Source organism: Sparus aurata, chromosome 23 (assembly GCF_900880675.1).
Source record: "Sparus aurata chromosome 23, fSpaAur1.1, whole genome shotgun sequence".
Taxonomy (NCBI): Eukaryota; Metazoa; Chordata; class Actinopteri; order Spariformes; family Sparidae; genus Sparus; species Sparus aurata.
In genome coordinates this window covers 7,347,014-7,834,896 of record NC_044209.1, presented here as the reverse complement: position 1 = coordinate 7,834,896, position 487,883 = coordinate 7,347,014, and the positions used below count along the sequence as shown (strand labels likewise).

At 42.9% G+C, this 487,883-nt stretch overlaps 24 protein-coding genes and 1 non-coding gene across 56 annotated transcripts; 14 read left to right on the top strand and 11 right to left on the bottom strand.

Annotated features, from left to right (window-relative positions):
• The first annotated feature begins 5,628 nt into the window (after positions 1-5,628).
• Positions 5,629-8,052, top strand: LOC115575042 (serotonin N-acetyltransferase-like). The gene is made up of 4 exons (XM_030406813.1): positions 5,629-5,744; positions 6,226-6,475; positions 6,813-6,967; positions 7,078-8,052. The coding sequence occupies exons 1-4, from the start codon at positions 5,649-5,651 to the stop codon at positions 7,438-7,440; spliced, it is 864 nt and encodes a 287-aa protein (XP_030262673.1). The 5' UTR covers positions 5,629-5,648; the 3' UTR covers positions 7,441-8,052.
• A 5,229-nt stretch (positions 8,053-13,281) lies between these two features.
• evplb (envoplakin b) lies at positions 13,282-30,171 on the bottom strand. The gene is made up of 22 exons (XM_030408345.1): positions 29,321-30,171; positions 25,502-25,601; positions 24,877-25,031; positions 24,563-24,686; positions 24,344-24,475; positions 24,220-24,261; positions 23,946-24,107; positions 23,552-23,659; positions 23,372-23,467; positions 23,157-23,267; positions 21,160-21,306; positions 20,918-21,072; positions 20,735-20,832; positions 20,430-20,602; positions 20,124-20,302; positions 19,069-19,207; positions 18,709-18,902; positions 18,461-18,611; positions 18,237-18,320; positions 17,991-18,125; positions 17,237-17,329; positions 13,282-17,098 (listed from the first exon to the last, which is right to left on the bottom strand). The coding sequence occupies exons 1-22, from the start codon at positions 29,353-29,355 to the stop codon at positions 13,538-13,540; spliced, it is 6,174 nt and encodes a 2,057-aa protein (XP_030264205.1). The 5' UTR covers positions 29,356-30,171; the 3' UTR covers positions 13,282-13,537.
• A 1,154-nt stretch (positions 30,172-31,325) lies between these two features.
• LOC115575925 (envoplakin-like) lies at positions 31,326-41,229 on the bottom strand. Its single transcript, XM_030408346.1, has 13 exons — positions 41,107-41,229; positions 38,851-38,950; positions 38,269-38,423; positions 37,946-38,082; positions 37,666-37,838; positions 37,344-37,522; positions 36,674-36,812; positions 36,327-36,520; positions 36,034-36,184; positions 35,810-35,893; positions 35,364-35,504; positions 35,155-35,247; positions 31,326-35,031 (listed from the first exon to the last, which is right to left on the bottom strand). The coding sequence occupies exons 1-13, from the start codon at positions 41,139-41,141 to the stop codon at positions 31,615-31,617; spliced, it is 4,998 nt and encodes a 1,665-aa protein (XP_030264206.1). The 5' UTR covers positions 41,142-41,229; the 3' UTR covers positions 31,326-31,614.
• Positions 41,230-52,033: 10,804 nt separating this feature from the next.
• LOC115575418 (probable ATP-dependent RNA helicase DDX5) lies at positions 52,034-57,648 on the bottom strand. Of its 4 annotated transcripts, none has more exons than XM_030407473.1 (13): positions 57,474-57,648; positions 56,578-56,749; positions 56,366-56,462; positions 56,154-56,287; positions 55,964-56,029; positions 55,597-55,738; positions 55,347-55,507; positions 55,062-55,234; positions 54,844-54,954; positions 54,681-54,742; positions 54,534-54,593; positions 52,973-53,207; positions 52,034-52,772 (listed from the first exon to the last, which is right to left on the bottom strand). In XM_030407473.1, exons 1-13 carry the CDS (start codon positions 57,530-57,532, stop codon positions 52,739-52,741), a joined length of 1,506 nt encoding a protein of 501 aa, XP_030263333.1. In that variant the 5' UTR covers positions 57,533-57,648; the 3' UTR covers positions 52,034-52,738. The 4 variants fall into 4 exon arrangements, with proteins under 4 accessions (XP_030263333.1, XP_030263331.1, XP_030263332.1 ...); XM_030407471.1 differs by having other exon boundaries at positions 52,986-53,207; positions 57,474-57,647; XM_030407472.1 differs by lacking the exon at positions 57,474-57,648 and adding an exon at positions 56,857-57,051.
• Positions 57,649-58,951: 1,303 nt separating this feature from the next.
• Positions 58,952-113,981, bottom strand: smurf2 (SMAD specific E3 ubiquitin protein ligase 2). Of its 3 annotated transcripts, XM_030407841.1 has the most exons (20): positions 113,697-113,981; positions 113,420-113,520; positions 92,259-92,297; positions 90,515-90,623; positions 85,797-85,936; positions 83,301-83,366; positions 82,396-82,480; positions 82,072-82,155; positions 77,897-78,111; positions 75,139-75,223; positions 73,457-73,615; positions 73,283-73,330; positions 68,718-68,919; positions 67,193-67,296; positions 66,843-66,957; positions 65,540-65,718; positions 64,901-65,159; positions 64,612-64,813; positions 61,793-61,868; positions 58,952-61,519 (listed from the first exon to the last, which is right to left on the bottom strand). In XM_030407841.1, the coding sequence occupies exons 2-20, from the start codon at positions 113,469-113,471 to the stop codon at positions 61,420-61,422; spliced, it is 2,319 nt and encodes a 772-aa protein (XP_030263701.1). In that variant the 5' UTR covers positions 113,472-113,520; positions 113,697-113,981; the 3' UTR covers positions 58,952-61,419. The 3 variants fall into 3 exon arrangements, with proteins under 3 accessions (XP_030263701.1, XP_030263700.1, XP_030263702.1); XM_030407840.1 differs by having other exon boundaries at positions 113,420-113,981; XM_030407842.1 differs by having other exon boundaries at positions 85,803-85,936; positions 113,420-113,980.
• Positions 113,982-115,278: 1,297 nt separating this feature from the next.
• kpna2 (karyopherin alpha 2 (RAG cohort 1, importin alpha 1)) lies at positions 115,279-118,669 on the bottom strand. The gene is made up of 11 exons (XM_030407843.1): positions 118,542-118,669; positions 118,199-118,313; positions 117,956-118,096; positions 117,609-117,697; positions 117,254-117,522; positions 117,050-117,144; positions 116,595-116,858; positions 116,157-116,390; positions 115,864-116,046; positions 115,613-115,762; positions 115,279-115,521 (listed from the first exon to the last, which is right to left on the bottom strand). Exons 2-11 carry the CDS (start codon positions 118,253-118,255, stop codon positions 115,432-115,434), a joined length of 1,572 nt encoding a protein of 523 aa, XP_030263703.1. The 5' UTR covers positions 118,256-118,313; positions 118,542-118,669; the 3' UTR covers positions 115,279-115,431.
• A 595-nt stretch (positions 118,670-119,264) lies between these two features.
• bptf (bromodomain PHD finger transcription factor) lies at positions 119,265-145,013 on the bottom strand. Of its 11 annotated transcripts, none has more exons than XM_030407833.1 (32): positions 144,252-145,013; positions 142,175-142,997; positions 139,991-140,211; positions 138,479-138,664; positions 138,056-138,238; positions 136,167-136,379; positions 135,963-136,048; positions 135,395-135,747; positions 135,072-135,203; positions 134,706-134,835; positions 133,982-134,117; positions 133,597-133,887; positions 131,950-133,486; positions 131,522-131,646; positions 131,140-131,268; positions 130,868-131,018; positions 130,649-130,772; positions 130,299-130,551; positions 129,549-129,716; positions 128,935-129,071; positions 128,739-128,844; positions 128,393-128,637; positions 127,203-128,145; positions 125,194-126,647; positions 125,028-125,110; positions 124,698-124,923; positions 124,081-124,583; positions 123,789-123,965; positions 123,473-123,665; positions 122,033-122,117; positions 121,633-121,819; positions 119,265-121,022 (listed from the first exon to the last, which is right to left on the bottom strand). In XM_030407833.1, exons 1-32 carry the CDS (start codon positions 144,763-144,765, stop codon positions 121,007-121,009), a joined length of 10,110 nt encoding a protein of 3,369 aa, XP_030263693.1. In that variant the 5' UTR covers positions 144,766-145,013; the 3' UTR covers positions 119,265-121,006. The 11 variants fall into 11 exon arrangements, with proteins under 11 accessions (XP_030263693.1, XP_030263688.1, XP_030263690.1 ...); XM_030407828.1 differs by having other exon boundaries at positions 119,265-120,115; XM_030407830.1 differs by having other exon boundaries at positions 119,265-120,115; positions 133,597-133,884.
• An 855-nt stretch (positions 145,014-145,868) lies between these two features.
• Positions 145,869-145,950, top strand: trnas-aga (transfer RNA serine (anticodon AGA)). Its single transcript has one exon. It is a non-coding gene; the product is annotated as a tRNA-Ser (tRNA).
• Positions 145,951-151,685: 5,735 nt separating this feature from the next.
• On the bottom strand, positions 151,686-186,796 carry grb2b (growth factor receptor-bound protein 2b). Of its 6 annotated transcripts, none has more exons than XM_030408638.1 (7): positions 186,558-186,796; positions 183,991-184,250; positions 160,031-160,128; positions 156,670-156,792; positions 155,844-156,012; positions 154,273-154,398; positions 151,686-153,959 (listed from the first exon to the last, which is right to left on the bottom strand). In XM_030408638.1, exons 2-7 carry the CDS (start codon positions 184,066-184,068, stop codon positions 153,765-153,767), a joined length of 789 nt encoding a protein of 262 aa, XP_030264498.1. In that variant the 5' UTR covers positions 184,069-184,250; positions 186,558-186,796; the 3' UTR covers positions 151,686-153,764. The 6 variants fall into 6 exon arrangements, with proteins under 6 accessions (XP_030264498.1, XP_030264499.1, XP_030264496.1 ...); XM_030408639.1 differs by lacking the exon at positions 186,558-186,796 and adding an exon at positions 184,628-185,441; XM_030408636.1 differs by lacking the exon at positions 186,558-186,796 and adding an exon at positions 185,823-186,015 and having other exon boundaries at positions 151,692-153,959.
• On the top strand, positions 186,025-190,571 carry mchr1b (melanin-concentrating hormone receptor 1b). Of its 4 annotated transcripts, XM_030408632.1 has the most exons (4): positions 186,025-186,938; positions 187,724-187,779; positions 187,929-187,966; positions 188,183-190,571. In XM_030408632.1, exons 1-4 carry the CDS (start codon positions 186,936-186,938, stop codon positions 189,211-189,213), a joined length of 1,128 nt encoding a protein of 375 aa, XP_030264492.1. In that variant the 5' UTR covers positions 186,025-186,935; the 3' UTR covers positions 189,214-190,571. The 4 variants fall into 4 exon arrangements, with proteins under 4 accessions (XP_030264492.1, XP_030264495.1, XP_030264494.1 ...); XM_030408635.1 differs by lacking the exon at positions 187,929-187,966 and having other exon boundaries at positions 187,769-187,779; XM_030408634.1 differs by lacking the exon at positions 187,929-187,966.
• Positions 190,572-200,314: 9,743 nt separating this feature from the next.
• Positions 200,315-285,276, bottom strand: usp43b (ubiquitin specific peptidase 43b). 3 transcript variants are annotated; one of them, XM_030408051.1, is made up of 16 exons: positions 270,476-271,476; positions 262,781-262,927; positions 243,443-243,546; positions 236,351-236,443; positions 231,236-231,371; positions 229,760-229,904; positions 223,507-223,669; positions 220,367-220,478; positions 211,643-211,746; positions 209,718-209,795; positions 209,490-209,619; positions 207,453-207,795; positions 207,150-207,308; positions 206,418-206,591; positions 202,825-203,967; positions 200,315-201,998 (listed from the first exon to the last, which is right to left on the bottom strand). In XM_030408051.1, the coding sequence occupies exons 1-16, from the start codon at positions 271,100-271,102 to the stop codon at positions 201,988-201,990; spliced, it is 3,669 nt and encodes a 1,222-aa protein (XP_030263911.1). In that variant the 5' UTR covers positions 271,103-271,476; the 3' UTR covers positions 200,315-201,987. The 3 variants fall into 3 exon arrangements, with proteins under 3 accessions (XP_030263911.1, XP_030263912.1, XP_030263910.1); XM_030408052.1 differs by lacking the exons at positions 200,315-201,998; positions 270,476-271,476 and adding exons at positions 281,816-281,893; positions 285,226-285,276 and having other exon boundaries at positions 202,031-203,967; XM_030408050.1 differs by lacking the exon at positions 200,315-201,998 and having other exon boundaries at positions 202,032-203,967.
• Positions 285,277-308,722: 23,446 nt separating this feature from the next.
• On the bottom strand, positions 308,723-354,603 carry ntn1b (netrin 1b). 2 transcript variants are annotated; one of them, XM_030408694.1, is made up of 7 exons: positions 354,272-354,603; positions 353,050-354,082; positions 328,570-328,758; positions 323,475-323,624; positions 321,284-321,337; positions 318,628-318,702; positions 308,723-311,274 (listed from the first exon to the last, which is right to left on the bottom strand). In XM_030408694.1, exons 2-7 carry the CDS (start codon positions 354,062-354,064, stop codon positions 310,955-310,957), a joined length of 1,803 nt encoding a protein of 600 aa, XP_030264554.1. In that variant the 5' UTR covers positions 354,065-354,082; positions 354,272-354,603; the 3' UTR covers positions 308,723-310,954. The 2 variants fall into 2 exon arrangements, with proteins under 2 accessions (XP_030264554.1, XP_030264555.1); XM_030408695.1 differs by having other exon boundaries at positions 354,303-354,603.
• Positions 354,604-363,896: 9,293 nt separating this feature from the next.
• Positions 363,897-371,654, top strand: LOC115576345 (phosphoinositide 3-kinase regulatory subunit 5-like). The gene is made up of 17 exons (XM_030408905.1): positions 363,897-364,552; positions 365,084-365,184; positions 365,283-365,351; positions 366,172-366,310; positions 366,410-366,479; positions 366,573-366,750; positions 366,845-367,016; positions 367,192-367,260; positions 367,867-368,714; positions 369,271-369,396; positions 369,648-369,779; positions 369,884-369,977; positions 370,105-370,181; positions 370,289-370,382; positions 370,469-370,551; positions 370,645-370,763; positions 370,858-371,654. Exons 1-17 carry the CDS (start codon positions 364,420-364,422, stop codon positions 371,003-371,005), a joined length of 2,652 nt encoding a protein of 883 aa, XP_030264765.1. The 5' UTR covers positions 363,897-364,419; the 3' UTR covers positions 371,006-371,654.
• A 280-nt stretch (positions 371,655-371,934) lies between these two features.
• Positions 371,935-378,830, top strand: pik3r6b (phosphoinositide-3-kinase, regulatory subunit 6b). Its single transcript, XM_030406995.1, has 17 exons — positions 371,935-371,950; positions 372,061-372,168; positions 373,122-373,234; positions 373,564-373,699; positions 373,796-373,865; positions 374,293-374,455; positions 374,829-374,976; positions 375,502-375,544; positions 375,672-375,797; positions 375,890-375,983; positions 376,578-376,676; positions 376,914-377,019; positions 377,330-377,403; positions 377,508-377,604; positions 377,692-377,744; positions 377,879-377,979; positions 378,066-378,830. Exons 1-17 carry the CDS (start codon positions 371,935-371,937, stop codon positions 378,289-378,291), a joined length of 1,773 nt encoding a protein of 590 aa, XP_030262855.1. The 3' UTR covers positions 378,292-378,830.
• On the top strand, positions 378,157-385,314 carry mfsd6l (major facilitator superfamily domain containing 6-like). 2 transcript variants are annotated; one of them, XM_030408907.1, is made up of 3 exons: positions 378,157-378,242; positions 380,180-380,244; positions 382,035-385,314. In XM_030408907.1, exon 3 carries the CDS (start codon positions 382,089-382,091, stop codon positions 383,892-383,894), a length of 1,806 nt encoding a protein of 601 aa, XP_030264767.1. In that variant the 5' UTR covers positions 378,157-378,242; positions 380,180-380,244; positions 382,035-382,088; the 3' UTR covers positions 383,895-385,314. The 2 variants fall into 2 exon arrangements, with proteins under 2 accessions (XP_030264767.1, XP_030264766.1); XM_030408906.1 differs by lacking the exons at positions 378,157-378,242; positions 380,180-380,244 and adding an exon at positions 379,963-380,121.
• A 2,072-nt stretch (positions 385,315-387,386) lies between these two features.
• LOC115574981 (uncharacterized protein C16orf45 homolog) lies at positions 387,387-397,131 on the top strand. Its single transcript, XM_030406699.1, has 6 exons — positions 387,387-387,643; positions 390,604-390,724; positions 393,614-393,687; positions 394,763-394,877; positions 395,510-395,580; positions 396,180-397,131. Exons 1-6 carry the CDS (start codon positions 387,565-387,567, stop codon positions 396,296-396,298), a joined length of 579 nt encoding a protein of 192 aa, XP_030262559.1. The 5' UTR covers positions 387,387-387,564; the 3' UTR covers positions 396,299-397,131.
• Positions 397,132-403,578: 6,447 nt separating this feature from the next.
• tom1 (target of myb1 membrane trafficking protein) lies at positions 403,579-411,877 on the top strand. Of its 4 annotated transcripts, none has more exons than XM_030408054.1 (16): positions 403,579-403,767; positions 405,496-405,580; positions 405,713-405,791; positions 405,896-406,045; positions 406,175-406,309; positions 406,411-406,545; positions 406,703-406,819; positions 407,012-407,142; positions 407,226-407,268; positions 407,388-407,526; positions 407,625-407,688; positions 408,395-408,464; positions 408,860-408,925; positions 409,388-409,459; positions 410,048-410,087; positions 411,000-411,877. In XM_030408054.1, exons 1-16 carry the CDS (start codon positions 403,716-403,718, stop codon positions 411,092-411,094), a joined length of 1,473 nt encoding a protein of 490 aa, XP_030263914.1. In that variant the 5' UTR covers positions 403,579-403,715; the 3' UTR covers positions 411,095-411,877. The 4 variants fall into 4 exon arrangements, with proteins under 4 accessions (XP_030263914.1, XP_030263917.1, XP_030263913.1 ...); XM_030408053.1 differs by having other exon boundaries at positions 403,580-403,767; positions 407,009-407,142; XM_030408057.1 differs by lacking the exon at positions 406,411-406,545 and having other exon boundaries at positions 407,009-407,142.
• A 1,053-nt stretch (positions 411,878-412,930) lies between these two features.
• On the top strand, positions 412,931-419,101 carry gcat (glycine C-acetyltransferase). The gene is made up of 9 exons (XM_030408058.1): positions 412,931-413,221; positions 413,886-414,016; positions 414,122-414,223; positions 414,312-414,458; positions 415,509-415,663; positions 416,049-416,131; positions 416,356-416,527; positions 417,746-417,867; positions 418,331-419,101. The coding sequence occupies exons 1-9, from the start codon at positions 413,008-413,010 to the stop codon at positions 418,480-418,482; spliced, it is 1,278 nt and encodes a 425-aa protein (XP_030263918.1). The 5' UTR covers positions 412,931-413,007; the 3' UTR covers positions 418,483-419,101.
• An 887-nt stretch (positions 419,102-419,988) lies between these two features.
• mcm5 (minichromosome maintenance complex component 5) lies at positions 419,989-426,075 on the top strand. Its single transcript, XM_030408784.1, has 16 exons — positions 419,989-420,313; positions 421,357-421,483; positions 421,581-421,709; positions 421,796-421,968; positions 422,058-422,213; positions 422,344-422,513; positions 422,609-422,780; positions 422,873-422,984; positions 423,078-423,221; positions 423,309-423,374; positions 423,468-423,644; positions 423,736-423,848; positions 423,934-424,062; positions 424,154-424,296; positions 424,871-424,998; positions 425,688-426,075. The coding sequence occupies exons 1-16, from the start codon at positions 420,141-420,143 to the stop codon at positions 425,787-425,789; spliced, it is 2,214 nt and encodes a 737-aa protein (XP_030264644.1). The 5' UTR covers positions 419,989-420,140; the 3' UTR covers positions 425,790-426,075.
• A 55-nt stretch (positions 426,076-426,130) lies between these two features.
• On the bottom strand, positions 426,131-428,035 carry hmox1a (heme oxygenase 1a). Its single transcript, XM_030408785.1, has 6 exons — positions 427,942-428,035; positions 427,809-427,862; positions 427,587-427,698; positions 427,274-427,489; positions 426,904-427,176; positions 426,131-426,463 (listed from the first exon to the last, which is right to left on the bottom strand). Exons 2-6 carry the CDS (start codon positions 427,856-427,858, stop codon positions 426,305-426,307), a joined length of 810 nt encoding a protein of 269 aa, XP_030264645.1. The 5' UTR covers positions 427,859-427,862; positions 427,942-428,035; the 3' UTR covers positions 426,131-426,304.
• A 2,113-nt stretch (positions 428,036-430,148) lies between these two features.
• Positions 430,149-438,584, top strand: foxred2 (FAD-dependent oxidoreductase domain containing 2). The gene is made up of 10 exons (XM_030408025.1): positions 430,149-430,296; positions 431,606-431,832; positions 431,935-432,240; positions 432,324-432,575; positions 433,350-433,661; positions 433,789-433,955; positions 434,147-434,312; positions 435,072-435,298; positions 435,390-435,560; positions 437,748-438,584. The coding sequence occupies exons 2-10, from the start codon at positions 431,609-431,611 to the stop codon at positions 437,978-437,980; spliced, it is 2,058 nt and encodes a 685-aa protein (XP_030263885.1). The 5' UTR covers positions 430,149-430,296; positions 431,606-431,608; the 3' UTR covers positions 437,981-438,584.
• Positions 438,585-438,714: 130 nt separating this feature from the next.
• Positions 438,715-444,443, top strand: ankrd54 (ankyrin repeat domain 54). The gene is made up of 8 exons (XM_030408026.1): positions 438,715-439,450; positions 439,955-440,002; positions 440,103-440,201; positions 440,542-440,613; positions 440,868-440,915; positions 442,019-442,143; positions 442,253-442,360; positions 442,549-444,443. Exons 1-8 carry the CDS (start codon positions 439,060-439,062, stop codon positions 442,621-442,623), a joined length of 966 nt encoding a protein of 321 aa, XP_030263886.1. The 5' UTR covers positions 438,715-439,059; the 3' UTR covers positions 442,624-444,443.
• A 159-nt stretch (positions 444,444-444,602) lies between these two features.
• hmgxb4a (HMG box domain containing 4a) lies at positions 444,603-450,095 on the top strand. Of its 2 annotated transcripts, none has more exons than XM_030408875.1 (13): positions 444,603-444,712; positions 445,439-445,543; positions 445,651-445,787; positions 445,933-446,008; positions 446,108-446,695; positions 446,789-446,992; positions 447,131-447,309; positions 447,460-447,541; positions 447,635-447,699; positions 447,805-447,901; positions 448,024-448,187; positions 448,328-448,450; positions 448,650-450,095. In XM_030408875.1, the coding sequence occupies exons 2-13, from the start codon at positions 445,507-445,509 to the stop codon at positions 448,692-448,694; spliced, it is 1,797 nt and encodes a 598-aa protein (XP_030264735.1). In that variant the 5' UTR covers positions 444,603-444,712; positions 445,439-445,506; the 3' UTR covers positions 448,695-450,095. The 2 variants fall into 2 exon arrangements, with proteins under 2 accessions (XP_030264735.1, XP_030264736.1); XM_030408876.1 differs by having other exon boundaries at positions 444,652-444,936.
• Positions 450,096-450,466: 371 nt separating this feature from the next.
• Positions 450,467-455,088, top strand: LOC115576388 (GTPase IMAP family member 7). The gene is made up of 3 exons (XM_030408974.1): positions 450,467-450,619; positions 451,060-451,220; positions 453,019-455,088. Exons 1-3 carry the CDS (start codon positions 450,595-450,597, stop codon positions 453,859-453,861), a joined length of 1,029 nt encoding a protein of 342 aa, XP_030264834.1. The 5' UTR covers positions 450,467-450,594; the 3' UTR covers positions 453,862-455,088.
• A 25,497-nt stretch (positions 455,089-480,585) lies between these two features.
• Positions 480,586-482,029, bottom strand: foxd7 (forkhead box D7). The gene has a single exon (XM_030406822.1). It carries the CDS (start codon positions 481,703-481,705, stop codon positions 480,758-480,760), a length of 948 nt encoding a protein of 315 aa, XP_030262682.1. The 5' UTR covers positions 481,706-482,029; the 3' UTR covers positions 480,586-480,757.
• Positions 482,030-487,883: the final 5,854 nt, after the last annotated feature.

Sequence of the window (487,883 nt, the reverse complement as noted above, 5' to 3'; positions counted from 1 at the left end):
TTAGCGGTTTAAAATGCTTCCAAATGCAAAAGTAATAGCATTGTAGTACTTGAAAGGAGCAGATCAAGATGAGAGAAAAAGAGCCTCTGACTATATTTTTTCATCAGTCTACAGTATACAGTCTGTCCATCATATGACTCAGTTTAGTTATATAAGAAGTAACTGTAACTAGATAGTATTTTTCCAATCCTATGCGAGGATTGTTTGCTTGCATACAGATATAGAAACTGTAAGCTGCCTTGTTGCCTCAGTGCCACAAGGCAGCTGACAGTCATGGTCAGCTAGTCCACAAAGATGCCGTTTAGATTTTATGAGTTGTTAGTCGTCGGTTCATGATGTCATCCATTTTCAGCTTTGGCAAGAAGATGATGCCAATCAGCATGACAGCAATCACACACACTTTCTTTTCAAACATTGGGCATTTTGACTAAAGAAACTGGGGACTGAAGGCTTCATGAGGTGTCTCAGGGATGAGTCTACACGCCACCAGGACCTCCAAAGCATCAGAAAAAGGTTTGGGAAAGAAATGTGTCTTTATATCCCAGGTTGCTCGTTCCACTCGTCTGCGTGTCCTGATGTCAAGCCGATGACCTGCAGAGCGATTGGATTTGATTTGATGAATTATGCATGTCACCTTGCTTGGAGTGTTGACCATTAATGTTAGGGGAATGGTGGGAATTGAGGTTAGTCAGGGTTAGGCTGTACACAAGGATTGAGGTCAATATAAAGTCCAGACAAGGATAGCTGTGTAAACGTGTGTGTGTGTGTGTGTGTGTGTGTGTGTGTGTGTGAGAGAGAGAGAGATTCAGTTAAAGGCAAACTAAAATAGACAATAAGTCCAATAAATTAAATACTAGTGGTGTAAAGTAACCAAGTATGTTTTTAGAAGTACTGCTGCTGTAACAAAATAATTTCCCAGTCTGGGATCATTAAAGTAATTCTATCTATCTGCAATCCATTTTATGCTACTTTGTACATCACCTCAGACGCAAGTATTGTAGTGATCAGGCTGTTCTCAGAGGAAAACAAGGTATCCAGAAAACAGTTTATAGCTATAAGATGACAGGGTCCGCCAAATATAAACAAAGTAAAGTACGGTATGAAAATGTGTCGTCTTTAAGGTCAAACAGTCAATTCAGTAACGAAGGCAATTAAAGTGAGTTTGTTGATTTAGTTTGTTATGGCATTAAAGAGGTCTTAATTTCCAGGTTCATACTTTTATATGGGGGTCCTAGTAGCATAGGTTTAAATTTAAATTTTAAATTTTAAATTTTCAAAGAAAACATTGTTTTTCTCATATGGTGCATCGCTTCACTATCCCTTTACACACTGTGTCTTGAACATGGCATTTTAGTTACCGAGTGAGACATCTTGACTCTGTTCATGCGCATCACTTAACACGACAAGAAAGGGAGTGTGATACAAAATAACACCGATACAGCTGCTAATGTCAGGCGTGTTCGTTTATTTGAGAGAAGACAAACTAAGACGTACTTTTTACCATTTATTTAGAATTGTATTATTAAGTAAAGCTTAATATCAAGGACTTCCTCTGTTTGAAAAATCGCAGGCAGCAGAGCTGTTAACTGCAAACAATCTCCCAGAAAAAGATGCACAATTTCAGTCTGCAATGCAAACAATTAGATAAGGTGAATAACTTTCATTGGTCAAACAGGTCAAAAGAGGCGGGGAGGAACCGTGGTTTAGACTTAGCCCTCCCATCGTGGGTGCACGAGCTGGTCCCAGCTCCTTGGCAACACGACACCTTCACTTCCTGAAGACAACACCCTGTTGAGAAAAAAACGTCCCTCTTCTATCCAATCCCTCCTTTCACCCCAACTAGGTGTGAATACTAAAATAGTAGTGTGAAATCAAACAGTGTAAGTGATGTATCAGCATGCAAAAACAACAAGATAAGTATAATTGTTTTGTCATTACTTTGTTCTTTTTAAAATGTATTGATTTATACATATATATATTTTCATTTCATCTTGACATTTAATAATCGAAACTACACCAAAATCATAACATCTAATGATCAAAATCATATCTACCAAAAATAAAAGTAGTAAAATAAAACTAGTTTAAAAAACTCAATTCCCCTTATTTAAGATCGGGATTTTAAATGGGTACAACTTGTGGAGGTAATCCTCCTTAGGCAAGTATAGTGAACACTAGATTAGCAGTTACTTAATCATCTTCATGAAACACTTACACATGACCAGTAGTAGCAGTAGGTCTTTACACGCGACTGTTTAAGGCCCAATTTAATGAACATGTAACCTGTCGTGGAAGGGGGAAAACAGGGGAGGGAGGAAACACATACAACATTTAGCAGCAATCATAAGGTCAACATGTCATCCATGATAACATGAATGACCTTTCCAGAGGCAGTCAGGGTAATGTTAATCAGAGTTAATCAGTTGTGTGTACTTATTTCAAATTCAACACAATAACAGTTGTTGCAGTCGGACGTAAAAAGTACATCCATGTAATCTAAGAGGGTACCATCAAAAGAGGGAGAACTATTATCAGAGTTACCACTATAAGGCAAGCAATAGTTTTCCGGAGACCACAGAAGTCTCCCCACAAGGGCGGCAGCAGGCAAAGTTTTAGCAGTCAAATTAGAAATCTATTCTTTGGTGCCTGCAGCCTGAGTTTTCAAATCAATTCTAATCTCGCTTAAAGCACGAGACGGTGGTGAGGCTGGTACACAATGTGTCAGGTGGTGCCAATTAGCTCCTGTTTTGCCTTTTACACGGACTGCATGTGAGGTGCGTTCAATTACCCCACATGGTCCTGTCCACCTAGGTTCAGACCACTTTCTCTTGTGGACCTTTACCTGTACCCAGTCTCCCACACTTACAGCAGGAGTCTTCAGTTGAGTTGTCTCTGGCTCTCCCTCCGCACTCTGCACCTGTTTGCACAAAGCTCGAGTCATGTTAGTCAGAGCAGTTGTATAGTTGTCGCGGTCAATTTGCCACAGATCCAGAGCGGGGAGGTGTCCCCCCTCTCTCGGTGGGCCTGGCATAGGACGGCCTGTCAGCAACTCATGAGGACACAAGTGTGTTTTGCTGTGAGGAGAATTTCATCTTCACTAAGGTTTTCCTGCTCATGTTCACTACCCATTCATATTGAATTGTGTGCATAAAGTTGAGAAATCTTGTACCTTTTTTTCAGTACATATTTGAGCTACTCTTTGAAGTGAAGCCCTACATTTATTCATTCGTAGTCCTTGCACTTCTTACACTCAGTTACATACTTCTTTCAGATTGTGGCATCTGATTGGCATGGGGGACACGCCCTCCTCCTCCTCCTCCTCCTCCTCCTCCTCCTCCGTTCATCATCCCTCCTCTGCAGGGAGATGTTTGCGCCTGATGACCTCCCTGCCACTGTTGATTCTGTTGATTGTTTGGACAGTCTCTTACAAAGTGGTTGGTTCCTCTACAGGCATAGCATTGTCTGTTGTACCGGAATCTTCCTCTTCCTGTCATTTGACCTCCTCTTCCTCCATAACCCCAACTGTTTCCATTTGTTGGTTGCGTCCTCATGTCGTAGTAAAAACCTGGTTGCCCATTGGGGGGTCCTGTGGAGCCAGCCGGTGGTTGAGCTGCCAGTGCTGCCCGGACTGCCTCTGTGATAGCCGTCTGCATATCGTCAGGGCCCGATGTAGAGGAGCTGACCAACTTCTGCTTATTTTTTGCTTTTTGTTGAGCTTTTTTTTTTCAGAGATTTGCTGCTTCAGCAGTGCTGCTCTCAGTCGCTCCATTTCTTCTTTTTCTGTTGTCTTCTTTTTGTTGTAAGATCACCGCCAGTGGATTATGTGCTCCCTCCATTCTGCATCGGGTTTAGCAGTCAGGCCAACTACACCTTCCAACTTCTCTTGGAAAAAGATGCACAATTTCAGTCTGCAACGCAAACAATTAGATAAGGTGAATAACTTTCATTGGTCAAACAGATCAAAAGAGGCGGGGAGGAACCGTTGAGAAAAAAACGTCCCTCTCCCGTCTGCCTGTTCATGCTCATCTTCACATGTGCTTCGGCTCTTGTTTAAGTTTCTCAGCGTACTCCCTAAAGCACACCTCAGTGACTCTGAGTGAAACAAGTGTCATCTCTTGGCCTTCGTCTCCTCAGTGAATGTGGCTGTGTTCTCTCTCATACCCTGGCTTGTCTCTGTATGTATTAGCCCTTCATAAAAAGGACTAACACTTTCGACCTATCTCATTTGTCAACAGGAGATATACAACTCTTTTAATAATGCAGATGATTGGTGAAACACAATTTAAGAATACAGTTCATTGGTCCATAGCAATTAAATGACAGTGTCTTAGACTTCACACTGGTGCCTGGCAGTGATAGTCACTAGGGGTGTGCCAAAATATCGATTCTACGATATATTGCGATATTTCGTCTTGAGGTACGTTATCGATACACTGGTGCCAAATATCGATATTTAAAAATGTAAAAAAATAAAATTAAAATAAAAATAACTATTTTTTTTTTTTTTTTTTTTTTTTTTACTTTTTTTTTTTGGCCCACCACCCCTCTTCGGAGGACAGCTTTATCTTTATTCAAACATAGGTATACAACCAAATAAAATTAAAAAAATGGTTTAAGTAGCTCTGAAACCCACACATATAGATATTTAATGATAGTTGTAGTCAGTATGTGTGTTAAGAAGAGACACTGTGCAATATACTCTTTGTTTACTTGACTATCATTCATGTGAAATTGATTGACAATGTTTTGTAATTCCTGTGAAATGATTCAGTGCAGTCAATAAATTCTGAATTTCTTCAGTGACACAGATATTGTGATGTATCGTGGATGAAATTTTTTTCAATATATCGATTATCGCAGAATCACTGTATCGTGTTATTATCGTTATCGTGGGCAAAATATCGTGATAGTATCGTATCGCGAGGTACCTGGTGATACCCAGCCCTAATAGTCACAGTGCCTTGGACTCAAAAACAGATGCATGAATCAGACAGGGGTTTATGTGCACAGTAATTTATGGTCAAGTGGATCATCAGTGCAGTCCTAACAGTAACCATGGCTATGTTTTATAATATTCACATATATGTGTTTTCTGGGAGAGAGATTAACTGCCTGTGGCGTGGACTTTGGGCCTTTTCACTTTGCAGATCTTTTCCACGCACAAAAATGCTACATAACACAATACTGGAAAGGAGAAACCTCAAAGTGCATAATATGTCCTCTTTCAAAAAAAAAGATCTGTCAATGAAGATCTTTATCTCCTGATTAAAGTTCCCCTCTAAACGAGTGAGTGATTCCCATTTTTTTGGTCTTGTAACAACTTAAATACATTTTGGGCACATTTCAGATGTGAGTAATTTTCACCAAAGAGACAATTTTTTTACACTCTGTGGGATGTATCAGTGTTAAAAATCTAGTAATGTAACATTACAATCTTCCATCCTTGATGCACACAAACAATCACTCTCAATCACTGTAATCTCCGGTGCTGGATCACAAACGGTCCGACTGTTTGTTGGTGAAAACAAACAGCGAGGTGAGAGCGTTCACTCTGTCAGAGAGGAGATAAGGGGCCTCTAATGCGCAGAGTTGTGGAAACAACTCCTGTAATCCTTCATCATGTGACTCATAGTAATAATCACTTGATAATGAAGAGAGACGTCTGTGGTGGTGAGACAGAGGCAGAGGAGCAGAGCCGGTCAGACAACAGAGCCTCCCTCACACAAACACCTCAGCATCCACAGGTAAGTGTCACTGCAGCTTTGTGAGTGTGTTGGACAAGTGACACCAGAGTGTGTGTTCAGTGTTCAGCCTGTGTTTTTTAAGATTGTTTTATCCACGTTATTGGCAATGAATCAACATTATTCTATAAACTGTGCCACTGATTTGTTGTTATGCCTTGGACTTTAGATTATTATGAACATTTATTGGCACTTCTCTCAGTCAAACTCAACTTTTAGAAACTGCTGCTGTCACAAGCCTGCTATCAATGGGCAGGAGGTGGTGCTTCACAGCAAATCATTTATTATTATCAACAGTCAATTCGTTTTAGAGACAAAAACCAATGGATGCAGTTAATTGTACGGTTGATCTTAATGGACACGCACTGTTGTGACCTTCAGTCTTTCACTGACATCATATATTCAAATGCAAATGAGCTGGTGAATCACAGCCGGCAGAGCTGTCCTATAAAACGGGGCACAAACCATCCGCTTGTCCTCGCAGGGCCCAGAGGTGATCCTGCCGAGCGGGAGAGGAGACAGGAGACAAGACCCGACGATTTTTTGGGGGGGAGACAGAGAGAGAGTTTCAAACCATATGATGTCAGTAGTTGGCGCGCAGCCTTTCATCAAACCAATGCAGCCAGCACCTTCTGTTTCGCCTGGTATCCAGAGGAGACACACACTGCCCGCCAGCGAGGTCCGGCCGCTCAACACGCAGGATGCCATAAGCGTCTTTGAGATCGAGCGTGAAGGTAAGTGACCTGTCTTATCACACAGTCGTATGTTGACAAACCCGCTCTCAAGTGATGCAAAGTGAAAAGACGCATTACGCAGATAGAGGGCTGTGCGTAAAACCATTTCTGGCATCGACGGATCTAATTATCTTTTTAGCAATAATGCAGCCTCTAGTTAGATTTCCGTTTTATTCACATTTTAGAGAGGCAATGTTAAATCTATACGTCTATATTAAACACCCAGCTCAACGTGTGCTGAGCAGTTTGCGCCGCCTTTGGTGTGCGTAAAAGCAGTGCCAAACTACTTTTGCGCACGCCCATCTCACACTTTCCCCCCTCTCTGTGTCTCTCTCAGCTTTTATCTCAGTGTCAGGTGAGTGTCCCCTCCACCTGGATGAGGTGCGTCACTTCCTCACGCTGTGTCCAGAGCTGTCCATGGGCTGGTTCGAGGAGGGCCGGCTGGTGGCTTTTATCATCGGCTCTCTGTGGGACCAGGACAGACTCACCACAGTAAGACACCATGTACCATTCCATCTCATTACTAACTTCCGCAAAAGAAAAAAAAAAAATAATAATCAGCGTGTGATCAGTAATTCTGATCTCCAACTCCTCTGCCCCAGGACGCGCTGACTCTCCACAAGCCCCGCGGCTCCACCGTCCACATCCACGTCCTCGCCGTCCACCGCACCTTCAGGCAGCAGGGCAAAGGTCCCATCCTGATGTGGCGCTACCTGCAGTACCTCCGCTGCCTGCCCAATGTGCGCCGAGCGGTGCTGATGTGCGAGGACTTCCTCATTCCCTTCTACCGCAAGTCCGGCTTCAAGGTGCTGGGCCGCTGCGCCATCACCGTGGCCAGCATGACCTTCACGGAGATGTGGTACCCCATCAGCGGCCACGCGTACATGAGGCGCAACAGTGAGGCGATCCGTTTCCCTCAGCATCCCCTGACCCTGCCGCTGACAAAGACTGACGAGCATGTATGACTGTCTGTGCCGTGAGCTGCGCACAGGCTGTGTTTGATTTCAAATCAGTGTCGTATCCTGTAGGACATGTTGGGGTTTTGCTCTGTTTTGTTGGATTTTTGTTTCCTCCGATCTGCTCCTGAAACTCTGTGTGAAATCCTCTTCAAACAAGAATGTACTATACTGTAATGTGATGTATGATACTTTGCGTAATCAAGTTTATTTTCATAGACTCTATCCTGTGTCTACCAAGTAAATTAGTGTGTTTAAAGTGTTCCAACAACTCTGTAGTCAGAGTTACTTTGGTGGCGTGTTGTTGTTGTGTTAGACACTTGGATGTGTTGCTTCCTGCTCAGCACCGTCATGGACTTCCCACAACTATGGACTGACGTCAGCCTGCAGGCTTTAGCCGCTCAACCGCAGCTCCTCCAGCTCTATTAGTGGGCTTTAGCTGTTGTAAACGTCGGAGGATTTAGAAAAGGGATTCACTCATCATTAAGTCTGCACATCCAGTGACCTGACTTAGATTTTGGTGAGATAGGACTTTGTATTGTATTGTGTTTGTGTCGTGGTTGTGTCTGTTGCAGTATCAATTTCAATAAAATGTTTTCTACTGTTTTCTAAGATGAAAAATGTATGTTTTTTGATTTGATTTGTCCTCCCCAAGATGTTTTAACTTTCCCCTTGAATACCTCATTTTGTTCGCCACGAGAGTGTGTTTGCTCTGTCCGTCTCCACACTGGTACCTGCAACCGGACCTCCTCTGGCCAGCCAGTGGGAACCTTCACGCTCTTGAATGGAGCTTTAATCCATGACTTGACTCATGTTTAATCCACTAAGGTGCCAAGGGCAAACTGGGCACCTAGTGGTCACTTCAAAAATGACCCAGATGTCCAGTTGGCATCAGCACAGCTTGAGCAGGACAAAGATGTTTAAAGTCTGATGCAAATTTAATCTCATCGTCATCCGCTCCTACCCTGTGCCCAAAGCCAAACGGAAGAAGCCTTTGACACAATGCCTTATGGGTGTTAGTGGGAGTCTCCACTGAAACTCAGACTGACGCTGACAGTGAAAAATTGCCACATCTTCACCGCATTTTACACATTGTACACCCCTGACAACAGATGTGGTATCCTGGCATATGAACAAGTGCAGTTAAACAAAATTAGAATCAAACTTAACAAATAGATATGATGTAGGAAATAGCTGAATTATTATCAAAAGTTTAAAAAACCACGAGTTTGAGGTGTCAACTGATGTTTTCTCTCAGGGCTTGAAACTCCGTCAGGTTGTGTGTTGTTTCGTGAACCTCGCTGGTCAAGTGGACTTTTGGAGGTTTTCTTTGGCGATGAAGAATGAAGGGACATTTTCCTCGACAGACAGGAGTCTGCAGACTGAAGATGGCTTGCAGCATGTTTGGTCTCAAGCTGATGCGGCCAGCTGGCATCTTTGCACAGTTGGCTGTCTGAGATTCACTGGAGTTTATTTCTTCTGTCGCACACACTAATTAAGTTCCACATTTCCCAATTGGTTTCTGCCAAAGTTGCTTGTTTCTCGCTTAACCTGAATGACGAGTGTGTGAGCTTCACTCTCTCCCTCCTTGGTGTGTGTGTGTGTGCGTGTGTTTTTTTGTTCTTCTTTTTTGTGCTCATGCTAGTGGACCAGTTCTGTGACAGTTAGGGGGTTTGTGTAGTATTGTGCGGAGTTGGTCAGTGCCTGGATGAGGATGCGTTGTGTTTATTATCGTGATCATACTTTGCTCTGATGTTTATTTGCTTTCTCTACAGTATAACAATATACACTATACAATACTGACGTATACAGAAAGATATCATTTAAAAGATAATATAGTTATATTCAAAATACATATTAATATATGTAAGGAGTCCATATATATAATTGACAATACATTACAATATAATGCTTCAATAATATTTTTGATATATTTTGATAATAGATAGATAGATAGATAGATAGATAGATAGATAGATAGATAGATAGATAGATAGATAGATAATCCTCAAGGGGAAATTAGGTCATCATAGCAGAAGGTACATTCAAGTACTAATACAATCAAAAAACAAGGGAAAACATAGAAACAACAACTAGTAGTACTACACAAGTACTATATAATATAATATTATTTTTCTATGTAATATTTTGTAATTTCTCGCCACTGTGCTCATGTGGGAAATGATGGGTTGGAAGTATGGTTAGCACCTGCTCAATCTGCAGCGTCATGAGATGACTTTTGATGTGAATTGGTGCTGTACAAATAAGGATTGATTGATTGATTGATTGATTGATTGATTGATTGATTGATACATCAATACTCAATTGATACGTGACACTTATTTTAAACATATCTTGCCATAGCAGCGGCGTTGTAGTAACAAGGTAAAAAATCTCAAAACAGGGTCCAGTTAACACAAACAATGAAAAATCTATAATACGATGTATGATATGGGGACTCACTGTATTTCGGAGCACACTAATAAGACATTATATGCTGTCAATTGTGTCAAATTTGGCAAAAAATAGAAATCATACATTCTTTACTGTAGACAGAAAACAAAGACAGTTTAACAAATATCATATCAAATTAGACAACAAATAGAAATAAGAGGAAAATATACAACTAAATCATGCTGCTAGAAACGGCATATAATCCCTTATTAGACCTCCAATATACTTCAGTTAGCACGACTGTACTGAATTACATTCAGATTAGGGACCAAATAGGAGATAATAATATAAGATGACGCACTTATTTTGCAAGATCATGCAACTATAAATCAAACGCAACATCATGTCAGACTGAAAAATGTTTGAATCAGATACTATTTTACCCTCACTTCCAAAGAATACTGTAGAGACCACACTAAATGCTGCAAACACCTACTATGGCTTATATAGGCAACACAGGCTGTAATGTGACAAATATAGTGCCATATAAATAATGTTGGGACAAAACACAGAGCTCAGAGGACAATGCATTAATGTGGGCTTTTATTTTAACATTGTTTCACTTTATTACTGGTGCCAACTACATTGAAACAGTACCGTAAAATAAAGTCAAACCTCTTTGTACTCTATTGTTGCCTTGATGTTCTCCAGAGTCCCAACATCGTCACATGCTTCCTTGACGTTGTTCTTGTAATGTGTCGCCAAGTAATCTCCAAGAAAGTTAAATGATGTATTAACCAGGAAGCATGTAAATTTTGTTCTAGCAGCAAACTCTTTTTTCTAGTTTTTGTCTCATTTGATATGAAACTTGGCTCGTTATGTCTTATCAGTTCACTTACAACATTGCTTTAACTTTTTTTATTATCTAATGAATAACATATTAATTCTATTTTTTGATTAATTTGATATAACATTTACCTTGTTACGTCTTATAAGTTAACTGTGAATGAACATGAACATATTTCAGAGCTTTGCCTAATAGACAAGAGGTACGACTCATTACGTGTCATTAGTGAATGCAAAAATATACTTCTGTTGCATCAGTGTTTATGTATGTGTGGATTGATAAACTGATTTCCAATAGCAGCACTACAGTGCCTGTCTGAAAAACATCACAGCTCCTGATATTGTGAATGAAGAAGAAAAATACAGCACAGCGCTCACTGAATAAAAGTGCCCTTAATACCAGTTGAAATCATATTGGCATGATTGCAGGGCAGGCGCACAGGGAGGCTTCATTATCATCATTTATAGAGTGGATAAGAGACAAATGTGCAAACGTTCATTGTCAAGGCTTAAACCATCAGCACTGCAGTCTAGTATTACTACAATAATAATCCAGCCAAACAAAAAGGAGCCGCCAATTACCATGTCCATCACTCAGACGATGGTCCAGTGCAAATGTGTTATTTGTGTTTCCACGTACTGTATGAGGTGTGACGTATTTTATTTCACAGGCTTTAGACAGAGGCAGTTGTCACATATTCACAGTCGACAGAAAATAAAGGCTGTACACTCTGCTGCTAAAATGTAGATATTTGTTTAAAAGAATAAGGAAGAAAAACATAAAAAACAGGGGAAAAAAAGGCAATACACACTGCATGCCGATTTTGTCATTACAGCATTGTGTATTCTAACTACTTTAAGTGAGGTGACGCTGCCATCAGGGAACATCCTTCACCCCCCCCTCAGACACATAGTGGGGCCACTTCAGCCTCCAGACAGGCTCATGTGCAGTAATCCCACAAAGTCCTTTCAGTCACCGGGTAATCTGGCAGGGAGACATACCAGCAGAGAGGCCGCATATTCCCACACAGCACCATTTACTGTAACCTCCACTGTGGGGTCAGATGGGGTCTTTTCCCCAACAAATATCACCTTGTAATCCTTGTCAGGAAAAAGGACGATTTAGACCTTTGTTTACAGTTTTGGTAGGACATTGCTTCGCTGGCACGTATACCTGCCATTAAAACAGTGCACTCTGGAACTACATAAAGTCCCCTGGGTCCCCTAATGCTTTAGTTTAGTTTTAGTCTACCTGTTTCCAATGCCTGCATTAGTCCTGGCAGTCTTTTATTAGACCTCATCCATGTAGGCTGATGAGTTTGACCTTGTTAACCTTAACACACTACATGCCTGTACGTGAGTCATGTTTAATCTGTATCCTTAATCCATAATTTCCAAGCATCTGACTTGTCAGGGTTTACGAGCGTGTATATTAAGTACAGCTATGTTGCCATGAGATTAAGTATTAGATACAGGAGATGAGTCAACTGCCTGTGGAGCACATTTTTTTCTGGAAATGGAAAGACATGTGTCATAATTATGATATCAGCAGACCAAATCACAAACACAAACATTCACTTCCAAGTCGAAAACTGGTGATGGTTGATTTACATAGTTGAGATATGAAATCAAACGTAGCTTTTAAAGCTACAGGTCAATATGGATATCAGACTGGTCAGACGTTTCTCAGTTTTTGCTAGCATCTTTGATATCTAAACAACAGGGACAACTCGGACTAGTTTAACTGCTAGTTTTAGGTCAACTCAAGCTGTCATTTTCTTTAGCCTGTGGCCCAACAGGTAAATTAGCTGTTCAAACTAAGATCAATGAAAGTGTGATGAATTAGTTGACTTTACTTAGAAATAACATCATGTAAAAGACTGTTAAATTGAGTGTAAGGTAGTGTGTGATGCATGGGTTGTCTTCCCAGAAGTTATTGTAAGCAACTATTTTGATTCAGTCTACACTGATAGTAAGACAAGCCTCTAAAGTCAGCAGCTAGCAGCTGTGTGCACCTGTATTCAGCCAGTGTTGCTTCGAACTAAATGCTAACACCAGCATGCTAACAATACTGAAATTACACAACCTTACAAGCAGAATTTCTAACAGGTACAATGTTTAGCATCTTCAACAAATTAGTGTGTGAGTATGGTTACTAGTTAGTTGTTAGTTATGACTATGTGCAGCTAAGGCTGATGGGAAGGTAATCAGATGTATTCAAGTTTGGACCTGTATGTACAGTATGGGTACCAAATATCCAGCCAGGTGAAAAAATGTCATACCTATTTCACTTTAACAACAAATGTCAACCTTATGTTGGCACTAGAGTGAACAACAAAGTCATTGAGAATCTTCCTCTGAGCACCATACACGTCTGTACCAAATGTCTTTGAAATCTGTCAGTTGTTAATATTTGGATGAAAAGGTGGATCAACCATTAAGTGACAGACAGACTAACACTGCCAATGATTTGAGCCTGAGCTTTTAGCATAACTAAAAACCAGAGGTCAAACCTTCTGTAGTTCATGAATTAACTTGACTTGATTTACTTACATAATGTTCCTATGATCAACCCTTTTAGTGTTTTAAATAACAGGACAGAAAAATATGTGAGTTTGCGGCATTTATTTACTTTTAAAGCAGTGAATAAAACATTTTATCAACAAATATTACCCTCATTTCCACAGCAGAACCCTAAATTATAATGAAAAAAAATAGACCCAAATGTACAGTTGAACCAAAAAGTAGTTTTTCCCAAGTATGTGTATGAACATGTCAATCTTTGTTTTACTAGACAGCATTATTGTACACCCTCTAGCACCAGTGGCTGCAAAATATATAACGTGGTACATCTTCAACTTAACATCTAGTATCTGCCATAGGGGGAATTGAACCGATAGTTTGAGTATGACGGGGCATTTGATGTATCAGTGGAGGCTGCAGGAAGCAGCAGGAGCCCTGTGCTGATGTCTCTCTTACAACGATCCATCGCCTGCTTGTATGATATCTTCTCTTTAGTGATGGGGTCCACCAGCTCTTTTGTGTGGGAAGTCTCATCTAGCAGCTGATCAGCAGTTCTACTGTCAATCAGATTGTCAGCGAGAGCTTCTTGGACAGTGATGCGGCCTGCTTTAGCGGGGTTCACCAACCCACCAGTCAGACACTGCGCCTCCATGTACCTCCTGGCATTTTCTCTGGGCATATACCCTTTCTGTGCTGCCAGTCCCACTGGAAGGCGCTCTTTGGTCACTGGATCCTCGACTCCAGTAAAGGCCTTCTGGGCATTCAGGAGCTTGTACAAGTGACCTTGGTCAATTAAACCTTGTGCGGCTGCATGGTGGACGGACAGTTTGTCCTTTTTGTTGAGATCAACGATTCCACCGGAGGCTGCTTGTGCCTCCAGCAGCATCAGAGCCATGTCGTTATCAATGAGTTTGCGGGTCAGGGCACTTCTCACAGACATGCGGCTTTCAGTGGTGGTGTCAAAAATACCAGAGATGGGGAAATACTCGTCACCAGCTGAAGCAGTGAGGTTGTTCAAACTCTGACTACGGTTAGCGTTGAGGCCACTGAGGTTGGTCAAACTGCCACTAAGGTTAGTGTCGAGGTTGGTGTAGGAGGACCTAAGGGAGGATTTCATCGAGCTCAAAGGAGAGAAAGGAGACATTGGAGACATGGGAGACATTGGGGCGGGTCTGGTGGGTGATCTTGGGATTGTTACTGGTGGAACGTAGGGTGGTTTGGTTTCCCCTACAACAAGGAGGGCCAACTCAGAAATGTGCATATTCCCTTCCTTGTAGTTCATCAGGTCAAGCTGGGTCAAGCGACCGTCTCTCAGAGCATCTTTGATAGAGTACTGCTTTCCACTTTGGCGATCCTGTAGAATTGTTGTATCCCCATCTGGACCAGTTGAAGTGATTTCTTCCCAGTCGCACTCCAACTTTGACAGCTTAATGTAGTGCTCACGTTCAATTAGGCCAAGCACGTAGGCATCATAAGGAGACAAGTTTTTACCAGTTTCTGGATCCAGGATGGTGATCTTTGTGGAAAGACTTGACTCTCTGGTGTGAGTTTCAGAATGGTCTTCTTTTTCAATGCTGTCCTGTAGCTCAATGATGAGTGAATCTTTCTGGTGGATTTTGTCTTTTTCGTCGAGGATTTTTTTCTCCAGACGTTGCATTTCAGAGGATGTTTTAAGACTCCTCTGTCGCGCCAACTGGTTTCTCTCACTCATCAGCTTGGACTGTTGCTGGAAGGTTATATTGATGTTCTGTCTTTGAGACTCCAGCATTTTGAGCTGTCTGTGGAGATCCTCCTTCTCTCTCTGCAGAGCATCTCTGTTGGACATGAGAGTATTCTCCTCCTGGGAAGTGACAGTCTTCGATGTCTGCAGATGGGTTATTTTGATGTTGATGTTTTGAAGTGTATCCTCCTGGTCACGCCTGAGGTTTCTCTCCTGTGTTACTAGCTCTCTTAGATGTTCACGTTCAGCTTCCAGTGCCGGGTCATTCTCTACACGAACAACTTCTCTGTAAACAACCTTCTCGACAGACTTCTCCTTTTGCAGAACTTCCAATTTGACCCTCAGGTTGCGAATTTCTCTCTCAAAATGACGGATTTTAGTGGACTCAGTCTCCATGCCCTCACGTAAACCATCAATTAGTTTTTCAAGCTGAGGCTCCCTCTCCACTTTAAGGACCTCCTGGATGACAATCTTTTCCTCAACGGGCGCAGGAGCACTTTCAAGTTCATAAATGCGAGATTTGATCTGTCTGAGTTCCGACTCTACTTGGATCTTCTTCTGACGATCATCCATCTGAGCCAGGGTACTCTCTTTTTCTTCAACCAAGGCTCTGAGCTGTCTGACCTCCAATTCAAGCTTTCTACGGACTTTCATTTCCTCATCCAGGTTCCTGTTCAACTTCTCATGCTCCAGAATCTGCTTGGGGTCCTTCTGAAGCACCACCACTTCCTGTGTTACAATCTTCTCCTCTGGCTTCTGCCTTTCAAGAAGAATGTACTGGTTCTGGAGGTCAAAGACACACTCCTCCACACTGCGACGTTGCTGAATCTCTTCTCTTACATTCCTCCGAAGTCTGTCAGCCTCCTTCTCAAGGAGAGGATCATTCTCGTATTTGATGAGCTCTTTATTGACTAGCTTAGTCTCCACCTTGGATTTTTCAGCCTTCAACTCGTCTCTCTCTTTAACAAGTCTGGTAAGCAGCTCCAGTGTAGTGTCATAGTTGACTTGCAGACGGGAAGCTTGGTTGTTTAGTCTCTGTAATTCCCTGATGACTTCTGGGCTTTTCTCTTGTTTGATCACCTCCTGGGTCACCTCCTTGTACTCCACTTTGGGTTTCTGAGCACGCAGGGTAGTCAGAGTGGCTATCACTGCGTTGATTTCTTTCTCCGTGTCTGTGCGGTTACGGCTCGTTTCCTGCAGCTCTTTCTTCAGACGCACCAGCTCGACTTCTGTCTCAGGATCAACTCTGTAGAGCTCGTTGATGATCTCTTTGACCTCAACTTTAGGCCTGAGCTTATCCACTTCACCATAGCGCAGCTGAAGGGTTGTCAGGTCCTTCATCAAGATGGCAATCTCATCTTTCTCCTCCTCCAACGCTGTTCGCAGTTTCTTTGACTCTTCAAGCATTTCAGGATCTTGTTCTACTTTCTTCACCACCTTGGAGATGATCTTGGGTTGGATAGTGGGAATTACCCTCTCCAGTGTGTTAATCTGGCTCCTTGTGGCAAATATTGTGTCGTTTAGAGACTTGCAATGGGACTCCTCCGCTGCAATATCACTCTGGAACATGAAAACACTTTTCAGCATCTCTGGATCCTTTTCAAACTTCACCACCTCTTTCTGAACAACTTTCTCCCTGATTTTGGGCTTCTGCTGAGCGAGAACAGTGAGCTCAGTTTTCACTTGAACAGCCTCGGTATCTCTTGTTTGGAGCTCCAGTCGTATCCTCTGCATCTCGTCTCTAATCCTGGCTGCTTCTTTGTCAAGCTGCGGATCTCTCTCATACTCAGTCAGAACCTTGGTCACCAGTTTAGGCTCAATTTTAGTCATCTGCAATTCGAGTTTGACAATCTTCTCGTTTAAAGTTTCTATCTCTGAATGGAATCTTGACCTTTTGAAGCTTTCATCCTGGATCCGTTTTTTCAGGGACTGTAGTTCCATCTCCAGCTTGGGGTCACGGTAGTATTGCACCACCTCCTTCTCCTCCAGCCTCTCCACTCCTCTCCTGTTTTTCAGAGACAAATACCGCTTGCGATATGTTTCCAGTTCTTTCTCCGCACGCAAGCGCCTCTCAGTCTCCTCACTTAATTCATTTTTCAGACCAACACTCTCCTCAAGGTCCTTCTTCTGGCTCTGTAGCTGCAGCTGCTGACTGACAACTGCCTGACTGACTTTGTCTTCATTCTGGGAATGAATAAAAGGATGTCAGAGAGAAATGTTCACTTCAGACCAACTGACAACAATAATTTTAGGGAAGAATGATTTCACTGTTACTGTCAGTGAAAACTGTTAATGATTTGATTTGGATTCCGTATATCATACCCTGGCCTTGATGTTCTTTGCTATTTCCAGCTGGCTCAGTAGTTGGTCATTTTCTGCAGACACCTCAGCGAAAAGGTTCATAAGGTTTTTCTCCTGTAGAAGAGACAGTAGGCAAAGTTAAAATTGTAGCAGAAAAGTAGAGAAGCATCATGATTTCTTAGTGGACCTGTATCCACAGCATTTTGGGGGGGCAGAAAAGCATTGGTGGTGTAGTCAGAAGCACAGGGAGGAGGTGCTTGTGCGCTGAGAGAAAAAACACTGCACACTGGTTTTTCATTGACAGTTACAAACGCCATGGTAACACATAGGGTGATAAAGGCACAACACTCACCATCAACATTCAGTGTACAGACAACCAGCTCCCACAAATTGACTTTTCTGTCTCAGTTCTAAGAGTTTCTACCTGACAAAGCTCAGGATAGAAAGACACAGCAAGAACAAGCTTCTCCTCGATTTTCTGGATTACCGGGGTGATGGGTGGCGAGTCCCAACTAAACGATTATCATTATTGGCTGCCTAATTGGCTGGTGACGCCACCAGTGCCTCTCTGAAAAGTTGAGAGATTTTCAAGTCGAAGCACTCTAAGCTGCCGCACACAAAAAGGCGTAGTGCTCTGAAAAAAAAGGTGGTTTTCTCTAGGCAGCTGCATGCTGCTGCATACGCTCCCTTCTCATAGAAACGATTGAAAAAAGACACTGGTGCACAGAAAAAAAACGCATTTGGACATGGGCCCTTAGGCTGTCTATAACTGCACCTTTCTCTGAACAGCCTGAGCCATAGTTGAAGTTTGACGTCTCTTAAGGATTGGTTCATCATCATCATCCTCCTCCTCGTCATCATCGTCATCATTCAGAGTGCCACTGTAAGCTTTTGACTTAACGTCATACTCCTGAAATGAAACATATTTAAACATTGAAGAATTTAGTACTTGGAAGTACATAGCTATTTACCCTTGAAATTGCAAATGGTAACAAAGAGTAATCATAATCTCTGAACTCACATTTAAGACTCTCTGGAGATCACAGGAGAGATCCCTGACGCGGTTTAACTCCCTTGATTTACTCCTGATGTCCTCCACCACTCTCTAAACAAGACAAGCAATCCAAAAACAACAGCTGATGAGACAAAGCAGTGTTATGCCATTGTTGAAACACAGGTGAGTTTGTTGTATATAGAGGTTGAGATATATAGATATATAGTTTGCAAACAACTACTTCCACTTACCTTTTGAGAATTCTGCTTGGCTTTTATCTGCTCCACATCATCAGTAGGTTTAATGGCATTATTTGGCAAGTTGACCAAGAAGAAATCCAGTGACTGAAGACCATTCTGGAAATCTTGATTTCTACTGGTTGCATCCTTAATAAGAACAGACCTAAAGCAAAAACATTTTTTATTAAAAGTTCAAAAAATAGAAACATACAGCCTTACACAATTACAACAATGCTTGAATCAATTTCATTTTTACTCACCTTTCCTGGAGCTGATTATTGACAGTCACATAACGGTTGTTCAGCTTCTTCACCTCATCCTCCTGGCGCTGGATGTCAGGACAGTATTCATTGAAACTTTGCTGCAGGGGGCTGCATGCTTGCTCTGTCAGGTCCAAGTCTCTGCCTAGTTTATTAAACTCATCTGTCTTTGATGCAACGTCCTTACGCATAACCTGGTTGGCATTAGGAGAAAGAACAGAGATAAAGTTTAAAAAACGCAAAAAACCCACCATACATGTAGGTTTGTATTTCTTATTGGCATCCCCTCATAATTATGTAAGCCTATCCTGAAACTGCTAAAAATGTGACTGTTTTGGTTGCATTTATAAAACACGTCACCTGCAGCTGCTGGTTGCGATTCTGAAGGGCCTTCTGCTCATCAAGAATGACTCCATCTTTGGCTAGCTGCTCCTCAAACCCAGAGACGATGCTGTCCACATTCTTCATCTGCTTCTCCAGGTACATGGAGGCTGTAGCTCTGTGGTCAGAGGGGAGACATGAGATGAAATAACACAAAAAAGAACTCAGAATATATTTTTTCTTAATAAAAATGTGTACTCTAAATGATTGTTAGGCTAAACAGCAGATGCTAAACTACTGTAACGGTTGCAAAGGAAAGTTATAAATCAATATTTACCCAGATTTTGCTAACATTACCTACTATTAAATTGAGTAAGCGTAAGTTTTACGGATCATACAAAGACAGCTTTTAATTTTTAACAGGAAGAATCTGTAATTAGCTCAAATAAGGAGGTTAGGTTTTTTGCCCGTGTTTGTTTGTTGATTGGTTGGTTTGTCAGCAGGATTACACAAAACCTACCCAACAGATTACCACCAAACTTGGATAGAGTCACAAACATACCCCGTTAACTTGTTGTGCAGAACCAGATAAAGGAACGAATCTCACTTCATTTAACAGTGCCTTGTTAATTTCTCTGGGAATAATGAATGGATCTAGATTTTTTTTAAAAATCAGTTGGGCCTCGGCAGAGGTATGGGCTCCTTCCTGTTTCTTCTTTTAAAACTACAGTTTTACCGTAAATTAGGACTGTTCCTGATGACTTTTTTCCCCTGGCATCTAAACATCAGTTTACACTGAGAGTGGTCAACTAGTTTTAATTTATAAGGTCCAAAAAATAGTAAATAAACTCTCCTATAAAATGTTGTGTATATTACATGTTAGCCGCTAAAGCTAACCACTGTTGTTAACAGTAAACCATGCCAGGTTTTATTATAGTGCAACATTTGACAACAAAAACGTGACATTTCATGGCAAATTATGTCAATATGTAATGTAAATATGTACATCAACAAAAATATGTGTTTAACTGTATTCACTGTATTTGGCTAGGGTGACATGGTTCACTGTGCTACAAGGTAAAACTTCATCTTACTTTTTGTTATAAAGATCAATGAGGGTGTTGATGTCATCGATCTTGTTGTTGATAGCGCTGAGTTTGGGGGGCAGGCTGGAAGCGGTGGGTCCGGGGGGTTTCTTGGCCAGAATAGGCCCCATCTCTCTCTGCACCGCAGCCTTCTCAGACTCCAGTTTTCTGACAGTCTGAGCAGATTTCTGGAGAGAAAGTTGGTCAAGACAACAAGACGGACACATGAGGACAAAATGAGTAAAACATTCTGAAAATGATTAAATCTAAGCTCATAAGATCACATTATGAAAACATTATGTTGCTCGTGTTAACCTCATGTTCTTGCAGCCTGTTGGCCAGGTCCTTTGTGGGGCTGCGGTTGTCCAGCGGGGCTCTGAGTCGACTCTTGATTTGTACTTCGCACTGTTCAAGGGCTCTGCTGATCCTGTCTAATTCACGTGCCAACTCTGCAGCTCTGGGATCCTCTGGAGCACTTTGCACAGCGACTGAGGAAGAGCAAAGACAATTATTCTACGATAACAAGTTAGATAAGCTCAAATATTACATCGTAGTGTCTTTTGGCATCTTATAGCCTGGGAAAACAAAATCTGTTGTGTTTAAGTGTATTTTTTTCTCACCTGTCTTCTGAGGGCGAACCACCTCCACTGTGGGGGTTTTCAGGGAGGTCATGAGTGCAGATCTACGTCTCTTCAGGCCACTCAGGGCTCTGTCCAGACTGGACACACACAGACACACAGTGTTTCACCAATCACATAAAAAAACAATGGAAGTAAAACATTTGGCCAATCATGATTTTGTACCTGTCTACTTTCTCCAGGGCCTCAGCATCAGGCGGTGGGACCATGAAACATGCCCCAGGGAGGGTTCTGATTTTCCCTCGGCTGTCCTGAAGCTCCCAGTCATTAATTTTCGAGTTGGACTTGAGGTTTAGTGCCTCACCGCGCCTCACTATGTCCTGTAAAAGATGGAAATCGAAATTCAGATACCACAAACAGAATATTTTGACTTTTCAGCCTGCAAACGACCACTCATCACATCCTACCTCTTCATCTGCCCAGTCACACAGGGACACTGCAGTGGTGGGTTTGGTGGGCTGGACACGGCGTGACTTCAGGGGCACGACGCTGCTGCTGAGCTCCTTGAGGGCCGCCAGTCGCTGCTCGTTCCTCTTCACTGCTGGTTCATCTCCCTGAAGGTAATGGTGGGGTAGAGAAGAAGCAAACCAGTATATAATAATCTGAATACATCTCTAATGTACAATTGTTGATGTAAGGTTCAAGGTCTGTCCCAAAGCCCGGATTACGTTCAATTATAAAGGTGCAATATGTAAGAATTTCAGTTGACAACATTCAAAAATTCCCTTAAATGATCAGCAGAATGTAAAGACACTATGACATTTATGTATTGTGTTGCAGAAATATCTACTGAAGTTAGCATGCTAACCAGCTAGCCTCAGCCCATCCCTGTCCAAAGCTCCTGTTCTAGCGATGTAAACACCAACACTACCCTGCACCTGTATGCACTGCTAACTGAGCTAACTAGCTAACAGCAGCTGCAGTTATTCATTTACTCTGATGATAATCAAGAGTAACCAATTCTTACATATAGCAGCTTCAATACAATCAAACGTTTACATGTCAGAGTGATCCTTCCCATTGTTCACATGAAACACCTCTGCTGTGTAGCAATTATATCATTTTAAATGTTTATTACATCCGCTGTGAAATACAAAAAGTTTAAAAAAACATTACATAAACTGTTAAAGCTATTTTTTTAAAGGATTCTGCATGCTCTCTTTTAGAAAAACTGAAAAATATTAATCATCTGTTCTTGAGATGATTATGAGCATGAACCTGATGATTGATGTGACACATAGTTTTAACAATTGGAGGCCTTCTATTGGCTGATTAAAGGCTTGAGAGAGGGCAGTGTGGGAGGATATAATTGTAGTTTGCAGTTTCTAACACCTAGAAATGATTCAGATACTGCAGTCTGCACCACAGAATCACACTTTGCTGAATTTGCTTTATTTATGAAAAAAGGCCCTATTTTATATTAATCTTTTTTATTCAATTATTTTTTTAAATTTTTTTTCTCAGGAGTTTTATACATGAAGGCTCTGCTATGGGATAGACACAAAACAAACTGTCAAAGTAACTAAGTAAACCTGCTTCTTGGAACACAAGCCTGCAAACTGTGCAAAGACTAAACAAACACTGTAAGTCAACACAGGTGAGGAGGCGAGCTGAACACTGTGAGTAAAACCGGTACAACTGAACAGGAAACTTCTCACATTGAAAACTCAAAAAAGTGACAGATAATCCTCCACTTTCACTCCTACTCCTTCTTTTATTTGTGTAAAAAAATAAATAAAATTCCTTTAAAATTACAGCTTCAAAATCATGTTGATGGTACATCGACTTGTAACAGGGTGAATGCTGTCTCTGTCTCAGCCACTCCGCCCCCCATCACTTGTTTCTGCATGATGTAACTTCAGTGACAGGGTTACATACGTGTTTACTTCAACATGCAAGTTTTCAACACACAACATAGTTGTGATGTAATTGTGTTCTGTTTGTAGTTGGCACCTACATTACATCTTACAGACCTGGGATTTGTATTTACCACAGTGGTGTTGCACTGAGAAACTGGGGGGCAACAAATTGCACAAAATTCCAACGTCTACATAATGTTGCTTTAGAATAGACTCCTCCAGAGTGCTTTAAAAATGACTGAATGACATAATTCAATGTGAAATCATATGTGTATATTGCAGAATAGGGTTGGGTTTTTTCTCACTTTCTTTAACACTGCAAGATTGTGGAAACATTTTTGCAAATTTCTTATTAAATAATGCATGGATTTTGCTGAAAAAAACCCAGGTGTATTTAGGTGGCTGGTGTCAGTGTACCAAATTAATGTATGACAGAAGAATTTTGTGGGGAGCTCACGTTGAAATGTTGGAGTTCACTTGGTTTGCCTTATGCTAATGATGATCCAGCTAATACTCCAGCAACAGTAACAAAACACCAGTCGTACCTCCAGCGCCAGCAAGACCTCAGAGTTGCTCTTGCCGGCAAGAGACTTCGGATCCAGAGTGGAATTGAGTCTCTCCAGGGACTCGGACAACGTCTCTGCATCCACCTGGAACTGCAAAAGCAAAAAGTCTCTTCTTAACAATGAGCTGCAGTGAGCTGGTGGATTAAGTAGAGGAACCATGAGCACAGTGGGCCGGAGTGTCAGAGGCTCTTTACCTTCCTGTAGTCCTCAATGTTGTCCAGGTGTATTTCCTGTGCTAGACATAAGTTGAGGAAGGCTTGCCACTCGGTCTGCACAGCATCTCTGTGTGTCTGACAAAAACAATTCAATTTGTTTATAATCTGTTCAGTATGAGTGATTTCAAGTCGTGACACTGTGTCAGACAGAGAAGATACCTGTATTGCTGGGCTGCCTGGGTGTTTCTTTTCAACAAGGCGATCTCCTTCCTCCTGCAGCTGGTTGACCTCACTCTCGTGTGCTAGTAGTCCATTATTTTTGAATTTCTGTGTCAAAACAGAAACAGAGGAATGTAGGAGACATGACAATGTTTCAAGCATTCAAATCAGATTCTCCCCGCAGCTTAGCCATTACTGTGAACCATACTGGCTACACCAGTTGGGTTTCGAAGCGTGCCCCGAGAGAATTGTGCTTGAAGGCAAGCTGACAAACAAAATTAGGTGTTCTTCTTTTCCTCAGCTTCTCTCTCTGATCGCAACATCAAAAATCAGTAAGGAGGCCTCCCTTTTACCAACATCACCGCCAGGACACGTGCAGTGGCAGTCTCCTCACCTCATACTCCATCTGGACGCTTTTGGGGTCAGCCATGCGGTCGCTCCAGTCTCTGTTGAGGATCCTCTCCTGCTGGCCTGACAGGTAGACCAGCTCCTTGTTGCAGCTCTGCATGTACTCGTACAGAGAGGCCAGGTGGTTGCGTCTCTGCTTGGAGCTCTCCTGCAGAACACACAACATGCATGCCAGATGAGCACATTACATAAATAAATCACTCCGAACTCGACTGAAAGCCTTAGAGTACAAAGAATAAACAAAAAAAACACCAACTCACGAGAAGTTTAGCATATTTCGCTCTGAGGGCGTCGTACTTCTCCTAATAACAAAGAAGAAGAAGATAAATGAACCATGAACCAACGCGTGTCGTCCTGCATGTGTTGATGTACCGGTGCGGGTACCTTCGATGTGGTGGTGCTGGGCTGCAGCTGGGTGTCGTAGGCCTCGATCGCCTGGTGCAGAATGTTGTGTGCTGCAATCTGCTTCTCTACATCCGTCAGGTTGGGGCCAAATGTCTCTGAATTTAACTGTTTCTGTAAATTACAGCATTACAGCCCCGTTACAATTCACAATCGCAAAGATGTGTAGCTACTACAGATTATATTAAAGCTCGAACTGACTTGTTTTTCATCCAGCAGTGGACCCCAGCTGATCTTCTGTGTCGGCTCCAAACCCCTCTTCGGGTTATACAGTTCCCTGTGGGTGGCGCAGTCCCTCGCCCAGCGATCGTGCAGATTTTTCACACTGATAAAGGAGACAGAGAAGTATTTCAGTCACCGGAAAGTAGATGGGTGGAGAGCAGTGGAAGAAAATGTAGAAACTATGCTTTTGTTGGCCAGCATACCTGAATGGCATGTAACATATCGAGTTTTAGGTGTGTCTGCTGGCATTACGCCTGGGTTTGTGTGTCTTTGACACAGCAGAATAAACTCACTCTCTCTCTATCTCCAGAGCCTGCGGGTGCTGCAGCTTCTTGGACTTGTCCACGTCCATGAAGAGGTCCTTCAGCAGCAGCTCAGCCTCCGCCAGGTTTTCTGCGTTCACCTTCTGGTGGATCAGGGTCAGTTTCTTCGCATCGCGCTCTTTGTCCTGCACAGGAGCCGAAGGAGCTTAGCAGTGTGTTTGTGAGGTTCAAACTTTTGAAGAAAAGTTTGATGTTTTGTTCCTCAAATTGTATCAAATAACTGGAAATCATATCACAATTGTTCCAGGGATCTGAGTGCTACACATGCCAAAAAAGTATTTTGCATTAGTTCTGCTACTTTTCCTTCGAATATATTTTTTAATTTACTAGTACTGTATATTCATTCAAAATAAAGAACACAAGAAACATTTAACAAAGGGAGTTGCACTGTGTCGTACCCTTTTACTCTCACTGAGACCACATATTGTATTGCCATCGCAACAGCAGCGTCTCAGTCAAACAAACGTGTCAACTCAGCTTTTATTACATACTTATAGGTCAAAAGTGATCAGGTAACGGCTTTCTAGTATCAAAATGAGTATTTTTGTGCTCTCTTGTTCAGGTCTCATAGTCTGCAGTTCTAGAGAATTCCTACCTCGTCCAGCAGCTCCTCTGATTGCAGGATGTTCTTCTCTACTTTGTCTGCGTTCTTCTGCATGCGAGAAACCAGCACGGCCAGGTCATTGGCCTGACTCCTGGGTAAAAACACAGAAACGGCACAAAATGACATGATTCTCTGCAGAAGCTCCAGATGTTTCTTGATATCCTTTGAAGAAACAGACATTCTCTTGTTACTGTGATTAAAGGAAGTAATGAGATCTTTTACTTCAAGGAACAGCAGTAGTAGAATGTAGAAATGCTGGCTAGGTGAAAGTCGAGGGGACAGTGTGTAGGGTTCTATCCGCATCTGTAGCAACATACTTGCAGACTGCAACCAATAACTCTCACTTTAACCTCTACTGCGGCTGCTCCAAACACTAAAGGCCCTCTCTAGAGCAAATGTTTGATTTGTCTGTTCTGGGCTACTGCAGAAACATGGCAGACTTCTTGCAAGGGGACCCGCCCCCTCTGTAGATATAAAAGACTCATTCTAAGGTAACAAAAACATAAAGATTCTTAGTTTCATAGGGAATCTGACCAAAAGTTATTTTACTGATTAATCAGGAACTAAAAAAGACAACAAGTAGTGAAAATCCGGAGGGACTGTGCGTCATATTTCACGGTAAAACAACTTATTTGATAACCCTCGATGACTTCTGTTGTGCTACCGTTAGCATTCAACCACCTTCTAGCTTGAATGAGGATACAAAAAATGTAATTGCACAGCTCTTCTAGACTTTCTAAATGTCATAAGCCCAAAGGCAGCAAATTCTGAAACGACTTATGTCACCGGGGCTGCGACGCTCAAAAAAATGGCAGTCAATACACCCTCCCCTAATCCTACACACTGGACCTATAAGTAGAAGCACAAAAGTATTTACGGTTAAATGCACTCAAAAGCAGAATTACTCCTGTATGACTGCTCTATTACTGTATTATTCTTACTAATGCTGATTGAGGTCATATTCTGTTGTAGGTAGTTCAGTCTATAAATGCATCATATTTAAGACGTTGATTAGATGTTTTGTGTGCAATCTTGATATTCAGCGTAACTAATAAGACAATGAGCTGTCAGGTAAAGACAGTGAAAAAGCGCAATATTTCCCATTAAATTGTATTGGAGTAGAAGTATAAACTGGAAGCACTCAAATAAAGTGACTGAAATATTTACCAGCCAGTACAGTACTTGAGTATATGTGATTAATTACATCCCACAGCATGGTTGGAAATGTATATTTGCATTAAAAGAGCTGCTTTTGCACGTCAGCTTTCAGCCAGACCACTTTACTTCTGCTCTTCGCGTGATTAGTTGCCACCAAAGGGAACGTCAAAGAACAAAAAAAGTTTCCTTCGCTGACATATCACTTATCAACACATCCTGCAGACCTGTTTGTGCTCTCTGGGGGTTTGTTCTGTCATTCCTCCTCCACTCTGATATGAAAGCCAACTATGTATTCTGGCACACCCTAAGCAGGACCCAGGGGACACTTGTAGAGGGGTGGGGGTGGATCAGGAATGTCGTCTGTCAGTCTGTGACACTGCTGAGACGAACGTGTCTGTCACACCCTTCCATTCAGCTCTTATCAACTGGACGGTGTCACTAATCTCTAGTGGGGCGGTGACAGTTGTAGTCAGACATTATGGCTCGTAGTAGGCGGAGGACTGGAGGACAATGACTTGGTGGAATGCGACTAAGTACGTTCACTATTGATTTACACATGAGGTATTTGTACTTTACTTGAGTATAGTCTTGTCATGCCACTTCATACTTCCACTGTGCTTAAATTGAGGGGAAAATGTTGAACTCTTTACTCCTCTACATCTAGTTGACAGTTGGGCATCAATGATGGTTTATTGTATCTTAAAGGCCCGTTATTTCACATGTTATACATATAAAACAAATGAAAATCTTGATGCATCAGACCTGAAATTCTCAAACTTTTTTACATCAAGGACCCCAAAAGTGAGACAAATTCAACCGTGGACCCCCGTTTGATATGGTTTTGTTCCAGGGTCCTCCATCTGGTAAGAGTAATGTAAGTTACTGTTGTTAGTTTTGGATGGAATTATAGTGACTGTAAATTATTCTCTCAGACCCCCAACGGTGTATACAAGTAGAGCTGAAGTCAGTCAGGAAATAATAAACTAAATACACAGACTGACCAGACAATTTCATTTGTTTACATTTACATCTGGGGACCTTCTTTTCCTCTGTGAAAGGCTTTTGTGTTTGATAATGGAAAAAATAAATAGTTCTCAGTTTTTATCTCTACCTGATTAAATTGTAAATACTAAAAATTTGGAGTTTGGATTTCTTTGCCAAAACGACATAGTGCCCTTTTAATAATATTCCATTCCATTCAATTTCTATTCTATTCAGTTCCATTAATTTATTTTATTAATTTTCAAATGTAATGTTTTTCAGATCAAAACAAAACAAAAACAAGAATTGTGAATAATTCACTTTTGGTAACTGTGACAGGTGTTTATGAATACTTTCTGAATGTTTACAAACCAAAGAATCGATTAATCACCCCCAATTAACAATAATCATTATTTAGAGTAACTGAATATAAAATTGTTTAAATATTTGCTCCTATTCAGCTGAAACAATAACCTCTGGCCTTCAGATTAATGCATGAGGTAGTAAATAATTGTATAGTGATTTTTGGTTCATTTTTCACATTTCAAGCATTTTTTCAATGCTTTTACTTCTAACAGTATTTTATAGTGCTCCTTCAATCAAACAGGCTCTTATCTCTGCTGCAAAGGTCCAACATGCAGCTGAGTCCATTCATGACTGAGGAGTGTGACTGTTTCATGCTCTGTCCTCATGCAAAGCTATTTCTTGCCAGAATCCTGAATTATCACCCTGTGCATCCGACACAGTGTGAATGCATGCCGGAAGCACATTATGCACTCTCCAACTGACTCACTCACTTCCTTTGAAGCTCAAGTGTCACTGTTAAGATGAAGACAAACAGACCTTGCAGCAGAAACACCCTGCCCTGACACTCCCTCAGCCCCACCTATCTCCTGGACAGGAATGTTCAGCAGTATGTGTCCCCCTCGGGTGACATATCGCACCGACAGGAGATAAACACTTAATCTCTTTGAGAGGTTGCACAATGCCAAACCTCTCTGGGAGTCCACACATTTATTGCCATGTGTAACTTCATAAAACAAGATTGATTGAGGCAAGAGGCGGCTCACTCGTGTACTCAAACAACCACAGGCCACACACTCTATCACACGCCGTCTCGGTTGAATTAGAGCAGTTAAAGGCACGGTGTGTTTCCCCATATGAGTCAGTACGCTGGCCTGTTGAGTGGCACCTGTATTAAGTGAGTCAGTTAACTGTGATGCTACACCCTTTGGGTAAAGATAAAAACAACAACAAGTGCTATGATGAGCGATGGAGTCAGGCGAGGTGACAAAAAGACACTCAACAAGCTGTACAGGACGAGAGGAGGGAGGATTCATTCATTTTCAAAAGGCCTTCACGTATCTTTAGCTGTTATAATAATGAATCCAAGGGGTTAACGCACAGTGGGTATATTTTGCCAGTCAGATCACTGCTGCTTTAATTTGACACCTGTCTCCTGTGGAACGTTAGTGTGAAAGCCATCTCATGTGCAAACACGACCGGGATCATGGTACAAACATAGCCCCCATGCAGCATGACACAGATTTACAGGAGAAACAACCGGCACAAGGAGATAAGACAAGTAACAACAGTAACATAAAACTGTAAGTAACCTGACACACACACACACACACACACACTCACACACAGGAAGGGGAAATAACTCACTTGCTGATCTTCACAGAAGCGTATTCCTTCGACATCTTGGGGGGGCTCCGAGTGTGTTTCTTCCAACTCCTCACTCTCTCCTCTCCTCTTCCCTCTCACTCCTTCTCGTCTGTCTTGCCTAGGCCTCAGCTCCACCTTAAGGAGCGTCCACCTGTCTCAGCTCCTCCCAGCCCAACAGGTGTGTCGGCAGTAAAAGCAGCGGAGGAGCAGACCGGGCGGACCTGTTCCTCGATGCCGCCGCTTCACAGTCCTGCTCGCTTTCATTATATAGTTAAGGAGCTAATAAGTGAATGTGTGTCTTTCTCTCTCTCTCTTTCTGTGTGTGTGTGTGTGTGTTTTAAAGCATAATAGGGAAACAGGCTGTTGGTGCCAAGCTTTAAAATCTTTAAACTTCCTAGCTAAACGATTGAAAAAATGAACCTGACACGCCCATGTTTGATTTCGATGTTCATGTGTGTTATCAGTGTGTGTAATAACAGTTGGCTACCAGACAAGGCAAGGGAGCGTGTGGAGTTTAAAACGAGATCCAGAATTTGTTCTTATTATGTCAGTTATGATAAGCTAGTAGGACGCAGTAGCTGGCTAGCTAGTAGCCCGTGCTTACAAACAATAGTTGTTCAGGCTGCCACACTGGAAAGATGACATACTTAAACAGCGTTAATCATAACGTGACACTGAAAGAAAAGCATGAAGTACACCTATGTTGCTGTCAGAATATGTTGTAGACACAGTTGGTGACTCACTGTCTTGTTCAGCGAGTTATTTGTTGAAGTGGAAAGATGTTTCATGACTGTACACCTCCCGTAATTACAGACCTGGTCTCCATGACGGCGAGGTAGCAACAACATTTACTTCCGGGTAGGAAACTGGCGGTGAATTTGTAATACAGGGATTTTGTATTGACAAACTTGTTTTCTCTGTTTCAGCCATGACCGTGCAGCTTCTAAAGCTAACGTTACAGCAAAACACTTTGTTTGGACTGTCTGAAGTTTCTGCATCTTCATCTACTGTAGAGTGCTTTGCAAGCATATTTGATATCTTCGACACGAAATCTCGGGATAACTGCTAGTTTGGGGGTAAACTCCAGCCTGCATTTTAGTCTGTGGCCCATCAGGTAAACTAGAAAAGGCAAGTGAATGAATGAAAATATAACAGTGTGCGTGTGCGCGTGAGTGTGTGTGTGTGTTTGCGTGTGAGTGTGAGTGAACATGCATATTTGGCTGGCTTTGTGTATTTGTGTGTACGTGTGTCACCAGGTGTCTTTAACTGGCTCACTGATAAATCTGTCTCTCTCTGTTGGCCCTGTAGTTCTGTGTTGCCAAGGTGATGGTAACCAGGGTAGTCGTGGTACGGACTGTGAGAGTTGATTTAACAGTGATTTTAGCTCATTTAGGCTCACCTCACATTGTCATGCTTCTCCTTCCAAAACAATTACTGCTATCAATTAAATTAATGATATGGTAGAAACAATGAAAGTCTTTGTGTGTGGTGGTCTAAAATAAGTCTTGTGGAGCAGTTCAGAGAAGTGGATGTGTGTGCTTGCCTCCAGAAATTTTGCTCTCAGTTTAATGGGACTTAATGCAGCAGCTGATCAGCGTTCTCAAATTTGGATCTGATGAAAGTTAATATATGTATACCAATTGCGTACGATAAAGCACCTAGTTTTACCATGACCTTACCTGAATGACTGAGATCCTTCATCAACATATATGTATACCAAATTTCCATCCAGTAAATACTTCCTTTGGGCACATTAAATCTCTGTATCAAATGTTGTCAAAATCCATTTGTCAGTTGTTGACATATTCCAGTCGGGGCAAAAGTGGTGGATTGACCATTGAGTGAGAGACCGCCATTGCCATTAATTGAGCCTGAGCTGTTAGTATGACTAAAAACCAGAGGTCAGAACAAAGCCCATCATATGATCAAGTGAAAACACCAAACCTTGTGTAGTTTTCCTCTGATTCATCTCTTAATATGTTAAATAACTGCAGGAAAATGAATGTAAGGCTTGTGGAGTTTATTTAAATTTACAGTTGTGAAAAAAGCAGTTTAACAGCAAATATTACCCAAATATTACTCATTTTCATAGCTGACCCCAAATTGAAAAAAAAGTTAAAAAATCAGGTAAAAACCAGACCCACACTTTCACCAGAAAAGTGTTTTTCCTGTGTAACTGTTAATTGTATGAACACATCCATGTTTACCTTTATATGCCCCAGATAGTTTTATCTTACACCCTCTAGCACCAGTGGCTGCAACATATATAACGTGGTACATCTTCAACTTAACATCTAGTATCTGCCATTGGAGGAACTGAACTGATAGTTTGAGTATGACGGGGCATTTGATGTATCAGTGGAGGCTACAGGAAGCAGCAGGAGCCCTGTGCTGATGTCTCTCTTACAACGATCCATCGCCTGCTTGTATGATATCTTCTCTTTAGTGATGGGGTCCACCAGCTCTTTTGTGTGAGAAGTCTCATCTAGCAGCTGATCAGCAGTTCTACTGTCAATCAGATTGTAGGCGAGAGCTTCTTGGACAGTGATGCGGCCTGCTCCAGCGGGGTTCACCAACCCACCAGTCAGACACTGCGCCTCCATGTACCTCCTGGCATTTTCTCCAGGCATATACCCTTTCTGTACTGCCAGTCCCACTGCGAGTCGCTCTTTGGTCACTGGATCCTCAACTCCAGTGAAGGCCTTCTGGGCATTCAGGAGCTTGTACAAGTGACCTTGGTCAATTAAACCTTGTTCGACTGCCTTGTGGACGGACATTTTGTCCTTTTTGTTGAGATCAACGATTCCACCGGAGGCTGCTTGTGCCTCCAGCAGCATCAGAGCCATGTCGTTATCAATGAGTTTGCGGGTCAGGGCACTTCTCACAGACATGCGGCTTTCAGTGGTGGTGTCAAAAATACCAGAGATGGGGAAATGCTCGTCGCCAGTTGAAGCATTGAGGCCGTTAAAACTGCCACTATCGTGAGTGTTGAGGCTGATGTGGGAGGACCTCCGGGAGAATTGGATGGTGCTCAAAGTAGAGATTGATGTTTGTTTGGTTTCCCCTACAACAAGGAGGGCCAACTCAGAAATGTGCAGATTCCCTTCCTTGTAGTTCATCAGGTCAAGTTGGGTCAAGCGACCATCTCTCATAGCATCTTTGATAGAGTACTGCTTTCCACTTTTGCGATTGTGCAGAATTACTGTATCCCCATCTGGACCAGTTGAAGTGATTTCTTCCCAGTCGCACTCCAATTTTGACAGCCTAATGTAGTGCTCACGAGTAATTAGGCCAAGCACGTAGGCATCATAAGGAGGCATGTCTTTACCGGTTTCTGGATCGATGATGGTGATCTTGGTGGAAAGACTTGTCGCTCTCGTTTGAGTTTGAGAATATTCTTCTTGTTTGATGCTGTTCTGCAGCTCAATGATGAGTGACTCTTTCTGGTGGATTTTGTCTTTTATGCTGAGGACTTCTTTCTCCAGACGTTGCATTTCAGAGGATGTTTCAAGACTCCTCTGCAGTGCAATCTCCTTTCTCTCACTCACCTGCCTGGACTCTTGCTGGAAGGTTATAGTGATGTTGTGTCTTTGAGACTCCAGCATTTTGAGCTGTCTGAGGAGATCCTCCTTCTCTCTCTGCAGGGCATCTCTTCTGGTAGTCTCCTCAGTGGTTACAGACTTCGATGTCTGCAGATGGGTTATTTTGATGGTGATGTTCTGAACTTTATTCTCCTGGTCACACCTAAGATTTCTCTCCTGTGTTACTAGCTGTCTTAGGTGTGCCAGTTCAGCTTCCACTGCTTGGTCTTTCTCTACGTGAACAACTTCTCTGTAAATGACCCTCTCAACAGACTTCTCCTTTTGCAGAACTTCCACCTTGACCACCAGGTTGCGAATTTCTCTCTCAACACGACTGATATTAGTGGCCTCAGTCTCCAAGTGAATGCGTAAACCCGCAATAACTTTTTCAAGCTCAGGGTCCCTCTCCACTTTGAAGACCTCCTTGATGACAACCTTTTCCTCAATACGCGTATTTTCAAATTCATAAATGCGAGATTTGATCTGCCTGAGCTCCGAATCTAGTTGGATCCTAATCTGATGAACATCTGCCTGAGATAGGCTAGTCTGTTTTTCTTGAATCAGGGTTCTGAGCTGTCTGACATCCATTTCAAGCTGTTTACGGGCTGTTATTTCCTCATTCAGAATCCTGCTCAACCTCTCATGCTCCAGGATCTGCTTGTGGTCTTTCTGAATACGCACCACTTCATGCACAACAATCCTCTCCTCCTGCTTCTGCTGTTCAAGAAAAACGTATCGGTTACGGAGTTCAACGAGAGACTCTTCCACACTGCAGCGTAGCAGACTCTCTTCTCTCACAGACTTCCGAAGTCTGTCAACCTCTTTCTCAAGAAGAGGATCGTTCTCATATCTGATGAGCTCTTTGACAACAATCTTGGTCTCCACCTTGGATTTTTCAACCTTCACCGTGTCTCTCTCTTGATAGAGTGTGGTCAGCAGCTCTAGGGTAGAGTTATAGTGGCGTTGCAGACGGGAAACTTCGCTGGTCAGTGTTTGTAATTCCCTGGTTACTTCTGGGCTGTTCTGAAATTTGACCACCTCCTGGATCACCTCCCTGTATTCCACTATGGGTTTCTGAGCACGCAGGGTAGTCCGAGTCGTTATCACTGTGTTCATTTCCTTTTCCAAAATTGTGTGTTTACGGCTCCATTCTTGCAGCTCTTTCCGCACACGCACAAGCTCGGCCTCTATCTCAGGAGTGACTCTGTAGATCTCATTGATGATCTCCCTAACCTCGACTTTAATGCTTACCTTCTCGATTTCACTATAGCGGAGCCGAAGGGTTCTCATGTCCTCCATCAAGATAGCATATTCACGTCTCTCCTCCTCCAAGGCTATTCGTAGTTTCTTTGACTCTTCCAGTGTTTCTGGATCTTGCTGCACTTGTGTCACCACTCGGGTGACTTCCCTTGGTTGGATAGTGGAAATGACCCTCTCCAGTGTGTTTATCTGGCTCCTTGTGCTAGAAATGCTCGCGTGAAGAGACTTGCAATGGGATTCCACCGTTGCAATATCACTCTTGAACATGAGAACAGCATTCAGCATCTCTGGATCTTTTTCAAACCTCACCACCTCTTTTCTGACAACCCTCTCCCTGATTGTGGTTTTCTGCTGAGCAAGAACAGTGATCTCAGTTTTCATATGATATATCTTGGTATCTTTTGTTTGGAGCTCCAGACATATCCTCTGCATCTCCTCTCTAATCCTGGCAGCTTCTTTGTCAAGTTGAAAATCTCTCTCATAGACCGTCTCAATCTTGACCATTAGTTTAGGTTCTATTTTGGTCAGTCGGGCTTTGGTTATTTTCTCTTTGTAAACTTCTATCTCTGAATGGAATCTTGACCTTTTGAAAGTTTCATCCTGGATCAGTTTTGTCAAGGACTGCAGTTCCAGCTCCAGCTTGGGGTCACGGTAGTATTGCACCACCTCCCTCTCCTCCACCCTCTCCACTCCTCTTCTGCTCCTCAGAGCTACAAGCCTCTTACGGTGTGTTTCCAGCTCATGTTCAACACGTAAGCGCCTGGAAGTCTCCTCACTCAATTCAGTTTTCAGACTAACACTCTCCTCAATGTCCCTCCTCTGGATCTGTTGCTGCTGAGTGATGAACACCCGAGTGACTTTTTCTTCACTCTGGGAATGAATCAAAGCATACAAGAGAGAAATAGTGACTTCAGACCAACTGACAACAATAACTTTACTGTTACTATCAGTGAAAATGATTAATGATCTGATTTGGATTCCATAATATAATACCCTGGCCATGATGCCCCTCGCCGTTTCCAGTTGGATGAGACGCTGGTTGTTTACTGCAGACACCTCAGAGTAAAAGTTCAGAAGATTTTTCTCCTGTAGCAGAAGCAGAAGGCAAAATGAGTTTGGAAATCAAAGACAACAGAGACAAAAATGTAGAGGAAAAGTAGAGAAGTTTTTTGTTATCTTTAGGCTGTTGTCTATAACTGCACCTTTCTCTGAATAGCCTGAGCCACAGTTTGACGTCTCCATCGGATTACTTCATCATTCCTGTCCTCATCGTCATCATCGTCATATTCATCATATTCATCATTCAGAGTGCCATGGTAAGTTTTTGACCTAACCTCGTACTCCTGAAAGGAAACATATTTAAACATTGAAGGATTAAGTACATGAAATATCACAGCCAACAATTGTATTTAAAGGGTAACTTCATCAACTGTGCAAAGTGCATGTGTGAAAAAAGTAGTATAGTATAGTAGTATGCTAGGACTTATTTACATTATCCTCACGAGACACAAAAGGCTTCATACAACTTTTTTCACATATGCAGTAGTACTCCCAAAGACCTGTAAACTCACTTTAATGTGAAAAATTGGTGCAGTCACACTTCAAGTTGCAAATGGTAACGAAGAGTAATCATAATCTCTGAACTCACATATAAGACGCTCTGGAGATCACGGGAAAGAGCCCTGACACGGTTTAACTCCCTTGATTTACTCTCGATGTCCTCCACCACTCTCTAAACAAGACAAGCAATCCAAAAACAACAGCTGATGAGATAAAGCAGTGTTATGCCTTTGTTGAAACACACTTGAGTTACTTTCAATTATGTAGAAGGTGGAGACAGGTTGATGTTTGTGAAGAAATACTTTTACTCACCATTTGAGAGATCTGCTTGGCTCTGATCCGCTCCACATCATCACTAAGTCTGATGGCATTATTTGGCAAGTTGACCAAGAAGAAATCCAGGGAATGAAGAGCAGTCTGGAAGTCTTGATTTTTACTGATCGCTTCCTTTATGAGAGCAAGCCTAAAGCAGAATATGAAAAAACCCACTTCACTAATGAAATTTAAATAAAAAACATATTTGTCATGACATCAGAGAAGTAAAAAAAAAAAACGTACAGCCTTACACAATTACAACAATGCTTGAATCCATTTTTTTGACTCACCTTTCCTTGAGCTCCTTCTTGACAGTCGTGTATTGGTTGTTCAGCTTCTTCACCTCATCCCCCTGGCGCTGGATGTCAGGACAGTATTCTTTGGAACTGTACTGCAGGTGGCTGCATGCTTGCTCTGTCAGGTCCAAGTCTCGGCCTAATTTCGTCAACTCGTCCCAGTTTGAGGCGATGTCCTTCTGCATAAGCTGATTGGCATTAGGAGAAAGAACTGAGATAAAGACAAAAAAAACCCAAACTTTTGGCTTGTACCTCTTTGGGGCACCCCCTTATAATTATGTGAGCCTATCCTGAAATTGTTAAATATTTGACTGTTTTGGTTGCATTATAAAACATGACACCTGCAGCTGCCTGTTGCGTTTCTCAAGGGCCTTCTGCTCATCAATAATGACGCCATCTTGGGCTAGCTGCTCCTCAAACCCAGAGACGATGCTGTCCATGTACCGAATCTGCTTTTCCAGGTTCATGGAGGCTGTAGCTCTGGTTAAAAGGAGAAGAAACACACATGGTGATAACAATAAGGAACTTTGACTATTGTTTTACCAAATAAAAATGTGTACCTAACAGATGTGCCCCTTGTCTAATTAAAAATTAGATGAAAGAGCAACTTTGTAAGTTTTGGGGCAATATCGGACATTGCTAAATGCTAAATGATTGTTATGCAAAACAGTAGATGCTGAGCTATAGCTGTAACAGAAAGATATGAAGCGATATTTACCTGAATTAACTAACACGAGCTGTCATAAAACAGGTTTTCTTTTTTGATAAAAAATGTAATATATATAGTATATAATAATATTCTTTATAAACATCGAGGAAGACGTGATATGTCAGTGATAACTATGTCAATATGTCATTTAATTATGTACATTAATGAAATAATAATACGTTTATATGGTGCCGAATAGTGAGGGAGCATTTAATCTACTGGACAACCAATCGCACAGATCCCTACTTTGAATGCTTTTGTTTTAAATCTACACTGTACTACAAGGTAAAACTTCATCTTACTTTTTGTTATAAAGATCAGTGAGGGTGTTGATGTCATCAATCTTGTTGTTGATGGCGCTGAGTTTGGGGGGCAGGCTGGAAGCGGTGGGTTCCAGCGGTTTCTTGGCCAGAATAGGCCCCATCTCTTTCTGCACCGCAGTCCTCTCAGACTCCAGTTTTCTGACAGTCTGATCAGATTTCTGGAGAGAAAGTCAGTCAAGTCAGTCAGTGATCGCATCAGGATGGAAATGTGTGGACATGTTGAGGAAAACATAAAACTAAATAAAGCCATGATACTATAACCTAGATAATATTGCTAATGACTAATTTTGCCCATGTTCACCTCAAGCTCTTGCAGCCTGTTTGCCAGGTCCTTTGTGGGGCTGCGGTTCTCCAGCGGGGCTCTGAGTCTTCCCCGGATTTGTTCTTCGCACTGTTCAAGGTCTCTGTAGATCCTGTCTAACTCACTGGCCAAGTCTGCAGCTCTGGAACCCCCTGGAGAACTGTGTACAGTGACTGAGGAAGGGCAAAGACAATGATTCTGTATTACATCAAAGTCTATTTTGTGGTCTTGTATCCGGTGAAACAATGTAAGTGTTCTGTTCAAGTGTTTCTCTTCTCACCTGCCCTCTGTGGGTGATCCACCTCCACAACAGTTCTTACATCAACTGTCCGTGTCAGCTCCAAACCTAGCGTCTGGTTATACAGGTCCCGGAAGATGGCGCAGTCCTTCACCAAACGATCATGCAGCATTTTCATACTGAAAAAGGGAGGCGCGGAAGAACTTCAGTTGCTGGAGAGTAGGCAGGTGGAGAGCATTAAAAGGGAATGTGTAAACGACGCTCTTGCTGGCTAGCATACCATGGTGGCATGTAACTTATCGAGTTTTAGGCGCGTCTGTTGGCACCGTCGTGTGTTATTTTGTGACACTCCAGAATAAACTCACCCTTTCTCTATCTCCAGAGCCTGCGGGTGCTGCATCTTCTTTGACTTTTCCAAGTCCACGAAGAGTTCCCTCAGCAGCCGCTCAGCCTCCGTCAGGTTGTTTGTATTTGCTCTCTTGTGGATCCGGGTCATACTCTGCCTATCACGTTCTTTGTCCTATACAGGGGCCAAAGGAGCATAGCATAGTGTGTGAGTTTGTGAGATTGTGAGATTCAAAAAGTTTGAAGAAAAGATTTAGGGTTTCTTGATTGATAACTTAGTTCTTGTTATTGACTTGGTTTACTATCTGAAATATTTTAGAAATCATATTGTGATGGTTCAAGGTCTCTGAGTGCTGAACATGCCAAATAATGACTTTGCATTATTATTAAGATGTTTTAATGCCACTTTATTTACATGGCAGGACAGACTCCCTGTAATGTTCAATAAGAAATTGAGAAAACATTGAAGATTTGGCAAAGAACATGTGCTCCAAAACTTACTGCACATTTGCCAACTTTAATACAGTCAAGTTTTGATTTTCATGATCTGAGTCTGTTTCAAGTCTTGTGTCTCCAGCTCTAGTGCTGTTTGGATTCCTTACCACAGTCAGAAGCTCCTCCGATTGCAGCATAGTCTTCTCTATTCGGTCAAAATTTCTCTTCATGCGAGAAATCAGCTCAGCCAGGTCACTGGACTGAAACCTGGGTTAAATAAACAGAAAGAGATCCGTCAAAATCTTTCAATACAATCACAAGCTCCAAATGTTTCAGATATACTTGTTACTGTGATTGTTATTGCCATTTTACTTAAATACCTATATGCAATACATTTAGGGTTGGGAGTGCATCAATGCATTTAAGAGGACCAGGTTTGTAAAGTAATGGAGGAAGTACTGAAATGTTTGACTTCAGTGAACACAGTAGTACCAGACTGTAGAAATACTACAAGTTCTGCATTCATCATATTATTAAAGTGCAAAGAGTAAAGCACAAACAGCTAAATGCACAGAAACGTAAAATTACTTCCGAAAAACTTTCAGACCAATGAAGCGAGTGGAAAGTGAAATATTTCCCCCTGAAACCTAAATGAAAACCAAAAGTACAGCACTTCCCACTTCTGGGTGTGAAATGTACATTCATATTAAAACTTTTGCAGTAAATTAATTTAATGAAAATGATCATAGATAAGAATTCTATATAAAATATCTCAAGATTTGCTCCATTATATATCACTCCATATATCACTAGACAGTGAAAATCCTGCCTTTAATTGGATGCATGAGTAATGACATTCTTCAAATATGAAATGATTTGAGGTTCCCTCCCCTCCACGCCCTCTGCTCCTTCATTTCAACAGCCTCTTATCTCTGCTGCAAAGGTCCAACATGTTCCCGAGTCCATTCATCACTGATTGCTACGTTACAAACACACAGCGCTGAAGCAGAGCTGTTTCTTGCCATCATCTGTTATTGACCCTTGTTTGCAGGCAGCTCATTCTACACTATGACCCACTCACTCTTCTATTAAAACTTAAAAGAACACTGTAGTGCTTTTTGAAAAATTTCATTCAGTGTTTTATACAGGTTCTTCATGTTAAGGGTGAAGGTTAAAAGGCTCAAGGTCCGCACCAACGGGAGCTCCTCTCTCCCACAGAAAACACTGCTCATAAACACCTCCTCAGTGGCCCCGCCTTTATTTCTGTGACTTCCTGGCATAACACTCAGTCACCATGGGACATTTGCATAATTTCTGCATATTGGCTATCTCAGCACATAATGATTAGTTTGGTACGGCTGCTCGATTGTTGTTAGGTGTGTGAGTGAGCTGACCAATCAGAGCAGAGGAGGCAGAGGGGGGAATACAGTGCTGCTGCACTGGACAGTATGACAAAACTGTTGCGATCTTTTTTTTTTAGCATTAATGCATTTGAACCTTTTCTGGCAGTGACCCAAAATAAAATTGTAAACCTGAAAATGAGGCTTTAAGGTGTCGCTATCCCGATGAACACAAACAGAACCTTGCAGCAGAAAGATCCTGCCATGACCTGTCCCTCGGTACTTCCTGTCTACTGTAAAGGAGCGCTAATGGTTAACAGAGTGTGTCCCCCTCGGGTGACGTTGTGCACCAACAGGAGGCAAGCACCCTGCAAAGAGTGGTGTAGAGGTCTACAGATTTATCACCCTGTGGAACGTCATAAAAAAATGACCACAAGTTCCAACTAATGACGATAATGCACCTTTTGGCTAAAGACACTAATGATTGCAAATGCTGTGGTCGAGTAAAGGAGTCAGGCAAGGTGACAAAAAGACACTCAACATGTAAAGTTGCACAGGACTGTACTGCATGTTTAGGGAGGTTTTCATTCATTTTCCTCATGCTCCTCTAGTTTTGGCAAAAGTGATAAGATATTAGCATTCAGCACACGGTGAATATATTTTAACAGTCAGATAATTTGCTGCTTTTACATGGCAACAGTCTTTCGTGGAACATTTTTTCAAAATAGAATAGCCTTCTCCTGTGCAAACACAAGTGCCTGCATGCAACCGGTGCAAGGCGACAATACAGAGGAGCCGGGACAAGTGACAGTAACATCAACCTGCAAGTGATGTGTCATCCTAATAGCTAAGAAGCTTGAGCGTGCTCCTTGTGTACAGAGGCTGCATCCTCGCTGCAGCTTTTGCAGGATTTCAGTCTGACCTGTGGCCCTTTGCTGCATGTCTCGCTCATTCTCCTGTCATAAACATTTTTTACACATAACCCTAACCCTAACCCCAAAACAATCAATCAAAAAGAAAAAACAAAACTGTAACCTGACACACGCACACCCACACACAACCGAGGATGTTGACAGAACTCACTTGTTGATCTTCACAGAATTGCGCACCCTCGACATCTTGCCGACCGTCCGGGACTGTTTCGGTAATCTGAATCCGAGTACGTTTTCTTCCAACTCCTCAGCACCTCCTCTCCTCTCACTCCCTCTCGTCTCTCGCGGTGCCCCCCTTGATCTCCTAATAAGCAGCATCCACCTGCCTCAGCTCCTCCCAGGCGAGCATCATGGCCCTCCTTGCTCCCTCAATTTTTGTTTTTTTTAAATGCACGCTCCATTAGCACATGATGACAGCTTAAAACAGTGTCATGATGCTCCCCGTGGCACACCTTAAAAATCTTTCGTTTTTCTGGCTACACACCTGCTTATAGAGATGGTCCCTGAACCTGGTACAGCTGCAGCTCTGTTATCAGCTTCATGCAACACAAAAGTCAAAACATAATAAACTTTATTAAGCACTCAGTTTCCACCCGTGTGGAAACTAAATGGCTGATTTATCATCACCTTATCTTGTGTATTTAGACATGACAAGCCATTATCTCATTTGGATGATATTATCATTAGTTTTATCATCCATAAATATGTCCATCATTTGTCTTTATCATGTGTGTTTTATAAGCTTGTAAGCATCCGCATATGAAGACGAGCTAGCTGTTCAGGCTGCCACACTGGAAGGATGACATACTTTGATCACAATAACGCTGGTGATCAAAGGTTTACCTGAACACAATTAGTTTTGGCCCAGGCGGCCAAGCCCTGACACATTTAATTAAGTGGCGTAATCTTTAAACTACTCTGCAACCTGATGGATTGGTTCACCTGACCAGACCAGGCATACTCATTTCCTACTATCAGTGGTTATCACACACACACACACCCTGTGAAACGACTGCCTTGGCAAATGATGAGTCAAGGTCTTCAAACTTCACCTGCTGTCAAAGGAAAAGATAACAGGCATTGTGAAAAACTGTAGCGCGTGTTAAATATGTCATTTATGCTGGCACAAAACCCAAGTATGCACGATGCACAATAAAGTGGGTGGTGGGAGCTGGAGGCATGCGGAGCCCAACAATGTCACTTTTCATGCTTCGGTGGTAGGAACCCGGCTCAGTACGCCGCTCCGTCTCATGCTTGCAGTAGGTGTGTCCGACACACACCCAGAGCAAGTAGGCCTCACACCAACGCCCACATACCTGCAGGGAGAGAGAGAGAGAGAGAGAGAGAGAACTGACAGAGGAGGAACAAAATGGTAAAAGGATCACCGAGAGGAATGACAGGCGTGAAAGTGGAGATGTAGTAACAGCAGTACTCTCACCTGGCCTTGACCTTTAACCCTCGCAGTACTTATAGCTGCTATCATTTAGATTTTAACAGTCACAGTGTATCAGATGTGAAAAAACCATGTGAAAGGGGGTCACTCCTCAAGATGAGAGATATCACCAATCATCACTTGTTTTGAAAGGAGCTTAACGGCCAAAACATCACTGTTTTTGTTGACTCACAGTTCTCATCATAGCTTCAGTTTTGGCCACATCAGGCAGCGATCCTCAAAGAATACACTAACAACCAGTGATGAAACGTACCTGAGTACATTTGCTTAAGTACGTTTATTTAAGTACAATTTTGAGGTACTTGCACTTTACTTCATTATTTCCATTTTTCACCTTTTACTCCACTACGTTTACCAACTTTAGCTACTGGTTATTTTGCAGATTACATGCCAAAGTTACACCTTTTTTTTTTTTATTCATTAATTTTACAAACCCCAATTCCAATGAAGTTGGGACGTTGTGTAAAATGTAAATAAAAACAGAATATAATGATTTGCAAATCCTTTTTAACTTATATTTAATTCAATACACTACAATGACAAGATATTTTAATGTTCGAACTGATAAACTTTATTATTTTTCTGCAAATATTCACTCATTTTGAATTTGTGCCTGCAACACGTTCCAAAAGAGCTGGTACTGCGGCATGTTTACCACTGTGTTACATCACCTTTCCTTTTAACAACACTCAATAAGCGTTTAGGAACTGAGGACACTCATTTTTGAAGCTTTGTAGGTGGAATTCTTTCCCATTCTTGCTTGATATACGACTTCAGTTGCTCAACAGTACGGGGCCTCTGCTGTCGTATTTAGCGCTTCATAATGCGCCACACATTTTCAGTGGAAGACAGGTCTGGACTGCAGACAGGCCAGTCTAGTACAAAGAAGCCACGCTGTTGTAACACGTGCAGAATGTGGCTTGGCATTGTCTTGCTGAAATAAGCAGGGACGTCCCTGAAGAAGATGCTGCTTGGATGGCAGCATATGTTGCTCCAAAACCTGTATGTACCTTTCAGCATTTATGGTGCTGTCACAGATGTGCAAGTTACCCATGCCATGAGCAGTAACACACCCCCATACCATCACAGATGCTGGCTTTTGAACTTTGCGGTGATAACAGTCAGGATGGTCCTTTTCCTCTTTGGCCCGGAGGACACTACGTCCATGATTTCCAAAAACTATTTGAAATGTGGACTCGTCAGACCACAGCACACTTTTCCACTTTGCGTCAGTCCACCTCAGATGAGCTCGGGCCCAGAGAAGCCGGCGACATTTCTGGATGTTGTTTATATAGGGCTTTCGCTTTGCATGGTAGAGTTATAACTTGCACTTGTAGATGTAGTGACAAACTGTGTTAACTGACAGTGGTTCTCTGAAGTGTTCCTGAGCCCATGTGGCAATATCCTTGACAGAATGATGTCGGTTTTTAATGCAGTGCCGCCTGAGGGATCGAAGGTCACAGGCATTCAATGTTGGTTTTCGGCCTTTCCGCTTGTGAGCAGAGATTTCTCCAGATTCTCTGAATCTTTTTTTTTTTTTAAAGATTTTTTCGGCATAGACACCTTTATTAAGCAGTAGACAGATTGGAAATATGGGAGAGAGAGGGGGATGTGACATGCAGCAAAGGACCTCTGGCCGGAATCGAACCGGGGTCGGCTGCGTATACGGCATGTGCTCTAACCACTCAACCACCTGCGTGCCATTCTCTGAATCTTTTGATGATATTATGGACTGTAGATGATGAAATCCCTAGATTTCTTGCAACTGTACGTTGAGAAATGTTGTTCTTAAACTAAGACTATTTGCTCGCACAGTTGTTCACAAAGTGGTGAACCCGATCACCCCATCCTTACTTGTGAACAGCTGCGCCTTTCGGGGAGGCTCCTTTTATACCCAATCATGGCACTCACCTGTTTCCAATTAACCTGTTCACCTGTGGAATGTTCCAAACAGGTGTTTTTTAAGTGTTCCTCAACTTCCCTAGTCTTTTGTTGCCGCTGCCCCAGCTATTTTGGAACATGTTGCAGGCATCAAATTTAAAATGAGTGAATATTTGCAAAAAAAACAAAGAAGTGTATCAGTTTGAACATTAAATATATAGTCTTTGTAGTTGATTCAATTGAATTTAAGTTGAAAAGGATTTGCAAATAATTGTATTCTGTTTTTATTTACGTTTTACACAAAAACAAAACACTGATTTTGATATTGACTGATAAGAGTGTTGACTATTGGATCTGATAATTGGTCGACACATACAGGCAGAATTTACTTTCACGTGGTCTGATGCTTTCAGTACTTTCAGTGTCAGATACGTTAGAATTTTTACTTTTAACAATTCACATGGGTGACTTTCACTTTTATCAAAGTAATATTTTTACGCAATATTTTTACTTTTAAAAACCCAAAGTACACCATCCACTCAGCAGCAAACTGCTAACAGACAGCGGGTGAAAATTGTGGAGCATTTAGCGGCTAATGAGCCAGATATTTATCTCAGGGGTAGGTGGAGACCAAACACAGAGCTAAAAGTACAGACACAAATTGAACTGAGATGCAACAGGAGGCCAAACACACACGACTCCAGGTGCACTGGTGGCCCAACCTGGTGTCCCCACGTTTGACAAAAAAACGCTGCGAATGTGCCCTAATGGCTGCGCCTGTGGTAGATAAAACATAATGAAGTGCTCTCTAGGATCAGAAAAAATGTGGTAAGGTACCCTTTAATGATGCATCAATTTCTGTGCTCCAGTCCCGCACCGCATACGCCTAGTGCCCTTTTTAATTCTCCCCCGCCCCCCCCCGCCTCTTAAACATCCTGAGTCCACCACTGTCCAGGTAAATGATTATTTCACAAGATATGTAAATAAAAAAGGTGATCATTTATGTTCAAAAGGAATCTGTCCTTGCAGGTTTAAAAATTAACTGACATTAATGAGTCATAATGTTCATGGTTAGCAGTTTTACCTGATGTAATGTGCAGGGATCAGAAATAGAAAGTATCTGCCAGTCTCTTGTGTCTCTCCCTTATTGATAAGGTACAGAAGAACATATTTCTCTCCAGCAGTTCAAACCAAAGTGACTACAGTTGATTTAACACAAATATGATACTTTATAAGCTTCACAAAAAGACTATTAATTGCATAATATGGTTCAGTTGTTCATGTTATTATGTACCTGTACCTATTAATCAAGCACAGCCCACCTGTTTAAATTCCACATTGTGCAATCCAGCTGAGATAAGCATGGTTTGTCCACCTGTGATCTAATGTACACACAGTGAATTATGAATAACCTGTCACTTTGTTTCACAGTGGAAAGAATTTTCACTTTGAAAATAGAATGTTTTTAATACACTGAATAGTGCTGTCACCAGCGGGGAGTGGCTGTCACATATCAGATTGCAAACAAAAGCAATTAACTCATGAGGAAGGACGCTCGGTAGTATCTACACAACCAGAGTTCCACACATATCTCCAGGCCATGCTTCTGAAATATGTGGAAAACAATTTAAATCTGCCGCGCCCACAGCTCTAATCTCTGATCAGTAGGTGTGCTGCTCGACTGTGGCCAAGTTTCAGTCTTTGATTATACACATGACAGGTGGAGCAGCAGTTCAGGCCCAGATCCTCTTAAGCTTTTATAACAAAGAGATAAAAAGCAACAAATGCGCTTGTTATCAAATACACGATTACCATCGGGGTGTGAAGTGACTGTTACACATGTTGCTGTCGTCTTCCAGCTCAGTCAAATGTGTGTTGTTCAAGTGTTTTGATGCCTGTCCTCATAGGAGTCCTTGTAGCACCCAATACCCAGACAGAAGAATTGTTGTGGCCCAGACCTTGCACAAACCAGACACATGGATTCCACATACTGCGTGGAATGATGGCTCTTGGGCGGTCCTCTCCTGTGTGCCAGATCTGAGCCACAAGCAGGCCTTACTATGACCACATGTCAAGCAAGAACTGGCCCAAGCTGTTTATTCTGTTTGCTCTTGGCTCACATGATATGGCCTGCTTGTAGTTTAGATCTGGCAGACAGGAGGACTGCCCGACTGTCATCATTCCACGCGGTTTGCGAGCCGGATGAGAAGGCATCTGGTAAATTGTGCTGATGTCATTTCAAAGATAGAGTAAATCCTTTCAGGTGGGTCATTTTTTTTAAACTGATGATGTAATAATTGTGACGGATAATGTGACAATTTAAATGTGAAGTGTAGCGGCAAATTACAACAGACAAGTAATGGTAGGTTGTTTTCAGGCAAGGACGCATTAAACTAAAATCCCCGTCAATGTGAAACCAACCTGCTTAATCCCATGCTGATTGGTCTCTTCATGCATGTACTGCCCATTAGACAAGAGTGGACCTAAGATTAGACACCGGCAGAAGATGGCAAAAGTTGCAGAAGATGGATAATGTTACAGAAGTGACTAGGAGGCCAAAGAGTCCAATAAATGCTTATTCGTATCAAAGTTCACAGGGATTTTTACTGAACAAGGTGTCTCCTTTGCCTCTTGGTCAAAACACATCAGAATGACGTCATATGTCAAATGACCACTTTGACATAGAGGATGATGTAATTTTGACGCTGACACCCTTCATGACCAGGTGGAATAAGCATTTTGTTCCAGGTGTCATGTAGACCCTCATCAAATAAAGTGTTGGGAGTGATGGAGAAGTTAATAAACGGTTACCTGGGGGTTTCCAGCGCTGTTCAGGAGCTTATCCGACCTGGTCTCCCTGAGAGGTAGTCCATCACCCGCTCAATAGGACCAGGATGTTGACTGCCTATGTGCACATGGCTGCATGGTGCTCAAAGCATGCACTTCAAGCTCAAAGACATTCTGGACCGAAAGTGGGCACAGTATTACATCATCCGTCAAACGTATTACATGAAAAAAATTACCCACCTGACAATGTTGCATTTTCCTAATAATGTAATTAGGTATTACACAATCAATAAAGATGTTTTACCAATTTCAGTCAGGATATTTTATTACATGATTGGTCACAACATTGGGTTTTATTTACTTTTCAATCAAGTAAGGTGCAAGTATTATGACATTTTCAGGAAATTATAGAAATGATGGGTGCAACAGTCCTTTAATGTTGAGTGCCTGCAAATACTTACAGTACAGCATACATTAAAAATAGCAAAGCAATCTGAATATTTGAATGCAGAATACTACTGCTTGAAAATATAACCTGTATCAGCGGTTTAACATACTGGTGTGTGTGGTGTCCTGTAGTTTGTACCCGACCTGTGGGGTCAGGACCACCCCCGCCAAATGGGTTCCAATACAAATATCTGTGCCCACGAGATGATTTAATAGGACAGGGAGCAAATAAATATTTATGCATATTGTTTTGTAAGACTTTTTCCATTTTCTATTAAAAGAACATGTAAATTCCTACACACTTAGAGCGCAAGAGCATTCTTGCGTAATAGCTGCAAGTACTAAGGAGGATTTTTTTCACTTCTGGGTAAACATACTATTCAAGGGTGCAACAAGCGATTCTGGAGAAAGATAGTTGTCATTGTTGTTTCACATTCTGAGGTTAAGTACAGACGCCTTAGTTTGGCAAGTCACCAACCCAAAGCGACTTGGGGTGAGACTCAATCAATCACATGCCCGGCGATCTTTCTCCACATGGTGTCCAGAAATGTCCGGACGCAGGCGTTGGGGGCAGGGCATCTGCAATCCGGTCAGTCATAAGTGATGATTAAGAGGGCTTATTTTTGGGTGAGCCTGTACATTTTTTTATTTTTTTTTTTAAAGAAAATCCTGCATAATATACCTTTAACCTGGAAAATGTCACTGAGAAAGACTGAAAATGTTCACCATCAACATTTCCATGGCTCCCACCATGTTATCTGTTAGTACTCACTACTTTAGTCTACTTGTGCTAGAGTGTATTACAGTTTGGGGCCATTGCAAGAATGTCATGTGGCGGCCATTTTACTTGCAGCTATAACTGCACGAGTTTTGCATCATGTCTCCTGAACCAATTATAACCGCAGGCTGACACATGGCTCAGCTCGAGTACCTGTAAAGGTGAACCAGTTTCGCTAAAAATATCATATTTTGCACACATATATATTAGTCTTTCAAAGCCACAAATACATTCATTACCTCATTGCTTTGCACCCTGCAACCTGCTGTATTTAAAAAGTAAAAACAGTGTTAACAATATAAATAGGGTCTAGCAATGTCAAGATCTTTATGACATGAGGAGGGGTGCTCAAACAATATGTGGCCAGAATCAAAGAAAAATAAAAGTTGTTTGTAGTTGCAAAGTTTCACAATATGAATTAACGAATTCATTAAATAATACAATTTATTGTCACTGTATTTTCAGGGTTAATCAATCAGCTCTACACAACATGCATGCAGGCCTGATATAAAAGGTCTGCCCAATGTTCTTAAATACTCTGATAACACGACAGCGTGGCTGGTTATAGTTTCACCCAGGGAGACTCTGTGTGTGTGTGTGTGTGTGTGTGTGTGTGTCATTTTGAGCACGTTGCCAGGTGATATATCGGTCACAACTGAAAGATGCACTCAGGTGTGTAGCTGAGATCAAAATGAATGACAAGTTTGAAAATGGGTGTGGTGTGACCCATTATTACAGAGTACTCATGTAATTATGTAGCAAAGACTACTGAGAACTCATGGGTCCACACATTAATGGACATCATGGCTGGTGTGCTCCCAGTGCAAGATGGTCTCTAGTTTCCTTCTCAGTTTTATAGAACAGAATTCACCATTAACTGCTGACCATCATAACAATTTATGATATAGTTTGTGGTATTATTGTAACGCTTGACAATCAAAACATATGGGTAGACATCACCTTCTCTGTGTTATCGTGTTTGGCTCAGGAAATATATGATGCAAAATAAATGTTTCGATTTTGGCGGAGAATAAAATGGCCACCAAGCGGCATTGTTGCGATGGCTCCATCCCTAACAATGTTCAGCGCCCCAAACTGTTCAACTGGACCAAGTGCCATCCTTTATGAAAAAGTCACACATCGTCTGGACTACTGCTCTTCTACCAGCAGGTGGAGACATTACACATTGAAATAATGGCAAATGGCACGCAGAAAAAAGATTAAAGACATAGTCACAAAATCATTAATGTGGCCGGGATGCCAGCCAGTCATCATATGCATAATATGACGTCGGTCCACCCTTTGCAGCTATAACAGCTTCAACTCTTCCATGAAGGCTTTCCACAAGGTTTAGGAGTGTGTTTATTCAGATTCAGATTCAGATTACTTTATTAATCCCCGGGGGGAAATAGTTTTTGTTCCAACACTCCGTGCAAAGTAGAAATAGAAAGACATTATGAATGGAAACAAGCGATAAAGATGAAGATGTAAATAGAAATACAATATTAAAGTAGAGATTACAATAAAATAAAATAAAATAAAATATCAAAGTAGCCAATAAAATACAAATAAATAATAAAATAGTAAAGTATACAATCTGAAATATATACACAATATACAATGAAATGGTTGTAGCGTTATAAATGAAATGAGAGTAGTTATATTGTTTGTTTTGTTTTTTAAATAGCCAAATGAGTCCGATAATCAGAGGGAGGAGTTGTACAGTTTAATGGCCACAGGTAAGAATGACTTCCTGTGGCGCTCAGTGGTGCATTTAGGAGCAATTAGTCTCTGGCTGAAGGTGCTCCTCTGTTCGACCAGAGCGTTGTGGAGAGGGTGAGAGCCGTACTGCAGCATCCTCCTGTCTGACACTGCTGTTAAAGTGTCCAGCTCCACCCCCACAATGTCACTGGCCTTTCTGATCAGCTTGTTGAGTCTGTTGGCATCGGCTACTCTCAGTCTGCTGCCCCAGCGCACCACAGCAAACAAAAAAGCCCTGGCCACCACAGACTCATAAAACATCCTCAGCATAGTCCGGCAGATGTTAAAGGAGCGGAGCCTCCTCAGACAATAGAGGCGGCTCTCTTAGGGGATTTTTGACCATTCTTCCGGAAGCACATTGGTGAGGTCACACACTGATGTTGGAGGGGAAGGCCTGGCTCTCAGTCTCCTCTCTAATTCATTTCAAAGGTGTTCTATCTGGTTGAGGTCAGGACTCTGTGCACGTCAGTCAAGTTCATCCACACCAAACTCTCTCCTCCATGTCTTTATGGACCTGCTTTGTGCACTGGTGCACAGTCATGTTGGAACAGGAAGGGGCCATCCCCAAACTGTTCCCACAGAGTTGGGAGCATGGAACTGTCCAACATCTCTTGGTATGCTGAAGCATTCAGAGTTCCTTTCACTGGAACTAAGGGGCCAAGCCCAGCTCCTGAAAAACAACCCCACACCATAATCCCCCCTCCACCAACCTTACACTTGGCACAATGCAGTCAGACATGAACCGTTCTCCTGGCAACCGCCAAACCCAGACTCATCAATCAGATTGCCAGATGGAGAAGCGTGATTCGTCACTCCAGAGAACGCATCTCCACTGATCTAGAGTCCATTGGCAGCGTGCTTTACACCACTGCATCCAACACTTTGCATTGCACTTACTGATGTATGGCTTGGATGCAGCTGCTCGGCCATGGAAGCCCATTCCATGAAGCTCTCTGTTTTTGAGCTAATCTGAAGGCCACATGAAGTTTGGAGGTCTGTAGCGATTGACTTTGCAGAAAGTTGGCGTCCTCCTCGCCTCAGCATCCGCTGACCCCAGTTCGTCATTTTACGTGGCCTTCCACTTCGTGGCTGAGTTGATGTCGTTCCCAATCGCTTCCACTTTGTTATAATACCACTGACAGTTGACTGTGGAATATTTAGGAGTGAGGAAATTTCACGACTGGACTTGTTGCACAGGTAGCATCCTATCACAGCACCACGCTGGAATTCACTGAGCGACCCATTCTTTCACAAATGTTTGTAGACAGTCTGCATGCCTAGGTGCTTGCTTTTATACACCTGTGGCCATGGAAGTGATTGGAACACCTGATTTCAATTATTTGGATGGGTGAGCGAATACTTTTGGCAATAGTGTATTTTGCCAACATCAAGACACTACAACAGGCATGTCCAAAATATTCCACAAAGGGACAGTGTGGCTGCAGGTTTTTGTTCCAACCAGTCAAGAGCACACAGTTTGACCAATCAACTTTCTTTAGACTGAGATCGGTTGATTAAATGAGTCAGGTCTGGTGTGTTGCTGCTTGGTTGAAAAGAAAACCTGCAGTCACACCGGCCCTTTGTGGAATAGTTTGGACATGCCTGCACTACAACCAACACCGCTCCACTGTTAATTTTAGTACTGTTAGTGATAGACCACTCAATTTGTTTGATACTCTAGCATTTCACCCCAATTTAAATTTCTCGTCAGTATTTTTGCACAAATAAAGAAAAATTACTTTTATTGCATATCCATACACAGATGTCCCAATATCCCAAACTAATTCATGCAGAGTAGTTTCCACATAGGGAGATCAGTTGGTTCATGAGGTTATACAAGAGTAAGCATAACTGCATCAGTTCACTGGTGAATGATGACACCTGCTGGATAAGAAAGGCATTACAAGTGTTCAATCATTTCCTCACAAAAGAATACTTTGAGAATGCTTTAAAGAAAAGAACACAACACCGTTTTCTTTTTAATGTTTTATTTGAAAGATCATGCAGTGCACTTCCAAGGTCGGAGCTTAACATCACTTTCAATGATACACATGAAAAACCAATACATTTGTAATTACCTAGTACAAAACATAAGCATTACTGAGGAATGTAACAAATAAAATAAAATGGGGGGAAACAAGTGCGCAACACTATTGCTGCACTGCAGATCTTAAAAGGCTTAATAGAGGTTGAAGTTGTTTTTAACCCTGTTGTGTAAATACAAAAAAAATCTGGATTAAGTATAGAACTTAAACGACAAAAAGCAATAAATTACTTCTTTCAAGTGTAAAGTGTGTTTACTGAGAGAACTGAGGAGGCATGGGGTAGGGCACCAGCGGTGGGGGGTGCTGCTGCGGAGCCTGTGCCTGGGGGAAGGGGAATGGGGGATGACCTGCGCCAGTCTGTGCTCCAACCTTTGCGGGAGCAAACTGTGGGGCCTGGAAATTGCTCTGACCACTGAACGCTCCTGCTTGGTTGTTGAAGTTGGACTGTCCATTACCATTGTAGCTGCCTCCGCTGAAGCCATTGGCGCCGCCATTATTTCCCCCATAGCCTCCTCCATTCTGTGAATTTGTGCCAAAAGCTTTGTTTGGTCCATTATCATAACCTCTACCATTATCCCTGTCCCTAAAACCACCAAAATCACGCCTTCCAGAGGAGTATCTATCCCGACGGTCATAGTCTCCACCTCTGCCTCCCCTTGAACGACCTGGAAAAGAAGAACAAACTTAAGGCGTGGCAAAAGTCATTTAAAAAAAAAAATATATATAAAAAAAGGTTAGGCAAAAACTAGATGACTTCGAGATACCACTATGCTCTTTATGATAAACCAATCGACTTCTCAGAATAGAAAAGGAGAGCAGCAGAAAAAAAGTGGCTGCAGTTCACAGCACAGTTTCTGTATCTCACCAATTAGATTTACCTCCTCTGTCTTCCGCCATCTGGAGGAGCTTTGGGTTGATGGCCTGGTTGGCCTCGCGGAGCACAGAGATGAGGTCACTGGCCTGCCTCATGTTGTTGGGAGTGAAGAAGGTGTAGGCTGTGCCTGTCTTTTGGCTACGAGCCGTTCTGCCAATGCGGTGGATATAGTCCTCAGAGTTGTTGGGGTAGTCAAAGTTGATGACAAATTTCACGTCTTCAACATCTGTAAGATTGTGTTGCAGTGTGGCATAAAGGAAGAGGAGGACAGCACACAAAGACGTGCACCAGCGCCACCACAACAACCAGATCAAAAACAAAAGTTAGTACTGTCGTGAGGCGGGGATGGCTAGTAAAATCCATAAGGCTGCAAAAGACTACCATTAGACAAAAAACGGACGAGCATTTACCCCACAGGGAGACTACGGTGGGAAAAGAGAACCGATGCACACTCCATTGGCTTCCAATCCAGATGGATAAAATAAAAGCCCTCCCCTCCTGAACCACTGCCAAACCACCCTCAAAAAGAATGGATCAGAAGTCTTACCATTTTTGGAGTATGCATTCACTAGTCCATTCCCATTGCAGCATTCTCCCCACATACTGTGTCAAGTGACCCACAGGTGTCCCCCTCACAGTAGGGCTGCTATGCAAACTACTGCCTCCTAGTGTGCTTCAACTAGCACTTAACCAAGGTCCCCTTGTCACGCTCGCTATAAAGTTCACACTGCAGTGTCTCTTGCCGAGAAACTGTAGATCTGAATCTATTTGCAGGATGCCTACAAACAGAACATCCCCACTCTCGGCATGGCAAGATATATCCAGAACCAGTGTTCACTTGATCATAATGTCTCTCGTTGGCAGGTCTCGACATGACTTTGAAACGCAGGCGAGGGAGGAGTGTGAGCTTGGATTTTGTCCAAGTGTGTCCAACTTAGCATGTCCCACTGTCACCAAAAGCGCCAGTAGCCATGTCTTTACAGAGGTGAAGGTAAGATCGATCTGACAGACTGCTCTTCCGACAGAAGTTTAGGAAACTGCAACATTAACGCCACCCATGCTTTACAACGAGTCTACACAACAAAAAGCACCCCCCAAATGACTCAAATGGCTTGCAATGCAGTGCCAAACCATACATGCAAGACAATAGGAGACAGTGTAGCTGGGCTTTGAGCTGGGACAGTTACAGAGCCTGGGTGTGTGAAGCAGTCCAAACCATTGCCAGAGAACAGACGAGCATATGGGGAGGAACTGTGGCGAGCCCTCAACTCGCCCCCCTTTTTAGGCAGGCCAGCGCGTTAGCTGCACTTGGGCCTGGTCACCTCTGTATATCTGCTCGACTGGGAGACCCGTGCCTCGCCAGTCAGGACACCTCCAAGAATCCTCCTTCCCCCTCTGGAGACCTGGGCTTGTCATGCCAAGGCCCTGCCACACAGACTGCTCCTTCAGGCCAGGGGAGAAACTCAGAAAGAAGCAGAAGAGTTAAAGAAAGCAAATACTTTCTTTTTTGAATCACAAAAGGAGTACAAAATGCATCAGGGAGGATACTGACCTAGACCTCTAGAGGCAACATCTGTAGCAATCAGAATTGGAGCCTTTCCATATTTGAACTCTGAAAAATTAAAGAAATTAATCAGACCTTGAAGTTGCACCGCTCCAATTAACCATAAATGGAAATGTTCTGGTGCTGCAAGCTTACCATTGAGAACCCAGTCTCTTTCCTGTTGGCTTTTATCTCCATGGATTCCCATAGCTGGCCACCTAACAGGATTAAGGGGTTCAATATTAAATCCATACAATGATTATAAGCTCAATACAAAAAGCAGCCATGTTGTGATCAGCATTTTAACTCTGACACTTACCCATCCCTTCTCATCCTCCTGGTGAGGTCATCACATCGCCTCTTCGTTTCCACAAAGATGATGGTCTTGTTCTCTTTCTCACTCATGATTTCCTCAAGGAGACGAATGAGTCTAAAAACAAAACAGTACATTTAATATTTTGTAAATATATCACGGTCAGTAGTAGCCATTATGAAAACATCAGTTTCAACACTTGTCATTACAGCCACACTACTCACTTGTTTTCCTTCTCTCCATCGTTGCAGACATCGACTATCTGCAGGATGTTGTGGTTAGCACTGAGCTGCAGCGCACCAACGTTGATCTGGACATACTCCTTCAGGAAGTCCTCTGCCAGCTGGCGAACCTCTTTGGGCCATGTAGCACTCCACATCAGAGTCTGGCGGTCCGGCTGTCAAAACAGTAATGATTAGCAACCTATTACCTTAATGTATACATGCATCTAGAGATTACTGTCCTAGAGGACAAGTTTTAATACCATTCATGTAAATTAAAACACATACTCTGATTTGGTCCACAATTTTCCGAATCTGCGGCTCGAAGCCCATGTCCAGCATTCTGTCGGCTTCGTCCAGCACAAGATAAGTGCACCTTCGGAGGTTTGTCTTTCCTGCCTCAAGGAAGTCGATGAGCCTTCCCGGAGTGGCGATGCAGATCTCAACACCTTTAATAGGACAGCCATTGTTAGAACAAAATTCTGAATTGGCTCCGACTGTTTGAGTTTGTTTTTTAAAGAAAAAAGAGCTACCGTACCCCTTTCCAAGTCACGGATCTGGGGTCCTTTGGGTGCTCCTCCATAGATACAGGTGGACTTGAGGCGAGAAGCTCTGCCATATTCTGCAGCTACCTGTTGTACCTGCTGTGCCAGCTCACGGGTAGGGGCGAGCACCAAGCACTGTCAATGAAATACACCAGCCATTTATTACAAGTCAGTCAACAAGCATCTTCACACTTCGTCTGGTCAGATGAAGCCAGAAATCTTAGCGCTCAGAATTTGCAAAAACTGCAGATCATACAACTTATCTTAACTCCATATAAAATACCCTTCATGAAAAAGAATGTCAAAACAATGACATAAAAACATTTAAATCCATTTGATACTGTGTGAATGATGACTTACAATTGGTCCATCGCCACGCTCCAGGAAAGGCTGATGGTTGATGTGCACGATTGCTGGCAACAAGTACTGAGGAATAAAAAAAAAATATATATTGATTATTTTTCATATATTTGCCAATCTGACCTGATATATCAATGTGCTATTCTTTTGATGTGGCACCATTTCAGTGAGATAAGAATATTCAACTTACGGAGAGCGTTTTGCCAGACCCAGTCTGGGCAATGCCGACCATATCCTGGCCACTAAGAGCCAAAGGCCAGCCCTGGGCCTGAATGGGTGTTGGTTCGGTCCAGTTCATTTTGTTGATCACATCCATCACATACGCTGCAGAAACGTGGTAACCATTAACTGACTGCAAATTTTCTGTGTGACATTGTAACACTTTGTGCCTTTAATACTTACATGGGAAGCTGGCCTCGTGGAACTTTGCAATAGGATTTGGGCATTCTCTTCCCTTCACTGTGATGGTTTTGGCCCTTCTGTAAGCTTCAACTTCTTGCTGCAAGATTGAGGAGAGTTCAGTGGTCATAAATGATTACATAACTGCAACACGTGCAGGCGGGAGCACATTTCTGGTGTTGCATAACACATCGAGGGCAATGCTGCCTACATACCATAGACCTCCGGGTAACGTCGGGGTGCTGTTGATAGAAGTTTTTCTCAAACTTTGGGAGCTCATCGAGATTCCACTGTTTCTTCCGCAGGCGTTCACCGGGATTGCCGAACTTTCCTCCTCCACCACCTCCTCCACGGTTACCACCAAAGCGAGGAGGACCACCGCCATAGCTGCAAATAAATTAAACGTTACGTTGAGGTGTACAAAGTCAGATCGGATTCGGTCGCTTCATCTACAGCGACTGGGAACAGTAGTTTCAGACGAACAAAAGGCACACCTTAACTGCGTCATTCTGTGGAAATATACAGCTGCCATATACTTTCCAGCCAGTAGAGGAACAATGGAAGAACAGCCGGCATTTTGTATCCGCATTCATGCTGCCACATGGCGAAAAGCCGACTAGCCAGCTGTACTAGCAACACTATTTCGGAGCAATACACGTTACTACCTTACGTCGTGGTCACAAAGTGAACATCGTGTACAAAAACTGTCGTCAGAAAACTGTTTTTACATAACGTTAAGTAGTCTCGCGATATCCACCATTAGCTTCGTGAATACGAGCTTCCTGTGGCCGAGCTAGCTAACGGTATCCTGAAGCTAACGGCAAGCCGCTGTGCCGGGGCACGAGGCCAAACTAGGCCTTGAGCCAAAGACAACGGGCTCCGATCCCCGGCCTGGGCCTTGTGTCGATATATAAAGCCGGCAAACGGCCCGATTTTTGATTTGGTAGATTCACTCTTCGGAACAAAACGTAAATGACGGTAATTTCCATTTAAACTGTAGTAATATTTAGTTAATTTTCGACATTTTTCTTGGTTATATGACTAGTCAGCCATTTTTTCGAATCACACGAGGGAAAAACTAATCCAAAATGAGAATAAAAAGAGTACTTACCCTCTATCTCTGTCACGGTCCCTATCCCTGCCACGATCTCTGTCGGAATATCCTGGCATATTGTAAACAATTAGTATAAATAAAAAAGATAAATATACTTCTTTTTGGCTTGACCGCCGTCTAAAAAAACCCGACCGGCAGTGGTGCTGAAATGCCGGTAAAGTAAAAATGAGGCCCGGTTTATATGGCAAGAGGAAGTCCCTCTTCCGATGTATTCATCCGCCATACGGTTTTCGGCTTCAGCCTCTACCGACAGACAACATAGAGCCACTGTGTAACAGCGAAACTGTGGTTCAAATTCTCTATCGCTCTAAGACACTACATGTGATTCGCTCAGTGCTCGAGTGAATATACTTTATAAGCTAAAACAGACCAGAAGGAAGAACATTAGTAAGGTTTTGTACAAAGAAATCACAAGCAAACATTGTGTAATATGTGTGAACATGTAGAGCATAAATGACACCTTTGAAACTGTGTTCAGTATCTTCCGATTGTTTTAAATGCTACCCTGAAAAGCCCACAACTGTTTTCCGCTGCCTTATTTCCATACTTTTAATGATTATAACAGAGTTGGCGGATGGATATGTACGAGACAGAAACTGGTAATCCGGCACCGACTGTACTTCCGATGCTTTACGGTAAGTGACGTCATCCGGACCAACCCAAACACTTTTTTTTGTTCTTTGTTTTTTTGAGCTGGTCCCAACATGACTCACTGATACATTTTCACTTGATTTATGTTGAAATAAGTGGGCAAGCAAATGTTTAGACATTTAAACAGATTGTGTGGTTCAAAACTAGGATTTTAGCATTTAAAGTGTGGCAGAAAGAAGTGTTTTCTACATGTCATGTTGGTCATGTTGGCAACCCATGAAAATAACTGATATTTCAGTGGGATGAGCTTTACTGACTCTCATTGGAAGTATTATTTTGAATGTTTTCTTTTATGTTTATGGAAGCGCACCTTTTATATATGAGGTACTACACCATAGAAACATAAAATAGCTTTTCTATTAATACTCACTAGTCATACTAATTAAAGTGGCTGAAAAAAGTACGACAAAATACATGAATGTGTTGTTTTTTTTGTTTTTTTTTAGCTGTGACAAACTCTTAACGCTTTTTTTTTTTTAAAAAAACATCTCTGATCATGGTCATTTTACCCCCCTTTCCCTGTCCCCTCTGAGCCATCTGCCAGACGATTAATCCACATTGGTATAGTGTGTGAACAGTGGGTGGTCGGGGACATGTTCCATTCAGATGTAAAGTGTTTACATCAAGTACTTGACATTTATTCTCAGGCAGTATCATGCTAAAAAGCCCCTTATAAATTGATTTACTAGCAGTTATTGCTGTGCCAAAGAGCCTGTTTAAGCACAACTAAGCAGTTTAATAATTTAGATTAAAAAGGTCTTTCATTTTTGGTCTTTTTCACGACATTTAAACAACCACTCAAATAGAAAAAGGACAAGACATTGTTTCGTACAAGGCCTTACATTGTTAGACAAAGGCAAGTTTAATTAGAACTAATTACACACAAAAATAAAATACTCTTACAAAATGATAGTGTTAACATACATCAAATTGCATCAGTCAGCTATGAGAGATATAGTCCTGCTAGTGGATCATGCTATTGGAAAAAAACAAACAAAAAGGTGGCATCTCTCAACTTTGTTTCATAGAAAGTTCAGTTCTTCAATGAGAGGCAGCTACGGGGCAAAGCTGAGTGATGTAGTGTAGGAACAGACAGTAGGGTGATCAGCTTGTGCACTGGACTTAAAAGGCGAATGAATATCTGTTACAGAGGTCACCCTCGCGTACACATGGCAGCCTCGTTCTGTTCGTGTGCAACTCCTCTTTTCATTTCAAGAAAAAAAATCTTTTTCTACTTAAGTTAAAGATAAATTACAGGTTGTTTGATCCACATATATGAACAATATCGTATTACTGTACAAAGCACCATCTGAGGACACTTTTCACTTTGCATACACATTAGTCCACATAAAAGAATGAAAATGAACAATTCATTTGTGTTGGTTTTTTTTTGTTTTTGTTTTTTTTAGTGTATGCAAATGTTAAGAACAGTCCACGGTCATAGAGATTGCTAGACAGGCAGCATCTTTTGAAAACATTCAAGAATTTCATTTTTAAATCGTAGAAAACAATCCCCCCCCTTCCTTACAATAAAAAGAAATCACTGATGTGACTGTGTTGCAGGCTTTAAGTTCATCTCATTCACTTCCCTTTCAAAACAAAAGCACATATGGACACATGCAACGATTACTATATTTTAAAGGTCTGCTGTGGGCAAAACAATTTATATGACATGACTTTTTAAAAACCTCTTATCATTCAGGAAATCAAGACAAGTTAGCATCCCATCAGTCGTCAAATCAAAAGGACATCACATATGACATCTCCTGAGAGTGTGGCTAGGTAGAGCTCGTGATTTTTTGGACATGTTTTGTGGCCACAAACAGGTATGAGGACAAGTGTATTCTGCACATAAAGCAGTAGTATGTCAATGAGTAAGGTTTCCAATAAAAGACACACGTTAATGGTATTTAGCACCAAATGGCTAGAAGGTAGTAGAGGTTTTTTTTTTCATTTTGTCCAACAACAACAACAATGTGGAGACAGCACAAAACAGAAGTGATTTTTTTGACTCCATTGAATAGAAAACCATTACAAATGAATGGTAGGTTTCATGCTCATGACATTAATATAGCCCAGCTACAAATGACAAACTGTTAAAAAAAAAATGCAGCTCCAGGATGAGATCAGTAGAATTTAAAGGGTCTGCTCAATATTTGCAGAGATTCATTCATTCAAAAATGATTATGGCACTCAGAGGACATTTGTGTGTTGAGGATTTTTTGCTTTTAAAGACATATCTCTCCTTGTACAGTATGAGAGAGGTTACGTCATGAAATAAACCACAGCATTCTTAAGTGAAATCCAGTCCAAGTCAATTCTGTTTTTCACAAATTGTCATCGATAATTTAAACAGTAACACTTAACATTTAAAGATTTTATTTTTTCTTGAACAACGGAAAGGGGTTTCTGAAATATAACAGCAATAAATTATATATATTAGATATAATTTTATTGTTTCTTTTTCAATTTTCCCTGTTATATAAAAATAACACATTTCAAGCTATTCATTCATTCATTCATTCATTCATTCATTCATTCATTTTCAAACAAAAACTAGCTGTCGAACGTGTGAACTAGGTTTTCTGGGAATGCAGCTCTTGTTGTTGGGCAGCGACTCAGTAGCAGAGGTCCCTGCTGCTGTCTTTGGAGAGGGTTGTAAACAGTCGGGCTAATTAAGTCTCTAGTCTTGCCTTTCTCACCCGCACACATCCCCGTTTTTTCCAGCCTTGGCATTGCTGATAGCCCCAGTGTGATAACTCCGAGGAACCACACAGCCCGATTCACCACACTCTGCATCCAAATTTAGTGTTTCCAAGTGGTTGTGGTAACCATTACTAACCCTGTCCTGTTAATGTCTTGTTTTCAGAGTGGACTGACCTTGTGTTCTGCTTGGTAAGATGGAGCGTTGCTACATGGAATACAGTCTGTGTTTTTTTAAATGCTAAAATGAACTTAGAAAAAAAGGGAAGAGCCAGCAATACTTGCAGGCTCCACAAGTTAGTAAATAGTCTTGAGTTATTAGCAGCTTAAAGATCCTTTTCAATTATAAAAAAAGACATAAAGGAGGGCTGGAGGCTCTATAAAAAAACAGTCAAATGACATGTTCTGGTCTTCTCTGCCCATCCTCCCTTAGCTTGGCCACATGTCCTGGGAAAGTATGGGCGTCCCTAGGTGAAGCAACCATGGATGACCCCCGTCTGAGTGGACTGATTTGTAGGGGGGGGAAGGCTCATCACGGCCAAACCATGTTGCTTCTGGTTGTTGCTGAGCTCCGCCGGGCATCAGTGACTCACTCCACAGCAAAGCCGCACGTCTCCTCGATGGCAGTGAGCAGCTTGTCGTACAGTTTGTCATAGTGCTCGTAGGGAGGAATGTCGATCCGATTAAAACTGGAAAACAGAAAGGGAGAACGGTTTTTAAATCATATTCAGAACATGTGAATCTCTACACTGCTGAATAACTCCACACCACAGTCAACAACAAGCTTTTTTGTAATACTAATTGTTTAACTACCTTGACTGTAAAGTCAAAGTGGAGAGAATTAAGTGAAAAAAAAAAAGCAAGCACTTCGTCATGGTTCAACACCACTCTTTCACTCATCTCAAATTCAGGCAGCGTGTCAAACAATCTGAAACATGCGAGAGTGCTGACAGTTTCCTCACCAGGTGTGGGCTTTGGGCAGGTTGTTGGTACTGGCATCAATCTGGTGGATGGTGAAGAGCCGTGGGCCGGCAGCACCTGTATAAACACAATTAGTTCAGTAAAAATGGACATTAACACACCTGCTTTGCACTGGGATGAATTGTCTGGATTCTCTCTTTGAATTTCCCAGAAGGTTATTTGAGTTTGATTTTTTTCTCCCCAGGTTCACATATTCAGACTTAGAATTGTCTGATATTCAAATAACAAGTTGCTCAGATTCAGTTGATTCAGTGTCAAAAAACTGGAACTACAGGCTCTCAGTTGTATGTATGCCTTCACGCAAGATTTCAGAGGCAGTTTGTATCCACGTCTGCCCCGATTCATGTCATATATGAAGTGAAGACTTTGGAGGAATTCAATTAAAAAAGGTATTAAATGTAGCACTTGGAGAAATGGAAGTTACTACTATATGTGTGATTCCAGTGAATAATCTCCAGTGATAAACATGCCATCTACACTTGGAGACTATTTTTACAGAGGAGGGTTTTACATGAAGCTTTACAGTGGACTCACTAGCCATTTTTAGACAGAGCACCAAGCCGCTAATTTGCCCGTCCTTTTGGCCGCTCGGTCCGGTTTTAGACAGAGGCCGGCAAATTGGGGGTCTGTTTTGGTCCGCCGATTTGCCGGCCCCTGCGTGAGGTGGGCAGAGGTGTCGATGACCTGCACTGTTGTGCGACCCACAGCCGGGGAGCAGTCAGTCCATCATTTCATCCGCGGACATTAAGATGAGCAGCTAGACAGCCGCTGAGATCCAGGAGATGCTAGCGTCTCCTCGGCCTCTGTAGCCGTTTGGTTGTGTTAGCTTGTTGTTGTGTCGGCAGGCTAAGAACGGTCGCTACTTTCAAATTAAAAGCCCCCCGCTAAGAACCCAGTTCTAAACTCCAGTGGGGTGCAATGTAAAGCTGTTATTTTGAAGACAAATGTGTTGTCACTATTCACAGCCCAATTTCGAGCTTCATGTCGAGTCACATGTTTACGCCTACTTCAGAGGCTTTTGGAAAAGGAGGAATATTACGCCTCCATTTTAGAAAGACAGGCCGGCACATTGCTGCCCTAACCTTGGAGCAAATGTGCCGCCTTTTCTATCTAAAAAGGGCTAGTGAAAGCTTTCATCACATGGTGCAGCGACAATAACCTGAAGCTCAATTTGGGTTTATGGTGGACTACTGCTGTATGTTTGTAAGTGTTCAAGTTTATTGATAGAAACAAAACAGAGCCAAGCTTCCTATGTGCTCATATGTGCTTGGTCAATAAAGCAGATTGAACCTTCAACCCTGCATCAAAGAAGATCAATACAGTCAGCACAGTTTCAAGGTGAACACCCAAGATGAGTGTCACCAATTTAGTGGCCGAATGTGAAATGTGGTCACAACAATCTCCCCTTCTCCTGAGCTGTGTTGTTGAACAATGGCCGGAAAAGTGTTTTTGCACAACAATGTGACGTCACAGTCAAGTTGAATTTTGACCTTTTTGAAATAAATGTCATCACCTCATCAAGTTAGCTCATTAGACATTTGTGGGAAATTTTGGATGATGAGCACATCCCCTTAAGTCATCCCGGAGCCATCACGGAATGGCAACCAGAAAAACATAACGTCTCCGATCACAGCTATTGGCGATGTATATCAATCAAGCCTAGGGAATCTACCAGATCTCTTTATTATGTCATCAGAACTGCACAGAAATGAAGGAGTTCAGCCGAGTGACTGAAAACCATATATTTTGAAATGACAAAACTTGAAACTACGTTCTGGAATTTAAAGAATGCAATCTCAGACAGCTGGTTTTAGTAGTCAAATATTTAAGTGCGATAACTTTAAAGGAATCTAAACTGAAATTGAAAAAAAGGCTATCAATTGCTCAGAAAACAATGAACAACATGGCCTCTCTTTTCTTCCACCGCGTCTAGACTCTTCCTTATTGACCGAGTTGTGTTATTTGTTTATCTGAAGAGGTCTTATTAATTCATGTTTCTACATTCCTTCTACTCCATATTGCAGCAAATAATGTGTCCAGCCAAACAATAAAGAAATAAAAATAAACATTGACTGCACCATAATGACTGATTCAAGTCTAGTAAAGGATGTCAGTTTGAATGTGTGATGTTTTCTGTTTGTATCATGAACTTGATTATTTCATTATTACATTTATTTTGTCCCTTGACTGAAGCCAAGTGGTCCAAGCATTTAGAATCAAAGCAATGCCGCAGCCACTGTAAGTTCAAGTGTGTGTGTGTGTGTGTGTGTGTTGTTATTGGATGTTCTGGCCTCTGCTGATGTTTTGACCAAGAAAGGATGGCCGTGTTATATAAGGTGTGTAAGGGAGCTGTCTGCCTGTGGATCACGGTGTTCTCCTCATGCCTGGGTGCTCTGTCTCTGGGCAGCTGTGTCTGCCAGGACGGACCCACTGAACCACTGCACTACGCTCAGACTCACGGTTCAACTCAGGTCGGAGAAACCCAGAGACACAGACACACACTGAGAGAGGCCAAGAAACCCTAACACACACTAGATTGTGTTGACAGAGCCTGTGAATGCCCAGCACTCTGTGTGGACAACAAAGGAGCAGTGCAGGCCACTCTACCACACCTTTTTTTGCATTATGGATTGACATCACATTAGGATTCAGTATTTTCTGTATCACTCTGGTCTAAGCCTCCTAACAAAGAAAGCTCTGCCAGGAGCGCTTTCGTACATAGCATAACAATTCTAATGTAAAAGGATATTAACATGACAACACGTTAAGTATGCACAGCGTTCACGCTGGGTGTTATCACCTTGGAGCGCCTTGAAGCCTTGCAGGGGAACTCTGGAGGAGCCGGTGACAAACTGCAGCAGCCGGGCTCTGCGCTCCTCGTCGAACGACTCCACGGCTTTCCAGAACCACTTCACAATGTTGCTGTCTGGGGTGCAGTGTTTGAGCCGCGTGTTGGACTTCCAGTCGTTGATGTCGATTTTGCCTAGGCCGCATACAATCAGCTGCGGGTGGAGGAAAGAAGAACTTCCAGCATTTTGAACTTAATGTACAAGCAACCTGAAATATAGTGTGCGCAAACAACAACTTACCTCAAGCTCCTTCTCATCAAATGCCTTCAGCAGGTGCTGGGGGATGACCTCGTTGAAGCCCTTCTGCAGAGCCAAGAACTGGGCCTCGATGCCTCGCAGGAAGCGCCAGTTGACGTAGAGCCTAACGTACTCTTTCTTGGTGTCCTGGGTGACGGGGATGCTCTTACCATTGGGCTTGAGCTCGTGCTGGATGATTTCTCCGTAGGCGTTGTGTTCTACACAGAAGGTGTGGTCCAGGACACCTGTGATGTCGTTGTCCCTGAGAAGTGATACATATAAAAATTACTGAATTACTTAGAAGCAATTTTCGTTCCAGTAAAAAATGGGTGAACTTTTTTGTTGAATGTGTGCTGATGAGTGAAACCAGCAGATGTCATGTTAAACTGAAGTGACAGCATGCGCTTATGGTCTACTGATGTAAGAAATATCCAAAAACCCTGGGGGGCGCCGTCATCCAAGTTCTCTCCTACTTTGTTTTACTTCTATATTCAAAGCACACACTGAATGTCAACGGGAAAGCATAACGTTGTGTGTAATGTGTTTCAATTCTTGATCCAAGCATCTTTTTTCACTTTCCGTTCACACAGAAAACTCGATACTCTATACTTGACCACTATAAAAATGTTGCCTTGTACGTACAGGATCCACACAAGGCTGTTGTGCAGGTCGGGGTCGACAGACTCCATGTCGTCCAGGGTGATGGGTTTACCCAGCAGCTGTTTATAGAAGGGCAGAGTGAAGCCTCCGTCTATGTAGTGACCATGGAACACCGCCATCCCCATGATACGCCCGACGAAGTGAAAGTATGACAAGTGCTCCTAAGGGAAGACAAAACATCTTGAGTTTCCAAATGACAAGACAGAAGAGAATTACCGGCAGAACTGAGTGTTTAAGTATGTTTGGGTCTCGCAACATCATCTCCAGCAACTGAGCAAAACAACACTATCCACACAACACATGTCTATCCATGAGATCATGTCTGTTTTTGTTTGGGTTAACATTGCTCTCATGTCAACAGAGTGCTGAAGTTGTGCAAGACGAGATGAAATGATCTCAGCTATCAGTGTCTGAACTGATGTGGTTGAGACTTAGTGTAGTGTATACCAAAATCAATCTGATACTTCTTAAGACCATTTTAGTACCATATAGAAAGAAAGCCTTTTTCATGATTATATTGCTCAAAGAATGATAGAAATCCAGAGGAAAGAATTATTTATGAAGTAAATGGATTTATTGACAGTAATGTCACATTTCTCTACTACTTCCAAGCTGCATGTAACAATAATTTCTAGTTCCCCGGATCCAAATGCGCATCAGGAAATGGATGGGTGGATTAACCTCGACAATATGGTTAGAAAAAAAATTATTAATGCAATTATTTTTGACAAATATTACGATTGCAATGTGATTCACAATTTGTGTGAACATTTATTTTCACTGACAAAAAAAATCATGACGATGTTCTGAAGATCTGATGAAGTTTGTGCCCCCCCCCCCCAAAAAATCTGACTTCTTACAAATCTGGAGAAAAAGATGCCATGGATCTGTGCAGCACAAAAGTACTTAACAATAGTGCAGTTTAGTCACACATTTGGTTAAGTTACCTTTTATAACAAACTTGTAGCTGCTGACATTTGGATATTGCATCTGGCCATAATGCAATTTGGATGTTTAGATTAATTGTGTAGCCTTAGATGAACCTTTTGAAAAATAATTCATGATTTTAAATTTGTGCCGAAATTGACACTTAAGACAATGAGCTTTATAGCTACTATAGCTAACAGTAGTGAGTGTTTCTGCTGCAGGGCTGATCTCATCTTTATTAAAAAAAAAGTTAAAGAAATAAAGTTTCAAGAGGGAACACACTGGGAATTCAATGCTTTTTAAAAGATTCATCAGTCATAATGTGTAAGTTTTAATTTTTGGTGGGATGTGTTCTCACAGGGTTGACAGCAGAGTCCGGGTTTATCTGCAGTGTGTAAATGTCATCACGGGAGTACTGGAACAGGCCGTAGTACGGGTTCAGCATCTCATGGGACAGCAGGTAGAGCCACTCCCTGCACAGAGGCACAGAGGACAGGTAGAAGATGGAGGAGAGAAAACAGACAAAGGAAACATCTGAGCCCAGAACAACTTCAAATGATGGAAGAAATTACTACACCAAATCAGACAGAACAGTGGTGAGTGAGTTGTGTGCTTTGGCTCCTCCACTAGGAGGCAGACGGCTGTATAAGAAGTGACAGTGTTCCAAGAACCAAAGTCTGTGTGTTTCATGTACCACGCTCTTCTTACCTGGCGACTCCTCCGTAATCCAGCCCCTCCTCTCCTCTGAACTTCACCATTAGCCTTTTCCACAGGTCCTTCGGCCTCATCTTCATTACCTGTCGATATGATTCCTGCAACACGAAAGCAAACAAACACACATGCCCCGTCAAAGACAGTAACAACATCGGTTATAAAAGCCTTTTCTCTAACATTTGCCCTGGTATCGACTGGTTCTATATGGTTCTCAGCAGAGAGAAGAGACAGTTACAGGAAGAAGTGTATTTGTTCATCATATGGTGACGTGGGGGAAACAGTCAAAAAATAAAATGTGACCACTTTTTGCACTTTTGCAGCCCCTTGCCTCAACCAAAGTTGAGATTATTCTAAACTGGACTGTGAGAAAAAGAAAGCATTTCTCTGAACACATTTGCTCTCCAGTAGCAGTGAGACAGATGCAGTGAGGCGTTACAGCAGTAATTTCCAATTGGTTCTCTGTTGTGAGGCCAAGATCTCTCCGCCTCAATCAGTGTTCATCCCACGTGCAGACAGCTCACAGTGTCAGGGGGAGGGTTCATTTAAAGTGGATTAGGGGCAGTTATAATAAACACAGGCATAAGACTATAATAACACAGCCAGGTTCTACCGTGCCCTCCAGATACAGCGCGCAGCAGCGAGGTGCTGTGGGAGAAGCGGGGATGTCTTATCGACACCGAAAAAGCACACATAAAGACAGGCCTGACAAGCCCACCAGCTAACACTTGGCTGTTCAGTCATAATGTAATGCTTCAGCTGGTCTGGAGACGCTACGCAGTTATGTCTCAACCTCAAGACGTCCTCTGCACCCTCCTCACCCGGCCCTCTCCCCCCCTCTCCCTCCCTCCCTCCCGCCCTCCAACTCTCTCTCTCTCACATTGAGATCAGCCAACAAAAATGTCTTCGTTCAGATTAACAGACGTGGCTGTTCCAGCACATTCCAGTGCATATTTTATGAGGGTCACGCAGTCTGTTGCAGGTGTTGTTGCTCTGATGAAGGCCCCGCACCTCCTAGATGCACAAAAAGAAAACTCCCCAGCTGTGAAAATGCGCTCATCTTGAACAAGAGGTCTGCTTTAGATTTTGAACACACTGGCTTCACACATCATAGATAACCGGGTGTGTGAGAGAAATCATTCTCACAGCCAGACTGCTACGGGCAATGACCTTTATAGGAGTAGACAAGAAGAAGGGAGGAAAAAACCTTTGGAGAATGTTTAACGTGACTTTTGTGCATCTATAAATAACTAGACTTAATAATTACAAGCTGTCTGCACGTACAAACAGACGGAGATACTGTGAGGTTTTGCTTTGTGCAGTGAAGCAGATTACATCAGTTCCATGTTTTTCATTGTCATGCATTTTAATTTGTTTCACGCATGCTCTGGCTCTGACAACTGAATTTCCCTCGGGGTTAAATTATGTACCCATTTTGCAGTATCTTTAATAAGAGCCACCCGTTGGGAGCTCCAGACGATATGATGACATGACTGAGCTTGTTTTTTCTTTCCATCCTCACCTCAAAGATCTCCTCGCGGGACACCTCGATGCGGCAGTGGCCAGCCTGAGGCTGCTGCTGGGACAGTTCCTGGCGGAGGATCTTGAGCTTCTGAACAAGGTCTCTCTTGTACTTGGGCACCGTGAGGCACTCGGCCTCCTCTGGGAGCTGACCGGGGGACACCAGAGCCTGCTGGGCCTGATCCTTCAGCTGGTTCTGACGACTTGAGGGCAGACAGCAGGGAGAGGAAGCGAGGCGAGGGAAGGAGGTGAGAGTGGAGAGGGAGCAACGGCCAAGAGAAAGAGACAGAGGGACAAGATGAAAGAGAAAAATTGTAAGTCCTAGATGTTCCAAAACACAAACAAGCTTACTAGTGGGGAAAAAAGTAAGCAAGCACTTCCACAAAAACAACAAGGGGGATGCCAAGAAACTCAAAATACAGCTTTCTGAGAGTGAGAGTTCTTTCTGTGTCCTTTGCTGACTGCAGAGTACGAGGAGTAAACACACTGAGGTCATCTGGGAAGCACATCAAATCAAACAGCTGCCTCAGCCCCGCACAGACACACAGACAGAGGTGGAGGAGGGATTAGTGGAGGTAACACATCTTCTTCACTCACTCACTCACTGCCCCCATCTCTCTCTTATACAAACACAAACCTCCACCTGGCTGTAGCCTGGTGGTCTCACATGGAGAGGTTGCTGAACTAAAATAAGGCTTTCTGCGGGGGAGCAGCAGAATTTGACTGAGAGCTCTGCAAATAGATCCTCTGTTGCTTTGACTCATGTATACTTTGTGTAATCAGGGGCCATTTTTGCCACCTTGAAGAGGCTTACTGTTACAGTTGAACATTTAAAAGTTTACAGAGACAGACAGACTGAGAATTGTGCAGGCACTGTGATGGACAGGAAACTCACGACAAGACCTGGCCTTAAAGGCTCAAATTCTGGAGCTGAAGCTATACTTATAAACAGAATTTTCCATCTGTATCTTGTAATACAAAATTATTCTTTGTTATTGATTTTGTTACTGCGCATAACTTATGCAACATTAGCTAAATGCTATCATGATAGAGAAAAAAAACTCACCTAAACTGCTAAAAAGGCAACGAGCTCAGCCATTTTTAGTTTTTTCACTGGAGTTTTTTGGCCAATCGGGGGCAGCAGAAACACGTTGTGAGCACAACATTGACATTCTTTATCTTCACCTTTAACTTGATATTAATATTTGATATTAATAGTCGCTTCCTATATACACATCCAGCAGATACAGGGCAACAGTATCTGACATTTAAAGTTGTGTTTCCAACCAAAGGGTGAGTTTAACAAGTCCAATATTCACTCTCCTTAAGCTCGTTTTTTCGTCTGTTGAACCTCATGAGGAAAATATCTGGCTCTTTAGCTGCCAAGTGCTCCGATATATTCACCTGCTAGTTGCTTACTTTGTTCTTATAAAAGCTAATGAAATGATGATGTAAAAGGGCTCAACCTCTACCTGATAAGCACCAAACACAGAGACAGATGGTAGGCACTTAGAAAAAGAAGTTGGTAGAATTCAGTACACTGTTAATATGACACTAGTAAAACAGGGCGACATTTAATCTATATGAAATATGGACAGTAAGTAATTAAAAACAGTGAAAGAACACATTTTGTTTGTCCAGGGCAGAGTTCCTGTATGTGCATGTTTTTGATCCTAATGTAGTATAACAAGCCTGAAAGCCGAATTAAAAACATTATCTTGCTTTTACTGTTAATGTCGTTGCTGCTGCTCTCAGGTTTTGTAGCACAATCTATCTATTCACTCTATTGGAGACTCCAAAATGACTTAGATTAAAAGAATTCCAAAAAGGCAGCATTTGATGGGACATTTCAAACACTGGGACAAAACCAGCAGTTAACCGCAGTATCAATAGCGCGGCTGTGAACATCATCTGCGGTTAATGATGATAGAGGTCTTGAGAATACAACTTTTGAACTGGGCGCTGTGTTTAGGAAGACAGCCTCAGAGGGTGGCACAGTGGGGAGGCACACAACACACACACACACACACACACATAGAATCAAAAGAGCCTTTATGGAGCCGGCACTAAAGGATTATTTGCACAATGGCCTTTTGCACTTCAGTGGGGGGTGGCAGGCATGCTCGGCCCTGAGCAGGGTCATAAACACCAGAATCTAGAGGCGAGCGCAGAGGGTGGTGGAAGCATACACAAGTCAGTCTGTGGGTGTGCAGTATGGATGTCTAGGCCGTGACACCAAGGTTACAATAAACATTTTCACACAAGTACTTCCGAGTTTTCATTTGAGCTGACAAACACAGGAGGAGCTTTCAGTGTCAGTCAGTTCAGTTCATGACTCAGTAGAGTGGTCAGAAGGTAATTATCTCAAAACTTCTACTCTCATGTATCTGCCCCTTGGCTGGTATCTCCTCAGTGCTACACAATGACAACTCCTCTCTGACTGAGTAGCTCAGTTTGGTTTCTGGTGTCTACCCCATTGAATCCAGTTTGGCTTTTCAATCACTTCCTGCTATCCCAGAAAGCCACAGGGCCCCATAGGACACTGGAGACCTCCTCATGAATCCCTTTATTTCCTGCAGACTAGACTCAAGAGGGAGGGGCGGGCACTCTCCCAACAGCACCCAAACTCTGCAGACGATGGGGGGAGAATGGGTGGGAGAAAAGGGAGGAGAAAGAAGTCATGGAGCATCTCCTCCAGCTCTTTCACCCATTAATCAAACATTCCCGCTCCGTCTTTGTTGCTCTCTCATGTGGCTGCCCCAGAGTTCTCTCTTCTCTCTCCAACTCCTCACTGATGAGCACAACTCTGCTGCATGTTACCTGTCGCCGTAACAAAAAGCAATGTTTTGGCCACGCAAAAAAAAAATCACGAGCGTCTGGGAAATGACGCAGATATTTCTCATGCAACTGTGCAGAGGGCAGCCCTGCAGCCAGGACCAGACGAGGATTGAGTTACCTACTGAATGGTGACCCCGGCCAGTTGGGACGGCTCAAATTCGGTAAGAGATTGCAACATCACGAGGGAAATATAACCAAAACTGTGGTCTGGATGCTCAGGCTGTGTCTTCAGCAAATAAAAAAGGCAATAAACTATAACTTTGATGGACATATGTGTGTATATCGAACATTTTTGCGGGATGACGGCACATGAGGTGAAAATTTCTAAAATCCCTGACTTGATAAAAGGCAGATGTCTTGATTGAAATCCATGACGACTGATGTCTTTTCCAGAGTTTTGTCACAAATGAGAAAGTCACTGCAAAGTCTATCTGCAGTAACAGCAGCTTCAGTACGGACATAAACTGTAGTGAAAAGGCAGCAGATTACAGGGTTAATGGAACTAAAATGGACTGAGGTTGGCGCAGGTTAAACCTCAGCCATGCAGTCATTTAATAAGAAGTTATTTCACAAATCTCAGGCCAAGGTCCATGTGCCCTTCAAAAACCTGGAACAGCCAAAATGAAAGACTTTATATTTTTCTACTTCTCACTTCACAATAAAAGCACAACAAACATGCACAAATGTGATTAATAACAACTGCAAAACACATACAGCTATAGACACTTTTTTCTGCATATAAATGACTTCTGTGATGTTAGATAAAACTTATGCCCACATTCTGGCTTTGATGGGAACTACTCATGCTACCAGAAGACATACACAATAGAAATTCTATGCATGATATTTTCACACATCTGGGCATGGTCATGCTCATGACAAAATTCCTACATTAAAAACAAATGTGGCGTGCCAGTCTACATTTTTATTTGAGGACCAGCAAAGCGAATACAAAATCCCAAACACGTTCTTTGATCCATCAGAACAGGAAAAAACGAAACCTGATCTCTCCGTCAATGCATTCCATCTCTCTCTGCACAGAGAAGGAATGAGATCAGGCGGAGGAGGCCCACCAAGGCACCCGTATGCTTCTCCACCTTTGCAGAGCAAGGACCTATGGGTAATTCTACAGCTATCACTGCGCAGTATTGTATGTGTTTGAACAGCTGCACAGGGGAAGAGATTCTGAACACAGGCATCCATGCACGCAGGCATGTACCAAGCACGGAAGCATGAAGCAACCCACATGAACGCACGCACGCACACACACACACACACTTCATTCATCGACTTGGGCATCAAATTTATGCTCCGTTTCCTGGACGTAGGACGCTCCTCAGCCACAGACACAGCAGCCTTGGTTTCCACTCAGCTATCTGATGTCTGGCCAAAGCCAGCTTTGTGACGGATTGTGTGCTAAAACGCCTTTATGATCAAAACCTCTGCGGGCCTGAGGAATTTAAATTTTTGTGTGGAAAGAAAGACTGTGGGGGAGTGCACCATGGATGTATTTCTGTGTGCGCACAAACGTCTGCTCAGCAGAAGGGCCACTCTCACTGCTGAACCTCTACAGGTGGTGAACACACATTGGCACAGGATCCCAGAGTAAAACATTGACTGAGGGGGAGGCATAGTGAGCAAGTCTGCAAATGTCTGGGGGAGTGAGTGCTTGTGTGTGTTCTTGTCTGTGTGTAAGTGAGGACTACTGGCACGAGGCCCAAACCTTACCTGACATTCTGACTTTCTATGCCTCCTCGAGAACCATTGGGGCTTGGACTACAGATGGAAAAAAAAAAAAAAAAGACAGAAAATAAATCTCACTGCTTTTATACCGCTTTTTATGTGGCATTTAATTTATTTCACTAATACATTTTTCTGTGTTAAGGGCACTATAGAACTCACTTGAGGACTAGATGCAGGTTGGCGGAGAGGCGCGGGTCTGTGAACTGTGTGGTTCGGTTGTTGTGGTCGACAAAGTAAACCCTTCCGGTGGCGGTGTTCCGTATCTCCCATCCAGGAGGTAAAGGACCCAGTTCCTCACAGTTCACATTACTCAGATCTCTGAAATGTAACAGACATGCAAACAACATGCAGTACAGCATTATTACAGAGGAAAAATAAAGGCAACGTAGGGTGGGACGAGGGGAAAGAGACACAAAGTACACATATCAAATTGGAGGTATAAAACATACCAGAGCACTGACTAACTGGACTCAGGCGGACATCGAGATTCTGAGATGTCTGAGAAATTGCCTTTATTCTATTTCTCTTCTTCCTCCCATCTAAATTATTTACTGCTGCCCTGCAACCCCTTTCAGCTGGATTCCATGGAGACAAAAAGGTTCAGGAATTACAGCAGTCTCGCTATGCTGGCGCTGACTTGTCTGTTTTGCGGGATTAAAGCCAAAAGGGACGAGAGCTTCACGAGCGATGAGAGCTTGGCAGCTGAGCCATCTGCTAATGTTGGAGCTGTCTGAGGAGCACCCAGTGAGGTGTGGCGTGACCAATGGCCTCCTATCAGGAGCGATAAAAATATCATCTATCACTCACATGCTGAGAGAACGCAAGTGAGCAGAGGCCAGGTATTATAACATCGGTCATGTTTTACTGATGGTGTCTCGAGTGCACTGGAGCCCGACTCTGCACATGCACATGTAGATCTGTGTGCATTGTTCTTGGAATATAGTAATCAATGGGACACACGTGCCTGACAGCATTGCCCAAGAGCCTCTGGTACGGCCGGTTGAGGCCTGTGTGCTGTTGTCCATGTGTCCTTGAGCGAGGCAGGCCGTGCCAGGAGACCAGATCGCTCAGAGAGCCCCGTGACGCGGGTCTTCTCACAGCATGTCGGACTCATAATTAGCTGCAGGTTTACAGTAAACTACAAGAGGATAGGGACTGAGAGACCGCCATATTGTCAGTTATGTCAGTGACTGCCGTTTCAGGAGGACCGTAAAGTATGACAAAGAACGATAGCTGGTTTAAAGGGACAGTTCATCCCGAAATCAAATATACACGCGTTTCCACTTAGCTGTAATGCCATTTCTTCATCTACATTGTTTCTGTGTCAGTTGCTGAATTTTTTAGATATCTGTCATTAAGATGTCTGCCTCCTCTTGAAGATAATCAAACTAGATGGCACCCCAGGCAAGCTAAAATTACAGCTAAGCAAAGGAAGACACAGTGTTATGTTTAGGAACACAACCCTCTCGTCCATGAGTAGATGCACAATTCTTTTCGTCTGGTGATATGACTGGCAGGTCTAATTTGGGTTATCATGATTTCTGGAAGGAGACATTGCTGTTGAGTATTTCAAATGTGTTCTTTTGGCACCTCAAGCATCACAAGCCATCTAGTTCCATCTGAAGAGAAGGCAGACATCTCTTCAGTGGATGTCTCCAAAACTCACACACAACATACACAATCTATATGGATCAATAGCACTACAGGTGAGAGGAAAGACATGTATTTTGGATTTGGGCATGATTTATTCCCTGAGGCAAGTAGGTGTTAAATGTTTAAATGTGGAGAGAAAAAGAGAGCTGTTGTGTTGCCTGAGGTCGCAGAACCTTTGGGGGACGTACCTTGGTACTCTGGGGTCATGCCATGTGCTGACACCTGTCTGAGTGTGGAGAAAGTACACTTGGCCTTGCTGCGTGGTCCTCTGCTCTGTAGGAAGACACAAAAACAAGATAAATTGATGCATGGTTTGGAAAATGATGTGAATCAAATAAAAATATGAAGAAGTAGAAGATTTTGCTTCAACCTTGGTATCCAGTGCATGTCAAAGGTTTAAATATATGGAAAGTGAAATCGAGTTTAATACATGTGTCACATGCAGACAGACTGTGCGTATAATCTGTCTGCATAAGAGAGAGATCACACAGATGGAGATAAAAGGACTGGCTGAGTCAGTGGAGATCCCAAAAGGCAGCAGGGAAGAGGAGGAGGAGGAGGAGGGGGAGGTGAGAGACAGGGTGAAGAACATTGGAGAGGAAAGGAGAGGAGAGATGGGCTTGTCTGACTTTTGAGTTGGTGAGCTCATTCATCACCGCCCGACAGAGAAATTTCCATGTAGTGGCCTGCCAGAGAGCTCTTCTCTGGCATCCCTTTAGACCCACCGCCCTGCTTAACATGCACGCACACGCAACCCTCCAAACCCCAACGAGTGTACAAAGTACATTTGACACACAGGGTGACATCTGTGGGCTAGTGCCCAAACGCATGAGGAGAATCAGAGGTGCCGACAGGTAATATAGGTGCTGAGGGGTTCTATTTCAAACTCCTCAAAAATGGGAAAAACATAAATAAAAAAATATTATGATGGTGTGATGTAATATGTCGGCCTCACCAGGTACAGCGATGCTCAAAAAAAAAATGAAAGAGAAAAGCAGAAAAAAAGAGTTCCATGTACAAGACTTCAGTATTGCAATATTGATTCTCCAATGATTGAACTGTCTCAAAAAACTTGCTATGATCAATATTTACACAAAAATACAATAATATATATATATATATTTTTTTTTATAAAAGAAACAAACAGTTATCAAGCAGTTCAATTAAGAGATCTGAATGTTATGCCCCTGTTTGTTGACCAAATCAATTGTTGGAAGAGCTGGGTAAATAAGCAATGCACTTCAACAAATACAAGGCGAATATAACATTTGTGTGAATGAAACTCAAACTACCATGTGTGCACCTTTGGTCGTGCTACTGACAAGGTGGAAAGGGAAGAGGAATAATATCAGGGATTATTAGCTACTTAGAAAGGAAGGGAGTGAGGCATGTGTGGTGTGCAAATGGAGCCGCTACGTCACAACAGGGAAAAGCCTAAGAAGGCAGAGATAAAGACAGGCATGAGGGGTGAGTAGCCTTCTAATCTAAAGGACGGAGAGCAGAGTCGTCATATGCCTCAGCAGCTCTAGATCCAAATCCTACAGAAGATTTCAGTGTCATGATAAACAAAACTCTCTTTGGCTGTAGGCTCGCAGCTTGTGTGTGTGTGTTTGCTTTTAAATGAATGCGTCTGAATGTGTGCAGAAAGTAGAACAGAGGAGGGAGTGAACGGCTGCCGCCAGCCTTTAACAGCTAGATCAATTCAATTAGATTGTCTAAAATGGAGCCAGTATTTCAGGCTCCTTGTGCGGTGGAGCTGCAGCGTCATCACAGCAGCGCTGGACTGAATGAGGCTACAGATTAGCCGGGTTACTGAGCCCAGTGTTGAGCAGAGAGGAGGGCAGGGGCGAAGCAATTAACAAGACAGCGTTACAATCATGACACGATTCATAGTCGAAGTAGAGGTGGCTTTCAGAGAGGATAAAGAAACCCAGCATACTCCAGTATAATCAGGATATTAAATATTCATCCATCTCAAGATAGAAAAGCTGCACATACAATATTGATAGTGTAGTGTAGTTTAGTTTCCAACCCTTTTTTTTTTTATGCACCTCTACAGGCCTATCAGATGAACTCAAGTACCTCTTCGTCAAAAGCAGTCATTCTCCAAATGTGTTCATTTGAACTGAATATAAACTGGATGGTATTTAACACTATTAAGTACAATAACTGTCAGTGTTTCATTTGCTTAGGTCAACAAAGTGTTAATCGATTTGGCTAACCATTAGTCCTTTTGATATATGTCAACAACCAACCACGCAGAACAGCAACATCATCGCTAGGCACAATGACATCAATAACATCCACAAAATTATATATCAGGTAAAACCACCAGCCATGTTACTTTTGGCTAACTATTTCTACCACTTATCGATTACATTCGGCAAACTATTTGAGAAGATCGATTTAGCTTTCTATTTCAAACTACTATCTGTTACTTTTGACTCCATTCTAACCACTTATCTACTTCTAGCAAAGCTTTTTTAAATATCCACTTAGTAGAACTAAAGTAACATTAGCCAAATAAAATGTGTGCTACTTATGCATTACTTTAGAACAAGTGTTCTTGACAGACTTGTCTGTTCACTTGTTAACTACTTTTCATGCAGTTGCAACTCATGGTGTTCCAGTTGTATAAATGTGTAGGGACACATTATCATTTTAGTTTTAAACAAATAACTATTTCTGCTTTGAGCTAATCCATAACATTTACCCCCCCGGTAATTGCATAAGTAATGCTGTTTGTGAATTACTGTTATAGTTTTTCTCTCAGTGTATTTTATTCCAGTTAGTGTTGTGCTTTAAGATCTGCTCATATTTAGCAATTTAAGGCATGATATAGCACAATATATCGACTACACAATCCTCGTTTGGTTATATTTTTTGAGCACAAAGACCAGATGATAAAATATAAGGTCTACTTTGTGGTGCTGGTCTCCAACTTACCATATCCCTCAGGTAAGTCAGGTGGCGTGTGCAGGTGGGTTCTGCTCATGTAGTTGCGGTGCCTCTGGGAGCGGACCCGTCTCTCCTGGGCCCGCTGGTCCCCGCCACTGGTTGGCAAGGCTGTGGTGGGCGTGGCCCCATTCGTGCTGATGGGTGTGTTTTCATCCACAATGCAGCTGAGAGGCCGGCCAGGGCTGGAGTACTCTGATGCAGGCCTTGGAGGGACAGGAGGGAAGGATGGGTGATGGGTTATGCAAACAACAGGAGAAGAACAAGAACAGGGTATACAGCAATTCTTAAGTCGAATTTAATACCTTTTAACACCTTTTTTAATACCGTCATAATATTTTTTAATACCAACACGACTTCGAGCTGCAACTGTAGTGGCAACCTTTTGAACTTCAGTGTTGGGGGTAACTAATTATAAAGTAACAGATTACTGTCATTTTGTTACTTAACTTTCTGAGTGAATAAGTGTAGTAATGCTTACTATTCAAATCAAGCACCCATAGACATATATATACATAGACGCCTCAGTGAGTGCTGGACCGTACATCGACATCGCTGCCATATTGGAGGAGGCAGCTCAGCCCCGTGAACTAATACCAGTCAATGGAGTGAACTTTATAAAGCCACCTTCTACAAAGTGCCGTAAGTTAATGCCTCTCATTTACACATTCACACACGTACGGATATATTCAGGAAACAGATACGAACCAAAAGCAACGTCTGTAACGTTCTCTGATGATTATAAACATTAACTACTCCTTATATGTTCAGTGTACAGGTCCGCACCAAACCACAGGATGTATTTTTATAATGTTTTTACGTGTGTTTATAGCTGCTAATGTATGTAACGCTGTTAATGTGATGATACATGACAGTTAAATATTTAATCTGGGTTATAATAACCAGATCCTGACATGTAAATGTGACATCTTTCTACCATACTGTCAACTTGTTTCATTAAATTTAAGTTTAAATATGGACAACTGACTTAATATTTGAATCAGAATCAGAAATATTTCATTGATGCCCGACGAGAAAGTCAAGAATATGCAGAAAAATACTACTACTACTACTACTACTACTACTACTACTACTACTGAAAACTATATATGGTGCATATTTATAATAGTAGCCTACTGCAACTTTACTTTTTTTTACTACCATTAAATGTTATTGTATACATTATCATATGTTATAATGTTCTGTCTTGGAGTATATCTCTATACTGCTGAAAAAAAGAAAGCAGGCTTACTGCTGCTGCATTTTCTTATCTTGATTTGCAGACTTAATTTTTTGTCGCCATGATTGTTATTATTAGTACTTACATCCTCAAAAATCACTGTATTTATAAAAACGACACTGGTGATTTTTATTCACACAGATGTCACATTTACATGTCAGGGTCTGGTTATTATGGAAGGATTCAATATTTAACTGTCATGTATCATCACAGTAACAGCGTTACATACATCAGCAGCTGTAAATACTCATAAAAGCATTACAAAATCCATCCTGTGGTTTGGTGCCGACCTGTATATAAGGAGTAGTTAATGTTTATAATCATCAGAGAACGTTATAGACGTTGTTTTTGGTTCCTCACTGTTCCCTGAATTTATCCGTACGTATGTGAATGTGTAAATGAGACACATTAACTTATAGCACTTTGTAGAAGGAGCTTCATAAAGCTCACTCCATTTACTTGTATTAGATCACGGGGCGGATCTGCCTCCTCCAATATGGCGGCGACGTCGACGTATCGCAGCAGCGGGCCAACCCGCTCAATGAGGCATCTATGTATATCTATGCAAGTACCTATTATTACTGGATACTTTGTTATCTTTTTACCTCAATAAAAACACTGACCTATACACAATTATTTGTTATTAAATCCTAACCCAAGACAAAAAAATGTTTAACAGTTTTTTGGGTTTTTTTGGCCTTTATATGGCTTTATTGATAGTACAGGCTCAAGAAGGGGCAATTTTTGAAGAATAACCCTTAAATGGTGACTACTGGTGAGATTTTTGGGAAAAAATTTTCATGTTCAGAATTTCAAAATTTAGAATCTAAGACATGAGACAAAATAGTGTAGAAGTTGACATTGCTGCTTGAAAATATGTTAACCTCTTTGAGCATTAGAGAACTTTTTTTACCATTATTTTGTTTATGATTATATATTTTTCATGGAGACAGAATCTGTTTCAGAAGTCATTGAACCACATGACATGGAAGCTATAAAAAAGAAAATACAATAACAATAGGTGTGTCTCATTCGTTCAGTTTGCTAATACAATTTGCTGCTGGATTGGAGTCACTGGGTCACATAACATGGAAGATATTGAAAAAACTGCAATTATTTTGTATTAATATATTTATGCTAAGTAATTTAATGATGGTCCCTAAATCAGTTTCCAGCGGTTCAGCGCGAGGCTCTGGGAGGTGAGCTAACCGTCCTCCTGCTGCTAACACTGGGCAAACCTCAGTAAAGTCGCGGCTGGACCCGAGTGAATATCCATCGAATATCCAACCTGAAACTAACTTCCCAGAGGTTCGATGAGTCGCCTGTTGCAGCCTTTGAATAGGATGACGAGGATTTCAGTCACTCAACTTAAATGGTGACTTTTAGAAATGATACAAATAGCAGTAATGACAATAATAATCGATTTCAAGATAACTTAGGGTGTAGTGCTTTCACTGTGTGAAACTTAAATTCGCCATTCGCCCGCGATATTACACCTACAAAAATCATGCGGCCGCACTGAAAATCCAGTAGCAGAATGCATATAGGGAAAACACTGACACATCAGAGAACCTTCCGCAACGATTGCAGGCTCTTTGGTGGAGCTCTGCTTTGAATGAAGTTCCATCGTGACAAATGAATGGACTACTTGCAGAGTGACATGAAGACATGAATCAGAGGCACAAAAAACGTTGACAGTGGTGGCCGGTCATGATGTTTACCAATACCTGACCCGTGCCTTGCGCACTCCCATCCAGGTGATATTCATTGTCTTTTTACAGACGTGGCAATAAGCCTCTGGGCTGTTACCAGAAAATTACATTTCCCCATGAATTCGTCAATAGTAGCAAACTTTTGGCAGCAAGCCAGCCTTGTGCTATCCAGCAAAGACTGAGGCGCTAATAGTTTTACGCGTCGTCACACTGTCTGACATCACATCATCAATACCTCTCAGGTCCTACTCGCACATATAATTTATATAAATAAATTCACGCGTTTTTTAGGAGATAGGCCTGCACTTACCATAAATGAAAAAAAACTCATAGTTGGATAGTGGTTAGAAAATGTAATACCTCGTCAGATGACGTTTATTACTTTTTAATACTTTTTAATGGCCTTAATTTTTGCTTATTTAATTTACTACCTTTTAATACCTTTTACAACCCCGCGGACACCCTGAAGAAAAACGATTGGCAGAAAGAGAGAGAGTAGAAGAAAGATTAAGAGGATGGACGAAGAGGAAGTCATCTCTACGAACACAAATAGCAGCAAATCAATAGGCAGCATTTAGGAAGTTTTCAGGTGCTAAGTAGGAAATCTGTACAAGGCAACTCACACATAGAGCATCAAACACAGAAGCACAGAGACTGCCTGAGGTCAAGCTTAGTAAGAACTGAGCGATAAAGACAATAAAAAGAGGGTACATCAGATGCAGACGGGGCGGGGAAGAGGTGCCTCTCCATTCCAGGGCTCTTACAGAGTTGTGGACATTGCTCGGCTTCAACTGTTTTGTTCTTGAGGTTAAGACCATACTAGAATTCAAATACACATTTTGAAAAATGTTGTATAAAAAAAATGGCTGCAGAGAGAAGCCACAGAAAGGAAGGCGACCTGCACATCCTGCAGAAAGGAGATCTACCTGTATTTGATGGGGGAGTGCATGAAAAGTGCCTGAATATTACTTTTAAAACGCTGAACAAACACTGTTATTCTCCTCTGTCAGCTCTATGACTTCCACATCATTAAACATCACTGTCTGGAGCAATCTGTCTGTCTAACCCTTTTTTTTTTTTTGAGGACCCCACTCTAGTTTTGGACAGCCTCCCCTCGTTTGGGAGCACTGAGGTCAGAGATGAGGTCTTCCATCGGCCTGCTGCCATTTGATTTAAGAGGGTCTCAGTTTCTGTGGGCTGCAGAGTGTACTCACCTGGTAGGCCTCTCCCACTGTGTGGTGCGTGTGATGTGGTTCAAGTACTGGATCCGTCCAGACGCTGTCCTCCTCTCCTCCCAGCTGGCAACACAAACATACACACACACACACACACACACAGCAGTGAGCAGACATGGTTAAGCAGCCGCAGAACCAGCGAGTAGTGTTCTGTCTCGCTGCTCTGTCTCACCGCATGCAAATATCATATTCCACATATCTTTACCCCCGCACTTGAAGGCAGCATTTACTGTTTTGGATTTGCAACAACCTCTCAAAAATCTCCCTCGGAGATGATAAGAGATTTCCCCCAAACTCACTCACCCATCTGGAAGATCATTGTCAAACAGCCGACTGCAGTCCACCACAGGGCCTCCTGTGCCTATCCGGTCCCTCGACTGCAGACTCACTGCAGCAACACATGGCACACAGATGCAAACGCTACGATTACTAGACAGCAGATTACAGTGCAGGCGGATATTTTATCGGAGCACAAAATGGAGCTATATATCTTTATGAGTAACAGGGATAGGGTTGAGTTTTATCAGTGGTATCCTGAAGGGTCTGGTTAAGGCAGTTTATTTTTTCATTCTGCAGGGAGAGCTCAGGTTTATGAAATCTAATCCTACATTTTACATGAGGGCTGTGATATATATGTTACAGCAATGGGCAACACTTGGCGGACTAGAGCTGAACATATATACATTTATCTACTTTTATAATGGCATTAAAGATTATCCTCAGTAGTGTTTTGGACCTGCATGCACTTTCCATCCAGACAAAAGAACAAAACAGAACATTGAGGGCTATTACAAGCTCCAGGATTACTACTAGAACTTTAGCATCTAAGCAATTAATAAGTTAACGAGAACTTTAATTTACTTTCCAATTAAAATGGAATGGTTTTCCAAATCTTTTTAGGCTACCAAATAAGGCTGCAACAAACAATTGTTAAATTATTGATTAATCTGATGCATATCTTTAGTAATTAAATAATGTGTGGGGCACTGGAGAATGTATGTAAAGTCACATACTTTGGACTGCTGGGATGAAAAGAAAGTGGGAAAAATGCTCTTTGCCATATTCCAAAGCACAAAGTTCAGATTCACTATCATAAATGACACACTAATTCTGACATTTAAGAAGCTGGAACGAGCAAATGTTTGACATTTTACTCGTGACTGAAACAATTAATTGATTATTAGAAATAGCTGGCCATCTGTACTCACCCACTATCTGGCCTCTGACTGTGTCACTGTCATTGGGACTCAGCTTGTTCAGGTCCAGTCTCTGGTCTGTAGAGAGATGTCAGAAAGAAGAAGTGAAGACAGTGAAGAAAGCAAAGGAAGGGAGGGAGAGAGAGAAAGAGAGAAGGAACATCATGAGACAAACAGGAAATGAGAGGAAAGATGAAAGAAAGCGCAGAGGATTCATCAGTGTCAGACAGATGCATGTAAACTAGCATGTGTCTGGATGCATTTTTTTCCCTTCCAAGTCCCTTTGCTCTGTATCATTTACATCACTCAGAGTCGAATCCTCTCTCCCTCATTATCCGTCTCTCATTCTTGTGTCTGTAGACCACAGCTTGGCTGTGCCCTGGAACAGATGGTCTGGTCTGTGGAACAGCCACGGGCTGTAAAAATCTCACTGAGCATCGGTACAGAGCAGGCTTCAGTTCAAATGCAGAGGTCAAACATTTGACAAATTTCAGTACAAAGCCTGCACTATTCCACTCAGTCTTAGCATGGACATGAACTTCTGCCAAAGTCTGGAAACTCTTTGTCTGAACTTCTTAAAGTCTGCGGAATTTGAGAGCAAGGGAGAAAGAGGGAGATCAGGCGGAAAGAAAAAAAAATGTCCAAGTTGCCTGCAGACATGAGAAATGCCACTATCTGCTCTCTGTTGTCTGGGTGTCATGCAGATCAGCTCAGGATGTCTGTCTAGACTAAACAGGGACCAAAACAGGCAATGGTCAAACCGTTACAAGGCTGGCCGGAGGTCAGCAGCCACAGAGAAAACAGAGAACACACAAACAGACAGTAAAATGTATGCTGAGGAGTGCACTCAAAAGTACATACATTTTAAATGTGTATGCAGTCATATACACAAAGACAAGAAACACAAGACACTCTGCAATTATACATAAATGTGACAGTCGACCAAAAACACTCTGCAATTATACACAAATATTTTAGTCAACCCAGTGCCCTCTGCAAGGCCTGCTGAGGGGACAAAACTGCAACTGCTGGTAAATTCCTCACGAAAAAACAAAGAATGACAAATACTCGCAGGGGGAGAGAGACCACAACTGAGAGAACACAACAAATCTACGCTTACACTTAAATAGCAGTACAATTATGCATGTCTGCGTGAAATGACCGGTTGTCTAGATCGGCAGACGGAGATTGAGGGAGGTTAGTCACAATGGCATTTTGTGTGTGTGTGCGCGTGTGTCTGTGTGTGTGTTTGTGTGTGTGGACATGCTGCAAGTCTAAGGAGGAGACTGGAGGGGAGACTAAGGGGTGAGGAGGAGGCCAGGAGAGAAAGGAAATGCAGAGGCAAACCACTCACAGCTGTGGCACAAGGCTCAGGTTTCCTGTGTCGCTCCAGGAAAACAACAGTGTCAGGGGCTTCTAGGAAAAGCGGTGGGATTCTTTCCCGCTTCTGCCTGCAAGGTTGCAGGCCAAGTGAGCAGGTACCAGCTCACCACGCAGAAGAAAAAAAAAAAAAAAATCACATCCAGACTGCTTCGTTGGTGCTACAACTGTCTGGCATGGCTTTTACTAGGAGCCACTTAGTAAAGCCTCCATCTCATTTATCCAGTTAGCTTCTGACATGAGACGCTCTTTTTTTTTTTTTTTACAGTAATTGCAGGGTGATGTTGATTGGCTCTTCCTGTTCTGGCAGGGGGGCAGAGTGCTGACCCCTCTCACACACAGGTCTGGCCTCTGTCAGACCTAGTGAGGGAGACAGGACACTAACAGGAGCTACTCTATGTCCTGTCACTTAGCCCCGACAGCAGCGTAGTGTGATTAACTTCTCCTGCTTCTTATCACTTTCTTCTTTGGAACAAGACTGGCTCCATGCGCAGGGCCTCATTTTACCAAGCAGATGTCTGACGTCACATAAGTGCCAATTAATAATTTAAAAGTTATTCTCCAACACAGGAGAGAGGAAGGAACTGAGTAAACTGTTACCACCAGGATAGGCTGATCAGCATAACAGGACTAAACTAGCAGGACTAAACTAGCATTTCATTTTGTAATGGCAGGCTTGTTTCTGCTTCCTTCTCTTCCCGGGCATCCTCTAACATTAGCTATGGGGTTATCAAAGATGTTGTTTTAATTTCTGATTCAAGTGTCGCACCCTTAGACACGGCAGGATAACATTATCCCAGCTTTTGAGTTTCCAGGCCGGAGCATGGCGTCAGAGGAAAATGGCCGTCACGTTAATATGGTCTATAGCACTAGTTTTAATGCTATCTGAGCAAAAGAATTAACAACAGCCAATATCAGTCAAAAAAAAAGTTAAATAAAAGGTTCTTGCTGGATTCTTTTGCTTAACATTATAATTAAAAGTTGTTCAAAATTAACAAATGTACTCAATGTCTATCAATATCCTCCCTCCACTTACGACTAGACTGAGCCAAAAGGTCCCACACAGGTTTCAAATTTCAATTCATAAGATATGACATTAATAGGATGGTATATTGGATTAATACTGACACTTACAGCCTGTGTCTTTAAGGCGGTTGATAGCGTTGGACAGAAGGCGGACACAGCCCAGGAACCCAGCCCCTTGCTTCTTGTGAATCTTCTTGTGATTCCACACGCTGATGGTGATGGAATCTGACTTCCCGATGTATCTGAGGGGAAAGAGAGAAGGAGGAGACGTCATTAATATTCAGACATAGGCAGACTTGCTCGGAGATGCCATGAGAATCACTGTGTGACTGCTGCTTTTTAGACCTCACAGGAGAAGCACTGTAACGTTAACATGTAACGGCTAATGTGTTGACAAGGGTCTCACTTAGGTCGTCCCCAGCAATGCAGGGGAGACGCACATCCACCACAGATGCCGCAAAGTCTCCCTGTCAAGGACACATTACGAGACAGTGGGGACACGGAAGAGGAAGGTGGGTTGGCTGAGAGGGATTTTCCAGCCTGTGCGAATGGGATGTGCGAATCTGACCCCGAGTGTCTGAGTGTGAGACGGAGCACCACAAACAGACGGCGACCACGTGAATCATTTATAATATTCACAGCGGTACATCACCACATATCAGGGGAGGATGGGTGAGACAGACAACTGTGGGAGAAGAGATACAATAGAGAGATGACGTGTTGCGATAAGCAGTGACAAAACTGTGATAATGGTTGTTCGATTCTGGCTTAACATGGGAAAAAAAGTGATTTTTCTATTAAATGGTTTTTAAATGAGGCCGTCGTATATATGTATATATACATTTTTTGTGAGTTGATAAAAACTGTAACTGGATTTAAACAGTCATCAGTCACACTGTCAAATGTTGTGGGTTGTAATATCAGTTATGTTTGCCTGCAATTAAACTACTTTGACGCAGTTTAAGGAGAAGCTCATAAACTGTGATATAAAAGCACAAAAAGAGCCATGCTAGCAGCTAGGTAATGCCATACAACGATGAGCTGAAGGCTAAAGTTCAGCATGCTAACATGCTTACGATCACACTACTAAGATGCCGATGTTAAAAGGTCCACCGTAGAAGATTTAGTGGCACACACTCCCTTACGGTGGCCGCTAAAAACTCAAAAGGCCATCTCTATCGTGTTTGTTTATCCATTTTTGGGTACAGTAGAAACATGTTGATGCGACATGGCGGACTCAGTGGCAGAGATCCCAAACACATTAGACACTAATGAAAACATAACTCTGAATATTATATTAACAGGGGAATGTCATCAGTTCTGCAGGAATTAGGTCATAAATCAAAGTAATGGACATTTAAAATATTGGCCCGACGGTGGTGCTAGATGAAAAATTGGAACATGAACATGCGTGCCAAATTTAATTACAAGCCATCCAGTAGTTGTTGGGACCATTATCTCAAAACCACAAATGTCAACTTCATGGTGTCATCAGAGGAAAACTCAGGGATCACCCAAGTTACATGGCCTCATCCACTGCGGACTATAAATGTCCGTATAAAATGTCATGATACTTTATTCAAGAGTTGTTGAGATATTGAAGTCTGGACCAAAGACAAAATCCTGTTTAAAAGATTAAAGGAAAAAATTTTTGCATGCTTCACAAGTGAAGCACGTGGACAGGTAATTATGTTATGTACAAACAGCCAAAGATGTGTAGACGGATGAAACAGACGGATTATCTCATGACTGCCTTTATCCATCTCCTCCCATGCATTTGTGTAGCTCGTGGCTCTCCCTCCCCGCGTTCCTCAGAGCAGGCTGAGGGGGTGTGATACAATCTAACCATGTGAACCTGTTGTGGCACATCTGCTCGGGTGGGCTCCCTCCTTCAGTCTAAAACTAATCATCTGTACGATTCGCAGAACTGCATCCCACTGTAATTATCATGCTGCTTACCAAAAGGGATATGAAACAATGGGGCTGTGAGTAAGACGTCTGGACATTTTGAGTCAATGCCAAATGCCTGTCTGGGGTGCGATGTGAGAGAGCTGGCTATGTCAGACAGACGTGACGGGAGAGAAGTATTACAACCAAACCCCAGTCATCTGGATCACCCTCCATGTAATAAAATTCATTAGTCTGGCTACGATTTTTAATACCAGTCATGGGCAATAACACACACACACACACACACACACACACACACACACACACACACACACACACACACACACACACACACACACACACACACACACACACACACACACACACACACACAAGACAATGGGGAAACTTGCAATAAAAGGATTTAAAGAGTCAGATGTGCTTTCTAAATACATGCTTTTATTTGGCGGACTATATTTGAACAGGAGGCATCTTTGGCATTGTTTTTAGCTTTTTCATGTAGGTTACTGCCAAGAACATGTGGTCAACAGGAATGAAACAGCAGTACGAAAGCCACAATCTGAGATACAAACAGAAACAAAAGGGGAAGTTCAGTATGCTAAGACTCACAACTTCGGACTGGATCCTGCTGATGCTTTCAAACTTCACAAACAGATCCCTTAATATATGAACTTGCACTAAGGAACAGCTAAATCTGTTCTTTGCTGTTGTTCAATCTGAACACTGTAGTACACAGTTTCATAACTAGGGGTACTTATATCCCAGGAGGTACTTCTGCAGTAGCTGGCAGGTACAATAAAAGATTGTAGAGTAGATGAACTAATTCATTTAAAAAGAAAACACTACATAGACTTACATACATATGTTAATCATGTAGAGATTCTGGTCTCGACCACTTAGCTAAAAGTAAAGCCCGATCCCAACACCTCTTGCCCCCGTCCCATCCATTTTGTGCCTTCAGGCCTAGCGTAGAGGGTGCTGATTCTTGTCGGGATAGAGCAGTAGGATAAAGGGTTACGGCTACATGGCCCTCTCACACTTGAGAGTGAACTCTCCGTCATTTCAGTGTATTATGCTCCTTTTCTCTATAACAAGCAGAAACAATCGCTACTAGTTTGCAGATTTGTGAATGACAGTCCCACATTTCCTATGTTGATGCACAGTCTTCGCAGTATACACTTCAACATGCAATTTCTCAGATAAACATATAATATCAGGAGAATGTTGTCGTCGTCTTTTGCATTGTGGCGCCCATTTTTTCAGCCCCATTTAAACTGCACAGTAACACTAACGATAAAATAAAGCCATTAATGTTGGTGTTGTTTTACTGGGTGCTTCAATAGAGATTCATCCCAGGAGAAAAAAAATAAATTAATTAAAAAAAAAAAAAAATGGATGGATGAGTGGGCGTAGATAATTTGAGTCTAGACTGGGCACTTAACATTGCAGATGTATTATTTAATGATGCCATATTTGAAGAACTCCTAATTAACCAAATGTGACTGAGTGCGCACTGGAGTGAGACTCTCAAAAATGCTTGAAAGTACTTCACGACACTCACACTGTGAACACGAAGGTCCTCTTAAAAGAATCATTCCATTACCGATAACCACTGTGACCAGAGGAGAGGGCTGTTATACTAATGCTTTCTTCATTTCAACGCGGTGCAGGCAGAGTTGGTGTGAGCGGCGGGCAGCCAGATAGACTGTCTGCTATCCTTGGCATGCCGGCCACATCCTGCAACAATGCTGAGGGGGTCACAGTTCACAGGCCAGTTTCGCTGGCTGTGGCTGACCAATGAAACCAAGGGCCCGGAGACACACATACACATACACACACACACACACACACACACACACTTGCACAAGATTTCTACACCCTCACATGAGCACATACAACAAATGGAAAAAAAGAGTCGCTGCCAACAGCTTTAATGCACTCAGCTGTATTCTGAACACCAGGTGTTTTTCAGGCCCTATTTTAATAAGTGTGAGCCAGCCAGACGGCTTTCTAGGCTGCTCTCAGTCAATTAAAGTGCTCTCTTCCAACACACCACCTGAGAGTCTGTCAGTCTCCTGCTGGCCGTGAAGAGAAACACTGACAGACGGTGAAGGGGACACACTGATGTTGAACTTCTCGTAATGTTCACATAAACTCCAGACAGCTATGTCTGCAGGCTCGTGGGACAAATTAGCAAAGAGAAGCTCCTCAATCGATCCGTCTTCTAAAAAGGTGAGCGCGTGACTTTTTCCTCCGCTTGTCAAACGTGAAATGAGCAGCAAATTTAACAGCCATGTAGAAAGACGGGTCCTGTATCCCCAGCAACCAAACAAACGGAGACATGTGCTTCCTCTCGCTGTTGGCTACGCATGAAGGTTGGATAAACACAGCGGCCAATACTGGAAACTTTCACTCTCACATTTTCACTCACGCGCTCAGTCTCTGTTTTTTTCCAGGTTGCTTTCACGGAACAAACCATCTTTGGGAAAGGCAATCAGGGTACAACAGGACATGCACGTGTTTGAGTCAATGGAAGAAAATACTATTGTAGACAGCCCTCCTTTTTTTTTTTCTTTAGATACTGCTCCGAGGGACATTTTTAGACTCGGAGTTATGTCATTACGGAGCGTCTAGATAAGTGAGAGAGCAGACGCAGGAGCTGTTTACATCTGTTACTGTTTAGCTCTTGTTAATGGCACAGCCCGACAGCACCAGTGTGCTCACTTATTGAGGTTAAATAAAGAAAGACAACAACCCGAGCAGGGCCTCAAACTGCTGTTTGTAATCCTTAAGTATAAAGGAAGGTGGGAGGTATTCAAATAAACAAAGGAGGAATCCAATTGTTTTTTTCTGAGAGAACAGATGTCAGAGAGGGCTGTGTGAGAAACGTAAAATTGTCTGGGACTCACAGGTCATAGTGTTGATTCCACTTGGGGTCAAGTGTGTTCCTCACAGTGTCTGTCGAGTGGCATTGCCCTGAACCGTCCACGACAACCTTGGCAAAGGGATCTGGGAGGCCTGCAAGAGAGAAGAAAACACATTGAGACACTACACAACATTACACAGCGGTGTTAGCCTGCTACATGGCAGACTGTGCTAAATACAACTGACAGATGCTGTAGTGTTTTTATCAGTGTTCCATGCAACGGGACCAGTTCAGAAAACTCACAGATTACCAATTTCTTACCTCCACAGATTTGTTTGTACTTCTAAAATGATGGCCGTTGGCAAATAAAGTACAGTGTTGGATAACCAATAGATTAAAATGAATTTGAATATTACGCTTGTGTAGAGTGACAATAACAAAAAAGGGAAAATGAATCTATGAGCAGATTCATTTATTAGAGGGTATCTAAAGGTATGTGACACTTAAATCGAAGCTTTTTAGGCACAGACACACCAACTGTCATCAGAGAATCAGCAACGATGAACGTCAACTGATGCGCAAATCATTTCGCCTGCGTCAATATTTGCAAATATTTGCACTTGAACACACGAAAACACTCCAAAGATCAAAGCCAACTAGCTTGTAATTTCTGCGATTGCGTGAGATGAAATAACTCGCTATACCACAAGGTAGCAGTAGTCTGTATTTGTCTTTCAAGAAGGAAAACCAGAAGATTTGGGACTGCGGATACACAAGCTATTTTGACAGTACAGCGTTTTTTGTAGAGATGTTCGCTCAGTCGGCCAAAAAACAGCTGACAAGGGCCGACCAATTCAAACTTGAGACTACTTAATAACTTTTAAGGCTTAAGACATCTTAAGACTTTTAAAAAAGCAGCCGCAGACACCCTACAGTAGTCAAAAAACAGTTTCTGTTTTATGTCATTATAAGCAACATCATTATATTTCACACTTATCAATTGATTAATTTTTAATAAATAAATGTTATTTATGGCAGGTCTATGACTCATAGGTGGGACCTGTGTGGGACATTTTCCTCACTGAAATCATGTAGATGTGGTTGAAGCAAACACAATAATTGAGACAAATGCATATGGACAAGCACATGACGAATGCAGTACACTTAGAAGAACCCCCCCATCTACACACACGTGCGCGCGGTCATTTTTATCTATAGTTTCAGTGCTGCTCTCCACCGGCTCCCCAGCTGAATGTTTGCTCAGCTCCTGGGCGTTGGAATGGCAGGAATGGACACCACAGAAACCACCTGAGTGAGCAGAAGACCTTTAACATGCTCACTCACCATGACAGCCTGACCCAAACACACCCAAACACTCGAAACACCAAACACACCTACACGTGAGTCTTCAGTGGAGGAGACGAGCTGGGTATCTAATTCAAAAGTGGTTGTGGATAAGCTGCCCGAAATGGAAACAGATCGACTGTACTTCTGTGACACGTTACAAGGATCATATATCCAGTATGTCGGGAATTTAGTTAGTCTGTGTTTTTAAAGCTTAAAGTTATGTAGACAACATACCTCCAAGGAAACATGTAGAAAACCATTCACATCTGTTGGAACAGCTGAATAAATATATCCTAGTTGCTAAGGCTGGCACTTTCCCAAAGTGACCGACATTTTACAGTGCATGCATCATATACCCACAAAACCAAAACTGAAACCAAACAGGGTGTGAAAAACAAATATAAGTTTATTGTGAACAGCTGCGACTGGCAGATACTTACGGAAGAAGTCTTTCTTCACCAGGTTTTTGGCGCAGAGGACTGTAAAAAAAAGACAAAAGACAAGAAGAATAAAGCATTAATTCAACATAAACAGTAACGAGAGTTATAGCCATGAGCTGAACAGATTACACAAACCATCTCTTAACTACGATCAGGCATTTTTAGAGGCGCACAAGCCCACGGTGTTCATCAACACCACATCAACACCGCCAAAGGAGCTAGTTCTAAGTTACAACAATTAATACTCCCTGTATCATTAGAAGAAATAGGCTTGAATGTATAATGAGTCTCTGTATACTTCATTACAAACTACAGCCCCCGAGCTAGATGAGGAGTTGTTTTGTCCCGAGCCATCAGAGAGGTTGTTCCTGCTGATTTACTCATAGAGCCACGGAGACGGTTGCTAAGGTGATGAGGTCGAGCCGGATGGATGAGAAAGCTCAGTCACCACCTGGTCGTCTGGAGTTACAGTTTCAGCCTGTGACTCAGGCGCATGGAAATACAGTTTTTGGTCTGGCTTATTTCTGTGATAAAGGTTTTCTGAGGAAACGCACTGATTCACACTGGATGTGGCTGATTCAGTGGTTTGAACAGAGATGAGAATATAATTGAATATGACTTTATAGTTGAAGCATAGTTTTATATTCTAAAAAAAATTCAGTTTCTAAATATTTATAAGATTTTTAGACTTTATAGAAGGCTGTTTCAAAGGGGGAAGTTTCTCTGTGCTCCTCTTAAATTGTTCATCTTGTGTCTGAGTTTAACTGCTGACATGAGCAATATTTGCAATTTTCCTTGAGAAGGAAGACAAGGGTGTCGTTTTACAAATGTTTAAGTAGTTAATTTAACTTTAAAGTGGAAAAAACACACATTTGTTTATCTATACATCTTAAAACATGCATGGACTGAATCTAGTTTTGTTCACAAATTAACAGACTGGTCCAAAGATGACAGCTGCAGTGTGACAGGCATCATGCTGCCATAGGGAGCCATTTCACACCTTTCATCAGTGGCATTTGCAAGGCATTTCATGAGTTAATCAAGAGTCAGAAAATGACTGACTGAAAATGAAACTATTTTGATCATAAATCAATCATCAAAATATTTTTTTCAAGCAAAAAAGGCAAACGTGTTTCTGGTTTTCAGGTTCAGCTTGTGATGCTTTGCCGATTTTCTTCGCCTTGGGAACCGAGCAAACTGAATGTTTGCTAGGACCAAAAGAGCAAGGTATCATTTGTGAGAGGCTCAAAAGAAAAAAACGGAAAGAAAATAATTAATCCATGCTGAAAACAGTTGTTACCTATTCCCCACATGTGCAGGAGAAAGTGCTCAGCCTTTAACACAAAGAGACAAAAGCACACCTATAGTGGCAGACTGCAGCTTAAGCTTTTCAGTCTGCAGCAATTCATCTGCCCCCTCCATCCCATGCCATGCCACACATACTCAGACACACACACACACAAATACGTCAAATGATATCAGGCTGAATCACTTTAGGTCCGGGCTGAAACAATTTTGCCCACCAGGAAACAGAGGGAGGAGGCCACAAAATTAAACACACAAATCACCTGCTTCACCAGCGTCAGACACATCAACATCTATACGTGCCATTTTCAGATGCACAAGGGACAAACACACACACACACACACACACTTGAGTTTAATGACAAAAACTCTATTTCAAACAAGAAAGATTAAGGAGCAAAAAAAAACGACAAGTGGTTGCATACCCTCCTGGGTGGGGAGGGGAGGCAGGTAGGCGGGGGGAGAACATGCTCGATAGATGCGGAAGAATTTCTTTCAGCAAACATGCCTGGGAATGTGTTACGTTCCAGCGAAACCCACCTCATTTCTAAAACATCTGGTATGCATCACTTTCGGTCGCGCTCTTCCTGAATATACAGACGAAAATGAGCGCGCACCCACACACACACACACACACGCGGCCCGGGAGACAACTCGCACTCCGCTCCAGCTCCAGTCATCTAATTAATTATTAACAGGCCCAGAGGAGTAAGTGGGTTTGTGTGTGCGCATGTGCACGCTTTGAGGAGAGGTGATCGGGGCTGAGAGGAGGCAACAGGTGACACTTTGGCTTGTGTATACATAAAATGTCGCAGACAACGTGTATTTAATGTGCGAAAGAGCCCGACAGTGATTTGATGTTGTATCCATAGGGGAAAAAACATCAAGCACTGGTGCTCCCAAGTCTAGAAGTCACAATGCAATAAATGTGCACGAGGTGGAGAGAAAGAATAGTGAACCACTGGGAAATATGACGCTAAAGCAAGTTAAGGCAGTGCATTCAAAATCCAACAGGAACAAAGAAATGACAGCAAAGACAAAAGGATACCAACTACATGGTAAAGCAGGACATTAAAAAAGGGCCCTCACAGTGGCCAGCTCGGCCTAACACCAAACCCAGCCGAGACAAACCTGCGGACCCTACTGTAAGTACATGACTGTTCCTCAGCCAGCCACACAGCAGGAAGTCAACACTACAATTATACCTATATAGGTTCTTTATGAAAACATACAAGGGGCCGGATTACAGCTGAAAACAGAAAACCGCTGGAATGGTCCATGCAGAGAGACAATGGCGGCGGGGAAGCCAATTAGGAGTCTGAGCCGAGAAGGAGCGCGTGAGGACAGCAACCAGGACGCAGAGGAATCCAACCATCAGAACGCAATCCTAGCACATTCATGACAAAAACTGTTATTTTTGATTTTAAAGATGTGTGTTACCAGGTTACTTTGAGAGCAAGTATGATTATATGTCACTTGTCACGAACAGAGAAATCAAAAGTCTGGTTGGTACGGCTCTACACAACTGTCTCTGCAGGCTTACCACTCTGAGGGGCAGACATGTACATGCAACTGTTTATCAAGTACGCAGCAGCACAAAGAACTGTCGAAAAGATCAGTTTGCTTGAGGAAGACACAACGTCCTTTAACTCTGCAAGGACACAAGACAAGTTTTTACAGCAGGTTGTCGCACCAGTTATGTGCAAGTTTAGCAGGAGCTTATTTTGGACATGGTAGAGGAGTTTCAGCAAGATTGCACAATACAAAATGAGTTTCAAGATTAGGCGTCTCACTTCGCCAGGACATGCACAACTCAGTCCTTATTAACTGTGGCAGAACAGTTAGAAAGATCCAGAGACGATAAGAGTACATGCTCCATTAAAAGTAGCTCGTAAGACGTGTTGTCCAACCACATCACAAATCCTAAGTGTTATTACTTGGAAAGATACTAAAATGGTCGGACACAGCCTCTTCTAATGCGATGTAGGAAAGATGTAGAGGAGTGGGTGTATGTGTATGTGTGTGTGTGTGTGTGTGTGTGTGTGTTCCAGATCCATGTGACCAATCAACAAGCACTTCTGAAAGAGTATGCTGGCTCCTGACTTAAAATTAAAGATTAGTTAATTGATTTTTGAATTAATTAGTTGACAAATATTTTCAAAACTGATCAATCATTTTTCAAGCAAAAACATCCAACACTCACTGGTTCCATCTTTTAAAATGTAAGGATCAGCTGCTTTTCTGTTGTTCCTGACTGTAAGTGAGGGGTCCTTGAGTTTTGGACTGTTGGGAAAATCGTGATGAGCATTTTGCCTGCAAGTTGCAGGCTTACCCAGAGGAACATTTTCTCTATATTTCAATCAGTGGAAATTTGTTGTGACAAACTACATCGGTTTAGATCCATGATGACGTTGGACATGACGTTTTTGACGTTTTCTCAATTTATGGCTTAATGTGGTAAAAGGACAGAAACTTTGCAACATGGTAGCTAGTTTACACATGAAGCTTCACCTTACATTCTATATTTCTAAGCTTAATTTTTAAGATCTTATCTAATTTACTTGAATCAGATACTTCGTCATTGTAATCTGTACATTCTTTGTCTGTCCGTTTTGTAACATTTGACATTTCTGTCCTGGGAGACGGATTCCTCGGTGGCTCTTCCTGAGGCTTGGTCTATTTTTTACCTTACAGGAATCGAAGCTCTGAGGACAGACACTGAATAGACTGTAAATGCAATGTTATTTATGGTTTGGGGATATATAAATAACATTGACATAATTAAAACACACTTTAGTGGTTTGTCTCCATTTAGTAGAGGCTTTCTCTTCAGTTTTCTCTCCAGTCCATAGATATTTAGTCACTCTAATATTTCTAAGACAAATAAAATAGTGTGTCATATCTGTAAGCACCTGTCTACTCAAACTACTCCCAATTTTCCACTTATAGGAGGATATGTGGACCTACCCAGTCCTCACATTCCAGATGGTGAAAAATGGAGCACAAACTGAGTCCTTCGGTCGGACTAAGGGTTGAGTAGAGATCAGCGAAGTCTCTCCATCTTTCTGTCACTGATACTGCTGTCTCGGAGGACTCAAATCACTCTCAGATCTGAGACATGAAAGGTGGGGGCTGGGTTTTTCGGGACCCTTGGTTGGAGCTGCCGTGTCACCCTCGGTGGAAAGACTGGCCTCATTTATGTTTGATGGAGCATCTCTGGGGTTTCTGCTTCCCTCTCTCTGACAAGCTTCCTCGCCCTTTGTGTGCATAAATCTGAATTTCTAACACACTTGCAGCATGTAAAAAGTCTCTCTAATAACGTTGTTTTTCATTTTAACTGATGCTCTGAATTTACAAAGCCGCTTTGGAGAAGAAATCAAATAAATAAACAGAGAGAGGAGCAGCGAGGGGGGATCTGAATGTAGGGCAAGCAGGCAGGAGAGTGTAAGGAGGGAAACAATGAAAGAAGGAGCTTAACGTTTTGATCCGATGATGAAAAAATTTAACTCAGTGGCACCAAAATACTTTGTGAGCTCAGGAATGGGTTTAGCAGGGCCTACAGATTTCTGTGTAGAGCCTTAGTAATGTTGAAACCCCTTGCTGAGATATTTCATCAGCAGCTAAATGACCCAACATAAAAAGGCCATTACATTTTCTTTCCCGAATCAAAGGCTTTATTTAAAGACATCAATAGAAATGATGGTGACTCTTCACCTGCCAGCACACAGAAATGTCCCCCCAAAAATGTGTGCCATTATGGGAAACGCAGTCCTTATGACAGAAGCCTTCTCCAAGAAAAGGAAGTGGGCGAGCTTGCACCTACAGGGCAGCATCGTAAATCTGTTGTTTTATTGGTCACCCTGGGCGGGCTTTCTCATGCTCACAGAACGACAAATATAATAATGTGCTTTCTCGCTCTCCCCTTCTACATGAAAATAGAGGACAGACGCATACGTCAGCACACACACAGTCAACACCGAAATGTGAAGGACACACACACACACACACACACACACACACACACACACACACACACACACACACACACACACACACACACACACACACACACACACACACACACACACACACACACACACACACACACACACACACACACACACACGGTTCCAAGATTAAAGAAATGATGGGAAAATTAGAAACATTAAAAAGCTCATATCAGACGCCAGCTTGGCTCACATCATTTCTGTTCTATTGCTGCACTTTACAGAACGCTGATTTAAGGGAGGGACCATTTTTAGCTCAAGCAAATAATGTTGTCGGCAATAACGCGGGCTGAGGGGATTGTCGGGACAAAAATTCAGCTTGAATAAAGGGCTGCAGATCTAAGAAATGTCTCAGAGACTAAACTTCACAGGATGCACTTCGTCATTATTCCTTAAACGTATGGTGTTGATGGAAGGGGTGTTATCTGTAACATTAACCACTTTTAGAAAAAACAATTTTACCACAATTGCATCCTTCACATTATGGGAGCTTGTTTCACAGTACAAAAAAATGTGATGATTTGCAGCTACATCAACTAAATCTGATGGACTTTTGATCGTCATGTCCCCCCCCCCAAACATATTTTGGTTTGGCCTGTCAAACTAAAGTGTCATGACAACCTAGTCCTGACATTTACTCATCATCTTAACAATGACATCCTTCTCTAGCTAAAATAATTTTCAATACTGACTCAACTGCTCATTTCCTTGTTTAGGAAACAACAAGCGGCTCTAATTCAGTTAAATTTTGATTTGCTTATTGTATGTTTTCATTTTAATGACATATCATTTGTACTTTGCACCAAAATCTAGAGAAACACCAAACATGAAAAAGAGGTAAAAAAAAAAACAAAAAAACATTTTAGATACACAGCCAAGGATATTGTTTGTTACATCAGTCGTTTATCTGTAAAATATACTGTAGTAAATGAGGAGCCAACTGCATCGTCAAACTTGTTAATGGTCTCCAACTTTTTCCTTCTCTGTCACAAAAATCACACCGACACACTCCGGAAAAGCATCGCATAACCCCCTTTGCATCTCGGACCACCTAAAATCCTTTGTCGTCATAGCGACGGCAAGTATGGAGGCAGAGCCGAGAGAAGGGTTTCTCTGTGTCGCCTGTGTTTCTCATTCCGGTCGCACTGCCTCACACAGCCAGGGACTGCAGCAAGAGAAGGCTATTAGACATTTTGGAAGACAATAAACAAAGAAAGCAACATCAGAGGTCTTTTCCACTTACAGCCATCATTTAGACCAGCACTGACTTTTGAAAGGGATGACAAGACGGCACACAGAACATCCATATCGGAATTTATGACTGTGAAAGATTAAGTTAATATTTCCATCATTGTCTCAACCACACTACACTTTTGAGCAGAAGCAGGGATCACATACTGTTCCCTCCATCTGATAAATGACCAAAACCTTTTAGGCTGAAGTCCTACTCGTCTTTTACTGAGTACTGTTAGTTTAAACAGACCACAGGAGAAGGGTACAGAATCTTGAGGCTCATCCACCAAAGAGGTTTAGTTAACACTTGAAAAACTTGTTTAAAAAAAAAAAATGCAGCATCATTTAACGACCACCTACAGCCTCACACACTACCAGTGGAAAAAACTAATTACTTTAACAAAATTGTCAGTGACTCAGGCTCGGGTGTTGTGTGTATGTTCTCGGCTCGCTGCAGCTTATTAGTCACATAATGGCTTTCCACATTACGGCCCAAACAGGGCTGCTTCCCCTGAGGACAGCAGGGAAAGCTAAACAAACACCACGTACGGCTGATTATCAGCTCAGAATTTTTTTTTTAGCCCCTTCCTTTGCCAGCCTGTCTCTTAATAAAAATCAATTCCTCTGAGTGGCAACAGCAGCTCATTGCAGGCAGAGACTGAGACCTTGGGGTGAAGTTGAAGTTCCACCTGTGGGGCGAGGATGGGCCCGGTTTCTCACAGGCTGGCGCACAAAGAGCCCTACTGTGCAGGCGAATCAATGAAGTCCGCCAGACGCAAGCCAAACACCTGGGGAGGGAGAGGGTCACGTGATGTCCAGGGGGGAGGGAGGGTAAGGGGTTGTCGCCATGGCAGCAATCGCTGGTCCAGACAAGATGGAACTGTGTAGCGGAGCAACATACATGAACACTTCCACAGCGTTGTTCACACATGACGAAGCATGGGAAAAGAAAAAAAGAGCACCATGGGGAAAAGAGGTTCACACTGCAGCCTGTTGTCTGTTACTCTGCGGTCGACCGTTACACTGGAGCCTATGAGTTAGAGGACGTGGGGGTGTGGGAACAGAGACAACCGCCTGGTAATATTCCACCACTACCATCCCTGTCCCAAGTCAAAACTGTCTGGAAACACACAGCCTGACAAGAGGGAGAGGGGGAGGAATTTCAAAACATCAGCCGATCTTCTCCTTGCGTGGAATAGTAACTGTGTGTGAACCTAAACACAGGCCCACTGGCTCAGGCTGACCCCATTGTGAACCTCCCTTCCTGTCCACCTGGTTCCTCCAGTCCAGTGCACTGACCCGACTAGCCAGACAGTCTGAAACATCTTCAGGGAACAGCACCTCCTCCTCCTCCTCCTCCTCCCTTGTCTTCCAGCCCCCAACCTTTCCTCTGCCTGTCTGCCTGTTTGTCTGTCTGTCTGTCTGCCCTTTTTTGACTCCAGACTCAGGTCCGTGCACTCTCATGCGCAGCATTGTTCTTCTATAAACAAAAAGGCTTCCTTTCCCCCTCTCCACGCCTCCCTAACCCTAAAGGGGGGGGGGCAAAATGGAGATGAAGAAAGCCACAACTCGGCTTTGTACGACTGACAAGTGGTGATGGCCATGCTGGTGAACCTGTTCTTCATTCGTCTCCTTCTAATCTCTGAGCCATCTCTTAATCAATCTCCTGTGACAGTATGTGGGCTGGTGTTTGGTTTTGCACACACTGCCTCATCACTAGGACTGCTGTAGCTGGAGGGGGGTGGGGGTGTGGGGAGGGTGGGAGGCTGAGACTAGCTGGGTGCTGGAGCTTCCATGCATGGCAACCTCACAGACACGCAGGCATTCAGTCAGACACAGGAAGGAAATTAGGCGCAGTTCATAGGGAATCAGTCCAAGTTCATTTTGTACCAAAGCACCTCAGCGACCGAACAACAGTGCTCTTCGAACAAAAAGTTCCAGGAGCAATGGAACCAGACAAATTTAATCCTTGTTTGTTCATGTTTTAATTTCCATCACATCTAAGGAACCATGAGGTCTTGAAAAGGTATTCAAACAGGAGGAGGACTCAACACAACCTTGTCATGTTGTTAATTATATTATTTGTGGTACAACTTTGACGATTTTGTGAATTTAATGAGATGACAATAAGTTCAAAGTAGCTGGATTCGGGAGATAGTGACTTTTTAAACATAAATCTAAATCCCTCATAAAAACAATCAATTACACCATAGCTCCAATCGCTTTACCATCTACTTCCATATTTGTACGCATGAGAGATGTAATGTAAGTAAGTGGAAGTGCAGCAGATACCAGACTATCAACCTCTAAAAAAGGCCAAGCTTTATGAAGAGGTCCACTGCGTTTGCCACAGAGGCAACCACACCACCCATCCACCGAGTACACATTCAGCGCTGCCCTATTCATGACAAAAGTGGGTTACTTTTTAAAGACCTGGCTACACCACTTAACTTTAGCCCTTAACTGCAGTCAGGCAGAATAGAGTGAGGAAGCAGGGTAGGATTTCAGTCCAAGTCTTCACGGGGTGCAGGCTTACTGTGGAAATGTGGTTAGGGAGAAGTGAGTTGTCGACACTAGGAAATATCCCAGCTTTGGCAGGTTTTTATATCTTACCAAATCCACTTATGTAATATGCAAATCTGATAAGACTCCTTCTGGTCACATAGTTCAGATATTAGAGTCATTGGTGGCACGTGATCATGGAACTACTAAGTGCCAGGAAAATCTTCTAATGCCTCTAAACAGACCTGCAATTTCCAAGATTTAGAAAATTAGAAAGGAAAAAGAGAAACAAAATCTCCCCATGCATCATTTAATACTGAGAGGAAAACAGAAAGGAAACATTTAAAAAAAAAAAAAGAGGGGAAAAAGACCTAACGTTTCAAAAAAGTGTACAGGCATTCAAAGACATGCTCCATCTCTGTCTCACACGTGCCCCGAGTGAGGGGAAAGAACAACCTTGTCAACAATCGAGGAGTGGAAAGAAAAGCAGCAGTGAAAAACATCCAAACTCACAGCCCTCGAGATGTACATTAAATAACGCAACGCAAACACAGACAATGTAGATTCACAGGACTCCTGTTACACACCGGAGGACATCTGGGGACATCTGTTGCACCAAATCACTGTGACCACAAGCATAAAACAACGGTGGAATTAAGAGAAAGACAGGAGACATAATACATCCCCAATAGCGTCCCTTCACAGAAGGATAAAAGGCCATGACTAAGGGAAGCCATATATCATTATACATCACACTCAGCACCTGCTGGAGGAGTGATGAGAGATGTAATGAAAAACAGCGAGACACAGCGGAAGCAAAGGTCTGTTCAGCAAGCTGGTACTATACATAAATATCAACGCTACTGTTAGAGAACCAAAGCCAAATTATTATTAGACACCCTTAATATCTGGGCAGCCAGCCAAAGATGAATAACTGGCCAGATGTCAAGTTCTGTTATTGATTCGGTTTTCGGTGGCATGATGCTAATAACCCAGGCAGCTGTGATGGAGGACTGTAACTACACTGTAGATATCTGGTAAAAAAGAAAAAAAATTGTGCTATGGGTGTGTGACAATGGTGTTTTTGTGTCCACAGCTGTTTTTTCTGTTCGTACAATGTTTACAATCTGTTCAATTTTCTATTCATTGTTGATAACGTTGTGACTTTTTTGCTGTCTTTTTGTAGTTCTTGCTTTGCCTGGATCCCAGAAGACTAGCTACCACTTTGTGGAAGCCAACGGGGACCCGCTTAAAGAAAGATGAATACCAAATACTGAATGGACAGATGGCTGGTCAAAACTGAGAATATTCAGATGCAAACAACTGGATGGTTAATCGGCAACTAACTTGAAAATTAATTGTTTCGAGTCATTTCTTTTAGGAAGAAATACAGATATTCTCTTGTGCTAGCTTCTTTGACTTGAATATGCTGGTCAAACAAAAGACAGACGTTTGATGACATCACCCTGGGCTCTTGGATACTGTGATGGACACATTTCCTTGATAATCAAAACAATGAAGTTTATGGATGAAAGTTAGGGCTGCCATTAACAATTATTTTCATGATTGATTAATCTGCCTATTACTTTCTCCATTCACGATTTATCGTTTGTTCTAAAAAACAGTCAAAACATTTTGAGAGATCTTCCAATTGATGTTTTTGTTCAACCAACAGTCCAAACCCTTGCATTTAAGGAGCTGGAAGCTGCAAATGTTTGACATTATTCCTTGAAAATACAATTTATTAATTGATTATTGAAATAGCTGCCACTAAAAATAAGTACTTGTAGCCTGAAACAGATCCAACCATCAAGGATGAAAAAACACAACATTATGAAAGTGACTGGTCTCTCCGCCATAGTAAACAACCTGTGGCACACGTTATTGAACCACTTGCTTTTGAACCAAACCAGTCCTTAAACAAAGACAGACGCTGCATAAACAAAGATGCACAACTGCGACAAATCCACCACCTTAGGCAAATGAAGAGCTCATCTTCCTTTGCGAAAACCTGTTACATGAGGAAGCTCACCACACACATCCACACGTGAGAGGAAAGAGGCTGGCAGCATTCTTAGTGTGAGAACATTTCATCCGTCTCACGTCACCTTTTCCCTCCGTGATACAGGCCACTGTAATTGCATAATAGAGGAGTCCACCCCGACTATTTTCGGCTCCAAATAGTGGGAAACCATGCCACAATGGCAATTTTTAGTGGCATTCCTGTTACCCCTGCAGAGTACATCACTCTGGCTTTCCACTCTGTGCGATACAACGTGCCTAACGGAGAGTCATCCAGGCGAGTAAACTCTTCCACTGCACCTTCACCGCTGCCGCTAAGTGAGAAGTCAAAACAGTGTGCGAATCAGAGCACGGCGCAGCTTGGGCTTCTGCAAGCTTGCACTACTTTTGGCTGGGACCCCGAGTTGAATTCAGTGGCTGCACGGCTCTCCTAGCTTCTTGGCTCCTCTGCCCCCTCTGATGTAATGGAGGAGTGTAGCGTAGAGGCCTGGACCGAGCTGCAGCGTAGAGGGTGGATAGCACCAACCTGTTTAACAGAAGTTGAGGACCACCACACGGCTGTGTTAAATGCCAGAAATGCTGCTTAACTTCTCCACTTTTGTACGCCGCTCCCACCCAACACCTCAAATCCTGGGGAGTTTCAGTTTCTAAGAATGATTTCCCAACTTCATCTGGGAGCGGTGTTACATCATTACCACCCAGCCATATTTTTCCTTTTCTACGCTGCAGCCTGCCAATGAATGAGTTGGACCAAGAGGACCCTCCGCAACTTTAAAGAATCCTGACAGTAATCATGTCGTAATCGTACATGAAAGCACTGCACAGTAGGAATGCACCCATATATCGGCTGTTTTTCGCCATGTTGACTGCTACTGGCCTATCAGCAAATAAGTGGACAATGTTTATCTGTTGTGTCACTTCAATTTGGAGCTGGCACATTCTTGAGCTATTACCTTGTGACAACTTGCCATCAGTTTGTGAGGGTATGTAAGCACTGAAATTCTTCCTGTTGAGTAGTTAGTTGAATGGTAGGCTAAAAGGGCATTTGAAGCAATTAGTTTTAAAAAAAAGATGATATCGAAGGTTGTTTCATATATTTATATGATCAAACTTATGCTCTTAGTGTAAAAAAAAAGTATTGCAAAAAAACAACAACAACACAATGACGGTTTACGCTGCCCTGATACAAAATTTGGAAGTAAATACCAACATAAACAAAATAAACAACACCAACAAAAAACGTTGGCATCAGCCATCAGTCATATTGTCACATCCCTACTTGACTGCTGTCTACTACAATGTCTTGAGAATAGGGCTGCAACTAAGGTTGAACAATTATTGGAATTATCAAAATCACAATGAGGCCAAGTGAAATATCCCAATTGTAGAAGCTACTATTTTTGGGTAAGGTAAGACATTTTGGATTTAACTAAGCAACGTTATGTGCCTAAAAAATGAGGTCAGCTGTCTACCTGAATATAATGAATGACCAGGTTTTTCCATCAATACATTTTTAATTCCCTGATGGCATGGGCATATTCCAAGATGACAATGTCACGATTCACTGGGCTCAAATTGTGAACGAATAGTTCAGGGAGCATGAGACATCGTTTTCACACATCGTTCGGCGACCACGGAGTCCAGACCTTGACTCCATTGAAAATCCTTGGAGAGTGCCTGAGAAGACTTTACGCAGAGGGCTGAACTACATTTGTTATACTTGTAGCTGTCCACGTATTTATTTGATGAAGCAAAATTATCCGCCATTTCTCCCCTTCCTCCAGAATGACGTGTTCATTCTCAGAAATAGTAGACATAAACTACCCCTGATGTCTGACTGAGATGTAATGGTGGTCTCTGTATAAAAGAAACCATGTCCAAATGCTGCTGAGTGCAGGTGCATACCATAAACAGTTTTTTACTATGTGCCGTCATGTTTAAATTAGATGACTGTCTTGTAGACACGCGTCATGTCTGAACCACATTTAGCTACACTTTGATGAAATCACCTCTCAGCGCTCGGGTTGTTCAACAAAGCCATTTTCTTTAGACTTCTGCTGAGGTGATGTTTTGAAAAACGCAGGCGCAATCGGACAAAAGAGCAGAATCGAAAATGGCAATGTTATCGATAGGATCTCATCAGTCTGCCTATGTACTACCATTTAAAAAAAGAAGCCTTTACAGAAGTAAAAATACGGGGCTTAAACAGAAGCTTTCAGACCGAGTAAAGAAAATGTGTTGTGTGGAGGATGCTTCATGTGATCATCACAAGCCGGAGCTGAGATTCTTAATTTATCTGAAACCCAAACAATAATTTCATTCAGTCGTGGGAAACCAAGCAACATCCGGGTTGGCAATTTTTTTTTTTTATCACAGGAGCCCTCTTTCTGCCTTAGGCTCTGGACAGTAAATTAGAACATCAGTCGCTTTTCCTTTAATAGCAAGGTTCGTAGGAGTAAATATTGGGCAACATCTCTAAACATTCCCAACATGACTGACTCGAGTTTCTGTAACATCAGAGATGACTCATCAGCCTTTCGGTGCTCTCCGTCTTGGATTTGAAGATTAGGCTCTCTGAAACTCTTATCTAGAAGACAGTCACACACGAGAGTCAATCTCAAGATTAATCAAGAATAGTCAAAGGATAAGGACTACCTATTGGCCTCTGTACATATTTAGGATTCTTCTAGAGCACGAGCTTCAGAAAACAGTGTTGAAAAATCATATTTGCTTCCCTGTGCATGTACAGTTTGACTGTTTTTTTTTTTTTTACTACACAGGAATCCTGCGGTGTATTTGTTCAACTTTGGCAGAGGTGCCATTTGAAATGTGATCCGGTGTGAATATAAACATCTCTCTTCTGGACCCGTCTACTCAGAGGACTGGTGGGGCTCAAACGCCAGGGCACACACGGACAGACGCCTCCAGTCAGCTGTTGGCGTCTTGCAGCTTTTGCTCCAAATCACCCCCCCCCCCCCTTCACCACCACCATCCTCCTGCCGGTATCACTGGAGACTTTAGAGAAGCCCCCCATCTGCTTGAGGTTAGTCAGAGTTAAATCGTATCAACCCGTGTCCATCCAGGTTTAAAGCAGAGTCGGCAGGTCAAAGAATTACTCTCAGGTTACCCTCCTCCATCAGACAGCCGGGCAGGAGCGCTCTGACCACCCAGCCGCCACCTCTGCTTCGGGGAAAATTCAAACGGCCGCTGCATGTGTGGATATTTATCAGGGCTAATGAGACTTTGCGCAAACTTGCCGAGTGATCTCACCTGGGCGCACTGCTCAGAGACGATAATAATCACAGACATCCCTCCAAACAAATGAGGGAGGAAACAAGTCTAATGCCACGGCGTCACTGAAGGATCAAAGTGGAATGTGACGTGAGAGGCCTTTCACAAACAAGACCTTAACCTTCCAGTGTAACCAGTATAATAATAACAGAAACAGCTCTGTTGTACCAGCAGCCATTCTGATAGAGGAACGGGTGTGATGGAGGACCTCAAAGCCAGAGATGTAGTGAGACAGTTCATGAATGCATTCGTCACCAATGCAGTATGAATTTTCACAATAAACACATAGCAATAGGCTGCTCCATTCCCTGTTGCATTCTTTTCAGGAGCTAAAAATGCCTTGAGGTTGAAGAGCCGCCTACAACGCGAGACCTTTCTCCACTTCTGATATGAGACCGAGTCTGGAATCGGAAAGCTTGACACGATGGACAGTCAGTTTTTAAAAACTCTCGAAATTAATGCACCGCAACCAAAACATATTTTTTTTCTTGAACACATTCTTCTTCTTTGTCAAAACCTGGCATCTTTGTTACCCAAAATTCAACCCGCCGGTCTGTCTGAGATTCAGACGTGTTATGCTAGTAGTGACTAATGTAGTTGTGAGCCACTAGCCTCAAGAGGGTCCGGTTAGCTAATTTTTTCAACCCCAAATATTTTGGATTTCCTAAGTTTAAGCCTGTATAAAAACATGGACATTGTCTCTGTGAGGTTTTCCAAATAGACATTGGAAAGCTCATTGTGGTGGCTCCGGTTGTCGCCATCTCTCCAGTGCCTGACTCTGCTTAAGTCCCCACTCATCCAAAAATAGGGAGAGTTGCAGTGTGGAGGAGCCGAGACTGGTCGAGTCAAAGCAACCACATTTAAATCCGTTTTTATTTGCGTCTCATATCGCCATCGACAACATCACCCATAAATGTTTTCTTAATTTTATGTGATCCTCAACTGACTTACCATCAAATCAATGTGATACGCTTATGGTCCTCCCAAGCCACTCTTTCCACAGCATCAGTGACAGACAATGCCATAAGGCTCGGCAGATCAATAAAACAAGCCATCCTGATAAATTTCTGCAGAACGTGTCTTCTTCTTTAGTATAGACTATCTGCAGAAAACTAAGGGCACCTAAAGTCAGACAGGGTTCTACACAGTCATTGGAAATGCATGCAGCCGCCTCTGATAAAAAATACCCCCAAGTGAAGTTTCTAACTTCAAAGGGATCACTAGTTTAAGAAATAGGCAAGAAATAGAGGGGCGAGGGCGGTGGGAGGGACAGCGTGGAGAACAGCCGGGCAGGAATGATAGCAGAAGAGCCTGCGGACAAGAAGCAGCAGAGTTCTCACTGAAGCTCCCAACCCTCACACTCACAGCTAATCCAGTTCTGACCCATTAACCATCACAGCCAGGTTAATAGAGCAGGCCTTTGAAGACGGTCTTTCCCAAACCACCCAGGAGGATTAGCACTTCTTCAAGGCCACCGAGACACCCTCACTCTTCTGTCTGACAGAAATACAGGAGGCAAGCGACCAGCGCAATCTTGCAGTGTGTTGCGGTGTACAGATCCTGAACTGGGATCTCAAATCATATGACTCACCCTGGCTGAATACACCATACTAATTAAAATTCTTTATGCACTGTAATTAACCATGGCTTCCAGCTAACTGACTGCATAAACCATAAAAATGGAAATAAAAGAGAACTCGTTCAGGTGCACTTTCAGAGCGGGAATAATATTCTTCCTCTAACAGGAGGGTGAAAAGGCACAGAATGATATACCATGCGAGTATTATAAAAGTCAGAGGATGAGTTGTGGCTCATGTGTCAGATACTGCTCAGGCTTGAGAATAGCGTTGCAGATGTTCTGGTGTGTAATCGTCAGTTCCCGAATGGCTTCGCTCACAGGGGATAAATGCAGTATGTGCTAAGGCACATCATATGAACTTTGACTGACGGATACTCTCCACCGAGCACCACGTGACTAGAGAGGTCATAACACAAATGTATAAAACCATATTAAGCGTGAATCACAAAACAAAATCAGAAGCAACTGTAAGTGTAATAGTTTCCAACAGATTTTTAAAATGTGCACCCATGGCATTAATTTTAGCTAACTAATTCAGCCATTTATCCCACAATTTATCAGTTTCTTTTAGCTTACCGTTTAGACTTATCTGTTTTCTAACCAGTTTTCAGGCACCCTCAAATGTGGATATACTTTCATTTCACATCAAACTGTATTTAAGTCTTTCTGCTTAGCCCCTCTCAACTGTGGGAATACCCCCTAGGGTACAAGTAGCCCTGGTTGGGAACCACTGCCGCAAGACAGTGGAGTACAAACAGAGACAATGGTGGTTCATTTTTTTCTGTCCGTTCAAGGTCCAAATGAAACAGGGTGTGTGGATACAGGAAAATATTATCTGTTGTTAATGTTAAAAAGCAGCTATCCTGAAATGTTGATGCTCTGCTCAGCATGAAGAGCCAAACTCTCCAAACCACACATGCCGCCCACAAATCAAAGTCACGGCACGCTGTTATAATACAGTGACAGAACGGAGCTGTAAGCCACCCAGCGCTATAACCAACACACAAAACGGCTAACGACCTGCTGAGTAACAGCAGTTCTTCACTTTATTATTACAGGGGAACCTCAAAAGGGGGTTTCTGGACTGTTCTGCTCCCCACCTTTCAGGGGTGACGTTTGGACAAGTGTTCGGGCCCGGGGAGCACTTCCTCTCCGAAAAGCTGCCCACTCTCTCCCCCTGATACATCTGGTCTCCTCCAGGCAGTTGCTGGCAGCAGTTGAGGGCAGAGCAACCGCAGAAGGCTTTGTCCTCATTGAAGAGCAGCTGAACCAACAGGAAAGCCAACCCCAGCCAGTCAATTAATTGATGGAACAATTTAAAATTATGGGATGCTCGCAGCAGGGGGAAGGTAAATGTTTACAAATGATGTGCAATAATTGCCTGTTAAGTTCCCTTTTTGATTCCCCCCACTTTACTGTTTCATTTCTGGTCTGTTGCTGCCATTACCTTTGTTTTCTTATATGTCTCATTAAAGCCAAATGGAAATGTTTGCTCAACATGCATGACCACGATGGGCCAGTAGAGTCAACAGTTCACCACATGTAGCTAATCACTATGTATTTACAATGTATCCTGTCTGAACACAGCTAAAAGAATCCAAATCACTTCCATACAGCCACTCTGCTCTGACTGACCACATGAATGCACAGAGCGCCAGCTCAAACCACATTAAAACAGTCTTGATCATCAGGTCCTCCACAGTCCCATCTGTGCCCAGCTGTGGGGGTTTCACCTTCAATTATCTGACATCCAAAGACCCCCATCTGCAGACTACAGTCAAACTGGGCCGCTCTGGAAAAGTGGGGACTTGCATTTAAAAGGAGGGACCTAAGCCTTTCACTCACAGCCACACAGTGGGCCAGTGTGAGACCCCAGGGCCTTTGTTGCATCTTCAAAATAAGTCTGCTTTATTCTCAAGCAGCATCTGTGTCCATTCAGTTGTCAGTCATGTTACACAGGAAAGGATCGTGGAAAAATTTTAACTACTTATTCAAAAGTAAGCAGCCTTTCTGTTTGGAGAATCGGCTGCAGAGCCATCAAATCCCGTTCATCTACAACAGCAGCTAATTAAATGAAAAGAAAGACACACAACTACCTGCAGAGAGTGCATCGTATAGAAAGGGGATCAGCAAGTGCGGAGGAAGCTCAGTTAGTAAGGGTGGGAGTGAAATATGCTTTGGACTCGGTCTGAGGGGGAAGGAGCTTACAGTCGGAAAGAACAGGAGTGACTCAGAGAGGAAGAGGTGGGAATGCGAATGGAGAATTCTAGGGAATCCCACTGAGATAGCTCTCTTCGCTCGTCTGCGCTGCGCCAAAGAATTCAGATGAGCAAACCATATGCTTAACAAGTCACATCTAAACTCCTGGTGAAGACGAAAACGGCAATAAACGTCAAGAATCGGAATCGGGCCAGGAAATCAAACAAACGTCGGTTAATTTATCGTTCTGTTGCACGTCTTTCTGGGCAGAAGATACATGCAGAGGAAAAGATGGAATGACTCTTGCCATCTCTAATGAGTCTGATTTTGCGTCTATGTGTCAGACAGCTTGAGATTCACAGTTCGTGACCGATTGGGGGGATGCATTCTCTTTTCTGCAAAGTCTCAATCATACCGGAGGGAACTCTGTCTCTTGGCATTCAGCAGTAGAGTGTCGTCAGATGTATGTTTGCATGGAAAGTGGTGCAAATTACACCATGAGCTATGCCTGCATGACAGAATCTAAGACTGATCAGACAAAGCAATGAGCCGTGCCTTAATGATGTAATTTATGACTCGGTGGATGGCGCGCGCTACGCCGTTAGCGGTGTTTGTGTGTCACATAACTTAGGAGTGATCAGCTGTAGAGTATAATGGAAACCTATCCCGTGTAGTCGAGGGGCAATTCTCACCCCAAGTGTTAGTTTTAGCAGCTTGCTTGCCATATTTTTCCAGTTTAATAGCTGGCAAACATCTGCAACATCTGGTTCAAATGGACAAGGGGGGTTGTCAGCGAGGGGAGACGCCTGCAGCACAAACAGCTACAGGCCTGTTTAAATGTGGCAACTCATCATTCATGACCTGCCTGAGAACAAATTCGTCGGCAGTTATGCGTCTAAAAATCAGCCAGACTACAGATGACAACATGCAGCTACAATGTCGCAATGAAGCTCGCTGAGCCCATTACTCCCTATGCAGCAATCTAATCAGCCTAGTATACACAGCTGTGCAGTGCTAAACAAAGACACACGTAATGACAGTGTGTAGTGTAGTCCCTCTGCCTTGGCTTTACCGCCCGACGGCTGCCTTCCTATAGAGCTTCCCCCTCCCGCTCTGAGCTCGGCTTTGCACTTAAAGGGAAGACAGTGAGCTCAGCTATGGGACAGGGCTGACCATGTGGATGACATGGCACAATATTACATAATTCGGAAAGAAATTTGCCCTGAGGAGTGATTGCTTGTGGCACTGAAAAGACTCCGCTGACAGACATACAGACGGACTCGTGCAGTGGACACATCTTATTTGGTGATGTTATCGGTCTTTAGGATGCATGATTTTTTTAGTCTGGAGGGGTGCACAGACTCACTCAGCATCATGGCCTGTGAGATTTCGGCTCTCGCTTTTTTTTTTTTTTTTTTCATAGCGGACTCACATTCTTAGCATTCCTCCAGGAGACCACTGCGGCCCATGTCAACCTGCAGAGACAAACTAACGGACTCTAGATCTCAACATGAAAGTTGTGTATAAAGATTCCTCATGGCGACATGTCCCAGAGGGTCACTGCCGAACAATAAAGCACTGACCAAACAGGCCGGAGATTTCATGCATTGTCAGAAACTCCGATGCTGTGCTACTGAATGGAGAACAGAAGACCACAACATCTCCATGCCTTGTCAAACACACAAAATACTTAATTGCAAAAAGCTCAACATGTTTTGTTTTGCAGAAGTATTTCCACATGACATTAACTCAAAAATCACATTATTTAGCAAGAACCTAGCTGTTTAGGAAGAAAATGAACCCAAAGGTGCATGATTTCAAACTTATTCCATGCATACACCTGTAAAGCATGTATACGGCGGGTACGATAGGTACCACATTTCTGTATAAAGCTCCTCTCCTGTATGTAGTGAACCCTGAATGACTTCTGACAACTATACAAACAGTTGCTCAAAGCATGATGTCCTTGGCCATCTTGCACCTCCAGCCCACTACGCCGAGATCCCTCCCTGTTGTCTCCACTCATTCCTATCAGAGACAGCACCAGCTTAAATATTTAATTTGGCCCATTCCTGATAGAAAAGCACCGCCGTGGAATTTGATTCAGGTCAGACAGATGCTGGAAGAGCATCAAAAAAAAAAGGGGGGGGGGGGGGGGAGCTGTCGGCCACTTCTCCTAGTCAGAACAGCGTGCTCTCACGTAAACCTTTCTTTGCTGTTTGTGTTGAAAAGGCACAAACTAAACAGCTGAGGGAGGGAGGGAGGGAGGGAGATAGCCAAACAACAAAGTGCTCTGTCTCCAAAGCTGCAAGCATGGATCATGCTGTAGAAGTGTGAAAGGCTCATTGGTTCAGGCTGGTGCAGGGACACAACTTAATGGTGACCCGTTTTAGCAACAATAACTCTCAAAGGAGGCAGCTGTCAGTCAGTGGCCAGAAAAGGGACACTGCTCAGTGGCAGTTGCAGACTCCTGTGACCTGTGGAGCTGCCTGACATCTCAGACATAGAGGCTTGATTATAGCTAGCTGGCAGCAGGCTGTCCGGCTAGGCTAACGCCAGCTAGCCAACTTTATGTGAGCCTGTCTGTCAGCAGAGCACTAGGACACATTTTTAAATACCAAACAGACATGCGAGATAACGTCCTAAATTTCGGTTTCATTAACTCAATGGCAGAGCAACGCAATTCCTAGCAACGATAGCCCGGGACCCGTGTTATAGCTGGAGGTGGTTACTGGCGACAATCACAAGGTTCAGACTATTTCCAAGAACAATAATATCCATATTCAGCGTGATCTACAAGCCTACCGGGTCAGTTTAAAAAAAAATATTTGCTAACTGTGAAAACAAGTCAAATTTAAAATGCGTTGTGGCCGTTAGCAAATCTTGGGAATCAGGGGTGAAAGAACCGGCGCTAAGCCAACTCCATGGCCCATGGGAATTGTTCCCATCCAGCAAATACACCGAGCCTTCCTAGCTAGTGTGTGGGGGAATATACTTGGGGATTTAAAAGCATTGCTAGCTACCTGTTAGTCGCAGCTTCACGGGGCCATTCCGCCGAACTCCTTGGTTAGACATCTCCTCTCGGTCCCAGCCTTCACTGCGCGCAGTCAAAATGTGTGGTTAACTGTAAAAAAATAACAAGGTTTATGAACCTCTCCGCCAGTTTTAGACAATAATGGAGTCAAGGCATTGTGGCCCGGATGTGAACTGAACTGCCATAGCGGTCGCTCACAGATGCGAAAAATTAAAAAAAAGAAAAAAGAAAATCGAGAGTGTGGCGCCGCTGCAAAGTGCATTTACTAGAAATGACTTGTCCCCGGCGAGACGTGAAAAAACGAGCTGCTGGAGCGGAGTGGCGGCGCTGTAACACGGTGCTTATCTTCACATCTTCTGCCTCGGACCGAGTCCTCCTCTCTCTCTGCGCTCGGCGAGAGTTGAACTGTTGAGCCCTCCGGTGCGGATCCCACTTCAGCAGGCTGCTGGTAGGAGCTGACCAGTGACGACAGCACACTTTGGGGGGAGTGAAACACTTCTCCAACATGTGGCACCTCACTGTAATCCACACACAGGACCCAGTGTGTCCTCGAGGTGGTGATGAGCTGTCCCTGCATTTGCTTTGGCGGCATAAATAAACATGTGTTTATTACAATAGTGTGACATTTAACAGGGGCGTAGCCGCAACCTGTAGAGCCCCGGGCCCCCGTCCGCCACCACAATTATGCCATTTACATTAGCTGTCAAATAAATGCGCTGATGATTAAATATTCCAAGAATAAGTAATAATCAGAACAGACCATTTTTCAGAGCAATTTGCCATCATAATAAGCAATGTGATTTGATGTCCCTGCAACTGAAGCAGCTAAATGGTATTCGGCCCTCATTCTTTCCACTGACATGTTAAAATGTCTTCTGAAAAGGTAATATTTTCACATTAAAATGTCCAAAAATGACATTGTCTAGTTGTGTACTTACATTATCCCACATGTTTCCAACAATGTTGAAACCCAGAGAAATGAATGATTTTATTCATAGTAACTGTGCTTGTTACCTGGTCACCTGTTGCTATAAGTTCTGGGTAATTGCCATGTCAAACATTAAACAGTGAGGAGAGCAGAGGCGAGTACACATGAAACTTAAAAACATTTCCTCGTCTGTGAGCCCGATGTCTGCCTGAGTCAACTCTGATAGATTTTCATCAGCAATAGTGGTTTAACAAGAAAAACAACTCCTGTGATCCCACGCTACTTCATAACCTCATCAAACCACATCTGTTGTCATTGCATCAACTGAGAGAGCCCTAGTTGGCAGAAATTTCATACTGTGTGTTTAAAAAGTACTTTTCAGATATCAAAATTGCAGCAATAGTATTGTCCTTCTCAACAACAGACAGGTAAACAGAAGGATTACACAGTTCCAGAATCTAGCAGGAATACACATCTGAAAATGTAATCTGCAGATGTAGTGCCTTGCTGGTTTCTTTGGCATTGCAGTTAATTTAAGCCAGGTTATGGGAATATTGTGAAATTTTGGAAAACAGGCATATTTGCTTTCTTACAAAGAGTAAAATTGATACCACTTTAATGACTCTATACTACATATGAAGCTACAACCAGCAGAACCTTTGCTGGAATGTACATTCATCAATGCAGAAAAGTTGCTTTATTTTCTAACCCTGGTTGGTTCAGATATTACTATAAAATATGAGAAATCTTAAGTAAATCAAACAAAAAAAAGTATGTGTAACATCACAGAATCTGCTCACACCATACTTGCTGTTAAAAATACAAATGTTGGAACTAATCCAAGCTAAGTTAGCATTAATTATATGCTACTGTATACTGTGAGTATACATAGATTTATGCTGAAAAGAATGACACAAAGCATGAATTAACAACTTTATTTACAATGTTTTTCTTTATGTTAAAACAGTATGTACAATACATACAAAGAACAGAACTCACAATCACATGAACAAAGGACAAACAGCAGTTATGAGGGTACAGTATAGTTGAGAGAAAAGGCATTGGAAAGTTCTCTAGAAATTGAAAGAGCTCTGGTGGTCGCTGACTTGGAATGCAAAACCGTCATCGGTTGCTTCTGGGGCTACACACTGCACCTCCTCGTCCTTTAAAAAAGCAAAGAAAACGAACAGTGAGACCTTGCATGCACATAAAAAGTCAACTCCAACTCAGTTAAAACATCTTAAAGACACTTACTTCTTCAGAGAAGTATTTCTCAATCAGGTTAAGTGCCGCTTTGTAGACCAGCTCGTTCTCATGAGCCTGCAGAGCCTCGATCTTGTCCAGTCCACCGCATTCTTCGACCATCAGACTCAGCTTGTCTGCCTCTCCGATTTTATCCCCAGCCTGATGAGAAAACACATCACCATTTCAAAGCCATCTTGCCACCTCTAACCGATACACCACTGGAGTGAAAACACACGTTTCCATTTCTCCAAAGCACTCACCATGAAGATGTTGGTAATGGCGTCCAAGATGACGAGGACGGTTTTGCTGTCCTTCGAGGAGAGCAGATTCAGAAGAGGCTCAAGCACATTGGCTTGAACAAGGTAAACCACCTGCTGAATAGTGCCCCCGCTGGTGAAGTTTGTTACAGCCCAGACAGCCTCCTTCTGAGTTTTGTAGTCACCCTGCAGAGAGATGACCAAGAAAAAAGTTAAATATGCCAAATGCACAGCTCCCATTTTTGATTTCTGATTGTCATGTACTTGTAAAACTGAAATAAAACAAAAACACACACCCGCACAAGCATATCGACCATGTAATGAACCAGGCCTGCGTTGATAACCTCCTGGATTTGATTGTCCTTCCCTGCAGTGATGTTGGACAGAGTCCAGGCTGCCTCCTTCTGGATGTTGGCTTTTTTGTGGCGCAGCAGCAGGGGGAACATGTTCAAGGCCCCGGCATTCAGCACTGCCTGAGTCTGCTCATCTGTACCAGTCACAATGTTGCCAATGGCACGCAGCGCAGGGGTCTGAATACAGGGCGAGAGGGGTCATTATAACCTGAGAGAACCTAGGGTGCTACCTCAGAGTGATGGTGCAATGTACCAGGCGGCATGAACTAACCATCATCCTCCTCATGTACATGTTAGACTACTTAAAAAAAAAACAAAAAAAAACAAAACACATTTCCAAAAAAAAAAAAAAAAGACAAACAAGTAAAACTTTATACGTACAACGATAGGCAGCTCATCATAGCCCAGCAGCTTCACCAGGCGATTGATTACACCAGTCTGGACGACCACCTCGATGCGGTCATTGGCGCCGTCTGTCAAGTATGAAATAGCCCAACAGGTGTCAGCCAACACCTCAGGGTCTTCATAGTGCAACAGACGAATCAGAGTGGGTAAGATCTGTTGGATGGTAGCCATGGGAGGAGAGGGGTTCTTGTTGCGGCAGAGGTTTGACAGTGTCCAGGTAACATTTCTGAGGTAACTGGTCTGCAAAGAAATAAAAGCAGAGGAGAAGAGCAGGCTTTAGTTTCATGTGGAGCAGCATTTTGTGTTAGGGCACCCCCTGGTGGACAATAGGAAGAATTAATTTGATCATGTCAGAAAAATTCGCTTTCACACATGGCATTATTAAAATGAAAAAAAAAAAAAACACAAAATTTCAAATAAAATATACTTACATTAAATACAGACATATCAGGGACTGCCAGCAGACTGAGCAGAGGGGCCACAGCGCCATGCTTGATGACCCTGTCTCTAAGAGCTGATCCATCACCTAAAATTGCAAAACGGCAATAAATAAATTAATAAAAACTAAAACATAAGATTCCTTTCTAATCAAATAGTCATACAGATGTTTAAGAGCGTTTTATTTTATCAGTTACCAGCAATGTTTCCAAGGGCCCAGACTGCCTGCTCGCTGATGTGCTGGTGGGTGGATGTGACCAGGGCGATGAAGGCAGGAATGGCCCCACCCTCCACAACAGCAGCCGTCTGATCAGCCGTCCCAGAGGCAATGTTGGTCAGAGCCCAGGAGGCCTCAAACTGGATCGGAGGACAGTCCGTCAGCCCCAGGAAGGCTACAAACTTAGGGATCAGGCCGGCACTGATCATCTGGTCAATGGGTGGGTGCTTGTCACGAGACAGCAGCTTCCTGTGACCAGTACAGTAAAAGTTAGTCTCCGTGGCAGTAACTGGTCATTTTGATTGTGCAGTAAACCTTAAATGTATCCTAGTTACCGTGCAGCCTGTGTAGCCTGGAGCTGGGACTCTGCATTACCGCTGTTCACTCCTGTGAGGATCTCTTCAACTGTCCACTGTCGGGCCGCCTGCCAATTGTCACACAGAAGTTGGGGAAAATAACATCAATTCAGTAACATGCACAGTCTCCAAGATCACCACAGAGCTGAATCCTTATGACAAGTCTCAACAACACACTAATAAAAAGTAGATTACTGATGTATATTCCTACATGTGTTCACCCTCTGGATATAAAAGAGCAGTGCATGTAATTCATGCAACACCACATGGATGGAACACAAGAGTAAACATTTCCTCCATTTAAATACTGGATTTAAAAGGCTTACCAAGCAGTTTTGGCTTCTTTCCTGGAGAGGAGAAGTGGCCTCATCGGGAAATGCAGACACATTTCTCCTTTTGAAAATCTGATCATCTTTCTTCGCCTTGCGGAGCTCGACGTTCACCTCCACCCTCCTCCGTCGGAGTTCCTGTATCAGTTAAAAACGAAAAAGAGGTCACACATTTGTAACTGCAACTCATGTTTACGATACAGATGTGACACTAAACGCAACATTGACGGGTACACCTACATTGGCGTCTTTGCCTTTGTTCTTGAACTTGTTCAGACGTGCGACGCTCTCAGACATGTTTTCCAAGTGTCGGGGAAGCTCGGAAGCAGTTAAAAATCAGGTTGTGGTTTTATTCCTGATCAGAAAATGATATTTAAAAAAAATCAGTCGGCAATACTTTGAACTGCCTCGTTATAGTAAGACGAATGACACATTTGAAGGCCGCCGGTTAGACGTTAAAATGTCAGTTAGCTCAAGTTATTAGTACAGTCAGCACCAAGCATAAAATATGAAAAGCATCATTTTCGAAAATAAAATGACATTACCTTTAATAAAAGTACATAAATAGTTAACACGGTCTTACCTCGCTGTCGTTCAGAGTTTGTGGTGTACAGAGAGTGCCGCACAGACCTTTAAATTCCTGCAACAAAGCCTCCTGATTGGGCTGTTCGAGCAAAAGCATCCAGCCGCCTCCGTTCATTGGCCTGTTTAAAAAAATCACCGCGTACACGGGAAATGTCGTCACTGCACAGTAACATCGCGAGATCTCGGCGCGGGAACATGTTGCATCTGACTTTGGGTCAGTTTTCCGCCGTCTTTGTGTTTTTTTAGTGGACGTTTGGAGTATGAACTGTTCCCAGATCGATTCATTTCAACTCTGGTATCACGTAACCACAACAGGGAAATAATTAACAAAGATCGTGTATCTTATGATTATGAACTGTTTTGACTGCTGAACCTGCAAAACAGTATTTAGGTTTCTATTTCATTGCTTTAGGTAATAAAAGTATCTTTTGAATAGTTTTATTTGCATTTGTGTAAAACCCCTTTATCAATTAGGTACTCTTTTTCAATTTGAATAAAATATTTTTTGTCATGCATTCCTAAGGACCCTTTAAATTACATTTTATGCCAACGAATTGGAAAACACTATCAGGAACATTAAATGTTCTTTATCTCTTATTTTAACTAATTTCATCTCTTTTATACTGCCCGGCTTTTACTAAAATGTTTTTAAAGTTTGATAAAGACGTAAACAACTCTCCTACACAACACTGTCGGCCAAAAGACACATCAGAGAGAAGAATAATTCTTTTCCATTTTATTAAGTTCCATATACATCAATATTTCTTCAGATGTAATACAAAAAAAGAAAAAGAAATCCAGTCAAAATCTGACAAATTTTTACAAACAGGGCAGGAACCTTCAAATACACGGTTTCATCCTTCTCAGTCAGTCACTACTGCAGAGCAATTAATTTACAATAGCTTATTACCGTACTTTCAGTAGGTTATAGAAGTTTAACCAAGCAGACTACTGATGTCCAGATATTTAGTACAACTCTCTTTCATGCCACTTCAGACTAAACAATGAGTGGAAATGGGAGAAAAAAAGTTGTTCCACCGCGACATCTGTATTTAGACACAAAACTCTTGATGCGTTATGCTCAGTAAAACTCAGCCATTGTATGTCAGTATTCAGTTTCCTATTTCTCGTTGGACATGATGACCTCAAGGGTGGCCTGAGGGGTTTTTTTAACAAGAAAAAAATTAAAAGACTGAGATAAAAAAAAAAAAAAAAAGAACATGGAAATGTGAGCGCTCCTTAAGAGTCTTTTCTCAGAGGTAAACTTTCTTCTGAAATGCCTCAGTTGTTCACGCTCCTCAGCACAGTCCCAAAGATGAAGACCAGGTCCATTAAAGGTCCCTTAGAGCTCAAATGGGCAGAAGGCAGCTCAGCCTGAACAGTCCTGTGAAAGCAGCAGTGCTGGTCGCAAAGACAGTCAGAGGAGCAGATCCCAAACACATGATGAGGCAGAGGAGTCTGTCACAGAGTTACAGTTCAGAAAAGCCATATTCTTGGCAAGTGCATTTTGTCTGAGCAATGTGCGATGCTTTCTAAGAGGCTGAAGAACACTGTAGCTTGTTGTTATGAGACCTACAGGATGTGGAGAGAGGGGAAAGTTGAGAGCCCTTCGCATTTTGTTTCTCGTTGTGACATCTCAACAGACACAGACACAGAGGATGCAAAGGGGTCGGCAGAGGATCCTGCAGCCATGTTGCTGTAATTGACTGGGAATGCCTTCGTTCCTGAAGCAATCTTCCACAACTACAAACTGAGGTTACTTTGTGAAAGTGAGGAGCAGGGGAGAGGTCAAACTCCTCACTCTTTGTAGTACGTTATAGTTTCATAAAATAATACCATCTAAAATGATTTGTTTCAGAATTATTTAAAACATTCAGATACAGAGTCAGATATATCTTACAACCACTGTACATGATTAAAAGTATGTACATTCAATACGACCACCTCAAACAACCAGTTAAATCAAACTCAAAGGGACGTAACGTACAAAACTTCTCATAAATATTTCTCTATAATAAAATAGGCAGCTTTACATTTATTTTTATTTTTACATCTGGTAAGGTTAATACATCCAACTCAGATGTATAGCAGAAAGTAAATCAAAGGGCAGGAACTAAAATGCATTTAAAAACATCCTAGCTACTGTGATTGACTATGAGAGAAGGCCAGATTCAGAGAAGTAATGAGAAGAAAGCATGTCCCTCAATTACATGATGAACACAAGTCAACATGGCTGCCGTTTCGTGATTAAGCTGAATATTGTAACGGTTATGGAAAATGTTGAACTGGTGGCATTTACATGAAAGCACATTTGGTGTTTGTGTGTGTGTGTGTGTGTGTGTGTGTGTGTGTGTCTGTGTGTTCTTTTTTTCTTTTGTCATGGTTATTTTTTCTGGAAACATAAAAGTTTCCAGGTCATTATTATTAGAGACCCCAGCATCCAGTCCATCCAGACTGGCCCACTTAAGAATCTGACAATCTGTAAGAAAGAAGAGAATGGGATGGCATAAATCAAAGGCATGCAGCAAAGGTGAACAGACACAAATGCAAGATGAGACACCGTACAGATGTAACGCGGCACACAGTTCTGGTAAGACATCGGACATACAATAAGGCCAAAAAGTCTGAGACCTGTAGTTAAATTACTTCTATTTTGCCTTTATTACAAAAGATAACAACAATATGAATGAAAAGTTGAATGTTTGATAATAATTTTCAGAGATTCAACTTTTCACTCAAATTGTTAAGATGATATTATCAGTGCGTTGACTACTGGTTCTGACTTTCATGACCCTACTGTATTGTCAGTTTGTCAGCTCTTGTTGGTTTTAGTACGGCCAAGCAACCCTTTCAACAGTTAAAGCCAACTCTAGTCTACAAGTTAAGCACACTCTACTGCAAAATAACACTGACTACCACATGCTGGCGGTAAAAACAAAAGTAAAAAGTGAAACAGGCAGAAATGCATAAACTAAACACTCAGATGCAAATGAGTCAGAGCTTCGAAGCACACAACCACAGGTATGGAAAAGGAAAAAGAGACTTGTGGAACCTTGAGAGTCTGCAGTGGTAGGGGCGCCCAACCTTACCTGCTCCCTTTGAAACCTTTAAGCTTCTGTACAAAGAAGGCTTCAAGCACCTCTGCACATTGAAAGAAGGGCGTGTCGTTGGGGTTGTAATAGCGGCAGTTGTCGAAGATTTTGGTCACGTCGGCCACAAACTCTGTGAGCTTGTGGTAATGTCGCTTCTGCAAACGGGTTTCCATTGTGGAGAAGTCTACAAGGGGCAGAAAAATTAACATTTCCCACATTAAAAGAAATCATAAAATCAACAGAATGTGACGTACTTTTATTCTTTTTATCTGGATCATTTAACCAGTTTAGGGAAATATAAGCGATAATCTCAGAGTGAAAGGAAGACACAATGGACCTTTTTTCAGGGTTGAAGACAATTAAAAGTCATGCGCAATTAACCATCATTTGGTCTTACCCATTGGCTCCTTGATTACACGATAATAATCAGGTGCATCGTGGGGATCCACTGGTTCAAGGAAAGGCCATGCCATTTTGTGAGACTGTTGAAAAAACAAGAAAATATTTAGAATTCCTTTTTAAAAATGGGCAATAATGATAATAGCAAAACCAGCAAAGACTATAAATTATTTGCCGAAATTGATAGCTATTACACTAGATGCTGAATAAGCTTTTGAGAAGGGTTTATGTTTAATCTAAACATGGTTCTAAAACAGTATCAAATAGTGGGGCGCGCCGCTGAGGTGTCGGGGGGGGGGGGGGGGGGGGGGACGTGAAGGTCTATTTACACTGGATACACGTCTGCTACGTTACATCTCCGCCACGGCAGTGGAGCTGATAGGTTTCACTTTAGTCTTTATGTCAAGCTCTTCTACTAATCCTTCGGTCGGGAACACTTCGTGTTGTTGTTTTTATGACACATACCTATAACTGCAGTCGCGAGTGATCATGTGATTATCGCGGGAACTCCTGGGCCTAGCCATCTCAGCTGTCTACCGGAAAGACCTGTTTGTGTTTTATGCCTAAAAACTCTGGCAGTGGACAGCATGAAACCATTTTGATAATCAGGTGATTGTATGCAGAATGCTGCAACTCATACAGTGGTTTATACAGATAAATGAATAAATATTATCAGGCTCTCAATAGTATTTCAATTCAGGGGAGGCGTGAAAACATTTCTGTCCTCTAGGGGGGGCATGACAAAAAATAATTAAGAACCACTGCTCTAAAATCACAAACCAGTAGTCACAATTCAAACACTGGTTTATTATCTGAACCTTTCAACTTGGCCATTCATATTACGATTGAATTGTGAATATGCCTTCAAACTGAATCTTTATGATGATGATTGTTGTATACAGTAAACTGCATTGAGAGGGAAGTGATTCCCTTCAACACTATCATCACTGAGACTTGATGATGATGCTGCCTGCCCTCTAAAACCAAAAGGATAGACCTTTAACTGTGTTACACACATCGATACAGGGTCGGGTCGGGCTGTTAAAATGAACATTGTACCTTGAATGTCTGTTTCAATTCATCCATATCCACTAATTTTCCACTACAATGGTTTTACGAGATTAGCTATGTAATGACATGTTTTACATGGCGGGAAGAGAGGGGTGTTTACTACAAAAGAGCGTAATGTGGGCAGTTTGGAACGGTGACAAACATATTAGAAGTTGTGTGAGGGTGCCCCTGAAAAACCTCCCTGTCTGGGAGAATTTGTTTCGCATACAGGGAGGTGAGTCCTGCCATTAAAATGGCTAAATCCCCGCAAAAGAAGAGGTAAAAGCTGCTAGCTTGTTTAAGATTGTACTGGAAGTGACCAAATAAGAGTAATTCTGTTGACATTATGATACAAGTAGAGACAGTCTGACATAGATAGGTCAAATACCTGTAACGAGCGTAATATTCTTTTCAAGCCCTCATAGTCTTTGTCAGTGAGCGGCGTGAGGACTGTCATGGCATCTTCTGTCGACTGACACTGCGGGCACACGTATACATCGATGTGGTTGGCCTCACTCTGCAAGATGCCCACACAACGCCCGTGGTACCAGTTCTGACAGCGGTCACAGCCAATGTAAAACCTGCAGGAGAGAATTAGAGACATCGTGGTGAACACAACAGTGAAGGTTTCATACGTCAAAGAAAATGAGGACATAATATGTCTAATGTTTATACTAAGTTATAAATTGTATAAAGAGCCATACTGTGATTCGTCATAAGGTGTCCTGCAGATGCAGTATAACTCCTCATTGCTTCCTCCCTCCTGACCACGTTTGCAGTCATTACATACGAAGTCCTCCAACTTCTTGGCCTCTTTCTCTGTGATACCGACACACGCGCCATGGAACCAGTTGGAGCACAGGTCGCACCCGATGTAAAATCTGAGAGAAATACATCATTTAAATGTTGTCTTGTCATAACGATGATTAGATTCAGTGTTCGCCACACGTGTTTTACAGTAGCATGTTGAAATGTAATCACAGTATTTGAGCTTACTTCGACTCGTCGTAGGGTGTTTTGCAGATACAGTACAATTTGCTGTCCTTCTTGTGATCCTTTGAGGTAGAGCAGAGTTTCTTCTTCTTCTTGTGTTTCAATAAGTTGGAATCTCTGTCTTTGTCTCTGTCTTTGTCCTTTTCCCTGTCCCGATGTCTGTCCCGCTCTCGGTCTTTCTCCTTCTCTCGATCCCCATCTCTATCTCTATCTCGGTCTCTATATCTGTCTCTGTCCTTATCCCTGTCCCGTTTCTTGTCCTTGTCGTGATGCCTGTCCCGATCCCTGTTTCTGTCTCTGTCTCTCTCCTCTTCCCTCTTCCTTTTATGGGATGATGAAGGCGAGGGTCCTGTGTGTGCACTGTGAGAGGAATGTGTAGATTGAGAGGGATGGGAGGAGTGAGAAGCAGCAGCAGCCTTGACTGTTGCTGCAGCAGCCTGGGTGATGGCAGCTCTGGCTTTCTCCTTTTCCTTCTGTAGCCTGGCTATATCACGCCTCAGCTCCTCCTAAAAAAAGACATGATATAGACTTAATATAATGAATCTAATGCGGGATAAAAAATGGTTCCTGGATATTATGACTATAATGACTATCGTGGTGATGGCATACTGGGTGCTTACCTGTACTTGCAGCTGCAGCTCCTTGTCCAACAGGGCCCTCTTCTTCAGGATCTCGGCCTTCAGCTGTTCTTTGTGCTTGTACAGCAGTGCAGTCAGCTTGGTGGCGTTCTGTTTGGAGCGTTTCTGCTCCACCACCTCCTCCTTCTTTCTCTTCTTCGCTGCCTGCTTTTCGTCTTTCTCGATCTTGTCAAGGATGAACTTCATCACCTGGTTGCACACGATCATTCTTAAAAACACAAAGACAACAGAAATTCATATTAGGAAAGATGGACAACACGACTGGAGGGACATATCGTAACGCTCCACAATTCTGATAATCAAGTCCCAGACCTCTGGTTCTCCTCTCGCTCAGCAGCAGCCAGGCTCTTCCTCTGTTTCAGCTGTTCCGCTGTAGCATTCTGCTTCACCACAACCTGACAACAAAGAAAAGCAACATTAATATTTATGGTATGTATTTTCAAAAAGGAATGAGTCAGTGTACATTTTTGAGTCACACCTGTTTTTGAATGCCATCCCCAGGGCTAACAGCCTGCAGGTTCTGTTCTTTCTGTTCCCTTTTAGCCTCATTATGTTTCTTCTTCTTTGGTTTTGGTTGCTGCTGCTGCTGCTGCTGTGGCTGCTGCTGCTGTTGTTGTTGTTGTTGTTGTTGCTGCTGCTGCTGTTGTTGTTGTTGTTGCTGCTGCTGTTGCTGCTGCTGCTGCTGCATCCTCTGGAGCTGCTCCTGCACGCTCGCTGGCGCCTGTATGGTCACCATGTTCTGGATCTGGTGGGCCTGGATTTGCCCCCCAGTCTGCTGGATCTGGATAGGGAGCTGCAGTTTGATCTGCTGGGGAACTGCCCCACCCTGCTGCTGCGCCTGTGCCTGGATCTGAGCCTGGATCTGGGCGGCAACATGAGGTGGCAGAGCTGAGAGGAGCTGGACTGGCTGCTGGAGGCCTGGAACTGTGATAAGCTGATGCCTGATCGGAGACTGGACCTGAAGCTGAGGCTGTGCTTGAACTTGAGTTTGGTTCTGAGGCTGGAACTGCACTTGGAGCTTCGCTTGGACTTGGGGTTGGGCTTGGACCTGAAGCTGCTGCTGAACCTGCGGAGATGACTGCACTTGATACTGGGGCTGGGTTTGGACCTGGGGTTGCTGTGTGGCCTGAGATTGAGGCTGAACCTGGCTCTGTTGCTGGAAGTGGACCTGAACCTGGGGATGGAGTTGGGTTTGGATCTGGGGCTGGAGTTGAGCTTTGGCCTGAGACTGAACCTGGGGTTGAGGTTGTTGCTGAGCCTGGGGCTGGGGCTGAGCTTGTGTTTGAAATGGAGCTTGTACCTGGGGGTGATACTGAGGTTGGACCCTTGACTGGAGCTGGGCCTGAGCTGTGGTCTGGACCTGGGGTAAGGTTTGGTTTTGGGACTGAAACTGCACCTGAGGTTGAGTTTGAGCGAGGGGCTGTAATTGGGCTTGGGGTGATTGCTGAGTTTGTGGCTGGAACTGAACTCGGACCTGGGGGTGGTTTTGGCCTTGTGCTTGGCCCTGAATGTGTGGCATCTGCTGGACTTGGCCATAGGGCTGGACCTGAATCTGAGCACAGATCTGGGTTTGACGCTGGGTTTGGGGTTGCAGTTGAGGCTGTGTCGTTCTCACAGCTGTAACAACAGAAGAGACTGGAGATCCCTTCATATGAACCTGCACTGCTGAGACTGGAATTTGAGACACTTGCTGCATTGATACAACTGTGGGGTGCTGGACTTGTAGTTGAGCTTGAGGAGGAAGAGATGCTTGGGGCAAAGGGGTAATGGGTGAATGTGTGGAGACTGATGCAGGGGCAGAGGGCGGTGCAGTAGCCAGGGCAGACGACTGAACAGGAGCCGCAGCCAGCTGAGCGGGCTGAACTGGAGTTTGAGCTTGAGATGAAGCAGGATTCCAGACCTGAGGCTGAGCTGCCCTCTGCTCCGTCAGAGCTACATCAGGAGGGAGAAGTAAAGAGAAACCATGTATTAAAAGAAGTCCACCAATGTATACAGTCAATTCTACAAGAGGTGGTGCCAACCAAGCAATTTCATGCAAGTGATCAAATCAGCACAAACAATATACCGCATCACTGCTACTCACTGAAAGTAACACCCCCCTATTTTATCCAACAAAGTCTGGTGAAAATATGAAAATGTATATTGGTATAGTGGGATGTAAATGCTTTTATTCATGAAAATAAATCACAAATCAGAGGAGGCCTATATGGACAATGACCTCATGTTTGGATATTTGTGGAAGCTGATTAAGTAATAGGGTGAGCTTTGCCGTCATTACTGACATGACAGTGACAAGATCAGGTAAAGAGGTGTTTGCACCATAACACCTGCTTTTATAATATTGCTAAAGGGAGACCTTTTATGCTCATTAATTGTTTTCATTTGTATTCAGTGTATTATTCAGGTTCTTGTGCATGTAAAAGATCTTTAAAAGATAAAAAGCTGAAAGTCTGCACCAAAAGAAGCTTGACGTGAGTGTTTGCTTACCTGGCACTGACGGTGTTGTAAAGGTGGCCGTGACTGGTGTGACGACAGCGTTGGCCACAGCAGCGTGAAAGGGAATAGGGGCTGCGGGTTGGATTTGGGTCAGAGCTTTGCCTGTGGATGGGCCAGCGATTTGGGTAGACACAACAGCTATGACGGGAGCAGAGACGGGAGCAAGAGCAGGGGTCGGAACTTGGACAGGTGAGGGAAGAGATGCAGAAACTGGCATCTGGGCAGAGTTAGAGGGGCCTGAGATGGGGGCTAAAGCAGGGGCAGGAGCGGCAACAGGCATTTGGAGAGGAGCGGAGGTTAAGGCTGGGACAGGGCTGAAGGCATGTGTCTGGAGCTGGGACTGAGGTGCGACTTGTCCTGGAACAGGTAGTGACACTGCAGTCTGGGTTTGGGTAGGGAACGAGCCTGCGGTAAGGGTGGAGACTGCATTTTGTGCTGGGGCAAGCACAGGTCTTGCCACTTGGGGTTGTGTGTGGACAGAGGCTGGTGTGGAGGATAAAACCTGGGCAGGCATAGAAGTAGACATCTGACACTGTGCAGGGGCTGATAATGGTGAAGCAACTGAAACTTGGGTTTGTAGAGACACTGAGGCTGGGGTGGGGGCCAAACGTGGCATTTGTGTCGGGGATGGAACAGGGGCAGTCATTTGGGTTTGGGCTAGAGCTGGAGTTGTCTGAACCTGGGCTGGACCTTGGATCTGAGGGGTCTGAGCTACAGCAGGCTTTGTAGTTGTAGTGGGAGATGAAGATGAAACTGATGAGGACGGGGGCACGGGAGTGAAGAGGAAGCGCTGGACTTGGCCATTGGGCATGGCTGCCTGCATTAGCTGCTGGCCAGGACCAGGGATGACTGTGACACCCTGTGGGATGATTTGCAACTGTCCCTGGGTCTGGCCCTGACCCTGGATCACCACTGTCAGACCTGGGTTTCCACCCTGCAGAGTTGAAGAATAAACAAATCTCGTCTTCCACTGTAATTGATACAAATCTAACCTTTCTTCAAACAACATTGTTCAAAACAAAGAGGCCATTTTCAACACTTTGCAAATAAAAATTGAATATTTCATAGACCCCAACAGGAGGTTATAAAACAAAGGTAAAAAGAATCCTGTCTAGTTGGTCAAAATGTGTATTTGGTGTATCAGCAGGAAGGAAAAGACAATAGAATAAACATGCCCTCACCTGAGCACCCTGTGTTAACTGCATTAGCTGTGCCATAGTGAGTTTAACTTGACCCTGCTGTGGTCTGTTGGCCTGGGAAGAAACTAGGGGTGGCTGTCCAGGTGCTGTGGCAGCTGCGTGAGGTGACGGCGCAGCAGTGCCCGCCGCTCTCTGAGCTGCATTCGCCTGCACAGGTGTACAGCCGGGCACAGCTGTGGCTCCAGCCTGGCCACGGCCTGTTGGGATCATAGCCTGCTGAGGTTGGCCTAGAAGAGGTAATGGTTTTATTTGTAAATTAATAAGACATAAGCCACCAAGGCATTGACAATCATTAGCACACTGATAAATAATCAGATGGATAGAGCACCTTGTTGAGCAGGACCTCTCGCCACTGCTGTGCCCATGGAGGTAGATGGGGAAGGTGACTGGCTCTTGATCGCGCCAGGCTGGATTTGGCCTCCTGCTGCGATGGCCTGTTACGCCAAGCACAAAGAAAGATCATCAGTCACCATGCTTAACAATTTAAAATGTTTCTAATGTGGACAGAGCGAAAGACAGCGCACCTGTTGCTGGGTCGTTGAGGCAGAGGTGGTGGCTCTGAGGTTGATGTTGCCAGTTGTAGGATGTAGTGTGCTGTATGTCCTAAGGTTCGCAGGGGGCCCAGAGGGGAATATGCCAACGACTTTCTGCTGTACTACACCTGTCGATAATACACATTACGTAAGGAATGAAGCAAACATGCACTGGGTACATGCAGTAATATGTGTCAAGAATGTAACGAAGCAGGGAAGCATGCACTGTGTGTGTGTGTGTGTGTGTGTGTGTGTGTAGAGAAGATCTTCAGATGTCTTGTTGGTTTCAAAAAAATATCAAAAATATTTTTAGACGCTACAGTTCAATTGATAAAAGTAGTTTATACACAACTTGGATGAAGTGCAGACAAAAAAAAACTTCACAAAAAACACAATCTGCTGACAAACTTTTGGCCATGGAAGCTCTTCCATCAAACGTAAAAAAATAAATAAAAAAAAACCCAGAACAACACTGGTGAAGACATTCATGCTCATCACCAATACTGATCACAGGCAGATTTTTTCATCCCACATGACACTCTTCCATCCATTTTGGCAAGTGTAAACCAAAACCAGCGGAAATGGATCGCACTCGTGCTCCCTACCTCCTTGCGTGGTGGGCATGTTGAGCGTGACAATCTTGCTGTTTGCGGGCAACGGGAGTTTGGCGGCGAGGACTTGGCCAGCCACAGTCACTGGGCTGCCAGCGATCTGGAAGGTTTGCTCTGAGGTGGCGATGCTGCTAGCCACGGTGGCCACCGAGCCAGTGGAGGCTGCAAGACACACCATGCCATGCTGCGGTCACGCATAGCCATAATGGCCACCATGACAGCCAGTTTACGGCTGCGGTGTCCACTGGAAGGTTGAGTCAACCAACAGGCTGATATTCAGAAAATTTGGGATCATTACTTTGCCGTGTGTTTATATTATGATGATAAACAGGCTGTCATGTAGCCTTTTGGGATAGAAATGACTACAAAAAAGTGAAAATTGAATTTCACGCAATTGTAAGTGGACACCACGAGCCAAAAAGTAGTTTTGGCAAGTCAATCACATTTACTAAGTAGGAACGTGACACAAAAAAAGATATTCATGCCAGCGATCGACTTCTTACTAACTGATGGCGGCCAAATGACAACAATAAAAACCAAAAAATTTAAAAATGAAAAGGGAAAAACCAAAACAGAAGTCTGAAAAAAAATGTGAAAAAAGCTTTGTCTGCCCTGCTCTAATGATATGATGGATGAGAGGTAAAATAAAAAAATCCAGACATTAAATGTAGGTATGCATGGTCAGATGGGCTGGTGATTATTCAAATACTCTTTAAATCTTCAAATAGACTTCAGCTAGCTTACCTGAGCTGTTGTTAGTCTGACCCTGTTTGACCCAGGAGGCAAAGGACTGATGGAAGTTTTTGTCTTGCTGGAATGACACTGGAGAGCCCAGTTTGGAGGCTAGGACCATCTTGGTTCCAGGTGTGACCTGACCTGTCCTCTGACCCGTGGATGACAGGGTGCTGGGAGTGCTGGGGGTGCTGGCTGAGGTGGTGGTGGTTGCTGATGACGGAGTGGTGGCAGGTGTACCTGGCCTCTGCTGCTCCAGACGTTTCTGAAACAAAAACATGAACATATCAGGGCTATAGAGCGTTGGTCAACCTCCCAGTGGGGGTGCTGCCCAACTGCATTTGAGTGTACAGTGCTCCTACCTGCTGAGCAGCAAGTCTGGCCTGTTTCAGCTGATTCTCCAAATGGGCTTTGACATCCTCTGCTGTCTTGAGAGTGCTGCCAGTCTTTGAGGGGTCAAGACCCTGTGCCTTCTCCCTCTCTATCCTGTAATATCGAGGAGAAAAGGAACAATCAGGTCAATCAGTGCTCTATTAAAACAATGCAGTATTGCCAGAAGAGGCTCCCCTTGCGTTTCTCACCTTTCTGCAAAGGCCCTGATCTCCCACAGCTCCAGGTCTTCTTCAGGCACCCACGTCTCCACAGCAATAGGCCCAGTCAACTTGGCTGGCTCCTGCTTCTTGGGCCTCAGGGCGCTTGATCGCAGGCCTTTCCTCTGTGGTGTGGGGGTTTCTACTCATCGGAGACATGAAAAAATTTAGTCATTATCTGTATAAAGCATTACCAAATAGCTCGAATGCACGGTCATGGTCAACTGCAAAATCAAGCATCGTCCGTGAGCAAACGCTTTTACCTTTCGGAGTGTCTCTGTTCCCAAGGGGACAGATGATCTTCCTGATGCAGTACTCAGAGCGGATGCCGTAAGGTCCCACGTCTCTCCGTTTGATAATCTCTGTTGTAATGATGTCTGTCTCTGTGGTTTCTATAATGAAAATTAGATGTCTTAGCACAATTATTCAAAGCGCAAACTCTTCATGCTCAACTCTGCATTTTAAGGTGGAGACACTAATGTTTTGCTGGGAGAAACACAAGAAGAGATAACAGACGAAGCTGAACGTTTGAACTAAAACAGAAACTAATGTCAGACGGCTTCCTCACAGACACAGAAAACAATGGGCCCAAAGGAAGTGAAACATCAGTACAGGTGAAGATGAAGTGTGCAGCATTTTTCTCACCTTTGCGAGTCGTCCCTACAGAGGCAGAGGGTTTAACAGCCATGTCGTCCCACCTCAAGCAGGCCCACAGCAGCCTCAGCATCAGACTGACCCCTGCCAGAGACCTCACAGTCTGGAGTCGGTACCTGAACGGGACGCAGTCATAAAACCATGAGCTCTGAGCACTAATCAGTTTTAGAAACACATTTTAATTTACTGCATTTGTATTTTTGCATCCTGGTAACATGATATTGCGCTCATGGATTTAAAGAAATGTCTTTTAATTTCTGAAGCCAACATTCATTTGTGTCCGAGCTAAAGTTTGATTATAAATCAAAATACTGTTTTAAATAAGTAATCATTGCAATTGTAAATCTAAAGTGCCAGTTCTAAATGTATCTTTTAAGGCTCCCAAACAATCAGTAACATGATCTAAATGTGTTACCAACCTCCACGTTATCCCAAAAGTGGGCCGAGGTGACGGATAAGGCCAAATATCCGGGGCAGGCTTGGCGTTGTAGTTGAAAATGGGCACCTCCCTGATGCTCGCCCTCCTCGCCAGCCTCTTCAGGTCGTCGTTTGGCAGGATGAAGATGCTCTTCTTGCTGCTCTTGGTGACAAACTTGCGGTAGGACGGCAGGGCTGTCCCCGAGCGTGCCTTCTTGGATTTGGAGAACCTGAGGAGGCTGACTCGGTCTCTGGTGGAGTACTCTTTACTAATCATGGAGCTGGTTGTTGTTGAACCAGAAGTTCCCATCTTGGTGTCAGTGACTGGAACTTTGGTCTTCTGTGGGACAGCTGCCTTGGAGGTGGGCTGGGTGGTGGTGGTTACAGAGGAGATTGTACTACCTGCTGCTTCAGATGTCACATCAGACTGAGGAGTGTTTTGTGACTCTGCGGTGGTCTTCAAACCTTCACTACTGTTATTCTCAGCACTATTACTATTCAGGCAAGAAAGGCTTGAGGATGGAGGCTTCACGGGAACTGTTCCCTCTTTCTCATTCACATTCAGAGTGTCTCCTTTCTCTGCCACGTGGTTCTCTAATTTTGGCACTTTCAGGGGAGGTGGATGACACATGTCGGACACATCATTTTGTGAGAGGTTTCCATTCATCAGAGACTTGACAGGCTCTTTCTGAGGGTCTTTAACATCACCTTCGACTCCACTGGCTGCGCCTGAGTTGATGCTCGAGTCTGTGGCGGTGGGAACGCCTGCCTTCCCGTTCATCTGCACCGGACTGGTCTTGCTTCGGTCAACCTCCATGCTGTCTGTGTCGCTCTGTCTGCTGCCTTGTTCCATCTCCTCATACCCACGTTTCTTAGCACTCTCTCCCACTACAGCCACCTCTGGTTTTTCTTTGCTTTCTATTGTGTCTGATATACAGTTGTTTTTACTGTTGAGCTCAGTGTTCGCTAAAGGTCCTCCATTCACTTCTTTGTGAGACAAGGCCTCTGCACCGTTCCCCTGTCCAGCATTTACCTCCATCTGTTTGCTGTGGTTGGGCGCTGTGATGTCTGATTTGACATCCAAGTTGTCTGCCTTTACCTCCATCTTCTCCTGCTCAAAGTTCAGCTTCTTAACCACATGGTCTTTCACTTGAAGACTTTCGTCCTTCTCTTGTTTTACACACAGCGTCGGAGCAGACTGCTGTTTGCCCAGTGTGGATCCTTCAGTCTTGACAGTAGAAGCAGGCTTCGCGGGAGCCATTTTGGACAGCAGGGCCGCCTGTCTCATCCGCTCTAGCCTCTGCTTTTCCTCCAAGGTGAACTGTTTTACGCGACGCTCCAGAAGCCCATCCAGTTTGGAGGGTTTGACCTTCTTCTTATAGGCTGTCCGCAGTTGGAAGCCCTCGCTGACGTTCACAACATCATAGTAGGGCTTTGGTGCTGCGGTCTCTTCCGTCTTGGGTTGTTCATCTTTCAGAATTGGTTCTTCAGTCACAGGCTGCACAGTAGGGGAGGAAGGGCCTTTTTCTTCAGCCTTATCTAGAACAGAGAGTAAGAGAATGGTGAATGGTGACGATTTATAACCATACACAACCTTCATCAAGGAAAATCTAAAATTAATGACAGATCATTTAATTTCAAACATTTACCTTTCTCGTCACTTGAAGCAGCAGTTTCAGAGCAGAGGTCAACCTCCATTTTTTTATCTTCTCCCTCCTCTTCTTCATTCGTTCCCCTCTCCTCCTCTGTGGGTTTTTCTTCCTCTTTGGGGGTCTGAGGTTTGTGGTCCTCCTCTGATGAAGTGCTCTGTGCTGACACAGCTACGGATGCTTGTTTACTGTCGTCATCTGCAGTGTTTTGTGTAGACTGCTTCTCAGTTTCCATCAACTTTTTCTCTTTATTTGTGCAAGCTGCTGCATTTTCCTTGCTCAGTTTAGCTGCTATGAAGACAGTGGGAAGAAAATGAGAACACGAGCCAAACATGCCAGCAGCAGGAGAATACATCGAGGAAAATTATGCCAGTTTAACCCTTACCCTCCAGTTCTTTGCGGTAGTTTACATTTGTGTTCCCTGGTAGCTTTGGAACAAACCGCGGCACTCGAGTCTTACTGACCCAGCTCCAGCCGCCATATCCCGTCACTCTGTACTCCTCGCCCTTCTGCTTCCACACCTTGATAGAGAAATACGCAAGTGAGCCACAAAATAATGACGTTTTCAGATGAACTGCTATCACTTCAGAGAACATTTGTAAAACTGACAAACAAAAACAGAATCTCACACAAGGTGCAGGCTGTACGGCAATATGAACACTTTATCAATATACCACTGCTTCGAACTTTATGTGCACTGGATGAGTGACTCCCTAGTAGGGGTGCTTGTACTGAAGTATGATTAGTTTATGATTTGAACTCGGAGGGATACACAATTCAATAGAAGTAAAGACCAAATTAACATCTGAAACTGTTAACTAAAACAAATTTACAATAGAGTAATGAATAAACAGAAAAAGATTTAGTCAAATGTCAACCCTACCTGAACACTGACAGTTCAATTAAATAAAGTGCTGTAACAATATTAACTTTATACTGTTAATAGTACAATTTTGTGTTGAAAGGTTCAAATAAATTCAAATGCACTAATTCAGAACGTTAGTTCGGTGCTAATAAATGGCGGTGTGGACTTAAAACCTGCTTTAGATCAGTATGTATGAAGTAAAACCTCCTCCATGAATGACAGACAAGAGACGTTGCTGTTTTACCTGGTGCTTGATGGGGATGGTGTACTTCACCCAAGTGGCCTGCTGCAGTGTCTCCTCATCCTCCAGTTTTTTCTCTCTCTTTTTCACCTTCTCCTTCTCCTCCCGCTCCATGGACGTCATGCGATGTAGCCTGAAGGAGGAATGCACAGTGTATAACCAAGATGTAAGGCGCGAGGGCGGTATTGAAATAGAAAAGTTATAATTGAGTCTGCTGCTTGTTTGGTGAAAAAGTTCACACCAAGCAGGCTGAAGAAATCACTGCTGTAGTAGCTTCACTCCTTGGGAGTGCACTACATGTTAGTGTGCGGTTAGTGTGAGTAATGAACACTTGTTTGACTGCCAGACTGCATCTAGTTTGTCCTTTACCTTGTGTGTCCAAGAGAATCTTTCCATACAGGCAGCATGACCACTGGTTTGATGGCACACTCTAGTATGGCCAAGGCCAAAGCAAACTCCCTGGCCTTGCTGCACATCTGCACTGCTTTGTTCCAGTTGGTCCTAGGAAAACAAAGACAAACTCTGTTAAACAACAGCGAAAACGGCACAATGCTCAAACAGCCCATGCTAATAAAAAAAAAAGATAAAATTTTTCAAGACCTAAAAAAAATTTTGTTTTGTACCCCTAAAAAGAATTGTTGGAATATTATTTGCTTTCAACTTCACATCAACCTGTGAGACCTGAGTCATACCTGTGCGATGCCCAGTTAGGATGCATGAATGGTCCAGGGACGTTGGTCTCCAGTTGGATGATGGTGAGACGCAACGTGGAGACAGTCAGGCTCCGCGAACCGTAGATGGAGCCGTTCCACTTGAACTCTGCTGCCGTGGTCAGGCTGAACTTGTGGGAGAGGTGACGTCTCTTGTCGTGGTCCTCGCGGTGCTGGTGCTTGTTCAGTGCCAGGACGTTGGTGCTGTACTGGTTGTGGTAGACCCTGTATTTACCCTCCTGGCCCAGTTTGAACAGGTTGTTCAAATTCACTATTAGGTCCCGCTTTAAAAAGCTGAGACGTGTAGCGTCACCGTCAGACCGTACAGGAGAAGACTGAAACATGAGACAGAACATTACATTCAAAATTATTATTATCATTATACTATTGTATAATGTATAAGACTATAGTGGTATAGACTCAATTTAGTCAGAAATTTAGTCAAATGTTAGTACCCACTTCTCTTATTATCAAACATTTCTGTCAAAAATAATTAAAAATAACTGCAGAGCTAAACAACATTTTTGTTGTAAAAACACATACGCCTTACCTCTTTGCTGCCTCTGGGCGTTTGTTTATTTGAATCCTGTCCTGCTACTCTCCCACCATCGCCCTTGACCCTTTCGTTGTACTCATCTGTCATTCAGAAAGCGACAAACTCAGGTTAGTCAAACTGAGACACCAAGACAGAATTTAAAACAACTGAACTCATAACAACATCTGTGACGGTATCCACTTTCACTTTTATGTTTACCTGTCCCATCCTGGCTGGTGAAAGAGGACTGAGAGGAACGATCTGCCAGGTCAGGCTGTTCTGGTTTCCTGAGGCTCCCGCATCCAGAGACCTGGCTGCTGCCACTTCTTGCCTCTGGCTGAGAAGATGGCCGCTGTGGACTGTCTTGGGTAACCGCCTGTGACTCGTCAGGGTGCTTGCCTTCCCTGCTAGAGTCTGCTTTTGCATCCTCATCTGTAAAAAGTATTTAAAAATTAGGAAAAGACGGGCACAGGCGTAAAGCTTAACAGGCATGCAAGGAGTGAGACTGAATGACATTAATTACAACCATGCTTTGGGCAAAGACAGCAGCTGTGTCAACACACATAATTACAATGTTAATAAAAACTCCCCCTTTACAATTAGGAAACTTTTAATATAGCTCGACCAGACCTTGTTCAACGATCTTGAGAATAAAAATTTGCATATGACCAAAAAAGTACAAAAAATACATTGAGGTGCTTCATTAGTCCAGCCAGGCCTACAAAAACAAACCCATCTTGGAAACGCAAGGTTACACAAATCCAGAACAAGCTGTTCACTTGTGGCAAAGCCAAATAAAGACACCAGCCATGCCTTTGAGTTGTTCGAGGAGAGGGTCCTGCATATATATGTGGCCCTTTGTTGACGAGGTAGCAGGTGTGCCTTCCAGGCAGAGAGTCTTTTGTCTAAGCAACAGGAGCCCACCCAAATGCCCGTAAATTGGAATGAGAATAAGGAGCTGCCTGTGACAGACGTGGCGTGCTAGCTGCTGCCAGGGACGCTGTCTAGCACAGTGCCAAAAGCGTGCTTTTCAAGACGATTAGAGCGGCAGACAACATATAACACAAGACGAGAAATGAATGCAGCGCAAATAAATGGAACACTTATCTGCCACAGCAGGCGCTGATTGCAAAAGCTTTAGTTTTCGTGCTTAGAGGAGGTGAAGAGAAGACAAATGACAGAAAATGGCCCACAACAGCTTCAGTTCTCTCAGGAACAATTAAATTAGGAGAAAATATCTTCTCACTATCCAATTAGACGTTTACTGAAGATAATAGAGAGATGCTGTCAAAAGGGATTCAAAAAGGATCAGGAATTGCGGTCATTCCAATGTTGCATGAATCGTGAGAGCTGTAATGTTTTGTCCGAGCCACTCAAAGAAAGCTTATCTGTTATTTATGTCCAGGTAGAGGCACACAGACACACAAAGGCCACATTAAAAGTGTGTGCCATTCATGAGGGCTGAAATTCAGCTGAGGAAACACAATTGTGCACTGGGGAATTTTTAATATAACATGGTCAGAGACACACAGTGCACTGTTTGAAGAAGCCATGTTAGGCAGAAGGGAAAAGCACAACAAGCGCTCCATTAACGGGCAGCCAGCTGACACAACAAACAGAAACTGTCGGAACAAAGCAAACCAGACCAGTAATACAGTATTTGTGAATAAGATTGCAACATATGAAGCTAAAACCTCAGGGGAACGACCACAATGGCCTGTCAGTAGACTTTTAGAAAGATCATTAAAGCCTTGCAGACATGGCAGAGGTATCAGAAAAACAGAAAAGCACTAGAGCACCTACAATCACCTCAATGTTATATCAGGGACAGCATATACTCAGCAAATAATGCCTGCACTTACAAAATTATCCAAAACTGGTTAAAGATCTACAAATGTACAGAAACAGAAAACGAATTAGTGTCGCCATCCTTGCACAAAAAGAGGCAAACAGGGAGGGTGAAAAGGGCAGGGTATGGTTAGCTGCAACCAGCAGAGACAAGCAGACACATGAAGATGGATGGGCAGCTCAGCAGCTGGGAAGGATGAGCTGAATGGCTGTCCAATAACTGGACACTGGAGTGAACATGAATCTTGTTCTTCGAGTACCTGTCCTTTCCAGCTTTGCCAGCGGAGGGGACTCCCCGCTCTCCGAGCTCTGAGAGTGAGCAGGCTGCGTTTCCGTGCTAGGTTCAAGGGACTCTGTTTTAGGTGCCGCTGTGTCCCGGGGGGCTGAGACGGGGTTTGGATCGGACGAGGAGCTCTCTTCTGTGGCAGGGGGAACCACGGCTGCTGTGATGACATACATACACAGGGTGGAACAGCACCAGCCGAGTCATAATACTGTTTATCAGCAACTCAAGTAGTGCTAAAGGTCCTGGTGGTGCTGCAGACACATCCCTGACACATAAGGACAGCACTTTGCATATGTGAGAAAAAACTACACCTGCTGGTACCAGGACTACAAGGTCTGCTGCTTAGAGATGCACGTAAGAGAGAATTAGATGTGAGAATACTGAATACAAAGCTCACTTTTACCCTGTGAATTGGTAACCTCCTTGGGCTCAGAGTCTTTGTGCTCTCCGTTATCGAGTGGCGAGGTGATCTCGTCCTCTGCAATCTTCACTAAGCCCGTTTCCGCTTCCTGCCTGACCTCCCCTGCTTGTGTCTTTGCTTCCTTTGACTCCCGCCTGATCTTCAGACGCTCTGTGACCACATCTACAAACAAAATGGAACATCCTTTTTAAAAAGGTTTTATGAAAAGGCAGCATCTACAATTCCATGCAAGGACTTGGCATTAGATGGTAGCATTTACATGTAAAGTTCTGTCTTGAGCACCTGCTTTTTGCAAGTTCGGATGATATTGCAAAATAGTGAATTAACACGTTCTTTGTCCACAAGGGAGAGAACAACATGAGTTTGTTTATGTGAGGTCATACTAATGACTTATAAGGGTAAAAACTCTCTTATGTTTTGACATGAAGATCAATTTCTCCAATTAAAAAATTGGCTGCAACCAATAATTGTTGTCATTGTTCTTTAATCCGCCTCTTATTTTCTTGATTATCATTAATTCTTTTGTTTATAAAATGTCAAAACAATAGTGAAAGTTATGATTTCCCATAGCTCATTGTGATGTCTCTAAATTCCTTGTCTTATACGACAATCAGTCAAAACCCCATAGATGTTAAGTTCTGGAGCAGAACACCGTTCCTTTATAGAACGCTTCCTCTGACTGGTTAATCTGAGCAGTTATATGTAAATAAACAAAGATAATAACATATGAGTGCGAACTTCTACGCCAGCATACATATGATCGGTAAACTCAAAACCAACCTAACCCTAACTTGCAAAAAGGCTGCTCCCATCCACAGATCCAAGAAAGCCCATTTTCATTTCCCAGATGATCATAATCTCCAGAGAAGCCTGTTTCGTAACTGCAGTTTTTACTGGGACACAAACAGTTTAAAGGAACACAGGCACTGTGCTGCAGCAGCAGTGGGCCTTCAACGGATGAATTATACCGGCAACACCCATAAATCACATACGATGCTACAACAAAAACATTGTTTCTTCCATTGTGGACTGCAGAATTCCTATCCATTCCAGAGGTCCATCCCCAATAAAACATAGCACCCCACTGTCTTTGTGAGAACCAAAAATCAGGCAGTTTAGTGACAAACACAGGAAAACTGTTACATATGTCAGCCTGACAAACAGGTACGGAAACCGCTGGCACAGCAATCAAGAGTCTTCTAACCACTCCATCTCCTTGGAGGAAGGTGAAAGGGGAAAACAGCTGCTTGTTGACTGAGAGAGCGTGAAGCAGGAAGAACGGGCAGCACCTAACATTTCTGAGTCAACTGCCTTAACAGCACAGCTGCCTGAGGCGCGGAACTAAGTTATCTGAAGCTTAGATAGACTGTCAAATTTAATCCTGCTGGATGCATATAGATACATGTGTTTATGAACACGTTTAAAAGATAATTGTGAGGTTCAAATATAGCTCTGTATTAGAAAAAGAAGATAACATCAGATCTGTACCGTTGACAGCAGTGAGGTAGGCTTTATTGTTTCCTCGGGCTTTGTTGGTAAGGTCCTCTGTGATGTCCATGTGCGCCTGCACCTCCTCCTTCATCTCCTCCAGGGTGGCATGGAGGTCCATCTCCCAGTACTCCTTATCCAGGCACATCATGAGCTCCACCAGCTGCGCCTTGGTGCTATAGTACCAGATCTTTTTCTTCTCATGCTCGCCGTCCTCCTCGCTGGGCAGGTGAGAACAGAAAGGGTTCTTAAATTGACCTCATTTAACTGGGACAATACATACATATTTACTGTATCAAACAAAGACATTTTGACACAAAGTTCTGAGTAATTCATTTACAATACCAGGTAAAATTACATCACTGGTGTTGGGTAAACACCTCCTGGATTTTCACGAATTTCAACTGCTGTTAAAGAAACATTATCCTCTATTCTCTTGGGATCTTTGGGTTGGATTACATAAACGCTAAACACAGACTGAACCCTGTACAGGCTCGCTGAAATAAATCAATTTACATTCTACAATTCAAATGCAATAAAAAGCTGATTCATAGACAATTACACAGCCATTTGAGAGGAAAGATAATGAGGTTTGAGATAATACTGAGTGTCAAGGGCAGGTTAAACTGTGACTCTGGCAGAATGCTCATCTACTCATTAATATTCTGTTGGTGCACAAAAATTCAGCTCAAGCACGGAGTACCTTTTTTCGCTCAAATCAAACACTTACAAAGATACACATGCAGTCCGACAGTAAGATGAATTCAGCCTCTTTTTTTTTTTTTTTTTTTAACAAAGCTCCAACAGAAAAATAGCTTTGAGGTGAGGATGGGGAGGCAGGAAAAGCATCACTGCCGGTGAAGAGAAGGGGCTTTCATGTCTGTTCTATAATCTCAAGTCAAGCAAATGTAATGTAATTCGTGGAAGCATGTTGCGTTCTATGTGCCAAGTGATTTTCCTAGTAACTTTCGGTTTCACTCTCCAGATGGTTTACATTTTAGTTTGGAACAGCACACATGCACAGTGTAGAGACAGGTCGGGTAATGTGAGACCACCTTTTAGGCGTCTGTAGTCTACGGGCTGCAATTTCATTTCTAGGCATTTTTTTAATCTATACTTGAGGCCTATGTTGTTACTATCTAGGGTAAATATGCATTTGGTTTCACAACAGCAAAACCCTTTAGGATTAAGGTCTTTCATAAGGTTGTTATTGAATATTTACAGGAGTCATGGGTTACTACTATTTATAGTTGCTACTTTGTCACCGCTTCTTCTGTTTGTTGGCATATTTCACATTAATGCCTCAGCTCAGGATCTCAGATCTCTTTACACATCTACATACAGGTAGATGTTACAGACTACATGATGAGCTGAGCAAATCACTTTAATAATAATAAAATTCTGAGTTATGATGTCAATATGTATCAAGATACGACGAAAGTACACAACATCTCCTGTTAAAGGAATTAACATATTTCTATGCCTACTTTGCCCTACCAACTGGCTGACACAGACCTAGAATGTTTTTCAAAATGTACATATTCACTAGGCGAAACGAAAAAAAAAAAAAACCTACTCCGTCAACAGTTCGCTTTGCTGGTGCATAACTCTGCTTCATATGGGCAGGAATTATCATTTTGGGCCGATGTCAATATCTCATCTCAAAGTGTTTATCCTCTGGTACTGAACTGATGACGTGCCAATCTGATCATGCATCCCTCGAAATAGAGCAATGACTATTACAATAAGACTCCACATAAAGCTGATATCTGAGGACATCGAGTTGTTGCCCAGAACAACCTACTTGATCAACTTGTGAAAGGGTTGCAACTTGACATTGTGTTTTACTGAGTTACCAGCTGAACACTTTTCCCCCTGTATTTTCCTCCCCTTTGTTTTGAATGGCTTTTCTCGTAACATTTGTATTGAGTTGATATACAGATGCAATATGTTGTCCTGGAGCAACTGCACCTCTTAGCTGCTATAATGGTTAAGTCATACCTTTGAATTAGAATCGGAATCTCAGCATAATTGAACCATTAAACCAAATCAATATCAAGTATTTTCGACTTTGCTATTATTTGTGGTGCTAACTTTATGAATGTTCACGGTAACTGGTTTTAGGAAATAAAGCCAGTGCCAAAAAGGGAAAGGTAATTCTAGTGAGGGAGAGTCCTAACTTACACGATAATCCTTCTGTTTAGGAACCAGTACTTCCTCTGGTGGCGGTCGTATCCGATGGGCTCTTGGCGGATGTAGGGCCTGTTCTTCTGCACCTCTGTCACACAGTCTGTGACACCAGGTACCTTGTGCGCCACACAAATCTCACACTGCCACTCGTCCTCTGGAACCTCCTCTAGCGGAGGTTTCACACACTCCAGGTGGTAGACCGCTGAGCATGTCTCACAGCACAGCAGGTCACCCAGGCGGTGGCACACACGGCAGTGGTCGTCATACTGCATACTGCCGTCTGACATCAGCTCCTCACGGGCCATGTTGGTGGTGAGAAACTGGTCCACCAGAAACTGCAGCACCTTGATCTTACTTCCAAGCGGACCGTAGGGATAGTCATCTATCTCCTGATAAGGCAGGACATGATGGTACTCCCGGTCGCTCTCACAGTATGCCCGCAACACCTCAGGCCATGTCATGCCATCGATAAAGTATAAAGTGGAGTTGGTGCTGTCCTTGAGGTCAGCAGGGCCAAACGTAGTGTTGGAGGAGTCCTCCTCACGCAAGATGGCCTTCAAGAGGGAAATATGAGTCTCAGCTATTAAAGTGCACTGCTCCTGGCCTACCAGTGCCGCACAGAAGTCCTCAAATCGGAAGGGGGAGAGGCGCAGCACTGTGCTGAAGTTCCGTAGCACCTCGTAGATGGAGGTGGCATTAAGCAGCTCCTCGTTGGTCACCAGGAGGTCCTCAGAGGTGTCAGGAAGCACAAGAGGAGGAATCTCCTTCTCCTCCAGAATGGGAGTGCGAGGTCGTGGAGCCCGTACTTTTTTCTTCCCTGTAAGACACAAAAATTATATAAATAAGCCATAATTACATCACTTTGATCCATAGGATGAAACAAATAAAAAAAAAAAACGTTTTAAAAATATTTTTTATGGTTGTATTTGGACAGGGAGTCAAACTGTCACATTATCTGTGTTAAGGTATGTACTCAAATCATTGTGACATCTGATCTTATCTATGTCAACCAATTCTTCTGTGGGCCTATATAGAAATAACCATCTACAACTTTGAGATGGATATACAGTAAGTCAAATCTTCATGTAGTTGTGAATCACATTATTTTCAAACCCACAGGTGCAGTTCATATTCCATAACCATTCAAAGAGCCACAATATTAATAATATGTTATACTACATTCCAAAATATGAAAATAATAAATTGTGAAGCGTGGCTTTAAAATTAGTGGCAAAGTTTGAAGTGTGCTACTTTGGCTGAGCCGGCTCAACACATGGCCAGTGTGATTAGCTAAATGGGTCTGCCTCATCCTGCTGCACGTAGGAAAACATTAGCTGTCATGTCGGCTAATAGCTTAAAAGTTAGTCAGGCCACTCAGTATAACATATTTTGCTTGGTGTGACCGCGAAAGACATGTAAAGTCCTTTTGTGAACCGTCCTGGAGTTATGAATTGTAGAGTTAAATAAGCTGAAAGCTGATAAAGTGCTAAAAAAGAAATTACAGGCATGCTAGCCAAGCTAAGTTGGTTAGCTAGCTCAAAGCTTTCTTTTTATCACTTATAATTAGATAATATAATTTCTTATTCAACTTAAGAGCAGTTTGTGTTGAGGGTGGCTATAAATACGTAAAGTTACCGTTATTTAATTAACACGGGACTGTAGGATGACAGCTGACAGCGGGAGCTAAATTTCATTGCTAACGTTAGCACGCTAGCAGCTAAGTTATTGCACATAAATGCTACTGAATAATAGAACGAGTTTGAGGCATTCGCGGTCACTCTTAAAATGTGTGTGGAGAACTTGAAGGGGTGCTCGAAGATGTACTGACAGCCAGTAATGGCAACAAGGTAAGCTGGTGATACAGCTACTGATTCAATCCACCTGCAGTAGCATTAATGACTGCGGCCTGTGTTCATACACTGTGCATTCTCCATTTTGAACAATAACCTTACTGCTTCCTGCACTGATCAAAAATAATCAGCAACATCAGCTGCATTTCGGGGTGTATTTTCCAACACCTGCAGTGTGTGATAAGACAGGGTACCACCGCCTGATCACGGTGTTTATTTACCCGGAGTGCTGGCGTGTGTGCTCTGACTCCGAAAGCTACTCTCTGTACAGTAGCTGGCATCATCCTCCTCCTCCTCCTCCTCGTCCAGCACATCTTCTTCAAGGCAGTCAGAGTCCGCTTTGAGGGCCTCATCCTCCTCGGACTGAGGTTCCTCCTCAACAAACTCGTCCTCCTCCGACCTCAGACTGACAGCATCGTCGTCCTCGTCGCTCTCGTGGTCGTCGTACACCACTGTTTTGGACGCAGGCGTCCGCCTTCCTCCACGACCCCCTCTGCCTCCTCTGCCACCACCGCCACCTCTACCTCGTCCCCTTCCCCGTGTTGACGCGACGGATCCTCTTTTCTTCTTTTTAGCTGACTTGGGGCTCTCCCTTGTGGGGCTCTCGACGTCCTCATCCCCGCTGTCCCTCAGCCTGGGCTTCAGATTCCTCCTCGGTCGCAAGCCCCTGGTCGTAGCTGGGGACGGCTCGTCAGCTTGTAGCGGTTTGGGCGGCCTGCCCCTCTTCCCTCTCATGATAAGCGAAGGCTATTATTTTAGTATCCCAATTTTTGCGTTTATTTAGCCAAAACGGGCGCGAGCGAAAATGGCACCCCTGCAAAGCTGGGCCGGAGAAGATTCAGACGGTGCAGTAACCCCGAGAAGCCCCGGTCTCTTTTCGGGTGAGAAAGCTCAAAATGTTAGCCCGGCGTCCCGTTTAGGTTCGCCTAGAGCCGCCATTTTTCTTCTTCTCTGCCTCTCTGGCTGAACAAACAGCAGGCTCTCACCAGAGGAGTCACGTGGTGACACTGCTTCCAGCTCAGCGGCAACAATGACCGAAATGACTGTTACTACCAATTACTTTCATATCTCAGGCCCCACTTCGACAGTTTTTTTGTCTTTTAGTGCGGTTTCACTTTTAATCAGCATTCAGTGGAACATCTGGCTGCTGCATTGCCGGAAGTCACTGTAGCTTATTTGGAATTATAAGATGGGAGATAACACCAATGCAGTTAATGCAAAGCAAGCGGGATAAAACATTGAGGGTATCTTTGAATTCACACTGGCCAGCTAGTTACTCACATACAGCAGCCTTGCATAATTTGAGGTTAGCTAAGGTTATAGTCAACATGAATGGACAGTGTAAATGTTTATATCACGGCTGTATTAACGCAACAAGTCAGTCAACCCCATTATTCTGCCAAGTAAAAAAATAAATAAATTGGCAACATCATATTTGATCAGTCCCTCGTATGCTTTGCATGTCAGAGACGCGAAGTTGGTCCAGCCGTCAGATACAATGAAGTAACAACGTAATTATATACCTGACAAATGCAAACACGTGCGTTAATATTTATTAAGACAAAATAACACGTTTTTAATTACCTTTATAATGAATCAGCAACAATATAACTGATATAGAAGTAATGACAGAAGGTTATAGTGCTCCTGAGCAAATAGTACTTTAGCTTATGTAAACTGAGGTTAGTTTAGTTCTGTTTAATTCCTCAACATTTCAGCCACTACACTTGTTCTGACTACATAGGTGCCACTCCCAGGACGATATTTATAATGATTTTGTATAGTTTTCTTCTATTTGATATAGATCTAGGGAGACTATACGACCATTACTATTGTCAGTTGTCGTGGCCGAGTGGTTAAGGCGATGGACTAGAAATCCATTGGGGTCTCCCCGCGCAGGTTCGAATCCTGCCGACAACGCAACTCTTTTTTTCTTTTTGTGCATCAACTTACGCTCAAATATACATCCTTACAAGTCCTAACATATTGGAAACAGGTCCTAACACAGATCCAGGTTCGAATCCTGCCGACAACGTCACATCTTTTTCTTCTGCATCATCATCATATGCTCAGTTATCATTCCGAGGGGATTTATTTCATCGATCACAACACAGCGACTTGTCCGTATATATTGCAGACAGTAGGAATGAATGAAAGGGAAAATAATTTGATTTCTTGCACTTTATTCACGCTATGCACCCACATGCTGTATAACAAACTGTGTCATACTATGATATTCTGTGCACTTAACTGTATCCTTATACAGTACATGTCTTCTGGCTCCATACCACTTCAATGCTAGCCAACCACGCCAGCTGTACAGTAATAACTACTCTTATACTCTCTCTTGCACTTGCGTCCAACCGATGTGCCCTATATGGTATTATACACTGTGTAATGTTACATACTTAATGCTCCAAGCCACTGTATCTATAAGTTTACTCCACTTTTTATACACTTTCACTCATCTTGTGTGTAGTTCAAAATGTCTCGTAGCTTCCTGGTTTCATAAGTAATGAAACAGCGCCCCCAATGCCTGGCTCCGCAGCAATATTTAGGGTGTTTATATTTTTTATAGGTTAAAGGGGATTGAGGAAGAAAAGGTTCCCAAAACACTGTTTGAAGCTAGAGAGGTGGCAGGGTCCGCCAATTAGAAACAGCATGAAATCGCGCTGTCTTTTAGGGTCAGTTTGTTTTTAATTTAGTCGTGAAAACAGAGAGAGTTTGTTTATTTAGTTTGTTTAGGCATTTCTTTTGTGATTAAAATGTATCTCCCAAAACGACATAGTGCACCTTTAATATGAAGACTCCGAATACGAATACAAAACACATTTTGGAACATTATGGGAGACGAAGCTTTCTTTAAAGGCAACCGTTGTGCTGTATTTAAAATGCCAAGCCTCTATGTATTATGTAGTGCAAGTGAAATACGTTCAATGAACAGAAAATATCTGCGCTGACAACAACCAAATTCATAGCGACATTTAAAAAATATATATTTTACGGGCGCATTGTCATGACTTGGCATATATAATTAATATATTTAATGTATATAAGTATTTAATGTATAGTAAAATGATCTTTATTGTCTGTATCTTAACGTCTAAGTGCCAGTGCCACCTTATTATTGCGAAGTAGGCTGTATATGAATTAAAGAAAAGTCTGATTAAAATGCAGTAATTTCATTCTGCTTCTACTCCCCATACAAAGCAAACATGTGCAAACAGAAAGAGCTACTAGATCTTGATTTTTTTCCAGGTAGTGTGGAGATCAGCCACTAGGTGGCAGTAATATACCATAAACAACTGAATAGAAAGAGTGCACCAGTCCTAGTGCAAGTCAGCTTGAATAAACTTGACTGATCGATTTAAAAATAAAGAAATGCAGATGGAGGAGCTGTCTGTCACATCCAATTTCCAATATTTGAAGAGTTTCAACATTCATCTGCAGCTGTGTTTAAATGCGACAGAGTGAAATGATTTAACAGCATCAGCTCTCCTCCAACATGTCACCACTCTGCGCTGTGTACTTGTCGATACTTAAAAAGACTGTTTGGCCATGTTTACCAGGTTTGGCAGCAGCAGTGACAAGCTGGCAGGGGTACAAAGAATTCAATGTTTGCACTACCTAAATACCACAAAGAGTAGTTAAATGTTTAACAATGGTTAATTCTGCTGGCCCGGGAACGTTTAGGCCTTGAATGCAACATTTCAATTTGCAGATCAGTCAGATTGGCACCCAATGTGAACCTGAAAGCACCCACAGACTGCCACAAAGGTCAAAAATGGGCAGGAGTGTGTAAGAACGAGCTTGAGGTCATCTCATCTTCCTGTGTTTGCTAGTGGGGAGAGGAGTGGAAAGTCTCAACCTTTGCATGCCAGATAAATGCAAACAGTTCAAACGAGTGATCTGATAACTCTATCACATATCAGACACCTACACAGGGACGCAGATTGTTTCCATGGGGCCATAATTACATTTATTACATGAGGTAGTGAGGGTTAAACTTCACCTCAGTGGCAGACTGCTGCCCACTCAGCTGACATCATTAACAACAGTAAACCCGACACTGTAGAGCTAAAGCTGAGGAAGGCAATGCATTAAAGGGATACATGAATATTAATTAATAAAGGAGGGTTCTAATATGAAATTGTGTCAATAAACAACTGCTTTTTGTATCCCAACAGCCACTCAGTGAGACACAAAATGTGTGTCTTGTTATGGCCATATTGCATCCTTCACAGGTAGTTGTTTTTCATCTCTTTGCAGCTGTGTTGGTTCTCTTTGTGGTCGTTTTGCTTCTCTTTTTGTTATAGGTTTTGTATCTTCCGTCAATGTTCAACATCTCCTTGTAGCTGTTTTTTACATCTCTTTGTAGTTGTGTTGGGTCTCTTTGTGGTTGTTTTGCATCTCTTTGACACTGTTTTGAGTCTGTATTTGGCCGTGTTGTACCTCCTTATTTGGCTTTTGTGTCTTTGTAGTCATTTCACATCTCCTTATAGTTGTTTTTCATTTATTTGTGGTCATGTCGTCTTTTCGTAATCATTTTGCATCTCTTTGGAATTGTTTACATCTTTGGAGTTACGTTGGGTCCCTTTGTAGTCACCTCGCATCTCGTCACAGTTGTTTTTCATCTTTTGTGGTTGCTTTGTGTCTCTTTGAAGTCATTTTGCATGTCTTTGCAGCTGTTTTTCATATCTAAGTGGCATTTTGCTTCTCTCTGTAGTAGTGTTGTATCTTTAGTGAATGTTTTGCATGTCCTTGTTGCTGTTTTGCATCTCTTTGAGTTTGTTTTGAGTCTGTATTTGGTCATGTTGTACCTCTTTATTGGGGTTTTGTGTCTCTTTGTAGTCATTTTACATCTCTTTTTAGTTGTTTACATCTCTTTGTGGTCCTTTTTGCTTCTCTTTGCAGTAGTTGGCATCTTCTGTGAACATTTTGTATTTCTGTGGTCGTTTCACAATTCTTTATGGTCATTTTCACTCTCTTGGTAGTCGTTTGACTGACTTTCCAGCTTTCCAACAAACACTTCTACTGAGGCTTTGGTCCACGGGCTCTAGGGCCACTGCCTGGGAAGCGAGTTTAGTAATCCATAGACCCCTGACCTAAAGTATTACCTCACCCGGATTTTTTTTTGTCACTGCCTATACCCTACTATAAATGCATGTCACCAAACTTTCTTACACCTTCCAAATTGAGACATCTTATTTTATCACCCTCAAATAGTACGTACTGATGACGGGCCACGTGTGGGTCTATGCGTGTGTCTAGACTGAACTGAAAATAATCACTTGAATAATGATGCTGATGGACTGGCAGAGACAGGTCGTGCTGATAATAATCTTCTCATCCCTGCACGAAATGTCCTCCTCACTTGCAAATCCTCAAATCATCTTAAAATGTCCATACACAGTGGAGAGCGGTGGGCTTTCAATGCTGGCATCACTGTTGTCGACTACTATAGCCGCACCATATGGCAAACAGCCAGGTCAAGCTTGAGAGACAAAACCCCTGCGGCAGAGTCAGTCATTAGGTCTTACACTGCAACCCCCAACAATAATCAGACATTAGTCTAGTAGTAGTAGTAGTGTACATCAGGAATCTCTGCTCTCAGTTTTATCTGAATGACTGCCAGCACCACCAATGTTCAGTGGAGTCCACAGTGCAAACATGTCACTGGGTCACGTTACTGGTAAATGTCATGTAGATGAATAGAAGCACTGGAGCAGCCCAATATGTTTCATAACTAGAATACATTCCAGATGAGAGGGCTAGAAAGAGGACAGCAACACTGATGTAACAGTGTCCGCTTTAAGGCAGTCGGTGGCAGACACGAAGGCCGAGAGGAGCCAGATTGAAGAGAGGAGCCAAAGTGGTACTCGGAGTGCTAAAAGTCAAAATGTGGAGCAGACAGTGCACCAGACCGCAGCTAATGTGACGTTACAGACCTCACCAGGCTGCAGCAAAGTGCTGCGTGCAGAGCACCCCGGGCTTCCCTTCAAGAAATGTAATCATCAGCTTCCCCTTCACTGCTTCTCAGATCAACTGACACATGCTCATCATCGGCACCCTGAGAGAAAGACAGACACTTTGGGTGTGTTTCATAATGAAATGTGGCCTGATGTACTGAGTTAGTGTTTCACTAAACCCACTCACTGACTCACTGCTCTGCTGTCTGGAGGAAATCCCTTTTTCGTGTCTAGGATGCTAATTCTGTACACTGCGCGTGTTCATTTTGTACATTATCCACATAGATGATTGAACACAGCATTAGGATAACATCATGAAACTGTATCTGCTTCGGAATGGAATTACAAGAAGCCTCCCACCCTCTCAGTCTTGATCATTACAGTTGGATGTTACGCACAGCTAAAAGCATGTATTTATCTGAAAACATGTCGTGCGGATGAAAAAGCAGTGTTCTCTTTGTGATCCTTCGGTTTTGCTTCGAGGTTTGACCGAATGAAAGCAGCTCTCTCATCCTGGTGTTCTAAAGAGCCCACACACACAGAGACGACCATCCGTGGATTTAAAACAGTCAGCTCTTTCAACTGTGTTAACAAGCAACGACAGTTGAAGGCAAAAATCAAAGCTTGCCGGATAGTCACTGCGACGTATTACTCACCACAAGCAAGTTCCAAGCTGACTATCATACTGTACCGACATGTACAGAAACCACCGGCTGCCTAAAAGGTCAACAGTAGTACTTCAAGCTAGACTATGAAACTATTGAGAGAAGAAATAACTTTTCTTTTCCGTGACAGGACTCCTGTCTATTCGTGCCACTTCTATGTTTTTGTATGCCGCAGACAAACACCATGAGAACCATTTAAACAATGACCAGGGTTCAGAAAGCTTTTAAAAAGTTAACTGTAAAGTAACTGTCAACGTGCCTGACTGAAACTATCTAGACTCTGGAGGTGTTGATCACCAGAATTCAGAGATAGCTCGAAAAATACAGAGAACAGCATCATCTCCGCTCACTCTTTTGGACCATTTGTAGAGCAACGGTTGGGTCGAGGGGCCTCTCAGTGGTTCCTGTAAGTTAGCTGCAAATGCTAGCAGCCCAGTATCGTAAATCAATCAATAAAGCATGTATTAACTACAAGCTGCCGACATCACACTTCTGCCTCTTTGTATTCATGCGTCAAAATAGCAGTCTTACGAGACAGGAAGTGCAGATGCTAGCTGGTTGCTCTGCTAACTTCCGCATTTGACATAACGTCAACACTGGTTTCTTCACACTCTGTTTTTTTTACTGAAATTCTGAACTAACATAGTGCCTCTTTAATGCCAGCTCATTTTTAGCTCCTGAAGACGCAAGAATAGGAAGACAGGATTGTTTAATTTAAGATACAACAACTCTTTGGTAAACACGAGTGGCTGTGTAGATGATAAATCTCATTATGTGGGAAAATCAAGCATTTTTAAAGCAGCACATTCAAACTGAAGCATATTCCCCACCATTATAGTGAAACAGATATAATTAGACATTTTCCAAACGTTCTGAACTGTACAACCCCCCGAATGACTGAACAGCTCCCTCTTGTGGAGGACATACACCCTGATAAACATGAATAAGTGAGTTAGTGAGTCAGTTGCCCATCAGGTCAATGAGCTCCGTCTCTTCACAAATAAACACCACATAAAAAAAATTATTCTCATTTTTTAATAATTGCATTTTATTAATTGAAAAAAAAACAACAAACAAACAAAAAAATGCAAATAAAAAAAAAAGAGCAAAAACAAAAACGGTATCATTAGGTAAGACAAGGCGAGAGACACTTAAATAAGAAGAGTTCCATGTTGGTGAGGATAAAGGTGAAGGCGGGTTGATGTAGGAGGGGAGAAGGGGGGCATTGTTGGATGGGACAGGTTGGATTATGTACACTGTTTCTCACTGCAGGACTGGCAGGCCCCGTAAAGGGAGGGGGGCTCAAAGTAGCAGGTCGGAGACACTGAAACACCAGAGAGAAAGGCACTATCCAGAGAGAACGAGAAAACACAAACACGGTAAACGAGCACGCACATACACACGCTGGACCAGAAATCAAAATGTTCGTCAAAAAAAAAAAAAAAAAGAAAAAAAAAAGTGCTTTGACCACACGCCACATTGGACAAAAGAAGAAGAAAAAAAACAAAAAAAACAACTTTTACATCATTTACACTGATCTCTCAACTTTTAGCATAAAAGACAATCTCTCAGTTTTCTGAACTGTTAATCTGTGCCAGCTGCAGATCTGCACTGGTGATTACACAATGTGATTATCCGAACTCAGCCTCTCTGCTACGTGCAGGTATAACAAGGAGGAGAGCGTCTGCCGGTGCATGCATGTAATGACTGTTTGTGAATATGCATGTTAACTACCTGTACATATCCTCCATACATCACTCTCTTTATAAATGAATATTGACAACATTTCAGCATGTCTTTTTTTTTTTTTTAAATCCCTTGCATGGTTGTGTAGTTCAGTTCTCCGACCTTGCTTCCCTCATGTTAATGTCAATGGACTCAGTCAGCTACATTCACTGCCCAAGTAAAATGGCTGCAATAAATACATTGGCTTTGAAAAGGTGGCTGACCTTTATACAGGGCTCCGTAATACAACAGCTCTCGCAGCATTCATGGCTTGACTTGCTGGTCAATATTTAGCTTCCTGGACACGATTAGTTTCTTCTTAGAGAACTAACTTGACTTGCCTTGCATTATAGACAAGAGAAACCTTTTCAAATGGAACTGATGACCCCTTTAAATATCATGCTGTGTTATCTGAGATCCCTCAGATAGATTCAGAAAAAAAAAAAAAAAAAAAAAAAAACTTGACTGACAATTCAGCACATTCTAGAGCTACTAGGTCTTATCCAGACTAACAAAAGATTGAACATAATTTACAAATGGAAAAAAATACAATTTGTGATGAGAGGTAAAACAGACAAAACACATACAAATATATAATATATATTCTTAAAAAATGGATTCTCTCTATAGTTGATTTATTTATACAGCCAATGGCTGATGTACAATGCTCACGTGCCAATGATCTCAGACATGGAAACTTGCTGTACTGTAGATTGCATCTTTTTTTTCTTCTCTCCTCTTTTTTGTACATTTTTTTTTAAAACAATTTCTTCTTTTTTATATTTTTAATGATTTTTTTTTCTTTAAAACAGAGCTAGGATTTATTGGTAGGCTTCTCATTTAGGTGATTAAAACAACAAGCGGCAAAAAAAAAAAAAAAAAAAAGGAAAAAGAAAAAGAAAAAAACAACACAAAAGAAAGGCAGAATGTTAAGAAGTTAAGGAGAAGACAGAAGCAGCTGTGGGAGCGGTAGAATCATTTGGTTATCTTCACGGTTGGTGCACTACTCTTTAGTTTTTCTGCATTTAGATTTCCCTCAAAGACAGTTCAATCCTCACCGAGGCGTTCACTGGGGAGGTGAACATTCTCAGCACAAGTAAAAGTTGATTTTGCTCAGCTGCCACCCACACAGCGACGCCTACGACAGCACTACTATCTCTCTCTCTCTCTCTTTCGGTTGTTTGCGTTCTTCCTGTCTGCTCCTGTTATCGTGGGATGGCGTAGAGGGGTGGAGAGGGTTGGTTTGGGGGAGTTGGATGGGGGCTGATGAGATCAAGAACGATAATGATGATGATGGTGGTGGTGGTGGTGGTGGTGATGGTTGCTGTTCTTGTTGTTGTTGTTGTTGCTGTTGTTGTATACATGGTCTGACTGTTTACATGTTCCGATTGACAGGCGTGACGTAGTTGCGGGGGAACATGCCCGTTTGGCCGTGACAGCCTCCTTTCCACCAGTTTGGGTCAGAGTTGTCCAGGACTTGGATGAAGTCGCCGCGTCGGAAACCCAGCTCTCCTTCCTCCTGGGGGTCGAAGTCAAAGAGTGCCTGCACATATGTGGGATGCTGTCCCATCAGGAGACGGAAAAGACACGGAGAGACATATTAGATAGGTTTGTGACATGATGAGCTACACAATTAACAGGGATTCAGAATACAACTGTCCACTCCTAAACGTCCACACTGTGAGTTAATGGTGACCCTAAATGGTAGTAACCCTATGAAATAGTCCGGTATTCACTTATTTAAGTGGCTAACTTTCATAAGCAAAAATAATATAAATCAAGTAACGTCTCTCTCTCTCTCTGTCTTTGTCTCTCTCTCTCCAACTGTCAGAGGTATGACTTCACTGTATATCACTTACTCTCTTTCCCTCCAACTGTCTTACCTGGGCATTATTTTCAACTCTTTTGTTTCCTGTGTGGTTTTGGTCACACTTGCTCTCTCTTCTTTCTCCTGCAGCTGTCCCTGAGACCTCCAGGCTACCAGCTTCACTGGAGCCAACTCCCTCCTCCTACCAGTGTCCGGATTCACGCAAATATCACACACATTTTTAGAAGAAATCTGCATGGTTCTGTCCAAGAACCGACTATAATATTTTATAGGTTACACAAATTATCCTAGCTCCATGCCCCTTAGCTTAGCATTAGTGTTGCTGTCTTTTTTTTTCTTTCTGAGACAATAACTCAAACCGATTAATTGTTTACAAAAATGGTTGGTGGCTAATTTAATAGCTGACAACATATTGATAAATCATTGCATCTGTTTTGTGTAATGTTATAGGTTTCTTGCTATACTGCTGGATTATTAAAAGGTTAATCACAAAACGGCTCACTTTCACTGGCAATGAGAAACTGTGAATTGAGTTTGAATGGAAACCAAACGCACAGCGAGCTGTTCACAGTTCTTTCTCAGCGTTCCTCTGAAATACTGAATTTAGATGACCACTGGCTACTGAGCTCAAGTGCACCACACCCAGGAAATTTGTTGTAGGCTGAGCAGCTGTGAACAACTTTCTGACGTGTGCCCTGATGCTGACGAAGGCACATGAAGCAATAACATGTATGATTAATAAAACAGGTGATAAGGCCAATGACACAATTTTGGAAAATAAATGGTTGGTTGGTGGGTTGTACCACTTACCAGTTAAGTGAAATGTTGTCATTTTCTTTTATTGAGCAGAAAATTCAGATATTTATCAAATTATATTTGGCAACCAGTGTAGCTCATCAGCAGTGCCAGAAAAGGACTGGACTGTCAAAATACACTGGAGGGGGGGCTTTAAGTATACAGTAAAACACTTCTCATGTGCTGCGCAGCATTTCTGAATAAATCCTCTCCAGGGTGAACCAACCAATTAAATGTGCTGCAAATAACCCACAACACACAACACCGCACGCAGCTCGTGAACTTGAATTCAGCTTAAACCAAAGAGCGCAATCATCATGTACTTTTTGGGGGAACTTGAACCGGCAGACGGTGTTATGTAAATGATGTTGCAGCAAATTTTAGAAAGCAGAACAGGATGTTATGTTAGTGAGGTCTAAGTGATGCGATGGCACATTGAATTATAGTCTTTTCTCTCCAGTTTCCTAAAAGTATTTGGAGTTTCTATAGCAAAGCATCTGCACGTTTTCATTCTAGTGCAGTTTGTTCACATTTGGTTATGCTGATAACCAACATGCTGTTAGTGGCGCTACAGTGTTAAACACTGCCCTGCAAGTGATCTAGAGTAGGTAGGGACAAATATCTATATGAGCGTCGACAGTGCTACGAAGTTTGAAACGTGTTCGATTATATCCTCAGATAAAACTCTTGTTCACCTATATGTACGTTCATACACCATATCATTCTGTAAAAGAAACACATTGCCATTTTTAAGTGTTTTCGTGCTGCGCGTGTCACTGTTGTAGTTTCAGGAAAAAAAAAACCTGGATCCCAGCGTATGTCCCCTCTTACCTGGGTGACCTGCTCTATGTCTCTCAGAAAGATCTGCTGATTGCGAGAGACCGAGGTGGAGCGGTGGTAGTCTACCAGCTCATTGAGGGAGTTAAACTTCACCACCCATAGGAAATACTTTCCAGCCCCGTCACGAAGAACCTTGAAGTGTTGGACGTCATTTCCATACCTGCACAAGGTCACAGGGAGGAAAGCTATGAGAAGATTTAAATAAATGGAGTGGAACACTAGGGCATTAAGATCCCTTATCAGATGATTAGGTGTGTCTGATAAGCGTAAGGTAAATACGTATTAGTTAAATGAAGTCTCAGACTGATAATGATAGACTGATAAGTGTTAGTTAAATGAATCAGTCATGCCAGTAAAGGATTGGCATTCAAAACAAGCTGACTACGTGAAAATCAGGACAGTCCAGACAGTAATTAAGATCCACATCACGGCGTCAACTTTACATGCAAGCTGCTGTGAACCGATCTTAACTGTTTCTTTTGGGAAGGTCAGAATGGAGAGAGGCAGATAAGAGGAAGTGAGCTCTGTATGTGTCAGCTAAAACCCTGAGTACTCATAGGGCTGAGTTCCAAAGCACAATACAAATGATCACAGCTGGCAAATGCTAGTCACCAGAGGGCAGCACTGAGACTTCACAGGAATGAGGAAGAGGTTGTGCTCATGACTCACACATACCAAGTATGGAAACTTGTAAACCTGATCAGTTGTGGGGAAATGAAGACTGATGTAAGGATAACGTGAAACTGTATTTATAGGAAACAGTGTGTGAATCTGTTTTTTTCTCGCCCCGCTGGCACATTGGTGCAGTGCTGCTTACTTCACAGAGAGAGAGAAGTCTCCTGGTGCGCTCTCGCTCTCTCTGATGAGGAAGGCCCCGTCGTGCCTCTGTTTGTTGAGCATCTCCTCTGCTTTGGCCCGAGGAATCTTCCCGAAGAACCACCTGGAGAAAGGAGAGAACCGATCCAAGTGAGCACAGGGCAAGACGTCCTTCTGCATAGTAGGGCCGCAATTAACAATCATTCTCAATGTTGATCAATCTGCCAATTGTTTTATAGATACATCGATTAGTTGTTTAATATATAACATATCAGAAACTGTTTCCTGAGCCCAAGATGATGTACTGTTTTATACACACCTCAAAGTTATTCTGTTTAATATATTACAGGAAGAAAACACAGAAAATATTCACATTTAAGTAGCTCAAACAGTTGATAACTGAATTAGCGCAAACAGATAAATCAGTTGTAACAGCTCTACTGCATAGACTCGATCCAAAGAGTGAAAACACTCTTACATTTTTTACAATTTAGAGTTTCAGTTGAACTCAGTCTGCAGGCATGCAAACTTCACAAAACATCACACCTCCTGCTGGCTGACAGGTCAGACCTGAAGACAAGGTGGTGTGGAGACCATGCTAACCACAGACACACCGCACTGCCGACAGGCAATGAAAAAAAAACAAAAAAAAAGAATCGCTTTAATTGTCTCTGGGCCAAAAAGAGGCAGTGCGGCATGTACACACCAGGATGAAAAAAAAAAGTTACTCAAGCACTGGTCTTTCCTGTGAAGCTGCACTGTACGTCCATTTACAAGGAAGTAGATTAGTCACTGTCTAATAATAGTGGTACAGCAAACACAAAAAATAAATATAAATCATCTGTTGTATGTCCTGATGTGCACTCATAAGCATCTGTGTTGAACTGAGAGGCTGGAAAAAAAACAGGTTGAAGATGAGATTTAACGTTGGACATTTTTTATCATTTTTGAGTGCCATTAAATGTGTTTTTTTGCTGTATGTATGCCACTAATATATGTTTGTGAGAAAGCCCTGACAGAGGGAATCAGTGCCAGGGATAAAGATGGATGGAGAGAGGGAGAGACAAAGCTCTCTACTTGTGTAAATAATTAAAAAGTACAGTCAGCCAAAAGATGACATCTTGGCTCCTTTACACGTAGGTGAAAATCAATAATGAAATGGCCAACTCTTGATCTGCTTTGTATCCGTGCCTGGAAGCAAAGCAAGCCAGCACACCGAGTCCCTTTCCCTGTTTGATAAAAGTGATAACAGAGCAATTAATGGAGCCGAGGAAATGACGAGAAGGAGAACGACCGGCAGTACTATCAGCAGCATACACACCTACACCTCTAGTGCTGTGAGGGGGAACGCTTAAAAGCACTCAGTGCTGCCTCAACCACTCTTATTCTTAATAGACTGTCACACAAATCTGAGCATTAGCCACAAAAACACATTTACTGTGGGCCAGGGGAAAAAATCTGTGTACAAACAGAAAGCACTCTGACTTAGAGCAGAGCTGCATTATATTGTGCTGTATAGTACAGCTGTGTGTGTGTGTGTGTGTGTGTGTGTGTCCGTCTGTCTGCTGGGCTGTGTGGGTGCCTGGTGCTTTCAGATGGCACTTCATTGTCACCACAACGGGAGACAAAGGCAAACTCCAGCCACTTCATCACCACTGTTGGTTGTCCATTACTGTACCGGGTAGTTTTCTACAAAACATTTACAGTAAATCTACACAGAAATGCTTTATTAAAAATCAAATTCCCCTGGGTTGCATATAGAATCTGAGTCTAGTGCACCAAGACAGGTCTGACTTGAATTATCCCTAATAGTGGTCTTGTTGATGGAATTTTTCAACGGAAAGCATGACATGACGTCCAAGGATGTGGCAACACTGCAACTGAGCCAATTACAGTAAGCAACGTGAGACAGTAGACAAGCTCCGACAATCACCGGAGTGATACGGGTTGAATCTGGGATTTAGCCACAGGGGATATTTGGCCTGCTGGATATTTCACAATAAAAGATGTAACAAATGATCTGCACTTCGAGGCAGGTACTAGATGTGTTGACCTTCCATTAACAGTTATGATATCTGTCAACATCCTCACTAGAACGCAAACAAAACAATATACAAATCTTATAAGCACATGTCATCACAGTGACTGCAGTGGCTTGCCCGATAACGATAAGTGTATTTTACTGCTGCCCTGGTTGCCGTTATTTGCATATTACATAAACCTTTACCCTGCTGTGGAGCAAAGTAGCTGAAATGCCAGGTCCCGCACACACACAGCCTGTTAAATGGCACAATCTTTCCTGCTCTCTCTGATGTGTTCAGGGTGAGTGGCAGGCGGTAACATTAATCCAAAGCTCCGATGAGAGGGCAGTGAAATTTACCTCACAAGTGCAACAGGCAGTAATAACTGCTCACAAGTCTGAGGACAATGTTTGCTGACATGTGCTAATGAGTAAATACATAAACATTATTTTAAGGCACATGGTCAGCTAAACAAATCTATGGATTGAATAAGAAATGTCAATATCAATGAAATGTTTTACATAAGACATGCTTAGAAAAGGACAACAATGCTGATTGACATGAAGCACAGAGTGTAACGTTTGTGTCTTGCCATGTTTGGAAAGTAAACACTGGCTGAATAAAGACAACTGATAATAATCTGTTCAGAGAGGCAGTTTATTTTTAGCTACTTTTCTGTTTTGTTTCAGAGTTTCAGCTTACCAAGGCTAACAAGTCATGTATTAATTTTTTCTATCCGTGGCTAAATCTGCATACTATCTTACAGAAGACATTGGACCTTAAAGTACATTTTGAAAATGTTGTATAAAAGGCCTTAAGATCCTTCATCATAATGATTATGATAGGTTCAGTGTTACAGAAGTATGAGGCACAGCTAAATATGGATTCCCTATAACCATAAAAAAGACCGTAAACACTTGACTATTGTTGTTACCAATACAATGACACACCCCCCTTGTAAAAAAGAAAAAAAAGAAAAAGGTACATCTGACAGCAATGCAGCAATGATGCAATAAGGTCAATATTCAATTAAGCATAAGAGGCCTCGAGCACATTATTAAAAGAGAGAGCTAGTCTGGCACTGAACGCAGGTCCAGAGGTAATGTCCTCTCTAAGGACCCTGCCAGGCTCTCTCTGAAGTGGTTCAACACACACAAACCTACACACACACACACACACAACCAATCTTGTAAGAGTAAATAGGACAATTGTAGTTCAAGTCTGGCAGTTAAAGTGCCCAAATAAATTTGTAAGCGTGCATATTTTATGTATAGATACATCACACTTTCACAGATACATAAAGACTGACGTTAGAGAACCAGGTATGCAGGTAGTACTTACGGATGGGCTTTGACCTCTATGTAATTCTTTGGGATGAAACCATCTTTTCCGTTTAGCTCGGCCTTGTACCAGTTCTGATCACACTCGTCATTTAATACCTAAAAAAAAAGAGAGACAGTGGAGTTGTTCAGGTTAGTGTCACGTACAAGTGTCAACAGTGGAAAGATACCAACCTACTAAATTTAGCTTCAGGCCATTACATTTAATTTCCTGTGACTGCAGAAGGTGTGGGGAGACCTGCCTGGTCAATATTAGGAGAACAACACTTAAAGCGGAGGAGAGCAGCAAGCACATTCAATATATTATTTATACGCCTCAAAAGATAGCATCTGATGTTCAAGATGTCACCTGCATGTTAAGCTACAGAGACTCATTTAACAGCACACCTCAGTGACACAGACAGCTGTGAGGGCAATCCTGTCTGACAAAGTAGGGCTATAGTGGAGGTGTGTTGGGCTGGCTGTGTGTCAGTGTGTGTCCAACTCAATTCATATGTTACACTCCATGTGTCAGTGTGCTTACAAGAGATGCGTCTTGCTGAAAGCAGTTGACCTTCAGGCTTCAGCAGCTGATTTATCACATGAAAAGGGTGCCCATGAGTGTTTTATAAATTCAAATGGTAGTGTTATTCCTTTAGCAGCAAAGGAAAAAGAAAACATTCCTCTCAAGTGAACGCCACGTCACTTAATATATGTGGATTATCCGCAGCCATTTTAAAGTGCTAGACTATTCATCTATATTAAAACTTTTACTGTTTTTATTGTCAGTTTCTGAAAGAAGAGGGGAAAAAAAAAACATTAACATAGGAAGGGACAATAACATTAACGAGAAAACATGTGGACAACATTCTTCCTTACAGTATTTCATCATGGATTGCGTGAAATCCTAATTGCGTTTCCGTAACGCATTAACCAATTTCAGAGGAAAACTAAGCAACAGCACTGAGTCATGCAGCCTTTCTTTGAATGATGTTGCAAAAACAGCAGTTAAAGCACATCTGAGATTCTCAGACCATCTCAAGGTCTACCACAGACCAGCAGGGTACAAAGCTTGAGAATCAACAGAAAAAGGATGTGATACATGTGTCACAGGACCAAGCCGTCACTTGTTAGATTCTTTGAGGAGCTTCAAGTAAAGCTGGGCGCGCATTAATGTCATCCCTCTCATCCAGTCAGGCAGAATCCTGTACCGATGAATGACTACATGAGTCAAGTTTGTTAAAAGCCATTTCTTTCACCCTCTTTGATCACAACTCATCTGCATAATTCATAGGGGAAAAAGGCATTTTCAGCAGGCAGGCACGCAATCTTTAAAGTAGCTTCTCTGAAGGGAAGACACTTCAGAGAAAAATGACTGTCGACAATCCTTGACAGATATATTGGACTCCAGCAGTTTTCCTTCTATTTTGTCAGTCAGATTTTTGTTTGTTTGCCTCCCTTTTCCTTTCCACTTTAACTCATAATTTCTCACTAACCCAGCCCAAGACAGCTGTCCAATTGGCCCCTGTGTAGTGTGAGTGGCCCGGTCTATTTGCTCCAGTGAGCCTGCAGAATGCCAGCTGTCACTGGCCCTCCCCAGCTGCTAACCCTGCAAAAGATGGAGCATTACTGGATCAGGGAGTGGCCTTGGACCAAAAAACGTAAGTGGGTTGAAATGAGGAGTGGGGGGTCGGAGGGTGTGTCTATGTGCAAGTGTAGCACAGTGGACTTGCAGATATTAGGGTACATCTGTGAAACAAAGAGATGGGTAGAGCCAGACAGGGTGAGTGTGTTTATGCTACTCAACGCTGCTCAATGGCGCTGTCTGTGTGAGCCGAGACTCAAACAAAGGGCCTCAGCCTCTGGGCTGGATGTTGACACACCAAACCAACCTTTAAGAACTAGTGCCTGGTTCAAAAGGCAGACCAACACTATGTGGTCGTGCGTCCAGCTGGCTGACAACATGCAGTTCTCTGCTCATATTTGCACTGCCACTGTAAGCTCGTCTTGCTTATGAAGTCTTAGGCACAACTGCGCTATGGCTCAAAGCTAACATGGTATGAATGATAATGCATGTTGATATTCAGCTGGTCTGGGCTGTTAAAACATCATGAAGTCAAGGCATGATGTAAAGGAGGAACTATGCATTAACTCATTCTCTTTTGTAGAGGATGGTCCAGTGAACTCTATACTAAAGATATCAGGCATAAAGCACTGATGCACCTTTTTCCCTTAGCACTGGACCAGCTCTTATCATGGCTAATACTTGGATACTTCTGTGTCTTTCACTTAGTAAGGAATCTTTCTAACCAAGAAGATGAATAGACTACAGCCTGAGCTGTGTATGGTAGCATACTAGAGTTCACTTATCCGATTCAGCATTAAACACAAATTACAGCTAAAGCTGATCAGTCAGTGTGTTTCCCTGTTAATTTGTTATGAACAAAGTTTTGGATGAAAATGAAATATTGGCCAGATGAAAGCACACAGAAGAAAACACTAAAACGCTCCGCTGCATAAAACACGCTAAATTAGACAAACTCCAATCTGTAAATGAAGACTTGTGCCAATATGCCAAACACAAACGTAGCAAAAACTATGTGATTTTTGGCCACAGCCGACCATCATTGTGGTTGCCAGGGCCTTAGCACATCTCACCAATACTGTGAACTCCAAATAATGCCAATTTACTCTCTGCTAATTCACATGTACACACTGTCCATATGCGGGAATGCAGAAACAAAACTTCTTCACACATTTCCAAAAAAACACAACAGTATTACTTCCATCACTCGGAGTGAAATAACTTTAAAATAACCATAAAGATGACCAATGCTGTAGGAGTACAAAATGCTTTTCAAAAGTAATGTAGGTGGAAGAGTTGCTGTCAGAAAGACAATGCCTCATCCTCATGACCCAAGGCTAAAGCCCACTTGCTGGCAAGCGTCCACTCAGAAGAAGCACCCTTGAAACCATAGCAGTTCCAGCAGTGCAGCCTGTTCAGTTGATCCTGCGCTATGATCTCCCCTCAGGGAACGCAAACAAGAAAACAAACAAACAAACAAACAAATAACTATCTTAAGTGTATTAGATGATGTAAGTAGATGGACAAAAAGTCTGTACACTGTTGTGAAGTAGACTAAATGCAATAATGATAATGAGAACTGTATGGAACATTTTTCACTTAATTTTCAGCAGGATGAAAGCACCGTTTTCAACCAATCATGGTCAAATAAAGTTCATTTAAAAAGGCCTCAGAATCTAAGCAACATCCCTCAAACAGAGAATCCCTTTATCTTTTAGTGTTTACTATTACATTTTACCACAATGTGATAGTGTTTACTATTACATTTTACCACAAACATTTTACCACAACTCTCCCTTTCATTGCTGAAAGGGAGAGTTCTACTGGCAGACAGGTGGCACAACATGCGAACTTGAGTAACCTTAAATAATTACCAGTCTACAACCAAAGCTAATTATAGAGCACAGCAGGTGCTGCATTATACTGTACCCTGACGCTCACTTGAATTGCTAAGATGCTATAGTGAACTTTCCCGGAAATTTTATAATAAGCCAGTGTTTGTACAAGCGTAATCCTGATCTGAATTTCATTTTGAATGTCAATCATAATTACTCAATATCTGCAAATATCTGAAAGATTTTTTTGGTGCACTTGAAAATAAGTTTTTGCTTCATTCTGTATGCTGTAATATTACAGTGCAGAGTTAAACTCAGCTGACATCCAACTGAAACAAATTGGGGTCACATCGTGTTCGGTGCAGTCTGCGATGCAGTATGTTCACATACACTGTTGTGGGCTGACCGCATCTCAGTGATGCTGACAGCAGGGCAAACAGCAGCATGCTTGTTTAATGGAGCTCCTAAGGCTCCATTAAACAAACAAGAAAGATACTTGTCCAGGCAAAATAAACCCCAAGTGTGCACATAAAATCCGAGGCTTGATTCCAGCTCAATACGGCAAAATGGTGAGATAACGCCAAATGCACCATCTTGCTATTTTAAGCCTTGTTGAAAAAGCTTTACGTGAGGATAAATGCTGTTAGATTTGCCACTTAAGTAAAACACAAAGCAATTCTGTCACCAAACCTACAGCCGGCTTTCACAAGGGAAACTGGATGTCAATTTCAGTAGTGAAAGCTGGCTGTAGGTTTGGCTCCAGAGGTGGGGGAACACCTGAACATTGGTGGGGGCCTTTCAAACAGAAAGAAAGAAAAAATAACTCTTGCCTTACCTGAAGTTTTAACAAAGGAATTAAATACTGTGTTAAAGTGTATAGTAGTGTATAAATGCACAAACCTTACAAGACTTCATGTTTTGTTTAGCAAAAAGAGAGACCTTAATGATAGCACTAATAAATAGGGGTGTACAGCTCCATTGACCTGGATAGAGTCATTGATTTATCATCAATGCAAATTGAAAACATCAATCCATATCATCACCTTATCATATTGAGCTGAATCTTATATTGCTGTTAAATGTTCGTGTTGTTAAGCCATGTTTTATGTGTGTTAGTGGATTCAATTTAAAGTCAACTTTTTTTCCCTTAACCAGTCACAGTTATATACAATTATTTACATGTCGACTCTGGCCGAAAGGAAAAAGAAAAGGGGTGGCTGTATCTACTGTATGTGTCAAATGGCAATGACATTTTCTCATATTTATGGCAGGCCCCTGAACTGAATCAAAATAGAAATTGTATTGCCGCAGAACGTGCTATCTACAAATATCGTTTTAGTCCTCCAAGGACGCGATATAATGTTGCATTATAATGAAATCTGTGATTACAAACGTCTTGAAATAAACTGCTGAGATAATGTTTCTGGAAGCTACAAAGGAACTGATCGACAATAAAAAATAAACAGCTGCAGTTACAGCAAAACTCTCTGCAGTTCCTACAAATATGTCAGCTCCTGGTAGGGTTAAACAATTTCTCAGGAGCTGTCCGCTGAGCGCTACTTAGCTTAGTTCACGATTTTCCAACCTCAGACCCAGTTAAACTGGGGTGCTATGGTAAGAACAACCCTCATTCTGGTCAACCAGAGCCAACAGAACTGTCTCATCTTAAAACATTTTCATTACTGTGGTGGAATCACCTTGTGTGATGTGTTTTTCTTTTAGTGTCTAATGCTTGTACCATTGTGGTGAACATCTGAGCACCAAACTAGCCAATGAAAGGGGTTTAGTAAGTGTCAGGTCAATGACATAGTCGCATATGCAATGCTTCTATTGAAAATATTAACATTATGCATCTGGATTTCAGGTTTCCATTTTAAAAAAAAAGGAATTGTGCAACATTTATTCACACCTGGATGTATGCAATTTTCATATGTACCCAAGACCAATGCTAGCAAGCTCTAGTTTGGTTTAGAAAGAGACTGGAAACAGATGGAAAAAGCTAGCTTATCTCTGTCCACTCGCAACAGAATCCACCATCTAGCACAAAAACCAGAGTGTAAAATGGGAGGAAGTTACTGTGCCGAGCTAGCTGTTTCCAGTCTTTGCACAAGGCTAAGCTAACTGACTGCTAGCTGTGGCTAAGCTGCTAAAAAAACATAACTATGAGTCTGAATATCAAAATAGTGACATAATACAGAGAGAAACTGTACACCCAAACAATATATCAATTCAAGCCACGCTGGCACAGATATGCCTTTGGAGTGACATTTGAACTCCAGTGCTTTTGGGTCTATCTAGTGGCTTCCGAAACTGAAAGAATGGCAGCCCATGAGGAAAAGCAGAAATAAAATATTTGCTTGGCTGGCAGTTTTCTTTTTTTAAACCATGCAAAGAAGAGACAACCACAGCATTGTGTCTGACTGAGCTCAGCCTCTGTGTTCCAAGTCGGGCCAGCATTGTGCTACTGCACTTCTGTGGATGATATGCATTCCCTCCCTCTCTCTGAAGATTTTTTTTTTTGTCTTTTTAATCTGATTGAGCCACAATAGTCGTAGGAGTTTCTATTCGAGAGGCTAAGGTCCAGGCCAGGGATTATCTCCTCCACAGCTGCCACTGTAGTCTCCCTCCTCCCCCTGTCTCTGCCTCTCACACACACTAAAATATTATAGCACTTCCACCCACAACGCCATGTGTGACACTAAACACGGGTAGCTGTCATTCACAAGGAACTCATGTCCACAACTACCAATTTAGTATCTCTCTGTAAAACCATGAAATCATACAACATTGTGTGCAAATCCATCTGATAAACAGACTTTATGCTTGAGTTTCAAAGACATCATTTTCCAAAGCTATGCTTTCGTTACACTGAAGGTTTATTTAGGATAGAGAAACTATTGCAACATAATAGGATCTCTCTCATTCTATTCTGCCATCTATTGAAAATGGCTTGATTTGGATGCAGTGTTTAGTGGTGACCATGAGGAGATTAAAATCTTCACTTTCCCTTTCCTGCCTACCTAAAACTGAATGTCACAAAGCCAATCCTTTGTATGACACCAAGTATGTGGATAAAAGAGAAAGCAATACTCAAGAAATCATTATTGCATAAGATATGCACTGGACCGACTTACAAAGCATTGCCTAACACGCAATGGAGGTAGAGAGCGAGCTAGTAGGCAGACTAATAGTGGGGACAGAGAAGACAAGATGCTAAATAAACCAAGTCTGCACAGTCCACATGGGATTGCAATAAATCAGGAGCAGGGATTACCCTAGAGTGTGAGTTAATCTGAGCGTGCGTCAGGTCAGCCAAACAGAAAGATAGACAAGCTAAAGCTTCATCAGAACCTCAGAGGCCAAAGCCTGTTGGGTGTGCTACCAAGTTTAATGAAACTGTTTGCACACCAGACGGCAACCGTGACAGCATCAAACACCGTTTTTGTTATCTTGCTTGACCACAGATTATCATCATCATTATTATCATCATCAGGTACAACCGAGGACCTGGTAATATGCAAAGTCAAAATCAGTCACTACTAAGAAGAGCTAAGGGATGAGAACGGAAAGGAATTAAACTAGAGCTGCTCAATCATGGAAAAGGACCCAAAAGTTGCACCAGCCAAATGTTGGTAAAATAAACAAGTGGCTGGTAGATTTGCTTCACTCACCACCAAAATACCCCAAAACAATGGTCATCTATTGCATGTCTACTGACATTTGAACATTTACTAGCCACCTGGCCACCAGATACAACGTTTATTGTGCACACTCACCACAATTATATTCAGTCAAAATTGAAACCATGATTATTTTACACGACTGCTCACTGAATTTGAAAACACCCTGCATTTACTGAAATTAAACCATTTGTGAAAGAAGCAGCGGTAAAACGATGAATAAATTATTTAGAGTTACCCCCGCGAAAAGACTTGTTTTGCTATCATAATTTGAGCCAAATGGTCCGATAACATTTGGGAAGTCTAGAAGAGCCGCCTGATGACTTTATCCACATTCAAGTTAGTGATCTTTTTTTGGCTTCAAAGGAGCTTTCATAGGAATGAACAGAGCTCTGCCTCCAACTCTGTCCAGTAATAAAACGTTCTAAAATGTTCTAAATGTTCACCCAGGTCTTACGTTTAGATCAAAGCCGAGCCAAGGTGATAAAAACCTCTGTCTACTGCAGAGTCAATTGACTCAGGTGTAAATGCAGAGTGTACACAGAAGCCCAATCCAAGCGGGTTTAAGTGGGATTTTTGACCAGTGGAAAAGAAGTATTGAAGCGTCTGGAGCGTCTGGCGCGGCGCGAATGAAGCGTCTGGCGCGGCGCGAATAAAGTTGAAAATATCCAACTTTTCAAGCGGCATCGCGCCGCGACATCCAATCAGCGACGAGTTCAAGCCGACGACGTCACTTCCATCACGTACGGTTGTTTACGGTTGCTCAGGGCAACGGTGGAGGAGAAGCTAGTTGTAGCTCACCTCAGACAGATGGACAGGCGCTCCACAGCTGAGATGCAGCGCCTGTAGTTGGTGTCCAGGCGGGAGATCCTGGCACCGACCTGAGCTAACAGGTCCTCGAACTGGGCTCCAGTCAGCCTGAGCTACCGCTGGAACCGGTCGTCATCCAGACGGAGCTCCTGGAGGAGACAGTGAAATTCCCCCAGCTCTGTGTGTCTTCGGAGGACTTCATGAACCCAGACACGACGGCGGGTGGTTTTCCGGCGTTTCTGGGACTTGTACAGCAGGTACAGTACAGCAACGGTGGTGATATCAGCCAATAACCCTAACCCTGTTTATAAGATCTGAGATGTGAGAATAACTGAAAGGCCACTTGGGAACAATAACAGCGTGGATCGCAGTGCTTCAAAAACAAAGCGGCTGATTTCACCAGCTTCTTACACCGACAGCTCACTTAATCACAGTGAGTAGATGTATAAGAATGAGTTTGGGCTTGAAAGGAGGGACGAATGTGTACCCCTTTAAAAGAAAGGGGTGCACTGGATTTACAATGCTAGACAAAGCAGGAACATCACAGTTAGATGGAGCACAGCGCAGTGATCTTTTAAATATGGATTATCTTGTTTTCATAATCGACAGAAGCCAAATTCAAAACTGAGAAATATAATTGTAACTGAACATCAGGTGTAGCACACACTGCTGTATCCATAATTATTCCAGAGTCAGAGGGGTCAGATATCGAAGTGGTTCATTTAACTCATTTACAGGCTGACGCCCACCATAACACAGGGCAAAAAATTAGCTGATGGAGAAAGATAATATATAAATACATAAAATTGGCTCAAATGGTACCAGTCTTCCAAATTTTACACCAACAAAGGAGTTGCTATTGTCAGTCCTACACAGTCATTTCTGACAGACAATATTGAGCCATCAGGTGGGCCTGGCTCCCACACACCCTCCAAAAAAGACGTGAGAATAGAGGGCCTGTAATGGTACACTTGCTAAGTGATGTCTGTGTGTGTGTGTGTGTGTGTGTGTCAGTGCCAACTGTGTGGATGTCCTGCAGGAATGGAATCTGAGGCCTGGTATTTTGACATACTGGCAGCAGAAGTGACCCCCGTGGTGGCACCAGATCTTACTCAGGGGACAGACTGAATCAACCGCTTCACAGTACAGTATCTAGGACAGCGTGCAGGGACTGTGGGATCAAGCCTTTAAAAAAGGTAATGTAGTGGTTTAAATACCGTGAATGGGTTATCAGAGATAAGTAACAGAGATAATGGGGAGAAAAACACATTTTAAATCACAGCAGATATGGGGGTCTGTTGGGGTGGGGCTTATTGCGTGAAGACCAGAACAAAACAGCTCTAGAAAAGAAAAAAAAAAAAAAAGCTGTCAAAATGAGTCTGACCTCCTTTGCTCCCAGCAGGGAGGCTGGATACTTGGATCAGGGAGGCAGTGAGTGCCACCCAGATACAGAAAAACACAGAGAAAGAGATTACATTGGATTCAACTAAATGAAGGCTTGTAACACTCTTGTAATTAAAACAATGCTTGAGGCCATTACCACATGGAGAGCCCCGCACCCCCTTATAGAGCAGAGACTGGAGCTTTAAACACGCACTACACCTCTGACCAAGGGGAAACACTGAGTATTGGACACTAGGGCTGGGCAATTATGCTAAAAATAATAATCACGATTATTTTGATTGATATTGAAATCACGATTAATACACACGATTATTCACTGATTTCAAAAAAAGGTAGCCTATTTATTCAGCCACCAAAACTCAATTTTAAATATAACTTTTAGAAAAACAACCAGATAGATTAGTAAAAAAGTAAATGATAATAATTTGTATGTTTGCGTGATGGCAACACGTACCGCTTGTCCAAAGTGTTGACCATTGTCTTGAAGCCTGGGTTTCTAATTGTGCTGATAGGGCACATGTCCTTAGCTAGCATGAACGTCACAGCCTCCTTTATCTCTCGCTGTCGCCGGGAGCCGGTGGGATATGGAGCGGCATTGTAAAGAGTGTCGTCAATGGAGGACTGTGTTGCGCTGGCGGTGGCTGTGGCTGAAGTTGGCACTCTTGCACTTTTTTGGGTCTTTTGCTCCTTCAATACTTTGTCATAGACCACTTTATGGTTAAATTCATTTGTCGTGTTGCCGTGGGGTGCAGACACGACGGTGTGACAAACTTTGCAAACAATCTCCTTCTGCTCCACGTCCGACGATTTTAAGCCAAAATGTCTCTAAATGACCAATGTTGTCCTACCTTTCTTTTCAACTAAAGGCTCAGGCTGCTTTTCTGCCATGTTGTCAATCGCTCGTTCCACAAATCGATCCACACACTCACTGCTGCAGCTGCAGGCGACACAGGTGCGTTCACTGTGTTTTTACAGCGCAGTAATTTGGATACACGACTCACGGCGGCACGTTAATCGTTTTTCTTCGATTACAGTGTTTTCATGATCGTGAGAAGCCAAAATCGAAATCGCGATCAAAATTTGATTAATCGCCCAGCCCTATTGGACACCCAGAAGACAGTTTTGGAGTCCAACAACTCCCATGCAGAAGTGGTTCTCAAACTTGAGAACACCCACACTGTCGTAGGCATAAACAAACCTTAAGGATGAACCATATATTTCTGAAATATTTCAGGAAAATATATTTATGGAAAGTATTGCAAGACTGGGTGAGAAACGCTGGTATGTGCTTACCTCAGCACGGACTGAACTGAACTTCCACGATACAAGTCAGTGATTAGGGGATACAACAATTATCTATCTTAAAGGAGGAACGCCTTTAAACTGTTGTCTGCTGTCTTTGTTTTAAATTCCGACAAAATACAAAAGTAACTTTTTTAAGCCAAAGCTATGGTGCCTTTAATTAGCAAACGCCTCAATGCCCTTACAAAGTGAACACATTACACACAACACTTGGATGAAAACGGGAGAATGACAAAATTATGTCATCTGCAAGATCGAGATAATCAATCAATTGCCTGAAATTTGCGAGCTAAAGAAATGTGTGTATTTGATTAAGCTAGGTTAACTTCATTTACAGGAGTAAATAGGACTGGATATCAAACCTCAGTAATGTCATCCATCTTTAAGCACAGGTAATTGACAGATCAGTTTAGAAAGCAGAAATTCACTGTGGTGAGGTCAATTATATTCAATTGGACTCATGTAACACATCAATTCTGATAAAAGACATACCTCTTTATTGGATTTAAGTGCTTTATATTTGCCCATTAAGTGCTTTATATTTCATATAAAAATTGAAATTTTTTGATAACGCCAGTTCCAGTGACAGTGCCACTGAGGTGGGTTTTTTTGGCAAGTTCCTGAGCCAAAAACTGTTGTCACAATCTTTAGGTTTCATCCCAATATAAAATTTTAACCCAATACACAATTCCCCGTCACATTGTGATTTTTTTTCACATAAAAAGGCCCAACACCTTAAAAATGAGTGCACAAACTGTGTACACTGTGCAAACTACTCATGTTGCCCAGCCAGCCATTGCCAACTTTGTCTCAAGAAATCCGGGGAAACCCAAAATAGGCAACAGGCAATCTAACAGTTAAACTGTAGCCGATTAAAAAAAGACCATCTCATAACGATTAGTCATAACGCCTGAAAAGATGAGCCCACCAGCGAAAACCAGATGGGTAGTAAATTAATTAACAGCACAAGTGTGATAATTGATGTGGAAGGATCATTTTGGCTTTGCCCCACTCCCGACTCCTTTCTCCTCTTAACATCAATTGGACTCAGGCAGCTGGAGAAAGCATCGTCTCTTACATCATGATGTTGTTTATCACAGCTAGGCGTCTCAGTGCAGTTTATTTTGCCAGTGCCCTCTAATGACTCTAGCTTAAAAAGAAAAAAAGTGACCAAATCTGTTGTGCAGTAAACAGATGTGACAGCTTAGGCAACTGTGTGCATTTACAAACAACTGTTACACTTCTGTCACATTAAGAACGAGAGATTAACTGCTGTCGTTACAGAAATTAACAGTCCACACACCAGCGGAACCCAATCCGAAGCCAGCGTTAATGATCCGCCACCGTCCAGTCATGTCATGAGATATGTTACCATGGCCGTATCAGGCATGTATTTATACTGTATTTAACACTGGCTCATCAGTATCTGCTCAAACTTTTAAATTATTTATAATTTTCCCTCATAGCCGGTACAGAGTGGGACCTAAAGTGGAGCAGAGAAGAAAAAAAATCAAGAGGATGATAACTTTTGGTTTAAATACAGCTGTCAGTGACTTTATGACACATCATGAGGGAGTGGTGTGGAGATGAGAAGGACTGAGATCTAATTACAGCTCTCTGACTCAACGCTCAGGAGGTAGAGCAGTGAGAAAAAAGGGAGAGAGGGCAAGAGAAGAAGAGCGAAAAAACAAGGGCCAAAACCGTGACAGAAGCCAGATCAAGAAGGATGACTAGGAAAAGCATGAGAATGCGACAGAAGCTGTGAAGGAGCAAAAGAAGAAGACAGAGGAGCACTTTGAAGAATCACACTCCTTGTGATCAGCTTAGGAAAACTCCTCAGGGGCAAATGGCATAAAATAAGGCCATCTCTTATTCAGAGCAGCCAAAACAGCTATGTTTTATTCTGTGGAGTGCACTGTCCTCCATCTGCGGTAGCCGGCTAGCGCGATGCCTTTTTGTGGTACCCCATCAATCCAATGAGAAAAAAGTTGTCATTTCATTCCCATGCTGTTCTCATGGTTACAACATCTAACCTGGATCTGTAGAGCCACTGACATGTTCTTTCTTCCTCCTGCGGAAATTACATGCAGAATGTAGAAAATGTACTGAAAATTGTCTGTCACGTGAACTTGCATTTTAAAAGGCTTAATCTGAGTGTTTATGGTAGTTTGTGTGTGTGGAAGCCACAGTGAAGACGTCGGCTTAGTCTAAAAAGTGATATCAATATAGATGTTTATGTCCGGGGTAGTGATCAAACAGACCAGAGCCGCCCTAATTCTCGCATTAGATGGTTGCTTATAATCAGCCACACAGCTTGTCTGTACTGGATTAGCGTGTCTATCCTGCCGACCTCCTTAAGGCATATATAGTATATACAGTAGTCATCTTTTAATGATTATAGCAGAGTTTGGAGGAAGGGCCTTATCACTAAGGAACACTGTTAAAACTGCTCTTATCGTGGTCATCTGTACCTGGCATGGCTCGTAAATTTTTTAAATGGTAGAAGAGTAAAGAAACAGACTATTGCCCACTTTGGCTGCCAGGCCAGGAACTGTGAAATGAATCAGAACTGTATGCATCACCTGCACAGTCAATTAGTCAACAGGAAATATCCATCAACCAGTGTATCAAAACTCCACCCCAGTGGAGCCTGCTGTGCAGAAGCAGTGAAAGGCTTCAGTACAGCAGGCTTTAACCATGCTGTGCAAAAATCATACACATTTCCACTCAGTATCAAACTCACATTCTCTACCTTCTACAGCTTGTCATTGGTTATGACACAATATGGCTGGGCAATATATTGATATTTTATACACGAGTCTATATATAGTCTGAAATGTAGGCACTACCTAGTGCCCTCAAAAACCTTAACAATGGAACTCAGTCGTGTCTCACCGACATGTACTCTACCATGTGTTGTTAATCCAGTGTCTTCTTTTGCCAATAACCTCCAAACATTCAGTTTGCAGTCACAGAGGAGTAAGAAACCATAAAATATTGACATTTAAGAAGCCAGATTCATAGAATTTACCATTTTCTTTTTTTTGCTTAAAAAGTTACTCAAAATGATCGATTGTCAAGATAGTGAAATGCCAGAAATGTCAATTCAGTGGTCATGTAAATGTACTATCTACAGCACACAGGACATAGTGAATGAGTGAACGAGTTATTTCGGACGCAGCCATCTGTTGACTGTGTATACTGTGTCAAATCCACAATCGAAATTGCTCTGCAAAGTGTCTAAGCACCACCTGTACTGCTGCTGCTCTTTGCATAAGGTCTACAAACTGTACCTGAGTCCAATTTACTGCTCCAACAAACTGTCAGCAAAGGAAGGCTGCAGAAATAGAGAGAGTCAAAGTGTAAAAGAGAGCGGGTTTCAGCATCCGTGTCAGCAGCAGGCATGACTGCTAACATATTAACCCTTGCTAAGATGCGCAGTTATTGTGCCAGAGTGGGTAGTTGCTGGGGCAAGTAAGTGTCAGCCTGCTAGGAAGCTTCCAACAACTAAAAAGGGAAAAAGGCAGGAAAAGGTTCATGCAAACACACTCTCCTCCATTACTGAGCTAAAGCAATATTTGCAGTTTCCACATCTCCTTCCATTGGCCCCGGGAACTGCAGCATGCTGGTGGTGGCGTCACTAGCAGAGAGAGGTTGTTGTTCCTGCTGTTTTAAAAGTAGACCGCATGTTTTCCCCTTAGCGCTCATCTTTTTGCCTACTTTCTGTCTGACTAGTGAAAATCCATTTACAAGGACAGGCAGTGAAAACAACAACCTGCACCAGTGTTGTTGCATGGGTATTGCATTGGACGACAGAAATGCTGAACTACACTTTATCAGGCTAATTACTTTTTGTTTTGTGTTAAAGGCTGCCTTGAATTCCTTCATTCACATGGGCCGCATGTCCTACGGCTATACTTTATAGCAAAGCCTTTAGAAAAGTTTTCCTTACAGCAACAAGGTCACTATTTAAAATTAGACAAAGGGAAGAGGGAGAGAAAAAAAAGAGACAGAAATGTACTTATCTAAGCTTTCTCTCTAGAGATTCTGAAGTTAATTAGAAAATAGTCAGCTCTTATGCAAATGTGAACTGAACACACAGACTCTGGGACTCCAGTGAGATCCTACAAGGCCTCTAGCAGTGTAAGTATGGTTAGTCTTAGCTGTAATAACACGCACAATGAGCAACAAATCAGCGATTTATTGACCCCTCAGCTCCTCATAGACAACTGCACTGATGCTTCACACCGACGGCCAAGAAATCTGCAGAAAACTGACGCCGACTAGAACGTCAGGTGTTTCGAAAGGAAAAATCAAACGGGTTTGGGATTGGGATCTGGGACTGGAGCTCAGACTCTAGCCCTTTTTAGATAGAAAAGGCGGCACATTTGCTCCAAGGTAAAGGGCGGCAATGTGCCGGCCTGTCTTTCTAAAACGGAGGCATAATATTCCTCCTTTCCAAAAGCCTCTGAGGTAGGCGTAAACATGTGACGTGACGTGAAGCTCGAAGTTAGGCTGTGAACAATGACAACGAATTTGTCTTAAAAATAAGAGCTTTACATTGCACCCCATTGGAGTTTAGAACTGCAGGGGTGGGGGCTTTTAATTTGAAAGTAGCAACCGGTCTTAGCTTGCCGACACAACAACAAGCTAACACAACCAAACAGCTACAGAGACCGAGGAGACGCTAGCATCTCCTGGATCTCAGCGGCTGTCCAGTTGCTCATCTTAATGTCCGCGGATGAAATGATGGACTGACTGCTGTGATCAGCTGTTTCTTGGTTTTAAAACTCCCCGGCTGTGGGTCGCAAATCAGCGCAGGTCATCGACACCTCCGCCCATCTCACCCAGAGGCCGGCACATTGCCGCCTCGTTTTTAGATAGCAGGCGAGGCAGAAATAAGTGTACCCTCCGAGGCGGAAAATCGGCGGACCAAAACAGACCCCCAATTTGCCGGCCTCCGTCTAAAACCGCGGACCGAGCCGCCAAAAGGACGGGCAAATTGGCGGCTTGGTGCCCTGTCTAAAAACGGCTTCTGATGACGTCTTTCCAGTCAGTCAGGCAGCGCAAGGCAGGGCTCATACAGCTCAGCTTCTCTTCACCGGTCAAGTGGACAGAGAGGGGAAATCAATACACGAAGCACTAATAGGCAATGAGGGAGCCATTAATCAGGGGAGGGGTGGGGGGCCTGAACAGAATGTGTTGAAATAACTGGCTAAAAGCTCCATCCTCCTCAATATCACATCCCCTGAGGAGGGACGAGAAGGTTGTCACAGGAGGAACTTAATAATGGTTCCTAAAGCCAAATAGGTTTTACTGTGCAACCACTGAACTCCCTGTCAAGTAGGATGGAGCTTGTCATTCTCTGTAAATTCAGTGCTGTAGTGCAGTGCACACTGTAGAGCTGCTGGAGTTTGCTGTGGAGACACAGGAAGTTGCTGGGGGTTGGAAGACATATCAAACAGGATGTGAAAACAGCTAAACTGTGGCGTTAACGTAAGCACGCACACGCACACACACACACACACACACACACACACACACACACACACACACACACACACACACACACACACACACACACTAGACAACTTTACCACAGATTTTTAACCCAATTTGACTCTGGGCTCAAAAAGGTTTCGGGCAGCAGGATTAGTGGGCAGTGGTGGTTTACAATCCGGTCTTTCTCTTGGAAAATATCTGATATTCATATTTAGTTTCAATAAAAGTTGGCTCAGTGTGAAATAGTATCATGTCAATACGCTTCAGTGGAGAATAGCTTAATAGGGACACGTATCCAACTGAAATTGTCCTGATGATTCAAAAAACTGAAGTTTTGGTTTAGTCCAATATCTTCTCCCTTCTACAGTGCTGCTGTTCTGATATTTCCAAGGCCTTGCAAACCTCTTCATGAAGTCTCAGTGTTTGAGGTTTGTACAAATCTTAGTGAGTGAACATGTAATTCTGAGTGTAAAAGGAGTTTATGATTACAATAGTTTGACATTTGCCTCCTATAATGAATACCGACTGCTTTGCTGTTCCATAAAGCCCGCGGCTCCATTGGTAATCTATTGGACAGCGCTTTGTCAATTCCTGTGTTGACTCTGAATTGCAGTTTTATGACATACTGTTTCATTAGTGGCTGCAATAAAATACTGATAGAGTAGCATGGCTTGAACAGAGTTTAAATAACAATGTTTGGAAACTGCAGACAACAGTTTGCAGAAGTAGCGAGGAGGAAAGGCGGATCTTGGATTATGCTACACAGGCCGAGTTCAAAGATCTGTTGATGGAAGCTAATTCTGTCAGCTAGCAGGGCTGTTAATCTTTATTTATTTAAGGAGGAAATGAGAACAAGTGTACAGTGCTCAGGGCAATGGCCAGACTCGACTGTGGCCTCCACTTGCCTGCTGCCTTGCCTCTAGATCTGCTTTCAGACACAGAAAACGGGCAGAAGGAGAGCAGGGCGAAAACAGCTGATTTAGTTATAAAACTGTTGAAACAAGGATTGAACTCTTGGATTACTGGATTTATATTAAAATGCTCATGTGACATGTGCATTAATGTATTTGAGCAAAGAGACAGCTGTGAATGCGATTACTGATGATTTACCAGTAATTGATTCCGTCATATAATAACTGGCTTTGAGTCAGTTCTCATGTATGTGAAACACTTTCTAAAAATTGATTTCTAACTTCAATAAATTACTTTTTCTCAAGTAAATTTCCCTGGTAAAGTAATACTGGCGAGGAGGAAGTGCTAATGTTAAAAAGTGTGTATGTGTTGATCTAGCAGTTCAGTGTCAACTTGTAAGGGTACACCAAGTAATTCAAACCAAGCCCACAACTTTAAAAAAAACCAAAGCGAAATGAACAATGAACTGAAAATCTTTTCCTTACAAGCACTTTCAATAACTAAACCACTTAATTACTGACTTTCCAAGCCCTTACTATAACATCTCAATTGTTATAACTGTAAAAAACAGCTCACAGAATTCCTGTATACCCACAGCAATTGATGTATATTGCCACTTTGTTTACTTTACCATATGCTGATAGAGTAATTGTGTAGATGAAACACCAAATTAGAGCTAAATTATGCATTTCACATCAGTATATTTTAATCAAAATATATTCCTAACTTTGAAAAATAACACAGAAATTTCCCAGACTCTGTACCAAACATGCAACCAGAAGCAGCAACTTCCCCTTTTTGTCTATGCATGATAGGAGACCACATTATGAAACTGAGCTCGTCTGCATAATGCAAATTTGTCATGGGCCCACACACATTATATTTTACATCCAAGCCCACACGCCCATGCTTTTTATACATTTCTGTTTCCCGAGTCGCAGGCTCAAGTAACAAATCAGGCCTCATGTTCAGATTAGGACAGGAGTTAAAACAGTTAGACTGTTTTTAAAGATAAAACAGGAAGGTGGTTGCAACAGCTGTGTGCCATTTACTGATAAGGAGCAAGAGCAATATGTAGCATAAAAGCTCAGAACTTATAACAAGATTAGATTTATAGTATGACGAATTAAATGGCTATGACATTAAAAGACACTGCAATACTGAAATGAGACTCAACAGCCGTTTTTCATATGAAAAAAAAAGACTCTGTGAGGGGTTGAAGGCTGTTATACTGCGACGCTGCCACTCATGAACTGGCAAATGAGAAAACTAAATGTTGGCTTTAGACTCAAGGCTGCTAAATAAGAGGGGGGCCTTGACTGGACAGGCTGACAGATTTGGACGACATATCTTGGTAGAGATGGACACAGGCTTTGTTTCATCTGATAAATGTGCTTTTCTGTGATGCAGTAACATACTCAGTAACATTTTAAATGGCATTAGGAGCAGTTGAACAAAGTGAATGCTTACTAGTCTGCCACAAATAATCGATTAGTTGATCAAAAGATCAAAACTATTTTGATAAGCAATTAGTCATTCTTGTCATTTTTTCAAGCAAATATTTACTGGTTCCGTCTTTTTTTTAAATAGAATTTGCGGTTTTATTGCCATTTATGATGGCAAATGAGGAGTCTTTGGGTTTTGGACTGTTGGTTGAACCAAAAAAATCAAGTTAAAGACATCACTTCAGGCTCCCAGAAATTGATGAGCAGTTCTCACAATTGTTTGACATTTTTTCAAGATGAAACAATTTAATGATTAATTCTGAAAATAACAGGCAGAGTAGTTGTAGCCCTTAGGCTAACTTAGGTGTATTGAAGAAGAATTTGCATCACTAGCTGCGATTACATGGTGTTTGAAAAGACCAAAGCCGGAATAAACAAACCAATTACCAAATCAAGAACCAGTGGAGAAGTTTGAAGGCAGCCTACTAATGTTACAAGGCTCAAAGTCAAAAATGGCAAAAGTGGTTCCGACCCAGACTGACTTATGGATGATCTAATGGGAGAGTGTAGATTGACATGACTTGCTAGGGTGTGGATGTGGGGTTTGAGGGTTACTCGTCTTCACAGATGGTGCTGATAATTATTTAAAAAAAAAAACAGAAATATTCTCAATATAGTTGGAAAGAAATCCTTTTTGTTTTTGGCAGATTCGATGCTTCACAGTGGGTGGAACCACTTTACACATGTAAAAAAGTTATATTCTAATTACATACTTGGGGCATGTAAACACGCATTTTTATCAGATTCCTTTTTGTAAGTGTCCATGTAAACAGCCAAGTTGGAATCTCTAATCAGAAGGATTTTAATCAGATTTAAGAAGAATTGTCCATGTGAACTAAGCTAACGTTAACCATGTAAGCACAGCTAAAGACCGTGACTGAAATGCTGTTAATGTTGTTTCTTATTATATTTAATCTAATTTTCATGGTTAATATTGAACAAACATTTGTCACCACCCACCTTTGTGGGAATTTTGACAAGTGCTAAAGCATAAGCGTCATTTCAGGATGATTAAATAGCTGGACCCAACAGGATTTCATGTCCCTAAAACACCTCTTCATCCCCTCAGTGGCAGACCATCCGATAATGCTTATGTAAAAGGCCTTTTCTAAAAGCAATTGAAACAAGGAGAAATACTGCTGTGTGGTTGTGTGGCATGAAGCCAGAGCCTGAGCCGCCTAATATTCAGGCTTCATCATGGTGAGTTTTAGTGAGTCACTCAAACTGAAACTGACCACACTGCTAGTGCTGATCGTACCTGCTACAAAACCTGCTAGATGTCTTAAGTACCAAACCCCACCGGCTTCCTTTAATCTATGTGTACTAGGTGCAGCAATAAAAAAGAATTACAATCACTGCAATGCTGACGACAAAACCCAACTGGAGTAGATGAACAAAGTGACAATCAGATCTTCCTGTATGCGAAGGCTAGAGTAAGAAGCAACACAGCCACCATCTCCCACTGATACAGAAAATGGTGAGAAGTTAAGGATGCTACATACAAGTGAAGCCTTAACACGGGCTCACTCTCTCATGAGAGGGAGCCTTTGTCCTAAGAGCAGAGCTGTTTAGTATTAGTATCAGCAGACAGATAGCACTGGTGATGGGAGAAAAGGAGCCACTATAACCACACTCCACCTCAGGAAAGCTTTCTTTTAGATGTACTACTTACAGTGCTTGTGTATACAGTAACAGTTCTAAATAAACAGGACCGGCTCTCTGTTCGCTTGTTTATGTTTTGCTAATCTGTTCCTTGAGTATGTTCCTTGAGTATGTTCCTTTATTCCCGGTAATGTTGATTGAGAGAGGGATTTAGTCTAGTATTATTGATGTTTAAACAACTGTTATGTAACAAAATATCTAACTGGTCTAAAAAGCAGAGTGCAAAGAGCAAAGTGAGATAGTGGGTGAGAAACGCGGATGTAGGTTTGTTTAGCAGTTACTGCTTTGAAATAACCAACCAATGCCAATAAGTAATCATCAGAAAAAAAACACGTAGACACAGCTGACGCCAAACTAACCAACCCCAAACTAACCAACAGCATACTTTTAGAGGTCTGATTCATCGCACACACTGATCTTGAGGACTTTTTGAGACCGGGCCATTCTTATCTTTACTATAATTAACCTCAAAACAAAAACAAAAATTAGTCTTTTATTAGTATTAGTTGCTGCACAGTTAAAAGTTTTGTGCCACAACATGTATGAAAAACTTGGTGCTATACTGGTGGGACATGAGATCTAGTTAGATCTACTGGATCATTTTTAGTTGCAGCCTTATAGTGCTAAATAAGGTGGTAGCTTGAGTCCGACCCAGTACCAGGATGTTCCAGTGAATGACAGGAGCTTGTTCCATCCTGTTTCAAAAAAGTTACCTGAGGGGGAAACATTCAGACTTGAGACTAATGTATCAGTACTATTAGGAGGCACAAAGGAGGAATAGAGGATAAAAGAAATGCAAGGGGGGGGATGGTATCTGACAAACACGCCGATTCATTTGGTCTCAAAAAAAGTGAACTGGTCCTTTGGGCTAAGCGGCCGACAAATGATTCAGATGAAATGTGGATGGTGCTGGCGGCATCGTTCTTGCAGGCTTTCCTTCCCCATTTTCCAAATTCATTCTCTGACCCGAAATAACATATAAAGCATTTCTCTGTGGCTTTTAAGGCTGTGCACTTCCAGTATTTCACCCGCTCGCTGTCAAATATGTAAGGCCAGAACATATGAGATTTGTCTTTTAATTTGAAAACCAAATTGTATGCTGCACGAATGGGCATCAAAGTCAGTCTGCAAATATTGGATAAAGGTCAAATATTTGACAAAACAGCATTTTGATGAAGCACTGTAGAGCTGTAGAGATGTTCTAACCTACAAATTGTTGTTCTCCAGATGTAAGAAAACATGTTTGATTGTTACTGACCGCAAAAAAAGTCATGTCATCATGAGTTCAGCGTTTTTTTTCAGTTAAAATGAAAACTGTGAAGAAGTAATGATCATTCCCACTAATCGTAAATCATACCGCAATCACAATTTGGTCAAAATAATCGAAAAAACATTTTTTTTCAACCAGAGTCCTAGTGTTGTATTCAGTTTTGAATGTGGTTATATTGTGATAGGGCGTAAGTCTTTTCTCTTCCTTGTTTCACTGGCTGGATTACAGTAAAGTGATGTCACTTTCTGATATGGCTCTATCTGTTCTTACATGTCATTCATTTGTGAGGTTATTAACTATCATTGTGCCAATGTAGAGATTGAAACATAGGTTATGACTGAATCTGAACAATGGTGTTTTCCTGATTCATTTTTGTTCCAATATAAAATGACTGAATGCAACACCTGCCTCGTGCTTTTTATCTCGCAACAGAGAAGCACAGGCTCTGAGGAACAGTGCCTCTGTAAAGGACTTAGAAAACGCATTAAAAGGAGCGTGCGAGGAAGGAAACAAATCAAGAATTGAGAGTGACAATGTGCTTCACCTAAGGGGAACTGAGAAACACAATTTAGAACAAAATTGAACGAAAAGTAGGCGAACATTAGACTAGATTCTAAAACACATGTCACAGAAAAATATGCAGTTTCGTCTAAATTGTGTACCAATATGCAAATCTCAGATGATGTGGAATTAAAGGAATTAAAAAACATTCTGTGGTATTTCTCATTTACATATTGACTGGAACTCTGCCATCTGGTAAAAAGGTCCAGATTTTATAAAAGGAAGGTTAGCTTGTAAAATTAGAAGAGAGGTACAGTCCTTTCATTTCTCATATGCAAATTTTATAAGAACTCATATTTAACTCAGTGTTTCCTAAGCTGACTGTCTCTCCCTCTCTCTTGGCCCCCTGGTGAGATAAGAAATCTTTTCAAAACTCCCCCCTTGAATCTCTTATTCAGGGGGGAGAAACAGCACTCATCCCCTGATAGAACGGTCAACTCATCCATGACAGATTACTTTTATCTTTCATACAGTATATTATATGATAGTATAATATTAAGGCACTTTGATGCAAGATGCCATAAAGCATTCCGGCACGCTACTGAATCCTCAGCACAGGAGCAGTGTCATCTCACATGGAGTGGAAAGCAGAAGCCCTTCAGGGTTAAGATTCAGTGGGAGGAATATGACGGTAAAGCTATTTAGAGGATGTTTATTTACTGCTCACTGTTGATCGCTTAATACCGGTTACAATTCTTGTTCCCGTCTGCATTAGGCAAAAACACTCCTGTGCAGCTGTAATGAAGACAACATTCCTCTTCTAAAAAGTGGATGATATATTTTGGAAGAAAGAGCTGATATGAACATAAACTAAAAAAATGATGCATTTGTTAATGTTGCATCACAACAATTTTCCATCTACCTGCATGTCTGGCAAAGCAGATGTTGCCCGTAAAAGCAAGTTGATGTTATGATGAAAACAGGATGACAGGTTACAGTGAAAATACACATAGCTGTGTGGTCCTTTAGAAATGTGTCATTTACAAAAGGGGCTATTCACTCAGTTATCAGCCAATAGCTTAAGAGCAGCATTTCTGAGAACCATCTGCACTGTAGGCAGTCCGTTTTTAGTAAAATAATGACTGACCTTAAAGCCACAGGGTAGAAAGAGGAATTCTTGAAGTCATGCATTATCTTTTAAAATCTGACTTTATAGCCTCGCATATTTTCTTAGAAAATAAAGACGGTTTATCTCATTTCTCTGTAGTGTCGCCTCAGCATCCTGCCCTTCGTGACCTCTGAACAGAGGGATTATGATGATTGCATTTAAATCCAAAGAGAATCATTGTGTAGGAAAATTGCAGTATGTACTTTTGACGCAACAACCCGGCTATCTCATCAAGGTCGGAGAGTGACAAACTCTTTTCAGGCGACCAGAAAGCATACGGCTTTGAATAAGCTGCTCATGCCCGGGGATCTGGGCAAGCCTGGGGTTTCAGAGAGCACTTTAGGTGGTTCACAATGGAACAAAACCCTGCATCTTTTGCCTCTATAATCATTGGACCTCCTTTAGAATACCACCGTGCAATGGGCCACACAGCATCTTGGCCTAAAATGTTGTTGCTCTGTTGCCACATGTCATTAACATACATACCATCACATGGTAGTGTTTTGGATTTCAGTCTACAGCCCGAGCCTGCTGATCTTTATCCTCTTTTTAAACGTGCGTTTGAGTTTGACAGATACGCCCAACAAGTGCATGACAAGAAAATCAGGTATTAATGATCTCAGCATAAGATAGAGATAAGGTACTGTTGCTTTGCTGGTTGATGATTATAAACCTCCACATCTACTTTGTGTGTTAAAACAATGTAGGCAACTCTTGGCATAGTGTTGTTCGCGCTTTTTATTTATACACAAGACGGATATGATTAACCATGCAGGAAACAAACCGTGTACTGGTGAGTAATGCAGACAAGCCTTAACACCGAACGATCAAATAGTTGTCGCTTACCTTGAGGATGTCTCCACGCTTGAAACTAAGCTCATCATCAGCAGTAGCTTTGAAATCGTATTTGGCAATGGCCTCCATGGTTGCTGTTGCTGCGTGCAGGAAAAAAACTGCTGGGCTGTGGTCGTCTATAAGGGACTGAATAAAAAATAAAAACACGTATCCAGGCTTCCGTGGCCAGATGCTTCTCTCCGAGTCTCTCCTCCCGTCTGTGACCCGTTCCTTTAGTGCTTTGACCTCACATAAAGGTTACAGTAAGGTGCCTGTGAAGAAGAGACAAAACGGTACTGAATCACACTAAAAATTCAAAGTGGAGCAACAACTACTCAGCTATGTAAAGATGTGTTTTTTTTGTTTGAGACATGTTTGTTCTTAAATACGAAGATTCATATTTTAGATGGATAAATCAAATAATATGGCGAGAATTAAAAAAAACAAAAAAAAAACACCCCAAATTCAGGTTTGGTCAAAGAATATCTGAAAAATGTGCAAATGAGTCTTTCGGTCTTTCAGTTCTAGTTTTCCTGTAGTCATGAGAAAATGATTTTGTGCTCTGGACATCACATGCTTTGTTCTCTCAAGATCCAACAATATCCAAAATACAATACACAAGCTCGAATGATCATCTCCAATGGCAAACCTGAGTGAAATCTGGTGAAGGCCTACATGTTCCTTCATGAGAAGACAGGACGCAGAGTTTACGACAATCGATGGCAAATTGCTAAAGACTTTGCTGACAGCCAACCACCTGGCCTGGGCCACAGATAAGTCGGTAGCCTACTTAAACCGAGCCGTCACTGATATACTGGCTAAACCTGCAGTTGCTGAGTTAAATGGATGAAGCTACGTTATCTCATTAAGTTGTTTGCTAACATGCCCCCGTGCAGCAATGATGGGTTCACACTAATAACGAACAGCTCTGCATCCAATGAGGCCATTAAAATCTGACAGCCGGCCAGATGACTACATTAGAGTAATGAATTCACGAAGAATAATCTGCAAATGCCAAACGCCAGGGTTTTGACGGAAACCATCTCGTCATGGATAATGTTTAACGTTACCGTTACCCCAAAACAGCGACAACATTAGCTTGTCTGGAAGTATTTTGACAGCAACGAAACAATAAGTCCTTAAAAGGGGACTGCGGCCATTGTTTACAGTTATACAACAGTCAACAAGTCAACCCCATGGCCCCAGTATCTGAAGACAAGCGATCAACACAGCGCATCAGTGACAGAAGTTACGTTAGCAGAGACAAAGTAATGACAAGGGAAGCCGAGGTCTAACGGCGACAGACTGCGACCATCCTCTTTAGTTTACAACCATCTCGAGATGTTTCAAATGTCAGACCAAAGTCAGATTTTAACATGTTGAAATGTGCCATTTTAAACATCGGACCGTGTTTTCGATCGTTTTCACGCGAGTTCGAGTGAAACGAATCCGTTCCAACAGACAGCCTGCGCCCAGCGTTCTAGAAACGCTCGAGCTAGCATACCGGCTAACGGTCGAATAACAATAACTGCGATGCCGTGTGAATATCAAACTTAACCCCGTTAATTTACCACAGCGGGGAAATCCACGATGACATTACTCAACACAACTGTCCACTTCAAAATAAACACGGGGTGTTTATCAACGCCCGAGGCCTGTGAGCTAGCTTCGCGTTGGCAAATGTGAAAGGGAAGAAAACACCTTTTTTTTTCATAGCGCAAGCTGTTGTTGCTAGCTCTGAGGCACAGTTAGCCCAGCTAACGTTACTGAACTTGCCTAGCCTGCGTCGCGAGAGGAAAGAGCACACAACTTTTACGTGAGGGGAAAGAACAAAGAAAACTCACCACTCGAGATATTCCGTTTCGACGCTGCCACCGTAACAAACAAACACCCTATCGTGCGACAATCCGCTCCCCGTTTCCTCTTGAGAGGCAACAAACGATGTACGTCTGATGTCGCTTACACCCCGTCCGAGGAGCCTAAACGTAGCTACTAGCATAAGGTTTACGACGTTTATTTCCGCTTCCTTCCACAGCGCTGGGAGGGTCTGCCCGCCGCTGCGACTGGAGCTCCTCCCTGTCAGTCTGTTGCACTTGTCTGCCAAACCCACCACAGAACTGTTACTGGCTTCCAACTAGCTTTCGTTATCCCCCCTAATTATCAAAGGTTACCTCGTGCTGGTGTGATTCAAATTAGAGGGTCACACGTTGCGCCTGCACAGATCCATACAATTCATGAAATTTGACATAATCGTGACATAAAAGTGAGGTAGAATATATGATTAAATAGGCCTAGATAGGGGCAGAGGCATCTCAATGCTTCAAGATTTATGAGTGTAAATATAACATCGAACTGTTGCTAAACGAGTGGCTGACATCAGCAGTCGGGCGGTAAAAGTAGACATGCCAGTGAAAACTGCGCTCAGTGTTCTGACCTGCTGTAACTTCTCGATAAAGTGACTTATTATGTTGAGTATAATAAGCTACTTTATAAGCCACGAGCGATCAGCAGTTCTTCAGCTGGTTCCTCTCATTAAAAATTGACCGTGTAATTCAAATATGCACATAGCGCACACTCACCACTCTGAAGATGTGCCAGGCGAGCTGCTCAAAAAAAAGAAATAGAGTAGCCTTCATCCTCTCACAAAGTGTCAGCGGTGAGTTAGCGTGCTAGCTGCCACCTTTATCCCACTGCACAATCCGTTATTTGGCCGATAGTTGGCCGTCTTTCACTTGTTGTTGATTTTTGGAACATCTGCTTTGAATTGTAAGCCTTGGAGGCCCGGTGTGCGACAACGACAGACGCGTTTACCAAATACCTTGACGGTGCTGACACCTAGCGGGCAGATCAGGAACTGTTCGGAATGCAGGACTCGAGATTCAGAATGTTTCACCGTCGCTCAGGTTGTTGAAGTTCAGGCGTGTGACAATCTTTTGCTTTGAGACACCGCTACAGAAATGGTACATGGCAAGTAGATAAAATGTATATCATAAAAATAATAATAATTATAATGATATAATAATAATAATAATATTGATACAATAATATGAGAGTATGCAGTAAAACTATGGACAGCAGGGATAAGGCGCACGTGTATCTGTACTTGTATGTCCTCGAGACGACAAATATAGTTAATGAATGGGCAACAAGGGACAATATGTTTAAAATAAAGCAAAAATATGTCTAGAATAAGGAAAACGGCGTAAAAACACCAATAAAAAATTATATTAAAAAGGTAAGTAACGTGTAAGTACCAGACCGCTTTAAATGTGTTAGAGATGTGATGGACAGTGAACAGTTTGGGACTATCACAGAAGGGCATAATACAGTAAGTTCACATACAGCCTTTGTTTGACATAGTAGGTAGGCTTACAGAGGAGACGACATTAAGAGAATAACCTGCCATGTCTCACACTCTCAGTCCGTACTCAACCTCGAGCAGTATGTGTGTGTGTGTGTGTGTGTGTGTGTGTTGAGTGCGGTGTCGCCGGTTTTCAGAGCTGTGACGTCGCTCATGTTGTCTTCATGCAACCGTCGGCTGCCTGTCGCGCGCACCGAGGAAGAAGTTTGAATAACCTCAACAAGCTTGCGTCGTTCCTCCTCTGCTGTTTTCTTTCTTTCTTTCTTTCCTGGTTATATGTATATATGTGCTTTCCTTTTCTTGGTCCTTTACTCACGGCACCCCATGTCGTAGGTCTTTATTTCTTTCCGAAACTGTAAGTTGACTATTTTGAGCACTTTTCAGGATGGACTCTGCCTACATGACGAATTCGTCTTCTGCACCCTTCAGGCCAGAAGAAGGTAAATTGTTTGTTTTCTTCTCCTTTTACCACGAACTCCTTTAAATGGGCCAAGCCCACTCTGTAAGTGCTGTCAGTGCTGTGTCGCCAATTTATTTTTTACGCATTCTTAATAGATCTTTGTGACCTTTTTTCCCTCTGCCGATCCAGTGGTTTTGGTGTTGGAGTTATATATGGTGCAGCTATGAGTATGTTTATTTGTTTTTAACATACTGCATTCATGCATTCAATTTTTTAATTAAGTTTTTTGGGGATGTGTCTATTTTACATTGATAAAAATCCAAATCTAATCGAATTAAAAGCACCTTTAAAGAAAGTACATTGAAGCAAAGGATGTATTTTGAGAATAGACTCACAGACCAAGCGAGTAACAAAGACTGCTCTGTTTGTAACCCTTTCGCCAGAACATGAGCAGTACAACAATGTGCTCATGCCCAGCATCTTTGGTGTCATCTGCTTCTTGGGGATCGTGGGTAACTGCATCGTGATCTACACCATTGTGAAGGAAACCAAGCTCTGCTCCCAGCAGACAGTCCCAGACATATTCATCTTCAGCTTGTCCATCGCAGACCTCCTCTTCCTCCTCGGCATGCCCTTTCTCATCCACCAGCTTGTGGGCAACGGCTCCTGGTGCTTCGGTGGCACCATGTGCACCGTCATCACGGCGCTGGACTCCAACAGCCAGATTGTCAGCACGTACATCCTGACTGTGATGACTCTGGATCGCTACCTGGCCACTGTCCATCCCATCCGCTTCAAACATGTTCGAACCCCCTTCGTGGCCGGGGCGGCGGTAGCTCTGGTGTGGGTCTTTTCTCTGGTCTCCATCACTCCGGTGTGGATGTACACAGGACTCATGCCTCTCAAGGATGGCTCAGTCGGCTGTGCTCTCCTGCTGCCCAACCCAGCCACAGATACATACTGGTTCACCCTCTACCAGTTCTTCCTGGCCTTTGCTCTGCCTTGGGTGGTCATCTGCGGGGTCTTCTTTAAGATTCTCCAAAACATGTCAGCTACGGTTGCCCCGCTCCCCCAGCCCAGCCTGAGGGTGCGGACGAGAAAGGTGACCCGCATGGCGGTGGCCATATGCCTGGCGTTCTTCACGTGCTGGGCCCCCTACTACATCTTGCAGCTGGCCCACCTTGGAGTGCAGCGGCCCACCTTTGCCTTCCTGTACGCCTACAACATTGCTATCAGCATGGGCTACGCCAACAGCTGCATTAACCCGTTTATCTACATCGTATTAAGTGACACGTTTAAGAGGAAGTTCATCGTAGCCATCCGACCGTCCCACAGGACGTTCAGGGTCGCCCCTGCTCTGGCTGATGGCAGCATGTGTCTGAGGATGGCACCAGACAGCCTCCATCCATCTCACCTGCACTCATCAAGGGAACTGCTTCAAAACATGCTGCCTGTTACTGTTGCTGTACACTGAGATTGGCTGTCCAGAAACGTTGCCAGCAAGTCTCCAGCTGCAACTAATGACAAACACTTCTGTGTCCATAAAAGCATCATTAAAGAGGGATTTCCGTTCCAGTTGTGACTGTACTGAACTTTAAAGTGCATTTATGTGCTGAGTGGTGATGTAATCTGTGACATTTTTTTGGCATTTTCAATGTTAATGATAGATACTCAACATTTTACTTAAAAGAGAAAAAATGAACAGTACATCGAATTTGCCAAAGCCATGTTTGTTTAGACTCAGCCTGAGACAGAAAAGCAACGTGCAATAATAGAAAAACAAACGACACAGGCTAATTAACAGTTGGATGTTTTGATTGACTTAAAGGCACAATATGTAAGAATTGGCCATCCGTCAAATTCATACTCCAAACAAGTAGGGGGCAGCATTTCACCAGAGTAACTGCTAACTGCTGCTAACTGTAGCTCCTGTTCGCTAGTTAGCTCAGTTAGCCATGGAGCCAGAGGTCCAAACTGGGAGCACTGAGTGGTATTTTAAAAGGGAACGGGTCGGGGCTGGCTGCTAATCTGCAGCACAACGCATAGACATCTTTAATATATCTTCAAAACTCTTCTTTCTTTACAATTTGTTCTTTTATGATGTTGTATTTATAATGTTTTCAACTGTAATTATTACATATTGCACCTTTAAAGCCCCCCTGATATTTACTGGGGGTGAGCAGGTTGATTAAATACTGTGTCTGTGACGTCTTTTGGATGCATCCCCGAGTCACTCTCAAAGCAGCCAGTGATATCGTGGTTATATAAAAATTGTGCAAAACATGATACATTGATTGCATCAAACGTAACAAAATTGAAGCCACATTATGTAGAAATTGGCTTTTGTGTGATCCCCCCCCCCCCCGCCCTGAATGCAACACCACTGTGATGTAAACATGTATATAATGCTGTGATCCTGCCCTCTCACTGAAGCTACACAGTGCAGAACAAGTGACACCATTCACCGTATTACAAGACACCGTACCATCAACACGATTTTGAAGCTGTCATTTTAAGGTGAAAGTCACATGATGTTGCATTAAAGGCGATTAATTGATAATATCATTGTAGCCAAATAAAATGGCATGGTTCTGCACCTCAAGATGATCATTTTTATGATCTTAAATATGATTTTGAATATTATTTTGATAGAATCTAACTGTGCTAGCTGTTTATATGTTGCAAGCTGTGATTAGTAGACAGAGTTTACAGTGCAAGTCCTTATGTTTGTCTAGCATACATTTTTCACCAAGATGGCCGTGGCACAAACAGTCCTCCTCTGAACAGAGAAACTCAATATCTGTGTGACTCATAAATGTCTAACTTTTTAAATGCTGTAATGATATCTTTATTGTTCCAGAACTGTCTTTAAACAGGTTGTTTATGCATGCATATTTAACAGCTGTGTGGGTATTTAAGTGGGCATCTTTACTAGGGGTGTGCCAAAATATCGATACTATGATATATCGCGATATTTCGTCTTGAGGTACGTTATCGATACACTGGTGCCAAATATCGATATTAAAAAATGTAATAAAAAATAAAAAATAAAAAAAATATTATTATTTATTTATTTATTTTTTTTGGCCCACCATCACCACCACCCCTCTTCGGAGGACAGCTTTATCTTTATTCAAACATAGCTATACAACCAAATAAAATTAAAAAAATGGTTTAAGTAGCTCTGAAACCCACACATATAGATATTTAATGATAGTTGTAGTCAGTGTGTGTGTTAAGAAGAGACACTGTGCAATATACTCTTTGTTTACTTGGCTGTCTTTCATGTGAAATTGATTGACAGTGTTTTGTCATTCCTGTGAAATGGATTCAGTGCAGTCAATAAATTCTGAATTTCTTCAGTGACACAGATATCGTGATGTATCGTGGATGAAATTTCTTGCAACGTATCAATTATCGCAGAATCGCTGTATCGTGATATTATCGTTATCGTGGGCAAAATATCGTGATAGTATCGTATCGCAAGGTACCTGGTGATACCCAGCCCTAATCTTTACTGTGATGTGACTGTTGTACCTTGCTGCGTGTTTTAACTGTTAGAACGTGCTCACGGATGCAGAGATGACTGTCCTTACAGTGCTCCAAACCATTTTGACATTCAGAGGCGTATGAAAGAAACGTGCTTTTATAACATATTTTCAACTGTTATATATGTGAGGAGAAGTGTTGATGAAGAGTGGAATACAACTGAAATATCTTCATTGAGTAGCATGAAAGGCCACATACAAAGCTTGAAAGGAAAGAAAAGTATGCCGTGGCAGTTCAGACTTGGGCTGGAGGCAATATTGTCTCTTTCTTTTCCTCCAGCTTGTCACAGTGGGGCGACTGAACGACTGCATGTCGAAATGTCAGGTGGCAGGATCTGAAGTATGACCCGCTGAATACTGGAATAAAGCCAGGATTACACGGCACTAAGAAGATATGATTTCTCCGTCCTTGTGTCTTTGTCCTTGGGTTTTCTGTTTGTCACAGTCTAGAACTAACATCAACATTTTTTTTTTTTTTTTTTAGTTTCCCAGTTGAAATGTTGTGTGCATTCAGTCCGAGTGTACAGAACAGCTCTCGGAATAAATGTACGCTTCAGTGAGTCAGAGCACAAAATCCAGTTGAGAAATGTACGTAATGCATCGCAATGTACGATGTAATTACTCGTTAACTGTACCAGCACAGAACATACGTAGATACGCGAGGTTCAGAAACCCAATGTATCTACGTTGTGTGACTTCTGATGAAGAAATGCCTCCAGAAAATGAAAGGATTTGCTTCAGAGAGCAGCTGAACCACTGGTATTTTTCTCCTAAAATGATTGACAGGGCCGATAATATTGAGGCCAGAACGGGTCAGGTTCTGCTGATGAGACTGCAATTACAGGAGCCTTTACAAACAAACTCGAGGGCCAAACAATGTGCCGATGAAACAATCCGTCTTTAACCCACCAGTCTTTAGTTGAGCCTTTGATGAGTCGGCTGTTTCGCTTTTTTCGCGTTCCTGCTGTTCCGTTAAACCTCTTCCTTGTGATTTACTGTGGAATAAAAGTTCTGCCATTGATATGGCCGCCTGCTGTCTCTCGCTTTTGGGCCCACCTTCGTTGCTCTCAGCATGACACTTATTCATGAATTCGTGTTCCCTCGGTACCTGCATTTATTTAACAGTGCAGCTATAAAAACAGAGGCTTCTGTTTAAATGTTTCCCCCAGGCAACACGTGTCCGAGGAAACCGATGCAGAACATGTGATGAACATTGATGCTGTCATGAAGTGTTATGGAATTCAACACATACATACATTTTATAGCAGGTTTATATAACAGCGCTTTGATAGCTTTATAATACCCTGTGGTGAAGCTTCAACTCCCCTAGAAATGAGATTTTGAGTCTTTCATGGCACACAATGTGTTTATAGATGGGGGGTTTAGACAGAATCCGAGATAAAAACTCCACTGCACAAAGGGATTTTTTTTTTAGTTTTTTTTTTTTAGCAGGGAGTTCACATTAATTTTCACTTTTTAGTCTCTGCCCTTAATTCTCTCACTCTCTGCCAAACTGTAACGGCTGATGTTACTGTGAACCACAGGGAGCTGCAAAAGTCACAACACATCCCCAAGCTGGGCTTTTACATTAACAGCACCTAGCAGCAAGAGAAAGTCATTATAGAGATGCAGAACAACCACAAAGAGACACAAAATGTTCACAAAGAGAAGTAAGATAATCACAAAGGGACACAAAATACAGATACAAAAGTACCATAAAGATACACAAACGAAAGAGACAAAAGTACCACAAAGAGACACAAACGAAAGAGACAAAAGAACCACAAAGAGACACAAACGAAAGAGACAAAAGAACCACAAAGAGACACAAACGAAAGAGACAAAAGTACCACAAAGAGACACAAACATAAGACAAAAGTACCACACAGAGACACAAACGAAAGACAAAAGTACCACAAAGAGACACAAACATAAGACAAAAGTACCCCACAGAGACACAAAGGAAAGAGACAAAAGTACCATAGAGACACAAAGGAAAGAGACAAAAGTACCACAGAGACACAAAGGAAAGAGACAAATGTACAACAGAGACACAAACGAAAGAGACAAAAGAACCACAAAGAGGCACAACCATAAGACAAAAGTACCACACAGAGACACAAAGGAAAGAGACAAAAGTACCACACAGAGACACAATGGAAAGAGACAAAAGTACCACAAAGAGACACAAACGAAAGAGACAAAAGTACCACAGAGACACAATGGAAAGAGACAAAAGTACCACAAAGAGACACAAACGAAAGAGACAAAAGTACCACACAGAGACACAATGGAAAGAGACAAAAGTACCACAAAGAGACACAAACGAAAGAGACAAAAGTACCACAGAGACACAAAGGAAAGAGACAAAAGTACCACAAAGAGACACAAACGAAAGAGACAGTACCACAAAGACGCGGCCGCATGTCTCTGAATTCAGTGAATAGTGAGAGAGTATTTTACCCGCTGCTATAAGTGATCAGCTGTGGGATTTCAGTGAATACACAGCTGAACAACAAATTACGAGTTTGTTCTGCAGAGGCGAGGCTGCACTGACAAGAACAGTGACGTCTGGTAAGGGCTTGAACATTCTCTTGCGTAAGGCACATTCCAGCTGTCTAAACGTCTGTGAACAATCAGATTGTTTTGTTTGTTGTCATTGGTTGTCTTTGGTTGTCAATGCAGGAAATCAATTGGGCATAAAGGCTTCTTGTGGAGAACCGGCTCGGTACTAATTAGAGTCAGTGAGCGTCCATGATGTACACCACACCCGTAAGATATTCAAACCGTTTGTCTTCCCTTGATTAACTAACCCTTTCCACTCACTAGATTCCAACGATAAAGTTCTCCGGATATGAGCCTTTCGCTTCATCATTATGTTTTTAATTTTCATTAGTTCAAGCAACCTTTTTTTTTTTTTTACTTTCAGGTGCCAGCGTCAATGTGCCAGCAGTTTCATTTTCAAATTTAGCTCAGGCAAAACTCATTCTTCCCAATTCAGACGACTGATAAAGACACATAATAATGGCTGCACAATAATGCCCATCCATCCGAATTAAATAACGGAGAAAAAAGCAGACGCAGGGGTCATTTCTCATGTTATTTCCTATGAAACTGCCACACCTGAAATTGACTTTTCATAACAAACAATAAACATTAAAAATCATGCCATTTGATGTGAGGGTTCCAATGCCCACAGAGGTGCCTTCATGTTACCTTTCATTCATCACTTAGTGGCTCTAATATAAAACACAAGCAGGTGTCCGCCCTCGCTCCGATCGTTAACAATATCACCCTTTGGCGACGGCGGCAAAGCGGCAGCAATGGCCTCAGAACAACAACACGTCAGCAGCCATCGCGCCGATCTCTGCGTGAGCAAAGACAGCAATTACCTTCGCTGTAATGAGTTTGGTCCTCTGTCAGGGACAGCTCTGCTGCGTCATGCTGACTGTCTTCACAGCAAAGGATCAACGTCCTTGTTAGTTAGCCTAACAGAAAGATGTGAGCATAAACAATCTGCATTGATCAAACAACTTTAAAGGAATAGTTCAACATGCGAGGGGAATATGCTCGTTCACTTTTTTGTCCATTATTTTTTATCCTCGTGTTTGGTGGTTTTAACAGAATTTCCAATGTGACATCTTTGAAGCGATGTGGCGCCGAACATCTAACCACCCCATCCAACCTGAGGCTCTGATGTGTTCACGCTGGAGTCTGATTAAACGAGACGAGGAAGCCAGAAGCAGGGCGGGCCTATCTAAATGAGAATCACACGTGGATGAGTCGACAGAATCGCCATGAGTGTGCAGAGATAAGTCAAAATTGAAATTCCGATTCTGTACGTGTCGGCAGCAAGGGGCCGTAGCTCTACAACTTATCCCTCATTTCACAGCGACACCATGGATCCACACGTGGAGCAGATTAGTCAGTTTTGAGGCAGAGAGAATTCTATCAAATTTGTCGATTACAGAGAAAAAAAGCAGCATGGCGTCGACATCTGCCCGCCCCCTCTGGGGTCACATTTCATTAGTAGCCTGTGGCATTTTTAATTGAATTGTCCAGTGTCCAATCAGCCCATGTTCAAATAAAAAGCATTCTCTTTCATGTAGATCAATGTTGTGTGTGTGTGTGTGTGTGTGTGTGTGTGTCTGTGTGTGTTTCAGGTGATAAAGAAAGTGGACATTTCTGCATCTCTGCAAGTGACAGTGAGAGCTCTTTCCTGTGACATCAAATAAAGCATCAGAGGGTCAGTGTGGCGATTATGTTGCTCCAGCACCCCTCCTCCGTGTTAGCATCCATTTTTCTGAAAGGTGCTTCTGGAAATGTGACGGCGAGGGCAGTTTTTATTCTACATGTGATCAGCAGCGCTTTTCCTCTGTGCAGCTTTTAAGTCTGGTCCTCCCTGCCGAAGCATATGGACTGTTGACAATGTTAAAGGGCACAATCTGTGTTTACTTTTACGACTTTAACATCCACATTGGACATTGTGTTGTGTCTAGATGTGTGTGTGTGTGCGTGTAGCAGACATAATCATGTAAACACAGTAACCGGCAAACGGGTTTATGGCGCAGTCCTTTTACATGCACAGCAGGTCTTCGCTAAAGTCGATCTAATTAGATTTGCAGCACCTAGCTGCAGAAATGTGCATATTAACAGGAAGTCCTTTTCATTTTTACAAACAGGCCAGCGAGTAAATTAGAAGTGCACACAGACCCTCTGATTGGAGGCTTAATGAGTGACGTCATGGTTGACAGATAGTCAGAGACAGATAGTGTTATTAAAGAACAGAGCGAGCTTCTTATAGGCTTAATCGTACATCGGACCAATGGGCAAATATACATTCTGTGACGAGCTGCTAACAGGCTGATTAAATGAAGCATTTCTTCGACATTAAGTGTTTCCACATCATAATGGTGATGCTGTCTGAGTTGAGATAGCTGTGAAAACAACAAAAATACAGGTACTATATGAACCTTCTCAATTTGTTCTTTACCATGTCAGCTGGTGGGCACTAAGAATAAACATTGCTGAAGCTCCCACTAATTTTGAGAAGTGCACGGTCTCGTTGAGAATATAACAATGAATAATGCATCTTTATGGAAATTTTCAAAATAACGCCTCCGTAGAGCTTGCTGATTTATCTTGATGGTGTTGCCGTTCAGCCTGACCTCTGGAACTCATGTGTTTGCCAGCAGGGTGGGCTTCTGTAAAATGCTGGAAGTAAATAAGGGATATAAATATACAGTATGTAAATGACCAGTTATATGTGAGGCCATCTAATCACATTCCTATGTGTAAGGATATTGTTATTAAAATGGCAAGGCACATTTTTACAGATTATTTAGGGCCATGTTTGCATGTGTATCTTTATAACAATCATTATGAATACATGGTAAATAATATAACCTTCAGTGACATGCTTTATGAACCAATAATTAAAGCGGTCATATTGTGCACATTTTCAGGTTCATACTTTTGTTTGGGGGTCCTTGTAGATTAAAAAACACATTATTTCTATTTTTATTATTTCTCATAGGCTGCATTGCTGCAGCACCACCTTTCATACTGTGTCTCGAAGGCCCATTTTTAGCTAAAGAGTGAGACATCTTGCCTCTGTTCTATCTTTGGTGAGAGTTGCACATGTGCCTTACTTAAAAGGCAGGATTTGGCAATCAGAGGTACAGTAGGGCGGGTCATGCCGAGCAAGGTAGTGTGATCTAAAATAACGCTGCTACAGCAGTAGCAACTGTGTGACGGCTGACTGACTGGAGTGTATATATTTCATAGTAAATATAAATACATATTTATATAACGTCTGTTACATAGTGAGGCATATAAGTCATGGAAGTAAAAGCTTGACTCCAAACCAGGCATTTCAGGCAGTGCAAGCAGTGAGAGAGTAACTCCCTTTGACATAGACTTCAGGCTTTTTGACTTTGCAGATCTTTTACATGCACAAAAAGGCTGTATAGCACAAAAAAGGAAAGGAGAACCCCCCAAAACATAGTATGACCTCATTAAGCAATTATAAAGGTTTGTAATCGCTTGCTGCTTTTAATTGGCCATCTAGTTAATGTTTATAGATAACTACACAGGATTTATTAACCATTTACAATGTGCAATTGCTTAATACATGTATGTCATTGTTTGTTTAAGGTGCCATATATAAGAATTGACTTGAGTATTAGTATTGACGATATGTCAAAGAGGCTCCGAGCTGGTCCAAAGCCGGGAATGCCCCCCATGGCCCCCTTGCTACATGGCTAAGCGCTTACTCTGGTGATATGCTGCTCGCTACTCATAACCTAGGCAACTGCAGTGAGGACACTGTACATGGGACACCTGTTCTACCAACTGAGCTAACCTTTTTGTTTAGAGTAAGCTATGAATTCAACAGTTCCTACATACTGCACATTTAACAGTAAAATAGCTATTACAGTTTTTATTGATTGCTTTGATGCAACAGTCAACTCAAACTCCAAATTTTCAAAACAGTTAACACACAGGCCGAAACAGTGGCACTCATGGTCGAAATTACTCATTTTGTTTGCAAAAGGCTCTAACCGTGCCAAAACATTTAAAATATGCAACAAAAGCTAATTTTGCTTTCAAACAACTCAACTTGCAAACAAGTGTATGAGCTCTTCCAATCAACCATTACACAGTGGACAACAAAATACAAAATACAGCACTCAGTGCGAATTGATGCACCATTGCTTGTCATTGTGGCCTATTACTCTACGTAGCTTTCCTGCCATTTGTTGTCAAATTTGCCTTATTGCAAAGAATTGAATCCAGAATCAGAAATGCTTTGATGCATTTTTTTGATTCCATTGATTCTTTTTTTCGAACTGTGGCTGAAAACTGAAATACTGTAAATATAACACAAAATACATGGAAACCAAAATAGAATCTATTAGAGTATAAGAAAATAAGAAAGCTGGTAGTCTCATAGTTCACAAAACATTTCTGCAGCTTCACAGCAAGCATTTTCCTGAACAACTGACCTGTTTTAAAACATAGAAAAGAAGTTAAAGATATAAAATATTACAGTAAAGTTTAACAATCTATTACTGCAGAGTATAAGAAATAGCCACTATTGATACTCAGTCTCTTCTGTCTTGACGATGGGGCCACATGGCCTCATCCACATCACATTCATTATCCTCTCTTGCAATGAACCAAGGGAAAAATCTTCTTGCATGCCATCCAACCTTGACATTCCTCTGCACCTATTTCTCACTCTCATCTGCCTTAGACCTCTTCAATCCATGTTGGCAAAGAACAACACAGCCGCTGCACTTTTTAAGGCCTGCAGACTGATTGCTCATTGAAGATTTGTGTTTAGGCGTGTCAAACAGGTGCTTTAGTGATTTCATACTGATGTAGGTAGTTTCTAATAGTTAGGAACAGATGGTTTCTGTTTGGTTACCATAGCTAAAACAATAGAGTTTGGACTGCTTGAATGACATCTGTGTTAACTGTTCTGCAAAAGGGTGGGGAAAATGTGTCAATCCAATGAGAAAGGGTTAACACATTTGCAAGAGGTGTCTTGTGCTCTGCTGAGACAGTGATGATGAAAACCAAGTGGATCCCAGTTTGTTTAAGCAGGTCAGAGCAATCAATAAAAACTGTAACACTGTACCAACAACGAGAAGATTCTGTGCTTGAGCCTGTCTGTGTGAGTTTTGCATGTTTCTCCCACAGTCCAAAGACATGCATGGTGGGTTAAACGTCAACTCTGAAGTGCCCAGGTTTGAACGGAAGTGTGAATGGTTGTCTCTATGTTAGTCCTGTTGTGTGAATGGTTGTCTCTACGATAGTGCTGTTGTGTGAATGGTTGTCTCTAAGTTAGTCCTGTTGTGTGAATGGTTGTCTCTATGTTAGTCCTGTTGTGTGAATGGTTGTCTCTATGTTAGTCCTGTTGTGTGAATGGTTGTCTCTATGTTAGTCCTGTTGTGTGAATGGTTGTCTCTATGTTAGTCCTGTTGTGTGAATGGTTGTCTCTATGTTAGTCCTGTTGTGTGAATGGTTGTCTCTATGTTAGTCCTGTTGTGTGAATGGTTGTCTCTATGTTAGTCCTGTTGTGTGAATGGTTGTCTCTATGTTAGTCCTGTTGTGTGAATGGTTGTCTCTATGTTAGTCCTGTTGTGTGAATGGTTGTCTCTATGTTAGTCCTGTTGTGTGAATGGTTGTCTCTATGTTAGTCCTGTTGTGTGAATGGTTGTCTCTATGTTAGTCCTGTTGTAAGCTGGCAGCCTGTCGCCTGGTTTCAGCTGGGAATGTCTCCAAGTGAAGGTGAGGCGGTTATAGATAATGGATGGATATGCTTTTTAGCGACTCTTATTGTCTCCTAAGGTCATGTTAGCCTCGAGTTTCCACCGTATTACCTGAATCAAAGTAGCATTTGATATTTTCTAAACAGATCTTTTGTGACCTGTTGATCAAAAGTCTCCTGAATTATGCTTGTATTTTTTTCAGTTTCTTTCTTATTAGGATGTCTTAGATGATTAGGACGTCACTAGTCATTTTGCTGCGTATAACCCTCAGTTTCCTCTGTGGGTACTTTCCTAAAGAAGTCCTGAAGTTTGTCACTAATAAAATGAAGATAAAAGGCAGCTGTGATTCCAGCGGGTAGATTCACCTCCTTCTGTGGTACTATCAGTAACTTTTTTGTTTCCAGCATCTTTCTGGTCTTCATCCCAAAACGTTTTTTTTTTTAAATCCAGTTAATTGCATCGAATCGGCTCTCATTCATTAACCCTATTCATTATACATACCTGGCTACTCATCAACTGGAGGTAACACTTTAAAAAGCCATGACATCTCTCTCTCTTTCTTTTTTCCAGAGAAACAAGGCTTCATCAGAGCTCTGGAGTGCTGCTACCTCAGCTGACAGGTTGCTTGACTAACAAAGAAGCACACCTGCCTTGCATCCTTAAATAAACACTAAAGCAGAGCCAGAATTGAGAACGATGAGACCCACGGGCTAAAAACTTTGCTAATACATCACGCAGCTACACCGAATCCATTTGTGAGAAAAGCTGTGTTTAATTTGCAATCCATACAACTTGCAGTACATTAAGCAGACATTATAGACAGTCCAGTAACGGGACCTTCGTGTGTTGTGACCAATTCAACCCAACTTACATTATGCATCAATTTGACTTCACCTGAAACATACAGTTTTAATCTGGTACTTAAATTACATAATTACACATCAGGTACAAAATGTAGACTTTTAAAAAAGTTAATAATAAAATATAATCTAGCCATATTTCCCAAATAATGTCTCCGAAACATCCTTCATGTACTTTCATTTCATTTGGTAGAGAGTGTTGTTAAACAGTAACGTTAAATGACACAACATGAGACGTGAACACAGTTACAATGACGGCGAACAATCCAGACGCTCACGTTCACATTCCCCAGTAAACCCAAGTGACACATTTACAATGCATGAGGAAACCAAAGAGCATTGTGCTGATACTCAAACTGTGAATTAAATATACATTAGACAGGCAGCAGGAGAACGAACTGCCTCACCATCTGTGGTGATTATATTTTATTACAGTTTATGTGAATGTAGCAGACTACTGTTAGGACTCATCACATCCCTGTGGCTGCAGAGAATTAATAATTAAGTGTCTGTGTGTGTGCAAAAAGTGTGAACCCTCTATTCAATCCCAGATAAGAAAACAGCTTCAAACTGAGCTTTAGCTTCACATTTTATCTGCAAGAATTCAAACCCAGCTGAAAGTGAAAGTGACATAAATTGACATTCTTGCTCAGCAGAGGTGGAAAAACAAAAGTCCTCTTTTAATGCTCTGCAACCTTCAGGGAAGGACAATAGTTTTATTTGCTTTTAGTCACGACAGTGACTCCTGTTGTTTTCTGATGTAGGCAGAGCTCTTCGTCATCCCTCCAAAGAGCAAACCTCAAGAAAAAACATCAGAAAATAGCAATTTCGAAGGGAACGCGCTTAAACAACTTCATGTTTTCGACTTTTGAAAATCCACAAGCTTCTCAATCGATACCTGAAACACAGACATAGAAACCCTGCTCGTTGCTGATATAGTTCAATGTAATTGTTCCTACATCAGCAATGTAATGTGGCATATACGTTCTTTCATGTAGCAAAATATTGATTATTTTCTTTTAAAAAATGAAAGTTCATCGATAATATAACATACACATGAGAGTAAAGGACAAAGCAAAAAATGTTGTTGTAGCAGCCAATTTACAGTGCAGGTGTTAGTACGTTTTGCAGTGTCAAACAATTGTACATGTTTTAGCCCCTTATCTGCCATTTTTATTAGCTGAATGGCTTCCAGCGCATAACCAGCATGAGCAGATGTTGGTTTTCTGAAAGCATAAAGGGCTTAAAACATGAAACATTCCCAAAATCACCCTCCAGTTTTCAAATATCGATCATAAATTCAGAAATAAATCCAACAGCAGACTGCTTTTTAAAACAAAACAAGGACAAAAAACACATTACAGCAGTATTTCTCCTTAGTAAATTCAACTCTGCATAGATTTAGTTTAAGACACACACAGGTAAGAACTTAGAACAGTACTATGAAGGGGAGCAAGAAGATGGACTTCGTTTCCAGCGATGCTTCTGTGGGGAGCCTCTCTGGGTGCCATGTGGAGAAATCAGCAGAGAGGTCCTCGTGTTCAATAGTCATTCTGGGCTGTCACAGAGGCACTTATAATGAAAAAAAACCACAATAAAGTAATCAGTCACAATGTAAATAGTCACCAAAAAATAATCAGGAGGATTAACATTAATTATCACAATCGAACAGACTCAGCCTTTTTCTTATTCTGTAAGACTGAACTCGTGCCAATAACTACATACACTATGAAAGCAGCAAGCAAGCCTCCAAATCAAATCCTGCTTACATTGTAATTATTTCTTTGTTTACCAGAGTACAACGTTTTTAACACACAGCTGATGTGCTGTAATTGCATCTTCCTCGCTGTGCTCTAGTTGTGCTCAACACTTGCCAAACCTCAACAGTTCTCTATCTAGCCTAGTAGGGATGCACTGATCTATCAGCCAAACACTTGTAGTCAGCACAGTGGGAGATTGGAGAATCACAGCTTTTTGCAATGGTTCACTTGTCCACATCACTTTTTTAAAAGCAAACTTAGAAATTTGTTAGAAATATTGTGAAAAATATCTGACAAGAAGAAATATTAAAGGACACCTATTAAGCTTTTTCATTTTTTTCCCCCATTCCTCTGGAGTTTTGTAGAGGTTCGTGTGCATGTAAAAGTGGTCTTGAAAGTCCGCATCAACAGAAGCTCCTCTCTCCCACAGAAAAACCCTGCTTCTGAAACGCCTTTCTCTGTGTCCCTGACAGCGAATGGAGATTAAGTGAGAAAACAAACAAACTAAACAACAACAAATTCAGTCGGACCACACAGACAGAAACATCCCTATAAGGAACCTGTGTTACCTACACTATGACTGTCACAATATGCACTGTGAGCTCAAAAACAGGAGTCGGGAACAGGTGTGTGCCTACCCAGGGAGGTGGTACTGTATCGAGTCCGCTGCAGAGTGGCGTAGCTGGGCTTGTCCACCAGCAGGATGCGCTGGGCCGGAGGGACCACCACTTCTCCATTCCTCTGCAGGGAGGCACACCTGCGGAAGGTCAGATCCAGCTTGGTCTGAATGTTACTGGAACTGTGAGCACGCTTAATGTCCACAGGGTCGTGACTCCCTGCCTGGCCGTTGACTAGCTGTACTTTGCAGTTATGGTTGTCGCAGCTCGGGATGGCGCTGGTCTTCCTCTCTTCGAGCGCCGTTGTGGTCAGCGTTCCATTGGAAAGTGACAGTTTGGCTAAATTAGTGCTTGCAAGCCTTCCCATTTGTCCGTGGCCGTTCATACGCCTGTCTTGGCCCTTGATTGGTGACCCAGGAATGTCTTTCTTCATGAAACCAGGTTTGAAAAAAGACAAGAGGCTTTCGTGGCTGCGGCCCTCCTGTCCCCCCTGCCCTCTCCTGTCCTCAGGATGAAGGACCATCTGTAACAAGTCTTTTTGTGCCCGAGAGCTCACGCCTGTCTGGAACTTGGTCCTTCTCAATGTGGAATCTCTACTCGGAGGTGCACTATGGCTGATATGACCGGCAAGAATGCCCCCTCTCTGAAGCTGAAACTGGAAGTCCAGGGTCCTGCCCTGGTCCTGCCTTGTTCTTTTTGATGACCTCTGCCTCAGAGACCCATAATCCCTGGCTGCAGCCCTGCTGCTATTACAGACTCCATGGCTGATGCCTCTCTCCACACATGTTCTGCTCTGCCCCTCTGGTATTTTGGGGGAGTAACAAGTGTCCGAGCTGAGTCTGTCTGTACAACTAAGACTGCTGCCACTAGGTGAGCTGCAGTCATGTCCTACTTCAAAGGCTCTTCCCTTGGCACTCCTTTGTGGTGGGGTGGCCACCAGTGTTATAATAGGGTCTTTGGTACATCGGGGCCGGCGCCCAGACTCCAGGTACTCCACCAGCTCTCCAGGCTGGGTCTGAGCTGGGGGTTTGATGCGGTCCTTGGAGCCAAAAGACCACCGCAGTGGCAGGACCTTGCTGAGGGTCTCCTTGGGCTTAGTCGGCGATCTCATGCTTACACTCCTTCCTTGGGTCCCACGGACAAACGGCTTGGCTTCAAACCCATCTGAGGGAAAAGACACAGTACATTACAACTATCCACCTATACCACTATACCCACACAGGTTTGCTTACAATATATTACAGTATGTTTTACAAATGATTTATCAGGGACAGCTTGTGAAATACTGCTATACTAAAAACATAAAATGCACAAGCATCAAAATTAGTTGATGAAATGAAATGTTCAAGCTAAAATATTTTACAACTTAAAGGTATTTTAATTTCAATTCACTTTGGTACAAAAACATAAAGAGCAGACCTATTCTGCTGGTGACCTGCATGCATATAACATATGAAAAAATATGTAAATATAAAGGGTCTATGTAAGTCTTACACAAATGCTGATAGACGTGATGTATTATACATAACAGGTTTTTATTACATATATTTGTATTTGTTTAAACTTTGTCATCACCCAAAGTTACATTTTTTTTTTAAAGAAGATAATGAAAATATCTGTCCCATTTACATTTCCTGTTATTACAATCTGATCTAGAGAATGGTCCTGTTGCTTATTAAAGGGAAACAACATGTTTAAGTTACAGAATTATCCTTACATTTTCATGGAATTTTAGTTTTTTTGCTCTATTCATGTTTGTTTTTTCAGCAATAGGGATTCCTTATAGTTTTTTTAATAATTTTGATCGTGAGTGGCGGAGTCCGCGATTCCTGAACTGGGTTCAAATTGTTTTCACACGCTGGGCGGATTCAGAGGAAATGATGCAACATGTAATCTACCCCTCGACCTCGGCAGCAGAATAAGGACTATTAAAATGAACATCCTCCCAAGATTGTTATACCTATTCACAGCACTTCCAGTGGAAGTGCCTCTGAAACAGTTTAGGGAATGGGATAGACATCTGTCTAGGTTCATCTGGAATAAGGCCCAGGGTTAGATATTCAACATTACAGCTGCCCGGGGAGAGGGGGGGCATGGCTCTGCCTTGTCTTAAAGATTACTTTTTGTCAGCTCAGCTGAGGCCCCTGTGGTGTTGGTGTAATCCAGTTTATGAAGCTAAATGGAAAGCGATTGAGTTGTCTTTAATGGACATACCTATACAGTCGGCACTGGGATGACTCAGCAGAATAAGTGCAGTATTTCAGCTCCAAAATCAGTGTGTTTCTTTTTTCAATGAAACTGTGGTTACAAGTGGTTAAGAGATTTAATCTCCATAGGGAGATGAAGCTGATGTGCTGGCCTGCGTACGACCCACACTTCCTCCCAGCAGCTCTGGACCACAGATACAGAAGGATGGCTAGGCAGGGCATATCTTCTTTGTGTCGGATAGTGACAAATGGACACTTTAATGACTTTGAGGACATATGTCGGACTCATGAACTGGACAGAGGAGATTTTTTTTGGTGCCTACAGATCCGTAATTTTTTTGTAATGGAAGTTAAGAGTCATGACTCTCCGGAGCCCTCTAAAATAATTGAGGTATTTATTGACGCTTACAATTCAAAGAACATCAAAGGCATCGTGGGTAGACTATACAAGGCTTTCACTTCAATGAATAAATCTTCAACAGATTATATAAAGGAACGCTGGGAAAAGGAACTAAACATGGTAATAACTGAGGATATGTGGAGTAAAGTATGGGAAACCCAGTCTACTTCTACAAGTTCATTCTTCTGGAGAGACTTCTACTGGAAAGCTTTGACCCGTTTCTTTATTACCCCCTATCAAAAATCAAAATCAAGTGGGTCACAACACTTCTGCTGGAGGGAGTGTGGATCAGACTCGGCGGACCATGCGCATATATTCTGGTTATGCCCACATGTTCAGCCTTTTTGGAAGGGAGTGCGAAACTTGATATCAGACGTTCTAGACCTGGACATTGACTTCTCTTTCAACGTACTGTACCTTGGACATGCCCCTCAAGGTCTCAGTAAAAGTGACACATATCTCCTGAAGATATTTATGGTCGCAAGTAAAAAAACAATAACTAAATGCTGGCTTCAAAAGAACCCTTCCACCATCTCCTCCTTTATCAGTGTGGTCAACACTATCCGTCTGATGGAGAAAATGACTTTCACCCTTCGACTTCAAAAAGAGAAGGGGGATGCACTTTGGAATAAATGGGACTGTTATTACCAAATAAATATTGAGTAGCTATATCTATATCCTCTTGACACTTCTTAAATCTGGTGCTATATACCTGTGACTGTTTTTTTTTTTTTTTTTTTTCCTACTGATCGTATTACGTGCTGTCATGTCCCAGACCTCCCCTGTTTCTGTTTTCTTGTTGAAAAAATTTAAAAAAATAAAAGTGTTAAAAAAAAAACATGCCTCACTGTCTATGGATCACTCTCCAACAGCCTTGTCAAAGCTGTATTAAGTTCATGCTGACACTAACCCTACATATTCTACCTCTGCTAGTTGACATTACATTTTGTATTTTCATATTTTTGTCAGGACTGTTAGATCATACCATTGCTTCCCCAGGTACCTACTTGTTTCTACTGCTTTAGGGGGTTCATCTCTAAACACTGGCAGGTCAGGAGACTCTGGGGCATGTAAGGGCCCCATGGGTCCAGGGACAGGTCCTCCTGACACCACGCTGCCCCTCTTACTACCCCCTGCCAGCCGGACCAGCCAGTGGTCAGAGGTGGAGGAGCTTGTGGAACCTGCAAAAAAGAAAAAAAACATTAAAAACATTGCACATTAGTTAAAAAAAGAAAAAAGCCGCACGAGTTCATAGAGATGTACATCCGCTAATCTCACAAAAGTCACGGTCAGGGAGAAAAAACAATTTAGCATTCATTTTGCAAACGTGAACACGGGGTATCGTCAGTATTTCCATCCATCAGTGAACACCCTCATTATACTGACACCATGAAGATGAATGCTGCTGCGACGCCAGGAAATGGAGACCTTTTCTGGGAGCAGGTCAGCTTTTCCCTACAACCATTGTGAACCTTCTTTAAAGTGCTACAAACAGATAACACTGAAAATTCACACTGATGTTCCTGATGCAGGGCATCAAATGATCCTGGCAGACTGAAACTACAGAGGGAACATGTGTGTATTTCTGCAGGCCATACAGTAAATAATGATGATGAAAGTGTCACGATACTCTCACAGTCCCTTCATTATTTCTATGGTTTGTCAAAACAATGTAAAGCAGCTTCCATCTGACTGTTCTCAATATAACAAGCTAACCCAGAGAATTTGAACGGACTAACCAGTGACTGAGGAGCTGGCAGACCAAGGCGGGATGGTGTTTCTCCTCTGGTAGAAGAGGATGTAAGCTCCACGTGTGCACACCTCCGCCTCCGGAACTGGCTCAGCACTGCTGTCATCATAACTGTACCACTGGCCATCCACAGAGTTCCTACAGAAGGCTGCAACAACACAACAATTGACAGAAATAAACTACACGTGCCATGTCTATACTAATTTATCTTACACATTTTTGTTGAATAAATAAGGTTAATGTTACTATTGTTACTGCAGGTCTTCCTACTGAAGGTTGGAGTTACTCAGACCTGTGTAATGTCCGCCGTGCATTCCTCCATGATGGTTGCACACGGCATACAGATCGTACAGGAAGTCGGGGGGAGCCAGGTCAGGTCGCCGGGACTGTTTCCAGCCGGGCTGCAAAGGGGGCGGGTGGGTGCCGTGGTTGCGGTTGACCATGTGAGGCGCCATGTCCAGGCTCGCCAGGGGGAAATGCACAAAGGTGGTGAGTTTGTTCCTCCGCTCTCCCACCTGCCTGAAGCGCTTCAGGTGGAGGATGAGGATGTCCGGGAGCGTCCACAGGCTCATCTTCACCATGCCCTGCTGCAGCTGCTTACAGTGGGGGCACTTCCATGCGTCATCAGGGGCGAGCTGATGCAGGAGAGGGAGGTAAAAATAAAGATAAAAATAATGCCAAAGTTCAGTGAATAGAATCGTCTTTGCCTGCTCATCAACCTGACAGAGCCACAAAAAACTCTGCTGCTCCAACTTGATCCGGCAAATCTGACTCTGAATCTCTTTTGTGTTTCTGTCTCTTATTCTACAAAATCATATTCCTTGAAATTATGTTTGACAGAACTTTGGAAATTCACAGTCCAAATTGGCTTATTTGAAACAGGAAGAACATTTTTAAGCTGTTGCCATGGCTACAGCTTTTGTTCACTTTTTCAGTCTCCCTGTGACTACCATCTTGAATAATGGGCAGATATGATTCGCTATATTCAACAAGGTCACTTATTTAGTATTTACAGAGATTACAAGATGTTTTCTCTCGAATACCCTTTTTCTTCTGTCATCTGCTGATCGCAAAAACAACGTGACTCAGTGTGCTCAGTGAGTGCACATATTGGTGTTTCATCATATCAATGTGTTGAGGAATACAGCTGACAGTGCAATGGAAAGCTAACAATAAGTAATTGTTTTTCAGCCGTACATTTGTGCCACTGAAGGCTCCAAGTTTGCTCATTCAGTCTAAAATATAGTTAGCCGACCCATTCGGAGCAACACTGGCAACCTCCGCTGAGTCCAGATCGACTGCAGTATCTTTGTGCCTGTAGCTCCACTGGCTGGTGACACAAGGTAACAACAGCAGCAATATCACAGCCAGTCACTGTCAACAGCAGTCAGTATGGACTTCACTTTCAAGAACGTTTGATGACTTCAACACAAATTGCATTCAGTGCCCGCATCTCTCATATTTCACAAATTGTTTCATACTGACCATCACCACAACTGTGTGAAATGTTACATGCTCTTGGTGATCAGGTTATTTTACTGAATACATTTTTGCTCTCAATACTGCAATAACAATGATAAATGGCTAATTATGATTAGCAACGTAGTTCTTCATGAATTTTGCCTGATTTCATAAGCATTTACTTTAAGATCTATGTTGATTGGATCCAGGTTGGACTGAAAAAGTCAATCAGTTCACATTCTGAATATCTGGGCAACAATTCAGACAGACTGATACTCAGGTTTGGGGGCTAACAGAAACATGTTTCATAATTATGATACAGAAAAGGTAGCTTTTTACTGGTGAATTTAGAGGAAAAAATAGTCATCAGATGACAGAAACATACAGTAAAACATTACAAAAAAATGATATACTAGTCTGTAAACAGGCACATGTGCACACATGATAACAGTCTCACACAACGCTACTCTGGTCTGGAGTGAAACAGAATACATATTTGTTATTAAGATTATATAAAAGTCATCGTATTGACATTAATTTCCTCTGGTCTTTATTTGTTTATGTTTGGTGTTGTAAGTAATCCAAAAGTCAGGGAAAGTAATGAAGCTACATTACTTTAATATTGTGAAACTCGGATTACGTGACTGACAAAGTAGTAACTGTATCGGAATCTTTTTCCCAACCCTGCATATATAACCCAACCCAATACTACAAATCATCCTTAAATAATTCTTCATTCCACTTTAATGACTTGTTAATATAATTTACCCTTTGCCTAATAAAAGTAATGGCCCCAGGAGGCTCAGTATCAGCACTCTGGATGGAGTCACTGGTTGCTACACGTATCAAATGATAACAGGCTGACTACCTGTTCCTCTTTGGTGTAGAGCTGGAAGCACTCATCCAAGGTGCAGCTGTACTGTTGGACGTGCTGCTGCTGCTGATTCCTCACACTCTCTGCATCCTTCACCACCTCCTCATGAATGTTACCAAACAGACTGTGGTTATATGAAACACACAGAGTAGAAGTGATCAGTTAATAGAGAAAAACAGTGGAGTAAATGTGTGGTGTTCTGTGATAGAGACACAAACTGACAGGTCTTTGATTCTGATCTCCCACTCGATGATGAGCTTCACATGTGGAGGTCCTCCTGAGCCGCACAGCTTCAGAGCTCTAAAACACATGAAAGGTCAAAGGTCATCCAGTGTAGAGGAAGGAACATCTGTACTAATTCCATTAACTGGATTTACATCATTAACTTTGACATTCACAGTAAATGTACCGTACCAAGAACCTTATTAGAATCACTTGAGGGTTCACTTGTATTGAGGCTTTTTAACCACTAGGTGTCAGGATTACTACAGCACCAGCAGCATTAGATGCTATGCGCTTGTTGTTTGTTTGTAATATTGTGTGAAAGACTGGCTGAGGGGTTTTATTGGGGAGTCCGTTGTGGATGTTTCAGGTAAACATCTGTTTTTTAAGCTACAGTACAAGATCAATGTATCCTCCAAAGCTCACAGCTGAGCTCCAACACATCAACAGTAAAATGACTTGATGGCAAGAAATTTAGACTTGATAATGTATTATATAAAGAGTTAATGGCTCAATAAAGTTCTTCTTAATGTCCCTGAAATGAAAGAGTTTAAAACCCCAGGTGCCATCCTCAAGGTGCTACCAATCCAATAGTGGCAGAGTTATTTCAATTTGGCTTAAAGTGGTGGAATCAATCAAATCCATTGGTTAGCACATGCTAGAGATTAGATGCCCTCCTAGAGTAAGACACTCTGTGATGTACATGACATCACACACACATGACACAGACTTATCACACTGGCTGACAGCAGTGAACTGTAGACTGAAACACTTGCACTGGTACATTCTTGTACCGTTTGATGTGGGTTGACTTGGAAACACAGCATATTTCTGAATCATTAGAGTTCAAACACTATCATTACATTAGTTTCTAGGATACAGTGTGCTGCACATTTGCGTTTGAAAGGATTTCAGTGGCATTTTGCCCCATCAGCACCATTCAGCGAATGAATGAACTGTTCTTAGCAACTCCACAAATGGAAGTCCTTTCAAGACTTTGCCAAGCGGCCCCTTTGAAACATCAATTCGACTTCTGTAAGTAAAAGCCATCAGACCTGCATTCGTGAAAATGGATAAAATGTCTGCACATTTCCGTGAATGCTTTCAAATCAGGGCTAACCTTTATAGTTGGGATTATGACGTCAAAAGAGGAGGAATTAAACATCAGCTTCAGAACATCTGGATAGACTCTGTTAATCATCACAAACTTCTTGACTTTAACATCCATACTAGTGTGTTTCAGGTGTTTTCATGTCAAAACTTCCTCAATAACTGTTTCTGCCTGTAGCCTTTCTTAAGTAACACTTTATTAGATTAAAACCGATTTAAATTGCACTGAAATGTATCACATTAGATTAAATCTGAATGAGCCTGTGAGGACATTGGGTCATCTCAGTGTTGAAAAGTTCTGACCATAATAACAGTAATTCTTCAACAAAATAACACATTCAGACTGATCTAATAACCCTCTGGTCTAATATTAGATGTCAATGTAATGTCCAGACAGGCAGCCAGCTCTGACAGTCACTGAGGTCACTGAGTGCTGATATTGTTTCCACCTGCAGAAACAGATATTACACGGAGGATATGGGAGGATGTGTACCTACTCTAGAAATGTGTCCAAAAATATTCCTGTCAGACACACTAGCATCAGAGCATTGAAGAGTTTTTGTTGCATGAGTGGTCAGACACTTTTATTTGGCCGAACAGGCTTTCAGGATTCCGCTGGAGTGCAATCAACACCCCCCAAACTGTGCAGAGCAAAACCCAGCAGAAGTGAAGAAATGCCTTTTATATGTATGATGAGCTCTGGTGATGGAGGGCAAATATCAATTAACACATTACGCAGGACTTTGAATGTGCTCATGTGTGTGACATCAACTCTCCACCAGAATGAACTATTAATGTATTTTCAAAACCCTCACCTGTCGACAGCAGGGTGGTAGAGTGGCCGCCCGTCCTGAGGTGACAGGTAGCTGTAAAACGCTGATCCTCCCACCACACGGACGTTGAACAGCACTCTGGTGTTCTGAAAGAAGTGCACAAGACATGACATCAGGGTTTTTTTATGCTATGAAGAAGAACACTAGAACAATAAAAAAACAACACTAGAAACTTCAGGACTTTATATCTCAAACATATTCTTTCCTCAAATAACATATGCTCAAAATATTGTGGACCCTCTTCAGGCTAATGATTATTTTCACTGTCAATCAATCAATCAATCAATCAATACATTACTTCATTGATTTATAAGGTGTCATTACTAGTGAAAAATGTTGATCAGCATTTCCAAAAGCCCAAGAAAACCTAAAATGTAAAATGTTGTTTTGTCGACCCAAAGATATTCAGTTTACTGCTATGAAGAAGAATAAAGAAAATATTCACATTTAAGAAGATGGAATTTTTTTATTTTGGTAAATAATTACTCAGACTGTTTAAATAATTTTCAGAATAGTTGGTGATGTTGGGATTCAGTTTTATTGTTTCCTGTTTTATTTTGTAAGGTTCATCCTCAAGTGTCGTGTTGGGTTACTTCCTGTCTTTGTCTTGTTTTCCCTCTCGTGTCATTTTCCTAATTAGCCTCCAGTGAATTCAGACCATGCATTTTTCCTGTCAATTATCAGTTTGTTTCTCCTGTTTCATCTGCAGTCCTGCCAGTGTCCGTCACACTTTTTTGGTTTGCACTGGGTTTAGTTTTTGAATGTTTAATATTTCATTGGTTCTTGGTGTTTTCCTTATGCCTGTTTCCCGATAAATTGATAACTGTTAGAGCTTGTTTCACTGACTGTCTGCCTGGAGTCTACATTTAGGTCCTTTTTTTTTTTTGCTACAATTGTAACAATTAATAGAAGACAACTAATGAATCAATTTACTGTTACAGCTCTAAACCACATCTTGCTTTGATTTTGTTGATTTGAGTTGTACTACTAACTAAACAACTCTGGTGTGGCACGTTGGAATTACTACTGGTTTGGTTGCTGCAACTTCACTGCCGAAAAACAAACTATTTAAAGTTGTACTAAAGTCCTCTTCCATGTAGTGTCATGTCCTCTAAACTATTTTTCATCTATTAACTTTTGAAGCACATCTGTGGACTTTAGTGAAATGTTTACATGCTGACTTGCTATAAAAACATGGAAAACATGCTAAATACTTAGCCTATTTTAAATCAGCATGCAAGCATTGTCACTGTAGCATATTTGTTATATTATGCTGACATTAGCATTAAGCTAAAAAAAAAAAGCACCACTTCGTTTAAGCCCAGCCTCACAGAGCTGCTTGCATGGCAGTAGACTCTCAAGTCTCATTAAAGTCTAAAATGAGCACTGCCACCACACTGATTCACAACCGCGATCAGAAACGTTGATGCTTGCAGCTTTGTGGTGTTATTCACTCATCATGCTTTTGCTTAACTATGATGAGATGGTTTCATTATGGCAAAATGAGAACACATAGCTCAGGATTTTTTTTTTTAAGCAGCAGCAGCAGAAACATTTCTCAAGACCTTTACTGTGATCAGTCAAAACGACTGCACAGTTAAGAGACTTCCAACCATAAAAATGTGGCCTGAATTGGTTTTATGAATCCAATATGCTTTTTCAAAAGAAGACTGACTGCCATAGTTAAGATTCATCTGGTCCGTGTAAGCTCTGATGCATCCCTGCGGATCAGAACAGCAAAAGGAAGTTTACTACACAGCTAATGAAGGTTTTTTACAGACACCGGGCCTTAAGCACAGGAACTTTTTAAGACTCGGCTCAGATTGTTCTCTCTCCATAACTGTACAACAACCTCCAATCTTCCCATCATATAACCAGGAAGATCTGACAGAACTTCAGGCTTCATCTAAATATAAAGCAAATGATACTGAGTGTTTTTTTTTCTAGCAGCAAAGAGTTATTTCAAACATTTACTATACCTCCACTGTAAAATCTGACAAAGTCACTTTATAACTTCAAAAGATGGAATAAATAGATAAAAAAAAGTAAGGAAACCAATTACCTAAGCATTAACAAGTAGAATATTACATTTTGGTTTCACAAGCTGAAAAGTTTTATCAGGTTAAAATGATTAGTCCACTTGGTAATTTTAATCTAAACTAAAATCACTTTGTCAGGTTTTACAGTGCACTAGCATCAACCGAGGACAGTCTCTCTCACTTTTATTGTCCTCCCCTTTGGTCAGCCTACCTTTTCCTCTGTCTCTACGCAGACTAAACAGTTTATCACCAAAAGCCTCTGGATCTTTTTGTTGGCAGATGAACCATTAACACTTGATGATACAAATCATTCTTTATAGCCAACATTAATTTTAAAATGTTTTTCTTACGTTGACGTTTTTACCTTAGCCATTTGTTGCTGGCACATGCTGGATGGAGTAATAAATCTCTACTCAGATGTAGTCTGCCTTGGACTGCTGTTCAAAACGAGGTAAAAATTGCTGAATTAAGAGTGAGTTTACACAAAAACTGGTATATTTTCATACTCTCGAGGTTATATTTACCTAGTTTGCTGTGAAAAGGCTAAAGCAACAAAAAAGCAGAGGAGAACAAAGTGAGCCGCCAAGAAATGTAGGCCGAGACCTGCACCTGACATTTTGAGCTCACAGCCGTGTAGCCTGAACCAACATGTGACACCTTAACATGAAGCGCAGTCTCAAAGTATGAGGCGAAAAAATAATATTAATGAAACTGTAGTAATTGGGCAACTCTCTCATATCATTCTCAACTGGACTGAAAAGTCGTGAAGAAAAAAGACAACATGTGAGGTACTAATATCCTCTTCTCCTCCTGTGAAGCATTTTTATATTAGTCTGAGATATACTCAGATTGGAGGTGCTTTAGGAGTGAAGGAGCGCTTTGCAAAAAATGAAATTCATCTCGACTTGTTCCACCGAAGTCTAGAGTGTAGCTGCTGGCTGAGCTCAAACACTAACACCCACTCTGAGTCCTGCGAGGAAAGCTCGATCCAGCAGAATCTTACTGATGACAAAGAGCGCACCAAAGCACACAGCAATATTGATATGCCGAACACATGAACCCACTGGAATGCTTAACCCTTAGGCAAGGTTGCACAACACTTGTGAATTACTGCCTCACATATGCAACATACAGTACTATTTCAAGTATCAGCGTCACGGGCTCTGATGTCCGAGTAACATTTGGCTCTCAGGCCGTCATTATGTGTGCATATGAAGAGCAGTGTAACGAACACTGTCTCATCTTCTCTTCAGTGTTTCAGCATCATGTGTTTATGGACTCCGCAGGCATCAAATTCCCCCGTGGTGCTTTTCCAGAGAACTCGTCTACTTTTCTGGGTTTTTTCGATCTGCTGTGTAAAAAAGCGTAATGCTAGATGACAAGTGCGGAGTAAAAATACATTTTCTTTTCATTACAGACTTGCTTGGGCTTAGTGTGAGTTCCAGAGAAAAGCCTGTGTGTACATGTGAAGACCACCCAGAGAGTCCTACCAGCACAAACTTCTCAGGAATTGGGTTTTTCCTCCATTGTTTCAAAATCCAGTGGAAAATTTCTTTAAAATATGATACTATATATTACATCACTATAATTTCCCACACCATGCACTGCTGTTGTAAGACACTGACTGCTTCAACAAAAAGATGTATATGTTTGAGAATTGAATATTTCAGATTGAATAAACACCTCCCCCCACCCATAGCTTTGCACGACGACAGGCCTGTCAAGCTTTGGATCTCTCTACGCGTCATAGCGGTGTGCTCTGATAAGAATCATACGAGAGTTTGGGTGTTGCTGTCCTTTTTCTTAACCTTCTCCAAAACCAAAGGTGCAACAGAAAAAGTCTAAAGAACTAATTAAATGGACTGCGAAGATGAAAGTAGCGGGCACCAAAAGAAGGAGTCATCCCCTCATTTACATATTGATGTCACCATCAAAACAAATTTACATTACACCTAGTGGTTGTGTCCGTTGACGTGAGGGATCACTTTAAGCTATACATTAGGTAGATAGAGAAATCTTTAGCTGAATAACACAAACTAACTGAAGGGACACAATAAAGGATGTACATAAAAAGTTACAAAGGAAGGGAAAATTTCCCCAATGTGTAGTCCTGTGCTTTAACTTTACTTATACAGTGTTGGCTAACATTAGCAGCTCTTTATTGGATTTTGAGAAGTTTAAACTCCAGCGACCCAGGTCACACTTACTCTCACCAAAGAAACTTAGAAAGTCCTCATCCTTAAAGCCTTTAGTCTTGTTACTTGAAAAAGAAAACACATGCATAAAATCCTGAATAATGAAGCATAAATAAAACCTCTGTCATGCTTGCATGGTTTTGCGTTTTTCCCTCATAACACTCGCTTAACATTGTAGAACAAGAACAATGCGTTAACTTCCATTTCCTCTCCATGGACAATCAACTGTAATGGTGCTCACCTTTTACCTGGTGTATGTAGTTTTAGAGTCAGTTTTTAGTGTGATGTCATGTTTGCAGCCATATTTAATACCCTTTTCTTTCTTTTTTCTTCTGATTTTTCAACACTGGAAACATTCAGGTCATCTGGTGACAAGTATTTACAACAAAATCAAGAGGCTAATATTAGCTTAACTAGCTGGCTAACTAACCACGGCTGATAAAATCTGATGTTTGTCTTTTCTGACAACTATGCTGACAGTTGCCAGTTAGAAATGAGAGGCTTTTTGACTTAGATGACTGATGACTACTAATGATTTCAATGGCTAAATCTGCCACCATTGGCCAGGTTCAGGCAAAATTCCCTTTCGTGCTGTGTATATGTATGAATGTTTGTGTGTACGCATACGTTTATTTTCCAACCAGTAGAGGCAGATGGAGAGGATCATGTGAGAGTAACTATGACTCATATATGAGCAGAAAAATGAACAAATGAGCATCGGAGATCTGGCCAGGCTCTGAGCAATGTCACCCCTGTCAGCATGACTGCCGAGAAGAGAAGGAGAAAACCTGTGAAAAGTCATCTCAGCATCCTGTCAGAGGAGCGTATGAGCGTGTGGGCCCTTCAGACGGCGGAGACTCTACCGTTTAAAGTTTCCCGATGAGAAAATCCTCAGCCGGGCTTTCGACCAAGGTTAATCACTTTTTGTGTTCAGTGACTGTAGCGTGAAGGTGAGGAATGTTTGTGGCATTGTTTGTGCCTGACAAGGCAAAAGACCTTCAATTACAATCCACAAAGAAGACAGTGTCTCGCTTGTTGTCTGAGCGTTGTGTCTGTGTGGTGGGATCTAAATTCACCAAAATGCTCCAACTAAATTTCATATCAAATCCAAACAGTTTACCTTAAATAAAAACAAAATCCTCTTCATTTACACCAGTGGTCTAGCAGGAGAAGGTGTGAATGTGCGAGAGTGCTTGTCTGACTGTTAATATGAGTACTGTCGATGAGAGGCCAGCTATCACTGTACTGCAGCATCATATATTGCAAGGTGAGCTCCAGTGAGCATTCAGGTCGGCTACTGCTAAAATGAAGATGTCAAGCGATGTCAGAAGCAAGAAAAATGGCTGTCGGAGAGGCCGTGCTTTTTTTCTTTTTTTATATCGTGTCTTTGCCGATGCTAAAGTAAGACAGAGGCGGAACAAAATCCACTTGTGAGCGTACTTCACTGATGCTGGAAAACTACAGATTCTGTCGAGATGAAAGATTCAGAGCAAACATCTGCGCTGAGCATCGCTCCTTTCTTGGCAGAGGCAGGCTCCAACAAACTGATTATACTGTACAAGCCTGGTTTTAATTAAATGGCTGACAGCATGGGGCACAAAGGAGGCCACAGAGCTCCAGCAGAGTTACTGAAAATGGTGCACCTGACTCCTCTCTTCCTCTTTCTCCTGGCACTTCTCAAAGAACACTGAGTAATAACATGCAGCACCGGGGAACAGTTTTCTTGCACAACCACTGCTCTATATGGCTCTTTAATGCAGTTGTGCGTCAGCTGTCTCCACAAAGAAAGAGACACCGATTGGTAATCTGTTTAGCTATGTAATTAACAAAATGCTACGGCACACAATCACATGCTTAAACACATACAGTAGAAGCGTGTGAGCAAGCACAAACACCAGGAAAGTTGGCACTTTAGCTTAAGTGAAGTAAATAATTGATTTGACAGTAACAGACATTAGGGGTACATCTATGCAAGCTATGCTGCGTCTATCATTATGTGTCATGTTTTGCAGGTAAACAAGCCAGCCATGCTTGTTCTTTAGCCGCGCATGAGGACTGACAGGCAAACAACTCAGTAGCATTTACCACTGTATAACAATGCATAACAATTGGCGGGTTAGCCAGCAAACTTTGAGCTTAAAAAAAAGACTGTTCAGCATCACAACTAACAAGTGCATTTTCATTTGCAGAACTGTAATAATGCCTGTGATAACCTCCCAGTATTGTATTATTATTAAATTTTGCTGGTGGGCATTTGATTTGCTGATTTTACCTAAAATTATAGCGGTCAGCCAATTTCTAACGGCTGACAGAATAACGACAGGTTGGAGCAGAAAAAAAGCAGAACGCTGATAAATTGTGAGCTGAGCTGACTGCCTGGGCTCTGTCTGTGCCTTTGATTCTGAGGGCTGCCCTTGCTAACTTGAATCTAGGTACTCTGTTGGTGTTCTGGCAGAAGAATACAGACTATGTTGGACATTTAATCATCAAGATAACAACAGGATGTGATCTGTCAGTAAGGGAGAACAGTGGACATAACTTTTATCTGCTCTCTGTGGATTTTCACGCTGGTCCATGTGAACTTGTCACAACCTACTTCAGCAAAGCTAAGAGTGTTAAGTTGCTTATGCCCATTTTAAACTTTTAGTACACTGTTAAGCATCATCCCTCTGTCAGAATAAAGGTTGGTCTATGAAATGTTCAAAACCAGCTTTACACTAGCAAAAACAGAGACGGCATGCTTTTGGCAGAGCAGCAGTTATATTCAGTCTAATGCCTTAAAAATGCCATATCATCTTTAACCTCCTAATCTTCGAACAAACCCATCTTCATTAAAGTTAAAAAGTAGTTGCCAACCTCTTCCATAAAATTATAATTAGGTGACATCCAAGCTCCATCTTCAGAAACGTTGCTTTAAAAAGGCTTCACATGCTGCTAATTAGCGTTCAACTTAATATGAACTGCTTTTTTCTAACTGTAGTCTTCTTCACCTATTTAAAGTCCTTTTTCATTGCCAGTTTCCATCCTGTGTTCATTCAGGAAAGAACTCATTAACATCCTCAGCCTTGAATCTGTTAAACAAGGCTTTACGGTTGACACGTCGGATGTGAGGAGAGGACGACCACATGTGTCTCTTAAACTTTAAGTATCACTCTGTGTATCAGTGAGCGAGTGTCCCAAACCTGTCAGCCTGACTCTGGCCAGTAGGTGCAGCGAGAGGACACCACTTCCTGTCTGCCTCTAGCTGGTGCTTTAAGCTCTCCCACCTGTACCACACAGTGTCCTTGTGTGGGCACGCTTTCCTCTGTCCCGAGCCAACAAACCTGTCTCAGAACAGGTGCACCAGCCGGCACAGCAGGAGGGAACCGCGTCCCCTCTCCGCCTCCAGCCGGTGCTCAAAACAAGCCCGCCCACGCAACACAGCTATCAAACACAAGTTTTACAAGCATCACGGAGCCATTTCGATTGACTTATTACACAGGGCTGTACTGCAGCGTTAGTCCAAGCGTTTTCTGGTATTGGTTGCAGTAAATAAAAAAGAGTAAATAATGTAAGAGATAATAAATTATTTCTCCCTGTCACTGACAGTAGCTGAATTTACAGTCAAAATCCGGTGTTGTGTGTTGATGCAGTGGAATACAGACACAAATTTGAATTGTTTCTCATAAATCTGATGTGAATCAATCTGATCTTCAACTTTCCAACATCATTCTCTTTCACCTTCTCTCCTCTGTTGTCTGTGTATTCAGTCCACATAGAGTCCTCATGGAAAATAAGTGAAGAGAGGGACGTTACTCAAAAAACATTCCGTTCTGCTCATGTCATCTGCGGCACACAGAGACTCCCTCCATTTTTACCTTTCACAGGAAACGTCCCGGATATACTAGTATACACTGCATAAATGCTTTTCAGAGAGAGTAAGACCTGATGCAGTTTTTCAGTTTTATAGAAAATGTAATATGTAAATCTATCTTATAGTCAGTACAATTAAAATACGTAACTTCTCATGTATAGAAAATGTTACAAATATGTTTGTGTATGCCATCAGTTATAGCACAAAAAAGAAAGGAAATTGGAATTGGCCAAAATTGGAAACATGTCAGACTTAAAAAAAAAACAAAAAAAACCAAATCATAACTGTCTAAGAAAATTGCAATCGGTGCATTTCTAGTTTGCAGATTCTTGCGTTGTGTGCCTGTCCTCCTCCAGGTTTCATCATGGACAGGAGGAATATAGTTCAGGTCCCTTGGCCCATTCCACCCACACATATTTTATGATCTACATGTTATCAGAAATGTTTTCCCTGTTAAAAAGGGTTTTTGGGGTTTACCTTGGCCGAACTGACAGTGTGCGTCCTCTCCTCCAAAGATTGTAAATCCTGCCGAGGTAAACTATAAATTGTGATTTTTTGAGTCTGTGTGTGACTCAATGTGTGGGGGCAAGGGAAGAAAAATAACTTCTTGTGCCTGTACCTGTGCCTGAGCTCCATTGATCATTAGGTAATAAAGCTTGCTGAGGATGCTCTGCTGCAGCTGGTCCCAGGAAATAGACCGGTCCTCCCTCATTAGGAATGGAGGTCCAAACCTTGAACAGGAATAGAAAATGTTGAAAAGTGAATGCTCACAAGCCCCCCTTGAACAGCTCATGCGTCTCCGTATCCTATTGTAATGTAAATAATCATTTATTAACATTATCAGCATGAATTCTCATTACAATCATCTACGGAAGGACAGAGCGATAATAAGGAGTGAATATAGCTGATGAGGACAGGGACAAGCATCCCTCTGAACAGACAGAACACGACACATTAATCATAATACACATTTAATTGAAGGCAGCCCTCTATTGTATGCTTGAGATTTATTATTGAAAAGCCATGTGAGCATGTGTGTGCATAAAGGGTCAAAGAAAATGGATGAAAGGACGATGTGGTGCAACAAAACCGTAGATACTTCCTTGGAACTGTTTCATGTGATTTTAGATCCTTAAAGACATTAAAACAAAACAGTAGAACTCAAACTCATCCTCAGTGACACAATTTTCCCATTACATCATATTTAAATACCACAAGACTCTCAAAATAAATTAGGTTGGATTACTGTCCAGGATGGTAACCATTAACATTCTGTGGTGGCTGCAGCGACCACGACATGGGAAGAGACAATACACACAACAAAATGAGAAGGGAAAATGGCTCGAGTCTGTTGGAAACTGCTGTGGAGCAAGACGAAAACAATTCCATTCTTTTACTGTATGGTTCCATTTGTGACAAATGGGACTTTGTGTACAAAATTAAATTAGTGTTGAGGCCTAATTCCACTGGTGAATGTTTAACCTCCCAAGTTAAAAATGAATACAGAATGCATTGAACCAAAATGACATCAAGATGTAATATGAAGTAAAGTGTAATTAAATAAAATGGTTAACTTTCAACATTTGGTCATCACACATAACATGCCAAATCTTATCTATTGCTATCTATGGGCTTCACAGTCTTAAACCATGGCAGCCCAGAGTTCTCACACATGACTGATTTTCAGAAATGCACCTGTGATGTGATTCTTCAGGCAGCCCGAGCGAGAAACAAGTATGTGACTCCAATGTCATCTACTTGGCACAGATAAGTCCTCTAGCTGTCATCTGATGAGAGCGAGAGAGGCGGGTGGTTTGATCAACGACGGTGAGGCGTTTGAAGGAGAAACTGAGACATGGATGGGATTGGACTTTCCCACAGCCGTGCTGGCGAGCTCACCTATATTGATCTCTCTGGACTCTGTCAGGGAGACGAATGTCTGATCTCTTTACGTGCCAGATGTCGGATTCCTCAGTCGATTGATTTTGAAACTCATCCCACAGTGAGATGTGAGTTCTTCCATTAACAGGGAGCTAACATGACCTTGACGTACTCCAGAAGAGCAAGGCAACATATAATGTGAACTATGTTCCAGCATGTTAATCTGCTGAGACGCTGTTAGCAACAAAGCAACAAAAACCTCAATGACTGACAATCACGCTAAGAATTGACATTTTCCATTGCTCTGACCCCTCTTAAAGTAACTGTTGCTACACCTGAGAAGCTTTCTATTCTCCCAGAGCAAATGTGGCCAGGGGGGGTTTTTGATTTCACATGACGATAAACAAAAGCAGAGTTCTAATTTTTAGCAGGCAATCGTTGAATTGTCAGCTGATATGACGCCGTCGCTTGCAGACTGTATCAGATGTAGCAAGCTTATGTAAGCTGATGCTTATGGTAAAACTGTCAGTTGGTTGAAATCCCTGTCTCGATCTGATTAATGTAAAATCATTCAGGACCCTGTTAAAGGGACATAAACACAGTCCACACAAGGACATGAATGTAAGTGACAACACCTGGCCCACATGTGTGTCCCCAGTAAACACACTCAAGGAGTGCTCTAATGCACAGGTGGAGGAAACAAAAGACAGTCCTCGAAGGGATACTGTGCTAATCAGAGTGTTTCCATGACCACAGTAATACACACATGGTTGAAGTACCGTACAGACGAAGCCCTCTGTCCATGTCCTTTGTTGATTTTGTCCGTATATCTTTTCTGAAAACTTACACAAACAGGAGAAACTGAGCAGTACCACCTGACATCGGGAGGGGCAGTGTAGCCAGTAGTTCTCGTAAGATAACCATTGAACATGATGAAGTCTTTTGAACAATGGCAGACATCTTAAAGTACTGCAAATTATATTGGGTGTACATTTTTTTTGTCATTGGTAATATTAGTGAGGAGAATTCTCCATCCAAAAGTAGTGAAGTATTTTAATGGCCCTACAGACCACAGCCGTCTATGCTCCCTCTGCTTTTGCCTCTTTATAAAGGAAATATTTAAAGGAATATTTCCTCCACTGATGCCATATTTGATGTCAGAAACTCTTGACTCTGAGCTGCCTTCTAGCGATTGTAGTTCACATGTGTAGTTTATGGTAAAATTGTTAGAGATGAAAGAAGACAGCAGCTTGAAATTTTGACACACTCCAGAAGGCAATAATGCGTAGAACTGATACTGCTTACCTTAAAATGTCTGCATCACATAGAGGAAAAGCATTATTTATATAATGCAGATAGAGCGACATATAGTTATTAAGTGGTAGTTTGATGGAGTTCTTTGAGTGTTATGTTTTCAAAACCAAATCAAGAGCAAGATAGGGCTGCTAACTTTAGCTTAAACACCGATATAGTGGCATCTTTGCTACCACAGGGTGGATTTTCCAGTCCTGACAAGGTATTTTGCAAATACATCCTCCAGTAAGCTAATGACATGCCTCTTGGCTTAGTAATGAAAGCTAGGTTACTATAGCTAATAATCTGGATGGCGGGGCATGCAAACGTTTAAAGCTTATGCTCAAGCTAAGTAACACAGTTTAATCTTTACTTACAAAGTAATGAATGAATGAATCCTTTATTCCTTTCTGAAGTCGTTTGTTTCAGTATACAAGGTAAACAGACACCACACTCGACACTCTTGGGATATTGAATCTTATTGGAGCCCCATGGACACCACTTCAGCACATAGAGAATCAGTTGCTATGATATCATTTGCTAATAATTCTTCTTCGAAATGGTCAGTTGATGTCGTTACTGTACCTAACGACATGCTGGCCGGCCCCTGCGGCGTTGCACACCAGCAGCAGGATCTTCACAGGGACGCCCTGGTTGAGGAACTCTGACGACAACGTCCCTGATGAAGGTAACCTCTGACCCTCAGGACCGGTGGAGTATGGCGATGATGGGAGGCTGTGATGGTAACCTGCCAGAAGAGGGAGAAAACAGACAGAGAGTCAGAGTGGGGGCGCAAGAGCAAAGTGAAGAGAGACGCTGACATGAGTCATAGGAGGAGAGAGGAGGGTGAGGTGATAGAAGTTTTTTTTAGTTTCTTGAAAATCCTGCTGATGCTGAAAGTGTACCAATTTCACGTTCTTCTGGTGAGCCGCTTACTTTCAAAGACAGGCCGACACTTCCAAAGATTTCACACTATTAACCGACAGCATGATGTACAAGATATCTGACATTCTCTCCTTGAAAGGAAGATGAACTTATTTCATGTATGGAAAACTTGATCATTAAGCTTAGCACTTCTCTCACAAGGTGTGAGGAGGAGAACTGAAATATATAAAGTGGCGAGACAGCAGCTTTCTATTTGGGAGCCGTGATTCAGAGGGGAGAACAGATGGACCAATGGCTGCCTGCACCCTCAGCAGGGGGTATTATCTGATGCAGCTTCTGCTTCACATCCTGTCCTGGTGGGGTGCCAAGCAGCACCACTTCTCTCCCGTTCCCCTCGCCCATCTCTCAGTGGAGTGTGACTGACTGCGCGAAAAGCCGAGATTATATGATTCCCTCGCGAAAATGTGATGTCAGCTGACAAACCTCTGGGGTCAGCCCCTCAGAAGTTTGCGGTGATGAATCACATGGTAAATTAGACTTGCAGACGCTGCTATTGATTGACCACGGTGGCTTTGCCTTCCCAAACGTTTCATTAAACACTGCTGTTTACACCTGACGCATGATTCATCACTGACAAAGCAAATGCCACTGCTGAGCGTCCTGTTACTGAGATCCTTGCAAAAGTAACAAGCCTCTGCGCTGGCACATCCCTCCTCCAGAAATAATCGGGGTATGAGGACGTTAAGCTGTGCACTGTATGAAGGGCGAGACCCATTCAAAACCAATCAAAGTCTACATTTAAGCCACCAGAGCTTTAACATTGAAACCTCTGATTGCAGTGTCTTGACCCTGAGAATGAGAGTAAAGATAAGTATGCACAGCTTTTCATTTATTAATGTCGCTCTAATCAAGCATGTGATAAAACTTGCTGCAATTTACATGAGCGCTGACCTTTGACAGCCGGGGGAATGATTAATGGGGGAAAAAAATCTCCCTTTAAATGCCTAGTGAAACATGTTCATGAAACAGCAGTATAATACAAAGGTCACCTCCCGGCCTGTCCCGCTAAGATTTATACAGGGATGCTTGGGAGGAGACCCACCTCTCATCGCTCATTACATCATTTTTTATGGCTCAGTGTCAAAAGCTCTTCTGTTTTAGACACTTTTTCAAGGCTCCCGTCACCTCCCTCCTTATTTATGTATTTGTTTTACCTTGTTTACAAGATGAATAATGGCGCAAGTATGAAACACAGTTGGATAAGTCCCATAGCTACACTGATAAAAGGAACCATACAAAATGGGTAACACACCAAACAAAGACCACACCAAAAGTTAACTTTGTTCAGCCGACATAACTGTCGATCTTAATCTCTTATCATCCAAAAAGACTTTTACTAATTCTAAGAAACCGCAGGAGCCTGTGAACTCATCATTCCTCTGCACTCTCAGGCTTCTTTCATTGTCAAACAGACAAAGGGGATGAGCCAGACTAAACATAGACTATGTGAAAGCCTATAATTAAACACCTCTGCACCTACGGGGATCTTCTCTCCCCACAGCTTAAGGACAACCCCCACAATCCCATTAGCTGTCTGCACAGTCATACTCAAGGTCTCTGAACAAAAAAAGGCGGTCGGGCAAATGCATGTTGTCTGACTGAAGGTTCTTCTGATTTTCTAATGCAGACTTGTTTATGACATATGACATAATATATAATTTGCTGAGAAAACTTAAAAAAATATATGGACTGAAAACATAATGCAAAGAAGTGATGAGTGAGATGATGTGACTTGTCCATGCTTTTATGAATGCTAGCTCCAAAACAAGCTATCCCTAGTTCATTATTAGGTTTCCAATGTGTGACTGTGTAAACTAATATCATTCATGTTTAATCTTGTGTCCTCAATTAATAAATTGTCATTATTACATTGTTTTCCTGTTCGAGCAGAGCAGTGCAGCCCCTGTGGGTCAGATGGATTTATCTTACTTCTAACTATGTTTCATGCACAAATTGGCAACATGTGGTCGGCCAATGATGATAAATCGTACTGATAATACTGCCAGATATCTGATTTAATCTAAATTGCCTGATAAACAAGACTATCAGTCATTAGCCCAGAGGGACTGTGAGCCCGTCACAGTGGTGCTTAATGCTAAGGTCAGAATGCCCTAATGCTGATGTATAGCAGATATCATTTTGACTTATTTAGTATAAAGCATGCTAACATTAGCTAATTAGCACTAAACACAAAGTACAACTGAAGCCAATGGGAACATTTTTTGCTTTTGCAGGTATTTGATCATAATCTAAGGTACTGGAAAAATGTTAATTGTCACATAATAATGTGCTAGAAGAAAAGTTAAGGATTGACAAAAGTAAGTTGTAAGTTGTTTCCAATCGTTGAGATGTTTCACTGCACGTAAAACTCAGAGTATCTTGCCCAAGGACACTTAAACATGCAGAGCAGGGGAATCGAACCAGCGACCTTCCAATAACAAGACACTGGCTCTACCCCTGTGCCACAGCCACCCTAAAGTGTCATCCCTAGAGTGATAGTGCTAGCGTCGCTCTTTAGCTGAGATTTTAAGGGTCAGTTCACCCAAAATTCAATCATTATTTACTCACCCCTATGCTGTTGGAAAGTCAGTTGAAGTTTTGCAGTCCACAAACGCCCTACACAGAAACAGCTACTTAACAGAAGAAGAAGATGGGGACTTGTTTTAAAATGTTAAAAAAGAGAAAATATATGCTTCCATACAGCTTGTCTGGCATAATCCAACTCTCCAGATGTCTTGACATCCAAAATTGATTTGAAAAAAACAACATTTACACAAAGCAGAAATCTGCTGCTAGCTGCTAAGCTAAAAGCATTAGCATGCACCCTGTCTGAAGCTGGTGCATGAACTCATCCACACGTTGAGGTGAAAATAACATCTTTTCAAACCAATTTGGGATGAATGGGCTTCTGGATACTTCGATTATGCCAGAGAAACTGTATGGAGCCATTTTGTGTTTTTTTCCCAGTTGTTTTTCAATGTTTTAAAAAAGCCCCCCTCTACTTCAGTTGTTTAGGTGAATGCTGCAATGCTGTTTTGCTGCAAAGCTCCAGAATTGTTTAGTGGACTGTGAAACTTCCCCTGACTTTCAATGGGCATGGGGCTGAGTAGATAACTAGTGATGACACATTTTTGGGTGAACCTATCCTTTAAGTGGTATCTGGGACACACAAATGCAGGCAGTAGCTGTATTGTTGGGTTGGGTGTTGGGTGAATACAGCAGACAGGAAGCTGTACAGCTGTACAGAAGCAGCCACCACTGACGCCTTTTCAGGTGGAATCTGAGAGAAATGGGCCACAGATGAAGCGCCTCGTGGCAGGAATGTGCAGAGTTGACCTCATGGTGGTCTCTGTTGGTTATCACATGTAAAATTAGATAATAAACAGTCCATAAAAAAATAAGCAAAATTCAAACTACAGCATGAGGGATGATGAAAACTGGGCGATGAATAAAGAGGAGGGAGAACCTGTTCCCTGTTTGTAACGGAGATAAAAGAATGTGAAATGGATACTTGACTCTGAAAGCCAATTATCCGCTTCCAAATATTATTTGGCAGGTGAGCCCATGTTCAAGTCCCGTCCTTGGCACAACTGCTTCCCACAGTGATATTGTGCTTATTCATTTCTGCACCGTCAAATACCAAGCAGTAAGGACTTCTCTCCCACATAAAACTTGTGAACAACACTTTGTTTTGATTTTATACATGATTCATTATCATTAAACCTCGATTACTTGATTACTAGACAGTAGGGACATGCAAATGCTGTACTTTCAACACAAACAACATTTTTGTCTCAACTGTCCTCAATTCACGAAGGAGATTTGATGGGATGTGAGTGAAATGTTAAAAATGTCTCTGCAGTTTGATGGGAGGGAAGTGAAGGGTAGTCCGTTTATCACCTAAAGTCAGTGCTGGAATGTAACTAAGTACATTTACTCAAATACTGTATTTGTGCTTGACTTGAGTATTTCTGTTTTGTGCTACTTTGTACATTCACACATGTATTATATTTTTCACTCCACTACATTTATTCAATAACTCTAGTTACTGTGAAGACTGCACGCTGCATCAGAGCCCAGTCGTCATTTCTGTTTGCAACCCAACTGTCTAAGACAGAAGGGGAGAGAAGTGATGACTTCAGTGTGTAGAAGGGAGGTGTTACTGATGCAGTGGGGAGAATATGATGTAAGAGATTAATTTTAAGTACAGCAGGGAGGTTAGGACACAGTGTGAGAAGGTCACCTCATCATTGGTTTGCCTTTGGCGTGATCCAAGAGTATTTCATCTTTTCATTCACAGCAGACAGTGAACAGCTCTTCGCTGACGGGCTCACGCTGGCGAACAGTGTGTGAGTAACCTTGAAATTTGCTGAATGCCACTCAAACTCAATCAATCAACTGCGTTAGAAATAACAGGGAAACTGGTGAAACATAAAAGGAAAAGGGCTCCCCTCAGATGTGTTCACTCTGCATTCGTCAGGCAATCAGGAAGGTGCTTTCTCCAGACGCCACGCTTAACATGTGGAGTCTTATATTGCCAGGTTTAGTTTTAATGAGACCTCTGGTGAAAGTTTGTTATTCTATCTCATATCTAACCCACACGACTCAGATTTTTTACTTTCATTCAAGCATTAATGGATAATTGATTAAGGGTCTCTCTGGGATCAGACCGTTTAGATTTAGTAATTGCAGAGGGGGCATAAAGATCACATTTTAATGGCGCCAGACAGCCTGAAAGCATTACAGATCACTGTGTAATAAAGATGCAATTTATACATTAATATGATATTTAAGGGTACTGTTTACTTTGATGTTATTTTGAACTTATAGTTTTGATTAACCACAAACGCTGAGGCAGAAAATACATAAGGACAGTGGTTGAAATAAATATAAATAAATTAAGTGACTCAATATTTCATTCACATACATCAATAATTAAGAGAGCCTGGCTGGATATTTATCAATTGGGAACATGTAAAATACTGTTTTAGTATCAAAAGAAGCTAATGCTGCCTTTTTGGTCTTCCATCACTTTGGATTCTGAGTTCCCTCAAATTTAACTGAAAAGGTTACACGTGGAGAATATATAATACAGATGGAGTTGAGGTATCTAATAGATATAAATAATATCAAAGTTTTGCATATATTTGACCTCATCAAGTCCATATTACCCCAAAAAGTTGGTTCCATCAACACATTTCCAAAAGATGTTGGTGTTCCTTTAAAGATGAAAATATCGTCAATGCATTCTTACGGGGCAAACGTATCAGTGTGAGCGGCAGGACGATCTGCAAAGCACAGAAAAGTGTTGAGTTTCCATATCAACGCCTGAAGGCTGAGCCAGTGAGAACCCAGGGGGTTTAGACTGTGCCAGCATGCAGACCAGCCAGACTGTCAGGGGGGCCTCCTTTTAGGCAGCACTGCTCTGTGCTGCCATTAAGCAACATAAATTGAATCGCTAAAAGTCACATTTTTCAAGGTACAACAGCAGTGGTGAAACAGTGCTGGGACTACACTTGCAGCCCTGTGAGAGAGGACAACAGAGCAGAACACTAGATCACTTTCTGAAAAACAGATGAAATGAAGACATAAATCTGATAGCACAAGAAGAATCTGTCGAGGGAGGGATGTAATTCACAGAGCTTTATGTGAAGTTATATACTTCTTAATGTGCTCTCCAAGGGCCCCCAGACAAGTGCATTCCCTTAAGGTTTAATTAAGCAAATACATTAATAAAATTGGTTTGTTCCCTTACAGATCTGTGTGTATATCCACATTAAAGTCATTATTATCATTACATTATTATGTAGTACCACAAAGCAGTAACACTCAAAGACAACTCAAAGTCTGTTGAGTTGGATCTAAAAATAGTGTGTTATACTTTGAAACCTACCTGAGATCCGTGCAGAGCCTCCTCTGATGTAGAGGGGCGGAGCCTGGAAGGCATAGATGACATCATTCTCAGCTATGCTGGTCAGATCATCCTCATCAAAGAAGGAGCGCTGGAAGCCCGTGGAATAAACCTCAGTGAGGATCACCTGGAAATGAACAAATACAAACACACATTAGTTTATATACAACAGTGCCATTATTAATCTTAGAATGCTGTGAGAATGAACTTTGAACCCACTGGATTAAACTGTAAACTTTGACCCATTATTCCCTCTAATCTCAGATTCAGTTTACATGTGTAGTATGTAAGAATGCATATGACATTACTGCCATTAATCGCTTCGTATTGCCAACTTGTGAATGGATTGTGATGTAACTTAACAAGTGAGGCCGTCCCCAGTTTCTCTGTTACCTATGATGGCCAATGGACTGATTCATATGTAAAGGACTTGAGAAGCTTTTCCGAGACAACCTAAAGGATGTGATGATTATTGGCACTTCCAAGTGCCTTGCTTCTGGACTCTGTCCCATGGCGATCATGTGCTCTTTGCATGTTGGAGGACACAGCAGTGTCCAGCAGAACACACTGTCAAAGTCAAAGCTAACTGTGAAGTATATAAAGTTACATTTTGGTTTTATCTGTATCCTAACATTAGCTTGCTTGCTAACATAGATGAACTGCTAGCTAGCTAACATAGCAAAATGCTGTTTTGATAACATCAGCTAACTCAGCCACACTCCCAAGGCTAATACTACTGCTTGCCATATATAAACGACTCTATCAGTTCCTACTATGAAACAATCCAGATCCTCGCATTGTAGCCAAGTTACCGCTACTGGCAAACCTTATAAACTTACTTGTAATATACTATCCAACTGAATTTTTTTAGCCAGCTAGCACACCAAATTACTTCATAAGCTAGTGATAATGATAAAGCTTTAGTTATCATTCTTGGTGTGGATGGTCTAGAAATTATGTAATTACAAAGGTGTATAACTAACGAATACTTTTGAATAGCAAAGAGTGATTCAAGGTAGAGATGGCCTACTACCTAACTATAACCTAAGATACGCTACAGTTATAAAGATTTAACCTAGTTACTTTGTTACTGTAGCCGAAAAAGTACTAATTCACAAACAGCAAGCTAGTTAGTAGCATGGAGCCAAAATATAGGAGAATTACAGTAATAGTATCAATTAAATCATCAAATATGTCATGTCGCTGTTTGACAGGATGATGCTCATCTCATCTATGGAGTGCTTCACTTAACGGCCACTGCTGTCATCAATAACAAAGATTTCCTAAAATGTTCCAAATAGCAATTCTAATGTATTTTAGCCAATTGGACAGAAAAGTACATTTAAGCTAAAGGCGGGCTAGGAAAGTTCCCCAGTAAGACCCACACATTACAATAATCATACTTATGACCAGCATAATTGAGCTGTGCTGTTCTGTTCCACACATGCTTTAAGTTACCTGGTCTGGGGAAAGTTTTCCTTCATCAGCCACCATCCTCCTCAGGCAGGCCACAGAGCCAAACAGAGGCACAGTCATCCCGACCCGCAGGTACCTCTGTCCTTTGGTGCTGAACACCAGAATCACACACAGCGGCCTGTCACAGATGAAGACACACAATCAGGGATGGTGGGAAATAGAGCAGGTTCTATTTTGCTTTCTGTGCCATTTCCAACTGCGGCCTACTCTACGGCCAGGAAGGGACAAAAGAAGACTTTCATGAATAAATCAATACATTTTAACATTAATAATAGATCATTAGGACTTAGTTTTATGTGTGCCAAATAATGGAATCTCTATTGCATTTTTAAAAACGAGGAGCTCTTGGCTCTGACCTCTCCAGAGGCAGCGCTGACATGAGCAGGGTGCTGGGACATAATGGCTTCTTTGAGTAACAGCACACTGAGGAGATGGGGAGAAACCCTATCAGGTACCTGAGGGAGTGTACGGCCTTGAGCTGGTGGCATAGAAAGTTATGGCCAAAAGATATTATCCTGTATGGAGGAATAGATTTTTTTTTTTGGCACCTCAATATAATAAAAATAATAGAGTGATAAAGTTTATCGACCCCCTCGTAGGGATACTTAAGAGTTACAGCAGCAAAAAGAAGCACAAGACCGTAAACATGAAAGTAACCTCAAAAAAAAAGGAACCTCAAACTTCTCTCCAGGAATAATAAAGAAAATGAAGAAACAAAACAGCAAAATTAAGAATCAAATTTGCCCTTGTGCACTTGCAGTACAACATTTCCTCTGACAGATTAAAATAAAGGTTAATTCACAATGAATAAAGAAACCTCTAACCCATAACATCTGCGATTAAAAAAAAAAGTTGACCAAAGTCATTCGGCAGAGTACACAGGTTTATTCACAGATGAATACAGAGGACATCCAGCAGCAGGACAGGTGACTGCTCACAGCCTGTAGCACAAACTCAGAATGACCTCCACTCTGTATTCAAGGATGTTGTTGTTTTTTGAATGATTAAATCTAATGAGGACCTTCTGACCAGCTGGTCATGGGTGAGATTCACCAAGTGTAACTGTTCTGGAAGCTAAAGTTAAAGGGCATCTAGCGGTACATCACATATAAGCTTGATTTCTCTCTCTGGTGGTTGTTTAATGTTATTCACGCCCAGCCGGTGTTTATTTGTCCCAAACAGCCAGATCACCTTACTTTGAGTTAGCTGTGAGCAAGTGAGCAATGACACACACTGAGATTTGTGTGTCAGTGTTTTTTTTAAAATTCAGGTCAACTCACAATGAAGTCAGCACTCGCCTCTCCTTTCTGTAACGTTTTGTTCATGAAGTAAAGCAACATTACCCCTCCAGCTCGCCCCAGCAGTCACATAAACACCTCCGCCGACAGCTGCTGTAGTCAGGTTGATAAATGGGAGTGAAGACAAATCCACTTTTTAATTCCAAAAGTTTAAAAGCAATGTCTGAGCTCTCATCCTGTCAGTAGATAGCTCTGGATGACAGCAGATTCCACTGTGGGTGCTTATTCCCCCAGGAGGTCTGGCTTTGCACCCGACTCTCTCCTACAGAGATAGCCCGCTCTGAGCAGCAGCTATGCTACTCTGCCTGGATACACATTGTGTCTCCTGTTTTGTTTTGACACAGAGACACCCAGAAACACAAGGTACATATTCTACATTTAACATTTGCTCTATTTCATTGTGGTTATCGGCAAGATTGAAACAAAAGAAAAACACAGACAGACCCCTCAGCAATGGAGTGGCTTCACCACATATGGTACAGCTGAATGCTGAAAGGTGGTGATAGTCTGGTTACATACAACACTGCATACAGATTACCTTATTTTGATGGACAGTCAGTATATTTTGCAAAAATCCACCACATATAACATCAAGTTTAAGGTAATAATTATATAAATAGCCCCCTCAAGTTGTATAACTATTATTCAGCTTCATTTTGCCAAATTTTTCCTCATGGTCGAATATCAAATGTTCAGAGGCCCGTTACAGGTCCACAGCCCTGGGATTGGGAACCTCTGGTTTAAGGGACCAAATGGGTTTATATTCGTAAAGCATAGCATAAATTTTCGCCCTGAGCCATTAAATGATTTATAAACCAGCAGTTGGTCTTTGAAGTTTGTAACTAACTGGAAGCCAGTTTAAAGATTTAACACAAGCTATCTACATATTTCCACTGGTTCTAGATAAGCACAATTAGTATTAAAACTGTATGTGTGAAAAAAATAAAAATTAATAAACTGTTCCATGGACTTGGGTGGGGAACAGGAAACTTCAAAAGACCGGAGTAAAGAGAGTAAAGTAATTGGCAACACTAATCAAGCCAAGGCTCAAGGAGGGATCCCATGTTTATGCTAACTGCATTTTTCATACCTGTGTGGTATGACCCCCCCCCCCCCCCCCATCTAATGAAACAACAAGTAACAACTGGGTAGGAATATTCTTAGAGCAAGCTTTATGGTGTAAAGGAACAAAATCCTCCAACATGCAAAGAGCACATGATCGCCATGGGACAGAGTCCAGTGTTTGGACTGCTGGGCACAGAAACTGTTGGTCTGGTTACAAACAGTATGTGTTTATGGCTTATAGACATGACTTGGCTGGGAGTGAGCTGAACTCTGCACACAGAGAAATGCATTGAAAAATACTTTAAAAAGACAACCCATCTGTTTTCTCCTCTGTTTATCCCCTCATAAGCGTTTCCTCTCACCCGATCTGCTGCGCAGTTAAAAGAAAGGATGGTAACGGAATAAACTCAATTTGGCACACTGCCAGAACGAAGCTTTTAAAAACAATTTCCTAAATTAGAGGGGATGTTGGCTGAACTTGTATGAACTATTTAAAAGACTAAAAGCTAAAAGGAAGGAAATAACTAGCAAGAAGAAACCCTGGCAAACCTTAAAATAGTGAACACATACCTCTGTGTGTCAATCACACAAGAGTTGAGGTTAACAAACAAGCTCTTCACTGAGTACAAGCTACATTTAGAACAAAAAGCTCTGCCAAATGCTTAAATTAAGATTAAGGTTAAACATTGTATGTACTTTTCAGTCAAGAATGAGATGACCTACTCATGATCACTCTCATATCTGCTTATTTAATATGTAGCTGCAGCCCGGAGCAGGTTAACTTCACATGAAAGACATGGAAAAAAGAAACAAGGGGAAACAGCTAATTTGGCCCTCTCCAACGGTTACAAAGTGTAAAATCAACAAATTGCCATTATTTTTATGATGGATTGTGGGCCAGACTATTTGTTGGCTGGCAGCTATAACTTCGTGGACGAACATAGCTGATAATGAGTGAGCGTTAGAAGCGTTTTAGAATTTCGTTCAGGCAAAGTCACCTCCTGTTTCCAGTCTTTATGCTAAGATAAGCTAACCAGCTGCTGGCTGTAGAGATATTTTAAACAAACAGATATGAGAGTATTTAGAGTGTATTTTTTAGACTGTCAAATAATTCCTTTAACATGAGCGTAACATCTTTAGGGCGTAGCCCGTTAATCCACCGGTTTCAACAATATACATTGGTTTATGGTTTAATGTTAAAATCATGTTTTGGTTAGAGTCAGTCACATGTATTTATAGTCTGAGAGGTCACACTCAGGTTGAGAAATGCCTGAGAAATCAACTTCACTCCACAAAAGGAACAGAAACCTCAAAACAGATGCTAATTTTAGGCAATGATCTTTAATTACATAAGTAGTTGTGTGTGGTATAGGTGGAGGAGGTTTGCAAGGACATTGTATCTGAGCAGGAGGTCCACCATTTCAACTACCAGCCTGCCTCCTAAACAGGAGAGGACACAAGTTGTGGGAGGCAAAACACAGGGTTTAGTTTCCACAACATGAGCAGGACCACAGTAAAGACCAGAAACATGCATTGTGAGCATGTTGTGAGTAGTTAAAAGTAAAAGCTAAGGTTTAATCTTCCAAACAAGAGTTTGCATCTGGATTTGTGTGTGTGTGTGTTTAAGAGAGCCATTTACCACATAATTAAAGTAAGAAAGGTCCTGTCTAAAAACACACAGAGTGAATGGGGTGTTCCTCCTTGAAAACGTCAGGATTTCCTGAACAGGCAATGTTGACCTGAAATGGAGACTGAGTGGTTGTTGTGATGTAAAGTTGAATAAGACATTGTTTCTCGATGCCGAGAGGGTTTTCCACCAGCTTTTCCTTTTTAATACCAGCCCTCCATTAACACAATTACTTGTGTTCCTACTGTATGTAGTGCATGAACAAAGCTGGGTGTTGTCCAGCCTGCTTTCTTATTTTATCAATGCCCCAAGTTTAAAGAAGCAGTTTGGTATTTTTCCCAGCGTGCAGAGGGTTAGATGATACTGATCTATACTGCTCTCCTTTTTGTACAGTAGATATGAAGCTACATCCAGCAGCTTGTTAGCTAATCTTAGCATTAAGACTGTTAACATTGTAGCTGTTGGGTAGCTTTAAAACTAACCTAAAAAGTCACTTAAAAATCTCTCAACAATGCACCCACATTGTTAGTTAATCAGTCCTCATAACCTTTAGTCTCACTTTTTATCTACCTACTGGAGCTGACAAGGTGTTAGTGTGTGTGTGTGGATGGGGGGGTTAGTTCTTTTTATTTATTGAGTGATGTTTGATGTTTTCACGTGTTGTATTTGTATTTGTGTTTCCTGCCAGTGGGACTGCAGATGTAAACTAGCCCAAGGCTAACTGTGGTGCAATGCATTGAATGGTCACATTTATGTTTTAATTGCACATTATCCCCTTATAAATAAAATTGAAATGAAATTGAATTGAGGAATATGACTCTATTCAAAGGTAAAAAAAAAAAAAAGCCTGCCTACCAGCACCTCTAAAAGTCTCTGCTTAACATGTCAAGCAGTTCCTTGAAGTTTAAGAGCATGACCTCATTATCTAATGAACACTGAAACTACACATATTATTGTTTGTTAAAGTGACTTTGCAGACCCAGCACAGGTACATCTGTCTAAAATAGATTCAACAATTTCTTGCATCTGTATGTAATTGTCCACCTGATGAAGAACACTGATTTCAGATGATCAACATTAGTCTGTATTGAGAACAACAGGGCTCACCTGGTTTGACGTAGAGGAATGGGGAGCGAGATGCAGAGGAAAGGGTCAAAAGTGTTGCTTTGCTTCAGACAGTGGGGGCATGTCAGCGAAGACCTGAGGAAAAGAAAGCACATAGTTGCGTTAGTCTTTAAAAAACCTACTGACTGCTGCTGACTCGACACAGACTTCCAAATTAATCTCCAAGTCCTCCTGATTAAGTCTGGCAGGAATGGAGATGGCTTAATCTTGTTACACAAGTGAACAACACAGTCAAAATGAACACAGTGTTCCACACAGGACCCCCTTGATCTGATTGTGAGAACGGAAAAGATGAGTGATGTAACTGGTGAGAATGAGAGAGACAAAAGGTTGGTGTGGGTAGGGGGTGGGGTTGGGTTAAGTAGTAGAAAAAGCCCCCTGGGACGGTTAGAGCTATGAACAGGAACCAGCAGAAGCTGTTTCCATCTTGTTGCATCACTCTCACCACTGCTACTAATGCTCGTGTGATGATGATGATGCCATTACGGGATCCCGAGCAGAGAGGAGTGAGGGAGCTTTCCAAAGCGACGGCCTCTCGTCCTCTGCTCTAAATGCACAGGTGACAGATGACTGAAAAAGCAAATGTCCATTTTCTTTTCCATTGAGTCCCCTTTATTCATGAGTGCACTTCATTCAATGAATCCCACTTAATATCACTTATTCCAGTTAGCTCATTGTCTGAACAACGAGTCAGAGAGCCCACTGAAGTTAGTGGACTGAATGCTGGAAGTGATTTTGTCTGCAACTCAATTAAATCTTTTGTCCAGTGTTTAGAGGTAATCTGCACTGGATTTCCTGGATAAGACCTTCTGTAAATGCACAATAATTAAGTGAATCTTGAATAGATGCTTTCTATCAACCTCTCTGAGCATCAGTGGGCCTAGACTAAAGTTATGTTGTATATGTATGTTTTGCTCTTCTTTCAATGATATATACTCTACAGTTGTGATATAATCTCTTTAGGACCATCCATTGTTGCTTCAAAGCAAACAGTTGCCTCCCGTAGGTCGTCACATCTAAACCATGACCATAGCTGCCAGTGGTCCTTCATAGGATGCTGATGTGTACAGTCACAAGCATATAACTTGAAACTGAGTAACTGATAAATAGCTAAAGGGACAGAGCAACTGTTGAAGTACAGCAGTTTGCTTAAACCTATGGATAAATGGTTGACATGTCTACCTTCTGCTCGACTAGTACAAATGCAAACTTGACCAAACCAACTTTAACACCGACAGTTAAACTGCCTGAAAAAATATTGTAACAATGTCCAATTTTGCATATTTAATAATGTTAAAAATGTTGGGAACTACAGATCTAAAACATGCCAGTAGTTCCCTGATCCTGTCCGTCCTCCTGCTGGGGGCCATATTTGTAGCCCGGAGTTTGCAGAAGCAACTGTGTGTGAGGAAGCTCGTAAATTTAATTTTAAAACTAGTTGGAAAAAAGCATTTAGTTCAAAAAGGGAAATAAAAGAAAAGTTGTGGCAGGAAATAAAAGCAGTATATGATTAAGACGCCCCCGTTTGCGACAGTGCAACTACTTGGTTTCAACTTCAAAAGATAGCATGATTCACCACTGCTGCAGTAATAGTACAGGAAGCACCCTGCAGCAACATCAATTGATAATAGACTTGTGTGAATCATAACCCAGCAATAATGTACATATAAAGGTATACTGAGTGCTCCGGGACACTTAAATCTCACATAAAGAAAAACACACAGAGAGATAATATTAAGATTAAATCAAGAAAATTAATGGATTCATTTCAAATTCCAAATTCCCGCTTGGTGTCATAAACCAGGCCTAAAAATCCTCCTCTTCTTCCATGTTCTTCCTAATTCTTATCTCTTTTTCATCGGTTCTGTAACGAACACTTAAACTCCCTGAGCTTATGTGTGTCGAACTTTAACGACCTTCACACACCAACCTACCCTGGGAAATTAAGCCATAGATGAACTGTTCAAATGTGTTTTCCTTATAGGAGGGCACCTGACAGACTTGATGGGGGAGGAAAAGGGGGGGGGGGAGTGAATAAAGCTCTATTCAAGCAAACCCAGCTGACACTGGCTCTTAGTGGATCTCTCCCTCTTGGCAGAGCAGAATGGCTGCCCTACGGATGTCTTATTCTCGCCAGGAAACAGTGAGGGCAAATGCACCTCATGCATACAAATCACACTCAGGCTCCACTAAAACATAGATGTGCCCTGCACTGCTCTAAAACACTTAAAAAGAGATAAGGTGCAGAGGACGAGGTGATATTCTGGTGATGCTCTAATGGAGGAAGCGTGCACTGGCTGAGAGGTATGTATCCTGCTGTCTGGGACGCAGCCATGCTGAAGAGACTCTGAGCTTGATGCTCTGCACGACAAACTGCGAGAGGTTTGAATTTCCCAGAGTAACACATCATCTTCCCAGGTATCTCTAATTGATTTTCTTTCCTAAGAGAGGCAATTAAAAAAAAACAAAAGGTCCCAATAGGTTAAAACCAAACAGATTGGCAGCGGATTCCTCTCTCTAAGCTTGGCAAAAATCCTCTGTTGGGGGATGAATAGTAGTTAATTCACCGCACTAAGGAAAAGGCATAAACCTCAATGTGCGTCATAATTCACTAATTGAAATTATATTATACACATAATAAAAAGAGCCATTACTGGGCCTGTAAACTCCAAAGTACCAGTTAGCCAATCCTGCACATCATGACAAACTAATCAGGAGAAATTATTAAAACAACGGTCACGCTGTCCGCCTGCTTCAGAAACGAGACGTTGGGGTCTCTCACAGTAAGATGAGCTGCACTGAAAAGTCCCCGTGTTTGTAATCTGAAACACCAGCCCGCCATCACCCTAATGAAAAATGCTTGACAGACAGACATTTTCATTGCAGACGTGACTCACCCACATATAGACAAAGATCAGTGCCTTTGATCAGGTGAGCAAATCCTAAATTAGATCAAAGGGGGAAGAGGAGAGCAGTGCGATGGATTTACAAATCAGTGATGACAGACTGAATTCAGATTTTCTGAAACAGAGGTATGAGCTGTGTTTTATACTTTATACTGAAAGCGACAATCACAAAATGAAGCCTGAATGCACACTGACCTTCTAGCTCAGCTCTGATTTTGATCAGCTCCAGCATGTGATGACGGGAAACAGAAATTCAGATCAAATAACTCTTGGCTTTGCCTGCCTGGATTTAACTTGTCTCAACATGTATAATGGCCGTGATGATTGCATAGAGACAAACCGAGCCATTACAAGGATAATTCTCCGGTCTGTCAACCCCGGATATTGTATCACAACGGACGCTGCACTGGTAAGTGGAGGAGCCTCAGGACTCAGAGGGAAAGAGAGGGACAGGAGTCGAGAAAGATTTGCTCAAAGTCAAAACGCCAGCAGTGATGATACATAAAAAAAGCATTCATCTCCATTTAAACCTCGCAGCCTTGTGACGCACGGCTTTGTGCAATCGTCAAAATAAACTCAGACACAACACTTACTGTGTATGTTAGAGTTCCTTTGTAAAGTTTGTGCTCAGCCAACCCAGTTATGTATATATATATATATACTTGCGCTGCACCATCTCACCCACTTTCCCTGGCTAACACACTACTTGAGTGGGTGAGAGGAACAAATTTCGCCTGCTAGGCTGTGAAATCTGCTGCTTCCTGTCTAGACACACCCAGAGTGTCACAGCTGAAGCATTTGACAGTGAGGGTAGCAATTAAGAGATGCGCTCTGACAGATGTATTACTGGCAGTCACACAGAGCTGCCAATTTTGCGAGGAATTGGCAGATGGAGGGTGGCACCGACAAACAAGATATCAGAAGTTCATTCTGGAAGGAGTACTTTAAAAAGCTGCATTAATTAAAACATCAGATTTGGGTGCTGAATGTCAGACTCGATAATTGGTCAGTATCGTCAGTAATTCGTGGATGGATGGAGCCCAAATGGTGTTTGCATCAGCATCAGGAGCTGGATACTGAAGATACAGCTAACTGGTTGGAATGAAGGAAGAACTTATTAATGGATAAAGATGGTAGTCCATGAAGTGTATCTGACGGGATGATGTAAACCAATAATCCACCATATATCTTTTTTAACTGACTTGATAAAAGAGTAAAGTGTAAAGAGTAAAAGCTCTGAGTAATTGACTTCATGTTTTCTGAGACCAGAATAAAACTTGGATGAGTTGGCCCGATAAACTCGGCATCTGAATGACGCTCTTCACCCAGCCTGCCACAGCTGACAGATGCATATATTATGTAAAAAAAAAATGAACTGCCTCTTTATCTCCTCGGTGACTGATTGATGGGAGACATGAGGAGATCCAGCTGCATCAGAAATGGTGACAATACAGTTAGTGGTGAAAAGACTGCCTACAGAGCAACACTAACTAGTTTCATAAAAGAAAAAGAAATCTCAGCGTGATCCAAATGACATCAGGCACATTCACAGTGAATCACACCGGTGAGAATACTCGACCACTGGCACGTCCAACAACCCAATCTGCTGTATCTCAACCAGCACAACTAACTAAATAAGTACATGCACTAAAAGGGTTTCTTTGTCCCAGAGAGACACAGAGGTTACAGTACCAGGGCACTTTTTCATCAGACCTTTACAGTACTACTCTTCCTGCCTGCTTGGTAATTACTACAGGGGGCCGTGTAGATTTACTGTGCTCCGAGCCAGTCGTCTGTGTCTCTGAGGACCTCTGTGTAGAAGAAATAATGATGTCCCCATTACATCAGCTGGATCTAGAAGTTACACTGTAATCCGATCAATGAAGCCTAAATACCATATAAGAATCGATGGGCTTGTGATCTCTACACAGATGTTATACAAATATATTTAAATCACTTAACCAGAGACACCAGAGTGTGGCTATTTGCTTGGACAAATCCCAGGATTGTTTTCCAAGACAGATGTGGCTACTTATGACTGTTTGTGACCTTTCTCTTGTAGCCACAAACACTGGGGTGGAAGGTATAATGTATAGAGATTGAGGAGTCACGTGCCGATTTGGGTTGATTTGGGCGGGGTCTGAGCCAGTCGGCCATGACGGTAGGAGACGCTATCGGTTGTCAGGGGCAACGCCTTCAGAACTTCACAGAGGCGCGACTAAACATTCCAGAGCTCTTTAATTTTTTGCGCATTTATTATTCCGGCGGGACAGAGACGGATCTACAAATATGAGAAAGAAAAGGAAGAAAGTAAAGCAATGCAAAAAGATAAGGCGAAAGAAAAGGGACCTCACAGGAACAAGCTCACACAAAGAGCAAAACAGCGGTATTTGGAGAAGCTCTCAGACATCCAAAATATCGACCCATACGAGCTCCCTGCAGCGGAATGGCACAGAGACCTGGCCCATTTACCTCCATGCACATACATGGACATTGTCAATTACCTTGTTTTTGGTGTAAGTTACTACACAATGCAGGAGTTTAAAAGCCACAAGTCTTTGGAAAGTTACGAGACTTTATGCTGTGGCTGGGTGCAGGACTTGGCCATCTACAAGCCTCCAGGTGGTGAAAACAGCGTTAAGCGGTAAGTTTCTTCACATGCGTTTTAGTGTGTTGTAATTACATTGCATTTAGCAGACACTTCTTGACCAAAATGACAAAGTAATTAACTGCGACTGTTTCGTAAACACTAGATTGTAACAAGATGTTCAATGTTAACAAACATTTCCAACATGTTTTGACGTAGGCTAAAGCTGTGTATGTTTAGGTATTTAGTTGTAATTTGATTTTAGCCCAATGACACATACTGTACCAGGTTTTTGTGTTGGGTGTTGGGGGCTGCAAAATGGACAAACCAGTTCTGGGTTGGCTAGGGTAGTTAAATGTGTGATTGCAAGATGCAAATGTCCTGGTTAGATTAAAGCCATTAACAGTGTGAATGCAAGGTGTATGAGATTCAGACGAGGCTGCAGGCAGTTTTGTAGACCTATGTTTTCCATATGTACCGTGTGAGGTACTGGAGCAGTTTTTAACGCAGCAGTGACTTCCAGGCATGGTAAAACAGTGCGGAATTGTAAGAACCTCCTCTACTACCGAGTTAAGAACACACGTAAACAATCGTTTTTTGCCGCCGGAATCCTGCCATCGTGGCGGAGAGGGGGAAGATCCCGCGAGATACCGTGATATCGAGGGGAGGGGCTCTGTACCATGACGACAACTTCTCACTCTCAATAGCGTAGTAGGCGGAAGACAGCTCAAGTAAAACAATGTCATTTAAAAAGGTCAACAATCTCCTGGTGTTAATATTGTAAGATAGCAGCAATCTTTGAACTAGAAGTATTTTGGTGTCTGTAAGTTTAATTTAAGTTGGCACATATTCGGTCTAAAAACCTGACAGGCGTATAGCGAACTCTGTTTATTATACAGAGGCAGGAAAATCCTACAGTTATATCACTGACAGAGAATAGCAAATACTATAGATGAGTTGTGTCATGATTCTCTAAAGCCACAATTCACTTTTCTTTCCTCCACTGACAGCTATGCCAATCATAGACTGAATGCTGGATGAACAGATCTTCAGGGTCGCTGTAGTGTTCATTTCCTCAAAACCTTTAATGCTAGATCAACATCTAACATTAGCCATCACACTGATATAGTTGCACCCAGGTTGAGTTCCTTAAAATAAAGAAATACAACACAGTGGATGCGCTGGTTGGTTGTGCTTGGCTTAACATATGTAATATGATGTAAAATGTTATATCTTAACATGGTGGCTATGAACCTTGTAAAGAATCAATGTATTATCGGCAGCTGTAAAAAAACTATATGATTTTAAATATGCTGGTTTTCTGAAGTTGTTTCTTCTCCACTTGTTCTTAATGTGCTATTCCTCTTATAATGTGATTATGCAAAGTGTCATTGAGTATCATGAAAAGCGCTATATGAATAAAATGTACAATTATTAATATAATGATAATATCATAATTATTATTACTTTACAGACTCTCTGGTCACCAAGACACAACAGCAATGCATCTGAAGTGTTGCTATATTTGTGGATTTCATTTCTGGTAGGTGTGAGTGTGGTATGTCGAGAAGTGAGACTCACTTGTACTGTGCCTGGAACAGTTCCTGGACAAAGCTGTGCTGGACTCCGGGCTGCTGGGACTGGGACGGGTCAGGAGACAGCACCTCCTCAGCTCCACCGGGACCCTGCAGCACAAAGGAAGCCACCCATAAGCACAAAGCTGTCACACTGCCACATTGTTCAGAGGTCCATCGAAGGTTGTCCAGGATATCATCATTGTGAACAGAAACTCATCCCGTATGTGGTGATGCTGCAAAACAGGTTTTGAAAATCTTGCATACGCTCCTGCAGAACGAAGCTTTAGCACATTTTTGCTCTTCCTCTGCAAAAAAGCGATGTTTAAAAGTGGTGGAGGCACTGACCTGAACATAACCCCCTGGGAAGCCCCTGTCTTTATTCTTTCATCTACTCACCTAGAACAGAGAGGAAGCTGGCCTTGGATGAAGATAAAAGAGGAGGAGATAAAAAAAGGTAAAAAACTAACTGAGACTGATCACTGAAAGACTTACAAGGTCATAAAATAACTGTGTGGGATGGCACACACAGAGAGAGAGGGTCTTTTTGTGCATTTATAACACAGAAACTAACTGAATGACCTTTTGCATCAGTTTTACAGCACACAAGTTATATAATCTACAACCCTGAGTCCAAAAAGTCGTGTGAAATGTAAATTAATACCTAAAGCAATGATTTGCAAGCAATCGGTTTTTACACAGTTTTTTCTTCCAGTCTTTTGTTGGCCTTGTCCCAACATTTCTGAAATGTGTTACTGGCATTAAATTCAGAAAATTGGCCTTAACTTCTCGCCAGTTAGGGCCAATTAGGGCCCCGACACAACTCTGTGTGTCTGTGGCCTTGGTTGTTGCAGTGTGTCCTGCATTGTTGTCACTAGCTGGCCCAGCTCAATGGCATTTTGGCTGATTGGGCTCGTAGAATTGGCGCTGGAGCCCATTGTTGAGAGACAAACAGAAAGAGAAGGCTGTAGTATTCATGATTTCACAAAGTAAATGCAGTTTGTGCCTCCTGCAAGTGCCATTTGCAACATTTTGTCAGACATACTCTTGATTAGAAGTGATTTTATTAGCGCGAGTGTTGACATTTTAGAAAACACTGCTTTATCATAACAACAATTTTTATATCCACAATCCCGAGTCTTCCAGTTTCCCTTTTTGAACGACAAATACGGACTGACATCACCTTGTGGTATGGAGAGTTATTTCCTCTCACACAGGTGCAGAACGTACAAGCTAATCGGCTGGAGTCTTTGCGCAGTGATCCGTTGCCGCTTTTTAAGCGAGACACAGGCAAGGGATAAAATGCGCATAGGATATACATTAGTTTGTAAACTTTAGAGGTGCTACAAGGCAGATATTCTTAAATCTCAACAAGAGGTGTTTTCCAAAATATCAAATTTACTAATTTTTGCAATCTTTGTGCAGAGGGTTAAAATCTAAACAAGCTAAAAGTTATACAATGATAAACAGGCTGGAATACTTGACAAGTCTGTGCAGAATCATCTCTGTTTCACACCTTCTGGCCAAGGAAAATGTCCTGAAAATAATTCTTTCAGATACCAAGTGGCTCTGCTTAAAAGGCCACAAGCACCTTTTTAGCATTTCTCTGCTCACATGCTCTCGATCCCACAATAGTCTGTAAAAGTCAGGTACTTGAGAATGCATTAAGTCATCATATCATTTCAGCCGTGCTTTTACTCTGGACTGAAATGCACTCTCAGAGCCTTCTCAGTTGACACACGCTCTCTCTCTCTGTTTACTATTCCACTGATTTCTAGCTCCTGCTCCCATACTGGCTGCCACTGTTCCCAGGCTGGCAGCTCGACCATGACCTCCGCTCACAAACGGAGCTGAAAGGAGGTTTAAAATTTCTAAAGGGGAGAGGGAAATGGAGGGCGTGTGTGTGCATCTGAGAAATCAGTGTGAGACCGAGGCAGACAGAGAGACAGCGGAGTCCTTTACAGTTCACCACCATTTCAGATCCAGAGTCTATTCTTCGAAGAGCATTTGGGCTTCGTGAAGACTGAGCGCGAGACTGAAACCTGACCTTCCGGCTGCACTGTGCTTCAACAGGCTCTTACAATGACAAATATCTTCCCCCTCTCTCACCCTCTCCTCTTGAGCGTGAATGTCAGAGCAGAACATCAAGACCTTCAAAAAGGGGGGTTTAACCCAGCTGATCCTCTTATTACTAGCTAAAAAATGCAACGTATAATGTTCAAAATAAGGAGAGAGAGGTTAAAAGTGCAACCTCTCATACTTTTTTCTTTTCTAATCAAAGGCTCTGACATAAGGCCCTGTATTTCACTCCTTTTTTTCCTCCACATACTTGGTAATGGATTCCATTGCTATCTTAATGCAGCGATAACAAAGCAACATTGAGGCCACAGAGTGCAGACACAGTCGCTCTTATCACTTCTCAGAAATCCATGCCCAGCTCTGCCCTGTCGAAAGACTGCAAGGCATTTGAGGTGTGTTAACAGTAGCCGTTGAAGATGTGGACATGTAAGCGCAGTGAGGAAGTGGAAACGGGTTGCATGCCCACTGACATGTGGTTCTGATAAGGTCTCAGTTATCCAAATGATCTCGGCCGGATAGCAAATCCAGTGGAGCAAGCCGCTGCAGCCGCTGGTCGTGGTAATTGTTTTACAGGTTGTTAAGCGACCTGGACAGAGCAGGGGTCCCTCTCAAGAGGTGCCATGCGCCGGTCTGAAATTGAGATGCTATCTTTGAAATTGGTTGTCAGAAAAACATGCCAACTTCAAAATGATAAAAATGCATCTGAACAGGCAGGCAACAGAGGGGGAAAAATCTGAGAAGCTATTTTTAGAGACAGGTCTGACCAGCAGACGGCTGGGGGGGGAAAATGGGAAAAGCATAGGGTGTGAAATTTAATTTTCTACATTTCACACACTAGTGTTATTTTCTATATGTACTGTAAAATACCAATTTTTCTGTGCAACTATCTTAAACATCTTTTTTGCTTTGGACTGGTGTGTTATCTGCAGCCTACGATTCATACAGACACGTTTCTACCACAGCCACAATGTTCCTCCTGTAGTGATGCTGCTGACCTCCACACCTTTGACTTCACTCCATAATTATCAAGTAACAGTTGAGTAACTGCACTTCTCTATACTAGGTCATTTTCTTGTACAGTATGAAATTATCAGCCTGTGAATTAAAAGGTTACCTTTATAAATAAAACATATCCATTGGCACATTAACTTGGCCTGTCTCTCCCGTTATTACCACATACTTTGAACCGGTGTGTGATAAGTGGGGGCATTTCCGGGAAAAAAATATTTTCGGAGTTAGGAGTTAATTAGCCTGTGTTGCTACCTCCTGCAGCAGACATTGTGGCTGCTGATTTGGTTTGTCTTGGACGAGTGTAAGTGCAGATTGGTTTGTTGTTTTTGGCATAGCTATTTTAGAGCCATTTGTCAACTATTGAGAAGTGAAAGTATTGGGTGCTTCTGTTCTGTACTTGTTTGTTGGAGAGGGTAGCATTTGATGCCCTTTTAGCCAACCTAGATTACAAATGATTCACCACCAAACCAAAAATGTGGAGTCTGAGAGGGGGAGACAATGAGAGGAAGGCTGGCTTATTGAGGCCTAGTAAATAAGCCAGCATGACAAAGTTCAATTAGACTGAATTTAGCACAAAGCAAAAAGAGATGGGGACCATTAGACCTTTTTCATTGCAGGCATGATGAAGTAGTACTAGGGTTTGGTATTGTGCATAATTGCTCACTGGAGAGGCTTCCTGGGACACTTAAGCCACATTTCCACCAAACAGTCCAATTCAACTCAGTTCAGTACACATTAGAACGGTGATTTTTGTGTTTCCATTATCAAAAGTTGGGACTGGTTACAATAGAACCACTCTTCGCCATCCTGTTTTTTCATTTCACTTCTGTTGCTGTACCTAGCACACTGATTAGATACGAACAGGTGGCGCTAAAACAAAGCAGACCACTGATTGGTCAGTTGGAACAACCAATTCATCCTCTGTGCTCTGATCAAGGATTTCCCAAACTCCCATCTTCCTAAAAGATGATGAATGTGAGTGGAACAGAGGGAAAAAAGGGCGGTAATGTCGATGCAGGTGAAAGCATGTCAGTAAATAAATGCAGCAGCTTCTCAGGAGTTAACACCAGTCTGCTCTGCTGTTTCCCAAGTGCTGGAACAGTGAAATGTGTTTCCCCTCAAAGCTGGTCGGTACACGCCCTGTATGCAGACCAGATTTTTTTACGGGTTACATACTGGCTCAAAGGGTATTATGCTGAGTGATTTGGTAGAAACAAGGCTTTAATACAACAGAACGGTCATTAAAGATAATCGTTCCACCTACGCTTTGCCCATCACAATACGTCAAAATGTGAGTGGTGAAAAATGGAGGAAACAAATGTGCGTTGCCTCGTTTTTTAAATAAATGAATGAGAAGAGGAATCCAGTTTTACTGCACAATAACATCTGCTCGCACATTAAGCTAACGACCCTAAATGACTGCAGATATCCGAAGAGATGATGAAGATGAAGATTTCACACACAAAAAAAGAGGAACCTGGAACGTCTAAATTTATGGAGCAGTGGCCAATTGTAAGTCAGGGCTGAACTTAATGGCTGAGCAGAGAAAATATCCAGAAATGTAATGAATCTGCACTATTCTGTGGTCAACCATAACAACTCCCATCTGAAAAGGTAACATGGAGAAATATAAACACAAAAGTGTGCATCTGCTAATATCTAAGATATGTAAAGCTAGAGAATTGTCTACCTCTGCTTAATCCAAAAGCCTCAATGCCAGGAGAGGCGCGTGTGCCAGTGCCCGAGGAGCAAGGAGAAAATTAAAACCCAAATCCCTCACCCTGGCACCTTAGCGTGCTGAAATTGATTTCTGGGATTAAGATAAATGACAAAGATACAGCATGCAACTGGGTGGTGGGCTGGATTCTGGCTGCTGGCTCAGCACTGTCAGCAGGAGGCCAGAGTTCACAGACTGATTTTCAAGCTGACTTACAGAGGGGGAGAGACGGGCCAGAGTGACGGAGAGAGCTTGACTTGATAAGCACATTGTTGTGCAGCTGGCTGCTCAAGATCCGACAGCTGCCTCGAAAGTGTCATTTCCTTTAGACAATGGAGAATACCAGCTGGCAGGGGTGTATTATAATGAGAAGACCATTTTGAACTATACTTACAATCTGGGGTTTTTAGATAGATGTTTATACCGCCACACAAAGATAACATTAGGATTTTTTTTTCCTGGTACCATGAAAATTAATATGAACATAAGTATAATTTTGATCAAAAAGGAGCGTTAAAAACCTGCCATGCTGTTATCAGTTAAGAAATCACCTGTTGGGGCTTTATAATTTTCTCTGTGGACTTCCCCACAGTGAGATCAATGTTATTAAAAGGAGATTTGGCAGCCTTGGAAACGGCTCTGCATCCACTCATTATCCATTTGAGCAGTGAGGGTGCGAACACAGATGAGCAGCTAAGGACCAAGTTTCTATTTAAACCAAGGTGTTGACTCCTGGTCATCCATGCATCGGCATGAAAGCCTGAAAATCGTACAGATTAACGTTGCTCTCTGTCCCCGCGGGGAGGCTTTGAATAATTCACCCCAAAAATGTTGCTGGGAGTGATTCATCTCTGCGAGTAAAGGAACTCAGACACTCTCACTTCACTGTGCTGAGAATACAGGAAATGTGCCCCCCCCCCCCCCCCAATCCTTGCAGACCACCTGTCTCACCCTGATGGTTTTTCAGAGATGGTGGGGGGGCGATAGATTGTAAGAAGGGGGCTGGGGGGAACAAGTGTACCCAGTAATGGCTGCGATGTGAATAATTTAAACAAGCTGTGGAAACACACAGGGATGGACATGCGCTTCTGCTGGAGAAAGCACTATAGTGGAGTGATTGAGAACAAGGCCCAACAGCACCAAAATCCCCATGGTGATCGTAACAGAGAAAAAGGGACGCAGGAGGAGAGACAGAGATGTAGGGCAGGCGTAAAAAACACTGTGTATGTGTGTGTATCGATATATAGACAGATGGAGATGGAGCCAGTGAAAGCAGAGTGTTATTGAGTGACCGAATGACTCAGAGAGTCAAAGTAGTATACACAGCTGATATACAGAGCGTTGATAAATAATGGACAGTCTCCTTCAATGCAGCCTTCTGTCGCGTGCGCTCCTCTCTATTAATAGTCCAAATGATACTGACGATGGAAGCTTTTCACTCTGACCCTTCAGCCCATTATTCCCCATGGCCGATCATACTGGATGGGGATGCATTTGCATGGACGTCCAAAGTGCCCAAAACACAGTGCATGGACTCAAGTTGACCTCAGGGTTGTAGCTGAATGACTGCTGCTTGTACTGTAGCTATAAAGTATGTTGGGTTCAGTCTGACAGCACAGATGGAGGGCAGACTGGCCCTGAAGTAGGTCAGCACACCTGTGCATTTGTGGATCTGAGCTGATTATCTCGTTACAATGAAATGTGCTGCTGGGAAACCTTGGGTCCTTACTGTCATATGGTTGCCATTTGACACACACCGTTCACCCGAACACTGTTCCCCCTCAGGACTGCAATGGTCTCCCAGCAGGACAATGTGCCCTGCCACACTGCAAAAACTACACAGAATTGAAATGTGGAACATGACAGAGTTCAAGGTGCCAACCTGGCCTCCAAATGCCCAAGATCCCATTATGATTGCGCGTCTGCGGGATGTGCCAGAACACGTCAGATCCATGGAGGCTTGACCTTGCAACACGCAGGATTTGCCACCAATGCCCTGGTGCCAGACACCACAGGACCCTTCCTGAGGTCCTGTGTCCATGCCTTGATGGGTAAGAGACAAGTGCAATCCACATTGGAGCCTCCCTGAATTGAGCGATATCAAAGTGGCATCCACATGAACACCAGGAGGCAATGTTTCCAAGAAAAAAATGGCACTGCAACAAGATGATCAATATTATTCACTTCACGTCAGTGGTTAAAATTTGTAGCTGATCGGTGCATATAATGTATGTAATTAGAGCATCTACAATGCATCTACATTGCTGTTAGATCTTCAATTTGCCTTATAACACTGAATATGTATTACTTTAGCAGTGTATTACCATCCATAATCACCATGGTGATTCCTTGTGAGCAAGCATCGCTCAAACTGCCTTCGAGCAAAAATACCAAATTCCCCACAGGCACCATGGATCCTGCTCTGTTCTCTGACCTCCTTTTGCCAAGGTACAAACAACATAATATAATTTCTCCCAAAGTGATCAATAGAGCGTTACAAAGTCAACTTTTCTATACGGAGCGAGAGTGAGTTGACAAGTAGCTGAAGCTGCTTTGGAATCACCTCAAGATCTTCCTTGACATGTTTCCAAGCTGCCAAAGATGCCTCTTTGAAACACAAAATATATGAAATGGCCCTTTTTGGTTTAAATCACATCATTTCTGAGCAGATTTTAGCCATGCTTGACATATAGATTTTTGGATGGTGAGGTCTGTCAGTCCACCACATCTGTCCATCAGCAACTATCAGGTGAATAGCCACAGTTTTCAGAGGAAGAAGCTTACTAACTTTATAGCAGCACCACTGAGTTTGACATTTTTGTTTTTTTTAGTACAGGTCTTCACAACTATACAATGACATAAAAAATGGTGTTAATATCCATATGTTAATGTATACTCACTGACAAAAATGTCCACAATCTTTGGTTTTGAGTAAAATATCTCGACAAATATTGGTTGGGTTGCTTACTTTGCTGACCCCTTAACATTTCATCTGGCTCGATCATCAGGTCAAAATCTCAGTGTATCCAATCCTTTACTAAATGACCAAATATCTTCAAAACTACCGGCGTAATCACGAACCTCAGCTATACTTTATGATAAGTCTAATGTTAGCATGCTATTGGTAGCATTTGGCTTAAGCGTCACAGATGTGGTACCATGTCTGACCCTTGTCTTACAGTTTCTTCACCAACACATATACTTATGGGAAGCAATTTGGAGTTCAGTGTATTGCTCAAAGAAACTTAAATGTGTGGTGAGGAGGAGTCACACCACCAGTATTATGGAGGACAATCGTTCTACCACCTGAGGTACAGCCAAAGTTTTGAAACAATACTTACTAATTCACTGTAGTAATTTCTTCTTATACGAGTACTTGGCATGCTATTCCGCCTGTATAACTGTGAACCCAAAACAATTCCTACCCAAAAGATGAACTACCTTTACAAAGAGACGAAGTTGATCAATTCTGTCCGAACCACTCACGTGATGGAAGTGTTCAGTGTGGTTTTAAAAAAACTGGACTTAAGTATCCGCTAAACATTAAACTGAAACTCTTTCCAAAATGCAACCTAGGCTTTTTTTTGTTAATGTACATGAGTTAAACCTGCTTGTAAAAGCATGATTACGACGAAAGGCACTTTTAAGATTTACCGTAGTTATGTTTTCGGGCAAGCTTATTTTCAATGGAGTGCGGGGGCACTCTGATGCTAGCATCAAAATCACTATTTTTGAAGGCTAAGAAGGCTTGACACAACATGAAACTTTGCTCGTAGTGTCACCAGGGTCTCTACACATGAACACAAGCATTGAGAACATTAGTTTAGTAAAAAGAACATGTTTGGACAACTCACATTAGCAGATGTTTTCTCCGCTCGCTGCCGTCCTGCCAGTGAGAAGTGTCGATCTCCGAATGTGACGCATCATGGAGGACAGTTAGGGTGGACCGCTCCTAAAGCTTAGTTCCATATAAATGCATGGATAATTCATTGTTTTGTCGTTAGCGAAAAACAATATTGACCTTGAAGTTGAAAAAGGAGCCTCGTATAAGAAACAATACTAGAATAAAAAGCCGGAAAAGTCACGTGAGATATCGCGTGGATAGTTGTTGCTGGAAGACAGTAGTGGTCCACCTTAACTCTCCTCAAAGTTACGTTGCATTCTGAGATCAATACTTCTCGGCTGCCACGACGACTGTGAGCGGAACAAGCTACTGCTAAGGTGAGTTGTTAGAAAAATTTAGTTTTTAGTAAACTCTGTGTAACAATGTTCTCAATGCTCGCGTTCATGTGTAGAGACCCTGGTGACACTACGAGCAAAGTTTCATGCTGTGTCGAGCCTTTTTAATGTTTTAAAAATAGTGATTTTGATGCTAGCGTAACAGTGCCCGTAGCACTCCCATTGAAAATGAGTTTGCCCGAAAACGAAACTACGGTAAATCTTAAAAGTGCCTCTTTTGTCGTAATTACGCCTTTACACGAAGGTTTGTCTCATATACATTCACAAAAAAAGCCTAGGTTGCATTTTGGCGAGAGTTTTGCTTTAAAGTGGACTAAGACTTTTTTGACAGTTCTCTACTGTGGTATCCTGTTTATTATAGTATGCCAGTCAAAGGCTGCTCACTGAATCCCACCCTCTGAAGGTGAAAGAAATGCGAGGAGAAAGCCATTGTGTATGCTGGTTCTGCTAGCCTGAGAGAAGGAAACTAATGACAAGAGAGCACAGGCCTCAAAATGAATTTCATCATCGCCAGATGGAAATGAAAGGGCTTTCAACAGGAGAAATGAAATGAGACAGAGAGAAAAAAAACTGTGATGGATCAGAAAGACACGGTGACAGGAACAAAGACCTGAGGAAGCTAAAATGAGAAGCTGGTCAGGAGAGAGGCTCTATTCTTGTGGCTTAAAAAGTCTTGATGCACTGTCAACACACCTTCTGACTAACAATCACACACACTGAGAAAAAATAATGACAAAAAGTTGCAAATATTTCTTTGTTTAGGGTGCGATAGGAATGAGTCACATTTTATAAACAGACACGATGCGATTGTTATGAGTGATGACTGAATAAGACATGATCTGAACAAAAAGCCCTCTGCTAAGCACTCAAACGATCTGACCTAAGACTGAGTCACAAATAAAGGACACTGACTGAGGTTGCAAAAAGCGCTAACTTCAGACATTCAGACAATTTTTACTTTTTAGCTTCTTATTTTTCTGAACACTGTTTCCTCTCAGAAGATAGTCACTTCACAAGAAATGACCCCGACTTCATAACCTGCCACTCTCTTCTCTGTCTGAGTTAACATGCCCAAATATGGACTATAGACTCCGAACGACTCACAGATATGAATGTGAGTTTTACTTACTGTCTGCTTTCTGACATTTCACCTGTATTAGACTGGCACCTTCATCCTGATTTCGTTTGTGATTCGTTTTTCTCACAGGACATTGGCGATAAGAAGATCTTATAAAACATGATGCATTGCTACAGATTAGACAACAGCATGTAAAGCATCCCCAATAAGCTTCTATATCTTACAGCAGTAAAATTCAACATAATGCAGCTGCAAAATTCGTCAGTAAAACACTGACAGGGAAGGTTAATATGCAGAATAAGTGTTTTCACTTTTCATACAGTACTTTTAGTACATTTTCTGATCATACTTAAATACTTCTGTAACGTGTGCAAGGTTAATATGAAGCTACAGCCAGCAGCAGTTCATTTAGCTCAACACAGACACTTTCAAGAAGGAAACTGCCACCGTAAAATCTCACTCATCAACGCATTCAATTAAGTTTGTTGTATCTGAACAAAGAACAAAGTTTCAAAGAGTCACACTGGGGTGTTATGGAATGTTATGTGGCAAAATGTTCCCAACCAGACACAGTAACTTCCTGAGGTTCTGCCATTACCTCGATTTACAAGGTAACCAGTTGAGAAAGAAGGGGCTTTATGTTAAGCTAAGTTGACCAACTGCTAGATGTATCTTCAGAGCTAACTGCACACTTAGTGATGACGCTTCAGATACTTGTAGGACAATAACTGTGAGATTTAAGAAGAAAATCAAACGTTTTTGGGACATGAGCAGCGATCGTGCCATGATAGCAGCAATCAACATTACACTCCTGTTTCAGTGGAGAAGCGGTATTACATCAGTAACATATAACAAATATTTGAGCCCAATAGATCTAATGGAACCCATCACTGTTCACTGATGCATGTTTACCGTCTCTCGACTGCAGCCCTCGTTTCAAAGAGAAAGAGGATGCCACACGAGCGCAGACTCTTTGAACAGCGTTCTCTTAAAATCTAAGATAAACTTGGGAGGAATTCACTCGAAATGTTACTGGTGAGTATGACTTTGCGGGACGTCTCTTAAGAAGATTTATCACGCCTTTAAGAGAGCAGCAGGAGAGGCCGAGGGGGAAATGAATTCAAATGACGATGGGTCGGCCTCCTGAGCCGATGAGGTTTATTATTACCCTCCTGCCTCTGCGGCTGCTGCTGGTGGCTGTGTTGACACAGACGAGGATGAAATGACTACACACATCAATCAGCAGAGACTCACAGGAGCCTCTGGTACCTGCCAGTCAGGTGGAGTTTTAATGGCCATCTCAAACAGCAGGATTAAAGGTATAGAAATGTAGGAATACAAGCTTTGCGAAAGGAAATTGACTGAAGCTCTTTCTCTAAACTGACGTTTGTTAGTGAGGCCAGATTGATAATAATGGCTTTTTTAAAAAATCCATTCATCCTCACAGGCAGATTCAATTTAACTCAAGATAACACATTAAAACTGGACTTGGCGTGACAGGCACGCCTCCCTGCTTAAATTACTTCTATCAACAACTGTTTAAATCATTCCAGTCAGCCCGGTTTCAGCCAAATGAATTGACACACTCTCTGGAAAGCCTCCACTCAGCAATTCTGAATCATTTCAATTGTTGGGGTCAGTGCTGTCTGCCAATCAGACCCAACCGGGTTGGGAATGATTGTGTGCAAGGGAATTTATTTATATTAAATAAAGAATCACACCGATGATTACACTTAATTTCTCTGGGAAACAAGATGAAGAGTTCCATTCCTCTCAGGCAGAGCACATTTGAAGACAAGTCTATGAGGGTTCAACAATGACCCTTAAAGATTTCTATACTGCTAAATTTTTACTTATAACTGGAGAATGTTTCACTTTTTAAGTGATCAGACCCATGTAGCCTCTCTGACAGGTCAAAATCGGATAAAAGGAAATGGTAAATGTGTTGCCTTGTATTTTCAAGCTGTCCTCGACTTAATGAGAAAATGTTTTCTGAGCTGGAGTGCTCTTTAGAGAAATGTCCTTTAACTGTTCTTCAAACCAGTGGTGATGCATTGTGTTGTCTGGAGCAGTCAGACAGTTGCAGCTTAACTGTGTCTGTGCCACAGTGAGCAACCCCAGCCAACAAAACCAGCCCTTTTCCCCCCAGGAAGTAAGCAAATCCAGCCTCCATGATTGACAGAGGCATATTGACTATATTAAGATGAACACATTAAGTTCACTTTAGACTCATTTCAGCACACAGACAACTCTCATGTCAGAATCTGTTGGGGGTTTAAGGCTCTTGGCTAATCAACACCAATCTGGGTCGGAGGTGACAGAGGACCTCAAATACAGAGTGGTCATATTCGGACCCTTCCCTCCAAGCTGCTTTTCCAGCTGGGTGGCTCTGAGCCACAGGAAGCCATTTCAGCTTGGCAGGGCAGACAGAATCAAAGGGAGAGCGGAGAGGACACACACACACACACACACACACACACACACACACACACACACACACACACACACACAGCAGACAACACACATGAATCGCAGCAGAACCATTCGCATCCAGCGCCTGACAAGAGAGGGGAACAGCACTGACCACACACAGGCAAAAGCACTGCTCGTCTGTGGGTGTAGAGGAACATTTATGGGCATGTACAGCGAGAATAAGTGAAAAGAAGTATGAAACCTTGGTAGGATGTCTGGGTCACTGTCTGGATGCAATGTCTAATTTCAGCACACAACCGCCCACAGAGTACAAATCAAATCTGCAGGCAGAGGGAGGATAGGAGTGAGTGATAAAACAAAGAGGAGCCACATTTTGATTGTTGTGCTGTTATGTGTAGGAGGAGGAGGACCATGCAGCACAGACATACTGACTCAGAGAACTACTGTAAAGACGCTCTTCACTTACATGACGACAGAGAATCTTTTCCATGTAATCTACCATTTAACTTTCCACTAGTGATTAATGGATTGAAGTTTTTTTTTCCTTCGAATTGATTAAATAATTAAAAGTACATCAACTGACAACATAGAAGACAAGAGAAGTGTGTTGTTACATATAATATACCCTGCTTTAATTGTAGGAACTGACTGTGTCACTTCCCTGACTGAGGAACAACTTGGTACATGTTGTAACCAAGTGTAAACCCACCGTGACGTCGCCCGATGGTTTGATGACTACCACTTTGAAGCCAGAGTTTGGCATTCCAGCCGTCGCCATCTTGGTTTGTTTTGTAGCCAGAATTGACTTTAATTGGACAAGAGGGTGGAGCTGGGGAGGATACTGATTGGATCTAAATGAGAACCCGAGGACACACCGTGGTAGTGACTCAACAATCACAAGTGAGCCACGCCGTAAAACATATCCTGCCTTATTGTCCATTTTACTCTAAATTGGACCATAATTCACAAAACAACCATCACCATCTGAACTTTAGACCATTAACCCATCAGGAAATTGTCAGGTGACAAGTATGTTGATTTTCTCATAAGCTTACATGATATCAAGCTTCACTTTTCAAACACAAATGCTCTGATCACTATCCATGCCTTATATGGCCATGGCCCCTTCAACATAAAGGGAAACTGTGGAAATCCCATCAAGTTGTTAACAAGCTAAGATTTGCAGTCACAGCAGGCCATGAGCTACAAGTCAGACAGAGAGAGCACTTTATGATGCTAATGTTGGGGACAAGCAGCTTTACGACAACATCAAAACAAAAGTCAAAAACTTTTTAAGTGACAATCTTGGGGCGAAAATCCAATTAAAAGGTGACATGTTTGTAGAGTCCCTGGGTTTGTAATGATGGCACAGTTTTTTTTTTGCATTGCAAGTTAGATACGGTGAACCAACAGGACTCATCCTGGTCATGAAGGTACATTTCTCCTCTTTCAAAAAGTCTGAGATCAGTCTTCACTGGATAAAAGCGACTTGAAACTACAGCCTTTGATGTTAATAAAAAAAAATGCAAGTTGAAACTCATCTAATTTATGTCCTACAATAAAGCCTGAAAGTTGTGCAGCAACACATTAATATTGAACTTTTCCTGGGCATTTGATTGTGACAGAAGGGAGTGGGCACAACAGAATTTTAGTTGAAGATATTATTTCTTAATTAAAATTGAAATGATGTTTATTCAAGTAATTGCTCAAATACCTAATTTTCTTTGGGGAGACTTTGTTGAGTATATGCACTCGTGGGAGTGACTGCATATATACAGTAAAGCCTGTGTAAAAACTTTCACATTCATCTTTCCTGTGGTTCCTCTAATGATGATGAATTAAGTGCGACTCAGTCTTTTGGTAACTTCCTCCCAAGACCCCGGCCTTGTTACAAAAACAATGCCTTTGCTTGACCAGACACATTTGTAAACGCGAAACACCCCCGATCTCCCGCTTCCACAGCAAGTTTTGTCATGTAGAATCAAAGAAGTAATTTCTCTCTCTGTTTCCCCATCTCTCTGGCTGTCACTACTGCTTACTGTTCCCCCATCCATTGCCACACTATTACCGAGTGCTTGGGCTCACCTCTCCGTCTCTGCACTGGGGCTGCACAACAAGTGTCCCTTTCTTCCTGTGTCTTACAAAGAGCAACATTCATAGAGCCGGGCGAGAGAGCGAGAGAGTGAGAGAGAAAGAAAAAGAGAGAGAGAGAGAGGGAGAGAGAAAGAGAAAGAAGGGGGTAGAGAGAGAGAGAGAGAGAGCTTCACACTTGCACTGTTTCCTTAGTGATAAATGATCAACAAACCAACAGAGAATGTGTGTTGCATGAGTCAAAGCCATGGGGAGTCAATGTTAAATGTAAAAATGTGTGTAGTGTATGTCTACTTGTGTGTGAGCAGGATCGTGAACTGTCACCCTCCATTACAAATACAGAGTACTTCAGCTCCAGCGACTCTGACACTCAGTGGTTGCGACGACGTAGGCTGCCCACGGAGACCGTGGATGGAGAGAGGTAGTGAAGGGGGTGGGAGTCCCTTTTCCCAACTTTTAGTTCGGTATCTGCTTCTCCTGCGCTAAGTGGTAACCGACAACACATGCTATAAAACAATTAGCACAGGCCCACTGACAGCCTCCTGAATTAGCAGCAGGAGAGGACGGAGCTTGCCGGCTCCTTGGCTGTGAGTAGGGACGTGCGTGGACTGGTAAACGGGGGCTGACGCCTCCCATCAGCCTGGCTGTGACCCTGGATGACTCTGCCAGCCTGCCAGCACCATCACAGCTACAGCAGAGGAGATTATCAACGAGGTGGACCAACAAACAAACAAGTAAACAAACCATCATGAACCAAAAAAATGATCCTCCAAAGTTTTGGAGGAGTGTGGTTCTACCCTTCTCCTGCTCTCGGTGAGGCCCTCCCTGCCCCTCACAAAGCTCCTTTGTGGGTGGAGCAGAGATAACAGACTCCAGGCATACCACAGCTTTACTGTACTTTCTTACCGAGCTACAGTATGAAAGAGCAGAGAAAAAGGCAGGGAGTAGACTAATAACTGGACTAATAACGGAGAGATGTAATAACTGGAGTTATATCCCTCCTGTTCCTGATAATGGGCAGAGGCCTATCTGACTGCATGTTTCCTCACTGATAAAACCGAAATCCATGACAACCTTGGTGTTTGCAAAGAGCCCACACTGGCTCATGGCACAAGGCCTGGACAAACATAAGAGACAACTGTCACAAGAGATTTTCTTCTTTGGACAGTGGCCATAGTGCCACTCTCCTCTTCACTCTCTCTCTCACTCACTGAGGGATATTTATTCATATGCAGAATATTCTATTATAGCACTGTATTCTTCTTAAGAGATTTCTAATTAAAAAAGCTCTAGGTTGCCACAGTCCCACAGAATGGCACAGAGATAAACAAGGGAATGGCCTAATCAGAGACTGTGCATGGAGGCTAATACTGCAGTTTGATTTTTCACACAAAGCTGTAGCTACAGAGCTACAGGTTATTCAAGGCATCTGTTGACTGCACGTATAATGCAATAATGACACACTGTGCAAAGCATGACATCATAAATCATAAAATACATTGATGAAAAACTTTCTTTTGGTTGACAGATCTACTGCACATCAGAGGATACAGTTTGATTATGCCAAAAGGAGAACATCATCTGCAAAAGGCAGAGATGTGTTCACCAAACCAGAAACTCTACCAACTTTGTTAATTTGCTCTAAAAAAAAAGTAAAGCTGACCAAATTTTTGGACAAAATAAAAATTTGATCTAATGATGTTGCGAAATGTAAAATAAAATTTCACTGGCATGAATCCAATAGTTGTAAGTCATTCGGATTCATTCTTGGTTGGTACAAATTGGTAACCATCTGTGATTTTGCCAGAACACATCTGTGTGGCAAGAATAAACAGTTTGATGGGAGCGCTGTCCTTTATTTTTTCTTTTGTTTACTCACTACAAGAGGGATTCAGCACCCCATTATTCCATTATTGTATACTTGATACATCCATGGTTTTACTACTGTTATTGATATGTGGACTTCTTTGAAAGGCCTTGCATGTTGATTTTATTGTTCCAGTGCACAAGCGGATTTTGGAGTTGTAATTGTAATTGTAATTTAAGAATTGTAAATCCTCAGCAGTGGACCAAACGTGGTATTTAGATTCGGTAATTAGTGTCGCCACCAAGACCCTACTGCTCGCATTGCATCAAGTCACTATGGATTGAGGACTCACAGTCACAGCCTGTATCTCCTTGGCAGTTACACCCTACACAACTGTTTTCAGAGTTATCCAACACTCATCCTCCAAAGTTTCACCAGCCTGACCTTGACCCAGCTTCCACTGGTACTTAAACACATTTTATTGCTTGAATTTTAGAATTGCTGCTACCCAACTTTAGCTTCACTGGTACTGCCTGATGTCATTGCCACTTTTGTAGTAGCCCAAAGTGGCTGCTGGTCTATATATCTGTTAATATCAAACCTGTTTACTACTGTATGTTGGCTTTCAATCAATCAGGAAAGGATTTTGTTCAAAAATAAAATTCACGGCCTATAGTTCTCTTAATGTTGATTGAAAGTGCACCCCTGCTTCTTCAATCAAATGAATCCCGTAACCACCATATAAGCGGGATCCAAGATTAAGTCAACTCAATTTTTTAAGGTTTATGTCCTCCACACCTCACTGGCTCCTTGGGTGTTAACAAGGGGCGGCGACATTTTCGGCGGGGTGCTGCTGACTCATCGTGACAGACCTTATCAGCAGCTCTCCAGTCCTAACCTCCTGTCATGTCCTTTGCAGAGACAGGTGCACTCAAAGACACAGTCCAGACTCCCCTTTACTCCCAATCCTCACCCCGTCGCTTACTCTCATCCTGAACTAAAGGGCAGCTCACGAGGAGATGAAAGCTCAGTTCATGGGATATCAGAGTATTGTGTATGCACAATAGAAATATGAGAAACTTGGGGGAGTTGTCAAGAAAGATTTGTGGTGATACAGAGAGTGGGACACTGACAGAGGATGAAGGTGAACTGTGGTCCACATTCTGTCTGTTAGACATACACACAGATTTCACTCTATTAATTTGTCTCACTGTCTTTCTTAATCACTTGCATGCTAATAGAAGGACTGACAATAAGCTATAGTTAAAAAGACAAGCAAACTTTCAGACTTGCCAGAACTTTCTATATGACCTTGGCTCTATATACTTTATATTTATATTTCATAGAAAAAGGGATGTTATATTTCTAATTTTTCACTGTACAGCCTTTGGAGTAAAGGCTTCCTGATCTCGATATCTCCCGATCCCACAATTATGAAAAAACAGAATAAATCATTGCAGATAGTGCCTCAGGAAACAAAGGGCAATGAGTTTGAGTGGATTTATTTGCAATGACTCACCAACAGCAAGTGTAGCACTTCTCATAAATTATGCCAGTGGTTATCACCCCGATAAAGGTACAAAAAAGAGGGATGCCTATTTCAAAAGTAAAAACATGTTTTTAATAATACATGAAATTTCTGCCTTAATGGCTCAAAGCAGAGCAGTTCAAAGTTCCACTCAAGGAGTATCAGGATGCAGCACTCCTGCAGGCCTACCTCTAGGAGACAACGTGCTGAGAGGAAATCAAACACTAAATCGCCACACTTGTACTCCCCTTGTTCACAGGCAATGTATTAGACACAGAGAAGGCTGCACAGCTTAGATTGCCACACTGGTTTTGGTGGCATTAAAACTGCACAGCAAAACAAATAAAAAAAAACTTCTGGACATCCTTATCGGTGAGTTTAGGCCTGCTGGCCTGATAAGAAATAACACCAAGGAAGACATTTGTAATATGAACCACTGAAGGAAAAACATCTGACATTTGCTAACGTATGCTGTGCATGTTACAACAGCTATCATTAGCTACACTGCTACGTGCATTGCACATTGTCTTGGTTCATACACGAACATTTGGCCTTGTGAATAAGTTATGACAGGGGTCTTCAACATTTTTCAGGCCCAGGAGTACATAGCTGATAGAAAGATGGAACAGGGACCTCCTCCACATATATTGTATAAAATTCCATTGCATATAAAACTGAGCTTACACTAATGTGCAGGTTAGCCTGTAATGCTATGTATAAACAGGTCGACAGCAGTTGTAGCATGGCTGATGTTAGGCTGGTTAACCCACTGAGATTTGTCCAGGGGTTTCTGAGGTGAGGGTATGTCAAAGTCTGATCAATACATTATAAAACCATATATTTTGGCTTAAAATGTCCATTTAGCTGGAATAATAATGAGACAACTGTCCACTGTTTTTCAGTAATATGTAGTTAGCTGACTAGTTATTAGTAGGTGCTGCCCATTGATTAATCGTACGATTCGGTCAGCTTGCTTGAAAAAAAAGAAATATACTGCAAGTCCGTAAACTACATCAGTGTCTTTGGACTCCCTGTTGAAGACCCAGGTGTTGTGATATTCATATGAATGTGACAACAGCAGGAAAAAGTGATGAAATGCACTAGTGTGAGACACTAAACCTGTTAAAAAATAATATGCTTTCATGTCTTTCGAAGATCCATTGGATGTCATGTAATCACATGAACTAATAATGGTTTCCCACAGGCACTCTTTAATATATAATGCATTTAATCATAATGAGTCATATATTAGTTATGCACCAGTTAGGCATGCAGTTTGAACCTCTGTTATAAACGCTGCTATAAGGGGGACATAAGGGGGAAGCAAAATGATCATGCCGACTGCTGCTTCATGATTCTTACCTTCCCAGGAGCTTTGGTCTTGTTGTTGTTATTGTGGGAGGCCAGATTGACGTCTTCATGAACATGGTCCAGCAGCCACAGCAGGAACTCCAGGGCATCATGTTGGGAATTACCACGAAACTGTGATCCATACTTGGACACTATGGTCTGGAGTGGGAAAAAGCAGATGCAATACAGTTTCATTTTACATTACAAGGTCACAACAGTAATCTGGTTTATTCTGGGATATTAAAATCAGTATGTATCAAACTGTGTACATTACATGCACATACATTTTGGGCATTAATGGTATTCTCCAGTAAATAAATAAAAATTGCCTAAAACAGTGACTTTTTAAGTATTTGAATTAGGTTCTTACTTCTATTACATAAGTTCAAAGTAAAAAAGATTTCTATCAGAACCTGAAATGCATTACGGTTATGTATAATACTTGAAAAATCAACACTTGAGTTTGTCTTAGCAGAAGTTCCCCTTCAATTTATAAGTAATAGTTGAACAATACATAATTCAACACTAAATAATAAATTTGCATTAATGTTATTTAATTAGACAAGGTTATTTAATTGTTCACACTGACTCAACATGATCAGAAAAGTTTTCGTTAAATTGGGCACTTTACATTGAACTTATGTAATACAAATAAATAGAAAATGTGCATGTATTTGTAATAATTTAAATCCAACAACAATAATAATAGTTCCAACAATATTTTTGCAACCGTGATGTTGATACCACAATATCACAAGGGGCGGCAATAGCTCAGTCTGTGGGGACTTGGCTTGGGGGCTTGAAAGTTGCCGGTTCAAGTCCCACCCGGATCAAAAATTATGTGGACTGGCAGTTGGAGAGTGCTGGTTCACATCCTGGGCATTGCCGAGGTGCCCTTGAGCAAGGCACCGACCCCTAACACTGCTCATTGGGCGCTGTGGCATGTGTGGCTGCCCCTTCGCTCATCTCCTCTACGCTGTGTGTGTGTTTGTGTGTGTGCACCTGTGTGTAATGTGAGTGGAAAAAGAATTTCCCAATTTGGGATTAAAATAGTATATAAAAAAATAAATAATAATATGGCCTAAAAATATTGTGATATTACTTTAAGGTCATGTCGCCCAGTACTATCGTCAAGCCCTAATCAAACAACAGTAATAATAATTGCGTGAAAGCGTATGCCATGATTATTTACTATTTTCTGAGACGGTCATCCTCCAATGGAAATCTGATACTGATACATACATAAATATTACTGCCCAATCCAGATCCAATTCATAATTAGCCTTCAACGAAAAACAAAACAGAGGTGGTTTAATCAACTTTGTTAATCTGACATCTTGTTAGAATTACAGCTGCAGTGGCTTCCTGGAGAAGACAAATTACCTTGCTGAGATACCATTTCAAAAGTATTCTCTCACTAAAACATGTGAATCGTGAGCACTGCTTGTTTACTGGCTTTGACAGCTGTGCTGTGTTCGTTGTTGGGCACCTCTACCCCTGCCTTCTCCACAGAACGCTGATCAGAGGAATCCTAGATTTGCAAATTTACAGTGACGCCCTTCACGCTTCCCTCCTCTCCACCTGGCCCATGCTTTGACTGCTGCAGAGACATTTCAGATTTTGGATTTGTAAAAAATGCCTTTATCTGAGACAGTTCCCCTGTCTATAAGCATCGGCTTTCCACCTTCACAAGAAACCACATTTTTGACATTTTGACGTAAAAAAAGAGGTGTGAATAACATTCTCTTTAAAAGTAGGTTGAAGACTGCTTAAGCTCACACATAGTACAATGTGACTTCAGATGTGAATGGCACCAAACTCAATTAGGCAGGAATTAGCTACATGAACCACAGCTGGCGGCCTGGAGAAGCAAAGGCAGTGATGAGAGATTATAGCAGAGGGAACAGCCGACTGTAATCATTGCTTCATAATCCACTAATATGTGATATGCCTCTCATCACTATTACACTGATGATGAGGTTAGAGGCTTCTCACTGAAGAGCTGCTAGTTCTATTCTCAAGAAATGAGCGGAAATAGTGAATTAAAACACATTCTTCTCCTTTAACATTCAGCATTTAAGTATCCTGGAACAAGGTTGAGCTGAATATTTCTCAAGTGCAGCAGCTCAGTGCCACACAACTGAAACACGCCAGAAAATGAAGTAAACTTAAGTTAGCTCTTCTTTCAAAACATGAAAAAAGAGAGACGTTCAGTATGACTCGAGTTTTAACTCACTGGAGTAAAGTCAGGGCTGAATCTTCAAAGTAGATACATAGACGTGATCACTGACATGTACAAAAAGTGAACATAAAAATTCATAAACAGAAAAAAACTGCTGGTGGAGTTTTGCCAGAGCAATAAAGTTCTCCAATCCTCTCTACTGATCCTGTCTTGAAATTAAAGCTTTGCCCTCATACACCCCCATGAGTTGGTCACAAAATACAAAAAGGTTAATAAATATAGAGCTACCATTTTACCCAATACAACTGAAGAGCTGTTTGTCTTTTTTGAATAATGTTGTATTACATGAAATGTGTGTGATAGGCGTTGAGACAGTGTAAAACTTTTATTTTTTAGATTCTGGCCAGTCTTAGGTTGCTCTGAATTCAAGAATAACATATTCACAACCTAAACATATGTATTCTCCAGATTTTCCCAGTAAAGTTTATATGGTGTTCCACTACATCCACCCACACTGCAGATTCAATACAACTGGACTATCATTCTTCATATTACAGCAAATGTTTTTAAATCACACTGATTGCAGAATATTTATTGTAGTGGGCTACAGCAGATCTTTTGTAAATTAATGCTCTTGAAATATTCAAGGTTGCCTTGCAGAAACGGTCTGACATCAACAATGAGAACTATGGACACAGACTAGCCAAGAGCTGTTGTGCAGCAAAGTAATAACAGTAATTACCATCAGCCTTTAGAAGGTGGCAATTGTCTCAGTGATATAATTGAGGTTGAGGAAAATGCTGTGTTTTTTATTGCTCCTTCTGGCATAATGGCCACTGGCCAGTTTGTAATGAGTGTAATCATCTAACAAGAGAAAATAAAGAAACACTATCCTCTACACCATTTAGGTTATGTTGAATAGTCCCACCATTTAACCATTACTTTACAGAAAACCATTTCAACTCTTTATCTATTAGGATACTTTTAGTTAGACACAAATTTAAACTTTGGGTTTCTTTTTCATCCATGTGCCCCGTCATCCACTTTTTCTTTAAGCTAACATAAATTATTTCATAGACTATAAAATGGCCTATCATATTTACCAGTATCCATTACTTTTTAGCTATCAGTTAACTATTTCAACAGTTTATCCTGTTATTGCTAACTACTGTTTACGCACTACTATCAACTACCTATTAGCTATTAATTTAAAGCACTTATCTTACCCTTTTGGCTAATCATTTAAGTCTTAGCCTACTTAAAATCTTTTCAACCATCTAACCCACTTATTTGAACTTTTCATCCGTTACTGTTAGCTATCGATTGTAACCCTTTATCCATTTCTGTTCGCTAACCATTTATACAGTTTATCGAATAGGACAATTTAAGCGATAACTGTTCAAACATTTCAATTTCAATGCACTTTTCTTTGAGCTAACAGTAATATCAAATGTAAATAAGCTTTTTCAATAGTGTCTCTGTCACAGTTATTTCCACAATTTATTAATTATGGTTAGCTATCTGTTAGCTAGCTATTTTAACTATTATTTGTTACTTCTATCTAAACCATTTTACCTACTGTAACTAACACTCTTAGCTAACCTTTTAATTGCTGAAATGATTCAGCAATTCTTTTAGCTGATCATTTGAGCCGTACATCCACTACTGCTAGCTATCTGTTAGCTATCTATTTTAACCATTTCTTCATTACTTAACTTAACATAACATTTTCTTTCACTTTTAGTTTATAGTTTTTAGACCTCTGTTAGCTTGCTAACTAGTTTTCACACACTCTCAAGGATAAGACCCCTTGAAGCTAGCGCAATGAAAGCAAAGGTTTGTCCTAGTTCATTTTCCATGTGAAACAAGTGAGTCGCTTGCCAAGGCATTTTGGGATTACCCTACTGGGCAATATATACAATATATATCATTATCCTGATATGAGACTTAAATTGTCTTAGATTTTGGATATCACTGCATCATGATATGGCATAAGTGTTGTCTTTTCCTGGTTTTAAACACTGGTCTCATACTTGCCTTTCCCCACTTATATCTACTTTACTGATGAGTATTTATCAAACATTTTATTTTGTTAATATTTTGTGAAAGTAACCATAATCATCCCTGCAAAGCTGTCATCGTTTCAGTATCAAGGTATTTGGTCAAGAGTATAGTGATATTTGATTTTGCTGCCCAGTCTGTGTTTTATTAAGTGCTTTTGAGGACATTACAAAACACTGAGACATGTGTTTTGCATTTCAGCATGAAAATATAGCGATATCATTTTAAGCCAATACTATCCAGCCCTAGATTCCACTGCTGGGTACATGTAGCACTGGTTGGGAAACACTGCTCTACTACATCTTCCATGAGCCGTCTAACTTCCTGCAACCAGCAATGTAGATAATCATTAAAGATCAACATGGAGACGGCAAATACTGACACATACCTGTGAGCAAGACCCACTGCCGTCACATTAGCTTCCAAAATGGGCCCATCAATACACTGTAGGGAGGATGACATTCCTGTTCAGTCACCGAGCCTGCTCACCCCAACTCCCTTCTTTCTCAGGCCTCTCATGTTATGGAAACCGATAAATTGGTTGTTGAGTAACTGTTTGAGTTTCAGGCTTTGTCCCTGTGCAGGCCTCTCTGTGCAAATACACCATCCTGCCAGGGGGGATGCAGGAAACTCACGAGAACTGTCCAGATCAAAAGCACACATCTGCTCCCAGGTTGGAGAAGTTCAACCTCTTCAACTGCAACGTCTGAGGCACATCTGTGAGAGTGCAAGCTCAGGACACACCGTCTGTGTAAGATATCCCAAAGCAGCACAGCGATACCCGATCTTATATAAGTGAACATTTATAAAAGCTGCCTCCCTCTTTCCACCTCTTGTGTCCTACAAGCCAGGTGGTACAGGAATGTGGCAGAGTGCCAGGCCTTCGGCGGGACATTGTTGTTGTGTTTTTTCTCCTGACTCGGACTCTGCAGCCAACTGACCTGTGAGGAGGCCACTGCTGATTCATTAACTTTGAAGAACTTTTGATTGAGGATGATTCTACATTTAAATATGAGGTGTACACCAACAGAATTACTCATATGAAATGAAAAGCGCATCACAGTTTACATCATGTTAGAGGCTAAAAGTGAAAAAAGAAGTCCCTTTAAGCACTTGCCCCTTTATCATTTCTTATCAAAATTCCTGTGATGGGAATGTCGGTACTTCAGTTAGTCCTTCTAATCTGGCTGCTTTAGCTGAACCTTCCCATCTCCCCTCTGACAGAACAGTTTCCGAAGTCTGCAACGACTCATAATCGATTTACAAACGCAACAGATTAATTAAGCATTTCAATAAAAAAAACATTTCTTTTTGTGATGGTTTATTAATGGTTTGTGTTGTCTGGAGTTCCTGCAACTGGGAGCTAATTTTGCCTCTCAGACACAAGCCTCAGAGCTATCTGATTATTTTATAATGCCTCCCTCCAGGCAGCTGTGGTATTACTCAACAGGCAATTTCAGAAGGCCTAAGCTGCATGAACTCTGGACCTCCTACGGTCGCAAACCACAGCCAAGAGCCACATCAGTGTGTATGCGTGTGCTTCAACACAGGAAGCATCTCATCACATACAAGAGGCAGTGTTTAGCATTTTCGCTTTTTATCTCAGCAAGATGTTTCCATGCTGTTCCCTCTGATTGTTGTCCTGAAAGTATCTGATATCTGACTACCACAAAGGGGATGAAAGAGTTGAACTGGGGGAATAATTGGCAGTCAGGATTTGGGCTGACAGGAGGAAGAGAGTTTTTCAGAGAGCCAACAAATGGGAGAGCAAAAAGAGAGAGAAAGAATCAATGTGAATATTGATCCGGACAGCAATAAACTGACATCACTTAGTTGGCTCTCAGATAAACTTTTGGCTTCCTCGTCACAATATGTTCAAGTGTGAGCAGAGATGTGCCTCGACAGTGGGGTGAGATATTCCAGTCGTCATTCTTACGTACCCCTTTCTTACAGAGTAATTAGCATTTCCAAGAATAGATCCATTGTGCGGTTTCTTTGTTCGCCGCTCCATATTATCCACCTCTTGCCTTGAACTATGGCTCAGAGAAATCCAGAGCAAAGAGCTGCCAGCAGATAAACTATCTTCAGCACGGGCAGAGGAGGAAAGCCTGAGGGTCTCCTGATAGGGTTCTGACACAGTCCCTGATCCTTGGGGAACACAAGATTCTTAAGTTTAAAGTATTATGGTTCAGTATCTCCTTCCTGTGCTAAAACACAGAGGAACAAGTCTGCATAAATAAATGCTGCAATGTAAAGTTGAGCAGTCACCTGTCCCTTACTTCACTCACCATGCTGTGAGAGGAAAGAAGGCACTATTTAATTAGTGAAGCAACTAAGTGACGATTAACGTGGAGTCATTACGCACCCACTGGATTTGTTTATAAAAATGATTTGGTAACACACAAATGTCATGGCAGTAGGTGGTGATTACCAAGTGACGTATTCAAAAATGTCTTTCAATTAGCTCCTAATTATCAAAATAACTATCACGTGATTTAATAATGATAGTCTGCTATTTTCTAACAAGCAGTTAAGTATATTTCCATATAACGTCTGACTGGTTTCTGCTGCTCATGCCATTTTTATTTTTCTATGAGTTTCTGTCCACAGCAGGCCACCAAACTGAAGCGAGTTGATGCACCGTAATTTCTAACTTACATCTGGCTACCATCTGCTAAGCATTACAGTCTAACCTAACTTAACAAACTAGTTTCTGCCCAACTTCTGCAGGTCAGTGATTGTAAGTACATTTTCTTTCTTTTTTTTCACATTTGGAAAATATGGCATGATCAACAGAAGTCGAGCTTAAAATGTGTTCAAGAAATTACCAGCTATTTATTAAACACTTCTTAAAAAATTAGCAGACCATTACATTAAATAATATTGGGATAATCTTCAATATATCATGAGGTGAATTATTGAGGAAATCTGGGAGTAATTGCAACAAAATTGTAATGTACTGCTTGGTAATTATCACCTACTTACCATGAAATTTCCAGGGCCTGTAAAATTAAGTGGTGCCAAGGATTTTTATCGATGAAGTTCAGAGCGTTGTCATGTAATTGGGGTCTTGGTGGAGGAAACTGCACTGAGCCAGGCACCTGCTGACCCAGCGCCCTCAGACTGCAGTGATACAGAGCAGCAGCATCATTATCACCTGGCAGGAAAACACTGAAGTCACAGGGCAGAGCGCTCTCTATAAAGTTGGCAGTCAGAGCAAGTGACGTGAAACTTGTGACAGCTCTGTTTAGTCTGAACACTCAGACATCTCTGTACTTGATGCTGATGTTTACGGAATACTGTGAGCATAACATGTGATTATGTTTGACTAGACGGTAAGATCCCTCTGCACTAAGGCACTATTAATGTTAAAGTCTGTGTTTAGTTAATGATAACCACTGAGACTGTCCCTTATACTTTTCCTCCCTGAACCTCTCATCCACCTGTGGACAGATGTGTAATACCTTGAAGTCCACAGACAGCTGTGGGGTGTACTCCAGCGTCCACAGAGCCCTGACAAGTGACGCCAAATGCTCGGTGACTTCTCCCTTGGCAAGCCTCGTCTCCTCACTCCTCACCACCCCGTTGACTCTGGGTTGACTCAGGTCCAGCTTGTAGCGCTCCAGTCCCAGGTATTCCGCCAGCAGGTCCGTGTTGCTCAGACACTGGACCACGGCGTTCATGAAACAGGTGTTCCCGTGGTTTTTCAGCCCCAGGACGCCTGGGATTTTCTCCCCGTAGTGGTACAGGAGTTTTTCTCTGCCCGCGCACAGAGAGGAGGACGTGCTGGAAGTGTTTTTCACCACCCGCTCCCAGGCCACCTGTACGTCCTCTCGGATGATCCCCGAGCCGGCGCTCAGGGTGCAAGGTGCGCCATTCCGAAACCCCCCGTCGTCGTCCTCCGCGTCATGCGCGTCAGCGTCTCCAAAGTGGGTGAAAGTGCCAAAAGTTTTGATGATTCTGTTCATAAAGCTCCCCACTGACTTCAAAGATTTCTTTCGGAAGAGCTTGCCAGATTTGGGCTTCTTCTCTTTGCGCTTCTCCTCCTTCGATGTCGGCATTTCCTCCTTGACTCTGCTCTGTTTCTCCATGACAGTGCCTCTACTCCCTCCACCGTCTATTCTCACACTGATAACTGTGTAAATTCCGACGCCGGTGTGTCACTCCTCTGCCAGTGTCCCCTGTCCAGATAGCAGAGGGAAGAGCGCGCAGAGGTGACACCATCTCCGAGCCACGAGGCACAACGGCTCGCTGTTATTCCCCCCGGCGCTGACGGTAAACCTTCCTCGTCCATCCCAGCACTTGCTAAAGGCGTTCATTATTACTCCGACCCCGCTGTCACGGGCGGCATCTCGTCATGCCCCGCGCAACACGAGCCGCTCCGCCGTCCGTCCGTCCGTCCAGATGCAGCACTGAGCGCTCTCTCTCTCCCATCGCGCCCAACTTCGCCTGGAAAAGGCTGCTGATTGTGCGACTGCCCCCTCCCTCCCTGCCTCCCTCCCACTTCCCCACACACGGAGAAGATAAGAGAGCAGTGTACAGATTGGATTCATGTGGTCAGCGTTCACAACCAATCTGACACGCAAATGTTTTCATTTGACTTTCCATCAGTGGAAGAAAAGGCAGCCAGGCCAATTGACTTTAGAAAAAAAGTCAAAAAAGTAAAAGTAATTACTCCAACAGTAGAGTCCTGCATTACTCAGGTAGGCTACAGAAGAAGTCAAATCAGCAAAGATAAAGTATCAAAAGTAAAAGTATTCATTCTGCAGTAAAGTGGCTGCGGTGACTCATACATTTATATGAATTGTTTTAGAGCTCTAAACACATGCATCAAAGCATATGTTACAGTTTTACTGCTCGAGCTGAGGTGGGGTCAGTTTGAACTACTTTACAGTTTGGTAATCTAGACTAGTAGTGGCTGAAAATGTACAGGTCGAGGCCCCTCCATGGGGTCACATGATAAGTCTGAGGGCTAAACAGGGCTCTTGGCATAGGCCATACAGGCGGTTGATTCACTGGTGGGTGGTCCTAATCTCGCCGGGGGCACCAAAATGGCTAGAGCCGGCCCTGGGGATGAGAGATGGTCAATAGGGCAGGAGCAACACAAACAAAAGTTCTGCGACACAAATTCAAGTTTTGGGACTTTTCTGAAATATTGGATTATTTTCCTCTTAAGGCCTCAAACATCTGTTTAAATGAAACCATGTGAGGGGTTGAGAAGTAAATTGTCTCTGACATCTGAAACATGCACAAGGAGCCACTATTACACACTGTTTGTAAAAGGTCATGAGCCATTATAAGTAGGAACCACTGGTTTAATCCAAATTGAATTTTATAGTTAGCTATTTGTAACAAATAAGTAATGGCAATAGTAGCTGTAACTGTTGAAGTTCACCGTAGTAAAAAATAAAATATGCCCCTCTGAAATGATGAATGAAACCTCAAAACTGTTCCAAGGGTTCAAGTTATGTGGGAGCCAGTGGGAGCTGAGAGGGGTCTGAGCTCCTGTGAATGCAGTACAATCAAACATCTGTGGGTCTCACCAGCAACCTTCTCAATATAATGAGAATTACTTTAATGGCACAAATAGTCAAAAAGACATATGCTTTCCAAAAGAACTGTACTTTGCTACCGAACCTGATGCAGCTGAATGTGGGACCACCAAACGCTTGGGACAGTTCAGACATGGCAGGGGCTAACTGTTAGACTGTTATTCATTCACTAATCTATCTCCACCCCTAACATTAGTCATTTCGATGGCCTTAAAAAGTTCTTGAACCCTGCATCACTTGAACCCTGCTGTACTACTACAGTACTAATATACTAAGTTCACTCCACCGCTGCTTTACACACATCAGTAGGACGACTGAAAGTTTTTCTATGATATGTTTTTGATCAGTTTGAGTGTTATAGCCCTCTACTGAAAGGTGTGATGGTGAGATTAGTCAATGCCATTTCACATTAGAGCACTGCATCTCTGGTAGCCTTATCAGATGCTATTAGACACTAAATAAATATGAAGTGTTTCTCATTTTGAAACTGCACTTGAATCCTTCGTCAATGCTCTACACACTTATTCTCCTGTTACCTTCAGCAACACTCGTGCAATCTGTCCTGCTGTCTACAATTTTTTGACAAAATTGGTGATTTCTTTTTGTAAAGATGACATTATATCAAGCTGAAATCAATCAATTTTCAGCAAGGGTGAAATCAGCTGCTTGGGACTTGTGTAGTGTTAAGGTGATGCCTTATCACATCTCAGTCACAATTCTTCTCTTATGAGCAGTACCAGTGAATAATAGTGTGCCTACTTCTTCTGTAGAGATGTGCGAGTAAACTAGGTCAGCTGTCTAATGCAGAGGACGCTATTTAACACTAACTGTTTAAAAGTGGATATTGTTATCATCAATTTTTAATTTAGTTCAGTTGTCAATGTTTAGGATGGCTTGGCCAAATTCACACTTGTACTACAGCGGCAGATGCCACACATTTCAAACATTAATTACTTTAAGGCAGCAGCAGACTCACTTTCTAACTCATTTTCACATAACCCCATGGCAATGTACGTTTCTGTAAACCACGGATATGTTGCAGCTTTACATTTCTTTAGGTTCAGCCTACAATTTTTATATTGTGGCAATGATGTGCTTATGATCTGGTTAGGTTAGGTAAAGATCATCTTGTGACTTAAAATACCTGTTTTGGTCAAAACTACTGGAGATGTGCCAACTTCCTGTGAAAAATGTGAATTTTTTGTTGCCACAAACATGGCTGAAAATTTTCACAAAGTCTCTTTAATAATATCCATTGGTTTCACACTTGCTGAAACACAGTCTCGAACCATTTTCACTGGTTTTGCAGCCATCTTGAATAGCTCCACCACTGTCTCCTCTACCTCCTAATATGGAAGTCAGGTCATAAACATGTGATGTGAATGTTAAAAAACATGTATTGTAGAAATGTAAATATGGTAAGTATGACAAATGTGAACGGTGGTGCGCAGAAACACTAACCGCCGACATTTTATTCTGGCGACTGGGCTGTTTCACACTCTCTCGTCACAACCTGTGGTGTTAATGTTTTACTGCTGACTCAATATGTGAATATTGATTTTTTAATCACATCATAACTGCAGATTTCCAAAGGAGTTGAGCTTCTTCGCAATCTTTAAGCACACCCTCTGGCAATTGTGCCCCCTGGGGTATAAGTATCTCTGGCTGGAAATCAATGGTTTACTGGACTAATTTCTTCCAGATCAGAATACAAAAGGCAAGAAAAGAGCAAAATGTGTGTGAATGTGTGTGTGTGTGTGACCCCGGCAGCCTACAGAGGAAATTCATTAGCTAAGCCTTGAAAGGCATTAATCACAGGTTACAGTGTCCTAGATTATTACTATCATTCCTAGGCCATGAAGTATATGAGAGCAGCATCGCTTATCTCCTTTGCTCACTACAAAGATATGTTTAATCACACAGGACTTTCTTACGAACACTAAAACACAGCAGATTTATTGCAGCAGTGAGCGAAGGCATTAGGAATGACTCTCCTCCTTGCTGCTAATGCAACCTGAAGAGTGAGTCTGCGCCAAGTCTTTGCTCAGAAGGAGAGCCTCCCACTCTGCCTTCAGAGTGCAGATGATGATGGTGTGGAGTACCTGCTGCACCTTGTTGTTGGGAAGCAATAATTCCACCAGCAGGCTCAATTTCAACAGAGAGGAAATTCAAGAATACTTTAAGCTGAGTGCTAGAAGCATCCATGAGTGCACACAGCAGACGGGCCTGTGATCAGAATACTACAACTTGAATTTGAAGGCCTGTATGCAAACAAGCAAAGCCTCGCTAAAGGCCTCCTCTCTCTTCATCATCTGCCTCCAACAGGAGGAGGCATACAATAATGATCCTCCATCCAAGCCTAAATCCACAGTCTTGATGACTTCTTCTCAGCCACGAGAAACCCAAATCATATAAATCTGCCATTGGTATTCACTCTCACTGACAGAAGAAGGGAGATGTGATGAAACTACCAAAAAGCCATGGACTCATTCTGCTCCGAGGGACTTGATGAAACATATACATTTTTTAACTTCTACAATAATGACCCAGAGGCACCTCTGAGCTGCTGCCATCTATCATGTACAGTAGAGCGGTGTCTGTTTGAGAGTTTGTGACTAAGCAGCAATACACACCTCTGGGTTTGGCAGTTGGCTTCTTCCTGTTTTGGCCTCCTCCTTTAGTTGCTATTTGATGTTATTTTTAGAGCAATTTTGCATTTTCCCAAGGTCAGTTGATATTTCTCTTGCGATTTGTCTGAAGGCTAACGCTCACATTCAATTCCATATCACGTGCATGTGCTTCCCTCACTATGAACAGGGAGCTGCACCGTCATAAAGACATACAGTAGACATTTGTTTCCTCTATGTAGCCTATGTTTTAATGTCTTTGATGTGAGGGAACAGCTCATACAGAGCACAATAACCCTTTGAACATTAATGCAGTACCAACTCAAAGTTATGATAATACAAACAAAGGAGACAGCAAGGTGAATTTCCTATTGTAGTGCTGCAGGACAGATAATTAGATCAGTGTTGCTCGCCTAATAGTTAGTCACGTTATGCCTATAAATGGAGAGGTAATTTGCCTGTGACGCTCTTCTCTGCAAAGAAGGAAATGTCAACCCCAAAGATGAACGAGGCAACAGAGACCATCTGGTTGCCTGAGTCATATATGCCTCCTGCTCTGGCAACAAACACTCACTCAGCTAAAAGAACAATGCACTGTGACTCTCTCACTGCCTTGCTATGGCTGCCTGGCTATAGTATAAAAGTATAAACCAAAACCAAGATCTCATCAAGTTTTTTACATCTAAAACGTACAGTGACAACAGCACAATGTTAGATTCAGGTTGTACTCATCCGAAAAACAACCATGTAGGCGGTGACCTTTAGTGGCAAAAATAATTATTACAGCAGCAAAGGAGGAAGTCAGGCAAAGCAGCATAAGAGCAACATGTCCGCATAGGGAGGAGGTAGGGGAACAGATGGTTGGGTTACAGTCAATGGTGAGTTAATTTAACTTACTGACGTAGTTATGTCACATACGTTATGTAACTGAAGTCAAGCACAGAATGTAGGGATGTTTGTATCTGATGTTACATAAGCAACATAGTTATTTTAAGCCAAAACACGATGATTTACTAAACCTACCCAGGTAGTTTTCCTGCCTTAACATGACCAAATAGCGAGTTCACAGCAAAGGTCCGGCGTGCCTGTCACTGCAATGCGGCAGCGGTCATGTTGTTTCGGGAACAGTGGTTTTTTTTTTGAGTCACTGGCAATCAACCTATTCAGTCGTTTAGATATGATGATGTGTTGAAAAGTTTAGATGTTTCTTCTGATTTAAATTCTGAGTAGGCATAAACCCACCATGACATCACTCACTGGTTTGTGTACTACCACAAAATTTGGCCTCTACTGCCGTTGCTGTCTCAGGTTTTTCAAACCTGAAGTGACCATATTGGGCGCTGATTTGATCTGACTGAGACCAAGCACACCCTGCTTTGTCGATTTTACTCTAAACTAGTGGCTTAGACCATAAACTCATTAGGGAAGCATTTTACTGAGGTAAGAAATCGAGTTAGAATTAGGATCATTTTCTCATCAGCTTCCCAGTGGAGTCACCCACTACTGGCTATTAGAAAGAATGCAGGTTTAAGGCACTTCAGCATTAGCTCCACTTAGCCCTGTCAACTATTTATACTGTCTATGGCTTTGACTAGGATGCGGTACTGCTCACATTTGGACCAATCTCAATACCAGTACTTTGCAAATTGAGTACAGGTACCCAACAGTACATTTTCACCATACGTCACTCTGTCTGTTATAACAAAAATATAACTTGCTTGTAAAAAACAATCAATTGTTCTGAGCACTTCTCTGCTTGAGCCACTAATAATGATTTGCTGTTGAAGCAGACATTGCTGATCAGTGTTATCCAGGTGCACCTGACTTCTGACAAAATGCCTACAAAGACAGTGACGAAACAGCACGCCCCAGGAGGAAATCAATACTGCTTCATGTATTTTTACAGCGTTGACTAAATACGATGTTCTACCAACGTCCTGCACGGTTTAACGAGACGGCGGCCTTCATCAGGACTAAATTGATTAAACCATTCCTGTGATGTGAATTAGTTTCAGCAGGAGAGAAACAGACGGGGTTGAGTGGGCGAGTTCTGGCTTCCACCGGGTTCCAGATTATGCAGGCCCCATCTGAGCTGGCAATAACACATTCCTTGTCAATGCCTTTAATCTTAAAGCATTTGGCAAAGGCCTTATGCTTTCTCATGGATTCCAGGAGCTTGTGAGTCCTCGGCAGGATCTCCCACACGCTAACAAACACACACGCGCACACCTGGATGGAGAATAGACAGCCATCGGCTTAACGGCACACATGAGGCAACTGACACAGCATTCCCTCCAGAGACAGATGGAGCCCAGGCTACAGGGCTATTTCTATTCATGCCCTATTTCATCCACGACCAGTCCTACTTTCACTGTATCTGAACTGTTACCAGTCACAGGAGGAAACTAAACACACACGCAGCAAGGAACCAAACCAGCTCACATTTAAAACTGCAGCAGAGACACGTTTTGGTTCCATCTCATGGCCTGTGGTCTAATCATGAATATATATTTTTTTATTAAAATCCCCCGGTGGCATTATCTCTCCTCCCCGTCCTCATTATTCTCCTGCTATCTCAGGTGGTGGCAGCAGCTGTCAGTCCCAGGCTGTGGTTTGTGCTATCAGGAAGCTTCCTCTGTCCCATTCCAGCAGTAAACACATACATTTTCCATAATTCTTGTTAAAAAAATAATACAAATAAAATCCGGCACAAGCATATTTGCATATGCAAAGATGTAGATTGTTTAAAGAGGCTGCAATCATGAGCAGGACACAATATGAGTCAGTATTTGAAGAAGTGAAGGATTAAGTGTAAAAAAGCTGTCACACTCAGAGGGTCATGAGAGCTGCAGCTTGATGATTCTTGACAAAGTCTGCATGTAAAGTGTCACTCCAAAACATCACAAAATTAACACCAATATTTTACTGTATTGCTTTTATAATGTGCTTTTCTAGTTTAAAGAGTCCAAATAGTTAATCTATCATAATAAGAGGACATACAGTAGTAGCTCATTACATTAATTGCAACTTCAAATGACTTGTGTTATGGCTCCCTCTACTGTTGAGTTTTGATTTTGACATGTAACTCTATTCTTAAGACAGGAACTGAATGGGACAATCAATAAATTAATTATTCAATAGATGATGGTGACACTGATCTTCGCACCGACAACATGCCACCACTGACAGTGCCAGGAGTCCCAGAGTATCTGCTACACATTACAAGCCACTCTGTTCGCATTTGCTCTTTGAGAAAAAAACCAATTTCTTACTAAAAGAATGTGCAGGTGAAGATTTCTGCTGAATCAGTATGTCTTCCCACCACCACCTGGTACTTTCACCGTGTACCTGCTCCTGCAGCTGAGAGGTCGAAAATGCAACCTTGAAATACAAAACAGAAAGCGATGATTTTCAAATCTTTTTTGACCTGTATTTAATTGGATATAGTACAAAGACAATACACACTACCAGCCAAAAGTTTGGACACACCTTCTTATTTAATGGTTTTTCTTTATTTTCATGACTATTTACATTGTAGATTCTCACTAAAGGCATCAAAACTATGAATGAACACATATGGAGTTACGTAGTAAACAAAAAAGTGTAAAACAACTCTAAATATGTTTCATATTTTAGATTCCTCAAAGTATCCATCCTTTGCTTTGTTGACAGCGCTGCAAACCCTTGGCCTTCTCTCAATGAGCTTCATGATGCAGTCACCTGAAATTGTTTTCACTTCACAGGTGTGCCTTGTCAGGGTTCATTAGTGGGATTTCTTACCTTCTTAATGGGGTTGGGACCATCAGTTGTGTTGTGCAGAAGTCAGGTTAGTACACAGCTAACAGCCCTATTTGACAACTGTTAGAATTCATATCATGGCAAGAACCAATTAGCTAAGTAAAGAGAAACGACAGTCCATCATTACTTTAAGAACTGAAGGTCAGTCAGTCCGGAAAATTGCAAAAACTTTGAATGTGTCCCCGAGTGCAGTCGCAAAAACCATCAAGCGCTACGACGAAACTGTCTCATGTGAGGACCGCGCCAGGAGAGGAAGACCAAGAGTCACCTCTGCTGCTGAGGATAAGTTCATCTGAGTCACCAGCCGCAAGTTAACAGCACCTCAGATTCGAGCCCAGATGAATGCCACACAGAGTTCTAGTAGCAGACACATCTCTACATCAACTGTTCAGAGGAGACTGAGTAAATCAGGCCTTTATGGTCAAATAGCTGCTAAAAAAACACTACTAAGGAAAAGCAACAAACAGATTTGTTTGGGCCAAGAAACATAAGGAATGGACCTTAGACCAGTGGAAATCTGTGCTTTGGTCTGATGAGTCTAAATTTGAGATCTCTGGTTCCACTCAGTGTGTCTTTGTGCGACGCAGAAAAGGTGAACGGATGGTCTCTACGTGTATGGTTCCCACCCTGAAGCATGGAGGAGGAGGTGTAATGGTGTGGGGCTGCTTTGCTGGTGACACTGTTGGGGATTTATTCAAAATTGAAGGCACACTAAACCAACATGGCTACCACAGCATCCTGCCATCACATCCGCTTTGCATTTAGTTGGATCATCATGTATTTTTCAACAGGATAATGACCCCAAACACACCTCCAGGCTGTGTAAGGGCTATTACCAAGAAGGAGAGTGATTGAGTGCTGCGCCAGATGACCTGGCCTCCACAGTCACCTGATCTAAACCCAATCGAGATTTGGAATGAGATGGACCGCAGAGTGAGGGCAAAAGGGCCAACAAGTGCTCAGCATCTCTGGGAACTCCTTCAAGACTGTTGGAAAACCATTTCAGGTGACTACCTCATGAATCTCATCGAGAAAATGCCAAGAGTGTGCAAAGCAGTAATCAAAGCAAAGGGTGGCTATTTTGAAAAAAATATAAAACATGTTTTGAGTTATTTCACTCTTTTTTGTTTACCACATAATTCCATATGTGTTCATTCATAGTTTTGATGCCTTCAGTGAGAATCTACAATGTAAATAGTCACGTAAATAAAGAAAAACCTTTAATTGAGAAGGTGTGTCCAAACTTTTGACTGGTAGTGTATGTATTGTTCAAACTGATAAACGTTTTGTTTTTTGTGAGTATAGACTCTATCTGAATTTCATGCCTGAATCACGTTCGAAAAAAGTTGGCATGTTAACCACAGTGTTGAAATTCTTTCCCATTCTTGCTTGATATGCGACTTCAGTTGCTCAACAGTCTAGGTTCTCATATTTTGCTCGCAGGACGCATTTTCAATAGGAGACAGATCTGAACTGAAGTGTAGTACCCACACTCTTTTACTATGAAGCCATGTAGTGTGCAGAATGTGACTTGGCAAAAACATCTTCTGGATGGCACATGCTCCAAAACCTGTATGCACCTGTCAGCATTAATGTTGCCTTCACAGATGTGCAGGTAACCCATGCCATGGGAACCAACACACCCCGACACCATCAAAGAGACAGTGACTTTTAAATGATGTCAGAAAACAACAACTTTTATCACTGGATTTCTGGCTTTTTACTATATACAATTTAATCAACTGTATGTTGAAAAGGATTTGAAGATGATTGCTTTCTGCTTTTATTTAGGTTTTACACAGCGTCCCAACTTTAAGCACAGGTACAGTATTTCTCTCTTGCAGTGTGTTGGTGGTGTTTACTGACCTCCAGTAAGTAGCTACTTTGCAAACAGAAATTGTGTCTGTATTTATATTCAAGTCTACCTCTTAAAAGAATTAAACACATTACATTACAGTACAATAGTTATATGTAGACTGCTTTTTGTTTGGTCCATTACCTCACAGTTGAATCTCGTGCCTCAACACAGCCACAATATAAGCAGACGTCTTTTGAAATGCTGGTACAACCTAAAGTTTATTTACCTCTCAATTATCCAGTATAGTTTAATAGCAGTCATCAGCTTCATTTAAAACAATAGCGCTTTTGGCAACACCTTTGGAGATCCCTCCAGGAATTGCTCTTTAGGAATGTTTCTGTTTATTGTCACAGGAATTCTGCCATCTTTGACTGTGACATGACAAATCTTTAGTGTCAAAAGAGGGGTTTGTCACTTTCCATAGCAGTAAAACAGCAGCTTTTGCCCTCAATCTTTCAGTGTTCACTCTTTGAACTGTGTCAAAGGCACACTCCATTCACTGATTTATGTTGGTTTTATGGCAAAAATCCTCGAAGGGCATCCAAGAACCTAAATTGAGTTTTCCAAATTGGCAGTGATCCTTTGAACATACAGTTAAATCAGCACTGACATGGCTTCAGAACAAGACTGTAGGAGCCACTGAGCGGCACGACCAAAGCCTGGTTTAGACTTCCATGAAAGATTTATTGGCTGATGATGATAGCTGCTATGATGCTCCTTATCCAGCTTGGCTGAACAGGGGCTAATGTGCAAGGAGGAAAGAGGGGAAATCCAAGAATGCAGCCAGGACGATGCAAATGTCTTCTGAGAAAAGTTCAATTTTCCATTAGTCTAATAATATTCTAAATTATGTACAAACATTATGCTTCAATTCACTGATTACATTTGTACCTAGACTGTATTTTACTGAAACCCTTTATAAAAAAATTGCCATTTATCAGTGCCTCAGAGTTTTTTCCAAGACCTAACCTGACACTTCATCCAAAGAAAAATGAACCTCTTGAAATGCGAAAAACACAACTGCTGGCCTGGACAGCGGGGCAACATCTGCTTTTGTCATAAAAGTACACAGAAAATATAAAGGAACATTAACTATTGTATTCTGAAACTTAAAACTAGAGTGATTACAGCTGTTTTATTCACTTTGATTTAACAAGAAAGCCATTAAGCTCAACTGACCGTCTGCAGTGTATTTTAAACCTGAGTGATGTTAAGTCGGAAAGCAAGCAAGATTCCTGAGCTGGCGATAACATTCACTAGTGTCCTAACCACCAGAATTTATATGAAATTATATTTCACTCCCTACATGATCCCTCTGTCTAGCTCATCAGATACAGTCTTAGAGGCTGCAGGGATGATGCAGTGTGAACCAGTGAGACAGTATCATGTCACATCAGCCTCTGAGGCAAGTTTTCAACGCTGTCAAAGCAGCTGGGTAGAAACACCCAGATTAAAACAGCAGAACAGGTAGACTAATCTGACCGACACACCGGCTTCTTCAAAGATTTATGTTAACGCCATACTAATGAGGGCAGGGACTATGGAGTTCCAGGAGTCTGTTCCAAAGTGCTTTCTTTTACAATAACAAGTGTCTTCCTTTTGAAACGCATGGGGTCACAAGCGACTGTGAAATGATTAATAGGAAAAGTGAGGAAAAAAACAGTTATGCTGCACAAAATTACATTTGTCTGACATGATTTCATGGGATAACAGGATCATTTTCCATTATCTGAACTCTTAAGTAGTCAAATTATACAGGAGTAAATGTCCCTTTGGCTTACTTGGTCATCATAACCCATCGATATTATGTAACTTTGCTTTGTCTGAAAGTGCAATATGTAAGAATTGGCCACCTGATGAATTTATTGTAGCATAACAACAGAGTAATTGCTCACCACTGCTACCTGAAGCTGCCATCAGCTAGTTAGCTCAGTTAGCCATGCCGCTAAGGAACCTATTAACTGGTGGCAACTTTTTATGGTAGTGAATGGAGGAAGACAAATACATTTATGATGCCATTGGAATGGTAACATGTAGTACACATATGAGGTTTGTCAATTTAAAAGATTATTTTCCAAGTAAATAAAGTCACAGTTTGTCATAATAAGAGTAAAACAGCATCTAATTTTGTATTAAACCACTCAGAGAACTACAACACTGTCCCATCAACATACATCACCAACAACAACATGGCTGGGAACTCAGCAGGAGAGGTACTAAAACTGATGGAAATCACAATAAATCTGTCCATACTGGCAACTGCAGCTATGTGACCATAGTTGCCAACTCTCCCGATTCACGCAGGAGACTCCCGATTTTTAACCCTATCTCCCTCGACGCTCCCGGTCAGTAATTTCTCCTGTTAATCTCCCGATTTTACAGTAAAGGAAACAAGTAAGATTGTGTCCCTATATTTGTTGCAGTATCTGGCAACCCTGGCCTGCCAAAATCATTTGATTTTGATGATGACGTGATTTTTGTCTGTTTAATATCACGAGCGAATGGGGAATTTAAGTTGCACACAGTGAAAGCACCACACCCCAAGTTATCTTGAAATCGATTATTATTGTCATTACTGCTATTTGTATAATTTCTACAAGTCACCGTTGAAGTTGAGTGACTGAAATCCTCGTCATCCTATTCAAAGGCTGCAACAGGCGACTCGTCGAACCTCTGGGAAGTTAGTTTCAGTTTGAATATTCTGTGGATATCGGGTCCAGCTGAGACTTTACTGAGGTTCTCCCAGTGTCAGCAGCAGGAGGACGGTCAGCTCACCTCTCAGAGCCGCTGAATCACTGGAGACTGATTTAGGGACCGTCATTAAATTACTTAGCATAAATATATCAATACAAAATAACTGCTGTTTTTTAGAATATCTTTCATGTCATTTGACCCAGTGACTCCAAACCAGCTGCAGATTGTATCAGTAAACTGGACGAGTAAGACACCTATTGTTATTGTATTTTAGTGCTTCCTCTATTTAATATGAATATTAATATGCAGAAATTATGATTATTTTTCTCAATAGCTTCCATGGCATGTGGCTCACTGACTTCTGAAATGCTCAGGATGTTAACATATTTTCAAGCAGCAATGTCAGCTTCTACACTATTTTGTCTCATGTCTTAGATTCTGATTCTGAAATTCTGAAAATGATTTTCTTTTCAAAAATCTCACGAGTAGGTGAGATTTAAAGGGTCATTTTTCAAAAAAATTTCCGGGGGAGCATGCCCCCTGACTCCCCTAGTGTTGCTAGGTTATCAACTCAGAGCACAGCTGCTATAAAAAAAATTAGGGGAAACACTGTTCTAAGAATTTTGGACATGTGTGGTTTTAAATACAAGGCAAGAAATTATGACAAATAAATCGCACACCTGGTGAAGGAACCTTGTTACTTGGGCCGATACACCAATGAAAAAAATCTCCCTATTTTTCACAACCCAATGTTGGCAAGTATGTGTGACTGGTGTCAGTTCTGTGAGCTGCTAATATAGGGTTAGGAACAGCCCCACAATATTTAAGTAACGGGTTTGGTGTCCGATCAACAAGACGCCGTCACTCTGGAGGCAGTGTTTATAATTACATATTTTGTCAAGGACTTTTGATCAATGAATAACCAACTCTAATAGAATAAACTTTGTTAAAGCGAGTTGTGGGAAAACTTAAACAGAATCAATTCTGAAGTCTGCTAAAAAAAAAAGTTGCTTTTAATCAGATATCTACGCAGTATTTTCATCTTAAAATGTTTTTTAAACAGTAATACATTACTCAAGGAAGATAATAGATAACAAAAAAAACGTTCTTGTCTTAGCTCGACCAATTTGTAGGATTATGCAGTTAGGCATAAATAAAAAAAATTGGTGTGTTTTGAAATATTATAAAATGGTCTAACCTGTCAACCCCACTGGCCTGATGGTTCCTACGTCATGTCTTTAAGTGAATATTGATCACCACCTGTTTTTAATTGGCCTCATTTGATACGTGAGAATAAACAAAGCAAGCAATGTGGGTGAAACCGATCAGAAAGCGTGGCAGTTACCTCGCCTAGGTGAAGCTTACTTGAAATTCATTGATTTAAACTTTTTTTTATTTCACGGAATACATTTTAACATGTCAGAGAAGGAAAAGTTCGGGAGTTAATACAAAAGAAAAGGCAAATCAATTCCGTTTCGCTGCTTCAGTGCAAGGAACATGCTAGCTGCAGTTTGTGCCACTTATCTATTAGCATCATGCTTATATATGCTAATAGACATGACGCAATGACGTTTGAACTGCTAATTTTCAAACGTCAAACGTTTTTATTAGTTTCAGCTTGTCCTACTGTGACACGACTAAAATATTTAATATTCTATCATTTATCATACACATGTAATACTCACAGTTCAGTGAAAGAGTGGCTCTACAGTACGTTGTTTAGACAGTGTCAGTCTGTGTGTTCAGATACATTGGCGACCTGTCCAAGTTGTACACGACCCGTCTCTCGCCCAGTGCATGCTGGGATACACTGTTGAATCCACGCAGCCCCAGGCGACTTGGTTCAAGGTAAGCACTCATTAATATGGGTGATAATTTCAAAAGAGGCAACTGTTCTGAATAATGTATGTAGAATCTGTCCCACAGTGTAAAACATAGAATTATAACATGTAGGCATTCAATGGAAACTAATCGGAAAGTCCAAAATGTGTAGATTTCATGTACAGTAAGCACGTGCTTGTCGGCAAGACTGAATTAAACTCTAAATCTGTGCAAGTACAGATACTTTTCTGAACAGTTGAGTTCACAAACTAAATAAATAAATACATGTTACAAAAGATGTATAGTTTAGCTCATATTTTTCATTGCAGCATAGTTTGGGATTTTCCTCCACTTTAAACAGGCCTTTTGAGACTACATATAAAACGGACAAGAAGAGACTGAGTTGACATGAAGCAGAAATTATGCGAGGAGGAAAGTCCCACAGCGTCACTAATGCGAAGTGAATCACAGTTTTATGAAACATTAGCGTCAACGCTGCTGGTTCTTCAGTAATTTCTGATCCATTAGCAGCTCCCCTTCCATCACTGACCACATCAGCTGGAAGGAAAGACACGTTTGGATACCAAATCATTCACTTTTGTGAGGTCAAGACTAATGAAACATGGAAGCAACATAGTGCAACTCAGATGACAATGTTTTTAAATCTGAAACATTTGGGTATTTAATATGTCATGTAGTTTATATAAATTCAAACTGATGGCACAAAAAGAGGATTTCCATCAGAAGATGGCAGTATAATGGACATTTTATATGATATGATAAAAGTCAGCTGAGATACATTTCAGCAGCAGACAGGCCCTCTTTTTTGGCCTTTTTGTTTTGCATAATGTGTCGTGAATCAGTGCCCCTTGACACCTCAACAAAAGTGAGGTTCATGCTAGAGCAGGCGCTGTTCGGAGCCGCTCGGCTCAAAGGTCTTTATTGGGGTCACATTCAGCTCTGCAGACCACCCAGCTGTGTGGGTGGAAACAAATTCATGACTATAAACCCTGCGCTTTGCTGCTATGACGGATGAGGAACAAATAGTCATAATTCTCTCTTAGACATAAATGACCTGTGGCACCTTCACTGAAAGGGTCTTCAGTTACACCCTGCAGCTGGGTGGCACCATCGCAGGCTGAATTATGCCAAACATGAAAGGCAAAAAACTGTGATTCAAAAATGCCTTTAAAGCTCCCTGCATGTAACATTAATCTTTGAGTAGGAAGCATGACCAAAAAAACACAGTCTCCCTTTATGCACATCCGTTCAAAAGTAGACTTATTGTTCCCACACATGGATCCATACCACCTGTCCCCTGCAGAGGGCAGTATTTAGATGAGAATGACAGCAGAATATTACTGCCCATGGAAACGTCTCCTGGAAATGTTCCTGTGAATACCACAGAGGTGGCCCACAATCACCACATCGTGGGCTTTGGCACAGCTCATTCCTCTAATTATGAATGACATCAGGCAAATTGTTGTAATTTGTGCTGCAAGCGTCAGCGTCAGTCCAACACAGTGGTTTGTCTTGATTTGCAGCATGTTTTATTCACCACCAAGTCTCATCCATCTTTATTGTAATGTTTGAGTGAATATACAACATTGAAATTGCAAGAACCCTCTTAGCTTGATGTTGATGGGGAAGCTGAGTTTCATTAAAACCTTAAAGTTCCCCTGCTGTTAAAAATGGGTTTTTCTTTTTGTTCCAATAGTTGAATGTTGGAGCTTCACAGTGTAGAATGATGTGTGTGCAGAGTTTGACACTAGACAGCTGTTTTCACATTCATTGCTCAATTTCTCCGTGCTAGTTTAAAATCTGATTCGAAGAGGCAGACCTGTGAGCATGATTTGTGACTTCACGAATAGTTTAAATGTCAATCCTGGCTCAATATTCAGCATACACAAGTTTTAAAACTTGAAGCCTCCAGCGCACATGCATTGGGAATAGACTTATAGATATACAGTGAAGAAGGAGACATCTTGTGTCCGGCAGTTAGACTTAAAGGAGCATTATGTAGCTTGGGAGAAGAAATTCAAACTCGGAATTTTTTATGTTTACAATGTTAGTGAGGTAATAATACAAATCCTGAAATATTTATCCTTTCCATAACTGAATAAACGAGCTGGTCTCAGAGGAAAATAAGGTCCCCAGAACACTGTTTGCAGCTAGAAAGGTGGCAGGGTCCGCCACATATAAACAAATTAAACATTCTGAAATTGCGTAGTCTTTTTAAGGTTTGTCTGTTTATTCAGTCACAAAAACAAAAAGAGTTTTGTTTTTTTTAGTTTGTTTGGGCATGAAAACATCAGTTGATGAGGATCTTTGTTTTCCTCAAAACTTCATAGTGCCACTTTAATGAAATAAAAAACATTTGTATCTTCATATATTCTAGAATTTTTAAGTGAGTGAGATGGATTTAGGGTCATTTTACGAATTTTAATGCAGTAATTATCATCTCATTTGAGATTTTCTTTCGTTAGCCTCAACACATGTATGGAGGACATCTACATGTAAAAAAAAAGTAAAATAAACAACATTTACAATAATTACATAGAAAATTCTCACAAGAAACTTTTAATCTGCACCCACTGCATCCATCTTTTTTCTACTTTTTTCTAAGTCTGTGCGAGAGCGGTGAGAAAGGCGCAGTGTGGGGTCTCTCCAAGCAGCAATAACATCATTCACGCTTGAATTATCTAAGCTTTCCTCTCTCTAATACTTGAGCTCAAAACCAATTTGGGAAAGAAAGCATTAATTGAACATTAGTCTGTGCGGAAAAAACAGGCGACACGCCATCATGCCGGTGATAAAGGCCACTCACTTTCCTCTGTGGCTCCACTGATCTGTGGCCGCCCGGCAGCACTTCAGTGTGGCCGCGGCCTTTAGATGTGCCTGATTGGCTCAGCCGGTCTTAGCACAAGGCTAATTGGATAAGCTTCTAATCTTCAGAGCATCGCAACGCTGCTGGAGCCGAGAAAAAGGATTACATAGGTACAGCTGGATGGAACTATTTGTTGAATTAAGTTTTTCTTACCGGAAAATATATTGATCTGTTGTTTTTCTTCTGAACACTTCAGATCTCAAGAAAAAGATCGTACAAGAAGCAATTGGCCTGTGGAGGTTTTTTATTTGTAGCGCTGCCAATTTCAACTCATCAAACGATGTGATGCAGACATGACTTCTCAGAATCTGTGATCTCAGTCTGTATTCTTTGGAGTTTTCCCCTCTTAGATTAAGGTATTTGATGTTATTGTGGCAGGACATGAAGCAGATACAGTGTGTGTTGAAAACTCTGGTATGCGCATGTATCACCTCTGTTTACGAAGAGTTTCGCATGATTTAGTAGCAGCCCACAGCTATGTTTTTGCAGAACCACAAAATGAGATTTTCCTCATTTCACATCACTGGCTTAGGCCAAGCTCTTCGATGAACACTCAGCAGCCATCGCTGACAAAACACAGAGATGTTTATGCAGTAAAATCCATACACGTGATCCATAACTGTGATTGTGTCTACAGCGTTCTCAGGGATGGTTTACATGCTTCACACTCCTCCTCTCTAAATATTCGATTTGTCCAAATTACTGATGTGTTTTTACAGTAAGTGTAATATATGGTTTAAAACGTGTACAGATTACATACAAAAGACGGTTAGTATTCTGGCCAGGAATGCCAGCTTGTACCAGGATATCCTTTTGGTTGAGGTATCCTTGTGAATGCGTGTGCTTGTGCAGCGAGGAAGTCCACCTGAAGCGAGTCCAAGTATATTTCACCAAGTCTAAAGCTGGTTGAGACTGAGTTACAGCGCAGGGAGAGTGAGTCCTGTTGAAGTCTGAGACCGAAACAGGCAATAAATAGTCTCCATGTCCTTTCCAAAAACAATGAGAGTAGGTGGCCTTAGTGATAGCTGGTCTGGTATGTGCACTTCCAAATGTTAGACTGGCAATATGTTAAACCTCAGGGTGAGACTATGGTGCAGACCAAACAGAACTTCAAGAAGAGGCTTCAGGAGCTCTGCGCTCCACCCTTCAACCCCCATTATGGGTCAGTGTATAACACTGTGAGAAACAATGCATGGATGTTTGGTGCTCTAAACTGATATAATCAATACAGGTTGATTGATTGATCCTAGTACTGAAGGCCCGAATACCAAGAGAGGAAAAAATACAAATTTAGGAAGATCATCCTTTCAAACCAGTTGTTCAGTCATAAACACAGGAGGATAGCCATTCAGACATTCATGGTCCCAAGAGGATAAATCCTAAAGACTTTGGCAACCTTCTTAATCTGCGTCCACTGTGAGTCTCGCATTTGTGTTTTTGAGAGTAATGTCTGGACAATCACTGGATGGATTGCCATGAAATTTGGAATAGACATTCATGTTCCCCTGAGGATGAACTGTATTCACTCAGGTGATCCCCTGACAATTCATCTGTAGAGTCATCATCATGTCAAATTTTTGAAATTTCAACAATCCTTCAGCTAAGGAACTAAGGTGGTTGACATGGTAAACATTATACCTGCTGAACATCAGCGTGTTAGCATTGTTAGCATAGCATTTTTAAGCTCAAACTCAAGTGCTAGTATGTGTGTGTATATAGAAACGACTGTGTGCCTGTGTCTGCTTGTGTGTCAGGATATGTACCAGCAAGCGGCAGACATAAAAATGTATATGCGCCACCATTTGTTCCGTTTGTGTGTTTACGCTGCGTGTGCGCGCGGAGGCCTTCGAGGTATTTCAGGAACATAAACTTGTCATTATGAACACCATTAAAGACGATTGTTTAGGGCGCACCAGCGACTAGGTGCAGCCAGGCATTGCAGAAGAATGCAAGATGTAGGTCCAAGTTAATCAGCTCCTCCGCTGCTTTTCTTGGCGCTGCCCGGGCCCGCCATAATGCCGCAGCCCCGGAGGACAGCATAATTACAAGCTGCTATCTCGCTAAATAGGGCTCTCGCTCCTATGCAGAACAGTGATGACATGATTAGTGTTTTCCTGCTCATCTAGGCCTTGTGAATGGGGATGATGACAGCCGTATGTGGTCGGGGCGGGGAAACGGCGCTAGATCGCTCCTCAGCGCCTTTAAACATAACAACACCTACCACAGCGGCAGCTTCTTGTGTGAGCCGCGGATATAAGTGTTAGCGGGAGAACAGCAATCTGTCTGCATCCCCTCGTTATTTAGCAATTTGTGGTATTTGGTATCAGAGGGATACATGATTTTTGGGGGCAAACGAAGACAAATTACGTTGTTGTGTTGAGTGATGAGAGGTGTGTGGAGGAGGGTTTCCTCACACCACACTATAATACTGACATTACTGCTTAATACACTAACAGGTAAAGTGAAGCGGCTTTAAATGTCATGCTCTCCACCTGTGGAATAGGCTTCCTGAATACCTGAGGCCTGCTAGAACTGTCAGCCCATTTAAGACATGGCTGTTTACTGTAGCTTTGCCAATAATTTATTTGCTTGCTTTTGTTAACGTCATTCAAAGGCAATTTCTTTCATCTTAATCTATTTATTTGCTAGCTTTTGCTTTGTTTTATTGTCTTTTTATAGGTGGACCAAACCGTAAAGGCCGGTTGAAAACAAATAGTTTGTATTTTTTTTTGTCACTTTACCCTGGTTGAACTGAAAATCTTACCGAACCGTGACTTTTGTGTACTGCTACACTCCAAACCGATAGGATGGTGTTTGCCTACTTTACTTTGTTAAGCAAGAACAGCAGGCTGCTCCAAGAATAAAGAGTAAGAATAGGAATAAGAGAAAAACTACAGAAGCCACATGTCAGATCAAGGAGTACCATCATCGAATCATCAAACGTACTTTAATCTTACTTATTCATACATATTCTATTATACCATTTGACTGGCAACTGGATAAAACAACTCGTTATCACCAGCAAACAAGATTTGCTAAACTCAAGATGATGCAATAATAAACTCTTGAGATAGTGGATCCCATATAAAACACAGCATAAAGCTCTAAATTAGATGATGACCAGATGACTACAAATTCTATCATCATAAATTCTATCAATGGAGCCAAATATGTTGCCATTGGCTCATACAACACAATCTTTTTAAAAGTCAAGCTCTTTTAATCTCCCTTTGCTTTATATTCTATATCTCCCGTCCGCTTTAAAAAGAAAGAGCTTTTATGGAAAATGGTTCGAGGCTTTCCATTAAAAGAAGACCCCTGTGCTACAGAACCCCTGTCCGTGACACCTGTAGAAATATTAAAGGGAACTTTGCACTCCATTAAACTTGAGGCCCAGCAAGGGAGTGGCGGGTTCTGTCATCAGAGTAAATCCTCGACGTAGGCGTGGAAGGCCTGACCTGGGATCTGCCACGGCGTGAGTTACTGGCACTCTCCTCGGTCCTGCAGGTGCTGGTTTGTGTAGCGGGGACCCGTCGGGAGCTGGCGGAGGTCTTCTGAGGGGGGGTTCTTGTGTGGGGAGTGAGTGATGTTCGATCTAAACAGTGTGTACAAAGAAGTCAGAGGGAAATGGTTTTGGCCTGAGCGGCGAGGAAAGAGGCTGTTAACAGTGTGCTCCAATAATATTTCCATTAACGACTTCTCATTAAACCCCCTCTGTTTTCAGCTGCTCGGAGAGGCTATAAGCTCCCTGCGTTACGCCGGCTCCGTTTCAGCGCTTTATTAAAATATAAGGGCTGGGGGTCTTTTGGAATATATAACCCCTCTCTCACACATAACTCATACAATTTTTCTAACTCACGCTTCTCAGTTGAGTGGATGAAATGTCTTTAAAGTGGTTTTACAGTATCAGTCCGGTGCAGAGGTATTCCATCCCAGGCGAGATTTGCGCTTGTTATTTTTAAACTCCAGAGGTTACATCGATCCATAAATCACCTGGCCCTCGGTGTCTAAACGTTCCGGCTCAGGCTGCCTGTCCGACGGTGGATTTATGATCCGCGGGTGTAGTGGCGAGCGCCAGAGCGGTCTCCTCCGGGCTCACTGGGCCCTCTCCTGTGCACTCGTGTACATATTTAGAAAAAGTGTGGGGTGGCTGAGTGCTGTTCTGTTGCAGGTCAGACCACCTGAGCTATCTGTTATGATGCCGCCGAGCCTCTCTGGCTGCTTAATGAGATACAACACTAAAAGCGGAGCGCACATCCCTGCGCGGAATCCTTTATAGGTGGGAAGAATCAACACTAAAAGACTTGGGATCAGGACAACTCGAGGCACACAGATAAAATGCAGGGCCCAAACCTGAGGGAGGGCTGGGTGCTGGTGGAAGCTGTTCTGTGGAGTCGTTTTTTTTTTCAGTTTCACATTCATCTTGTGAAACTATGTGCTTTCAACAAAGCTTGGCAAAGAGGTAAATAGCAATAAAAGGGGATTGGAGTGTACATGTTTCCCTTGCCAAGTGTTGGAAAAAGGATATTCCCTACATTGAGCGTCTGGCAACTGAGCTTTGGCTGGTGATGTCATCTCCAGGTCCACAGTTTCTGTTTGTTTCACCTCCATTATATGTGAAGGTTCAACAGACCTGAATCTCTTGTGGTTTCTACCCTGAGACACATTTTCCCTTGTTTGGTGTCCAGTTCAGGCCTTACAAGGCTTTAAAGTTGTTCTAGAAAAAGGGGAAAGAAGGGCATATAAAAACCTCATGCTTCTCTGTTGCATGTTTCTGTGATTCCATCAGCAGCAATGCCGACTCTTAAATGTCGTTCATGCCTCAGGTGATTTGGATCTGACATGTTAATTCCCCAGAACAGATATAATGACATGGCTTTCTCTCCACTAACACACATGGCAACCGATTAGACTATATTCACACGGCGGCCATTTTCCTCTGACATCACGCTGAGGTTGAGATGCTCAAATGTCTGTGTTCCTGGTCCTGGTTGTGTAAATGTAGGGTATCTGACAAACTATTAACATTTCACCACCTCCTGATTGATCTGAAACTGAAAAGACAACAGATAATGAAAATTCAGATGGCCATCAGGCCGTATATGAAAGTACCAATGTGTTAGCCTCCATTTGACAACAGCTACTGCTTAAAGGGATATTCCGGTGTAAATTTAATCCATGGTCTAAATCACTGTGAAACTGTGTTAGACTCCCTCTCAAGAGATCAAGTTTGCAGACCGCTAGCTAACGTAGTTTTAGCATCCTCAGAAACGACCGCACGACAACAGTACATTGCGGTAAATAGGTCCAAATTTAAAAAAACAAGGAAGGCTTCTCGGGTGGTGAGATTTGTTTATCTTTTCCGACAAATCCGGCAATGATATCAAATGTTTGATGCCTCGAAATATGTGCTGGAACCCTGTTTCTAATGTTGCTGAAGTTTGGTGCTGTTCTGAGCATTATTTGTGGCTTTTTGATGGCGGTTTTATATTTGGACCCATTTACTGCAATGTAATGTTGTCGTGCGGTCGTTTCTGAGGATGCTAAAACTACGTTAGCTAGCGGTCTGCAAACTTTATCTCTCGAGAGGGAGTCTAACACAGTTTCACCGTGTGTTAGACCATGGATTAAACTTACACCGGAATATCCCTTTAAGTGGCAAACAAACATTTGATACACATCTTGGACACATTTAATCAACCTGAAACTCACTGGATAAGGAAACAAACTGTAGTAGCTTTGTCGATCCCTTAAATTTCCATCTAGCGCCACCATCAGATCAATATTTTCAATTTGTTTATGACTAAATACCTGGAATCTAATGAAATTCATGTCACTCTCAGCAGTACTTCGTGTTCAGTGCTTTTTTGTGCTAAATTGAATATGTACATGCTAGCATGCTCAGATGGAAACTTGCAAAACATTGGGTACATTTACATGCGGAAGTTAGCATTTAGTCAAAATGTACGAGTAGCCTAAATCCTCACACAGCTGCAAATAGTCAGTAGACCTTCAGCCTTCTTAAAAGATCATGGGTCTGTATGTGAAGGAAAGATCCCGTTTGATTTTTGTTGCCGATTTCTACTAAAATCTGTGCGTGCTATTGTATGTCATTTAATAATCTGCCAGGCTCGCAGTACGTTGTACTGAGAAACACTTTCTTCATGACAGTTTGACAAAGAAAACAAACTATATCAATGACATTTCATGTATTCAAATGGATTTGTATGAAGTGGTGTGCTAAAGGCTGCAGTGATGCACAAGTAGGACTCAAAAATCATACCACAATGAAAAGAAAACAGTGGAGGCTGACATCGTGATCTGGTTCTTCAATCAGTGCACTGTAATGTGTAAAGATTTCAACAGCCAGCTCTGCCATTGTGACATCTAATCCCTATGGCAGGAGTACAGCACATTTACAACGAGTCCTACCCACGGGTGTCAGGAAGAATTTGTCCTTTTGCCGCGCCTGTGTAATGTCTGTGTAAGAGGATGTATGTTTCCTGTCAGTGAAGAGTAGTCGTCTTACTTCCTGTGTGGATTTTAAAACTTTTCTACACAAACATTTTCATTGGCCCCAGGGCTGATTTTTCGCCACAAAAAGCTCGGACATGCCAGCCGCCGTGTTTCCTCAGCTGGTGGATAACCTCCACTCCTCACGCATCTCTCCCTCTGCCATCCATTTCCTCCTGTCTGACTCCGACTGGCCCATCTTTCAGCACGTCAGCGGGCAGTCAACATGACTTAACGTAGCACTCAGTGTTCGTCCTGAGCCAAAGTCAAACTAAATCAAGTATGATGGCCAGAAGAGAAAACTATATTCCCAACTAATCAGCTTCTTTAGCTACTTGAGAAAGCTAACTGTTTGCTAAAGCCCTCCTCCAAAAAAGTGATTATCAAATTGCACAGTTGGCAACCACGACTGGACACAACAGGCATGGCAAGCTTTGAATTCGAGCTGAGAGAGATCCCCTGAATTTACAGAGTTTAGTCCATGGTGGGTTTTTCTGGCCGTTACTGCCAAAAGAAAATATTAAGAGTTAAAAGAAAGGATTTACAGTATGTTTTCTAGTCCTAAGCTGCAAACGTTAGCATGCCCCAGCTAATTTGCTTAGTGAATCCACTGGAACCTTATTCCAAAGCAAAGGAGGAAAACAATAATTATTATATTATAGGGTTACAGGTTCCATTTAAAAAAAAGGCCTGTTCTGGACTAACACCTCTATGGGGTAGTATTTCCTCATCTGGAAATCGGTATTGGCTACATAGCCAAGCACAGAATGACTGAATAAAGTCAGCCAAGTCACCAATATCAGACAGGACGATGCCCTGCTGCTGAGACACTCCCAGTGGGATATTAAGTCATGTGGAGGACGGAACAAAACAGCGCTGTACGTGCCCGTACGAACATGCCCGGTGGAGTCAAGAGATTGTGCCTCTGTGTAATATAGTAGCACAGCAGCTTTCTGTGTTTCCTGCAGTCCGGTGTACATGAACACACTTTTTCATTACACAATTCCTTTCTCCGGCATCAAAGCCCACCTCGACGCCCACCTCGCTGACCTCACCCCGTGTTTGCCTCTCTCTGCTACGGCCAAGAACCCAGCTACGTGGCAGGTTGGAGATGAGGAAGCCAAGGGTGAGAGCAGCGGTCTGAGTGTGAGACTTTGAAGTCCGTACACGCTCTGGAAACAGGGCGAGGAATCACCTGCCATAAAGAGGAGTGCGTAAGCGCCGAGCTATTTGTTCTGGTGCCTGGGTGGTTACGGGTCCCCGGGGAGGGCTGGCCCGGGCCCCTGTGAGATCACATCAGTGCGGATTGGGCGGGAGTCCACCCGGAGGTGGAACTAATGGGCCCATGTGTTCGCAGACACTTCTAAGAGCCAGATGCTGGGAAGAGAGACGTCCATCGCGTTTTTCACAACACCTCCCCTGGAGAGAGGAGAGGGGAGAGCAGTCAGGCTTCACACGCACGCGGGACATTGAAATCAGTGTATACAGACACACATACCATGTTCATTTGGTTTTGTACAGTCAGGAGGGCTCTCTGTTACACACACCTTTAGTTTGTTGAGTCTACACGGAGACTGTTTCCACTCTCCCTCTCGGTGATGCAGCACGCAAGGTGAAGTAGTCTAATAAAAGGGATTCGGGGCTCACATCTATCTATTCCATATGATATGCCTGCCCCAGTAAAAGTCACGTACAGACCCCGGTGCCTGCGGTTCGCCGTGTTATTGATGCAGTCTTGACCTCTGCGATCTGACGTCTTATTCAAAGTGGTTAATGATTACCATCTTTCAATGTGTTTCAGCTGTTGCACCGGTAATCCCCCCCTGCTCCGTCGGAGGGATTGTTCCTGTGGATGTCAAGGTCTGGACGTTGTTTTGACCTCGTCTCTTCCTTCAGGGTGACACAGAATGGTCAGCCGTTAGCTCATCTGTTAGAGCTAATGTAACATCAACAACTAATCTGACGCAATGCTATTGATATAAAGCGTCAGTTGGAATCAGGCTCGCTGGAAGTATCTTGAACGAAATGAGCAACACTCAACAACTCGACAAGAATCAATGCCGTCAGACACAACGAAGGGCACACGATATCGCGCCATTCCTCCGCAGGCTCAGTGTGGCAAACCTCCATGAGGAATTGAAAGGGAATGTGTCCGTCTCGTGTCTCACTGCTGTCCCATCCAGTCCAAACCGGAAGAGTGGAAGATAATGCGACGCCACCCTCTTCCTTGCTTGTGTATAACATCCTGTCGCTCTGTCGGGATCAAAGCGGAGACAGCTCGCACACATCCTCAGCGCAGCCCGCTGAGTGACTGTCTGGGGGCCGCCGGAGCGTCGAGGAGGGTTGGCGAGAGCAAACGTTTGGCAAAAAAAAAAAGTTTGGGAGGAAAAATAAGCAATAGCGAAGGAACAGGTCAGCAAGGCCTCTGTGCTGATTGCTTAATAACAAAGACAGAGGTGAGAATGAGTCAGAGATGAGAGCCAGATAGGAAATAAAATGTGACTCAGTCCTGATCCATTGTTTTCAGTACGGACTTTTCAATAAGGGGGTTTAGACTGGGGCGCAGCTTTAAAGAAGGAGGCAGGGTAAAGGTCAGGGGTGTATGATTAAGGCATGAATGGAATTTAACATTTACAATCATGTGTTAATTCGTGTATAATTACCTGAAACTAAGTCTTTTCATTACAATAGAGGTACAGAGGGAGGGATTCCTCTCCCGCAGAGTCCAACATGTTGCACCGCAATGTACTTTTTACTGCATTTTCATTGGACGCTTTAGGCTCTCCTTCACACTTTGGAGGATAAGGCAAGGGATATTCAGCTTGTTGCAATCTGCAATCTCACCACTACGTTCCAAAAAATCCTACACACTGGTCCATTAAACTCTCACTTAAAGCACTGGTTCCTGGCAATAATAACTACTGATTTGTGTCATTAAGCGCCTCGAGTGTTTGCTTGGACCAGAAAAGCGCTGAATAAATGCGCTCGATTCTTCTTCGTGTTGTTTTTTTTTTCTAGCGGCTCCATGAGGAATTTGTGAAATACACGTTGGGAATGATTCCCGGGTAGAGAAATCAAAACAGAGAATTTGCCTGAGTCGATTTAAATGCGTCTGCATTACTCACTGTGCTTTGCAGTGTTCCCAGCTATTTCTATTTAGTAAATTAATTCATTAATTGCTGGTAATTCGCAGGATACATGTGTCTAGACGCTGCCTATTAAGGTGTTGAAAGACTCCCCTCACCTCCCCCTGTGAGATGTTCGTGTATTGAGATGCACTGACACACTCTGGTAATGGGTCCGTGTCATTAGGAGTATTCGGTTTATCAACGTCTCCCATGAGGAGAGCGCCAAGCTGTTAAATTGGTCCGAACGTGGAGTGCTTGTTTTCCCAAGCAAAACAAATTTGGGACCTGTTGATTTACAGGCATGGCAGGTTATCCTGTGTGACAGGCCTTGCATCAGACGTGACCGCCCATCGCTGTTGAATTTCACAGTCCTAGTATCTTTTTTGGGGGGGGTGGGGGGTTTAAGAAGACGTGGTTTCCCAGCGCAAGGTTTACCGCGTTCTGTTCTGTCCTCTCTTTCGTCATGGAAAAAGGAGCTGTTGTCCAGATGGGAGCAGACGGCACACATCACTCAGGAATCTTTAACACGATTGGATGAGCAGAGACTGTGAGTCAAGAGCACTGAGCTGTTTTCCTTTCCTGGCCGCAGAGGACGAGTGTAATGCCAAGGGCTGGCCGGTCTGAGCCTCCGGTCAGCCGCTCACAGCGGGGATCACGCTGCTTACCCTCAGATCGGCCCGCAGGAATTTCTTTAAACTTGTGTTGAAAGTTCCCTTGTTGTGCGTTTTAATGTCGTGCACGGCACAGCAAGTGTACCTGCTCCCACATTAACTTTTTTATTGGAGGTCAGGAGGAGCCTGGCCAATGAAACAGTCCACCTGATGGATGTTTAGAGCTTCAACTGAGAGAATAACTGAACAGACGGTCAGAGAATCGCCACATTACTTTCATTTAAAGTAGCTTAGTGGTAGGTATCATCATAGCACGCTAGCAGCTTGGTTTTATGAACGGCACAAGTTTGGGCTGGACCTTTTCTTGAACGTCCAGCACCATCGTCCCTTCAAAATTTTAATTAAGCTAATAGATGCAAAACACGCGCCACTGTGAGGCAGTCCACAATACCTAATGAGAGCCAAACAGAGCCGGGTCTGAAATCATTAACTGTCATAAACACTGAAAAGATTTGAGCTCGTTAGCAGAACAATATTGTAATCACGAAAACTCAGACATTGATTTGAAGTCTGTTGATCATACTTTGAAAATATCCATTGAAATATTCAAGGAACAGTCCTGCTAATAAGAATACAGCATGAAACCCAAGGTCACCATCCTGAAGGTGGATATGTGTGTGTGTGTTTGTTTGTGTGTGTGTGTGTGTGATGGCTGTATGCGCAGGTACGTGTAAACAGATTTGCTCCCGGCTGGCGGTCTGACCCGGGTCCTCCTCCTGTGACCCCGTGGATGATTGCTGTGACTGAGACGTGTTTGATCCCTGCGCTGATGCTGGGCTTCTGATGGCCGCCCCACTTTGATGCCGCGGCGAGATTGAATCCGACCACCCCCTGCGACACACACACACACACACCGTCGGCCAAATCGCACCATCAGACCTTGTATCTAAACAGGAGGTGCGATTTCCTCCTTCTCCCTTTGATCCGGAGCATTGATATTTTTCTGAAGGTCTGCTCCCACCCTTTAATGCCTTGTGAGGAGGGATCTGCTACGGAGCTACAGCCCTCAAACCTCAGACATATTATATTTTATCGTGTAACTATTTTTTAAAATTCCTGATGACATAAATTTGTCTCCCCCTGAGAACAATTGATGCAGTCCTTTCTTTTACTCAGAGGAGGTACAGAGAAGTCGTGGCCTTGCAGTGAAATGGCAGCGCTCTCCTGTCGCTCTGCGCTGGTTTTAATGCAGCAGTTCTGTTTCCTGAGCGTTTGATGTCTTCCTGTATTAATCCGAGCACGGAGGCTGATTTACTAGCGACGCAGGACCACTTCACTTTTACTCTGCTTTTATGTCAACTTCTGTCGGATGGAACAACACACTGACTAATGGTGAAAGCAGACCCGGACCTCTGAAACAGAGGTGAAACTCAACAGTGTCCAGTCATATAGTCAAAGTACATGCAGACGTTTTCATTGGATATGATTTATTGTTGCAGCAAAGGTTTTGCAAACATTTTTGGGGAAATACGCTTTGTGTTTTTCTGGCGGAGGAGTAGAAGAGAATGAGCCCAGTGTCGTAGCCTTTGGGCTTAGCTTAGCACGAAGGGGGATGGGAATCTAGCCAAGGTAACAAAATCTGAGCACCAGCTATTTTTAAAGTCGCTAATTAAAAAGTTGAAGCCTACTGTAAAGGAAAGGCATATTTGCAGGCTAGCACAGAAGTAAGCATCGCCCAGTTTCCCTCAACATGAACTTTTCAATTGCATTTTGGGTTATTGCAAAAATAGTAGCCTTAAATGAAAGTAAATAATGAAGTAAAAAAGCTATAAACTAACTACATTGTGGTCGTATGACTTTAGGATCACCACTTCTAAGCTTCCTACTAGGACACTATAAATAAATTGATAACCAATCAAGTTTGAATAGTTTATGGCTAAAGTGAGTAGATGAGTCTCTGTGTTCTGCACAGGGTGAATGATGTTTTATATCGCTGATAACCTCTGAAGTGCTCACAGGTTGGGTATTTACTGATGTATTATATGTTTCAGAGAAATCGCTTCAACTATAATTCCAAACCGCTTCAAGTAACTGTGCCTGGCTATGAAATAGTATGTCATATAACCCATCTTTTTATACATATTCACCCTGAGGTGCTAGTAGGCCAGTTTTGAACAGACTCAGGCTAGCAGTTTCCCCCTGCTCCAAGGCTTTGTGCTAAAGCTAAGCTAACTAAGCTGACTGCATCCTTATATTGTATTGAAGGCAGTGCAGTATTGATCTTCTCATCTAAGTTATCTAAGAGTGTTTTTCCCAAGATTTTCTAGCTTTCTAATCGCCTAAAAATGCCTTTTGTTTGGAGGATTTTCTTCGTAAGTGGTTGTTCACGTTCTGGAAATTTACAAAAGTAGAAATATTGATAATAAGAGTTGTAAATTATATATGAAGAATTAATTGATTGATTGTTGAATGTGCTGCATTTCTTTGAATACGAATAAAAACCATTACTGAGGACAAAAAATCAAAAGGACACATCTAGCTCTGCAAATGCACCTGAAATAGGTTACACAGCAGGTTGAACAGGGAGAAAGAGTGTTAAAGCGTAACATTGATGTCGCAGCCTCTCTGGAAACGACAGCGAGACGCCGAGTTACAGGCCGTCAACATGAGCCGTTTTCTCTAACACCGAATCTCAGCGCAGGTCAGCGCTGTGTTTTCCTACAGTTCTGTCTCACACTCGACCCAGAACTGTCTGGTAGCTTCTCAGAGCTCCGCGGACGGGCAGGAGCAAAGAGGGAAAGATGGCGATAGAAAAAGTGATTGTGAAATGTGGGAGCGAGGAGTGTTTGGCACGACTCGCCTTGTTTGCTCAGTAAACCCCCGAGGCCTGTGTTTTTTCGCCGAGGGAAATGCCCGCATTGTTGGGCCCGGAGACCGTGGTTACGGGCCAGCCCGGGGCCCAGCCAGGCAGGTTGAGACAAACAACAAGATGAAGGTCAGCTAATATAGCAGTTAATTCCACTTCCTGGTCCCCATGACACCCAGGCAGGGTTTATTTGAAGATCCCAGACCCTGAAGTCACTCTGCACTTTGTTTAGTCCATGAGTATTTTTTCTGCGAGCCAACACTTTCAGATATTAATGTATTCGGATGAGAAGGAAGGGAGGGTCCGGGAGGGGAAGGAAAAGGGGGATACAGCCGAGTACAGAGGAGGAAAGTTCCAGATTTTCATGCGTCGCTTGTGTTTCTATTCCATATTTTCTCAAATTTTCTCTGTCATAAACATTACGTCTAAATAGAACAATATTCTTTTACATTATTGAACATAAAGAATACACTTTCACATACAAATACATCAGCTTTCATCCATATTAGCCCAGCATAGACTGGACTTTTGGATTGAACGTTGATATATGTATATCAATATTCTGAAAATCTGACAACCAACTTGTCAATCAAACTGTGTTTCCTGTCACTGCCTCACAATAAAGTTCACCGAGCCACTGATTTGCATCAGCAGTGTTTTAATGCAGCTCTGATGTGGCTTTAGGAGACAGAACCGTGAGGCAGATATTACATGCTGCATTGTTCCCTGTGAATGCTATATTGGCAATTTTCAGTGACTGTAAAAAGAGATAATCACTTATTTTGAATACACTTAATAGCTATTACAGAAATAATGCCGACCACGAATAGCATCCAAAGTTGTTTTGATTTGAAGGAAATCTGAAGTGTTGTAACTTTAAAGTCACAGTAATCAGCCCATAAAATGTCAAATTGCTTTTAATATCTTTGAAACTTTTTTTGGTGTCCTTTTGTCCCTGTCGTAGCCTGGAGGGTGAAAACAGGCTGCTACTGTGAGGCGACTGAAGGGCTCTCCTCACGGCGCAGACTCCAATGAGGTCCATCCACTCGGCATCCCCCCGGGCCCAGCAGTGTGCGTGAATGGACATTAAAAAGAGCTGGTTTATGAGCTGATTGTCTAACTGATCATTTAACTTGGACCTGGAGAATGCAGCGTTGGGGGGGGGGAGTGAAGGCCGGACGGGTGAAAAAATATAGTACACACCATCCAAAAGCCAAGTGGCTTAATCCTGTATGGAAATGGTAATGAGAAAAAAAGAGGACTGACTCTGTCTGTGTGCAATCTCACTATCCAGGATGGGATCGAGGCCTCTCTAGTGGGGCTTCTCCAGGATGCATAAGAAGAGCCTTTGTGCTCCAATCTAGTAAGCCAGAAATACAGCTTTTGAACCATGTGCAATGCAAGAAAGAGGGGAAATGGAGAGGCAGTTTGGGAGAGAGTGAATGAGTGAGTGGAGGGGAGGGTGTTGGGGAGGGCTCTGAAGGTGTTGGTGTCAAAAGCAGAGTGTGTAATACATTTGGAGTCTGTGTGTGTGCGTGTGTGCACATATATGTTTTTTGGCAGTGGGTTTTGTTACCGTCCGTGTGTGTGTGTGTGTGTGTGTGTGTGTGTACGCGGTGGTCACACAGTGGCCTGATATCAAGTACCTCTTCAGGCCCTCCTTCCATCTTCCGAAGGTGCTTCACGCTTTGTTTCAGGGAGCCCCATTCCCTCATTCTGCTGAAGCCCGACTGTGAATGAAGGCTGGGAAGCACAAGAGCGGCCATCAAGGGATGGAAGGAAGGCAGCGCAAAAAAAAAAAAAGGAGAGCGGAAAATGCAGCACACCACCTGGTAGTGTGTATAGATTGCAGTCAAATGGGTGACAGGTGAAAAGGGTTTAGAAGTGAAGGAGGGTAAATGCGTCGATGCCTGTCATGGTTTCCCCAAAGACACAAGTCAAGCCAAATTCCCAAGGTTTATTTAGACAGCATTGATTTTGGTTTATTTGACATGAACTGGCAATCACCACGCACATTTGCATGAACTGAAATCTGCTCCGCATGCATAAATCATGTGTTTGTTTTCCCATCTTCGAGAGGAGCAAAGCAAACAGTGCTTGGAAATACATTTAGTCAGCTGAGGGAACACGGTGTTATATTGTTCCCTGTTTAGTTGGGTGCTTAGGAGCAAACAAAACAGCATCTGTTGCAAAGCTCTGGTTTTTACGGAGGGTTAAGAAGAAGGAGCAGGAGGCCAAGTGGGTTTTCGGAAAAAAAACAACTAAGGACCCTGATTGTATATAGTTTTCCCACTCAGGGTCTTGGTAGCACAGATCTCATCCATGAAATCAAACCTCAAATTGAACAGGATTTGATGGAAACGATTGAACCAAAATGACATGCTGTGGCACTCGTGTGTGAATAGAGATTAGAAATGGTGGCGCTAAAGGTCCGTGGCTGCCGGGTAACACAAATCAGTCCCTGTGATCCCCTCTGGTGTTATTCCTTCTCCCCAAACAGCTAATCCACTTAAGTATCACAGGCCTCGCCGCTCTCATTTGGGTCGACCTCAATAATTAGTTCTCACCCTCCCTGTGCAATAAAACCCCAATCGTAGCCATTAAAACATTGTCCATTTGCACTGTTAAAGTTAATGGACGTCTTGTCACTACACTGCAATCACCTGCTAATTAGATTGTTATTGAACGATTTCAATGCATCGTTTTTCACTTTTCCCTTTTCTGTACTCAAAGGCTCTGTGAGGCCTGTTGATGAGGGTGTGTGAATGGGGTTAAGCTGTCTGGGATGCTTCCGGTCCCACCATGGTGGTTATCTGTCTCAATAGATGTTAGGAGCTTTAGATGTGTTCGTAGATTTCTATATTTATAGTATTACTCAAGACTTAGGCTGTAACACCTTGTCCAAAGAGCGAGTGATTGTCCGACAACCAATATAAACAAACCACAAACCCATCTGCAGTGTATTTGGGAGCAGGCTGAAGTCACTCAAGTGAAATACTTTTTCAACAGAAAACACATTTTATATTGTCACATCTAGATGTTTCTTTATTGGAGATGACAGAAGATCTCGTCAATGTTGTGGTTTGCAAAAATGGTGTGCACCCATATTTGGACACAGAGGCAGGCAGGAAGGAGCTACAAGAAGAGAGCTTTAATGATGGGCTGATACTCAAAATCCAGTATCCAAGATGCAAACAACAAAAGGTGGGCAAAGGAAACTCCAAAAGAAAAGTCCAAATACAAAATGAAGACAAACCAGAAGCCGTGGAGAACAAAGCAGAAACACACGTGAACACAGAAAATTGTTGGGAAAAGGACAAAGACAGGAAGTGGAAAGTCACAACAAGACACATGAGGATAAATCTGCAAAATAAAACGGAAAATGACTACCAAAAAAACCAAACCGTGACAGTCAACAGCAAGAAGGTTGTTATTAGCAATGTTTTCTTACCAGTAACTTCCGGCTCAACTTCATTAATCAACCGTTTCTTGCTGTTGCAAAATGCTTTGATTTGAGTTAAAAACATTCAAAACTTAACTGGAATTCTCAAGAGAATGTGAATTAATTATAGTTTTGACATTATGAATTCTGCGTATTGTGTTGTGGAAATGTCAACTGAAGTTAGCATGCTAACCAGCTAGCCCTGTCCTGTCCTGGTCAAGAGGTCCTGTATTAGCAGTGTAAACATTAGCACTCCCCTGGTCCTGAGCTCCCAGTCCAAGCCACTAGCTGCACTGCTAACTGAGCTAACTAGCTAATGGCCTTTACAGTAAGCAGTTACTATGTCTAAAGCAGAGTAGCAGCCATATATTTGTTTTGAGTATTTGAATCGAATTTGACAGGTAGACATTTCTTAGATATCGCACCTTTAAGTTTTTAAAATAGTCCAGTTGAAAATGTTCTCCTCCTGGGTCTGAGGATATCGGAGGAAATGGAAAGTGTCCCCGCAGAGTTATAAAACGCAACAAAAAGCATGGAAGTCACAGAATCCCCTGATGTGATGTTGTTTCAACATTGCAGACAGCCGCAGCGGTCTCATAACACTTACCGCTTACCTGTCAGGGAAAAGCAAGGGGGTAAGGAACAATAAGGAAAAGGCAATAAATTCAACCCCTTCCGAATGTTTTATGTGCCCGGTCTGACAAAGAAATCAGGGTCTTTTCCATCCCGTCCTCATCAGCAGACATATAGAATACATGGCATGGGAGTTTAAGCCATTTCACTCAACCACTGGCTGTTTCCATTTCCTGGCAGCTGTCGGCACAGCGTACAATCAAAGGGCAGAGGGCCACCCTGCCACCGAAGCCAGGACAACCTCAGCGTGTCGCATCATCAGCGCACGCCCTGCCTGACTCTGTTTTCCAGAGGAGTACTCTCACTGTTAACATGCAGACAATGGAATCAGTGCGACCGGGGGATTCATCCGTACGGAAAGTTCCAAGTCGGCGCTGCTGATGGAAACCCAACCTCTGCGTTCAGTCCACTTCTGCGTGTTGCGAATGCCAGAAACTTCGGTCATATCGCGTCTGTGTGTTTGTTGTTCCAGCTTCATCTTTGCGCACAGTGAGAGGGAAGTTCACACACACCCAGATCTCTTTTCAACTCTCCCATCCCGCCCAAATCATGAGAGAAATCGCAGTCCCGTTGGGAGCTTGCGCAACAGTCGTTCGGCCTTAATAGGCCGGAGTGAAATTGTTCATTTCTTGCAGGCTCTGAATGACATTGTGATGTCATTGTGAGTGAAGCCAAGGAACCTGAACAGGCACGTTAACATGCTTCATACCACAAAGCCTATAAGAAACTCAAGCACGCACTCATGCACTGGCCTCTTCATCCCGGGCTCTCCCGCCTCCACCTACCAATACTTAAGAACGGTTTTATGGGTAGTAATCCTGGTGGCCTTATATTAATGGAGAACACAGCTTAAGCTTTCAGCAGTGACTGTATAATTGGTTGGCCCCTTTGGAGTATTTTGCACCGGGCATTGGGGGAGCAGTATATCAATACCCTGTCTTCAAGCCAAGACAGATGGACTCTCATTTGGAGCGGGTTCAGAATTGTGTGTTTTCGTGTAAAGCTCCCATAGGAATAAGTTAAGGGTTTCCACTGATGCCAAAACCTCCCAGCTACAACAATAACATCTGCGGTTTGGATTAGACACGTTGGTGATATCACCCTTTTTAGTAATATGCCTGCATTATAGCAATCCTGACAGCCAGTCTCTTATTGTCTGTGAAGTCCATAGATGCGCAGGATCCAACACAAATGATGATGTGCGCTGCAGGACATGCTTGAAGTTCTCTGGCTGAGGCTAACGTTTTAATGCGAGCACTTCTAATGCCTAACTATGTGCTCCACATATTTCTTTGAGGGTGAAAAAGGTCCCAGATCCTTTACTTAAGTAACTATCTACATTACAAAGGGATAATAATCTGTTAAAGTGAAAGTAACCCTCATTTTATGATGTGTTACTTTAATATTGCACTGTGTGTAAAAACCTACGGTTAATTCCTGCACCTTGCATCCCAGCAAATAAAATGTTGGAAAGCTTTACATCACAGGTCGCAATGTATAGTGTAAATACTTTTGTATATGTAGATTATATGTAGTACACAGGAGGTAGTAGAGGCAATAAATTGCATATTGGAGAACAAGGTTTTTTTTTTCATTAACCAGTAAATCTAGCAAAAATAAATGAATAGATTAAGTATGCCACAAATTGTTGTTTAGGCTCTTGTACTTTTTGTGCTCTTTAGATATTTTGGATCCCTTAGGATTTGTTTATTAATGACTATTGTTAATATTAGCATAGCAGGCAGAGTGACACTTTGAGCATGAAGTCAGTAAATTAAGTCAACTGAGGATTCAGCGCTACAGAAGCCCTGAGAGACCAATGAAAGATAATAAGGAAATCCAAAAGATAACCCTGGATTATCCATGTTTTTCACCTCTTCTGGTCACGTTCAGGTCAGGTCCACAGTGGCCCTTTGCTGTGAGGACACAGTGAGGACAGGGCCACTGCATGGGACGCCTGCTCTACCAGCTGAGCTAATGGGCGCCCTAGATTTTATTTTCTCACGTGCCTCTCAGGGATTACGTACAGCTACATTTTGCATCTTAACACATTATATAATAGGTGTTTACCTCTGGCCTGTGGTCAACGATAGAATATCTAGTTTTTGCCCTGACTGGAAAAAGGTTTTGGGCAACCCTAAATAACGAACAACTGCACAGTACAGACTGGGAGCCAGCAGGCTAAGACTATGTCCTTTTACAACGGCTGCTGTGCTTTATTAAAAGAAAGCAAACTGGGTGGTTAATAATACCAATCACCTTGGCTGTAGTTCCTGGTGCAAACTTAGACATTAGTATTCTTCATTATGTAGATTTCCAGTTGATCTGAGTGAAGTAAGTCTGTATTTGACTCCATAATCCTTCATGATCTGATGATATGTGAGGACATAAAAGCTTGTCTGGGTTCGTCTCTGACCTCGGTGTTGACTGTTTGATGGATTCTGGATTGCACCAACCAATGCACCACAGGATTATTTCCCGGGTGTAGACATACAAGTTGCACACAATAACTGTACACATGTTCCATGTTTCTGTAGCATGAAGATGTTACAGACTTTTATTTTGTAATGCAACCCTTTGTTGCGCAATGCCGATACCTCTGAACCTTTGAACCTCGGAAACTGCGTCACTGCTCCCCATGTATTTTATCATCATTGGAAAGTAAATGTAACTGCTTTATGGCTATCACTTTGAAGGCACGCCCATGTTAGTCTTGTTCCTCAGCAACTTCAATTATGCAGATTGTAATCATTTCAAAATAAATGATACTATAATGAATTTCATTGCACTATCAACAATATCAACACATTCCCCTTGTTTTCCTTGGCATCCAGTAATATTATCCCTGCCCCCTGTAATTAGGCCTATTAAATAGGTTCTCCGTAATTCAGAAAAGAAGAATAAGGTTTAATTAGCCCCTCCAGTCCACTTAAACACAAACATGTTACCCCCTTATTCCCTCGCCTCATCTTCTGTCTCATATTTTATTAATTCCCTGTATATAATAAAAATGAATCTCTAATTTAAAGTGTTGACTACAGTAAATGTTTGTGGGCCTTTTTATATTTTATGTGAGTAATTATAATTTAGTTGCAAGGCCACTAATTACGAATGCTGTTGGCTCATTGCAAAAATGGAATTACACCGTTTTGAACAATTGCAGAATTGTGTTAGAGCGCATTGTCACAGTGAATTGCAATAACAGCGTTTCAGACGTGCGTTGTGCGGTGCATTGTTATGAAAATAGCGCACTAAAAAATGTCACTTGAGCGTGGATCGTCTTCATTTTTTTGTTCTTTTTTTTTTTTCACACAGCTTTATTTCAGATGAATTAATTTTCAGTTCTATCAGGCTGTTCAATAGCCAAACACGTATCAATACTTTTCATTACAGCCGTCTACAGTTCAATGCAAAATAAAGGTAAAAAATAAAAGATCAAAAAAATAAAAACCACAAAAGCCACATTATTCCATGTGTCATTAAATATATTCATTTGTGATAAACATAATATATTAGTATTACAAGACATTACACAACCATTTGCAATGGACACTGCTAAACAACATTTACAAGCCAATGTATAAACATGAGCAGAGATAATTATTCGGGTATAATATTTATGGAGAGTCTGGTCGGGAGTACCTTCGTGTGTCGGTACAGATGTGTTGGCAAGGACTTTAATAAGTGCGTTTGTAGTTTTCAAAGACGTACAGTGTGATGCACAGGGTGCTGAGGTGTACCCTCGTATTTACGTGTGTTTACGTATGTGCACATGTGTGTGTCCGGGCGGGGTCCTGCATTTGTGTATATGTGCTGCGTGTGGTATTGTGCACGTGTAAACTGAGTGACGGTCCGCGTGTGATCCTCGGGGCGCCCACGTAAACGTGAGTCATCCCTCTGACGTTGGTGTATTTGCATTTTCCATTTTATTAAGCCTCTAGTATTTAAAAACTCTGGTTAAGTCCACATGGAGATAGATCTAGTTAATGTTTAAGAAAAAAATACAAAATAAAAAAAGGTAATACTATACAGCTATATAACACGTAGACAATCGGTCATGCCTTTTTTGTCCAGTACCAAGTCTTGATAACGTGATCCAGTCCTCAAAAAGTCGCTTCGAGGGCGACGAACGTTTGACACGGCGCGCTGCTGAGCGCACTGCTGAGCGCACTGTACAATAAACATCTGTGATATTTTATCACTCCACAGGTTATTTTCCCACAACATTGAATACTGTATACAAATTAAATGTGTACATAATTCACAATCATTGTTAGCTATCAATCAGCTACAGTAAATAATGAGCATGCATTATGTCAGTGGTATGAGGCTTGCTTGATAGGTCGATATTCTCCTTTTTTTTTATGAAGTGAGAGGGTTCTCCATCTGTTTTCTCACTCAGAAGTGTTTGGGAAATTACATTTAGTCCTTTATAAGAAAAAAAAACCCCAACTCAATTCTGTCAACCAAAAACACAAGTCCGTACAGAGCAGGGTTTGAACGACACAGCTTTTTTGCATCATGTGGTACAGTATGGGATTTCTTTTTGGATGCCACTCTAAAAATGTGAACATATCTCATATGTTCTAACTAGTAAAAATAAGTGCATGGTTGACATGTCTACTCTACATCTAGCTGATGCTACTGCATCACCGACTAAAAATAATGTCTATGTATGCACGTATGGTTACTATACGTTGCAGAGGTCACAATCACAACACACTGTTGGTACATCGGTAAGCGCCGAGCACAGGCTCGCCTGTGATGTGAAAAAATGATCGCTGAACGGAACGAGCAGAGGATCATTATGGCATTTTGTTCCCACAACACGAGTTGGTTCACTGAGGTAACACTCACATACGAACAAGGGGGCTCTCGGCAAAATGGCACCTATTATTATGTTTTCCACAGTTATGAGTAATTTCACAATTTTTTCACTTTCGGCTGTTGAAAAAGTTTATCCAAAGTTTGGCAGGTTACATAAGCGACGCGTCACGCGTACATGAGTGGCAGTGTCTCTTCATTTAACAGGATAATGCTTCACACAGCACAGTGGGAATAGATCCTCTTAAAAGACAAAAGGGTGATACAGTAGACACATTGCTCTTTCAAACAACTGAACAAGGGCCTGTAAAAAAAAAAAAACAACAACAACAAGGGCATCATGGGTAAAATAGCCAGGATGTGACATATCTGTAACATTAGGTGCAAACTCTGCAATTACACAACAAAACAAAACCTTGAAAGACAAACAGGGACAGAACAACTGTAGAATGAGCTCCTTCACAAAAGTTCCTAAAAAACACTAAACTCTTCGCTCCAACTCAGAGCAGCAGCACTCAGTCATTCCCCCATCTCTCCTACTTTTCACCTGTGTCGTTCTATCTTATACTCTTCCAGTTTATTTATTTTTTCCGTTCTTCCTCTCCTCTTCCTTGCGTTCCTCACAGCGGAGACGTTGTGTTGCCTCCGCCTCTCCCTCAATCTCTCTCTCTCCTCCTCTCCAGCGACTTTTAGCACTTTCCCCTCTTGTCACGCTGTTGGAACTTCCTCAGCCGGCGGCCCCACAGGTCCTTCCAAGGGATGAGCAGGCTTCCCTTGTCCGCCACCACGCCGCTCTGCCCGGGGGAATCGTCGTCCGTGCCCAGGAGCAGGTACTTCCTCCCGGGCTTGATCTTTGGGCATTTGCAGGCCACGTCCTTGGCGCGCACCCACAGCAGCTGGTCCCCGCGGCGGATGCGGTGCTCACCTTGCTTGTAGACGGAGATGATGTTGACGGTGAATTTCCACCACTCGCCCGCTTTGTCCCCTTTAAGAACGTGGACTTGGACAGCTGGTGAAGAAGAGGGGGAAAGCTGGGGTTAGATCACCATCTAGAGTGTTAGCAAACCTATTTAGGTAAAAGAAGGCTAGTGTGGAAACGGCCGAAATAAGTAAAAGTAATGAATAATAGGCAGTTAGCTGAAATATAAAATAATAAAAAGTCTAGTTGAAATATTTTGCAAAGTAAAAGACGAACAGTTGAAGAAATCTGCAACATGTAGCCCTACAGCATAAAATAGTTAGCTAAAAGTAAGGGAGCCTAGATAACTTAAAGTTAAGAATCAATAGCCTAGTTAGCCTCGCTAAAAGTAGGCTAGCCAAAGGGATAAATGCTGCCAGCTATGAGTATATGCATGAATAGTTTAAATATTTAGCTTAAAGTAGGCTAATGGGTTAATAGCAAAGTTGAAGTAGTTAGCTAAAAGTCAAAGATAAAAACCAAAATATCTACAACAACAACAAATATCCCTTCTATATACGATACTTAGCTTAAAGTCATTGATAAAGGGGCCTAGTTAAAAAAAAGTTTATTAAGGCTGTGTCCAAAATCACTCACTCATTCCCTACTCCCTAGTCGCTATATAGGGAGTCCTATAGTGGACTATAGGGAGCTCATCGGCAGACGTCACTGCTGTCGCACAGTTGAGACGTCATACATCAATATCGGTTGTGGACTATGCGTTTGTCCGCCATTTTTCTCTCAGCACAATGCATAATGGTAAATATTGCTTGGTTAGTGACCATCGGTTATACATTACTTTTCACAATGCATTGTGGGATACTTTGAGTCCACTATATAGGGTATAACAGCACTACAAAATGGCATACTCACTATGTAGCGCACCATACAGGGAGGAGTGAGTGATTTTGGACACAGCCTTAACTAGGCCCCTTTATCAATTACTTTGAGCTAACTATCTTATATAGAAGGGCTATTTGTTAAAGAATGAATAGTTAAAATAGCCTAGTTAGCCTATGGCAGTTAGCTAAAAAGTAATGCATAAAAGGTTTCAATATTGAGCTAAACCTAAATGACCAAAATAAAAAACTGACAGAAAAATAGGTATAAAAATAATGTGTAACTACATTAACTTATAATCAAAACTATTAAATAACATCCATTTAAAAACCAGTCAGAAGAACACATTTGGAACATGCCGCGATGGTAATGAAGGGGTACTTGCAATCATCTAACATAAACTGTAACACCTCCTCTTTTAAAGTGTTGGCATCTGTCTGAGGCAGCAGACAGATGCCAGCACTTTTATACAACTTTGTATAAAAGGTCCAATAAAACCCGCTGTATAAACATGACCCAGAAATTTCCGACTTTGTTGCGTGTCACCGCTCCCTCCCTTCATCTCTGACCTTTGACCTTTCCTTGTTGTGCTCCTGAGCATTCTCCCTATTACAGCAACAGTTGCCATAGCACTCCCTGTGTGAAGGCAACGCTTCCTGATGGAGAACATCTGAAAGCACACTTCTCTGTGAGGGGCAGAGAAACACTTATCCTAAGGGTGGCCAGGCTCACAGTGGAGGTGATATTGGGTAACATACGTCCAAAAGAGCATTTTTATGGAAAAATGGCACATCTGTTAACGATATAGGCCTTAATTCTCTACAAAATAATTTTCAATTGGTCCATAAGGTGTTTAACTGGACTCGGAACATCTGAACATTAACAACCTTCTGGCTGAATCAAGCCCAGCCTGGTAACTATTGGAACACCACTTTAATTTTCATACCAGGAAATTAGTAAAGAAACTCCCCTGCACGGATTCTCTGTCGGATGGAGCAGCTATCACGTCATCACACTGATTGCTACAAGAGGCACACAGCTCAGCAGCGATGGAGCTAATCTGTGCTTGAAGTGAAGTGCTTTACCCCGTGGGTTTAGCTAGGAATGTGCTATTAACGTTTAAGTGTGCGGTGGGGGGGCTCGCTAACAATTGTGGGACCTGATCGAATCTGGAGAAGATTGGATCAGACGATGGGAAAGGTGGTCAGTGGGGAACGCATGTGAGGAATCTATGTATCTTCTGCCTTTAATGCTTGAACCGACCTCCTTAATGATAAAATCTAAAATGTATTTCAAGGTAAGTCAGTCTTTCTTTGCCTTTCTGGCTGAACATGATCACTTTAGGTGTTCATCAGTCGACCCCTACCGCTGCCAAGAACGAGGAGAACCGGAGGAGCGGGGTGTTTGAGTGTGTGTGTCAATGCATGGTGTGAGCAAATTGCACACAATTTCAGAAGAAAGAAGGTTTGTTGGGCTGAGTAGAGCGAGCTCTCACAGCCCTGCCATTCATTGCAGCCCTCTCCTTCATCCAGACACATAAAGGGTGTGTGAGAGGAGGGGGAGGAGGGGCCACTATTTGTCTTCCCAGCCACAGAAAAAAAGTTCCAGGAGAATCGGGATGTGTTTCCGACCTCATGAGCTATCCGGGTTCTGCTCCCAGAGCCCCATCCAACTTCACAGCGTGAGAATCCAGCGGAGATAGCGCTCTCCTCTCCGGGCCAAGGAGGAGACTCGGTTACAGCATCCTGGCTCGGTCCACCTCTTTTCCTTTCTTCTTCAAGTATGTTCTCAGTCAGCGCCGTGTATTTAAACACACACAAATCCACACACGCACACACCTTCGGCCTCTTGGTTTGAGCTAAGTGGCCACGGGAGAGAGACGGAGAGCGCGGGGTCAAACAATCTATTACAAAATAGTGCGTGCTGACACTGTTTGAGTCGTCCGACAGTGAGGGGGAAGAGATGAGTGTGAGATGATCCCGCTGCTGCACAATGGCTGCCAACCCAGCCTCCCTCACAGCCAGACTTCCCACTGGGTTTATCTTCTTTGGGCAGTGTGCTGCAGCTTGACACTGCATGCCACCAACAAGCAAGGGCTAATGAAATTAGAGCTCGCTTAATTACCGCACTGAGGCCCCCTGTCCCCTCTGGTTATCAGCTGAGTGAATGATCAGGGACCTGTTACCCTTGGGTGAACGCAGAGGGGTGGCGGTGGAGGCTGGGGGGCCCTGTCTTTGAGCACTATCCCCGAGCGTCTGTAAACACGCGGCCCTTTGATTCATTGTCCTCCTGGTGGCAGGGAGAGGGAGGGTGCGTGTGTGCAGAGGCGGGTGTCAGGCGAGAATATAATCTCTTTGTGTCCGCCGTCGCCGTAGCTACGGCAGCGATGAAAAACAAAAATTGAATAAACAAAACATATTTCTTTCTCTCCGGGGTGGCAATCCGTCACCGTCTGCCTAATTTACCACCTGTTTGTGCCCCGAGGAATGCTCGGCGCCGGCAGAGCGCACAACTGTGTTTAAACAGAGGGCCCCTTCCCGTGACCCCCGGGGGCCTGCACCACCACTCACACATGGGGGTTGTGGCCCCCGAAGAACAGAGGAGAGACTCTGAAGCCCCACAAAAGCGAGGCGACAGGCCTGAGAAATGAATTATACAGAGGCAGGGGGAATGCATGCTAAGCAATGATGTGTGCCATACTGCCTCAGCGCGGTTCAGGCAGAATCATCTGCTTCCAGACTTTTTTTTCAGAGGAACTTCAGAGGAAACCGACAGGAAACGCCCGCTTTGCTTGAATCAGACTGACTGATTTATAGATGCAGGGCCTGTCTCAGCTCTGACGATTAAGATTTAAGTCACTGGAAATATGAATAATGGCTGCGTTTGGCTTCCCAGCAGAATGCAACAAATGGCCTGAATTACTGTCTACTCAGCTGTAAGGGGGAATAAAATACGTTTGGCCGATTTTCAGTTGGATGCTGTTTAAAGTATATGAAGTGTATGTTTTCCTGACAGACTGATGAAGTTTCACCGATGATGATTTTGAATGGGGGACAAGTTCGTCATCTCTGAATGAACTTAACACTCAGGGAGCTGACGGGCGTCCAGCGGAGCTAACAGTGATGGCAACTTATTAATGCACAAATTAAAGAAACATGAAAGACCAGAAGCACACATTTAGGCCCAATCACAATACACTCCTTGACCCTAACCCTTTGTTTTGCACTTTTAACCCTCCAATCGAAGGTTTTTCAGAGGCACACTTCAAACCGAGGCTTATGAGAGCTCTCTATCGTTTTTTGGTATGATGCTGCATTTAGCTGCTTCCCGGATAGTCGCATTTGGGAAGTCGTTTTCCAACTTTGGTTGTTTTCATGTGCGTCCCGTTGGAAATGTGGGAGCACAACGCCAACAAGGAGAGTCATTTTATTGCTCAGAGCATTTAAACAATATGTTTACAGCTGTTTCTAATATTTGAGTGACAAGGAAGAGCAAAGGTAATGATTCAATGTCTACGCCAAACTTAACTTTGGTAAAAGTTACCATTAACCCAATGTTTTCATCCGTCCGCCATTTTCCAGCATCATAAGACGTCAACGGGGCAACTCGTTTATCAAACATTTATTTGACCTCCTGAGTTTGAGATGCATTCACGTGATTTTTTCCCAGTCAGAAATATGTTTTCCCATAATTCTATAGTCTTTGTCCTGATAATGGAAATAAAACATCCCCTTACTAGCTAGCTATGTAACATAACAGCACAAATCACTGATGTAAGTCTTCAAAGCACTGCTAGTGACAAAACTTATGAAGTCGTGTTCCTTTATATTTGATCACTTGATTTTATAGCGTGAAGTTGTGAATTAATTACGGGAATCTCTTCTATCTCAATCAGATAAACGGCCAGTGGCGTTGACATCATACCAGGACTGCCACAGTAGCGCAAGAAGGCGGCGTAATGGATTTTTCCAGTCGTGTCTGTTTACGTAAACGCCGTCAGCGACTACTGACGACATATGAAGGTCTTGAAGAGTTGTCGTATTTCATAGGGGGAGTTTTCAACCACTGCTCCCTGTAAGTCTGTAATGAGGGGCCAGGGAGCACTCCAAGACGAGGAGTAGGGTTGAAAATTGGAGATGGGATTGAACCTTACTGTGTGCTTAGGGGATACAATACTTGGCTGAGAGGAGAGTATATCCTGTGTCACACTGGATCTGCCTCAAAGGTTTTTTTTTGTTTTTTTTTGCCTCTGTGGTTTACAGATGTGGATCCACCAATAACACATAAAGCATTATATTGAGATGATTAATGGTGCAGAAAATCCAAAGAACGGAGTGGATCATTTGATATGTGAGTGAAAGTAGAGCTACACAGTGGGACAGTGCGATGAAGAAAACATAATCGACTGCTGCCTCTGTTATGGCCCTGTATCCTCCTGGGTTGGAATTACAGGTATGATGCTCCTCGAGTGTTGTGGTTTTGTGTTTGAGGTATAATGGATCGGCATCATCAATCATACGACATCAGGTGTCCTCCTTGTGCTAAGTTATTGGTCGGCGGTTCCAATAATTTCGTTTCAGACCCCGTAACGTGATATTTATTTGCCTGCCGCGGCTCTGTTAGATGTGTTTGAGCCGCGGCACTTGTTCTGCGGATTCAGTAACAACATAATGTGTTTGCTGTGTGTTTTGGCTTCTCTTATCAGTTTGGGATTTGCTCTGAGACGGCTAAAGGTTTCTGCCAAATGCCTCAGGCTGACTGTGCTGGACAAAGCTTTTCCACCATTACTCCTGCAGTCTGTTCCTCTTCTACGGGCTCTACAGTGTCCACAGGGGTGCAAGTCTACCATGTGTTCACCGTCGTTCAGACATCCACACTCTGACTCTTTTACGACTGGCCAAGAGAGGAGGCGCTGCGGGGCGGGTAAAGTGGACGCGACCCAGGAGGTGCGAAGGCTTTCACTCGAGGACAGCAATTTGATGAGCGAGGTTGATTTTTAAACAAGACCTTAAAGAAATATTTAGCTTTGTTCATATTTCATGTGTGTGAGCTGCCAGAAACAAATTGTTGTTGGTCAGTTGTAGGCTACTCAGTAAGTTAAAAAGGAATACTTTTGAGAAATATGTGTTTGCTCTCTTGCCGAGTGTTGGATGACAAAATCGCTCACCTCTGGCAAACTGTCTTTATGCTAAGCTAAGCTAAGTAGCTACCGACACCAGCTGCATGTTTACCTGGCAGGTATGAAAGTGGTATCTACCTTCTCACCTAACTCTCGTCAAGAAAGCAAATCAGTGTATTTTGTCAAACCGCGTTCTATCCACGCTTCCTCACTTTTAGGTATTTTCACAAAATGGGAAACTCCATTGCACTGGGAAAGTCTTTTCTTTCCTTTGCTTCAGTTAGCAGACAACCCCACTCCTTACCATGAACATCTGGTAAGGACCGTGGCTAATAGTACATTCATGTGGTGTCGGGATAATGAGAAAAATGAGTTGCCGGCTGGGAAAATTCAAATGAACGCCCCCTCAAGTTGGAAAATGACCTTGGAAAGTCGCCGGAAATTTTGGTACAGGACGTGCCGACTTTGACATCATGAAAACAGAAACATGGCGGACGAAAGCAAATGCGGGGTTGACGTAGTGCATGTCAACTTTTTATGCTCACATGCAATTTGAGACGTGGTACTAGGTTGTAACTGTTAATTACTGTCCACGTAAAGTTACCTAGATTAGTTATATATCAGCATTTAAATGATAACACGTCAGGTAAAGTGATACATTAGCAGTGTTAGAGAATCTACTGGTGCAGCAGCACATCTGGAAGAAGATCACTTTGCATTAGAACACATCATCTTTGTTTCTACAACTCTGGACATGGGACCATCTGAGGAGCATGTGATACAAATAAATATAAATCCATAGATCATTTCAGACAGACAAGTTAAGATTCTGTTTGATCACAGCAGGGCTTGGCTCCATTCTGTTTCTTCCATCCCTCTCTGTGATCTGTGTTTCACAATAGATAAATGGTCACATAATACAGGTGTACGGCCCGGCCCGTCTCTGGAGTGTATTTCCACTGCTGCATGGCTGTTCAGGCATTCAATAGTAATCTGATCGAGGCTAAATGATACCTGCTGCATTTGTGCAAGGCCCCTCACATGACTCGGTGTTATACTCGTGCTGCCACTCGATGACAGAAAACCGGAGAGATGTCAATGAAAACACCTGTTCCGTGCCATCACGTCAGCTGTGTCAGCATAAGTAACGAGCAGTTACAAGCGACAGAGCGTTGGCCGGCGGTCAAATGTCCTGAAAGGCTCGCGTTTCTGAGGGATGGGAACTGTCGGCCTGATGTGTGTGGAAGCCCAACAAAAGACAAAAAATAAATGTTTTCAGATCGATCTGAATTCGAGGACACCGCCTCCGGCTGTTTAAGTAAGCCATCACAGAAAACCAGGGCGTGGATTGGCTCTGCCCGGGGTTTGATTAATTGAGACGTCTGACCTCTTGACTGCTGGCTGACGTCTGGCGGCACACATTCCTGCATATCGGACTCACTCACCGTAGTCTTTTTTACAGTACTTCTTCATGGTGATCTTCATCTTTCCCTTGGAAGCTTTACAGTGGGATTCGCAATCTAGGGGGGAAAAAAAAGGATGGGAGGAAGAGACAGAGTCAAAGTTAGATGGCTGCTATTAGAGTTGTGTTTCAGCATCATCAGTCTTTAAATGTGGTCCCTTGCGTCACACTATTTGTGCCCCCGGAGTCTCTGAGATGCCTTCAAAGTGCCACTGTGAAATGGATTATGGCATACACAGATCCTCCTGTGTCCGTCAACACACCCCTACTATACTCCTCCCAACTCTTCCACTCTAGCCTGCTCCCTCGTCAGTGTCCTGGCATGCATTGTGTACGCTCCGAGGGCGACGGAGGTCAGCCCGGCACAAAAGGAGGTCACGGGGGAAAATTAGCTAGTGACCTACCGAAAATTAGCGGGGAACCCTGAGCGGCGTCCAGACAGCATGAGATAGGAGACTAAATGTTCTGCGGTCCCCAGGAAGCCTTGTGATTAATGTCTTTGCGATGCATCCTTTACACCCGTGTGTGTGTGCACCTGGGTTAGCTCGCCAGAGGGCTTTATCGATGGCCACTGCTGTCGCGCTGTCACCGCGCCAGGTACCTTTGTAATGAGGGGGTGTTGGTGGGACAAGAGGCCAAACTGAAAATTGAAATCATTTGTTCCCTACGCTTTCCACTGACTGACACAAATTGGAACCAGATCATCTCCGAGAGTGTTAGCCCCCCCCCCCCCCCCGCCTCTCCGCCTCTCCGCCTCTCCCAGAGCAATAAGCCTTGTGCTCTTTTCTGGGGGGTGGGGGGGTGGGAAAGCGGGGCTGGGCAGTCTGAAGAGAAAGGAGGGGGCAGTTGAGAGAGAGGGGGGACCTTTCAGCTTGCCTGAATATGGACAAACTTCATTATTTCTTCCAGCCCTCTGTCCAGTCTTCCCCTTTCTTTCCCATTATACTCCGTGTGAATGAGGTTGCCTGGGTAATGATTGAGGAAGAAAAAAACGCCCCTCTCCTCCCTCTCAAAAAAAAAAAAAAAAAAAAAGAGAGCGGTTTGGGACGTGGGATGAGGATCGAATTCATGTATGTAGAGAAAGCATTTCTGGTGGAATGCCGGGGCTGCTTTCCCGGCTGGCGGGAGAAATAAGAAAAGAGGAAATCCCAAAGTAAATGAATTTGACGAGTCCATATCGAGCACGCCTGATTTCCATGTAAATGAAGTGCTGAGGGCGGGGGGCCTCTTTATCTCCCGCTGGCCCCTGGGGGCCTTTATCATACCTCCCTTTGATAGCTGACGTTGCCCATTAGCCCCCTAGCGCAATCGCCGCACTGGGCCATTACACCCGCAGCGCTCATTAAGGTCCAATCTCCTGCTGCGAGGACAAACGCCCCCTTTGTGTGTCTCTGCAGCAGTGCCACGTTCATTCTGCGGGGTCCCTGGGGACCACACTGCTCCTAATTTGGAGGGTGGTGACTGTGTGGAGTTTTCTGACAGGAGTCCAAACTCCACACAGCCTCGGCAGTCACTATAGTAGGAAGTGGGACTCACAACAAAGCTGAATGAAGTCACTGGCGCCACTCTCATCAGACACTGATCGATGATCGGGGGTGACTCAGCCTATTTAACTAAACCTTTATCATGGTAAAAACTAATTGATTTACCCTAATTTAATAAATACCTAAACCTCCGAGTCAACAGGTTTACAGCCTGTTTGTCCCTGTCTTATTTCATTTATGAACAGTCACCCCAGTCAGCCAGTAAAAGACAGATACAGAAATTAGACTGAAGCTGCAGGTAAATATTTCGATCATCTAATGTCAGCAGCCCAACATGGAGACCCATGTCAGAGCACACGAACAATAGGGGTTTTCGGGCAGGGCTTCACTGTCAGCGCAGCTAGCCTAGATTGAAATACAAACTGGTGCAAATGAAGCATGTAATCAGATTAGGGCCGAAACCCTGGGGAGGCTGCTGGGGCAGGCTGGGAATACAGGCAACGAGGCCACAGGGAGAACTAGCAAAAATATCTGGAGTTTACATCAGCGGCAGTCAGACCTCACTGACTTGTGTTTAGTTGGGGGGGGGGGGGTTTGGGGGGCTGTGAGCAGATGGAAAAACTTGCATGTGCGAGAAATGTACAGTCACCTGCACGAAGGAGCAGTTACATGAAGAACACATAAAAAGAGAAATAACACTTAATCGTGCAGGTGAGCTTGAAGTTGGAACGTATCATAAAAATACGACTTTAAAGGGGCACTTCAGAAATCCAAACCAAGAATTTCAATGTTTACAATATAAATGAGATAATGACACAAACTCAGAAATATTTATTTTCTCCATAACTCAATAAACAAGCTGTTCCCAGAGGAAAATAAGGTCCACAGAACACTGCTTGAAGCTAGAGAGGTGGCAGGGTCCGCCAAATACAAACAAAATTAACCAGTATGAAGTTTTGTTGTCCTTTGAGGTCAGTTTGTTTTTAGTTTATTCAGTCATGGAAACAAAGAGATTTAGTTTAGGCATTAAAAATCACTCAATCTTTTTCTTCTGATTAAAATTTCTTCCCAAAACCTACATAGTGCTCCTTTAACCCAAGAGACCTTTTGTGTTGTTTATTCTAAAATCAGAAGAACATACGATGCGTTACTGACCTGACGGCTCCTCGTAGCTGCTGTAAGACGCCGTCGGAGATGCCACTGGGATCTCTGTGACAGAGAGAGGAATAGATTCAGATTTTCAAATGTCATCACCTTGCAACGCGCACAGGATAAAACTTATTGTGATGAGGAATAAATGTAGCCCAATTTCCTGGCTATTCTCCGAAGAGCACGCGAGAACCTCGGAGTCCATATGCATTACACTTAGGGATGGATCTAACAGGATGTCTCGTTAATGAAAGCTGATTCTGACACGCAGATGTGCTAAAAACATGTGCATCAAGACTGTGAGTTTCCTGCTAATGCTCCGCTCCCTCCTGATTGTGGTATGTTGTAAGCGCGGGGAGCCAAGGCCGCCGGTCTTGTTAAAGTCATAGCTGGCAGGGAGCTAGATATCACAAACATTTAATATCGTTCTATTAAACCAAAAGACATTATCTCAAAAAATATACGAGAAACCAAATATATTCTCCTCTTCGAGAGCCCCACGTCCTCCAACTTTTACACCACATTTGTTAGCTTCCCAACAAAATTAAGGGAACCCTGTTCCAGCAGGTTCACAGGTTTAAATTATCGCTGTGGATCCGTGCCAAACATATCACTCCCGAGTCCACGGAGACCGTGTCCAATCTCCACACATGACTTTATCAGATGTGTCAACCCGAGCAATAGGGTGGACAACTGGTGGCGTGTACGCGTCCTGCCAGACATCACTTATCTTATCTGTCCGTGCCAGCCAGCTACTTGATGCTCCTCGGCTAAAGCAGCTAGTAGCGACCCATCTCTGTTTCCGTGAGGCGTTGGCGTTTATTGCAGAGGGCCTGGAATCTGCAGGCAGCAGATACAGCCAATAAACATATCAGCCATCATTCCCTTGGACTCGTTCTGGGGATTTATTGTGAGACGGACTGTTAATGGTGCTGAAGGCACACAAGGCCATGTTAGGCGAGCTCTAATGGTCTGTTTATCCAGGCTCTGCTTTAAACAGCCAAAATATCTGTCCAAAATATCTCAAAAATAACACAAGATGAGTGTGAGCCATGCATCCGTGCATAACAAGCATGTCCTCTTGTCCTTTTTCGGGTCTTGTCCTGAGATACAGAGGGACTTATCAGGATTTGCTTTTGCTGACAGAGTCCAGGTATCGCAGCTTGGACGGGAGGATTTGTCTAAACTGTCGACACTGTCGTATCAGCAATTTATAACATCTATTAATGTGTGTCTCAATTCATCTTAATGGATCCCAAACACTTAATAGATGCACTGATTTAAATTTGCATTCTTTGAAAGCAGGGCGGTAAGCTTTCCTCAGACAGAGAATAAACTGCTTCTCAAAAGGGCAATGGGATGCAGAGAGTAGATGACAGGAGTCAATGGTACGACATCCTTTGAATAAACTGTGTGAGCTTATTGTCCTGTTAGCGACCAAGCTAAACTAATGTGTATGCTCACTTTATTTGGCCTCTTTAATAACTTTTTATTGAACAATACGGTGTACAATGATAAACAAAACCTCTCGGAGAGGGGCTGGAGGAAGGAACCTTTGTCACCGACGTAGTTTGCCAGAGAAGTAGTCACTGCATCACCGAGCTCCGATACCAAATATTTGGAAAAGACGTACACATTCATTTTTGAGCAAACCTTTCTGGTGTGATTGGTCCTTAAGCGTGTGTGTGTAGCTGAACTCTTCAGCTTTCAGCAGCAGGGTACCAGCATTTTACAATTTGCCCCCTCCCCCCCCTTCAGTTTCTGAGTGCAACACCACTGTCATAAATGCAAAACAAGGTTTGTAACAATTTGTCAGATGTAATGTAGGTGCTAAGTACAAACAAGCTCATTATATCATAACAATGTTGTGTGTTGAAAACTTCCACCTTCAAGTAAATCATTTGATAAATTGGTATTGAATGTACGAGCTATATCAGCCTTCATGGCAAACAAAAGGATGTACTCCAGCCAAATTGATCTTTCCACAACTTGGCAACCGAAAAGATTTCTTATGGTAGGTTTATCATTACTGATCTATAAAGAACACTGGTTTGTTAACATTAATAAAACTGTGTAAACTATTTGAAGTTACAATGTACCAGATGCCCTGAAAGAAGTTGTTGCTTGTGCAGTGAACATGGATTACTATCCTCGTGATCGGGTGATTGTATGTAGAGGTGGTACGAGCCGGCCTTACTGATGCAGGGGGCGATGGGAGAGCGGCTCTGCTGGTAGCCCTTGGCGCAGCGGTTACAGGTGATCCCGGTCACTCCGTCCTTGCAGGGGCATTGACCTGTTGTCTGGTTGCACGTCTTCCCCGCTGCTCCAACCGGATGGCAATCGCATGCTGTGGAGGGAGAAGGGAGAAAATATAATAGCGGGGGAACATCAGGCCCGACTGCAGCCGCGTAAACAACTTGCAATGTGAAAAATGCGAACACGAGCGGTTTACAAAACCAGGCGCTGCTAGAAAACAAATATCGGCTTTCAAATGACTGCAGCATGTCTTCTGGTCTGTCCTCGGCTGCTGACTCTACGTATTCCATACAATAAAAAGTAATCTTAGCAGTAAAACCTTGTGAGAAATCACTCACATTAGAGCAGGCTGTGCTTTCCCTCCAGACCATCACAGATGGGGAACTGGGCCTAGCACCAGCAAAAAACCTCAATCAAATTACCCTGCTTCCCTCCACCCATTACGAGCTGAGGATTCTTCATTAGGTCTGCCCTGGAAGGCACGCAGAAGAGTAAATAACTTGATTAATTATATTTCCCTCTCGCCGCACAGCATCACTCTACTGTGGGTAACACAAAATGTATGTCGATATGTGTGTGTGTGTGTGTGTGTGTTTAGCAGCGAATGTGTCTTTGAGCTCCTTGAGAGCCGGCTTTGTGTCCTCTCCACCGTCGTGATCAGACACACTGTGTGCTCTTCAGATCGAGTTTCCAATGTAAAGCTGTTGGGCAAAGAGCTCCCTGCAAATACCGCCTGAATAATGTTTCCCATTAATGGACGAGTGGAGCTCACTTCAAAGTCTGTTTAAGCTGTTAGTTAGGGCGATCGCAAGTTAAATGTGAGAAATTCGCTCTCTCTCTTGCTCTCTCTCTCTCTCTCTGTCTGTGTGTGTGTGTGTGTGTGTGTGTGTGTGTGTGTGTGTGCCAAACGTTTACCATAAAGCCAGTGTTTGAAGTGGAAGCCCAGAGTCTCTATTAGCCCTCCATGTGTTCGATGTACCAGCAGAGTCATTTGAAATCTGCTTGAAGTGGTCCAGAGGAGGTTGGAGTTGCTTTTAGTCGGAATTTATGGAGCTTCGCGGGCATTAAAAAGACGCTTATTAAATCTAACTTCTTTGTTTTTCTTCGTCTCGATGGTGCATTGTAAAAAAAAAACAAAAAAAAAAAACAAAGCTCCGCGCACAGTTGGAGAATTAAACCAAACTGTGAAATTTTTCGGGATCCAGGTCATCTCCTTTGAGAGTTAAACACGAGCCAGATCTTTACATGAAAATGAGGTGTTTAATGGAAAACTTAAAATGCAATAAAGTGATCGGTGACATCACGGCGTCGGCACCTCTAACAGTATCTCTGGCTGCTGTAGTGTGATTACCTCCCAAATATCAGTGAAATAAGAATCTGAAACGTAAACTCAGTTCAACGGTGATCATGTATGGGCATCAGCTCTTACAAATATTTTAGGGTGCGACCAGAACAATCAGATTTTATACATAGAATCCAACATTATGAAGTCGCCGTCCTACATACTTATTCAACATAAAATCACAATAACTTAGATGATTCTTTTTGTCTAAAGCGACAGTTAGTGCATTTAAAAGATGTAAGAAGTAAACTGTCCCAGAACTTACAACACAACAGAGTGGGTCCAATTAAACTCACCCAAGCTAAGGTCCTGCCTCTCATTGGGCAGGTAGCCAATCATATTTAAGATTGGCCAGCACTACTCCAAACAGCCTTTGTGCTAAGCTAAAGATCTGTTGGCTATAGCTTCATATTTACCGTACAGATGAGAGGGGTTTTGGCAAAAAAAAAAAAAAAAAAAAAAGCAAATAATTAAATGTTTTTAAAATGTCACACTGCTCCTTTAAGAAGCTGCACATTGTTCGATTTACTCTTCACTAAATGGACTGAATAAACTGTCTAAGCAATAAAATATAAGAACGCTTTGGTAATGTCAGGTAGACTGACAGTATTTCATACCGCTGCAGTCCCCGAATACAAAACCCACAGCAACCCGGACACATTAATTAATTTCCACCTGTGGTTGGGGGGGCCTGCGGGGCCGAATGGTCGCTGAGGGGATCGGAGGAGTGCGGTGCAGTGAACCATGTACCAGCCTCATCTCTGTGGAATCGCTGTGCCTAGTTAAAGGCTCAGACTGCCAAACGTACGAGGGGACGGGGGGAAAAAAAACAAACTGTGAGGGGCGGGGGGGGCGTGCACTGTGGTTCTCCAAGAGCCGTGTTTACACTGCGCTTGATGAGGGGTGAAGTTGTTAATCTGGGAAATAAAGCATGAGGCATTCCATGCGGCCTCAGGAGATGTAGCCGCTGTATGGTGTGAGGAGCCGTTTCTTTTTTTTTTTTCTTTTTTTTAACATTTTCACTTCTAACTATTAAGCAAATCGTTGAGAGGACATTTTGTTGAGATGTGGCGTGTCGGCGAGGGAGGGGGGGTTAAAGGAATGGGGAATGAAAGCAGACTTCCTCCTGGCTGTGCTGGCACGCCGCTGTATTTCCTGTCCAACAACAGCAGAGTGGGATGGTTGGCTGATTTGAACAATAAATATAGCGGTTTCTAACTGATGTCACATCACCCTGCTTTTGTCACCTGAGGAGAGAGGCAGCAATCAGGCCGTCTGGGTTCGATCCCAGAGCCCCGAGCCGGGTACGTGTGGGGATCGGAAGAGGGGCTCGAACTTTTTCAGGGTGCCGATCCAGCTGTTTGGAAAGACTTTGCAGAGATCTATGGATGTTGCAACATCATTAGGCAAAGTGTTACGCTGGCCTGCTCCCAGCTTCGTCCCCCTGAACCTAACCACTCCCAAAGTATAGCTTGCGAAATGTTTAAGCTGGCAGAGTTCAGCTTGCAAAGAAACAGTTGTCGTCTTTTTTCAGCGAGTTACAAATGATGTATCAAGCTTGTGTTGAGTCCCAGCTCTCTGTTTGAAAGTGATCTCTGACTGTCTCTGATATAAAGAAGAAAACGCTACAACAGGCCCTGTCGCTCGCGTCTGCTTGTATTTTTTTTTTTCATTTCATGCGATGTCGAATGAGTCAGAGTGAGTTGGGAGGGGGAGGACTGTTGTGGCATGCAGTCGGAAATATCATGTTGCCGTTCCTGTGTGTGAACAGCCAGCGGTGCACCGAGGACAGGGGCACCGGAGGATAGGCATCCTGACACCCCGTCGCCAGCCAATCACAGCTCGGCGGTGGATATTGCTCAAGACCACAATATGTGTGTGTGTGCCCAGACTCCCTCATTTGTCATTATTATGTGGTAAGAAATTGGGACGCGAGTGCGCAACAGCGTCCAACATTGTTTAGTAACATATGAAAAGTTTAAGGTTAATTTTCCCCATTTTGAACAGACTGTAAACAGGCTGTCCCTGTAGAAACAACAACTGTCAGCTCGCATTAACGTTAGTGTTCGTCAGCGCTGGTAAGCAAACACACTGTCACACAGACAGAGACAGGCATGGATATGCTCAAGTATTCAGTGCATCCATGGGATATTTTGCCGGTGAGTGTGCAGACGGACTGACTGAGTGACAGCAGCTTGTTTGCTCAGGAGCCCGTCTTTATCCCCCCGAGGAGCTGCGAGACAGAAGGAGCCCGGCTTTTGTTCCCCCCGCACATTAATCCTCGGCCGCCTGCTCTCGAACCTGACGTATGTGCTCACACCTGTGTGTGCCGCGAGTCTGAATAGCGGAGAGGGACGATTAGCGAGTTGTTTCCACTGCTCCGCTGGGTGCGTCAGCTCACACCTCGGTTCTGGTTGTTATGCTTGTCTTGTCAGGGAACCACAGAGGACCTCAGATAGCTGAGAGGCTGCACGGGTCAGCTCACAGACGCCCAGACAGGTGGGCGCTTTTCTACACAACTTTTTTTTTTTTCTTTTTAAGAATTCTTTTTAAGTGTAATTTTTTGAAATGGCAGAGTGGTGAGAAGGAGTCTAACAGAGGATAGAAGCTGGAGCTCTGGAGCCTGCTGGCACTAAAACAAAGTTTACTTTGTTTCGCCATCATCGTCTTTTTGTTCTAAGAGCCCACCAGAATCAACAAAAGAGGAAAGTTCTTCGTAAATGTACCCAAGTAGTGGTTGTTATGCAGAAAACAATTGGACCCTGTGACTGAGCTGGTATTATATATCATGTTATTTGATTGTTCATGCTGATGCATTGACTTGCAAGTAGCATTTTCAGGTCCCATCAAAGGGGTCAAATGGGAAATGGGAGGGTTCGTGAGATGATTAAGAAGAAAGATATAGTTCTTTTTTTATAGTATATAGACAACTTAAAGTTCATATTTTGGATGTTTCTTTAATCTTTGTTGTTTCCTATTTGATGGAATTGCTAAAAAATGAGACTGACAAGGTGATCTTGGAAAACTGATTACCAAGTACAAGAGACTAATAATTCTCTGAGATGTTAAAAGCTTTTCAGCTGGTACAACTTAAACTTACAGTGTATGTCACAGTGTACATACATTTAAGAAACTAGGTTACCTGACAAACACATTGTACGTTTTAGAAGTTGACATTTCTTTTAGAAGTAAGTAAAACCAGTTACCTCAGAATTGTCAAGTTAAGAAGAGAAAATATTCAAGTTTTAAATGCTGAAAAGTTTGAACAACGTAAAATGACGAATCTACTTTACGTGGTTATTTTGAGGTTTAAAGTAAAGTCAGATTTTACAGTGTCACAAGCCATACAGGGATTGCCAGTGAATTGCATTATAAAGGGTTTTCATGTAATTGTACAAAATATAGTAACTACAGATAATACTAGGAGTAGAAGTTTAGAGTAACACAAAGCAAACTTGAGTTAAGAATTAGTACATCAGAACTGTAGAGTAAATTGACTTGGTCACTTTCCACCACTTGAAACAGAGCACTGGTGAAAAGCACGTGTTTGAAACATTACTGTAACCCTCCCTGTTCGAGGAAAGTGCTGAATCCGTGACCACATTCTTTTATTTAATAAGCAGTGCACTTTGAGGGCAGCGGTCACCGTGCGCGGACGATGTTAGAACCTCCCGCCTTGGTCACGTCCTGTTACCTTTGCAAGCCCTCCGATGAGAGATGGACTTGGTCATGTCCCTGTAGTAACCCTCCTTGCAGTAGTGGCAGTGGCGCCCCGCCGTGTTGTGGCGACAGTTGAGACAGACGCCGCCACTTCTGCGGCCCGACAGCTTGTACAGCTCCATGTTGAATCGGCAGCGACGGGCGTGCAGGTTACAGTGGCACGCTGGGGAGAGAGCAGAGAGGGAGGGTGAGAGTCTGACATTCTGCAGATCAGTTAGTCATAATGCCTTTTAGCGAAATTATACATTCGTTATTTAAACAATTCCATGTGGCACGGTTGCCATGTGGAAACCATGTCACTCCAGTTTTGCTGATTTTCGTGTTTTCCCTCCAGTTGCATGGTTACACAGTCCCCCGTCAGCGGAGAAACTCTAAACTCTCCGACTCATATGCAGCAAATGCAGCGTCATCGCGCTCCAAAACAGCGCTGTTTTTCTTTGCTCCCGACCAAGCTGACATTTTGGAAATTTGAACTTGTTTTCTGACAGCAATGAACTCAACACACAATATTTACAGACCCTCCAATTTGCCGTTGCGGTTCAGGGCCAACTGCAGCCAGTTGAGATCCTGAGAAAATGAAACGACACCAATCTGAATCTCCCGGTGTGAGTGTGTGACATTGAGACAGACAACAGGTTACAGAAACAGATGGCGTGGCTCGGCCGGCTTTGGTCTGGCTCGAGAATAATGGAGCCTCTAAAAGAAACGTCCTGGTTCAGGCTCTCTGTCGCCCGGCCACCTGCTTGTGAATTTAACCTCTGAACCCCGGTGATGTCAGGCAGGAAAACTTTCTTCCGCTCTCCCACACATCTGAGAGGCTGCTGATTTATTATCGTTGCTATTTTCTCTCGTTAATATTGACCCGAAGGTTCATATTCCTCACGCACTGATGCATGTGTATGATTTCTGCCAGGGAAGCCCAGTATGAAATGAATAATTATATGCGTATATTGTGTAAAAAGAAAACAAATGATCGTCCTAAATGATCAGACAACTTGTGAAATAATGAAAGAAAGTACTAAAAAGTAATTTTACTACTACAAAATTCTTCAAACTGAGAGTTTTGCTGGAGATCGCGCTTTTGTTTTTGTTTTCATTTCAAGTCCTTCCTCCATTTTTGTGTTCGCAATCCTCTCTGAAGCTAGCAGGCTCAACAGCTGTGACCAGGCTAAGTCAGTTAGCCTTTGTTAGCTGGAGCCACAGCGGTGTCAAAGTGATGACAAATAAACAAGTTGCTGACATTAAACAGCACACAAACACATTAATTACACCTCTCTGTTATTATTTAGCAAAGCTGCACTCAGGTCATTACTATGTATCAAAGTGTGGAAACAGTGTTAGCATTATTAGCTAGCTCCTGTTGGCTACCACGTGTCTGTCTCTGAGGATATTCTGAGATATAAAATGCCACCATGTACCTCCACTGAGTTAACGCTACTCTCTTTCCTAACGGTAACAATCCAAGCTAATGCAAAAACCTACCTCGTTAGCAGGCTAGCTAGTTAGCGTAGCATGCGCGGTGTTTCTGGGCTAAATGAAGAGTAGTGGCTGGATTCTGTTTGGATTTAGAAGGACTTTGACATTGCTGTTGTGAACAGGTTTTTACATTTGATAGCAGTTGTTGAGCTTGCTATCTTTGAGAGTCAGGGGCTGTGTGACTGGCCAAATGGATAACTGACATCTTGAAATAAAACACTGACATTAAAGGAAACTGTCATTGAGAAAAAAAACGTAATTATGAAGATGAATGTTTGTATCCGTAAAAGGTCATTGTGGAGATTCATATAGACTGGAGATTGAAATAAAATTGACCTCCTATGAAAGGTATTGTAAGAGTGAGAATGATGAGATATCCTTTCTTAATAATGAGATGAGTTTGAATCATTTCTTGAAAATGATTCTTTCATTTATATCTTCCACACAATTTTTGATTGTAATTCGTTATTTCAAAACAAAATTTTTTTTTTTTATACGGAAAATGTTGGGCTACCACATTCTCTACTTTTCTTCATGCTTTTCCCTTTTTTTCTTTTACTGAGCTGAATTAGACGTGCACCATACGTATGATCGACCCTCACATTTCGGTAATCTCTCCATCGACGCGCCCGTCTTAACGTTATTATCGGGAGATGCGGCCGATAAGAGCTCCACATATGCTCCGCCTTCATCAGTGGTCTGAATCACGTACGAGCCAACTCACACCTGCCATAAGGGACCAGAGCTGGCAGGTGGTTGGGATTCAGAGAGACTCCTTGTGAACGGGGGGCCCACACACACACACACACACGCGCACACACACACACACACACACACACACACACACACACACACACACAGGTGTTTGGCAGCTGTCACAGGCTTATCTCCCTTACTTCCCTCCCCAGGGACGATCCAACACACACTACACCAGGCTTTGAAGAACTCATAACCACACACACACACACACACACACACACAAACCCTCCTCCCTTTCCCTCTTACTCTTTACTGCTCTCTTATCCCAGATGTTATCTCCACTTAAGGGAAGTGTGAGGGGAAATGCAGCGGGGCTTTTTTTTCATGAATAGGAAATGGAATGCTCTTAGACTTCGGCGCTGCAGAAAGCCGATGCTGGTACTTTAATCTTCCCAAAATATTCAGAGACAGAGGTGTTTACTGTAACACCGCGGCCGCCACTTCAAAGAACGCAATTTTTAAAAACAACAGCGGGCCGTGCATCGTGATTTATCTCCTCTTCCAGCAGTTTCGACGTGAATTTCAATCTGAGTCTGTCTCTTTGCAACTTCACTCAAGGTAGAAACTGACTCCTGTCCTGTGTGTGAGAGAGCGTCATGAGACTAATAAGCGCTATCTCCCCAGCTGTCCCCAGGCCCTTCTAATGAGCGCTGTGCTATCTCATCCACACATCCCCGCTCTGCTCACACAGGCACTAGCAGTAGCTGTCTATCAGCGACAATAGCTTGGGCGCTGATAAGACACGTTTAGAGCAACAAGGCTCCAAATGGCCCTCGCAACACCTGTCACTCGTTTGCCAAATAATTCAATGCCCTGAAATGTCAGGGCACAGGTGACCCTCTGATGGTCTCGTTGTTTGTCGAAGCGTTGCATGTTTGCTATGTGTGTATCCTCCACTTACAGAGTCAGGTCTGTAAGTGAATCTGGACCACAGGAAATGATGCGTTGTAATGTTTTTTTGCCAGGAGTAGCTTGTTCGACATGAATGCAAGTCAGTCGGTTGCTCAGATAAGTGAGAGAGAAATAGCACTGGAAAAGGAAAAAAAAAATACACATATCATTATAGAATTTGATTTAAGAAATTCCAAATATAAATTGGATGTATAATGGAGTGGTTCCTGTGATTTTGCACTGGACGTCCAAAGTAACAAGGTGTCTTTTCTGGGTCTGCTTTCATTTGCTTTCAAGGGCCCACTTAGAGCTATGCTATTCCAATCTATTTATGTTCAAGTGCCATCTATCAGGCTTAGCGAAGGAAGCGCTCGTGGTGGGTGTGCATATTGGGTAAAAAATTATGCATCCCACAGCTCGGCGGAGGCGGTTTTTCGCTCCGTCTGCGGAGGAGAGCGCACTTCAGAAACAATCAAACGTCTGTACATGATGATCTCTAATGAAATCTGGTTACGGGTGGTTTGAGGAATTCAGCGGCAGAAAGCTTACCAGCCCTGTCAACAGGTGTCAGATGTTTAACCGTGGACCGTGCGTGGATGTGAGCGACTGGAGGCCGGGTTTTGATCTGCCCCGAAAAGAATGCGCTGCTCCTCCAGAGATGGAGAAAGATGGGATTCCGCCGCAATTGTTGTTTGTTCAGGATCAATTACTCTCTCACTGTGTGTAATCCCGCGCGGTCGCCGCTATCATGAGCTGATGATGTGTGCCAGATCAAACAGGGTTCATCACAGCCTTGTGATCTGAGGCAAAGACAACACTCGGCCCTTAACAGATTACGGAGCCATATTTTCATGACAACAGTTGATTTAGTGGTCGGATATCTCAGACACTCACACGCGCTCAGGAACAACACCGCGCTTGTTGTGAGCGTCTCTGCGGGTTGGACAGTATCACATGTTTCCTTAAGGCGTGTGCAAACTCTGGGGTTTTTTTAGTGCTCTGGTACACATGTTGGCCTCACTCTCACTGAGCTCTCTCTCTCTCTCACACACACACACACACGCTGTTGAAGTTACATCAAATATACTCGACTGCAGAGCATAAAGAGATTACGCAAAGCTTGTGTAACACCTTTATTGTATATGTGGGCGAGGTCGCAGAAGTGCATTAATGTCTATGAAGTGCATATGCAGTGTTTAAAAAAGAAAGCGAACAGGTTAGATTACAGCGCGCAATTTATAGTGTTGATATTTTGTCAATTCAGGTTACAAACTGGAGACGAATCTGCACCGCCGACTCTGTAAGATATGGGCGAAGTCTGAAAAGTGAAGTCAGTTTGGAAGTGCCTTAAATCTGCATTCTCTCTGGAATTGCTGTGGTATGTAAGCTTATGAGAAAATGACCCTACTTCTCACCCGAGTTACGACCTGAGTAAACAGAGCACTAATGAGTTTATGGTCTCAATCGCCGGTTTGAAGTCTTCCTCAACACAGCATGATGTTCACTTTGTGAATGATGGTCCCATTCAGAGGAAAAACAGACTTGCTTTTAGGCATGGCTGCCTTTTGACTGACAAGTGGCCAGCACGGCATGTCCGCGGGTCCTCAGTCAGATCCAATCAGGACATCCTGCCGAGCGCCACCCTCTCACCCAAATATGGTCAGTTCTGTTTCCAAAATAATACGAGATGGCCGCGATGCCAAACTCAAGGCTTCTACGTCCACAAACCAATGGATACTTATACAGGCAATGACACTTTGTTTTACAATAGGCATACCCTGAACAATGGGACCTTACTCCCGTGTTTGCAGTGCTTCAGTACATAAAAAAGTAAAAGTAATGTTTATGACCTCAGCTGGTTATTATATGACAGGGCAAAGCTGTTCAAAGTCAGACATTTTACAGATAAATCGTCTTCATAGTCTACATAAAGTCTGCACATGTCCGGACATTTGCAGATGGCAATCATTTACGACACACGGATCCTCATGGCCACATGAAACATGAATTGGACATAACTGTGCCCTGTACGTATTAAAAAAATAACTGCACTGACATTTGTGGGTTGCATTCTGAAAAAAAAAAGGGAATAATGAAGCTGTGAAAGGACGAAGCCGAATCTTGTGTGTGAAAACCAGGACGCTGATCAGGCGGCGATTAAAGTCAGTGCCTGTTTTATTCCCTGGAAGAAGTTCCTCCGCAGGATTATAAAGACATCATGAAGAGTCGGCGATCACATCATATTCCATTAAAATTAGATGGCACAAAAATATCATTATAATACTGGAAGTAAATCATAAGCGATTTTCTGCTTTGAAGGTTCAATAAATCACTGTCATAAATGGGGGTTTATGGGAAAGTGGTATCAGCTGCCACGGCTCTAACAGGGTGCACTGAGACTCATTTTCATCGGGGCCAACACTCTTAGCAAACAAGTGTTTCTGTCACACAGCGTTCGCGGACTTTCTCTGATGAAGCACGTCCGACTCGGTAACGCACGAACATAAAAGGCGAGCGCCATGATCCGTCACCCACTCAGCCGCCTCGCAACTCCTTCCATTAGACGCACGTTTCCCACAATAAATATTTCGATCACACATCACTGCGGCAGCTGTGATTTTGATGAGGGCGAGGACGACAACAAAGAACTTTCGGCAGCAAGCTCTCCAGATGATGAATCCTTTTTACGAGTTTCCGGACTGCTTTTGATGATTGCTCTCGAGGCGAAGAATGTAAACAGTGAGAGAAAAAGAACTGGAGCCGGCACAGGGGAGATTTCTATCTCGCACAGGGCCCGAGCAGCCTTTTTTGCGCAACGACCCCCGAGGACTGCCTCATCAATAACAGCCCCCGTCACCGTGGTGTCACATAAACAAATAAAGCGTCAAGACGTGTGCCAATATGAGAATTATTTAAAGACCTTCCTCTTTGATCAGGTCTGAAGCGAGATGGCATGGTTAAGACAAACAACCGAGCTGGAACACAAGGAGTTATGTGGTTTTAATGAGACGCATACTGGAGGACAGAGGATGTTTGAAAAATGAGAATCCTGGGTTCACTTTGCCGCACCTGCCTTTGTGCTGAAAAGTGCTGATGACAAAGCTTTTTTTGGCTTCTGTAAACACGATGACGTCCGTCCGGGAATGTTTTTCAGATTTCTTCCGTTGTCCCTCTGGGACCGGAACAGGTGAACCATCAAACATCGCAAGACATTAAATAACGTTTTTTTTTTTCTCGCTGAAGGTGATCGTGAAAATTAGTCGACGAAGTGCTGCTGGAGTGAAAAACCCTCAGAAATCAGAGCAAATGCTGGCAAAGAGTCCACAGATAGAGTTCACACTGAGGGCAAAGAACAGAAACAAGGTATAATAATGCACGTTCTGCTTCTTTCTAAAGGAGAATGCTTTATTCTACATTCTTTATTGGATCCCAGTTAGCTTCCAGAGGTTGTTGCTGGATATTTTTCACCCCGTATTTCAGCAAATGTACATTTTTAAATTCGGTTTCAGTAGACTAACTGGATGCTCAGGCTCTAACATTTGTTTGCCAGCCACGAGGAAGGACCACATGGTAAAACAACCAAGTGTGCTCACCAGATCAAGTGTGCAGATCTGAAGTGTTGACCCGCTGACACGTCCTTCATCACAAGTCAGCCTGAGCAATTAAGCGGGCATGGCAGGGATGCAGATACAGCAGGCCACAGACCACGCTTCAAAACATCACATTGATTTATTTTTTGTTTTCAGCAATAAGCACCGTCCACCTTTAGAATTCCTTTCAAGAGCAGGGGCCAACAGAGCAGTCGAGCTGCATCTGCCCGGTGGTATTCGAACAGATGCTATCAATCTAACGATGCCATCATGGCCAATTTGGCAGCGACACCTCTGTTCCCTGTGGGGAGTTGTGTCTGCTCTGCTACCAGAACAGCACACAGAGAAACATAATGAGCCATCACTCAGCTCACCTTTCACCTCTGAAGAGCTGCCAAACCACACAAGAGTGCACTTTGTGCCCCGAGACCAGATAAGAGATGAAAAGCCATAAGCTGAGCTAATGAATTGAGTTATCCCCGACATGAAAGGCTATCTAAAGCCATCTCGCTCTTCTCCGCCGCCCCAGGTCTGAGCACGCTCTCGTGTCCGCGTGAAAACCTGCTGGTCAATGCGTCCGTCCAGTTTTGGCACACAGGTCAGATGGTGGAAGACAGGCTGAGTGGAAACTCAACAGAGATCTGAAAAAGTCTTCTAGAAAAAATTCTATGACACAAAAAGCTCTTCCAGCCTTACATTTTCCACACATCTGTTAAGTCTGGTAGATATGAAGGTAAATGTTTTGCTGCATGCTGTTAATGCCGTTACGACAGGGTATTTAACAAGGCAAACACATCTTCATTTGTGTGCGGATCATTATGAAACGTTTTACCAGAGACCTTTGTGTGTTCTCGCAAATCTCTGTAACCACAACAACAGCACGGCAGCTCCAGTTCGAAATGAAATATACAACCCCCTCCGCTAGAAATCATGTTTATACACAACTAAAGTGCTGCAGAAAATACATTTTGAGGGAAACGTAATGCAGGCTGGATTACGTTTTGCATCAACATAATTAGAAGAAATGTCCATTTACATGTCTGGCAAATATTTCATTGTTTCGTCCTGCCAAAATACACAGTCTTGCGGCACACACGCAGCATGATTTAACGTTTCTTAAGGTCGTGTTGAGGCACTGGATTGAGCATTCGCAAAGATAGTCGGGTTTAAACCCTAAGTAACTTGTGGCAGAGCGTGTTATTTAACATTTGGCTGGGACCACGGTCTTTCCTTCACTTTAAACCACAGACGGGAGTGCGACTGTGAACTAAGTTTGGTCCTTCGCTCACCCAAAAAAACACTGACCGCGAACATAATCCAGGCAGCAGTTACATTTGCCATGAGAACGTAATAGGGACCACAGTGCGATTTCTAGGAACCGAAAGTTGAGATATAATGAAATGACAGAGCTTTTTGTTTGGGCATAAAGAAATCAGTCAGTGATTATTTCTCCCTTCTGATTTATTTCTTTTCCCCGGAACTACATACTGCACCTTTAAAGGTCCAGCTTGTTAGAAAGGTGATTCTTTAATCTCATTCCAAACCCATCAAACACCGACCCTCTGGGACGGTCGGCCGCCATCCCGATGCGTCGGTATTTGACGAGTTGGGAATCCTTACAAATTGGACCTTTGACTGGATAATCTGAGTTCAAGCCCTTGTGTCGGGCCCTTGGGAAAGACAATAAATACCTATCAGCTCCATGGGAACGTTAGCAGATAAGTTTGACCTCTGACCTCTCAGGAATTAGCCTGTGCATATTGAGAATAGTCGACACTGTGGTTGGAAACGTCCTTTGAAATCTTAACGCCGGCACTGCACGGTAGATACTGTGGCAGAACAAATGTTGCTCGCGTGTTTTAATCTAAGGTCTAAAATGGTCGCCTATGTGCCACCAGCCTCTCTAGACTGGTAGCTGAATACTCTCTCTGCTGCTCGTTCTAACTGTTAATTAGTAGTTGCATATGTGTGTGTGTGTGTCTCCTCTCTCCGCAGACTGCCTCCCCTCAGTGTGGGAATAAGTCTCTCCCCCTTGACTTGCAGGCCTTGTCTCACCGTGCAGCATGCGGTGATGTCATGGGAGGCGTTCCCTTTCTTTACGAGCGCAGCTCTGTGATCTCTGGTGGAGATCAATTAGCTGAGCAATCAGCCCGCCCCGCGCTTTTGTGTGAGTAACTGCTCGTAAACCGTTCGGTTGCCTGGCGAACGGGGGAATGCACTGCCTCAACATAAACAGCCACCCAAGTCAGCCTGGCCGGAGCAGCGGCCCGGGCTCCCTCTCGGCGCTGCACACTGCGTGTCATTAGGTAATGCAATGTGACATCAGTTCACGCAATGCGCCATCAGCCAGTGTAATTTAAGATTAGCCGGTAATAACGTATGTGGGTCGTGGTAATGGCCTGTTTGTGGGGACTCTGACGTGAACGGTGGCGCTCCCTGACAGGCCTGGTTGACCCGCACAGACGAGGCTAAATACCACAAACTGTGACGCGTACCTGCTCTGAGAAACAACCTGCGTCTACATCAGATGTCTTCACTATTTGCTACACTAGTAAGACGCATGTCGCGCTCAGTACGTGGACGATCGACCCTTTGTTACGCACAAGAAAAGAAAGAGCTGACATTCTGCTGCGGCAACATTTTGTAATTGTGCAATCAGTAATGACCAGAGTTATTCACTCCAAGTTCTAAACAGCCGCTGCTAGGTGGTGCCAACGATAACACACCCTCACTTATGAATAATAATGCATAATGGCCAGCATATCTCAGCCCATTTATCCTCTTGTAGCAGGGCTGGGAGCGGTCCAGGGGAGGCGGGAGTGGGCGTATGGCTGGTTCAGCTCTCTGGAACGTATGCCGTGTAATTGCAACAATCTCGCCTTGGGATCTTTGTTGCGTGTCACCCGTTTTCTATCGCCCCGTTTGTGTTGTCTTTCTGTACTCCAACGCAGTGAAAAAAGAAATGGGAGGAAGTGGCAGCGAACGGGACAAAGGGAGGCACAAAGGAGAGCAGGGAAGAAGAGCGCGTATGCTAGTGTCCTCCCATTTTCTCGGGGCCTCTCTTGCACCTGATCCTCTTACACCACAGCAGAGGTCATTAGTTTAAATGTAAAAACGCAGCCAAATCTTAAATCCAGTCACTTTATCAAATGTGAGGTTTGTTTCCTGAGGGGACAGCCGCAGGAAACAGGCCTTAGAATGACCAATTAATGCATGGAGCTGATGACCTGGTGGAGGAACATCCTGCTGCCATTGGTTGGCAGGAGCTTGGGGCGTTGACTGGGGAATACTTCCTCTTTGTGTGTGTGTGTGTGTGTGTGTGTGTGTGTGTGTGTGTGTGTGTGTGTTTGTGTGTGCTAGTATATAAACAGACTAGCAGCCGCGTCAGCGAACGCGCACGCATGTGACTGCAGTCAAAATATCCTCTTGTGCAATAATCTCATAACGTCTTATTAATGTGTGATGTATCTGTGCCTCGTATGTTTCCAGTGATGAACTGGAGCGCTCCCTCAGTGTGCTGTAGGTGTGGAAAAAAGGATGACCGGAGTGCTGCTCCTTTCCTTCCTCCAGTCGATTTCCTCAAGTTTATGGGAGAGGTGATGAAAAGGTCCACGGTCATTAAGCTTGATAAGTAAATTCTGTTCCCTCTGTTCTGTTTTCTTCTGAGTGAATGGGTGCACTGCAGGGTTACAAAGGATCAATCTTTCTTTTTCAGACATGCCAGCGGCCCTCTTTTACTCATTTTAAGTGCTTACCTCTTACTTTAGATATCTACTTCAATAACTTAACCATAACTTTTAGCTGTTGCGACCATTTATGTGATAGTGTTAGCTACTCAAATAGGTCAACCAGCTATTTTGTTAAACCGTTTAAATATTACTGCTACCTATTTGAACTGTTCATCCAATAATTTTTGCTAAATATTGCAACCATTTATTCAGTACTTTTAGCTATTTAAACGTTCTACCCAATAGGCTATAGTATGTTGCAAACTGTTGCATCCTGCTAGCCTATCCACTGCTTTAAGCTAACAATTTAAACTATTTAATAATGCTTTTACCTAACTATTTAAATAATTATTGTAGTTATTTTTAATCCCTATCCAGTTCTTTTATCTAACTTTTTCAAATATTTGCCCATTGTTTTTACTAGTTAGACTACACTGTTCATCCAGTAGCCTATGTTTAGCTAACTATTCCAACCATGAATTCAGTACTTTTGGTTAGTTCAGTTGTTTATACGAAACCTTTTGGTAACTATTTTAACCATTAATCTAATACTTTTAGTCAACTGGTTCAACTATGTATCCATTGTTCTATTTACAATGTTTATCCAGCAGCCTACTTTAAGCTAACTATTGCAACTATTTAACAATACTTTCAGCTAACTTTTTCAAATATTTAAACTCTTTTCACTCCTTTTCCAGTACTTTTGGCTAACTATTGCAGCAATGTATTCAATATCTCTCATTAGTTCATTTGTTGATATTGTTCAATACTGTTTTTACCATTTATCAAATAATTTAAGTTGGCTATTTTAGCATTGTATCTGTTATTTTAGTTAATTGAACCTTTTATCCAATATTGTCAGCTAACCTTTTCAACTATTTACCCCTCGTTTTAAACTATTTACACTGTTTATCCAGGACCCTAGCCTATATTTAGCAAACTATTTGTTACTAGTTGTCTTTACAAAACGTTAAAACTATTTTAACCATTTATTCAATACTTCTGTTTACTATTTCAACAATGTATCTATCATTTAAGCTAACTGCACTCTTTATCCAATATTTTCAGCTAACTTTTTCGACAATGTATCCATTGTTTGAATTATTTACACTGTTTTTCCAGTGGCCTACTTTTAGCTAGCTATTGCAACCATGTATCTGATAGTTTAGCTAGTTAAATTGTTCACACAGTACCTCTAGCTAACAATTGAAACCATTTAGGCTATCCAGTAACTTCAGCTAACTATTTTAACTGTTTATGCGTTGGACTACGGTTTTCAGTTCAGCAATTCCACAATTATTAACAAAGATCAAAAATGTGGGTAAACATTGTTTAATCAAACTCATGTCTAGTGGAGCGTGTATCTTCTTAATTCTTGGCTGTCTATGTCCATGTCTCCAGCTAATGAATGAGGAGTTCGCTGTTAGTTGATCAACATTTTCTTTGTAGGTTGCCAGATCCCTTTCTATCACCTATACAAGTTTACTCACAAATTTAGTCAGCAGAAAATGCGGTTGGGACAGATGAAAGATATCACATGAAATTTGTGAGTGGTGCGGTCTTTAGTGGCACCATATTGTTTCTCTACCATTTGAGCCGAATTGTCTCAATTACTGTGAAATCCTTACTCCTTGTGTCTTATGAGTAATTTGGATAAAAGGATTTCTGGTTGGAGTGTTGACACAATTGGGAGACATCTGAAAATCACCCACTTATCCCGACCATAATCACCAACTTGAGGTTGACCTGAATACTTTTCTCCAGTTGGGAAGCTTGTATTTACAGTAAATCTGAATGCAGCATAATTGGGCTTGTGGTCTGAGGGGACGTTCTCCAGACTAAACCTGTATGAAACATTTAAACAGGGCCAGGTTGCTGTGGGCCAGTGTTAGGCCGGGGTCCAAATCTTCCCTACAGAGCGGGGAGGTTATTTTAACACTCTGGCACGTGCACTCTCCGCTGTGTTCCCCTGTGCTGAGGGAATAAGGGAGATGGAGGCAGGAAGCCACTAGGTTGTAAATCACGAGGCTGAGGTGACAATCCATCGGTCTTGTGGCATGTTTATTGTGCTGTTTCTCTCCTTTTCTCCACGGGCCTATTTATAACAAGCCACATCCCTTTGTCAAAAATATCTCTCCCGTGTGTTTTTGGGCCGCATCGACACATTTAACCTTATATCTCGCCGATCTCAGATGAATTTAAAGTGCGGTTACTTTCCCCAATCCTTATCAGCGCGCGGAGATGCTGAGTCCTTGCACTGATCTGGTGTGTGCTCTCCCTTCGCAAGTCCGGTCAAGTGTTGTATTCATGTAATTCAGCTCATCTCAGGAAAAAAAGGTCGCGACCCGAAAGCTGCGGTCGCCGTGTGTAAATGACGGAAAAAAGCAGGAAACTAATGGACGGAGATTGTTTTAATGGAAATACTGAGAGGTCATTTTACGAGCGCCTTAATTTTGATTTAAAACTCCGGTCTGGTTGCTAGGCGGCTTCCAGGGCCGTGGTACTGAGCCGAAGAGGAAAAGCCTCGGTTCCTCCTCAGGCACGCCAACCACTGGCGATCTTAGCAGGAGCCCGGTGAATCTTAAAACCACAGCAGTAACGAGTAAAACAAATGTCATGGAGCTGCAGATCAATGAGAAAATCCAGTATTTGGGGGCCCCGGCTGTCAATCCAACTGCTTTGACTCAGCTGTTTGGGCTGCTGCCTCCCATTCATTTCAGCTGCATTTATGAGTGCAGCATTTTTTATTCTGTGTACTGTTTAAAGGGGCATTCCCCTCATTACACACATCAAGATCAGTACTGCTGAGCCTGGGAAAACAATTGTATAATGTCTTGTGTGGCTCTGAAGAGAAATATCCAAAGTAACCACGACTCTGATCATCATTAACATTGCAATAAGAAAAAAAAAATGTTCTGAAATGTTTTGGTGTTCTATCAAAGATGGCGAATGTAGGTATATCAACTGAAGTAAGCGTTCTGCCAGCTAGCTCCAGCCCATCCTGTCTCCAAATCACTCGTAAAAGACACAGAGAGAGTGGTGGAACAACCAGGGGCAGATAAAGTGAGCAGACAACGCTGCTGCTTCTGTTGTGTGGAAGACTGCTCACACCAGATTCTGGTTTGTTTGGCTGCACTATAAGCAGACGCACCAGTTGCCCTTTTGTTGTATTTCTCAAAAAACGTAGCTGCTCGAAGCTGAACCGCACTTGCTGTGACTACCAGTAACCATGGATGTCACCAAACTGAACCACGATGCCTCGCAGCCAGCGTCTGTGTCTTTAACTGTCCTCTGCTCAGCGTGATAAGTCCACTGTTTGGGTACTTCCAGATACGTTCCTGTCACTCCGGAACATAAAAACCTGCTTAACAGAGCCCAGGCACTCCAGGATTGTTGTACATCACGGTGCAATCTAACATGCTCTGAGGTCATTCCTTTCCCCGGCCTGCCTCCATAAGTGGGAACCAGATACAGAGCGTTATCTCTGACTCACTATCATGAGAAATGGAGCCTCGCTATCTGTATAAATAAACAGCGGGGCGCATATTCACACACATGCACATGTGTGCGCGCCTCGAGCCGTGCCGTGAGTGTGTACATCACACTCTGGTTTTCCTGCGGGCAGGGAAGGGAGGAAAACCGCCTGATGTATGTGCCAGAGCTCAGCCAATCGGGAGAGGAAGGAAGTGACTTTTTCTGCTGTTCGGTTTGGAGCGTGTGAAGAATGTGCTCCACGGTAGCTCAGGTGACCCGGACGAGAGACGAGAGGATGGGAACTCTGCCTCCGTCCTGCATGTCCGCTCAGACTGGGAGAGTTATGGTGGACTTGGAAGGCGGCTTAATCCTCTGCCTTTGCTCACTGTATGACCAACCTCTGTCGCATGCACACAGCGTGCACGGGGAGGATTGCAATTGATGAATCCCCAGGTTTTCCCTCCTCTGAGCAGATGTGGAGCCCTGGGATATTTATAGTCGTGTAGGGACCGGGGTCTGGTAGCCAATGAGTTCTCCTCTCCTCTATCTCCCCTGCTGGATATCCCCTCAAATCCAATAAGTGGTTCCTCATTCTCTCTCGGAGAAGAATTGGCCACTTGGGTATGTGAGAGATGGAGGCAGCGCACAGGAGGATGCGGAAAAAAATCCATTACGGAGCAGCAGAGACCCTTGGACGGGCTCGCACAGAAGTCACACGGAAAAATAAATATGAAAGGGGGAACCAACATCTCCATTTCCTTTCCAAGGCGGGCTTGTTATGTCTGCGCTCTGTTTGTTTTAAAGCGTCCCGCACATAAGTGGCGGTTAATGAAAAGAGGAGCGGGGTAATTAGCAGCTGACATTCCTGATGCTCGGGGTATTAAGCCGCAGTTTGATTTCAACACCGACGGCTCCGTCGCGTCCCTCAAAACCGCAGGAGAGGAAAAGGCCCCGCGGACTTACTGTAAGCGCGATGCTAATAAGGATCAAGACTTTATTCAACTATAATTGATCCAGTTGTCAGTTGTCGCCTTTGTCTTCCAGTAAAAAGACCCCTGTGTCGACAGCACAGCAGGGAGGATGGCACCAGCCAAAGGAGCTTATGCCTCCAGTGCAGAGTTCCTTAATGCTTTTTGGGGGGACGAGGGGGAAGTGGCACAGGGGGTGAGTCGGGTAAGTGACACTGGGGGAAGTGTGTTGTGTGTGGGCGTACAAACAGCGCTGTCACTGAGCTGCCTGTGTCGGGTGGCAGCGCAGCAGGAGAGCTGGCTGGGGGTCTGAAGCTGAGCCGCGGAGCGTGTCACTCCGCTGGCCCATTAATCATTCCCAGCCTGCCCTGCTTCAGCGCCTCAAAGGGGCTCGATGTGCACGCACTAGGTGGTCCCGATGCCACCCTGGAAGCCCCGGCAGTCGGCTCCATGTAGACAGACGGTGGACACAAAGGGCAGAGCATCCACACATACGCACAAACATGTGCATCTATTTCATCTTGGCTCGGCGAACAACAGGGCACAACACGAACGAGCTCAAATAAACAGACAAGAAAACAAACAGTTTGAGCCGTCCCAGCCATTCAGGGCCCGCTGACTGCGTCATACAGCGCCGTCTGTTGTGTTTACGCGCCCACAGACGGGCAGAGACGAGGCCCGGAGAGTAGCGTTTGCATTTTTTGGGTCACAGTTCACACTCGGCTCACTCAATAAGTGCATCAGCAGCGGCGAGGGACGCGACCGACGGCCCGCCCGCTCTCTCCATCCGTCACTAAATGATCTGTGTCTGTGTCTTTTTCATATTCATACCAGAGGCTGAAATAACACAACATGTGGACCATTTACCAAAATTAATGATCCAAGCTAAAAACCATAATTGGTCAAAATGTTCAATTGTCTCTAAAATGAGAGCTGTGTAGGAACTGAATGGTTAATAACCGTGCCACCACACTGCATGGCCACAAAAAGGTTGTTTAACGCGGGTTGTTGAATTGATTTTTTGACGTTTTATCGTTGGGGAAAATAGGAGGCAGAATTGAATTTGACTAAAGCGCATGATTCTTTTTTCAAAGTCTGGAGGTTGTGTATGAAAGATTATACAGCTTTTGTTTTGGTTAACTTGTTTTAATTATTTTCTCTTGTGTTTGGCTGTTTTTGCTGTCTGTTGATCCGTCTCTTTGTGTTGTTTTCGTGTTATTTATCTATGAATTTATATTGTGAAGCTCTGGAAAGCGACTATATGCATAAAATGTATTGTTATAACTTATTGAATCTGGAGCCTGTTCATAGAAAAACAAATTAAAGTTGGTATGAAATCTTGAAGAATACCTGTGAAGCTCTCTTGGACACTGCGCGTGCACTTTGGAGACGTCCCCTGACTTCAGAGTGTCAGTTTATCAGTTGCCCAAAGAGACAAACTTCAAATCTCGATCAGGAATCTGGTAAATCCTCTTTAAATTGGACCTCACTCGTGGTCTCAGCGCTGAAGCTAACACTGTAACTTTGTGTTTCTTTTTAAACAACAGCCTGTTTGGTTACATCGCAGTGAATCTGTATCACGGTGGGGTCGCGCTGCTTTGGCTACCGGAGGCATGCATCAGTGCTACTGTTCGCTGTATGAACAATGACACAGCACAGTGTGCCAAGCCGGCTAATACAGTTATCACCTCTCTGTCAAACACAAGGATCTGTGTGTGTCGATCTGCCCGCTGTGTCCTGTATATGCTCCATATTGGTCAACATGCGTGCCAAGATACCTAACGGCCCGCTCTCCGAGACGCTAAATCAAAGCTAACGTATTCTCTAAACACTGAGTCACCGCTCCGAAACCGCCGTCCGCAGCATAGCAGAACAAGATTTCTTTTTTTTTTTTTTCTTTTTCAGTGTGCACTTAAAGGCCTGAGTGAAACCTTTCTGGCTCAAACCGTCGTGTCTGTCTTGAATTATGAGCTCAACAAAACAAAAATCCTCCAAACATGCAGCTTTTACCCAGCGGACAGCGGATTGTTGCAGAGCTTGGATTCTTTTTTTTTTTTTTTTTGAGACCCCCCCCTCCACCCCCCAAATACATCTCTTTGTTTTATGGTCTCATTGTATACAGAGCAACCTCTTAGCAAAGTCACATAGGCTTATGTTGCAAGAAGGGCTGGAGGCGACAGATTAAAGAGCAATTCCAGGAGCATTGTTCTCTCTCGTCCGTAATCACGACAGAGTTAAAGGATGTTATGGGATACGTCGCGAAACAATGGCTGCTGTTGTTGCCGTTCGCGTGCGAATAATATCAAAGACACGTAGAGGAGGGTGCTGCTGAACACAGCTGTTTCAATACAAGGTAGCGTCAGGAATTCAACATTTAACTAGATGATCTGTGTAGCGCGGAACAAGATACCGTACCCCTCCCATGCCTGCCTGTCATGACTGTACGACGTTATGCAAGGTTTACATCATTCACTGCTAACTGTGTGTATCTCGTTGTCATTACTGGCCTTTTTCTAAACCGTAAAAAAAAAAAAAAAAGACTTAAGATTTAATTTTCCCACCATTCGGGCAGCCAGCGCTCTCTGGAGGTTATGCTAATCGAATTGAAATTTGAATGAAGTCTCTGAAAGCAAAGAGTTTGAGCAGAGTCATCGTGAAACGCTGGTGCGTAAGGGACCGTATGAAAATGATCGGGAGATAAAGAAAAAGAGAGGGGAAAGTTCACTGACTTTGTCGTTTGTTTTCCTTCTCCTAATCAATCGATCCATTTTGGCTGCGGTTACAAAATTGGCTTAATTTACCTTGTTCATTTTGCACGGTTCAGAGTTGTGTCAGGGGCAATGCAAAAAGCAGCTGACGTGTGGTTTGTCGGCTAAAATATGCGGGGCCGCCACACGGTCCTGAGAAGTGTATACAACTGGAGGCAGAAACGAAACCGACTGCTTTTTTCTCTGATACATTTCAGTCCCTGTGAACACGAACTGCGACGTAGAAACTCGACCCTGCGTTGGGGAGTCGCACACAGGCAGATCTTGAGCAATTTCACTGTGACTGATTTGCAGCAAAGTTAGTGAAAACAAAAAATTTGCCTCATATCCCTGCGGACGGCTTCGGTTCCTGTCACATTCTCCACAAGGTTCAGCTCCAGTTTTCTGTCGCTGGTTCGGGCCCCGTGTGCCACCAGAGGATTCGGAATCATTTCTGAGAGGCGGTTTGCACTGATATAATTAGATAATCAAAAGAAGATGCTCATAAGAAAAACACACGAGTCTCATTATATTTGATATATTCGCTGATTGAAAGCGATTGGTGTCATATATTTCATATACTGAATTTTTTTTTCACTACCGTCACTTTCTCTGAACTCCCATTGGTCGAACCCTTTGAGTTCTCCTCCCCGGGCACCCCCGAGCTGTACTCAAGCGTCGACACGTTCTGGATGACTGAGGCTTGTCTATCCATCTCACCGACACTCTGCTCCTGATGGGATTCTCAAGGAACATTTAATGCTGCCGTGATGTCCAAAAGGTTCCTGAACGTCCTCTAACCTGCAGAAACACCTGTCTCCTCTGAACCGCTCCAGATTTCATGTCTTTCTTGACCCAACAGCTATTTATTCCCACATGTGCTATTTCTGTTTCCGTGTCCTGGATGACAGGTACTTTGCTGTTTTGTTTTCAGGTCTCGGTCTTATTTAGACTATTCTCACAGCACATCTGAAGGTTGTAATTGTTAAGGGTTGTTGCGGACCTCAGGGAGAATGAAAAGTCTCTTCTCTCCTTCAGTAAAATGTTCCTTTCAGACATGTTTTGTGACCAAAGTGTTCTTAAAATGTTTGCTACTGGGTTATTTTACATTTTTCATGCTTAAATTCGTCCCCCACAGGAGAGGTTTTCTGTTTGTCTACAAGAGTGAGGTCAAAGGTCAGAGCCTGAGGAGCTGCTGGGGACTCAGTGCCTCGCTCAAGGTGGACTAAAGTGTGGCACATACTTACTGTCAGGAGTGTTGAACCTCGGCTTTGTTGTCAGTCTCATCCCTAAACTCGTGCATCTTTGCCATAATTACTGCATGTTAAAGCCAACGGTTGCCTTTTCAGACAGCCTGTCTTCGTTACGGCATTAATATGTTAAGGAAATGTATTTAAACATGAGACCGATCAAAACAGAAGTCAACAAAACAAAAACAACCACAGAAATGTCCTCCGGCTATTGTTGAATGGATTCATGTGAGAAGTCAAAACCCTCAAATATGTCTCAGCTTACAAATTAAATGGAAAATGGCTGACTGTCCCCTGGCGCAGGCACACAGCGATGGGCCAAAGAATGACAGGGAGACAGGGAAGGAGAGCGAAGGAACCAAAATACCGGCGAACGAGTGAGACAGTGCAACTTCTATTACAAGAACATCTATGACATCATGTTTTACTGAAATTCTTCTCTCCCGACACATGGGCTGCTGCCACGGAGCTGAAATGAGACCCAGATGGTGAGCAGGCCCGGCCTGGCCCAACCTGGCAACCCAGGGGAGGCGGGCGGCACATTCGCCATCAGCAGAAACAGTGTCAGCGGTCCCGGGCAGACACTTGGACAGAGACTGGTCCAGCACAGAGACACTGTCAGCCTGCATCCCTAAAGGCATCTTATCAGTCAAGTCACCAATTGTAAGCTAAATAGGAAGGCTGATCTTAGATGCGGTGTGGGTCTGTAAAACAGACAATGGTAAATGGTCTGTCCTTGTGCTGTGAGGGTCGGCTATCCTCATGCCTGTCTCCTCTCTCTGAGCTTCTGTAATTTGAGTGGTTTGTAGCTCAAAGAAAGACATGATGCTGTTTTCTCAAAGCACTGCTGTAACTAACTGATGTGATGTGATGTGTCTAGACCTGCATACATGGTTTGGTTGGCTAAAGGTAATTGATTATTGGTTTGGTTAGCTAACGGCAATGGATAAATGGTTGAATTAATTAGCTGAAGTTAAGGGTTAATTGCTTGAAACATTAACGTGATGGATAAGAGGTTGAAACTGTTGGCTGAAGGCAACTGATTATTGGATTGGTTAGCTAAAGGTAACAGATTTTTGGGTTGGTTAGCTAAAGGTAACAGATTAATGGGTTGGTTAGCTCAAGGTAACGTGTAAATGGTTGAATTAATTAGCTGAAGTTAAGGGTTAATTGCTTGAAACATTAACGTGATGGATAAGAGGTTGAATCGGTTAGCTAAAGGCAACGGATGGATGTTTAAAGCTCGGTCCAGCTTCTACCACTACAGCATTTTGTTTGTGCAAATGCAATTAATGAAACTAACAATGATTGTATAAATCCATTATTGCAAGAGCCACTTTTATATACTGAACAATGTTGAACATGCAATTTAAAATCATTTCAAAACCCAAATGAACTTCAGTTCACCTGACAGGGGTGGCTAATGTTAGGAAGTACTGCTCTCGACTCATTACACGACTTACAGGAGGCCAATGTTTGATTTCAACACAGAGTTGTATTTGTGCTCTCAAATCTCTTCCATTATATTTAGAATCAAATCTGTTGGTTCATTAAAAATCAGTAAGCCTGTTTTTATATTCCACACTCTATTTTTGGAGCTGTTGGAGAGAGTGCCAGTGAGAGCTGCACAGACTGGGAGCGGAGCCAGTCGGCAATTGATACAATCATATCCTAATTCAGCTACCTTGTGGGTGGCAAACACGTCGGCTCTTCTTCACAAAGATCTGTGCGTAGGTTTGATGAACGGCAAAATACTTTGAGCAGAGCACCAAACAAAATGATCGCTACGAGAACAGACCTCGAGATCAAAGAATCGCAGATCTCTATCCCATGCGTTTGCCCTATTCCCCATTTTCCGTCATATCAAACACATCTAAAGCCAGAGACACAACACTCGGTCGTAAGAACAGACATGTGAAGGAGAGGTTTCGTCTAAAAGCACATCAAAAGTGTAACAAAACAAGACTGATTGAAGCTCCAGCTGACTCTCGGCCATTATAAAACAGAACATCGCATGGCGGGGTGACAGCAAAAACAGAACTGAAATTGAACAAACGTGCAAAATTACACATATGAGTGACTAAGGCTACCATTTTCAACTTGCCTCAAAACCCACTTGGCAAGCGCAAGTTTCCCACAGTTCCCTTCACAGCCCATCAGTCAGGCCGGAGAGGAGTGGGGGCCTGACTGTCAGGGGTCAGTGCTACGCCGAACACGGAGAGAATATGAAGCAGCTGCCTGGGACAGGAGAGCCTGACGTGTCACCATATGTGCGTGTGTGTGTGTGTGTTTCTCAATCTTTTTCATTCATCTACATAAAAGATTACAGGTCATGACCAAACATTACCATGCATTAATGAATCACACACATGTAGAGCTTTTCAGGTTGTTTTTTTTCTTCTTAATTATTCATTTAATTAAACTAAAAAAAAACATTTTAAATTTTTTTACAGTGACGTAACATTAAAAATGGAGTGCCAAATAAACAGCTAAATTAGACAAAATTCACTCCAAAAGCTTCAGCCAGCTGGACACAGGACTGGAAAGGCCCGTCATGAGCGGTTTGAGCTTTTGAGGGCTTTTTATGTCTTTGTTTCAGTCATTTGTGTATTTGTAGTCATTTGTTATCTCTCAGTAGGCATTTTGTTCATTTTTTGTGTCTGTTTATGGTCATTTTCTGCCTCTTTGTAGTCATTTTGAATCTCTTTGTAGTCACTTTGTGTCTCTTTGTAGTCATTTTGAATCTCTTTGTAGTCATTTTGTGTCTCTTTGTAGTCATTTTGAATCTCTTTGTAGTCATTTTGTCTCTCTTTGTAGTCATTTTGTGTCTCTTTGTGGTTGTTTCCTGCCTCTTTGAAGTCATTTGGCATTTTGTTGTGATTGTTTTGCGTCTTTGCAGTCGTGTTATGTCTTTTTTTTGTTTTTTGTCGTTTCAAGCCTCTTTGTAGTTAATTTCTTTTTGTGTCTTTGTTGTGGTTAGTAGTGTCTTTGAAGTAATTCTACAACTTTCAATTGTGAATCTTCTCTTGGTCGTTCTGTATCTACTTGTGGTCATGTTTTGTAATTGTGTTGTTGTTTTGTGCCCCTTTGTAGTCATTTAGTCTCTCTCTGTGGCCTTTTTATATCTCTTTGTGGTCGTTTTGGGTTTTTTATACACATTTTGTATCAATTTATGTGTAATGTATTCTTGTAATTTATGTATCTCTTTTTGTCATTTTTTATCTCTTTGTATTCTATTTTTTTTGTGTGGTCATTTTGTGTCTTTTTACTGTCATTTTGCATCTCTTTGTAATTTATAATCACTCTGGGTACCTTTTATAATAATTTTAAATTTCATTTCACTTTGTGGTCATGTCTGGCTCTGATACTGGTCCCGGGGCTCCAGCCATCAGTGCTAATAACGAGTCAAACAAGCCATCATCTGCTGACTCTGGCGGGTGGCCAGTCAAGAAGGCCCGTGCCACCCCTGGTCACCCCCTCTGGCTCCGGCCCTGATTTTATGCACACATTTGTGATATGTGCAGCCTGGCTGATTGGAATGTAAAAGCCGCTGCTGCCAACAAAAATGCCTCTTGACAAACTGATGGCAGCCCTGCAGGCAGAGTCATGGGAAATTGACTTTGTCTCACTGCCTTGATGCCTGCAGCCAGTGAAGGAGACCATAACCACACCTCCCTCTCTCAGTAGGTGGATGTCCTACAGCAGGGAGGAGGAATCCAGACAGATCATTAGCACCAAACCACTCTGCATCCCCACTGCCAGGCCATATGGACCCACTGCTCAATTGAAACAAGCCCTCCCCCGGGTCTTCTTCTTTTATTCTTTTAGGTGTCAGGCCCACCCTTAGTATTTCCTCTTTGGAAGACATGCTCGGTCTGGCTTTTCTGCGTTTTTTTTTTATCTGATGACACTGCTCGCACAAAAAAAATAAAATAAAAGGCGAGACGGTGAAAGAGGGGCCTCCCACTGACAGCGAGATGGATGCCACCAGTGACAACCTTTTGTTTTAGTAAAATACACCGAGGTGCTGGCGGTGCAGAGGCAAAAGGCGGAGGCCAAGGGGGAACAACTTGTTCACTTGTTCCGTTTGGTTGAGCAAACCATGGCACTGTCGGAACTTGTTACTTTTCCAGGTTTGTCTCGCTGCAGCTCGGGGGAGGTTTGGGGGGGGTGGGAGGGCCTGAGCTGTTGATCTAAGCCCCCCCACCCTAACCCTGCTGAAAATAAGCATCACAGCAAATACACTCGCTGCGAGAATCCAATCTGGCTTCAGATTACCTCGCGCTTTTGTCCTCCCTCTCTGAGCGCTTTGCTGGCTCTAAAGTAGCAGTTTATACTCTACGTGCCAAAAATGTCAATAAAACCCGCCTTAATCGGCCATCCAATCTGTAATAGCACCTGCTTATGGAAACACAACACGCCCCTGCAGTCTATCTCCACAGCTGCAACGTTTCCTTCCTACTACAGTCGGAAACGCGGGTCAGGGCGCAATTACGCATCGGGACAGGCGCACTTTGTTTGCTGAAATGACTTCCTGGCCTTTTTCTTTTCTTCTTAATGTCGATAAAAATCAAGGGGTCGACAAAGTGCACACATTGAACAAATACGTAGCCTCTGGAAAATAAATAAATAAATGGGCAACAGCATTTAAATTCTTTGGTTTTAATCTCCGCAGACTGTGTGCTGTGCGCTGCAGCTGGCCTCGAATAATGATTATTACGAATCAGCTAAATTAGGTGTATTTAAGTGTCTTTAAACGGGCCGTTTTTTCATAAATATGACATAAATTTCAGTTAGAAAATTGAAGTACTGAATCCAACAATTATTTCATCCATTCGCAGTTAATTCGGGCCTAAATTCATCTGGCTGTGTTTACGTTTAAAGCCTGAGTTTTATGTGAAGACGTGTCACTTTCTCCTGTGCCTGTGTCAGCAGTAGTTTAGACATAATAAAAGGCAAAAAAATGTAATAATAAAATCTCTTTGGTTTTCGAATGAGTCATTTCACCAATTAAATTAAGTTTGAATGTTTAATTTAATTTCCCCGTCTCTTGATTCTTTAACAATCCGGATGGTTGTTTTTTTTTTTTTCTTTTACCGTTCAGGGTGTGATTTCAGCTCGGGGCCTCCTCCTCTCGCTCTGGGATTTATTTAGCCACAGCCAAATTAATTATCACCTCATTAAAAGTCAGATCCCCTTCCTGTTAATCTGGGTTTACAAGCGCGAACATTTCTCCAGAATGAAATCGAGAGCGTTCACTTTCCATAGGAGAGTTGTGTGTGTGTGTGTGTGTGTGTGTGTGTGTGTGTGTGTGTGTGTGTTTAAATGTCACTCCCGGGAAGAAAAAGAAATCTTAAAAAGAAAAAAAAAAGCAATTTAACGAACAGGCTTGTGCGTCATTTTTTTGCGCGCAACGGCTGGACGCACCGATTACCAAAATGTGATTTATTTGTGACTATATATTGCACGAATCGAATATTATAATCAAGCGAAAGAGAGAAAAAAAAAGTGGATGATTCGGTGAATGATGAAATGATTCGGCGGTGAAGGACAAAAGAGGGGGAGACTTACCGACACACTCGTTGGCCTCCCTGGCCGTGGCGCGCTGCCAGGGCCGGTCATAGTGGAAAGGTTTGCACCTGTCGCACTCCGGTCCCGCCGTGTTGTGTTTGCACTCGCACACCAGGTTCCCCTCTCTGTCCTTGACGCACTTTGAAGCGTGCCCGTTGCACTTGCACCGTCCTCCGACCTGCAGGTCCGACACCGCGTAAAAGTAGGAGTCTCGGGCCAGCTCCGAGTCGTCCTCGTTCTCGTCCCCGAAAGTGTGCAGCCGGCTGAAGATCACCTTGATGTCGGTGGCCGTCACCCAGTCCTGCAGCACGGGCGAGTTGTCGAAGTCGTGCGCCGACGGTCTGCCGTCCAGAGTGCTGAAGGCGATGAGTCCGCCCGTCAGAGGGTGCATGTCCGTGTGGGAGTCCGTGCAGATGGCCTCCTGCTCGTTCTGCTTGGTGATCGCCGCCTTGTTCTGCCTGTTGTACATTTTCTTGCACTGGGTGGAATAATACTGGAACGGCACCCACGACTTGCCGTAGTCCATGGACTTGTAGATCGCCATCGACTCGGGTCTGGGTGAGCAGAACTGCAGGCTCACGTAGGTGACCTCGAACTTTTTGCCGAGCGACAGGGTGAGGGTGACGTTCTGCGGGAACTGCACGTAGTTTTCGGACTGCCAGCAGGTGAGGTTGTGCGGGTTGTTGAGGTCCGTCAGATACGCAGGTGGATGGGACTTCTTGGGGTCCCCGGCGTCGCACGTGTGGCAGTCCCTGGTCCTCTCCTCGCCCTTCTCGGTCACCACGCAGTACCTGCCGGCGGGGCTGCCGCAGGTGCTGGACACGCGCACGTCCTTCCCGAAAGCGGAGTTGACGAAGTCGGGGATGCACCTCCGAGGGTTCCCGTTCTCATCATAGCACGGGTCCGGGGGGGAAGACTGCGCGGCGAACATGCTGAGCCCGTACCCTCCGAACACCCGCTCTGCGAGCGCAGAAACTGTCACCAAGGTGACCCAAACCTCCAAAACCCTTTGCATTGTAATCCGTGCAGCGCGCTGGAGAAGAAGAAAAAAAAAAGTAATGGAGACAAAAAGCAGCAGAATTAATAACACGAGAATGAATGATGATGGTGGTGGTGAAGACAAGAGAGGAGAAGCAGCAGAATCACAGTAAATGATGCTCGGGTGGATAACTTGGACGCACAACCATGCAAGAGAAACTAGATATGAATGAAATAATCTTACGAGGCGAAGAAAACTCCACCCAGGACACTACCTCCAAACAAACTGCTCAGTCTCAAAGTGTAGAACAACTCCTAAGAATTTGGGGGGGAACGACCTATCCCGTTTACGCACGAACAACTGTACAGCCGGAGCGCCGGAGCCTTTTCCTCCGCTCCCTGGAAATCCCTAAATAAAAATAAGATATGGCAAAAGCCCAGCTGGCTCCGAGTCTCCCTTCTGCCTCTGTCTGTCCACTCAGTCACACCTCTGCCCACCTCTATCTCTGTCTGTCCCATTCCCTCTCTCTTACAACAGAGAAAAAGGGGCTCCAGTCACTCAGCGGAGAGAGGAGCCTCCAGAGCGTCCCTGCGGAGGGAGAGGGAGCGGCGACATCTTCCGGCACCTCGTCGGTACTGCATGTTAGAAAAATATATATACTCATATACTCAAGCACACACAAGCATGATGTTTAACCCTCACTGGGAAAGAATGTGTTCAACTGACTCTTATTTTCCATTTTACAGTAAGTATCTTTTAGACTCAGGATCAGGATAATAAACTGAGAGGAAAAAGCTCCACGCTAAATGTTAATTATCAAGAGTGTTTATGTTTAAAATGTCTTTCCTATTCTGTGATCGTCTATTTGGTTTTCTCATGCAAAATATAACCATTCAGTAGTATGGCAGCAACATAATGAATGAACAGCTGTATTTGTTTAAGTTATTTAGACCGCGTGATGTTTTAGTCATTTTTGGGGATGTTTCAATGGAGACAGTGGCTTAATCCACTGTGAATCTGCTTCTTCAGCCTAATGGTGATTAGCAGAACCAAATGTAAAGCAGTCTGACCAGAGGGTGTCTCTAGATTCGAGTAAATGGAAGGGTAAATGTTCAGTTTTAACAGGTTCATCACATACTGCAAGAGCCGCAAGAGCAGGTCTGAGTGAGCTCCTCGTGCTGCACGTCATACGACTTTTAGTCACTTTCAAACATCTACAGAACATTGGTCAGCGTCCGGACAGAGAAGCTTCATTTGAGTTGCAGACGTCACCCAGTGAACTACAGATGTCTGTTCAGAGAGACTTGCTGAAGAAGAGTTAGAGAGCTGAGCCATCAGAGAACACGAACCTGTTGAGTGAGTGTTTCAAAGGCGAGATTCTTCAGCTGTTACTCACCTGTACGTGCAGTATATCAGTCAAACTCGAGGCTGGCTAGATGTTATTCGACTCCCTGCTGACTGGTGAGGCTAACATGAGCTAAATATTTCACTTAAAAGCTAGTTAGTTGTTTCTGCACATTACCCATGATGTTTTAAATATGTACACTTATGTCCCACTGGTGCACTGACGCACATACATTCATTCATTCCAATAAAAATTCCACTAAATAGACCTCTACAAGTACAGAAGAGAGTACAGAAGTGAGGTTATTATCAGCCAAGTACACTCAAGAATTTACAGGTTATTATTGTTATTACATATTTTGATTTCAAATTCATCCTTATGCATTTCATTTATTGTTGCAGATGTTGGATGATAGGCCTGCTTACTTCACACAATATGCTGTTATAATCAATGACTCAACCGGTCATCAGATCTGTAACAATGCATCATATTTTATGACTTAATAAGAGGTCTCGTATGTACAATCTTCACCTTTAATGTAACTTGAGAGCTGTCAAAATACATGCTGTATACATGTATACGTACATATTTCTATGTTATACTGGAGTGTTAGTATTGATGCATTTCCGTGTAAGCAGAATTTGAATGTTGTATTTGGTCCATGTGAAGCTGAATGTAACAACTATATGCTGCTATATGCTGTTAGGAAGTTGAATCAAGAACAAATAGTGATTTTTTTTCTTAACCAGTCCTATGTTTTGTCCAAATGTGCTGTCATATAAATGTAGTGAAGTACAATATATCCCTAAATGAATTTGATATATGTTGGTACTCCTGGTAAAAATGTCTCAAAAGCAGCTTCTTTTCAATGTGTGTGGAGTCCAGTAACCACCAGAGAGAATCACGATCGTTCTCCTGGAAGAGTTATAGGAGCAGTTTCTGTGTTAACCTAACATCCCTGCTGTAAAGATGGAGCAGATGATTACAGATGCTGACCTTGTTCTATTGGGGATGGATCGGGAAGACATGTCGCCCATTCTCCAGGACGCCATAAGTGATTTATCAGGGACCGACCCATCCCGTCAGCTCCTCCTCCTGACCCTGCTGTGCTGGAACAGATCCCCCTGCCTAGGCTTGAACCTGTACAGTCAGGTGGGAGGATGTGGTGGGTGTCGGCCAGGCTCTTATAGCCACGTACAGGTAAGATACTATGTATAGGTTAGGCAAAGATATCATTAAGACTAGATCAGTTTCTGTATTGATACATCTTTATGTCAATGGTGGATGCTTTGTGGCAAAAGAAGACAGAAAAATGTTGATTTTAATGTAAGATTACTTTGTTTTCCTCAGTGTAATCATGCACAACACGTGTGAAGTGTCTGTGGTTTCATGTATAGAAGAAGAGTGTTATGGGTTTATTAAATCTCTCTCTCCGTCTCCACAGTACCTGCTGTATCAGTAGCCTGTGAGTGGCTGGACCGATATCCCCAGCAGCATCCGTCAGCCTCCTCCATACACAGTAAGAGCCCGGTTCACCACACACACTCTGAACATCTCCACTAACATCTCCACTGTTTGGTTGCAGCAGACAGCACGATTGGTGCTGCTGGAGAAGGACATCAGTGCAGGAACGGTTACAGCTTTTACAGGACAAACACACGTAAACTCTGACTTTGTCCTGCAGCTCCAGTTCAAAGGTCCCTTAGAAAAATGGCACATTTATGAATGATTTCATGGAAAGTGAAGCTGTGTGCCGCTGAAGCTCAGCTGGATATTTTGTAAGGATTTCGTGTATCAGGCTGAGGCCAAGTACCGTATGTCTTAAAATTAAACAACACCGCAGGTTAATTACATATGTACAGACAGAGAGAAAGATCAATCATTATTCATTTCAGTGTTAAGACAGTGGATCACTGCAACAGATCATTTGTTACTTGCACAGGTGGATGTTATTTCATCTAAAAGGTGATCCTTTATAACCAGTGAGAGGTGAAGCTCTGCTGCATTATGGAGGACTGAAACCACCCAAAACAAAAACACATACAAAAATAAATGGGTGTTTCATTATACTAATATGCCTTAAACTGAATAAATAAATAAATAAAATCAAAAATAAATGGAGGTGTTAATGTGTATTTATTTCTGTTTGCATTATGGAGCAAGACTGGATGGATTAAAACAGGCGGGGAAACTGCAAAGAGGAAAGAAGACAGAAATAAATGCGTGAACAAATGCCTGAATAAATATAAACAATTTAAAATGAATAAAGGAAGACATGAAATTGAAAATTAAATGGGAAAGCAATTGATTGAGTGAATTCACACAAAGGCAATTAAAAATAAAACCAAATTAAAGCAGAAATTTTGAATTATATCAAATTTTATAAATCAATAATGTCTTTTTTAAGATGCAGACACATCAGGGCTGCATGCTGCAGAGACTCTCCAGATGTGTTTTAGTCCACACAGATGTGACAGCAGCTCATGGAGAGACTCATTATAATTCATTGTGAGGGGAAATCCTGACACCTGGTGGACACGTGACACCGCTGCAGCTCATCTCACCGCCTGTGGTGTGTGTGTGGTTGTGTCTCCACTGTAACAATGCGCCACTGGTGAGGCTGACCAAAGAATGCAGTACATGTATGTTGGAGTGCTGTACGTAACACATGAATTCAAAGACACACTGGTGCAAGCGCGCACGCACACACACACACGCACAAACTTTATACTTGTTGATGAGGAAGTTAAAAAGGTGTGAAATGCAACTGTCACAACCTGGCTCAACAGTGTGTGACAAAAGAGGGAGACCACACATAGTCTGTAAATAATGCAAAGAGTTTTAATTAACCAAAGGAAATAAGCAATATAATTAGGTATCAACTGTCAGTATGTATGCAGTGTCAGTGTGTGTGTGTGTGAGAGAGAGAGAGAGTGAGTGTAAGTGTATGTATGTGGAAACAATATCAAAACAAGTAATAACATCAGTCGGTCGGTCAGGGCAGGGGAGACAGAGTGTGAGGGTCCTGCAGGTGTGATTTATAGCCACCTGAGCCCAGCCTGCTCAGGTGTGTTGCATCACTGATGGCATAGCTCCTCCCACCAACCTCCTGAAACAAAGTAAACACACAGCCAAAAGAGGACCGAGCAGGGCCAACCCCGGGGTCATCACACAACCTTGAATACAGTGCTGGCACAGAGAGTCAGTGTGATAAACAGTGTTACAAACTCCATCAGTGCTTTGAAAAAGAAAAACTTCTCTACTGTCCAGCTGTGGTAGTTAATATATCCAAGCATGAGTGTCTGGACCAAATTCCATGTCCTTCAAATCAACAGCTGTTACGATACACCATATTGCGGAAAGTATTCGCTCACCCATCCAAATAATTGAAATCAGGTGTTCCAATCACTTCCATGGCCACAGGTATATAAAAGCAAGCACCTAGGCATGCAGACTGTTTCTACAAACATTTGTGAAAGCATGGGTCGCTCAGTGAATTCCAGCGTGGTGCTGTGATAGGATGCTACCTGTGCAACAAGTCCAGTCGTAAAATTTCCTCACTCCTAAATATTCCACAGTCAATTGTCAGTGTTATTATAACAAAGTGGAAGTGATTGGGAATGACAGCAACTCAGCCACGAAGTGGAAGGCCGTGGAAAATGAGGGAGCGGGGTCAGCGGATGCTGAGGCGAGGAGGACGCCAACTTTCTGCAGAGTCAATCGCTACAGACCTCCAAACTTCATGTGGCCTTCAGATTAGCTCAAGAACAGAGAGCTTCATGGAATGGGCTTCCATGGCCGAGCAGCTGCATCCAAGCCATACATCAGTAAGTGCAATGAAAAGCGTTGGATGCAGTGGTGTAAAGCATGCTGCCAATGGACTCTAGAGTGGAGGCGTGTTCTCTGGAGTGACGAATCGCGCTTCTCCATCTGGCAATCTGATGGACGAGTCTGGGTTTGGCGGTTGCCAGGAGAACAGTACTTGTCTGACTGCATTGTGCCAAGTGTAAAGTTTGGTGGACATAGGCACGGTTGGGGGATGGCCCCTTCCTGTTCCAACATGACTGTGCACCAGTGCACAAAGCAAGTTCCATAAAGACATGGAGGAGAGAGTTTGGTGTGGATGAACTTGATTGACCTGCGCAGAGTCCTGACCTCAACCAGATAGAACACCTTTGAGATGAATTAGAGCAGAGACTGAGAGCCAGGCCTTCCCCTCCAACATCAGTGTGTGACCTCACAAATGTGCTTCTGGAAGAATGGTCAAAAAATCCCATAAACACTCCTAAACCTTGTGGAAAGCCTTCATGGAAGAGTTGAAGCTGTTACACCTGCAAAGGGTGGACCGACGTCATATCAAACCATATGGATTAAGAATGGGATGTCACTTAAGTTCATATGCAAGTCAAGGCAGGTGAGCTAATACTTATATTGCAATATGGTGCATTTCACTTCAAAAAAATGCAAATGATAACCTCATGGTGGCGCCAGAGGAGAAGCCAGAGAATCTCTCCAAATCTTGAGGATGCTTTTTCTGGGAACCATGACTGTCTGTAGAGACCGTCCATTGTAAACACACAGCACAACAATAAGAGACAGATTAACAACACGAAGCATGCAAAATAAAAATGATCAAATTCAAACCTCAACAAACAAATGCTGAAATAAGAGTGAAGAGAATAATCACATTTTAGAAATGTCAGCTGAAAGACAACCCATGAGTAGTTCCCAGCCCGGGTCTCAAACCGGGGCTCAGGACCTAACGGGGGGGTCACGAGATAAATCTGCAAGGTCAAAAGAGAATTAAAGGAATACCGCTGAAAAATATGGGCATGTTTCTATTCTGTCCTACACTGAACTCCTTCATATTTCTTTATAAATCTTCCAACAACAAAAAAATCTAAGAAGAATTTTTCTTTTTTATGTCTGTATTTGACAGGGCAGCTTGGACGTGGGATGAGAGAGAGTTGGGTATAACATGCAGCAAGGGACCACATGTCAGACATGAACCCTGGGCCGCTGCTAAAACATGATGAAGTGCCCTCTGTGTGCCTATGTGTTTTTATTCACACTCACAAAAAGACATGAATACAAAAAAAGATACAGTCACAAACCTTCTCTGTGCTGGTGCTCATCTCACACAGCCTGCTACTGTCTCAAACAATGCTTTGATAAACCATAACCAACAGATTGACTATTTTACAGCACAGAAAACATGGAATTGAACTATATTTCTCATTTAATAATAGAAATAACGAGTAAAAGAACTTTTCAACTTTGGCTTCTGTTGATTTTCTGGCTGTAAAGGGCAAAATCAATGCAAATCTTTACCAGCACATTGTATCAACAAAGATGCAGACATTCAACAAACTGACTGTCTCATCGTCAAAGACCAGTCGTGTAATTCTCAACAAGCTCTTGGTCAAACGACTCTGTAAACCAAAAAAAGTGTCACGTAAAACCGCCGTAGCACAAACACTCCCTCAGTTCCTGTTTTGCCGCGCATGCACTCTTGACTTTGTAGTCGGAGGGTCTGTTTTTTAAAAAGCACCAACACAGGAGGATGTGGTCTCTGTATTGTTTCCCTTCACTGGCGTGCCTCAGCTGTGGTTCATCTGGGATGATCTAGGACACTGATAACTGCAGCTGCCGGTAAGATTTACCCCTCTCACTGCTGATTGATTCTTCATCTCTTTTGGTGTTTCAGCGTGTCCCATGTGTCTGCGCGTTGCCCCTGCCTGTCTACAGCCGGCAAGAGGGGTCATTTAATGCATTTTACCAGTCGGTGCTCTCTTTTTCTGGCAGGAACAAGCCTCTGTTACACAACGTCCACCAAAACTAAGTGCAGCGTGTTATTCCAGCTCTGCAGATTTCCTGTTCCCCTTCTTTGTACATGCTGCTTGGCTGATGTATAACGTATTCACAATTACACACCATAGATTTGTCAAGTTCTCAACAGATTATTGAGGCGCTGCAAAGAGCCTCAGCAGTATGATCAGTTTCCTCTGGCACATCTGGCATTTTCACTTCTGACTCCGAGCTCTTGTCTTTCCACTTAAGTATGAAGAATTAAAGCAACCCTTGTGTTTAAATTATCCTAAAGAAGCTACAGCAGAGATCAGTTTTTTGGTTGTTTTTTTTGTTCTGCATTGTGCCACTCAGTCAGGTTTGCATGGCTGGGCTGGAAAATACTTGACAGCATACAATGGAGTAACACCTGCTTCCTCAGTAGACAATTGACAGACTTGCTTGCAGAGGCTGGGTATGCCATCTACTGCAGAGCACAGAGCTGCCAAACATGTAACGTGCTAACTATCCTTTGAATGGATGGATGAAGTCATTTTATGGCGTTCAGGAGATTACACTTCTTTTTTAACTGATCAATTAAAACACAACAATCTTGGCTGAATATCATCGCGTATAGCCTTTTATAAGATAACCCCCTGCCAGTGCCTTTGATACTATTCTATTACATCCTGTCCCCTGTCCTGGGAAAATATAATTAGTCCAGTTTTATCGCCGTAAACGCTAATATGTCATTTCAATAACAGTAATAAAGCGCAGTCAACAAATGTGAGCCCTGACAGCACTTAGCAATGACATGCAGGTGCAGGAGAGCCTACAGTGTGTGGGAATCTGAGTCACCCATTGGTGGTTGACCTTCACTGAACAGTTCAACAAAGGACGTGTGACACATATCTTGATTTCTCCAACTGAATACAAGAAAAACACATGTACAGCCGTGACCAGCTCTCTTTTTCTCTGCACTGCTTTACAAGCCGCTATGTACGTGAGCTAGCGGTTAGTTGACTTTTGCTAGCGTGCCACCGTAACATTAATTAGTTTTTGCCAAAAGGTATGTGATTTTTTCTTTGCTGGCAGGATAACAGAGCGTTTGGAAAAAAATGTGAAGTATGTTGCTTGACAAGATTTAAAAAAGAAAATTATTTAAAGCTTGATCTATATATTGAGTCGACAGACGCATGTTGTTTTTGAGGGTGCGTGAGGAAATAGCAGAAAGACTAAAGAAAAGAGAAAGAAGCCAGCTAGACAGTACAAATATTTTTTTAAAGTAATAAAAAGTTGAGCAGTTAAATTAGCGAGGTAGAACTAAAAGTTAAGTACCTCAGATGGAATAGTTCAAATGAATGCGTAAAACGTTGAAATAGCCAGCTAAAGCTAGGCTAAAGGATAGGCTTATGGCTAAAATAGTTCAAGCTTGCTGAAACTTTTATCTTGTTGAGTAAGTCGACTACTAAGCCTACATTCATTTTATCTAGCTAACCCATTATCCATTAGTACTGGATAGATAATGTAACGGTTAATTGGTTTACACAGTTAGCTAGCTAAAATGAATGGATGGGTAAGTCTTCTGTGTCTATGTTGTCGATGAACCTGCATTGGGACTATGGCTGCAATTTAGCAGCTATGCTAAGTCTGACACATTTATGCTGATGCTTAACGCGTCATTGTTAATGAATGTGCATTGTCCCAACTAAATAAGTACATAAATGAAAAAAATGAAATGAAATGTAAGTGGTTGAAACAGATAGTAACACATTAGTAATCGAAAAGTTTAGCTTCTGACACTAACAGCACAAATGTTACATTCGCCAAACCAACCTAAACACTAGCTGTTTTTATACAGGGCAGCAAGCCGCCAATTTGCCTGTCCTTTTGGCGGCTCGGTCCGCGGTTTTAGACAGAGGCCGGCAAATTGGGGGTCTGTTTTGGTCCACCGATTTGACGCCTCGGAGGGTACACTTATTTCGTCAATGTGTCGGCCCCTGCGTGAGATGGGCCGAGGTGTCAATGACCTGCACTGTTGTGCGACCCACAGCCGGGGAGTTTTAAAACCAAGAAACAGCTGATCACAGCAGTCAGTCCATCATTTCATCTGCGGACATTAAGATGAGCAACTGGACAGCCGCTGAGATCCAGGAGATGCTCCCTCTCCCTTTTTTCAAGGAGTTACTGGGGGGGTTACATGACAGATCTCCTTTAAGAATGTGTTGGGAACCACGGCTCCATTTGTATTAGCTACAATACTTTGCACACACTCTTCACGTTTGTGTATTACTGCTCGTACAGTCCCTCCCCCCCCCCCCCCCCGTCCGGTCTTAAGAAAAGCATTCAAAGCGGTAGTTTTCAGTCGCGCTTCCCGGAAGGCCTTTTCCTGTTTTGATGGGTACAGGTGACCCCAGCTTTCCACCCTTGTCATTGCACACATTATTCAGCGCTGGTCACAGTGACACATCTGCAACAGCTGGGCACAATAACAGCTTCCGTGTGCACGCTGATATCCTGGAGACCAAATATACTTTCAGGGAAAATATTTTTACTCGTTGAGAGGGACGTCTGGTGGAGTTGTTGTTCTTTTTAAATTGATCACAACAGGCACTGAAACCGACCCCGCGTCACCTGTGAAATGTTGTTTATGAAAGTGCCTGTTTCACTGTGTGGTCTGTGCGGCTTCAGGTGTAACCACAGGTTGGCATACAGGGGGGTTTTTGTAAAATTCTGTTATCTTTAATGAAAAAAAAAAAACACACACACACAGACGTGTCTTCACTTGTTAATAAGACCCATGGGCATCAAATAGGAAGTCGTTCTTTTGTTAGATTCATTTCCACCCCACCTTTGAGTCATCTGAAAATCTGATGTCAGCAGCTGATTTTAAGAATGAAAATGTAGAAGTTGTGGCTCCTGTTTTTGGCCAGCTCATCTCCGGTCCATTCGCACAGCCTATGAGTCACTGGTTTTTGGTAGGAAGTGGCAGACTTGTTTTTTTTTTTTTTCTCAGCTGACGTCTGTGCTGTGGACGTATATGTGCTGGCACCTCTGCTGAGCTCTTTGCTCTGGATTGTGCTCGATTGTCTGTGGAAGGGAACAATAATGATAATAACGCACCGGCGAGAGCAATAACAGGAAGTTTGGACTACTAAAGAGACATAATTTATTGGTTTGCCGGAACACAATTATAGGGTGTAGCTCACAGATATTCTGGGACTTCCTGGTGGTTTATCTTCTGTGTGTTCTTGCGTGGATGTTGATGCCCCTGCAGAAGAGGATGGAGAAGACGGAGCAGAGCTCGTGCACAGAGGATCGTATCCAGCATGTCCTTGAGCGTTGCCTCTGTAACCTCGGTCTTGACACTCCGGACAAACAGCTCTGGAATGGTAAGACCCACATCTACACTGCCTGTAACAACGACACAGTACAGAGACGATGCTGCTCCCACTAGAAATGTAGATCTGGAGGAAAGTAAAGACGATGTGTAATTGTTGGAAACAGTTTGTTCATGTTGTCTTGACATGCTGCTGCTGAACTTCACTGACATTGTAATTGAATGACAAAGGCACTAAGTAGATTTTTAACCTGTTTAAAAAAAAAAAAAGCCAAACACACACTCTGCCCATCACTAGGAACAAGTTGTCCATCTTATAGAGACAAATGGGAATTGAAAGTGGTGACACAAACAGAATGAGGGGCCGTGAATCACGAAGGCTTACGCAAAACCCAATTTCGAAATACTTGCCTAACTTAATTTAGCAACGAGGGAAAGTGGCGGAATCGTTTTTGCTTTCATTCGGAGCACCTCAGGCACGATAAACGTGTGTAGAAAATAGCATGTTTACTGTCTTGCCATCAGAATGAAACCCAGAGGGAGAAATAAGTTCCTATTTGTGTGTTTCTGTGCGTCTGACTAGCCGGCCTGTGCATAAACCGCTGGTGTTTGGAGGAACTTGTGAAGAGAGATCCCCACAACTTCCTCATCCTTCTACAGAAAATACTGAGGAAAACAAAGGAGGTGGGGAGCTGATGAAAAACATCATTATCCAAGCCGTTGCGGTGCAATCCAGTGAATCACAGCGGGTTTCACTTCAGCCTTTTTCTGTCGTTTCGCAGGTGCTGGAGCGGTGTCGGTACGAGCTGGTGGTGCCCCTCGCTCTGCTGTTCTCCTCGACGCTCGTCAAAGTGAGTGGGTGTCGTGCAGAATCAAGGAACAGCTTAGGCGTGAAATATTTCTATTCTGTTCCTTATTTAACCTGGTCAGTCATTTCAGTAATGCGTCATGTCAACGCTTTATATATAAAAAGTATAAGAATAATGCCATATAAATAATATAAAAAGAGCTTAATAAAAGATTTATTAACCTTAAAGGATGAGTATACCCAAAAATGAAAATCCACTCATTAGCTGCCTCCATGCTGATGAATAATCAGGTTCACTTTCCGTTGTCCACAAAACTGACCGGAGCCTCACGACAAAACGGTGTTCCCCTAAGTAACTGAGGAAGATGGGGACTCCTTTTAAAAACAAAAAAAAAAAAGCAGCAACAATGAAACCCCATAAAGTGGCTCCACACAGCCTGTCCAATGTCACCCAAATCTCTGAAAAGCCCTAAAATTCCCAACATTTGTTTTTAAAAGCATGCATACAATATGTACAAATCAGTTTGGGATTTTGGGGCTTCCGGAGTCTTGGGTTAAGCTGTACGGAGCCATTTCATGGTTTGTTTGTCATTTATTTGTCCCTGTCTACTTCAGCTGATCTGTGACTTTCCAGAAATGTTTTGCTGACTATTAAAAAAAAACGTCACCTGACTTTTCATTGGATGACTGAATTTTCATTCTTTGGGTGAACCATTCCTTTAAAAAGGCATCGCTCTTGCTATAGAAGTGTTAACAGCTAATAACAGCAGGCACGCACATGTTGTTCTTATCTTAGTGCATCAATAACAAAGCTCCGATAAAGGACAGCAGATGATAGCAATGGCTTTTGTTCCTTCTCGCAGGCTCCTCACGTGGCTCTGGACTGCGGCGTGCTGCAGGAGGCCTACACGTTGTTCCACAGTTTCCTGTCCTGGCCCGAGCCTTGCTGTTCTGCCAGTAAACGGCTGCTGAACATCATCCAGCAGGAGCTCAGGGCGCCAGGTAACACCGAGGCTCTCGTGCAGGCGGTCATGTGTCGGTGTGAGGGTGTGGGGGCAGTGTTTACCTGCTGAGATGCACTCAAGACTCTTTTGTTTTTAGGTATCTTATTTCAAAGACTGGTGAGGACAGAGCAGGGGGTTTCGCCAGAGGTCCAGTGCTCTAAAACCATGTGAGTTCATCCAAACCTTGAAGGAGAGTTATCAAGTGTGACATGAAAACAAGCTATAAACATGGCTCCTGTTGTGTGTGTTTATTCCATCAGCACGGTGCTGTTAGTGAGCCAGGATGAGGACTTCCCGCCAGAGGTTCAGGCTGTCTCCGAGCAGCTGAGCAGCACCCAAACCTCCGACAGAGACGTCGCTGTCACCCTCATCCTGCACGCCTTCCAGGCTGCCCTGGGCACCGAGCTCGACCTGCAGGCGCTCCACACTGCCCTGCAGGTGACTGACCGGCGTTTTGACTCTTTCGGATGCACGATTCCTCTTTATTCATTCCCATTTCCTTCCTTAAACAAACTTCCTGCTCTTCCTTCAGGCGAAGCGGCCTCAGGAGCTGGAGCAGCTCACGGAGGCCGTGACTAGCAGCATGGAGACGGCAGCCTCTACAGCAGATCTCAGCAGGGCTCGACAAGGTCTGCTACACAGCATGGAGAGGCTCAGAGGAAGCCTCGCTGCTACTGCTCCTGCTGAAGGCTGCCAAGACACTGGTAAGACAGGAAATATGAACGTAAAATGCCGAAGACGCGAGGAGATGGACAGACTGCATTCCATATTGTTATGATGGAGGAAAGCGCATTGTTTCCTGTTTGCCAGACCTGCTTTTCAAGGTTGTTCTCTGACAGCAGCGCTCCCTTCACCTGAGTATCACCTCCTTCTCCCCAGGCGCCGTCGAGACTTTCACGCTGCCCTTCCCCAAATGTCACATGTGCTCCTGGGAAAACGACAACTTTGGTAATTAGCTAAATTTACGGTTAGCTCTGTATCTCAAATGCCCGCGTTGTCAGCCCAACGGCCAGAATGAAATGTTGGCGTTTCACATTTCCGCAAAACACGGACACATTCAATTGTGTACACGTCATACGTATCATATCAACAACACGTGAGCTGGCTTTTATATGGAGGTGGAGTAGATGGTGGTTGTTGGACAGCTAGCATGAGACGGTAGGCCACTGTTTGAGACTGCGTTTCCACATTTAGAAGCACTTACCATTTTCCAGCTGGGTAGGTGTCAACAAAACCAGATACTTTTGACGGGACATAAGGACATTTTCCTGCCCTGTTAGTGGCAACGAAAGCATGCCATATGTGTGGCGACAGAACCAGGTATTTTAAGCCAATTCATGATCTTTTCCTAACCCTAACCACGTGGGTTTTGTGGCTAAACCTAACCAGATCATAAATACAGCATTGCCACCACACAGAATTGGAAATTGTACCTCAACCAAAGTAAACCAAACGAACATCGCCATAGTTTATTCTGGCGACTGGGCTGGCTTCAACAATAAAGGTCTATCTTTAACTGTTCGTTGATGGGTTTTTTTCTGAACATTCATGCAGATTTTCTAAATCCCATTCTCGGATGCGAGCCCGAGCCGGACTCGCCTCCAGACTGTTTCGTCAAAACAGAAATATACGTGGATGATTACAATGACACCAGCGTGGACGAGGAGGACGAAGTGGAGGGAAGCAAAGCGGATCACCGCATCTCCACCGCCTCCTCTTCCTCGAGGGACTCCATGTTTTCCAGCCACTCCCTGTCCTCCAGCTGGTCCGCGGGCACCACGCCGTCCGGCTCGTCGGGCGTGGAAAGCGACTTCAGCGAGGACACGACCCACGAGGACACAGAGGACAAACAAGATGGCCAGCCAAAGCCCAGAAAGAAACCCAAGAAGAAGTCCAGATCGCTCTTGGGCGTCGAGCGCTTCTCCATGCTTTTCAAGACCCCCCGCAGCCCGAGCAACTGCCGGCGTGTTCAGAGTATGGGCTTCCAGGGGGATTTCAGCAAAGACTTTCAAAGAACTGGGTCCCAGCTCAAACACTCCAGGTCCCTGGGCAGACAGGTTCGCCCCTTTGATGCCCTGGATGCCGCCCGGGACCCTCTCTCCCCGCAGAAGCACGTGTGTGTGCGCAGGAGGCCGATCCTGAGCTGCGACGAAGGGGACGTGACGGAGGCGCCCACCCTGGTCAAAGTGGTGGTATTTGGCGGGGACAGAGAGGCTGGCAGGCTGGCCAGGGCGTACAGCGACCTGCAGCAGAAGGAGAGCAAATGTCCCCGACTCACCAAGACATGCAAGCTGCAGTTTTACCTTGTTCCCACGAAGAGGAGAGCAACAGGAAGCCCAGGAGGAGCGCACACACCGACTGAAGGGCACATAGGAAGCTCAACCAGAGTGGCTGCCCCCGGGGTGAGAACATCTGGCACTGTCTCAGCTGACTCAGCCTTTTAATGTCACTTACACATTTGTGGGTACAGATGCTAATGCTGGGATCAGTTATTAACCATAAATCAGCGCAGATTTTTTGTTTCCAGCTGATGAAAAATCTCTGTGGCTGGTTTTTCTTGATCAGCTGTTCACTAATTAATAAAGGAAAAACCATCGAGACTGCAGCTCGAGGTGGCCTGACTGGCTTGTCACAGAATTACATCAGTTTTATGAGTGATTTAAAATTTAAGGTTCAAGGTAGTTGAAACAATTTATCAAGTCCCTCGCTGCAAATATAGCAACAAGTATGAGTGATAGTGCTTTTCCAGAAGGTCAGAGGTCAACTGGTCCTCTGAGGGGGTCCACCTGCTGAACTGAACATCTAAAAAGACAAAGTGTCCATAAACACCAGATAGATTTTTTTACAGCCTTGTTGTGCTGTTGTGTGTTGTCATATTGTTATAGGAATCATGATGATGTATAATGTAATCCTTTAATAAATGCCACTAACACCTTTTATTCCTTATTCCTGTGACAGGAGTGTAACGGCAGCTTAATGGAGGACAGCACAGCTGATATAGCCCAGATGTTGGGTTCGATCGACCCGTGGTACGAGAGGAACGTCCTCAATCTGCTCAGCCTGTCCTCTGACGTCCTCTGTCAGGTACCTTCCATGCTGGCGTTGTCACCTTTTTCTCTGACCATGCCCCACATAATAAATCGAGCGAGTTTCTGATGTGACAGCGTCTTTTGGCGCCGAGTTAAACTCTACAATCTCTAAATTCAGCAAGGACAGAAACCTGCTCACCTCGCAGACCAAACATGTTCTCCTCTCAGGGACTGTATGAAAGTTATCAGAGGTTAAGTTATTATCTTCGTCGTCTTGAATTCCCGTGTGTTGTCTCTGTGAACCAGACCACCTGTAAAGAAGGCGACGTGTCGGTGAGCAACGGCTGCGCGGAGACGCTTCCCCTGCTGGGCGACTTGGTGCTTTATTATTGTAGACATGCAGACCAGCCTGTTCTGGTGCAGCTCTACCAGGCCGAGGTGAGAGGCCACACACACACACACGAAAACAAACACACACACACACACACACACACTCCAGTGAATACCTGTGTGAACTAAGTTTGGTGTCTCCCTCCACACAGCTGACTCTGGCCGGAGGAGAGAGGCGGAGGGATGTGTTTATCCACTCTCTGGAGCTCGGGCACACCGCAGGAACCAGAGCTGTTAAGGCCATGGGTGAGTCACCCTCTGACGCACCCAGACAGCCACAACAGCATGCAGACAAACACACACACACACACACACACTCACACACACAGACACACACATATTTATATCCTAATGTGTGCTTGTCTGTCTGTAGGCTCCGCCAGCAAAAGGTTTGGAATAGATGAAGAGCGAGAGGCGGTCCCTTTAACGCTGAGTGTTGCCTACAACAAGGTATTGTTCCTGCTCCGACACCCACAGATTTCCTGCCGCACAAACAATAAAAATAACTTCACAGCTGGAGCTATTTCTAAATCTGCCGCGTCTACGCCCGATTACAGGTGGCTGTTAGTGGGAGGAGTCAGTGGACCCAGACCGACACCATGTGCACGTCGATAAATCTTTGCAAAGCCTGCAGGAAGCCGGAGCAGCTCGGTGTGTGACGGTGACAGCCCCAGCCTTTTCACTCGTGTGTTTTTGTGTCTGCGTCACGTTTTTCTAAGCAAATCCTCTCTGCTCAGATTCAAGAATAGAAAGTCTGCAGCTGACAATGACTGAGGTCCTGAAGAGGCAGTGCTCCAAGTCTAAAAAGGGCTACAACCAGGTGAAAGGCGTCTTTTTTTTTTTTTCAAATCAAACACTATATATATTCTCATGAAACACCTCCTCCTCACACTCCTCCTTCCTTTCACAACAGCACATCTCCATATCAGAGGTGAAGGTGGACAAGGTGCAGGTGGTCAGCGCAGAGGAGGGGACGACTTTCGACGTGTGTCTGGATCAGGACGAGAAGAAGTTCATCCAGAGCGTCACCAGGTACGACACAGGAGGTTTTGTCTCAGAGTCAAACACCTTAATCAGTCGACATCAGTCTCACGTCTCTGTCTTGATGGTTGGGTTTGATCTGCAGGTGCGAGGTGTCTCTGTGCTGCAAAGCAGGAAGCAGTTCAGACTGGAGGTCCTACAAGCCCTTACCTGGCCAAGTCCAGCCCCTGCACCCGTCCTACTGCTCTCTGCTCTGCCTGCCCATCACCTCTTTCTCCGCCTCGTACCCGTGACGCACTTTTTCTACCGCGCTCAACGGATCCACGGAGCTGATATAGAACAATTCACGCAGGGATGTTCAATCCAAAGCAAATCACGGTGCAGAATATACAAACTGGATCGAGAGGGAAAATGAAAGCAGAGATAAAAGTTGCACAGGGTGACAATTTATCGACCCACGAATATTTGAGGACAGGTTGGTCCTGTGTCAGGGTGTGTCTCATTGTTGACTGCAAGCTACGGTTTTCCCCCTCGTCATATCTTTGATCACTGTGGTAAATGGAGGACTTAGTGATTTTAAAAACGAAGGTGAATGTTAAAGCTTTCACTGTGAGCACTTGAACACCATTTCATCACACGGTGCATTGTGCATTCATTGAGCAATTGTCAGTTTTTTACAGGTTTTCAAAGGAGTGTCACTCGTCCGTCGTGTCCTACAATCTGCTGTCAAAAGTGTAAAACTGTTTACTTGATTACCATTGTGTACGTTCTGTTGGTCCATGACAGAGTAAAACCTTTTTGTTTTCTTTACATAATAAGATAAGCTATTTATTTGTGAAGTGATAGCACTGGATACATGTTTTTATTTTTAAATATTTTTCAGAAAATACATTTCATTTTGTTAACATGTCACCAAATTTGAATAAAATCACATTTCAGTTAGCTGTGTTTACTATTTGATCTTGTTGTTTAGGTGACTGAACTTCCTCTTATGAGTCATGCTTACTCCACCTCGCTCGCACAATAAACACAACTTGCCATTATCTCCTTATCAGACGCTCATCAGAGACGCCTCGAGGAGAAACTCCTGTCATGTTTCCTCTCAGATGCGTAGAGCGATAAAGGGAACGGTTTTAAACTCTGGATTACTGCACACAGAGCAGCTTTGATTTGCTCCAAGAGCCATTCTGTTTCATTTGATTGATTCTATAGAGCAGAAAACATGGCCGATCCAGCAGGTAAGTGCTTTTGTTTGAAATTACTGTAGCACACAAACATACTATGTTGGTTAAATGTTGCAGGAGAAGAGTGTAAAGGTGTCTGTGATTATCAGCACAATAACATGCACGATCTCCATCTTCAGCTGACTTGGGCCCCTCCACCGTGGAGTCCAGCCTGCGCAACAACCTCCAGGCTCTTCTCAAAGAGGTGAACGGCCAGAGCGCCTCACAGAAAGGTAGCTACAGCCGAGGGGATGTAAAGCAGTGACAGGCAAATCAGTCTGCATGCAACCAATTAGAACACAGATTGATATCATTCAATGTAAAGCCACTGCCAGCAGCCGTTTACAGCCGCTCAGCTTAGCTTAGCATGAAGACTGGAAACAAGAGGGAAACAGTTAGCCTTGCTACCCTGGCACACCTCACCCCGACCTCAGAATCCCAGATGGCTGCTCCGCGCATCAACAGCTGTGGAGGCTACAGAATACATTGCTTATTGCTAAAATTTCTACCTGTGGACATGTTGCTTTGATGGTTCAGTGCATGAAATACGGTGTCATGTGTTGTTATCAACTGGAAGTGCTATCAGTGAAGCTGGCTAAAGCTGGTATTGAGACTTGTTTTATTTGAACGCGGTCAACTCAGCGTTGACGTTGACACCTTCGGTAAATGGAACACACCGTTGTACTTAAAATACCTTATTTACATGATGGATGCATTGGGATGACTGTATGACTGATTGTATGTATTTGTATGTTTTGGCTTGTCTGCTTTGTAATGTCTAATGTTTACACACTTACGGTACCACACTGAGCAACGTAGATTTAATTTTTTAAAGGACCATTACAGATGTCAAATTGGTCTAAATTGTATATGTTTATCTCTTGGCTATGTATGAATAAATAAATAAACTGAAACTGAAACTTATATTCAACTGACATGAAGGTGGTATCAAGATTTGTCTTTTAAAAAAGCCTCTCAAAATTTCCACTTGTTCCTTTAAGTTTTCTTACAGAAATAAACTAAACTAACTGTGTTTTCCTTCAAAAGATGTTGTGGTTTTATTATCTATTTTGAGGTTTGACAATAAGCTCAGTCGCTCTACATTATGCATCAAGATGGTTGCATTTGTTCAAGTCATGTGATGCTTAGCAAACACACTGTGTAATGTGTGTAATCTGCTCTGCAGGAATGCTTCGGTGGCTTGTTGAGAAAAAGTTAGAGGGCGACCCGTCCTGCAGCGTGTCGTTGGTCCGACTGCTGCTGCAAGAGCTGGAGAAGAAGCTAGAGGGGGTTAGCAAGGTTCGCTCCTTGAGCTCTGCCTTCAGATTCAAAGTCGAGTTTAAAATTTCATGCAGACTTCATGCAGCAGCTTGTGATTCTCTCTTTGAAGAGGACCCTGCCTTCATGCTTTATTTGTGGCAAATTTCTAATGCAAGATTTTGTCTGACGACTGATGCAGACTTCTAAAACACGACCGTGCGAGCGTGTCATCCCAGTGCTGCACACTCTCTCTCTACTATGTGGTTATTCAGGTAAGACTCACCTGTGGGAGTCTAGCTGAGAATCTGGTGTTCACAGAGCTTATAACTGTTGACCAACAAACACTTTAACGTGTGTTATCTTTCCAGTCAGGTGCCATGATCCCCTCCAGCCTTTACCAGACAGTGTATGAGCATTTGATAAACCTGCTAATATTACCAAAGCCTTACTCTGCTGTGGCCCTGAGCACTCTGAGGAGGATCAAGATGGAGATGATCACACCAGGTGTTATGCACATAGAGAAATCAGCTACACACAATGAAGTCCTGTACGAGGCCGTAAAATAAACACTCTTGACAGACTAATCTCTTCCCTCCACAGGCTCTTTATATCAGAGGAGAGTCACTGCAGAGCAGCGCTTGAAGAATGAGCTTTACACTTTGCAGGAAAGGTGAGTAACCTTTGAATGAACTTGTGTGAAAAGGGAGCAGGCCTTAAAGGTGCAGTATGTAGGAATTGGCCACCTGTTGAATTCATTCAAAACAAATGGGGTGCAGGATATCACCAGAGTAACTAATTAACTAACTAATTGCTGCTTACTGCAGTTGCAATTAGCTTGTTAGCTCAGATAGCTGTGTAGCTAGTGGTCCTATTAGCTGACTCGAGTATGCCCAGACTATGAGCTCGGAGCAATTGCAATTGCAACATGATACAAAAATGTCTTAACAGAACGTCAGAACTATTTTTTCAAATTATTTTCGATAATCTCATTTTATTTTTTTCATGTTTTACACTCAAATTCCTACATATTGCACCTTTAATACTAAATGACTAATTTGAGTCTCATTGCACACACATTACACTGTCTGCACCTCCAGGGTGTTTGTTCTCGCTGACCCGGCCGTGTTTGTGAGAGCACACTTGGAGGCGTCCAGCTTGCTCATGAACACAGCAACCGTGGAGAGAGCTGCGGTGCTGCGTGTGCTGCAGACAGGGTTGGGGACGACCTGCCAGAGCTCCGGACTGGCTCGAGTTGTGGAGGTAAGCAAGTTCATCAAGATGTTTTGGAGAAAGTTAGAAGGATGTTGTGAGCGGTCCACCACTCTGGACCAGACTGATATATCTGAAAAATTAGAGGGAAACTTACCATTAGAATTTGCTGCATATATTCAAAACCAACAGAGGATGACACCGGGAAGTTGTGATGTATTTATAGTGAATAAAAGACATTTTACCACATTTTGTCTACTGGAGGGGCAGCATAAAGGGCTGGTTATCATCTACCACAGGGGCCATCAACATTAATGATGTGGACTCTCAGTCTTGCTAATGGATGCAAGGCTTCGTTTATTCCTCACTTATCTACATCAGTGATATTTTTCAAACAAACTTTGTGTCCTTTGTGTATTTTCAGGCTTTAGAGGGCCATGTGGTGGAGAAATATTTCCAGGAGGTGGTGGTAGCGGTGGAGCAGAGTATACAGGGTGGTGCAGGTGGTCGCGCAAAGTATCTGAACAGATTGCACGACATATACAGAGACATCCTGACCGCCTCCAACGAGGGTGTTTGTTCTGCACTCTGCCGTTGCAGCACAGTTTTACATTAGCTCAAAAAAGAACATTTTGACAGGATTGCTGTGTTATCTTTACCCTGTTTGCTCAGAAACAACCACAGCAGATGATTGTACTTCTGTGCGCTGCACTGCCCTGCCCTGCCCGCCTCTTGTGGAGACACGAAGAGGATCTATGTGAGTCAGTCAGGCAAATACAAACAGCCACAACCTTACATTTGTGCTCATGAGAGATGTTCAAATGTACACTATACATTTTCCTGAAGGGAGTCTGCTGGCAAACCTCGCCTTGTGTGGCAGCCGGAACTCAAGTGTACGAAGAATCGAAGGACAGAAGAGATTCGGTCCGGTCTGAAGACGGCGGGGTACAGCGAGATCTAAGGGAGCGTGACTTTGATTACAGAGAGCAGCCTCTGGTCAGAAATCGGAGATATGCCTTTAAGAACATGAATCCGGCAGATAAACTGACCCTAATGAGTGAGAAGATAGAGGCATCTCCTGGGAGCTCTCCTGACAGGGGGAGTCACGCGAAGACTTGCCAGGGCTTATCACTCTATCCGGTGAGCGACTGGTTTTCTAGTTTTTTTAGGTTCCTCAGACACTTTCTGTGATTCCATTGTGTGTGCAAAACCGTGTCTTTGCACTCGTGTACATTCAGCTTTTCCATTAATGTTTGCTCTCCAATAGAGAGAGAGGGTCCAAATGTCTCGTTTTGACCAAGAAGCTGAACCTACAGCTGTACTACATCCCAGTCACCGATGTGGAGGCTCCGCTCTGTCCATCTGTGAGTTACACAGAGTCACTCAACACGACGCCGTCTGATTGGTTTGAACTGTAGAAGACTTTATATGACCCGGCAACACCTGTTCTTCCTCACAGGATATCCCATGTCAGGGTGAAGGCAGGTTGTCTCTCGCCTCCTTATTGGGAAGAGTGGATCCATGGTACAACAGCCGCATCAACAGTCTGTCTGCTGCAATCTCCAAGCTGGGTGGAACCGTAATCGACGTGACAAACAAGTCAACGGTCACACTTACAGCTTTGTGAGGCTGGAGAGGCAATATTATACTTATACGAGGATGAGTACAAATAACAGCATTGATAACCGATTGGACCATTCCAAGTACAGATACAAGCACATCCATGATGTTTACCATGTTCAACATCTTTCTTTCTTGTTTTGGGATGCTAACGTCTGCTAATTAGCATCAAAGACAAAATTTAGCCATGGCCATCTGAGCAACAACATTGCCAATAATGCTAATGCTAAATAAAGGTTAATAAAAAAAAATGCTGCATCGCTAGCTCAGCCTAAAACACAAGAGTAACATCCGAAGAGGGATTCAACCCACTCTTTAGTGATTGGAAGGTCGCTGGTTTAAATTCCGGCTCCCCCTATAGCTGCATGTTGAAGTGTCCCTGAGCAAGATACTGAACACCAAATCGGTCCTGATGAGCAGTTGACACCTTGCATGGCAGCCTCCGCCATCAGTGTATGAATGGGTGAATCTGACCAGTGTTGTACAGCGCTTTAAGTCAAGTCCTTTTGCCATTTCTTCCTTCTGTGTTTTCTGACTGCTGCAGCACAATTAGAGCGAGCCGTCGCCGCAAAACCTCTACCTGCTGGACACCCTGTGTTACTACCTCCGCTGTGGGACACAGCCAGTTAACCTGCTGCTGTACTCGGTTAAGGTACAGTGCAGCAGTCGAGTGGATCTGTGGTCATTTACATTCATGCAAATGTCAAAAGCACAGGCTGGGTTTTCATACGTCAGCAGAATTACAACACCATCAGACATGCTGTTGTGTTTATTGCAGTGTTGCTGTTTTTGCTTGAAGCTGATGCTGCTCATGTACTTCCTGGTTTGACTTTATACAGTATACTCTGTGTGTGTGTGTGTGTGTGTGTGTGTGTGTGTGTGTGTGTAGATGACCCGCTCTAGCTGTAACGTCACTTCAGTGGTGGAGGAGGTGTTTGTGTCCCATCTGGAGGCCGAGCTCCCACAGTTCAGACACCTTAAAGAAAAGTCTGCAAGTATGTTTCTGTTTCTGTTTCTGTGATTGAGTGTGTGTGTGTGTGTGTGTGTGTGTGTGTGTGTGTGTGTGTGTGTGTGTGTGTAGATGACCCGCTCTAGCTGTAACGTCACTTCAGTGGTGGAGGAGGTGTTTGTGTCCCATCTGGAGGCCGAGCTCCCACAGTTCAGACACCTTAAAGAAAAGTCTGCAAGTATGTTTCTGTTTCTGTTTCTGTGATTGAGTGTGTGTGTGTGTGTGTGTGTGTGTGTGTGTGTGTGTGTGAGGTAACTAACATTGGACTTGATAAAGTAAGGTGTTGTCCTCGACAGAGGGGCCGCATGCACGCAGAAAGAAGTCAACAGCGGACGTCTTTGGGGCCGTCATGTCAGTCAGCTATACAAAGGTGCAGTCCTTGTTTTTAGTGGGAATTATTAATAATGTAATTTTCTTTTTGTTTAGCAGTAGCATCAACAGCAGGATTTGGGCTATCTATCACATCTTCAACAGACCTCATTAAGCAAACGAGATGTGGTAAAGGCCAAGGGGGAGGCACCCATGGCTTGTGGTGCGGTGATTACACCAGAGCTGGCAGCTGTAGCAACAGGTTCACCTTTCCAGTTTGTCTATATTTACATCTAGTTGACAGATTTATGTTAGATTTATGCCAACTAATCCCTGTTACTTTGTCCAGGTAAGGATAACCTGAATGTCAGGGTTGACAGTGTGAACCCAGGACACAACAAAGTAAGAAGTCATTCACTTCCATCCAGAAAATACAGGAACACTTTCTTATTTGTTTACGATTACTGCATTATTTTAAGTAACTGGACCGTTAATGCGTACTTTTTCTTTCTTAACGTTTCCTGTTTTGATAACAGCAGATTCAAACTCAAAACATCAGCATCAGGACGCTGGAGCAGCGAACCCTCTCTGTGTGCCTGGACAGGGACTCTCGCAGGACATACACCGACGTCCAAAGGTCTGCAGCATATCCATTTCACATTTGTTCCATTTCACAGAATGAAAATTGAATGTACGACTGAATGTCATGTAATTCCTTTACAGGATAGAGATGTATCCGTGCTTGGACCCAGGATGCAGCATCAGGTCCAGGTTCAGTTTCAGCAGCGAGCGAGAACCGCCGCTGAGCAAGTATCCTGTCACTGCCAATCAACACCTTCACCGGTGTCACCATCTGAGGGACGTGAGCTGTTCACACAATATGTACCAGATGTACAAATGGTGTGAACAGCTGTATACTTTGCTCGATCAACACCACACTGTTACATAGTTTAACCCTGTGAAGCAGTTATATGCTGTACATAAATATGAGTATATAACACACTATAATGTGGTTACAAGCAGATAATATGTTTATGATATACTCTATTTCTCAACCCGTTTAAATTCTCCTGTGGATTAGTGGAGGCAGTTGTATAAACACATCGTTAATGATAATAAAGTAAAAACACAGTTGTCAAAAAAATAGTTGAGGTTACAATTGTGTGTGTTTGATGTGGTCGGCCTGTTACTATAACTTCCAGGGAAACATCACATGATAAGTCAGAGTAAAGAAGGAAGTCAGCGAACGTGAGCTTTAAGCTTTGAAATATTACCTCATCTGTGAACATTTCTGTTCCACATCACAAAGGTTTTCATCAACGCCTTGGTTGTTCACCAAGACCACAACTCCCATGATCCAGTGCTACTTGTATCTTTTGTTTTGTTTTGACTTTAGAGAGCCCTAGTGGCAGAAACCATTTCTTTTTTATTTTCATTTACAGCTTATAAATGTTAATGAACGGTTGAAATAAAGTATTAGCAACACTCTTTCACATTTCTTCTATTATAATGTAATGTTATTGTATAGTTAAGCCCTTAAGATACAATTTATGATACATGTTGTTGATGCAGTTTGCAATGCAGTGTATCTGACTGCCAGTTTGAGACGTTTTCTATGTAACGACTTATTTTGCAGCATATAAGTTAAGTTACTTTGAGTTAACTGATGATTATTAAAGGCGCAATATCTAAGAACTGGCCATGTGCCAAGTTCAGATTCAAAACAAACAGGGAGCATCAGCAGAGGAGCCACCAACTGTTGCTAACTGTAGCTGCTGTTAGCTATTTAGCTTGGTTAGCAGTACAGCTAGGAGTCCGGACAGCGCAGACCTGGACTGGGTGGTGCTAGCATGCTAACTTTGGTAGATAAGTCCCTGCAATACAAGTCATATACATCATAACATCGAAACTGTTAATACTTCACATCCTGTTGATACTTTGGATTTTTTTTATTTCATGTTTTCAACAAAAAATCTTACATAATGCACCTTTAAGTGTGTAAAACTACTCACAAGCACATTTGTGGTTGAATGTATCTAACATACACTTAATATTTACACATTACATAACTTCTAATTCAGCACATTTCAGAGAGAACTATTGTACTTTTACATAACTATACTGTATATATCAAATAGCTATGATTACTAGTAACTTTTCAGCTTTAAGATGTAAAACAGATGATACAGCTCATAAAATGCGATTATGATGCAACGTTAACGATAAAACTAAAGCGAATAATATTTAACAGTCTCTGAATGGGTCCCTGTTATAAGTTAAGTACACATTGCAGCTAATGTTACTTAAACTTAAGGAAAATGATCTTAATATTTGATCATTAATGATACATGAGCTGTTACAAGTGCTCTGTTGTCAATGAGCGCAAACGTATCTGATGATATGAGTTCATTGTGTTTCGTCACTTACATTTTGAATAAACTAACCTCATTTAAATGTTTTTCACGTCTGTTTTTCTTCGTGCTCAGTGTATACAATTCATTTTTTATGATGAAAGCATGGCAGCTCAACCTCGTCAGCATGTCTCAGTTTGACCTGTGTTGAGCTGAGGCGCACAGAGGCATCCGCACCGTCAGGGGGCGCTGCAGTCCCTGGAATGACTCCAGGTGTAAACTTGGAGGCAGCTGAATGGATTCACCGTCCGGACGGCGACAGGTGCCTCCTCTCAGCTCTCAGCCTGAAAACGTACCATATGTTGGATGTGGAGCAGGTGTTGGGCTCGAAAATGACCTGCAGGAAAGTTTAAAGAAGTTTGTGACAGGTAAATGTGTAATTTTGTCTTTTTTTTTTTTTTTTTTTTTCTTAACTTCCAAACTTAGAGTGACGTGGACAAGTGACTCCACATCCTGATAAGCTGCGGGGACAGGTGCACCCTGCCTGACAGGTGCGACTGCCGCTGTCAGCTCCTGGTTTGTATCTTGTCTGCGGGTTTCTGCTGGCTTTAGTCGTTAGGATGGTGAATTCAAACTTATAATACTTGTGTAGTTTCCATATTTACCTGCGCTGTGGCGTTCAGCCGCGACGGTCCTCTCATCTGTCCAGATGAGTTAATATGAAGCCAGGTAGCGTGTTGCTGCAGTGCGGGAGATACAAGGAAATAGACCTACTGTAGGTGAAGGTACTCTTTAAACTGGTCTGTTTACAAAGAAAGAAAATGTAGTGAAAGTTGCACACTGTGAAAATACCTTAGCTCTGCTTATATAAGAGTATTTTAGTAGCAAAAGTAAAAGTACATTGAAATGTTCCCTGTCTGTGTTTTACTATTATGAATGATGTGTTTGGTTTAATATTACAGCATCTGTGTGTGTGTGTGTGTGTGTGTGTGTGTGTGTGTTGCATTTTACTGCTGTAGATGTTTAAGGTTGAGTTTATTTTAACAGCTTTTTTCTGTTGGGGTGCTATCATATTCTATAAGTTCATCATATGTTTGTGGTGTCACTGTGCTGTGAGCAATAAGCTGATCTGACTCATACAGCTGTCCTTAAGTATCAAAAGTACAAGTAAAAGGGAATTCTTCATATATGTACATGGATGTTGCTATTGAATGCTGTGGGTGGATCGATTATCGGTTTATTATTCATCAGATTCAATATTCAGCATTTTTCTAGTTATTGGAATTTGTGTTGTTGTTTTTTTTTTTCATGGAATCTGAAAACGTAACTAAAGTTATTTAATTAATGTAGTGAGTAAAGTAAATGTATGAGTGGAAGTACAAATTGTTGGGGCGGCTGCAGCTCAGGAGGTGGAGCGGGTCGTCTAGTAATCTGAAGGTCACTGGTTCCCCCCAGTTGCATGTCCAAGTGTCACTGAGCAGTTGACACCTTGCATGGCAGCCTCCGCCATCAGTGTATGAACGAGTGAATCTGACAAGTGTTGTCAAGCGCTTTGAGCGGTCAGTAGACTGGAAAAAGCGCTATAGAGATGCAAGTCCATCTGTTATTAAATTGGAAATGCTCAAGTAGAAGCAGCCCAAATTTGTTCTTAGGCGATGACGCATTTCAAGTAATCCAAGAGTGTTTTTAAATCAATTAAGAGGATTTTCTCAACACTTTAAGGGATATAAATCCTAAAGTCGACCGAATATTTAAAATGTAAGAAATGTACCTTAGAAGTACCGGAAATGCGTACTTACCTGTATGTCCTATCAAAATAAAAAGTACAATCAGTTCATGCAATGAATTAAAGGTATATTAAACTTTATACTGTGTTTAAAGAGAAAACAGAAAATGAGATGACTAAGATGTGTGCTCTGAACGGCTCTATCACCACTGTCTGCCATCTGGCTCAGCATGTTTTCACTTCGTAAGTGCAGAAAGCAAGAAAAATAAGAGCATTTTGTGCCAGTTAGAAATAGAAACAACTCGTCGATCACTGCTACTTGGACAATCCATTCACTTTTCAAGCAGAGCTAGTAAAGACAGTGCTGAATACTCTCAGGCTCTGGCCACTAATATGAGGATTTGGTGCTTCTCTACGACATAGGCCATTGTGATGCGAGTGTTGTTGGGTTTTGACACTTGAAGATGTCACCTTGAGGTCTTTTCACTTTTTTTTTACATTTCATACACAAACTGATCAGTCAGCAGGTTAAATGTTAAAGAAAATAATTGTAGTCCTTGTAAGAACCTTATTATCACAAGTACTGATTGTGTTTTCTGTCTCTCTGTCTGTCAGGTGCTCCTCGTGAAACGTGTGTGGACGGACTGCGAGCCGCCCAGGAGGACGACCATGAAGCGCAACAAGCAGATCGACGTGACGCGGGCCCTCGCTCTGGCCGGCACCTTTAACTTCCTGAGCTGCTGCGCCAGAGCCTGCCTGCTCCCCTTCCTCACCCTCTACTTCAGACAGCTGGGCCTCACTCCCGCCATGACGGGCCTCGTCGTGGGAACCAGACACCTCATAACGCTGGTCTGGAGCCCCGTGGCGAGCCTGCTCTCCAAGCGCTACAACAAGAGGCGAGTGGTGATCATCCTCGCTCTCGTGTGTTCGCCGACAGTCGCTCTGGTCCTGCAGCTCATCCCGCCTACAGATGTGCAACAAACGGGGACCTGCAACATGTCCGCCACGAGGAGCGGTCCAACCCAAAGTCAGGACGGTAACCTGCTCGTGAGCAGCGTCAGACCTGCCACGTTATGGACTAGAACTCTCCCTGAAGTCAACACCACTGTTGTCTCCCAGCCTGCTGTCACCTTTCCTGCAGAGACATCTCCTGATGCTGAATCTGCTCATGTTGTGACGAACGAAACGTCGCTTTCCCAGCGTGAGGAAGGTGAATCCCATCCTCAGCTGTCACAAGAGAACACATCAGTGGTGGTCAACAGCAGTCTTGCAGAACCAAAGAACATGCTCCAGACCACGGTCTCTGTGGCAGCTCCAGTGAGGAACAAGAGGTCCAAATCGGCGCCAGGAGAGGGGGAGGTGGAGGACGGCCGATTTGACTTCCTGGGCAGCCTGAAGGTGATGGACCCTCAGCACCAGCTCTTCTTCTTGATACTCATCATCGTGTCGGTGTGGGAGTGTACATCAGCCCCTCTGGAGTGGACGGCGGATGACGGCCTGCATGAGTATCTAGACTACGCCGATGCCTCGGACCGCTACAGCAGCACCAGGGTGTGGGGTTTGCTCGGAGCAGCGTGTGGGGTCGGAGGCGCAGGGTTGCTGGTCAGCCGGCTGAGCTGTCTGATAATCGATCAGACGCCCAGGAGCACGGTGCATTTCTACTGTTACGCCGGTGTGGCGGTCCTGGCCCTCCCCGTGGCGGCCTACCTCCCCCTCTACCTGAACAAAAAGCGAGACAGGGCCAACGGGCTCCTCAAAGCCGTCCAGCTGGTGCGCGGCTCCCCCCGCGCCCTGCTCTGCGCCTTCACCACCCTGCTGGTCGGGGTGGCGAGCTCGGCCGTGGATAACTTCCTCCTGTGGGAGATGCAGGATCACGGCAGCAGCGAGCTCCACATGGGGCTGTCTCTCGCCCTCGCTCTGCTCTCGCAGGCCGCCTTCCCTCTGCTGGCAGGCAGAGTGTCCAAGCTCCTCAGCCCGGGGAGGGTGCTCACCGTTGGGGCAGCCTGTCTCGCTTCACAGTGCTTTTACTACTCCTTCCTGTGGGGGCCGTGGGCTGCGGCGCCCGCTCAGGTGTTCAGCTGTTTCAGCGGCGGAGCCCTCTGGTGGGCCGTGAAGGTGCAGTGCGAGGATGTGGCCACGCCGGGCGCTGAGCGGAGCGTGAGGAGGATCTACAGTTCACTCTCTCTACACCTGGGGAGCGGGCTGGGGAGCTTCGCCGGAGGGTTTGTGGTCCAGAGGTTCGGGCTGAGGTGGCTGTTCAGAGGGGTGGCGCTGGGTCTGATGCTGTGGTGCGTGTGTCTGCCTCTGCTGCAGTGGAAGGCCCCTCAGCAGCGCAGGATTAACTATTCCCGCCTTCTGGCGGCCGATGCAAGCGAAGCCAGCGACTCCGAGTCCGAGCAGGACAGAGACTGGCTGGATAAAGCGATGGAGGATGACCGAGGCAATAACAACTACGGACGGAGGGTTAACCACTGAACCCCACAGCGTGAGAGCAGAGAGAAGGGACTCACCTGCATCAAATCACAGAAAACATTCTATCAATATGGAAATAAGAATCATCTGTCACTCTTTATCATCAGTAGCTGGGATGACTGATTCCCTATTCTGACAGGTTTCATTAAAATCTGTTAGAAGTGTTGACCTCGTGAGCGGCTCCCTCATCGCAATTCAGCGTCGTATCAGCTGAACTGATAGACTTCCTCTCCGAGCCACCTGAGCCTTCACAAACACACATCTGCATAAAGCAAACATGGCAGCAGGATGAAGGGCGGGCAGGTAAATTCCACAGCTCACTGTCGGCATCATGATGACACATTACAACACAAAAGCCTCCCACCAGGAGTGTCAACACAACGTGTGCACAAGGAGGGGCTGGACTGGACCATCGACCCGCTTCACCACACCCGCTGTGTTGATCTACTGCGGAGATCAGCGCGGACTGCTGCCACTCACTGTGTCTGTGACTCTAAACTGCGTGAGCTAATGAAGTAATAAATCGGTACTAAATCGGTAGCACTCTCTGTGATGAGAGTGCCACCTACGCCATCATTACTGCAGCATTTTACTGGATGAGCTGATTTCGGCTTCATTTACTACAAAAGTAAAATTACTTATTGTGCAGTGTGATGGCGTCACAGAGAGTGCTACCAATTTAGTAGTTCATGATAACTTAAAAGGTCAAAAGTTAAATGTAAAGTTGTCAAATCGGAGTACTGAGTTCACAAATTGTTACAACCCATTATAAAACCAAATTATTATTATTATTATAACAACGTTTGGTGTTCCTGCAGAGATTTATTTAGAGCAAACACTCATCACTTACTGTGACTTACAGTATAATTAATTTGTAATGTATTCCGTCTCACCATACATAGGATCGAAATCAAGAGTTCAATTTCTTGACTTTGCGGAGGTTCTCAGGCCTCCGCGTCGTCCATTAACTCCTGTTTATGGACACCTCGTCGGGCATTATCCCTTACTTAACGCACCCTAAGATCAGTTATAATCACACAATAATGCACACATGGAGCTCCAGTTATTCATTTTCCCAGGTGCCTGTGTGTCTGGTGGCGGACAAAAGTGTGTGGTGACAGAGATACTACAATCAGCATGTACTTCAGAATGATGGGTCGAAGAAGAAAACTTGTCTGTTGGCAGTTTAACTTTATGCGTCATTATAAAATGCTTATTGCTATAAAGTACTGTGAATATGTACAACTATAATTGTACACATGTTAAGTGTTAATGATGCACAACAGACGGACCCTGTCAATTTTCCCGCATTTGTCATATTTCAGACTCAACCGAAATGGACTCGGTTCCGTTTTCTCTCGTTAATGATTTCTTGGCTTTCTTGTGTTCTGAAAGTGTGTTCAAAATAAAAGACTAAAACATATTTTTTTACACATTCAGACCCTTCACTCAGTACTCGGTTAAAGCACCTTTGGATGGTACTCTGGTCTGTTGGGTTCATGTTGGGCTCTGGGAAAGCATGCTAGCTTACAACGCATACTGCAACCAGATGCAGTAAGACATCCTGGTATATTTTCAGACTGCACACTAAATTATATGGTAGCACTGAAGCATCATCCTCTTGAGTATTTGCGATGAATATATGTTAATACATCCAGTTTTTCTTCACATGCAGTCAGCAGTCAGAATAAATGTTTGTTTTAGGTAATCAGGTAATTCCAGTAACAGACCCTGAGGCAGGGATCTCTCTCTCTGCTTTGGGGAACTGTATCCACTCTACAACTTTTAACATTCTTCTGGGCTTGTGACAGGAGTGTGGCTGTATCTGTGCATGCCCAGCTAAAGAATGAATGAATGAATTAATGAATGTAGCTTTCCCTGGTGTGGCACTGGCAAAGTGGCGGCTCCTGCACGCAGACAGATTCACTCCCCGAACATCTGTCTGGGCCCTCAAGGGCCCGGCTGCACGAAATAAAGTCACCCCCAGTACGTCGCCAACAGCTGAACTCAATGAGGCACAGTGTAAGATCCATGATGAACGACAGCTCTATTCTCCCGTGGAGAGTGCTGTTGTAGTGGTAAAAGTGCAGCGGAGCACTACAGAGGCAGATGTCTGCGACTCAAATCTTTTTTTTTCCTTTTATGTTTGTTAAATAGCGTATAGAAGGGCGGCTGAGCTTGTTTTAAAGTGACTTATTTTCTGTCACATGCAGTTTTTCTGCTTTGAATCTCAGATCGTCACAGACACACTTCTTCTCCGACGACTCTTTATCAACATCAACCTTCATCTAACAAAACCTTCTTGACCCTGACTGACTCCATTCGTTGGCCCTCCACTAGAACTAATTCAGTAATGAGTCGTCAGCTTTTCTTCATGGATTCAAAAGCAGCAGTGAAATGTGAACATATCCAGGTACGTGCGCTTTACTTCAGCATTTCCATTTAATGCAATTTTATGCCTCTACTCCACCACATCTCAGATAAAAATACACTTTTTACGCCACTATCTTTTGTCTGACTGCAATTTTTCACACCCTTCCTGTCCAGTGAAAACCCATTTAGTGATTTGACAGACTAAGGATTTCCCTTCAGTTGTTCTCCCCGTCATAGGTAAGGAAAATAATCCTGATTCTTGAATGTGCAATATGTAAGAATTTCAGCGAAAATTAAAAAAACGACAACACAAAAACCCAAAATGATCAACAGAATGTGAATAGCAGTTCTGACGTTACGCAGCCATTTGTATTGTGTTGCAAAGATTGTATGAAGTTAGCATGCTAACCAGCTAGCCCCAACTGGTCACAATCTGAAGCGCCTGTGCTAGTGGCAGAAACATCAACATGTAAACACAAACACTCCTAGTCTGGCCTGCTAGCTGAACAGCTAACTGAGCTAACTAGCATACACCAGCTATGGTTAGCAGTTAGCTGTAGTTATTTGACAGGTGATTACTTCTTCTTTTTAATTTTTTTTTTTTGGATTTATTGATAAGACAGCTTCAGAGATGACAGGAAATAGGGTGAGAGAGTGGGCAGGGTGACACAGCAGAGGGCCCTTAGTCCGGACTCGAACCAGGGGCCGCTGCAGCGAGGACAAAGTCTATGTACATGGGACACCCTCGGCGCTAATTGGAGACCTGGGTAGTCACTTCTGACATACTGCAGCTTCAGGCTAACTGAACTATTTAAAAAAAATGTTTGGATTATCCATAGACCAAGTAAAAAAAAAAAAAAAGCTGAACCTTAAACATCTTCAACAGCAAAATACAACGTGCAAATGAATAAAGTAGTAGTATTAATCCACAGACATCATATATAATAGTCAAACACTGACATGGGACATTTTGCTGCACAATAAGTACTTTAACTTTTGTAGTAAATGAAGTTGAAATAAGGTCATCCAGTAAAACTCAGCAGTAATGATGACGCTGCTGCTGTGTGTCGTCCCGCCGCTCTGCCAGCAGGGGGCGCCTCTCAGCAGCGCTCTGCAGCCTCAGCTCCTGCGCGCTGACATCCACCTCTGTCGGACTCGGATCAGCATCTGTCGGCAGCTCTCCTCCAGTTGTGTCCCCTCACGCGTCACGCCACAGACGCATGGACGCACCTCGCCTATTAACTTCCAAGCTGCACGGATATTTCCCGGTTGTGGAGAGGGGGAGGATTTTTTGAAGAACATGGAAAAGGAAAGAAGATCCTCCAAACAGTACGGCTCACTGGAGAGGACGCATGTGGACGCGGAGACGGAGAAACCAGGTGAGTTTTGGAGAAGCCTTTTAGATTTAATTGGAAGATCGCTTGATTGGTGAAAATAGGGGACATGTGACAACTTTAGGTGTAAAGGAAATGAATTTGAGGTCAAGGTTCCTGCAGATCCTCACTGAGAACATGTGGAAGTTCTCTGCCAGCAGGGCCGTACACAGGATCTTAGTTGTCCTAGGATGGCACGGGGGGGAGGACGACGACGACTTAGACTTATAAACCCAAGGAATTTCAATATGTTCTACGTTCTTTTAATTATCTGATGGAACTGAATAATTAACTGCTTCTCACGGCCAATATCGATAAAATAACCCATAATTTTACACTTTAAAGAGGAGGTCATACCCCGAAATGTATTCACACCCGAGGATAAGAAAGCAAAGATGGATGGTTTAATATTCCACAGTTCTAATAAGATTAGTTGTGTTAAAACACGTAGACTTTTCCCTCCTTTCAAACAAACTGAAAATGCCGCCGCCTGTATGAGAGTGTGCAGATGCTGTATTTGTCCATGAAAGCACTCTGGCTTCGTATAATCATCTGTATTCATCGGCTGTAATTTCAAAGAAGATACTGATAAAGAGGTAATTTAAAAAAAATGTCTAATTATATATTATGCATTTCTACTTATGTTGTCTAACTTTTACAAATATTGGTTTAAAGAGGCACTGCACCATGAAATGTTTTTTTGAGCTATTCAGATATTCAGTCAATCGTCATATAAGACGAAGAAAAACAGTCACTGATCAAATCAAAGCAGTTGCAGATTATTATTAAGTCGATCAACAAACCGGTTAAATCGATTTGTCGTTAAACTATAATCTTATTCAGTAAAATATGTTGAATAGAAATTCACAGGTTTGGGTTTTTTTTGTATGGATATATCTATGTTGCTGATAATTAATATTCTTTTGGTGTTCCTCCAGGTTTAGCTCTCGGTTCTCTGTTTTTCCCATTGTGCAAGCTTTTTCCTCTCGTGCTGTAATATCATGTGTGCAACATTTTATTGCAAGGACACACGCAGACAGCTATTAATTCTGTTTTACTGCCCCCTATCATGTAACACATGGTTGACTTTAACAGTGCCTTAGGGATGTGACTGTATTCTATCAAAATTGTATGCAGGCTGTAAGAAATCAAAGGAACATGCGGCCAGCAGCAAACCAAAATCAAACAAGTATAATTAAAGAGACGGCATGAATTGAAAAGCCAATAATAAGGAGCCTGTCGGAGGGCTCGGAGCAGAATAATGCAAACAAAAGGAAGACGTGCAGGCTGTTTATGATAGAAACTCCACGCCACCCATTAGTTATTAATGTGTGCATTCTTGTGGTGATGCACATGCAGATGAATAAAGTTGTGGGACCACCAGGTACATGTGTTAGTTTAAGGAGGTTGTGCGTTTGCGCAGCCTTGATATACCCCAGTGCTTCAGCGTGTGTGATCGTAACGTCGTTTCACACAAGGTCAGGTGATTAAAAGCCGATCCGAGCTCGGCTGGATGACTCATCGCTCCCGGTGAGGAGTGGGAGGCTGCACGTGTGGGGGGCGTGTAGTTATTGAGTGATGCTCAGAGAATTACTTCAACTGTTTCACTAATTAAGTGTTTACTAACGTGTGTGTTTCTCTGAAAATTGTAATCTTCTCTGTAAGATCAATTAGAACAGTCCAGCAGTCTGTGGGCCGACATTTGACCTGTCAGTGCAACAAAAACACTGGTGTTAACTAATGTCTGTCCTGACGGCTCAGTTCCGTTAAGTGTTCCGGTGAGTAAAGTCAGCAAAGCCAGCCGGCGCAGTAAAGGAGACTGAAACCGGATCACTGAGATAGAATGCTGCCGGTAATGAGGTAATTAGTTACACCTATGCTTCTCCTGCCGTGAAATGTCAAAATGTCTGCCGTGACGGTTCATTATGAACACAGCATGTTTAGCTTTGCAACGCGTCTCCTCTCACATCTTCGATTCTTTGTGAAGGCTGTTGAAGGGATTGCTTTTTGTGACAGTAATGTGACACGATAGGAGGAATTGCTGCCCTCAGTTTCACCTGAAATGTCTCGGGTCTACCGCTCATCACGTATTCCTTTTCAAATTTCCACAATGCATCTTTTGTGGATAGAAGTTCACAGATGGTACATCATTCTGGTGCCTTTTAGTTCTGCGGTGAATAAGCAATTAGCTATGAACTATTCGACCCGCTGTCAACTATTTTGATAATGGATTAAAAAGTAAAAACAGCCTAGATTCTCTGATTTCAGCTTCTTAAAGGAGACCTATTATGCTTTATTGATTTTTTTCCATTTCCTTCAGTGTTTTATAGGTTCTTATGCATGTAAAGGATTTGGAAAGTGAAAAAGTTCAAAGTACGCGCCAGCAGAAGCTCCTCTCGCCCACAGAAAGCAGTGCTCCTGAAACGCCACGTCAGTAGTCCCGCCTTTAATTCTGTGACTTCGTGACATCACAATATGTCACCATGTCACACATTTGCAAGAAACTGAAAACGGGATACGGAGCTGCTGCAGTGGACAGTATGAGAGAACTGATGTGCTTTTTGAGCATTAAAGCATGCAAATATATTCTGGTAGTAACCAAAAATACAATTATGAACTTGAAAATGAACATTATGTGTCTCATTTAAACATGAATGTTTTCTGGTTTCTTTAGTCCTCTCTGACAGTTAACTAAATAGATTCGGGTCGTGGATAAAATGGGACATTTAAGGGTGTCATCTTGTGCTGTTTGTCCCCAATTTCTGCCATTTTATAGACCAAACAAGTATTCGTTTAATCAAGAAAATGATTGACAGATTAATAAACAATGAAAATATTTTTTTTTTTGTTTATATGATGGTATCAGTCAAACATAAAGTCTCTGAACAAATAAAAAGAAAGGTGTATCTGTCGAAATAATCTCATTATAAACAAATGGATGTGTTTTGCTCTTGTCTGTCTTGCAGCAGAGGATGTCATTTCCATGGCTGACTCCACGATTACAGTCGAGGACATCGAGGGGGAGCTGTGCAAAATTGAGCGGATAAGAGACATCCTCGTACGGAGAGAATCAGAGCTGAGATACATGTGAGATCTGCTTCTTTAATGCTCGACTCGCTTTAATACCTTTCAAACGAGGACACGGACAAAAAACACACATTTAAGTCGAGTGGTTACAGACCATATTTGAGTTGTTTAAAGGTGCATTATGTAGTTTTGGGTAAGACATTTTAATCACAAGAGAAAGATCTTTATAGACTGATTATTAATGCTTGAACAAGCTAAATAAACAAACTCTCTTCGTTTTCTTGACTGACTAAATTGATTAAACAAAACTGACCTTAAAGGACAACACAGTTTTATACTGTTTTACTTCGTTTATATGTGGCGGACCCTGCCACCTTGCTAGCTGCAAACAGTATTCTGGGGACCTTATTTTCCTCTGAGAACAGCTTGTTTATTCAATAATGGGAGAAAAAAATATATATTTCTGAGTTTGTTTTAGTACTTCATTATTATTGTAAACATTAAAATTGAGTTTGAATTTCTTCTCCAAAAACTACATAGCGCCCCTTTAAAACAGATTGGATACTGACACACAGCGATGACATGATGATATTAGACCCAAGAGGATAATATTTTTCTTCTCTTACATGATGTTTGGTCGACTGCGCCCACACATGCGGTGAAGCTCCGCTGTGCAGGCATCTGAATACACCAAGATACTTTTAACAGCCCCTCAGGAATAAGAGATGATGCACAATGACTGTCAGCCAACACAGGGAGCAGCCATGTGCATGATGGCAAGAAACGTGTGAAGGAAACAGCGGCGCTATTTAGGGTTCTAGCAGTCAGCACACACACATCCATCATTTCTTTTTTTTTTTGGTCATATTTCTAAAGATGCCCTCTTCTCCTTTCTCTCTCATCCTTGCTTTTAATTATTTGACTCTTTTCCTGTGGAGACCGTCCTCATTATTTTGAGGATGGAGGTGAGCGAGCTGGGGGAATGAGAGCAGCGACCAGCAGCGCATAATGTGGTCATAGGATGGATCAGAGCAACAGAGGACATTTGCTCAGGGTTTTGTTTCTGCTGTCAGATAAGTGTTGTGGTTCATGATGACTCGGATCGGTTTCACATCATGTTTCCACATCCAGCCACATTCACCCGCATCCACCGGGTGATAAGTGATGCTCAACACCACTCCAGATAATACATTGTTTTCCCCCTGTCTCCAAGGGCCTGCATGTGTTGACATGTATTACATCAACTACAACACAGATGGCCACTGCATGGATACAACAAAATTGTATCAAATTGAAACAAATTACTTTTACGTGTCCGCACAGTTGTGGCTACATTTGAAAAGTTACGTGTTTTATTAAAGGAATACATTTTTGGAAAATGCACTTTTTTGTTTTCTCACTGAGTCTTAGACAATAAGTTAACCAGGCCTATCACTCTCACATCTGTGGGTTAGGCTACAGATAAAGCTAGTGCTACCAGTTTGTTAGCTTAGCTTAGCAAAAAAACTGGAAGCAACTGCCTTGGTGGTGCACATTAAATAAAAATGATATAACAGGTTAATTACAGAGCTTTAGACGTGCTGGTAGATGCATTTTCTTTCTTAGCCGGGCTAACTTTGTCAGTCTTCGTGCTAAGCTAAGCTAACTGGCTGCCGGCTATAACCTTATATTTAACAGATACGAGTTGTATCAATCACCTCATCGAACTCTGCAATAAAGCAAATAAGTGTGTTTCCCCAAAATGATCAAAAAATTGTCAGTATTAACTTTAATATTTGGATTCATTCATTTTATCCACTGTTTTAGAATCTTTCTTATATTTTCTTTAGCCTCCTTAGCAGCTTGGCTCTAGGGATGGTGGACATGATTGTTGCAACGTACCAGCGACAGATGCACCAAACTTTCATAGTATGGTTGCAGTTTGGTTAGGTTTAGGCACTTGGTCAGGTTCAGGGCTAAAAGTATGTGGTTACGTTTAGGCAATTAATCTACTTGTTCAGGTTTAGGCGCTACTACTTGCTAACTACTTGGTTAAGTCTAGACACTATATTTAATTGGTTAGGTTTAGGTCTTAATCCTATGTGGCTACGTTTATGCCCTAACCTAACTTGGAAAGATTGAGGCACCAACCCTTTCACACTGAACGCAAACAGCGGTCTCCTGTGCTTACACAAATATGGGTCGCAATAGGCTGCTTTCATAGTCGACCTATTTAGTTGTTTTTCTGATGAGGTCGGGCTGCTCGGTCCACCACTTTGGTCCCTGACTGAAATGACGCAACAACCATGAGCTAGACTTTCATTTGGCAGTTGATACGGCACCACCGCTTGGACTGACTGCGTCACAAACAAGACTACGCACATTTTAAATTAACACTCCTGACTGTCAGCAAATGAGTCATCCTGAACATAAACTGCTCAAGTACGCTGAAGTGAAACCTACTTTATTAAACCAACAGCTCGGAGAATGTATTTCCATCACAGTAATTTTCCCCTTTTTTGTCATTACTGTAATAGCGGCTCGCAGCACACAAACACTCATGTGACCGGCCCCTAATGTTTTGAAATCCGCACCAGAGTCAGGCAGGGAAATGAGATCTGATATCGTCAGGTGTGATTCATTCACAGAGGGCAGCGTGGTGGTGTTATTACAGCTAATAAACTCATAGACCTCGCTGTCGTCTCAGCTCACAGCCTAGTTTGATAAGTTTGCACTATTTCACACTGATGCTTATACGTAGTTAGGACGGAAATTGCTTTACTGCCTCGTTATGAAACCCACAACATGTTTTTAAAGCCCCTTTGAAGAGAGAACGAGTAACCTTGATCGGTGTAGCCTTTTCTGTAAAAACGCTGATTTTAATTTTCAGCTTCATTGTACTTTTCCACACTGGCATCAGCTGCTTCCTTGCCAAACGCCACTTGATAGTTTGATTGTTTTTCCTGTCAGGATGGACGACATCCAGCTCTGCAAAGAAATCACCAGGCTGAAGACGGAGCTGCAGAAACTCGTCTCAGTCCCAGGTGAATTAAAAAGCAGTCACAGTCTCGCTGTGCGCTGTCTGTCACATTGTCACAACCTGCAGACCTTGGGGTTTGGATGGGCCCGAAAATATTATCATTGAAAGGACGTCAGCCAGCTATAGCTGTCTGTGATTCAAAACCATGACTCAGATGACCTCACCTGTACAGACTGTACTGACACACTGTACAGACCTAATCACTTCTCAAGGCTTTTTCCTATTCCACTTGAGGGTTGGTAATATAAAGTATGTGTCCTATCTGAAAGTAATCAGGTTCTCACAATCCTCTTTTTTTCTTCATTTGGATGAACAGCTCGAAAAAAATAGAGATGCATCGCTGTTGCACCTGAAACATATAAACTGCCCTCCATTGTAGTTTTTTTTAGCCTAGCATTGTTTGAATGTGCAAATAGTGCACAAGCAAATACCTGCAAAACTACTGACCACCCTGCTAGCCTACACTGCCTTGTGTTTTGGGCGAATTAGCAAATATTAGTATGCTACGGTCACTCTCGCAAAGTAAGTATACGTGTGTGAGAGATTAATGAGTAAGAAACGCCAACTGAAATGTTAGCCTCGCTGGCGGTTGGCCCCCTACGTCAAGTTGGTGTCAGTTGCTAGCTCAAGAACCATGAGCAGCTAGCCAAAATGGCATTCATCAAAGACGTTCTTGTTCAAGTTTGTTGTTTAGTATTTTTTTGGTTGGACTAAAATTGAAACCATATGGAGGTGGTCAGCTTCCAAAAACGGCAAGTGGGCGAGCAGGTGTAGGCTCTCTGTTGGCTAGTTAATCCACATGTTAACCTAACCAAGCTAACAAGCTAAACTAAGATGGTGAACTTGGTAAGCATTACCTGCATTACCAGCATTTTAGCATTATCACTGTGAGTATTTTAGCCTGCGGAGGTTAGCATTTAGCTGTGCCTAAATGCTAACCCAGGTGCAATAAATCAGTGTTTCATGTAATTTCTTGGCAGATAGATACGCATTAGACAAAACAAAAACTTAAATGTAACATTTCTGCACTAAGTGACAGCAGTGTTTAATGTAACACTTGTCATGTGAATGCTGAACAGACAAGGACAAGTCCAAGGAGGACCGAGAGAAGGAGGAGGAGCTGCTGAAGCAGATCAACAAGCTGGTGGAGACCAGGGACTTCCTCGTGGATGATGTGGAGTTTGAAAGGCTGAGGTGAGGTTATTACACCCAGTGGCCGGAGAGGCCTCTGACTTAGTGCTGCTCTTCTCACAAGACAAGACAAGACAAGACAAGACAGGGAGCACATGTCTGCAGTTGTACAGGTCTGGAGCTTCAGATTATGGTGATAATGAAAAAACGATTACTCTGACGATTTTCCTCCTTTAGGTCGATGCCCCTCGCTGATTTGTACTTGTACTCGCTGATCTTCATATTGTTCAGCACGGCGTGTTTGTCTTCTGCGCCTCCTCTCTGCAAATTTGCACCGACTAATAATAGGAATCTCTCAGATTATTTGTTTGTGGTGTTGAATTAGCCGTCACCGCTGAGGAGCAGGCATTGGTTAATGTGACAGAATGCCTTTGAGTGGCATTTTGATTGGTCTCAGACAGATGGCAGAGACGTGAGAGGCCACCTTCCCTCATTAGTCAATGTGTTTCGGAAAGGGGATCGAGGGGAAGATTGCGTGTAGATGCAGCAGTGAGTTCCCAACATGCGCAGTCTATTAAAATCCTCTCGTCTCGTGAGGATTCACCAGTCCAGCCCGGTGACATTAAACAAGATGTGCAAGATCTTGGAACCCCCGTCCCTGACAAATAAAAACAGCCGATTGTTCTCCTCCACAGGGAGCGGGAGGAGGACAGAGAAATGGCAGCCTTCTTGCAGTCCAAATTTCCCAAGTCGCTGGCTGCTAAAGGTGAGTCCTGTGCGTGCATATGCCAGCCTTCCATCAAAGAGAGTGTTATTTTTGTAGGTGTGTGGATGGATAGAGTTAGATGTGAATAAGTTTTCTGGTAGTTTAGTTATAATCTTTCACCAGAGTTAGCAAGCAGTTAATTTGCATCTGTTGTTGGGCAGGTAAACTTAAAAAAACTACATAAAAGCAAATCATCCAGGTCAAACCCATTCTAAGTGTCCTTGAGCTGTTTATTCAGCTTCCAGAGACTTGGATAACTCTAGACAGGCCGTACTGAGCGGCTTGATTTTCTCTTTCAGATGATTTTTTAACAGTTTAAAACCATTCAGCACCTTCTACTTCAGATGTGGAGGAGAGCGCTGCGACGCTGTTTTGCTGCGAGGCTCCAGAAATGTTTTGTGGGCGATGAAACATGACCCAAACCTTCCACAGGAGCGATGTTGAATAGAATAGAGCCTTCATTTTATTTTTAAATTTTTTTTTACGTGAACTAACCCTTTAAAAAGCCTAACTTTTGAGCGACGGTCGAGACGACGGTAATGTGAACGTGCTGTGGTTGGTGTGTGGACCATTTACTTTCACGTCTCCTCTTCAACCAGGTGATCCGCAAAATCAAAAGGTGGTGTCCAAATCCCAGCAGACGTCGGCGCCGTTCATCACTAAAACTGGACTCACGCTCCTCAAAGACTGCTGCGGCTTCACCTGCTCCGTCATGTAACACGGACGGTTCTGCCTGCCTCCGCGTGAGTGTGTGTGTGTGTGTGTGTGTGTGTGTCTGCACTGTAACAAAGATGACCTGCATTAATCTTGAAGTGATCCCACGCTCGTCATGTAAGAGACGCGTGTTATAATACATTATGTGATTTGCTACTGTGATGTCTTGCAGCGAGCGCGCCGACCGGCTCATAGTATACTAATGGGTTCTGTCCAATTAGTATAATTAGATATTATTATGGCTGCCGTGCCCGTCCATTTGTGATGTATTACGGTGTGTAAGTGTAGAAGTGGCCGAGGGGACGGACGACACTCGCTAATCTCCCCGAGCCACTCGCTGTAGTGCTGTAGCAGATCTGCATTATAATAACACGGTTAGGACGGCAGCCTGTGATTACTTTTTCTCAAGTTCAAGCTTCTTTTTCATTATGCGGCTCATCATTTGGTGGGGAGAATGATCCGGTGGCTGCCCACTAGAAGGAGAGATACAGTGTTTGGAGGAAACATAAGATGAAAATCTTGCATTGATGTGATACGTTGGTGGTTAGATGTAGACAGAGTTGAACAAATGTGATCAGTATTTATGCAGAAGGCGTGAATATTGCGCATGCAGCAGTCCACAACTTAAACCAAAGTCTGTGTCTGACCAAGACGTAATTACACATCAAGTCATTTGCCTTACAGTCGGTGTTTTGTTGAAAAAAAAAAAAAAAAGATTTTCACGTATATGGTGAAAAAATAAATTGTGTCTGTGACCTGCTGTCTTCTTGTGTGGCTATGACTGTAGAAACTCTCTGCAGTGCTGCTGTAATAAAGTCTTTTAATGCTCTTCCTTTTTTCAGGCTGCTAAGTGTTTTTGTCTTCGCCCTCAGATACACACATACATACAGTGAGTCGTTAGCACCGTCTCCCTTCTACATGTGTGATATATTAGAACCAGCAGTTGTTAATGATAATTTATAAGCTATCTTCATATTGTTGCACCAAATTATGACAACAACGGTAATTCTACACAGTCAGTAACTTATTTTTTCATCTGAGGTACAAGACTCCCTCCCTGATTCTGTGTCCTACCCAAAATGATGCACAGTAGCCTATATTACCTGCTAACTAATATGCAGTTTAAACCTACAAATGTCTGGTCCTCTAGAATATGCTAACTGAGTAGGCTAGTGACTGTGGCAAATGATTTATTCGGTGCGTAAACTGGACATCTAAGGGTTAAACTGACAGCTAGTAACGGAAAAATGCATCAGATGCGTTGAAGCGATGCCACTGGTTCTGCAACAAATGATATACAGTGATCAGTCACGACCCAAAAAGGTCAAGTGAAATACACTGATTATCCATTTGCAATGAATTCTAAGACTAAGTACAAACCCTAATGGCAGTCCCTCCCAACCAGACCATTCAGCCTGACACACCACAAAAAACAAAAACTCCGGAGGAGCATGACAAAGAGCTCAAGGCATTAATTTGGCCTCTTGACAAACTGATTCATGGGTTGCAACCCAAAGAACTCAAAGAATCCACCACCAACGCCCTGGTGACGGACACAACAGGACTCCCCAGGTGATCCAGTGTCCAGGATGACTGAATGAATGTCAGGACCCAAAGTCTCCCTGCAGATCATTACGATGTAATGCGAAGAACTGTGTAATTCACATCACCTGACAGTCCTTTTACTGTTTTGACCGATCGGTGTATCGTTGCTCAAGTCTTTTTTTCCGAACTGTGTTACACACACAAAAACTTCTCTCCAAGCTCTCACACACACACAGTTCTGTGACCAGTCGCACGCCACACATGTAGCCTCCAGCGTGTGCATGGTGGCAGTTGTTGTATTTGCTGTCTCGGTGGGGAAACCAGGTGATGCCGACACACTCTGGAGGACATGAACCCACCTGAACGTTACTACCAGAAGAATCTGGAGTCTAGCATCCTCTGTGGGGAGATTCTGCCCACTCGTGGGTGATATGTGACCCCTGCAGTGTGAACAAAATCAGAAGAGATGATTGTTATTGATTAGGGCCTTTTGAAACATATTCTCACAAGCTGGGATGTCCTCCGGGGGGGTTCAGAAGTGGGGTTTGGAAGTGTCGGCCATTGTCTAAAAAGACTGATCTCCTTTTGTTCTGCATTAATTCTACAATATCCAGGACTGCTGGAAATACTGAACCTAAAGAGGTTTTCGCCATGGCAATGGGATGAGATGGTGGTGTGTGTGTGTGTGTGTGTTCACTGTAGTGAGGAGAAAACCAGATGGTTTCACATAACCTACCTAGGCTGCCTGCCTTCACGTCTCTCACACACACACACACACACACAAACACACACTGCAGCCACCGATGAGTCATCCAGTGGACTTACGGATGCATTTCCTCCAACAGCAAAGACCACTGTCTATAACTCGTCCTTGAAACGGCTCCTGAATGGACACGTGGAGCCGAATATGAGCCTGGTTGGTGTGCATGTGTCTTCGATACTCACGTTTGACTCGCGAAAGAGCTGAATCCATGTTCAGTGATGCACACAGTCTGTCCATGATGTTGTTTTTTTCCCCCCCTTTGCCTCCTTCCCTGCAGTAACGTGGTCTGCTTGGAGCTTCTGTTCTCGTGGCAGCTGATAAAGGCCGTCACAGCTGGCTGCAGATTAACAGGCCAGCGTACAGCCGAGCAAGCCTCTCCACTGTATTTAATTTGCAGGCTGAGAAGACTAATCAGCGGGCTCCATACTGTGAATACAGACAAGTTACTGCCAACCCACTCTAATTGGATGCTAGCGAAGAAGCTGCTTGTTCTTGTAGGCAGCGTTGGCTGAGACATTTAACGGTCCCTGGAAAGGTGATACCGTGCTTCTCCAATTAGAGGCTTTGTGCTTACTTCTTTCTCTCTTTTGTTTCTTCCTTCTTCACAGCTTTAATTCTAAAACTTAAAGAAAAAAACATTTAACAAGCCCAGCCTCAGTCGTGGAGCAGACAAATCAACTTGTGGTATTGTACATGTGTATTAAAGGCTGCACCGCCTGCCTCCAGCAGTTTACAGTCGGTCCCCCTGGCAGTTGTCTCTGACATTTACTCCAGGGGGGAAAGCAGATGAGAGATCTTTGTGTGAGTGCACGTCCGCCGCTGAGAGCTGCGAGAGGGAACACAACAGAGATAAAAGCTTCAAATGGATGGGAAAAGACAAGCGAGGCGACGGCACAGAGACGGCAAAGGGAAAGGAATGCAATGGAAAGTGTCAGACCTTCTCCACGCATCGGCCTCACACAGACGATTCAGCGTCGAGCATATGACTTAACGTGGCAGAGCTTGCATAGACAGGTGCATTCTTGTTGTTGTGTCACCGTGCAAGTGTTATTTCACTCGCCGGTTAAACACCAGAGCGCCTTGTCCTGCTGCCTCTCACGTGACCAGTATGGATCTTTGAAAGGACGAGAGAGTTGATCGGGTGTAACAGTGAGAACCTGAAGAATTAATGATTCCCTGACTCTCGATGGGTTTATCTTTAAACGCTTACTTTAAGTAACTCGAACCCAAACTGAAAACACATATGATTGGTGTCAGATGTCCAGCATGTTTCCACTGCCGTCTCACAGCAAAAGACTCAGAAATCAGATTTGACCCACAGCCACCAGCTCCTGAATGGCACAGTTGATGTTTATCAAATTGGCTGCGATGATGCCATCGTCTGTGACATTTCAGCCTATTGGATGAACACCGGGCCGACATTTCCACTTCAACAGGTGGCACATTGGGTATTATTCAAAGCTCTGAAAATATGATAATAAACATTCGGAAAAAAAAACCCAAAACATATTCATTATTCCTACTAAGATTCCGACCACACGGGAGCAATAAACTAGGTCATTTCTGTTTATGACTGAGTCAGTTTGGCCGCTTTATTATGAAAGCCTTTGCCGGAAGTGTCCATATGCTATAATGTCAGTTGTAACACTTGTGCAGGTTAGACTGGTTCCCACATTGAAAAACTGTGACTGAAAGAGTTCTTTGTTAATGTTGTTATATTGACAACGCCATACTCAAACTTTCAAAATAAAACAATAGGTGTTGCCAGTATGTGAATGGAGGTTGGCAATACAATCGCAGAGGAAGTATTATTGTTGAGCTGTTTGTTTGAATGCATCACACAGACACTTTATACTGTATAAAATGTAAGCTATGAACTCTGGTTCTTTTAACATCAGTGTAAACGCCCTTATTATTACATTTCACTAATATTATGCATTATTATAATCAGTGTCCATAATAATAACAACAATAAAAATAAGTAATGTAGATATCTGAAGTATTCCCACTGAAATGTTAATTGATCATATCTTGCATTGTCTCACGCAGTAGCATAGCAACCACTGAGGTAAACAGACCGTCTATGCCGCAGCTGTACTGCACAGACAGTATAGATACCTTTACCAACGCACAACTACGAAACCATCGCTCAGGAGATTAAAAAAGAGATTTCATTGCCGCAAGCAAACTGGATTTTTCTTGCGCTGTGAGGAGATCAAACGGTGAACTTTATCAGAGGAAACGTGTCTTTTTCTCGAGGGAAAGGACGTTATCCGCAATTACAAACCAACCGCATCTTTATCTGGCCTGTGATCACCCACATAAGCAGCGTACGGTTCTGTTTTAATGGGCACAGCTGTATCATCCCTGCTGGTGTAAACACACGAGTGGGTTGTGCATCAGCGGGGACAGTAGAAAGTATATTCTCTGTTGCGTACTGGGCGGTGAGTCACTGCGTCTGAGTCACACATCCACATCACGGCTTTGATCGGACACAAATGTGCCTCCCCACTGTGATTGACAGTTACATTTTAGAAAGTAAACCGCCTATTATCTCTTGGCAGCTGTAAATGCCGTGGAGGGTGACAATTAGTGAGTGAAATGGAGATAAACTTTCAGGGGCCTTTACGTTCAGAAAGGAGTGTTTGTTTAGTGTAAGCAGGGCGAGAATGACCTGCCTGCCTGAGGCAAAAATGGAGCTACTAACTTTTAACCCCTGCTGGTTTCACCTTGTGTACAATGACGCAGCACAATACTCAAATAACAATGGAGGTTTTGACACAGAAACCCACCTCGAGACAAAGCTTCAAGTTCAGGTAAGGAATCAGGAGCCACCCTGAAGCCCTCATCATGTCCGCTTGCTTTGAGCACTGATGTAGCATCTTCCAAATCGAACTTTCAGGTAAAAAAGTTCAGACCAGTCGACACAAGGGACCCGGACCCTTGAGGATCTGGGACAGCTGCTGACTTTGCCTGGGCAGGAATTGGGGAGTCAGCAGCAGAAAGCTCTGGGTGGACAACCTGATATTGTGAAATGTGAAATCAAACAGTGCACCCATGTGGCTGAGAACCACACAACACAAGCATGGAGATGTGAGGTAAACACCATGAAGGCCTGGTTTTGCACAACGAAAATAATTATTTGCACAAAGAGAGAGAGAGAGAAATCTCTCTATTGACAGTAATAAAATTAACTGAATGAGACTGAAGTGTTTAATTAGGGCCATGTGATATTTTTATGTGCTCCTGAACAAGTGGACTTTATGAGACATCTTTGTCAAGAAATGTTTTGTTTTTTTTCCAATAACACATACAGTAGAAATGTACTTCTGGTGCTAAAGGGACAATCGACTGATTTGACGCATGAAGTTCAATAGACTGGTACTCAGTCTTTGTAAATAGCTATATAATATCTCCAGCCGTTTCGGAGGAGATTGCCGAACTTAATTTATTTCTTAAAAATAACCTGAACAACGTCAATCAAGAACATATCTTCATATCTGGAGCTTGACCCAAACTACAAACCTAAAATAAGGATATCCCCACTGCTGCTGCTTCAATTTTGAGTGGGTTTTTGTCTCTTTTTGAGTCCCCTAACTTTATAGTTGTGCAGTTGTAAATCACAAGACAAAAACAAACCTAACAGTATTTAATTACCTTCATACTTCATGACTTTACCTGAGTTTGTGAGAATAAGTTACCAACATGGTTTTGTACAGATGACATGTTTCAGAAACCAGCTAGCCTACAGAAAATGATGCATTACTTTTGTTTGATGACCCGGGGACACCAGCTGTAAAAACATTACATAAAATGTTTTTTATATGGTTTGTATCTGCGATAGATCAAAACAGTACCAAACCCCATATACGTCTATTAGTAGTTATGTTATTGGAGTTTTATGACAGTCAAACCTAAGCAAACATACTGTACACTGCCTGTGAATGTCTATTTGACAAACCAAAGGATTATATAGGGAATATATATATACCCCACTGCTCATGCATAACCTATATAACATATGAAACATAATAGTGCAAGCTCAGTTTGTTAACTACATCAATACTTTCTGCATATTGGGTTTTAATCAGGGCCACAACTAACGATTCTTTCACAATTAATCAATTAATCATTAAGACTAAAAAATGACAATCCTTACATTTTAGTGGCGTGAACCTATTGCTTAGTAAGGACAATGAGGGTGTAGAGGCGGAAAAATCGTTAATCAGTTGTCATTGTTTTTTTTTACATAGCATAGGGCCGGTGGGACGCCATGCAAACAATGAGGATGTGTCTGATTGGGGTTAAAACAAATGAATATAGGCTAAGCAGTATTATGTCTCTGCTGTCATATAGTTCTGCCAGAGTCTAAAAACATAGCCTACATTTGAAATACAGCACGACAACATGGGCTTACATTTGACCTTTAGTGCATATAGTGACACTACTGCATAATCCCAGAATGCACCAGTGCTTGTTGTTATAGGCTAACTGATTATTGTCTCATGACAATAATATGGATATGATGGATACTGACCCCTGCACACTGGTATTCCCGGTTTGCAGGGGTCAGTTCTGCAGTTTCTGAGGTGCTCTGACCCAGTCGTCTAGCAATCACAATTTGGCCCTTGTCAAACTCACTCGAATCCTCTACGCTTCCCCATTTTTCCTGCTTCCAGCACATCAACTTTGAGGACAACATGCTCACTTGCTGCCTCATGTATCCCACCCACTAACAGGTGCCATGATGAAGAGATAATCAGTATTATTCACTTCCCCTGTCAGTGGTTATAATGTTATCCCTGATGTAGGTGTGTAGAGAACCAGGTTTGACTTCCTGGGATCACTTTATCCTCCAGCAGTGAGTGCAGAGATGCAGAGTGCCTGTGTGTGGTGCAGTTACAGCGCGTATCGACCGTGTGCTGACTGCGGGCTGCTTTCCCTTTAAAGTGTGACGCAGCTCAACTGGTGCCCCACTTTGTTGTGTGAGCAGCAGCAGCAGCGGCGGCAGCAGCAGCAGCAGCAGGAGGAGGAGCGGGGCTTGTCGTAGCATACGGCTCTGCTGCCCGGGGACGTCGGCGCATTCGCTGGGCCCTCACTCACCGCTCTCAACATGGAGTTCTTACTGGGGAATCCGTTCAGCACGCCGGTGGGACAGCTGATAGGTGAGCCGTGGTGTGACCGACACAAACCACATCTTTTATAACCAAATTTATCTCAGGCAACCTCTTGCTGGAGTCGTGACGCCTCGGACACCCTTCATCCCCCCGTCGAGCCGCCGCTTCGTTTTTTATCGTTAAAGGTTTTTTTTTATTATTATTATTACTGCACGAAAAAACGCGTACAATAACGTCAATTCATTGAAAATAGTAAATCCAAGATATATTTATTAAGACTGACAGAGGAGGTTGTGGTTTGAGTGACGCGTCCGCTCTACAATGATTCGGCAGCGAGGCGGGACTTGGGTGCAGTGACGCTGAATTGATTGGCTGTTTACCGTGTCTGTGTAAGCTGCCAGTAGCTGGGCGGGACACGAGCGGCCGACATCCTCCTGACCTAAATTAAGACGCATATGCGGCTGTAGCCCGATGGCTGTACGTGTGCCCCCATTCACTGATGGAAAACTGAGAGTTGGGGATTAAAACAATAGATGAGCAGATTTGTTTGTGGCAGACACGGTGTTTACTCAGTATTCAAACTAAATCAATTCGGTATCTATAAATGAAATCTATTCACACCTGTTTTTAAAGGAGTCAAAACAGTAGATTTCACACTGCAAAGGATTCAGATTCATAACAGCTATGTCTATGAACTTGGACACAACACAGAACAGCTGTAAATAGTCGCCATTTTTGCCATTTAGGCATTTATGCACGTGACTTGTTGGTTGATAGCCATCTTAAACTATTTTACTGATTTGAAAAGCCCTGTACTCATACTGGTTATTTGATTAAAACTAAAAAGATGTAACATATCATCTTGTACCTTTGGAAAAACAGACAAAGCGGCAGAAATTGCATGCACAGTCAGTTCATGTTCATGGATCGAAGCCATAGATAACCTTTTATTGAGACTGACGTTATGAACTACTACTAATAATAATGTTGTTTTTGCGTTGGTCTAATTTGGTGACATTAAGAAATCTGGTCTGAGCAAGTTTATTATTCAAGGCAAATAAAAATCGACAGCCTTTTTTCAAATGTAGATAAAGTTTATTGTGCACCGCCCGTGGACTAATTTTGAAATTTCTTGTCTAATCGTGTTTTCTATGTAACTCGTCGATGAAACCAGATCATCAGCATACAGAAAAGGCTTAAAATCAACTGCATATTTTATATCTATTGCATATGTTAATATGGGTAAGGAATGCATCACGTTGATTGCTGAGGACTGACCCTTTATTTTGTTTGTCAGAACATACAGTATACTATGAACGTGATATGTTGAAGAAGAACTGATATTATGTTACGAGAATCATGTATCAAACATTAAATGATCAAATAATCTTTTGAATAAACTATGATAACTACATCTTTAGAAGGGCATTTTAAACCTGTCGCCAAATCCATATCGTCCACATAACTCACATCAGTCATTTCTTCAATCGTATCTTGTATGTACATCAGGAGGTGTCAAGGTCCTGAGATTGATCCCTGCGGAACGCCACACACCGCACTGTATTCGTTAGGGTCAGAAAATGAAGTGTACCGTAGAAACTGTGAGGTGTTATGTTTGTCCAACTTGGACACAGGTGTGATTTATTTTATAAGAAACATGTACTAAGCATTGATAAATGACAAAATCACAATCATGAAGACAAAAGCTATATATATGATAAAATCCTGAGTAAACATCATTCATATTACTCAGCGGTGTATGCTCACTTATTTCAGAGAGTGCGACCGGTTCCAGCCTGCCATCAGAAGACTGGGCTCTCAACATGGAGATCTGTGACATGATCAACAGTGCAGAGGAAGGGTGTGTACAGTGTGTACAGTGTGTGTGTGTGTGTGTGTGTGTGTGTGCGCGTCTGTTATCTGTTGGCATCAATAACAAACTAGTCCTCTGGAGGAATCATGCCTGTGACTGTTGAAAATTCTCTCATTACAGACCTAAAGACGCAGTCAGAGCCATAAAGAAAAGGATTGTGGGGAACAAGAACTTCAAGGAGGTCATGCTGACGCTCACTGTGAGTGTTGTTCACTCTGTTGACTATTTTGTGTCCTCATCACTTGGTTTGAGGCGGTAAGTGTAGCCCTTTCGCTAACACCCCATATCTCCTTCTGATGTCAGGTCCTAGAAACTTGTGTGAAGAACTGCGGCTACAGGTTTCACATCCTGGTGACGACGCGTGATTTTGTAGAGGGGGTTCTGGTCCGGTCTATCATCCCGAGAAACAACCCGCCATTAGTCTTGCATGACAGAGTGCTCAGTATTGTACAGGTAAAATAAGAAAAAGGCACATTACATGTCTGGTAACAGTAGTACAGTGGAAAAGAAATCAGGTTGTTGTCTTGGCGTTGTCACATTGCTTGACAATCTGGAATTCAACTGAGGCTTTCTCTTTTCAAGGCGTGGGCCGATGCATTCCGTAGCTCACCTGACCTGACAGGCGTGGTGTCTGTGTACGAAGATCTACGAAGGAAAGGGCTCGAGTTCCCCATGACAGAACTGGATGGTTACTCACCCGTCCAAGCCTCACAGAAGGTACAAACTCTGCCGGTGCGCTCACTGTGAATAATTGTGGTGCTGCCTGTCATCTTTGGTCATTTTCCTTTCGGGGCATTTCTGTACCTTTTGCTTACCAGACTTTTCCTGGGAACGGGCCTACTGTCACTACTCTGCCTGCTGTGGTTCTTCCTTCCAAACCTCCGCTCAACCCACCCCAGACTTCTGAGTTCAAACTGGCCCTAGAGGGAACCACTGCCTTCACTCCCAGCCAGGTGATGGCCTGGCCTTTTTCGCTGTCTCACCACTCCTTTTTGTGTTTGTGTTTTCTCAATTGAATTTCTCGCCTCCAGCACTCATGAAATCAATACGTGGCTTTGCACGGAGTTACTATAGCTGTGTTTATTTCTGACCTGTTACTGATATTTCCAGATTAAAAAGCTGAAGAACGAGCTGGGAGTGGTGCGAAGCAACCTGACCATGATGTCAGACATGATGAGTCAGCTGGATCCTGTCACAGTAAAACAAGCAGACATGGAGCTGCTGGAGGTAAAAAAAAAAAAAAAAAAAAAAAGAGCGAGAGAGAAAGAAAAGATGGGTTTTTTCACATCACTTCCATCCATTCATTCTGAGTAACAAGTGTGTTGCCCTTAACTGATCTCGTACGTTATACATTTTGCGTTGCATCTACCCCCTCAATCCCCCACCCACACATTCTTTGTCTGGTTGTGTCATTAGCAGTTATACACAGTTTGTAAGGAAATGCAGGAGAGGATAGTGAAGATGGTCCCCAGACTCAGTGAGGAGAAGCTGATTGAAGAGTTGCTGGCAACTAACGATGAGATGAACACTGCCTTTACTCGCTACCAGAGGTCACCTTCATTTATTATTGTCATATAATTATATTATTAGAGAGCCATTTGACGATGACACACGTTTGTTTTGCCGCTTAAAGGTTTGAAAGACGAATAACAAACGGTCCAAATGCAGCACCGAAGGTAAAGACCATTAAAATATTTTTTGAAGTGGGTGTTATTCCTACTTCACAACTCAACATTCAGAAATGTATGAAACGGTTGCATTGCGGGCTTTTAATCTGGTGCTCTTTGTCTCTCAGAGCCACTCATACGTCAACCTCACGGACCTCGATTTGACAGCTGAGTCCGTCAGCCAATCAGGGGCTGCATCACTTACCAACAACATCTCACGCAGCCAGTCCAGAGCTGAGAGCTTGTCCAGCCAGATGGCAAGACTTAGTAAGTACTGTGACTGTCACACGTACCTTTACACTGAGCATGTGCAATACTGTAGTTTTATTCTACATATTCTAAACCTGTGGCTGTTCTTCTTGCAGGTACAAGTGAATCAGACGACACATTAACACAGAAAATAAATGTCTCAACTCAACAAAGACCAAGGTACAGGAACACTACAAACAGCAGTTTAAATGACTTTGGAGACTTCCACAGTAAACATGGGTTGCAAAGCCTGTATTTTTCTGGTATAACTGAAACAGTGATTTGCATCAAGAGGACATGCAAAGTAGTCAGCAAGCGGAGCAGAGAAGTCTAAACTAAAAGCAATGAAGAAACAATTGACGTAGTATGCCAGAGATGATGGTGATGATAATGAACAGGTCAGAATACTCATAGCAGTACATTATCAGTATACAGTAAATGCAAACGTAATGAAACAACATTAAAATGGAACTTTTGACAAATTGTGAATTGTTGATAATATCCACTTTTAGAGTATTCAATTCATGTTCATGAGGAACATGGTGGTGTTAATAAAAGGCACTTGAGTCTATCTGTGGGCGTACATCAGATATTAAAGGGTTGGAAATGATGGAGTAAAAGGGAACATGAAGCAAATTGTGCTCACTTGTCATATCACAATGTTACAGTTACAGCCTCACAGAGCAGTCATGCAGCTCTCTTACGAGCAAATTCTCAGGAATAGCATTTGGAAAGATGACCTTTGTTTTGGAGTTTAACTCTGTCTCACTCTCTTTTTTTTTTTTTTTTTAAGATGAGTGCCAGTATTTCACTGTGTGTTATGATGATATGTTATGTTAGCAGCTTACATGGCAGTTAAGCAACGTGCAAATGTTGTGTTTTTCAGCGAGCACAGTGAAGTTGCAGTGGACAGCCTGGCTCAAGCTCTGGACAGCAGGCTACTAAACACTGGAACGGTAAGCATAGATGGCGTCTAATTCAGGTTGCGCACGGTTTAACAGGATTAGTCACAATAATTATCACATCATTTGTGATGCGACCTGAGGGACTGCTGGAAAATTCAGCGTGAAAGTTGTGTATTTGGCTTTCGATCCGTTTCTAGCTTTGAAATGAAAACTCTGACGTGCGACAGAGTATCAAGCTCACTGAATTGATCTTCATGGTATTGTACAGAATGTCTTAACTGTATTAGTTAAAGGGAGGGATTGAGGGGGCTCGCCGTCAGTGAGTTTAATTAGTTTAGTCAAGAATAAGTACAGAATTACCTGGTCTATAAAAGGCTCTGTGGTTGTGTAAATGTGTATGTTGCTTTGTCTTCTCCCTCTAAATGAACTCTCTGTCTGTGATGAAGGATGGCAGCCCAGCCTCCACCTGCAGCTCCTCACCTAAGTTAGATTGGATGATTAAAAGGGGAATGGTGGGTTTGTTTCTGAAAACGTGTCCTGGTTTTTCATCGGTTCACCTTTCCACAACCTCTGTCTCTTTGTTTTGCCTGGTCGGTTTATTTTACTTTACTTTTGCTTTGGTCTGGATTGATTTTGTTTGGATCCATTTTTGGTGTTCAGTGTTTGAGGTATTGTGTTATAACACATTGGTTTGCATGATTTGGTTTTTTTTTTATATGTGGCGAAGATGAATAGTTTTTTTGGAAGTTTACTTTTGTGCCTACGCCCACAGCCGAGGCATGACGCTGTTTGGGCCACACTGTCCTGATATGCTGCATTGTTTTCATAGCTGTTGTACTTTGTGGTTCACTTGTTGTCGTTTTCATTTTTTGGTGGTTCGGTTGTTTGGGACGTTTTGTTACATTTTCATAAAACTTAACCAGTCTTTATATTTTACTGCCCTGACCACACTGATGCTCTGCTTTCTTCCTTAGATTCCTATCAACCAGTCCAACCAGCCCGACGTAATGGATGATATTGAGAAGTGGCTAGCGTTGGATGATGAGGTAAATGGCCGGATTACTTAATTTAGTCTAAAAACACGAACGTATAGTAACTGTGTTGTATTGTTTTTATGCTGGACTTTTTTCCTGTTCATTTTTGATTCAGTGAAGGATCATTCTGGTCAGTGTCAACGTGATAAATTCTGATTATCCATTGCTTTACACTTGTGTATTGCTGTGTGCTTTAAATACTCGATAAATACCAGGATGTCCGCGTCAGTACTTTGGCTCGGGCTGCCAATAACATCAGTTTCATGATTTCATGTTTCCTTCAGGATGAATTGTAATGACTTTGGTAACACTGTAACTTTTCATCTAGCGCCATCATCGGGTCAAAATTTCAATTTGGCCACTGCTTTGGTTGATTCTGAGCTGTAATTTATGTTTAATGCTAATTAGCGAATGTCAGCGTACTATAGTGCTCATTTAAGTTGGTAGACAATGTAAACATATTATATAGCATGTGTCAAAGATATCAAGTAATAAATGTTAGAGTCTAAACTATTCAAAATGATCTGATATAATGACACAGGTCTCCTTTAACCGTATCGTCTTGTATCTGCTCACATATGTCTGTTCTGTTTGACACAGTACGATGACTTTGAGGACTCAGACGGTGTGACCAGTGAAGGTGAGAGTCCTTACAGTTCACTTTCTCTTTAAGATGAGCACCATTTATCAGCCATTATTTCACTTGGCCTTTATTTACACCTGCAGCATCGAGGTGTTGTATATTCAACCTAGTGTTTGTTTGGCGTCTAGATTGTCATAAAGCTAGTGCACACAGCTAGTGGTGACTTTTAAAATTATACTTTGAACTACAGGGGTTTTTTTCTTCATAAAACTCTAATTTCTACATAACAGTTTCATATCTGCTGCTCATATGTATGTAGGAGTTTATTCTATTCTATTCTTTTTAATTATATTGTTTATTTTTTACTATTGTTGGTTTTTTAAAAATACTACTGTCCTTTGGCTGCTGTGGCAAACAAATTTCCCGTGTGTGGGACAAGGAAGTAATACCGATTCTGACTCTGATAGATACTTCTGCATTTGACCTGCAGGTGGCACTAGAGGCTTAACTGGACATGTAGTGCCACATGTCACTTCTCTTTAGACCTATTCAGTCATCATATGCCATATTGTTTGTTTTAGTAACAGAACGAAATAATCCAGGCGAGTAATCAGTCAAGTGATATTTTACACTGGAACTACTAACTCCTCTCACCCAATAATTCCCCATCGAGGAATTACTGAGTCTGCTTTTATGCTTTTATTTGTTTGCAAGCTTGCATAAAAGTCTAAAGAGTGAGATAAAACTGATGGTGCTGATGATAAGGCACAGCCGCAAAAGTGGTTTTGATTTCAAGGTCCTACCTCACAAAAGTCTCATGTGGTATATTTCTCTTTATTGTTGACACCCACATCCTTTCATAAACTCCCAACACTGTTTGCATTTTGCTACTTCTTTATCTCATATCGTAGATTTAATCTAGATAGCTGCGGTTTTATCTCATCTAATCCTGCTTCTCTCCTTCTGCAGAGTTCGACAAGTTTCTGGCAGAAAGAGCAAAAGCGGCCGACCGCCTGCCGTCGCTGAGAGCTTCCTCACAGGATAACAACCACTCTGAGTCTTAAGCTGCACTTTAAACCTGCCAAACTAACACTAGTCCTGAAGCTCCTGCACCTTCGGCTGAGAAGTGGAGATTTTAGATCAACGGTTGAATGGCACATAAGACATGGGAATTACTGCCCATATCTGAAGAAGGACATCATGGCTTTGTATACTGCTTTTACTTGGGAGAAAAGGTGTTTGGTTTTTTTTTTAACTGATAAAAAATAATTTTATTTCATGTGAGACGGAGCTTTTTACTTGACATTGTTATAAGTGTTTGTCCATGTGTGGAATGCAAACATTTGCACATTTTATATGGTTACATTCCTGCTGTTGAATGAGAGAGAGGATATTGTTACGAAAACAAATGTTGCAACTTAGGTTATGTGTTATATTGCCGATATATATGTTGTCATCTGAATGATGACAGGTTGCAGATAAATGTCCCTGTCAACGTAGCAAACACTGCAAACTTGTATGTGAGAGAAGCTCAGCCTTCTGCATTAAGGAACGCTTTGATACCTCACATCGCTGTTGTTGTAGGATGTCAAAGAAATCTGAATGAGGTTTCCCTCCAACATTCCTGTGTGAAGACGTCTTACTTGAAATTTAACAGGAAGTGGTGACAGATTGCTGTCATATATTAAACTAAAATTATTAACTGGAAGTCTGGCTGCTCTTATTGTAACCTCACAGTGCAGAACATTAAGGTTTATTGCTGTATAATCCCATCCATGGCTTTGCAGGTGTGTGACCAGTGCAAATCTTTTTAATCCCTGTCTGTTGTAAATTAAATTTGACTTAAAGTTCCTGTTTTTATTAAATGAAATATGAGATTTCTAAAAGGTACCATATGTAGGATTTTTTATTTATTTAATTGAAACAAGAAAAATTACAAACGGAATGTAATGAAATAATAGTTTTGATGATAGTTTTATGTAGCAGAAGTCTTTGTATCTGCTGAAGTTAGCATGCTAACCAGCTAGCCCTGGCCCATAACACCACACTGTACTTCAAGCATAGTTCCAGCTGGGAGGGCGAGTGTCAAGTTTGCGTCGCTTGAACAGAACTCTTGGCTTTTTCTGATAAACAAAATAACATACAAAAACTTAAAGAAAGTAAAGATGTTTACGCATATTTGCCTAAGAAAAACAACTGTACATCTCCTGAATACAAGGACCCCTGAGTCTGTCACACCTCTGGACTGAAAACATCCTTTTCTTGGTGGCTGTTTTGGTGGAATAAGCAGTCAGGGCTCAAGATCAGATTCGATTAGATAAGATTTCATTTGATTTATTCATAAAATTGTCTGGGTAGTTTTCCATCACTTACCAGCCAGAAAAAAAAATGGTGATCTACTGAGTGGCTGGAAGCATTTCAACAGTAACTTGCTGTTTGGCAGTTGGACAAAAAAAAAAAAGGTTAATTTTGCACCATGTGAGCATGACTGATATAAAACTATTTAACATCACATTACCCATATGAAAGTATGTGAGTCTAGGTTCTGTTGTAACATGTAATCCCAATCTCTCTGTCTTTAAAGGGTGCCAGAGGGTAACCAGGGTCAGTGTGTGAGAGGGAGAAAGAAGGACACTCAGGCGCAGTGGTACATTTCTATGGACGTTTTATCGATTTATTTATTTTTTACAGTTAGAGGTGAAGTATTTTTTTAAAGGAAAGAGAAGTAAAGAGAAGTCAAACATTATGGCACTAAGATTAGGCAACATATTATTACCAAAGTGAATGTGACACAGTAAGCAAATACTCCCTGAAATCTGATTGGACTAAACAAGCCACTTGGCAAGTACCCTGATCTCTGATTGGTCCACCGCGCGTACGCCTACACTTGTTGCGTGACGCAACCACGCCTCGCCCCCTGGTCTCTACGCTCAGCTCTGCTGCACGTTTGGTACCTCGAACACACGGAGTCGCAGTCATGTCTCTCGGGAAAGCTGTCCGGAGTTTGGTGAGGCCGGCCCGGGTCGTCCTGCGGCCCTCGGCCTCGACCCGGAGCTACGCCGCTGTCGCCGAAGCCAGAGCGGTGCTGGAGGGCGAGCTCGACGGTATCCGAGCCGCGGGGACGTGGAAAGCGGAGAGAATCATTACGTCTAAGCAGGGTCCTCAAATCAACGTGGACGGCAGTCAGAGCAGTGAGTGGTGCCGGGTTAAAGTGACAGGGAATACAAATAGGTGGTGGCAAGGAGACCCATGTTTCCTCAAACGCACCACGGAGTACTGTGTTTGTCAGTTGGCGCGCTGCTGTGATGTTATCTGTGGGCTGAACCTGACCTATACATTCACTAAAGTCAAACATATCATTCAAGCTCACGTCAAACAGTACTGCATTGAATATAAAAGGCTCATTATTAACAGTACGCAGTTATACATTCGACTCTGATTGTAAAAGGCAAAGAAAACGTAATTAGAATTGTAATGAATTAAAAAATGGCCACAGTAGCCGCTAATCTCTGGCCTGTTTGCTGTTCTGCCACTGTTTACTCTTTAGGCTGAACCTGAGCCAAAGATTGACTCTGCTCATTTATGAATGGCCTGCTGCCTTTAGGCCATAACCTCTCTTGTGTGAAAGTGACTGTTCAGTTCATCTGGACGCTAACATCCCAGTTCATTGTGGGTTTTTTTGTTGGTCTTTGTTGTCCAAAAACTACACACAGAATTTCTGTTGCAGGCTTTAAATTGCTGACAGTGACCATTACTGCTTCTGAGCTGGAAAGTGTTATGACAGACTGAAGTAGAGATCTTTTTTACCTTTTTAGATTTCCTGTTCTCCACCCAAACTCTCCTTCTCTCTCTCAGGAATATTGAATTTCTGTGCCAACAACTACCTCGGGCTGTCCAGTCATCCAGAGGTGGTGCAGGCTGGGATCGACGCTCTCAAGACCTACGGTGCTGGATTGAGCTCTGTCAGATTCATCTGTGGCACACAAGTACGGTGAATGACCAGTTCACTGCCCAATCAGCCGACTAACACACAGATAAGAATTGTACAGCTTAATGTGATTGAGGTTAATGAGTCGACTCTGTGTTTGTAGGACCTGCACAAAAACCTGGAGCAGAAGCTCGCAGAGTTTCACGAGAGGGAGGACTGCATTCTCTACGCTAGCTGTTTTGATGCCAACGCTGGACTGTTTGAGGTACGTCTTTGTACCCTACTGTCTCCAGCAGACTGGAAGGATTCGTTCTATTGGGTGCCAATAAAGAATCGTTTTGCTCTTCCACCAGGTTCTGCTGGGCCCAGACGACGCAGTGCTGTCTGACGAGCTGAACCATGCCTCCATCATCGATGGGATCCGTCTGTGCCGAGCAAAGAGGCTGCGCTACAAACACATGGACCTCAGTGATCTGGAGAACAAGCTCAAAGAGTCCCAGGTGTGTGTGTGTGCACCTGTTTATTAATTTCTTTATTTTTCTTAATTTCTTTTAAACTTTATTCTTTATTCATGTGTATTTAATTAACACTTGCTGCTGATATAATGTCTAAATATTTTATAGGTGCAATATGTAGTATTTGGTAAATTCCTGCAACATTCCGGCAACATATCACCAACTGAATCTGCTCTATGCTAGTTAGCTCAGTTAGCCGTGCAGTTAGAGGTTTGGGCTGGGAGCCCTGGGACCGTGGTAGCGCTAGTGTTTACACTGCTAGCTAAGGAACTTTGTACCAGGTCCGAGCTGGGCTACCTGGTTAACATGCTAACTTCAGGTGATATCTCCGCAATACAATACAAAGACATAATGTCAACACTGCTGTTTATTTATGAGTCATGTTCTCCATCATGGTCAGAGTAAAGTAATGAAATATTGATACATGTAAGCAGTGTTTAGGTACTATTTCTCTCAGGAAATTGTTGACTGCATGTAGTTTGAGTTTTTCAAAGCGGCCTTTTTGTCCTTGTGGCGCTCACATTAGCCTCTTTTTTAGCATTATATCGAATATGTAGCCATCAGGTGCATACTGAAGAACTCTTCAGACCGGTTTATGTGCCGTGCAAGAACAGAAGGCTTGAAAGGTTTAGAGAACAGTAAACTGTATTCGAAGGAAGGCAGAACTAAAACTGACTATGACTTGACTAAGTCATGAGAAAGAAAATTTTTTTTTCGTAATTTTGGGTGAATCGACTTTTTGAAATTCCTCTTTCCTGTATCAAGTGAAGCAACCAAGAACCTGATACTGATAAAACATGTCAGCAATAATGATAAACGCTCACCACAATATTCCTCATCTGAGACACTTGAAGCATTTTTTTGGACTCAGAGTTCACTGAGGTCGATCTCAAAAGCGTGTCCATTTGAGTTTCATGGTGCATTAACCCCATAATTCTGTGGGTCGGGGTCAGGTAAGGGTTACAGTATTGATTAGACTGACAGGACTGGTGAGCCCTCCACTGATCAGCAGGACTCTGTTTTTGACCTCCTCAGTCATCTCGTATGCGCCTGGTGGTGACGGATGGAGTCTTCTCCATGGATGGAGACGTGGCTCCTTTAAAAGGAATCTGTGACCTGGCCGAGCAGTACGGAGCCATGGTGTTTATAGATGAGTGCCACGCCACCGGCTTCCTGGGGGCTCGGGGCAGGTGGGTGAGATGCTGATGGACCCAGAAATGAAAACAGATGTATTTTAATTTAGCTTGTCAACCTCCATTCTTTCCTTTTCCTAAGACTCATGGGTTGATTAGTATTGAATAAGACTATTAAACCTGTCAAAGTTGAACATGTTTAAACCTTTAACAGCTTCAAGCAGTTCAGTTTTGTTCAACATGATAATGATGATAATGGCCAGGTGTTGAAAAGTATGATAACTTTCAAATTATTTCAATGTTATGAAATTTAGTTGGTTTTGTAACAGTGTCTTTTGTTGATACGGCCAGTAGGTGTCGCCAAAATGAGAAGTCCTACACACCAGCATGAGTTAGGTGGAGCTGTGTCTAAACTAATGGCACTCTTCTCTGTGGTTGACAGAGGAACAGACGAGCTCCTGGGAGTGATGGACAAGGTTCACATTGTAAACTCCACCCTGGGTAAAGCTCTGGGAGGAGCAGCTGGTGCGTCTCCATCCGACCCATAACTTTGATAAAATACAACTTATACAAATAAAACTTTCCCTATTTCCAATCTGTATGCTAAGCTAACCGTCTCCTGATGTTTCTTTTATTCTCATCAAACTCTCAGCAAGACAGTGTTGAACAGTTGTTTTAACAGATTACTATAACAGTATTAATACAACACCAATTCAGCCTTTTTCTGTTTGTTAAACGCTCTCTTTCAGGCGGCTACACGGTCGGTCCTAAGCCTCTCATCGACCTGCTGAGGCAGCGCTCGCGGCCCTACCTGTTCTCCAACTCCCTCCCCCCTCCCGTGGTGGGCTGCGCCACCAAGGCTGTGGAGCTGCTGCTCGCATCTAATGAGATTGCACAGAGCATGACGGCCAAAACCATGAGGTGGGTTCATTCTGCGGGGTAGTCAAGGTTGTCTGCAATTCTCTTAAAAAAAAGTTGAAAAGTAAACTTTTTATGCACATCATGTCAGTATTTTGACCTCGTCAGCATCACAGCTCTGAATCAGGACCGGCATCCTCTTTTTGATCACATAGTTTGTGAAAAGTCAGTATCTTACAGCTGTTGTTTCAGTGTGTCAGAGCTCGATATCAGTCAGTATTTTACATCTCGTGCTGCTCATCTAATTTTCCAGGTTGGAGCCACACTGTGCTAATAATTAGACTATCTTGATCTCTTGTATCTAATCACAATGATCATAGATCTAACCTGAATCTGTGAGTTGTAGGTGTTTTATAGCTTCTGTTACTTACAAATACAATTTGTACACATTTTGAAAGGATTCAGATGTGTAAAATGCTATCGAACATCATCTCTACTAGTAGAGAATTGTTTACTTGGGTTCCCTGGGAAAAAAAAAAACATTTCCAGGAAACAGATAAGCCTTTAATATAGCAGACAAGCATTTGACCAAACAGATAAGCCTTTTTCTTACATTTTCAAAAATCTACATTAAATATATTTGCTAATGGAAATGAGACAGCAAACACCCAGGAGGGGGAACAGCGCTACATCTCATTCTAATGAATAGTAACGCAACATTAAAAGTCAAAGGGATGTTCCTACTGCGGTCCCCGAGCCAAAATCTGAATACTGAATTGCCAACCAAGTCTCATAATTTATGACTCCAAGAGAACATCTCTTGCTGTTCTTGAACAGTAACCACATGAGCTAATATTAGCACACGCAGCGCGGTTGTTAAATGGATGCATTTCCCACCTTGTTTCTTAACCGTGTTCAGTAACGCCCACATGCTGCCTTTAGGCCATGTTATGCAGTGGTGAGATACATTCCAGACAAAGCACACATACATGCAGTCACATGGACATGGAAGCTCACTAAGTATTAAAAAAAAAAAAAAAGGTAGCCTTAGTAGCTATTTTTGACCTTTTTAATGTCACTGGTATGATTCTCAGTTGTACCCAAGGAACAAGAACACAAGCCTCTGCCCCCTGTGTTAATGCATACTGTGACAGAGTGTATACTTTGTTGCTCTCATACTAAATAAACAATTTGATTAGTGCATGCATGCTCACGTCCCTATCTTTATGCTGCCTTGTAATATTGAGACTGTAATATTTTTCTTCTCTGCTGTCCAATCAGGTTCAGGAACAATATGACACAGGCCGGCTTCACCATCGCGGGCTCGGCTCACCCCATCTGTCCTGTGATGCTGGGCGACGCTCGGCTGGCCTCTCTGATGTCCGATGATATGCTGAAGCTTGGTGAGACCGCAGTGAAGACGCGTTGCTGATTGAAATGCATCATAGAATTAGCCACATTTTACACCAACCCTTTTCAGTCAGCTTTGCTCTCCAATGTGTCCTGATTTCATAGAACCACACTACATCTACACTTGGCAGTAAGTTCAATATGTTAGCTCTGGTTGGCTACAGAGTGGTACTTGTACCCCAGGCTCCTCTAAAAGCTTTCAGGCTCCTCATCGCTGATGTGCTTTTAAGGGGTTGCAAAAGCCTTTCATGTTGGCGGATGGGATATGGTTTCTAGGTCACCAGAAGAGAAAGGACAGGCTGAAGAATAAGTTAGCAGAATGAAAAGCTTCCCAAATATTGTGCCAAATGGGCCAGCTTTTTCTCGCCTGAGGGATCAGATGAGCCTGAGTCAGCTGACGACTCCACGTACGTTTCACATTACACTCAACGCTTTGCACGTCTCTTCTCTCCACAGGAGTGTACGTGATCGGATTCTCCTACCCAGTCGTACCAAAGGGCAAAGCCAGAATCCGCGTCCAGATCTCAGCCGCCCACACAGACGAAGACATCGACCACTGCGTCGACGCCTTCATCCAGACCGGCAGAAAACATGGAGTCATCTCCTGAGCAGGACAAAGAAGCAGGAATCGGAAGGATTCAGCGATCGCCGTGAATCACTGAACGACGTTCAATCGCTTGCTGTTGCAGATCGTTCAGCCTGTTACCTAGGAGACCTATGAGTGATGTTGATCAAAATATTAGTTACATTATTAGGTCAGCGGAGATGAATGTTATTGAAGTTTGCTAGATGAATAAAGCACTTTTGCTAACATGTATAGATGTTTGTATTTTGGCAAAAAGGACTGTTAACAAAACTTTATATCAACAGATTTGATATAATCTTAATACCTTTAGTCATGCAGCCAGTCGTGACCTCGCATTATCAGCATTGATTAGAACATTCAGTTCATCTTTCAAAACCAGTGAAAGAACTGCGGCTCTTTGTTTATGTTTACTGGTGAGAGATATAGTTAGTAGTGAAGGAAAATCTGCTCATTTACAAACTCTGACACTACAGGCTTTAATGATGTTTCAGCAGCCAAAGGTCATGTGCTGTCTCTGAATACACGCTCTCCCCAGCAGGAGAGCTGCTTTGCCTTTTTTCCCCTCAGGACGTTTGCTGATTGTTGATATGCAGTAGTGTAAAATACAGTGTCAAATATTAAATTCTCTCTCAACTCAGAAATGTGTGTTGCTTGTGTTTCACTTCACTTGGATGTTTGAGCATCACGCTGCAGGATGACGCACGCTAGAAGTTAGTTTTGACATTTATCTGTTTTTATTTCTCCGTGCTCACCTTAAATCTCAGCCACGATGTGTGTTTGCAAGCGTGACATCACAGCTAATTTGGAAGGAAATGATGGTTCAGAAGAAAACTTAAGAGTGGCGTTTGAAATCCTCCAGTGCACATACACAGAGAATGGAGCTGTCAGGAACGTAGGACGGATATTGTGTAAGTCACCTTTTTAGATCTGAATATTTTGATGCAAGGGAAGGATGCGAAACTAAATGTATGCAATCATAAAACATTCAGACTAAAAACTACTTTTCATGTGTCGTAAAACATGCCTGGGGAGTTTTATTTTGTGAAAATCTTACAATATTGGTGGAAAGCTTTTTTAATCATAGTGTTATTGATCATCAGTATCTATGGTCACCCCATCTATTATTAGGCATCAGAGAAATAAGGTGCATAGAAGCCTCTAAAACTGACCTATTTGACTATTAGTGTACTGAACTATGCCCATTGTAAATACAGATAAATCCTGCCCAGACAGAAAGCTCCTCTAAAAACATGTATTTAAGGTGGTAAAATCGTGTTTTTGTTGAGCTATGGTCGCAGTTTGCACTTCAATCTGCTCCTGTATTCATTCCTCTTTGTTGCACCGTCCTGCTCCTCGTGCTCCTCCTCCTCTTCCTCCTCCTCCTCTTGTCTTTTTCGCGCCATCGCTGCTCACTAGCTCCACCTCTAAATCAAGCACACTCCTCCGTAAAACCGCTCGGACCAATAGCGACGGGCGCTCGTCGCTCCCGGCCAATCAGAGGACGGGAGAGGGGCGCTGCGAGAAGCGACTCGCGGGAAACAGACGGGAAGGAGTTGAGTTTTTGCCGCGAAACAGTCACCGAGAGCAGCTGCGTGCGTCCACACATCGAGTTTTCCTGTTGACCCAGAGAGAAACTATCCCACAGCTATCCAGACTCTCTGTCCTCCGGCCTGCTACACGATGTCTGGCTTCGACGACCCGGGAGTTTACTACAGCGACAGCTTCGGAGGAGGAGAGGGGCCCGGCGCGGATGAAGGCGGACAGAAGAGGACCCACATCAAGAAGCGGTTCCGTGAGTTCCTCCGGCAGTTCAGAGTGGGGACCGACCGGACCGGGTTCACTTATAAATACAGGTGAGCCAGTTGATCGCGGTCAGAGCAGCGTGAAGACTGTGTGAAAGTGATCGTGGTGAGGAGGCACTGAGGCTTGTGAGCTGTGTAGAAAAAAACAAAAGAAGTGGGTGCCTGTTAACCAGAGTGCCTGTGGGTGAACCTCGTGAACAGACACTGATATTAAAGGGACAATCTGAGAATTTCACATGTAAAGTTTGTTCACTTTGGATGTACTGCTCAGCCTGTGGACACAACTTCTTATAATGTGGACCTGAAGGGAGATTTAGTGAATTAGGGGGGGAAAATGACCCTGATGATGTCATCAAGGTCATCTGGATCAATTTTACTGTGTTACAAACATTGGACTGTGGATTTTTGGAAGCAAGGGGGGTCTAAATGTCTAAAGGCTGTAGAGTTGCATGATGGGAAATGTAGTGCGTCTGGAGCTTGACCCGCACTAGTTAGAATGCCTCAGTTTCCTACGCTTCTATTGTGACCATCATGTTTTTCGGTCCGTGTGCAACAGGAAGTCACTCCAGTGTACCTGTTTAACTGACAGTAGCTCACCAATCTGGCATCAAAATGGTTATCAACTAATACCCTGGCTGCAGCTAAGTTATTTTACAAGGAGATGATTTGTCAATTAAGTATGTTTGGTTTAAAAAAATGCCAGAAAATGGTGAAAAAAATTGGTTGATCTGTGTTTCCAAAAGATCCAGATGACATCCTCACATGTATTGTTTTGTCCACAATCTAAGGATATTCATTTTGTAGTCACAGAGGAGTAAAGAAACCAGAAAATATTCACATTTAACAAGCTGGAGTCCGTTTTGACAGTTTTTATTTAAAAAAAAATCTAATTAATTTAGTAGTTGACAACTATTTAATTGTTGATGCTCCAACTAATACAGTGTCAGCAGTATGTGTGAGGTGTTTCTCACCATTTCTCCATAATCTTTGCTTCATGGTCAGTTGACTCAACTGCTCGTTTGTCTTGTGGATGTGCTAGCAATAGTTGTCAGCGCCACATTTATACGTTTACTCCCTGTATGTTTTTAAACTAGAGATGAGCTCAAGAGACACTACACCCTCGGGGAGTACTGGGTGGAGGTGGAGATGGAGGACCTCGCCAGCTTCGACGAGGATCTGTCGGACTGCCTCTACAAGCTGCCCACCGAGAACCTGCCGCTGGTGAGTCTGAAATTATCCTTCACCTGAATATAAAGTTGTTCAGCTGTCTCGGTCGCCGTTATCGATGTCCCTGATAACACTGTGGTCTCATTTACAGCTGGAGGAAGCCGCTAAGGATGTAGCCGATGAAGTGACCCGACCCCGACCGGTAGGGGAGGAGACGGTCCAGGATATCCAGGTCATGCTGAAGAGTGACGCACATCACACCTCCATCCGCGGCCTCAAGGTACCTGCAGTGCACACCTCTGTTCCGTCTCGCGCTCTCTTCGTCGCCGCCGACCATTTGATCTCATCTTGTCGTTCCCTCCGCAGTCCGAGCAAGTGTCTCGCCTGGTGAAGGTGCACGGCATCATCATATCGGCCACCGCTGTGAAGGCGAAGGCCACCAAGGTGTGTCTGCAGTGTCGCGGCTGCCGCGGCGTCATCAACAACATCCCGCTGCCTCCCGGCCTGCAGGGCTACGCTCTGCCGCGCAAGTGCAACAAGTGAGTGCGACCTCTGTGACTCAGCAGGTCCGATTGGGTCACGCTGTTTTTTTTCTCCGCTGCATCCAACAACTTTTCTCTCTCCTCAGTGAAAATCCCGGAAGGGTGAAGTGTCCCGTGGATCCGTACTTCATCATCCCGGACCGCTGCGCTTGCGTGGACTTCCAGACCCTCCGCCTGCAGGAGTCTCCAGACGCCGTGCCTCATGGAGAGATGCCGCGCCACCTGCAGCTCTACTCTGACCGGTGAGGAGCTCATTGTCAACGAAAATCTAATAAATCAAGATTTTCTTTTTCCTGCTGCTCTTTTTTAAAAAAAAAAAAGTTTCTAATTGGCTTCACCGCCTCCTCCTCCTCCTCCTCCTCCTGCTCTCAGGTACCTGTGTGACCGTGTGGTCCCAGGCAACAGAGTGACCATCATGGGCATCTACTCCATCAAGAAGGTGGCTGCTGTGAAGGCCAAAGGGAGAGAGAAGAGTGCCGGCGTGGGCATCCGCGCGTCCTACCTGCGGGTGGTCGGCATCCAGATGGACACAGAGGGGGCAGGTAAAGATCGGCATCTTCATTAAAACACACAGCGTGTAGAAGGAGGGTAACAGGACCCGGTCTGATGGTAGTATTGTTTTGTTTTTTCCTTCCAGGTCGTGGTGCCACTGGGTCAGTGTCTCCACAGGAAGAGGAGGAGCTGAGAGCTCTGGCTGCCACTCCTAACGTCTACGCCTCTCTGGCGCGCTCCTTGGCTCCATCCATCTACGGCAGCGATGACCTGAAGAAGGCCATCACCTGTCTGTTGTTCGGAGGCTCGAGGAAGAGGTGAGGCTGTCGGATTGGCTCGCAGCACAGATGAGTGTACGCTTTTTGTCCTCACGCGCGTAGTAATTCTTCCGTCTCCCGTCTTTTTTCAGGCTGCCCGATGGTCTCACCCGCAGGGGGGACATCAACCTGCTCATGCTGGGAGATCCGGGCACAGCCAAGTCTCAGCTGCTCAAGTTTGTGGAGAGATGCTCGCCTATCGGGGTAGGTGCTCATTCTCCTCGGTCGATGGAAGTTTAACCGTAGTCCCCTTTTTAATGCTAGCATGCTAATGCGGCTCTCGTTGCGTGCCGTCAGGTTTACACCTCAGGTAAGGGCAGCAGTGCAGCTGGTCTGACTGCCTCCGTGTTGAGGGACCCCGCCACCCGCGGATTCATCATGGAGGGTGGAGCCATGGTGCTGGCCGACGGCGGAGTCGTATGCATCGACGAGTTTGACAAGGTACAAAGATTTTGTGTTGCAGAAGATCTGCGTTCGTCTGATTTTGTCTCCCAGGGTTGAACACAAACGTGCCTTTTTGTTGTTCAGATGCGAGAGGACGACAGAGTGGCCATCCATGAAGCCATGGAGCAGCAGACCATCTCCATTGCCAAGGTATCAGCCAAATCTGTAAAAACCCGATTCTCTCACTGCGCTAAAGCAGTCGACGAACAGAAACTGACATCTTGACTTCCCCCCCCTCCGCAGGCCGGCATCACCACCACCCTGAACTCGCGGTGCTCAGTGCTGGCTGCAGCTAACTCCGTGTTTGGCCGCTGGGACGACACAAAGGGGGAGGACAACATTGACTTCATGCCCACCATTTTGTCCCGTTTCGATATGATCTTCATCATTAAAGACCACCACGACCAGCAGAGGGACATGGTAAGGAGGAGCACGTCTGACTGGAAGTGCGCTGCTTTAAATCGTCAAAAGCGAGTGAGTTAAATAACGATAAATATCGTTGTGTTTGCAGACGCTGGCTCGCCACGTGATGAACGTTCACCTGAGCGCCCAGACGCAGACGGAGGGCGTCGAGGGCGAGATTCCACTGGCCACCTTCAAGAAATACATCGCCTACGCCAGGACGTGAGTTTGCGACAGAAACGAGACTCTTTCCTTTCAGTCGTTAGGTAACTCTTGTGCGCTCATGACTTTGCCTGAACGTTCGCAGTAAATGCGGCCCTCGGCTGTCCGCTGCCGCTGCGGAGAAGCTGAAGAACAGATACGTGGTGATGAGGAGCGGAGCAAAGGAGCACGAAAGGGAGACGGACAAGAGACCCTCCATCCCCATCACCGTCAGGTACTTTTATAAGCCGTCTCTGACATGCGCATCAATCTTTTTCGCCAGCTTTTGTTGCACGAGGTAATCACTGCTGTCTCTGCCGTATCAGGCAGCTGGAGGCCGTCGTGCGTATCGCGGAGTCGCTGGCCAAGATGAAGCTGCAGGCTGTGGCCGGAGAGGAAGAGGTGGACGAGGCCCTCAGACTCTTCCAGGTCTCCACACTGGACGCCGCGCTGTCCGGCAGCCTCTCAGGTGTGTGTGTCGTCGTGTAGAGATTGTGACTGGTGCTATTATGAGTTTATTATTTATTTATTTTGTTTTACTTAAATTACATGTGTGTCTGCAGTGTGTTGGCTCAAAGTAAGAATCACTGCTGTTGGTGTAGTTTTAAAATCTACAGGTCATCAACCTCAGTGTTTCCCAACCAGCGATACTTATCGCTGGTTGGAAAGATTGTAGAGACGGTCAGCTAACTTAAAAAGATAGACAAAATTATGGCTAAATTAGCGCCCACATGGCTAGCTAAAGGTAATGAATAAATGATCAAAATGTTTAGCTTGTACATGGTTGTCATAAAACAAACGTGTCCTCTTAACAGTATTAAGGCTTTTTTGATTGTGTTGCGTTAAGACCAATTTATAATCTGCTCATGACTGATGGGGGTACTCGAGCTAACGTGATGGAGCTGTGGGCTTACATCAGACAAAGAAAAGGGTTCTCGTCCACCTTGAATGTTTAGACTCGGTTCAGCATGCCTTTTAACCGGACAATAATTAATTGTTAAATAGTTGTTTTTAACCTTTCTCCAACTACATTGTGTGTCCAGGAGTGGAGGGCTTCACTTCTACGGAGGACCAGGAAATGATCTCGCGCATTGAGAAGCAGATGAAGAGGCGCTTCGCCATCGGCTCCCAGGTGTCCGAGCACAGCATCGTCGGAGACTTCACCAAACAGGTCAGTGTGACCAAATCAGAGGAGAGGGTTAGATGCTCCCCCGTAAACGGGTTTTAAGCCATCATTCATTTTTATATAGTGTATTTTAAGGGTGTACCAAAATATCGATAATACGATATATCGCGTCATTTCGTCTTGAAGTACGTTATCGATACACTGGCGCCAAATATCGATATTTAGTAATATTTGTGTGTGTGTGTGAAGAGCCACTGTGCAGTATACACTTGTTTTACTTGGCTCTAGTTTTGTCATTCCTTTGAAATGGATTCAGTGCAGTCAATAAATTCTGAATTTCTTCAGTGACACAGATATCGTGATGTATAGTGGGTGGAATTTCTTGCAATATATCGATTATCGCAGAATCGCTGTATCGTGATATTATCGCTATCGTGGGAAAAATATCGTGATGGTATCGTATCGCGAGGTACCTGGTGATACCCAGCCCTAGTATATTTAGTGGCATGTGTGGCCATTGAATCGCAATAAAGAAGGGAAAAACCGGTTCATCACCGCTCACGTAACACAGAAAAACTTGTAAAGCAATATTGACATTTGCGTTATGGTTTGTGTAACTATCACCCTAAGGTGAGACGGGGTCATTGGCACAGTATACAGTTGAGAATCATAAAAAAAGACAGCTTTCCGTCTACTTCTGTAAGTAATCTCTCCGGTTTGTTCCTCTGTTGCAGAAATATCCGGAGCACGCCATCTACAAAGTCCTCCACCTGATGCTGAGGCGGGGCGAGCTGCAGCACCGCATGCAGAGGAAAGTGCTCTACAGAGTCAAGTAGAGCCGCCGGAGCTCGAGCACTTATACATATTGTCGTTTGTAAATAGTTGTTGGTCTGCTCCTTTTGTGACTCTCTGTGTCAGCCGATGGAATCATTTCTGATCCAAGTCGTGGTGAAAACTGTTTATTGATTGCTACAGATGGATCTGGACTTGGAGCTGATTATTATTGCATCAGAATTTATACTAAAATGATTAAAAAAAACAAAACTGTTTAGGGTGTCGCTGTTACACAAAGATGTTTCACTGGTCTCATGATGTGTAAAGAATAAAGTATTTGAAATCCTCTTCGGTCTTACAGTTTTTCATGTTCGACACAAGGATGAGTTAAGGAGACGTTGTATTCACAGTGTAGCATTTTTTTTAATAAAGTTCATACAAATTACAACAAGTGGAGAGAGTCACTGTTTCAGCTGTGATCAAACATTTGGTCTCGATTTCATGTGTTGCGTCAGGCGATCAGTAAAGTGCTGCTAGTGCGGATCGATTACGGGTGCTGGTGGGGGGGGGGAAAAGCCTACAGGGCGTACATCCCCACGCCAACGGTGGTCAGGGCGACGCACAGTCCCACGGTGAACTGCATGATGGGCGAGGACGGGAACGCGGAGGCTTTGCTCTCCGACTGGTCCGCCGGTTGCGCTGTGACAGTCAACATTTTCTGCAAGTCATCAAAAACCTGCAGGAAGAGGCAGAAAGAGGAGTTGCTTACACTGCATGTATTAGAAATATTCACTTCCTCTTTTTCTCAGTTTCAATGTGGATTGTTTTTTTTGCCACTCTAGAAACTCTTGATGGCATTATTGGTCACTTGACACCACATTAAAGGTGCACTACACTGTTTTAGATACATTTTAATCAATCAGAAGGGCTAAAGGAAACCAAATAAACCAACCCTCTTTGTTTCCATAATGCACAACACAATTTCATACCGTTTTACTTTGTTTACATGTGGCGGACCCTGCCACTGCCACCTTTCTAGCTTCAAACGGTGTTAAGGGACCTTATTTTCTTCTAAGAACAGCTTGTTCATTCAGTTATGGGAAACATCAATATATTTTCTTCTCCTAAACTACAGCGTGCCCCTTTAAATCAGCCCGTCGACCCCTCCGCTCTCACCTGGATGTTCAGCTCGAAGGCGTCCACGGCCTCCTGCAGCGCCGCCTTCCTCTGCTCCTCCGTCAGCTCGATGCTGTTCATCCTGCTCCTGTACAGCTGCTTGAAGCGGTTGGGGCTGCTCACGCCGGGGAAGGAGAAAAATGAAAGCCCCTCTTTGCTGCTCAGCCCCAGAGATTTCTGGGTAATCTTCCCCAGCACCTGACCTCCGGACAGATCGCCCAGATAACGGGTGTAGGCGTGGGCCACCAGCAGCTCCGGGCTCTTTTTGCCAATCTGAAATGTTTTTGGTTTTTTTTAAACACCGGCTGTAATTCACAAAGAGCCAACCCCAGAATGTGCCTTTTAATGTCATGACCTCGTCTTTGCTCACCTTGCGTAGTCTCTGTTCATATCTGTGCGTGGCTGCGGGGACGATCACCCTCTTCCTCCAGTCTGAGCCGAAGAAATGCTCCAGGTCTCTCTCCAGGGACTCCAGGCGGGCGAGTTCCTGGGGGAAGTATATCGGTGCAACAGCTGGATGGGAGGAATTCCTGTCCAGCTCCTCTTCCAGCGCCTTGTAGATCTCATAGAGGGAGCACAACAGGACCTGACGGAAACATAAACGTAATCATGCACTGCTCAGGACGATGTACATGGAGCCCCATAGACGTGTTGACTGGAGGGCGTCGGTGTGTGGCGTTCACCTTGTACTGTGGCAGAGTGATCTGACCCTTCTGGTAGCTCAGCATCAGCTGTGTGTTCTCAGCTCGGACGTGGTTGTCCTTAGTGGCTGCTTTAATCTGCTCTGACAGATCACTGGCGGCAAAAAAAGGACGGAATGAATCAGAGGGAACTTTTAAAGCGCACAATCAGATTAAATAAAACAGACAGTTCTTTAAGAAGTCTTTGAAAGAATCAGTCAGTACCAGCCAACGTCTCCTGTGTCATTCTTCCTGGCACTCTTCATGGTCTCCATCTGACTGCAATGAATTGACTTGGTTCAGTCAAACATATTTAATATGAATAACAAAGTGTGTGAAATATGTATACATAACATACCTGTGATGAATTGAAGTCTTTGTGCTGATGGGTCCTCTGGCGGTCGTCACCTCGGCTGAGTGAAGGCTCTGCTGTGGCCTCTCAGCTCCGTCCTGCCTCTTTTATACAGCCTGGACGTGCCCAAAAGGGGAAGTGTGACCGCTGAGTCACACCTCTCAGAGTGCTGAGGCTTAACATGACGGAGCACACGAGTGACTGCGGTGGACAAATCTGAAAACATGATGAGGCAGAAATGAACAGCTCTGTTGGAGCCAGCTTTTGTGCTCATTCTGATAAAAAAAAAAAAAGATACTCATCGGTGAAATGTAACGAAGTGCGTCTACTCGAGTACTGTAGTCAGGTTCAATTTTGAGGTGCTGGACTTAATGTCAGACTTTCCTCCACTTTTTTTTTACCACGTTTTGTTTCTTTTGTTTGTTTAGTTGTCACTCAAACTCAGAACATATCAGCTGGTTAATTATGATGCAGTCCTATCCCAACTGAAGTACATAGAAGTGCATGGAGTAACTCAATTAGACACATTAGAATTGTGCTTACATGTATGTGGCTGTACAAGTGTTAACATAATATCATGTGTTGATAATGATAACGATGATTCAATCATAAAAGGGGGCATGAGAAGTACTTTTGATAGTTACAGCACATTCTGTAACAGGGTTATTTTAGACGCTGCTATCTCCACTCTGAATTGAGTAAAGGAAGTAAATAGATAAATAAATACTCATATAAACATGACAAGTCAGTACTCTTTTTCCTTCATCCACAGTGATTGCAAGTGAAATAGTGGGACCATGTCCATGTAAAGTGCCCAAACAGTTACCAAAAAGCCGGCCCTTTCACCTCTGGTAGACTGGCATTACTACATTTGAGGAGGAAAGGCTCTGTCTCCTGTAAGAGGCCACTAAGTGGAAGGTTTAGACAAATATGTTTGTTTTACCCATAGAAAAGGAAACACAACTTAAAAAAGTCAAATCTTTCAAGGGCAGTTGTGTATAACGATCTTCCAGGCTCAGGTTTGACTACAGAGACAGCTGTAGTGAGTCATGAAAACTAAAAGAAAACTAAAAGAAGTAGAAGTGGGAGTGGAGGTGGACGTGCTGAGGGAAGCACACATTTTCAGTTTAAAGGAGCTCTGTGCAACAACTTTTTGAGTGACTCAGATTCTCTGCGACCGTCCAAAGGATGTGACTCTGCGTGTTTTTGAGCGCCTCGACTCAGTGCCGCTCTCCTCTGCGGAAGAGTATTAGGGCCAGGGCTGAGAGAAAAACACGAGAGGAGGAAGTTTTGTTTTCATTATGCCCTTCAAGAAAGAAGTTGAAATGCCGAGAATAAAGTCAACTCTCCTGGTCCCTCAGATCCAGTCAGGGGAGCGACTGACAGCTGTGCGAGCTGCGGCCCGCCTCTCCCATGCTCGTGTGGTTTTTCCTTCTGGACAGACAGAGACCAAAGACCCAATACTGACAACTACACCGTGTTAAGGAGCTAAAAGAGAAATAATGTCTTTGTTACTAAAACTAAACTCTGGAGTACAGTTTCACCAGTTCATCTACACAAGGCGTTTTGTTGAGGCAGTCATACGCGCTGTTTGATGCAGTCTCAAAAGGTCGACTGTAAACTTGACATGTCGGCTTTATTCTCGACATTTCAACTTTTTTTCTTGACGCGCACGATGAAAACAAAAAAAAACCCCTCCCTCATGCTAATACTCCATATTAATACTAATACTCTTCCAGTACTCCGCTGCACCAACAGCTAACTTTAATTTAGGAACAGAGTCCGCTGACAGAAACAGCCGGCTGAAAGAAGCGGATGTTACCTTTAAAGCCAAAGATGGCAGATTACATTCAGCCTCTAAAGACTTTCTACTACTTTTTTTTTTTTTTTTTTTTTTTTACAAATATGCAGCAGTGCTCCCCAAAACCTGTGAACACATTTAATGCGTAAAATTGGTGGAGTTACCCTTTAAGTTGGAAAAAGAAAAAGAAAAAAGAAATGGTGCACAACAATCACAACAACTATACTGTGCTTACTGATGACCAAGTTACTGTGATTATTGTCCACCCTTACTTTTTATTATTATTAAATTATGACATTTTAATAACCCTTTCTATTCTACCATATTCTATGGTGTTCTCTAGCCACGCCCCCTTATGCAAGCAGCCCTCCACCGGGGAGGGGAGGGGTCTGAGCTTGTGGATTTTCCGAGGGGATCGCACACACACACACACACACACACACTACGACGGGCTTGAAACATGCGGAGCAGTAAACATGTAGGAGTCTCCACAGGTCTGCTGCGTGCCGAGCCCCAGATGTTGCGCGCCAGGGATCGACTGATGTAACAAGAAAACAAAGGTAACGCGGTACCCTCCATGTTTTTGTGTCCCGTTGTGTCACATCTGGTTTCGGCGGGCGATGGCAGCCGCCGCATCCCCGGCACGGCGGCACAACGTCGGCCGAAGAGTTCGCGGAGCGCCGGGGAGGTGGAGGAGGGGGTTACCGTCCGGAGCTGAGCCCGCTGAGTTTACTCACATATCGGTGAACTATCAGTGGATGAGTTAGCTGTTTGTTAGTCACCTTTAGTGAATCACTCGGGATGGATTTTGAACATGGAGCCTGCCTGCGAGCAGAGCACCGAGCTCGGCAGCTAGACGATGTGCTGCCAGTTGCTTAATGGCCCAGATGCCCAGACAGGCAGAAGTAAAGTGAGGAGAGGAAAAAACCTGTGTTGTAACAGAATGATCAGACAGTTTATAAGCCAGAAAAGAGTTAATGTTGATATATTCTAACCAGAATGTTTCCAATAAGTTGCTCTCGATGTTAAAAAAAAGAAAAGAAAAGAAAAAAGCTATAAATGAAAGTACAGATTGGCATACAAACAAGATTTGGAGCGAACAAAGACAGCTCAACATAAACATTAAGCTATGATGTGAGTACACTGTGTGTGAAGTAACTCAGAGTCAGACTCAGAAATACTTTATTGATCTGCTTTATTGAAATGGCCTGTGTTACAGCTGCCCCCATTCTAATGTCTTAGAAAACACAAGTAAAGAAAATAAGTAAGAAGTAAGAATACAACAAAAAGAATTCAAATATATGTGTTCATTCTACTAGAAATGTATCTGTGTATATTTATACAGGGTTAAAGAATATAAGAAAGGTAATAATATAACAACATGGTGTGCAGTGGTGTTGAACTGGACTGCATCACAGTGAGGAGAGGTATTTGTTGTTGTTGGCATTCCCAACCATGATGATGATATGCTCATGTTAAAGGAGCGTGTATTCAAACTATTGGATATATTTCTGTTTTTTTTTTTGTTTTGTTTTGTTGCCCCCCCCCCCCCCGCCTCAGCTGTTCTTCAAGTAAAAATGACATCACGTATAATATAAAACATTTAAAAGCACAAGGAAACAAAACAAATGCACCAAGGAAACATTAATTCAACATTATATGATTTATTATATAATAATACACAATATATACATTTGGTCATTTTGCTGTATGCCCCCCAAATTGTTTGTCTTAGCATCAGAATGTTGAAAGCAGTAGAGGTTTTTGTAGGACTACAATATTCTAAATGTAATATGGATTTTAATTATGTATATATTTTTTTCTTATTATTACTGACACACCTTTCCCTAACTGGCTCGTGTCCAACAGGTTATGGATCCGAGCTTTCCTTGTTTAATCCTCCTCATCCTGATTGGCTGTGTTGAATGCGCCTTTGAAAACCACCACCACCACCACCACAATGGCACCCGCCGCTATGATTACTGTGTTCTTGGAGCCGGGCCTGCAGGACTGCAGATGGGGTATTTCCTCTCCAAGGCTAAAAGAGACTACATCATCCTGGAGAGGAACTCGGGGCCGGGCAGCTTCTTTAACAAGTGAGGAAACATTCTCAAAGCGTCTCGAGAAAAATCGCACTTGTCTTTCCTCTCGATTGACCCTCGACACGCGCTTCCTCTGCTCTGTTTTGGTGTGATCAGGTATCCCAGGCACAGAAGGCTCATCAGCATCAATAAGATCCACACGGGGAGGCAGAACCGGGAGTTCAACCTGCGCCATGACTGGAACTCACTGCTGAGCGATAAACCTGACCTCCTGTTCCAGAGAGTGAGCGGTGAGTTTTACCCGCCAGCTGATGCCTTCCCGCTCTATCTGTCCATGTATGTGGAGGAGCTCGGGCTGAAGGTCCAGTATGGCGTGGACATCGGGAGGATCAGGGCAGTGCCGTCGGCCACTGGCAGGAGCTACATCCTGACTGATCAGCATGCATCGGACTACACATGCAGGTATTTTCAGAGCCAGGGGTGAAAATGTCACATTCGTCTGGGTTGCGGATGCGTCACGTTAAACTCGTTCCTCCTGTCATCAGCGTCCTCCTGGTAGCCACGGGGCTGTGGGTCCCTCAGACGGTAGAGTTCGTCGGTTCTGACCTGGTTGAAGGCTACGAGTCCATCTCCACTAATCCTGAGGACTACAAGAACCAGGCCGTACTCATTCTGGGCAAGGGGAACTCGGCTTTTGAAACAGCCCAGAGCATCATGGGACGAGCGAGTCGGGTGCACATGCTCAGCTCCAGCCCCGTTCGACTGGCGTGGCAAACGCATTACGTTGGAGACCTCAGGTAGTGCTTTCCTTTTCTTTTCAGTCTGTGATTCTGCTGTAGGCCTCTATCAGTGGATCCCAACCCGAATTGTTTTTCTTTAGACGAAGCTGTGACAGCGCTGTTAGATTCATTCCATCAACACCATCACTCACGCTCCTGATGCACTGATTTAAATTAAACTATTGCGACCATTTATTCATTAGGCTATTTTTAGCTAACTGTTTCTAACATGTATTAATTAGGAACTTTAAGCTAACTGTTCCATCTATTTATTGATTAGTCTACTTTAAGCTAACTGTTCCATCTATTTATTGATTAGTCTATTTTAAGCTAACTGTTTCAACTATTTATTGATTAGTATATTTTAAGCTAACTTTTTCTACCATTTATTGATTGTCTACTTTAAGCTAACTGTTTCTAGTATTTATAGATTAGGCTACTTCAGCTTACTATCTCAACTTTTTCTCCATCACTTTTAACTTACTGTTAAAACTTTTCTCAGCGCTTGCTAACTAGTAGGCTACTTTGACACTTAACACAACAGTTTGAACATGTGCTGTTCAAGTATTAGATCTTGACTGGTATTTTTCCAAATCAGTCGAGTTTCTCCACATTTCCAAGTTCCCCCTGGAAACTGCGTTAGAACCTGGTGGGCACTGTGACCCCCTAATCGGACATTAATGTCCCACGTAATTACTGGCATAATTCAACCTCAGCAGCTGTTTTGTATCAAAAGTTATCAATACTGTACACCTAAAGTGAAGTTTATTTTTTAATTTTTTTGTATTTCAGAGCTGTTAATAATGAGCTCATAGACACTTACCAGCTCAAGTCCCTCGACGGGTTGGTGGAGGCGCGGCTGGAGAAAATAGTGATCGCTCAAAGAAAGGAGAACGGCGTGAGGAGATCGGGTGGAAGGAAGACGGCGAAGAAGGGGCAGCTGTATGTGACTTTAAACAAGTACACACAGGAAGAGAGGAACAGCTCGGACGTGACGGGAGAAGAGCTGCCAGGGTATCACATCGACAACTTCTCCATGCGAAAGCCTTACGACCGCGTGATTCGATGCCTTGGATTCAGGTTCAACTTCAGCATATTTGACAGGTATACATTTTGACTGACTGTATCGCCTCTAAATCTGTGTTAATGACAAATAATGTTCTATCCACTGAATCCTCTTGTGTCATATTACCATTAATGTTCACATCTTTTGAAAATCAAATCTCCCTAGCTCTAGCTGCCCCCCGAACAGTGAAAATGCCAAAGGGAGGTTGCCGGGGGTGACAGCCTGGTATGAAGGAAAGGACACCCCTGGCTTGTTTGTGCTGGGAACTGCGGCTCACTCCAGAGACTACCGCTCATCTGCTGGCGGCTTCGTCCATGGGTTCCGTTACACAGGTGATGGTCTAATTACAAATGCAGAGCATGCAGTTGAATGCACAAATATGAAGACCACAAACACTCATCTGCATGGGTCGCAGTAGGAATCCAGAATAATGGGACTTTGGCAGCTGTGCAGTCCCTTTGTGTCAGTTTGAGATGTATTCGAGGTGCTATTTAAATAACCTGTTTGGATTTCTTTATCACAGCTAGAGCTGTACATCATGTACTTGAACGGCGTTACCATAGCAACTGGTGGCCATCGACTAAACTGTTGACAACGCAGCTTCAGTCCTGGATTCTAAAGCGGGTCGGCGAGGCCTCTGGGCCGTACCAAATGTTTGAGGTGCTGGGGGACGTTATACTTCTTCGAGGGTAAGTAGATGTTATTTTGTCATCATGAGTCAGAACTTTGTCCAACTGTGCTCATTTGTTGATGAGATCTGCCCACTGTCCCTTTAAAGTTACATGTCCTGATGAAGTGCTGTGGCCCAGCAGTTTGTTTTGACTGCTCCTGGTGAGATGTAGTTCCTCCTAAATGCCCTGGTTCTGCGCAGGGATCCCTCTCAGCTGGTTTTGTCCAGAACACCTTTGAATGGATGTGGCCACTGGCCAGGAGTCATTAAACACTAAAACCAACTTAACCGGCTCCTTTTAATTAATGTGAGAGGGCAGTGTACGGATGCCAAGGGAGCTAAATCCTCAGTGAGCAATTCTTAACGGAATACATCTGCTTTATATAAGCATCATTCTCCAGAATCACCTATCAAGTGTTTCTCTGTCAGGACATTTATTTGACCTGCTTTACTGTAATGATATGTGTATAAGCGACATCTCAAAATGAAAATAGTTTTTCAAATGTGTTATTCTAACAAGCCACGACTCAGTCAGTCAGTAGAGATACCAGGATGGACAGATGATGTTTGAACTGCAATATTAGGTTATTAATTATTATTATTAATTCATCCTATGTAGTACTACTGCCTGTGTATACTCAATACATAGAATGCTGTCCTTCACTGGCATAAATTATGATGACTTATGATGACTGACTTTTTTCAGAGTAACAAGAGAACCCATTAATCCCTAAATGCTCATCATATTCTGGTCCTTTCTTCTCTCGTTGACTCGAAGCTCCCACTGTGAATACATGGAGGAGTTTCCAATCCAGGCTTTGCCTCAGTTCTCCTCTCTCTCGGGCCATGAGATCTCCAGCCATGGACTGATGGTCCTGGTCATGCAGTATGGGAAGAAGAAGATAGACTATCTGGGTCGGGGCAGGGCTCAAACAGACTGGACCAAAGCTTGGAAGTCTAACTTTCTGCACCCTGTTTTATACTACTATGACAAACTTCCTACAGGTGAGTAGAAATGCTACTGTAAAAAGTAAATGTACTTTTTAGGAATAAAATTGCTGCAGTTTTACAAAATGAAGTTTTTTTTTTTTTTAAGAGGAAGAAATGAAGCTGCGTCCCCACGGCTGGCCTTTACCGAGGCCCAAGGCGATTCATCACATGGTTGAGGACTTCCTCACAGAATGGGAAGGTCCAATCTCCCACATCCAGCCACTGCGGCGCTTCCTGGAGCACTGTGTGCAGACTGACCTCAGGGCCTTCTATGCGGGTAAAGTTGCATCTTGTTCCTGGTCTGTTTCTAGTTCTAAAGTGGGAAGAGTAAAATGGGACAGAATGCCCTTTCACACCAGTTTCTAAATTTATTTATTTTATTAGGTTTGTGTTTCATTATTAAAACAGTGAAGGCTGTCCAACCCTAACAGGTACAACACACGTATTAGACATTTACAGCCTCTACTGCCATACGAAGGCAGATAAGAGTAACTACAGAAATAATACAGAGGCAGACGTTTTCAAACTGGCCTCCAAACTGTATAACAGAGGGAAAACTTGTTATGCCTTTATACTAAGCATTACTTCACCTCTGCTTAAAAGGCGTGAAAGCCTTTTAAGTATCCCAGTCACCCTCTCTGCCTGTTTCCACCCTGTTAACTATTTCACGTTGTTTCCTCTTGCTGTTTCTGCCGTGCGTGATGTGCACTGATGGGTGAAAAAACATCAGTCTTGGGATGTGGACAAGCCGGTTTGCAGGGATGGAAAAATAAAAAATAGCAATAATTCCCCTCAAATGCATTAAAACTAAAATAGCGAGAGCCTGTTTTGAAATTGTAAGGAGCAGAAAGTACAGGTGTGTGTGTTAAAGTGTAGGGAGTAAAAGTAAAAAGTTGTCAGAAAAAGAAATACACAAGTAAGGTACAGATACCTGAAGTATTTGTACTTTGTTGCTTGCAATCCCTCCTTTAAGGAAACTAAATGCACCAAATAACAAGGATTCAAATATAGAGTCAAAAGCTAAGTTGACAGTTACGGTTCCTCTGCCATGTCCGGCTAATGATGAGATTTAGCTTCTGCTAGGGGTGTGCCAAAATATCGATACTACGATATATCGCGATATTTCGTCTTGAGGTACGTTATCGATACACTGGTGCCAAATATCGATATTTAAAAATTTAACAAAAAAAAAATATATAAATATGTATTTTTTGGCACACCACCACCACCCCTCTTCGGAGGACAGCTTTATCTTTATTCAAACATAGGTATACAACCAAATAAAATTAAAAAAAAAATGGTTTAAGTAGCTCTGAAACCCACACATATAGATATTTAATGATAGTTGTGGTCAGTGTGTGTGTTAAGAAGAGACGCTGTGCAATATACTCTTTGTTTACTTGGCTGTCATTCATGTGAAATTGATTGACAATGTTTTGTAATTCCTGTGAAATGGATTCAGTGCAGTCAATAAATTCTGAATTTCTTCAGTGACACAGATATCGTGATGTATCGTGGATGAAATTCCTTGCAATATATCGATTATCGCAGAATCGCTGTATCGTGATATTATCGTTATCGTGGGCAAAATATCGTGATAGTATCGTATCGCGAGGTACCTGGTGATACCCAGCCCTAGCTTCTGCCCTATGAGGCAGGCTAGTTTGGAATTACCAGGATGTCTGTTCAGCTCGTTTGATATTTTTCAATCGGAAAATATATATATACATTGAGTTTTAGCCGGGACTTGTGGTGACTTTCTCTCCAGCTAGCTTGATATAGCTCTCTTGTTTTGGCTGATAGTTGCCAGTGCCTCTGTAGCTGAGCTGTGCGACTGTATGTTTTCACTGATATTATATTTTTAAACGGGATAGTTATAATCATATATGGTAAAAACAGGTGTCAAAAAAATCTCATTCTGGTCTGAACCAAGGTGTCGACTGTACACTGGCAGTGTGTACGTTCCCACGGGGCTGTGAAAAGGTCAGGCCAGGTCTCATCTCATCTGCCAGCTGGAGATGAGATGAGATGAAGCTTCCACGTTTATTGCAACACGGGTAACTTTTCTGTACAGTGACTCACACAGTCATGAGGTCTCTCCTATAACATGATAACTACATCCTCTTTTTCTGTCTGCCACTTCATTCAAATAAGACGTCTGACTTCACACTCTAATTCCCGCTTTAGTAACCTCTCCTCCAAGGTGTTATTCATTGGTGAACAGAAATGCCACTGATGCTGCGTTGTGGTGTGGGTGTCATTTTAGATAATTTTAGTAGAACTGTAGGTAATTGCATCTTAAATTTTAGCATCACTGACAAGCATGATTATTTAACATGTTTGGGATTCAGTTACAGATTTCTATGAATTTCATCCCCACACTGAATCTCAGGGCAGACGACTGACGAGGACATCGCTGACCGTGGCAGTCTGACTCATCGCTGTGTTTTCTCGTGTCTTTTAGAATCATGTTTCCGCGCATCCCTCACCCATCGCGCGCCGCCGCTGTTTTGTCAGCAAGGATACTTGAAGCAGCAGGGGGTCTCTCACAATGGTCAGCTGCGGCAGTACGTTCACGACGCTGGACCGACGCCCACTGAGCAAGATGCAGGAAAGTCCGGGGCCGACCCCGCTTTCCCCAACTACCTGGCACAAGCTGGAGCCTCTGTGTCTTCAGGACTGAAACTTGACTTCTGATTGTTTTTGAGTGTGTTAAAGCTATGCCTATGATGCTGTTTAAGTCCCTCAGACTTGCTACCTCCTGCACCCATCATAAATGCCTCTTCAAGACCAAATATGTTTGGTATGCCACCCTGCAGATCAGTGGTTCCCGACCTTTTAGGCTTGTGACCCCTTTAAATTGAGCATTTCTACTTGCAACACCTCGTCACTTGATGAAAATATCCAACACTTTACTATTTCAACCAAAGAGAGATTTCCCTCCCTTTAATTTATTAATTTTGAGGGTATAATAAGGTAAGATTATCCAGTAATACACCAAACAACGAGGCATGGATCAGAGGAAAGTGAGTAAATATGCATATTTCCTATTCTGGCCCCACAGATTTCATTATCATGGTAACTGCTGTTTATCCCTGGAGAGGTACCTTGTCATTTAAAAGCTTCTTTCTTGTTTCCTCACAAAATATTTATATATATATATATATTATTATATAACATTTTCATATCATGGAAATCTATATTATATAAAGCTATATTGGTGGAGGGTTACTGAATGATTATGCATTACACATTTTACATGATGTTACCGAAATAAACATACATTACATAAAAAAACATACATTAAGTCTTCCTTTCATTGTCATCTGAACTACGCATGCGTTGAGCAATCCAGCAATGGGTCTGTTTGATTGGCTACCCGCCTGCGTAGATCCTATTGGACGGCAACTAATGAACAACACAGCATCTGATTGGTCGAGGCCGCTCTGGCGCTGTTGACTGCACAATGGGTGTGCCTCTTACTACTCCCGTACGATGAAATGGAAAATGTGAAATAGGGGACATTTTGGTGCCGTGAAAGAAGGGTGCTGACAAAATACTGCAAATTACCCGGGGTGGAAAGGCTTTAATGGGGGAGTTTCAGAGCTGACTTGCCGTGCAATGACCCCAGGCGACGCTGACGGAGCGGATACCGCATTCAAAGTGGACTCCCGATATTATTGACGGCTGTTTCCTATTCGCTTTGGCTGGAGCTGTGAGGACCGTGTGTGCAGCGAGTGTAGTATAAACACAGCATCCATATGTCACGATAAAGTATGGACGGCTGGAGCCCAATCGTTGCAACAGCCTCGGACAATGACCGCTCCAGCTCCGAGGGGGAGTACATGCTGGAGCCCGGAGCCGAAGACGGAACCCGGGAGGCGGCGGACGGAGAGCAGCGGGGTAACGTGGAGGGGATGGACGACGGGGGTACAGCCGCCGTCGGGTTCGGGATAAGCGGGACCGGGGAGGGCAAGGTGGTGTTGGGTCGAGTGGGACAGAGAGACGACAAGGAACTCAGGTACCTGCACTTGTTGTGGGAGCCGGGGCGAGCCGAGCTTGGCTCCGGTGTGGTGGCGAGCAAGCTGGGGAAGATGACGGGGAGCAGGGCCAGGCGGCAGCACAGGGTGGTGCGGAACCTCGGTCCTATTGGCAAAGATATTTATGGTAAGGGACTGTTAAATTGTATGTTAATGTGTAAAGTAAACAAAGGTGTGTGTGTATGTGTGGGTGTGTGTGGAGCTAGGTGTTTGCTATATTTGTAAAGTTTAGCTTCAAAAAGTCATGCTAACGTGTGTAATAGCGTAACTTAGGTAATCATTGTTTGACTTGGTATCTCCATTTGTTTATGTGACGTCATGCTAGGTGCGTGAGAGCATGGTGCCTTTTTTTTTTTTTTTTTTTTTTTACAATATGAAGGCTAAGCTACCTTTTACCAGACAGGTAAAGGCGATGAAGTTCTGTCACAGTGTAATGCAGCCAGTCAGCTCCAGTGTCCCCTCTTAATATCATTGCCATGTGTCTGTCCAGCAAGTACCTCTCAGTAAAGTTGAGCTGCTGTTCTTGTGACTGATGCCTTTGTTGATCTGATGCCATGCAAACTGACCCCCCTTCGATCATAATGCATCATTTACATACCTGCCAGTCACTTTGAATCTCTTATCTCCACAGCTGTAAAAAGACTGAGGGAGGCAGCCAACAGCAACGACATCGACACAGGTAGGAGCAGTGAGGGGATGCAGTGAAACCGCCTCGCACGTGGGGTGAGAGAAGGATGATTTGTGGCTGTGTTTTGCTAATAAAAGCTGTGTTCTTCCAGTCCGAAAGCTCCTGCAAGATGACATCGACCCCTGTGCAGCCGATGACAAGGGAAGGACAGCCCTCCATTTCTCTTCCTGCAATGGCAATGAGAGCATTGGTAGGTTGGTGATAAGAATGTGATGACGGTGTCGTGGGATATTATGTATAATGCAGCTGGATGGTTGGAGAGAGAGCATCATGCAGTTTGAAGATTAGGGGTGTAAGCCACCATTCTAGCTACAGTCCATCCTGCTGTAGCATCACAGAATAATGAAGATATTAGTCAAGCAGTCATGCACTTCCCACATTTAAATTTTAATCATAGATCTAGTTCTTCCTTGGTGCCGTTATTATTTTCAATTGCAGCAATTGTACTTCCTACACTTCCCTTCATTGTACACTGCATTTTAGAACAATTATATTTCCTTGTTTCAAATGTCTTTTTTTTATGACCGCAGTGCAATTGTTGCTGAGCCACGGCGCTGACCCCAACCAGCGTGACAGTCTGGGCAATACCCCCCTCCACCTGGGTAAGAAAGAACAATCGCCGTGTCGTGAGACTTGAAGCGCTGTGGTCGGTAATGCATGTGCGTGTGGTTTCACTCTGACACACAACAGTGCAGCTGCTTGACGCTCACACGTGTTTAAATGATCACATATACTGCCGAATAAGATGAAGCGACATTTCAGTGAAGTTTTCTTTCACATGCAACTAGTGTTTTAAAGCAGTTCTATTCTTGCGTTTTGTGTTGCAACGTGCCCATTTTACTTTGTGTCTCTGCAGCGGCCTGTACCAACCATGTGCCTGTGATCACCACATTGCTGAGAGGAGGTGAGACCTCTGTAGTGTTGGAATACTTTGTGTATACATGTTGCTAAGTCATCCAATACAGGATAGCTCTTTTTGAGTTAGTTGAAAATAAAGCGGAGCAATTATCCTTTTGGAGATATGCATTTAAACACTGTTTGTAAGCATAGGTAAAGTATAACGCTTAAAGGAGGGTAATTCTTTGCACCACATTTCCAAAACAGACTTCTCATGTAAGGTTACCCTACTTGTGCCATGGTTTCTTGCCAAAAACTTAAACTAGAGCAAGAACCCAGGATACTTTTAAAAGTTGTAAGTTTTAAAAAGTTTTAATGATTCAGAATTATATTAAAAATGAATAAATAATGCAGGCTACAACAAGCACTGATTGAGAATGGTAATTAAACCTTTGAGAAGCTATTTTTTTTCCCATTATCCTGGTATATATTCCAATTGGATGCCAGTCAACCAATCAGAAACAAACTCTATCTAAAATTCCAAGAATTCCCAGTTCTCTGTGCGGCTTACAACAGACAGAAGCTTGTTTTAAATGTCATTTTTAACACTCCATCAAAATATTGTTGAGGTGCAGGACTGCAACCTGTATGTTACACTTTAAAAATACGTTTATATATCTCAACGGATTTTGAGTGATGTTCCTAATTTATAACATCACTGATACAGAGTTAAATAAACATTATGGAACCTCTTTTGGCTAAACTGACAGCTTAAAAATCATGTTGATGGTACAGTGTCTTGTAACAGGGCGAATGGTGTCTCTGTCTCAGCCACTCCGCCCCCCATCACTTGTTTCTGCACTTTTACCTTCAGTGAGAGCGTGGGATCACAGCATTAGAAACATGTTTACCTCAACATGAATTTTCAGGACGTAATGAGTTTTGTTTGTAGTTAGCACCTATGTTACAGCTGACACATTGTTACAGACCTGGGATTTCTACTTATGACAGCGGTGTTGCACTCAGAAACTGTGGAGGGGCTTCAACATGGCGTTGCTTTAATTAACTCCATAGAGTATGATTTTTGTTCAGTAACAGTTGATAATCAATTGAGACTACTTAATAAATATGTGTTACTTAAAGATTTTTGCTGTTATTGTTTCTGTTAAGGAGCCCGTGTGGACGCCCTCGACCGCGCTGGAAGGACCCCTCTGCATCTAGCACGCTCCAAGCTTAATATTCTGCAGGAGGGAGATTCACGCAGCTTAGAAACGCTGAGAGGGGAAGTCACACAGGTAGATAATTAACTTGCCTGGCTTAGTGAGTCAAGACTCTGGGGTTTTGGACGGATTCCTAATTGTTGCAGGCATGCTGAAGATTTTTATATCTGACTTTCCCTTTCAGATTATTCAAATGCTGAGGGAATACCTGAACTTAATGGGTCAGAGTGAAGCTAAAGAGAGGCTGGAGCATATTTCCACGCGGCTGCAGCACACGCGCACCAAAGAGCAGGTGAGACCTACATACTCACTTTTAATGTTGATCAGATTGACATGCATAAAAACAGCGACGTAGGTGAAACTGAATTTAAATGTGTGTTTTTAGACTTGCATGCAATAAATATTTATAATGTATTATTCAGCTGTAATTTCACTCTAACTTATACATGGTTGTATGTATTTTTTCTTTTTTTTCTCCAGGTGGACGAGGTGACAGATTTGTTGGCCAGTTTTACATCACTCAGTCTACAGAAACAGAATTTGGGGGATAGGTAGTGTATAGAGGAAGTGTATAGAGAGCTGAAGTCCTGCTCCTTCTAAAAGGAAGTTTCTGCTCCAGTTACCTTGGCGGGACGAGCATACGCTGAACTATAATGCTGTGAAGGTTTTCTGTCCATATTCCAAATTAAATATTTATCTGCAGAGCTGCTGCACCGGAAAGTACGACTTAAACACCTTATCATCTTAAACCAAGAAAAGATGACGAGCATCCTGTTAGCATTTACATCTCTGATAAGGTTTTGATAGTGTTACTGCGGCTTAGACCTATGTGCTTAAAATGCTAACATAAATGTTGTTGGTTTAAATGAAAAGCTGCCTAAATTTTAAAGCCCATTACTGTTTTGTGGCAGGTATTCGTTTAGACTATCAACAGATTTTTTTTTATCACACATAAGCTCTTCAGAAAAATTATAAAAGTAACCCCTAAGGGAAAAATACACTGGGGACAGGAAGCAAACCCTGAAGTGAAGTGGGACCTCGGCTCTCTATAGTGTGTATCTGTGTGTGTGTGTGTGTGTGTGTGTGTGTGTGTGTGTGTGTGTGTGTGTGTGTGTGTGTGTGTGTCAGAAAAAGAGAGTACAGCCCTTTTCACACATAGACTCTCCATTATCACTGCAATGAAGGCTCGCCTTTATGCCGCCTTTGTTTGTTCACACTGAACCCAAGCCGCTTGAAGCCGCTCCAGTGTGTCTTTTCACACAGCACTGTGGAATCAAAAGAGGCGCGACGTACACATCATGACAGCGTGTTTCCCCCGGTTTCCACCTGTTAATCTAAACATGTATCGGCTGACTCTTTTATACATTTGGATGCAGTTATAATGTGTCGTGATTGAGATCCTGGCCCACCACGTGTGCTGGAAAATGACAAGGTAACGTTTTTTGCTCTAAATTGCATAATTACATAATTGCCATCAGTATAGAGGACCCTGTCCGGCTTAAACTCGGGGGGAGGGCTGACCGTCGCAGTCATTTTTTTTCAATACAAGTCGCCAGAGACATTAACTACAACACAATAGTGGAAACTGACAAAGACATGGTGAGTTAAAGTTATTTGCTCTAAAATCACGTCACATAATCACTGGCATCCAACCGCCCGGCTCTGCTGCCAGGGACGGACGCTGTTTTTCGTGCAGAAATGTCTTACTGACAAGAGTCAGTAAGACAGGCAGGATGACAGAGGCTTTTCCATGTATGGATATTTTTGTCCTCATAAGTTGCCAAAGACACTACCAGTTACCACATTACTGTTGTTTGGTCCTGTAATGTTGCTTTGTGGGTTGAAGTGTCAGACATTTCTCTTTTATTTGATGAGTGAAGGATCTTCTAAGTTGTCAGTCTGTGAACAACGTCAGACCGACACCCCTATTCTGCGCTACCAGCCTTTCCATTCACACAGACGTCGGCTCAGCCTGCTGCGGCTCTGATACCACCTCCGGAGGCAGATCAGAGCCGCGGTGAAACTGTCCACCCTCTCCGCATCTGAAACTTGAAAGGCAGAGTATCGGCAAATGATTCCCGCAGTGTGAACGGGGCTATTGTGAGTGTGTGTGTGTGAGTCACATAGTGTGCCAGTATGTTCATTGCCTGCCATTATTAGCTGAGTTCTTTGATAATTATGAGAAATCTCTTCAAAACGATTAAACAGTTTTCACTGTTGTATTTACTGTTTTCTTATCAACAGCATCTTGGTATCTTGTTGCCTTCGTTTCTTGTACTGCATGTTATGTTTGTATGTGAACTGTACTGTAAAAAATGATTTGGCTGTCTTTGGAAATGGATATATGTGAATCAATAAATCAATATGTTTGGCTATATTTGTGAAATGTTGTCTTTCATGAATGGTGATTTAATATACTTATTTACTATCAACATATTCAATGAGAGGGTCTTGAGTAGTTGTAGCTCGGATAGTAGGATCAGAGTTAGCGAATGTGCTGCTAATATGGCTACGTTTCCTCTGCTGATCCTCTACGCTGATTGGCTGTATTACCAAAGCCCCTCCCCTGCGTGGACACGTATTGTTGTATTGCCGATATTAAAAGATGGCGGCCGGACCCGCGTAAATTGGAGACCCCATAGAGGTAGTAATATCTAATAAACACATCTTTTTCTCTCCTCCTGGTCTTCGTAAACTACACATGCTACCACCCACATGGGATGAAGACATGAGCAGAGTTGAATGCATGTAGACCACAGTGTTTTGTGCATTGAAGGCGACCGCGGCCTGGCTGTGGGTGAAAGCCTCGGCCTTTCCTCGCCCGCCTTCACCGGCGAGCCGAGGGTACGCGCGGCGAGACGGATTCAGGTGCTGGAAATGTTGGGAAAGCTAGGGACTCCAACTAAATGGAGAGGGGGTGTGTTTGTGTATCTTTATGAAAGTAGGCGGGAATTTGTTTTGCTATCATGTTATCGTACTCTTCTGTAGATGACAGAGAACTTTGTTTATTATTGTAATATAACGCAAATGGCACTTTTCGTGAAGAAGCAGCCAAACACGGAGCACTTCTCCACTTTGAGTCGCGTTATGTGAAGCTTACCTGCAGATCCAGTGCTGCTTAGCCTGCTCGGTACAGGACTTAGCATGATTACTTGTAGCATCATAGTAACTAAGTACCTGTTAAAGTATAATTACCTTGTTTTTGATGGAAACTTGTGATAAGAAACGGAAAAATGGCCCAAGATTTTTACTTCATTGTCATTCTGATACATTGAATAGCTCTCAGTAGTTTTCACCAGAATGAATTATTTTTATATTCATAACTTTAAACTGCTTTTAATTTTATTTTCTCTTGGTGTTGACATTACAGGTCAGTATCCTGCCTAATGTTGTCAGTGACAGACTGTGACAACTATACGTGTTGACAAAGGAGGGGCCATGGCTTTTGAGGAGATCAAGAGTAAAGGAGGAATGGGTAATGGCATGTAAAGTGCATGTGATTGCATTTCTGATGTACAGGCTTTGTTAATCCCAATTTTGCTTTTGAGGTAGGGATTATAAATTGCATTTCGTGTATTCTAGATATGGGGATGGAAGGAGACCGGGGCCTTGTGGCTGGTCGCAGCCAGAGAGAGAAGAGGAGGTCGTACAAGGACCTGCTAAGGGAGGAAGAAGAGATCGCTGCTCAGGTCCGAAAGTCTTCCAAGAAACGGCCTAAGGTGAGATTTCTCTCAGCACTTGCCTGACCTAATGGAAAGCTTTAAGATATCATGCTGCTGCATGTTTTTATGACACGTTTTAATTTGTTTGACCCATGTGTCTGTGAATTTGTTAATTGAAAACATTTGTGTCATTCCAAATCAGGATTCAGAGCTTTTTATGCTTGGAGGGGACTCACACAAGAAGAAAAAGAAACATAGTGATGATTACTATTACAGAGGTGAGAACGTTGATATGTTGTAATTATCATATATTGTCACAAAGGATAACACTGCATTTGTATTTACTTCTATCTTTTCCTTTATCGTCCCTGTATCAGACCACGATGGTTCAGGTCCACCTCCCCACAAGAAAAAGCACAAGTCTGCAGACCGCTCCCCTACTCTCTCCTCCCCGTCCTCCTCCCACCCGACAGATACAGCGATGGGTCTCCTGCAGGCTATCACCTCTCCGCTGGCCACAGGTTCAGACCCCAGTCCCCACTTGCACAAGAAGCCCTCCTACCCCTCCTTCTCATCGCACTCTTCCAAGGACCGCAAGCGAGAGAACAGCAGTGGCGGTGGAAGCAAAGGGAGCCACTCCTTCTCTCACTCCCGCCCCGTGTCCTCATCGTCATCCTCCTCCAAGAAGCACTCCTCGTCCTCCTCCAAGTCGTCTCTATTCCACGGCGGAGCTCCCAAAGAGGAGCCCTTGACGTTGCGCGAGGCGGACGGCCTGAAGATGAAGCTCATCATGTCGCCGGAGAAAGAGGAAGGAGAGAGCTTTCCGTTCACGCCGCACTCTTCCAAAGGAGGCGTGAAGAAAGAGAAGGATAGAGACAGGTTGCAGATGTCAAAGATGCCCAAGAAGAAACTGCAGCAGAGTCGAGATCCGCTGCCTGTAGTGGGGAAAGAGGTGGAGGTGGAAGGTAGGATTGCCCAAATTATGTTCCATGTACTGTAGATATTATTGGTGCACCTCGTTTTTATTGATAGTCACTGTTGTGTTCTCTTTCATACAGGTCATTATGGAGGTGGCATGGGGGATGACAGCTCCTCGTCTGGGGGTGAACTTGAGGCTGGCGAACTGGTTATAGATGATTCATACACACACTTGTCAAAAAAGAAGAAGAAGAGCAAAAAGAGCAAGAAGAAAAAAGACAAAGAGAAAGACAGAGACAAGGAGAAGAGTGGGAAGGACAAGAAGCATAGCAAAGGATTTGGTGGTGAGTTAACTGTTTGTTAACTGTCTAACAAATATCTTGGAGTTGTACCAGAAAATTGATGGCACTGATCCATGAGCTGATTGTGTCCATATGATAGTTGATTACCACTGTTTTGTCTTTGAATGACACTCTCACCAGATTCATCTAGAGGCCACAGTCACTCCCACCCCACTGTCACTCACAGTGCTGTCGGTCCAATGTATGCCATGGGCACACCCGTCCCTCCACACCACCATCAAGGCAATGATGGAATGACAGAGAAGAAGAAGAAGAAAGAGGAGAAAGACAGAGAAAAGCATGACAAGGGAAAAGAAAAGGTATGATACTGCTCAGTCTCATTTCTTGTAAAAGTCATCCTTGAAAAATGAGGTTTGAGTGCCATAAATCCGAAGTAATGTTTCAGTCACTCCTGCAGATAAAAGTGCATTCAGCATTATTGGTGAGTTTTTTTCTTTGTCTCCTTTTAGCCCAAGAAGAAGAACACATCAGCGTACCAGGTGTTTTGTAAGGAGTACAGAGTCAACATAAATGCTGAACAGCCAGGATTAGGTGGGTAACACCAAGCACCGATTAGCATATAAAGCTCTTAAATATCACCAAAATACACATTTTAAACAATATGCTTTTGTGTCTAATCCGCAGTGTTTGGTGAGCTAAGCAAGAAGTTGGCAGAGGTGTGGAAGGCGATGCCCGAGAAAGACAAATTAGTATGTTTTTGCCTTACTTGTTATTAATCCGGGAAACGCTTTGAGTATCACTGTTTGTGCTTTCAGTTGTGGTGCTTCAATAAGTGTTGTGTGTTTTCTCTGCAGGTTTGGAGGCAGAAAGCCCAGTATCTGCAGCACAAACAGAACAAAGCTGAGGCCACCACGGTCAAACACAAGAGCACCAGTGAGACCAAAAGCAAAGGTAACGTTGACCGTAACATGAGGGTTTGCAACACATTGATGAAGAAGATTTACTGATTCTCAACTCCTTGTCCTCTCACTACTGATTTCCGCTGTCTCTCAATCTTTGTTTCGTGATGACAGTTGTAGGAACAGGAACAGGGATGGTGTCACCAAACAGAGCGCCCAGCACAGTGTCCCTATCCCCGGCAAGAGTCCCAGATGTGGATCCCATTGATGCAGCAGCTCACCTGCAGCTCCTGGGAGAGTCCCTGTCTCTGATTGGGCATCGGCTTCAGGAAACAGAGGTACGTGTCCACAGGCATGCATGCACATACTGTGTTTACAGGCCAGTTTACAGTGCTTCTGTGTTTGAAGTGTAATACAGAGATGTTTCATGAGTTTGCATTGGAATTTGAGTCATGTGTCCGATGTTTCTTTGTGTTAGGGGATGGTGGCAGTGTCCGGGAGTCTGTCTGTCCTTCTGGACTCCATCTTGTGTGCGCTGGGACCACTGACCTGTCTCACAGCGCAGATACCACAGTTAAACGGATGTCCTCGAAACGTCCTGGTATAGTATAAGCATATATAATTAATGTTTGAATTAAATTACTGTGGGTGTTTTCAGCTTTAGAACTTGTCCACCTCACAATAATAACAATAGCAAGTTTCCTCTGTATGGACTACATTTTCTTTGCATACATTCAGGTGTTGTATATGTGGCCCAGTGCTGTTTTCTGAAAAAAACTCTCTCTTTCTTCTTCTGTCAGTCGAATACATTGGACAACATTGCCTACATCATGCCTGGGCTGTGAGTGAAGGATGATGACCAACACGGAGTGATTTGCATCACAAGTCAACATGTTTGGCAGGAATGACCCTTGGACTTTAATTTAAGCCACTGCTTGGCATCAGAAAACCGGATATTTCTAGCGTCAACTTGTTTTTAAAGTATTTTTTTAAAGACCTTGTTCTCTTAATTTTCTAATTGTTATATTTTTAAAGGAAACATTTTACTGAACACGTTAATCTTTTCTTGGCATGTCAGCTTAGTTTTACTGTTACTGTGTAGTGTGCTGTTGTATGATTGAGTGTACGCCTGTATGTACAATATTGAATGTATGTGTTTATTTAGCTGTGAAGTGGGACTGACTGTTGGTGTATGAGACGGATGACTGTTTTTTTTTTTTTTTAAAGGAAATGTACAGGAACATTTAAGTCGTTGACTTTTGGTCGTCATCATCAACATAACGTAATATATTTGGCACCTGCTAAGTTTTTCTTTTACCATGTAACAAGTGCTGCCATGCCTTACTGTTTTTTACATTTGATATTTTGCTGTGCATACAGTGTTTAGATTTTGACTGTACTGTAGAGTTTCAAAAGTGATCAAAAACACCGTTAGGTGCTACCTTGTTGTAATCAGGAGCTGTTTAAACGAATCAATGTTTGACATTTAACGAAATGGCAGCATTAAATTATGACCTGTTCCCTAATTCAGCTTCTGCACTTTTATTAGCCATGCTAGCAGGTTGGCTGTAGCGATCAAAATGCTGGTTGCTAGTTTCATCCCTTTTGGTGCACATTGAAATGTATCACCAATTATGTGGATGGATCACCATGACTTTTTATAGACACTCTTGGTGGTCAGAGGATGAATGGCTGGTGACTCCTTTCCTCTCCCGGCACTACTATGTTAACATCTCTTGACAACTTCAGGATGGATTACCATGAACTTTGGAATGCACATCGATTGTTATTTACTGTCCAAGGATGGAGACTGAATCAACCATTCATAGCGAACCTGTCAAAGGCCAACACCATGACCCTGACTTTGGGTTTGATGTCAAGAAATCTATGATTGAAAATGTCTTCCCTTACAGGATACATTTTGAATGACATTCCCATCAGCCCCAGCTGTAGTCTGTGTCATGCTAATTATCAAATGTTAGCACGCTTACATGCTAAATTAAGAATGTGGTTAAAATCAGCATATGGAGTTGTCATTTTGACCCTGTTAGCTAGCGGACATTAGCCTTAGTACAGCTAACAGAGCTGCTAGCATGGTTGTACAGTCTGGTGTTGTTCGCTTCAGTGGTCCAAAGTACATTTACAGTACTTTAACAGCTTTAGTTACGACTTACCTGACAGACAAATCATACAAAGAGCTTACAAAATATTTTTTGGTATGAATAAAAGATGGAAATTGGCTACTACTTTCATAATTGTCAAAAGTCATTTTTCTTGTTACAGCATTTCATGGTGCTGACGTGCTTTTAGGAAATCTTGGAAATGCTGTCCGCATTTCAAAATGAACCACTAATAATTTAATGATACATTAGCCTCTGGGCCATTTGTCTTCACTGAGCAGGCTACTTTGAATATTTAATTACATTTTCCACATTTCAGGATGACTTACATTGACTGAAAGAAACATTTTCAACGTAGCTACATATTTGTAACATATAAGCATGTTGGCTGCCTGCTCAGACTTTGTCATACTGTAACATAAAGTGACCGGACACAAGTGGACTGGAACGATAAGAAAAGTGTTGAGTCACTTCAGGGTCCGCGGGCCTCTGCTTGAGCGGCCCAACCGCAGCCCAGAGTCCAGAGCAGCGGGGACGGACCGGGCTGAGTCAGCCTGCAGGAACCAGGAAGTCAACCCATCCCTGGTTCAGCTGTAAACACGTACAGCAGCGAGCAGGAGCAGTCATGTCTGCATCCGCTTCACAAACAGGTAGGCACGATAATAATCTTTATTACATGTCATTTTTAAGAGCTGTGTCTGCGAGGTTTATATATAACGGGAGATAAAGTCAGGAGGGCGGTTCTCATCTGCGTGTTGTTGGTATGTTGTGCGGACTGAGGGGGGGGGAGAGCAGCTGCGAAGGGCGCTGCCGCGGTGTGGAAAGGTGATGGTGCCACGATCGCGTTTATATCTCCAGACAGCTGTCACCAGACAGAGAACACAACACTTTTGCAAGCGTGACACAAGTTTTCAGCTTGTTGTATAATGATAAAATGACTCCAGTGCGTTTGAAAACTTCCTTTCCGGACAACACACACACACACACACACACACACACACACGCAGTACGCCCCTGTAGCAGCATGGAGCAGGATCCACAGCTGTTCACGTGCTCTCCACCGCTGCTGTGTGTCTCCTCTCTCGGGCAGAGCTGAGGCTGGTGGTGCTCGGCCGGACGGGGGCAGGGAAGGCGTCAGCGGTCTCCACCATCCTGGGCCTGCAGGACACCCAGCAGGACACCCAGCAAGGCCCAGAAGCCGCCGTCACCCAGGGGTGCATCAAACACAGAGGAGAGGCTGCAGGCAGGCAGGTGGGGGTGAAATGCACACAACACAAGGCTTCATGGCCCGAGGGAACAGGTATTTTCTTTGAAACTGTTCTTTTAAGGTCGTTTTTTTAAGGTTAACTGCTAGAATATGAAGCAACAACGGCAAGGGAATATTCAAGAATACATAATAATTTAAGTTTAACGGGGCATTATGTAGTCAAACCCAAAGTTTTTGCGAATAATTAAAACTCTGATTTTATTTTTCCCATAAGAGAATAAACAAGCTGTTCTCAGAGGAAAACAAGGCCCCCAGAACACTGTTTGAAGCTAGAAATGTGGCAGGGTCCGCCACATATAAACAAAGTTAAACAGAATGAAATTGTGTTATTCTTTAAGGTCACTTTGTTTATTCAGTTTATTCAGTCATGGAAACAAACAGAGTTTGATTATTTAGTTTGTTCAGGGACTCCTCTGATTCAGATTTCTTTCCCAGAAGTGCACCTTTAAAATCCAACTATCATACAGCCTAATGTCATCATCAGTGAGGTTACTGGGTTGCTAGGTTTGTTGAATAATGACCCCTATAACACTCCAGTCTCTTGATTATCAAGTTAATATGCGACCACATTAACTTCGTCCCTTATCCAAGGGTGTAGTCTCTCGCGGAGGGTTCTTAGTTCAGGTTGATTTGGCGTCACCTGTGTTTGCTGGTGGTAAAACAATAAACATGGTGATGATACATTTCCCTGAGTTCTGCTTACTATTGCATGTTTATCAATCTCTGTCAAACATTCAAAAGAACGCTAGAAAACAACGTTATGTATAACCCTCGACAGCTCTGCCAACACAAACACGCGTCTGTTTTAAAACTCTCGTTGCTCTCTCTGGACCGGCTGTTTCACCGTCTCAGGTTACATCATACGCAGCGATTATGTGCGCATGTCCAATCTCTTGTCTACCAAATGTAATTCAGTAAGTGCATGCATCATTTCCTGTGGATTACTTGCGCATTTCCAGACCAGCACAGGAATGGTGGACCCTGCCGCTAACCATGCAAACTGAGTAAAGTAATACAAACTGCGATATAGAGAGACAAAACAAAATTCAGTGGCTACACACGAATAAAGGACAACACAATTTCATTCTGTTTTACTTTGTTTGTATGTGGCGGACCCTGCCACCTTTCTAGCTTCAAACAGTGTCCTGGGACCTTATTTTCCTCTGAGAACAGCTTGTTTATTCACTAATGGAAAAAATAATTATATAATTACCTCACTGATATTTAAAATATATTAAAACAACAAAACAAAAACTACGTGATGCACCTTAAAGGATTATAACTTCAATAAAGGCTCATAATGTCCAAATCACATTTCATAAATGGGAAAGGTAATGTGTGGGAGATAAGTGGTTGCATATCAATACATGTTCTTGTTTTAATTATTAATATTTTCTTGATATTTATCTTTAGACAAACACAAAAGTTAATCAAGTAAATATATACACATTTTTATATACATACCTGTTTACATCTACACACTTCAGCCCTTCCTCAGACATGAAACAAGCACAGAGACATACCTTACCCGTGCAAAGGGGTCACCTGAAAGGTTAATGATGACAAAAATACAAGAAAAACATGAAATGCGAGGCCTGACAAAAACAACTGACATGTAAATATACATGTAATGTGACCTGACTACTTCAGCAGTCAGCAAAAGTAAAAAAAAAAACTGAAAAACAACACCGTTATGTGACATTGACAATCATGTGTAGCATCAACATGCTTCAAAAGCATGAAAAACAACCTTCATTTGATGCTTGTGTCACTGCTCTGCAGGTGGCGGTAGTCTCGAGTCCAGCCTGGTTCGACTCAGACTGCGACCCAGCAGAAAGAAGAAGACACATATCGTCCTTCATCTCCTTATCCAGCCCTGGTCCACATGCCTTCCTGCTGTGTGTCCCTGTGAACCAGCCAGCTGATGGAGAGGCCAAGGCGCTGGATGTCCTGACGGAGCTCTTGGGCCCCTCCGCGGTCAGCGCGCACACCATCATACTCTTCACCCACACCGAGGAGCTGGACGAGGACGAGAGGCTGGAGGATTACCTCGTCACCTGGCGGAAGGACCTCGGGGAGCTGGTGGAGAGATGCGGCGACCGCTACCACACCCTGGAGACCCGCAGCGGAACAGCGGCGGAGGGGAAACTTGTGGAGGAGCTGCTGGAGAAGGTGGAGCAGGCTGTGGCGGAGAGCGGGACGCAACACCTCAGCTGCTCTCTGTACCAGGAGGCCGAGGAGAGGGTGAGGGAAAGGCAGGCGGAGGTGGTGAGGCAGAGGAGAGGAAAGGAGGAGTCCCCACCAGAGGGCGACGTGACGGAGGAGGAAATGGAAGCAGCGCGGGAGGAGGCAGAGAGGAGCGTGGGTGACTTGGACGTGGATGTGGATAGTATTTTCCCCCCTGCCGGCGTCTCACCTTCCTCGGCCGCTCCCTCGTTCCTGTGGGTCCTGTGGGAGAAGCTGACGTGCTGGACCAAGTGGCTGCCCTCCTTTGTGAGGAGGGAGGCCCTGCTGGGAGCCCTGGTCGGCCTGTTTGTGGGAGGGCCGTACGGAGGTATGATGGGGGCCACTGTGGGATCAGTGGCTACTGAGGTGAAGAGAAGACACGCACAGAAAACTAAATGAGGGATAGTGTCGTGTTTATGCATTAAGTTGCACTTTAAAGTCCTCCCACTGTGTTCGGCACACCCACCAGTGTATTCCGGAGCTATTAGCTTTGCCAGCTAGCAATTCCCAAAACAGTATTTATGTTTGACCACTGAGCACCAGTTCTCTACTTCTAGATGTGCACCACTTTCTAGTAAAGCAAGCTGTATGAACCGTATTAATTACTGGCTTGTTAACGATTAATCGATCACGCTTACATAGATCCGTAATAACTCATTATTAGAGCAGCGGATGGGTTGCCAGGTTTGAAAATCCCCGAGGCTGGTGTAAATGTTCCTCTAGCGTTCTCTCGTTTCAGTTAGCTTAGTTATTCATTTTGACAGCTCAGCTTACTCAGAGCAGTTTTATAAGTGCAAATGATGAATCTAGTCGTCTTCCACTACAGCGCTCCATTATTTCCACAGATGTCAACCTGCTATTTAGAGCTTTTGGCCACTTGGGAGCAGCAGAAACAAGCTTTGTAAAACACCAGACTGACATAATAGCCCCTTTTATGGCGATAATACAAATGTGTTAGTGAGCTGCCGCCTTTTTAAACTGATCATAGACAAGGTTTTTTTTGGCTTTAGAGCTGCTGTAAGTGATGTTTTTTTTATTACACTATAGCTCTTTATTTCAACACTAATCAATGTTACAGAGTGTCGGGTCAGTGACCTTTGCCTCTCCTTCCCCTCCTTATACAGTAAAAGAGAAAAGATATTTTCTGGGATCCCTGCCCACTTTATCCAATCAGGACAGAGAACTCCACAAAGAGGCGGTCCTGTCTGCTGCAGGAAAGTGCAGAGTTTGCCGCTGTGTCAGGGGATTAGCAGCTGCTTGTTCATGTGCCACAGGAGGACGGTGTAAAAATGGCGAGTGACTAAAGAAAGTGAAAATGTACACCAGCCCAAGAGACCCTTCAGAACCTGGCAACACACAAGTTGTCCGTACAAGTGTGTTATTAGATCTGTAAAGACACATTATTTATCAGACCAATTAATATCGTATCAGTATCGACCTTTCAAACCTCTTTTAGACTTTTTAGAAAGACGGTAAAGTAAAAACACTTTCGCAAAGAGGTAATACCAACAAACATCCACAGGGGGGAGCCGCCGACCTTTAGATCAGAGTTTACATGTATGAGCTGAATTGAAAGATAATTATTTACTGCCTCCCAAGCAAATAAAAGCTGCTGTTTTAAGTACATTCCACTGTTTTTTTTTCTTTTCTTTTCTTTTCTTTTCTCTCTTCTCGGAGATGTTTTAATTCTAGAAAGCAGATTTTTGTGTGATCAGGTTTTTGGACAAACGTGTCTTAATTCAAAAAGGCCCGGCATTTACTAAAAGCAGGTCTCTGAGCATGTGAATTCTAGTTTTTTTTTGTGTGTGTGTGTGTGTGTGTGTTGCAGTCTGAAGTCAGCGGATAAAGTTAGCTGTGGTGCGGGAAAACAACGGCGCGGGATTCGTGCTGCGTTTAAACTCAGCTGAGGCTCCGAGGCGGCCCCCTCTCTCTTTCTCTCTCCCAGGCTCTGTCCTCCCTCGCACACAATGGCAGGTTATGGCTTTGACATTGATGTAATTGATACTCTGCTAAAACCGTCAGTCATAACCCATCCTTACATCTCTCTTCTCTTGTCGCTCTCTCCCCCTAAACTGCCGCCGGCTCTGCCTCAGGAACAGCTAGGCGTTTCCGAATGTGGGTGGTCCGGCGGCCGGGCTGGGAGGGAGGGGAGGGGAGGGGAGGGGAGGGAGAGAGAGAGAGGGAGAGAGAATTAGCCCAGCTCTCATGTTTCCCAAAGAGAGAGGGGAGGGGAGGGAGAGACACGAGAAAGAGAGAGTTGGGAGAGAGTGAGTGAGAAGCAGTGAATGCCAGGGAGAGGAGAGAGAGAGGGAGAGAGAGAGAGGGAGTCAAAGGCAGAGAATAAGCTTTGGGACTACATCTGTCTTCCAGATGTGGCCTCCACAGTTGTCTGAAACAGGGGGAAAAAAAAGAAGGTTTTAAAAGTAAAGGAAAATTAGTGCTAAACAGTTTTTTATTGTTAGGGATTACACATACAGTATAGGCTACAGTATACAGTGCCGGTTTAACAATCCACCAGCCGGGATATGCTGCCTTTTTTTTTTTTTCCTTCTTCTTCTTCTTCTCTTCCTCTTTATGAAACTGCACTGAAACTGGCCCCCTTGAAGTTAATGTATATGAGAGAACACCTGTCCAAATATTATTCAGTCTTAGCGGATACACATCGAGGATGAAGGCGGGAGGGAGAAGTGATAGAGTCGGCATTATGGGGAGAAATTAATGAGAATTTTTTTTTTTTTTGGGAGGTGAATTTGTTTCTTCAGGAGGAGACGGGACGCGAGGAGTATCCGAGATCAGGAGTAGCACAAATCTGAGGCCGGCCCAAAAGAGACAAGAGCGGCGGCAGCGGCGGCCAATATCAGTTCTGGAAGATGAGACACCATCAGGACGGAGGGAGAGAGAGAGACAGAGAGAGAGAGAGAGAAGAGGGAAAAAAAGGGAGTTGATTTGTGCCTGTGTGTATAAGCAGAGCCAAAATCTGAACAAACATGTGAGGGAATCACCAGTGAGCCATCATTAACACACAGGCTGTAACTCCTGCTCCTCTCCCTCGCAGCAAAAATGTTGTTCCAAGGGCCTTTGTGGTCCCTCGCCGGATTGGAGGGGCCGTCCACTGTGAGGACGTGGACGCCGCAATATTTTTCTGTTATCATCGCGCCCTATGGGTTGGAAAAGACAGCAAACCAAAGGAAAATAAACAAGATGACACAGTTTTTCCTTAACAGCACAGGGGCCGTTTCCTCTCGCTGCCGGTTTACATGGACATCACACTTTATCATTGCGTGCCCTGAAACTGTGTGCCTTCACACTGATGATAGTTCTGGACATTTTTTTTTTTTTTTTTTTACTGACTTTGAGCATTTATTATTTCACATCTGTGCATTTAAACTAAAGGTTAATCAGTTTGATTAATCCAAACAAGTCAGAACTGTTAAGAACTCCAAACAAAAGAACAAAAACAGGACTTTTTAAATAGTGAAAGGACAATTATATGGTCCAAGTTATCTTTTAATTTGGAAAAATGATATTTGAACCTAATTTATAATTGATTTATATTTTTTAGACATTTAAATTGTGCTGAAAAGTGGAGCAATATGTTAAGTTAGGAAAGCAGCAACTGCAATAATAAACAGTACGCACCAAACGGACAGAACTAAAGGCACTGAGATCCACCAGAGAGAAATTAAAATAACCCACGAATGCCATAAAGATCAAATGCAGAATATTCATCCTCGCAATCCGAGCCGACTTTGTTAACAGTGTGACCTCAGGCAGCGGTCTTCATATCTGATCCCAGGCTGTCAGGGTTGTGCCAGCAGGGCTGAGGCGGCGGTGTCCAACAGCCGGCTCTCTGCTCCTCCGTCTGGGTGTGCTCGCTGTGAGCCCTCTCATCTTTTTCCCATTAGTGCTGTTTTCATGGCGTGAGCGTGTGTGGCTGCAATTGTTTATGAAGCAATGCTTGCCCCATCCGACCGTGTGTTTGTGTATGTCTGTCTGTGCGTGCGTGTGGGTGTGTGTGTGTGTGTGTGTGTGTGTGTGTCCAACATGGATTTATGTGACAAATTGCCGAGGATATGGCAGAAAACAAAATACAATGAAAGTATGATTCATTGCATTTATTATTTACTTAGTGTAGTTATTGTAGTCCACAAGAAGTTATAAATAAATTGTCCAAATGTATTTAAAAATAATTTCGAATACTTGGAGAGTCAGAATTATTTTCAGACACACACCTCTTCAGCACCATTAGAAGAAGTGAGGTGCTCTTAATAAAACACCAGTCATGTTCCAAATCTGTTCATATGAACTAATGTCAAACTGGATGTTATTTAAGACTATATGAACTATATAACCGTGGATATTGTTTCACACAGTTTGGATGTCAGTGCTTAGGTTGGTTCTGTCCACACTGCATTGTAACTAGTAGCAGAAGCTAGATGTCAGATGTCGGCTCGTCAGTTTAATCTCAGGAGTGTCCAAACCTTTTAACAAAACTAAAACTTCAAATTGGACCACAGGCCAAACACAAGCACCTCCTGTATTATATTGCGTTGTTAAGCTGCAAGATGGTGCTATACGGAAGCCCTGAGAGGAAAGTGTGATTTAAATGTATTTTCTCTCCTGTCTTAATGACTTGAGGAAAAAATGACAGAACAATCTCTGGCTCTCAGGGTTTCAGTAGTAGTTGGACCCCAATTTCCTTTAATTGACTTCCTGCACACGTAAATAATCATAATTAGGGGCCCTGTACTTAAAGAGCATTTTTAGCTCATAAAAAACAACATACACAGCAATTCCTTTTATAGTTTATATTATTATTATTGTTATAATTGTTGTTGTTGTTGTTGTTATTGTTATAATGATTATTATTATTATTATTATTATTATTATTATTATTATTATTATTATTATTGTTTATTACTTCTCTCCATCCAAACATCCTGTGGGCCGAATTGGTCCTCATTATGGGTCATCTTTGGTCCTGGGCATCCCTGATCTCACCATCTTTTAACCATTCATCTATTACTTTTAACTACCTCACCTGTTAATTTCTTACTGTTAACTAACTTTTAACAACTTATCCATAGACAGTTTCAACCATTTAGCTATTATTTATAGTTAGACTAATGAATTCAACTGTTCAAATTATTATTATATTTTTTTTTTTACGATTTCAACCAATTTCAGCCAACTTTTAGATAGGCTAATAATAATCTATAATCTATAACTTTTAGCTAACATTTTCAGTAGTTAGCCATTACTTATAGCTAACTTATTCATTTGTCCATAACTTTTAAGCTAAAAGTATTGTATAAATTGGTTGAAGATGATAGCTTAATGTTTTAGCCAACGTTTTAACCACTTAAACATTACTTCTAAGCTAAAACTAATATGTAGGTGGTTGAAAGTGCTCGCTAAGATTTCTAGCAAACGTTTTTCAACTATTAACACATCAGGACTTTAAACGCTTTTAACTAATGCCTTAAAAGCTGCTTTTAGATAACAATTTTAACTGCTTGTCCTCTTCTTCGGGCTAACTTCATGTTTAGCCGTCACTGCTAGCTCGCTAACTGGTTTTCCCAGCATGCAGCCTGTGGTGTTGAGTGTCACAGGGTACATAGTTTAATTCAATCTTAATTTCAAAATAGTTCACTGATTTACACTCCTCCCTCAGACCCTGTGGAAACTGTGGAAGCAGCCCCTGGAGTACACATTCTTGTGTTTGGGCAATGAGTAATTTCATCTATCTCCACATAAGTCAAAAAAAGAAAAGAAAAAAGAACGAGCTCTGATTTATAGAATAACTTACTTAAAAATGATCCTGATTCATTCTTAGCAAACAGAGCAGTCTCCCGACTAACAGAAGCTGCAGATGATCGTGTCAGATACTGAAACACTGCAGCAGCTGACATGATCCATGATCCGACCAGAACGGGTCTCTGCACCGCGGAACAAGGTGTCAGGACGGACGGTGAGAGAAACAAATAAATAAAAGAAAAAAAAGAAAGAAAAAAAAAGAAGAATCTAAACAGGAAAGAAGCCCCCAGACAACATGAATACAAAATTACACACAGCTGCCGAGGTTAGGGTTGCAATGAACACGCACACACACACACACACACACACACACACACACACACACACACACACACACACACACACACACACACACACACATGTACCAGCAGCTGTACCGCTTTTGGGGATAGGACAGGACCGAGGTGCGCTGGGTGAACCGGCCAGCAGGAGAGTCACCCTTCATCCCCTCACGCCGGGTCTGCCTGACATGAGCCCTGTCCAGATGTGCCGGAGGAAGTTCTGTCATGTACGGAGACATTAAGGGAAGAAGAAGAAGAAGAAGAAGACAAAGGAGGAGGAGGAGGAGGAGAGGAACGAGGCTCGGGTAATGTTGTGTGGTCTGGTTCAGGTTTGCACGCCCTGCCGTCATCTTGCCTGTTTAAAAGGGAAAACTCTAAATATGGTCGCCACATTTGTGTCATTCCATTTTCAGCCTTACAAGCCTTAACACACGTTCTGTCACTTGGATACCAGAAAAAAAGAAAATGTGGCCCCCTGGTGAGACGTCAGAATCAGACGACACTAAATGAGTTCCAGTCGGACTCGGGTCTGTGCGCACAGAGCGGGAGGCTGGGGTCTTTGGCCCCCCGTGTGTGTCTAACAGCCTACTGTGGGGCTGTAAACAGCGAGTGTAGGGAGAGGGGGGGAGAAGCGGGCCGGTGCGGACGGACGAGGGTGGCAATTACATTAGGAAGAGGAAGGAGCGAGCTGTTGGGGAGCTTAACGCGCGGGATCCACGGGAGGATGCGGAGGTATCCCGGCGAGAAGAGAAAGACGCAGAGCCGGAGCTGTGTTTGTGTGACAGCTCCGAGGAGTTAGCGGTCTACGCACCACACCTCCTGCAACAGATGGGCTTTGAGCGCAGCAGGGGAGGTGGAGGGTGGGTGGGTGGGGGGGCTGAAGACAACTTACTACTTGTGGAGCAGTGGTGCGAGCGCTGGATGGCCCCTGAGCTCGCCATAATTGATGAATGGTGTGGTCCACATTAAGTGACATGCGCCGGTGGCTGTAAGTGGGTGCGATGATTTTTTTTTTTTTCTTTTGGGGGGGGGGGTTGCGTTTGAAGCTGTGGCCATGGTGCTGTGTTTGAACCGTCAGCAAAGACCCCTCTCCTCTGTAAGGGACACCAGCCTGTGGTTTGGTCGTGCACACACACGCAAACAATCACACGCATGCACACTCTCGCTCTTCAGCTCTGTTACAGGGGTTTTTTTTTTAAGGGGGGGTGATTGTATTATTCCTGCTGCAGCACTGACTTAACTCAAGGCAGATCTTGACCCGGGCTCGTTCTCCTCCACTTGTGCTCGCATTGGATCAGGTCTTAATCCCGCGCTCGCCACATGAATGGGAGACGCGCAGAGGAGCTGCACTCGGCTCCTGCCACACACATCAGACGTCACTCACGTCCACATGCTGTCACGCAGCTTCTGACGGGGATCGCCGTGTCATATGAAAGCCGAGGGGAGCTTAATGGAGGCCTAGGAAAAAGACCAGAGCTGGAGACAGACGAGCGGGGAGATTGGAGCCACGTCTCCTGCGCAGATACAGCGCATGTGTCCTCAGCCTGGAACTGATCTCCCTGTTTGCCCCGTTGTTTTCACAGATCCACACATCATCCGCCAGGAAAGCCGAGGGGGAGCTGACCCGTGACACCACTTCAGAGCCGCGGCGCGCAAAACAATCTCTAAATAGGAGCGTCTTAGGGAGACACTTTACAGTAAAGCTATGACTAACAAACCCAAAGCACCTCAAAACAACGCTGGGACGCGTCCAACCTCCATCGCAGCAACACGAGCTCCCGCTCTCAGCCAGACACATAATAACTCCCGCTCAAGGGCCCGCTGTTGTCATATCTTTTCAAAGGATGCCAAACCCAAAACACACGCTCCGCTCACACACGACCTTGAGCTAACAAGGGGATGCAGGCGAAGCTTTCAGGGCTTTTCCGACGACTTGCGCGCACCAGACACGCAGATCGCGGGACAGAGGCGGTTGCGGCGGGGCCTCGATGTTTGGTGCGTGTCACGGTCCAGCTCCCGCGCAGTGGAAACACAGAGGGGGGCCCGGGTGCTACTGAGGGGCCCCCCTGATCACCCATCGACGCCCCAGAGGGGGGAGACTCGCCCTTCAATCTCCCATCTGAAATGAGAGACAGGCCATCGGTGCACTGGGATGGGCCCCTGATTTGTTCTGTGGTCCCTTTGAAACCACGCGTCCTGCAGCAGAGAGGAGAGAGGAGGAACATCCCGCGAACATGACGGGAAGGATGGAGCAGGAACGAGATGAAGACGTGTAGCTGCAGTGGAGTCAACGGGGTGGTGTCAGATAGTGGACTTTTTCTTCTTTTTTTTTCTCAATAAAAGCTCAAACAACATTATCTGTCACAGAGAAATCAGTGTGGCGGGGATGTTAAAAGTCAAGAAAGGGAATCACAGACGGTCCCGAACACGAGAGATCTGGGTTCGGATCCGCCGCCAGACTCACAGTGATCAAAGCTCGTGTCCGATCCCTCCCACAAACAGCGTCCTACTACAAAATGTGTTTCGGTTTGTGCATGGTTTTGCGCACGGGCGTGGGCCGGAGAGAGACGGAGTGTGTGAGAGACAAATCGTGAGAGAAACAGACAGATTGCGGTCGGCTTTGATGCGAGGCTCGGAGCCCGGGCCCTCAGAATAGATACTAGGTGGGAAAAAAAGAAAAAGGAAAGGAAAAAGAAAAGGCAATATAACGGGACAAATATCTGTCTGCAAACCACTACAGTAGAAGCGTGTGTGTGTGTGTGTTTAACTCGCAAATGGCTTGCACACACACTCATTCATGTGTGCAGACGATCGAGATGTCAATCACCGGGAGTGATGAAGTAGAAAGGGTCTTTTTTCTCCCCCTATATCCTCAAGCGTAGCAGACAACTGACACGCCTTTAAAGGGAAACAAAACAGCCTCGACCACATCTAAATCGTGTTGTATTCTCTTCCCCTCAGAGGAAACTTGTGTGATCAGAAGTCTGCCACCAATGTGCTCCCCATATGTCCACATAACTGCGCTCTTTTCTTTCTTTTTTTTGAGGAGGATTTTTTTTTTTTTTTGCACACATCTATGTATCTGTGCTGCCCTGCATGTTATGGTGGGGAAGGCAGAGTCTGAGTCTAGCTGACAGCCCGTCACTTAGCGCTGACTTGATGGCTTTTTTATCAATAGCACACACTAACGCACACACACACACACACACACCAGCAGCAGCAGCAGCAGCATGAGCGAGAAGAATCAGAGGTTGCCAACCCTGACGCATGACGCACACTCCCGGCACTGTCAGATGAACTTCAATCAACACCACATACAATGTACATTTCATACTGCTGCTTTTGTTTTCATGTATCAGCTGTCAAAGTTTTCAGGTTTGCCCGCTTTCAGCCATTTGTCCATTCTTTATTAAACGATCTACATCCTTTATCCGCTACTTTTAGCTCGGTCACCATTCATCCACCACTGTTAGCCAGGCTAGAACAACTCTATCCATTACTTTTAGCTTTTCCACCACAGGCCTACTTTCAATGATATAAACAGACCATTTCAACTGTTTATCCATTTTCATTATTTCACATCCATATCCATTTAAATGACAATCGTACGTTATCAGTTCCTTTTTCGCTGTGCCACTTCAATTATTCATTAGCCTAATATTTTACTTTTAGCTACAGTTTTAGCACAAAGTTTTTAGCTTTTAATAAGCTAACTCTTTCATTGCTTATTTTTAGGGCTGTCAAACAATTAATTTTTTTAATCGCGATTAATCGCAAAATAATCGCGATTTTTTTCTGTTCTAAATGTACCTTAATGTATTTTTTTCATGTTCTTAATACTTTTAACAACATAAGAAAGAGCAAATATGCTTGCTTTATGAAAATGTTTATTCAACACTTCGATTCATGCAGGAAAATAAAAGGTCCTTAAAAGGTCCTCCATAAGTCCTTTCTCCATTTCCTTCCGCCTTTCAGTCCCCTGCGTTTTTCCCGAACGCCAACCCTGCTTCTTCTTCTTCTGATTCCCTTTCTTATTCGTTTGCTGCCCTCTGGATCAAGACTACAGGTGCCATCGACGGCCGTAAATCAAACAATGCACGATTCTTTTTTTTTAATACCAAGCGTTAATCGCGCGTTACAAAAATTAACGGCGTTAAGAGGATGTTGCGTTAATGCGTTATTAACGTGTTAACTTTGACAGCCCTACTAATTTTCCTTGTAAATGTTTTAACTGCTGATCCATTAGACTACCTTTAGATAACTGTTTTAACAAACTGTTTTTAACCTTTAATCCATTAACCGAGGCTACTTGTTTAAGGCTAAATGTTTTTAACATTTACCCTAGTTTGTCATTTTAAGACACAGTGTCAGCTAACTTTTTTTAGCTGTTAATACCTTTAGCTACTTGTAATTGTTATGATTGTCTTGTAGCTAAATGTTCAACCTGTCAATCCATTAGGCTACTTTTAGCGAACTGTTTTTGTAAACCGTTTAACTATCGATCAGTACTTTCATTTTTGTTTTTGGTGTCATAAAATAGATTTAGCGTAAAGGACTCAAACATAAGCCTAGTTTCATATTTCTAAACTCTTGTGTTCTAACAAAGGGCCTTATAACTGTGTAGCTGTTAGCCTAATATGTTACTTTTAACATAACGTTTTTAATTGTTAATAGCCTACTGGTGGTTTTAAGCAATGATACTGTACTTTTAGCTATCTGTTTTAACCATTAGCCTAATACATTACTTTTAGCTACAGTTTTAGCTAACTTTTTAAACTCTTAATAATTATAGCAAATGGTTTTCATTGTACATTTTTCTTGTAGCTAAATGTTCTACATGTTAATCCATTAGGCTACTTCTAGCTAACTGTTTTTGTTAACCATTTTAAGCATTGATCTGCTACCTTCGGCTAAATGGTTTAGTTTCATGTAAATATAAGGGCTCAGACAAAGGCCTAGTTTCATTTTTTTTAACCTCTTGTGTTTTAAAAAAGGACAATGAATTTACTTTGTAGCCTAATATGTTACTTTCAGCTACAGTTTTTGCTTACCTTTTACACCATTAATCCATTAGCCTACTTTTAGCTAACTGTTGTCTTTCACATAGGCTACTCGCGGTCACGTTTAATGTTCAGGTGTGGCAGTTGACGCCACAGATGGATTTTTTCTATCACGTCATTTCTATTTTGTCCAGAACTACTTCATTTTTTTTTTTTCATGTACCCCCTGTGGTGAAAGTAGTCCTGACTGGAAACCACTGGTCTATATCAGTCGAACACTCGGAGGACTCATGATTTAGCCGTGCAAACAGATCCGGCAGATATGAGGCACATCAAGCACATGACAATGTTTTTTCAATATATAATCTAACATTACTTCACTTTGGAGCATGATGCCAGACCCCAGTCACAGCCAACATCTGAATACACCATCACTCACTGAAATATTACAGACATCAGAAACTCACAAAGCAGTGGGGATCTGAGAAATGAATCCACATATTCACACGACCCGTCTAATAATTAACGGATGCTATGACTCAACATGGTCACAGCGCCGTAATTATCCGCGGAGGCTGTCATATTTATTTAACTAGGAAGCTAAGACTGCTGAAGTCCAGCCATGTCGTATGTTAGATCGTGTCAGATTGAAACCATGCCACATTAAGCTGATTATTTTCCCCCGTTCTCTCTCTCTCTGTTGAGGCAGGGTGGTCCCCACTCTGCAGTGTGTGCGTGTATGTGTGTGTGTGTGTGTGTGTGTGCGTGAGACTGTCACAACAACATGACCCCCAGAAAATCTCTAACACACACGGTAATTCCGCTCAGACACGCACGACGACACCAGAGACCGTGCATCTACACGTGTGCGCACACACACCAAACTCTGTCCTGTCTGCAGGGACAGAAACAACAAGGCTGCCATTGACACTGACCCTAACCTCCATCCCATCCCTCCATCCCCCGGCCCTCATCACCCTCCCACGTTGCCCCGGGGCCTGGCATTGGCCACAGGGCCGAGAATGCGGTTCAGGTGCAGGACTCTGCTGTTTCCAATTAGCGGGGTATAAATTAGCATCACTCTCTCCTGTCCTCTCTCCAAACATTGCTGTCTCTTCATCCTTGTCGACCCTCCACACTTCACTCTGCCTCTGACCTCCCGCCTGTATTGCTCCGACACATAAATCCACCTCCTTTATGGCTGTTGTCGGCAACCTCTGCACTCCCCTAACTCATGCTCTGTGCTGTTAACGTGCAGCGCTTTTGGTATAAAACCCTCCATTCCAGTCAATGGGAGTATAAATCCATTCTCACGTATCTGACTTTGAAAGGAATATAACTTCTGTTTTTTACTGTACAGTCTGGTTACTGTAACACAGATATTTCACAGGAGACAAGGACATAACCTGACACATGCGGAGCACATTGCGGCAAGGCGGGCGCTGATAAGGTTACACCGAGACTCAATTACTCCCCGGGAGGAAATGTAGCCTTATTCGCGGACTTATTAACCGGTGTGTTTGCGAGCCTTCTCCTCCACAGGTCAGTCTGTTAAACTGAGTGTTATTTTTCCAGGGCGGAGAGATCAGCTGCAGTGTAGCCAAGTAGGACCTGAGGTCACCCTGGCACTGAGAGTTCACATCTGTTCAAATAAATCCTCCACTGTGCCATCAGCAGTAAAAACACACACACACACACACACACACACACACACACACACACACACACACATGCATGAATTCAGTGGTGGAATGTAACTATCTACTCATTACTGCACTTGAATACAAATTTGAGGTACTTTTATTTGAGTATTTCTTTATCATGCTAGGCTACTTTATACTAAGCAAGTACAGCATATGAGCTTGAGCTGAGAATTAACATTCACTATTCACATACAATTGCATGCACTGTTATATATCAAATGTAGATTAAATCACATGTATGAAAGACTATGGATAAGATCAATTTATAAAAATAAAAAACTATCAATTATGATAAGAAATTTCACAACACTGAGTCAGCTGTAACACATGACCTACTTTGTGTGATTGAGCTCCTGAAAATAAAAATGAACTAGATGGCAGAAAAGTTTAATTGTAAAGTTGAATGTTTTTTTGGTAAGAAAAAGTAAAAGCAGAAGTAAAAATATTGGATAAATGGTTACAACAGCAAAAATATTATGCAACTGTTGAAATAACCGAAATTAATAGATAGATACTGGAAAAAGTTGGCTAACTAATCGAATTGGATTATCTTTTGGAATAGCGTAGATAAATGGTCGACATAGCTACATATTTAGAAGTAATGTACAAAGTAGTAGTAGTTTGTTAAAAGCCACTAGTCAGCCGCTCAGAGTCAGGTGCAGAACCCGACCTTCTGGAGGAATAAACAGCTGGAGTCACATCAGACCTGCTCTACCTCAGTGTGTGTGCCATTTCTCTCCAGCTCACGTCAAGTGTACAGTAATCTGTTTGGGGTGAATAAGCACAAATGATCCTGCGATCAAACTCGCTTCGCTGGCGTTGAATATGTCATTAAACAACGACCATTTCTGATAAAACCCAAGCACAAGTGTTCACAGACAGGGTAGCGCTTTAAGATTGCATTCACATTACATGTAGTCTTGTTCACCCGCCTCCCAATACTTGAATTGGCGTTGGCTGACCAATGTCCTTGGTAAACATTGTGGGTTTCTCTGGGTTTGAATATTTCTTTGGAACATTTGGAATAATGCAGGACAAAGGTCATTTTTAGACATTCCACAGCAGAATTCATCAAATTCATCAGATAGCATCACTAATAACAGCAATAAATTCAAATGAATGCACGAGGAACATGATTGGTGTGCTGATGAAGTCCGAGCAGTAAGTCAGTTAAAATTAGCTCCACTCTGACCCACTGCAGCAGCAGATCAGGCAACAGTACAACACAACACACACCACTGGAGCCTTTATTCATGCCTTTCATTTTACTTAACACATTAAGTGCATTTGGATCATAATACTTTTTTTTTTTTTTTGTATATTGCATTCCTGCTTTACCTAGAATCCGAACACCTCCCTTCAACTCTGCACGGAGACTCGCGGAGACGCCAACATACACACTCCGACACTTCAACACACATTCTCCCACAAAAGCAAACACGCCATCAAAAAAAAAAAAAAAAAGAAAAAGAAAAAGAAAAAGAAAGAAAGAAAAAGTAACAAATGCCACGGCAATATTTCATCATTCCCTTTTTTTCACATTCCAGACTCTGGCACCTGTCATGACTGCGGTTTTTTCTTTCTTTTTTTTTTTTTTTACAAGCTCGGGCTGCTGTTACAGAGAACACAGCACACGGGAGGGGAAATTTACAGAGCGTGTCCTCCCCAGGCCGTGCAGTGTTCACAGGGATCAAATAGTCCCAAGGTGTAGTGTGTGTGTGTGTGTGTGTGTGTGTGTGTGTGTGTGTGTGTGTGTACAACTCTATATTCCTCTCAGCCGCTGCTACCACCACCGGAGCTGCAGCCACGGCCTCTTTTACAGAGCCCGGGACCTCAGCGTGCCCTCGGAGTTTTCTCTTTATGAGCTCTAGCTCATCCCCTCGACTTGTAGAGAAAACAAGAGCAGAGCAGGCTTTTATAGGACTCCTGGGGAAAACACACACACAAAAAAAAATAAGAGAGAATGTTTTGAGGAGTTAGTTTAAGGCTCCTGCTCCCTGACGGACTGCAGGAGAGGGAGGGTGGAGGGGGACTGATAGATGAGGTCAGGGGGGTCAGCGAGAGGATCAGACCCTTCTGCTGCCTTCCAGAGTTTTTTTGGAGAAATGTTTCGAAGAGGAGTGAAACAAATGAAGACGAAGAGGAATGGAGAGCCGGCACAGGGCGGGTGTGAACTTTCCCCCACCGACACGAGCTCACTTATGTGGGCTCCCTCCTCCACGGGAGTCCTCGAAGGATCAACACGGCTGTTCGTTTAACATCTTTCACCTCCGCTGCTGACCTCACTTCATCCCTCCTTCTTCACCATCACGTCCATCCCCCCCCCCCCCCCCTCTGTCTTTCTCTAGAAAACCTTCTATCCTTCTACCCTCCTTGTTATTTCCTTTCTCTCTCTCTCTCTCTCTGTGTCTCTCTCTACCTCTGTCCAGATGTTTGGCCCGGCAGCAGCAGCAGCAGCGGCAGCAGCAGCATACGGCAGTGAGAGCAGAGAAGGACCTGGGGGCTGAAAGTGGTGGAGATCTCCAGCGTGGACTGGAATGCCGACCCCTCGATCCATCTCCATCGGCGGCGGCGCATTTGTTTGACTTGAGATGTGATTGTGTTTTCTCTTCCCCACACCTGCAGCTTCCTCTGAACCATGTTCCCCCCCCCCCCCATCCATCCACCCACCCACCCACACCCTTCTGTCTTTCTCTGGACTCTCACTGATCAATTGCTCTAACTTGGAAAAACACTCATCCAGCTGCTACTGCTTTCCCCCTCATGCGCTGCGAGGAAGAGCTGCAGTTCATCTCGGCGGCGGTGGAAGTATGGGAGTGAGATGAAGTCATGAGATGAAGCAGGCGCGCTCGGTCCACTGACAGCTCCCGTCTCTTTCCGCTGTTTGTTGTCACTTCTGCTCTGATTGACTGCCCGCGAGAGCGATCCTCTGGTGGTGGTGGTGGTGGGGGGAGCAGCGTCCTTATAGGAGGCAGCTCATGTGGGATCTGCATACGAATAATAACCCTCTTCCTTGTGTCCTGACGCTGTCCTCTCCAGGCATTGTGACTCCCAACAAACTGCGGTTTGATGCGGATCAAACGTCCCCCCCTCCTCCTCCTCCTCCTCCCCCGGTTTTAGGGATTTATCACGCAGCGAACCCGCCCTCATTAGTCAATGGCACTCAGCAAGTTGTAAGCGTCTAATTCTGCGGGGCTGCCCAAACTTATCACCCTTCATTTCAACATGGTGGGCCGAAACCCCTCTCAAGCTGTTCCAGACATCTGACAACAGCCACATTTATTTATTGACTTCATTTCGCTCACGGGGCGAGCCTTTACAGCTCCCCCGAGTGATGCAGACTTAATGTAGAACTGTTCATTGCTCGCGAGTGTTTTTTCACTCCTCCTCCTCCTCCTCCACCTCCACCTCCTCCTCTCCCTCCTTTTTAAACTGTTCTTAAGTGTTTAAACACTCGGGTAATGACGTGCTGTTGTGGAAGCGAAAAACCATGTGGGATGAAAAAAAAAAAAAAAGGAAAGGAAAAAAAGAAAAACATCCATGTGGGCTTTCTCTCCCCGAGGAGAGAGAGAGCGAACCACCAAGGATGGGATGAGGGTGAGGAAGGCCCTGTTAATCAAAATGAATGAGCGCCTCTCAGGGCCCTTGTGTGGACGAGGCCACAGAGGATCCCCCCCCCTCCTCCCCCTCCTCCTCCTCCTCCTCGCTTTGGGAACACGGAGCTCTGGGTGTAAAGAGAGATCCAGACGCTCTCCTGCACATGAGTCCTCAGCAAGCCCCCGACCGCCCCGCTGCAGATATTCCATCATTTACTTCCTGTTTGCTCATCTTTCCCACATCACGCAGACAGCAGGTCAGCATCACTGACACCAACACTGGATTTCTATTTTTAGTGTCGACTTCATATCAGTGACACGGGCTTTTGTGTCAGAGTTAACCAAATCATTCGTCCCGTGTGCCTTCCAGATGATTTCAAAAATGGAGGTCATTTAAATCCGGTTACTATATAAACCATAGATATTGTTACATTTTCTTTCACACAATTTAACAGTCCATGTTTTAGTCAAGTTTGCATTTATGCCACTTTTATTTTGGCTAACACACACTCCCAATCACAACATATATGTCCAGGTGTTACAGGAATACAGGGCACAATGACGCCTGAGCGGTTTTGCTCTGGTTACAAATCTCGACACCCTACAATAAACAGTTGGACGTGTGGCGACGCAGCGCTGATGAACTCAAACACAACAAATCACTATAATCAAGATGAAAAGGTGGTGGAAACAAACCTTCTCCTGACTTGCGCGCGAAATAAAAAGAGTTCATTGGGTTCATACGTGCTGCTGAAAGGACTGGTGTGGTTTAGTGGCTCCTACCCTGGGGGAGTTGCAGATCGCAACCAACTGAATGCACCTGGCCTCACCCTCAACGTACAGGTGTGTAGGGGAACCTTTGTCGGCTGCTAATAAGCAAAAAACACAAAAGGCTCTCCCTAAAGTCAGTGATTGGTTTGTCCATTCTAGGCTTCTGTAGAAAGATGGAGGTGCAACATGGCTGACTCTGTGGAACATAGACATAATATACGTAGATGCCTAATGCTGGCTGGAACGTAATCCCGCGTCACCGCCATCTTGGTTGGGTCTCCTCACTCTAGGCTAGCACCAGAATCAACGGAGAGCGAGCAACTATGCCCGTATTTTATGCAGTTTACGGTTGCAATAACTGGCGCAGTATTGTTACCAGATCGCGGGGGATTACCTTTCACAAGTAAGATTTTTATTTTATTTTTTTTAAATAATTTTTGTGACAGCGCCCTGTTATCATAACTTATTCTCTGCCGTTTGTAACCACGTGAAAATCCGGTAAAAATGCGGGGAGTCATGATTATTGTAGTTGGAGATACACCTTCCTCAGTAGAAATAAATTCAGGGGGGGCGCATTGGGGACCCATCCAAGATGGCAGCCGCGCTGATATGTCAGCTCCAGTAGGCAGCGTCAGTCTATGAGGCGTCTACGTATGTTATGTCTATGCTGTGGAAGAGGACCTGCACCCTCAGTAGATCTAAACCAGTCAATATAAGGTAACAAAAACACAGGAAATACATGAATTAACAAAAACAAATTTCGGAAATTGCTCTTTTCCATTTCTATGGGTATATTTGTTTAATCTTGTAAAAAAAAAAAAAAAAAAAAAAAAAAAGCTGAAGTTTAAAAATGGATTCCTGGCTAGATGTTTTCTTTCTTTATGCTTACTCATGTTAATCGATCTTCTCGCCTAACTCATGATACTCGTCCACCACTAATTTTCAAAACAATGGGGGGACAGCATTAGCACTAGAGCAACTGCTAACTGCTGCTAATTGTAGCCTCCGTTAGCTAGTTTTCTCACTTAGCTGCACAGCTAGCGACCCGGACTGGGAGCTCAGGGCACTAGGGGAGTGTTGGTGTTAGCACCGCTAGCACAGGAGCTAGCTGGTTAGCATGCTTACTTCAGCATAAATCTCTGCAACACAATACATCACAACATCACTTCTTCACATCCTGATGATAATTCTTGTCCATTTTTTAGTTCTTACAGGTAAAATTCTTACATGACGCATCTTTAAAAGAAAGACATTAATCAAGCCAAATGACTTTTGTAACTGCTATAATTATATTCACATTGTTTATTACACTGTATATATGGATATTGTTCTAGTAGCATGGGCATTTCCTATATTTGTATTCTATTTGTGTTATTCTTGCTTATTTCTTGCATATTTTCTAAGACTTTTGAATGGGAGCAGCTGTAACAATAGCTGTAGCAATTTCCCCTCTGGGATCAATAAAGTATTTCTGACTCTGTTTCTGATTGTGATTGTCCACAGGCTTAGCATTACAACACAACTTCTTAGTTTGATCTGCACTCAGTGCAACTTTGACATTAACGAGCTGAAACTGCCAAATATTAAAGGTGAACTGTAGTTTGTGAAGTTCACCACGGAGACAAGAGCAGTTGCTCACCCAACAATGACTGTTTTTGTTTTTATGCACACGTGCAGAACTCTGGGGCACTCCTTCATTGGGCCAGTTTGATCTGTGTCCACTGACTTTCCATGACCTGAGGCTTACCTGAGAGATAATTGTAAAGCCACCTGACTACTTGTCATTAAACGGCCTTTAGGAGCATTCAGCTGTTTTTTGTTTTTTTTTTACAGATGGCTTTTTTTTTTTTGCAACCGACTGACAGCTGGAGAGTAAACCTAAAGCACAATAAAAATGCGAGTGTTGTCATAGGCTACACACATCACATCGACTTTAAGTAGAAGCGGCGACATTATAGCCATAACTTCATTGACATAATTATTACTGGTTGCGACTTACGTTGCCCAACTGTTATAATTTGCATCGCTGTCTTCAGAGGCTGATGATGTTTTTGCCGTTTTTCCTTTTCAACTGATTGATTTTAGGGCCTTTCTCTCTTTCTTTCCCTCTCTCTCTCTCTCTCCTCTTCCCACTGTTGCTCCTACCGCCTCTCACAGAACGCCTTCAACCCAGCAGCTTTTTCAAATTTGGGGCTTGCGACACTCAGCCAAAAGCCGCAAATTACCCCCCTCTAGCAGCAGCGAATTAGGAACAATTTTGTGTTAGCTATAAAAAAGAGAGAGAGAGAGAGCGAAGTGAGGGGAAAATATAGCTTACACCAGGGACCACCAACAGAGGCAACATGGGATGAACGGCTCGTTGGCCGACAGTTTGGGTGGCAGGGCGGTGCTAGAAAGCAGCCTCAGAGATCTGCAGAGCAATCAATCCTATCATATCACATCTACATAGTATGGCACAACATCCATTACCAAACACAAAGGCCTGAATTAGTGGATTTATGTTGCTGTTACAGGATGTTTGCAGGCCTATGAATTGGCTTTACAGTTCCCTGAGCACACAGAGACCTGCAGCACTGATAAAAAGGCAGGCCTGTCCTCTGACACCGACAGCGTTATTCACTCGGGTGACACCGAATCGTATGAGGTGACAATTCACCGGCTGAAATATTCATTCCCTCTTTTTCGAAGAGGGTGGGATTCTTGATTTCCCCCCGCTATGCGGTTGGTCCTTAACTCGGAGCATTAATGTAAAAAGGGTCTTTTACTTGTTTCTTACAAAGCGTGAGGTTTGGCATGCCCACTTAATCTGCTTCCACTGAGCCAATCCATGTTTTTCCCATTCTGGCACCCCTTGCTCTAACTCCCTTTTAAAATCCATTTCCAAGTTGTAATATGCCACTGCAGACGTTATTGGGGGGGGGGGGGGGGAGGAGAAAAAACCCAAATGTAATGGGGGAGAGAGGTGGAGAGAGAGAATGCAGACGGAGAGAGGGAGAGGTAGAGGGTGAACGGGGAGAGAGAGGTTTCCAGCCATGACCTGGCGACTTCTCAAAACGTCCCCGGCTCTCCGCGGCGGTGCCTGGTGTGGAAGGCAGACCACTTTGTCTTCCTCGGAGATCAGTCGGTGCGGGCGGGCCGCAGCCAGGTTGGGGTTACTGACTCTCATTAGGCCGTACACCGACCGCCAGGCCCCAGACTGTACGACTGTAATAAGAACCCGCACGGTTGTAGCCTGACCCCTCTCTGACACATGTTGGCCCAGATGTTAATTGTGCTTCCTGCTCCCCTTTTGATTAAATGACAGAGGGTTTTAAGTCTTTGTTTGTATGGCTAATGGCTCTCATTTAGTGCAATAAGTGGTTTTCGGGGCTGCCGTGGGTGACATCACACTCCCGCCGCCTTTGATCGGAGGCCTGGGAAGGGTGAGCTTTTTCTCTCGGCGGTCGGAGGCCCCTTCTACCTGCACGTGGTGGTACACAAATAAAAAAAAAAAAACTGGAGAAGGTAATGCCAAGCTTCACGGGCAGGCATGAGGGCATGATGTTGCCAGCTGGGGAACAGTAGGGCACCCGGAAGATTGAAAATAAAGAGCAGCAAGAGGGGAAGGGAGGTCGATACGGAGTGCCACCCAACGGTAAACACCGATTGGCTGCTTCACAGGCTCCTCGAGAAACAGATGTCGTAAAGAGGAGGATCTATCTGCTGTAAAGTTTTGAATGCAACGTAAGGCCCTAATGGAGCAGTGCATTTCCTCCAGCGCTTGGCAGGCAGAAGCAAAGCCACGATCTGAGGGTAAGAATAGAATATCTAAGAGGTTTAACATAGTTTGGTTTATTTGGAAATTATTAGAACACGATGTTCGAGTTGAGCACGTAACCTAAAGTATTCAAAGAAGTCACTGACTCTCTCCTGCAGCGTCATCAGACCGTTTACTGCTTTTCAAGCGCTTTCAGTTGGTGGTGTTTGTTGTTTTTCCTTTCCACCTTTTTCCTTTCTCCATCCTTGCCTCTTTTCATCTTAATTTTATTGTCCCCTCTGCCCCCAGCTGCAGATCTCACTCCCCTCTCCCTCTATTTTCTCCCACTCCCTCTGAGCGCGTGGCTGAGGTGTGAGATCATTCTCCTTCTGGGTGGCTTTCCTGCTATATGTCACTGTCATCTGTTGGCACTGAGGCTTGAGGGGGGGTCCCTTTTCCAAAAACACACCGCACTCCGCTTCACCACCCTGAGCATAATAAATTCTTGGGCACGAGACTGGAGAGGGGTGCACCAACGGAGCAGCATGTTTTACTGGGCTTGGCAGGGTAACACAGACCGGTGAGAGAGGGAAAACAGAGGGAGAGAGAGAGAGAGAGAGAGAGAGAGCAAGGAGTGCAGCAAAAGAAGGGTGGAAGATTTATAATTGAATAACTCCCTGAAGCAGGGCAGCGAGGATTGGCCCTGCCAGGAAAAGCAAACGCCAAGGAGCGAGCGAGGCCCGTGGAAGCCAGCCATTAAAGTGAGAGGAGAGAAAACCTCAGCTGTGATCTGCCTCAGCAGAAAGGTGCGAGATTTACTAATGATAACTGAAAAACCACAACACCTAAGCCATTATATTCACCCGGCTCTCATTCTGTGGCTGCACAAACGGCCCTCTGGAAATACTGAAACAGACGTAAATCAGTGCCTGGCACAGAGGCGTTCACTTACACACTAAATATCACCGGGTCAAAACAATGCAAGCACAGAGCACCAGTGGGTTAGGATGCGGTACAATACGATACGGTGCGATGCGAACCCCATGTGCTAATATACGCTAAAATACGACACTTTACTGTTTGATACGATATGATACGATACGTTACGTTACTTTAGGTTACGGTATGATACGATTCGATATGCAACAACACAATTCTGGCAAACAGATGTTTAATTGCATGCTAAATATCACTGAGTGAAAACAATGCAAGCACACAGCACCAGTGGGTTAGGTGGCAGTACAATACGATACGGTGTGATGCGAACCCCATGTGCTAATATACGCTAAAATACGACACTTTGCTATTTGATACGATACGATACGTTACGTTACTTTAGGTTACGATATGATACGATTCGATATGCAACAACACAATTCTGGCAAACAGGTGTTCAGTTGCAAATTAAATATCACTGAGTAAAAACAATGCAAGCGCACAGCACCAGTGGGTTCTGATACAGTACCATATGATACGGTAGGATGCAACTCGATAGGAAAACATATGATATGATATAACACCATACAGCATGATATGCCAGGATGCGCTACAACGCTAATATAAGCTACAATATGACACAATATCATATGATGCGATTATGTTACCTTACGTTACGGTACGATAAGCACCAACACAATACTAGCAATCAGATGTTCCGTTACACACTGAGTCAAAACAATAAAGGGGTTCCTTTATGAAGCAGCAATGGGATGATACGATACGATACGATATACTTTGTTGTCCTCATAGGGAAATTTGTCTTGGACTCAAGAACTGTGCACACATAACATCACAACATCTGATCCGATCTGATAATTTGATCTGGTGTTTACGGAATTTTCTTTTTTTTACATTACCTTTTAGTTGTTTTTACCCAGTGTTAGACACAAGCTCAAGTTTCAATCTTGAGCCTGTCACAAATGTGTTGTTTGTTTTGCAAAATGACATTAAAAACCGCAGATTTAGACATTTTTCAGCAACAAATAGTGAAATGTAAATTTTAAAAGAGCTCAATGATAGTAGATCATAGCAGTTTGAAAACATAGCATATTTTGGTTTGGATGAATGACCCGACAGTAATATAAAAATAAGACTAACACTGGTGGTACTTTTGAACTGTGTTAAAAAAACGTACCCAGTATCCATGTGTGGAAAACCACCCGAAGACAAGGTGTTATTCTGATCCCATACCACAACAACAATATTTAAAAATAACACAAACACTGGGTTAACCCATTGTTCTGGGTTTTCATGTACGTGGGGGAAGTTAACTCAGTACACATAGCTTACAAGACGTAAGTATACACATTCAGGACTGCTGCCTTGATGCTGTATTGAACTGAAGATCTTTTGAAACAGCCTCAAAACTCATATGAATAGAAAGCAGCGGGCTATACGGTCAGAAAAATATTTGAAGTGAATTTATTCCAAATTATGCATTTCAAACCCTCTGCAACAACATAGACGCATTGTTTTTCCTGTCCTGACTGAACTTGCGGGGGTTATCCCAGAATGCATCGCTCTCCCCACTTGGACTCTGGGTCTCTGCTGTGGAGGCAGAAGGAGTGAAGGCAGCGAGGCGGGGTGCTCGAGGAATGAGTTTATCTTGCCTGTTTGGCTTGGCGTTTGCGAGTGGAGAATGAAAGCGCGGTGCGGCGGTGCTGTTAGGCATGAATGGCGCTCTGACTGACTCCACTCACTTTTCCCAGAGAAACGAGCTCCACATCAGAGAGAAGTTACGACTCTTGATAACTGGGAACTGATAATCCACGTGGAACTGAGCAGAAACGCTGCAGCGGTGCAACATGGCATGCCCCATTGACAGGTTGTCCCATAAACGTCCATTTATCATGTCCGCTTATGTGATGAATCACCCTAATACGACTCTGAGTAAAGTCCTCTGCGGTGGCATATTCAATTTAAGACACAATCCCCTTGTGTCAAATTCCAATTTGACTTGGAGGCGACGCACAAAAGACACGCTGGAAAAAAGTATGGCTGAAAACAGGAAAATCTTGCCGCTAATCATTTAAAAAAAAAGAAGCTTTCGCTCGTAACGCAAGTGAGGATTTAATAAGCCGTGTCACACTCAATGACGCACAAAGGAAAAAGGAAAGTAAAAAGCAGTGTACTGGCAACTTTTACCTCCTTCAGGATGGAAAACTGATGTGAAGTCTCAGCTACACACACACACACACACCCACCCACACACACACACACACACACACACACACCAGCCAGGGGTGTCTGACTTGCTTATTTTATCAGGTGCACCAGCCTCCCCCGCCCCCCTCTCTCTAAAACACTGACCCTGACTCTCCCTCCCCGGCCTGCAAATCAGTCTGTGCGACAGACAGCGTTCGTCTGCTTCAGTTTCTCTTCCCTTGGCTGACCCACCAGCAAGGAAAAGAGCTCATTTTCACGACAAAGATTTCTTCCCCTGGTGCCCTTTAAAGTGTTATTAACATTGTTGTGCGTTACTCATACCTAAACACGATGCTGAACCACATCAAGCCTGCACTGGATCATCCTGTTTATGTGTGGAGAAGGTGCACGATGACTTACCGCCTGCTGGATCACACGCAGACACAGACGGGACGGTTGCCTGTCTCGCTTTTCATGAGTTACAGCCTCTCTGTGCTGCTTCTTTAGATTTAGTTTGCTGCCAAAACTGTGGCACAATTTTTCCCCAGCCAGATGTTCTAGTTAGAAATTAGAAATAAAAATGAATGGAAAAAAAATGTTTTATTTGTGAGGTAGAAATGCTCTTTAAAAATATGAACGATGATTTTTTTTTTTCTAATCTGAGCATGGCGAGCAGAGTCACGCTTCAGTCAGGAAGTCTGGATCCTCGTATCATGTGAAATCTTAATACAAATAAATGAAATAGGTGTTTGCTTCCGGCATGTGGCCCACATTTAAGTTTTAGTTTTGGCCCTCCAAGGGAAAAAAAAGTTTGGGCACCTCAGGTTTTGATAATCTTACAAGCAAAGCTTTGAAACTGCAAGGGAAAAAAAAGAAGAAGAAGAAATCAGTCCAGCTGTATATTTGGCTTCCCAATCAGATAAGTTTTCTAATAGCAGAAGTGCTGCGGCGTACGATATGAATCTAATGCCGGATTCAGTTTAACCACAGCTCCTCGCCGCACTGTTTAAGATTAGCAGTACAAATATATTAGACGTTCAGTTATGACAAAAAAGAGAGAAAAACCTCGAGCGAAATTGGATTAAATCTAGGAAACAAAATGTGGGCCCATATGTAAAATTTTTCTGAATGGAGCAAAGCAAAAAAAAAGCAAAAAAAAAGGAGTCCCAGTGGGAGAGGAAAGAGGGGGAAAATCAATGAGGAAAGTGTGCTCTTCTTTAAGGAGTGGGCATCTTAACAGCCCACCATCAGGTAACAATCTTTTTATTTGTTTCAGACCCTCACTTGGGTGCCAAAAGTCTGCTAAAGGACCAAGGCGTGTGGTGTGATCCGTCAGCCCCGTCCAAGAGCCTCAGTGTAGTAATCCATCTAAACCAGACTCAGAATAGAATTAAATAAATACTTCCATGCTCGGCAACCTAGAATTATTTTACTTCTGTCACTCTCGCTGTAAAGCAGAGCGGCGCGGAGCTAAATGAGAGAAGAAAGGGCAAATAAATCAGATAATCTGAATTAGTGGCATGGAGGAATGGGGGCGGAAAAGGTTTTTTTTTGGAGGGGGGGGGGATGGATTCAGTAATCCCGTTACTGATTTATGATGTGTGGATCTCCAGGTTTAAATATGTCTGATTAGAGCTTATTTGCGTTAGGGTTAGGTTATAGATTCCACTTTGATTTAATCACGCTGAGACTGATCCACCAGAACATTCGGACGGGAGCCTGCGAGAGGGAGAAGAGGAAGAAGAAAATAACCAGTGATAAGTCAGACTGCTGTTGTTGCCTCCAGCGAGTACTGACAATTTCTAAGCAACAAAAACACTTTGTAATTATTATTTCAGTGTTGGATTATTTATAGGGGGAAAAAATGCATATCAAATTGATGCTTGTTGCGTCAATTCACAACAGATGCAACATTTTTCTGGGTTATATTATTCACATTAGGATTTTACCTTTTTAAAACTCATCATTTATTGCTTAATAAGGAATATTAAGACATTTTTAACTAGGCCAAATAAGCTAGAATTAGAATCAGTGAAAATCAGAATAATAATTGTAATTGTTGTAATCAAAAGGCTCCTTTATGGGAACATTTGGGTGGTAAAAGAGCAGAAAGCGGCTATGTGACTGAACACATTTGATTTTTCCTCTTCTTCTCTCTTTTTTTTTTTTTTTTAAACATGAAAATGTGTTGTACAGATTTGCTCCCGGGAACTGGCGGACAAGTGTGTGTGTGTGTGTGTGTGTGCGTGTGTGTGGCCCTGCAAAATAATAAGGCAATTACAGGCATTCATATTTCCAGCGTTATGTCCATGAACACTGTATACACACGCGTCAAGACACACGCACACAAACACGCACGCACACACACACACACACACACACACACACACACGCACACACACATTACAGGCCTGCGCATTAATATAAGTTTGACCTTGACTTTGTGATCCTACACGGTGCGTAAAGTTGCTTTTCCCGTCACTCTTTTACGCACGAGATAAATAGTTTTACAAGCTATTTTCTGCATTGTTCTGTGGTGCTTCATTATCACAAATAATTCTCTGAGTTTTTTATTTTTTCAAATCACCATTTGGAGTAAATACACCGGCAGAAAATATATTTTTCACGATTGTATTATTTGTTTTTATATTATTTATCAGGGGTTTGCAGGAGAAGTGAGTCACTTCATCCTTCACCATTATTTTTTCAAATCACGTTTTGTCTGTTTCTCCTCGCCTGTGAAGCAACCCATCACTTCTTCACATTTACACAAGTGTAACTGTGTTTTAATTGTTATTATTAAGAATTATGAACTCGGCGCAGAAATAGACAAAGTCCAGAAACTGGGATTAAAAGCAAGTGAACACATGACATTTCTAAAATAAATCTCCTCACACTAACACACGGATATCTGCACAAAATACACCTGAACGCAAAAGTTTAAATATTCACTTTTTATTTCTTTCCAAAAGAAGAATGAGAAACTCGTCATTTAAATATTTCAACCAAAGAAGATAATTCATGATCAAAATTAAAAATAAAAAAGCGTCTGCTAGAATATTTTTTTTCTTTTTCTTTTTTCTTTTTTTTGCCTTGAAGGTGAGAAGGAGGGAGAGTTTATTTTGAACAACATATCTACAACATTCTTTTTAAAGCAGATGCGTCGCATTTCTGGAGAAACGACGACCTCCTGCTTGAATAGTCTCTGTTACCTGAGAAAACACGAGCTCAAAGTCCGTTTATCTGTTTATTCATTGTGAGCAGTGCTGATGTGTTTGAGCAGGTCCACGGTGCCGCGCTGAGTCTGTAGTTTCTGGTACTCCTGGTGTAAACTGAGGAAGTGCGGGGAGGCCGCGGGGTGGAAGAGCGCGGGGGACGCGTAGGCGACGCTGGAGGTCAGGGGAGAGGAGTACGCGGCGCACTGCGCCGGGGAGAAGGCTTCGATCCCGGGCTGCGCCTGGAGGAAAGCCTTGGCGGTGAGTGCGCTGCGGGAGAAAAAACTGGAGAGAGCCGGCAGGATGCTGCTAACAGGTGGGATGGTGGCGGGGCTGCACGGTGACGGTGCGTGGTGATGGAGGTAGGGGTAGAGCTCCAGGCTGGGCAGCTGCAGAGCCGCCGCGCCGAGCCCGTACGCGCCGTGCGGGAAGCCGTGCAGTCCGCTGGGCTCCAGGTGCTGCTCCTTCAGCGGGTCGAAGCGGAAATGTTGCCGCTTGAAGCGCTTCCTCCGCCGCAGAAAACTCCCGTTCTCGAACATGTCCGAGGAGTTGGGATCCAGAGTCCAGTAGTTGCCCTTCCCGGGGTTCCCGGGCTCTCTGGGCATCTTTACAAAGCAGTCATTGAGCGACAGATTGTGTCTGATAGAGTTCTGCCAGGCGGGGAACTTCTCCCGGTAATAAGCGAAGCGGTGGCTGATAAAGTCACAGATCTCGCTCAGGGTGAGCCGCTTCTTCGGGCTCTGCAGGATGGCCATCGTTATCAGAGCGATGTAAGAGTACGGAGGCTTCACCGACGTGGGACCTTTGGTTTTAGAGGGACACTCGGCGTCTCTCCCCTGGCTGCTGGACGTGTCGGTGCTGCGCTCCTGCTCGCTCCCGGACTCATCCAGAGGTAAGAGCTGATCCTCTCCGCTGTCTTTGAGTCCTTCCCCTACTACGTCGATCACAATATCCTCCATGATTTCCAAACCCAATGTCATAGTAGATGTCCGCGGGTAAAGCCAACACCACCTGCCAACAGGTGGGAGAGTGACAGCTCTTCTCTGAAATGTGGTCAGCAGATTTTTACGCACGACTCATCTCCATTCAGGAAAGAAAGAAAAAAAGGAACACACATCCGAGCCGAGTCCTCCTCCAACTTTTTCAAGAAGCAGACTCTCCAAAACCGCAACACATCAGCTGCTGATATCCGTTTTATTTTGGTGCCTGGAAGCGCAAAAGAGCGGTCAGCGAGCGATTGTGCGTAAAGCGTAAAAAAGCGTGTGCGTCCTCCGAGATGTCCAGCATCCTCTGTAATCTCTGTTGCTTTCCTGTGGGTCTGGTGGATGTGATGTCACGGCGAGGCACGAGGAAGAGGATCCTGACCAATGGAAACGACGCAAAAGGTACCAAAGAAGGCCTGTACCAGCCTCCCCGCGCGCCTCTCATCATCAGCGCATCAGTGCCAAGTCGACGCCGAAGTTAGAGATCCATTCAGTGAGAACGTCCTCATGAGACGGGAATCAGAGGAGGGCTATTTATAGAGAGGAATTCGCCTTTTGAAGAAAAAAAAAAAATCAGGATGTTTATTTCAGAGTTGCGACGATAAATCTGAATGAAATTAAAACAAAATAAGAAAAAGACGTAGAATAAAAGTGCTGTCTCGCTTTTTTTGGTTAGCTGCTGCTGAACTAACAGTTACAATTGTGGGTCATTTTTAAGAATGATTCGTTGTCATTCTCTTCGCCCCTAAAAATAAAAGCAGCTTGTCTTAAATCAATAAATTGAGGGAAAATTCTGCGTAAAAAACGAGACATTTTCCTGAAACCCATTGTTTTTTTTTTACATTTGACATGGACCAAAAATAAAAATAAAAATAAGGAAGGGACACTGGGAATCGACAAATAAAAGACTGTCCTCTGGATGCGCAGCGGTGTTGGGAAGTGATGAATGAACATAATATCTTTAATTTCCGAATAAGCTGAGCGACACTTTGACCACATCACATCCCCACCCTGAGTCTGAGGACTGTCTGAGAGGGGAAAATCCCCAAACACTTCTCTACGTGAGGCAGGGACTTAAGCCCTAATCCCCCTCGAGGGCTCCTGCAGCCGCTCTTTACGCACACACTTAACGCACAATTACATGTTTTCAGACGTACAACAGAGGATAAAACTGGGGGAATGACTGATTGTGTGCTGCCGCGTAAAATAATAATTTGCCGGCTGCCTGCGCGGGGACACCTCTGGATAAACTGATAAGGGCTGCGCGTCCGTTTTCCCTCTCAAGGCTTTCGGGTATTGATAAACACCACCATGTGTGAAACGGCGCAGGAATAATATTTGATGTACAGACTGTCTAACCTGAGAACACTCTCTGTTCCCCATTTGCGCGCAGACCTGCCAAAGTCCGCGGTAACCCCCGTCAGATTATCTTCTTTAATAATAGGGAACTGGGAGCAGAATGGTCATACTGGGATGAAAGTAATAGATTTTCACTTGCTCAGACATGAAAGAGGAGTCAGGAGAGCAGGGCGCTGTCGGTATTGTTGGGAGGCCTCTGGTTGTTTGTGTTTAATGATGGAGCCCTTTGTTGGGGATTCCCACATTTCCTGCCTCTAATCGTATTGATACCTCGGGGCACAGGGGGACCGGGTCCGGACTGGGTGGGCTATACGGTACCAGCAAAGCTGCAGATGATTTCCCTAAATTCATCACGCATGTCCCCAGATTGGAAACAGGCCCGCGCGCGTTGTGTGGTTTCAATAAGGCGCGAGCGGGAGAGCGTCAAATCACTGCGGAAAAAAAAGAAGAATAAGAAGATGATGATGAATCTGAAGGTATGGCACTGAGGTAGACATCTCCAACATCATGTGACAGCAGGAGACGAGTGTTGGGGGGGGACAGTGGTGGACCCGGTGATGCGTCAAAACTGCGGAGATCCGCTGAACGCTTCCCGATGTCACATTTACACATCCACTTTTGTTTTTTATTATCTCTGGTCATTTTTTTCTTCTTCTTCTAAGAAGTCTCCTCGTAAAAGCAACGCAACATTAAATTGTGGACTCGTAAAGTCTCTTTTTTTTTGGTTGTTGTTTTCTGACAATAAAAACGTGGAAACGTTCAAATCAAAACGCTTCTTTCACGCCCAGGAGACACATTACGCACACTTTTCACCAGAAAATCTGACAAAAACGACCATTGTGCTGATCTTATTTGCTTTGCATCGCAGATGAAGAAGTGGGAGAGAGGGAGGGAGAGAGAGAGAGAGAGAGAGGGAGAGAGCAGCCACCGAGGATTCTGTGGAATAACATCATTTGGCAGGAACCAAACAGGCCTGGGGGGGATCTCACCGGATCACTGTGGATAAATGAACCTCTATCCGTGCGGGTCAGAATCAGGGCTTAGATGAAGCTGTTACGGGCTACTTCAGTTGAAATGTTTTCTTATCTCGGTGAAAGAGAAAAAAAAAATCTCCAGGCCGTTCGCATGATTCAGAGAGTGATAAAAAAAAATAAAAAAAAGAAGCAGAGCGTGGTTTTCATTGGGAGAGCTTGAAGCGGCTTCAAAGAGCCGAGCTTGTTTTCACATAATGCCCCCCTCTCTCATCTTGATTCCCTTAAAATCTTGGCAGCGCGCTGGACAATAATATAACGTGTAATTTAAGGTATCATGAATCATAATAAGTGCATGAAACGAAGACAACGGAGGAGGTGCTGAGCCAAACACATGTCTGAGGCGCGCACACGGAGTTTCGGGGAGGATACGTGTAAATTTCACGAGCTGAGCCGGTCATTAACGCAGTATTTATGGGCTGTCGAGCTGCTCAGGAACATACAAAGTCATGCGGCCTGTTCCCGTCGAGCTCTCCTCTCTGACTTTCCTCAACAGTCCGCGTGTTGTGCGGAGCCATTTACGAGGAATGACAATGACACATCTGTCACATCTGTATCTGAAGCCCCATCAATCACGGAGCAGAGGCACTCTCCGACTGTGTGGCGCCATCTTGTGGTGTAAAAGTGAAGTGAGAGTGACTGTAGCACGTTTATGATAAGGGTACAAAGCATGTACTTATATAGATCATCACAGACTGACTTGGGATTTAAAAGAATAAAAAAAAATAGAATTAAAAATGCTGCTTGAATATATATGATATGTAACATTATTATAAATCAGAACCAAGTCAGAATTCCTTTATTTGTTCGGCAAACAGGGAAATGTCTGTGTCACAGCAGCCACAGGACAGTAGCATTACAATATACAATATCAATATTAACAAATAAATAATAGAATAAAAAGTAAAAACAATAGAAATAGACTCATATATACATAATATTGTACAATATGAACTGTGTTAACCATCAAAATAAAAACACCTCTCAGTATTTAATGAGATGGAGTTCGACATGATAACAGGCACAGTCTCAAAAATAATAAACACCTCTTTAAAGCTGAACGTTTATGAAGCCGTAAATATACTGTGGTAAAGTATCACTTTGGTGAAAGTGAAAGTCGCTTATACAAAAAGAGTAAAAGTCAAGTCATCTGATATCAAATGTACTTCAGTATCAAAAGTAAAAGTTCCACATATATTAACGGGTCGACTGATTACTGAATCCAATATAAAGCACTTCTACTGATTATCTGAATCAGTTTTGTTTTTTTATAAAATAAATGTATTAAATAACACACTACTCTGGCTCTGATGCAGCCTGCAACATGTAACATGTAATTACAGTTACCAAATAAATGTAGTGGAGATATAAAAATAAAAACTCAAATAAAGTACAAGTACCTCAAAACTGTACTCAGGTACAGTGATTGAGTGAATGTACTTAGTTACACTCCATCATGGCTCGCAGCATGGCTGTTGGATTAGCCTACGTTATTTAAGTTTGCTGTGCTGAACTGACACCTGAGCGTATTATTGAAGAGTTTAACAAGGTTACAACTCTGAATTAAAGTGTGGAGCATTTCAACCTGATTTATCAGGTAAAGTTTGAGAAGAAGGTACTTTATTCAGCTCACTGAACAGTGTAGGCTGCCTTGTGCTGGGCGAGTGACTGGGTACAGTGTTTGCACCTACACTGATAACATCTCTCAGTTGAATTAGTGGATTGGATATAATTCATTTAATTTAAAAAATGTGCACCGGGCCTGTTAGAACAGTATAATAAATAAAATAATGTCATAAAATGTTGTTTTTGTTCAAAAACCTTTACATTCATGTGCAATCTAAGAGTTGATTCAGGAGTTTAGCAGGTTAAAACTAATCATAAATAAAAGATGCTAACAGATTAGCCTGATTCTGGCTTGTTTTGAATGATAAAAGAATGACAAACTAGGAACTTTGAACAATAAGCTGTCTTTTTTTTTTCAGGTTTCAGGTTTTTATCGAGTCCTGGCTACACATCTTGGTACAGAGCAAACGTAAAACAAAACCGTAACACAGCGGTTAACAACTAGAACAGATTCCCAACACAAGCTAAGTCATTTAATGAGCGCAGAGCACTGTGGAGAAACACTCTTAGTTTACATACTACCTTTGTTTTATCAATCTGCAATAACAGTGTGAGTTTAAACAAAGATGGATGAATAAGTGCATATTTTTGCAAATATTTCTTTGTTTTCAACCATGTTTGTGTTTTTACACTGAAACTGAAAATATATTGATCACACAGGCAATTATCATCACATAACGTACACAATCTCTGGTGTCTTTGCAGACCTTTATATCACACTGTTATTTGAGGAATCATATTGTAAGAAACTCTGAGATTGCACATAGTTACAAAGCAACAGCAGTTATATTCAGTGTGTCAGTAGAGCTTCCTCGCACATTGGAACTTGTCAGACCAGGAAAAGCAGGTTTAATTAACAATGTTAATCACGGACACATTCCAATTAGATGTGCTGGTTTCAGCTGGCTGGCACTCTGCACGCTGACTCACTGTCATGCCTTAATGGGTCACCTAAATGATTTGTTGTAGTTGTTTCACTGTTCTGTTTCTCCCACGTGGAAACTAAAGGCCTCGTACGGTGATTTTACTCGTGTTGCTGACAGACTCTCTCTTCTATTTTATTTATAATGTATAGTATGTTGCCAAAATGCACAGTGCACAGTAGAAGACAACTGAAATGTAAAACACAATAGATCTCATGTCCACTGTCTTATGAAGGCCGAACAGAAAGATGTAATGTGATGCAGCGCTTTTACATCCAGGCAACAATTCATGATCTGATTATCTGACTGATAATTATGAAGCCAATTAAACCCCTTTTTACCTCCTCTACTTCTGACTTCACGGTTTGTCGTTCAGTCTCTGTGACCTCACAGCTGAGGCCTGCAGAGCCGAGCGGAGAGTCTGACAAACTCCTTGTGAGTTTTGGAACACTGCAGAAAAAACCACACGGCTCAGGATCAGATAAGACTCGATACAACCCTGTGAACATGCTGACCTGCTGATTAACATCATGATAACTCTCCTTTGGCTGAAATATTGAAGGAGAGAGCCACCGAGGAGGCAGAGGAGAAACAACCTCTGCGTAAGGACACAGACAAAAAGCGATAAGTTGATCACACAGTTCCTTTTAATGATGCAAGTGGAATATAATTTACAGCCAAGCGATCAAAGTTTGACTCCATCTCCTCCTTCCTGTCGGGTTCACTGATTGCTGTGAGAAAATGTAAATACTTCCTGACATCTTCCAACAGGGGGAGCTCTCGCATCAACAATTCACTTTGTCTGGCTTCTTTAGAAACTTGGATTCTTTCCATTCCTGAATATTGAAACTTGCCTGACACAACTCTCTTCTACACACATGTATTGGCCTGGGTGTATATATATATATATATATATATATATATAGAGAGAGAGAGAGAGATGGTGTCCAGTGTCTGCTGTGGAGTTTCGCACAGATGCAGACATGCTACAGGAGGGAAATGAAAAACACCGTCAGACGCAGTCAACACACTGCACTTTCGCTCGGTGCTCTGCTGACCTCGCCAAGCATTTTTTTCTGCATGCCTTGACACCGAGAGCTACAACAACATGCCAAATGCTCGCGGAACGCACGGCAAAAATATTTCCAGCATTATTTTCTATTAGGAGTGACAGCAGCGGTTTGCCTGCCGTGTCGTGTTCGGCCCCCGAGCCGCTGTCGGATGGGGCCTGAGGAT

Bases quoted from the DNA above. Each gene is read 5' to 3' on its own strand.
- mfsd6l (XM_030408907.1), top strand. From the start codon at position 382,089: ATGAAGCGCAACAAGCAGATCGACGTGACGCGGGCCCTCGCTCTGGCC.
- usp43b (XM_030408050.1), bottom strand. From the start codon at position 271,102: ATGGAGAAACAGAGCAGAGTCAAGGAGGAAATGCCGACATCGAAGGAG. The intron at 223,670-229,759 runs GTAGGTTTCAAA...CTCTTCTGGCAG, and splicing joins AGGCTCTGCACGGATCTCAG to GTTACCATCACAGCCTCCCA. The intron at 207,309-207,452 runs GTCTGAGTAACT...GTGTTGTTGCAG, and splicing joins GCACGGCGGACATTACACAG to CCTTCTGTAGGAACTCTGTG.
- tom1 (XM_030408053.1), top strand. From the start codon at position 403,716: ATGGAGTTCTTACTGGGGAATCCGTTCAGCACGCCGGTGGGACAGCTG. The intron at 409,460-410,047 runs GTAAATGGCCGG...TGTTTGACACAG, and splicing joins GGCTAGCGTTGGATGATGAG to TACGATGACTTTGAGGACTC. The intron at 410,088-410,999 runs GTGAGAGTCCTT...CTCCTTCTGCAG, and splicing joins AGACGGTGTGACCAGTGAAG to AGTTCGACAAGTTTCTGGCA.
- ankrd54 (XM_030408026.1), top strand. From the start codon at position 439,060: ATGGACGGCTGGAGCCCAATCGTTGCAACAGCCTCGGACAATGACCGC. The intron at 440,202-440,541 runs GTAGGTTGGTGA...TTATGACCGCAG, and splicing joins CAATGGCAATGAGAGCATTG to TGCAATTGTTGCTGAGCCAC. The intron at 440,614-440,867 runs GTAAGAAAGAAC...GTGTCTCTGCAG, and splicing joins CAATACCCCCCTCCACCTGG to CGGCCTGTACCAACCATGTG.
- ntn1b (XM_030408694.1), bottom strand. From the start codon at position 354,064: ATGCAAAGGGTTTTGGAGGTTTGGGTCACCTTGGTGACAGTTTCTGCG. The intron at 328,759-353,049 runs GTAAGTCTCCCC...CTCTCTCCCCAG, and splicing joins GGAGGCCAACGAGTGTGTCG to CGTGCCACTGTAACCTGCAC. The intron at 323,625-328,569 runs GTAACAGGACGT...CTCCCTCCACAG, and splicing joins TCATCGGAGGGCTTGCAAAG to CATGCGATTGCCATCCGGTT.
- foxd7 (XM_030406822.1), bottom strand. From the start codon at position 481,705: ATGACATTGGGTTTGGAAATCATGGAGGATATTGTGATCGACGTAGTA.
- pik3r6b (XM_030406995.1), top strand. The intron at 373,235-373,563 runs GTTCGCTCCTTG...TTATCTTTCCAG, and splicing joins AGCTAGAGGGGGTTAGCAAG to TCAGGTGCCATGATCCCCTC. The intron at 373,700-373,795 runs GTGTTATGCACA...TTCCCTCCACAG, and splicing joins GATGGAGATGATCACACCAG to GCTCTTTATATCAGAGGAGA.
- LOC115575042 (XM_030406813.1), top strand. From the start codon at position 5,649: ATGAAGAGAGACGTCTGTGGTGGTGAGACAGAGGCAGAGGAGCAGAGC. The intron at 6,476-6,812 runs GTAAGTGACCTG...TGTCTCTCTCAG, and splicing joins CTTTGAGATCGAGCGTGAAG to CTTTTATCTCAGTGTCAGGT. The intron at 6,968-7,077 runs GTAAGACACCAT...CCTCTGCCCCAG, and splicing joins ACCAGGACAGACTCACCACA to GACGCGCTGACTCTCCACAA.
- mcm5 (XM_030408784.1), top strand. From the start codon at position 420,141: ATGTCTGGCTTCGACGACCCGGGAGTTTACTACAGCGACAGCTTCGGA. The intron at 423,375-423,467 runs GTATCAGCCAAA...CCCCCTCCGCAG, and splicing joins AGACCATCTCCATTGCCAAG to GCCGGCATCACCACCACCCT. The intron at 423,849-423,933 runs GTGAGTTTGCGA...GAACGTTCGCAG, and splicing joins TACATCGCCTACGCCAGGAC to TAAATGCGGCCCTCGGCTGT.
- kpna2 (XM_030407843.1), bottom strand. From the start codon at position 118,255: ATGTCTGAGAGCGTCGCACGTCTGAACAAGTTCAAGAACAAAGGCAAA. The intron at 117,698-117,955 runs GTAAGCCTTTTA...GACAATTGGCAG, and splicing joins AAAGAAGCCAAAACTGCTTG to GCGGCCCGACAGTGGACAGT. The intron at 116,047-116,156 runs GTGTGTGTTTTT...ATCTCTCTGCAG, and splicing joins TGGTCGATATGCTTGTGCGG to GGTGACTACAAAACTCAGAA.
- LOC115575418 (XM_030407470.1), bottom strand. From the start codon at position 56,951: ATGCGGATACAAAATGCCGGCTGTTCTTCCATTGTTCCTCTACTGGCT. The intron at 56,463-56,577 runs GTATGTAGGCAG...TCAATCTTGCAG, and splicing joins ACGTTACCCGGAGGTCTATG to CAAGAAGTTGAAGCTTACAG. The intron at 56,030-56,153 runs GTAAGTTGAATA...TTTATTCCTCAG, and splicing joins GGTCTGGCAAAACGCTCTCC to TACTTGTTGCCAGCAATCGT.
- mchr1b (XM_030408632.1), top strand. The intron at 187,780-187,928 runs GTAAATTGTTTG...CTGCCGATCCAG, and splicing joins ACCCTTCAGGCCAGAAGAAG to TGGTTTTGGTGTTGGAGTTA. The intron at 187,967-188,182 runs GTATGTTTATTT...CCCTTTCGCCAG, and splicing joins TATATATGGTGCAGCTATGA to AACATGAGCAGTACAACAAT.
- LOC115574981 (XM_030406699.1), top strand. From the start codon at position 387,565: ATGGAAAAGGAAAGAAGATCCTCCAAACAGTACGGCTCACTGGAGAGG. The intron at 387,644-390,603 runs GTGAGTTTTGGA...TCTGTCTTGCAG, and splicing joins CGCGGAGACGGAGAAACCAG to CAGAGGATGTCATTTCCATG. The intron at 394,878-395,509 runs GTGAGGTTATTA...TCTCCTCCACAG, and splicing joins GTGGAGTTTGAAAGGCTGAG to GGAGCGGGAGGAGGACAGAG.
- foxred2 (XM_030408025.1), top strand. From the start codon at position 431,609: ATGGATCCGAGCTTTCCTTGTTTAATCCTCCTCATCCTGATTGGCTGT. The intron at 433,662-433,788 runs GTATACATTTTG...AAATCTCCCTAG, and splicing joins AACTTCAGCATATTTGACAG to CTCTAGCTGCCCCCCGAACA. The intron at 435,561-437,747 runs GTAAAGTTGCAT...CGTGTCTTTTAG, and splicing joins CCTCAGGGCCTTCTATGCGG to AATCATGTTTCCGCGCATCC.
- evplb (XM_030408345.1), bottom strand. From the start codon at position 29,355: ATGTCGAAGGAATACGCTTCTGTGAAGATCAGCAA. The intron at 21,307-23,156 runs GTACGACTGGTG...CATTACCTTCAG, and splicing joins AGGTCTTGCTGGCGCTGGAG to GGAGATGAACCAGCAGTGAA. The intron at 20,603-20,734 runs GTGAGAAAAAAA...GCTCTTCCTCAG, and splicing joins GGTTCGCCCTCAGAAGACAG to TCGCTGTGCAAAGTGCTCCA.
- gcat (XM_030408058.1), top strand. From the start codon at position 413,008: ATGTCTCTCGGGAAAGCTGTCCGGAGTTTGGTGAGGCCGGCCCGGGTC. The intron at 414,459-415,508 runs GTGTGTGTGTGT...TGACCTCCTCAG, and splicing joins ACAAGCTCAAAGAGTCCCAG to TCATCTCGTATGCGCCTGGT. The intron at 416,528-417,745 runs GTGGGTTCATTC...CTGTCCAATCAG, and splicing joins ATGACGGCCAAAACCATGAG to GTTCAGGAACAATATGACAC.
- grb2b (XM_030408638.1), bottom strand. From the start codon at position 184,068: ATGGAGGCCATTGCCAAATACGATTTCAAAGCTACTGCTGATGATGAG. The intron at 156,793-160,030 runs GTAAGTACTACC...TCCTTTCTCCAG, and splicing joins ATAGAGGTCAAAGCCCATCC to GTGGTTCTTCGGGAAGATTC. The intron at 154,399-155,843 runs GTAAGAGGGGAC...GGACACTGGTAG, and splicing joins ACATAGAGCAGGTCACCCAG to GAGGAGGGAGTTGGCTCCAG.
- LOC115576345 (XM_030408905.1), top strand. From the start codon at position 364,420: ATGTTGATGCCCCTGCAGAAGAGGATGGAGAAGACGGAGCAGAGCTCG. The intron at 369,397-369,647 runs GTACCTTCCATG...TCTGTGAACCAG, and splicing joins CCTCTGACGTCCTCTGTCAG to ACCACCTGTAAAGAAGGCGA. The intron at 370,764-370,857 runs GTACGACACAGG...TTTGATCTGCAG, and splicing joins TTCATCCAGAGCGTCACCAG to GTGCGAGGTGTCTCTGTGCT.
- bptf (XM_030407828.1), bottom strand. From the start codon at position 144,765: ATGAGAGGGAAGAGGGGCAGGCCGCCCAAACCGCTACAAGCTGACGAG. The intron at 128,638-128,738 runs GTGCTCTATCCA...TACCTCTTCTAG, and splicing joins GAGAGGTCCTGCTCAACAAG to GCCAACCTCAGCAGGCTATG. The intron at 124,924-125,027 runs GTCTGGGACTTG...TGTGTTTTTAAG, and splicing joins GAGCGAGAGGAGAACCAGAG to AATGATCGTGTGCAACCAGG.
- hmgxb4a (XM_030408875.1), top strand. From the start codon at position 445,507: ATGGCTTTTGAGGAGATCAAGAGTAAAGGAGGAATGG. The intron at 446,993-447,130 runs GTGAGTTAACTG...CACTCTCACCAG, and splicing joins GCATAGCAAAGGATTTGGTG to ATTCATCTAGAGGCCACAGT. The intron at 448,451-448,649 runs GTATAGTATAAG...TTCTTCTGTCAG, and splicing joins GATGTCCTCGAAACGTCCTG to TCGAATACATTGGACAACAT.
- smurf2 (XM_030407840.1), bottom strand. From the start codon at position 113,471: ATGTCTAACCAAGGAGTTCGGCGGAATGGCCCCGTGAAGCTGCGACTA. The intron at 92,298-113,419 runs GTAGCTAGCAAT...TTTTTTTTACAG, and splicing joins CGTGAAGCTGCGACTAACAG to TCCTCTGCGCCAAAAACCTG. The intron at 65,160-65,539 runs GTACGTACAAGG...ATCACTTCTCAG, and splicing joins AACAGCCTTGTGTGGATCCT to GGACAACGACATCACAGGTG.
- LOC115575925 (XM_030408346.1), bottom strand. From the start codon at position 41,141: ATGTCGAGGGTGCGCAATTCTGTGAAGATCAACAA. The intron at 35,894-36,033 runs GTGAGTAAAAGT...TGTCTTGTTTAG, and splicing joins CCAAGCAGATCTCTCAAATG to AGAGTGGTGGAGGACATCGA. The intron at 35,505-35,809 runs GTGAGTTCAGAG...GTTTCCTTTCAG, and splicing joins ATCTCCAGAGCGTCTTATAT to GAGTACGAGGTTAGGTCAAA.
- hmox1a (XM_030408785.1), bottom strand. From the start codon at position 427,858: ATGGAGACCATGAAGAGTGCCAGGAAGAATGACACAGGAGACGTTGGC. The intron at 427,699-427,808 runs GTACTGACTGAT...TTTTGCCGCCAG, and splicing joins GACACAGGAGACGTTGGCTG to TGATCTGTCAGAGCAGATTA. The intron at 427,177-427,273 runs GTGAGCAAAGAC...AAAACATTTCAG, and splicing joins ATGAACAGAGACTACGCAAG to ATTGGCAAAAAGAGCCCGGA.
- LOC115576388 (XM_030408974.1), top strand. From the start codon at position 450,595: ATGTCTGCATCCGCTTCACAAACAG. The intron at 450,620-451,059 runs GTAGGCACGATA...TCTCTCGGGCAG, and splicing joins TGCATCCGCTTCACAAACAG to AGCTGAGGCTGGTGGTGCTC. The intron at 451,221-453,018 runs GTGGGGGTGAAA...ACTGCTCTGCAG, and splicing joins GAGAGGCTGCAGGCAGGCAG to GTGGCGGTAGTCTCGAGTCC.